Here is a 541,067-nt window from a genome sequence, read left to right as displayed (position 1 = left end):
AATAAAAATAAAAAAAGCTGCAAATATTTTTTTAAAGGATTATTAATGATAAAAGCAACAACAACCACACAAATTATCTGCTGGAATTATTTAGCAGTTACTTTCCACTCGGATGTGTTTTGGTCCCAGGTTCTCGGTAACTGTTACTTGTTCGTCCGGGGTAGACTCTGCTCTGAAGTGATTGTGTGGTGGTACATGGAACTGGGATTTGCAGCATGTTGCAGCAACTGGATTCTCCTTTTGTTAGTGGTTTTTCTGCACACTGGGTTTCTCAGCGTTATCCTCCAGTTTCCCTTCAAACCTATACATGGCCTAAAACCAAATAACACATTAAAAAGTACACATAGTGACAGTGAACACCAGCATCTTCACTCACCTTCTCGTTCCTTTTCCAAGTCGTGCTGCTGTTCTTTTTTCTCCTCCTCCTCACAGCTTTGTGGCTGCTAGAATGAACTTGCTGCTCCAAACGTGTCTCTAATCAGAGCAGCTGGAGTCTCGTAGCTTTGTGTTTGCAGGCATGGAAGGGTGCTTTGTTACGGTCGTCGCTCCGGAGGAGGCTTCGGACTGCAGTCTGTCCGGCTGCTCTGTGTGAGCGAGATGCCGGACTCAGCAGAACCGGGTCTCTCGGGAATTTTGAACCGGCTTTGAGATGGTGTGTGTGCTAGTGGAGGCGGCTTTTGAAAGAACAGTCCTGAGAAAGCGTGTAAACAATCATGTGATTCTGTGTTACACGTCGGGTCCAGACAAAATAAACCCTGATGTTATTCCAGTTAAAGTTCACCCATGGCTAAATGTTGTTAACACGTATTAGCCTAATCCTAACCCTTCTTCCGGCTCCTTTTCCCTAGTAATAAAGCACTGGCCGCACGGATTTTCTAAAAAACTATAAGCGAACAGGCACTTAATAATAATCATAACAATAAAAGCCCATTTAAAAGATAATCTCACTCTATGCTGCAGCTGTGTTTGTTTACAACCAAACTCGCCATTTCTTCTTCTACTGCTGTAACGCAATATATCCAGACCAATCACGATCTTACACGTCATCGGACCAACATACAGCCAATCAAATAGAGCGATGTCATCATTAGTCGCAGACCCCCGAACACTTATTGCAGGCCGAACAGTTTTGTGACCCACACCGTCACATTTTATGTTGCTGCGATTGGCGGCTCTCGGCCACCGTAAACTGCTTTATCAAAACCAAAATATTTTGTGTTGACACAGTGTTCAGCACATACACGAATGAACTCCCCTTTTATTGAAATTATTTCAAGTGGTCTAATCTGATCAAACTCTTTTTAGTTCAAGTCTAACAAAATGAAACGATGGTTTGTGCTAAAGCGTTAAACAACTAACTAATGTAGCATGCTAAAACCTTAGCTTGTGTTTGCAGCTAAATAGCAAGCAATAGCTGACATGTTACACTAAGAAGTCACATTTTTGCATAAAAATTTTTTATGCAGTAAGTATTAAACATTTCTTCCAGTTGAAGCAACATTAAAAAAAGGTTAGCAGTAAAAGTTGTTTACACAGGTTAGCATATGCGTCAACCTTATCGGTTCAAATGTAATTGGCTTTTACTCCCTAAAAATGTTTTTGAAATTACTTCTGCCTGTTAAATTGAGGTAATTCTACTTAGCTGTTATGGTGGTTCTGTCCCACAGATGGAGGCGCAGTCAGCGTGCTAACGCCGCTAGCTAATTTCCATCCCAGAAGCCTTCAGTTTTTGTTGTTGTCATCCGCAAACTTGAACTTTGATGTGGTGTATGTGATAACATTGTTAACCTGACGTTAAAACAAAATGCTCTGACAAAAAGAAAGTGTAACATTTGCCTGTTTTGCTGTCTCTGGTTTTCCGCACAAACGGAGACGTTTCTCTTCTGAGACAGTTGGTGACGAGTCTCCCTGAGGCCCACCCTGAGGCCTGCGGCTGTCATCTCTCCCTCTTTCCTCCCTCGGCTTCACTGTCCCATTTCCGATCCTCCATTTGATAATGAGACATCTTTTAATTCTGGACTAGTTAAAATGGATGAAAAGCAGCGGTTGAGTCTGTCTGTCTGCACACACCAGATACTGAGAGGCTGCATGCAATGTGCTGTAGACGAAAAGCATAACCAGATGAGTTGATGCTGTATGTGTATGTGGCTGTCAAATATAAATGGAATACTACACGTCAATATTTTCTTGTTCCTTCATGATATGTATGGCATATATGACCAAACATTGAAAAATAAACGTCTAAACTTCGTTTGTGAAGCATGAACGCCGACGCTTTCTGGTTTTCTTTAGGAAGCGTGATATTTTGCGATTTATTCTCGTCTCTGAGGGCGCACTTACTTTCCATTTATTTATAATGTAAAGTATTTATTATTCAACACTTTTGCAGAGTTATGTGGGGGGGGGGGGGGTAGAGCTTTGTCTCCATATGCTCTTATTTTCACAGATTTGCGACAAGCAGAGGCTGAACTGTCAAGAGAGGCTGGTTTCAAGCTGCCGTGCGTCCAGCCTTATCAAGGACTGAGCCACTGAGCAGAAATCTGGCGTATAATTTAACGCCGTTACATAAGAGGCCAGTGAGCATTACAGCAGACTAACTGTGAAGCATGCCGAGATGACGACTTGATTCTGTCGGCCACAAACTTCCCCGGTTTTCGTCTTTGCGTGACAAATGCAAATGAGCTGTAGAGGCAGCATGCGGTAATATAAACGTGAAAGAAACAGCAGAGCCACCACAGCTGTACCTCTCAGTGGAGATCATTTGATCAGGAGAGAGGGACAGAGAGAGCAGCAGTCTTCTCCACTAGAGGTGGCCTGTCTTTCAACTGAAGCGTCCAAGTTGTTAAAGTCCTACTCCCATCATCATTTGATCTATCCTAAAACTGTTCCCACTCAGAAATACAATTTTGAGCTTAATTTTCTTAATACTTGTTCTCCATCATGAGAAACATACCACAAGAATATGTTAAAAACATGATTTTCATCCGAGTTGGTCTTTTAACCCTTGTTCTATCTTAGATGACCCCACCCTTACATTGATGTGTTCTCCCTACCATGACAAAGGTGGATAAAGGTGGAAAGATTTTATGTAATCCATGGACACCAGTGAAGATCACAAATCATTGAAGAAAAAAGGTTCAGAGTACTGTCTAGTGGGTCTAGATGACCCAACTCCCAACGTTAAAGTGCCTAGGATAGCACAAGGATTACACCAGTGTTTTTCAAACAGTGTGCGCCGTGGGAGATGGTCAGGTGTGCCATGGGAAATTGCCCTCATTAACTGATCTAAAAACATTTTCCATCTCCAGGATATCAGCTCTGTGTTCATCCAAACAGGCCCTGATAAAACACTGAGAAGTTAGGAATATGAGAGATCATAAAATACTTTTTCATTGTGTTTATTTGATTCTATTAAAGACATTTTGATAAGAATGACAGTAACGCGATTTAGCTGCAGCTATAACTGTGTAAGGAAAAGTCCCGCCCCTTTAACTGTCTCCGCCAATCATTCTTGGAGGCTTAATCACACGTCATCAGTCTGACCAATCAGACGTGGTTAAAGTCTTCACTTCCTTGTTCTGATTCTGCTCATAAAGTCTCTCAGTTCCAACAAAAATACCAGCTAAAGCTCGTCTTTAGCGGGATCAGGTGTCGGACCGTGGAACAAGTGAACAAAACAATGAAGTTCAGAGAAGCAAGTCTGCCTGCGTTTGGTAGCTGTTTGCATTACATCTCCCATGATGCACTGGGTTAAAGTGACAGTATCTCAGCGCACAATGAATCTTCGTTGTTAAACGTCTTGAAACCACAACGAACACACATCAAACAGTTTTTAAATCTTCTAACTTAACTTTTATTACATCTTTTTTAGAAAAAAAACAGCTGCAGCTTCCAGCTTTTTCTGCCACAATTATCACAAAAATGCATGTGAGATTGCAGAGGGGCTGTAGATTCATACAGACTATGAGTTTATCCTTTTTTTTTTTTTTGGATGCTGGTGTGCCGCGGGATTTTTGTCAAGGTTTGTCAAGGTGGCTCAAAAAAGGTTGAAAAACACTGTGGTAGGTTATAAAAGCCAGCACTACTCGTACTAAGTGGTCTGTTTTGTTAGTGTGAAATGTTATTATAAAAGAGCAACCCAGGCACTTTAGTCCCAATGGTGAATCAAATCAAACTAGGTTTACGGAGGATAAGTTCCCAGAACTGCCAGCCTCCAGTGAGCAACCGATGTTCTTGCTAAACTGAAAAAGTCTGTATCCTGATTTATCACGATGTCTTACGCCAAAATCTGTTCACTTTTTTTTTCTTTGTTGTTGGAAAATGAATTCACTATGGCATAGTGGTCAGCACTCTTGCCTCCCAGTGAGAAGGCCTTGGTTCCAATCTCCGCTGGGTTCTTTCTGTGCACAGTTTACACGTTCTCTTTTCACATGTGTTGGTTTTCTCTGGGCACTCCAGCTTCCTCCCACAGTTCAAAAACTTGCTTCATAGGTGAGTTGGTGATTCTAAAATTGTCCCTGAGGTGTGTGTGAGTGGTTGTCTGTTTTAGAAGGGTGTATACTGCCTTCACCCTTTAGTAGCTGGATGGGCTCCAGCTACCCCAATGACCCAAACAGCAATACAGGTTCAAAAAATGGTGGAAGTTGTTAGGAAGGTAAGTGTTCCCCAAGTTTCCTTTAAGAGTCAATGCTGGTCAATGACGTTGTATCCTTGGCAATAGTATTACATTTGATATTCAAAAAGCCGAATTTACACTGTGAAGACTTTGATGCAAGGTCTCTTCTGATTGGATTACAGAACTAATAAAAACCTTAAAACTTATGCTGGTTGTCTTTGAATTGGCATATCGTTAGGATGTGGGAATTTTCATCTCTGGATGCACACAAAAATGAGAAACCGTTGTGACTTTAACCCTTGTGCTATCTTAGATGACCCCACCCTTACATTGACGTGTTCTCCCTACCATGACAAAGGTGGATAAAGGTGGAAAGATTTCATGTAATCCATGGACACCAGTGAAGATCACAAATCATTGAAAAAAAAAGATTCAGAGCACTGTCTAGTGGGTCTAGATGACCCAACTCCCAACGTTAAAGTGCCTAGGATAGCACAAGGGATAATTCATTCTACAGCTTCACATTTTTAGCACAGTTTTTTCTAAGATGTTGTTTGGTTTTATTTAAGGGAAAGGTTTTCAACCAGACTTTCAACCAGTTCAAACAATCTTTGATTTGAGAAGAATGTGAAACATTTCATTAAATTTTAAGAAACTGTTGAAGAAGAACAAACAAGACCTTACATATACGTTTTTTCTCCCCAAAAATAAACTGCATCCACTGCTACTGAGAGAAAAACGACTGTTGATCTTTAGGGATGAAGTTGTGGCTTCACTTTTGAACAGCGCTGAAAAACTTTATCTTGAATGCTAAGACAAGCATTGATGCAGAGTCCTGCTGTACTGCCTTGGTGTCCTTGGATTGTTACAGTCAAAATATGACATCATCGGTTCAGAATGTCCTCCAAAAGAAGAGTCCCCCCCCCTCCCCAAAAGTAACAAAGCAAAACAAAACACAATATAACCCTTGTGCTATCTTAGATGACCCCACCCTTACTTTGACGTGTTCTCCCTACCATGACAAAGGTGGATAAAGGTGGAAAGATTTCATGTAATCCACGGACACCAGTGAAGATCACAAATCATTGAAGAAAAAAGGTTCAGAGCACTGTCTAGTGGGTCTAGATCAGTGTTTTTCAACCATCTCCCACGGCACACTAGTGTGCCGTGGGAAATTGCCCTCATTAATCATTAACTGATCTAAAAACATTTCCCATCTCCAGGAAATCAGCTCTTTGTTCATCCAAACTGGCCCTGATAAAACGCTGAGTAGTGAGGAATATAAAAGATCTTAAAATTACTTTTGCTTTGTGTTTATTTAATTCTATTAAAGACATTTTGATAAGAATGATGTTACCGCGATTTACCTGCAGCTATGACAGTTTGCGGAAAAGTCCCGCCCCTTTAATTGTCTCCACCAATCATTCTTGAAGGCTTAATCACATGTCATCAGTCTGACCAATCAGAAGTGGTTAAAGTCTTCACTTCCTTGTTCTTAATTCTGCTGATAAAGTCGCTCTGTTCTAACAAAAATACCAGCTAAAGCTCTTCTTTAGCGGTGTAGCTTTCCACAGAGTCCGGTGTCAGACCGTAGAACAAGTGGACAATACAATGAAGCTCAGAGACGCGAGTCTTTCTGCAAGTTTTCGGCAGTTTTCACACTACATCTCCCATGATGCATTGGCTTAAAGGGCCAGTGTCCCAGCGCACGATGAGTTGTCCTTGAGAAACGCCTTGAAACCACAACAAACAAACAGTTTCTAAATTTTCTAATTTAACTTTCATATCATCCCTGCTTTTCCGGCCACAATTATCACAAAAATGCACGTGAGATTGCGGGCTGGGGAGGGGGGAGGGGGGGGGGGCTGTCGATCAATACAGACCATGAATTTCTGTTTTTTTTTTTTTTTGGGATGCTGGTGTGCCGCGGGATTTTTGTCAAGGTTAAAGTCTGCCGTGGCTCAAAAAAGGTTGAAAAACACTGGTCTAGATGACCCAACTCCCAATGTTAAAGTGCCTAGGATAGCACAAGGGTTAAGAGCAGTTTATGCTAAATAAACAAAACCCTTCAGCATAATGTTTAACAAACAACCCCAAAATGAAAATCAGTTTAGCTCATTAGAATCAGTAAGTAGAGGTGTGACACCACGAAACGCAGCTTCATCCTCTTTGTTTCCGTTCATCCTTCTATTCTGCTGTTGGACAGGGTCAGAGGGTTTGTTTGGAAATCTAATCCGTTCCTGATTACCTTTGGTAAATCCGCAGTAATCGGCCACACAATGCAACTTCAGGGGAGACAGCCTGCTTTGACAGATTAAGTGTATTGGTTCCCAGAGTCAGATTTCTGAACATCACCTGTCATTTCAAAATGTTCCAGATCTCATAAATCTGGGAAATCCTGTACAACTGTGTCTGACTGCTTTCTACGTCTCTTTAATCACTTTCATCTGTCCGTTTTGTCACACATTTTTTGTTGGTGTTATTTGTCTGTCTTCCCTTTCAAAACAAAAGCTTCCTGTCATTGACTTACCAGTTTCTCTGACACAATTTTGTTCTGCACACTCGTGTCCACCAAGTTGGTTCTGTTCTCTTGATGTCAAACAAAATATGCTTTCTGTAAATCTGTGAGATATTTTATGTTTAGCTTCTTTTTTTATGTTGTCTTAACCCTTGTGCTATCTTAGATGACCCCACCCTTTCATTGACATGTTATTCCTACCATGACAAAGGTGGATAAAGGTGGAAAGATTTTATGTAATCCATGGACACCAGTGAAGATCTGAAATCATTGAAGAAAAAAGGTTCAGAGTACTGTCTAGTGGGTCTAGATGACCCAACTCCCAATGTTAAAGTGCCTAGGATAGCACAAGGGTTACATAAGGATAAAATAGATTTTCCCTCATTTTGTCTTACAAAAATGTTCCTTTTATCCTCACTGGAGCGCTGAAAGCCTATTTTCTTTTCATGTTGGTAAATACCCAACTCCCTTTTTAACCCTTGTGCTATCCTAGGCACTGTACCATTAGGAGTTGGGTCATCTAGACCCACTAGACAGTGCGTTGAACCTTTTTTCTTCAATGATTTGTGATCTTCACTGGTGTCCATGGATTACATGAAATCTTTCCACATTTATCCACCTTTGTCATGGTAGGGAGAACACGTCAATGGAAGGGTGGGGTCATCTAAGATAGCACAAGGGTTAAGGAAAAACAACAACTCCTACTCTAGGTTTTGTTTGTAAAAAGCAAAGTTAATCAGCTGGTTAAGAAGTGTTTAATCATGGAGAACGTCTCCATCCATGAGGAACCAGCCCGCCTCCTCCCACAGGACATATTTGTGTCACAAACTGCTGTTTTTGCTGTCATTTCTCTGCACTTTTCTTTTTCTTTTCTGTCAAATTATTGCTCCACTCTCCTCCGATTGCATTTGTTGTCTCTCCCTCCCTCCTCTTTTCTTTCCTTCATCTCCTTCCCTCTGTTGTTTTCTGGTCTGCTCTCTTCTCTCCCCCTCAGGACTGCTGTGTTTACCATTCATCCCGTTCTCCTCCAGCGAAGGATGGCGCCGCGTCTCGCCGTCGTGGTTACTGCCAGGTCGGTGTGGGAATAACAGCTGCCACTTCGGTGCTGGAAAACCGACAGAGAGGAACTGAAATCCTCACACACTCTCCACGTTCAGAGCTGGGCTCTGGAGTTGGGGTCTTTCTGCCTCCATTAGGTCGACCTCAGAGAGAGGATGAGCAGAGACGCACTTTCATGATGAGATGCTTTCTGCTCAGAGCCTCAGAGGAAATCACGGCGGAGCTGTTTATTGGCCAACAGAGCAATGTGGCTAATGTGCTGGTCAGGGCCCAGGCGTCAGTGTGCATGTCTACATGTGACTCTGTAAACTACCAACCCCCCCCTCCCCGGGTCTTGCTATGAATATGCAGCAGCCTTTCAGGTAGAAGGTGCAAAACACAACGCGAGTTTACAGACACAACTTTGAGTTCACAATGTTCTGAGGCAAAGCGAACACATCCAGCTCAGCTTTTACTACTATTTTTGAATAAGTTTGCAAATATCTGTGAGACTTTATCAACCTTGTAAGCCTTTTTGCGTCTTGAACACTTTGTGGTTAAATATCTAGGCAGTAGCGGGAAGGGTCTAACCCATCGTGCCACCTGGGAATTGAACCCTGATTTCCCATACACTAGTCCACGCAACGAACTGAGCCGTCCAGCCCGGTGTCTGCTTTGTGATCAAGTGGAGTAGTGGTTATCACTCTCACCTCACAGTGAGAAGGTCCTGGTTCAAATCCCAGTTGGGTTCTTTCTGTGTGGAGTTTGCATATTCTCCTCGTGCATGTGTGGGTTTTCTCTCACAGTCCAAAAACATGCTTTATTAAGTTGTCCCTTCATTTGAATGTGTGTGTGCAATTGAGTTGCCCTGGCAACCTTTTCAGGGTGTACCCTGCCTTTGCTCTCCAGTAGCTGGGATAGGCTCCTACAAACCTTTGACTGAATGGGGCAGGTTTAGAGGATGGAAGGATAAAAAAAACTAAATAAAATGTTTGTTTTTGGTGAGTCAGTGCCTTTAACCCTTGTGCTATTCTATGACCCCACCCTTATATTGACATGTTCTCCTTACCATGACAAAGGTGGACAAAGGAGAAGAGGATTTCATGTGATCCATGGACACCAGTGAAGATCACAAATCATTGAAGAAAAAAGGTTCAGAGCACTGTCTAGTGGGTCTAGATGACCCAACTCCCAACAGTAAAGCGCCTAGGATAGCACAAGGGTTAAGGGTCCTTTACCATGCAAAATCAATTTTTTGAACTTTTAGCCCTTGTGCTATCCTAGTCACTTTAATGTGGGAGTTGGGTCATCTAGACCCACTAGACAGTGCTCTGAACCTTTTTTCTTCAATGATTTGTGATCTTCACTGGTGTCCGTGGATTACATGAAATCTTTCCACCTTTATCCACCTTTGTCATGGTAGGGAGAACACGTCAAAGTAAGGGTGGGGGTCATAGGATAGCACAAGGGGTTAAGTTTATTATAATGTTCATTCATCCGTTCACGCATTTTTGAGTATCTGAGTCAAAAAGTGATGTTGAGGGTCCCTGAAAATAGTCCATATATGACGAGTTGGGAGTGAAAATGTATTGCAATGACAACAAGAGCCGCACCATTTACAATAGAGGCGCACATCGTGTTACTTTTGCTTCAGGTTCGCATCCTGGTCTGCATGACCCAGCGTCTGGTTCCGGAGCGCGATCCGCTGGTTAGTGACCCCTGGTATAGGCCCTCTAGGGCAACACAGCTGCCAGCTCAGAAATGGCCAACTTCAATTTCTTTTGTCTGCTTGCAAATTCAAAATCCCTTAAAGTCTCCTGATCAAATATCATCACAGAAAGTGTTGTAAAGGCTGATTTGCACGGATCCGTCTGTCTGTGTTGACAAAAATAGAAAGTTCATTGTAATGTTTACATCAACTCAATCACGTCTGCCCTCTCCAACGCCAGCTTTATACAGGAGTTAGATTTCCGTTCCATCAAAGCTTCAACTTCACAGTGAAAGGCTGGAGAAACAGGAAACAGAGGCGGGTTCCAAAATAAATTCTGTTGTACTATCAAAATAAAACTGTATTTCATATTTACAGTAATGTGCCCACGCGATTACGCATGTTAACACCGCAAATACCCCAGGTCTACGTTCACCACGGACGACAAAGGTTTAACTTAGAAAGAAAAACATCATTTATGACACAGAACATGCATTTTAGAAGGACTCAGCGAGGAAGGAGAGGGCGTGGCGCCTGATTGCCAAAGTTTTGGATGTTGATGACAGGGGGACAGCAGGACAAACCACTCCTCTGGAAGCCAGAGGGGAGGAGGGACGGATAGGAGACGCAGCAGAGACAACGTAAACTAACTGACGGACTCCTCACGCGACGCAACATAGATGCACTGGATAACCAGCGGAAATCTGGGGTAGTAGATCAATAAAAACAAAAAAACAACAACCCAGAAACACATTTTTAATAGATTTTATTTCACTTCTGAGAGAAAAAAAAGTTTGGTCTTTGTAAACATCTATATAAGATTTCATATGATGTTGGGGCATTTTTTCAAATGCTATTCACTTTACTACGACATTTCCAACACCAAGACTGTTTTCAGAATGACTTAGATTCATGCATCGACACACTCATGGACAGACGGACGTGAAGCATCGGCACACACGCCATGAAAAGGAGAGCGGCGCTCCTGCTGTTTGCTCCTTTGCCATGTGTGTTCAACCATCTGAGGGCTTTTGTTTTAACTTCTACAGAAAAACAACAGAAAATAACATGAAAAGACAATGAAATCCTATCAAAAGCACTTTGTGATGTCATATGTAGGTTTGCATGAGCAGGAAGTGAAAATAAAAGAGCTGGAAAATACTAATGCACAGATTCTAGAAGGTCTTTGTGAGTTTGAATCCGATTTCAAACACAAAGATGGACGTGTTTTCTGAGAATGGGAGCAGCTTCCTCGCCACTGCATTTGTGAGTGAAGAGGCTGCTGAATGCGACAACCGGCCCCCACCTGTCCAGCTAGAGAGTCATTTCCCAAAGGAACATAAAAAGTAAGAAAGAAAACACGACATCAGTAAGTTCAAGACAGAAACTTCGGCTATAAAGATAAAAGCTCCTTCATGATAAAATAAATATATGTGTATTAAACTGGTTTATATTTTCTACATAATTAACCCTTGTGCTATCTTAGATATACCCCCCCTTACTTTGACGTGTTCTCCCTACCATGACAAAGGTGGATAAAGGTGGAAAGATTTCATGTAATCCATGGACACCAGTGAAGATCACAAATCATTGAAGAAAAAAGGTTCAGAGCACTGTCTAGTGGGTCTTGATGACCCCACTCCTAATGTTAAAGTGCCTAGGATAGCACAAGGGTTAATGTTGAACAGTGTTCTTCAGAGATAGTTTTAAATGTGTAAAACCTTTGCTTCCAGTAAAAGTTGTTGGATTTGATTGTTTTAGCTCTTTCTCTGCGAGTGCTCCACTCCCTCGTGTTGTGCATGCAGGTGTAGTCCCGCCACATTAGGAGATCAAAACATTTTGTGTGAGAGGAGGTGGCGCTTTCTGCACAGATGACCACTCAAGCCGAGATATGACGTCTACACACCGCTTTGACTGACAGGTTGATCTGTCAAATATCTGACATTATTGGATAGGTAAACACACACACACACGCACACACACAAAGGCACAGAAACATACAGAATGGAAGGACATGCAAGTGAGTGGGATGGAGTTAACAGAAATGCATGGAGGAGATGAAGTCTTTCAAAGCTGAATGAAGAGCTGCTCTGACATGTTAAAAGACGGATGCACAGAGCTGCAGCACACCACGGTCGCCAAGCAACAGTCAAAAATGTGGTTGCATTTCCCTTTGCGATTTCCAGAGCTAGCACCTTCAAAGCCATCCACCTTAAAAGCCTTGGTGTTTCTACACGTGTCCTGGTGATCTTGTTCTCCTGCAGCCACATCTTCCAGCCCACCTCTTCACAAACACACAACTGACGTTCAAACAAAACAAACGAGTTTGGCTGACCGGTTCCTCCCCAGGCATGTTTTGAGTCACACCAACCAGGAAGTCATGTCTGAACCGCCTGGACGCTTCAGACACGGGAGGCTCTTCCGAAGAAACTCGACTGAGCATGCTCTGTTATGTTCTGTAAAACGCGCTCATCGACTTCCACCGGGCAACAGCAGGCCTTCCCAAAAACAGGCAGAGAATAATCCTGACCTTTGACCTTATGCAGTTCTGGCCAGTTGTTAAAATAAGAGTTTCGTTAGCTGGTTGCCTTTTGGTTGGAGCATGAACCGTAAGGTCTTCCTAAAGATAAAAATTGATTTTCATCTGTCAATCATAAGATCCTGAACACATCTGAAAGTCAAACATATTAAGATTTTTCCGCACAAAATAAATGACAAAAATATTAAATATTAACTTATCTCAAATGCAAGAAAATTATTTTTAATTAAATGTTTTATTTCTTGAGTAAAAGTATGACTATTTAAATTTTGAGTAAATGTGGATTTGCTTGTGAAGCAGTGTCTGAAACACTTCCTGTCACTCATCCGGTCAGTCTATGCAAAGTTTGCATTTAGGGACGACAATGGCAGCTAATTTCTCTGAATCTTGAAAAGAACAGGTAAAAAAAGGATGCAATATTTCAGGGTTGAGTTTTTCCCGTCCAGCTGTGAACAGGAGGAGAAGCGTTGAGTAATCATCTGCGCTGACAGGCCGTATGGCGGCCCGTCTGTCCGGCCTCTGGCCTCCGCAGAGGTCCTAACGCAAAGCTGGACCACTCCCAGACATTAAGAACAGCTGACTGGACATAATATAAAAGTGCGGCCTCCTTTTCACATGCTCTCACCACGCCTGGAACAACAGATATTACAGGGAAAAAAAGCACTGATGATATTAGAAATCATTGTTTCAATTAGAAAGGGTTTAGTGTTACTGTAGATCATTAAAACAAGAAACGTCTGGATTCATGTTGACGATTAAAACCGGTCAAATCTCTGAGGAGCAGAACGTTTTGGTCACTTCCAGGACCAAGAGACGAAATGATGCAGAACAGTTCCTTTTTTTTTTTTTTTAGAGGTGCCACTTATTTTCTCCTCAGTTTTTCATTTCTAGAGTTCTTACAAAGACTTCACATGGATGAAACACACACATCAATAAAAGACTCTTAGATGAGTATGTACAGCTGAAAAACACTAAGAATGGTGGTGGTTTTGATCGCATTCACAGTTGTTGCCACGGTCACAGTCGGCTTTGATCCTCCGTTGGTCCTTCATCGTTTTCGGCGGGTGAGTCTGTTGCAGGTTCTACACTGTAAACGGAGACCTCGCGGAAAAAAAAAAAGAAAAAAAAACAAAACGGAGGGGTCGGTGATTTTCCATGTCCCAAAACCAAGTCCTTTTCCGGGCTAGACCTCCCTCCCTGTTTCACCACAGTGACAAACACATCTCTCTGTGTTGCTGCTTCAACATTTGCACTGTAACAACATCAACACGTGACGCCATTGAGAAAAATTAGAAAATAAGTGAATGGGGGGGGGGGCTGGATCGATCCAAAAGAACTCGGCTTCCAACAACGTTCACCAATTACCAAACAATTTTGCACAGACGAGTGAGGCGTTGGGTTCAGATCGAGTTGGGAAGGATTTTCCACAGTGACAGCGGAAGGAAAGGTAGGACGATGGACAGCTGTTATCCGGGTGCAGGACCACCTGAAGCTCCGGCAGAACTAAATCCAGATTAAGACGTTCTGAAAGTCACTGTTGGTTCTGACAGGTGGATCCTCGGTTACTGTGACAACCGTGTTAAGATACGAAGATTTCTCAGCTCCTCTTTCCTCGGGATGATTGGAGTCCCCTTTTCCTCGTCTTTTACATCAACTTCCCTTTATTTTCCTTTTTGTGATTGTTGTCTCAGCAGCTTGTTCGGCAGTAAACTGGAACAAAATCAGCCTGGACGGAAACTGTGTTGAATCAATGAAATCTCAGTTTGGGACTTTTGAGATTTGAACATTTCTGGGAAGTTTGACAGTTTTGTTGGCGTCTTTTGTAGATCAACCAGAAGAGACTCCCCTTGTTGACTTAATAGGTTTAGGACACGAGCTGATAAAAAGGAGAAAGAACGGGTTTCGGACAAAGGTTTAACCCTGAAGAAGGTGTCAGTCCAGCTCAGCTTCCCGTGTGACTCCGCCCCCTCCCTTTTTGTGTGTGTGCGCGTGTTCAGGTTTCTTTGTTTAAAACACTTGTAAATGACAGTAGGCTTCCAGTGAAGCCAGCAGGATGTAAATCAGCCACAGCGAGATGAACAGCAGTGACGTTATCAACTTGCAAGTCCGCGGCCCGCCCAGCTCGCCGCCGGCCACGCTCGCCCGCCTCCGGTACAGCAGCGTGCTGACGCACACCACGGCCAAGATGGTGAAGAGGGTGACGGAGAAGGCCAGGTTTCCCGGGTCCACCATGAACGGCTTCCCCTTGGAGCGCCAGGCGACGGCGGCAATGGTCCACGCCACGCCGATCCCCAGGAAGACGTTGACAGCATTGGAGCCAGTCACGTTGCCGATGGAGGCGTCTGCGTATTGGTCCTGGATGGCGGCAACTTTGCTAGCAAAGGTGTCTGAAGAAAACAGAAAAAGAGTCGATGAGGTCCTTATCTTCTTTGTTTCAAATAAAAAAAATAAGGAAAATAAGAAATGAGCCAGAAACAAGAGACTGAAGAACAAAAAAACTCCAGAAATGCTTTAAAGTCCCACTCTGACCATCTTTTGACCTATTCTAAAAGTGATTTTTTATTTTGATGATGCCGTTTTTAACCAAAATAAAAAAGCCTGTCATTTTCTAGAACCAAGTTTCTGCAGAACGGCAAGAGTTCATTCGAAATTCACCTCTGAGCTGAAGGTGGGATGGTTGGTACGGAGCAACCCCGCCCCTATTCCTCCGCCCGTTGCTAAGAGCTCCCTGTTTAGACGCTCCCCTGCTAGTTTAAAGCCTCAAGCAACATCAGAGCTATCCAGCTGAAATCAGGCGCCAGCTCAGACGACTTGGATCTAGTCGTCTGCAAGTCATCAGAATGGAGCAGAGCGAGGAGCTTGTGGCCCGCCCAGCGTATCAGCTTCGTCACAAATGCAATCTTTTTCTTTTTTTTTCTTTTCTTATTCTAACAAATTCTTTTATTCTATCTGCTAATTTAATAGAGAAACACTCAGAAGGCAATGTTAAGCTTAATATTCTTAATATATGCCCTTCTTCCACAGAAAACACCACAAGAACCTGTCAAAAATGCCATTTTCATCAGCGTGGAACAGTAGAAATAGTTTTTTGTGCTTCTTTTAAGATGTTAGCTCAATCAAAAACACAATTTCGCATGAATTTTCTTCTCTTCTCCCTCATGTCTGATGTAGATTCCTAAAAAAATTCCTCAATATACTGGAGCAGAATCCGTATCAAAGTGTCTTCAAAGCGTCCAGCAGGGAACTCCAACGCAGCCGCTGCAGGTGTACCTTGCTTCATTTCTATTTTTAGCCGGGATGATGGGCCTCTTTTCATTGGTGAGGATTCATATTCCAACACAAAAGGCGATGTTTTAACTATACAAAACAGCAGATAAATGAGGAAGTTTAATCAGCATTTTAGTTCAACTTTACATATAGATATTAACTATATATATATATATATATATATATATATATATATATATATATATATATATATATATATATATATATATATATATATATATATATATATATATATATATCATCTCAAGATTGAGATTGAAGCGATGTTGTAGTGTTGTAGTGGTGGATAAAGAACAGAGGAAAGCCGTTGTGGTGGATGTGGCAGTGCCAAGCGATGGGAACATCAGGAAGAAGGAACATGAGAAACTGGAGAAATACCAGGGACTCAGAGAAGAACTGGAGAAAGCCTGGAAAGTGAAGGTGACAGTGGTGCCTGTGGTAATTGGGGCACTTGGGGCAGTAACCCCCAAGCTGGAGGAGTGGCTACAGCAGATACCTGGAAAGACATCAGACCTCTCAGTTCAGAAAAGCGCAGTGCTAGCAACAGCTAAGATACTGCGCAGGACCCTCAAGCTCCCAGGCCTCTGGTAGAGGACCCGAGCTTGGAGGAGAAACCACCCGCGGAGGGTGAGAGGGGCGTTTTTTTTTTTTTATATATATATAAACATAAATATATATATATCTATATCTATAGATATATACCTATAGATATAAATATATATATCTATAGGTATATACCTATAGATATATATATTTATATCTATAGGTATATATCTATAGATATAGGTATATACCTATAGATATAGATATATATATCCTATAAATATATATATATATCTATATCTATAGATATATACCTATAGATATAGATATATATATATCTATAGGTATATACCTATAGATATAGATATATATATCTATAGGTATATACCTATAGATATAGATATATATATATCTATATCTATAGGTATATATCTATAGATATAGGTATATATATCCTATAGATATATATATCTATATCTATAGGTATATACCTATAGATATAGATATATATATCTATATATCTATATCTATAGATATATACCTATAGATATAGATATATATATCTTTAGGATATATATATCTATAGATATAGATCTATGTCTATATATATATATATATATATATATATATATATATATATATATATATATATAGATATATATAGATATAGATATAGATATAGATATAGAGAGATATATATCTATATATATAGGTATATATACAGTAGATATACATACATACAGTACAGACCAAAGGTTTGGACGCACTTTATCATTAAGAGTTTTTTTTATGAAAATTGGAGATTCACACTGAAGGCATCAAAACTGTGAATTAACACATGTGGAATTATATACATAACAAAAACTGTGAAACAACTGAAAATATGTCATTTAGGTTCTTCATAGTAGCACCTTTTCTAGTATAGTAGCTCAGATCAGCACTGATGTCCTTTAATTCGTACATTTAAATGAACCCTTTAGCTCCACTATTTACATTCTCTTAACACAGATTCTGAAGTGGAGAAAGGCAGCAGTTTTGTAACACTTTGCGTTAGTATTGTGTTTTATTTTAGTGCAAAGATGAAAAGGCTCTTTTCTCTGCGTCAGAATCAACGTTGATCGCGTCAATGGCCGAAGGGTTAAGAGTGTGTGCCTTAAAGCTGTCGCCAGTGGAAATCAACTAAAAGCTTTTCTCATGAGAGCGAAGACTGAGAATAAAAAGAGAGCAGAACATCTTTCCAGTGGAAGGTGGGACTCACATGCAAACACAAACACACACTTTCATTGATAAATGAAGCAACAGCAAAAACACAGCATCCACGGAACAGAAGGAAAGACTGAAACAACTGATGCCAACGAAGCTTCAGTGCAAACAACAGAATTAAGAAAGGCGGAAAAAATAGACCACCAAAACAACAACAAAAGACACATTTACACCAAAACCAGGAGATGTCAACAAATTAGCATCAAGATGGCAGAAGCTCACAGTTCACGTTTGCCGCCTCTGACAAGCAGCCACGTAGCATTACATGGTGGTTTGGGGAATATAAATTCATCATATTGCTTTCAAGAGACCTCACTGCAAGTCATCAGTGTTACCCCCCTGGAAGAGCAACCCTGCAGCCGTTTCAATGAATCACACAGAGGGGCAACAATAAACTCGCTAGCGAGAGGAATGAGGTGGAGAATTGAATTTAAAGCCTGGGGACGACGCGTCCCTCTCCAGGCGGTGGCAGGTTCATTGAAAGATGGGATGGAGGCTGGTTTTTACATCTCAAATTTGATTTCCCTCCGGCGTGCAGGGAAAGGCCTCCGCTGAGCGCGTTCAGGGAGTCGATTTGCCTGTCCATCACACCTTACAAAAAATATGTTGTTCGTCTTTTGTTTGCTTTACAGGAAGTTGAAATGTAACGCAAGACGGGAAGTGAAATCTGTGACAAAGCTTATAAAAGACAAAAAAAGCTTAAACTCTGTGTTCTAGTCTGTACTTTAAGCTCTTGAGACCTGGTGTCCACATAGATTTCACATTTTTGGTTATCTTTCCAGAGTAATACATTTTCCTTTTCAATGGTCCTGTGTTTAGAGGGTTAGCTCAAATATTAGCTTGGGTCTCAAGAGGTTAACTAATGTGCTTAAAGACCAACACAATGCAACCCGTCTCAGGCACAGGAGTCAAACTTCCGGCCTTCAGGATCCAGTGTCCCACATATTTTCCAGCCAACCTGCCTTTGCAGCTTCTAATTGATAATGCATACCTGATCCCGGTGGGGCTTGGTTCCTGAAAAACCATTAGGATGCTGTCCCTCAAGGCCTAGAGTCCGACTCCTTTGTTCTAAGGCTTCAGTCTTTACCCCTTCATCAAGGATTTTCAGGATAAAATGATTCAGCTTTATTTGGTTTAAGACTCTTTGCTGAATCAACAATATTCTATCCTCTCATGATGTAGTTTGCAGAGAAAATATTATGAAAATGATTTATGCCCTCAAACTCCGGCATTTCCAAAGCATAAAAACATCACAGGCCCACCGCAAAAATCTTGACAATTATCTTTAGTCTGTTTTATGACCCCTAGTGGTCAGAACAGTTTCTTGCAGTCTTGCAGTTTCGTATTAACCCTTGTGCTATCTTATGGGGTCCAGATGACCCGATCCTTACATGGACGTATTCTCCCTACCATGACAAAGGTGGATAAAGGTGGAAAGATTTCATGTAATCCATGGACACCAGTGAAGATCACAAATCATTGAAGAAAAAAGGTTTAGTAGGGTCTAGATGACCCCACAAGGGTTAAGAAAGTCATTTCCTTTCCACAGCAAGCCAGTGTATGCTCAGAGTGGCCGACTCAATTGTAAATTTCCAATTTAATTTTTGGTTACTTGAGTGAGATTAACATGCCAATAAAGCTGCTTTCACATCGCTCTCGGCAACGCACGTTCAAGCAACCCATTTCAATAAAAAATGTTTCTGTGAAACGGCGGATATGTGTGTTTCAGGCTTCTTCTTTCAAAACTCTCACATTCGTGCACAGCTTCGCATGTTTTTAAGTCAGTTTTTAGGCTCTACACACAAAACGCACGGCCATTGAATGCGCGTTGAAAGTTAAACCAGTTGAATTTTGACCAATCAGGCACTGAAATTTGGTAGTGACACATGGGTGACGTCTCACCCATGAGTGACATCACTCCATAATTAATCGTGGGGGAGAAATTAATAATTGCTGTTTGTGTCCGGCTGGAGTTATACAAAACCAAGTCTTTCATTTTTTGGAATAAAGATGTGAAGGAAAATATCTAGAGCAAGATTCACAGGACTTGCACCACATCCAACTGTAAGTGGCAGGGATGCACAACTTAAGGTAGTGACCGTCCAGTGTGAGCGCCATATGCTCATATGCCTGGTGTAAACATAGCATTAGAGTAGAACTATTGGAAATAAAATACCAAAATTGAATTCATGTTCCGACAGGTTTGAAAAAAACCAAGAACGCCTTTTATGGCTTTGACACTGGCTGTCTGCGGGTGAAAAATGGGCAAAACAGTACGGGGGACGCAGGTGGCCAGCACAAAATATCAAGATCGTAGAGCGCTCAATGAGCCTGTAGAGCCTGTAGAGTTTACGGGCATGCTCCGAGAAACAGGTTGAAAGCAAACACAACACGCAGGGATAGAGTATCGGTGGACACGGAGGCACATTGAACATTTTTTATATTTTTAAAATCTCCAAATTTCTGCGCAAGGGGCCTGGAAGTTCTGTTCATGTGATAAATTCATACTCCTTGCGTACTGTGCAGGATGTTGTCAAATTTTCGCCTGCAAGTAATTCGGCACAGGGGCAGTTAAAACTAAGGCTTCACTAAGGACTAGAGTGTGGCGTAATGGGACAATGAGACTTTCATTAGCTTATGAATACTTCATGATACACTTTCACACTCAATGTTCCATTTTCATGATGTCCCTTGAGATGGCCGTCGAGCAGCAAGGGAAAAAGATGCTGTTGCTCCTGTCTACGGCCCTCCGCAGTCCCTGCCAACCCCAGAAATCTGCAGCACCCGTAACGGTGGTCCCAACCTTTACAGGTCAACCCAACCCATACGGGTCAACCTGCAGCCCTCATACAGGTCAAACACAACCAGTATGGGTAAACCCACCCTGTATGGGTCAACCCAACCCATACCGTTGAACGCAACCCGTATGGGTCAACCTGCAGCAACAAGTACAGGTCAACCGGACCTTTACGGAGCAACCCGAGCTTTATTGGTTACCCGAACCGTATCGGTGAATCCAACCTTTACAGGTCAACCCAACCCATACGGGTCAACCTGCAGCCTTCATACAGATCAAACACAACCCGTATGGGTCAACCCAACCTGTATGGGTCAACCCAACCCATTACACTCAACCCAACCCGTATGGGTTGAGCGTAATGGGTTGGTTCAACCTTCAGCACTCATAAGGGTCAACCCGACCTATACGGTTCAACCCGACCTGTACGGGTGCATGTGACTATAGCTTAAGATGTTGCACACTGACTTCAATGTTTTCAACTTCTCCTGTGGCTTTATCTCACCTGGCACCGATGTACCCAGCGCCACAAACACCACAGCTGTCACCGAGTCCTTCAGTCCTATCGTGCAGCCAAAGTGCGACGCCAAGTCGCCAGTGACCGCAGTGAGCACGCCAATCAGCGAGATGGAGACGATGAAGCAGGCCCAGCCGTTCCAGTACTCCGTGGGTGGAACGAAGGCGAACAGGACCTTCCAGAAGACGGTGAGGAAGTGCATAATGTAGTCAAAGCAGGAAGGCAGTCGCTCCTCTCCACTCTCCTCCTCATCGTCGTCTCCTGTGTTGGATTATAGAAGTTTGAAAGAGAGTGGGACAGGTGCGCTACCTGCTCATGCATCAGTTGAAGAACAAAAACCACATAGGAATAAACATTTGTGCACATTACCTGCACTAACAGTAACAGCGTTGACAAACTGCTCCCTCCAGCTGCTGCTTCCAACCACCAAAGCCAGGTTCGTCTTTTTGATCAACTTATCCACTGTACTCTAAACCCACACACACACATAAACACACATACAAGAGAAAGCAGGAAAGACAAATCCTCAAGTTGTTGGTAGACCCACAGCCACACCGAAAGAGGGAAAACACGAATTTGAGCTCCTTCAATTAAGACCTCCACTGCAGGGATAAGTTTAACTCCAGGCAGAGGATGAGCTAATTAACACATTGCTCTAAAACTGGCTCAGACACACCACCTTTTTTTTTTTTACAAAGCCATCTAAGAAATCAAGGAGAAATGAGCTTCAGGCACCCAGGTTGAGGTTTATGGTAAAAGCAGTGAGGAAGAGGAATAATAAAATATGCAAATAGCTCCCATCCACCACAGAAGCAGCTCTCATCTTACTCAGCTGATGAGGAAATTTAGAAAAAACCCTGCAAGGTTTACCATCTCCTGCCTTAGAGGCAACACGAGAGAGCAAAACGCGTTTATTTTCCCAATTGGAGACATCATAAATTGATTCTAGGTGTGTTTTTGTGTGAGCCAATGAAGGCGGGAAATGTGACAGAAGGTATGTTAAAGACCCACTCTGAGGAAAATGCTGTTTCTTAACGTGTTCTTGTGGCATTTTTCTGATGATGTAGGACATAAATAAATAAAATTAAACTCAAAATTGCATTTCTGAGTATTTTTTGATTAAAATCCTTGTGAATCAGAAGCAGACAAAAAAAGGCTGTTTGAAAAAGAGCATATTTGTGACGTAGAAAATACGTTGGGAGGCCCACAAGCTCCCTGCACTGCTCCATTCTGATGACTTGTAGACAGATATAGATCCGTGTACGTCTTTGTTTTCCTCGTCTGAGCTGACATCTGGCTCAAAACTGTACGGCTAGATAGCTTCAATGTTGGTCGCCATTCTTTCTGCACCGCTAATGTAAGGTTTGAGGGGCTGTAAGCTAGCGGGAGAGAATGTAAAAAGGGAGCTCTTAGAAAAAAGGAGGAGAAGAAGGCGGGATTCCTTCGTGCCACCAAGAACTCAGAGGTGCATTTCTAATGCTATGATCACAACATCCTCAAGCGACCAGCTCCAATACGGTCTATGTGCATTTCGAGCACACTGTTACACTGTTGCGTACTGTTCAAAACTCTTCACGCTCACTCATTACCACACAAGTTTTTAAGTCTGTTTTTTGAGCTCTACATACAAAACATGCGGCCATTGAACGTACGTTGAAAGTTAATCAGTAGAACTTTGGTTTTGGCAGTGACGTATGGATGGGGATCTTTTTAATTCCTGGAAGTGCAAACCCTTTGAAAATTGATCATGGAGGAAAAACTAATACTTGCGTTTTGTTCCTGGCTGGAATTATAAGACACAATGTATTTCAAATATCAGAATAGAGCTGTGAAAGAAAAAGCCTGGAGCAAGATTCACGAGATTTGCCCCACTTCGACATTTTGCACCTGGCCTCTTCTAACTGTGAGTACATGAGCAAGTATTAGGTAGCAAAGGTCTAGTGCAGCATTCAAGAACCTGCATTTAGCGCCTTCTTGAACGCCCATCACATGCCAGGTGTGTACATAGCATAATTAACTACATGCTGCTGCATGCATGGGTTCTCTCCGGGATCTCCGGCTTCCTCCCACCGTCCAAAAACATGCTTCATAGGTTGATTGGCAACTCTAAATTGACCAAAGGTATGACTGTGAGTGTGAATGGATGTGTGATTGTGGATATTCTACCCTGCGACAGACTGGCAACCTATCCAGGGCATCCCCTGCCTTTGCCCATAAGTGGCCGGGATAGGCTCCGGCAGCCCCGTGACCCCGAAACGGAGAAAAGGTATAGAAGATGAATGAATGAATGAATGAATGAATGAATGAATGAATGAATGAATGAATGCTCTGGAGAAATTCTATTTTAAAAAATGACAGTTTTTTTTTTGGGGTAAAAAATGTCCTAATCATAATTAAAATCCCACTGAGAATGCTTTTATAATAAAACAAAAGATGATCAGAGTGGGTCTTTAAAACAAGAAATTCAGCAGTTATAGGTTGAGGAGTAGCATGCATGAAGAATCACCTGTTTAGTCCGACTTAGAAGCATATTCACAGCTTTCTGCACACACAAACACACACACACACACACACACACAATGCAACAACACAAATGGACAAATGAGCAAATGACATATGCATACAAAGACACATGATTTTGTTTTCATATTTAGATGGAATAAAATAAAGAAGTGATCCACAGTGGTCAATGATTCAACACAGATGACAGAGACAGATGTTTACCCTTCAAGAAAGTTATTGATAATAATCCAAACTGCTAAACTGCTCCGGTCTCACAAAGCACCAACCTCTGTCAAAGTGAAGCAGCCCGCACAAAGGCTTTTGTTATTTCCCGATCAAACAGATAGTTTGATTTTCACACTGTTTGATAATTTTTTTTTTGGAACATCTGATAACAACAACCCCCCAGAGAAAGCATTACTGTGCAGTTTTTGCTGCACACTCATGAAGTCTATTCAATCCTGCAGCATAAAGCTGGAACTCAGATGTTCTCTGCTTTTCAGGGTCACTTTTTTTTCTCTTTTTTAGGTCAACCGTCACACATTCTTAGTTACCTTGAACTCATACGACTCCTCTATGATGACCTCCAGCTGCTTGTGTTCGCCCAGACTGGGACAGCCCATCTTGGCCACCTCCTCCTCTTCTGCTCCGACCAACGGCTTGTTCTCGTTGGAGTCACCTGAGGAATCATGGAGCAAAGGTTCTGGAAAAGTTCCTTCATTTCAGACAAACAAGCAGGACTGTTTTCATAAGGCAAGCGATTGAGTGAGACAACAAATGAAGGTGGCTCGCTTGAATGACACAGTCTGAGGATATGGAACAAAACAATTGTTGCCACGAAATGATTAAAACTTACTAATTAATTATTTAGATGTAGAGTAAATCTACGTGACGGACAGAGGCATTAAGATTGAGTTTTATTTTATTCTGCAAAAGCTCTGCATTGCAAGGGATCGTCATTTCTGAGAAAGATTTAAACAGGTTATAAAGAAAAGGGTTGCTTTACTTGCAAAGTTGTGCTTGATTTATCTACCCAAATGTCAATATTGGTATTGCTGTCCATGTACATCTTTGGGTTGGAATTGCTTTAATTTGATAATGCCAAAAATATTTGCAAAAAAACAATTTGAGATAGTATTAATGCATTTTATTTGTAAAGAACTTTTTAGATACAAAAAGTTACTATACTATGAAAACCTTCTTTTTTTAAAAAAAGAAAGAAAACAAAGGGTAGATCCAATTTAAATAGATTCGAAGAATTGGAGTACTGCATAAATGCTTTGCAAGAGTTACGTGTTAAACATAAGCGCAAAGCTGCTTCTCTCTGCCTCACAATTGCATTAATTGTATAAACGGTTAAAGAGTTATGGTAATCGAAAGAATGTCAACATTGGAGCTTAAGTTCTGGTGTGAAAGGGTTAAAGTCGTGCACAAATACAAAATTCAGTGTAATGTCTCTGAGGGCTGAGAAAGTCGGTTTTCATGGTAACACCACTGATTTCAAGACACTAAATGATTGTGTCACTTTTTTCTTCAGTAATTTTAAAATGGTGTAAACGGCGTTTACTTATATAGCACTTTACTACCCTCAAAGCCCCATTTACACACACATTCACACACTGATGGCGGCGCCGCTGCCCAACACTGGCGCCAAACCACCAGGAGCAACGTGGGGCTCCATGTCTTGCCCAAGGACACTTCGACACACGGGCAGGCAGGTTGGGAACCATATCCGATCAGAGGTCGTCCGCTCTACCTGTGCACCAAAGGTGCGTTTTCAAACGTTTCCGTTACTAGAGAGTTTATCTCTTCAGTTTTTGTTTATCTCTGTGTAATTTAACCAATATGTGAATTCTGCTGTCAAATAAAAAAGTAATTCAACATGGATGACATTTTTATACTGTAGTCCTCTCAGCGAGAACTATTTTGAGCAATCACCCCTGCGTTGTTCTGCTCTCAGTTGTTCTTTCAAGTGTTATCAGTTCAAAGCTGCTCTAATTGAAAAGTGCAGCTTGTGTGTTGCTAAGAGTGTAGAAATGTCAGTCTGCCGGCTCTCTGACATGCTTATAAAACCAATTACAGCTGTCTGTAATAAAAACGCCCCAGGCTGTTGCTTCTTCGTGTCTAACATCCTGACTGCAGACCTGAACCCCACCAGGGGAAAATGTGAGAGAGGGGCTTTAACATTTCTTTTATTCACAATCCCAAAACAGATTAGAGATCGCATCTGAGTTTAGTTAAACCCAGAGGTAGATATGCTTTTTTAGCCAAAGGCAGGATATCTGCCTGAAGCTATAACATTAACTTAATTTTACAAAGACGTCTCTTCAGTTCCGACTCTGCTTCTCCTCATGAGTAACCCTTGTGCTATCCTAGGCACTTTAACATTGGGAGTTGGGTCATCTAGACCCACTAGACCAGGGGTGTCAAACTGATTTTCACCGAGGGCCACATCAGCATAGTGGCTGTCCTCAAAGGGCCGGATATAACTTTTACATGTAACTGAATGTAATGAAAAATAAATGTAACTTCTTTTTCATGTTGAATAACTGATTATTTATTTATTATAACTTTTTAAAGTGACAATTACAGTTGCATAGAAAACAAATGTTTGCTTGTTACTCTAGCATCAATCCTTATAAATTTGATTCTGTCAGGTTTGGTTACATGGACAGTGTTTAAGTCTGAATGTATAGTTGCCCAATCCCATAGTTTAAGTTAAATTCCCCCTAGATATGAATAAATACACACCAATTTTTATTTTTCATTTTAAGAAATTAAAAAATTTTATGCTTTCGCGGGCCACATTAAATGACATGGAGGGCCACATTTGGCCCCCGGGCCTTGAGTTTGACACCTGTGCACTAGACAGTGCGCTGAACCTTTTTTCTTCAATGATTTGTGATCTTCACTGGTATCCATGGATTCCATGAAATCTTTCCACCTTTATCCACCTTTTGTCAAGGTAGGGAGAACACGTTAATGTAAGGGTGGGTTCATCTAAGATAGTACAAGGGTTAAGGTTTACATAAACACGACTAAATAGAAAATGTTTTCTGCAGTGACTTTTTCAACTGCCCAAGAGGTGTCTTCTGTCCAGTTTCTTCAATGTTACCTTAAAGTTTTTCTCTTCCAATAACGTACCTAAGACCCTCCTTTATTTGCTGTTTCTAATTGTGTCACACAAACGATCCTCTTCCTGCTTGTTTTAAGGGGCAACCAAGAGGTTCTTACTCTGTCTGACAGATCTGAGGGGGTCACTGGAACACGGCAAGTCTAGGGGATTACAGGGGTGCTCCTCTTCCTGCCAATTTCAAGGGTGGAACATGGAAGTTCCTATTCCTGTACGACAGGTCTAGGGGGTCACTGGGATGGTCCTATTCTGTTTATTTCAAGGATGGGACCATGAGATTTCTATTCCTGTGTGACAAGTCTAAGGGTATTCCAGGGGGGCTCCTCTTCCTGCCTGTTTTATGGGTGAAACCATTAAGTTTAGGTCTATTTCTACCTAGCACAGGAATATCCTGTTCAATTTCCAAAGTGAGACCAGTAAGCTTCTCATCCTGTCTAACAGGTCTAAGGGTAGCACAGGGGCGCTCCTCTTCTCGCCTATTTCAAGGGTGAGACCTGGAGGATTTCATTCCTGACTGACTGGTCTAAGGGGGTTGCTAGGTTGCATCTCTGCCAGTAAGGTCTTAGTTTTAGCATGTTGGGATTCTTCCTTTTTGTTTTTTGTTTTTTAAGTGTTGTTTATTAAACTATTTAGCTGTTTTGTCTGCCTTTACTTCTCTGCATTTTGGTTCTACATTACTACTTTCCTTTCCCAAACAAATGATTTAGGTTATTTTGGCAGAAAAAAGATTCTCAATCACAGGCTAATAAGATAACAACAGATATTTTGCATGTAAGCATTTAAATTAAAAAGTTGTTGAGTCCAGGTTTTGGATTTATATGCAAGAGATATGTTTTAAAAAATATTGAAAATACCATTTTTTGGGTTAATTTACTAATATAGTCTGTTCTGTTTATGACTCAAATCGGGACTTCTGTGGATAAAACAACAAATGAGACCAAACTATTTATAAAAAAGAACAACACAGATCAGTTGTGCAACACGTGTCTTGAAAATATTTGAGGTAAACGATAAAATTTTTCCCTTAATTCTTAAAAAACAGATTTTTCAGGCCTGAACTTGATTGACCTCCAGAATCAAGTGGGTCATTCCACAGCAGAGTGTTGCAAAGAAGCGGAAGGCCTGACTGAAATATTTGATTATGGCCATACTTTTGTACTGAATCCATTTAGAGAAAGTATTATTAGCTTTTGGGAAATTAAAGGCAAACTTTTAACCTCTGGGAAATTACCAGAAAGTCCTGGGGAAAAAAAGATTAAAGGCATTTAATGTTCTGCATAATCTCAAAATCTCTTTACTTTATATTATAGCTGGAGCTAAAATGTAAGATTTTAAAACAACTTCACAGCTCCACATGTTAAAGCTGAGCTTCAGACACACAAAGGTAAGGCTGACGGACTCACCGTGTTTCTGTCCGATTTCCAGCAGAACGGGCTCCCCCAGCTCAATGGTGAAGGCCTTGTTCTTCTCATACTCTTCGTCATCAATAATCTTCACTTCGATTATTTTCCTGAATAGAGAGAACAACATGAAAGAACCATTTGGTGTTTATTCTGTGATTTATGTCAAGAAGTTTAAAAGGTGACAGGAAAAAGCAGTAACAAAGGTTAAGTTCCAAAAAAATCGCTTCCAACTTTGAACTCTTTTGAACTCATTTGTTTATGAAAAACTAATTTGTGCAGATAGATCTGAATATCTCTTTTTTTCTTGCAACATTTCATCCAATGAACAGCTGCCTATGCGGCTTTTTACAAACAAAGGGGAATTGGGAGAATTTGTGTGCACAAATGTAACTCTATAAACCTCAAAATGAGGCGGCTTTGGGTTATCAAAATCAGTTAGCAGTGGAACAAAATGAATCCAATCTGCTGCAGTCGCAGAAATGCACGCAGAAAACACACACATTCACAAGAGTTTAACTGCTAATTACTGTGATCAGCATGGTTCCATTTATGTTAAACAGAGCTGTATTTAAACTCTCTATGACAACATGATCATTTCTTCTTTTTTCCCACTGTTACCGTGCTTTGATTCTCTTTATTCCAGATGGCCAAAACAACATTTATACCTACAAAGGAAAAACCATTAGACATTCAAACTATTTTTCAAAGGACCTGTGTAGAAATGTTTGTCTTTACAGTTGGACAACAGGTTCAATGTTTTTCTTTGTGTCACATGGACAACAAAACTGTCCCGTCAAGGCCTCTGACTGAATTTGTATCCATCGCTGTTACTCAAGTGGAGAAAGAAGAGATAGAGGAGAATTTCAAAAACTTTGGTTGGGCAAAAATGAAACTATGAAGCTACGTACACAGCGGGCATTCGACGTGCGTCCAAAAACGTGCGTGTAGTCCACGGTGTTCACACTGGACAGACAGGGAGGAGGTTCTTTTTCTTCTTCTACAGTTTACTATCACATGTCCGTGACCTATTGTTGGAGGAGGATTGTATGAAATGTCAAAAGGTGCAAATTTAGAGATTCGGGTATGAAATGGAAATAGTTTGGTTCATTGCTAGCATTCTTGGAATGGCGAATATGGATTTCCATCATGTCAGCGGAGTGGCCTTGGTTTATTTTTATTTGAAAAACAAACTGAGATGTCATCAGACTTTTTGGCATGTCTAAGTTCACCAGATAAACTAAATCATGTCACTGCCAAATTTGAGTCCCCGATCAGCCCAGAAAAACGGTCGTAGAAACTTGCGTAGCTACAGGTGAATGCAAGAGTTTTTAATAAAAACTGTGCATTCAAAATGCACATTGACATAGACCTTTCATTGGAAGCAGCTGCTTGAATGTGTATTGCAGACCACAGTGTGAATGTTGCTTAAAAAGGGAGGAGAAGCGCCTGCAGCTGAGTACAGATGTGAAAATGGGAGGACAGGCGGATGAGAGAACCCTTCAAAGCTTCTCTAACCTCTGATTTTAGTCAGTTCCTCCAGCCACTGGATTTATAAATATACCTGATACCATTCAGCCATCCATCTGTTTTCTTATCCAGTTTCATACCTTATGGGGTCACGGGGCTGCAGGAGCCTCACCCGAACACTGTTGGGTGAAGGCACGGTACACCCTGGACAGGTCGCTGATACCATCAAGAACACACAAAGACACTTTTGTCCTCATGAAAGCAAGAAAAGATCTGATTCCAATAAACGTAAACTCCAAAATAAGCTCAGGCTGGAGCAGCATTCTGGGCTTTTCCTCACAAAAGGTAAAATTTAATCAGAATAAATATGATAACATAATAACCAGAGCAGCAGTTTTTAATATTCTGCCTTCCAGCCTGCTTGGAGGTCACTTTCTGAATGTGTCCTGGTTATCGTATCCACAGGGTTTGCTTTTTATTAAGCTTTTGCTCATTCCAGATGTGCATTTGTTGACCTTGTAAAACATTTCAGCGAGAAAAAACTATCAGAAACAACACGAACAAGCTCCGATTACAGATTAGAATTAAAAGCATTTAAAAAAATCTATTTGCTTTGAAGCAGAGAGAACTTGTGGTTGTTGGTTTGATCCCCATCATATCACTTCCTGCTTCGTACAAAATGATTCAGGATTAAAATAATTCTATATTTGCTTTAGTTTGTGCAGATGTGCAAACAAAAGGAAGTCCACTCCGCTTTTGAACAGTAGCTTCTCTCCTCGTTTGGTCCAGTCTAGAATTTCTTTCTCTTGCTTATTTGGGTCTTTTGAGGTGTGAAAGCTCACCTCCACAGTGGTAGAGATAGAGATAGAGAGATAGATGTTCCTTATTGATCCCACCTTGGGGAAATTCAATTGTTACAGCAGTTGAGTGCAAAATATAGAAACCAGAAGAACAACAGCAATGTGCAAAAAGAATGAAAGGGTGTTTAAAAATGTGGAAAAATGTAAAAGTAATAACATTTAACAACAAGAACACTATTACGGCATAACATATGTTATATGTAATAAAAAATTAAATAAAGTAAAAGACAATATTCGGATGGGCTATGGATGCATGATAACTGGTTTGTACATGCATATTTAAATTGTGGCATTGCACAATCTAACAGCTGTTGGGATAAATGACCTGCGGAATCGTTCCTTCCTACATGGAGGGTGTAACAGTCTGCAACTGAAGGAGCTGCTCAGCGCCTCCACTGTCTGATGTAGTGGGTGAGAGATGTTGACCATAATGGACGTTAGCTTGGCCAACATCCTCCTTTCACCCACGTCCTCCACAAAGTCCAGTGGACCGGCCAGGACAGAACTGGCCGTCCTGACCAGCTTGTTGAGCCTCTTTCTGTCCCGGTCTGTGCTGCCTGCACCCCAACAGGCCACGGCGTAGTGGATAGCAGAGGCTACAACAGAGTCATAAAAAGTCCTTAAGTGAGGCCTGCACACTCCAAAGGACCTCAGTCTCCTCAGAGGGTGGAGGCGACTTTGGCCCTTCTTATACAGGGCATCGGTGTTGTGAGTCCAGTCCAGTTTCTTGTTGAGGTGAACATCCAGGTACTTAAAACTGTCCACTACCTCAATGTCCGAGCCCTGGATGCTCACCGGAAGTCAATCACCATCTCCTTTGTCTTACTGGTGTTCAAGCACAAGTGATCATGCTCACACCAGTCCACAAAGTCCATGATGACTGACCTGTACTCCAGCGCCTTCCCCCCAACACACACCCAACAATGGCCGAGTCGTCAGAGAACTTCTGGAGGTGACGACTGCCGGTATCGTATGTTTGTCCCAAACAAGCTAACTCTGGTAGGCCTTAGGAACAGTGGTAATGGTGTCAAAATAGTTTGGATATTTTTTTTAACTTCTAAAACTAGAAACATACGGTATTTGAAACACCATAACCCTTCGACCATTGAAGTAATCAACACGAATCAGCTGATTCCGATGCGGAGAAAAGCGGCTTTAGCCGAAGCTTTGGAACCTGAGAAGCTATTTATCGAAATCACTGACAAACATCAAAAACATAAAGACGTTTAAATATTTGGTAAGTTAGGAGGAAGAACTTATCTTTAGTACTGTGTTTTGCTGTAAAGTTATCCTGGAAACAAAAAATAATTTCAATTAAAGGATTTTATCAGTAAATTGCCATGGTTTGGGGGAAATACATCCAAAATATTCTATCAGTAACCTCATTTACCACATGCTCTGCAAGGAAACAGACAACAACAAAAGGGGTGTTGCAAATACAGGGAGATAATACCAAAAGAAAAAAAGAAAAAGAACTAAATGATTTGCAGAGAAAGGAAAGAAGGCAGAAGCGAAAGGAGAAGCCCAGAGCATGAGCATTGGCTCATGCCTCTTTGCTTTTGTCTAAGACGTGAGCAGTTAAGACAGAGTCCACACTGAAGTCACTCAGGGGCACAACAACACGCGAGACATAGTGTTTCTGAAATATTCATTCGCATTATTGCTCTAGGCTTTCATAATTCCAACCAAGAACCTGAACCAAGAACTAATCCTTAAAGTCTTTGAAGGCAGCTCAGAAAGTTTAAACAGGCTAAAAATACCCGTTATCACACTTGAATTAAAGTAGTTTGGCCTCATTTGTTTCATTTAACGTTGACTAAAAAGCATTTTGAAAATTCAGAGTTTTTTAAGGCAAAAAAAACAGAAAAAGGGAGCATCAGCTGTTAACAATTACTTATAGAGGAAGTAATTTGATGGTCAAACTCTTGGAGGTTCCGATGAAAGCATTTGAAAGAGGTTTCAATGTGGTCACGAAATAGTTACGTTTTATAAATAAAAATGCTAATTCACGGCTACAATTTAGATCTGTGTCGTTTTTGGTGTTAGTATTATATGGAGGGATGGGCGATGTCTCTTTCAGTATCTGTATCGGCCGATAATTGCATAATTTGAGTTTATCTGTATCGATCCAATAATAAAAATCTACTGAAATTCTTCTGACTGTTTTCAGAAACACTTTATTTTTGAAATGTAAACTTGTTTTCCTAATAGATTGGGAAGCTTATGTTTACAGACATAGTCAGTAGTTGGCTGTTTGCAGGTAAATGTTATTTTTGATAGGGATACAACCTGGCTCATTATTCTTTTTCAATTTTTCTCAAAAAAAAAAAAAAAATGAATCCTTAAAATACCAGGCTTTTCAGAATAAAATAATACACAATCATAATACCTCTGTTAATTACCGGTATGTAGATTTACTCTATATCATTTTTCTTTCTCAACAAAAATGTCAGCATAATTAATTAACTTTAGAGATGTTGAAGATAATCTCAACAGATTTATTACCATTTAAGAGAAAATTTGTTTTGCATCTAGTAGTATTACAGAGTACTGTATACTATAATTCCTTTTTTTCTAAGTAAATGGAAGCAAATTAAAACTGGAAGGAGCTGCGCTTCCAGCAGAAAATGCAGGGTTGAATGCTATATCGCTGAATAAAAATGAAACTTAAAGGGTAACCATAAATTGACCATAAATTGAGTGAAAACAGCACAATAACAAAAAAGATATTTTTGTGAAAAATGCCAGCGCCGGAGCTCGAACCAGCGAGCTTCTGCACCTCAGAAAGAAGCAAAGATTTTCAAGGATTCCCCATGTTTTTCAATGGTGGGGAAAAATCCTGGAAATCCTGGAATATCTCAAAAAGTTCAAGGATTTAATGGACCAAAAGTCATAACTGGAAAAAAGCTTAAAGAGCTGAACATTTTAATAGTTTAATGGTTTAAATAGCTGAGAAATTCTGGAAGGAGTTAAGCGCCAAAAAATTGCGGAAGATACTATACTAATGCTTTAAAGCATTCAACCAATAAAACAGATGGCTCATAATTGCGGCCTGTAGAACCCCAGAAAAGATAGGGAAGTAGAGAAAGGCATAAAATAAAACATTATAGGTGTCAAAAGCAGTAATCAACTTACAAAAAGGCAAAAACCAGAGTCACTAGTTTAACTTGTATCTGATTCTGAAATCTGCAGAACTGTAATTGGAAAATCTCAAAAAATCTAATTAAAAACCACCAATAAATGCAACATTTCAGTTATTGAGATAAACAGGCTTTTCCTTAAAATTATTTATATTTCTTTTTTTGTTCACACAAAGAGAAACTGACCACAAAACCTGACGTCAACTCAAAGTTCATGTTCACAACTTGCACTTGACTTCAGCTGAGATGTCTGCATGATGAGCCAGCGCGTCGTCACGTGCGCTCACACCTGCCTCATGATTCAAAACGAACACATGAAATTGTGGATCAAGACCAACTAGCAGTTCAGCTCAGTGAACACAACCGTGGTGAGCACGAAAACATGCAACACCTGGAGGTTTTCACGATCAACGTATGCATTCACTGAGCATGAAAAACAAACAAATGAGTTCACACACGTTTGACTAAGGCTAAAACACTCACAGCTCTGAATGTTTTCTTCACTTTTGATCCATTTTCTGATGATTCCCCTTCTGTTTAGCCACATAAATTTGATTCATCTAACCTTTCTTTCTTTGTGTTTCAAGCCCTCCCACTTTATTGAAGTTCTTTCTGGACAAATCTGTGCTGAAACAGGGTCCCAGAAAGCTAAGAGTCTACAGCAGTCTCAGACTTCAACAATAAAAGTAGAATGAAGATTGCAAGGTGCAATGTAAACGAAACTTTAAACAAAAAGTTCTCTCTGGAAAAAGCTGAGTCTAAACAGTAAAATAAATAAAAAAACAAGTATACAACGATACTGAAAACCTATGCATGAAGGTTTGTTGGATAAAATCACTAGTTTGCTGGAATCATATCCTGAATTTAAAGTGGAGAACAGAAATAATTATAAATGGAAACTTTAAGGACCAATATTTAAAAAGTGATGGTTCCAACAGAAATCCCAACAAAAACACATTTAATGTTGAATTTGTCATTTTGTTACTTCAACTGAAAAAGGTTGTGTTGATGCTGGCCATAAACGTAGGTTTTGTTTTTATACGTGAGTAGACCTTCATTAAAAAATGCAATTTGAAGAGAGATTTCAATTAAAAGTTGGACACTTTATTTTCAAAGTATTTGATCATTTTCTTTAATGATTTAAATCAGTTGGAGCAGGAAACACTGTGTCCCTATTTCTGTTCATCCATCTGGTCAGTTTTCAAACTAATTTAGATTTGTAAAAACTAAAACCCTGTTTATTATTTATTTTTATTTTTTACAGATAAGCTAGATTTTGGATGCAATCTGAAGGCAAATATCGAGAGGGAAAACAGACAATCCAACTTGCTCTCATTTTATCCCTTGGCAGTTTGTGGGATAACTCTAAGCAGAGCTAAAGCTTTTGGACCTTTGGGGTCGTCTGAGAAACTCACAGCAGAATTTATCATAAAATCTTCCATCAGTCTCTGGTTTAGTTTTACGACATCAGTCTATAAACTGATGTTAAATCAATGCTCCCCTCTGCCCAACTAAGACTCAAAGAAAAATTGAGGAATTACTCGAACATTATTTGTGTTTTTTTCCTAAAAGCAGAACCATTGATGATGTAGTATTAAAATTACTTTATTGGATAGTTTTTCAAAAGCTGTATTGATAAGCCACCTTTGGAATTAACAGCTCAAGACTGACCATTTTCCTCCTGAATCTACAAACATGAAGACCAATCTTCTCCCTGCCTGCTCTTCATCTTCACGCTGTTTTTCTACACTCTTACTTTTTGACACTTCGTTTCTAAAAGGCTTCTCAGTCAGGAGGGAATCTCAACCCCCCAATCTGTCAAAAGACTGACACAAACCCTAACACACACAAATACCCACACACTCGCACAGGGACAAAAAAAAACCAAACACACACACATAAACAGAGACACGCAGACACAAACACACTCATGTATTGCATAAAATGCATTGTTGTGTGTTTGTCTGCATGAGGTTCCTCCACAGGTGATTGACAGAGCCTCCTGTTGATTGGATTACAGGAACCTCAGTGCATTACTTAATGAATCAAAGCTCTCTCTGGATCTCTTTCCATTCTCCTCTGGCTTGATTTATTATTTTGATTTGCAGCTCCTCGACACACTCTTTATATTTCTGTGGTTTTTATGCGATGAAAGACAACACTCCACTTTTTTTTTGGGACAGAGAGCATGAGAGAGAATCACACAGCAGCTAAATGATGTTCTTGAGTTGCGTAGATAGATTTCCTGCCTTCCTTTGTTTCTTTCCTTTTCTAGTAGAGCCTGAAAATTGTCAAAAATAAAAGCCCATTTCACCCTTCAGCACTCAGGGCATTGAAACAAACCCATTTCTAAACAGACTTGAAGGGGATAACAAAATACTGGTGTTGAAAAATCTTATATTAAAATTATTCAATAAGTTATGTTTTTCATTATTTGGTTTATTTACTTTGACAAGCAGGTGGAAAAAAAAGGGCACTCCAGAGGTTTACTTAAATAAACTTCTTTGTTTTTGAAAATCAGCTCACTTTTTTACAGTTAGGCTAAAAAAAGATGGGCTGTTGGTTGGAATGCTTAGATATTGATGGTAATCTGATGGAATTTAGTTTGTTTCATTTGTGAAAAAAACTGAACCAAAACAGAAACACTGAGCTGTTTCAGTGAATATTAGTTAATATTAACAGTAACAAGTAGTTTGATCACAAAAATGATGTGACCGTAACTGTTTGCCATTTGGTTCTTTTATTTCAAATCACAGTCTGGAAATATGTATTCCTCCTCCTGTAATTAAAAAGCTAAAGTTTTAGGACTGTTACATAAATCTGTGCAGGATCATGGAGGGCAGAGTCAGGGTTTAGGATCTGTCCTGTTTGACATTTTACATAAATTTACATAAATAGTCTTCAAATTTAATAACTACTAGTTAATGAGTATAGCTAACCTCAAGGGTAGCTGCTGTAAAAGGGGAGAAGAAACATTGAACAGGTCATAAATATTTATAAGGATTCAGCTGTTATCTAGGATTTCCGTTTAATGAAAGTGGGAAAAAAATAAAAAGTTAATCATAATTTTGAGGGGGCCAATCACTCAGTATCATCCCACCTTTTTTTCTGATTTAAAAATAAATTGTTTGTCTTTTTAGGTGGACGTTCAGGGTGACAGAAAACTTCATAAAAGCCCCCCCAAGGGCCTTTACACTGGCTGAGTTCAAAGGAGCAATCAGCTCCAAAATCACACATCCTGGACTTGATACGGGTCACCTAGAACCAGAACCAACTTGACAGCTCCCTTATCCCCCCAGGGTGTTAAAGTCATCCTTCTCTTTTTAATAAACCCCCCTCAAAAGGCAGACAGAAAGCCCTGCTATGCAACACCGTCAGTGCTTCCACTTCCAGGCTGGATTCCTATGTGACTTAAAAGTACATTTTCCCTCTACTACTGTTTACATGTTATAGAAGTAAAACTGAGGCACTTTCACAAGAAGATAATATCTTTCTGTGTAAAGAAGCTGATACGACTACAATCAACTTATCTTAGCCTTAACCCTTGTAACCCTTGTAACCCTTGTGTTTTCCTAGGCACTTTAACGTTGGGAGTTGGGTCATCTAGACCCACTAGACAGTGCTCTGAACCTTTATTCTTCAATGATTTGTGATCTTCACTGGTGTCCATGGATTACATGAAATCTTTCCACCTTTATCCACCTTTGTCATGGTAGGGAGAACCCGTCAATGTAAGGGTGGGGTCATCTAAGATAGCACAAGGGTTAACACCTGAGCTTTAGCTCTGTAATTCTTTAGCTTTAGCTCTCTAAACTACTGTAATCCTTCAACCATTCACAAAATGTATGTAATTCCAGCGAATTCTGAAGTGGAGAAAAGCAGCTTTGCGCTGATATGCAACACTTTACAGCAGTGAAGAGTTCACGCAATCAACAGTCAACTGATACTGATGCTGGGAAAGCTGGCTTTTACTTCCGTTAAGTTTTGCATATCAGTTTTATAATCTTAGTGCTGCAAATTGTTACACAGTGTTGGACATCGGTTTTACTAGTGTAAAGTGTAGCACATCAGTGCAAAGCCAGTTTTCTCCACGTCAGAATCTGTTGGAATTATATTGTGATTTCATGAAAGGTCAAACAGTTTTGGTATTTCAAAGAGCGTGTGCTACTTTGCTGTTGCCGGCGACATGTCCGGTGTTAAAGAGTTAAAATGCTACAAAAATGTTTACATTTGGAGTTTAAAAAAAACCTCATTAGTAATCATCGCCTCAGATTTTTTACTCCAATCGGCGTTGGTGATCTAAAGCAGAACTTTGCCATACAAATGAGAAGCCACAAGCTTTTAGATAAGTCTAGACTTTGGTCATTATTTCACATTAGATGACCTCATTTACAGCAGGTTAAAGGTCAGATTTTAGTGCCTGTGCACTCTTTCGCTCTCAGGTTCTCCTCACATTAAGGCAGCATGTCATAGAAACCTGTTTGTTGTTTCATCACAACAGAAATGTTCAGGCTTTTCCACTTTTTGGGTATATTTAACAGAACTACATTCTGTTTATTAGATATTTTGTTACATTTATTCCAAATAGTTGCTGTTTAAAAAGAAAAAAAAACAAGTCTGCAGAAGCTTCAAAATAGCAGTTGAGGTGAGGAATCATACAGTATGAGTAAAAATGTCCGTCTCAGAGATCACCAAACTGATTAGTAAACTGTTAAAACTAAAAATATCCGAGACCAGTACATTCTGAAACCATCAGCGAATTTCAGTTAAATAAGTTGACTTTCTTTATGACGCATTTCCACTGCAGCAGTAGGATGGGGGGGTTTCTTCACCCTGGTGTTTTGGTCTGTGCAGCACCAACACAAACAGACGAAAGAGTGAAGCCAGCACAAAAAAGCATCTCCAAAGAGAAGAGATATTAGCTCTCTTAATGACAGCGCACAACACTTAATGAGAAAGTGCACAACACTCGCACTGCGTCACCCACGCACCTGCTAAGTGGTCTCCAGCTGTGCTGAGTAATAAAGATGAACCTCAGACATGCGTGGGCAGACAGAGATGGATCGCTGAAGTAGAGGATTTGAGGATGAAAAATGCAAAACCAAGAGGATGAAGATGAGCAAAAATTAGGAGGAGAAACACTGACAAAGAGTGAGTTTCTATCCCTGAACTTTAATATCGAATTTAAAAACACAAACATATTCATATTAATTGGAGTTTTACAAGAGTCTAGGTAATGCACGCGCAAAATCTTCTTTTTACCCGACAGCTCTGAACACAGCTGCTGTTTGCTGTCGTGTAACATCTGGTGCAGATGCTGCTTTGGGGTAAACACGGTGAGACACCAGCACAACACGAAGGTTAAGAGCAGAAGCAGCTCAAGCCTCCACCACAGAAAGCGGAACCATTATTCATGCTGTTACCAACAGAAAATAACCCCCGCCGAGGTGACGGCGTTTGATAAATACAAATGAAGGGATCTGATGGCGCCTGCTTCCACTTAACTCTATAATCTGAGGGCAGTTTTTACAAGAGCATGATCAGCCTGCTGGCTAATTAGCATGAAAAGAAAAACAGGAGAAGAAAATCTTCTCTTGTTTCGGCAGAATGAGATAGAGATTTAGATCGAGTACAGTCCGAGTAGAGTTTAAAATAAAAAACGAAAATTACAAAGACATTTCAAAAACTAATGTGCACTGATGTTAGCTAGCATAAATGCTACGCGTTGAAATGCAGCGGTGGTCAAACCTTTAATTTCCAAGAAAAATGTTCTGATAAGCTGATGTGCATCAACAGTCAACATTTTGTCACTATTTTCTCCTTTTTAGTATTAGATAGGATCCTTGAGCCCAAATAATGATGCTACTACCATCGTGTCTTTTGCAAGTCTTTTAAAAAACAGAAAAACTTGTTTAAAAACTTTATATATTGGGTTTACGTGCTTTTGCTACAGTATATACAGTACAAATATAAAAAAATGATTTATAATTCAACAAATAAATTATCTGCTAATTTATTGGTATTCAGTTAGACTATCATTATTTTTTCATGGAACTGCAGGTGTTGTTTTTTATGGATATATTCCTTCCTTTTTTTAATTTTTGTAGTATGAGGGGATCTTTGATAATGATGCTACTCCCACCGTGTTTCACATAACTGAGTGCAAAGTAACTAAAACACATGAAAAACATCTAAAAGACTTTATACTGCAGGTTTACATGCTTTTGTTACTTACAAATATCAAAATCTGAGATGCTCTCCAAAAAACTTACTGTCTGCTAATATACAAATACATAAGAATGAAGTTGTAAAATTATGAGAGAAAAAGTCACAATTTTACAAGAATAAAGCACTAAAATTATGAGAAGAAAGGTCACAAATTTACCAAAAAAATGTTATATTCAGCCTTTGAAAGGTTTCAACAAAGATAATGGAACAAACGCGTTTTAATCTGCTTCACTTTTTTTGTAATTCTACAACTTTATTTTACCCGACCCTTTCCTTGTAAAATTTTCAGACATTATTTTCAAAATATTAAAAAACTATTCTCAGAATTTTACAAGTTTATATATATATATATATATATATATATAGTTATATTAATACATCATCTTAAAATTTTGATTAAATCAAATCATATCTTTTAATAAATGTCCGTGTGAAATAATTGAAACTAATAAAAATGTTATTTTAAATAGGGTGTTGCCTTTTGGAGGAAACAAGAAAAATTGCACTTAAACCTATATTCCAGAAATTTGTGAAGTTTTTAATTTTTAAAGAGCAGGACCGATTTGCACTCCACTGTTTTTTCGATTTTTACAGCATGTTCAGTGTTACTGAATTTAAATTTACAAGTGTCTTCAAATCTGCTGTAAAATGTGCAAATAAAAGCAGATTGGGTTCTGTCACCTGCTGGCATTTCCACACTGTAATGCAGAGCAGCTTCACTTCTCTGCTGTGACTCACTGGGAATTCAAGAAAGGCCACAAGGACGAAATGAGTGAGAGAAAATAATAAATGCTGAGTGTTTAAAGCTCAGGCAGAAGCAAGGAAGACAAGGCAGCGCCGTTGATCAAATTATGGAGGGAAAGGGCAGAAAAGAACAGCGGAGAGGGCAGAAAGGGAGGAAACAATGGGAGGGCATGTGCTCTACACGCTAACAAGGCTTTGATTTCAGCCTCACAACTTCTCCCTGACGTCTTCTGCCTCCTGCAGCCACAGCCTCGGTGGCTTTCGTTTGCGTGAATGAGCAGCTGGGATGTTCAGCTTCTGCAGACACGCAACTATCCAGCAGGGCGGCACCGAGGGCAAATGCTGTCACAGTTGTGGAAAACATGTTTCTGCACTGTTTTTACATGTTAAGGAGGCAAAATAAGACAATATTTGTCCATTTTTTTTGGTTCTAAACTGCTTTTTTCTCCCTAAAAATTGACGCTTGCAGAAATATGTGCTTCTGAGATCTGAGGCCATGATTTCAAAAGAACAGAAGATGATGGGAATTAGTGAGAAAACGCCGCTGAGCCTCATGATGTCCGCCATCACAGCCCAGCTTGTCCTGCTCGACAAACACATGTCCAGCCCGGGAAGCGACGATGACAGAACTGCAGCTCGGCAGACGAGGGAATCATAGACTAACATCTAAGAGCTTTTAGATGCAGCTCGTTGGTCCTGGGCCTTCAACCACACTTTATATAAGAGCTTATGTAACAGTGAGAAATCTGCCGAAGAGACTCAAGCAATTCTTCTAAACTATGAATTATTATTTCATAACACCATATGTGAACGGGCTGATATCATTTACTTATCTGGATTGACCTTTACAGAAAAAACAGCACAAAATAATCCAGTTTAAGCACACATTTTTTAAAATGCACTCAGCTAATTTCAAATTAAAAGTATTTTGTAGTTTAAACACGGTTTTGCATCTGTCTATGTGTAATAAAAAATGTACAGCAGTTAAAATGTTTTTTGTTAACGGAATATTTTGAGGTCCAACCACGCAATTGATGCACCAATCAGCACCTTTCTCCTGTCAGCAGCCGCCTCCCACTAACCAGTCTGACTGCAAAATGTTGCACTGATTAATGCAAATGGATCTTTCCTTCTTTCTGTGAGTCAATTCATGTCACAAAAACCAGGGATTTTTTTCTCCTGTCAGTCATCATGACTGCACTGAACTGAACCATGAAAAGGGTCCATCAAGCCCGACAGCTTTCAGAATCCCTCACAGTGGATATTCTGGTGTGTTAATGTCAGACAAAACAACTTCAACAGAAGGTTAGCTGATCTTTTTTTCTACTAAAACGCTTTCATTTGACATCAGTTCTTTGTGCAAAAGGATCAAACCTCCTCATTAAATGACATCTTATTCCTAAAACCATTGTGTGAGTCACAATCAGACGACTGTGACTGAATTTATCATGCGATTACATAAAAAATGACATATTTAGCTTCTTTAGATTCGCTTCAATGAAAAGGTTTTTCTTTTTTGTTTTGTCCTGTCCAGCAGCAGAGCAAATAGATACGATCTGAGGGTCTTTTTTGTTAGACAGATTTTACCGTCACCATGGGGGGGGTTTGTAGCTTCAGACACATGAGGTGTATATTTCTACAAACCCCTTCTGTAGCTAAGGCTAAACTCAATTTTTATTAATATTTGTTTTGACTTATTACTGTCAGAAGTCAGAGCTCTGTCTCCCCCTCTGGTCATTGGCGCACACTTCCTGGATGCCGCACACCTGACTCATTCATTCATCAACCACAGCATACTTAAGCACTGCACTGAGTTAAGCTCAGAGCAAAGTATTGTTTGTGCCACTCTGCCTTCTTTACTTTACTTTATATATGGACCTGATCTTCTGTCTCCTGACCCTGTGTCTGACTCTATTTGCCTGCCCCCTACCTGGGTTTGGACTAACTTGTCTCTCTTCTGATGATGTTATGCCTGATATCGACTCCTGCCTGCTTGACCCTGATTCTGCTTTGTGGACGTTTAGCTGAGCTAATAAACCTGCTGCATTTGGAACCAGCCGTCTGTGACACGCTAAAATAATTTACAGTGTTTATCATGTCTAAAATCAAAACTATCCAACGATTAAACAGTGTGGAAAAACACCTTATTTAGGTGTTGCTGGCGACATTTCTGGCGTTAATGGGTTTGTGTCTGTAAATGTCTTACGAAACGCACCAGTGCATATTTTATTTCAAAGACTTGAGAAATATTTCTGAAGACAGAATTTGCATTTTCTGCAAAAACATTTTTCATGCATCAAATGACATCAGCAAACTACTTTTAAAAGCAGTATAGCTACATAGAAATGCCCCAGAGTCAAGTGTTGTTAGGGGAAAACAACAAAACTGTTCCAAATCTGTGGAGAATAGCTGACTTTAGGATGAACTCTGAGAAAAAATATAACACTTTGTTAATCTATAACTTCCTGCGGCGACAGATAAACATGAAACCCCTATGCAAGAGTACAACAGTCCAGTTTCTTTGGTGTTTAAAGGTTTCATATGTGCACGAAACAGCTTCAAGCTGAAATGGTTCCCATGGACGCAAATAAATGTGCAAAATGACAGACTGGATTTTTGTCATCGTGTTTCTGAAAGAAAAAAAGATGTTGTTGATGTTTTAATGATGTAGCTCCCGTTCCCCGCCACTTATTCCTTCAGTGCGAGTCTTTTCAGCAGATGTGAATTATGTATTTAGAGGGAAGAAATGCGTGCGTGGAAGGACATGAGGAAAAAACTGACAGAGGGAGGAGTAGAAATACAAGTAAAGATGACTGATGGATTTTTCAATTCTGAGCGAAGATGGAGGAAACATTTTTAAAGAAACAACAGCTGAATAAGGTTCAAATAAAAAATATTAGTAGAGATGTTTGTTGGAAAGAAACAGAAAAAACTTGAAGTGACTCAGTCTTCCCGTCTTTTTCCTGTCTGTAGGTTTAACCCTATTACCCTACTATCCTAGGCACTTTAACATTGGGAGTGGGGTCATCTAGACCCACTAGACAGTGCTCTGAACCTTTTTTCTTCAATGATTTGTGATCTTCACTGGTGTCCATGGATTACATGAAATCTTTCCACCTTTATCCACCTTTGTCATGGTAGGGAGAACACGTCAATGTAAGGGTGGGGTCATCTAAGACAGCACAAGGGTTACAGGTTGTCATCTGGACTTAGTTTTTAAAGTTAGAAGAAGTTTCACCTCTTATCCAAGAGGCTTTGTCAATTCAACTATGATGGAATCAACCTGGATGAATGAGAGTCGTCATAGACATTTTTCTCATGTATGTTTTAATGGCGCTCATTGTAAATTCATGGTTTCATCAGCTGGGGCCGATCATACAGAAGTGGGCCATGCGAGAAATGTCACTACACGAACCTCCACTTTTACTGCCGGTGAAGAGTTTTACTCAACTCTGAAGCAGTTTAACCCTTGTGCTATCCTAGGCACTTTAACATTGGGAGTTGGGTCATCTAGACCCACTAGACCGTGCGCTGAACCTTTTTTCTTCAATGATTTGTGATCTTCACTGGTGTCCATGGATTACATGGGGGATTTTAGCTCTGTTTGCACGGGCATTTTAGATGTCATTGCTCCATATAAGGTTAAACGCAGTAAACCGGCCCCGGAGCCTTGGATTAATGACCATACTCGCGCGCTCAGACGCTCATGCCGTCGCGCGGAGCGTAAATGGAAAAAAGACGGGCTTCATGTTTCATTACAGATTTTTAGAAACTCCTTGACTGAGTATCAGGCTGCTGTAAAAAATTCCAAGACCCAGTTTATGTCAAATGTTGTGTCTGAGAACATCAGCAAGCCTAAGGTCCTTTTTAATTCTTTAAAGTCTCTTTTAAGTCCTGGTAATTTATCCTGTCTGACTCCTTCTGTTTTACTTTGTGAACAGTTCTTAACATTTTTTATTGACAAAGTCAGTGCTGTCAGGTTTTTACCCTCTCCTTGTACCCCTGACCCCTCTGTTTTAACGCCCCCACCTGCTATTTTTGACCAGTTTGAGCCTGTCACTGTCTCCCAGATCTCTGAGATAGTTCAACACCTGAGGCCTTCCTCCTGCCCAGGTGACTGCATTCCCCCCAGACTCCTGAAGGAGGTCTTTGATACCATTGGCCCCTGGATAGTTGGTCTCCTTAACTCCTCTCTTGTCTCGGGGTGTGTGCCAGCTGCTTTTAAACATGCTGTTGTGCACCCCCTTTTGAAAAAGCACAACTTGGATCCCAATGTTCTATCAAACTTTAGGCCGATCTCCAAGTTGTCTTTTCTTTCAAATTTTTAGAGAAGGTGGTTTATCTACAACTGCAGGAGCATCTAACAAATTATGATATCTTCGAGAAGTTTCAGTCAGGTTTTAAATCCTGCCACAGCACTGAAACGGCTCTCCTCAGGGTGTGTAACGACCTGCTTCTAGCTGCTGATTCTGGGGCCTCCACTGTTTTAATTCTTTTAGATCTCTCTGCTGCTTTCGACACAGTGGATCACAGTGTTTTATTATCCCGACTGGAGCAGTCTGTCGGTGTGAAGGGCACAGCACTCAGTTGGTTCAGTTCATATTTATGTGGCAGGAGTTTTTCTGTCCAACTAGGACAGTGCTCTTCTTCAGAGGCTCCGCTCAAATATGGTGTACCCCAGGGCTCAGTTTTAGGCCCACTTTTATTCTCACTTTATCTGCTGCCACTGGGGTCCATTTTTAGGAAATATAACGTGTCATTCCACTGCTACGCAGATGACATCCAGATCTATCTTCCCCTAAAATCTGGAGGAGCGGATGTTCTCGACAGATTGCAGAACTGCTTAGCAGACATCAAGTCTTGGATGGAGCTTAACTTCCTCTGTCTAAATGAAAACAAGACAGAGGTGTTTGTCTTTGGAAAGACTGACCTGCTGACAGGCTGCTGTAGTGCTGTTGGCCCCCTGGACCCTTCAGATGCTCCATTCATTAGAGATCTTGGGGTAAACCTTGACAGACATTTTAAATTTGACAGGCAGGTCAGTGTTGTAGTCCAGTCTAGTTTTTATCACTTGAGGCTAATTAGCAAAGTCAAGCCATATCTTCCTCCTCACGCTTTGCAACAAGTGATTCATGCTTTGATCTTTTCCAGACTGGACTACTGTAACTCTCTGTACAGTGGTATAGATCAGTCTCTGCTCCGCCGCCTCCAGCTGGTTCAAAATTCAGCGGCCCGCCTGTTAACGGGGACCAGACGGTGTGAGCATATAACACCGATATTACGCTCACTTCATTGGCTGCCTGTGTCTTTTAGAATTACTTTTAAGATTTTGCTTTTGGTTTTTAAATGTCTGAATGGTCTGGCACCTCAGTATCTTTCTGAGCTTCTGCATGTTTATCGTCCTTGTCGAGTCCTTAGGTCTGAAGATCAAATGCTTTTAGCGGTTCCCAGGACTCGGCTTGTGACTCGGGGAGACAGAGCCTTTTCAGTTGCAGGTCCTAAACTCTGGAATGCTCTCCCTTTTTCTGTGAGGTCTGCCAGAACTGTCAGTAATTTTAAGACTCTTTTAAAAACACATCTTTTTACTCAGGCTTTTAACTCCAGTGAGCATATCTAGTGGGCCAGCTTGTTCATTGTTCATTTTATTAATCTTATTCTTTTATTGTTTTATTGCTTTTATTGTTCAATTGATTTTATTGTTTTATTCCTATTGTTTCTTTATTGCATCGTATTGTTTGTGATTTTAGTTGATTTTATGTTAAGCACTTTGGTTGCCTTGGCTTTTATAAGTGCTATACAAATAATAAATTGATTGATTGATACATGAAATCTTTCCACCTTTATCCACCTTTGTCATGGTGGGGAGAACACGTCAATGTAAGGGTGGGGTCATCTAAGATAGCACAGGGGTTACAGGTTAAAACTCATAGTTGCTTTTGTGATTAATCCTTTAACACCAGAGATGTTACCGCCAAATAACACAATCTTTGACATACTATAAATCTACAACCATTTGTGCGATCAACGTGAATCAGCTAAATCCAACGTGAAGAAAAGCGGCTTTTCACTTCGGTGTAACAAATAATGTGACTTTTTATAACTAGCAAAATTGGCTGATTTACTTTGATTGGATAAGCACTTCACTACTAGCGCAAGGCTGCTTTTCTCTGCTTCAGAATCCGCTGGACTTACAGAACACGACAACGGTTGAAGAGTCACAACAGTTGAAAAAATGTCAACACTGGAGCCAAAGAAAGCTGTGGTGCTAAAAGGGTTAATCAGCACTTTTATTTCAGTGATGGACAATAAGTATCATTTTACAATCACAATCACTCATATAATTTCCTGAGATTAATTGTACAATTTACTGATATTAATCACAATTAACTGCATGAGTTACTAAGATTCATAACAATTGTCTCTTAATTTACTGAAATTAATGAGGATTAATCACGTTTTCTAAGAGGATCACAATTGATCCCATATTTTCTGAGATTAATCACATAATTTATTACGATTAATTACAATGAGCCGTATTACTGAGTGTAAAATTTAATTTGGTAAAAACTTAAACTCACAAAGACTACTTTAAAAAAAAAGTAAAATTAAAATTAACTATAAAGTTACATTTCCTTTCGTTTGTTTTAGTTATAAAACACAGGAACAGTTTCAATAAAAAAAAAACAATTAGCCTTTCTTTTTTTTTAAATAAAAATTTAACTGATTAAAATTATCCCACCACTTAGACTGAAGCTTCAAAGCTTTGAAGGAAAGCAGAGGCCCCTTAAAGCTTTCATGAAGCTTCATCTTTTAATCACTTTCTTAGTTTTTAATCCAACCCCTGTTGTAAAAGTAAAATATGTCCATCACAAAAGGCTTTCAGCTCTTATCTGTTTGCTTTTAGCTGTTAGACAGGACAAATTAAAAAAAACAAAAAAATAGATAAATCCATTGTTGAAATTTAACACGTTTTTATTATATATATATATATATATATATATATATATATATATATATATATATATGTATATGTATATGTATATGTATATATATATATATATATATATATATATATATATATATATATATATATATATATATATATACATATATATATATATATATATATATATGTATATGTATATATGTATATATATATATATATATATATATATATATATATATATATATATCTGCCTTCCTCACACCTGTTTTTTGTTTTGTTTGCCTCATCTTGTTTAGTACACGTTCTGTATTATGTATGCTAGTAGTAGCATGAAATCAATTAAATATCAATTATTTAACACCAGCTTGTGTTGCAGAGTTCGATCATACGATATCCAGATGACACCCTTTAACCCTTGTGCTATCTTAGATGACCCCACCCTTACATTGACGTGTTCTTCCTACCATGACAAAGGTGGATAAAGGTGGAAAGATATCATGTAATCCATGGACACCAGTGAAGATCACAAATCATTGAAGAAAAAAGGTTCAGAGCACTGTCTAGTGGGTCTAGATGACCCAACTGTCAATGTTAAAGTGCCTAGGATAGCACAAGGGTTACTTTGATGAAACTTTATTTTCATGGATGAAGTTAATTATTTGCTGAAGTCTACTTTAAGCTTCTCGGTATTTGTTAGCATGCTAGGCGGTAGGATGATTTAGACGGTACAGGGGAAAGAAATCCATTTACGCTTGTCAAAACTTAAAAAACATATAGCGGTATATCCTAAAATGATATGTTGTTCCTGTTACTTTTGGTAGAAAGTCACTCTGAAAGTCATGAACTCACACAAGCAGCATGGAGCTCTGCATAATGATTCAGAGGCCATGTGGCGACCATCCTTCCTCTAAACCTTGATCTGCTCTCTGGGTTTCACACTGCGTCAGGACGAACAGAGGTTTGATATTCATTCAGAAGCCTAAACAAAGAAGAAACCTTCCTCTGATGATCCACCGTTGGCTGCTAAAGGAACATGAGGTCCTGTGCGACGCCATGCCATCGTCTGCCTGCCAACGGCTCAAGTCTACAGCATCTTTCTCTCGCTGCCTCTGGCAAGACAAAATCTGCCAATTCCCTCACTCTCACCCTCTCTCCCATCCCTCCTTTACCACCCAGGGTGCCAACAGTTGGTCTTCACCAAATGTGCCCCTCATCCTCCTCTTCTCTCCATTCTGTTTACTTTTTCTCCTCTCTCTAGAAGTCATTTGGCCCTATTTTTTTGTGCCACGTCTTCTTCTTCCCTGTTTTCCCAGTGACTAATCAGTTTTCCTCCTCAGCCCTCGCCACCCCTACCTTAAGTCAGCACTGCCCTCCTTCTGGCTCCACTCTGCATCTAGCTCCTAAAACCCATTCATCTCCCTCTGACGCCTCCCTTCTCCCTCCTGCATCCCCTGCGTGCACCGCTTCATCTTTTCTCCATCACTCACGATAGCCGTGCAAGCGTGTTTATAAGCAGGAGGTCATGGGAGGCGTTGATCACGGTTCCCTCAGAGGGAAGGTGAAGGATGATCCGCCGTCCATCCTCTGCTGCTGCAGTTTCGACCCGTTATTGATATAATTGAAAGTTTCTCCGCTGTGTTATTTCATCATTTAAAGCAGTTTAAAACTGCCCCTCAAGCAAAGTGATTTAATAACTTGTAGCTCCATTAGGGAAATGAAATGCTTTAATTTATTTGTATAATAAAGTGAGATTTTATAAGGTCTGAGATCTGAACTTACTGATAGGACGGTTTTCATTCACCCCCCCTGACTCCTTGAACATCACTGACAAACTACTTCATTTTTAATGTATGTCGAGTTTTAACAGCGTTTGTCACGCGAGCTCGCCAAAGTTTCCCTGTAGCTTGCACGTTTTTTACCGGTATATTGGGAGATTTTCATACATGAATCCCTGGCTCAAGCTGAACAAAACGATATAACATGCGATAGGAACACGTTAGACGAGTGAGCGTGGTTAAACTCTGTTGCCAAGGAAATCCAAAATGATGTTTTCTTTTGCCGACTCAGCTTAAAATGACATAGATGTATTTGTCAGCCTGAGGTGACCAACAAATAAAACGGTTGCTACGGAGATAAAACCAAAAGAAAAGCTGGCATTTTGAAAAAGGTTTTACTGAATTTTTCACATGCAGCTCTTTGTCACAGGAAGTTTATTTCTGTTTACATTGAGCCTATGTATTTATAATTTTTTTATATTTACTAATAAAAGCCAAAACTACTGTTGTCATTTTGAATTGGTAAATTTCCCGGCTTATAATTTAAAAACATGGAGCGCAAAACCTGACATTTGTGATTAGAATTGTTTTAACAGACATTTGATTTTAATCAGCTGTAAAGCTACTATAAAAGTGCCGTTTGTTTATGAAAACCTTTAAACTCTCTTTAACGCCGATTGAAAATCTTGAACTTGGGAAATAACTTAAAATTTGCTTATTAAAATTAAACATATTATTTTCGGTAATGTACTGAAATAATATAAATGTTTTTATTGCATTTGTTTGTATAACCAAATATCTAAATAGGAGTTGTGTTGAACTATGCATTGTTGTGTAAGTAAGTGGCCAAGATTTGTCTTTTCTTCTTTTTGTTATAGAAAATCCCCTGAGATTCTACGGAAAAACTTTCAGCTGTATGCATTTTGTATGCATTATTCACTTCTTGTTACTAAGGGAAGAGGCTAAAATTTAGTAAAATAAAGGATCGATCTTTCATCGTACTTACAATGTTTCTTATCCTGGTCGATAGCAAAGTTGAACATTTCTCAAATGTAACATTTCTTTATAAACTTTGCTGCGATTTGATAATATTTTTGCAGGTTTTCCATCCATCCATTACCTTCAGAAGGCACAAATCCATTTCAGGGTCTTGGGGTTGCTGGAGCCAACCCAACTACAGTTGGGTAAAGGCTGGGTTCACCCTGAAGCGGCCGTCAGTCCGTTGCAGGGCCACACATCAAACATGCACACCAGGGCCAACGTAACAACACCAATTAACCTATGAATCACGTTTCTGGACAGTGCGAGGAAACCAGAGTGTCTGGAAAACCCCGGCATGGACAAGGAGAACGTGCAAACTCCACACAGAAAGGACCCAGTTGGGATTTGAACCAGGGCCTTCTCGCTGTGAGCAAGAGTGCCAACCACTGCACTCAGTAGGTTGATGCGTTTGATTTTTGCCCCCTGTTTGACAGCCCTTCAGTCTGCACAAAGCTGCATCAGTTTGCACAGAACATAGAAAACAAACAGCCTGCATGTTGCAAAATGATTACACAGTATGCAGTATGCTGCAGTGTGGCTCTCACCTGCTATTTCTATGCCAACAATACAGGGAATTTCAAAGAAAAAGAAGGTAAAAAGAGGGTGATGCAAATGATGTTTGAGTGTTGAAAAGCGTAAACGAGTGTTAATGAGACATATGGGCGAGTCTTGATGTCTGTGAAGAAATGAGGGAAGAGAGAGAGCACGGGGGGACAGCGGGTGGGCGGTTGGATGAAACTGATAATGAGTTAAATGAAGTCAGATGGAGGAAAGAGGAAGGAGAAGTGTGATGGGAAGGAGGTTGGGACATGTGAGTGGAGATGAAGAGCCCGTGTGAGTCAGATCTTCTCCTCCACAACCTATCAGTGATTGACTCTCCCTGACATCGCTCTGTGTGTGTGTGCGTGTGACTGTGCACGTGTGTGTGTCTGTATCATGCCAGATTACCCCGAGGTGGAACAGTCAGGAAGCGGCTCATCACTTTTCCTCTGCGGCGTTCATTCATCACCCATGAGCATAGTTTTTCATGCAGGGACCAGAACCCAACGCATGTTTGGAGTCATGCACTTCAACAACTGACCATCTACTCCTAGGATGATTTTATAGCGCATGTCAAAGGACTTTTGATGCAAACGTGGGGCAATTCCACTTTACTGCCTCGTTTTCTGCATCAGCTGTAGGTTATCTCCGTCTTTTGTAATTACTCTCCGGTGTAAAGACAGAACGGACTAATTTCAAATAATTGTGTGCCAAAATGTAGTTTAAAACCGACCGCCCCACTCCATCTGCACCTCCAACCTTAGTCATTTGCACCTTTAAGGGGGATTGAGCCATGCGGGTGCTGTGGGTATTTGGGTTGTCCAGGCCTGTGGAGGTTGTAGAGGCATGGACGCGTTTGAAGGGGAGTGCAGGTGTGTCTTGCAGTTCCTTTGAGGCTCGTACTGCCACCTTAAGGGACATCATGAAAATGGAAAGTATGGATGTCGGAAGGGTCCGTAGGACAGCCATAGCATGAACACACAAATTACACTGACTGTCGAGCTGTGTTCAAGGAGCACACACTTATCTGAACAGCACTAACTGGCTCCTTACGTAGTGCTTAGGGGTTCAAAGGGGTTGAAAAAATTTAAAAAAATCATACAACACACCTGCATTTGTGGCCACTACATGAACATTTTCCCTCTACGGGCTTGACGAGCGATCTACGACCGTAACAAGCTCCACTATATCGGTTTTTTTTTAGTAGTTAATAGTTAGGGTTGGGAATTCGGACACATTTTTTCCATAACTCTCCACTTGGAGGACTAAATGTAGGGGTAGGGAAAAGCCGTTGGGGTAGGGGAAGAAGTCGGATTTAGCATTAGTACTTTGTGGCCAAACCCTTATTAGCAGCAGATTTCTGCACCTATCAGGAGGAATTTTGGTTCACTCTTCTTTACAAATGAGGTTTACTTTTCCATTTTAACCCATTTTGTGGTGCATAAACACTCTAAATAAATTTGGCTCAAAAGTGTATTATATTTTAGAGCCAAAATTCATCTTTAGAATGAGGTTTATTGAACAAAAATGTTAAACACTGTTATTATCATCAAAAAAAACCGCACATACATTTCAAAGAACACAATCTCCTATTCAAGCACTTCCCTGATTGCTGCTCAGCTGCACTCAACTTTTTCTGCAATCAAAGTTTTCCTTTTTTTTCGTCTATAAAATCTGTTCATCTAGTTAGGGTTCTGTGGAGCAGCGTGAGGCTGCATTATCATTTCACTTCAGAGCAGCGTTTAGTCACAAAGCAGGAGTCAGAGCTCCAGCTTCTTCCGGCTGCAGTCATGAAGCCCGCCTCGACCATATGAAGGTCAAATGCTGGTCAGGATGAGGCCACAGCTTTATTATAGTAGCAAGACCGAAAGGCAAAATACTAAAGCTGAGGTTGGTTTGAATCCAGAGCGTTGTGTTACATCAATTAAATTAAAGTAAATCAATTTAATTTAATCAGCTACATTACACTTTAGCATTTTCACAATACCTGCAACTCCCAAACTTGAACACTGAAAACTGACTGATACCTCTAAGACAAATGTAAATCGCAAAACTTGTTTGTAACCCATAAAAACACACCCTACACAATAGCTGTGTTAGCATATTCACAATAAAACTCAAACTTTCTGCAACTCGTACAAAATAAATAGTGACATTTTGACATAGTGCCATGCACCTCACAAACTCAATTTGACATCAGTAAACGTAAACAGAATTCCTCCATATAAAAGGCACATTTTTTAATTTCGCCTTATAGTGCAGAAAATACAATATTGAAATATGAATGACCTTCAAAAGAACTTTGAACTGAGCTTCAAAGGATGACTGCACGACTCCGCCTACCTTGAGATAACAGCTGGAATAAGCAGACTCTGAACCCCTACAGTAAACGAATGATCAAAGAAAAATTAACAGAGTTTCAAAGACTAAATGACAGAGACTTTAAGTGAAGGGATGTAAAGAAAGTGTTGCAAAAGCGATTAATGCTACAAGAGTCCTAAAAATGGCTGCAGAAAATGTAAAGTCGGCCTGAATGAATGGGAAAGCCACTCCCTGGCCTACACTCCCAGGAGGTTCGGTGAAGCCTGCACTCAGGACTTTGATGTGGTTTGGTGCTGGCAGGGTGGGGTCTGATGAGCGTGGAACGGGCCACAGCTTCTGGTGGGTCTTAGAGTTGTGATTACAGGGTGAGTGCAGTCTGTGGGAGTTTGATCACAGGGTTTACACACATGTAACCGCACAGCTTCATCCACAGTTCACATGCACAAAAAGGACTAAAGGGAAGAAAACGGACAGGAAATTTACAAACAGGAACCTTTTTGCTGTTGGTTTATTGAGCATGCATCCTTTCTCTGTTCCAGTCCAGAGCAGAACTGTAAAAACCCTCGACAGTAGCTTCAGTTGTGAAGCTTCTGCTTCATCATAAAGCGGTCAATAACTATGCTCTTAACCCTTGTGCTATTTTAGATGACCCCACCCTTACATTAACGTGTTCTCCCTACCATGACAAAGGTGGATAAAGGTGGAAAGATTTCATGTAATCCATGGACACCAGTGAAGATCACAAATCATTGAAGAAAAAAGCTTCAGCGCACTGTCTAGTGGGTCTAGATGACCCAACTCCCAATGTTAAAGTGCCTATGATAGCACAAGGGGAGAGCCACTCCCATCAGCTTTTGATCTGAAAAACATTCCCAGGGGTCGCTTAATTATAGGTATATTCGCCGTCTTCTAGGACATAGTTTCTGCAGGGCAGCAGTAGTTCCTTAAAAATTCACCTCTGAGTTGTGGGTGGGACTTTTGCCGTGGAGCAATGCCTAACCCCTTTTCTGTCACCCATAACTGAAAGCACTCTGTTCACACATTCTCCCGCTAGCTTACGGCATCTCAGACCCCAACCTTAACATTACCGGTGAAACAAAAATGGCGAGGAGTATTGGAGCTGTCCAGCCGCACAGTTTTGATCCAGATTCAAGCTCAGATTAGGAAAACAAAGACGCACATGGATCGATTTGAAGAAGGGAGCTTGTGGCTCGTCCAGTGTATGTCTTACATCACAAACCCTTCACAACACAAGATTTTTTTTTTAATTCACAGACACTGAGAGGAAGAGAAGTGAAACTGTGACGCTGCATGTGTGCGAAGCACCGTGCGTCAGGCGACTGAGGAAGATGTCAAAAGCCAAACAACAGCCGGCAGCTGCCGCATCAGGTCTTATACACATCTGACACAGAATGGAAGTGAAACGTACCCCGAAAGCCTAAAAAGTTGAGACTTAAGCTACTTAACTTTGACTGCTATGACATTAGAGAAGAGAAAATGAAGAAAAAGGCAAGGATAAACGGGGGGGGCAGAAGAACAGAATAGGAGAGGCTTCTTGGAGATGAAGCAGAGACAAAAAAAGAAGTGAAGAGAAGGAGAGAATAGATGTCTGAGGATTTTTTTATCCTTTAGTCTTTAATCTCTGTCATTCAGCTGCCCGTCCTCCATCTTTCTCTCCGTCAGGCGGACCATGACCGTGGCACAATACGATTTGCTCTTAAGTCCTCCTAATCCACTTCGCCAATAACCGTTTTGCTTTATTAATTAAAGATCAAACAATAGAAAAGTGTCTCAAGCACGGAGGCGCACTTGGCGGAGCGATGCCCCAGACAGAAATTAGTCAGAAGAGAGGAGGACAGTAGGAGAGGAGAGGAGGAAGAACGGCAAAACAAATCCAACGAAGAAGAAGGAAAATCTAAAAACAACAACATGTGTCTCCCTTTGTCTTTATCTTAGCCTACATTTTTTTATCTCTCTGTGTTGCTTTCTCTTTGTTCTGCTTGCAAAAGGGAGGGATCAAAAGTTGCTACGGCAACAACCAGGCAAATCGAGGAAAAAAAGACAGAAAAAAAACTGTCATTCTCCAGCAAAGCTAACGTTCCTCAACAGCCAGAGCTACAAGCAAGAGGAGGAATAGCTGGTATTGTCTTTGTCAATCAACAGGTTGTTATCAGAACGTGAGCAGATAATGGGGGGGGGAACAGTAGAAAAGCTGATTTTAGAAAACATCCCTAGTTTATGTCAACGAGAAATTAAGCTATCCAAAAAAATCCAAACACCTCTAACACTCCTGGCACCATTTTAGTGAGCAATAGACTACAATTCAGCACATAACACTATAATTTCCTGCACAATCACCTCTCAGTTAGAGATAAGTTTCAGTTCAAGCCAATGACTGTACACGAGGACCAGACTGAATGACCCCTCCCCTTCACGTTTCAAACAGGAAGTACCTGCTGGTTCCAAGAAGCCAAAATCCCATAGACTTCTATTGAGAAATAAACAGCTATTACTCAGTCATTCCATTTGTTGAAATAATAATTCTTTTTCTGCCATCTTCTTTTGACATGTTCTTTCTAATCCAGATTTTTTTCATATATGTTTTTCTTTAATCCAAATTATTGAAGTTATGAGTTGGCTAATCAAGTGCCTGAGTAAAAAGTGGTTGGCGCCTGCTGGCCCCACATCGACAGTAGAAACGTTTCATTGACAGATTTCGTGTAGTCTGTTTCCAATGGTAGAGTGTGGACATTCAAAAATTCACTCCTGATAGGCGAGATTAGATGCCATAGATACAATGACTCCGATTGACTTGGACAAATCAGCGGTTAATGACGACGCCTGCTGACTGAATTGAATTGATTTTATTGGAGCCGGAAGTAAACCATTTCTACGGGTGATGTCACAGTAACGCTGCCCTATTCTCTTATACAGTCAATGGTTTAAACCACTGACAGTGGATTTCATGCTTCCTGACAGATAGACTACATGCCCTTCATGAAGTCTTTCTCTCAGGAAGCATGAAGTGGTGTTCCTCAAGGTTCTGTTCTGGGCCCCCTGTTATTCCTACAGTACTTTTAATTAATAATTATTACCCACCACCATCATTAACTTTGCTGATGACACGGTTTGATCTCCAATGAGAATTGCTTCCTTTCAGGAGATGGAAAACCTGACAAGTTGGTGCTTAAACCAACCTACACCTGAACATTAACAAAGCCAATGAGGTACTAGTGGACTGTAGGACAAAGCAAGAGTGGTCATAACAACAGACCACAATCAGCAGGACACCAGTGAGAGTGGACGGTTTCTGGTACTAAGGTGTTTAGATCGAGACACCTTAATCCTTGTGCTATCTTAGATGACCCCACCCTTACATTGACGTGTTCTCCCTACCGTGACAAAGGTGGATAAAGGTGGAAAGATTCCATGTAATCCATGGACACCAGTGAAGATCACAAATCATTGAAGAAAAAAGTTTCAGCACACTGTCTAGTGGGTCTAGATCAGTGTTTTTCAACCTTTTTTGAGCCACGGCACACTTTAACCTTGACAAAAATCCCACGGCACACCAGCATCCAAAAAAATAGATAAACAAAAAAAAAGAAAAAGCTCAGTCTGTGTTGATCTACAGCCACTCTGCAATCTCACATGCATTTTTGTGATAATTGTTGCAGAAAACGCTGGAAGCTGCAGCTGTTTTTTCTAAAAGATGTATTAAAAATTCAGTCAAAAGATTCAAAAACTGTTTGATGTGTGTTCGTTGTTTTAAGACGTTAAGAGGAGAGACTCATTGTGCGCTAAGACAGTCACTTTACTGCATCATGGGAGATGTAGTGCCCGTAATCCGCCGACCGCAGAAAGACAAGCGTCTTTGAGCTTCATTGTTTTGTACACTTGTTCCAGTCTGATACCAGATTCTGTGGAAAGCTACACCGCTAAAGACGAGCTTTAGCTGGTATTTTTGTTAGAACAGAGAGACTTTTTTGCGCTAAATCGAAACAAGGAAGTGAATACTTTAACCACTTCTGATTGGTCAGACTGATGACATGTGATTAAGCCTTCAAGAATGATTGGTGGAGACAGTTAAAGGGGCGGGACTTTTCCTTACACAGTTATAGCTGCAGCTAAATCGCGGTATTCCGTTATTCTTATCAAAATGTCTTTAATAGAATCATATAAACACAAAGTAAAAATAATTTTATGATATTTCATATTCTTAACTTCTCAGTGTTTTATCAGGACCTGTTTGGATGAACAAAGAGCTGATTTCCTGGAGATGGTAATTGCTTTTAGATCAGTTAATGAGGGCAATTTCTCACGGCACACTTGACCATCTCCCACGGCACACTAGTGTGCCGCGGCACACTGGTTGAAAAACACTGGTCTAGATGACCCAACTCCCAACGTTAAAGCGCCTAGGATAGCACAAGGGTGAAGGTCTTTAGACGTCCCTCTCTGAGGCTAAAAACCTTGTACACCTGCAGCCTAGAGAGGGCCTTCATGGGTAGCATTACTTGCTGTTACGGGAACAGCCCCATGCAGGACAGATGAGCCCTTAAGATAGTTAGAAGATCAGTTGAACGTGCTGACATGCAGGATATGTACAATAAGCGGTGCTTGACCAGAGCAAGGAAGACCACGAAGGGCCTCAAACATCCCAAAAATTTATTCTTTTCTCTCTTACATTCAGGAAAACGCTTCTGTGCCATGAAGTAAATACGCTAAGAGAATTTGTAATACTATTTGAATGTTATTTATTTAATATTCAATTTTTTTATTATTAGCTTTTTTCATAAAGCTTGTTGGTCATTTTCATATTTTTATTATTCATCCAGTGTTCTTTTCTTCTTCAAATCTATCTAAAAATCCCAACCCCGCAAAATGTACATATTGGACATGGACAATAAAACAAACTAGTTACTGCATATGTCTATGCATGGGACTGATAAAACTGGATTTTTTATTACCAAAACATTTGTTCTTGTTCCAAAACAAAAGATGTGAATGCCAACTTAAAAAATGTGAATATTAAGTATGTGGAAATAAATATTTCTTACTGCAAGAGTTGTCTGACAGAAAGAATTTAAATAGCTTGAAAATGATTCACATCATTCAAGCCCAATTCTAGAACATGCCATTAGAGAACAAACAATGTTGATGGAAAAACCTGCTCTTTCAGCATACTAAAGGCCCGTACACACCGGGACGAATATTCGCCAGGCGTTGTTCGCCAGCGTTTTTCGCCACGTTTTTTGTGTTCACACCCAGGCGATTTTCGCTGACGATGAGCCGAGCGAACATGCAATTTCATTCCCTGACATTAGATGGCGCTTAATGTACAACAGAAATAGTCCTGTACACAAGGTGGCGCTGCGCAACTTTACGCTTCTTAAAGTCGCTTTTCACTCAGAAGAAGAGAGCAAGTATTTACACGCTTGTCAGAATCAAACAAAGAAAACATGAATATTTCAAGCACCAGTAGCTCCAACTGGTGCTTGGTTCGGGGATGTTTTAGAATGTCCGTCATTATTGCTTCGCGGCTGTGTAGACGCTACTTGGCGTCTATCTTCTTCGCTGGTATGTGTGCTCAGCAAGGCAGTTTTGTGTTTGAGCGCCCCCAAGTTGTGTTTTACTGTAACTTCAGAAGCTCCAGACACGTGAGCAAAAGCGCCGTTCTCATTGGTCGAGTAGATTTCGACGCGACGCGTCGAAAAAAAAAAACGAACCCGAGGCGTTTTTTTTTTTGACGCTTTAACGCCTGGCGTTTTTTCGCGTCGGTGTGCACACTCTCATTGGGGCCCTTTGTTTAGTCACGAGGCGTTAAACGTCGGCGAAAATCGCCGGCGAAATTCGTCCCGGTGTGAACAGGCCTTAAGGCTGTTGCCGTTTACCAAGGTAAATCTGGACTAATTTAACCTTTTTCCAACCCTTCAGAGCACAGCCAACCTGCCCTGCTGATTCACCCACAATGAGCCCTGGATTTTGTCCGCTTAAAGCCGTGGAGGCTCCTGTCTCGATGGAGTAGGTATTAAAATGGACTGATGAATACTGTATTCTCCACAGCTGCAATGTCATAATTGTGTAACATTTATGGCTAGCTGTAAATGTGATCAGCTGAGAAGGTGTAGCAGAGCAGCATGTGCATCTTAGTTGTGCTTAGTTAAAAAGTTGATCAGTTTGGTATAATTACAGATAGAACTTTGCTACGGTAACCAAGATCTGCATTTACAGCATCTGATAGAGTATGCTTTAATTTACCGACAAAAAAGAAAAAAGAAAACAAGAAGCGACTATTGCTAGTCAGCACCCATTCAGGTCAATGGGGGTTGACCTGAATAGGTGCTGCAGGGGTTGCCAGGGCCCATGGAAGGTTGTAAAGAGGTTGAGTCGCATCTTAAGGGGAGTGTAGGAACGTCTTGCAGTTCCCTTATGGCTCATGCAGCCACCTTAAGGGACGTGAACGATTGCTGTGCGTGGTAAGTGCATTGTAAAGTATTTGTAAGGAAAATGTAAGTTACACGTTGTTCGTAAGGTGGGTTCAGTGGCTCCCTACTGACTGTACCCAAATGCTGCATGTACGAGGACAGTGAAAAAGAGGACCAGGCTATCGTTGTGTTGTTGTAAGCAACGATGGAAAACTGGGGTGCCCTGGTGTGCCCAGAAAAGGGGACTCCCTCACAGCGTGGAGAGCTGCAAGGTCAGGGGTGCAGGAACTCTCTGGGACGCCACCAACAGCCTTGCAACAGCTGCCGGCCCACCCCAACGGGAACAACGTCACCATGCCCCTCTCACCGTGTGTATGTGTGTACTTAAGTGCAATTAACAATTGGTAAACCGGGCGATACAAATTCCTCCATTTTTCAACGGCGAGGTCAGATCCCCAAACGTGTCCACCACGGGGGGGCTGTCTATTTACCATTAATGTATTTATTTCCTCAATTGATAATCGTGTTGTGACAGTTTGTGGATGACTTTTCTCTGAGGTGCCAGTCAGGTCTCTCTCCTGACATATAAGATGCAAAAAAAATCCACTGTCACAAAGGATGCTATCCACACCCTCTGCCCTTTACACACACAGAAGTCCAAAGTTCGTTTAAATCCTTTTATTGTCTCTGTTACTTTAGGAGGGTATGGCTGAAATGAAAAGAGAAAGCAGGCCACACAGTCTAGGTCTTCTGAGTACCTTTAGTTTTCTGGTTCAGTCCAGTCCTCCTTAGATCTCCGTTCCGGGTTCCTGGGACGTTGTTTCTTGTATCCAGTCCTTTGTGGAGGGGATCCGATCCAGGTTTTCCAACCCTCTTTATTTTACAGGAGCCGTTCCGTGTTTTCTTTGAAGCGTTAGCGCTTCTTGGTACGGTTTGTTGTGTTGCAGCTTTATTCCAGGTTTTACACAGATGTCTTGTGGATAATGGTGCAAGATGAGGCCTTGTGCAGTAAACTGTCGGGAGAAAGTTCTGCTTCATTGGATCAGGGTTCATCTGAGAAAAAGATGTCAGTCTTCCGGTTGTGGAAGCACGCAGGGTTGGCGTTAGAACCTCTTCCAGCTTCCTCCTCTCTCTCTGGCTTCTCCTCCTCACAGATCCTCTGCGTCTGTCTTTTTATGTCCCCTTTTTCCACAGCTGATGGCACTCTGATTAGAGGGCACGCCTCTCCTCTCTGACCTGCACCGGTGATTTTTATCAGGGCGATATGCAAACTGTCAGATCGCCACACCCCCTTCCCCCTGTTTTTTTTTTTTTTTTTTTTTTTTTTTTCTTGCAGTAAATCAATCACACAAAGCCAACAAAGTCCTCGTCATCACTCTCTTCTTGGAAAATTGTGAGTATTCTCTGGTGTTGTTCCCTGTCCAGTTCGGCTGCTGTGGGATAACATGGTTTAATTTGGGCCACATGGACAATGCGCAGGTCCTCACCAGTATCCTCAAGAACCACCTCAAAATTCAGAGGTCCAACTCGTCTTGTTATTCTATACGGTCCCTTCCATCGTGGCGCCAACTTTGCAGAAAAGGACTTATCCAGTCTGCTGTATGGATGTGCACGCAGCCACACTCTGTCTTTTTCCTGGAACTCCCCATCTCTTCGTCCACGGTCATAGTTGCTCTTTTGTTTGAATTTTGCTTTGTGAACATTGGCTTTGACAAACTTTTGCAGTTCAGCAATCTGATTTGCTGTTGTATATGCAGGTATATCTGGTGTACACAGTTGAGGACTAAGTGCAGAATCAAAAGGTCTTTTAAGTGGTCGTTGCAAGTTCAACTCAGCAGGGGTGACACCAGTAGACTCGTGCACTGCTGTGTTTAATGCAAAACGGAATTCGGGCAGATATTTATCCCAGCTTTTGTGGTTGTTGTCCACATAAGAAGCAATCATCGCCTTTAGATTGCGGTTGATTCTTTCCGTTAAGTTGGTTTGGGGATGATATGGGGAAGTTCGTTTTTGTTGGATATTCCATCGTTTGCAGATTCCCTCAAACACAGATGATATAAATTGAGGGCCTTGGTCAGACAAAATGTACGTTGGCACCCCCCAACGAGTCAATATCTCTTTACTTAGGACTTGAGAGATGGTCTCAGCAGTGGCCTGGCGAAGAGGGAAAAACTCTACCCATCTGGTATAATAGTCCACAAAAACCAGAAGATACTGGTTGTTGGTTGAACTGCGGGGTAAAGGACCCATAATGTCAACTCCAAGCATCTCCCAGGGAGCATGTACTGTGACCTGTTGGAGCTTACCCGGGGGTTTCCGGTTTTCAGGTTTGTGGATCTGACAAACATGGCAGCGTTGAACATAAGAGCTTACATCCAAACTCATCTTAGGCCAGTATACCAGTGCTTGCAATCTTTTATATGTTTTGTATCTTCCCAGATGGCCAGATAATGGATTGTCATGATAATGATGAATGACTTGTTGTCGCAGAGAAACAGGTAGGTAAATCTGGTAGAGGGTTTTATGTGGTAGATGAACCACTCGATAAACCTTGTCCTCCAATATTGTGAATTTTACTTTTTCATTCTCAATTATCTCTCCATCATCCATAATTCTTTTGTACAGGTTCTGTATTTCCAAGTCCTCCCGTTGTGCTTTCCAAATGTCTGCATCTGTAATTTGAAAATCTTTGCAGGTGTCCCTTTTTGAACGAAGCACAGCTGCACAAGTGGCGGTTGAGTACAGGAAGTCATCCACTGGAGCTCTTGACAGAGCATCCGGCACAGTGTTATATTTTCCTTTACGGTATTCCACTGTGAATGTGAATTCTTGTAGGCGGAGGGCCCAACGGACAAGTCTGGTGCTGGGTTTTTGTGTTTTGAAAACCCAGATAAGAGATGAGTGATCAGTGATCACTGTAAAAGGCCTTCCTTCAAGGTAGTATCTCCACTTTTCCAGAGCCCAAACTACAGCGAGGCATTCTTGTTCCGTTGTAGAATAGTTTCTTTCAGCCTGGTTCAAAGTGCGGCTAGCAAAGGCAAGGACTCGTTCGGAACCCAGTCCTGTTTGCTGAGTCAAAACAGCACCCAATCCAACATCACTGGCATCAGTGTAGACAAAAAATGGAAGACTGAAGTTTGGATGGCCTAATATAGGAGGAGAAATCAAATGTTTTTTTAGTGTTTGAAAAGCATTGTGGCATGAAGGTGTCCAAACGAATTTGGTTCCTTTACGTTTGAGGGCATTTAGTGGTTCCGTAAGTTCAGAGAAGTGTGGCACGAAGCGATGGTACCATCCAGCCATTCCCAAGAACCTCTGGAGATCCTTTAGGTTTTGAGGAACTGGGAAATCCTGGATCGCTTTGGTCTTTTCTGTGTCCACTTCAACTCCAGCAGCAGTAACAACATGACCTAAAAATCGTAGAGAGGTTCTGAAGAATTGACATTTCTTCATGTTGATGGTTAGATTGGCTTCTTTCAGCTTGTCCAGGACAGCTTGGATGTCGAGGTGATGTTGCTCATATGTGGGTGAGTAAATGATTATGTCATCTAAATATACAAAACAACATCTTCCTCTTACGTCAGCCAGAACCATTTCCATCAGGCGCTGGAAAGTAGCTGGTGCATTTTTCAAACCAAATGGCATGACTGTAAATTGGTAAAGACCCATTGGACAGATGAAAGCTGTCTTTTCCCTGCTGTCTTCATCCATCTTTACCTGCCAGTAACCGCAGTTGAGATCCAAGGTGGTGAAAACTGAAGCTCCTGCCAAAGATTCCAATATCTCCTGGATATTCGGAATGGGATATGCATCAGTATGTGTGATGGCATTCAGTTTTCTATAGTCCACACAGAACCGAGGTTTGGGATTATTTTTCTTGGGCACCAGAACAACAGGAGCAGCATATGCAGACTTCGAAGGTTCAATTATATTTTTCTCTAACATCTCCTCTATATGTTCTTTAATGACTTGTTGCTTAGCAAGGGAAATCCGGTATGGTTTCTGTTTGAGCGGAACATCATCACTTAGCCATATTTTATGGGTGAGTATGTCAGTACGACCCAATTTCTCAGTGCAGACGGTTTCATTTTCCTTAAGCTGGCACAAAAGTTGGTGTTTGCCGAATTCATCCAAATGAGCATCTTTTATTGCCTCCTGGAATGGATTAACCTCAAAATACTCATGAGTTGATGGTCTTGGAGGAAGAGCCGAATACTACGCCAGAGCAGTATTGGTACAAACAGCTGAGGTTTCAGCAGGCTCAGGCAAAAACTGATACTTCTGCTTTTTGTTATGTTTGAACCAGTAGCAGTTCTCTGAAACATCAAACTGTAAACCAGACAACCAGAGGAAATCCAATCCAATGACAGCAGGGAAGGTAAGATGGCTGGCGGGCATGACGACACAAGGCAACACCACACATTGGTTCTGTAAAGTGAGAGTCATCTGACTCCAACCTAATGGCTCTCTGCTTTCTCCATCTGCCAGGAATAAAGGTCCACGAATCCAGGCCTTTAACTGGTCATGTGGCTGCTTAACCTTTGTCCATACATTTTCATTTACTAATGTGTAGGAAGATCCTGTATCTAATATGGCAACCCCTTTCCATGCCCCAGTATGAAGTGGCAGGAATAACTGACTGGGGGATGGATTATTTTCAGTTAGAGAGGGATAGCCACAGGAAAGAGAATTCAGTATAGGAGGCCTACCTTGACCACTGGCAGAAGGCTGAGAGGGTGGAGGGCGTTGTGGAGGAACAGGATTTTTGTTATTCCTGGTAGCATCCATCTGGGGGCAAGAGGATGGAGGATGGTTCCCCTTACAGCGCCAACAAAAAGCTGGAGATTGCCTATAGGTTTGTTGCAATTGGGCTGGAATCTCTCTGTTAGGAGATAATTTTGGAGGTTCAACGGTCATAATTTTGGTTGGTTTCTTTGTTAAGCTTTTTCTTTGCTCATATTGTTGTTGGTTTTCTTTATCTTTCTCTAGTTGCTGTCCAAGCCTAACGAGTGCGTCCACAGATGTTACTTGGCTACTTCTCAGCTGGCTGGCCAGTTGTGGGTTAATGTTCTTCAAAATTAGTTTTATAATTTCCTGTTCCTGAATCGTTGGTTTCCATCGTTTACACAGAGATTGATACATGTAAACAAAATCCCGAATGCTTTCCTCTTCACCCTGTACTCTATTCCTGATCCTTTCTGCTAGTTCATCTTCATAATCTTCCGAGAGGAATGCTGTACGAAACTGATTACTGAAGTCTCTCCATGTATGGACCTTGTGACGAGCCACATCCCACCAGTCTCTGGCTGTCCCATGCAGCACATTCCGAAGGGTAGCAACCAGTTCCTCATCTGATAGTGGGTTTAGAGCCAGAAAATCCTCACATTTTTCCAGATACTGCAGTGGATCTGAAACATCATCAATCTTTCCAAAAGTTGGAAATTGTAATTTAACAGGACTTTTTCCAATGAATCTGGATCTTGTTTCTCCATGGATTAGAGAACCTCCAGGAGTTTCAATATGGTCATCAGGGAATACATGTTGCACAGTAGACTGCAACCTAGGTGCGCGGGCTACACCAACAGGGCTTTGATCCGGCTGTGCTCCCAGGAGAGTTTGAACACCAGCATCACCAAAAGTAATTGTGGCTCTGTTCTGTCTTTCATCCATTAATGTTTGCATTCTGGTTTTGCAGAAATTAATGTCATCTTGTAGGATTGATATTTTTTCAACCACAGGGGTTAGAACAGAGCGAAAGTCTCTTAAAAGATCAGCATGATGACTCTTCAACCTCCAACCCACAGCTGAGTTAACTTGAGTTCGTGTATATTCCAGCTGCGCATTCACATGGTTTCTGAATTGAGCTTGATGATCATGTAGAATGGCAGTTAAATTGGTTTTTATTAGTTCCATCATGACAGTTGTGATTTGATCCATTTGTGCATCCATTGGTGGTGCTTGGGAAGACAAAAAGGCAGATATTTCCTGGTTCTGCAGTATTAATTCAGGGTTATTGTTCTGGGGGTCTCCATTTTTCCCAGACTGTATATTTTGAAGAGTTAATGGATCAAACTCCTCAATTATATCCATATCCAATAATGACAAAGTTGTGGCTGAAGGTTCTGATGACTCCATTTTGCTTGTAAACTAAGGTTCTTTTCTTGTGTGTGTCAGAGCTTTGTGTCGTTCAGGTCCCCTCTGAGGTGCCACTTTTTTATGTGACAGTTTGTGGATGACTTTTCTCTGAGGTGCCAGTCAGGTCTCTCTCCTGACATATAAGATGCAAAAAAAATCCACTGTCACAAAGGATGCTATCCACACCCTCTGCCCTTTACACACACAGAAGTCCAAAGTTCGTTTAAATCCTTTTATTGTCTCTGTTACTTTAGGAGGGTATGGCTGAAATGAAAAGAGAAAGCAGGCCACACAGTCTAGGTCTTCTGAGTACCTTTAGTTTTCTGGTTCAGTCCAGTCCTCCTTAGATCTCCGTTCCGGGTTCCTGGGACGTTGTTTCTTGTATCCAGTCCTTTGTGGAGGGGATCCGATCCAGGTTTTCCAACCCTCTTTATTTTACAGGAGCCGTTCCGTGTTTTCTTTGAAGCGTTAGCGCTTCTTGGTACGGTTTGTTGTGTTGCAGCTTTATTCCAGGTTTTACACAGATGTCTTGTGGATAATGGTGCAAGATGAGGCCTTGTGCAGTAAACTGTCGGGAGAAAGTTCTGCTTCATTGGATCAGGGTTCATCTGAGAAAAAGATGTCAGTCTTCCGGTTGTGGAAGCACGCAGGGTTGGCGTTAGAACCTCTTCCAGCTTCCTCCTCTCTCTCTGGCTTCTCCTCCTCACAGATCCTCTGCGTCTGTCTTTTTATGTCCCCTTTTTCCACAGCTGATGGCACTCTGATTAGAGGGCACGCCTCTCCTCTCTGACCTGCACCGGTGATTTTTATCAGGGCGATATGCAAACTGTCAGATCGCCACACCGTGACTCTTTTCTCTCCGATTGATATGTGTATTGATATATGTAAGATGTGTCTTTACATTGAATTTATTTATTTGTTTATATATACATAATTGTATTTATTCATTTATTTATTTTGGGCCAATTCTCTTAAATCTAACAGTCAGGCCGGGGTGTTCACTAACAAAGTGAACAGCAATAATGGCTTCCTCTCACAGTGAGCAGCTTTCACGAGATGCAGGTGAAAACACCTGCATCTTTCTTATCCTTCCATGTTGTTTGCCCATCCATTAGAGCATTTGTAAGCGAGGCATTATTTAAGCTAAAAAAGAAGCATATTCACAATCAAGATTCCAGATTGTTTCATCTGATGAAGGGTTTTGGGTTACTTGCTTTTGAGGTGGATTTTCCCCTAAAACAACTCCTATATTAAAAAAAAAAAATCGCTCAGCAGGAAGCAGCAGAAATACAAAACAATTGGGCAACAAGCTGGGTTTGAACAGCTTTTTAAGAGGAAAATGGAAATAAAACAACACATTTGACCTTTTTTGTATCTTTACTGTACCCACGGTGCACACTGCTTTCAAGGTTGGTTTAGCTTTTTCTGGAATTTTCTGAGGATTTACGAACATCACATGTTTAAATTGAGGCTCCTGTTTGAAAGAAATGTATTAAGCTGGGTATTGATAAGCAGGCAGGATACAGTATCCACACGCACACATTGATGGGAGAATGCAAATCCTGCTGAACTGTGTGTGTTTGTAAAGCAAAGAGGAAGGAATGACGTAAAACGAGCTAGAAGGGAAAAAGAAAAAAAGAAAAAATTTGACTGTGGAGCTAAAGTGAGTTGCTGACTCACATAGGTGCCAGTGGAGCTGCAGTGCGCACAAAAACACAGCGGCACGTGCACAGGAAGATGCACACACTAGTCTGCACACAGCGCACAGCTCTTTAGGGGATTTGGAGTTCAAAGAACGTTTTATTTTAGCAACAGCTTCGGGTTAGTCACCCAACATTGGTGACAGACGGAGGAACAGGTTGCAAATATCAAACACATTACAAGCAATACAAGACGCACAAACAGCACACGGACAAATACAAACACACTCACAGGCTCACATTTCTACTTTCTTGTTTCCTTGAATCAACACACCACAAGGATTATGTGATTTTTCTTTTTTTCTTTGCATCCTAGCAGAATTCTGCATTAAATTCCAGCAGTAAATGTTTGATCACAGCTCTTCTGGCAGCTGTCAGGAGCACTACTATGTTATTTTTTGTCTTAATTAACATGCAGTGCCACTGCAGCAGATGCTGAGATTGCTGAAGATAAAGCTTGACATTGTGAAGCTGTAATTTGTCCACTGCAAGTCAACAAGTGTTGGTGTGAATCCTTAAACGATAAAAAAAAAAAATAGTTTCCCTGTCCATTATTTTTTTTTCAAGCAACCAATTCTGCAAACCTCAATTTGGGGTCTACACTGTCTGCAGAGCTGGTTTGGAACAAAAGCCTTGAACAAAAAGCTACAAAGATTTTATGTGATTTTCAACAGTGATGCATTTTATTTTATGTGACACTCTTGAAGTCACTGGTGGATGTAGTTGCAGGCAAACAGTGGGGGGAAAAAAGCAAATGGAAAAACAGAGAAAGACACAACCGAGGCAGAAACAGAGATACATCCACACAGATGGGTTTAACAGGGGGAAGCAACCAGGACATCAAAAGGAACAAGAGCTAAAGAGGATCCGGCAGTGTTCGAACAGAACTGCTCACCATTTAAACACCAACATGATTTATAAAAACCATATGAAGAGCAATCAAGCTCATTAGACAGGTGTAAAAAAAAAAAGCTAACAGAAAACAAAGGAGATACATGTAGATGTGTGAAAAAAACTATGGCTTTCTATTTCAATTTTCAATTTTTTTTTATTTCAAACACAAATGATAGAAAACACAAGAGTTTCAAATAGACAAATAAAATAAGACAGTGTGCTTGAAAAGGAGTGGGTTGAAGAGAAATCTAGTATGATCCCACCCCGTTTTACAACACCTAATGATGTGCGTATTTCTATTTACAGTTTTGTTCAAAACATTCACTTTACATTCTGCATAGCACCTATGCAGAAGTGACATTTTTTATTGATCACTTCTTGCCTTGCACAGTTCCATCAGTGACATCTTGTAGTTTTTTTTTGAATAAACATTTGGTTTGTTTTAAACCTTCGTCCAATCCATTCCATAAATCCACATATAAATAAATAAGTAGTATGAATGCACTCTTTTTTTGAAGTTCAGCTAATTTCTTAAATTGTTACTCCCATCTCTGTCATTGAACATTTGCTGTATGTTTATTGGTAGCATGTTATTTCTGGCTTTGTACATGATGAGTGCTGTTTTAAGCTTCACTAGGTTCCCATCGTTTCAATAAACCTGACTTTAACAGTTGTGCGTTTGTAGGAGTTCCATAATCCACACCATGAACGATTCGAATAGCTTTTTTTTTAAAGATATACAAACAGTGTAGATTTGTTTTAAACGTACTTCCCAAAACGTCTACACTGTATTGTAAATGTGGTAGCATTAATCGATATTAGTAGACATACTTTGTGAGTGAGTGTACGATGCAAGTGTATGACGCGGTTATTCATCTAAAACCAAATAATTGCAAAATTCAATTCAATTAAATGGGTATATCTGTCACTTCTTAAAGCTTGTATAAAGCAAGTAATTGATTGATTTCGAGCATCAATTGTAGACAACACAACAAGAAGTCCCACAGATATATCAATCTCATTTCAGAAAGAAAGAATTACAGTGAAGAGTGAGCTGACATGCAAACATTCGTTTTGATGGCGGTGAACGGTGAGGTCTACTCAACGCCACTTGTGGCTTTAATTGGAGTTTTGCTTTTAACACACTCAGCAGTCTAACTACCTAAAATAAATCCCTACTGAACCACTAAACAGAACAGCTATTTGTTGACATTCTTTGAATCCTTTTAACTCCTAAACTCTTTCTTCTGTTTAAGCAATTAATGGGAGCCAACTGACTGTGACATAGAGAAAGGCAACTCTGGAATCCGTTGGATTAACTACAATCGCATGAGCAGTTGAAGAGTTACCGTAGTTCAAAGAGCGCGTGGTGTTTCCTGTATCTCCGGGATTCAAGACTTAAGCAACAAAAACAAAAAGCAACACATCTTATGCTTTGGTGTGTTGTTAGCTAACAATGCTAGAAAGAATAAAATAAGCCTCGTGCTACTGCCCAACTATGTAGCCAGAAGGGGGCCCAAGTCTGGGTCCCCCTGTACCGGTCCCCAGCCTGGATAAAATACAGGGCTGTGTCAGGAAGGGAATCTCTGCCAAACCACCTGTGCAAATCATGGCGGGATATGCCAAAAAGTTGAACAACTATAACTTGTTTTCTACTCACTTCTTGATGGTAAAGTAATTCTTTCTATGCATTAATCTGAACAATATAGCTTCAATGAGAAACCTGAGCTACACCCTTGACTTTTAAATATATTTCTACAAACAATGCTAACAGGTAGCTGTTAAAAAATGAGCCTCATGAACCAAAAAAACACAAACAAAAAAAGTACAAGGAACAAATCAGCACAGTATAGGTTCATTAGGTGCAGATGCAATAGTTATAGCATTAGTGGAATATCTGAATGCACGCGCAGGACTGAGCAGAAATTGAACAGGAGTTGGCACATTTGGCAGGGACACCTGTTTCACATTTATAATAGGCAGCCAAGGGAGCGGACCACACACACACACACACACACACACACACCCACACACACACACACACATGCAGTAACGGCAGACAGTTGCACAGTTGTCTGCTTCTTGGCTGAGATTCTCAGCGGTGTTGCAGGTCAGGGGAAAGCTAAGAATAAACGGAGCGAGAGTATCTGTCTGTCTCGTGCTCATTTTACATCACACACGCCTTCTGATGAGCACACAACAACCAAAACAAGACGGCAGATTTAGAGCTGCTCACAGAGCCGAGACACTTGTTGGCTCCACTGGCCAAGGAGAGAGAGGAAGATAAAAGAAGAGCTAATTAGCTGAACACAGAGAATTAATTAAATTCCTGCTGGATATAATGGGAGCGGATAATGAATGAATGCAGTTACGTGATACTTTATGCGGTTATTGTGTATTTTTTTCTTCCACACAAACTAGTCGGCACAGATGTATATTGGATAGAATATAGATTTCATCGAATTCCTAACATAATTAAAGCTACAATCGTAGGGTTATAGAGGTTAAAAGGTGATTCCATCATGAAAACCAAACAGTGATGACTTTGTTAGCACATCATTTGGCCAATAAAAGCACTGCGAGGTGTTGATGACATCACTTGATCTCTAACCGGTGATGAAAAGAAACAAGAGTTATTCTCTGCAATTAAGTTGGTATGGAGTAAAGGCTGTGAGGCCCCGTCACTTTCCTGCCCATCCTCGCCACTTGTCAGTTCAGCTCCAGCGCCTTTTAGATTTACCTCGAGAATTTTTAGCAGCCGCCGTGTCCCAGCCCCTCCTCTCCTTTCTCACAACCCATCCCCATCCTTTTGCCACCAGGCTTTTGTTTTCCTCTGCTTTTAAGAAAGCTAATTTGCCAGCATTGCCATGAAATGTTGACAGATTAACAACAGGCGGCTGGGGGTGGGAGAAAAAAAAATCATAAACTAGATAAAGAGGGCAAAGAAAGCTCTCTCACAGATTAAATGAAAGCAGACTTTAAAGAGAACAAAGGGAGTGGACCCTGAATAATGCCTGGGTTATGATCCAGTGAAAGCTTTGGAGGCAGGTGCCCTTTCTTTGAATAATGGCATACAGAGGTGGATGGAGAGGGGGAAAAAAATCAGGGTAAAAAGGTGAGACAAGGTGATTAAGTGAGAGTGGAGGCAGAAGAGGATGGGAGGAAACATTTGACAGGGTAAATAAGTAAAGGTAAAAGGTGGAGGGGAGCAATGTGGCGGTAAAGGTGCATGAGGGTGCTGCTTAGTGGGAAGAAGGTGAAATTGGAAAAGACAAAAACAACGTCTAATTTAGGAAGATAGAAAGCTGAAGGTTATTAAAGGACATAAGTGGACAGAGGCGAGGACAAAAAAAGTGTGGATGGCAGCTGAGAGTGCAGCTGATTAAAGCCATTCCAAGTGAATGCAAAAAGGGAAATTCTGACAAGAGGTTCAAATACTTCGTCATGAAACGAGAGGAAGAAACACTCTGAGGGGCGAAAAGAGATAAAAAATCTCAGTTCAGACTAAATAATATGAGTAAAAGATGTGGAGAAGGAGAGTGAGAAATCCAAAGATTAAAAACAAAACAAACGGAGACAGTGCTGGTGGGAAATGCTGATAATGAGGGGGACGCCGCAAACCTGGAAAAACAGATTGGAGCGAAGCGGCAGAGGATGAGCGGGGCGATGAAGAAGCAGCCGGGTAACGAAGGCGTGCAGCAAAAAATGAGTACTTGTGAAGCCGGTGTGAAAGGAGTCAGGAAGGAGTGATCCGCCTGCTGCCGGAGCTTTCACTCCATTTTACGCGGAAACAGCAGATTCTGGACCCCCTCCCTTCCTCCAAAGGACCGCCACTCTGTTCATCCAGCTTTTCCAGAGCCTGAAGGACGTTGTCAGTCTCAGGAAAGCTTTAAGCACAACATGCAGGTCTGACTAAAGTTACAGTAAAACACTTCAATATCAGAAAGGCAGTGGCTAAAATATCATTTATTTATCAAATTTGTACTAAAAAGGAAAATATTTGTTTCCTGAGAAACCCTAGATTCTCTGCCACATCGGTCATAGAAGCAGAATTATTTGTATTTTTGATCGCAATCAATCATATGATTTTCTGGATGAATCGCTTAACTTTCCTTAAATAATCATCTACATTTCTGTGATCAATTGCATGCTATTCTAAGATTGATAGCATGATAATCCTTAATGACGATTTATCGTATTTCGGGCAGATACTCGCTGCAGTGTTTTACAGGTAAATACCCTAGGGCGGTTCAGTCAATTAACTCACCTGCTCAGCGTCCTATTTAAGCCCAGGTGCGCAGTCGTTCATTCTCTTTCTTACCTTCAGCGCTCATTCTTCGCCCCACCCTCCTCCCTGGCTTCCACCTGTGGGCTCCGTAAAGGGGGGTTTTGTTACCCGAAAGTGTTATGGAAATTTCTCATGGAATTGAACGGAGTCTTATGCCAAACGAAAATATGTGAATGCCAACTTAAAGAATGTGGAAAATGTCAAATAAATATTTCTTACTGCAAGAGTTGTCTGACTGAAATTAATTTTATGATGATATTTTTCTTTATTTATTGAAATATTAATGGCTTACTGTAAATATGAGCTTTTAATCTGCTCCTGATCCAACATGATTTGAATAAAAAAAAACACTCTTTTGATCTTAAATTCTTTTAAATGTGTCCTCTAGCATAAGACAAATGCTACAGGAACATGTTAAAAACACCAAAAACACGGTCTTCTTTGGAAAGGGTTTAAATATTTGAAAATCACCTTATGAATATGTAAGTCACATTTCTGCACTGAAAATTGCATTATTGTCACAGATTAATTTCTACATTTGAATTACCCTGTTTTCACATTTATTTTGGACATTTAAACATAACGGTTCAAGTTCTCATTTTGTCCTCAGTTTTCCACAGATTCAGCTTCCCAATGCAGATCATCATCCAGCAGTGAAGGCTGCTAATGCTGTTTTGTTTTTGTTTGCACTTGACCCACATATTTGTTACCTCTTTGGGGACTGAAGATTCTAGGTCTATGCTAGTTTTTTTCATGCTGAAGCAAACGGATGAACTGCGTTTTTAGTCTGGGCTCTTTCATCAGCCATTCTTAGTCATTTCATATGCTAACACATGCATCTGCTCTTTTTAGCCTCTCCTGCCATCCTTGCATGCGGTCCCTGCTGTGTCACCAGCAGCAGGGACCGCATCACGTGACTGTGCTGCACACACACAAGAGTGCACGCACATGCACCGTGTCCTTGCAATGACACTTCAGTCCAAAACTTTTTGGAACACTAACATGAGCCGCCACCAGTGTGCGAATGTGTGTGTGACTGGGTGAATGGGTCTGTGACTGTAAAGCGCTTTGTCCTTGTAGGAGGAAAGGCGCTATATAAGTATACGCCATTTACCAAACATTTAGCAAAGCTCTTTTGAATTTTAAAATTAATCAAGATGCTGCAGAAGTGTTTTCTGCTGGAAAAGACACCAGAGGGGTTTTTAATTTCTAAATGATATTTAAATCAAGCAGAATCTAATGGTAAAATGTTTTAATTCCAAAGTAAAACTATTGTCTATTCTTTTAGGTTTCCTTATTCAAAGGAGCACAAAAACCACCAATGTGCTGCAAAGTTGCTTTTAAAATCAGGGTTTTAATTGTGCCAGGAGTCTGCTCTGCTGAAAAAACAGTAAGTCTGTAAGTGTCAGGTTTGTTAGGAACAAACAGTGTAAACATAGTTCTGTGTCTAATGAAAGTGTGGGAGATGTGTAGTCTTCTACTTTTACTTCAGGTTGAGGATCGATATGATCGTGTGATGGACTGGAGACGTGATCAGAGGGACGCCAACTTTACACTATGGTCCCTTGGATAGGCTTCAACTATCCTTGTAGCGCACAATCAATATGATGCAGATAAAAATGATGAAGGTAGCCCCTTTTGTATCATTAGCCATTGTATGTTACAGTGTTTTTAGCATTTATTTCCTCCTGTCTCATGCTTTTGCCGAGTTCTAACCTTCTCTTCCCACATTTGATGCAAACAAGGAAGCACTAAGGCGAACTCCCAATTCCTCCCCCTACCCCTATGGCTTCTCCCTACCCCTACATTTAGTCCTCCAAGTGGAGAGTTATGGATAAATAGTGTATTCTAATTCGAATGTTACTACCCCCTGATGAAGTCATGCATAGTCGCCGGTCATCTTCGTTAGCGCATAGCTGCCAGCGTTCGGAAAATTCATTACAACATCAATTTTAAAACTTTAAAAAGTCATGCAAAAACAAAAGGTCATTACTTGCATTACGTGCTTCACGTCCCAAGCATGACGCGGAGGGATACCCAGCCCTAAGTTGCTAAGGCTCCCCCTTAAAATTCCATCTAAAATGTTGTATTTCCTCCAAAAACCTCTGGAGGCAGGTTAAAAGAAAAGATTCTCCAAAATATTATGTTAGGAAGACAATCTTAATCCTTAAATGTAAATTCTGTTTTTTTTAAGTTGCTTTTATGCCTATAGCTTTGTAAATTATTCATGGAGGGTTCAGGTACCAGTGGCCAGACCCCAACAGAATTTCAACATTACTTTTTTGCTTTTCCTACATTTTCCATATTTCAGATCGTTGTTGAGTTGGATGGAGCAAACCCAGTTTAACCCAAAAGTAGCGGAAATGTCACTGGTTTCACGAAATAACACATTGTCTGCAAATTACTGTAGCTTTTCAAGCATTTTTGCAATTACCACAAACCAACTAATTCTGACTCAAAGCTGCTTTTCAGAATCAATTGCTTTACGTGAATTGCGCAAAAACGTCACTACGGTAAAGTGTTGCATATCAGCGCAAAGCTGCTTTTCTAGGCTTCAGAATCTGTTGGAATTACAGTAATTGCGTAAATGGTTATAGACTTGCAGTCATTTCAAAGAGCGTCAACTCTGGCGCTAAAGCTTTAAGCTTCATTTTCACTGAGCAGAGTCCAGTGAATAACATCAAGGATTACCTGTCATGTGTATTTATGCGTATGGTTTCTGCTCCCAATGCAACAGCCGCTCACAGCTTCAAATACAAAGCCAATCAAAAGATGAAGCTCTTATGGCGTCTGCAGAGCTTCATCAATCAGGAGTGAGATTTTGTCAACACAGAGAGAAGTGAGGGTCATTTTATACAGAGTAGAAACTAAGACAAAAAATATTTATAGAATAAAGCAATAAAAGAGAAGATGGCTTTAAAAAGGCATGTTCCTTTCAGACAAGTTTAATTTTACGGTTCAATGTCTGGAAAAAGAAAAAACAAAACGAGGAACCATAAAAGAAGAACGCTTCGAATTTCTTTTGTCTTTCTTGATTGGAAGCTTTAGTGTTGATTTGCCAGCAATCCGCTACCACATTGCACACTCATACACACAAGGACACACACACAAATGTATAACCCCCACACACACGCGCACACACAAAATCAGAACCTTTAGGAAGTAATTTTGCTTGCTCCTTCCCTCATGTAAAAGTCGACCTTAAATCTGCCACACACGCACCAACACACACACAATACACCACACCAACAAACACGAGCACAGACACACACACAACACGATGTACAAGCATCGACCCACACACACCGAGCGTTTGTTTTATGAGCCCCATGAGCCGCAGAGGAAACTGCATTCCCAACTGCTTTATATAGTGGTCAATTTAACACTGCTAACATCAGCATATTAAAAATGCATAGACCCAAGGATACTGAAGCGGTTTGCAAACGTGCACATGTGTGCGCATGTGTGCGCTAATGCAGACTAGGCTGCCTGGACACGAACTTTGTAATTTACCTTTTAGTGCAGCTGTACTGATGAACTCAGGATTTGTAAACGAACAGAAGTTGGTCGATTAAAAAAAAGGAAATCTGGAAAAATGTATCTGTCAGAAATGAAGCAGCTTTTAACAGTCATAAATAAGAATACTCACATGGTCTCATCATTTTGAAACTCCAGCTTGCCAGCAGCCAGTTCATAGTCCTCCCCTCCCTTGGCTGTGCCGTCCAGGGTTCGGTAGGGGACAGCTACGAGGCCCCGAGCCCCCGAAGTCCTTAGCACCTTCACCTCCATCACACCAACGCTCTCGCTCACCCTGTGACTCTCGCTCTCGAAGGTAAAGATTCCTGAAAGGAAAAGGAGATGAGAGGAGTTGATGACCACCACTTTGTCACGGGTTCTAGAGTGTAAAGAGAAAATTAATGGCCACCCACTCTCCCCAGACAGAAAACCACTAGCATAGGATGCACACCCCTACTCTGCTCTGCACCCTCCAGTGAGCATACCGTACAACTTTAAGGCAGGAGGTTGCACCAACACGCAATTCACTCCAATCTCAGTTTTAATGTGTTTGTCCATCAGTCAGATAGCTGGATCAGCAAATTTTTATATTATTGCAACTAAAACGGCCTTCTAAACTGTAAAATAATGGCTTTGCTATAGCTAACCAAGACACTGATCATGACAGAAAGACACAAGATCCAATCACCACAGCACAGGAAGACACATATGGTCGTTACCATAATAATTGGCCATTGACCCAATTAATTAAAGTCTTTACACTTTTTTTTTCTTCAGCGTAAAAGCTGATTTACATTAATTCCGTTACTATAAAGTGTTGCATACCAGTGCAGGCCTGCTTTTCTTAGCTTCAGAATTACTTTAATAGCAACAAAGGTTGAAGAGCTACGGTAATTCAAAAAACGTCAACACTGGAGCTAAAGCTAAAGGGGTAAATAAGAGTTAGAGTAAAAATCCTGATTACAAAGAGAATCCATCATGGGATACATTAATCCTTTAATACCACAGCTGTAAGTCCAGTTTTTGGATTCTTTTGACTACATAACTTCTTAACTGTTTTCACAATTAACTTGACTCTGAAGCTGAGAAAAGCGGCTTTGTACTGCTGTCTTACGTTCATCGCATAAAGGATCGAAGTGTTAGAGTAGGTCAAAGAGAGACTGTTATTTAGATGTCATTGCTGACATCCCTAATGTTAAAGGGTTAACTCTGGCAAAAGGACTTTCCAAACCTTTCATTTGGCAGAAAAGCAGTCTTTAAAAGACGTAAACACAGTCCTACAAATGTTCTTGAAAAGAAAAGAAAATCCATCCATCTTCCATCAAGATCCATCCGCTGGGCACCTGCCCATGACTGCTGCTTAAATCACAGGGCCCTCCCCCCCGGGGGTTCATGCTGGGGTTGTGTGGCTTTCGAAAAAAGGAAGAACTAATGTTTGTTCTTACCTGCATGATCGTCGTCATAGATGGTCACAGTGGCGGTGTGGTTGTCTCCCAGCACGGCTTTTGGAGTGGCGCTGGCATCGGTAGGGGCGGCGCCCACCTCAGGATGACCCACTACGCGAGGGTTGCTGAGGTGCACATAGAAGTACTCATCCTCCTCAAAGATGTCATCATCAATCACACCAACTGTGATCTCTGCCAAAGGAACAGTCAGTACTTCAGGATCCTGTGTTTCTCCTTCAGTCACTGAAAGCCTCTTTCGATTTACAGCAAATGCAATAAACTTTAAATGTGCTTTATTTGCGGTGCGGCAGATGCCCTTGCAGTAAAAGCTTTCGTCTTTGTGGCGTACTTTGTAAAAAAACATGTCATACATTTTTCCTGTTGCTGTAGTTTTTTTTAACCTTTTAGGGTCTCTCCTGGCTTGAACAGCAGCGTTCCTTCAGCAAACTCGTAATCGGAGCCTGCGTTAGCGGTACCGTCTTCAGTGCGGTAATCCACCTGAGGGAGATGGAGATGAAGAGTCAGGAGGAAATGAGGGAAAAAAAGCAGAAACAGAGGAAAGAAAAAAAGGAAGGTGGCAAAAACATTTGGGAAAATGGGGATGAAGAATGAGGGGGAACAAGAAGAACAGCTTCATTAAACTCGGCCTTCTGGTCAGACACACTTTGGTAATAAAGGCTTTGCTAGCACAGCGTTCTCTCTGTCCCCATATGAGCCTCTTGATTAAGCCTCTCCTGCTTGTGGAGAAGTAAAAAGAACAAAAAAGGAATTGACACTTTAATAATAAAGGCAACTTAAAATCCTTTGTTTAACTGAATCATAGCGTCTGTGCTAACGTTCCTTTTTGTCTTAGCACCGCATCTATTTTTACCCATTCCTGAAATGTGTTTGGTGCCTAATTTATTTTTGAGTGCATTCATTCATATGGCAGCTATTTCTGAATATGCCCGGAGCTAGATGGTGCCTCATATTCTCTAGAACCGTGAAAGATTGATTTCATACATTTTACATAGAAATGTGAGAAATTATTTGGCTTTAAATAGAAATTTAAAAAAAAACAATACAATAAAACATTTTATCTCCAACTGCAGTAAAAAGAGCCACAAAACAAAGCAAATGTTTCTTTAAGAGGCTTTGTCTGCAAATGTTTTATTATATAAAAATAATGCTATAATGCTAATAAGATCACTTGTCAATTCCGAATTACACCACACTTAAATACATATATCCTTTGAATATTTGCATACTGATATATATTTTTGTTACCCTTTAGAAACAAATTTGAGACATCCTTGAATTTCTTTAGAGACAAGTTTGTGACATCCATGAGACCCTTTATAGACAAGTTTGTGACATCCATGAGACCCTTTAGAAACAAATTTGAGACATCCTTGAGGCCATTTAGAGACTATTTTTAGAGATCCTTAAACCCTTTGAAGACAAGTTTGCGACATCCTTGAGGCTCGTATCCACAAATTTGAGAAAAATTTGAGACATCTTTTTTGATCATTCAAGACAGGACTTTATTGATCCCTGGAGGGAAATTCAGTTGTCACAGCAGCCAAAACAAGAAATATAGCAGTTAGAAAAAACAAAGTAACATTGAGTAAAAACAAAATTGTAATAATAGAAAGAGGAAGTGAAAGTAGATAGCGTTCATAAAAAATAAAAATAAAAGTGAGGTACTTCAGGAAAATGTGTAGACCTGCACTCTGCACGATCAATAAAACACAGATTTATACTATAGGAAATTAGATGTAAATGAAAGAGAGAATGGAAGACTTAAAACCTTTTTTCATTCTGTAATCTGTTGTTTTATTAAAAAATAATACTTTGAGCCATTTAGAGATAAATTTGAGACATCCTTGAGACCACTTAGTAAAAGGTTTAAGACATCCTTGAGGCCTTTTACAGACAGGTTTAAGACATCCTTGAGGCCCTTTAAAGGCAAGTTTCAGACATGCTTGAGACTCTTTAAAGTCTATTTGACCTGAACAACAGAAGACTGAGATGGCCATTGTGTGTGCAATCATTCTGCACAAGAGAAAGATCCTATGACTCAGGCAAAAAACTGACAACCTCACAAAAACCCAAGACTTCCCTTAAAATTACCCGAAGTTTATCAATTTTAGGAATTTTCCATTGGTCAGACATAAAAAAAAAGAGTTTTTATTGCGTTTAAAAAGTTGTAAAACTATCTTTAGCAGCAGCAACAAACTGAATGTGTCCATTTCTCTAAGAGATTATTTATTTTTCATGCCTTTGGCCTAGTCCAAATAGTGATACTTTGGTTTATTTATGCTAGGTTTTCCCCCACCACAGCATTTTTAATAAGACTGGGTTAAGGACTTGGACTGAGCCATCAAAACACTTTGTTAGCCTTTTGGGCCATTCTGCTATAGATCTGTGAGCTGTGTTTTGGGTCATTGTCCTGTTGCATGACCCCAATATAAGCCAGGCTTCAGCCAGCTGACAGATGGCCTCACATTTGACTCTGTTTTGGCACAGAAGAGGTGACAAGGCAGTTTCTAGGTCCAAATCTAAAAAAACAAGCTCCAATCGTGTTTGACAGCCTGTAGAAGCTCTTATTATTAGAAGGTCATACGATTTAAGCAAATGCTACCACTTTGGTTCATCAGTCAAAGCCATCACTGGTCTCAAAATGAAAAGTGTGGGTTGGGTGGGAGAGTTAGAGTGACATACTGATTTAATGCTCTGTCACTCCTACACACCCCAAACAGTGACATTAAAGTCATGAAGAAGGTTCGAGTCCATTCTGTCCTCTTTGGCAGCACTTTGCTGATCTGACAGCTCTGTTCCCCTCATTACCTCTATGTTCCTATGTTGTCAGAACAAGTCCTTTCCCAGTTTCCACGATACTGATCCCCTCATGAATTCCTTTGAGCCAATCAGCCCACAGTCCTCATTATTCAAATGTCACTGTAACCTCGGAATCAAGATGACTGCAGGACGAGAGCAGCCGGTCACAGCAGAAGTGAAGCAGAAGGGTTTCAATGCGACTCCTGTTGTGACATTCATTTTTTGCTAATGTGAAAGCTGTCCTTTCCATTGTCCTGTGTTCATTCATAACGTGGCTGACCATGTACAGACGCTGCTCAAAGGTTTGTACTTATACATTCACGTTTGTTACAGATCTACTCCGATCATCTTCTGATCTGTTGTGACAGTGTTCCCAGTGGTCTTTTAATTATTGATTAAAATAAAAAACCTGTGTCATTTTAAAGGACATAAGTTTCTTCAAAGAGGCACTAGTTCATTAGTAACTTGCCTCAGAGTTGTGGGCAAAACTGCCTGGAGCTACCCCACACCCCCTTCCCCTATTTTGGCTGTTCCTGATTCACAATGATTTGAATAAAGAAATACTTAGAAATGCAATTTTGAGCAACCCCGCTTCCCCTTCTATTGTTGACAGCTCTCTGTTTACACAATCTCCCGCTAGCCCCAACCTAACAATAGCGATGCAACAAAAATGATGAGCAATATTGGAGCTATCCAGCTGGACAGTTTTGAGCCACATTCCAGCTCAGACCAGAAAACAAAGACATCCATGAATCTAGTCATCTACTAGTGGATGCATCAGAATGGAGCAGAGCAGGGAGCTTGTGGTTCGCCTAGCGTATTTTCAACGTCAGAAATAAGATTGTTTTTTTTTATATATGATTTACTATTTAATTTTCTTTTTTGTCTGCTCCCAATTCACGATTTGAATAAAGTAAATACTCAAGAGATGCAATTTTCCGCCTAATTTTCTTTATAAATGTCCTCCATCATGAGAAAAATGCCAAAAGACAATGTTTAAATTGCCAAAAACACCATTTTCATCAGAACGGGTCTTTATTTAAATGTTGCTTTATGCCTCAAACTTTAATGAGCTTAATTAAAGTTCTCTGTTGATTTTCTGAGCAACTAAAACTGTATTATTTATTTTTAAAACTGCAGATTACAGAATGAGAAAAGATTTCAAGTCTTCTCTTCTCTCTTTCTTTTACATCTCATTTCCTATAGTGTTTCATTGATCGTGCAGATTGCAGATCTACACATTTTCCTGAAGTACCTCACTTTTTTTTTTTTATGAACGCTTCCGAGTTTATTTATCATTCTAGAATCTAAAGTGCACAGAAGGGGGCGGGCACAGTTTGACAAATTCTCTCTGAGATAACAGGGATGAGGTCTTAAATCAATGAGTCTTTTTTTCTGTTATGTTGTTTGAGCTGCACGTTGAGGAGAAATCTTATAAACTAGGCGAGGAGGCTCTTCCGGTCTGTCTCCTGGACCACCTCCTCGCTTCCTTCCCAGTTATCTTTTAGCTATGATTATGCCACTTTTAGCCAAAACAGAAAAAAAAGAAAACAACGGGACTGCATGAAGAAACCCCGCCCCCTTCCCTGTTGCCCTGAAGCGGTGAGCTTGTGGCCCGCCTTGTGTATAAAAAACATTCTTTTTTGGTCTGCTCCTGATTCATAAAAGCTTGAATAAAGAAAAACTCAGAAGTGCAATTTTGAGCTTCATTTTCTTTATATATGTCTCCCATCATCAGAAAAAATAACGTAAGAACACCTTAATTTACCATTTTCAGTGGAGTGTGTCTTAAAATCGGAGTTTAGATCAGGAGTCAGGTTTCCTGACCCAAAAGAACTTTCCGCTACACACCTTGACCGTGACTCCAGCGTCTCCTCCACGTCTGGCGACAGTCAGCTTCAAGGAGCCGCAGTTTTCAAAGCACTGGTACAAGGCGGGTTCGAACTCCATCCTGATGGTGTGGGGGTCGTCCTCCTGCGCCTGACCCTCGTTGCTGCTCACCACCTGAAGAGACACACTTCCACAGTCAGGGAGGCCACAGTCTCCCCCGCGGCATGGGGACGGGCTGCGGCAGAAGGACCGCGCTCCTCACTTTGCGAGCCTGGTCAGCGGCGTGCTTCTTCAGGATGTTGCCTGCCCCGATCATCATCCTTGTTGCCTGGATACGGTAGAATGCACGACTCTTCTGCTGCTGCATCAGGACCTAACGAGCAAATACAATCAATTAGATCAGTGGGCAATTGAATTTTCTCTGTGGTGGTATTAGACAGAGATGCATCTGTGAGTGGAATATTGGAGAATATCCCTGCAGAAACTTCATAATCTCTGCAGCTGTTTATCTAAAGGAATCCGTAATTAGATTTTTTTTTTCTTTTTTTGTGTGTGTTTACCCAGTCTGCCTAAAGCCCTTTTCCCATCACACTTTGCAGTTTTTAATTCCAGGATATGTCAGAACACAAGAGGGCAACTTCAAGCAGTTTAGTTTCATCTTTTGGGTTTGTTCTCATTTATTTTCCAGATCAGTAACTAATTTTTTTCTTACAAACTTTGTTCCCCTCCTCTTCCACATCGTTCAAATCTTAAGAAACTGGAAGACAAGGAGGAGGTGGAGGTATATGAAGGGACAGCAGCGAGCAGAGAAGGATCATTATGTCAACTTTTTAAGTTAGTTTTTCCATCTAAACATGCTTTTTAATGGAAAAGTATTCATCATGATGCCATTTAAATATTAAACACCCTCCGTCTATACTAGGACGTAATACATTACATATGTTTAATTAATTTAATGTATAGCTGGGGTTTTAGAATAGTTTTATTCAAAATATTGTTGTGAGACTAGCTTTCATTTCTGCATTTTTGCCTAAATGTGGACAGATATTGTGTTTCTGTCATGTTGTTGCCTTTATGTAGTTGTGACATCAACCCAGGGCTTCCACACTGACTAAAACATGCCGGCTAACGCTGAAAACACCAGTGTGATTCCTGACTGTTCCTCTATGATTAAATGAAGCAGAATATTGGAGATGAAGCAGTTTTCCCACATCCTCCAACTGTCTCCACCTAACCTGATAATTCGCCATCTCAATCAGCTGCTCCATGTCTTTATCCGGGTGCCTCTGCTTGAGCTCCTTCAGCGTCCTGGCCATGTCCCTCCTGGCTTCATCTTCATCATCCTTCGCTCCCCCTTCAACCATCAAGCCTCCATCGATCCCACTGTGGCAGTTCAGCTGCCCGTCCAGCTCCAGCATGTCCATCTTGGTGAAGCCCCCTGGACCCAGCGACCCCCCGCCTCCATCTATGCCCATAATCCCGACGTCGGCGCCGCCTTCCGTCTCTATGATGATGCCCCGGTGCTTGTCAGCACGGTAGCGTTTACGGACGTATTTATAGAAGAGCAGGCGCCTGTCAGCCACCCAGGCCTGGACCACGCAGAGGGGGAAGAAGAAGAAGGTCAGCACCGCCTCCCAAACCTGAGGAAGAGAAGGTGGTTCGAAACGTAAGACGTCTTCTCCAAATGCGTGTATCACTTTCTGTTTCTGAACAAGGGCCATGGTGCAGGTAGAGCGGCCGACCTCTGATCGGAAGATCTAAGGTTCAGTTCCCCATGTGTAAAAGTGTCCTTGGGCAAAACAAAGAAGGTAGCAACAGCCCTATATAAGTGTACGCCATTTACCAAATAGTGTGTCCTCACCTCCACCTCTCCGGGGGAAAAGACGCTCAGAATCAGGTAAAGCCAAATGTAGGCAAAGATGCTCCAAGCTGCCGTGACGAAAAACACACGCAAGTGTTTTATTTTGCGTGTCTCTCCGTCGGGAACCACGTAAACGCACAAGGCAATGATGATAAACATGTTGAAGGCGGCGCTCCCGACGATGGTGCTGGGACCCAGAGAACCGGCCTCGAAACCGTGTCCACAGACCTGCGGATGGAATCCGAACCTGGTCACGGTGCCTCGCTTAACATCTAGGCAGGTACTCTAAACCCTGTGTGGGACGAACCTCAATTACGGACAGCAGTATCTCTGGAGCGCTGGAACCCAAAGCCATCAGAGTGAGATTAGAAACAGTTTCATTCCAGATTCTGACTGTGGCCGTTGTCGTCTCGCCGTTAGACTTCTTGATGGTGATCTCCTTCTCCTGGGATGTTATGACCTGCATAGAGAAGCCACAAAAGCAAACAGTTAACAACTGTAAATCCTAAAGTATTATACAGCAGTATCATCGTAAAGTCTGGAGAAATGTGCTCCTATACCTCAATTGAAGACATGAATCGGTCAGCTATGATGCTCATGCCCAGAAACATGTATATGAGAGCCACAAAGTAAACGATGGCGCGCGCCACTTTGTCGCCCACAGACGGATTCTGAGGATTCCACACAGGCAGGACCACGCCTGAAACGAAGACACACAACGACAAACTCGAGTCACTGAACGCAATCATCAAATATTTACAACAACGGTCTGCACTGAGCTCTTTAATCTCCTCCAGCCTGCCACTGTGGGGTTCTCATAACTGGTTCAGTGGGAGTGTGACCATGTGTGGGGAAAAATGGTAATAATGGCGGACTTGTTCAGAAAATCTTTCTGATTTTAGGGAGATATCTCAGTGAGGCTGTCATAAAGTAGCAGAGCTGGAGGTTGTTACTTGTCAGGCATTTCATCATTGTTTGATGACGGGACGGATCAAACGGTGGCTGAGAATTTCATTCAACACTTAACCCAAAGGAAGTAAGAACAATTTTTCCTTAAAAATAAATGTATCTGGAACCCATTTCTGGGGTATTTCTGTTACACTGATGTCCCCATACAAATACTATTATTTAATAATGCTATTGTTTCTTGCAAGAATGGACAATGCCTTGTAGTTAATCTGTACCTCATGCTTTAAACATTTATCCACTAAATATAACCTCCACCGTTTGTTTTATTTGCTCATGTAAGGGTCAAAAGCCAACATTAGTAATGCAATATAGTTTACACCAACTCTGCTGGCTATGCTAGTAACAAAATATGCTGTTTAATATTGGTTTTGTCAGGAAATGATTGCTACATTTTTGGGGTATGCAGTAGCAGGATTATTCCAAAACAAAAGAAGAAATTCTTTAAACACAGGAATATTCAAGATTATACACACCTAGTACTAACAAGTCAAACCAAAGCTCTCAAAACAATAAAACTCTACTTTTAGAATTTTAAACAGCATCTCTCAATCTATTTATTTTAAAAAAATGTTAGTTAGGAGATGAATTGTATTGTTCAGTTTGTTTTTTATGAATGTTTTTCACCAGGTGGGCTTTCCACTTCGATGAGAGCATTCTTGAAATTCAAATTTGTTTCTGCACGTATTCCTGAACCATTAAGACTATGAAGTGATAAAGTTTAGAAGCAGGAAATTTGGAAACTGAAAGGTACAGTTTGTGTGGCCAAAACGTCACAATACTGCCTCATCCTTAATAAACCTGCAAATTATCCATTGATTCAACTTAATAGTTTAAAAAAGTGCAGTTTCAGGGAATCAATTCAGACTCTATTCAGGTATTGACTGTTTGAATAAATCGGTTATGAGCAGATTCAACTCTAAAGTCATTGGTAACACAAAATATTCTACAAAGTTTAAATGTTATTTTTAATATTAAAAGTCTATGAGTTTTGAAAAAATAATAAAGAAGAATACCAATAATTAATATAAATTGTACGTAATAAAGAGGAGAGCTTTATTAATTGTGTGGGCGGCCGTGGTGCAGCGGTAGGGCGGTCGTCCCATGATCGTAAGGTTGCAGGTTCGATTCCCGCCTTGCACGCCCATGAGTCGAAGTGTCCTTGGGCAAGACACTGAACCCCACCTTGCCTCTGGTGGTAGGCGGGCGCCTGTGTTTGGCAGCGGAGCGACCACCAGTGTGTGACTGTGTGTGTGAATGTGTGTGTGACTGGGTGAATGGGTCTGTGACTGTAAAGCGCTTTGTCCTTGTAGGAAGAAAGGCGCTATATAAGTATACGCCATTTACGCCATTTATTAAGTGATGTTATACCATGGTCCAGGTGAATACTCGATTCTGATTGGCTGCTGGGTGTGCATTAAATAGGGATAGCGCACACCTAAAAAAGTAGTTCCGGTCACATAGCTTAAATTACTGCGCTGGCTTCTCTCTGAACTGATGCTTTATTTAACCCATCCAGACGACCATCATATATATCGCTTTCCTTTTTCCGCTGGATTGGAGGTCCGTGTCCAGCGGTCAGCCGGCTGAGCGGCGCGTTTTTGGATAGTCCAGTCTGCCACTCGTGCGTTGATTTCTGATAATGCACATTTCGTCTGCCATTAATCTTTACTTAAAGCATCCCAACCCATATCATTAGATTGAAGGAGAAAGTTTGCCCATTGAATTAACACTTTTTACACAAATGCAATAATGAAATAACAGTCATCTTGAACTGTTACAGCTTACATGTGTGGTAACAAAAAAATCAAGTTGAGGATTAACACTTTTCCTACTGATCCGTGTCAATAAGATGCCCTGGCGTTTAGACTCCATTCAATCATGCTAATCCCTCCCTGTTCACACTAAACTTTTTGACCAGTTGAACAGCAGCCTACCTTCCTGGCAGGGGTCTCCACTAGCTGAACAGTTTGCATCTGCGGAACCTGCTCCAACTGACTCAGGGCATGACAGCAGCATAAGAAAGGAGAGCATGAGGAGGAGTAGGGAGGAGCAGCAGGATATGCCGAGGTGGGGCTCAGATGCGGTTGCCATTTTCACTGTTGGATCTTGGCTGGATTCTGCTGGGTCAACTCAGTGTCTGGTGGCATCCAAAGCCTGGAAAGAAGCAAAGAAGACCAAGAGATTAGTTATCCTTAAACATTATTTCGTGTCCATTAGCATTAGATCATTTTAAGTAAGAAAAAAGATTCAGCTTTAAGAGATGTCAAGAGGAAAAAATAGGCTATTTGTCGCTTGTATTCAAAGTTTTTAATTTCCTTCCTGTTGGAATCTGGATTAAAAATGAACGTTATTTAAATTGGACTTGAGCAAGTCATTCAGTGTTCACCAAATGATCCAATTTTACCAGAAATAAACAATACAGTCCTGTTTCAAAACATTTGCTTCTATAGTCATGTTTAATGTCTATAACATCTGAACACAGACTGGTTAAGTTCTAACATTGCGCTGCTTGTTTGTCCCGCCATCTTCTACATATTCAGAAACCCTACTGTCATAGTCACATGACCCGTACTGGGGGGTTGACCCGTTCAGGTGCTGCCGGTTTTTTGCTGGACCCATGGAGGGTTTTAGAGAGGGGGATCATATCTTAAGGGGAGCACAGGTTTGTCTTGCAGTTCCTTTGAGGTTCATGCGGGCACCTTAAAGGACGTGATAAAAATGGAATGTGCCATTGCTGTGCATGTGGTAAATGCGTCGTTAAGTATTCCTAAGGTTAATGTAACTTCCAGACATTTATGAGGTACGAGTACTGCTGTGGTACAGTGCCCTTACACCACACTCAAAGTTTGTGAGGTGCGCATACTGGCTCCTTACTGAAAGAGTGCAAAAGCTGCACACACAGGGTGTGCAGACGATTCGTAAGTTCCCAAAGGAAGCCCAAACAAACTACACTCCGATTGTCTAATTTCCTTAATCTAACAGTCAGGTTGTGTGTAAGAGGCACGTAAGGTGCACAGGATTTGGGGGGGGGGGGGGGTGAAAATCTTAAAATGTCCATACAGCATCTTGTTTAAGTGTTTGTCTCCCACAGCATGCCCGCAGTGGAAATGTACATGAACATTTTCACTCTACGGCCTCACCGAGCAGGCCACAACATTGAAATGTTGGAAGGGTCACCTGCATGCCCTGTACAAGTTTTCCCATTTTCTTTTACCCGCAAACAGCTCATATCCACCTGTAAGGGCAATTGTGACCAAGGCTTGAGAGATTTGGTGGCACTAAACTTCTGTCTATTTTAATAAGCCATTACAAAACAATTTGTCACGTGACAACACTGTACATATAGTGACTACTTCCACCGCCACTTTGCTGACGTTCACTTGCAGAGCACAATGCTCGGGGGGTGGGGGTACAGTGTAGGGCTGGTTGAGAGCTTTCAAGTGAGAAATTGCTTTTGAGTCGAGCCGCATGCAGATCTGTTTGTAGAGTGCTGATTCAGGAGTCTGACATTTACAGAACAAATGTGGACGCCTGAAAAGCTAAAAAGGTTTTGTTGAAATGCTTGGTTGTTGACTAAGATAAAACCTAAGTTCTTCATGAAACTTTGGGAGAATGAGTTGAGGGCGTGGGGAAAATTTATCGACAGTATATAAGAACTGGACTGACTGACTCCTCCCCCTCTCACTCCAATTAGGAAGTACAAGTACCGGCTACAAGAAGCAAAAAAATCCCATAGATTTCAATAGAAAAAAAAAAACAGTTATAACGCTCCAAACTGTTTCCACAAGGTTGAGAGCATGGAAAGGTCCAAAATGTTTTGGTATCCTCAAGCATTCAGAGTTCCTTTCACTGGAACTAAGAGGCCAAGCCCAAGTCCTGAAAAACAACCCCACACCATATTCCTCGTCCAAATTTAACACTCGAAAGTCTGAAATGTACCATTCTCCTGGCATCTTCAAACTTCCATTTTGTTATGATAGAGCTGACAGTTGAATGTGGAATAATTAGGAGCAAGAAAATTTCACGTGTGGATTTGTTGCACAGGTGTCATCCTATGACTGTTCCAAGCTGGAATTCACTGAGCTCCTGAGAGCTGTCCATTCTTTTACAAATGGCTATGGATTGCTGGATTTTGTACACCTGTGGCCAGGCCAAATGATTAGGACACCTGATTTTGATCATTTGAATGGTTGAGTGAATACTTTATATGCTGGCCCCCCTACGTCCAATGTTCTAAACGTTTGACAGATTTTGTGTAACCCACATCCAAGTGGTACAGGAGTGTACTTCCAATCTACATCTGTGATTTGTGAATGTCTAATTCCTTTTTCTTGATCTTATTTTTTTGGATTATAAATTGTGTTATTTAAGTGAAACAGATTTTCTTTGAGTTTTGATTGGTGTGTACTCACCAATCTCCTGTTGGTGAGACTGGTTGCCATAGAGATATTGACTAAGACCAACTCACTACTTATGGATGACATCTGGTTCCATCATGGTGATGTCCACATTGGAAAAAAAAGGCAACTAAACTGACTTCATTTGGTTGGAGCTGGAAGTAAACCATTTTCTATGGGTAGACAACATACTGACTTGGTCTAATTCTCATATACAGTCAATGGGAAACTCTATAATAAGTGATGGTATTGTTAACTTATTCTGTTTAAAAAATCAGTGCAAAAGTTGAATTGGCAATAATGACATCATCCTTTCATCGCATAAAAAGATAGTAAGAACTGTTTATTATCACCATAGAAATAACTAATGTTGGTGAATCATGGGGTCATAAAAAATATGGTATATTCCAAAATTAGAAGAGGTGTGAGATTAGTGCCCTAAGGTACACCTGCAAAAACATACCGTGAGATACATAAGTTGCCAAGATACTTACCATAAATTGGATTTGAACCAAAGATTGCCAGTATATTAAGCAAAAAGATAAATGTTTATGTCTGTAAAAGTGAAAAAAAAACATCCACCTATGAGGAAAGCCCTTTTGGTTTTAAATTATTTACTAAAAAGTTACCACTAAAAATCTATTCCTTCCTGCATGTATTGTTCTCCAATGCTCAGATAATAGACGGCTCCACCGGCAAGCCAACAACTGCCCTCCTCAAAAGAAAGTGGTTGAAATCTTATTAAAGTTGAATTTGAGCAAAATGAAATGAAAGTGCAATAACAGCTATAAGAAAAGGCCGTTACATGAAAGCAAATTTCCAAACTGTCTCTGCCATAATGGTGATAAACCTACAAGCACAGGCTGTAATACAGTTAGAACGAACAAAGCTTGAGACTAAAAGAAATTAAAAAAGATCAATCATCGCTACTTTAATTCTGTTTTGTGTAACAGCAAGCAGCTTTGACTGTGAGAATTTACATCACACCTCCAATGCAAGTCAATTGAGGTGATGAACAAACGTACTGTGGGTTAGAGGTAATTCAAAAACCAGAGAAAACTAGATTTTATATGATCAGTTAAACTGGAGTCACTTCTACAAAGTACAAAAACTCCAAATCTCATTGAAAATGTCACTTTTTCTGCACACATAGTCACTGGCTTTGAGGCAGATGTTCTTCTGGACAGCTCAAACTCCCAACTGACTAATTAAATGATTATTTTGCCCAAGCTGCATGACTCTGTGTTCAAACAGATCAAGTGATTATGAGTGGAATTAAAGCGCTCACAATTCTCAACTTTAAGGCTTGTAAAACTGTTTGAGCTTCGCAAATCCCTCAAGCGGTTGAGCTGTGGACCAAATGTTCAGAACACAGATTTATTTTATTAAAACCAGTATGCTGAGAGAAAAAACAATGAATTCTGCCTTAAAGAAATGATGCAAGAAGATGCACAGAGATGCAGGAAAAGTTTATTGCTGGGATCTATATTCATCCAATGTGACAGGATAGGTATTAATGTTTACAAATGAGCATATTTAAGAGCTACAGGTTCCACTACAGAAGAAGTGGTACCTGATAGACTCGTCACCTGATGGCGTTAAGGTGAGAATACTCAGCAATGGAGGCAAAGAAGCTAAACTGTTTTATCTGAGTTCACAACATTTGCTGGTGGACATAACAGTCAGAACCACTTAGGGATCTAAATCAAAAAAGATCAGGACTAATGACAGGAACTTAAAAGTTGGATAAACAAAACATAACAAAACCATAAAATTGGAGAAATAGATTCCTTTTCAGTTCTGTTTTAATGTTTTGTGTCTTCCACCTGTCAGTCCGAACAGGTTCAGGTTAACCTACAGATGTCTTCATCTCAGCGTATTGCCCTCAAAGCATTTAAGTGTCTAGTTTTAAGTTTAAGTCGGGTCATCTGTGTTTTCACTCCTTCATAATGACTCGATCCTAAGGAACAGAACCTAAATCGGAGCCAGCAACACTCTCCAGTGACAGGAAACATGAAAGGGAGTAATGCCAGGAACCTTCCCTCTGGGACTGAGAACCTGAATATAGGGACAAAGCAGTGACCGTCCTCAGGGCCAGGGAACATGAAGTCACTGTAGCTGAGATTGCTTGCCTTCCCGTCTCCTTTCATTGGGGAGGGTTGGTTGTCAGATACTCATACTCGTCTTCATGTTCCCTTGTCCTGGGGATGGTCACTGCTTTGTCCCCATGTTCAGGTTCTCCATCTGTGAGGGCAAGCAATTCCACCAACTCTCCCTCACAGATGGAGAACCTGAATATGGGGACAAAGTAGTGACCAGGGAATATGAAGAGGAGCAAAAGTTTCCTGCTGGGTCAGGTCACTCTGTCAGAAGCCGGTTGTAAAGGTCCTAAAATGCCGGACTTGATGCCAAGAATTAAAACATTTGAAAAATGATTTCAAAGCATAACAAAACCGTTAAACTAGAGAGAGAAAAAAAGTAAAATAACAGATAACCTGACATGGATGAACTGAAATAAGACACTCGAGGACAGCTGTAGAGACAGAACTGTAAAGGAACCAAAGAGTACAATCAACACAGTAAGGGCTTGGGTTTTAGTCTTTTATCGGAGTATTTACACTCAGACTTTGAAAGGGAGCCGGTTTAGCTCGTGCTGGTTTGCGGCGCCTTCTGTCCCTGAAACCAGGGTTCGACTCCGGGCTGCTCCCTGTTCCCTTCTCTACTTCTGTGCCGGTCCCAAGCCCGGTTGCTTTGAGAGGGTTGCGTCAGGAAGGGCATCCGGCGTAAAACATTGCCAAGTTTACCATGCGACTCGTTCGCTGTGGCGACCCCTGATGGGAAAAGCCGAAAGGGAAACTACAACATTTACACTCAGACTTTGTGTTGATGCTTACAATTGTTGCAGAAATAATTGTGCAAAGTGGCAGAAAAGCAGCTGCAGGCAGCCCTTCTGACTTAAAGAGTGAAAACAAGGAAAAGAAGAAGTGGAACTACTTGAACTGCCAACGTAAGGTCAGATTCATGCAAACGCTTATCCAGAAGATAAAAAAACAAACTGAAATCCAGTCAGTCTTTGAGTGCAGAAGTTTCTGAACTTGTCCTGAAACGCCCCTTCACACGCTTGGCGTTAGTCAGTTCCAGAAACTCGTCTGAGGCACGCACAAACATGGTTAGTCATCTGGCGAGTCTCTGAGTCTGTCTTCGAGGGCAGCAACCCGTCACTTCAATGCTCAAGTCTCTGATCTGGCATCTCCACTGCGCCACACTTTTCTGCACAACACTGAACTTTCCGTAAATCAATTTCTAAATGACATAAAACATGAAGAGAATATAGGGGCAAAGCAGCCACCATACTTAAGGACAGGGAACATGTAGAGGAGCAACTCCTGCAACCTAACCCAGTGACAGGAAACATGAAGGCATGGTGACCCTCCTCAGGGGCGGAGAATGTGAATATGGGGGCAAAGCCTTCAAATGTTTTCCCATTTAGGCTGTAACATAATAAAGCATTCCAGGTCATTCATCTTTTTTTTTTCTAAAGGAAATGTTCACACCCTCACTCTTCCTTTATCACTATTCTATCTAATTTTGTCAATTTTTCATCTGGCTACATCACTTTTATCCTGGTATTAGACTGTTATGTTAGCTCCATCTACAACAAGACTTAATGTAATCTTTCAAATTTGGCCATAAATCGATCTAAATGGGTGTGTCCGAGTTTTCGTCTGATGTTAAAACCAGGTGCCTCTGTGACATGCTGTTCATGCAGAAATCTATTTTGAAGGTGTTGTTCCTCTCAATGTTATCTTGAGGAGCCTGAACTCAGCAGCTCCTGGCTTTTTTCCAGCTTTTGAGCGTCTGCCGCAGCTCCAGCTGCACTTCAGCTTTCAGCCTCTCAGACCGATCTCTTCTCCTCAGCCCTGGCAAGATTTCATTTCCCCAACTGTCTCAAGTGAAGCATATGGGTCTCTTCTCACAGAGGAAGATGACATTTTGAGATAAAAACTGAGTAGAGAAGGTTCCATAAACAGACAGAAGATTTAATTTTTTTTTGTCTTGGTTGTTGATCACAGTGAGACACTGTTGATTCTTAAGAATAAATTACTTCTTAGCATCAAGCTGTTTCTGCATGTCTGCTCTGTGTGCAACAAGCCGCATCTTGATGTCACTGGTCTCATTCTCCTGCAGCGCGACGCAATCGTGTGGCTAAAGTGACCTCTTGATTCTTCTGCATTTTGGTGTCCATGGGTTTGTGTTAGCAGCGTCCTTCGGGCTTTTTCCTCACGCGACATGAATCACCCTGACAGATCCCACTTAAAGCACCGGCTCTTTTGACATGCCAGAGATGCTCATACATGTGTTTGTGTGCCTACACGCAAAAATGCAGGGAAAAGGAGTCATATGTTAGAACACAGAAACACGACAACAAAAAGATGATCAAATACTAAGACTGCATACGGACCACTCAGCATGGATGGTTCTAATGAAAACTGTGTCATGTAGCTAATGCCAGAGTTCTCATGGACTCAAACAAATACATGCTTGTGAGGCGTTGCGTATCAATGTAACTAATTCCAGTCTGACCGTTAAGTGCAATAAACCCAGCTGCTGCTTTTCCCCTTAGAAGATCAAAACAGAGAAAGTCTACTGGCTTTTAATTGTGAAAGCATCCCAGGAAATAGAGGATTTGTTCGTATTTTAATAACCTAATTTAATATGTACCAGCGTAAATATGTGACACGGCAAAGAATGTTTTTTTAATAATTATTATTATTTCTATTATTATTGCAACATTTAAACACAACATACTTCAAGCTAAGAAATTCTAACTAAAAGCCTGACAAAGAAAAAATTACAATTAAGCTGTAAAAAACTTAAATGTAATAATGAATAAGTTAAAAATCCAATTAAATTAAGTTGAGATAAAATACCTCATTGGAATAAATATTTTAATTTATCGTTGATTAAAATGAGTTCAAGCATTGTAGAGCCATTTTATTTAATTCAATTTTTTACTGATTTTTTGTCCTTTTATTAAGTGTCTGGTCAATTTTATAAATAAAAACTCCGAATATATAAGCTCCGAAGCTTCCTTCACCACGCGCTTGGCTAAGAGGCCGCTTCCAATGAAAAGTCTATGTAAACACGCGTACAACGGGCATTTTGGGCTTCTGCATTCAAAACTCTCGTGTTCACTCATTGCTACACAAATTCTTCCGACCGTTTTGAGGCTCTACATACAACAAATTGCGTGGCAATTTAGCTCGTGTTGCCAGCTAAACCAGGTCAAATCAAGGGATTCGGATTTGGTAGTGACAAGGCGTCTGTATTTGTTTTTCAAATAAAGAATAACCAAGGCCACTCTCCTGTCATGATGGTAATCCATATCCGCTATCGCGAGGACACTTGTCATTTTCCATTTCATGACCAAATCGCGAAATTTGCACCACTTCGACATTTCGTACCAAACCTCTTCCAACTTTAGATTGCGGACATGCTCTAGTAAACAGTAGAAAAAGAAGTCCTGCCGGAACACTGTGCTAAATGCGCATTCAAGAAAACAACCCAAGTGTACATACATCTACACCTGACAGTAAGGATTATAACACCCCCCCCTCCATTATCACCCCTCCTATCCCCCCTTTTCTAACATCCCTCTCTCTTCTTCCTCCAGTCCAACAAAAAAAACAGTTAAAAATAAAAATTAATATGAATATGAATAAAGTTAAGTCTAAATTACAAAAGGGGTTTATTCAAATATACACCTTGTGTGTCAAAAGATTCATAAACCCCTGTTGTAACAGTAAAATTACCAATACGAAGCCCATTGAGACTACCGTTGTTGTGAATTTGGGCTATACAAATAAATTGAATTGAATTGAAAATTAAAATATGTCCAACACATGAGGCCTTCAGCTCTCATCTGTTTGCTCATCTGCTGGACAGGACAAGTAAAAAAAAAAGAAAAAAAAAGAAAAGAAATCCGGGTTTAGCATGTTCTTGAACACGCGTTCAATATCTGTTATGTATGTAGCTTTATAGGTTAACCTGTCATTGCTTTCTCACAATTAACTCATTTTGTCATGTGAAATTTGGGAAATTAAGTAGTAAAAAACAGAAGAAAATGTCTGTTTTGTTGGAAGAAACTAAGCTATTTTGACATTAACTGGACTTCATTTATGTTGACAGTTTTTAATTTGATAGATTTACTTCTGGATGCTAGTAATTGGGATTCATTAAGCTAAATAGAGAAGTTTAATGTAATAATCCTTTCATTTTTATTCAAGTTGTCTAAAGTTTTGGATCAGTTTCTTGTTTTTCTGTTTTAGCTGGCACTTTGAAAGCAATAATGCTCAATTATATATAAAAAAACAGACAAATATAAATATGCCCCTTTTTAAAGGAAACAAACATCCGGATGCTAAATCCACAGCTGATTCCACCAAGCTCACGGTAAATCTGCAGGGAGTGTGACATTGGATCCGCAGTTCTTTGCACGTTCACACTTACACTCCAAGCACTTGATGCACTCGGAGGCTTGGACCTGTTCATTGAAAGCAGAGAGAGGATCCACCACGGCTGTCGATTCATATCGCTTCAGCCGAGCGCCGCTGCTTTGCTTCATGACCCCCTCGCCGCAGCCTCACACATACACACAATGAGCTGCATTCACTGCTAAAGACTGAAAACGCCTTCAGGGTTGACTGAAATTCGATTCAACACGTATCATCCATCCCTCCATCTCTTCCGCTTCATTGTTTATGTATATGAAACCCCACATCATTGGGGAAAAAAGCTGCTAAGCTCAGATCAAAGCACCTTAAAGACGTCTTATATTTCAGAAGACAATTGCTCATCGATGTTTCTGGATCCGAGTGGTCTCTGAGGGCTGCAGGTATATTGCTTCATCTTTTCTTTTTTTTTTAATAACAGGCCACTAGTGTGCAGTTTGTTGCGTTTTTCCTCTGCGTTTTAGAAGAGTTGAAGAGAAGCTGTCAAGGTTTTATCCATGAAATGTGGCCTCAAAGCTCCCATTCTCTTGGACATACCTGCTATGATGAAGAGTTCCTTTAGGAGTCCATCATTCATACTTTAAGGTAGCTATGTCCGTGGAAGCAGTTTTTTTTCTAAACTTTAGTGCTTCGGTTCCAAGGGATAAACATTAGGCCATCTAAATAATTTTTTATGTAAACTTCGAAGCTACTTCTGGAAGATATGCGATAAATATTGTGCATTAAAAAGAAAAAAATACCTGTAGGATCTAATCAGATACAGTACAAAGCATGAAAAGGGTCGTGTCTGTTAGCCGGTTGCAGTCAGGAGGTGAATATCAGGGTACAAAACGTGAGGACCAGTGAGAGTGTCAAGGTTCCTTTTTTGGTGCTTCTTTTCAGACTGGTAAGGTCCGATCATGGGATCACGTCCCCCAATTATGTAGCTGCTGTAATAACATCAGGTTTTCAGATAATTAAGTACACTGGTAAGTAGGACAACCAAATGATGCTAGCAGAAGCCTGATTGTTAGCACTGTTTTGGTAATAATTTTAAAATCATATACGTATTAAAAAGGTTTAAAATGAGAAATATCACTAGTAAAATCCAGCATCACAATTTTTATTGTACACACAGTAAATAACATAAACGTTGCTCATTTTTACAAACATATTTGTTTTGTTTTATAACAGATGTTGACTATTTGCTTCCTGGTTCCTCCTTTTGCCAGAAAGCAGACGTTCCAGAGACGTTTTCTATTTGCTTCATGTTCCCTTCATATTAGTATGTCTATTTCCTTTCTGACCACATCAGGTCATGGCAGACGGTCGCCCTTACCAAGTCTGGTACTGCTGAACCCATTTTTTTGCTAACTCAGTACAGAGATTACACTCACAACCTAGGGGAAGCCTTGGCACAGAGGTAAGATGGTCAACCTCTGATTGCAAGATTGTTCGGTTCCCTTGTGTCGCAGTGTCTTTAAGCAAGACACTTGAACTCCACATTGCTTCTGGTGGTTATAGGTTGGTGCCAGTGTTAGGCAGCAGAGACACCATCAGCGTCTAAATGACTGTGACTGTAAAGCAGTCCAACCAACTTCCCAAGCTGGGATCAATAAAGTATCTGTATCTTCAAGAAGGGTAGTAAAGCACTAAGTTAGTATACACCATTTACCATTTCATCAGTTGGTCACCTATATAGGCTGTTATCAATAAAGTTGAGAATATTGGAATGAATATTTATAAATAAACTAAGTTTAAATTGTTAAATGTTGCAGCGTGGACATTTTCCATCTCAACATTCACTTCAAGCTTCTATTGTATTTTTAGAAGTTATCTGAATTTTTGTCAAAATGTATCTCCCATCCGTTTATTTCTCGCTGGCGGAGCAGGAATGAGCTTAAGTGATCCAGTCCTTCGTCTTTGGTGTGTCAGTGTGTGAGGGGCTGTTGTGCAATGGTACGTACGAAAGGATGCAGTCTAAAAATGTGTGTATGGCTGACTAGTCAATGGTTGCACCAATGAGAGCTCTGGGCATGGAGTGCAGGACTCTTGAGGGCAGTGTGGGGAGAAGTTAGGGGGTGGGTGGAGAAGCAGTGAGACAGACAGGCAAAGCTAAGGGGCAAACAATGGTTGCTGTGGAAAATTTACATTGGCCTTTGGAGAACTAAGCAAAGATAAGGTTGGTTTCTTGGTTGGGAGAAAGTTAAAGGTGGAAGGATGACTCAGCAAGGAAGGTCAGCCGGGGAGAGTGTGAAAGGACAAGATAAAACCCAGGATGTCCTGTATCCAGATCAAGGGAGCATGCGTGTCTTTGCAGCTATGAGGTTGCAACTATCCAGAGGCTGAGGAGCTGATGAGATGCGTAATTAGGCAGATTTAAGGGCGATGGAGAATGCGCCTCAGTGGGCCGTGGATACAGCTGTCTGAGCGCGTTAGATGGGCCTGCAAAGGGCTGCACACACTCGGAAGCACAGTGCAGATTTAACCCCCACTGGAACACAAACAGAGACATCAGGGATGCAGCTCGCCTGTCGTCGGTGGCATGACAAGTGCAAAATATTGCACAACCACCCCCCCCCCCCCAGCTTTGGCGGGAAGTTTGCGAGTGTGTGCAGCTCTGAAGAGGATGCTGACTGACAGCTGTCCACTGCATCTGCGTTACGAGGCCTTACATCTCAGTCTTATGTGACGCAGTGGCGCCTTCTTTCTCTATTCAGTTATGTTACACATCCCACAATAATGACAACATTAAACTAAGGCTCTAAACTCTATACAAAATCATGTAAATGTAGTCAAAACTAGCAGGTCCCTGTTGGGTCAAAACAACCCAGTGCCGGGTCAGTCCACAAAGAATTAAAGCTCCGTGCTTCTCTTGGCAAAGGAGGTTCGTGTAGGTGAGGACGGTTAACAAAAGGGTTAAAGGGGTTTTAATGGTCTGTGTCACTAACACAAGGTAATAGGGTGCTTCTAAATGTGGCACTGGAGAAATTGCTGGGATGCTGGTGTGCATCTGAATGGTTTACTCAACAAAGAGTTGGGTCAAAACTTGCCAACATTTGTCAAATGAGACCATCATTGATTATCACTGAATAAAAGATTCAAAAATTCTATTTTCTTGCACCCAAGATCATCCTTCTTACATCATCTGTTCTGTCTTTTATTCTGATTACCGTACTTTTTCATTCCCACAGTCTCTGTACTTCCCTCCTTTTCTCTCTTCTTCCCACACTTACAGCCATCGTCATATTAAAAGACCAAAGTGAATCTTTGTGTCACCGAAACTGAAGAAGAGAAGAATCGAACTTATAAGCACTGCGCAGCAGCTCTTTTTAAATCCCCTCCTGATCTTCATTTCCCATCCACTAGAACCACAGCGAGCCCTTGAACATGTGACTTTGTTTGCACGTGCACAGCACCCGCACACACTTTGAACACAAACTCTCCTCTTCAGTGGCGATAGCATCAGCAGCTCCCTTTAAGCCTTTCTTCTGGGGGGAGTTTGGTATCCCATTAGTCACCGTGGCAACAGCATTTGGACAACCGTGTCCGTAAAGCCAGCCATGTTTCCCGCTCCTATAGCCCCCTGCTCTCCACATATAGATCTATCTGTGCGTTTGCCCAGTTTTTCTTTGTCGTTCTCTTTCCGCCTTCAGTTTTTCTTCATTATAAGTCATGAAGAAAGTTCTGAGAGTCAACGAAGTAAAGCTTGACAAAACAGAACACAGCAGTCTATTGTATTTTTTAATACATTGCTTCTTTCAAAGGATTAGCGAAAAAACCTCAAGAAGGTTCTTTAGTGTAGCGTATGTGTAGTGTTGTCCACTGTGGAGCCTCATTCGCAGCACTCGTCTTTGCAAATGCTCTCCAGATGTTCCAGACTCATCTCCAGCAAAGCCTGTGCTGCTCCTTCAGATCTACTTCTGACGCTGCAAATAAAAACCATGGACTTGTAAAACATCTGAGTACAGTAACAGAGCTTCTTCAGAATGTATCATCCACTCCTTCCCTTCTTTATACACAGTCCTTCAGTTTTTTTGTCCAGCTAAATTTCGGCAATATGTACATGTACATTAAAGCTCCACCACACAGTTTACTAGAAAAACTTCCCATCAACTTCTCTGCCCAATCGCTGCCTCTTGGGCCCTCAGGCATTGTGGGTGGTGTACTAATACCACATTGTATAAGTGTTGTATTTTGCTGATTCACTTTGCAATGAGATGCGCCTTTAGGTTTGTACATTCAATATTGGAGGTAAGTAAGTAAAATGAAACAACCAAAAAAAAAAGACAAAAATGTCACATCAAACCGTTTTAAAAACTCTACTCCAACCAATGAGCTGTTCAACAAACACTCTGAAAGCTCAAGAGTTCAACATTATTTTGTCAGACAAACCCCGTCCCCCGGAGCTGCAGAGTAAGAAGCTTAAACATAAAACAAAAACATTCCTGTGATGATCAAACTCCGTCTGAAGCTTTGCTGCTGTCAAAAACCAGAAAACTGCTAATTTCCTCACTGCAAATACTTAGGCACAGATAGCAAAGAAAGAGCAGAGCAGCACTTATCTGCCTTTGTATAATGGAGCAAAACCCGTCGCTGATGATGTAAAAGGAACCATGGGATCATCAGAGAGAGGAAATAAATGCTAGAAGATGAAGATGAGAGCAAAAGCCGAACAGTCCTGTGACTTTACCAACAGAATTAACGGGTTAGAAAAGTTATTATCCTCATAGAAATGAACAGAGTGATGCACTCTGTGTGTTTAGACGTCTGTCAGCCAGATGGGAAAATCAGGAGGATTATTGACATGGACATCATTCACTAAAACAATTAGATAAGGGGGTTTACCCTAATAAATCACACTGATTACAGCGACAGACGGCGGTCATGTACAGAGCCTAAAACAAACAGCATTAGCTCAGATTTGTTGAGCCATGATTTGTGACTTTTGTGGGATTTGGTTGGCAGAAAATAACAACTTTTTTCCTATTACTTTTGATAGTCCACAACAACATTTTCCCAAAACCTATCATCACAGCTATTGGATTTAAAACATTGCAAACAGTTCTGCTTCCATCTTTTTTATCCCTTTAACACCTGAGATGTAACCGGCGACAACTCAATAACAAATGCTTTTATCTTGGACTGTTTAGGTGATCAACGTAACTTTAACAGGTTCTGACGTGGAGAAAAGTCTTAACAAAGTCTTACTACTGTGAAGTGCTGCATATCAGCGCAAAGCTGCTTTTCTCCACTTCATGATGTTGATTGCATAAAACGTTAAGGAGTTATGGCAGTTGAAAGAATGTCAATGCTGTAGGGTCAATGGTTAAAATAGCAAAAAAAAAAAACAATTGCCACAGGTCTTGGACAAAACTTTACGAAATAGAAATAAACAACCAACATAACTAGAGAATCCTCTAAATATTGTTGACAACAGGCTACACATAAACATATTGAGGACCCAGAGACACCTCCTTAAGTCCTTTATCCTCCTTAAATCAATCATCTAGTTCTGGCAGCTGTGACAGCTCACTGGAAAAACATAGGAAAGGGCGGAGCTTCAGCAGTAAATTAGGCAAATTAGCTTAAAACTTTGTTGCTAAGCAGTTTACCAGCACATTACATTTTTATGTTTTTTCTCATATTTTAATTTCATGGCACATTTGTCTTTTCCTGAATATTTGAAAACGCTTTCTTGACAATTTGTATTTTAGCTAACTGAAAGGAATCAGCTTGTGCTTTTAGTCAGACCAGGGTTCACTTTGTTTGAGCTCACATCTCTTAGCTTTCTGAGAGGTTGAGTGTTAGAGTAAATGCAGAAGAATATTTCAACACAGGGGTCCCTTGTTAACAATAGATTAAATCTGCAAAATAGTCATCTGTGCCATTTCTTAAATTACAGATGTTTTCAGGCTGTAAAACACTCACCAAACACTTTATACACTTTTCTCAGGAAGACACGAACAGTTTCCTTTTCTCTCTTGCCCTTAACTCTCAAAGTTCAAACCTACATCAAAAGAAAAATAATCTAGTATTAAAGATAAAAACAAAGATCTCTTAACCATAGAAGATTTATACAAATGCGGCTAACTGAATCTGTATGGCTTTAATCTTCAGGATATGTTATTGGAGTGAACATGTGAAGCTAGTTTTTACTCTTACTGTAAGCCTTGGAATAAACCATAAGTGGGTGACAAAGTCATGACAGTCAAAATTATTTGTAGTTTTCTGCAAGAGCAGCACAAACTGCTTCTATTTTCTTGAACTTTGCAAATATTTGCTGATTCCTTTTCTATACTGGTCTAAAACCAAAAGCAGACATCTGGTTTCTTTGAATCTAAAAGGGGCGTGGCCATGTTTGAGTTACGTGTTGGAGCTTCTATGCTTTTGCCTTGCAGAGACATTTGCTTTTTCCCACCAAAGCACTGAACCTTTCCTGCTGTTGACGAGAAAACAGCTGTCTCTGCGAGGTGTGCAGCCACCCACGCCTGATGTGGAAGATTCTTCACAGTCACAGCCTGGCTGGGAAATGCAAGTCATCGTGGACACGCCTCCACCGCCTTGGCACTAATGAGTGTGACTGGTAATCAACGAGGTTAGCAAAGCCCTTTAACAGGTACAATTAGGTAACAAACAATGAACGGGGGCAAGTCCTGCATAATACCAGAAACCAAAGGAGAGGAAGGAGGTGTGCGAAGGAGGAGATACAAACAAGAGGAGTTAGATCAGCAGATGAAAATTTCCAGGCTTGGCAGCCAATCAATGCATAGCATTGCCAACGGCGTCACTGCGGAGACCCGGTAATGAGGATGTGACGGGACCTCGTTACCGCAAGGTTTCAAAAATTAGTCCAGACGGCGTTAAACATCTGAGGCGCGTGGTGTTTGGCCAACGCCCCCACCTGCTCCCTCCAAAACTCCTCTTAAACCTCAGGTCATCCACTTTCTTTCTCTCTGGACTGTTTCTTCTCTTTACTCTTGTCTGCGTTGACAATTTAAGCAGATTTAGAGAAGGAATTAGCGGGGGATTTCCAAAAGAAAACCTGAGGGCATAAAAAAAAAAAACGGGCCTTCTACATCCACACATACAAAGGATTTCCAAGTATCTCACAAACTTTTTCCTTTTTTAGACTCAGTCCGATTATCTTTTGATCTATTGTAAAAGCGTTCCTAGTGGTCCTTTAACCCTTGTGCTATCTTAGATGACCCCGCCCTTACTTTGAAATGTTCTTCCTACCATGACAAAGGTGGATAAAGGTGGAAAGATTTAATGTAATCCATGGACACCAGTGAAGATCACAAATCATTGAAGAGAAAAGGTTCAGAGCACTGTCTAGTGGGTCTAGATGACCCAACTCCCAATGTTAACGTGCCTAGGATAGCACAAGGGTTAAATATTATTTTGCCGTCTTTAGCCAAAATAATTTTCTACTACATGGTTTCTGCAGAGCGGCAGGAGTTCATTCGAGATTATATATCTGAGTTGTGGGCCGGACTGCTGGCACATATCAACCCCACCGCCCCTTCCCCTCCCCGTTGCTCGGAGCTCACTGTTTACATCCTCTCATGCTAGCTTACAGCCCCTCACAACCCCAACCTAACATTATCAGTACAACAAAAATGGCGGGAAATATCAAACTAATCAGCCGTAGAGTTTTGAGCTAAGGAGAATCTGTCAAATGTTTCAAATGTCTTACGTAAGACTCAGTGACGTGAGGTGAGGTCGATGGCTGGTGAGGCACTGAATCCTCTGGAGTCAGATTTACAATGAAAGAACTAAATATTTCACCATTCATCCAACACTAGCTGACAGCTTATAAAATACACACAAGAAACTATTTGTTTGGATAGAACACTCTTCTTGTGTATAAATTATTGTTAACAAATTAAAGTATACAGATGTGTTCAGCACACATTTGACCCTCAGTAACTATTGCTGGTATTTTTCCAACTCAAATTCTGGTGCTTCAATCAGTTTTATCAAATGTTGTCTGTGAAAATGATAACAATAAAATTATTAAAAATTAAATATTAAAATTAAATTAAATTCATATCAAATTGTAATTTAAAATTAAAATGATTTTACTTTACATTTTTTTCCACTTACTGGTACTCCCATGTTATTTTTAAAAAACAAAAATTGAAAATTATGTTTGGCCTTACTTGTTGAGTCCATGCTCTGATCCTTCTCCACAAAAAGCTCTGATCTGTTGGAAAGTCTTCCTTTATTTTATAGAAGTTTCTAAGACGTCCTTAGTCTTTTTCTATGGTAGCAGTGTAGCTACAAAGCAGCTGTCAGCTCCCGTCTGCCCCCTGCTGGTGAGGCTTGCCTCACCTAACACCTTTTCTGCAGTGTTTTTAGCGCACGTCTCTGTTAACATTGAGCGCTGCCGTCAGACATGAGGCACAGCGCTTCAGAGCCTCACACGGAGTTTCCGCTTCGTCTGTGATCGTGCAACACTCAAATTCAGCGATTTTAACCTCAGAAATTGTGGAAAACACGTTGAGTTGACTGAAAATGTATATTTAACACAGATCAGTGGAAAAGAATATTTACTTAATTTACCTTTTTCTATTTTATCACGATCATGACAGGTGAGGCTGTGCCTCACTCGCCTCACCTGACGGCACGTCACTGGTAAGACTTTTATTGGGGCATCTGATTGGTCAGTTTATAGCTTAAATAACTTGTGTTACAGTACAAAAATGAAAACATTGAGGATTAGCAAGAACATTTTCAAAAAAGGCATTGGAGCAAAAATAGTTATTCTGACAAATATAATAAATGGGTTATACAGTATAAACTGTTTCTGATTAAAGGTCTATGGGATTTTGGTTCTTGGAACCAGCGGGTACTTCCTGTCTAGAACATTGGGGGGGGGGGGGGGGGGGGGAGAGTACTCAGTCCAGTCCCCCCCTTCAGCAACGTGTGTTCAAGCAGCCATTTCAAATCAAACGCTTTGGGTTTCCGTTTTCTAAACTCTCGCCTTCACGCGTTGCTAGGCAAGCTTTTTAAGTCAGTTTTGGGCTTAAACCAGGTCAAACTTTGACGAATCAGGGACTCTGTTTTGGTAATGACGTACGAATAGCGTTCAATACTTCTCACAGAGGAAATGGAAACGGCAGATCTGCTTTATGCTAAGACCATAGTTTCAATTGATAAATCAAAACAAATTGCACTTCTATGATGGGATGTGCGATCTTGTCACCTTCAGTCAAACACTGAGCAATTACTGACATAATATACCAGCCTAATGGCCCCAGGATTTACGACTCTCATCTCCCAGCTGATGAAGCGCTACTTTGTAAGAAAGTAGAGCAGACGTTTCTCCAATCCGAGCCAAGTCCTTTGATGTTAAGGTTTGCAGAATGCCACACAGATCTATGTGTACCCTGCCGCACGCAGAAATTGTAGTATGAGGTTGACAGAAGTTCAAAGAAAGCTTCAACTAGATCAAGAGAAACCTCCTCTATGCCTGAACCCGGTTGACTGTTGCATCACTGGATGAACAGTGAGACACTTCCAGTTCTGACACCACAACACAAACACAAAAATGTGTGTCATCTTTCCTCGGAGAAAAAGCCACTCTTGAGACATTTTAGAAACTCTCTGGAAGCCCTTCGAAAGCCACAGGAGGTCTGTGTGAAACCTCCACAGTTTAAGGTGGAACTTGACTCAAAAGAGATGCAATGAAAGAGCAATATGGTGGGAGAACCAGCTGGTTCCTTAGAACTCTTTCCTCTGAAACTCTCAGAGGCTTTATTTCAACAACTGGAATCTACAGCCAATCATTGTATAACTAATAATATAACTAATGGTGACATTTTTTTTTAAAGTGACAATGCATAAAGGTTGTAGCAAAAAGTGATCAGTTTTTATGTTTATACAGTCAAAGGAGGAGTAAGAATTTGTGAAAAGGAGCCAGAACTGAGTCGCCTTACCGGACCATTAGCCAATCACATGTTTCCAATGACCCAGGAAGGACAGCAACCCCCCATTAGTATAATTTTATTAAAATTTAACGGGAAGGTTTCAGCTTTAAACATTTTTGCTTTAAAAGAAACACAAGAGTTACTATATATTACTATATAAACTATATATAGTTTTTCTGTTGATCTATCTATCAGTGGTCTTTTAATTATGACAATGCAATTTTTTAGCCAAAATCAGAAAAATTGTGTTATTTTCCAGAACATAGTTTCTACAAAATAGCAGTAGTTATTAAGAAATTCACTTCTGAGTTGTGGGCGGGACCGTCGGTGCAGAACAACTCCGCCCCCCCTTCCCTTCCCTAATGCTGAGAGCTTTCTGTTTGAACAGACCAGGGAACTTGTTCCCTGCCCAGAGGATTTTCAGTGTCACAAATAAGCTCTTTTTCAAACAGCAATTGTTCTGTCCTGTTCTAATCACAATGATTCGAATGCTCAGAAATGCTATTTTGAGATTGCCTACCCCCACCCTTGCCTACGCCCAAGTGGCCGGTATAGGCTCCGGCAACCCCGTGACCCCGAAAGGGAATAAACGGTAAAGAAGATGAATTAATATTTTGTCTCTACATGTTTGGTCTTTTCTTATAAAAACAAACTTTCTGATCCTAATTTTTGGGATTTCTGCAATTAAAAATGACTAAATTTACCACTTGGAATTGAATTTTTTGGACAGTTTCAGGTTTATTGTTGAAATATAAAGTATTATAATGTAAAATATTTACAAAAAAGCTGGAGTTGTACTTAAAATAGGGATATCAAGCATTCCTACAGAAACACACAAAACAAAAGATTCAAACTAACAAAATTCACATAAAGAAATTAAAACTGACTTAAAATTGTGTTGCTTGTTCATGTCTAATTCCATCACAGGTGCATTCTGGGTAGTGTAGTCATATTAAATTCCCTGGCTGCATTGCTCGCTTCCCCCTATAATCTGGTGTGCATCATGGTGTGAAACTGTAGTTAAGCCAATAGCAACAGCATAAAAATATAACTTTATTGCTACCGTATACATCGTCATGGAATTTAATTATTATGGCCTTCTTGTTCTTGACACCAATGCTTCTCAGTTTGGTAAGGGTTAAGGATGCAGTTCCACAAAGTTGTGGTAAGCTTCAGAAAAAGTAGTGAGGACCTTAACAAGCTGTGACACCGATTTCAGAGGTCATTTGAACATTTTTCAGACCCATTTTAAAGTTTTCTTCTGTAGAAAAGGGTTTTGGAAGCCATAACACACAGTCAAACCACCTTAAATGTTGGAAAATGTCAAAAGCCTGTTTGTGAAACACAAAATGATTACAATTGCACATCAGAAGTGGCTCCATCAGTGTGCTGAGAGTAAGAGTAATAAGTGTCTTCTGTCAAAATGCAGAAAAAAAACACAAAAAGTGTAGAAGTATTCTATTTTTCTGCCATGCCTTAGAAGGAACAGAGGGTTTACTGCTGGAGGTTTGACAATACAGACGATAATTATCCATTATATGCGCACTAGCGTCCGGTCCCACCTCATTTCTGGAGTGATAATAGCCTCTTTCAGTTGCCTGTTAGTTAACGCTGCACTACGCCTGTGTCCAACTTCATATGTGTTCATTTGTTATGCTGAGCACGCTCAAACGGTGTGTGCAGCCACGAGTGAAACCAAGCTTCTGTTTCAGAGAAACACTGAGGTTCACAAAGAGATAAGAGGATAAGTTGGGGGGGAAAAAAGTGTGAGTAGTTCCTTCTGAGGGATCAGTAAACGCACACCTTCATGAACATCCTCAAACAAACACGCAGAGGAGGTCTGCAGCCGGGAGGTGTGAGGTGATGTCAGGGCAGTTGATTTTTTAGCAGCACTTGACTCTGCCATCTGGCTCATAGCTGCAGGGGAACACATATAAATGCACTCATGGGCCTTTTCTGTTCCTGACCCAAATACACCAAACCTTCCCATAGCAGTAATTCCAGTCCTTCAATTTAAATCTCAACCATTTAACACTATAGATTTGTCACTGGCGACACCTAAATAACACTCGCTCTCTGACGGACCATAATTTTTGACCGCTTAAGTGATGGACGAGAAACAACTGATTCGGACGCAGAGAAGAACGCCTTTTCAAATCGGCTTATGCAATACATATGCAACACAATACTGTATTTATACTAGTATAAATGATTGTTCCCTGCCCAGAGGATTTTCAGTGTCAGTGTTGGAGTCAGACGACGTCAGTATGCAGTGATCGGTCCGCATTGGTCTGAGTCATCGTTTCTATGGCAACCACCCTCTCCATCGAGACGGAGCTTCTTGGAAAGCCACACCCCCCACCAATGAAAGCAAACTCGGGAGAATATAACTGATCTGTATAGTTTTTTTTGGTTTAACTTTCTTCTTCATTGACCTTTCTTGTTTCTCTCGTTTTAATCTTGAATCCAAAACAAACCAATGAACGATAAGAGACTGTCTAACTCATTTGAATGGCTCTGTAGAGGTGCCAACGATGCCATCCTTGCCAACAACGGTAAAACAACCGTATGGGTCTGCTTTCCACTCATTTATTCAAAAATTTACCAGCAGCACATTGCATCTTAAAAAGTAACATTTTCTGTCTTAGAACGGAAGTTAGTGACTTCAAAATAAAAGCATAAATTGTTTTTTAAATTTAAATATCGCTGGCAATAAATTAAAAATGTGTGACATAAATGGTGCTTACACTGTCATTGAAATGTTTTAAACGTTCCATGCGGGGGCCATCGGTCAGTTTATAACTCAAAGCAAAAACATTGTGAAAAAAAAGGATAATCAAAAACATGTTTAAAAAAAGGTAGCAAAGTAATAATGGTTCTTCTGATAAATTGAATGACAAAGTAAAAGAGGTTTATTTTCTCAATAGAAGTCTATGAGATTTTGGCTTCTTGGAGCCAGTGGGTACTTCCTGTTGTGAACGTGAGGAGGGAGGGGTCACTCAGTCCAGCTCTCGTGTACAGTCAATAGCCTGTACCAAGTATGGCGTTCCTAACGCTGTTCACCAGGGGGTGATATTGTTTGGCCAAAATGGAGGGTTTTAAAAAACACAAAAAGAAAAAAAACAGCTAGTCACCCTAATTTGTCTCGCAAATCCTCTGGTTATAACATGTTAATAACTTAAGTGACCTTAATAAAAGACCTTTTGCCTGGCCCTTGTTCACTCTGCTCTACGCTCCCTAACATATGATCTGTTGGGTCTGCCCTAAATCTATAGCAGTGAAATATTAAATTATGACCACCGAACAAGGTGGCTGAAGCTTGTTTTTCTGTCTGCACACTGCATCCTTTAACACCAGAGCTTTAGCTCCAGTGCTCACGATGTTGCGACGTCGCTTTTCTCTGTGTCAGAATCAGCTGATTGTGTCGCATAGTTACGGCATGTCAAAGAAAGTGTGTTATTTGGGTTTTGCCGACATCTCTGGCGTTAAAGGGCTAAACGACCAAACCAAGTGTAATTACTTTCTCTGATGATCTGAAGAGAAACTTGTCAAGTTTTTCTGAACTGACCAGATGAAGGTTCTCTGGTTCTCCTCAGCTCGACCACAATCTCTTCTTTATTTGTAAAGTGCATGTCTTTTGGGGAAAAAATAAACGGGATTGTGAGATTTCTACCCTCTTTCTGTTGCAACTCGAGAGGCCTGGCGCTTGCATTGATAGAAAGACGGGGCGACATCTGCGCCTGTGTGTGTCCATCTGTCCGGCTGTTTCCCCGTCAGGAGGATTCAGCCTTCACCAAGAGCAAAAAAATAACAGTCTTGCAGTTGCTCCTTCACCTTATTAACCACCTGTTCACAGCAGCTTCAGCTGGAGTTTGGTTTATTCCGTCGTATCACTAGCCGGAGAATAACAGCTGCATCAAATATAATACAGATTTTAAACCAGCTTAGCTCCCATTAAGTCTCAATATTCTGGGGGAATATTGAGACTTGGAGTGGGGGAATGGTTAGGTTTCTACACACGACTGCAAAGACAGTAACGCTGATGGTAGAGTTTTACATCAATCGGTTAGTTTGCTGTTGTCAACGGATTCACAATGAATCCTGTTGGGTTCATGTGAGCACGCCATCTTCTTAAAGGTCCTATTCCATACTATTCTTAAGCCGTTTATAGTAAACAGAATCCATGCATGTGATAATATATCACCTTTTGCATACTAAAGAACGATGATTTTTTAAAGTTATTTTCACAGTTCATTAAGGCTACTTGATCTCTGGGGCGCTGACCCTTTCATGACGTCAACCTGGAGCCGGCACCGGCAGTGCGTCTGCGTCTCGCCCAAGAAAACAAAAAACATCTCAGCTTTTGCAAAGATGATATGTGTATATTGTGTATATAAAAGCAAAGCATTTGTGCGAACACCATTAGCTCCATGGAGAAAGTGGGGTGTGCGTGTTAGCCAGGGGGACATAGTTTCTGCAGAGCGGCAGGAGTTCATTAGAAATTTGCCTCTGAGTTGTGGACAGGACAATTGTTGAGGCAGAGCATCCCTGGCCCCTCTTTCCCTCCCCATTACTTAGAGCTATTTGTCTACTAGCTTTTCCCTCTAACTTACAGCCCCTCACACCCCCAACCTTACATTAGCAGTGCAACAAAAATGGTGAGCGATATTGGAGATGTGCAGCTGAAAAGTTTTGATCCAGATTCCAGCTCAGAGGAGGAAAACAAATACGTACGTGGATCTACTACATGTGGATGCATCAGAATGGAGCGGAGCAGGAAGCTTGTGGCCCGCCCAGCGTACTTATACGGCACGAATACGATCTTTTTCTAACGGCATTTTTTCATCTGCTCCTGATTCGCAACAATTTGAATAAACAAGTACTCAGAAATGCAATTTTCAGACTAATTTTCTTTATATATGTCACAAGAACATGTTAAAAAAAACAAATACTGTAACAGATTTAGATTCCACTCTTAATTATGCTTACATGGATCTTTCCTGAGTGTCATATCCAAAAATACTAATTTTTAATGAAATCATATAGCAGGAACTTTTGATTTTTGACTTTTTATTTAGTGAAGTTACCTGGTGGTGGTGTGGTTTACAGGCTCAAACTATGAACATAACAAGAACTATCACAAAGTGAATTCTTGTTTTTAGTTTGTTCCAAAATGTGTGCTTTCTGACAGGGACTTACAATTTATATAAGCCGATATGAAAAGCCACTTGGGCATCTAGTCCAGTTAGCGGAATTAATAACTTAATTCATGCACTGTTTTAGAGAGTGGGAGTGAATATGAAAATGGCACTTTATCTGTTGTTGTCATCAATTTCACCCTTTGCGTTTTTCCCTCATGTATCACGTGTACTTTTTTTCTAGTCTCTCCAAATGTGATTTTTGTAAGTGAAGTCACCAGGGGAAAAAAAATACATTAACATTGATTGTTATGCTAATAATATCTATTTGTATCGATCTGTTGCACATGATTTCACAAAAAAATCTAGCCAAGCTGCAATTCATTTTCTTGATGCACAAAGGCAAAGGAAACAGTGCATTTCTACCCATGGATTTAAGCAAAAATGATTATATTTGTAAGGAAAAAAAAGTAATGAAACAGTAATTCGAACATTTTCAATTTCTTTCAAATACTTTTCTTATATAAATCTAGCATTGTAAAGATTTAAAGCGTAATTTGCAATGAGATTCTAAAATGAGAAAACTTTATGTTCTCCTGTTTTTGTCCTTTCCACACAGGCTGGATGCTTGGTTTAGAATAATATTTACACATTTTCTAACATTCTTTTTATTATTTTCTATTCTGAAAATGATCTGTTACAGCTTCTGTAGTTGGTAATCATAGTTAATTTAAATGATCTATTTAAAATATATTTTATTATTATAATTATAAGATAATTATTATTATTTTGATTATTTTAAGATCAAAGATTTATTTATTCTAAGTAATTACTCTTTAATTGATCACTGAATTAGTGTTTGCAAAAGCATAAACAAGCATCCTTTTTTTATTTGTTTTAAAAATACGCTTGAGTATGAATACTGCAGATTTTATCAATTAAAAAAACGTATTTCAGCAACTGAGAGAAGATTATTTTTGTGTCTGCAGCCAAAGAGTCAGATCAACAGACAGTATGTCTGCAGAGCTTTAGACATATTTTATTAGTGTGACTGAACAAAAAGTTAATGAGGCGTTGCTAATGCTTTGCATTGTAGGAATGTACAGCAGGACAGATAAAACACTGATGCCTGCTCCAAGTTCAGATTTAGATTCCACTCTTAATTATGCTTACATGGATCTTTCCTGAGTGTCATATCCAATCGGACTCAAATTTTACATGGTGCTGATAAACAAACAGAAATCCTCCTAAGGCATTTGACAGTTGTTAACAAGTGAACTGCAGACGTAGCCTTGTGGTGGAATATGAACCTTCATTTTCTGTTACAGTATTAAAATGAGAAAGATACATTTGGCTATGTCTGAATATCCTTCCTACTGCCAAACTACTATAAAACTATATGGTGCCCTGGATTTTAAAAGCTATTCAGACACTATTCTCACTTCTTTTTTGTTTTTGTTTTGACAGCAAATTTGAAATCACAAATTTCACAAAGTAAAAACGCCTAAAATACAAGAATTTCCTGAAGGCTATTTATGAATCTACCGTGTTCTGAAGACGAAAACGTGAATGGTTTATTTATAAAATAAGTTAAAATACTTTTTTTCACAAATATTGTTCAAACACAATGCATTGTGGTCTATATTTAATCTAGTGAGCATCGATGCACACAATTTTGGAATTGGAGAGTCGGACAGCACTCCGAAATAATACATGATGTAGTGCACTATGTAAGGAGTAGGGATGGAATTCAGACACAACCTCTTATTTTCTACTAGAAACTAAACAAGGCTAAATTAGCTTCTTCCTTCCTACAGTTTATCCTGAATAAAACTTTATATCCTTCTCTTTTTATTGAATATTTTGATACTCTTAGCCAGCCGTCTGGCTTCCGACCGATGAAGCACACGGGCCGGCCCGGACCTCAAGAAACGCTCCTGTGTTTATTTCTTCTCCCTTCGGCAGGATATACACTTAGTGTAGTTAACCACAGTGACGAGGATGTTTGATTGGCCAATCTACATGGGAATCAAGTGACCTCAGGATAAGGATTCGCTAACTGATTTAAAAAAAAACAATTTTTTTAACACACACACACGTCGCATTCTTGTCGATCGTGATGAGCACCCCTGGTCTGATGTTTCCAAGCCAACTGTTAGCATCCATTCAGGCTCTTTAATTTATCAGGCTGACATTTCTCTACAGCTGGCAGCCACATAACACAGATTATTTCCTTAATCCTCTTCAAATTTCAATTTATGTTTATTATGTTGTTCATATTTTTTACCCTTTGTTCATCCCCATGTTCATGGTGTTAATCTGTACATAATCTATTGCAACCCAACTACACATATGGGAGGGACAAAAATGAAAGTGGTTGAAATCCCGGTTACTCTTCCTGACAGGTCTGTCTCCATCCTTCATCTTCAGCATAACAGCTTCCATCTCGAAACATTTTGTAATTAGGTTAATCGGGTCCCACTCTTCCATCTTCATAGCAATCATCTTTTTCCTGTTCTACCCCAGGCAGACCGTGTCATTTTGGACCTCTCCTTCCTCTCCTATAACATCTCCATCCACCTCTGCACATCTGTTGTCTGCATTTCCTCATTTCATTTCAGTTTCTTGGACTAGTTTTTCTATTTGGAAGGTCCAAACTCAGTTCCCATCAGCCAGTTGTGGAGTTTTCCATTTTTCTTCTTACATTTTTCATTTACCAACTTCCAACCCACTGATTTGTCCTTTACTTTTTTCTTTACTCCACATACCTATTAATCCCGCTCCTCTCGTCCCGGTGCCATCGATTTCCACACCCAGCAGTGTCATAAACCAGCAGCTTTTGCGAGCATCAGCAACTTTAGAACATATGGCAACAGATTAGACAGTAACTCAGCAAATGCCTCAGTCACAACTGCTTTTATGGGTGGATACAGGCCGTCTGTGGGCAAGAAATGGCTAAACTGAACGAGGCACGCAGGAAATGTCAAAGTCATACATCCCGTAGAGTGAAAATGTTCACGCACATTTTTTTTCTACAGGGGTGCTGCAGGCAACAGATTGTAGCAAACATGTAGAGGGAAGAAGGTGGGATGCACGCGTGTTGTACAGATTCATTATTTTTTATACCCCCCAAATATATATATATACATATATAAAATCATTGCAATATTGCGATGATGATATAACTTATGATACTTGAACAAATAGCAAAACAACTATATACATCATTTACATTTCACAATTTCATTTAAATAAGACTCAACTTAAATTATACTCCAAAGGACCCTCGTCTACATAGGAGGCATGCATCTAATACTAAAGGGTTCCATCCAATTGTTCAATGATATAAAGGGAATTATTTGATTTGTTAAATACTTCAAGCTGCCAAAAGATTGTTTTTAACGATATCCGCTGTTTTTCGCAATATGCATATAATAATGCGTATAGCACAGCTTGATATAATGAAAGCGATAAATTTGCGATTTATTGTGCAGGCCTAATCACATTCCTAATGTCTGCGTCTGACGTCCGTCCCTTTACAGGAGTTCTATTTACAGTCCGTCAACGCATCAGTTTTGTGACAAAAAGCCAGAGAGCTGTGAAACAGGACCAGGTTTCAAAATACAAACTTCCATTGTACTTTCAAAATAAAATATTATATATTTAAGGTGACGTGTCCACACAATAATGCACATTAACGCACACACACTGTGGAGAACACCACCATCCAAGTTTAATTTCAAATTTGCAAAAACCTTTTTGACTCAGAACATGAATTTTACAAAGACTCAGCGAGGAAGGAGAGGGCCGATTGCCTACGTTTGAAATTTTGATGGTAAGAAATAAAATTTTATGTCAATTTCTTCTGTTGGAACAACTGCTCCAGAAGCCAGAGGGAAGTGGGGACAGACTGGAGCCGCAGCAGAAACAATGTAAATTACCTGGAGGAGATGGACTTCCCACGCGATGGACGGGAGACGCAGATGACCTGTGTCAATCAGGCATTAAAAATGAGGACATGAGGTACCAGAGTGTAGTCTGTACGGACATTTAAGTCTTACCTGCAAACCCTGTGCGTGCAGCATTTATGCGCAGTCAGTAAGGAGTTAGTACGTGCACCTTACGAACGACTAGAGTGTGAGGTAATCGTCGACATCGTACGACAGCATCACCTGTACGTCAAAAATGTGTTGAATTTACATTATTCTCACAAATTCTTGACGATACACTTAACGCTACAAATTCAGATCAAAATCTCAAATATTTCTGTAGCTTCCCCTCATTCCTATGTAACCACCTTCCAGTGTGCACACACCACACACACACACAAACAGACACAGGTCCACAGAAAACCAACGGCGTGGAATTAACCGAGGGTTCCTGAAAGGTCAAACAACAAACGAAAAGACATGCACTCTGCTTTCAAATGCATTGCACTGGCTTGCAACACAGAGATGCATAATAATGAAGTGCGAAACACAAACCCACAGTGAAGACAAACATACAGACACAATCCCGCTTGTGAGTGTTGCTACAGTCTGGTCTAAATGGCAGCATATTGAGTCCAAACGGAGTGACTGGTGACTCACTGATGCAGAGGACTGCCTATTTGAGTGTCTGCATCGACAAAAGACTCCGTCAATCGTTAATTTGCTCCCACCAACACCAGACAATAGAAAAGTTAAAGCAAAACTGTTTTTTTGTTGTTTTTTTTTAATCAAAAGGTTGCATGAGTTGGCGGGACAGATGACTTACTGTTGTTCAAACCGTCCTCTCCACTGGGAGTTAGACTTTGCCACCATCTGGATGCCTGACCTGCTCCCTCTGGACAAGGACATCCATTTCACCAGTAGAAATGTGCCAGAAAAAGCTGTTTTTACTATTTTATTCCTACAGATCACCTTGCAGTATTTTGTTCTGCACTAAAAAAGCTGCTTATAATTGTTACACCATCCCTATAAGTTAGTTAGCATAAAGATTGACTTTAGAAAGAATTAGTCATATACAGACAGGAATAGTAAGATAAAGAATGTGAGTTTTTTTCTTCTGGATTCTATTTGTGTCATGGTTTAATATAATGAGAAAATATATTACTTTATATCTTTGGGTCAGAAGTAAAAAATAATAATTCAATTTTTTGAACACAAAGGGGTTTATTTTTACAATCTCTGAACTTTCCTCCAGGGATTATTTCCCAATATCATCATGAAGTAATGATTGCAAACTAGGAAAAATGAAAACCAGAGAAATAAAAGTTTACATCTTTAAAGGGTTCTTAAACTGGCTGCTGCATATCCTGTATCTGTGTGTTGATAACTGTCATTGTGCTGATTAGATATTGTGTCTGCTCATGTTATGCTGATTGGTGGATTTCCTCAGGGACTGCATCGTCACCCGAAACTCAGTTTTGCTGTTCTTACTAGTTTCTCTTTGGACTGCTACCGGCTTCTACTACTGATATACCTGCAAACCACGGACAAGTGTGTCATAAGTTTGAGAAATAATGTTATTTGGGCTTTCACAAAGATTTAGTGACTAAAAATGTCTGATTTGTGTAAAAGTCACAGTTTACTTTAGTATATTCTTGGATCTTTTACATTACATTTCTCCCTTTTTGACAAGAATATTTTGAGACAGGTTTGCGATTTCTGTGATGACAGCATCGACTTTATTGTGGTTTGTTTTGCTTGTTTTATGAGAAGTTTTTTGAAGACTTAAAAAAAAAATTCTTGTTACAACTTGTTTTTACCCTTTAACACCCGAGCTGTCACCTAAATAACATGCTATTTGACACACTGTAACTCGCTCACGCCATCAGTGATTTTGACAGAGAAAGGAGGCTTTTCATATCGGCTGTGCGCCGATATCCAACACATTACTACACATAGTGTAGTAATGCACTACTCGCGTAAACGATTGATAAGTTATGGTAGTTGTAAGAATGTCAATGTTGGAGCTGAAGCTCTGGTGATAAAGGGTTAAACTATTGCAGCCACATGAGCCAGTATGCGAAAGACTTGGTCTCTGTTTTATGTTAATATTAAATCAAAATTACCTCCATTCTTTCTGTTTTTTAAGGTACCGTATCAGTGTGTTGATTTTGAACCTTTTTTTGTTTATTCCTCTTTTATTCTTCTATCCTGAAATTCTTTGTCAAACTCCAGCTAGAAGACAGAGTTTCTGTTAAGTTACTTCCTGTATCTGCGGGTCAACAGGTGACCGATGCTTGCTGAGAGCACAGAACAGCAGGAAGTATCAGAAAGTCTGTCTGCTAACTCTTGTGCCCACAGGAGAAGTCAGTAGCTGGGTCAGCAGATGACAGGTCTGACTGCAAGTCATCTAGAATTAATATGATTGCTTAGACGCGGCCAGGAGCGTCCGATGTCTTACTGCGGACCGCACGGAATCCACCACACACTCTGTTGTGTTTTCCGCTGAGTCACTTGTCTGAACAGAGTCGGTCGATCCCCCGTCAAATGCGCATCCAAGTGTTGCTTCATGTTCTGAGTTTGTTGCTCAGAGGATATTCCTATAAGATGTCTCAGAAGTCGCAGACTTCGCAGATTTTGGTCTGTCAGAGGTCATTTTCAGGAGGCTGATGTCGCTTTGGGCGCCGCGTAGAGGCCGGCCTTGTCACACCGTCAGCCCCGCATGCGAGGTGCCTGCTCATCACAGACTTTGGACACGGCTCATCAGTGTCAGGAGAGGGAAACAAACCAACAGCTCAGGACTTGTGAGGTCAATCACATACTAAAGTGTTATGTGAGCCTCCCCCAGTTCATCATCGACACGTACAAGAAACACACACAGGTTGTGTCCTTCACCACTCACTACTTAGTGCACTACATTTTGTGTTCACAATTTTTTTGGGGGGTGTCAGAATCTACAACCCCAAACTCCAGTACCCAGGAAATTTCCCAGAAGTCTCTATTGGCGAATACAGACCTCAGTTAATTGCGTTTGAGTGATATTTTTATGTGTATTTTCATTTATTTTTGTATAAATCATGCAAACTTTCACCATCAGAGCACAGTGGATTCCTAAAGTCTTTATAAAATATTCATACTAACGACATTTTCCACATGTTAATATCATCCATAAAAGGATATAACTGGTTTATTTTCTGTCAGAACTTCAAGATCGGAATTACCGTATGTTCCATAGTACAGGGGCACACCAGATTATATGGCCTATTTTTTCAAACTTGTCATAAGGCGTACCGAACTATAAGTTACATTAAGCAAGACAAAAGAATCAGAGGTAAGTTCGTACGTCATTCAGATTTGAATAACTCCATTTGCAGTAATTCTAGAACTTGTTTGTAACACGCTACACGTAGCACGCTGGAAGTGTTCGCCACATCAGCATATTCACAGTGGGTGTGTCCAAATCCGAGGGCTGCATCCTTCAGTGGCCGTGGCCGTTCCGTGCAATGTTGGCTGGGTCGAATGGGTGGGCCGGATGTTAACGGCTGTAAATTTGGATGAGTCTGGCCTTTAGATAATTTCATCCACCATCAGCAACAAGCAACCTTGTTTGCAACAAGTAAAAGAAAAACAGACTGATACCTCTAAAACAAACGTTGCTGTGACTATGCTAAATCCCAACCTGATTAATAACACTAAAAAAAACACAGTGTGACACCGCTATACGTTAGCCGCGTTAGCGTATTCAAAACAGTCTGACATTGGTGTAGTCCACCTCTTAAAATCGCTTCAAAATTTAGTGAGCACGACCACAGTTAATGCATTGATAAGGTCTCCCAGGTTATAAGATGCAACGTCATTTATTAAAAAACAATAGTGAGGAAAATACGGTAAACCAGTAAACCCCAACAAATACTGACACTATAATATCAAAACAAACAGGGGCAACACAAACCAAGTATGAATACTGTATATATATTTTTGGTGCAAGTATATGTGAAATAAAGTGATTATGATCCTACATTTCTACAAAAACCACACACTTTTTAATAATCAATTTTTAATCATCTTTGATATACTCTTTAACGTTGTAGTTACATGACCTAATCAATGAAGGAAACTGGGCTAATCAGACCATTTTTAAGCCCTCGTTTCTCCAGGCTTTATTTAGGTCACATAACTGGCAGCAAAAAAAAAAACTAAGAAAGGTTTGTGTTGCCAGATATTGAAGGAAGTGTCAGAGTTTTCCCAGAGCTTGAGTGGCTTTTCTGAAGCAGTTCAAATATTTCTTTTATCAGAATGAATGAAAGATGCAAGAAGTCACATATTAAAGATATACAGATATAAAAGGACGTTTATTTTCTTTTTTTAAGCATTCTGGATCAGAATGCGGACACTGTCTGGATTATTTCTCTATGTGCAAAACTAAACCAAGCTTATAAACTCATTTTTATGCCTCACATCCTGTTGCTTTCTGCTTTGGCTGGTATAAAACTATTCTGTGCATCCCCAACAACTCGCCGGTACAATCATCTGCAGGAATAAACACACACATTATAAGCAAATTATGTAACAAATGCTCGAAAAACATTTACGTGCCCATCTGGTCTCACTGACAATTTGCTTAATGCCTGTTTTTAGCACAGAAATACGAGCAAAAAATAAATATGTTGGCTTCTTTTATGAGGAAATGCAATCTGTGGAACTAAAGTTATTAAACTTAACCTGCTGTGATAACAGCTAGGCTGCACAAACACACACACACTTGTCGCTCTGAATCCTGGATTTTCCTTAGTTTTTTGGGGTTTTTTTTGCACACAACAAATCCAAACCCGGTGGTACCACTCTACAAATCCTTAGAAATGCAACAGCAGCATGTCACAGTCGATATTATCCCATACGGCGCCCAATACAGATGGCGGCGCAAATGTGAGCGTGCAAGAGAAACATTTGACAAAAGGAAGGCAGATTAAGATGTGGGTCCAATACTGTTGCCATGGTGATTAATGACACACAAAAGTCCTCATCGTTATGCGTAGAGGAGCGGTGTGTGATTGTGCGCGTGCGGGACAAGCAGGGAAGAATAAGGGGGGATAAAGAAGGCGGATGGCAAAAAGAAATGAGGAGGGAAATGAGTTCCCTCTAAACTCTGCGGCTGTTTTTCTCGCTCTGGATCGATAAGCGATTTCTCGTGCAAAGTGTGGTGAAGGGGGGGGCTAAAGAGATCAATAAAAGCAAACCTGCTATGTGAGGTTTTTGGGGTAAATCGGAATGCTGACTTCACAACTACCAGCCTGTAGTTTCTCTTTCAAACCAGGAGTCAAACCAAAGAGGCAAGACGAGGGAAATAAAATTGTTTTCCCACTACTTAATGTAGTGCTTTTGAGCAAAGACTGACTCATTTCTATTCCCCGCAGGAGCAGGAGCGTCACTGAGAGAACAGGGGGAGACAGAATGAGTTTCACACATTTCAGGAGAAGTTCAGAATCTAGTGTGATGATGAGATCATTTGATCTAAACAAGAAAAGCCAGATATAACAGTCACATTTCACGACCTGTTTTAACTTGACAGCTTCTCACTTCTTGGTGGGGGTTCAATTCCTGTAAGACAGCTCCTGTTATATTGTGTTTTTTTCCCCCCTTAAAGGCTCACTATGGGGTAAGATAATTGTCAAAAGGTTCTGCACACACAAAAAGAAACGAAAAAAATATGAAAACATTTGGTTTTACATTTGACATGTCTGTTTTTTCTGTTATGAATACAACATGTACAATGTTAAATTACTGTCAAATATATATCTTCACAGTTAAACTGAAAAAAGTATTGAGGAATACCCGGTACGTTCCTTTCACGCCATTTGAATTTGTATCCCTAATCTTGACATAATAAAAGCCTATGTAAGGGAACATCGTAAAAGTTTACAGATTGATTGAATACAGCCACTATGTTGGAGAAAAAACTGTGATTTCTGGCCTTAAGTCCAACATCTCTTTGTTTGAAAACAGCTGTGATGTCAATTAAAGGACATACCTGAGTTCATTATGACCCCCTGGGCAAATAGTTCTCAGTCTATTTTGAGGTAAAACCTGGAGCTTTTTGGTAAGGCACATCAGCTCTATGTTGGTAGACTCAAAAATGAAGCATACAATGAAAAGAACACTGTCTCTACTGTGAAACATGGAGGAGGCTCAGTTCTGTTTTGGGGCTGCTTTGCTGCAGCTGGCAAAGGGAGTCTTGAAGTTGTCCAAGGTAAAAGGAAATCTCAAGATTATAAAGGCATTCTGGATAGAAATGTGCTGCCTAGTGTCAGAAAGCTTGGTCTCAGTCACAGGTCATGGGTCTTCCAACAGGACAATGATCCAAAACACACAGCAGAAAACCCCAAGAATGGCTAAGAGAAAAGCGTTAGACTATTCTGACGTGGCCTTCTATGAGCCCAGATCTGAATCCCATTGAACAGGAGCTGAAACATGCCATTTGGAGAAGACACCCGTCAAACCTGAGACAACTGGAGCAGTTTACTCATGAGGAGGGGGCCAGAATACCTGTGGACAGGTGCAGAAGGCTCATTGACAAATAAAGAAACCGTTTAATTGCAGTGATCACCTCAAAAGGTTGTGCAACAAAATGTTAAGTTATGGGTACCATCATTTTTGTCCAGCCCTATTTGTTTTGTTTGTTTTTTTAAAGAATTCTATTAATCAACAACTCAAAAGTAATGGCTGATTTTGATTATTTAATTTTCAATAAATTTTTATTTAATGCTACTTTTGAACCTTTAAAGTCATTTCAGTAAGCATTGTGGACTTTCTTTCTTTAACTGAGGGGTACCAACAATTTTGTACACCACTGTATTTCCGTTCATCTTAGGCCTGCACAATAAATTTATCGTCATCGCAATATCAAGCTGTACAATATGCATATCGCAAAAGACGGTGAAAATCGCAATAAATGGTTACCTTAAATATGCTGAAACAATCTTATGGCAGCTTGAAGTATTTAATGAAACAAACAAATCCCTTTATGTATTTGACCAATCGAATAGACTCCTTTACATCATAGACCAATCGGATGGAGCCCTTTTATGTTAGATGTCCGTCTCCTATGTAGATGATGGTCATTTGGAGTATAATTTTTAAACTGTTGCAGTGAAATGGAAATGATGTTTTTATATTGTTTTGTTAAATGTTCATATACCGCAAGTTATATCGTCATATTAATCACTAATATCGCATTTCGCAAGTTTTCCTCAGCCTTAGTTCATCCGCTACATTCTTCACACTTTGAGCAGTTTACTTACAGCTGCCTCGGTTACACCCAATGTCACATTTCCCTTGCAGTGACTGACTGGACGTGAATGCCTCCAATCAAGACAAAAACAAAAAAAATGAGACTCGAGTAATGTCCTCAAAAAGAAAAAAAACAATTTGTATTTCTCTCCGCTTGTGCAACCCTTTATAAATGGAGATATTGTGAGCGACACCTAAATAACACACTCTTAGACAAACCAGAACTCTTTGACCGTTTACGCAATCATTCTTACATGGAGAAAAGTGGCTTTTGGTATCTGTTTTACAGATTACTGACCTAAAGTTTTGCATAACAGTGCAAAACTGTTTTTTCCACTTCAGAATCCGCTAGAACTGTGTTAAATGCATAAATGACTGAAGACTCGAAAGAATGTCAACACTTCGCTAAAGCTCTGATGTTAAAAGGTTAAAGAACTACTTCTTGCTCGTTATCGATTTTTAATTTTTTTTACCAAACCATTTTTGCTTTTCTTTGAAAATTTCTGATTTCAATCTGTTCCATGCCAGAAGTAAATGGGTGTGTTAGTAAATTCGTACTTACAAGTAACCGTATGGAGATCTGTGGAGAGTACGGATCTGACGCTTTCTACCCGCCTTTGTATTAGTGCTCAGCGTCAACCCTTCATTCATCCGACAGCCTGTTTGAAGTGGCGACTTAGATACAAGCAGATCGCGCAATGATGATTACCGCAGCGATGAGCAAAGCATCACAGACATAAACTAAAGGGGTTTGCAAAAAGAAAAGAAGGGAAAATTAAGAGAAAAGAGATGATGAGAGGAAAGAATAATGGCAGAACAGGACTGAGGAGGAAATGAAGAAAGCATCAGAGGGCCCTCTAGGCTCTAAAGACCAGAGATGATTCGTTCTGTCAGGAGACAGATAAATGGTGAACAGTATATGAATGTTTTATTGTACGTGGAGATTAGAGCCAAAATAAAAAATGAGACAAGTGAATGGTGCTCCGGGGCTTAAGGTTTATGACTACAACAGTGTGGATCAGGGATCAGAGAGATGGGACTGACGCATTCGTTGACAGCCGTTCATCAACGCAAATCATCTTTTTACGGAAATCAGCGGTTCCCAATCTGTTTTAGAGCACGGACCTGCCTGGACGAGGCTGAGGTTTGCATCCGATTTTTGAGGGAAAAGTGAGTTTTTATTCTATGTAAAATATCTACAGCCGAGTCAAAAGTTCTTTGTCTACTGGATTTTCTGTAAAATGTGACATCGATTTTCCCTTAATGTTACCCTTACTTGTGGACGCCAACTTCCGCCTCATCTAACTTTGAAGGTGTGATTGATAAATACAACAAAATAAAACGATAGTAACTGTAACTAGAACTGCTTTTTTCTGAAAAAAAATATGAATCTGGGCGGGTTCTGCTGCAGCATCAAACACGCATGATTAATGTGTATACTTAATGTGGCGAGGTGTAGATCTCCCAACTCTCTGCAGCAGCTGAGGGTGACGTCACACTGTGTGTGGAGACGGCTTTCAGGGAGGGCGGAGCCTCACAATAGCACCTGTGCCTGCTGGGTAAGAACATCCATGGCAGAACAATACATCCTTTCAAATTTGAGTCTCCAAGCGCCAGAAACGTTTTCAGAGTGAACAGGTGAAGTTGCAAGATTTGTTGCTTGTTGGCACCAAGCTGGCAACACTGGTTTATTTTTATATCGGACGACTGTCAAATATTTAGTTTTTTCTTTATTCAAAGGACCTTATGTTTAGGGAAATGACTTTGATGAAGGATTGTCTTAACCATCGAAATGTACCATAATTGCCAAATTGCACACAAAAATGAAAAATAATGTTGTTGAAGTGGATGAAATGACGACTTTATATAATGAAGCTTTTCTTGAAGCTGTGAGTAAAAAAAAACAGATGAAAACAAATTCAAACTCCAGTTTGAATAAAAACTAAAGATTGAACCTCAGGAACAATGTTTATATGCTTCTTATTCAATTTAGGATGTAGGATCAAGACCCTAATTTTATAAATGGAAATCAATCTATACATCTTCAAAACCCATTTAATCCCTTTTGGGGTTATCAGTTGCTGGAGCCTATCCCAGCCACTGTCAGATAACAGATGATCAGTCCATCGTGCAGCCAACAGAAAACCCCTCAATGACTAAGGCTATAGTCACAAGCACTGATATGAGTACTGGGGATTTTTGGGTTGTAGAGAGGAGTGGCCGATTCGAAGTACACAAACATTTTGGCTCTACAACCTCAATATTTCATGCGGTTCATGTGTGTGCCCCATATAGGCTAGTGTCCAACATATTTTCCAACCAACTGGCCATTGAAGCTCCTTATTGGCTAAACACACCTGATCCAGGTAAACACCAGAAGATCATTCAGGATTTCTGGGAAACCAGCAGGAGTTTGGTACCCCTGGAAAAACCCTTGAGCTATATTGGAAGTTTTTTTTCCTTTCAGTTCAGATTAGGCCTCCACAATAAATTGCAAATTTATCGTTATTGCAATTTCAAGCTGTGCAATATACATATCGCAACAGTCAGTTGCAATAAATGGTTAACCTTAAGAGTGCTAAAACAATCTTATGGCAGCTTTAAGTATTTAACGAATAATCCCTTTATGCATTTGACCAATCAGAAAGAGCTCTTCACGTTGTTGACCAATCGGATGGAGCTTTTATTTTAGATGTGTCCCTCCTAATAAGACGAGGGTCGTTTGGAGAATAATTTAAGGTATTTTGACTCATATTTAAATTCAACTTTTGCAGTGAAATGGAAATGTTTTTGTTTTTTTTGCTATTTGTTTATGTATCGCAAGTTTTATCGTCATCCCACTATTGATCACTGATATTGCGTGTTTTCCTCATATCGTCCAGCCCTAGTTCAGATGGTTTGATTAATTCCTCATTTCCTTAAAGGCCTATACCATGCTAGTCTTAAGCCTTCTATAGTAAACTATATCCATGTGTATGATAATATATTACCATTGGCACACAAAAAGTTGTTTTTGCAGCTCATTTTTCTATCCAGAAGATGACTTGATCTCCGAGGCGCTGTCTTTTGCTCCGTGTGGGTGCCGCCCATTTCATGACGTCAACCTTGAGTCAGCCTCTGCAGCGTGTCTGCGTCTCGCCCACAAAATTAAACAGCATCTGAACTGTTGCAAAGATAGATGTGCATAATGTGGATTTAAAAGGAATGCTTTGAGAAAGTGTGTGTTTGTTAGCCTAGGGGAGGAGCTGACAGCACAGACTCTTCCTGGAAGGGGCGGTTCTCACTTATCTATGTCACAATAAGAGGACCCACTCATTTTTGTGGATCGGGAGGGTCTGGTGCTCAGAGCGCAGGTTTTTTGAGGAATACTCAGAAATACGTGAATGGATGAAAATACCACTTTGGGATTTTCTTTTTGTGATGGATGAACATTATAATACACTTACAAGCTCAAAAAATTGATTTTGCATGGTCTACGCCCTTTAAATACGCCAGAGAGTCTCAGAATGTTGTGACCTCCTCCGAGCTGTAAATCCTGAAGGAACATAGCTTCCACGCAGCCAGGCCACAAGCTGAGTCTGAACTGGCTCTGGCAGTTTGACAGATTCCCAACTGTGGCTTCAGAAAATCCCTATAATGTAATGTATGCAATCACATAATGCACGCGACACATTCAACCTTACATAACCCATCACCATAATCTTCGTCTACCTCCTCTCAATGGGAGGTAATGGATATATTTCAATGCGCACACACACACACACACACATTTTAGGGGCAGTCGTATTGCAGATGTTCATATCCAGGATCTGCCAGCCTGCGTTTGCTCGTTTGTGCAAATGTGTTTGTGCAGCGGCTGAAGCTGAGAGGCTGCGACAGCACGGTGCTGAGATCCCGTCGTACACATGGAGGAAACGAGGCCGCAGCACAACAAAACAAAATTCACACACTCACCGCGCATCAATAAATGAGTGTGAACAAATTAGCATGAGGCAGCACAACAGGAGCAGTGGGCATTAACACAGCTGAAGCCATGGATTCACGAATGGATCCCCGACCACGAAGAGCCTGATGTGGCTCTAGTCTCTGTAAAATGAAATTTGAGTGGACTCCCGTCCCAAATTAACTCCTGCACCTAATGAGGGGTTTGCTTGTTTATTTATCTATTGATTAGTCAAGTGGTTTACCATTATTTGGGTGGCATCTTTATCAGGGTTTTTGTGCCAAACAAGCCAAAAAGCATCAGCTTCAAGTCTATAGAAAAAAGATATCTAATTGTTAATATAAGTTAGTACGAAGCAACTTTTTGTTCTTCCCTATGACCATTTTGATATTATTACATAAGGGTTAAAAGATTTTCTTATGAAATTAATCTTGCCTTGATAATTCCGTCATGTTTAAGTACCTATTTAGCCAAACAGATTTAATGGAAATTTACACAAAAACATTACTTTTCCTAAATATTTAAAGCTTTAATATTGGTAATGTCATGTTTATGTGCCAAATGAGCCACAAAAACATTTCCACCTCAAACTGATCTTTAGTTAAAATACCATTATCAGTACAGTAAATCTATTACTTGATATTTCCTTTGAAGCCATTTTTTTTATTTTTTTAGACAAAAAAACATTATGGTTAATGTTATTGGAAGAATTCCAACAGTTTTAATTTTGTTCAATATATTGCTAGTTTTGTCCAAAGTGTTAATCAATGCTAAATAAAACAAGTTTTGAATGGTAGTTCAAACACTCTGTGAACCCATGGAGTGAAAATGTTTATAGGCTTTTTCTTCTGCAAGCATGCAGGTCAGAGCGAACACTTATGCAGCATGTAAGGGGGAAGTAGGGGAGACCCAGGAATTAACCAACGTATCATTTTCCAACCCCTCAAATCCCGACGGTTGCAAGGATCCCGTTAGTGCGTGATAGGTGTGTGGTCCTTGTGTGTATCTTGCGCGCAGCCTGACTGTTAGAAATGAGGACATTTCAAAGTCAGAGTGTAGGGCATTCTACAGGTGTCCTTCAAGCACTTCTGTATCACCTTCACACCCCGTGGGTGCAGCAATCCAGAACTGTCAGTGGGCGCACCTTACAAATGACTTGGTCACCGTGCGATAGTTTCACCCTTACATCATAGGTGCCTGTGACTTACATTATCCATAGAAATACATTTACCACGTGCACGACAATAGTACATTCCATTTTTATGATGCCCCTTGAGGTGACCACAAACCTGTGCTCTCTTTAAGATGCTGGCACTCCTCTCTACGACCCTTCACGGGCCTAGACCGCCAGAAAAACCTGCAGCGCTCATTCAGGTCAACCCCCTGTACAGCTGCATGTTACTACGGTATTGTGGAACTTGTTTACGGGCATTGTTCTTTATATATAAAAAAAACTGTTGCCACTGTTAACCTACACTTTTTTCCAATTATGTACAAAAATTGTTCTTCAGTGTTATCTTTTTTTGTTCACGGTGTTGCAAATTTATATAGAGTTCTGGATTTATTGGTACAGTACTAATTACTCTGTGTGAAAGGGCTAAAGAAGTTAATAAATCCCGCTTGAAAACTGAAGTGAAACGTGAAAAATATAACTTATTTGAATTGCAATTTATTCCCACCAGATGGCTCCTAAGTTTGGAACATTAAAGAGTAGAGAGAAACATTGTTGGGGCAGCTGATCATTTTTATGCCAAGTTCACGCGCGCATTGTATCGGTCATTTCCAATGAAAAGTCTATGTAAACACACATTTATCTATGTTTCGGGTTTCTTTGTTTAAAACTTTCATGTTCACACAAATTTTTAAGGTCCGTTTTTGGGCGCTAGGTACAAAACACAAACACACGCCAAAGAATGCATGCGGAAAGTTAAACCAGTTGAACTTTGACCAATCAGGGACTCAGCTTTGGTAGCGGTGAATGAGCGGCGTCCTTTTGAAACTGGAGTAATGGCATGATTAAGTTGCGGAATTGCGGTCCAACCAGAACAACACCAACTCTTCTTATATTTCGGAATGGAGCTGCGAAAGGAAAAGCCTGAAGCCAGATTTCAGAGGTTTGCACTGCTTTAACACTCTGGCACCAAGCCTCTTCCAGCTGTAGGTGCACGCACTGGGATCGGGAAGTCAATAACATGAAGACATTTGGAAGAGATTGCCTGTTTTTTCAGAAAAATCTCATGGTGGTACATGAAAGATTGTATATATATATATATATATATATATATATATATATATATACCAGAGCTGCCTGCTTTGTTTTTTGGAGACAATGACATCTTGAGTCCAACACAAAAAGAGTCCTGAAAGCTGCCTTTAGATGAGCCACCAACAGTCTCTTCTTTGACGTATAGGAAAGGGAAAAAAAAAAAAAGAGGAATAAGCTACTTTCTCCTACTTAGGAGGCTCATAAACAGTTAGCTGTTCACTCAATTTTTGCAGAAAATCAGGTGTTTTTATTTTCCTCCTTTCACCAAACACCAGCATCCGTGCAGGGATTTAAATTGACTTCCCCTTTGAATTTGCGCCAACGAGAGGTGCGGCTCGCTGCAAGAGTGTGCGCTCTGCCAAGAAGCTGGACGGTTTGATACCAGAGCAGATGGAGGATACAGCCGTGTTTGATTTGTTTGTGTTCAAAGCAGAGCGATAAAGCTTCAGTCGAACTAATGAAGTTAAGCGCAGCAGTCCTGCAGGCTAAGACGTGCAAAACAGCAAAGTAGTGAAAATCCTTGAATTGTACATTCTCAATGAAAAGACAGACGCTGGCTTTTATTTATTTGCAGGTATTTCTATCCCCTTTGTGGTCATTAAAGCAACCAGGTGTGAAACAACCACAAGTACCCAACAAAAAGAGCGGATGTTCCAGCACTAATCCTCCTTTAACCCACAGTGCATCTTTTTATTTCACCCCTTTTTAATGTTGTCAAATCTCTCTTTGACCTTTCACTCCCGTTCAATTCACTGAGGACGTCAGCTGTCATGACGCGGTGATGCAACCCTCTCAACCCGGAGATGCGAACATGCATGCAGAAATGCAATCAGAAAATCCTCTGGGTACGACAAGCCCGAGGAGTTGCCACGCGTGCGTCAACGCGGTGGCGTGCAATCGCAGGGCGTGCAGCTTGCATCCATGCGTGTAGCATGTTTGTATCAGCTTATGTAAAAACGAGTTTAGTTAAGGCTGCTGTGAAGGATTACACTCAAATGAGGTTGCACAAAAATGACAAATTGGTTTGAGATTACACTTAAAAATGATGGTAGAATAAAGTGTTGCATTGAAGGGCTACAAAGAATCCAGATGCAATGAGGTGTTGGAGCAGGGCTCCAGACCCACATGTGGCTCTTTGACCCCGCTGGTTAAAGAAAAAGAAAAACATTTTTATTGTAAAATATTTTTTTGAACTACAAGACTCATCAAGTGAAACTAAAGTCGGAAAAATGTATTCAACTCATTCAAAACCAGTTAAATCACAGCACCTGTCACTCCACGAAGCTTCTGACTACAGCACCCATAATGCTCCAACATTCCATCGAGCAATCTGGTTTCATAGTTTATCAAAGTCGTACTAAAACATTTTGAAAGATTATGGAGAGCCCTGGCCTGGACCACAGAAAAACAATTTGGAGGTCATTAAGTACAACCAGAATCCACACAGAAGGCACGCTGGTATGAAGTTAGATTTGGTACAAGTCTTGTCCGGAGGGAAAAAAATAACAAATATACAGCGGGGAAAATAAGTATTGAACACGTCAACATTTCTCTCAAAAAACATATTTGTAATCGAGCTATTGACATGAAATTTTCACCAGATGTCGGCATCAACCCAAGTAATGCACACATAGAAAGAAACCCAAACATTTATGTCCATAAATGAAGTTATGTGTAATAAAGTGAAATGGCACAGGGAATAAGTATTGAACACGCTTACTGAAATTTATTTAATACTTAGTGCAAAAACCTTTGTTGGTGATTACAGCCTCAAGACGCCTCCTGTAAGGACAAACCAGTCGAATACATTGCTCAGGTGTGATTTTGGCCCATTCATCCACACAAACTGCCTTCAAATCTTCAAGGTTCCGGGGTTCTCTTCTGTGAACCCGGATCTTCAGTTCTTTCCAAAGATTTTCAATTGGATTTAAGTCTGGTGATTGACTGGGCCATTCTAGCAGCTTTATTGTCTTTTTCTTCAACCAGTTGAGTGTTACCTTGGCTGTGTGCTTGGGATCGTTGTCTTGCTGAAAGATCTACCCTCTTTTCATCTTCAGCAGCCTGGCAGATGACAGCAGATTCTGATCAAGAATGTCTCGATACTTTTCTCCAGTCATTATTCCTTCAATGATATGAAGTCTACCAGTACCACATGCTGAAAAACAGCCCCATGCCATGATGCTCCCCCCTCCAAACTTGACTGTTGTATGGTGTTTTGGGGGTGATGTGCGGTGCCATTTTTCCTCCAAACATGTTGTGTCTTATGACATCTGAAGAGTTCAATTTTGGTCTCATCTGACCAGAGTATCTTCTCCCAGAATGTTATGGGTTTATCCAAATGTTGTGTCGCAAACTCCAAACGAGCTTCAACATGCTTCTTCTTCAAAAATGGAGTCTTGCGTGGTGTGCGTGCATGGAGGCCATGGCGGTTGAGTGCATTACTTATAGTTTTCTTTGAAACAACCTGCTGATTCCAGGTCTTTCTGAAGCTCTCCACGAGTGGTCCTGGGCTATTGGAGAACCCTTCTGATGATTTTTCTGACTCCTCTGTCTGAAATCTTGCGAGGAGATTTTTATGGTAATGCCGTGTTCTTTCCACTTCCGGATGATGGCCCCAATGGTACTCACTGGAACTTTCAGAAGTTTAGAAATGCACCTGTAACCAATGCCTTCAGTGTGTTTCGCAACAATAAGGTTGCGTAGGTCTTTGGACAGCTCTTTGCTTTTACCCATCATGCAATGCTTCTTGTCTAACACCTTGCTGGTGAGAAACCTTTTTAAAAGGCATCAGTCAGGACTATACCAGCTGATATTACTTTGCACTAATAGGGGGCAGGTTAACCTTCTGAATACTGACAAACTCCAGCTGCTTTCTTGGCTTGCCAGACCTTTTTACCCCTCCTTTTCTTCATGTGTTCAATACTTATTCCCTGTGCCATTTCACTTTATTACACATAACTTCATTTATGGACATAAATGTTTGGATTTCTTTCTATGTGTGCATTACTTCTATGTGTGCATTACTTGGGTTGATGCCGACATCTGGTGAAAATTTCGTGTCAATAGCTTGATTAGAAATATGTTTTTTGAGAGAAATATTGACGTGTTCAATACTTACTTTCCCCGCTGTGTGTGTATATATATATATATATATATATATATATATATATATATATATATATATATATTTCTTCATTCTACAAAAAAGAGAGACAATGAAATGGTGGACACAAAGAAAAACCTTGTGCTTGTGGCTTCTACTGGGTTGTAGTCAGAAAGTAATCTACCCGAATGGCTCTTTAAGTGTTGAAGGTTGCAGATCCCTGTGTTACAGGGAAGGAGGAAGTAATTATGACAAATTGGAGTGATAGTGGAAATTTTAAAAATTCCATTTGGCAGAGTATGTAGAAAATAGTGGAAGTCTGGAACCTGAAGCAGATAGACAGAGGGGGAGCAGAGGATAAATAGAAAAGGACAGAGTGCAGCTGGATACCTGAAGGTCCTGTGCAATCCAATGTGATCAGTGGAATGAAGGGGAATCAGCTGTAGATGTGAAAAGACGAAAATTGAAACAAGAATACAAACATAAACAAGAGTAGACGGAGATAGAAGATTCTCATTCCACAGAAATACTCTGTACAGCCTCTTTGAACGCCTCATCATGCCTCTCTATAAGGCTTTAGATCATCATTTTATACTGTTGTTAGACCTGAAGGTCACTCTCACTTTGTAGGGTTATTACTTCTTAGTAATAAATCACTCCTTTTGTGGGAAAGTAAATAATTTCAAAGCTGGTCTAATCAATACTTCAGTGGGTCAGATTACAGTGGATATAAGAAAAGCCCCATGCTTACACTGGAGATAACATTTTCTCATCTTAGTATGACTAAAGCCATAGCAATAACGGTAAAATACTAAATCCAATCTGGCATAGCTCATCAGACATGGGTTATTAACAAAAAAATACGAATTACCGCAAAGTTCAAATAAAAATAAACGACAAAAAACAGCTTTTTTAAAATGGATTATCCCCGAAAATAGAATGTATGAAAATATTTTCAAAGATCTGTTTTCCTTTGGTGGTTGTTGATAATATTCAAAAAAAAACTTCATTCTGGATAACCACAATCAATACTTTACGCTTTTACATTTCTCCTATTATACAATAGGTAAAAGGTTTCACAAAATAATGATGAAAATAAAATTATTGATTCTTGTGTGGATTTTTCTTATTTAAAATGTATGTTCCTTTGTATTAAAAAATACTAAACTACTTAAATGCAGTCGGAAAAAGCTTGCAGCTACTACGGCAAGCCACAAGCTCCCTGATTTTTTTTGCTCTTCTAATGTTTGTTCAGGGATGGATGACGGGAAGGGAGGCAAGCTTACTCCACGCCAAAAGCCCAGCCAACAAGTCAGAGGCAAATTTCTAATGAACTCCTACCGCTCTGCAGAAACTATGTCAACAAAAATAACACAGTTTTTGGATTTTGACTAAGAATGGCAACATTATAATTAAAAGACCACTGGGAATGCTTTGATGATGATTGGAGTGGGTCTTGAAACATTTTGGTGAATTCAAAGGGGGCAATTTTTGGGTGTAATCTTGTTTTGGTTGGATCCACCCCACGTTCAGACACCAGGAATTAAATCTTTTGAGGTTTTACAGGGATGTGTATGTTTATGGAAGTCCATGGCTATAAATTACAACTCCAACACTGAACCTTTTGGTATTTTGAGTAAAAGGGGTTACCTGTACAGCTACAGAACATACATGAACTTCACACACGAAAGACAACAGACAAGTGAAGAAAATGTGGAAACAATTATGAGAGTTTCAAATTAAGTTAGGAGACAAGGGGGAAATTACAGGTTGAAGGCTGTTTAGTCAGGGTGGAGATGGTGAGAAAAAGAAAAATGACAGGGAAGACGTAAGATGGGAGGAAGTAACAGCAGTCAAACCCATAGAGGGCAGAAAACCCTCAGGAAATCTGCTAGAAAAGGAGAAGCATTATCTAATAGCTAACAAAAGCAGTGGGATTTAGTATTTTCTTCCTTTTAAGTATACAACTCTGCTTTCTTTACTTCCAGTTCACTTAATTCTTATTTAACTGAGCCCAATTAGTAGAAATGATACAGTTTTTGCCCTTGATAGCAAGATTTTAATAAAACATGAGCCGTTTTGAGGTTAGCCAAAAGTTAGCTTTTCAAAGACAACATAACAAAAAACTGTGAAAGTAAAAATATAAAAGCAAAACATTCACTGTTTCTCATTTTAACTTCCTTAATCCTGTTTAAATGAAAATTTATCAAACTGTGACAGACTGGTGACCTTTCCGGGGTGCCCCTGCCTTTGCCCACAAGTGGCCGGGATAGAATCCATGACCCAGAAAGGGAATAAACGGAAGAAGATGAATGAATGAATGAATTTATCAAACTAGCTTTAACTGCCAAATCCAGTATGTTACCTCACTAGGTGCGTAGCGATACACTAAAATATCAATTCGGTTCATTTCAGTATTTCATAGGGGTTGGTTTGGTACATTTCGGTTCGGTACTGCTGTTTAACAAATCTGATTGATATGAACTGCTATTTTATGAACTATTATTTTATTGTTATTTATTGTGTGTATTTTGCTGCCGGACATCTGAATTTCTCCCTTGGAACATTAATAAAGTTTTTATCCAACTATGTATCTTTTTTCTGTATTTTTTCGTTACAGAAAACTCAGGCAGAAAAAACTTACTTACAAAATGCATTTATTGGTTTTACATAACAATAAATAAAATTCACCTATGTAGGTGATCTGCTTAATAAAATAAGAAAAACTTTTAGCCGCCAGGAGAACCACAAACTTTGGATACTTAACACTGGCCTGAAAATTTTTTTTTTAACTTGCACATTTTTTTATTTGTAGACCCGATTGTTACAGTCGGGTGATGCCATTTTAAGTTCGTCAATAGGTTAGATGTGTTACTGTGGTATACGCTATCTTTGTGTAACAATGTCAACACACAGCATTCAACTTATCCAATTGTCTTTTCCCTTCATGTATGCTGACAACAAAGCTGAAGTATTCTCACACAGGAGAGCGTAAGGAGATGGGGGGTCCTCATCTCTGGCCTCGAGTCCACATCAGCCATATGTTGACATGCTAACTGTCCGTCACCTAATAGCCTCTCGGAGGAAACTCACGGCTAACATTACTTCCACCTCGGCACAAAGTTAATGCAGTGGCGACCTGGGGGTTAGACCCGCCTATAGCCACTAAGACTCATGGGAAGTGTGAAATCTTGTGTGTTGAATTCTTCACCATCACGAAAAGAGCTATGAAGAGAAGTGACGTTCATGTCGTTACGCTGTTCGTGTGTATTCTTAATAAGTGGGATTTAATGCCGGAAAGGAGATGGACCAATTTATTTCTCTGTCTACTCTCTCTCTGAGACTGTTGGAGGGCGGATGGAGTATGAGGCAAGGACAGTCAACGTAGCTAGTTAATTAGCAGCTCGGCTCTCGTTTCTTCCCTACAAGTGAAAAAGCAGCTGGGTCGTTACAATGCATGTGCAGGAACAAAAAAAAAAAACGTACCGAAGTGGTACAGAGGTGAAGCGAGCCAAAACTGCAGTACCAAAACGGTTCTGTTCAACTACGTGTATCGTTACACCCCTATAGCTCACTAACACAAGCTAAACGTTTTATCAGGGAGAAAAAAAAGAAAAACTACTTAGTGCTTTTAAAACAAATAAGCATTAAAATTTCCTGCTTGACTATTTTGCTTTTGTCAAAATAATACATAAAACTAATTTTTTTTTTTCAATTGTGTTATGTAGCCAAAAAATTTTTTTTCAAGTTTGTTTTAGAAACTTCATATTTTATTGGTCAATAAATTCAAGAAAATATCTGTGTATTTAATTTGTACATTAACCACACTAATAATTTATAGACACTTATAATTGGGTTAAACTCAAAGCAGAGATTGTGGGTTTTATTTGTCTCTTCCTTTTGTAAAACTCATTTATTATGCACTTTCTCTACTAGCACGAGTCATACCTGAAGTGTACAGCAACTGTAAAAAATCCTGCTTTCACACATGTGATCAGAGAAAATGTCCCATGTTGAGATTATTCATCAAGTCAATGGCTTCCATCAGCCTTTGCATATCAATGTCTGCTCATCCTTAAACATCATCAGAATGACAAAAGACACCATCTCACTTCCTCAAGTGAGATGGTGTCTACATGAACATTTATTTTGTCTGTCATTGTGCATGCGCGTGTGTAAGAATGTCCATTTTCTAAAAGTTTTTACTTTATTAGCTGGGATCCTAATTAAAGACCTAATTAAGTCAAGGACAGAGACACACGTCTGAGCAAAGCTGAAGTCACACAATGCTGTAGCTGACCTTTAAAGATCAATAGGACCCTCTGATTCAGAAAACCTGACAATTAACACGACTGATTGTGTCATGACTATTTCTAAGGCGGAATTCTTTTTATTTACTTACCTAACTTTTTCTCCATATTTTTTAATTTTACCAGGATTTTAAAGAAAAAACTGATGCAATCAAAACAGTATTAGCATCTCATTTTCACTTTGAAGATCACTAAAACTGCTTTTTTTTAAATCAGGAACCTGATCCTATTAAACTGATTAATCTGCTGACACATCTTTTTCTTTCTCAAGAAAATTCTTTCTCAAGAAAATCAATTCTTCTTCCCTTTATTATAATATGTGGCCATATTCCCCCTCATCTGTGGGAATGATGGGGCGTCATATTTCATCAACATGTACTGTCTATGTAATACTGATTGTAAAGCTTAGTTAACGCCTTTCTTCACTTGTTCTCAAACCGGAGCTACATGAAGGAGCTAACAGAATTTTTCTGTGTATTTTTTTTAACAAAATTGCCAGATTTTCAACAAATGGAGGTCTTCTCCATGTTTTTTTGCAGTATACGCAGGAGCAAACTGGCTACAAGGAAACACTAAGCTTTTGGTGCATACATAGTAAACAGAAATCTCTTCAACTGGAAATGTTCTCACCAGCTGATAACCTTTGCCGTTTTGCAAGACTTATCAACCCTAATCCACCAGATATATTTGTCAAATAAATCAACTAACATCAACTTCAAAGATAAGCACTGACATGACAACAACCATGGATGTCCTTTAGAGCAATTTAATGTAGTTTACATTAATACCATATTTTTTGGACAATCAGCCAGACCGGATAGTAACGTGCATTAAGCAAAACATGCCAGAAAATGTGATATAACTGCAACAACCAGAATGCCTAGAGGGGCCAAGAGGCAGGCGATTGGTCAGCAGGGTTGATGGGGAGTTTTTTTTTAACAAACTGTGTTGTTAATTATTGTATGCCTCAAGCAACACCACAGATAAGTCAACTTTTTGCCAATAACTCTCAACATTGTTCAGCTGTAACACATATGATACAAAACAATACTATTACTTTTTCAGTTCTCAATGTTGATGCGCAGTACGTATCACTTCGCCAGGCTCCTGGCCCATAATGCACCAACAATCCATCAAGCGATGCGGCTTCGTATCGAAATCGTGCTAAAACATTTGGACAGATTTGTGAGCACCGTGTACCACTGGAAATGTTTTCCAGGTCAGTAAACTCAACCAGAATTCACACGTAAAATGCACTGGATTATAAGGCATACTGTCGTTTTTTGAGAAAATGAAAGGATTGTGTACTTTATGGTCCGTAAACGATGGTTTGTGGGAGTGGCATATTGACAAAGAAAAGATAAATGACCTTAATTCATCATGATACAGTATTTTTGTTTTGACTAATAATTAGTACAGTCAACATACTAAACCTACCGTTCATAAACTTCCCAACTTTTTTAAGACGTGTGGTACACAAGTTTGAGAGCCAATTCTGTCTGAATAAAATCAATGCTAGAGCATCTAAAATTCCCACCCAGTTGGAAAATCACACTCTTTGGCAATAAAAGTGTCAAGTTAATCCATAAAGTAATGCTCAGGGAGCGATTGGAAACTACATGGGATGATAAATGACAAGGACTCAGCCAAACTATCTGGGCCCAATAAGGAATATCAAGGTGAAAGCAGGCTGGCACTGCTACTCTTTGTATGGTTTTTTTGAGCTCAAAAGGAAGTTTCATGGGGTTTTCGTCCAAAGAAAGTAACTCTGGACACCCCCCCCCCCCCCCCCCCCATTTAAGGTTTTCAGCTGTGATTCTTATGAGTGGTGCAATTCTTTCATTTTTTATCTCTTCTATGCTGAACCCCCAACGTGTTGAGCAAATTTATTAATGAATCCATACTATAATTTCAAATTTCACAGCGGGATCAATGAAACATCTTTATTTACTGTAATGTGTCTTTGCCCTTTACTTTCAGGATCCTGCAACAGCTGCTGTTTAACGATGCGGCTTATATGACCAATCAGGGAGAGACCTTTACGAGCCTGTTTTGTCAAATCCTGTGCAAAAAAAGGAAAAAAAAACAAGAAAAGTCAGTGACTCTGTTGGTGAACAGAGAGGATGAAAACCTCCACACATCACTGTCCCCGTGTTTTATTGTTTTTGAGGTTTGATTAATCAACTCAGAGGCAGGAGACCGCGCTTGAAATCTCCTGAGGAAACTCACTGTTACTTTTGGATTGAAACGCCTCCTTAAATCGAGCTCATTCACACAGCACTCTAGTGCTTAGCTTTTTTATTTTATTTTGAACACAGCTGTCTTAAAAGCACATGATAAACTGAATTTAAAGGCTGCAGAGTCAGTGAAATAACTCTAAACGGGAGCTGGAGGTTTAATGATGCCTCTAAGGAAATGTTTGAGAAAAACAGGTGATGTAGGCTTTAAGTACATAACAATAAGTTCCTAATTGGCTCTTAAAACTAAAAGAGTAATTATGATTGAAAAATAAAAAACACTGCTCAAATTGTGTAAATAGAACAAAAAATATTTTTTAAAAATGCTTTTCTATAGAATATCTTTTCAAATAAAAATATGGCGTTCCTACCTATCGAATGTTACAGACCTAATTAAAAACTGAGCTTTAAATGAATTTCCCTAAAATGAATAACTAAAAGTAGTATGTACTCCACCAGAGTCGTTATTGGGTCGCTTTCACGGCTCTGCTTCGGTTGTCAAATGCTGAATAGCATGCTAACTAACACGCCAAGACTTTTGCTAAATAACTACTGTTATTAGTCCCCTGAAAGTGACTGATGAGGTAATTACCAAATCTACAATTTGCACTAAACCTATAGCTGACACAATGTTCGATCAACACACTACAGCTTTAACAGTTAATGGTAGAAAGGAGAAGACAAAAAAAGGACTTTACGTTTAGTTTGTGGCTGCTGTCTGAATCTATACAAAATGATAATTGAGTTGCTTATTAAAGTGAACTAATGCTCAACGTTATATTTGTGAAATGAACAAAAATCAGAGTAAATATGTCCCTAAAGGCATCTCCAATCACTCTATGAAGAAGCAGGGATTCCCACACCAGAAGATTGCTACGAACATTAAAGAAAAAAGGTGTTGAGCTAAGATGTAAAGAAACCACTTTGCATTACATGTGCCTTGCCTATCTCAGCACTAAGTCCTTCACTGTAAAAGCCTATTTTGCTTAGCGTCAACATCTGTCATGCACCAAAAGGCTGCAGTTAAGTGAAGGGTGCTTGAAGTATGGGACGCTTTACTGACATCTAATTTAACGCACGATAAAAAGACCAACCCGGTGCACAAGCCAAACAGTAACGGATGTCAATTCATCAGTGTGAACAGAAAAGAAATTGCAACTGTGAGAGAAAGTGTTTACACTTATGGTGTTGGATACAAAATGTTGTGGTTCTTTTTAGTTCCCTTTGAATAGAAGGGGGTTTGTAACACCAGAACACACAAAGATAGACCCACAGATGTATAATCTCCAGTTAAACCCTAAATTTCAAAGACTGGACTCCTTTTCAGGCTCCTTTTTTGCATCGTTCCTGTACTCTTTTTAATTCCATACATCGTAAGCTCCTGCTGTCGCACAATACAAAACACTGAGCGCCTATCTCAACACTCCAACTACGCATGTGTTTCAGCATTTAAAGACACAGACACACTCACGTTGAGGAGAAAAGAGGATTATGACCACAGGGACTTTCCAGGCACATCCTCTGTAACCAGCGACAACACCAGTTACCAGTGCCTAGTGCCAGAGTTACACATAACCAGATTATCGCGGAAAGAATAGAGGTTAGGAGGAGGGCACCTTCTGCAATACAGAGTAAATGTGTTGTTAAAGTCCGATTTCTGCCGGAAGAAAAATCTCTAATAAAAGAGGTGTGTTGCTGTTGTCTAATCTTTTCAGTATTGATACCTTCAAAAGACACAGCCTCCATAATGACAACATCCGTTGTCCAACAACCCAATTCCACCCGGTGTGCCACAAAAGTCAGTATACAGACCAGAGTTTTGTCTCCTCCTGCAGACGTTTTGCTTAACCCAGCAACCCAGACTGAATCCGCACATGTAGCAGCACTAATTCAACAATAAATAGGATGTAAACATGAAAAGAGTGAAAGCCTTTGCTATTTCTGGCACCGGCGGGAGTAAACACAGGCTTAGCAGGTAAGGACACAGCAACGTGCACACACAACACAACACAACACAACACAACACAACCCCTGAAGAAAGCAGAGCAAACCCGTGTCAGTCTTCACATGTCTAAACTAGGCCTGCTCAATAAATACATTTATCCTCAGCGCAATATCAGTCTGTGCAATACGTGTATCCACAAAGAATTGCGTTAAATTGAAATATTTTACATATTAAATGTAACCCTATGACCAATCAGATGGAGCCCTTTGATTTAGATAAGGTTATTTGGAAAGTAATTTGCATATGTTTACTTTTATAGAAATAAAACTGTTAATAGAAATGATGTGTTAGATGTTCTTTGTTTATCTTTTTGTTCACGTATGGCAACGCATATCATCATCACAATACTGATCACTAATATTCCAATAGCATAATGCACATCACAAGTTTTTCTCATTTTGTGCAGCCTTAGCCTAAACCCATTTAGCTAATATACACATATTTTCATGCTTGAGGTTACTATACCAGAGGTGTTTTTTAAAAAAAACTTATTTTTTTGACAAAAATTCCCAGGTAATAAATCACTAGATGACCTCTTCTTTGTCGCCATGGCAAATCACCAGTTTCAATCTGACCCTATTATCTGTGTCTTCTGCTCTCACGCCCGCTAACTGCGCATCCTCTTTAACCACGGCCATAAATCTCCTCCTTGGTCTTCCCTTTTCCCCAGCCTGCTTATAGCAGCTACTTATCGTCCTGCTTCCACGTTATAGCTCTGCATCCACACCATCAAACCTTTCCAACAACCAAAGAGAAAAATGATGTGCAGATTAATCTGAAGCCCCTGATTTTCTCAGACAGCTTGGGTCCTTGAATAATTGAGAGTGTGACATATCTTTAAGTTAATAATTCATAATAGTTGGAAAAAGTTCCCATCATCATCATGCTGCCACTAGCTTGGTTAGTATCCGGTGAGAAGGAGATAAAAAAAAAAAATAGTACCACATGGTCTTCATCATTGTGGTGATCATCCTCGAAACCCATTTAGGTCCAACATTGACAGTGAGGTCACTCATCCGTCACCCTAACTGAAGGACTGTAACAGAATTTCCATCAAGGCCAGATATAGGCAAAGTGGGGGAGAATGCCCCGCTAAATGCTAAGACTGACCCCAATGTGATGACCTACAAAAATCCACAATTACCTAAAGAATTAAAAAAACAAAAACAAAAAAACAAGGAGAACAAACAATCAAACCCCAAAAATAAAAGACAACAATCCATGTATGTAGGGAGGGAGAGACAGATGGACATGAAAAAGGAAAAAACTACATAAAAGCATCCTCAACAAAGCACAAACGAGTGTCACGTTTGTGGCTGTCCCAAGCCCGGTAAATGCAGAGGGTAGTGTCAGGAAGAGCATTCTACATAAAACGTATAAGACAGAGATGGTTAAGTGCAGGACTTGCAAGCAGAAAACAAGGGTTCGATTCCCAGGCTGCGCAACAATGAGCTCCCTTCATTGTGGATCCTTGCAGGCCAAGACCCTTTACACTAACTATGTAGCCAGAAAGGGGCCCCATGTCTCCCTGTGCTGGTCCCCAGCCTGGATAAAATACAGGCTTGTGTCAGGAAAGATTTCTGGCGTAAAAATCTCTGCCAAACCACCTGTTTGAACGCTGAGGCAATTCCTGACAAGCCAAAAGGTGAATAAGCATATCAAATAGATCAAATACGGATAGATAAACCAATATGGTTTTCACATCATTTAAGGGTTCCAAAGGATCTGACACCACATTCTACCTGCACAGCATAGTGATGCTGGTCAAATCCAGATCTGGTTTCCATCCGTTTTCATAGAAAGTGACAAAGTGACACATATTCACATTTGATCTCTGTTGCTTGTGTTCCTCATTCCTCAGGACACCTAAGACCTAAGTCCCTAATTCCGTCCACCTGGCTCCAGCTGAGCCAGCAGCTCCTTAGCTTTTTGTCCACACTGACATGTTTCCATCAGGGCTCCTATCTGCTGACACACTTTCTTCCACAGCAGAGTGGGGTCAACGCCACGACGCGCGCTGCCCAATCGGAGCGGGCAGACTGGCTGAAGGCGCCTCCAGGACAGAGACGCCTCACACCTGGGGGAGACACGCGTGGCGTGCGCCGCGAGTCAATGCGCGCCCGCGCTGCAGTTTGGTGTTTACGCAGCCGGTTCCTGCTATAGTTTGTGCACGCTCAGATGACATGCCGCGGCAGATTACGCGTGCATACATGCCCGCACACTTTTTTTTTTGTATTTTGTATTTGCTCATCTACACACAGAGTCTCTCCTGAACGGAGCAAACATCCAGGAGGAAATGTTTTTATCCGCGCGTTTGATGGGCTTTCCGGATTCTTACCGTGTCCGTTCCTTCGGGTCAGGTGGGGGGGAAATAAAACCCAATCTCCTTAGGGACCCGTTTTAATAGATTGAAAGGATCCTCCCTCTATCGTTTCATGTTTCCGTCCGCTCTTTCCTTCATTCAGCGACTGAATGAAACCTCTCCGCCCCGTGAAGAGACGGTGGAGCAGGCGCACATCCCTCTCTCCCTCCTTCCCTCCCTCCCTCCGTATCTCTCTTCCCTCCCCTCTTCACTCGTCTCTCTTGTGCAGAACGACAAGGCAAAAAGTAGTAAAAGGGAAGGAACAGGTGATGGAGAAGACCCTGAGAACTGTTTGTTTTTATTTTATTTTATTATTATTTTTTTTAAATTTATGCCTTTAATCGTGTGCGTTAGGGGTGGGGGTATCAACCAAGAGCATCCATGCCTGGCGGCATCTCTTCTACTAAAAGAAAATCTCTACATCCCTGAAGAGAGAACAGGAGATGGGTGATGATCAACATCCATCCATTTTCTGAACCCACTGAATCCCTTTTGAGGTCACGAGGTTGCTGGAGCCTATCTCAGCTACTGCTGGGCACAACCTGAACAGGTCGCCAGTCTGTTGCAGCTCTAAAATACAGAGCTCTGGGGAGTAATGGCTAAATTTAACACATAGACAACTTGTGATTTTTGGTTGAACGGGATTTTCATTTAAAAAAGAAAATAAGCTTCCAAAACCACAAAAACAAGGCGGGTGTGAAGTCAAAAGGCAGATTTCCCAAAGTGGACAGCAGTTTGAGGTACATTTTAATATTTTTTCTCAAACCATTTTAATCACTTCTGCTTTTCTTCTCTAGTTCAAACATTGACCATGATCATTGTATCCTAAATATTGAAAACAAGTGTTCAAAACTGAACACATAAAAGCAGAGCTGAGATGAACAGCTGTGCCACCCCAAAGAAGTAAATGACCAACAGTTGCACATCGCAGATGACCAGAGGAAGCCTTTTTCAAGATTCTTAAAGGTCCAGATTCAAATCTTAAGCCGTATTGCAACCGACTCAAATCCAAAGCAGAAGAAAAGACTTCTATTTATGCTTTAAGGTTGAACTGAACGAACTGGCCATGAATTTCTTAGCTGCTCAGCACAATAGTTTCTCTTGACAGTTTCCTACAAGTGAGATTAAGTTCTGTGTGTTTACAGGTTTGCATGTTTAGGGACTTTGAGCTCACAATGAAAACGATATTTTTTAACAGGTACTTGTGGCATTTTTGTCGACAAATAATTAATGTTAAAATTGCATTTCAGAATATTTCTTTATCCAAATCGTTGTGAATCAGGAGCAAATGAAAAAGAAATGACCTTTTAAAAAGATAGTATTGGTGACAAAAAAATACACTGGGCTCCCTGCTCAGCTCCATTCTGATACATTCACTTGTAGACAAATAGATCCATGAACGTCTGTTTTCCTCATCTGAGCTGACATCTGACTCAAAACTGTACAGCTGGTTCAGTGTAGCTCGCCATTTTTGTTTCACTGCTAATGTTAGGTTAGGGGGGGGTGATAGGACATAAGCCAGCGGGAGAATTAGTAAACAGACAGCTGTCAGCAACAGGGAAGGGGGGCGGGGCAACGGTCACAACTCAAAACGGTAATTTCTAATGAACTCCTGTTGCTCTGCAGAAACTATGTCCTAGAAAACAATAACGCTTTTGAAATAGATCAAAAAAGGTGATCGGAGAGGGTCTTAGCATGTTCAGACAAGGGTGACAGGGATGTTAACATGCTAATGTTTCAGGATGGCTGGAAGCAAATTTTCCTGGAGATCTCTGTTCCATCTATGACCTCCATCTTTGATATGCAACCGAAAGGATTCCAATCCTGTGCAGTGATGTTATTGCGGCTGGGCTCGGTCTCAGGGACAGAGAAGCTTACTGTAGTTTCCCTTTCAGGGTGTCAGTGGAGAGTCACTCCTCATCTGAACTGAAACGTTCTGCAGAGGGGGGATTGAAAATCTGATCGATACATCTCAATTACCCTTGCGGGGGATGTTTTTCATCTGTGAAGCACAGGTAGGAGGTTTTAGGACAGATCTTTGACTTGCTTAAGACTTTCGATTTCCTTTGACCAAACGAAATATGTAGGGTAGAGAATTGTGATCAGTTTAGGGCATGCTAAAAAAAAAACCTCTGTAGTGTCTTCATCTACACTCTGGGTACGTGTCATTAAAGCATGCCAATATGACTACAATTGATTTCTCCAGCCGATAAATGGTGTTTTTCCTTCCTTTACTCCTGCAGGGGAGAGTTTCCATCGACAGGAGATGATGAGCAAATAGGTGAAAGACGGAGCAAGAGGAGTCCTGAGGAGGTGATGGTTAGGAGAGGAACTCCAGAATTATGTCTCAATGGGAAGCCCTGCCGCTAATTTGCACCTCGGGGGAGCGTCACAAATGCTCACAAAACAACACACGGACAGTTTGAACTTAGAGGACACAGCTTGAAACACACCAAAACTATACTACAGCTCATTTCAGCTAAATGGTTGACTGACAGATGTGCACAAAGTGTCAGTAAGTATGCACAAGTCACCAAAATTTACGGAGCCCGGGATCTGACGCGATTTAAAAAAAAAATGTTCCCACGAAATAAGATTTCGTTGCCAATAATTTGTGGGAACGAAATAATAAGTCGTCCATAAATACGATCAAGTACAAAAAGATAACTTATTTTTGTAATTGAAATTTCCTATTTTATATTATCTTTACAAGGCTTTATCTTTATTTGATCTAAGCATTCAATTATTATACATTATCTTAAGTTAATTTATCTAATCAGCGGCTGGACGACTCAGGTGGTCGCGTACAGGACTGGCACATTAGAAACCAGGATTTGATTCCGATGAGCTTCATCCAGTACTCTTTGCGCTGGTGCCTAACCATGTACCCACAAGGGGGCCCAAATCTGGGTGCCCCTGTGCCGGTCCCCAGCCCGGGCACAATACAGGGTTGTGTTGGGAAGGGCATCCGGAGTAAAAATCTCTGCCAAACCAAATGCATGAATCAGTGAAAGCGGATTCATTGTGATAACACCTTAAGGGATACGCCAAAAGGTGAACAATAATCGCATCACAACATTTCTCATCTTAATATAGCATAACTTATCTTTTCCTAACAATATTTAATGTATATTATTTTACTGTAGCCTTTCTTACCCTAAAAAAAACCTTTCAGATCGTTTCCAATGTTAAATTATCATATCTCAATGTATCTTTAAGTTACAGAACATCTTTTTTTTAACTTATTATCTTCTATTGCTGCTATTTTTCTTAACACTAACTCATCCTGTTTTTTCCGTTAACTATTTCTTTCTCTTGGCGTTGTAACCGACTGAGTTATCTAGCCACTTACTCCTTTAAAGAAATAAAAAACTAAAATAAATACACATCTAACCCGTAAATTACCAATAACAATCAAAGATTGTCAGGTGTATAACAGCTGGATGAAAGGTTGTGAGTGTTCTGAAATTGCTTTTGGTAAATAAGGCTAATGGAGGCCGAGTCCCATCCCACAATCCTCTGAAGTACTCACAAAGATGGTGCTCAAATATTGTGCTTGATTTCATTGTGTCCCGCTAATGTAGCCGTTCTATTTCATCTTTAACCGCTCAAAGCTGCTGATTATTCATGAGCTGCCTCCCACTCATTGTGCCGAGCCACTGAAGCAGTTGTAAGTCCTGCTGATTTAGATCCACGGGGGAGCTGTAAAACAAAACCAAATGATGAGGTGCACAGTGAGCAAATGAGCGCTGATCGTTTGAGAGCCTAACCGATGAGCGTCACGGACATGCGAGAGAGAGAAAGAGAGAGTCCTCTACATCTGCTCAGTAAGACGGGATTACACATCATTTCCTGTTTGTGCAAACACGGACAAGCGTGTGGCGACACACACCAGCGCTTGGTTCTCCTCCACTTCAGGCTATTGCTGCACTAACAGACATAATATCTTTGTCCAAGCGTCCGTGGCTGCTGCTTTCTAACCATCATCAATGAGGATAGAAGTCAATTGGCAAATGCCAATGGGGCTACAGGCCTAACTGTTGCATATACAGTCACAGTTGACTGTCTCTGAATGTCCCAACATGGGATATTCTGGTATTGATTGGCATTGAAATTGACCAACAGGGCAGAGGTTCAAACTATTTGGCTCTAGTGCATAAAGATGACACCTTTCACACACCTCTAAAGCTATACAGTCACACCACCCCTGGTCACGCGTGTTCAAACGGCCTCTTCTAATGAAATCTCTAACTAAATGGGAGTATGTGCAGGTTTCGGCCAAAACCCGGATTCACATGTCGCTACATACGTCTTTAAGACCATTTTCAGGCTCTTGGTACAAACGTGTGTCCATTGAACACACATGAAAAGTTAAATCTGGTTAAACTTTGACCATTCAGGGACTCGGATTTGGCAATGACGTGTAGATGGCGTTTCTATTAATTCATGGAAGTACTAACCGTTTTAAAATTGATCATGGAGGAGAATTGAATGGTCTTTAATATATCAGAGCAGAGCTGTGAAAGAAAAAGCCTGGAGAAAGATTTATGATTATTTGCACCTCTTCGACATTTTGCACAAAGCCTCTTCCAACTGTAGATACATTCACTATCGTGTAGCAACAGTCCAGTGTAACCCCATGGACTAAACACCATATGCCCAGTGTGACCACAGCATCAAGAATAAAAACATCCATCCGACAGCAAGTCATTCCAAACACCACCTACAGTTTAAAAGAAGCAATACTGATCATTGCAGCTCTGCAAAAAAAAAAATACAGGTAAAAACACCTATGCATTTATTGCACACACTTGCAAGTCTTGGTTTGCTCTTCAGTCACAAAAATGGATTCACACATGTGACCTAAAGTGTTGCAAGAAAAATAATCCCAGAGTGCAATTTATCTACTCTGTGCCTCTGCACCCTAACCCCCCCCCCCTTATGCTGGCCGTCACACTGCTGTACAAAAGCGTGCAAACACATGTAGGGCATGAAAGACAAGCACAGAGGTCTTGTGTTGCCAGAACACTTTGATTTTTGTCAAGTACTTTTTTTAATAGTATGAAGAAAAAAACTGCTTTTTGTTGATTTTTACTTTTTTTTTCAAGTTATGTCCACAACAGTTATTCCAAATATCTTTTGATGTATATCAATTATGCTCTTTTGAGCCACTTAAAAAAAAACTTGAACAGCAGCAGTAATTCCTAAGAAAACAAAACACCAGGGAGTTTATTTTTGTTAGTTCATGTGAAATTGACCTCTGAGTTGTTGGCGTTAAGTACGTCTGCCATCCCATTATCTGTTTACACGCTGCCTGTAAACTTACAGCTCCAACCTAACATTAGCCGTGCCACAAAATGGGGCCTGCAATATTGGAGCTATCCAGGCGTACAGTATTGATCCAGATGCCAGTTCGGATGAGGAAAACAAAGACGTACATGGATCTATTTATCTGCAAGTGGATGCATCACAGTGGAACAGAGCAGGGACCTTGTGGCCCGCCCAATGTATTTTCGATGTCACAAATACAGTCTTTCTCAAACAGCTTTTTTTGTCTGCTCCTGATGAGCACAATTTGAATACATTATTACTCAGAAATGCAATTTTAAGTTTACTTTTCTTTATATTGTCCTAAGTTATCATAAATAAAAAGTCACAGAACATGCTAAAACCACCCAAAACCTGAAGAAAACAGCTCAAATGTACGTTATTGCACCTATCACATCGTTTGTTTTCATGATTTGACGTAGACTTTTATTGTGTTAAAGTTCCCATTTCTGTTTTGCTGACAGGCACTCGCCAGAGCCAACGAGTCTGCCTTAAGTTCCCATTTGCTCTTAGGAGCCTGGTAATGTAATTGTCCTCCCTGCAGTATTTTACAGCACTTGCTTTCCTTTAAACTTTCAATCAGCGAAAGAGAAAAGTTTTGGCACATTTGCATTGATAGACAAAGAAAGTTCCTTCAAACTTAAAACAGTTCACCTCACCTCTCGATTCTCGTTCTACTTTCGCAGATTTCTTCTTTTTTTTTCAGCTGTTCCACTGAGTTGAGGAAGCAGCTTGTCTCTGTAACACAGCATCAATTAAACAGGAGTAATGATGCCATCAGCCAGAAAGCTTTTGATAAACTAGTTCAATCGGCAACCCAGATACACCAGCAAAAGGGGAAGGTTTGAGAGGCAGGGGGAGATCTCAAGCAGAAATGAAACTGCACATACCGAGGAGAAGAGGAAGAGAAGGAAATGAGTGACATATGTGATGCAAGAGACGGGAAGGAGGGATAGACACAGATGGGCAAGACATGATGGATGTGAAAAGAAGGGATGAAGGGAATATGGGGGGGGGGGGGTGTTGGGTTTGTGAGTGGGTGACGTGACAGCGGGCAGGGTTGGGTAATGATGAAGATGAATCCACTAATGCAAATGCCTTGTATTTGTGCTGAACACGCAGTTCGTTCCTACAATGTTGCACCTCTCCGTCCACTTTCCTGCATCTCATCACTGTCAAAACAAAAAGAATAAAAGCACAGAGGGACATTTTTTCTTCTTCAAATGTCAGCAACAAAAAGGAAACTGAAACAAAGCAAGAGGACTGGCCTACAGTCTAGAACACACGCCAACCTCTTTATTTCACATCCCTTAATGTGTAAAGTTGAATAAAAAGGAAACTTAGATGCAAATGTTTTGGGTTTTTTCTAAGATGTTGAACCCAAAGCTAATAAGTTACAATGTTATCATCCACCTTTACTTCATTGTTAAATTAAAAAATACTGTCATAATAAAGACCATCGAATTAAGTATGATTTATAATGTCCTGTAGGCTATATCGAACGGAGATTTTAACTTTATTTGCAAATGAAGGGTCAGAAAAATGTTTTTGAAGTCCCACTTTGATCATCTTTTGATCTACTTTTGAATCATCCACATTTGTCTTTAAATTCTGATTTTATGCCTTTTTTTAGCCAAAAAACAAAAACCTGTGTCATTTTTTAGGACATAGTTTCTGCAGAGCGGCAGATGTTCATTTGACAATACGCCCTCTCCTCCTAGCTTACAACCCAACATTACATTCAACATACAAAAAAAAAAAAAACAGGGAGCTCAGGGATTCGAGCTCAGACGAGGTAAACAAAGACGTACATGGATGTATTTAAGTGGATGCATCAGAATGGAGCAGAGCAGCGTATTTTCTTCATAACGAATGAGCTCCTTTTCAAACAATATGTTTTAGTCTGCCCCTGATTCACAACGATTTAAATAAAAAATTACTCAGAAATGCAATTTTGTGATTATTTTTCTTTATATGTGTCCAAAACACCAAAAAACACCATTTTCATCGGGTTGGGTCTTTAACACTTAATACAAAACGTCAGACTTTCAATTGAAGCGTGCTTGAAAATGAAAGTACCTGAAGTCACTTCAACCAAGTAACTTTTGAAGGATAATTTGGATAAAAGAAAATTTCGGAGGGTGTGCATTGTTTAGATTCATAATTGATCATTTGGTCCTCGAATCAAGAATAAAATGTTCAATAGTGATCAATAATGACACTAAAGACAGAAAGAATCAGAACGATTTGAAGCCACTTTTTCCCCTTTTGGGATTGTTACCATCTTGGCTAAGTGTGGCATCATCAAAGCTTTTCCTTTTAAAAAAACTGTCAAAAAAGTAAAAATTAAATCCCTGACAGTGTCACGGATTTAGTTTCTTCACTTTTGTGTTCTAGTTGTCTTTTGTTTCTGTCATGTTTTGAGTTCAGTTTCCTGTTTTATTTTGTAGGTTTTCCTGTTGCGTTGTTGTTGTTTTCTAGTTTTACTTTGGTCCCCATCTGCCTTCATTGTTTCCACCTGTGTCTCGTCAGCAGTGACGTGAGGTGAGGTCGATGGCTGGTGAGGCACTGAATCCTCTGGAGTCAGATTTACAATGAAAGAACTAAATATTTCACCATTCATCCAACACTAGCTGACAGCTTATAAAATACACACAAGAAACTATTTGTTTGGATAGAACACTCTTCTTGTGTATAAATTATTGTTAACAAATTAAAGTATACAGATGTGTTCAGCACACATTTGACCCTCAGTAACTATTGCTGGTATTTTTCCAACTCAAATTCTGGTGCTTCAATCAGTTTTATCAAATGTTGTCTGTGAAAATGATAACAATAAAATTATTAAAAATTAAATATTAAAATTAAATTAAATTCATATCAAATTGTAATTTAAAATTAAAATGATTTTACTTTACATTTTTTTCCACTTACTGGTACTCCCATGTTATTTTTAAAAAACAAAAATTGAAAATTATGTTTGGCCTTACTTGTTGAGTCCATGCTCTGATCCTTCTCCACAAAAAGCTCTGATCTGTTGGAAAGTCTTCCTTTATTTTATAGAAGTTTCTAAGACGTCCTTAGTCTTTTTCTATGGTAGCAGTGTAGCTACAAAGCAGCTGTCAGCTCCCGTCTGCCCCCTGCTGGTGAGGCTTGCCTCACCTAACACCTTTTCTGCAGTGTTTTTAGCGCACGTCTCTGTTAACATTGAGCGCTGCCGTCAGACATGAGGCACAGCGCTTCAGAGCCTCACACGGAGTTTCCGCTTCGTCTGTGATCGTGCAACACTCAAATTCAGCGATTTTAACCTCAGAAATTGTGGAAAACACGTTGAGTTGACTGAAAATGTATATTTAACACAGATCAGTGGAAAAGAATATTTACTTAATTTACCTTTTTCTATTTTATCACGATCATGACAGGTGAGGCTGTGCCTCACTCGCCTCACCTGACGGCACGTCACTGCTCGTCAGTCCTGTCTGTATTTGCGTCCTGTCTTTCCTTTCCTCCTGTGCTGACCCATAGTCTAATGTTAGGTTGATGGTTCCAAGTTCCTGTGTGTTAAGTGTTTTTTCGAGTCTGGAATTTGCCTGCATGCTGCAGTGGAGTTTTGTTTGGTTTTGAACTTTTAGGTAAATAAACATTTGTGATCCTGGAACCTCCTGCCTCCTCCTCCTCTCTGTGCCTGGGTGCTCCCCCAACCCCCCGCCGTAACAGACAGCTGTTGTCACCGGCCCAAACTGTGGATTAAACATCAACCAGTCAATCAGTGTCTGTTTGAAACAAAGGAATTACGGGGGAAAATTTAAATTCCACTAAGTGAAACTTTTATAGATATTGTTCATAAAAGAAAACTTAATAAAAAGGTAAAAACTGTTAAAAAATGAATTTGAAGTCTATAACATCATGCGTGAAAAAAGATTTTGGAACCAGACATTTAATCTTTTATAAAGCTGGGCAGTTAGCTTGAATATTGACTGCCTTGTTTGTGCGACAGCCCCCCGGTGGTCACTTCTAGAACAGCAGTTAATTTGATGTTTGATTCAAACGGGAAGTGAAAGGTTTGCATCTCGCATTCCTACATCTGTTGAACTTGTTAGTTTGTTTCGGAAAGGCAGGAATTCTGGGACATAGTAGGAAAAAAAAGAACCTTCCTACAAAAAACCCCCTTTTAAAGCCAAAAAATAAAATTTTAAAAACAGCTAATTTGTTAATTTTCTGCAATATGATCTGTAATCTTGCACAAACAGCACAAAGAATACCTGCATATAAAAGCTCAAAGAAAGGCTTCACACAAGTGTTTTGGTGGCTTTTACTTTGACAAGACTGAGAGCAGGAGTGGGTGGATTAGGCTAAGAGTGTCTTTATGTTCAATAAAGTCCAAGCAGAGGTTAATTACAGTATTTAACCTGTTTTGTTGACCTCCAGCTCAGAGTGAAACCCAAACACGTAAAAAAAACTCAGCCTGGCAGCAGAAAAACCTTTAAATGAATTGCTTGAGCAGCTTTAGATTGTGGCTTATTTGCTTATTTCTTTGGGTGCTGAGAGTTTGATCAATAAACCTCATTGGTGGAGAGCAGCTGTGAAGATAACAGATGCTTTGTTTCCATTAGATAGCTTTTTGTTTAAACCTTAATTTCCTGAAGAAAATAGCTTTTAGGATTGTATTTGTTAAAGTTTAGGCAATTATTGATCCTCCTTTCTCTTGTATTAATTCGATATCATAAACAGTTTAATCATTATAAATAATCAAATACATCAAATTCACTGCTATTTTAATTAGAAAAATGTTTAAAAAGATGGCAAGTTATAATAAGAGAAAAGCAAAGAAAATTTAAATAGAAGTCAACAGACATTTGTAGGAAATAATATTTTGTCTCATTTCTGAAGTAAACTTTATTCTGAAAGAATAAAGAATAAGTAAAACAAGAAAATGTGGCAAACAGGCAGAACAAAGACGATGAAACAATTTAAAGTTAAAATACTGTTGGTTATCATCCTAAAAATAGGAGGGTTGCAGCCACAGCTGCTCAGAGACCATTTGGACGAATCCAACTCCTGACATGTGAAGTAGGGAGGCATTAGGTTTAGGTTTTACATTCTTTGGCATTAAATGAGTGAAGATTTGAACCCATAATCTTAGGGCAGACACTCTACCCTTCAGCTTTCTTGTTTGCAGACTACTAATCACTGAAAAGGCTTTTACTTTGTGGGTTATCTGCTCTTTTTTTAGGGTAAGGTGGTAATTTTGCAAACCAAGTTGTGAAGAACTCCTTATCTTCAGGAAATAAAGTAGATCACCCTAAAAAAACTGATAAGGTTAAGGATGGAATTTTATTTTTGTTACTCTTCAAGAATAAATAACAATTTATCAAATAAGGACATGAAGGGCCCTGTTTAATTGACAAAAAGTCAGAAAACAAATTGTGGCAGTTCCAAAGAAAGTGGGAGCCTAAAGATGAGCCATGTGGAACTCCATGAGGGATAGACATAAAAACATTTACTACAGATTAAACCAAAAAAAAAGGTGAAAAGATTGATCTCAGTGATAGAAAACCAAATTAAAACAATGTATGTATTTAACATCATAAACATTAAATTCTGTTTTTTTTTCCATGCAAAATTGACGATTTCTGTTTTTGGTCCTGGAAACAAAATAAAATATTAAATGAATACATTTTTATAAAAGATGACAGGTAAGAGTAATTTTTTTGTAGAAAAAAACTGTGTATGTGAAACATCATTTATAACGGATTCATACTTTGCTTTGAAAAAGGAATACTTTCAAATTGGGTCTCAGACATCAACGGCATCTGAACAGTAAAGACAGTTGAGATCTTCAAAGAAATTGGGGGCCTAAATGTGGGCCATTGGTAAGGAACTTCACATCCCCCGGAATCAATCAGAAATTTGAACTTGCCTGATTTTCACAGTGAGGAACGATATAAACCTAGCCTAACCAATGGATACTTCACTTCCACACAGGCTGACTGATAACTTTAAGTTAAAAAAAAAGACCAACCACATGCCTATTTAGAGGAGTTATAAGGACAGCTATAAACGAACAAGGGTGGGGTGAAACAAAATTAGAAAGCAGCCTTATGATCAAAGAATGACTATGTTCCACTGTGAGGGAGTGGCCCGTGTATAATGAGCGTTTTCAGGGCTGTGATGAAAGGGTAGGGGCGAGGGACCCACAGGTCACGCCCTCTCCCTACTTTTGCAGACTTTCATTTATTTTTTCATTTCCTTCAGCCTAACATTGCCCCTCATTTTTTCTTTTTTTTTTGTCTTTCATATTTAGAGAACACCATTTTAAAAATCTTTTCCAGAATTGGTCAGTCCAGTTAATCCCTTTTTATAATTTTGCTTTCCACTCCAAGAAAACCAAACCTTATACTTAATCTCCCCTCAGCTCCAAACGGAGTATCCAGAGAAAAATGTTCTACTTGAAAGCACAGCGACTGTGGCAGAGGCAGCGTCAGGCAGTCAGTGTCCCGGCATTAAATTGAAAGGAACATGGGGGGGGGGGGGGGGATCTGAGAAACGCTGCTGCATTTGCTCTCAAACCACTGCGCGCTTGCACAGGCACTCTGACACACACTGAGTGGTGGTTTGGAGACGGCGTGGGAGTGCATACGCCTCCATTTCCCAAAATAACCAACAGATGAGGGGCAGTGAGGCAGGGAGGCAGGACAGGGTTAGTATGGGGAGGGATATAAATGGATGCTAATTGTACGCCTCTCTCAGATAGCACTCAAATCTGGCAGATGTGTACACAAACATGCACACGCTACATCCTCACATGTTTGAAAAGGATCCCTCTCGCACAAGTAAGTTCTCGTTAAACCGCCAATGCACTCGTGGAAGTTTGGAGCCACGCACACACCAGATTAAAATGGATAATAATTCAATGGCTTTCCGGCGCCATCCAAATCCAACCAAAAAAACTTTAATTTGCTTCATCCATAATCTCATCCTTTCCAAGAACAGAGTGCTTCTGCTTTGTAAAGCTGCACCGACTCATGTCTCTACCGCTGACTGTGCAGACTTTGGCTGTCTGAGCTTAAAAACTCCCATCAGTTCCACTCGGATGCACTGAATCAGAGGAAGCTGAATCCCATCACACCGAGTCTCGCCACAGAGATACCCCTGAACTTTGATTGTGACCGCCCAAAACACAAGAGAAAGAATCAAAGTAGCTCTACATCTGAATGTTTCATAATGATGGGGTTGGATTTTTAGCCACAGTGTGAGGATAAAACAGGACAGAGGAAACTGAAAAACAATTAGAAGATTTGTCATTGCAAGACGTTTTCCAGGAAAAAACAAAACAAAGCCAAACCTTGTTTTTCTTTGTACGATTTTGACTTTATTTTCCCTCTTAACACTCAGCTAAAAAAAAACATTGAATTCTCCTATTTCTTAAATCCACATATTGCTTCCCATTGATGGAAGATGAGCTGTGGTAAGGTGCTTTGTCAGTTAGCGGTCCAACATCTCCATCTGCTGCTCACGGAAAGTATAGCAGGTTTATGTTTTCGGAAGCAGGACACAAATTTAAAACAAATTCAAATAACTGATAGAATTTTAAAACTACTATTCAAGCAGCAGGGATTACACAGAAAATGATTCAGCTGGTGCTTCATTTAAACATGTTATGCATTTTGAGTGAGATTTAAAGATCTGAGTCCATCCAGATCTGAAGGAACATGCTAATGCTCGGAGCAAACACCTTACGCTCAGAACCACAGAGGGACCCAAGCCTCAGAACGAGAACCAGCTCAGTGGTCTAACAGTAGAGTGTCTGCCCCACGACTGGAATGTCAAGGGTTCAAATCAACGGTACGGTACACACCAGCAGGAGCCCCTCAGATGAGACCCAATGCCTCACCAGAGGTGGAGCTAAAATATTTTATATGAGGGGGGCAGAAGACTTTGAAAGGGAGCCAAATGAGAACAGCAGAGTAGAAAGCCACTAACACTGAAATACATGTTTCAGATTTTTATTATTGATGAGGTATTATTGATGAGTTTTCCAAAAAATAAGATTTTCCTCTGGATTTTGGCTAAGGCCGGAGCGCTGCCTGCCAAGATGGCCCGGCGTACACAATACAGGGCCGTAGTAAACCATTTGAGGGGTTGAAGATTTTATTTAAAAATATTGCTATGCTAATTTTGCACTATCTAAAGAAGCTTGCATTGATGATTTCTTGATTGTTGTCAATTATATTATTAGTATACTTTTTGAGGCATCTGATTGCTCAGTTTATAACTTTAATAGCTTGCACTACAGAAAACATATCATGAAAACAAATTAGGATTAGAAAGAACATGTTAAAAAAGGTATCAGAGTAAGAATGGTTATTTTTACAAATAGAAAGACTGAGTAATAGCTGTTTATATCTCAATAGAAGTCTATAGGATTCTGGCTTTTTGGGACCAATGGATACTCCCACGCGAGGTGGGAGAAAACACTCTGTCTAGTTCTCATATACAGTCAGTGATTGACACTCAGCATCAAGGGGTTGGATTGGGGGGTTACACTCAAGAATATAGCTTTATCTATTACACAACTAATGGGACTTCACCTTTAACCTAAAAGTATTAACATACTCAGCTTTGCCATCCATATGTAAAATCAGACATTGTAGTGGTGGATAAAGAACAGAGGAAAGCCGTTGTGGTGGATGTTGCAGTACCAAGCAATGGCAGCATCAAGAAGAAGGAACATAAGAAACTGGAGAAATACCAGAGACCCAGAGAAGAACTGGAGAAGCTAGGAAGGTGGAGTGGACAGTGGTGCCCGTGGTCATTGGAGCACTCGGGGCAGTGGTCCAATTACCACACATCTCACACCCAAACTGTAGGGAGATGTCTGGAAAAACCTCAGACATCTGAGTCCAGAAAAGCGCAGTGCTAGGACCAGCTAGGATATTGCGCAGGACCTTCAAGCTCCAAGTTTACTATCAGTATGACCATGTATCATATTTACTGTGCTTGATCCAGGCAGACAGTGTCCAACGGTTCTCCACGCCTCAAACCAAGTTTTAACTATTTGATGGTTTATCTCTAAAATAATTGGAACTGATTCAGATTTATGACTACATACTTTTATTAGGTTTGATATGTTTTTGTGTGAATTTTCAATATTGAAATTATATCAATATTGAAATTTTATCTATTAAGACACATAGGCCCTCTTTCTTTGGCTAACACCCAGTAAAGTAATTCCTTTTAGTTGTTGTGAAAAGCTTTGGCTACTACAAAGTAGATGGAGGCCGAAATATGAGCCATGTGGACCTCTGCAACAGTATATCACTTAAAAATGTAAAACAAAAAAGGTTTAATCGTTGAAATCAATAACAGAAAATACAATTACAGGTAGAGAGGCGGGGGCGGGGCTTAGACTCACCGCTTATGATTCCAGACCCGCAACACTAACAGCTGCTTCCTAATAAAAAATAGTTGTCATCCATAAATTTAATATAGTTTATTGGGTTTACTGGATTTAAAGAAAAAATAATTAGAAATGAGTCTGCACCAAAGTGAGTTTGTTTTGACAGACGGAAAAGTCTATTAAAGGTTGTGTAAAATGGACAAAAGATCAAAGGAAACATCACACTCGTAAAGAATAAAAATAATTAAAATAAATAATTAAATAAATATCCTCACAGAAGTTTGAATTAATACAAGTATTGCCAAATGAACTATTGTGATATATCGGCAAAAACATGTTTTCTAACAAACCACGTAGGAGCTAAATGCATAGAAACTGTTTTGCTAAGTTCTAGCTCCTTCGACACTGAGATGTGCGACGCTAGCCTTGATTGACTCGCCAAGCGGGCGGCCGTTTTCCTGTACAACGAAGAAAATGAGTCTTTCACTCCGATCAACTTTGCGATCAGTTTCTTTTATTATTTACATTACTGAACGGATTTGACTTCCCTTTTGCTTTATTTCCTGCACCATTTGTCCATCTGGCTCATGCACACCTGTCTGAGGTCAGGTACTCAATCAATTTATAATTGACAGCAAAACATGAAAACAGCGACACCCATAGGACATTTTCTCAATAGGGCTCCCACACACCTGCCCCTTAATTGTTATACAATTAAATAACAATTTACAAATACCTCATAAAAAGGAGCCAAACATGGTTTACACTTCTTGTAATAAACAAAGTTTTGATATGGGCCTTTCGATTAAATTAGATTTAGTTTGTAGTTTTACAGATTGTACAAGTCCCTTTTTGTCAGAATAAACTTTTAAGATTTTGCCAAGTAACCAGGAACCACGGGGGGCTGAAGAGTCCATGATTACAACTGTATCCCTGACCGATAAACTCCTCTTCCTTTGATTCCATTTCTGTCTCTCTAGGAGTAAAGGCAAATATTCCCGTATCCACCTTTTCCAGAAAAGATCAGCGAGGTATTGTACTTGCCTCCAGCGTTTTCTGACATACTGGTCCTGCGGATCAAATATTCCAGGGGGTAGAGCAGGTTTCTTCATGAGAAGAAGAAGATGGTTTGGTGTAAGAGGTTCCAAGGCATTTGGATCATCAGACATCTTTGTGAATGGACGATCATTCAGCATTGCCTCTATTTCACAGAGTACTGTGCACAGTCTATCATCATCCAGTTGCTGCTCATGTAAAACTGAACAAAGAACCTTACGAAGAAGCAGATTAAACGCTCCCAAACGCTCTTTTTAGTTCTTTATTGGCACCGATAAAATTTGTGCCATTATCCGATCTTCGGTGCTTCACTTGTCCTCTTCTGCCAATGAAGCAACGTAAAGCATTAATGCATGCATCTGTTTCCAGAGACGTCGCAGCCTTCAAATGCACAGCTCGGCTAGCCATACAAGTGAAGATGACCCCATAGCGTTTACAGGTTCCTCTTCCTCTCTTCACTTCCACTGGACCAAAGTAATCAACACCTTTGTTGGTGAATGGAGGCAAATCGGGAAGGATTCGTTCTTTTGGAAGATCAGCCATTTTTTGTGTTACTGGTCTCCCATGGAACCGTCGACAAAATAAACTGAAATAAAATGAAATTACTCGCCTCACCGCAGAGTTGGCATTTGTTATCCAAAATCTTTGTCTTACTTTGGAGAGTGTATGAGCCCGACCAGCATGACCAAGACGTTGATGTGTGTGTTTCAGAATGAGCAGAGAGATATGCTGGTCCTTAGAAAGCATAAGAGGATGCTTGCTTTCTTCAGGCATTGCTCCTTTGCACAGTCTTCCACTTGTGATGTAGGTTACTGTCCCATATCCACGTTCACTGGCATCTGCAAAATGGTGCAATTGTGCACATTTGATTTTTTCAAATCCCACTGGCTTGATGCACCTTCTCACTTCAAATGTGGACAGTAGAGCTAATTCTTCAAGCCATTTTTTCCACTGGGACCAAAGGTCTTGTGGGAAAGTGTCGGCCCATCCACATTTTTTTCTGCATAACTCCTGTTGAATCATTTTAGCACACAGCTCCCTGTGCTTTCATCTCAGTGGGAAACTGATGCAAATGGCTCTTTGAGATGTACAGGTTACCGACCTCTGGGTTACGGGTTAATATACGCAGCCGCGCGTATCCATAACCTTAACCCTCCTCCGGGTCTGTGCGGCCCAGAAAAAGTTCAGCACTGGCTGCATGTATTTAGAAAATTATGAGCGAAAACACACTTTCTAAAAAGGAAACAAAAGGAACTCCTTAATGCGGTCTGGGGAGGGGGCTGTCAGGTTTCCCGCCTTCCCTGCTTCAAGCCTGTTCAATGTCACGCCCTCAAGAATCATATACCCCACTGTGATTGGTTGGTTCGTCAGCTCCGCGTACAACACTGAAAAAGTGTCATTTATAAAAAAACTGGCGGGACGCACTCACATTAAACTTTCATATTAAGGCGGGGGTCGCAAAATATCATCTTGGAGGCCGCAAATAGCCCGAGGGCAGCGAGTCCCCTGACCCCTGACGTAAACAGAGAGCTCTCAGCAACGGGTTGTGAGAGCTCTCTGGTTGTGGTTGGGAATGTTGGCACAACCACAATCAAAATATACATTTCTAATCAACTACTGCCGCCCTGGATAAACTATGTCCAAGAAAACGACAAAGTATTTTTTGTTTTGGGGTAAAAACAGCATCATCATAATGGGAAATAAAACACTGGAAACGCTTTTACAATAGATCAGAAGAAGACCGGAGTGGGACTTTAAGGTGCTTGGGCTGCAGTAACTTTTTTTAAACACGTCTGTTGTTGCATACGTCTCATTTCATTTTTGAGAAAAGAGTCCAGAGAAGTGTTTTCATTAAAATGTTTTACCATTCAGTCCTTGGGCAAGACCTTTCGCACTACTGTCTATGTAGCAACAAGGGGGCCCAAGTCTGGGTCTCCCTCTGCCGGTCCCCAGCCCGATGAAAATGTAGGGTTGTGTCAGAAAGGTCATCTAGCGAAAAAATCTCTGCCAATGCGAATCATGGAAAGCTGATTCGCTGTGGAAGCCCTGATGGGATATGCCGAAAGGTGGACAACAAGTTTTACTCCCCTTGTTCTGCATGGTCACATGGTCTCATTCAGGTGGTTGGTATCTTGGACTGCACAATACCAGTTTTCATCAAACAATCTTATCGCTGGGAGAAGAAACAGGTCTTACAGGTTTACAAACATCTCAAGAATTTGATAATGGAAAAAACTCTGGTTCATTTGTCTTCAGAGATCTTCTTAAGTTTGTGTGCCGCACAAGTCTTAGTACTAAGAACTTTGTTTGTTTATTGACCTCTAGTTTCAAATTGTTCTAACTTTTGTCCAACCCGTACAAGGGTAATATCCTCTGTAAGAGATTGTTTGTTTCATTGTGTTATAATGTCAATAGAAAAAAATATATTAAATTAAAAAAAACAGTTTACTTGTTTCTGCTAATGTGTCTAAACCAGGCATGTCCAAAGTCTGGCCCATAGGCCAAATGTGGCCTCTGTTAAAATTTCCGCCGCCCACAGGCTCTTGTCAATTATTTGCGTCTTGCAACACTTTCTAAAAACGGTGAGTACGATTTTCTAAATTTTATGGGCTAAATTATGTCAAAAGCAATTAAAAATCTGTGGGACCCTTTTGTGACACTTTCTAGCTCATTTCTAAAATGTCAACTGTAAATTAAATATGTATATTTAATATATATAAATATCCGTGTCTACCTTATATGCCCAGAACTGGTTGTTTTCAAGGAGTTCAATATCTAGATGCACTACAAGATTCATGAGTCATGCTAACTATGTCAAGCTAGCTGGTACAGAATGTTTCATAGTCTTTTAATATGAAATTCGCAGAAAGTTGGGTAAAAATGTATTTAGCTTATTTTCTGTTCTACATGAAGAAATGAAAAGTATGTCGTTGTAATTACGTTTTTATTACATACCGGTAGTTAATTTTAAGTTAATGGTTTTATGAGGGTTCAGTGCTAGCCAAAGTGACGTGAGTTTTAAAAAAAAAAAAAAATTATTAACAAATATTGCACATACAATATACCAAATACAAAACTCCACACTGTGTTCAAAAAACAATTTTCACGTTTGCCAGGAAAATGAACAAAAATTCAAAAAACCATAATAATAACAATGTGAAACAGGTTAAGTAAAAATAAAAAAAAATAATAAAGGCAAAGGAATCTGTTAAAGTTTCAAAGGCACTATGTTTCAACTGTTCTAACAGCTTTTTTGTTAGTGGAGGATTTGATTCTGTTTACATACAGTACCATTTCTTTCTGGAAAACATAAAATACTGGGTTTTGTTAGCATATTTACACATGTGTATAAAATATTTAGTATAAGTAAATTGACTACATATATTTTCTCTGCATTTAATCCCCCTTGTGTAAAATATCCAAAAATAATATGCTCATAGAATAATCTATAATCTTCACATAGATGAGTTCTTATAAAATGTATCAAATCTTTCCAAAATACTTGAGTGAAGGAGCAATACCAAAAAAGATGAGGCACAGTTTCTGGTGAGAAATGACAAAATGAACAGTTTATGTCCCGATCTTTTCTAAATTTAGTAAAGAAATGTTTCACTGGATAAAATTTATGAAGAATTTTAAAAGAAATTTCTTTAATTTCATTGGTGATAACATTTTGGGGCATGGAAAACTTTTCCCACTGCATTCTACAGCCAAACCTATTCCAGTATGAGATAACATGCGGTTTTGTCGCAATCTCATTTTAAAACAGAGAACGGATACTTTGATTATTCCTGCCAGCTGAAAAACACCACAATTCTGTTAATTTGGGAGGAGAAAATGGAGTATTTGAAGGAGAACTGCTACACAGAAGTCTAACACCCCCTGGAATGGCTCCAGTAACCAATGCAAACTCTGCAGGTGAAACATGCAGACTATTGGTGGACAGAAACTCAATGTATGACATCAGGTTACCTTGTGGATTAATCAGCTGTGTCACAAGAGAAATGTTCTTTTCAAACTAATTTTCAAGACAAATACTCTTGTTTTTGTATAGAATATCTGCATTGTTCCAAATATAGTAGCGCTGAGTAGAAAAATTATGTTTGTAGATCAAAGTCTATGCCAATAAAACCTGCTTATGAAAATTAGACAGTTTTAAAGGATTTTTTTCCATTATTAAATTACATAATAAAATAAATGGCAGACCTCCAAGCTTATCAAATATGTATTTTTATATGAAATTCTAAAATGAGGTTTCACTTTTTAAGAAGTTTTTTTAACCATTTCATTTTGATGACATTACTTAGAATGGAAAAGTTAAGAAAGTCAAGTCCTCCGTCTTTTGATGAATTAATTACTACTGATTATCGTACATAGTGGATTCTATTTCTCCAAAGGAAGTTAAAAAGTATCTGATCAATCCTTTTTGCATTTTTACCCTCTTCCCTTCTCTACTTCTGTACCTGTCCCAAGCCCGGTTGCTTTGAGAGGGTTGCGTCAGGAAGGGCATCCGGCGTAAAACATTGCCAAGACTACCATGCGAATCTTCCACTGTGAAGTGGCTGATTCGCTGTGGCGACCCCTGATGGGACAAGCCGAAAGTGAAACAACTGTCCAGAGATAGTGAGGAAACAATGTAGACTAGTCTGGAAATTCCTTCTGCTTTTGCTAAGAGGACGTGACCTTTTTGTAGCCAGCGATTAAACTTATTTTGTGCTTTTGCAATCATAGGATTATAGTTATTCAGTTCTCTTTGTTTTTGTTCTTTAGTTATCTGCAATCCCAAATATGTGACTTTTTCTTTGACTACTATACTATTTATGGATGTTAGAGCACATTGTTTAAGAGGAAATAACTCACATTTCTTTAGGTTTAGATAGGTCCTGATGCTTTTGAAAATGTTTCTATAACTTGAAGAAACCTGTGAGGAGTTTAAGAATAATGATTCATCTGCCAGTTGACTTACAAGAATGTTTTTACCAGCAATAGAAATCCCATCAATATTCTCAATTTTATTTATCTGCAGAAAACGTGTGCAACCAGAAGAAACAGGTATACAGAGACAGTACACCCCTGTTTTATTCCTCTCCGAAGACAGAATCTGCGACTCGAGTAGTGCCAGCACTCAACTTGTGACGTCGTGAGTTTTGGCAGAAAAAAAGGGGGAGGGGTGAAAATGAGGAGCTTTTTGGTTCTGCGCTTCTTCTCTGGTCATTACGGTAACCAGACCAGACAAACAAGTCCTAGCTCGCAACAGTGACGTCAGCGCGCTGCGAAAGTGCAGGGGCGCGCGGCGATTGGGCGAAAGCGGAGCAGGGGTGTAATGTGCCGCGGGCAGAGAACACCAAAACATTAACAACAAGCAGTTTCTGCCGCTCGAAGCTAACTTCGGAGACTCTTTCCCACCTCCGGAGCGGACGCCGCAGAGATTTCGGGTGAGAAAAACTACTTCCAGGAGGTTCTCTTTAGCTGCGCGGAAGGTGGAGGGGACCGCTTCCGCCCTGTATGAAGTTTCTTTTGTCCTCTTGCTCTTCGGTCAACAACAACACAAAACAAACGAGGCAGTGTGTCGACGAAGAGCACAGCTCGCGAGCGCGTTGAACTACGAAAAACAAAGTACGTTATAACATCTTAACGAAGCGCGTGCTGTCAAAGTTGTGTCCTTATCTCGTGGAGTTGTTATTTTTTTAATACCTTTGGACTCAACCACTGATAGGCAGCTGGGTGTGTTACAGGTAGACACATAATTCATTTAGCTAATAGACATTTTATGACTCTAGGAGTGGAAAGTTGGGCCTAGCTCAATTTCTATTTCATTTCGGCTTCAAATGTGAAAGAAAAATAGTATTTGATTTGTGATGGTCTTCGTTTAAAATGATCATCAAGCTTCTCTGGTAGTGAATTATTGGAACAACGTGTCCTCAAAACACCTTTTTTTCTGCAGATGTTACGATGGCAGCAAAGTTCACCATCTCAGACGATTCGGAGTCATCCGAGGAGGTAGAGGGAGGAAAACTTGACCTGGGAGCGGCAGCAGGAGGAGAAGGGGAGCACCTTCATGATCGACATTCCCTCACCCTGCCAGAGCTTCGACTCACAAGTAAGCAGACCAAAAGCATTATGGGAAATGAGAAGCACTTTTAAGAGTTGTTTGAGAAAATTCCAGTCTTAAGGCAGCAGGATTCGGATTTTTTGGGATCCTGAGGTGGAGCGGTTAGCTGTTTTATAGGGTCACTGTATGCAAGAACTGGACTGAGCGACCCCTCCCACCTCACGTTCCAAACAGGAAATCCCTGCTGGCTCCAAGAAGACAAAGTCTTATAGACTTCTATTGCGAAATAATCAACTATTGCTGACTCTATATGATCCTTTTTTTTAATAATTATATTTTTTTCTATAGTGCAAATTATTTCAGTTATAATCTGAGCCTTCAGATGCCTCAATAAAAGCATGTGGTTTCATGTCAAACATTTCACTGACTGATTCTCCCAAATGATAGGGCTGTAGACCTTTAACAAGCTCTCTCCTGATTGGTGAGTGGTTTCCATAGAAACTTTGACTCAGACCAATCAGAGTTTACTAACATTGTCCCACGCATTGCCAACATTTTGGCGACGACATTGACTTTGTTTCATTGGAGCTGGATGGACGGTATTTCCTCACTATACAGTGAATGGCTTGTACTTCAGTTTTTGTTAGGACCCCATATAGAAAAAGCTGTCATTGATAGGGGATGGATAATTTTCTCAAGGATAAACATTGTCTTTAATAAAGCGTTGTTGTTGTTTTTTTTATATTTATGAAATATAAATATGCAGTTTAAATTGTAGTGCCATTTAGATGACACAAAAAGAAATAGACGCTGAAGGAGAAACTAATACCTGCTGGAAGAACAAAAAGGGAACAAAACTTTTCCTAGTGGTAAGGTAATCACTGTCTCACCTAAATGTGAACACAATCAGAGATTGTGTGCAGTCAGTACAGTGTTTTCTTGTTTATCATGGAGTTACATTCTAAATATCGATAAAGTTTGATTCTTTTCATATCCAGACTTTTCTCTCTTTTTTTTAACTCTCAAATCTCAAGCCTTCGTAGAAAATAAGTCCAATATTATAGAATGAAAACAAAGATGTAACTGTGGCACAAATGAGATCCACAAGGTCTACAGCCAATCAGAACGCAGTGTGCTGTATAAAACAATACACATACTGAATTGCACTACAAAGATCCACGAAACAGTGAGACAGCGATAGATGAGCCGCGTAACAGAGTGGGATCACGACCCCAAAAACGTTAAATCTCAAGTTGAGTAGAAAGAGTTTGACTTGTTTTGTTTTGGAAGCTGCTGCTGCATGGAAACTGTCGACAGTGAGACTCTCTGGACTGTCCACACGATTCAGCTCAAACTGCGGATTCTGACGCAGAAAAAGGCAGCTTTGCACCGATCAGCAGCTCACTACTGTAAAGTTTCGCACGGCTGCTTTTCTATGCATCGGAAACAGCTGAAGTGACGTCAATTGTGCGACTGCTTAATGAATTACGGTCGTCGAAAGAGCTAAAGCAGCGGCGTTAAAGGGTTCAACGGCCTCTGGTTGGAGTCTTCTGAGGATGGAGCCGTCAGCATCTGCAGCTGTAGCCTACAATCAACAAAGTGACTAGTAACTGCAGAAAAAGTCACTATTTAACAGTTTTTGAAATGATTTAAAATGGAACAGAACCGGGTTGTCTGTGTTTGCGCACGAATCAGTGGAGCCTCACGGGACGTGGCAAACGTGGCATCAGATACTATTTGTCTGATTGTTATTTTCCTTATGTTTTTAGCTCGTACGTTTCATGGCGCAGCATCATTATATTTGACCAAAACTTTATTTTTTACATTTTTTATAAACTAACAGGCAACATAAAAAGGGGAAAATGAGGCCGAATTCCCTCACTGCTGCCTAACTCCCAATGCATTTTGGGATTGTAGATTCCCCTCATAAGTGGCAATTCAGACACAGCAGAACCCTTGAAGGGGTGTTTCCTCTGTCTTCAGGTCTCCCAGGTTACCCGTACTTTTTCAACGTTCGTTAACATTTTGTCCTTACCTGTCATAAAGGTAACGGGCGTACCAGGCTGAATTCAGAGTCCACCGCTTCCACGTACTCCAGAGATGAGGACCTCGCGCGGGAAGACGAGGCCGGAACCCCCACTGATGGGTTGGCCTTCAGGGGCAGATCCAAGTCGGCCCCTCCGGCTCTGTGGGCCGCCAAAAAGTACGGTCAGCAGCTCCGACGGATGAGCGACGAGTTTGACAGCCTGCTGGATAAAGGGGTAAGAGCGGGTGGCGAGGGGGCGGGGCGGCAGACGAGAGTCGCTTCCCGGATTTGAACGTGACATCTGCCTTGTGCAGGAGATGAGGAAGGTGAGGAGCACTGGGGCGGCCAAACAGATGCTCCACTCCACGAGCTGGTGGAACTACCTCTTCAGCCACCCGGAGGCGGAAGGAGAGTACAGCCACCACGAGAGCCACCGCACTGAGTAAGGATGGAGAGGAAGACTGTTGTGATGAAGGACTCGGAGGAGGACAGAAACCACGGGGGCATCTACACAAGAGGAGGGGTCGACCCACTCAAATACGAGAGGAATGGGAACACTAAGACCGGGCTGAACGGGTCTCCATCTTTGAACTCGCTCATTTCTTTTAAAACATTTTTGTCTTTCTTTGTATTTGACTGTGATGTTTTTTAAAAAAAAAAAAAGCCCACTTGACTGAGAATTTAGACATTTGACACATCAGCGTATACAATGAAATTATCATCAAATATAAGCAATCTACTGCAGGCGGAGAAAAAAAAGGCGCCGACATCCGGCCGTCAGAGGAGATAGAAGTGAAAACTCCTCCTCCTGCGGATGAACGGGGGCGTCTTTTATCTCCGTATGGCGAAGACGGAAAGGGTCAAAGTGCTCGATTTGGGCTCGTCCGAACAATCTCGCAGTGGGACAATCTTCAGCGATGCACAAGTGCTTTCTGGGTAAATCTTCAGGGTTACATCGACGCATCAAACCTGCGATCAAAGGCACAAATCCGAGAACATCGAGTGTAAATACTTTGTGAATATTTTTATGAAAGGACAGGAAGGGCCTGGAGGGGCTTTAAATAGATTATCAGAGGTTCGGTGGGCGTGGCTAACCCTGCAATAGGCTGTGTACAATCCACGGCTGTTGTGATGAGTGAGGAAGGACGACTATACTGCTGTTAACTCTCCGGTCCAGAGGAAGGGCTTATTTAAGAGGAGCAAACTACTTTTGGTCCATAAAGGACAGGGTTTCAATGCCCAGATCTCTGCTTTAGGATGTGAAGGTTATCTTTTAGTCCGTAAACAAACAAAAAGGCTAGTTTTTATCCAATCGCTGCAGCTGGATTTGACGTTTGTGTGTTTTTCTGAGGAAACCGAGATCTTTAAACCTTTTAAAAACGGTTTCTCGTTTATTCTGCTCGCCGTCTTCCTCAAAGTCGGGAAGGTCGCAGACATCTTTGCCAACGTTCCATCACTCGGGTTAGCTCTTTGTAGAGCTTTTTTCTTTTTTCCCCTAAATAAACTCCAGACAATCTAAAACGGTGCTGCATTTTTCTAAAAATGTTCCCAGCTGTTGTGATGTGTTCAATGCCACTACGTTTTTTCTACGTTTATTCTCTGTTTTACGAATATTTCCTAATCACCTCCTTAAAAGGAAAATATTTGTACACATGAGCTGGTAGAGATTATTCGTGGCTCTCGGGTGAAGCGTTTATTCTCGGGAGGTGAAATGTCGCGTCAGATGAAGCGCCTTTTTGAACTTCACAGCCTTAAATCTTTATAGGGACACTGAAGCGGGAAAGCACAAACTCTCAGAGGTGCGTTCACTGCCACAACGGCGAGGGAAACACTTTTGATCGGCTCTCTAGCGGGCGGCGAAGCCCGAACCTGCGCTGGCGGGCGCCTGGAGTTTCCGAAACCATCCTTAGTATTACTTGAATTTTTGAGTGTGTCTAAGAAGGGAAGAAATGCAATTTTAATACATTAAGTGGTTTGTTTTTTGGAATAATTTTTGTTTTTTTTTTATGTATTTTCTCTACAGCTGTCCAGCCTCTGCTGTCTTTAATAAATGATTTTAACAGTGGTTCTTATGAGTTTTTTTTTTTACATTTATTAAAAAATGTTGATGAAAAACAACTTTCCCTTTAAAAGTTTACGGTAACAAAGTCCACAAATAAACGTGTCAGGCCACTTCTGAGGGATCCCAGCAGTACTTGTGTCCACAGTCCAAAGACGACAGCCTCTCCATGTCCGCTTTACTCAACTCAAAGTCAAAAATCCTGCAATTCTCCTCGATTCGTTCAGGATTGGAGGATTTTGGGAGCACCGGGACTCCCTGCTGAACAGCCCAGCGTAGGAGAACCTGCAGGAGAGGCGTACAAACGTTACCGTGCCTGAATAAATGTGCGGTGAATGGGTAGAGACGGGCCATACCTGTGCAGGCGTACGCTTGCAGCTCTCCGCCACTTCGATGACCAGCGGGTCGGCCAGCAGCTCTCCTTTCCCCAGCGAGGAGTACGACTGGAAACACACTCGGGACTCCTCACACACACTCCTCAGCCCGGCCTGGCACAGCCGTGGATGAAACTCCACCTGGAAGGGACAAACAGACGCTTCTCACATCACATGGTCTCCTGTGACTACAGCACCGTTTAGAGTGACTGCAGCATTAGTTACAAACCATGAGAGAATTTTAAATCCATGTGCGTTTTTTTTTGCATCCCAGCTTCTTTATTTGTTCGCACTTTTTTTTTTTTGGGATGGTCAGCACAATGATGTCCTAAAGACTCACTCTGATCATCTTTTGATCTATTCTAAAAGCGTTCCCAGTGGTCTTTCAATTACGATGACAGTTTTTAGTCAAAAACCTGTCGTTTTCTGGGACCTAGTTTCTGCAAAGCAGCAGTCGTTTTTTCAGAAATTCACCTCCACGTTGTGGGCGGGACCGTTGGGGTGGAGCAACCCCACCCCCCATTCCCCTTACCCATCGCTCTGGCCCACTCATCGTATTTTCGATGTGACAAATAGGATCTTTTTCAAACTGGATTTTTTTTTTGAATAAATAAAATGCTCAAAAATGCTAATTTAATCGTAATTTTCTTTACACATATATGTCCTCCATCTTTGGGAAAGTGCCACAAGAAAATGTTAAAAACACTATTTTCATTGGAAGGTCTCTTAAATTGTATTGAGATTCTTCAAACATTGCAAGTTTGAAGAAAAGCTATGATTTTTTGGTTTTGATTGATTGACAAGGTTACTGGTTACTGTTGCTGGTTGAGCCTGAGATGCATCTTACTGTTTAAACTTACCAGGGAAAATTGGGGAACAAATCAAATTTGTTTTAAATCTAGAAAAAAGCTTTTTAGTCCTGTTTATAACCTCAATGGTTTACCAAAATAAGAGCAGCACATTTGACAAATTACTCTCACACTTCTAGTCAGCTTTGTTCAAACATCTATTGGATGTATCTGCTCTTACTTTTTCTTCCTTGTGAAACCGATCATGTGTTGTTGATCACCTGAGGTTTTTATCTCATCTTAAACACCCAAAAAGTTTGGTATGCTTTATGATTTGAACCCTAGTGAGCATCATTAGTGTTTTGTGGTCTGCTGCCCACCTGAAGAACTGCAGGTGGGATCCTGCAGCTGCTCATCAGTTCCCTCATGTGTGCTGGTGTGTAGTTGGACACCCCTATGGCCTTCAGCTTCCCTTGGCCATGCAGCTCCTCCAATGTGGCCCAACTCTGAGCTCGGTTGCCTACCATCAAACATTCATCTCAGTCTTCTTATCTTAAAAGATTGTGTTGATTCTTTAAGGGAGAAGAACTGAAACCTGGATTTCGCTGATCAGACACAGGCAGACCCTGAGTTCCAGGCCAGTGAATCAAGTACAAGTCAATATAATCTAAATCCAGCTGTGACAGACTGTGGAGGGCCCCCTCCATGGCTTTCCCGCCCTGATCCTTAGGGCCCAGCTTACTGTGATGGGATGCATGAAAAAAAAAAACTTAAATATAAGGCACAACAAAGGATCTTCATGACACTAAGTGATTCAAATAGAATACTAACCTGGTTATAAAAACATCCTTCCTGGTTAGACCATATTTGGGCAGCAGCTGCTTCAGAGCTCTGCCTAAATGTGCCTCATTCCGATAAACAGCTGCGCTGTCAAAAGCTCTGTATCCAGCAGCCAGAGCAGCATCCACGGCAGAGTGCACCTCTTCAGGACCACTGAGCTTGTAGGTCCCCAACCCGAGGAGGGGCATCTGAAGCCCGTTGTTCAGGGCAACAGATGGGGGGAGAGAGGCAGACATCTGATCCGAAACTGATGGGATTTTCTTCAATGGAAGTGTCCACTCTAGAGAACTGTCAAAAAAGAAAAAGTGATGTCATCAAATATGTTGTAATTCTAACAATGTTCATTCTATCTTTAAAAATTGTAATTTCTAAGCCAAATGAGGAAGAATAAATAACAGCGCAAAGATGAATAAAACCGTTACAGGTTTGCATAAATATAGTGTTAGCCTAAAACTTTTTTATTAATCTGTAAATAAACCATTGCATATATTCCCACAACCTTCTGCTAAAACTGTATAAAGAAGGACGACCTTCGTGAGTTACAAATGTACAAATATCAGGAGCGGCCAAGAGAAAACCATTTTTTTAAGAAAACCATGTTACCTTCACGTTTAGCCAAATGCTAGCTTGTTTGAACGTGTGTCAGCTGGTGGTCACGTGATACAATTCTTGGGCGTTTTTTCCCCCCGTCACCATAGGGATATCTGCTCCGACGCCGGTGATTGGAAGACGATTCAGCCAATAAAAATAACTTGATAGATGGGTAGGCGGGACTTTAGACACGTCCAATGAATCACAAGCATTGAGGAGTTTGATTGACAGCCGAAAAATTAACCGTTGTCTTGCAGGAACAGAGACCTTCTGGGGTGGTTGCGTTGTTCTTCGGACATTACGGTAAATACAAAACTAGGGAACATTTGTTTAAATGACAGTAAATGCTTAAGTTATAACAGCAATTTCAATGAATGCACATTTTGAGGCGTTTTTGGTCGACGTTTTTATGTCTAAATTAATTTAAGACGGAGCTTTTCGCCCCCTACAGGTCAGCCATGTCACTGCAGGCTTTCAGCTTCCCTTTACCAGAAACTCGTTATTTCAGGGCTGGTGGTTTGATCTACCAGTTCAAGATAAGAGGAGGCAGCAGCTTCAGGCAAGACAGAACTTTCTAGAACCTTCAATTAGAACTTGATCTACTCTATCTTCATGGAGTGGGTCAATTAATAACGAAAATCTCACTTATGGGAGGTTTTTATGGCCACAAAATATCTAATTTAAAATCTATCTATCTATCTATCTATCTATCTATCTATCTATCTATCTATCTATCTATCTATCTATCTATCTATCTATCTATCTATCTATCTATCTATCTATCTATCTATCTATCTATCTATCTATCTATCTATCTATCTATCTATCTATCTATCTATCTCTGCTTTCCTCAGAGATGAGAAATTTACAGGAGAATACTCCAAAAATCAGGAATTGGAGGTAATTTTCTATGTTTTTCCTGCATCTTTATTTAAGGTTAATGTACTTTAAAGCTGTGTTCATTTCTCTCTTCCTTAAGGAAATGATCAGGACCGTTCTTGGGAACCTGGAGCGTCTCCGGCCCTTTTCCTCTGCCCACTACACGGCTTTTCCTTGTATCCTCAAAATCCTCTCCAGTCAGCACATATATGTGCGTCGTTGCATGTTTATAGCGGGCTTCCCGTCACAGTGAGCATGTTGGAGTCATGTTAGGAAGGGCATTCTGTTAACTGTAACCTGCAGACAGGAAGCGGCGGGCGAGAAAGTGCAAACATGCAGGGAAAAGGTTGAGATTCTACCCTTTTACCCTCCTGCTGTACTTGGAGAAAAACCTGCACTGTGGTGAGGATAGACTCAACACCCACTCAAATAAGACCGGCAATAAGACGACTAAACGTCAAATGTTTTTAGTTGTAACTTTAAGTCAAATAAAAGGTTTTTCGCCCATGGTGACAAGTGTGTCAAATTAGGTAAAAGTCTTTTGAAGTTTTTTTGGATGTGATGAAATCTCCCATTTATTTATCTCGTTTCAGGAGAGCCCATAGAACAGGTAAAACAGAGACAATAAATGAATCTCATCTTTTTATTTCAGACTCTTTTAGTCTTTTATGTGATAGAGACAGAGCTAAAGCTGTAGATTTCTGTCCGCTCGTTTTCTCAGTTTGTGTGCAACACAGCACAACAATGAAATCAATGTTTCACGCATAAGCTTGGTAATTGCAGTTTCTTCCCCCTAATTTTAGGACAAAGCTGTGATCAGAGATCCATCAAAGCGCAGGTGGAGAAACTCACCACTAGAGGGCGCCACAGCAAAGGATTTCTTCAAAGACAGGTGAGTTTGGATCAAGGTGCCTCAACCTGAGGCTCTTGTGCCACGTGCGCTTCTCTCATCCCTTCATTCTGGCTCTTTTGCTTCCAACAATTCAACAAAATAATGTTTTTAGTAAATAAAGTATTGTCATTTATGTTTAGATTTTTTAATACATCAGATAACTGAGCAAAACAATGGTGAAAGATTTAATCTACAGTCAGAGGGGTTTATTATTAGAGCAATCTTAAAGCACATATAGATTTTTTCTACACCAATGTTTTCGTGTTTTTTATGTGATAGTAAAATGAGAAAAAGAATGAAGGTGCACCAAAGGCCAACATTCATAGAATTCTATAGTTTTAATTCAAGTAAATTTGCAACGGCAAGAACTTATTTGACACAGGGTGTGTTTTATTTTGAAAGGAACGTGGATGCACTGCTGTCAAAAGTTAAAAAAAGTTTTAAAAAATAGTATCAGTAATATAGTAATATAACACTTTTCAAATTGAAATGTTTGTAATTTCTTAAAGCTATATTTGGCCTTAAAACTTAAATATAATGTATTTTTTTAAGCAGTGGGACCATGTGCCCCCCCCCGGGTTTTTGTCGAATGGCTCTTATAGCATAAAAGTTTTAGAGGTGATCAATGTGTTTGTTTAAAACTTTCTCTAGAAATGAAGCATTTCCATTCGATCCTTTTTAACCCTTGTGCTATATCCTAGGCACTTTACCATTGGGAGTTGGGTCATCTAGACCAGTGTTTTTCAACCTTTTCTGAGCCACGGCACACTTTAACCTTAAAAAAATCCCGCGGCACACCAGCATCCAAAAATTTTAAAAAAAGGAGAAACTTGTAGTCTGTATTGATCTACAGCCCCTCCACAGTCTCACATGCATTTTTGAGATAATTGTTGCAGAAAAAGCTGGAAACTGCAGCTGTTTTTTTCTAAAAGATGCAATAAAAGTTAAGTTAGAAGATTTAAAAACAGTTTGAAGTGTGTTCGTTGGTTTCAAGACGTTTAACAACAGATCCCCTTGTGCGCTATCAATCTCACAACCCAATGCATCATGGGAGATGTAGTGCATAAAACGGCCGGCGGAGATCGCTTGTCGGTGCTTTATTGTTTTGTTCACTTGTTCCACGGTCTGGTACCGGACTCTGTGGAAAGCTACACCGCTAAAGACGAGCTTTAGCTGGTATTTCTGTTAGAACTGAGCGACTTTACGAGCTAAATCGGGACAAGGAAGTGAAGACTTTAACCACTTCTGATTGGTCAGACTGATGACATGTGATTAAGCTCCCCAAGAATGATTGGTGGAGACAGTTAAAGCGACGGGACTTTTCCAAAATACAGCCGGAGCTGCAGCTGAATCGTGGTAACGTCATTCTTATCAAAATGTCTTTAATAAAATAAAATAAATGCAAAGAAAAAGTAATTTACGATCTTTTATATTCCTAACTCCTCAGTGTTTTATCAGGGCCTGTTTGGATGAACAGAGAGCTGAAATCCTGGAGATGGGAAATGTTGTTAAATCAGTTAATGAGGGCAATTTCCCACGGCACACTTGGCCATCTCCCACGGCACACTAGTGTGCCGCGGCACACTGGTTGAAAAACACTGATCTAGACCCACTAGACAGTGCGCTGAACCTTTCTTCTTCAATGATTTGTGATCTTCACTGGTGTCCATGGATTACATGAAATCTTTCCACCTTTATCCACCTTTGTCATGGTAGGGAGAACACGTCAATGTAAGGATCGGGTCATCAGGACCCCATAGGATAGCACAAGGGTTAAATAAAGCAGATTGGAGGTCATCTGAACTTAGTTTAATAACGTTGAAGACGTTTCGTTCCTCTGAGAACACGACCATTTGAAGCAGTTGAAAATGAAGGTCCCTTCAAAGTAAAGCGACAAGATTTACCTATTAAAACAATTGACCTTTTGTTTTCTTCTGCTAAGTCATATTCTATGCATCCTCGTATCTGAGAGCTCAGTCGCTTAGACTTTCTCTGGGACAGTTTTTGTCTTTGTTTTCCTTCACCGAGGCCGATTCACACGCTCTGCTGGCGAGAGGCAAATGGGCGCCGCCTCAATCACCCTGACAGTCAGATCACTGGGGCGAAAATGATGATTTCAAACAGGCTCTCAGTCAGACACAAGTCTTGCACCGTGACTGTTTTTCTTTGAACATGGACAGGATTGTATCCTTTGTGTTTTTTTGTTGTTTTTTTTGATGAGATGCACAAACTGTGTCAACGTCCGAGAACCACAGTCATTGTTTCATCTCGACATGCGCCTTTTGAAGATGGTGCACATGGAAACGCAGTCGTGTAACCCTTGTGCTATCCTGGGCACTTTACCATTGGGAGTGGGGTCATCTAGACCCACTGGACAGTGCGCTGAACCTTTTGTCTTCAATGATTTGTGATCTTCACTGGTGTCCATGGATTACATGAAATCTTTCCACCTTTATCCACCTTTGTCATGGTGGGGAGAACATGTCAATGCAAGGGTGGGGTCATCTAAGATAGCACAAGGGTTACATGAACATTTTGGCTGAATAAGTCCTGACTACATAAACTGTGGGTCTGTGTTCTCTTCACAAAGGCTGCTTCATCCTCTGACATGACGCCCCGCAGCGACACGCCGTTTGTTTTTCTGTTAAACCTGCTGGAATAAATGCAAACTGAAAAGGAAGCTTCACCATTCTCCAAAAAATCTCCAAAAACAATAATAGATTTTTTATTCTGTCAGTCCTATTCCTCATTGAACTAAAGTCTGCTCTTATCTTCTTTATTACAGTGCAGTTTACTGCACTGAACCAGGGGCTTTCAGCTATTAAAGCTATTAAAAGCAATTAAAGATCTAAAAAAATGCCTTTTCTTGTTCTAAATTACTCAGTAATCCATACTTCTGGAATTATAAATACTTTTTTTTAGGATTTCAGGAGAAGTCAACTCTTACGTTTTTAGTTTTCATTTTAAGTCATTCATTCGTTTTTGATTCTGTTTATCCCTTTTGGGGTCACGGGGCTGCTGGAGCCTATCCCTGCCACTTGTGAGTGAAGGCAGGGGACGTCCTGGACAGGTAACCTGTCTGTCACAGGGCTGCAATCACACACCCATGTACACTCACATCCACACCTAGGGACAATTAAGAGAGACCAATTAACCTATGAAGCATGTTTTTGGATGGTGGGGGGAAGCCGGAGTCCCTGGAGAAAACCCACGGATGCACAGGGAGAAAATGCAAACTCCATACAGAAAGGTCCCTCCACTGATGTTCTGGTTCAGGTCCCCCAGCCGGGACTTGAACCAGTGGCCTTCTTGCTGTGACGCAAGAGCGCTAACCACTGTTCCACCGTGCAGCCCTCATTTCATTTTAAGTCAAGGTTCAAATCTTGGTTGACGACTAGAAGTTAAGTTCAAAGTCTTTGTTGACAATTCAATGGTGAGTCCAGTTATTTTTGACGACTAAAAGTCAAATCTTACATTTTTAGCAGTTATTTCAAGTCAAGTCCCAAGTCTTAGCTGACGACTAGAAGTTAAGTCCCAAGTCTTTGTTGACAAATTCAAGTCAAGCCCCAATTCTTTGTTGACGACTAGAAGTTAAGTCTCGAGTCTTTGTTGACGACTAGGAGTTAAGTCCCAAGTCTTTGTTGACAAATCCAAGTCAAGCCCCAAGTGTTTGTTGACGACTAGGAGTTAAGTCCCAAGTCTTTGTTGACAATTCAAAGGTGAGTCCAAAGTTATTTTTGACGACTAAAAGTCAAATCTTACATTTTTAGCAGTTATTTTAAGTCAAGTCCCAAGTCTTAGCTGACGACTAGAAGTTAAGTCCCATGTCTTTGTTGACAAATCCAAGTCAAGCCCCAAGTGTTTGTTGACGACTAGAAGTTAAGTCCCAAGTTTTTTTTGACAAATCCAAGTCAAGCCCCAAGTCTTTGTTGACGAGTAGAAGTTAAGTCCCAAGTCTTTGCTGACAAATCCAAGTCAAGCCCCAAGTCTTTGTTGTCGACTAGAAGTTAAGTCTCAAGTCTTTGTTGACAAATCCAAGTCAAGCCCCAAGTGTTTGTTGACGACTAGAAGTTAAGTTCAAAGTCTTTGTTGACAAATCCAAGTCAAGCCCCAAGTCTTTGTTGTCGACTAGAAGTTAAGTCTCAAGTCTTTGTTGACAAATCCAAGTCAAGCCCCAAGTGTTTGTTGACGACTAGAAGTTAAGTTCAAAGTCTTTCTTGACAATTCAAAGGTGAGTCCAAAGTTATTTTTGACGACTAAAAGTCAAATCTTACATTTTTAGCAGTTATTTCAAGTCAAGTCCCAAGTCTTAGCTGACGACTAGAAGTTAAGTCCCAAGTCTTTGTTGACAAATCCAAGTCAAGCCCCAAGTGTTTGTTGACGACTAGAAGTTAAGTCCCAAGTTTTTGTTGACAAATCCAAGTCAAGCCCCAATTCTTTGTTGACGACTAGAAGTTAAGTCTCAAGTCTTTGTTGACGACTAGGAGTTAAGTCCCAAGTCTTTGTTGACAAATCCAAGTCAAGCCCCAAGTGTTTGTTGACGACTAGGAGTTAAGTCCCAAGTCTTTGTTGACAATTCAAAGGTGAGTCCAAAGTTATTTTTGACGACTAAAAGTCAAATCTTACATTTTTAGCAGTTATTTTAAGTCAAGTCCCAAGTCTTAGCTGACGACTAGAAGTTAAGTCCCATGTCTTTGTTGACAAATCCAAGTCAAGCCCCAAGTGTTTGTTGACGACTAGAAGTTAAGTCCCAAGTCTTTGTTGACAAATCCAAGTCAAGCCCCAAGTCTTTGTTGACGAGTAGAAGTTAAGTCCCAAGTCTTTGCTGACAAATCCAAGTCAAGCCCCAAGTCTTTGTTGTCGACTAGAAGTTAAGTCTCAAGTCTTTGTTGACAAATCCAAGTCAAGCCCCAAGTCTTTGTTGACGAGTAGAAGTTAAGTCCCAAGTTTTTGCTGACAAATCCAAGTCAAGCCCCAAGTCTTTGTTGTCGACTAGAAGTTAAGTCTCAAGTCTTTGTTGACAAATCCAAGTCAAGCCCCAAGTGTTTGTTGACGACTAGAAGTTAAGTTCAAAGTCTTTGTTGACAATTCAAAGGTGAGTCCAAAGTTATTTTTGACGACTAAAAGTGAAATCTTACATTTTTAGCAGTTATTTCAAGTCAAGTCCCAAGTCTTAGCTGACGACTAGAAGTTAAGTCCCAAGTCTTTGTTGACAAATCCAAGTCAAGCCCCAAGTGTTTGTTGACGACTAGAAGTTAAGTCCCAAGTTTTTGTTGACAAATCCAAGTCAAGCCCCAATTCTTTGTTGACGACTAGAAGTTAAGTCTCAAGTCTTTGTTGACGACTAGAAGTTAAGTCCCAAGTCTTTGTTGACAAATCCAAGTCAAGCCCCAAGTGTTTGTTGATGACTAGGAGTTAAGTCCCAAGTCTTTGTTGACAATTCAAAGGTGAGTCCAAAGTTATTTTTGACGACTAAAAGTCAAATCTTACATTTTTAGCAGTTATTTTAAGTCAAGTCCCAAGTCTTAGCTGACGACTAGAAGTTAAGTCCCATGTTTTTGTTGACAAATCCAAGTCAAGCCCCAAGTGTTTGTTGACGACTAGAAGTTAAGTCCCAAGTCTTTGTTGACAAATCCAAGTCAAGCCCCAAGTCTTTGTTGACGAGTAGAAGTTAAGTCCCAAGTCTTTGCTGACAAATCCAAGTCAAGCCCCAAGTCTTTGTTGTCGACTAGAAGTTAAGTCTCAAGTCTTTGTTGACAAATCCAAGTCAAGCCCCAAGTCTTTGTTGACGAGTAGAAGTTAAGTCCCAAGTTTTTGCTGACAAATCCAAGTCAAGCCCCAAGTCTTTGTTGTCGACTAGAAGTTAAGTCTCAAGTCTTTGTTGACAAATCCAAGTCAAGCCCCAAGTCTTTGTTGACAAATCCAAGTCAAGCCCCAAGTCTTTGTTGACGACTAGAAGTTAAGTCCCAAGTCTTTGCTGACAAATCCAAGTCAAGCCCCAAGTCTTTGTTGACGACTAGAAGTTAAGTCCCAAGTCTTTGCTGACAAATCCAAGTCAAGCCCCAAGTGTTTGTTGACGACTAGAAGTTAAGTCCCAAGTCTTAAGTTATTTTTGACGTCTAGAAGTCATATTTACGTTTTTGGCTGTTATTTTAAGTCAAGTCCCAAGTCTTAACTGACGACTTAAAGTCAAGTCTCACGTTTTTAGTTGTCATAAGTCAAGATTCAATTTTTTGCTGACAAATAGAAGTCAAGTCTCAAGTCTTTGTTGACGACTGGAAGTCAAGTTTAGTCTACAAGTCTGTATTTTGGAGTCAAGTCTCCAGTTTTTAGATGTAATATTTAGTCGAGTCTCATGTCTTTGTTGATGTTTCTACATTTCCGATCCCAAAAGATTGTAAAGAGAGCTTTTATTTTTAGACCTGACAGTGATTACCTGGAGCTAAAACTACAAAGAATGAACAAATGAAACATTTTCCCAATTCCCAAACCTCAAGTCCTTGAGTTAAGGTCAGAAGTTTCAAGTCTCAAGTCCAAGTTAATGTTTTGTGTTTTGGGGAAACAGCCCCAAAGGAGCCACAGTTGTAATAATGGGACTTCCAGAGGGTTTGATCTGAAATCTGTGTGACTGCTGGACTACCCTAGTCTGCAAGTCCCTTATGTCTCACCTTTGGACTTCTGTCTAACTTGCTTTTTCCTTTACAGAAGTTGGGAATCAACCCGTCGGGCTTGAATGTACAGTTTTCCAGCTTAAACTGGAGTTTCGCATAAACTGTGTTTCAACTGTTTGATTTGTTTCCAAGGTAAATATTGTTTCTGCGTTTTAGCGAGCTGGACTCCACCAATCAGCACGCAGAGCCAGAGGAAGCACCGCCAGCCTTTGATGAGGTGATGCTTTTAACCTTTTGTCACGTCGCTCAGTCAAAAGTTATTTAAAGTTAACCGATTCCAACAACTCATTTCCCCAATTTCCATCTCAGAGCGGCCTTTTATTTCCTGTGAACGCCGCACAAACAGACTCACTCGCAGCATCGCCGCCATTACTGCAGCCTCAGGCTAACATTAGCGCAGACAGCTAGGATAACAAGGGAGATTACGGTTAATAATAGCATCACGTTAGACATTCTCCAGGAGTTAAGGTGGGATTTTTGTGAGAAAGTGCGTGCCTTCTTTGGGATGCTCTTCACTTTGATTAGCAGCAAAGTCCTAAAATGATCCAGCCTTTCATCTCCTTCTATCCCATGTTCTCTCATTTGTCCACTTTGGCTTTTTTCCACTTGGTTCTGTTCTATTTTTACTCTGCATTTGTTTCAAGTGGAAAAAATGATCTAAACTTGTTATGCTTTCCTGTTTTTACCCAGAAAAAAAAGTTCCAGGGCTTCTTGCTGAAAATACTTACATATAATAATGTGATTTTTTTTTACCATTGATCAACAAAACCCGGGGGGAAAAACTAAACGTACCCAGGATTTTCTCTGAGAGTGGTCTGTTTCAATAACATGTTTGTGTTATTATTTGTGTTATGTCTGTCTCTACTCGCGTGGCAAACCTTTGGTTTCCTGCTCCTCATGAGCGACCTGCTCTAGTTGTCTGAGGTTTGTCTGATTTGCTGGTAAAAAAATCATCAAAATCCTAATTCAGACAGACGTGAACACACAATGTCACTTAACGGACGAGCAGCGTCTCCTGACCACGGCGCCTTCCGGTTGGTCAAAGGCGGTCAGATGTTTCATCAGCAGACTTCCACCTGGACAGAACTACTGGTAGAGTTTGGGACAGACCCAGGAGTGAAGCCCCACCAGTGACCAGAACCTAAGGACCTGATGGTTCTGACAGCTGCAGGCCCGTTGATCAGATGTGAGGGGTTCTAGGGTTTCCAGACAAACTGTTCACCACCGACTCCACTGCTGTGATTTGAATGTCAGACGACTGCAGCAGGTGACTCCACTGAACGTTAGGGGAGGGAACAAGACCATGTGACCATGAGGGCTACCATCGGATCACTGTGTACAGAAACGATGGTCGTCGGCGTTGCTGAGGAAGACGAGCTGAGTGACAGGCAGAGGTCAAGGTCATCCCAAGGTTCACTTTATGGAGGAGGAGCAACAGTCTGGACAGGCATCACCAGTCAACGCCAAACTCATTTGGTTATTGGAGATGAGCCAATCACTGCTGGTTCTGACCTCAGTCATAGAACCCATCGTCACCCCCCAACTCAACCAGAACCCCCCCCCACAGCTTTCTGTTCATGGATGAAAATGCTCCACCACATCAGGCCAGAACTGTTACAGCTCAGATGGTACGGGCAGCCATGACCTCTGACCTGAACCCCATAGAGCACGTCTGGGACCAGCTGAAGCAAAGACTGGATGGTTGTACCCCCACCCCCAAGTGACCTACGTGGCAGCAGTGCCCCAAACATCATTAGTAATGAGGAGCAGGAGACGCCGCCGTCACAGCAGTAAATGGTGGAAATTGACTATTGATATGGTCAATTCTTCATTAGACAAAATATGACTTTAGTTCTAACCTTGTTTTAAAGTCCCTCATCATACTGTGCATGAAACCTGTCGGCTGCAAAAGCTGCACGACTTTCATGCTGGTTTCTTCTGGTTAGTTTCAGCCTGAGAGGACCGAGGACACAGGGGGGGACAGGGAGCCGCCTGGCAGCCCAGGACTCCTCCGAAAACTGCTGAGGTCAGTCGTCGTTTTACCCACCGACCAATTCTAAAACGCAGCTTTAGAAAGGATGAAGCCACTCTCACTCGTAAAAATGATTGACTTCAAGCCCAGAGGAAAAGGCAAATGCTGATGTGTGAGAGAGACAGATTACAGAGTGTCGGGGAAGTCCAGCTTTCATAATCACACACGTTATGACATCCTCAACGAGACATACGCCAGATTTCCTGAAGCATGAATGACGAGAGCGGCGTGAAGCTGCTGTTGGCTCATATAACGACTTCCAGTGAGAGACACTTCTGCAGCAAAGTAACAGCTTTTCTTCTTTTTCTGGCTCTGCAGACGCATTTGTGGGTTCTTCTTCAGAACCGACGGAGGTCAAACGTGCAGCGGAAACCCCTCAATGTAATCTGGGAAAAGAATCCACAAGTGAACGGAGCAAAAACAACCTTTTATTGAAACACAAAAGACACTGTTCTTGTTTGTTTGTTTATTTAAATGGTGTCTCCAACAATCTTTCTGTTTCTTTTATTAACATATTTACATGTGAATTGAAGTTCAAATTCCTAAATATAAATACATCTAGTACATTCTTGGGTCTCCTGCGTGATGATTAATTCGGAAACATTTTGAGTTCTTAAAGTACTTCTACTGAAGTTCTATCTTCTTATCAGAATATAAAAAAAAATTCAAATTAGTGGTTAAAGGAACACCAGTGCTTGAAAAGTAAAAAAAATATGAAAGCTGCGAGCTGCGTCGTTGTTTGAGACCAGTGAGAGTTCAGGACACGACGAAAACAGTCCTGGACTGCTGTGAGCCGTTATAACCCAATCCAGACAAACTAAAGCCTTCCAGCCAGACATGTAAACAACTCATTTTGGGGTTTTCTTGTGTCTTCTTGCGTCTGAGTTTTTGGTTTGTTTCATCGAGTTCAAACCTCCTGAGAAAACGCTGTCAGTAACGGGATTTGCGGCACATGTCGCAGCGGCACGCCTTGGCTGTCAGGATCTCTATCTCATCATGGTGACGGCCTCGGGGACAGTCCAGCCGAACTTTGACCTGAGGAGGTGGAGACGAGCTGTAGAACACGATGTATAGGATTGTCCCCCTTCCCCTCCTGCCCCGTCCCATTCCTCACCTTGGCGTCTTTGCTGATGGTGCAGCATCGGGAAGCTGAGGTGATGTTGTGGGTGAAGTTGGAGGCCACCAGCACGGAGTACCTGGAAGGGAAGGCACTGGACTCGCAGTAACCCACGCAGGCGTGCAGCACATGGGAGCCCTTGCAGGTGCTGCGGCGGTCGCTGCGGATGGTCACGTTGAAGGCTAGAGGCCAGGAGACGTGCTTGTTTTGAATTTTGTGATTTTTTTTTCACGAAAGCTTTCATACGACATCCATAAAAGTATGAAGAACTGCGACTTCATTTGTTTGAAGCTAAAAAACAGATCAAAACATTTAACAAAACTGTTAGAAAGAAAATTTTGTTTTGGAAGCAAGCTTGACTGTAAATGAGAACTGGACTGAGCGAGTGTCACATCATTATCAGAAAATAACTTACTTCTGGGTCCAACCAAATAAGGTCAGGTTAGTCGGACCCCGCTATGTTGGAACCAGAAATCGTCAGTGAACAGTGATTGGTCCGAGTCGCTCTCATTCATCGTTTCTATGGCAACCAGACTCCTTGGAACTCCACACCCCTACCACTTTAGAGTGGGCAACACGAAATCTGTCAATCAATTTCATACGTGAGACCACATGCTTTTATCAAGGCATCTGATTGGTCAGTTTTTAATTTGAATAACTTGAACTACAGAAAACAAAATCTTGAAAAAAATTAGGATTAGCAAGAACTTGTTAAAAAAAAGGAAGCAGAGCAAAAACGGTTATTCTGACAAAAAGAATAACTATGAGTAACAGCTGTTTATTTCTCTATAGACATCTATGGGATTTGGGCTCCTCGGAAGTATTTCCTTTTTGGAACAAGGGGGGAGGGGTCACTCAGTCCAGTTTCCATATATAGTCAGGAGGTGGAGCTGCACATGGACTGTCACAGATTTAAGTCTCACTTCTAAACCCTAACATACACTAGAAAGGAATTACAGATCAGAAACTTCTTACAAACCTTTTATTTTGAAAAATTACATCACACAGAATTCAGTTAAAATAAAGGAGAAGCAGGTTTTTGGATCCCAAACTTTATTTTATATTTTTTTTAAATCTTTGACTAATCAGAAGAATTGTCATTAAATAATCCTAAAAGATTGGAGCGGTCACTTTGATTGGCAGGAAGAAGCACACCCCCGGTGGATGTTTTCATTTTGGACGGGTTTCTTCTGTCAGAGCAGAACGTCTGACAGAGAAGTAATCAAACTCACGGAACAGATGACATCCCGGGGCGAGGCCGTCGTAGCTCCAACCGGTTGGAGAAAAGAGCAGCAGCAGCGATATGAGGGGAAGAGCCAGCAGGCAGATGCTGGAGGACAAACTCTGCGACATCTGGATCAGAGAACAGGAAGTTCATGTTTTAATGGTCTTCCTTACAGTGTTTGAAGCATTTATGTAAAGAGTTATTTATTCAGGACAGTTCCATAGCAGAAAAACATTCAAATTGGTCAATTTTATGTAGTTTTTTTAAAAGAAATAAAAAAAACTACATCCAAATGATTATTTTAAGCAGTTAAAAAGGAAGGCCCTTTCAAAATAAAGCGAGAGAAAAGTTTTAATGAGCAATGTCACCCAAACAAAAGACATTTTGTTAAATTTCGTGAGTTAAAAAAATATTTTCACCTTTTTATTGAAGCCCCCCCATACACATACACATACACACAGTGCTATTCTGCGGTGGTTTCCCCTGCTGCAGGACTTCACCCGCTTGATGTGAATGAAAACAATCCTGTCTGAATCTTTTCCCTCTGCCTCATTTAGCAGCTACCTGCTGATGCACGCACACACACACCATACACCACACACACACACGGTTTTGAATCCACTCTTAATCCAACATGCATCATGTTTTCCTGACCTCTCCAGCGCTGCATCCAGCAGTGCCACAGCAAAAAGGCCCAAAGGGGGGGTTGGTGTCGTTAAGACTTCCACACCTGAACTCTTTAAAGGGAAACGGGTGGGAATAGGAAAGACCTCTCTTCGGGAGGATGTCCAGAGTTATGGAAACAGCGGAGGGGAATGTAGAAATAATGAAAGCTACAACCTTTGGGATTCAATTTTTCTCTGCTGGATGTCGTCAAAAATCATCTTCCTCGCACAACAGCTTCCAGATTAAACGGGATGCAAAAAAACTGGAAAGAATTGAAGTCGCAGCTTGAAAATATTGGCAAATATTCTAAATTTAAAGTCTAGAATCCACCAATATTGATTTTTTTTCTCAGCCTCATGAGCATTTCTCTTTTATTTAATACATTTAAGCTTAAAAAAGTTACGAAAGCTGCACTGTTTGACGACACAGTCTAGTTAGCATTTGATTTCCTTTCATAAAGAGATTATTTTTCCAGAAATATTAGATATAAATTTGTTTTATTCCTATTTCCACTCCAACATTTTAGGGGCATTAGAACACTTTTTAAATGAGACTTTTCTATTTTGATGTTTTCAATGATTTTGTTCCTAATTTTTTCACTAAACAGAAAAAAAAACCTGAAAAACAAAAGTGTAATTTTCATCCCATAAATCAGAAAACAGATCAAAGCTTTTTAAGGCAAAAATCCTTCTAAATAAGCATTTAACGAATCAATCTGTGGCTGATCTGCAGGATTACAATGATGTCAAAATAAAAGCAGCCTCTTACCTGGAGAGAGGAGACTTCAGGTGTGTGGTGGGACAGGTGTGTGTGTGTGTGTGTGCCGTGAGCGTGGTGCAGTGATACCAGACCCTCAGGTAGCGGCATTTATAGCTCCTGACACACCCACTGACTGAAGAGACCAGTGTGGGAATCCTATTCTTTCTGCATGTCCCACCTGTTCTGTGAAGGACACAAAGTTCTCACAAAGCCCCCCCCCCCTCTGTGTTCACACATGCTCCCCGGTTTGAAACCTTCTGGGGGGGGGGCTTCGCCGCTGTGACACACAGGAGGAAAACTTGATCGGTTTTCCACCAAAACAGAGCCCACCCTGCTCAGAGAATCAAGAAAGCTCTCTGACCAGAGATGATTCCAAAATCAGAGAAATGAGGAAAATCTAAGAGAAGAAACCACAAAACTGGAGCTCTCTGTGTTGGTTTGTCTCCACTACAGATGGAAGGAATTCTCTTAAATCCAGATTATGTCAAGGAAGCCAGATTGCCAGAAACTGAATTTACAGAGTTTTCAAAAATGATTTTCCTGTAGTTTTCACTCCCTCTGACAGATTTTGTTCTGTGATTCGCTACGTTCATTCTTTTGCTTCAGTGAAGCTTTTTTACAGCCAAAAACTGCCTTTACCCTGGAATTAGATCTGTGATGATAAAAATAAAAGCTGTCAGTTTTGCTGAAATGGACCAAACAAACCTGAGACTGCCTCCTCATTTCAACCATACGATGCATTAACATCCTGCTTGTGACACCTGTTGTGTCCATTTTTTGAGTCTGTCATGTTTATAGTTTTGGTCAAATCTTGAAAGACGGATAACTAAAGTCTGAGGCTCAAAAGGTTTTTTTTAATGAAACATTTTTTCTGTTGCAAACGTAAAGAATTCTTCCATAATCACTGAATATGCAAATATGATCATGAAAACGTGAAATTTATCAAAACAATTCAAACTTTAAGACTCACAAACTAACCAGTTAAATGTTGTATTTCCAGAATCCTTGAATGTTTTACATCTACATATTATGGGATGATCTTCAACAATGACGTTCTGGAAGAGAACATTTCCCTAAATTCACTTATAGTTTTTCCCCCTTAACAAAAAAGAAAACGCACAAGCAAAACACAATTACAACGATGGATATTCCCGCTCTGCTCATGCTGATGGAAAACCCAGTGAGTGACATCATCTCTCTCAGTGACACACACAGACGCACAACTGCAATTTGTGTTCCTTAGAATCTCAGGAAAGAAGGAGTGAGACAAAGTACGGAAGATGTGAGTCAGTTCAATCACAAAAGCCATCACACACAATGACAGACACACATACACAATCACACTCCATCATACACACAATCAAACTGGTACACATGCAGTTGAAAACAATCACACTCGTACAGATTTAATCACACAGACACTCGTACACATGCAGTCTCACACAATCACACTCGTACACATCCAATTATAAACAATCACACTTGAACGCATGCAACCACACACAAACACACTCAAACTGATTTGATCACACACACACACACACACTCGTACACAAGCAATCTCACAGAATCCTACTTGTACACATCCAATCATACACAATCACACTCGTAAACACACACAATCTCACGGGTACACACATGCAATCACACACCATCATACACAAAATCACACTTATACACTTGCAGTCACACACACAATCACACACATACAAATGCAATCGCACCCCATCATATACACACGCAATAACATATAATGCACACACACAACATCACCCATAATTACACTAAATACCCCATTCACACACACTACCACACAAAGGTGGGTGTGGTGCAGCAGTTCCAGCTCCTCGTCAGGGTTTATGTACATTTTCTGGATTTATTCACAGAACGTTCTTGGCTTTTCTTCCATGTTTCTGTGAGTCCTTCATGTTTTCTGACCGACTGTTCTTACTAAGGACAACTGATGACAGTGGCAAACTGGAGACTTATGCTGACATGTTAATTATTATGGGTGTAACCATTAATCAATGAATCCATTTATCCAACCAGATCGATCAGTCTGAGGCAAGTCATTAATCAAATCAACCTATACAATTAAAAAATCATTTCAAAATCAAATAAATCGATTATATCGATATTGGAAAATACCATATGGATTAAGACCAAGTAGGTTTATTTAACTATAACGTAAAAATGCATCAGAAGAGACACACACATATGTTAAAGCAGCAAAAACGGATCTGTCCATCATTCCAGTCCAATGTTGGGAAACACCTTGAATTTAGCAAAGTCATGTGACCATACAGTGTGGTAGAATATTCTAATACTTTATATTATTTTGATGTGGGAAAACAACAGGGTCCTGAACTCTATGAAGCTAAAATGTGAATGGATGTGCTACTAATTCTTGTTCACTTGTTTGTTTGTACACATACTTAATTTACACTTGTTTATGTTGCAAGAAAAACAAGAAATCTGGAAAACTTCACCTGCACTGTTCAGTACCAAGTATTGATCTGAGCCCCACTGGTTCAAGTTTTGGCTAAAGATGTCCTGGATCGATTTTATGTCAGTGAATCACATCATTCAAATATCAGATGTGAATCAAATAAACAACCACAAATCATGATATGATTGGCATCGTTAGTAAAATGAATGGTTACAATCCTGAAAAAAAAACATTGCACATAACTGGTACATTTTCTGTCCAGTATCTTTCCAATAGGGGCACTGAGCACATCCGTTTTCCTTTCCTCCAAACTCTTCTTTTATAATTGTCTCGGTAAGTTCTTTAAAAAGCCATAACCAATCCAGATTTATTGAATATCAAGGAGACTGTAGCTTGTTGGTGGATTTTGTTGAGTTTGATGAAAATCTGCATACTTTGTGAAACACACACACAAACACACACACACACAGCACTTTCACTAACAGCAGGAATTAAGTGGAGTTTCCACCTGGTGACGCAGCTCAAAGGGAGCATTTGTGAGGACACACACACACACCACACACACACACAGAAGACTGGAAATATGAAAAGGACAATTATCCACATAAAAGCCCGTGGAATGCTCTTTGAGGATGAAGAGCTCTAATTTTAGATGAAACCTGGAGCTTCAGCTTTGCCAGAGCAAATATAGCAGATAGTGATGCACTGAGAGCTGCAAAGGTCAAGATTTAAAGATAAGAAGTGTGAATGAGGACACGAGCAGAAATAAAACACTGTTTTTAAGAACCAAAGTAACCAATAAAAGGACTAAAAATAGAAATATTTGTGAGGCAAAACAAGATGACTGAACTCAAAGATGTATATAATCATGGCAAATGACTGACTGAATGCTTCAAATCCAATCTTTATTGATGACATGCTAGTGTTGTGCAGAAGGGCGGAGCCTTCAGAAGGTCTCGCACTCCGTGTCCAGCGTGGAGCAGCCGGAGCAGTGGCACTGCAGGGCGGCGGGGTAGTGGTACAGGGGGGAGACGTGGGGCAGGCAGCCGGGCAGCCGGGCGCTCAGGAGGCGAATGTGGCTGTAGGTGCACACGCGGTGGTGCCGGTGGATGAACGGGGGCTCCAGGATGGGCCTCTGTGGGCGGAGTTTAAAAAAGAACAACCAGGGCTCAATTATATCACACATAGAGGTTGCAAACACATGAAAGCCTGTCAGAAAAATGATAATTAGTTCACGAATGAAATGTTTTATAGTGGGAATATAACTTAGACAAACAAAAACGATCATGAATTTAAAAAATTTTTCAATTTAAAATAAAAGATTTTTGTTTTCAGATCAAAAGGGAGATTAAAGATTCAGTTTAAAATAAAGAAAACATTAAATATTCAAACAGCATAAAGAGAAATGTTTTAAGATATTAAACTTTTTGCAAAATGTTTACAACCCACATTGTTTATTACTGAGAAAACTGGATTATTTTCTTTATTTGTCAAATATCTTTTTTTTTTTACGTTAAAAAGGTTCTTGTACCTCCCAGGTGTGACAGCGCCCCCAGCAGGCCTCTGTGGTGATGCGCAGCTCCTTGCAGCCTGGTTTCTGAGCCACGAAGGTGAACTCGCGCACTGCGCAGCCTCTGAAAACACGCAGCGGCGCTGTCACGGAGACACACACCGCGGTTCCCGTGGCAACCAGGAGGAGGAGGAGCGTGGGGAGGGACGGAGGACGGAGCAGCATGCTGCTGAAGCCAGATATTTTTAAAGCAAAAATTCAATCTATCCTCAAAGAATAAATAATTGTTCAAATAATTTCTAAACAGTTCTATTCTCCACAGGATATTTCAAGTTAAATAAAAAATGATGGCAATATAGTTTGGGATTTCAAGCAGAAGACGGTCAAACTGCTCCCTCTGGCGTCTAAAACGGTAACTGCAGGCAACTAAACCAAACAGAAAAACAAAACATAAACGGAAATTCTCTAAATAAAAACGTGTTTTCTTTTTTCAGCTTTTTTTTTCTTAGTTTGTCATTTTTATAATTAGCATTAACTTTACTAGAGTAGAAAATGAATGTTTTTTAAATGGTTATTAAGAGCTTTTTTTAAAAATCTATTTTTAATTACAGCTGATAAGAAAGGTGCATATTTGTTCTTTCAAAATTAAAAACTCACCTTTTACAGGGATGAACCATCTTAGACGCTGCTCCCAGATGCTGTGGTTAATGGAACTAACCTGCCCTTGTTGTTGACTCCAGAAGGTTGTTAGAGCTGTAGGACACTCTGACATCATGGTAATTATAATAAAATACCATTGGAGACCCCAAGTCAGAAATAATGGGTAGTTCCTGCTTCTCTGTGTTTTCCTAACCTGATTCTGTGTCTCCCTCTGTGGGTGGGGGGCTGTGCTCGGTTGTTTTGGGATAACTTCAGTTTGCTTTAATGAGATGACCGGCAGCGCAGAGCCTCAGCACAAATAACATCCATGAATCACTTTGTTCAAATGTGAACAGTTACAATATCTGCAGGGTGCATCAGTGGATCCTGCAAGTCATTTTATTTAAGTTTTGACCAATTATTCAGTCATATTTTGAATTCCCGTTGCAGTACTGAATGTTTCCTATTATGTCTCAACTTTTTAGAAAAGAAAAGAAAAAAAGTCATTTTGGTTCCAGCTGGGAAATTGCTTGAGATGAACTTTCCCAAAGCAGAGAACAAGAATCTAAAGATGCAGTCAGACAGTTGTTCCTATTTTGTGCATTATAGATAATCTGATTAGCAATCTCAACCGTAATCCAGTGGAACTGTCTCAACCATTGACTGCATAAGAGAACTGTCGACAGTCTTGACCTAAAAATCAAGATGAGGGGGATTTGGACTCAAATAAAATGAATACAATGCTTCTTCGGACACATGTAAAATGGCAATAAAGTTTGAACCTTCATTTCAATTACTATTTTACTGCTGTTGTTAGGTGGAAACTAAAAATGTAAAGAAGAAAAAAGTTGATAGCAAAAGTTTGGTTGTTAAGTAGTTTGACCAAAATGAAGCTCAGAGCAACCGATGCAATGCAACAACTTCATCATTTTAGGAACATTTTTTATTAATAAATACTTTTTGAAACCCTAATTTTCTCGTTTTGACTAAAAATGACTAAACTATTCTCTCAATACTTTCAAAATGGAAAGTTATAAAGCTACAGAACTCTTCGATTGTATATCTGTTTACTTGAACTACTTTGGTTCTCAATCCCATTTCTTGGATTCTAATGCATTTGGATTGTAATGTCATGTAATTTTGTTCCACTTTGGTATTTTTGGGAGGTTGTAATAAGCATATAGTTAGTGATTTTGGATTTGTCAATAAATGAAAAAAAAACAATGAAAGTTTGCATCATCTCTAACTTTGACATTTTCTAACAGTTTTTTTTAATTTGTGCTTACTCAGATTTACACTTGATGGGAATTTCCTTGCATCACTTCCTATCTTTGCTTTACTTCCTGTGTGGTTCTCTGCAGCCCCACTGTTTACACTTGCAAACACGACATAAAGCTGATGTTCCTCCAGTTTGCTTGTTCGATCGGGTTAAAGTTGCTCGCCTGTGTGAATAAAGCACATCACCTAAAGAGAGATCGTCAGATCCAGACCCAGAAAAAAAGGGGTGGAGCATTTTTGAAGTGATGGAAGAGAAACTCTCTACATTTTTGAAGGTTCCCCACCTAAAGCTAAGACGTTTAAAGAAAAAGCAGGACATAGATGTTTAGAACCCAAACCCATGAACCAGTAAAGCAGCCGACACACAGAAACCAGCACAGACTCTGGAGGTGTTTTTCTCAAAGTGAAGTTTCATTTGAAGTACATATTTTTTTTCTCTGTACTACATCCTTCTGCAATGTTACATACAGTAGTAAGACTCTCTACATTCAGCCCCCCCCCACTGCTTTGTTGGTCCCCAAAATATACATCTTCTTCTGCATCCTGATGATCATCTTCTCTATGGTTTTTATCTTCAACACAACAAACACAGACCATTGGGCAGACAGTGCAAATCTAAAACTTGGGTGAAATAGCTACGTAATGCAGTTGTCGGTTCCGTTCAGTTCTCGTTCTGTTGCTCTGACTTATTGCCGTGCTCTTCCTCTGCCTGGAGTCCTGTAACTTGACCTCTCAGGACTGAAGCGAGTTCAAGTTCGATGGCGTGAATGCGGCCTAAGAGATCACACACGACAGTCAATGAAAGCGGCGTTTCCACGCCTGTAAAAACCACACCCTCTCTACGATGGCGCTCCTCGTTGCAGCTCCAGAACGGTTGGAGGACGACTAGAACTCTGACATGCTAACAGGCTGCACTGAAAACTCGGAAACAGTGGGAGCTGGACTTCTTTTTCGTTCTTTTATCAGCTGATCTGCTGATACCTAAAAAAAAAAAAAAAGATTCGCAAACAAAAAAAAATAAAAATAAAAAATCAAGAAATCTTAACCTAAAGTAAGTTTTGTGGTTTGGGAGGTTTAGCAGTTTGTCTCCTTTTCCATTTAAGTTTGTTGCCTGAATCGAGATTCAATTTCATTTTCATACATATTTTTAAATATGTATAAAGACATATTTAAATATATCATTAGTTGCCAAAGATTTACTTATTTTTTCTCAGTTAAAAAAAGAGGTTGTATGTGAGCAAAAAATTGATTTATTTACGTTTGATTTTTTTTTAAAACCATTTCTCATTAGAAATTCCCTTCTGATTTGTGGGCGGGACGATGTTCGTTGTAATTCCAAACTAGACAAATCTAGCAGAAGCAGCAGCTTTTTGTGGCTTTTTTTTGTGTCTAACAGGTAAACTGCAAAATATTATTCAAATCTTTCTTCTTAAAGCTGGAAATTAAAAGGATTTCAGAAAGTGGTTTGATTCAGGCATGAAGTGAAAGGGTTACACGGTCTAACTGGTTTTGAAGGTTTAGGTTACCAGGCAACCATCAAGTAGTGCCGCACTAAAAAAAAAAGTTATAAAACTCAAACAATCGATTTTTGTTTTAGTATACATTCAGATTCAAACCCTCAGGAAGGAGAGGAAAAAAAATGAGAAAACTCGTCTTTCCTTTTCTGTCTGAACGCATCTCCTGCTTCACACACACACACACACACACACACACACACACACACACACACACACACACACACACACACCCTGACCTTCAGTTTCAAATGAAGTTACATTTCCTGATTAAATAGAAAATAAATAGCATCAACATCAGTCATCCCACGAAACAAAAAACATCGTACAAAAAAAGAACAATAACGTAAACAACTTGACAAAGCAAAATCCTTGTTTTCTTCAAAGAAATGTACACAAAAAGTACCGTTAAGACATTGTGAATATCAAGGACGCAACCGGAGTAAAAACAACAGCGGCGGTGAGCCCGACTGCCTTTTGTCACCCCTCTAAAAAACACAATTATCTTGAAAGAATGGAAATATTGCTAAAATATTTTTTTCCTGCCCCCCGCCCCCCTCCCCCAACTCCTCACCCCATCACTGTCACAATGATCGAGACGAGGAGAGATGGGTTTTTGTTGGTTCACAATGGAAACGGTTGTCATTGCAATGATCACCATCTAGCAGCATCGGTTCTGCCGAACCAGCAGACGCCCCAAAGTCAGAACCCCAACTGGATGACGGTGTTTTTCTTTTCTTTCACACACTTGTGGTGTCCTCCTTTGTTTTTGACGGCATTCCTCTCTATGGTCGTCAACCTTTTTAGACCACAGACCGCTTTGATGTCGGACTAAGTTTTCACGGGCGAGGTTGAAGTTTGGCCTTTAATGTTTTTTTTAAGCTCCAGAAAAATCAACTTTATTTTACAGAACCTTTATTCTCTGTAAAATATTTGCAGCAGGTTGAAACTTTGTACTGTTTTGTGAAGAACCCATTAAAGTGGGATGAAGATTTTCCCCTTAGGTGCTAAATTTAGCCTCGTCCAACTTTTAACCGCCACACCTTTAAAATATTCAAATTAAAATGATAAATATAACAAAATAAAAGGATACCCATTACAAAGCGGATATTTGCTACTTATAATATTAATAAACGTAAATCCACGGTGAGTGCAACTTTATTAGCAGCATCCTTGTAACATTAGAGTCCATCACTGTGCAGAGTTAGGTGTGTAAGAACAACTTAAATCCGGAATTCTTTTACTTTTAAGTTAAACCCTCATCTTCCATTTCCTCACTTACTCTTTTCTGCCCCATTTTCCAAACACGTTTCCTTTTCCAGCTTTGCTAGCTTTGGGCTTTTCATTTAGCGATTGAAGCAGCCGCTTTTCAGAAGGTAAGTAAATGTTTTCAGATCATATGACCAAGGCGGATGCATCAAGAGAAGTCATAGATGGATGTGGTGGATAGAATCCGCCAGTTTTCCAAAATAAAACTTCCTTCAAAATCAAAAAACAAACAAAACAGAAATAATGTCAGTTACTGTGTTTACTGTTTGTCATTTGCGGCCCGGAGGTTGGAGTTTAAAGTTCAAGTTTGTTGGAAAAATTTCAAGTTTGACACGTTTCACGAAATCTAAATTGTTGCCATGGTAAAATAAAAACTATTTCAGATATAAAACAAAAATGAAAAGTGTTATGTAGTTCTACTGATTAACCAGTGGTGGCAGCATCGAGCACGTTTGCAAACAGAGGACTTCTCGCGAAAAGACTAGCCTCAAAAAATGCGAGTTTTTCTCAAGACTGTTAATTTTTTGTAGTATGTGGTAACGTTTAACTTGTTTGCTAAAACAAAAAGAATAATTCAGATCGGAATCGCTCGGGGATTTTGGGGATTTAAATACACACCTGCCGCACCACTCAAGCTTAAAACTTTCAAAATAAAAGAAAAACACCCACGTTCAATCCAGTTCACTCCTCCCCTTTTTAAGATGCGTTAAAGGGGAATTCTGCTGAATTTCAGCATAACTCATGTTATGGCTGTGTTTTTAACATGTGAAACCAGGAATCGAGTCAGCCTTCCCCTTTGTGGTTTTTCTGCTACACTAGTGTTTCTCCCATAATACACTACAGAAATATCCAGAGACATATGTATATATATAAAAACATCATCATCATCAGTAGTACTTAGAGTAGAGTAGTAGTAGTAGAGTAACAAGTAAGAAGAAGGAACATTGTTGTACTTTATATCAGTGTTGTCGCTTTCTTCAGCTGTAGTTTAACCTTGAGGGACTTCAGTCTCGTCCTTTGGTGGAACCCAGCGGTCTGGGAGAGGACTCAAACCTGCCGTGTGTTTGGACACAAATGTGTGTGATAGTTTGGTGCCTTCCATCAGCGTTTGGTGGGATTTTGTCGGTGCAGGGACAGATATTTTGTGGGAGGTTTTTTGTGTGAAATTCCTTGTTTTGTTTGTTATACGTTGTGCTATGCACTCATGGAATAAGCATCTCTGACCAAACTATAAAGGAGGTCACACTACAGACCATGACTTGGCGTTACACACGAGTGTTGCACTTGTTGCACCAGTTTTACAGCTGATTTTGAAGCCAGCGACCCGTTTTTGTTTGTTTTTTTGGTACTGACCTGCAGTTTAACAAACCAGCTGATGTTTGTTTTAATGTGTGTGCAGAAAAGAGTGAACCAGTTTCACACAGCTTTGTCAGAAAGAGGGTGCAGCAGCCTTGCATGGCCGGGGGGCAGCTTTTGGACAAAAAGCTGCCGCCTGGGCGATGCAAGGCTCCTTCTTCCGTCTCCCAGGACTCAAATTCCCCGTCCCCCAACCAAATCTGTGCGGGACGGCACCTAGGTGGCGGTCTCTCCAGAGGTGGCCCCGCTCGGTTTGGGCTCTGGCTGGTCGGAGTGAGCCGTTTGGGGGCACGTGGGGCTCAGGGGGTCCCCTCTCTCGCCTCGCTCCTGAAGATTGCGCTGGTTCCTGGCGGCCTCTGTCAGCATCTGCATCCGCCGCTCCTCGTACTCCTCCAGGCCTCGCCAGAGCTCCGAACGCTCCCGTTCACGTTTCAGCTCTCTGGAAAGGCAAAGGACAGAGAAACCCAAAGAGCAGTGAAGAAACCGCCGTTTTTCTGTAAAGCTGGCTCTGAGTCAGACTGAAAACTAGTGACTGTATATGAGAACTGGACCGAGTGAGTGTGACATCACCCATAGAAAACGGCGTCCATTCAGCTTAAATCACATAAAGTCAATTCAGTCCCCATTTTTCTGCCAAAAAGACAACACCATGTTGAAGGCAACGTTTCCATGGCAATCTGTCTCACCAATCAGGAGTGCGTATCCCTACACAAAATCTCTCAACATTTTGAACGCTGGATGTGAGAGCCAGCAGACACCACGACTTTTATTGAGGCATCTGATTGTTTAGTTTATAACATGAATAACTTGCACTGCAGAAAAAAAATGACAAAATTAGGATCATATTTAATAAAGGGTAGCATGTGGGGTAAGATAACTGTCAGTAAGAAACGTATGCATAAACACAAATTTGTGCACAAAGGTATCCTTCGTGCATAACTTAAATTGAAAAATCTGAATAAAACATTTAGTTTAACGTTTTACGTGTCTGTTGTGAATAAGATTCGTCTTTGTTTTGAATATGACTCTTGCTCGTCTTGAGTACAAAATTTCCTCTGACAAACCCTGTGACGTATTCAAGATTCAACGGAGTGAGCATGCGCTCTGAGCCTACAGCAGAATTAAACTTTTTAGAATGTTATTGATCCCCTGGAAGGGAAATGATCTTGATACCATAGCTCTGTTGAATAAAAAACTGATTAGAACAGCCGCGCCACGTGCCGTGCCGTGCCATGAGGTTTATTTATTTATTTGGATTTTTTTTAAATGCAAGATCGCTGTATTATTATCCATTTTATTCCGTTTTCAACAGAGCCATGCCTATCAAGATAATTTCCCTGTTTTGGGATCAATAACATTATATATCATTTTAGTTTATAACTAAACTTCAATACACATGCGCATATTTGAACAATCTGCTGTTCCTGACTATGTATTTGTGACCCCGTGACATACTTTTGACAGTGATTTAACAGGAGAAATTTCGTATTCAAGACAAAGAAAAGTCGTATTCACAACAGACATTGTAAATGTAAAACTAAATGTTGCATTCAGATTTTTTCTGCACAGTTGGGCACAAAGTATTCATTTATGCCCAACTTTGTCTTTATGAATACGTCTCCTTTTGACAGATTCCTTACCCCATAGCAGACCCAGAATGGTTATTCTGTCTATGGGAGTTTGGCTTCTTGGGACCAGCAGGTACTTCCTATTTGGAACGCCAGGGGGAGGGGCCACTCTATTAGGGTTGTGCCCATGGACGATACCATCGTCCATCGTGATGGGTGACTGACATCACGATGGAGAGACACCATCGTGATGCCACGCCCCCGCCACGCTGCGAGTAGACACCTTAAGCCGCGGTTACATGTGCAAAATATCTTGATGGGATCAATGGTCAGATTAGAATCCAACCGTGTATATGGGCCCAGAAAAATGTTTTCAGAATATAACAAACGTTCAGATGGGTCACACTTTCGGTCGGAATAAATCATTCGCACATGCGTAGTAGGGTTTGAAAAACCAGAAGAGGATATAAGTCAGCTCGGTAATATATACGAGACGATCTTCTAAACGTGCTTTTAATAATGTTACGGTTATTATGAAGCGCCTGTTCGCTCATCATTTTAATTTTAATCCGTGTGGTCAGCGCTTTTTCTGTTGAAGAACGGAGCCGGAAAGAAGCCAGGATTAGCAGTATGCTAACACGGGGTAACAACATTAGCTTTGGGTGGTGCTGCAATCTGCATCCTGGCTGCACGTAAACATGTGGGAATTACATCAGCCTTTATTTAGTCAAACCCCTGTGAGTCTGCTGACGATCCGAGCTGTGCTCAGAGTCAGACACACACTTTTAAGGCCTGTTCACACCGGGACGAATTTCGCCGGCGATTTTCGCCGACGTTTAACGCCTCGTGTCTAAACAAAGGGCACCAATGAGAGTGTGCACACCGACGCGAAAAAACGCCACAGCGTCAAAAAAAAAAAACGCCTCGGGTTCGTTTTTTTTTTTCGACGCGTTGCGTCGAAATCTATTCGACCAATGAGAATGGCGCTTTTGCACACGTGTCTGGAGCTTCTGAAGTTACAGTAAAACACAACTTGGGGGCGCTCAAACACAAAACTGCCTTGCTGAGCACACATACCAGCGAAGAAGATAGACGCCAAGTAGCGTCTACACTGCCGCAAAGAAATAATGACGGACATTCTAAAATATCCCCGAACCAAGTACCAGTTGGAGCTACTGATGCTTGAAATATTCATGTTTTCTTTGTTTGATTCTGACAAGCGCGTAAATACTTGCTCTCTTCTTCTGAGTGAAAAGCGACTTTAAGAATCGTAAAGTTGCGCAGCGCCACCTTGTGTACAGGAGTATTTCTGTTTACATTAAGCGCCATCTAATGTCAGGGAATGAAATTGCATGTTCGCTCGGCTCACCGTCAGCGAAAATCGCCTGGGTGTGAACACAAAAAACGTGGCGAAAAACGCTGGCGAATAACGCCTGGCGAATATTCGTCCCGGTGTGTACGGGCCTTTAGACCCGGTTCTGAGTTGGGTAGCTCGTTCCCCTAGAGCTGCGGGACGGATCGCAGTCCTAAATCTCCCACACATACCGCTCATGTACCCCCCCCTCCTCCCCCCCTTCCCTCAAACACAAAGCTGTAAGTCCGCGCTCCGCCGGTCCACTTGACTATTTAAGTGCGGGAGCGGACTACTTCTTTTCTATTTTGTTTGTTACTTTTTTTGTTAAAGTCACTTCCCTCAGTTTATACTTGATCATCGCGGATGAGTCATTAGTTGGGAAATAAAATAAATAAAGTAATAAAGTAAAACAACGAATAGCAATTATATAAGACCGATAAATTAAAAATAGCGCCCCCCCACGACGATATCATCGTCCATCCCGATGGTTGACAGCAAACATCATCAACTGCCATTTTAAGGGACATCGCCCAACCCTACACTCTATTCTCATATACAATCAATGCTAAAAAAAACACACCATGCTTTTTTTTAAGCAGCTAAAAACCACTTTAAGCAGGATTTTTTTTGCAGCACACAAGCTAAGTCAGCAGGTCACTCACTTCTGTTTCTCCACCTTGTAGGAGGCGGTGAGATCATCAAACAGTTTGCTGTTCATCTCCATGAAGGTCTTCAACACATTGTAGATCAGAGACACAATGGTCCTGCAGAGGAACAGTTCAAATGAGACTCAAGAACTTTGCTTCATCTGCATTTGTACACATTTGTTGAGACTTGGACTACAGCAAAGAGCAGAAAGAGTTTTTATGGGAAAAAACATTATAAGTAAAAAACATTAAAGAGTCTCAGTTGCTAATAGCTTTTAGCATCCAAAAAAGTCAATTTTATAAGTCCATTTTATTATTGTAGAAAAATGACTTCATTTGTTGTCTTTTTTGTCTTTGAAGTATTTAAAAACAACCAAAAATAGATAAAAAGTTATATTTAGGAATTTTCCAGGAGAAAAAGCAAAACAAACGGAATGTGCAACAGAAACTCAGTTGATGTTTTTTTTTGGGGGGGGTTTTGTGGGGAAATTTTTTTTTTCTCTACTTTTATTTTGAAAATTGTTTAGTCCTTCTATTTAATCAGGTCTGAAAAAGTTACACCCCATTTTACAAATTAGTGTGCAAATTAAAGAAAAAACCAGACAATAACATTAATGAAACAGACAATTACATTAATAAGCATAACTGGTGTTACATTTGTCATTGATTACACTGCTATATGCAAACATTCTATAACTCACAGCTTTTCTTACTAGAGCATTTAAAGTTTTGTAAACACAGCTTGAATGAAATGATCTAAGCTTCCTAAAAAGTAGCTGAACTGATCGGCAGGTCAAGAGCAAGTCTTTTAGAACTTGTTGATGCTTTATTTTTTACATTTTAAGGCACTTTGCTGGACCCCTTTGTACTTGGATGATACCATTGTGTGAGCATTGTGGGTCATGCCAACAAACATTCAGCAGAGGGTGAGGGTGTTAAAAAATAATCAACTGACTGGTTCCAGTGCTCCTTGGAGACTCTGTAGAGCGTGGCGAACACCAGAGGCAGGATGACTTGGCAGTTCTCCTCTATCAGGCTAAGGATGTACTCATTGTTCCAGAAGTAAAGAGCTCGCTCCGCTACCTAAAACCCCCACACACAGAAAAAAAAAAAAGAATCATCAGAGCCTCTTTTATCAGACATGGTTTTGTTTCCTTTTGTGCCGATTCATCACCTGGAAGTGGGGGCTGGAAATACAGGCGGCGATCTGTTTGAAGAGGGGCTCCTGAATGCGGATGAACTGAGACGGCTCTATCACGTCCAGAATCTCCTCGATCTCGCCCAGGAACATCACCTGAACACAGCCGGGGGGTAACACAAACAAAGAAGAAAGCGTGTCAAAGCCAAAGAAGGAACGCGGCATCAAGCAGCAGCTGTTTGCAGCCTCACCTCTTTCTGTGTGCAGGTTTTCGGCCAGTACTTGAGCAGCCCTCTGATGATCTGCACACCAGACACGAACACACACCAACGTCAAAACTGTGTCTCACAGACCAACAGCATAGCTTATGTGGTCTATGTTTTCATGAATGAGAGAGAAAACTAGAACGAAAAGACTCAAAAGGGCCTTTATTTGGATGAATAATCAGCAAAAATGGTAGGTACTTGAATAAAAAATACAAACGAAAAAAGTGCAATGAAAAGCTAGAAGTGTGAAGTTCATACAGTTCAATAGTGAGTGGGTCGGCTTACAAATTCAGTGACTGTCGCGTCTTTCTCCATGAACTGCACCACACAGTAGGCCAGCTGCAACAACACAACAAGTCACACACAGACTCAAAGAGCCCAGCGGAATGTGAGCCCTGACTCCCCGCAGCGTTCCACGCCGTTTCGGTTTTCCAATACCAGTGTCTGCACCGCTCCAGTCTGATTTCAAGTAAGAGGTCATCATTTCCTAATTATCTTTGAGGTGCGAGTCGGTGAGAGCGCTTTGTGTTTGTCTTTTCCGCTAAGCCAGGTTGTCCAAGAGTTGTCATGGAGACAGAAACGGTGTGTGTTTACGTCGGAAGGAGTGATGTCGAGTCTCTAAGGGGCGGGAGCGAGGCAGAGTTCACGACGCAACTCCGGGGTTTTCTTGGCTGTTATGGTCCACATGGAAAAAATATGAACTTTTAAAGTCAGAAGAACTGACCTCATACAAAACTTTTTCTGTCTCCTGATTCACAATTTGAATAAAGAAACACTCAGAAATTCAACTTTAAGCTTCATTTTCTTTATATATGTCTTCAATCATGAGGAAAAAGCCACAAGAATGTTTAAAACACTATTATCATCAAAGTGGGTTTTTAAAGGATAATCAGAAATACCGATAAGTTATCAATCAAGAGTTCATCACCATCCAAATTTTGAGCCCATTCTGGATGATATTTTGATCTGAATTATGTGTTAAAATATACATCAACTAGAATATGTTTCAGAACATTTCAACATTCAAGAGTTCTTCCAGGGATTCTAAAAGTGTGTTGTTGTTTCTCAGATGATCCAGGCCTGATATTCTCATGTTTCAGGTTCAAACAGGCCTTTTCTTCTGTGATTTTGGAAACAAACATGAACAACTGACTCAACTCGCATCAGAAGAGTCTGTTCCTTTTTTAACCTACACCCTTCTGTCCTCTAGGTGTCACTGTTGGCATTTTGACTCCTCTATACACACCAGCTAATTTGCTGGTGATGTGAGAAAACTCCAGCAGATCTGTTTTCTCTGCAGTTATGCCTTTTTTTAAATATTTTGAGCTGGAGCCGTATCAGCTGTTATAAATTCATGAATTATTACATGTTAATCATATCTTGACGGTTCGTTATTTGGCAAAAGGCATTGACTTCTAAATTAGGTACTTATGGTTGACTAGCCTCTATATTTTTTTCCTGAAAAAAACATGTTTATGAAAAAATAAATAATATTTTAACTTTTGTATGAGTTTATCAAAAATGGCATTACGACATACAGTGAAAAGTATTATACTTTAATTTTATTTCTCATAATGAAAAATGTATGCACTCATTTTCTCTGGAAGTTTTAGCCGATTCCAGATCTGAAAAAAAATTTCAGCAGTAACTTTATTTTGACATCCCACATCGAAGAGCAGTGAGTTAAAACATCCTGCCTGGATCCGATCTTTGAATATTTACATGCAGAACTGGGTCAGGCCTTCTGCCGTCTCTCCTGTGACCCCTATCCAAGCAAGTCGTGCTTTTGAGTGTGTGAATAATGCATGTGTGTGAAGGTGCAGGGAAATATAGGGCACTCCGTGAGGCTGAGGCTCGTACACCAGCTCATGGGTTTGTGAAGAACAAGCTGTACCATCAGAGGCAAAGAGCGGTTGCAGGAACGCGCACGCCACGCCGCCGCCATCTGTGTCGCCAGACCTCACGGCGATCCAAACACGCGTAAGAGCGCACAGCCGCAAAAGGAAATCAAAGACAAGCGCACTCTTTGTCATTTGAAGGTGAAAGCTTTTCTCTAGGACTCTATATATGACTCAATTCTGCCACCTGATGGTGCGTTGACACATTGCACTCCTCACTTTTCAGCAAAGACAGAAAAACAAAACTTTATTAGAGTAAAAATTGACCTCACGCTTTTGATCATATTTTTGATGCTACTTAAGGCATCAAGTTTTTAAGCCATAAGTTTTTAAAACCTGTATTTCTAATAGATTTTACACAAATCAGGTCCTCAGAGATATTCACTGAGCGTGGATGTGAGGAATGTAAAGCAGTTACACATCTGTCTTTCGGCTGTTAAACTCTGACAGAGTGAATCTGCTGCAGGCTTCTACCAATGACAAACAATAGTTAAAAGGTCCGACAGCTTGAAGCCATCTTCTGATTAGGTTTCTTTTAAGCAGCTCGGTTGTTTTTCCTGTGATTTTCAGTTAATCTGGGAGTTTATTGTTTTAATCTGTTTTGATGGTGATGGTGACAATAGTCAGCTTGGCCGTTTATTTTCTTTCATTTCCAGTTTGACAAGCATAGTGTCATTTGGAAAGTTTTGTCGAGAGCTCTGTATGAAATTTTTTTATGCAGCACAGCCTTTTGAATTGTTAGGATTATTCAAAGCTCTTTTATTGGATGTTAGAATGTTGAAGACTTACTTTGATGAAAATGGTGATTTTGGTGTTTGTAACATGTTTAAACTACCCATGTTAAAATAAAAAAACATAATTTTCATCTGAGTTTATGAAATCACACAAGCTGGAAGTGTCTGGAGTTACTTTCCTAAAGTCTCACTACCACAAAAATCCTGTTTTTGGCATTTTTAACATGTTCTTTAACATGACATTTTTTTATGATGGAGGACATATAGAAAGAAAATCAAGCTTAAAATTGTGTTTCTGAGGATTTCTTTATTTGAATCGTTGTGAAACAGGAGCAGTTAAAAATAAATGTATGAAAAAGCTTATAGCGGCGTGGGAGGACCTACAACGGCAAGCCACAAGCTCCCTGGTTTGCTCCATTCTTATGGATCTGCTTGTAGACGACTGAGACGTCTGAGCTGGCATCTGACTCAAAACCGTACAGCTAGATAGCTCCAACACTGTTCGCCATTTTTGTAGCACAGATAGAGATAGGTTGGGGTTGCGAGGAGCTGTAAGCTAGCAGGAGATAGTGTAAACAAAGGGATGATGGGAGATGGTGGCAGCCTTGCTCCGCACTGACAGTCAACTCAACTCAAAAGGGAATTTCTGATGAACTACTGCCACTCTGCAGAAATTATGTCTTAGAAAACGAAACAGGGTTGTTGATTTTGGCTAAAAATGGCATAATCGTACTAAAACCACTAGGAACACTGGGATCAAAAGAGGATCTGAGTAATTTTTACTCGTTTCTCCCCACCGTAACACGTTCCAAACTGATTCTGTGATAAAGGTTATTTTAGACACGTTTCCACATAAACACTGGTGTGTTTTGTTACTAACCTGTGCGTGGAAAATGGAGAGGGACTTAGCTGTGTGCAGCGGGATCAGGACTCGGACCAGGAACTGCTTGTGTTCGGCTTTTAGAGGCAGAGCGAAGCCGTTGATGATGCTGAAACACAGCAAAGTCAAAACCAAACATGGAGAAGCTGTTTTCAGCTTCTATCCACCACATATGTGGAACAGACTTCCAGAAAACTTTAGATCAGCTGAAACACTCGGTTTATTTAAATCTTAAGACTCACCTATTCTCAGCTGCATTTGATTCATTTTTATTCAAAAGTTTACACCCACAGTATTACTTTAGATGTACTTTAATTTAGTTCTTTGGATTTCATTCAAATTTTTATTTCAATGATCACCCCCTTTAATGTTTCTTTTCAAGTTGTTTTTTTGTATGAATAAAGTTTGATTTTATTTAACTAAAACCCTTGACTGTATTTGGCAACTGGACTGAGTGAGTTTGACGTCCCCCATTGAAAAGTGATAACTTCCAGCTCCAACCAAATAAAATCAACTCAGTTGCTATTTTTTTCACTATACAGACACCAACATGGTGAAGCCAGACGTTGTCAGTGATTGGTCCAAATCGTTTTGAGTCATTGCTTCCATGGTAACCACTTTTGCCCTCAGGAATGATGAGATTCTTGGAAGTCGACACCCCTACTACTTGAAAGTGGGCTTGGGAGAACCTGTCAATCAAACGTTTCAAACGTTTGTCGTGAGACTCCTTGCTTTTATTGAGGCATCTGATTTGTAAGTTTGTGACTTGAATAACTTGGAATAAAAAATATCTTGAAATTAAATTTAAAAAAAAGAAAAAAGAGGACTAACAAGAACATGTTAGAAAAAAAACCAAGAATGTTTATTCTGACAAATAAAATGACTGACTAATAGTGTTTCATTTCTTAATAGAAGTCTATGGGATTTTAGGTTCTTGGAACTTGCAGGTACTTCCTGAGGGGGGAGGAGTCATTCAGTCCAATTCTCATACCGAGTCAATGACTAAAACTGAAAAAATAAAACTGAAAGTGTTCGTAGAAATAAGTAATTACAGTTTGGTCATTTTTTAGGACAAAGTCTACAATTAAAAAATGTTCTTTCTTTTCTTCAATATTGCTTACATTTATGTTTCACTGATAAGCCGATAAATAAAATGATCTTCGTTTGCTAGTATTTTAGTAAGTGTGAAAATAATCCCATTAATGACCCATTAATACACAAAAACATGACATTATTTAACATAAATATGAAAAATCGCTTTTACTTTTCTTGACTTTTTTTAAATTAAAGACTTTCCAAAAATGTAATCATAAACGATGAGACAGAAAAACAGGGAATGTGTGACCGACCGCCCCTGTATGTTTGCATTTATTACCAACCGAGTTTTTTTCACAATAAAATAACATTTCTGCTAATTTTTTGGTTTTTGGCTCATCTCTTCTGACTGTCTGTCTCCTTTCCACCCACTTGTTCTGCCTTCTCTCTCGGCCCGCCATCCCTCATTTCTCTATGTGGGAGGAGCTAAAAATACCTCTGTTACCATCAACATGAATACAAACCTCTCTATCCACAGCTGACTTCTCCACCTCTGACTCACTCGTGCTCCTCTCGATGAATCTCCCCCCTCTATCCCTCTCCTCTCGAGGAGGTCCATCCATCCTCTGCGTTGCCACTTTCTGCATTTCTGAGCTAACTTTTAGATTATCAAAATACTTTGTGTTTACCTCAAATAATTGGAAAGTGTCCTTTTCTAACATTTATCTGTCTTTGGAGATTTGAGTTTGACCAAAAATGAGTTCCATTTGTGGATTGGCCTGCTTTTAACAAGAAGTTGTTAGTCGATGCCTCAAGTCCGAGTGCACTTTGAGGCAATGAAAAAAGGAGGAACCTCTTTATTCATTCAGCAGTGAATAAAATAACCCAGTCTCCCCAAAAACTTGGGTTTTTCTTTCTCCTCCTCTTCCTCATAAGAACTGCCCTCCCACCGTCCTACCTTCAATCGATCTCCTCTCCGTGTGGCAGGAAAGCGTGTTTGTTTATCAATCTGGGTCTCCTCATTTCTATTGCCTCACATCTGTCTTGCTCATATTTTTCCTCTGGGACAAAGTGAGCAATCACACAAACTCATGACTCATATTTGGTTCACATCTCTACCTGCTCCCCTGGTTTCTGCCTGTCCTTCCTGATAACACCCACAGTCCTTTCTCTGCTTTTCTTACTGTCATTTCAAACAAGTGTTTGTGTTAGCTGGACGGGAGCCAGTGTGCACGGGAGCCAACAAACCTGCCAAGGATTTCCAGGAGCTCTGCTACGCCGTTAAAGTGCTCAGTTTCATAAATGAACCTGAAAGTCAGACAGACAAGCAACGATCTGTTGTTAGACAAAGAAAAAGCTCAAATGTTGCCAGAAACTAAAAGCACACCTCTGTTTTCCTGGAAAACTAACCAAACATGAAGGAAATTCCTCATGTTTTTAATTCTCCTACACCAAAAGTCTGCAACCCTCGACAATTAAAGAGCGATTCAGGTCGATTTCTCACTGACAACAACCCAGCAGGAGCCACAAAGCCGTATTTTACCCTTTAGAAAATAAAACACTGTTTTGTATTTATGTTATTGTAATTATTATGATAAATATAAAGGAACAGTTTTTTTTGTCATTAAAAAAATAAAATAACTGTTTTATTTTAAATACATGATATATACGGTAACTTTTGACAGAGGTTCACATCACTTACTTTCAAAATAAAAGACACCCTGTACTGTGTAGGACCTCTCAATGCTGAAAATAGTTGGAAGTGTCATGTCAGCAATGATTTAAAACAAATTATAAATAGTTTATTTTACATTTTGCAGTGCATCTCAGGGAGAAATCCGTATATCTCACAAACTAAAATTAAATCAAAGCTAATTAAATGGCTCTTCACGGATTTTGTGGATCTAATATTGAACTTGAATTTGTTCAAAAATAGAAAATCTGCCTCACAATCCATTGTGCCTTAAGTATGAATTCTCCACTTGATTTTCTGTGATACACGGTGCTCAAAAATCTGTAGAAATGTTTTAGTACAACTCTGGTAAACTACAAAGCTTCACCACTTGATAGATTATTGGAGCATTATGGGTAGTGTAGTCAGGACCCTCGTGGCGTGATCCGTACAGTGCTTAAATTGTTTGTGAATGATTATAAAAAAGTGTGACTTATATGACTGTTTAGTTTCGTTTGGTCAGTCTTGTATGTTTTAAAATGACAAATATTCTGTTTTTCTTCAACCAGAGAACCACAATGGTGGGAAAAAATCCTCACACATGGCTTTGAAGCCTCAGGTTGCAGACTCCTGTGCTAAACTGTCAACAGAAATTCTGAGAATTTCTCAACTCAGAAACACCAAAGATGTTTTCCAGCTGATACAATTAACTTAATATAAATGAATTAAATTATGTTCCAAATATACTAAAATCCATTAACCTTGTTACAGTCTTTTAAAATCCCTTAAATACTCTTTGATTTACAGTTGCTGGGGTAAAAACCATCAGAAGAAGCATAGAACTAAAGCCAGGATCCTTTTTTACATTTTTTTCTAATCTTAAATACTCTTTTTTAGGTTATAAAATTCACCTGACAGCATTAAAAAAGGTGCAAACTAACGCAATCCCCCACAAAGTGAGCAGCTGCTCTTATGAGAGCAAAGTAAAGGAAAACTTTTTAATATTTTTGGTGTAATTGATTATTTGGGCCAATATTTTAGACAATGTATGTTTGGTTTTTGTCAGTGGGATTGCAGGCCGTACATACCTGAGGAAGATGTTGTTGATCTGCTTGCGGATGTAGGCTCGGAGGCCCAGCAGTTTTCCATAGACACGGTGCAGGATGGTCTTCAAGTACTCCCTCTCCCTGGGGTCCTCGCTGTCAAAGAGCTCCAGGAGCTACAAACACAAACACACAGCATCACTAAGCACCTGCAAGCAGCCCTGCAGCTGCAAGCTGGGCCTTCATTCTGCCCTCTTTTTTTTGCCTAAAACCAATTGTTTGCATATTTTATTCATTCATTTTTTTCATCTTTATTTTGAAAGATTCCTTTGACAAGAATCCAAAACAGGTGAAGTTTACCTGAAGGACAAACTTTTGGTCGATGTAGCGCTTGGCCATGGAGGGCTGGAAGTCTGGGCTCTCCAGAAAACGCAGAAAGAACTCGTACACAAGCTGAAGAGCAAACGGCAAACAGCAGTTGACTGACAGATCTGATGACTGCAGGGGCTTGACTAAAACAGAACGCAGCAGGGGAGGTGTTCAAATATTGACCACATGTTCCAAAAACTTCCAAAAAAAAACACTCTCCTATTCATATGTTTCCAGAGAAACTAAATAAATAAAATGCTAGTTGGTTTCCAATCACTTCTGCTGGGTAAATATTAACTAAGGAAAACCTCTGAAAATGTCATCTAAGAGATGATGATCAAACTTCTGGAAATAGAAAAGAGTCTAAAGGAAAGCAGGGAACAGAAGTGAGTAAACTAGAGGACGTTTCAGTTACAACCCGTGTACGTTTATGACTCAATGAATCACTGCAATACGTCAAACACATCTTTCATCCAAACAACACCCGCTGCACCTCAGTGTTTCTGCAAACCAACTACAGCTTGTAGCTTAAAGGCGCTCTAACGAGCAGTGCTAATCATCTCCTGCTGACATGAGTGAGTGTTTTCTGAAAATCTCCAATCACTGTGGGAAGACGGCCCCCTCAAAATAACAGGGGGGGGCTTGATTCATCGCAGCTCCACTGCTCCATGCAGGAATACGTTTAGAAGCTGCATACCTTCATCTGCTTCATGGCGCAGACAAGCCAACAAACCAAAACAAAAAAACATGAATTTCCATGGAGAAAACACAGCGTGCTTTAATTTGGAAAGGTGAGCACAACCCATAAATAAAACAATGTTAGACAGAAGTAACAATAAAATTGGAGTGCCTTATAATTCCAGAAATCTCTGCAGCACCAGTGAGTCAGCTCCATTTCACCCGTTGAAATATTCATTTGTCAGCGGTGCGTTCAGGGGCTTCACTGGAGAGGATGCAGACGAACAACTGTACAAAAACTCTAAAACCAAAACTCCACACTGGCTCCTGAGGCATTTTAGCTTCACGTCGGGACAAGATCACCTCGATGAGGGAGGGACTCAACTGTCGGATGGATATTTTCTCCTTTGACTGACAGAGACGACAGTTTGGGTCTAAATAACTGATGACTCAACAATGGAGGAAAACGGACACGCTTGTGGAAGTCTGGTCTTTCTACATCAAAACTGACTTAAGTTATTTTGAGAAAAACATTTTTCGCTTTTTTCCAAAACGTTTACTCTTTTGAAAAATTGTAAAAGGTTTCAAAAAAGGGCACAATTTGTTTGTCCAGATCTTATTTTTGGAAAGTTATTGTTTAAAAGAGCTAAAGTTAACTTTTAGAAGCATAACTCCAGACACCTTCAGCTTGTGGGATTTCATTCTTTCATTAAACTGCTTTACTGGCCCACTCCAATGAAAGTGGTGGTTTTGGTGTTTTAACATGTCCTTGTGGTGGTTTCCTGTTGATGGAGGACATGCAAAAAGAAAAGTAAGCTTAAAATTGAATTTTTGATTATTTCTTTATTCAAATCATTGTGAATCAGGTGCTGAAGAAAAAATCCTGTTTGAAAAAGATTGCATTTGTGATGTAGAAAATACGCTGAGGCCACAAGCTCCCTGCTCTGCTCCATTCTGATGCATCCACTTTCAGACAAATAGATCCACGTACGTCTTTGTTTTCCTCGTCTGAGCTGGTATTTGGCTCAAAACTGTACGACTGGATAGCTCCAATATTGCTCGCCATTTTTGTTGCACTGGCAATGTAAGCTTGGGAATGTGAGGATTTGTAAACTAGCAGCAGAGAGTGTAAACAGATGAGGGACAGGAAACGGGGACAGGCTAGCTCGAACCAAATTTCTAATGAACTACTGTCGGCCTGCAGAAACTATGTCCTGGAAAAAGGACACCATTCATTATTTTTTTTATTTTGGCTAAAACCTGCATAATCATAATTCAAAGACCAAATTCGACTTATTTAAAATATATCAAAAGATGTTTAGAGAAGGACGTTAAGAACTAACCAAACTTATATGTCAGCTTTAAAATCAATCATTGCAAACATTAATCTTAAAAATTCTAAAATTCCACTTTTGTTGTCATTTCAGAAGTTCCCTCCGTTCAACATTTCCTACTGTGTGAAAACTTGAACAGAAAAATGTGATCCGTCTACAAGAGCGTACCTGCAGATGAGGCCAGGAGGCTTCCAGTGTCGGCTCATCTTCCTCGGGATCAAACTCCGGATTCTCGCTGGGAGGAAGTGTGCGGAAGATATTTACGGAGATCTGAAAAAAACGGTCAGAGATATGGAGAGACAAGAGGGAAGAGGAGGAGTGGACATTGAAGGAGGGGTGCAGAGAGGGAGAGGAAGCGATGAAGAACGATTATGGAATATGGAAAAAAGGAGGTGGACATGTGGGTGGGTGTGCAGAAGAGGAGATTAGTGAGGAATAAATGATCAAATGCATCCTTGCTTTTTTTTTTATATTGGTCTGAATGAAATTTTGTTACAGAAAAAGGAAAAATGAAAAGATTTTTTTAAAGTGGTTTCTGTGAAGCAGAGGTGGGAAGACATGAGAATCTGATTTATCAAAAATCTATGCAAACAGTATTTATCTAAAAAGAATTTGTAAAAATAAAAAAAAGCAACTCATTAATCTAATTAATAGTATAAATAAATGTACCAATTAAAATAATATAAAACATTTGTCTTTTTTTTTATAAAGAACAACAGAAATTAATCTTATCACCTTTCTCTTTTGGCTTTTCCCATCAGGGGTCGCCACAGCGAAACAACCTCTCCTTCGAGGATGAGTCGCATGGTTAACTTGACAATGTTTTACACTGGATGCCCTTCCTGATGCAACCCTCTCAATTTATCCGGGCTTGGGACCGGCACAGAAGCAGAAAAGGGAATAGGGAGCAGCCCGGATTCGAACCCTGGTTTCACGGATAGAAGGCGCCGCAAACCAGCACGAGCTAAACCAGCTCCCTATCATCTTATCTTATAAGATAACAAAATCCTAAAAACACCAAAAGTCTAAAAGTGTAAACAAAAAATTCATTCATTCATCATCATCTTCCGTTCACGGGGCTGCTGGAGCCTATCCCTGCCACTTGTGGGCAAAGGCAGGAGGCACCCTGGACAGGTCGCCAGTCTGTCGCATGGTAGAGTGTCCACAATCACACACCTATTCACTCTCACATTCACACCTAGAGAAAATTAAGAGAGACCAATTAACCAATGAAGCATGTTTTTGGACGGAGTCCCCGGAGAAAACCCACGCATCCATGGGGAGAACATGCAAACTCCATACAGAAAGGCCCCGCATTGATGTTCTGGTTCAGGTCCCCCAGCCAGGACTTGAACCGGGGGCCTTTTTGCTGTGACGCAAGAGCGCTAACCACTGCAACACCGTACAGCCAAAAACTGATTTTGAAAAAAAGAACATAACGTGAATAAATGTTGTTGTTGTTCACCTTTTGGCATATACCTTAAGGGGTCGGCACAATACTTTAGTTAATAATACAGAAATGGATTTATTTATTTTTTGACCAAAGAAAGATTTTGACCAAAAAAAAAAGTTAATTCAAAAGAATCTGACTATTATAATTTTTAGTCTAATAAATATCATTAAGATAAATAAAAATTCCTTCCATAAATGTCCCGCAACCTGCATAAAAGTGTCTACATAAGAAGAGAAATAATAAGTATAAATAATAATAAGAAACATTTTGGGCCTTAGTGTTCAAAACTCACGTGTTCCTGCGATGCTACGCAAGTTTTTACGACTGTACAAAATACGTGTTGAAAGTTAAACTAGGTTGAACGTTGACCAATCAGGGACTTGGATTTTGTAGTGACGTTTGGTTGACGTCCCTTTCAATTCACGCAAGTGCCAAATAAATAATTGCGGTTTGTGCCCGTCTGGAATCATACAACACCAAGTCTTTCATATATTGGAATAGAGATGTGACACAAAAAAAAGCCTGGAGCAAGATTTGCATCGCTTCGACATTTCACACCAAGCCTTTCTCCGACTGTATGTTAATACGCTAGTTTCAGGTAGCGACGGTCTACTGTGAACACTATGTGCTAAACACACATTCAGATATTCGCTTTTAGTTAGCACGTACTTGAACGTGCGTCACATTCCCGTTGTGAACGTAGCAGTTATTACAGCAGCAATCATGACAGTTTTAGAACAAAAAAACTAAAATATTATTATCCACTCTTGTTGTACACAAAGTTTTAATAAAACAGGTGTCAGATTGATGTTTTTCCATAATTATTTATTGAGCCACTTAAGTAAGAAAAAAAGAACTCGTGTGAAGGGGCTGCATTCAAATCAAGCATTAAATAAAATTTAAAAAAAGCTTTAAGTTGGAGCTTTTACTTACAAATCTTTAAAAAGAGGCTGCTGCCTGTAAAAACGGTTCTCTCTTTGGTTTCCGTTTTCCGCACAGACCTTTTCGAGAACAACAGAGCAGAGAGCTATTCCTTCAGTAAATGCAGCAACACTTTAATCGTGCAGCTGATTTAACCTAGATGCTCAAAGGGGTCGAAATTATTTCCAATCATTTTTCTGTGGTGCTTCAAATAATATTTTCTGCTAAACCCCAGGACGCTTAATATAATCTGAATCTTTATGTGGGACTTATTTCAGACTTCGGCACTATTTTAATCGGTTTTATGTTCCACTGGTGCTTCCTTTAGCTTGTGCACATATTACCGATTCATTATAACCACATATTGGTTCAGGTTCCCTCCTTCTTGCTCTGTCATATCAGCATTTTTTATCTCCTCTGGGTACAGTGGCTCTATAGCTATTTATATGGCTTTATTCTGCTGCAGGCATCCCTCTCTTCCCCTAATATTCTTTCCTTCTCTGCTCCTCTATATGCCCTCTGGGATCTCTGCTGTCCATTCTCTGCGCTGCACTCCCCTTTATCTCTCCTTGCCATGCTTCTAGTTATCACAACTTATCTGTGTTACCTGCTCTTCTTTCTCCACTCCCTCCTTTCCTCCACATCTTTGTCTTTTCTTCACCTCGCTTTGTTTACATCTTCAGCTTATCTGCAGCAGATCCTTCTTCACCCAGCCACTCTTGGTCTCATGTCTCTGATGCGGTAGTTCGTCTTTGTCAGAACTCATATTAAACTTTTTTTGTGAAAGATCAGAATTTATAATTAATTTTGCTCTAACGTTTTACATTCAATTTAAAAATGGATCCATAGAACTTCAGGAGTAAGTTTCCAGAAGTTTATTTAACTAAATCTGGAATCTTCCACCCTGCTCTTTAACCTCTAACCTCTAGGTTCCTCCTCCGTTCCTCTTACCATCTTTATAGCCTCTGGGTAGAGAGGCTCTATGAGGACTCCTCTGCTAGTTGCCACGCTCTCCACAAGCTCGTTGAGGGCCGCACGTTTGATCTCTTTCCCTTTCAGGTCGGCCACACAGTCCAGGAAATCAAACAGCACGCAGCACTGCTGCAGCTTCTTACAGAACAGGTCATGTAACTCTGCCACCGGGGCGTCTGCAAGATTGAAGACAGAAAGAGAAAGAGCGATTAGAGGAGAAAAAAAAAAACAGCTTTCTCTCAAAAGTAACTAAAGACTCTGGGAACATCTTTATACGCCGCAACGCAGATGCTCAAACACAGGCTTTCCTCCAGAACACTGTTGCTGTTTGTCATCATGAAAAAGGACCTGCTGCTGGCTGTCAAGTAAAAAAAAATGTTTTTTCACAGACGAGAGGGAGGTAGCTGATGCACAGGGATCACTGAACCGTTTCAAAGAGTGCAGAATTGTTTCCAGAGGCCGGGGGGGCCAGACTTCTACACTCAGTTTCTGGACAGTAAAGCAACATCAAAAACAATGAGAGAATTATGGGATTTGACAGAGATAGTACTTCTAGAAAACAATTATTGTCATGAGTAAACAGCAAAAAAACTGTTAAATCTATAACACAAAAAAATAAATAAATACGACAAAAAAAAAAACCTGTTATTCTTTATATCCGTTATTCCAACAAGCCATTTTTGTGGAGAATGGTAAGGTTTTTAATATTTCTTAACATATTTATCTCCCTAACAGATTACTTGCCTGCTCCAACAAGGCATGAGCCAGTGGAAAAGCTTTAGGGGATAAACAGTACACAGGGAGGACCCTCCAATAAGAAGCAGGCTAGATCAAGGGCTGTCAGAGGGGAATAAAAGGTGCTGTGAGAAACAAGGCCTGAATGGATATGAAGACGATGTCAGAGGCGATAAGAGCTGCCATAACAAGTGGCAGTTCTGGATGTTCAGCTAAAGAGACACACCAGAGACAGAGGCCAGAGAATAAATGGCCTGATCGCTAAAGGCCTGTCCAGTGTGCTCTCCAGCCTGTAACACAACATGCCAAGAACAGACTCAAAGCTGAGACGTACAGGTGCTCTGTGAGGACAGGAGGACCAACGACGAAGAACCAGAGGAAACAAAGAGCGAAAGAAATTATATTGAAAATCCTTTGAATGCAGAGTGTGGTCTAAAACACTTCAACCTATGACTGCAAGGATTATGGTAATAGACTTAAAAAACCTAATAAAATAAATATGAAAATCAAATGTTTAATAAATGAAATTACATGTTTTTTTAATGGAGACAAAGAGTCACACCAACATTTATTCTGCGTTTGCTGTTACATGAGTGACAATCAAACTTATGCTGATTGACAGGAGAGTGTCACTCCCTGCTCAACACTGTGACAAAAATGCTTTCCCTTCATCGTTCATCGATTTAAAACGTCAACCCTTTAACACGGGGCGCTGACATTCTGTGGATTCGGTACCGGTAACTCTTCAGCCGTTTACGCAATTAACGTAATTCCAGTGGATTCTGAAGTGGAGGAAAGAAGTCTTGGACTAATATGTAACACTTCACAGTAGTGAGGTGTTTATGCGAACAACATAAATCTGCTGATTCTGAGGCAGAGAAAAGCGACTTTGTGTCGATATGCACTTTACGTTAGTAATGTGTGGCAAAGCGGATCTGTCATAGTACGTCAAAGACCGTGTGTCGCAACATATTCGGTGTTAAAGGATCAAAATAGGTTCTGGATTGTGGAAGTTGAAATCATTTCCAAGTTGACTTATTTTTCTATGAAGGTTTGAACTTTGAGAGTTTAAACAAGAGAGAAAAATCTGAAAATGTGTAAGGTGTATAAAATGTGTCGTGAGAGGTTTGACAGCCTAAAACATCTGGAATAACAGTAAAAAGTAAAGATGTCTCCTTTGCAGATTTTACTTAGCGTGGGTTATTTTTAGCACATAACCCCTGCGATAAACAACACTAAGAAATCCATCTGCAGTATTTCAGTTTAATATGAAACAGTACAGCTGGATGGACACAGCAAGTTAAACCTCTAATTCATAAATCGACCTGCAGAGGGAAGAATTCACTTCATCAGGGGATGTGCTCATTCATCCCCTATTGCTAGCTATAATTGATTTAGCACATCAAAAACAGCGGTATGAATAATACATTAAATAAAAGGCTATATATTCTCCTTAACTGCTACAAAAACGTCCAGGATGACTAATGATTTGATTTTAATACCTAAGTGTGACTTTTCTAAATTGTGTGTGTGTGTGTACATGTTGGTTAATCGGTGTGTTTTGGACAGATAATCTATGAAAGGGAAGAAAACTGGGAAACAGTTTAGACTACCTGTGTTGCAGGAAAGAGGGTGATCCCAGATTCATATGCACACTCGCACACGTCACCACAGAAACACAGCAGGGGTGGATTAGATTTAACCCTTCTTAACCCTCATGTGTAATGGCGGAAGGGGTGGAGATGGGGGGGGGGGGGTTTGGAGCTCTTCCAGTTCTTGACTATCTCCTGGAGGCACTCGTCCCCCATCTGTTTCTCTTGGCACGGAACAGCACTCGAATAGACCAAAACTGCCCTTTGCTCTTTTACATCGACTTAGGGTGGCGTTGGGATTTATGTCTCGTGCTACCTGACACATTGGGGTTAAAGAGGATTTTATTTTTCCAAGTTTAGAATCTCGTGATGTGTCTTTATACACATGTTTCCCGATGAACTTTTCCTGGCTTCACTTCCTCTCTGGCTTCTCCTGTAAACACAATGCCTGTTGTATGTTGGGTTTAGTGTGGACTCCGAGCATTGAGATGTTCTCAGTGGCCAGTTTGTTCTTGAATTGCAGCCATTGGACAGAAGCGTGACAGCAAAGTTCTCACACTCTCCCTTGTGACAAAACACGAACCGAAAAGTGTGAATTTCACTTACTTTCTTCTCTTCTCTTTGGTATTTGTCTCCTCCTTGAGGTCTTTCCCTCCCTATTTCTTTACAGAGTTGTCAAACCCACTTTTTTATCTCTTCCTCATTTCCCTCGTTTCTGCTCTCCCTCGACAGACACTGTGAAGGTGAAATCTAATCCATTTTTAATGGAGAGTAATTGTGTAAGGATGTGCCCTGCTGGGACAAGAAGAAAAAAAACGCTGAAAAGGTGAAAAGATGGAGGGAACGGAGAATGTGCAGACTGGCAGGGTGAGGAGAGGTGAGAGGAAGAGATGGAAGATGAAGGGGATAAAAGGCTCGTGGGAGATGTGAGAAAAAATGTGGCAGAGTGGAGATGAAGAGAATGAAAGAGGTGGGAAAGTGTTGGAGATGGTGACCAAAGACCCACCAACAATGCTTGACGGTATTTTTTAGCTGTAATCTCCATCCTCTTTATGCTAGTGTACTGCATGTTGCAGCATAAAAAATCTTGGCATGTGGGGAAAACATTAACTAATAGAACATGGAGGACTCAAACTGGTGAGCATCTCGTTGCTACGGGCTCATTGAGTCACAACAGCAGCTTTTAAAACATTACCCACGCAAATGAGTCCAATCCAATTAAACAGTTTCCATGATTTCTGTCAGTTCTGCTTTTTCTGAATCATTGCTAAACTCTGCTATATCTGGGTTTCATAAATACAATTTTAGGGCACACAGTAACATTTTTATCTTCAGTTTCAGTATACGACAAATAAAGGTTGAAGATTAAAACTAGACAGAGTGACCTCTCCCCCTCACGCTCCAAACAGGAAGTACCATCTAGTTCCAAGAAGCCAAAACCCAAAGACGTTGTATTTGTCAAAATAACCATTCTTGCTCTGCTATCTTTTTTTAAGATGTTCTTGCAAACCCTATTTTTTTCATGATGTTAGTCGTTGGTGAGGTGCCCATACTGGCCCCCTTACTGAGCACGTGTACAGTACAGACCAAAGGTTTGGACACAGCTTCTCATTCAAATGAATGGGAAGGTGTGTCCAAACTTTTGGTCTGTACTGTAAATGCTGCATGCATGGGGTGTTCAGGTGATGTGTAAGTGCCAGTGGGACGCCCGTAGGATGCCCACACAAAACTATGAGCCGATGGTCTAAGTTTCTAATTTCCAACAGTCAGGCTGCACACACGGAACGTGCATGGAGTGCGCAATGGGCGCGGACTTATCACTTGAACAGCACATTCCCTTGCGCAGTGTGCAGGATTTGGAGGAGGGGGGGGTGAAAAAAATGAAAAATCCATATGAAACACCTGCTTCTCACCTACTTCACTCTTCCTTGTCCTTGCAAGTGTTCGCTACGACTTGTCGCCCGCGTTATGTCCTTAGAAAAAAACCTTCATGAACATCTTCTCCCTACTGGGTTACTGAGCGGTCTACAATCTTAAAATTTTGTGCAAACCACCCATGTGCCCTGTACAAGTTTGCCCATTTTTCGCCCACATCCAACCCGTATCCACCTGTAAGGGCAGTTGGGACTCCCATAGTTGACCCACACAGAACATCTAAGTACATCTCCTGTTAAAAGACCGAAGAGGAAGGATTAAAAGAAAGGATGCAGGGAGCAAAATAAACAGCATGTGACAACAGGAAAATGGTGAGAAGAGGAGCGCAGGGGGGGGAGAAATTTGGTAAAAGGAGTAGTGACATGTTAGAGTGAGCAACACAGTGCCGCAGCACCAAAACACAAACACTCATTCACAGCTGCACACATCTAAATATAGTTCCGGTGGAGAGACAGAAAAGGAGGAGGGGAGAAAGAGTCTCAGGAGGAAACAGGATGGAGAAGAGGGGAATGGTATAGGGTTAAGAAATGACATCATCCCCTTCCTACTCCTCCTCCTCTCATCTTTCCATCACTAGGTACCTCCTTCACTCCTCTCCTTCTTTCTTCCAATCTCCTTTTGCACCCATCCATCTCTCCGGGGCTTCTTTTTTTTAATAAGCAAGTACAGCTCTGGTCTTTAAATAACAGTTATTCTGTTGGAGGCTGAGTGTTTGACACAGAGAGACAGAAAGAAAGGAGGACAGCTTCTGTTTCAGCGCGCATCTAAACCGCCTCTGCACCTCTGTCACACTCAACGCATAGTGTGACGCAGAGAGAAGAGAAAAGGGGTAAAGAGATAGAAAGAGATGAAGACACGGTTATAAATAGGAGGGAGCTGCAGCGTGTATTAGCGGTGAGACGCCGTGCAGTGTAAAAGTCAGAGCTGTATAAATATCCCTTTAAGGGGTTTATGTGACGCACTTTAAATAGCCTAATCTACCTAATGACCTGATGTAATGTCCACAACGTTACCTTACACACAAACAACAGGATTACAGAGAAAGGAGGCGAGATTAGCATGTGTGATTTCAGAAGTCCTGCTTCAGATGTTCAAGAGGATTTGAAGTAAAAACTGACTTAGGTGTCCTAATTCACGACAAATTATTGTGCTGCTTTAAATCAGAGCAAGAAATGCATAGGAAGCAGTATGAGCCGAGGGTACTGAGAACAGGTGATGAGTCAGGTGGGTATTGACCCAACATCTCAGTGAGACACAGGTAATTAGCTCTGAAGCTGAAAATATGGGAAGAATTCTGGATGCTTTAGTTCCTGCTGCTGTGTTGATTTATACCCAAAAGCTCAACTGAGCTAGAGTTGTAATTAAATTTCAAATCTGTTTTCCTAATAGGCTATTCATAATGCATCAATTCTTATCCAGACCTTTATATCCAGATTATGTTGTAACTCATTCTTCTATAGAGAAAAAGTTATGCCGCAATATATGTAATTATAATTTTATCTCCCAGCCCTATAGTAGGTTACGGTGTTCTTTGGGTGCAATTCAGAATACTTTCTCCTCCAAACACCATGAGTAGAGTTCTTACCAAAAAGTTCTATTTTGGTTTGGTTTGGTTTATTTTGGTTGCACATGTACTGGCTTTAGCAGGGGGACACGTCTGGCACTGCAGGATTTGAGTCCCTGGTGGTGTAGTGTGTTACTGATGGTAGCCTTTGTTACTTTGGTACCAGCTCTCTGCAGGTCATTCACTAGTTCCCCCGTGTGCTTTGGGATTTTTGCTCACCGTTTTTGTGATTATTTTAACTCATTGGGTGAGATCTTGCAGGATTTCCCAGATGGAGGGAGATTGTCAGTGGTCTTGTATGTCTTCCATTTCCTAATAATTACTTCCACAGTTGATTTCTTCACACTAATTTGCTTAAGTATTGCCCATTCAATCTTCCCAGCCTGGTACAGGTCAACAATTTGGTTTCTGGTGTCCTTAGACAGCTCTTTGGTCTTGATCCTAGTGGAGTTTGGAGTGTGAATGTTTGAGGTTGTGGACAGGTGTCTTTAAAATAAATTATGACCTTAATCAGGTGCCATTAATACAGGTAAAGAGGGGAGGACAGAGGATCCTCTTACAGAAGAAGTTACAGGTCTGTGAGAGCCAGAAATCGTGCTTGTTTGTAGGTGACCAAAAACTTTTTACACCATAATTTGCAAATAAATTCTTTTCTGGATTTTCTTAACTCATTTTGTCTCTCATGGTTGAGGTATATACCCATGATGAAAATTACAGGCCTCTCTCATCTTTTGAAGTGGGAGAACTTGCACACTGCGGGCAGACTAAATACTTTTCATACCTTATTGTACATAAAACTCCGACATCGCATCAAGTGGTGGAACTTCATAGTTTACCAAAGTTGTAAGTAAACATTTGGACAGATTTTTGAGAGTTGTGCACCAGTCCAGAAATCAGTTCCAGCAGCAAACAACCAGAAATCACACACAATGCCCACCGAATTATAAGGCACACTGTGGATTTCGAGAAAATGCAAGGATTTTAAGTGCGCTTTATGGTCAGAAAAACATGGTACTTTGCTTAATAATCCCGGTAAAGTGAATTATGCATCATGCACGAGTTGCAAAATGTCTTTATGTGATGCTCCTTTTTCCTTTTCTGTTTAATGTGCTGCAGAAGCAATAGAGGACTGGCTTTTCTGATTCCTTCTCACTTGAGTAGCTTTGGCTTCTTAAACTGAAGTCTCAGGCTGCAAACATCGGAAAGCTTCTGTGTTGTTGGGTGACTTCATCATTCGAGCGTGGATGTCTATGAATCCGTTAAAAAACCTGGGTTTATCCAGATCTGGGAGTGGGCTTGTGTCGCACAGCATGAATGCAAAAACTGCACACACAAATAATGAACCTGCCAATCAGATGATTAGTCAGAGAGATGACCTATGTTTGTCGGTGCCTGTACCTTTAAAGGGAATTCAGACCATCATGAGTAGAGCTAAACTGGTTAGTATGGGCCTAACCACTTCATTTATCACGTTTGCAACCACTTATCGTCGTGAATGAATTAAATATGTCCTGTCTGTTTCTTTTGAGGCTCTGGTGACTTTTGGGAAAGCAGGAGTTGGGGGAAAATAAATCCCTTATGAAAACAATGTTTGCTGTGTGAAATGCAAACACAAACTGCAGGCAGTTCGCAAACAAACATGGAGGAGGACAAGCATTTTCAGCATCCGTTAGTTATTGGAATTTTTGTATTGTGCAAAAAAAACAATACAAAGGAATCAATAAAAAACCTTTATGGCATTGACATTACAATCAAGTACTGTTCTTTGAAGCAATTTCAACTGTAAGTAACTGTTATTTTAATGTCTTGCTTTCAATATCGCATCCCATCTAAAACAATTAACTGAAATGTAATTTAGAGCAAATCCCTTCTGGATGTCCAGAATTTCTTTGATGTCTTAGCTGTGCCTGCTTCGGTATCATGAGGATATATTTGAGAGGGAATGCACACAAAGGGGAGATTTGCTATGATTCAGCGACAGAGCATATTTACCAGTATGTCAATATATTCCTTCAGGAGCCATCTTCTTCCTCAGCGGTGCTGCAGTTATCTCATTGCTGGACCTCTCCCCTGTAATATCCTCCACATTTTTTTTTTACTACCACACTGTCGCACCACCTTCCACTGTTCTGCCTCCACCTGTCAACCTAATGTTCACTCATTTCCACTTTCCTCATCCACTCTGTTTCAATTGCAGCCAAGCCCACCCCACCCATCCACCCACCCCACCACCCCACTTTCTTTCCTATCTTTGCTCTTAATTGATCTGAGACAGTCAGTGAAAGCTACTCCATGCCTTATGTAACCTAATACCAGACACATCCAGCTGGCAGCAACACACACACACACACAAATACACATTGTAATTCAATCCCCTACATCAAATCTGAGTGAGCTGGTTACCGCTTTACACCAAACTGCACATTCAGAACAGTTTTCTGTACATTTCTTATTGCAATGTGGTCAAACAGATGAGCCTCATGACCTAATCCTGTGGGATCATTTTACTTTGTAGAAAGTGACTTAGCATTTAGGACAATATTCCTTGTGATCTTAGTATGTTATAAACATTCACATACGACAGTATAAGGTGAGTACAAAACACAGTCATTAAAAACATGACTCAAAGAAACATAAAGGTAAATAAAGAATAGTGTAGCAAAAAAAGTATGTCAGTCATCAATTCTGCAAGTTCTCCTCTTAAAGAGATTAGAAGAGATCTGTAATGTCCAACATAGATACAATACTGACCAAAAGTTTGGACACACCTTTTCAGTCAAATGAATGGGAAGGTGTGTCCAAACTTTTGGTCTGTACTATATACTTCAACTGTGAGAAACAGACTGGAAATAAAAATCCTGGAAATCACATTGTATTATAGTTTAATAATTTATTTGTATAATAAAGCAGTAAATTAGTATTTTTCACCTAAAAAGACAAGCAAGAATTTTGTCCCTGACAGACTTTTTACTTTTTCTATAAGAAGTTCTTTTATCCTCCAGTGGCCATCTGTATCAGTGTCACCTGTTTGAACTCATTTTTTAGATAAAAGACACCTGTTCGCACCCTTAACAATTAGACTGTAACCCCTCCACCATGACCAAGACCAAAGAGCTATCTAGGGACAAAATTGTTTACCTAAACAACACTGGAATAAACTAATCTCCAATAAGAGAACAACTTGGTGAGAAGAGATCTATAGTTAGAGCAATTATTAGAAATAATCTTGGAAAAATAATCTTGAGAACAGGTAGGAAACATCCCATAACTACCTGGGGAAACAGGTCAATGACTTGAAGGGAACTGAGACTACACAACCATTGACTATATAATATAACTAGACAAATCGCATGTGAAGTCACTCCAAAATGCCTTGCTTCCATTTACAACCAAATTAAGTAAATTCAGTTGCCATTTTTCCACGATACCATGTTGGAACCAAATGTCCTCAGTAAGCCGTGATCGGTCTGTCTACATTTCTATGGCAACTACTTTCTAAAATCAGGATTGAGCATGGTATTTTTTTAAAGTTTTTTAGAAGGCCATGTAAGAAGACCACACCTCTAACACTGAAAGCGGGCCCGAGAGAATCTGTCAATCAAACGCTTCTAATGTTCGACGAGAGGCCACCTACTTTTATTGAGGCATCTGATTCGTCAGTTTACAACTTGAATAATTTGAGCTAGGTTGTGCTGATGGACGATACCATCGTCCATCGTGATGGGTGACTGACATCCCGATGGAGAGACACCATCGTGATGCCACGCCCCCGCCACGCTGCGAGTCGACACCATAAGACGCGGTTACATGTGCAAAATATCTTGATGAGAATTATTGGTCGGATTAGAATCCAACCGTGTAGATGGGCCCAGAAAAGCTTTTTCAGATTATAAAAAAAATTCACATGGGTCACACTTTCGGTCGGAATAAATCATTAACACATGCGCAGTAGTGTTTTTAAAAACCGGAACAAAAACGTAGTTCCGCCAATCGGTTACATACATAGATACGTCAGCTCGGTATTATACAAGATGATCTCCTAAACTTGCCTTTATTAATGTTACGGTTATTATAAAGCGCCTGTTTGCTCATCATTTTAATTTTAATCCGTGTGGTCAGTGCTTTTTCTGTTGAAAAACTGAGCCGGAAGCCAGGATTAGCAGTATGCTAACACGGGCTAACAACATTAGCATAAACATAAAATCCATGCGTGAAACGTTGCAATCTGCATCTTGGCTGCACGTAAATATGTGGGAATAACATCAGCCTTTATTTTGCCAGGACACGACTGGAAACATAAATCCACGTGATTGTTTGAACGGTTTCTAAAGACTGAGCGCCCTTTCTGCTTCGAAGCTTACACACTGCGTGAGCTAGTGCTCCGAGCTCTGCCCCGACACACTTTTACCGGGAGACCCGCTTCTCCTAAATTCCGGTTGCTCGTTCACGTAGAGCTGCGGGACGGATCACAGTCCTTAGTCTCCCACACGTAACAAAGCATCCTTACTTCCCCTAAAAACACAAAACTTTAAGTCCGTCTGCTCTGCTAGAGACACGGTCGCTCGCTTCACCGGTCTAATCAAACGCAGGACCGGACCACTTCTTTTCTATTTTGTTTATTTTATTTTTTTAAATTCACTTCCCTCAGTTTAGACTGGATCATCGCGGATGAGTCATCATTTGGGAAATAAAATAAGTGAAGTAATAAAGTAACATAATGAATAATATTTATATAATAACAAAAAATAACCCCCCCCCCCCCGGACGATATCATCGCCCATCCTGATGGTTGACTGCAAACATCGTCAACTGCCAAATTAGGGGACATCGCCCAACCCTAATTTGAGCTACAACAAAAATATCATAAAAAAATATGATTATAAAGAACATGCTAATAAAAGGTAGTAGACCGAGGATGGTTATTTTGATGAATACAATGAGTAATAGCTGTTTATTTCTCAATAGAAGTATATGGGATTTCTGCTTTTTGGGACCAACTGGAACCTCCTTTTTGGAACCCCAGGGGGAAGGGGTTGTGCAGTCCAGTTCTCATTTACTGTTAATTACAGTAACAAAGGTTACTATAGTAACAAACAACATCGTCATGGATTCAAATCCTGCAGTGCTCCAAAGGTCCTGCTGCGTAAGGCAGTACAAGTCCAAGCCCATCTAAAGTTCTCCAGAGACCATTTGGATAATCCAGAGGAGGATTGGAAGAAGGTCATGTAGTCAGATGAGACCAAAACTGAGTTCTTTGGTACAAACCCCATTAGCCATGTTTGGAGGGGGAAAAATGATGAGTCATATCCCAAGAACACCAAACCCACTGTGATGGATTGCGGCTGCTTTTCTGCAAAGGTGAAAGAACAACTGATCTGTTTTAAGGAAAGTAGGAATAGAGCCATGTATGGTGAGATTTTGTGCAAAACCCTACTTCCAACATAGAGATTTGAGACTGAAACATATCTGGATCTACCTGCTTGACAATCACCACAAACACATTGTCTGGGCAATGAAGGAGTGGCTACGTAAAGAGCATTTCAAGAATCTGAAGTAGGCTTGCCAGCCTCCGGACCTCAATCCAATCGAGAATCTGTGAAAATACTTTAAAGTTGTGTTGTCCTACAACAGCCCCAAAAACATGACAGTTCTTGAGAAGATCTGCATGGAAGAACTGACCAAAAGTGTAGCTACAGTGCACACCTCAAGACCAACAGGAAACCTTTGACCTTCTTTCAAATTATATTCAAGCACTTTTAAAGTCAGTTTGTGGGCTTTTCTTAGAACTTTTCTAAAAGGTGTATGTACTTATGTGAATACATACACCTAATATTGTTTAAAAATATAAAAAACAACAAGGTCCTTAGTTCCACAAGCACAGGCTTTCTAATATATCCTATTTTTCTACCCAATATCTAAAATAAAAACATTTAGGAACTTTTTAAACCCTAAATAACAAAATAATACATCCAATAACTTTCGAGATGTTCAATTTAAAACATATCTGCTTCATTATATAAACTTGTTTTTAAAAAAATGTTTAAAAAATGTTAATAGTTTTAGATTTTTGTCAATATTCATTATGCCAACATTTTTAAACATGTTGGCCAACCCCATTAACTGATACCAGATATATATAAATATTTGTTTTTAAAGATTTCACACCAAGTCAAACAACTCAAAATTCAATTCTAGTTGGATGAAACGGCTGTGCACTCAGCTGTCGGTTGCAGGAGATCTGTCTTTTAAAGCAGTTTCTGTGAGGGAATGTTGGCTTGTCAGGTAAGTTTCAGTGCTGTGAGAAAACTGTGAAAGAGGTGGATAACCTGACAGGCTGTCACAACGCCGCCAACATGCTGGATGTCTGTTGCCGGCGCACTGATGTGCTTCCTATCATCATTGCTGTATAATCAACGCTAAACTATATTGGCAAGACTTGTCTACAGAAATATTCACGTACGACAACGCAATCATTCCTTTTTTAGGTAATTGTTGGCTAATACCAACAACACAAGTCTTAATAAAAACTGCAACTTCATCATTTTGTTATGCAAGACTTTATCAATGCAACAGAACCTTAAATGTTTCTTGTCTCACGTTTTATCAGTTGGAATGCCACATTATTTAAAACAAATGATACACTAGGGACTAAAATGGTTATTGTTTTGATAAAATATCAAAAACAAAACCCTTTCTATTCTAGTGAAGTCATAATTGTGAAAATCACCAAATTGGTGCCACTAATATTAATAATAATGGGTTATAATAAAGGTGAGTGATGTTGAGGACTCGTTTACACCGTTCCTGACTTATGCTAAGTTCACACCAAATGCAATTCATGTTGCAAATTTATGCCCTCCACCTCTGTTTTGATACCAAATTTTGATGTCCAAAAGTGTGTTCATAAACCCAACCCTCCTGAAGCTTTTAGGAGGAGCAACCATCAAAAGGTTTTAGCTTCAATGCTACATTGTAGAAGACACGGATGGTATAACTTGGGTTTATTTATTTTGACCGGCTCTACAAAAGCGTTGAGCTTGGTTCTGGAGATTCAGAGACATTCAGAGACGCTCCCAGTACTGTGGATTTGAATGATGACAGCTTTCAGCTAAACCTCCAGCTCTCTGTGACCCAGTTTGACAACTTTCTGCCCCGGAATAGTTTGAGCAAGGAAAAAATAAAATTAGAGGGGCTTTTCATCTCTATCAATACAAACAAGAAAAACATGTTGATTTTGGACTCCAGGGGCTGTTCACAGCATCAACACGTCACCACCAAAACAAAGCTCCTGACTGGTAGACGTGAGGCGCCGCTTTGCCAAAGTTCCGTACTGCCGTCAATGTGGATAGCGTTGTCGTGCTGCCATAAACACGGTGCTGCAAAATAATTGTGCTGTGCCTGATACTCAAACTGTGCCTGTACATTGACTTAACATTGAAACTAGACGCTCCTGAAACCTTTATTTTTTAAATAAAAGAAAAAATATAAATTATTTTCAGAAATTAGCCAATTTTTTTCCTTAATATTTAATCAAATTGCTGTGGCACTGGCACTCTGTTTAGCAAGACCCTTTTCTCTTAGCTAGCTTTGGTAGCTAAAAATTAGCAGCACAACAAATCAACAAATTATAAAATGGAATTTAATCTAGTGTCATAGAAATACTGTGGCATAGCTGATATACCCTTATATTTGTCTGGGAACATTAAAATTTTCTCTAAAGGGCATGCTTGCAGGACAATTTTTTCGCTTATCTCATAACAAAATAAAATTAGTTAACCAAATTTGAGATTTCTCAAATGATGATTTTGCTTTCATTTCTAAACAAGGCATGTAAAACACGCTAATAAAACCATCAGCAAAAAAAACACTGCAGTAGAAAGGTTTTTTTTATCCTGTTAATTTTTAGAACATCCTCTTTAGGGTTTCAATGCCATGTCTAGCAGCATGTTTTCCTTGTAATCCCTGCATTGTTAGCTATGAAACTGGTCCATTTTTGAGCATATTACGAAACATAAACCGCAGTATATTTTTGTACATCTGCAGACTGCAGTGAGAGCTTTTGAAATCCAATTTCATCAGAAACGGGTTTTTCAAAGTTAAATTTGACCTGCTAAGCAGCGTTCAGTGCTCCAAAGACACAAGCGGGCAAATATTGAAATAAAATAGAGAAGAGTATCTGCAAAAGTACATTTTTATGTTCTGCAATAAAAATGCACACATATTAAAACATGTTGCCACATGTATTCTCCCTCTCACTTTGCGCAGCAGCTTCTTAGCATCTGCAACAATATGCAACAGAGTCTCATTCATGCATCCTCTCCAGCACTCGTCTGATATGTAAAGGCCGTTGGAGGCTTTTAGAGACGTTCAAACACCAACACCAACCACCAACCTTTAGGGCTCGACTGTTATTTGAAGCCACTCAGCAGGCCTTTTAAAAGTCATCGCTGCTGGCAGCGAGAGATGAAAATGTCAAGAGCAGAATAATATGCACAGCTATTTACTCATCTGTACGTTTTTTCTGAATGGCTAAAAAAAAATGTCTTGAGATATTTGTGTGCACTCAATGACGTTTGCATGAAACAAAGTTAGTCATTTCTTCACAGGACTGCTGTCTTGTTTTCGTTTTTTTTTGGCTGTTGGAGAGATTTGGCAGTCCCACAGCAAGGCGTGTCAATTCATTTACAAAACAATAATGCTTACTGGTTTTCTGAAACGTTCCTGCGTTCATATTGGTTTCAAAGATGATAATAATAAACAACTAGGCATACATTTTTGATGAGAAGGAATACAATACGGGGGCTGTAAAAACCAACGCTGAGCTAAAACTGCTCAGTTTTTCAGTAGCCAAGCCCAAATGATTTCCTTTTCTTAAACTGGGACAACAGAACTAAAGCCTAGAGTGACACTTGGTCTACAGAAATAGCTTTCATATGACCATCTTGTGATATCCACATACAGACACGTTTGAAAATGACCTAATTTTAATGAATCATGGAGTGTAGCAGCATGGATTGCTCTTTCCATGTGACCGGCGAGTCATGACCTTCTTTATGTCTTGGGATTTGTTGTGCCATCCTAGATCTTTGTCATTTACTGTAACCAAAGAAAATGCAGCGAAAGCTGCATAATCATTCAGATGTGTTGGCAGAACGTACCGTCGGGTCAGAATGTGTTTTTTTTTTTTTTTTTTGCTGTGTTAGGACGGGATCATAGCTGCTGGCTACAATGCACCTCAAGATAGACTACAAAATATCCCATGATACAACCGCACCGCAAACACTGTATAAACTTTCTTTATGACCAGCACAGGCCACAAATGCTTGTTGCAACTTTATCTGCAAAGTAGATTGAGGGTAAGATTTTTTTGGCCTAAATTTGGTCAGCCTGAGAGCAACAGCACCCCCGTGATCAAGAAGCTGAGCCGGTGACTGTGACCTCCAGGCAGGAATATCACAGCTGGAAAGAGATGCTGAGCTGATACTTAGACAGCTGCAGCGGCGGTAATAACACAAAAAGTAAAAGTTCATTCTGATATAAAAGTAAACTCCAATGGTATTCTGCACATTGTACAAAACATTCTACAGTATATTTCCTTATGATAATTCAATCAAATATAATCCTACCAAATGAAAACTATATTGTTGATGGATAATTTATTTGTTCAATTAACTGAATAGGCCAAACCCCTTAAACACAAAAAAACAAAACAATTGAATTAATTTGAATGTATTTTTTTGTTTTTAATGTCTTTTTAGATTAGGTACTGAAAAAAAAAATCACTGTGTGAATTAAAATTTAACCCCCTCATGAATAACACTTTGCACCTACAACTTAACTTTTTTTAACCCTTTAACTCTGGAGCTTTAGCTCCAGTAATGACCTTCTTTTGACTATCGCAAATCTTCAACCATTTACGCAATGAAAATAATTATAAACAGGTTCTGAAGCGGAGAAAAGTGGCATTGTGCAACCTTTCACAGGAGTGAAGCGATAAGGCAATCAACGTAAGTCAGATGAGTCTGTCACAGAGAAAAGCGGCTGCAAGGCCGGTGAAAAACCAGCTAAAAAACCAGCTGATTCACATTGACTGCGTAAATTATCAAAAAAAATTGGTATGTCAGAGGCTGCGTTATTTAGGTGTCACTGGCAACATATCCAGTTTTAAAGAGTTAAATCCTCATAAATACTCCTGACAACAAAAATGCTGCGTATTGATTTAAAAAAAAAAGGCCAAGCAATATACCTACAAAGTTGTTGGAGTCTTTTTATGGTTATTTGTGTTTGTATTTTCTAGTTAGTATTAAAATTTAAAAAAAAAAAAAAAAAAAAAAGAACAAGAAGATGGGTTGACAATCTTCACATAGTCGCAAACAGAGACCATGTGGGAAATTAAAGATATCTTGGTTTGTGCATTGAAGAAGTGACATGTTGCAGTATATTTTCAGTGAATGCTTTCCTAGAGAGATGTCTATGAAGACTCTCATTCATCCAGGTAGATTCCATCATAGTAGTAGGTTTAAAGGTTGTCATCTGGACTTGGTTTTTAAATTTGAAGACGTTTCACCTGTTATCCAAAAGGCTTTGGATAAGTCATTTCAGAATTGACAACGCCTTTTGGATAAGAGGTGAAACGTCTTCAACTTTAAAAACCAAGTCCAGATGACAACCTTTAAACCTACTACTATGATGGCTTTCCTAGAGAGGTTGATGTGGTGTTGTCCAAAATGTTTTGGTGCATTTAAGGATTAAGCTGGCCTTAACTGGAGTTAAGGCGCCTAACCAAAACTCTGGAAAAAAAAAAAGCCAGACGTCATTATCCCTTATTCACCAAATTTGGCACACTTTGTCCCCCTTCTCTGGGCCCCTTCCAAATTAAAAACCTTCCTGGTCACAGCCAATTGTCAAAGCTACAGCTTGGCTGCACATTTCAGTGAACTACACAGTTCACCCGCTTTTCTAAAATTGGCATTGGTTTCAACAACATGAAGTTTAAAAACTGGTGAGCAGCAGTCCTATTAGACAACTAGACTAATTGCTGTGTTGGCCATTTATCAAAACAAACAAAAAGTTGAAACAAGAAAAAAAGGGTAGGTGCTAACCACGTCTGGCTGATTTTGAAACCATCGGATGGTTATGCAAATGTTCGACAGATGATATCAACCATCTGATTTGAACTAGATTCCAGTGAAACTCCTTCTTGCTCCTTGCTGTGACCTAATCTTTATCTCATTTGAGGCCCTGTCACAGATTTCCAGCTGTACTTACATTGAAGCTTTATTTAACCAGGAGTAAGGAAAAAGTGGTGCTAAAAGAGATTAAAACTATCAACAACATAGGGGTTTGAGTAAAATAAAATAAAAATATATAAGTAGCGTGATTGGAAATAAAAAATACACAGTAGTGTTGCATCTCAAATGTTCCTAGAGTCTGAAGAAGTCACTTTGCCAGTTTCAAGTTATCAATTTCTAGTGGTGTGTGTAACAATAAGGGCCATGCAATACAATGGTAAATGGCGTATACTTATATAGCGCTTTTCTACCTTCTTCAAGGCCCAAAGCGCTTTACAGTCACAGTCCCATTCATCCATGCACACCCACATTCACACACTAGTGGCGGTTCCACTGCCGAACACTGGCGCCAACCTCCCACCAGAGGCAAGGTGGGGTTCAGTGTCTTGCCCAAGGACACTTCGACACATGGACATGCAAGGCGGGAATCGAACCTGCAATATTACAACCATGGAACCTACTGGGACCCTACCGCTGCACCACGGCCGCCCCATACAATATATATCCCGATACGCGTCCCACGATACGATACATATCGTGATATTGTACCAGAACACACAGTATAACTTAGAAAAAAACTCTACCTGAATGTTAATACCCCTTTCATTGTAATAAAATTTACATTATTTAATGATCACAACCTTAGGCACTGCAACTGTATCTCATATACAAGTTGTATTTACCCAAGCTAATTCACAGTGCTTTTATTTTGGCAACTAAAAATATATTTGTTATTTAAGGGAACAGTCAACATTGTCTAATTTTTACAACAAATATTTTTCAGTACACAAAGGTTCCAAAAGTATGATTGAGGAAGTAGAGTTCTGTGTTTTTTCAACATTGCTTTATGTAGCTTCTCCAGTACTTTTAAATGGTTCAGGAGCCTGAATGGTGCTTCAAAAATAAAGAAAAAAAAGATTCACCAATTCTTTCCAGAAACAATAAAGTCTGATGATGAGGCATCATGACAGGGTGAAGGAGTGCTATTTAATGTAGCTAAGAAGATACTTTATTTACATCACAGTCTGCACTGCAGCTCCACTTTTTCACATGTAGTAAATACGTATTTCAAAGCTCATCGCCACGACGTTGGCCTTTTTTCACATCACTCTGATTCATTTAAAAAAAACTAAACTAGAATATATTGCTGTAAGAACTTTGGCCCACTTTGCCGACAGAATTGTAGCTGATGCTGCGTGCATTAGCCGCTGTGCAGCGGCACTGCTTCACTCGATCTTATGTGAGCCTGCTACAGAGCCACGCAATCCGCTTTTTTATATGATACTGGCAGCTAGGGTTGGGCGATGTCCCTTAAATTGGCTGTTGACGATGTTTGCTGTCAACCATCGGGATGGACGATGACATCGTCGGGGGGGGGGGGGGGGGGGGGGTATTTTTTACATTTTTCATTCGTTCATGTTTCGTTCGTTATATAATTGCTATTCGTTATTTTGCTTTTTTCATTTTATTTCCCAACTAATGACTCATCCGCGATGATCCAGTATAAACTGAGGGAAGTGACTTCAACAAAAAAAGTAACAAACAAAATAGAAAAGAAGTAGTCCGCTCCCGCACTTAACTAGCGAAGTGGACCGGCGGAGCGCAGACCTCCAGCTTTGTGTTTAATGGGAATGGGGGGGGGGATGCTTTGTTACATGAGCGGTATGTGTGGGAGATTTAAGACTGCGATCCGTCCCGCAGCTCTAGGGGTACAAGCAACCGAACTCAGAACCGGGTCTAAAAGTGTGTGTCTGAGCACAGCTCGGATCGTCAGCACAAACAGCGGTTTGAGCTTCAAAGCAGAAATGTCGCTCAGTCCTTAGAAAACATTCAAACAATCACGTGGATTTGTGTTTCCAGTCGTGTCCCGACTAAATAAAGGCTGATGTTATTCTTACATGTTTACGTGCAGCCAGCAAGCAGCACCACGCCAAAGCTAATGTTGTTAGCCCGTGTTAGCATACTGCTATCCTGGCTTCGTTCAGAAAAAGCTCTGACCACACGGATTAAAATTCAAATGATGAGCGAACAGGTGCTTCATAATAACCGTAACATTATTAAAAGCACGTTTAGAAGATCGTCTTGTATTTTACCGAGCTGACGTGTCAATGTATGTATTGAATTGTTACATTCAATAAAGTTTGAAAAAAAAAAGCCGCTCGGCGGAAGTTATATCCCCTTCCGGTTTTCAAACCCTACTGCGCATGTGCGAATGATTTATTCCGATGGAAAGTGTGACCTTAGTGAACGTTTTTATATTCTGAAAACATTTTTCTGGGCCCATGAACACGGTTGGATTCTAATCCGACCATTGATCCCATCAAGATATTTTGCACATGTAACCGCGGCTTATGGTGTCGACTCGCAACGTGGCGGGGGCGTGGCATCACGATGGTGGTCTCTCCATCGGGATGTCAGTCACCCATCACGATGGACGATGATATCGTCCATCGGCACAACCCTACTTGCAGCAACATGGCAGAGTTTCGATTCAATACCCATCACAAGTAAAAACTAAGTAGTGAATGTCTCATAACAACAAGATAAGCTGGTTCTCGCTGTGCTGTGCTGCCAACTAGCGGTCAGGGGTTTAAATGGAAAACAAGAGTCAGATGCTGAAGGACGCCCAGCATTTTAAATCGATACAAATATCGCCAAAGAAAATATTGCAATATATTGCCGAATTCATTTTTTAATACACCCCTATCATTTTCCATCGAAGACAACTTTGCCTTCGACTTCTGCATCTTTAATAACTCTACCATCAATCAATGACATTTTTCCAAGTGTCTCATGTTGCTTCTTTATGTTGTTGCTATGACTACAGACTGCAGCATGTGCTGCTACAGCATTCCTCAGCCGTTTTCTGCCATTCCAGTGTCAGGTTGGTTAGCCGTCATTGGTTTGACAGTCCCACAGTTTCTCAGCACAAATATTCTTCACCACCTTTGGAAATGATCCCATTTGACTTCTGAGTCTTTAATCTGCGTCTCCCCCAGCCCTGGTCCTCGAGGTCTACCAGTAATTTTTTGTTCCCAGCTGTTCTACCTGTTATACCTGCATCAGCCATGTTCTGTCTATCAAAATGTCTGACTACTAGATCCAGCTAATCAGTGGCGAGTAGGGGGAAGAGAAAGCTGAAAAGTGGTGCATCTCAGAAGGCTGATCTTGTCCATACTGGCAGAGATTTTTCTGAGTTGCATGGTTTTTGCCATGCCATGGCTACCCTACCAGCTGGTCAACCAGATCATCTCAGGAATATCTCTGCAAAACCTAAGCCTGGTTCAACCGTTTTTCTTCTTCTCTGGATTTTGTCGTCTGTGAAAATCATTGAAAACTCCATCACTGCAAGTGATCTTTCTGACACCAACAGAAATTTGTGGTTTCATCTTGTAGGGTGCCTCTGACATTCATTAGCCCCTGGTCTTCTTTCCACTTGGTTTACAGCTTTAGTTGTTTTAAATTCAATTCTAAACTCCAAAAAATAAAATCGCTAAAGCCAAGTTCACACCACCCCCCGTAACGTGCGTTTAAGCGACCACTATCAATGAAAAGTCAACGAAAACGCGTTTCGGGCTTCCGCAATCTAAACTCTCATGTTCAGAAATCTCACACATCGCTACACAGTGTCTACGACAGTTTTGGACTCCACATTCTTCTTCACAACACCCTGCCATTAAACAAGTGTTAAAAGTTAAACCAGATTGAATTTTGACCAATAAGGGACACGATTTTGGTAGTGATGTATAGATAGTGTCCTTTTTCATTCACGGAAGTGTCAACCATTTGAAAATCGAGCATGGAGGCGAAATTAATAATTGTGGTTTGTGCCCGGCTGGAATTATATGACACTTTCATATATGAGAACAGAACTGTAAAAGAAAAAGACTGACGTTTCAAGATTCGCGAGATTTGTACCGCTTCAAGATTTTGCACCAAGCCTCTTCCAAGTAAAGGTTGGGGAAATGTGCTAGTGAACAACAGAAAAAGAAAAAAAAAGAATGAGCTCTTTCCTGTTTACCCAGTCTGAACACTATGGGCTAAATCCATGTTTAAGATTGCGTGTTTAGCGCATTCTTGAATGTGTGAACATAGCTTAATGGAGTAAAAGTATTTAGGGCTGAAACGATTCCTCGAGTTACTCGATTACAAAAATTCCTCGAGGCAAAAACTCTGCCTTGAAGCCTCGTTAAATTCCTGACGCGCACTATACGCCCAGGGATTTGATTGTGTCACACGGACCGTTTATTCACACGGACCTTTTGAATTTAGTTGGCGCGATGGCGGAGAATAGATCTATAAATAAACGGCAGAAATTGTCTAAAGTGTGGGATCATTACACACTTAATAAAAAAGAGAACAAGGTGCAGTGTCTCTACTGCAAAATAGAGCTGGCATACCGCAACAGCACATCTTCCATGATTCAGCATCTGAACAGACGACATCTGCGCGACCGCTGGAACCCCGACGCGGCGACCAGCGCGGGCTGCCTCGGCGGGCGGCGAGAGCCCGTAGCTGCGGTATTCAGGCGACCGGGCCTGCTTTGAACACTCTAATTTTTTCAAAGTAAACGCTTCGGACCCCGTGGGACACTCAGCTAAGAGCCTCGAGGGGGCGCCGAGAGGCAGGGGCTGGGACAGGCGGTAGCTCGCCTTTCGGCGGACCCCGAGGCTTCTTTAAGCATTGCAAAAATAACAAAAGCATTATTTTTACATGAAATATAAACAATGATAATGATCAAATATGTTTTTCTGATTCTTTTATTTTTAATGGCATTCCATTTTGGTGTTGTGCCACCCTTTCAAAGTCTTCTGTCCCCCCCATACAAAATGTTCTAGCTCCGCCACTTCTCACTCAAGACCAACTTAAAAACACCAAAAGTAACATTTGCATCAGAGCGGATCTTTAAAATCAAATGCTTGTTCATTTTACAACCACATCATTTTTGTTATGCAAGATTTTTTTTGGTTGTTCAAAAACACACACAAATCGTTTTATCCGATTACTTGATTAATCGATCGATTAAGTGCTAGATTAATCGATTACAAAAATAATCGATAGCTGCAGCCCTAAAAGTATTGCTTAGGAACAAAATGTCTCTGAATTGTTATAAAATATATATGAGCTTGTATACCTGCTGCAGAGCAGTGACCAAACAAGAATACAGTGTTAAAGGGATTATTGTGGATCTAGTGTCCATCACCCTTAATCTTTTAGTTAATTTAGCAGCACTGGCATCTCTCTGCTTCTTTTGTCAGCTAGTTCAGCCTTCTTTTTTTTACTTGCATTTACTAGCAAAAGCCAGATAGCATCTCCCCTCAGTATCCAATTTTTTACCCATAATCTATACCTGTTGTTGACTGGAGGCTATTCTTGCAGACGCTGTGGAAGAAGTGACGTAAATCTACCAGGTCAGCAGTCTAACTTGACATTTTTTTTACACTTTCTTAAATAGTATAAATAAAAATAAAGTCTAAATACGCATTTTTAAAACTTTTAATTTCTTGTTTTTAGTAGATATATTCACAATCTAAGTTCAAAGTGGCTGACAAGAAAACTGATGACCCAGCATTCTAGCAGTATTTAAATGCATTATCTATGCACAAATCTGGAGAAGTGAAAATAGTCACAACACCCCTCGTGCACTTGTAACTGATTTGTACGTAAATGAGGATTCTGTCCTTGTGTATCAGGCGATTGGTCTGTACTATTCAAAGATGTGTGTGCATAAGAGCCATTAGTTCCCATTTAGTTTTAGAGTGGTATAATTTCAAGTTGTGCGTAAATTCTATTTCGTATTTGTTTTTGATATTTGAGTACATGTGAATACACAATTGCAAGTACACACAGTTACCATCCAAGTATTACACACACACAAATCCAAAGTTGCACACAAACCGGCAGACACGTTACAAATTAAGTATTTTGCACACACAAATCCACCGAGACTATTTTCTCTCCATAGGTTGGTATCAAATCCAGATCAAAATCCAAATTTCTTTTTAAAGACAGATTTCACATAGATGGTTTAAAATCTTTGCCATGTCTTCTCTTGAATTCTTGTAATTTCAAGAAAAGCCGGGAATCATGGGGATGGTTACAGACAGTAAGGTTCAATTTCAGTTAAAAAGATGAACTTAGGTAAAAAATTAAAAAAATATAAAAAAGAAAAGTCAGAGCAAAATGAAATAAATTCAAACTATTTTACGAGTAATCTGACATGATTGGATGAAGTGACATATCGCTTTCAACTTGGCACACGTCTGGCTGCTGCCGCCTCATTAACAGGCAGCAGCACACAGCTGCAGCTTGTTCATTTGACATATGATCAGCTGTGCAGAGGAACACCAGATTGTGTTGTTTAATAAATAACAGGGCTGCTAAAACTTCATCTCCGCTGCTTTTTTACCCTGAGATGATTTGCACCTAATGAGAGACAGAACCTTTTTGAAGGCATTTCTGTAGTGCTATATTGAAATATTTACAATGGTTTTAGTTTAAATATTTGCTGCGGCGCTGGCAGCTTGACCTGAATTTTTATGACAGACATGAGACACTGGAGTTACAAGGAAGCTGGGACTGCCGGACAACAGACCAACAAACAAGTCATGTGTTATGTTTGAAGACAGACAAAAGACTGTTATGCATCTATTGTGTGCCATCAACCTGCCGACCAAAAAACAACTGAAGGTAGAACTGCAAAACCATCTGAAAACAGAAAATTGCATCAATGAACTGTTGGTTTTGGAGCTCGAATATAAATCTTACAACCTAAAGTTACAGCAGGTTAAAGGTTTGCGTTCATAATGCTTGAACCTAAGGTTTCTTTGTGAAGAATACAGGTCACATTTAATGAAGCTTCTTAATTCAATACAATCTGATCTTATTTATATAGCTCAATATCACAACACATTTGTCTCAACCGGCTTTGCACTGGTAACTATACAAAAACATGAAATCAGCCGTAAAATACAATAGCTGATTGCTAAACTAAATAGACTTAGCTAAACTGGACATCCATGCCCTTAGACTCTCCTTCTCAGTAAGGAAAAACTCCTGAAAAAAAAACTATTCTGGGGGGGAGAAAAGAAGGGATGAGGGATCCTCTCCCCGATGGAAATGCAATGTACCAGGACTGTTTAAGAAAATCAGCTTATCTAACTCTACAACTACATGTTTGAATAGTGAATAGTTTGAATGAGTGAGAAACCACACTCATTTTAAAATGATCATAAACATGCATTTAGAAGTTAGTATAAATCCAGAGACATACAGTCCGTTTTTCATTGGGGCTGAGAATGACTGACAAAATACTGGACTAATACCATTTCTATTGGTTCACAATTCAGCTGAATTAAAGATTCAATGAAATCTAAATATACTTTTTTATTCCTTTAAAAAAGTATTTAGTTTTGGTAAAATAAAGTAGTTATTCTAACTGAACAAAGTTGGAAATTTGTAAAAACTGTAACCTCCTGTTAAAAACTGTAAAGTCAGAATTTATTTTATTTATGACCGTACAAACCCATAATTTAGCATTTACTTGAAACCAAAAACATAGGTGCTCTTTTTTCATTACTGGAAATACTGTCTGGGGTCAAAACTGAAAAAATTCCCGGAAAAGCTGCAATAAATAAGTAAAGCATTGGCCAACAAACTAATTGGATTTTTTTCCTCCAATAGTTTTCTTTTGGCTTAGTCTACTGGTTGAATTGGAGTTGATATGCGGAGTGCTCCACATACGCAGCCTGCAACTTGTTGCCATTTTAGAAAATCAAATTAACATTAATTTAAAAATGAAATTTGTGCTTTTTATGTCACAAAAGAGTGAATTAGATCTCATGATACACAAAAAAAGTCCGTACTTACTATCTTTTTAAAACCTTTTCAAATTATATTGAAATTAAGATTAGAATGTTAATAAAATCAGGTATAAATAATTAAATATAGACATTTTTTCTATGGTGCTGTTCTTTTGCACTTATAAACATCTAGGCCTGTGTGACTCTTTGCCTAGAGCTTTAGTGGAAGTGATGTGCTCCAGTCAACATGTGGATTTGTCCAGGTGAGCTAAAGAAAGATTCCTCCTAAGGGGAAAAAAAAAAGAAACCCACCCTCAAGTCTGTCCACATTTGCCCCAAATACTGCCCGTGAGAGACTTCTGGACCCCAGACGTTTCACTGCTGCACAACCTTACAATGAGTACCTACTGAGGATGCAGAAAGAGTGCCACAGCGCTGCAGCGGCCATGCAATAACTGGGACTTCTGACCGCTGCATGATGGCTGCAGTGCATGCACAAAGTCTGAAGCACAAGTGCCTAAAAGATGCAATAAATACCTTCTGTGTCCAGGATGCACTTACACCCCCCCCCCCCCCCCCCCACACACACACACACACACAACTCCTGAGAGGAAGTTCAAGCTAGAAAATGAGTAAAATCTGTTAATGGAGGACACATATCTCATCCTTGAAGGAGAAAGGTTTCATCTTCATGAACAGTTACCAGGAAGTAATTGCAAGCTACAGAAAAAAAGGGATTACTGATAAATAGAAAAGTCAAAAGCAAACATAAAGATGAACTACTGCCTTTGAACTCCACACCGGTGACAAATGAAGAGAGTCTACACGAGATAACCTGGAAAGAAAAGGTGATGGAGCTTTGTCACTAAGAATGAAACACAAAAATGTTGAATAAATAGATATTTATGACACTGCTCTAAAGCCTCAACCTCTAGTTCTTCTAGCTAATGTATTTTGGGTTAAAACATTAAAGTATTCCTGTAGCGTTGGTTGCCAAACAACTAAAAATGTCAAACCAGAAGACATTTAGATCCTTAAACGGAGAAAGGCAGCGCCTCAAGTCAATCATTAAATCAGATGAGTTTATTTTTCGCTCCATTTTAACTCAAGCAATAATGCTCATTACCCTTTAGTCATTTCTCGCCTTATTTTTTCCATCAAAGGTCCTGCTGTATGCATTGAAAAAAAACTTTTTTTGGCTGTAGTCTGGAACCTTAAACTGGCCGAAGACTGAAGTGACCTCCAGTTTACAGCATATCCAGAAGTCACCTGGTCTGTGGATGGTGTGGTACTGTGTGATGGATGCACCAGCACTAATGTTCAAATGGTCTTTGTTTTTTTCTGTTCAGGTGTTTATTGCCTATGTGTTTGTGCTCTTGACTCTGGAACGTTTAAGAGTTATATTTCATGTGGTATCTCAAATGTTTCATGGTTCTAAACCAGCGTTGCCAATACATCAAAGGAAGCGTTGGTAGATCGCAGGCCATCCAATTAAATAAACCAACAAATAAAGATTTTTTTTAATTGCCGTCAGCCGAACATCATCCTCGCCACGAAGTACATCACTTGATTGACGAGCAGAAAAGCCAATCCAACATCCACTAAACTAATGTCTTTGTCAGAGTATGTCAGGGTTTTTTTCTAAACAAGTGTATGCACCAAGTCTGTGCACCTATATTTGCTAATGACAGCATTGCTGATGAAGAAGTGCCACTCAGCCTTACACTGGTCTTGGAGGAATTGTGATTAAAGCGTGACAGACGGTGAAGAATTTGGCGTTTCCCCAAACTTGTAGCTGTGACAGAGACGCTACAATCTGAGCGCCACAAGCTCCCTGCTCTGCTCCATTCCAATGGGTCCACTTGGAGACAAACAGATCCATGTACGTCAAAACTGTACAGCTGGATAGTTATCATATTGCTCGCTATTTTTGTTGCACTATTAATGTTAGGTTGGGGAGTGGGAGGGGTTGTAAGCCCAAATCTGGAGCAGTAAGTGTAAACAGATGGATGATGGGAAATGGGAGAAGGCTTACTCCACACCAAAACTTCCACCTACAACTCTGAGGCGAATTGTTGATGAACTCCTACAGCTCAGCAGAAACTATGTCTTAGAAAATCAATTTAAAAACCACTGGGAATACTTTTATAATAGATCAAAGAATAATCGGAGTGGGACTTTAATACGATTTGCCTTTCAAAATAAAATATCCATTCTTGTTCCCGTATTTTTTTTTCAAATACATTTTTCCCAAAAGTGCTAGCTATATGAGATTTTTTTTCATCCTTGTTATGCATTATTTGTCCTCTAAGACTTATAGTCCAAAAATACAGTAGGTCCTTTGGAGCTGGTCGTTTCAAAAGTACCTTGCGCTAAAAAAGGTCCAGGCACTCCTGAGGTAAAGTAACATTTACATCATTTGAATATTGTCGTTATGTATGGAGTGGACTAATGTTGGATTAACTGCCTTTAATACTCTGATATTTTAGTGACTCAATCCCTCTGTAATGGTGGAATAATTTGAGAAAACATTTGTTTCCAGAAATCTTTTGGTAAAATAAACCTCAATGGTATGTGTGACTGTTAAGAACTGTGGTGTGAAGGGAACACGCCTCTCACCTTTGAGCAAGGGCAGGGGGGTGAGCTCCACCTGGGAGCTCTGGTAGCGGAACTGGGACGAGCTGTGGGACCTCCTCTGCCGGGCTCTGCGCATGGACCTGCGCGGGAAGCCGTCCACCTTCTCGGCGGAGGGCACCGAGAAGCTGGTGGTCGGTGAGGACGGGCTGGACGGAGGCAGCTTGGTCGTCTCCATGGTGGAGGTGGAGGAAAGGCCTGCTGCGAGGATGCACACGGGTGGATGGACGCTGGGAGGAGTGGGAGGCTCTCTGAAGCGCAGATGGATGATCAATTTGATCACAATGAGCAGACGCTTGATGGGCGGGAGAAGAGGAGGAGGAGGAGGGGGGAGAGGAAGGTGCAGAGGCAGAGGAGCACAAAGATTTTCCGGATGTCCAGTCTATCAGAGCCCGGCTGGAAATGGCAGCAGCAGCAGCATCCCTGAAAGCATCTGTTTTTTTTGTTTTGTTTTTAAGCAAAGGTAGAAAAGTGTCTCATCCGCAAACGCACGCGCAGCATTTGCAGCAGCCAGATGATGCTCTCAGACAGGCGCGCCTCCACAGACACACACCTCCCCTATCTCCTCTGCTGCTGTATTGGCGTCACACAGACTAAGTCATGGGCCTAAATCTGGAACTGTAATCATGCAGCTGAGCTTTCACAATCACACCAATCGATCACCGAAATGTAGTCTATATTATTGGTTTCCTCGTCTGGTTAGAAAACAAAAAAACAAAAAACAAACAAAAAATGCGAATAAACTCCGGGTTGGTGTACAGTTTGTTCTCCTCAGTGGTCGGTCCCGACGGAGGACAACGATATCATAAAATCGTCAATTTTGGCCCACCTCGGCTGCCGCATCACTGGTGTTCTTCTGGATTTCTTTTTTGTTTTTTGAATCCTGTCGACCGTTAGCCCCGCTCCTCCTTGCTTTGCTAGCGGGATGTTTTCTCACACGCCTGTCTCTGCCTCATTCACCTCCTCCTCCTCCTCCTCCTCCTCCTGCGGTTCGCCGGTCTTCTCGGGGCGGGGAAACGAACAGTACATGTGCGGCAGCTGCTCCGAATGTAGCGCCGAGCCCTGCAGCCCTCCTCCTCCTCCTCCTCCTCCCCCCTTTTCTCTCCTCCTCAGCTCCGCCGCGAGAGGATGAGAAAACAGCAGGGGGACAAAAAAATAAAAAGGAGGAACAATGAGTAAAAAGTGGAGGCCTGGGTTATACAACACGACTCCGTTTACGTCTCTCGCTTTGCCCTCGTCCCCCCTTTACGGTTCCCGTTATCCGGTTGTCTTTCTGTGAGCTGCGTCAGCGAGCGCGCGGCTAAACGGTTAGACAGGAAACGAGGCAATTGCACTTTCAAAATAAAATAGACACTAATTAAGGCATTTATGCAATTGATTCTTAAAGAGCAGCTGGGTTGGAAAATAATGTAGCGACCCGGGGGTTAGCGCTGCCTTCAGCCCCAAAGGCTCATGGGAAGTGGGGAGCTTTAGGGTGAAACCTTGAGTCAGAGGGCTGGAAGCTGAAGTGACCATCCATGCTGTTTGGGCTGTATGGTGTGCTGGAATAAACAGGCTTGTTGCTTTAAAGCTAATATTGCCTCTCTCTACGTTTCGTCCAACCTGAGACTGTCCAGGGTCGTGCAGTGTATGGGGCACGGACAGCTCTCCATTAGAACCTTTTTATGAGCAGTTGGCTTTTGCTTCCCCGCTTAAGTGATGGTCCGGCTGGATCGTTACATTGGTGTCAGAAGTGGGATGCTTAGCCGCTGCTACACCATGGAGGGTGAGACGGAGCAGCTGATCCTGGTGGCAGTCTGGAACAAGGGAGGAGTAAGGGCGATGACACCACCCTGAAGGATCGAGCACCCACCGTCATCCGCAGCCTGGCCCTGCCCGGCACCAACGTTAGAACATCCGGACCAGACTGTGATGACGGTGCGCAGCCCAGCTGAACCTTCACAACGCAATGGCTCAACAACACTGGAACCACACCTGGCTCAGGTCAACCTGGCGACCGGCAATGAGGGCTAGACACCGAAGGGGACTTCTCACACACTCAGGCCTGGCGTTAGAGGGTGCTACACTGCTGGACCTCCCACCTGCGGAGCTGCGAGACCTGTCAGCGCGGACAGCAGAGCTTCGCTTTGGGGAGGAGGGTTTGACGAAGCAGACCCTACAGCAGCTGGAGTCTCGCCGCCGTAGAGACGACGACGATCGCCTGGGATGCCTGGGGACCTTCTGCTGCTGGTGTGCAGCTCTTCACTTGGAGAGAGTCTGCTCCCCCATGGTGACGTGCACCCTGATGGCGGTGCTTCCACGGAGGCGGGGACTGGTTCTCCTGGCTGGGCACATACTGGCATGGAACTGTGTCAGTTGCAGATGTGCTAACCCAGCCAGTTAAGAGGAGGACTGTACACGGTGGCGGTTGAAACCCAGGATTGTGCGAAGGAGTCTCCAGCCAGTGTGTTCCTGTGTTTTGCTAATTGTGTTGTGTTATTCAGTTATGCAGTTATGTGAGGGTTGTGGGGACACTAACCCTCTTAGGTGGGGGCAGTGTAGCGACCCGGGGGTTAGCGCTGCCTTCAGCCCCAAAGGCTCATGGGAAGTGGGGAGCTTTAGGGTGAAACCTTGAGTCAGAGGGCTGGAAGCTGAAGTGACCTTCCATGCTGTTTGGGCTGTATGGTGTGCTGGCGTAAACAGGCTTGTTGCTTAAAAGCTAATATTGCCTCTCTCTACGTTTCTTCCAACCTGAGACTGTCCAGGGTCGTGCGGTGTATGGGGCACGGACAGCTCTCCATTAGAACCTCTTCATGAGCAGTTGGCTTTTGCTTCCCCGCTTAAGTGACGGTCCGGCTGGATCATTACAATAACAACACTGTTGCTCGGTCATTAAATTAAGAAATGTAACAGATATTTCAACCTATTTAGAAAAAACTCTAGGGCTCAACTGTTTTTAACCCCAAGCTTTGTGCGTTTTTTGGAGCCCAGTTTGCAGTGGACTAGATATTTAAAGATCCAATTCAATGACTCTTGTGTTTTCTGTGTTTTGAAGATGTTCTTGTTGCATTTTTCAAAGGAGGACAAGGAAATTAAATTGAAAATTGCATTTCTGAGTATTTCCTTATTGAAACCGTGGTAAATCAGGAGCAGACGCAAACATGCCGTTGGATGCTAGAAATGCCATTCTAGCTGTTACATAAAAGTTACTATGGCAAGCCTGAAGCTCACCTCTCCAGTTCATTTTGATTCATCCACTTGCAGACAAATAGATCCACGCACATCTTCAATTATCTCACCTGAGCAGGCCTCATGTTCAAAACTGTCCGGGTGGATAGCTCCATTATTACTCGCCATTTTTGTCTCACCTGTAACATTAGGTTGGGGGTATGAGGGGCTGTGAACTAGCGGGAGAGAGTGTAAACAGATGGACGAGGGGAAATGGGGCATGCTTACTCCACGTCAACAGTCCTGCCCACAACTCAAGGTGTAATTCTCACCTGCCACTTTGCCAAAACTATGTCCTAGAGAAGTACAGAACTATAGACTATATGGGGGGGGGATTTAGCTAGAACACGTTCAGAAAACGGTCAAAATGATTAAAAAGTCATTGAACCGTAATGCAATAGAACCGTAATGCACAATAGCGCACAAGTGTGTCAGTATTGATCCAAGATTAAAAATTACCAAAAGGATTCCAAGACCTATACCATGTAATTTCATACAGATTGAAGCGAATTAACAAACAGGAAACAGCTGTGGTGATTGGTAACCTAAATCTGATGTGACAGTGACTGACAGCATGAAGAGAAGTTTCTCTAAACTCATAAACCTTAGACTTAAAAACAATGTCAATTACTTTATAGAAAAATTTAAAACACAGAAAAAAACAACCATGCAAAGCAAAGTGTCCTCAAAAGAGTTCCTCGAAGTACCTGTGGATCTTTTTCAGCAGGTGGAGCAGGCCAACAACAGCCTGTCCTTTTGACACCATGTAGATTTTATCTTTATAAAGCACACATCTCTAAAGAAAATTAAGATCTTTTTTGATATTAAAAAGAACATTTGCAAGTGTACGTTTAACTTAATCCATCCTCACATTTATGACTTCTTCCAGGTTAATCTATCTCACCGTTAACCTTAGAAAACCCACAGGGTCAAATTTGGCCCTAACGTTTATGTCTTTTAATTTTTAATTTTAAGTTTTAATTTTAAGGCTGCTTATAATTGCTGCTTCTCAAAAGGAACAAACACTGTTTAATTAACCTTAAAAGCCCTGAAGAAAAATGTTGGGTTCTCCAGGGTTAAACAAAAAAATTTCTCTGTAAACTAATCAATTAAACCACCAAAATCACACAAACACCACAGTTCCACCACACAGTTTTTATTATATCTGAATTCTATTTTAATAATTGTTTTAATTGTATTTAATTAATTTAATTTGATTGTGTTCTGTGTTGAAAGATGAATGTAAGTCTATCTATCCATCCATCCATCTTCATGAGTCCTTAAGAGTAGCTAATATTTTAAACACTGAGGAGGGAAAGATTTTGCTGCCATGGCGATGACAGTCCTAGTACAAAAGAACAAATGACCAGAAGAAACTAAGTAGAGTTTTGTTTTTGTTTTGTTTTTTATCTAAAAGGGATTTTAAAAAAGTCAAAAGTCTTCAGTTTCTGTTTTTATTATTATTATTAATTTTTCTTTGCTCTTATTTTAAAAATTCCAAACCGGAAGTGGTTTTCCTGCTTACAGTGTTTTGACAAATGCTCTTCAGTCGAAAGGTGGTGCAAGGAGAGGGAGGACTGAGGCTCCTCACTGCAGATGACGCTAGAGCTTGACATTATTTAATTATATGCTTTTATTTACGTGCCTCTTTCTCTCTTTTTTCAAGCCATCGTTCACGATCCTTGCTGCAGTTCTAACCTCCATTTAGTGGGAGCTACAGAGCACAAAGACTGAACCTCAGCCTGCAGGTTCTTCTAGTCTGAGGATGTATGCTCCTCCTGACCTCCCTCCACCCGTTTGCCCATCTTCATCCATCACACTCATCATAACGGCCTAACAGTGTTTGGCCAGGCAGCCGACCCTTCACAAGCAAATTACAATCACATGCAGCAGCGCAAATGGATGGAGGACCAGCAGGGTTTTTGAAAATAGGAAATAAATAGTAGTATTAATGTAAAAAAAATACAAAACAGGAGGTTACTAACTTTAAATGGGGTAATTTTTCCCTTTGTTTAAGCTCCCAAAGTGTTAAAAAAAAAACTATGAAAATTGGGTTTTTGGTGTTTTTAACATGTTAGAGAGAACATATATAAACAAAATAAAGGTTAAAATTGCATTTCTGAGTATTTCTTTATTCAAATCGTTGTGAATCAGGAGCAGATGAAAAAATGCAGTTTGAAGCAACCTGTAGCGGTATATAGATCCATTTGTTTTTCTCGTCCGAGCTGGCATCTGGCTCAAAACTGTACATGCATGGATAGCTCCTATTTCCTAGCTCCTAATTCCTCGCTATTTTTTGTTGCAAAGGTAATTTTAGGTGGGGGTGTGACGGGCTGTGAGCGGGAAAGAGTGTAAGCAAAGGGATGATGGGAAATGAAGGCAGGTGCACTCCGTGGCAACTGATTAACTCCTGCCGCTCTGCAGAAACTGTGAACGACACAAGTTTCTTGATTTTGGCTGTAAACGGCATAATCATGATGAAAAGACCACTGGGAACGCTTTGAAAATAGATCCAAACTGGGACTTTAATGGAGAAAAAAACCTCACCAAGAAAGTAAATGGATTTAGATTTATCTCTTAATTGGGAGGATGTGTCTGAAACTGCACAGTTTGAGGAGTTCCTTCAAAATAAGACTGCTTTCTGGATTGACAAGCTTCTTTCCCCAGAAAGACTCAACCATGTTCCCAGAGGTGGAAGAAAGTCTACATCCTCGCAATTTTAAACATCCTCCTTGAAATGCAGTTTAAAAGGTGTAATCATCAAGATATCTGCAATAAAATTATTCATTCATTCATTTTCTGTACCGCTTTGTCCCTTTCGGGGTCACGGGGCTGCCGGAGCCTATCCCGGCTACTTGGGCGTAGGCAGGGGATGCCCTGGACAGGTCGCCAGTCTGTCGCAGGGTAGAATATCCACAATCACACAATAAAATTAATTGAATTATAAATGTATTGCTAAATTTTAAAATCCTATTCAATAATATTTTTATTTGTTTAAATATTTATTACTGATCATCCAAAAAGTTATTTCACCAAGTTAAGTCCTTCATTATGGAAGCATATCTCATGTTTCAAAATAAAAGTCAATGTCGGAAAGGCTTTTATTTTGAAATATGAGACAGATGCGCTTCCGTACTTCATAGTAAATTTCAGTAAAGCTCATTGTCAATAAAAATCAATAAAAATGTTTTTACAGTTAGTCTAGCTTTATTCTGACTTTTTAAAACCATATATTTAATTAACCCTTTAATAAACAGATAAAGAAAAAAACAATTGAAAACGTTTTTTTATATTTTCCTTTTGATTAGTAATATGCACAATGTTTTTAAACGTTATGAATTCAAAACGTGCCCTACTTTTGGTTGAGCAGGCAGGTAAAGCGTTAATGTTTACTTATGGAGGAAACATTTCCTCCCTTATGGCATCAATACTTAGACAATGCTTTCAGTAACTATCTCAAAGTGTGTTTTCTTTCCTTTTTTTTTTACAAATAAAAACAGGTCAAATAAACAAACCTAAACTTGCCGACTATTTTGAAAAAAATTCTTTTTTATGATTCGCTTTTCTGTAGTGGAATTCCCTTTGTTTGCACCCACGTCCTGGTCAGTAACTGGATATGACTGACTGACTGCTGTGTAAGTCTCCTCTTTCATGAGCTTTCTGTTTTAGCCTCAAGGTGTTTTCTTGAATCTAACAATAAAGAAAAACTTATGTGTCCTCAAACTTGTGTTACTACGTGATGCTAGAGTTTCCCCAAGTTTTTTAGGGAATTGCTCACTTTTAATATGGTAATCACCCCCAGTAGCATTGTTTCAATCCCATTCAGGAATGGAACCCTGGATTCCTGCGTGGCAGCCCTTCACCGTACCAACCAAGCTAACAGCCACTCAAAGGTGGTCAAAGCCTTTCAGATGTATGATTTTAGGATTAGGATTATGTCAGATTAGGAAAAAAACAAAAGTCTTTGAGGAGGAGAAACAGTTTCATTAAAAAAAACTTTAAAATAAATCTAAAGTTGACCTAAAAACAGACTATAGAAAACTATATCATAACTTCTGGGTAAAAAATAAATGCATATGAAAATAAAATTAATTAATGGATTTCTTTTTATGTTTGTGGGGGTTTTCAGGTTTTCCTTAAGGAAATGTATAACGAAGCACAATTAACTCAAATGCGAAATTCATTACTACAAATCAAAACCTTTATTATTGAGTTTCTCGCCAAATTATATATTTATTCTTATATTTTTTCATTTAGACTTAGTATATATTTATGTCTTAATTTGTATTTTATTTTTTCTAAATTTGCAAGACTTTTGGACCAATTTTGATGCAGGGGTGTTCTGACATTTGTTGAGACAAGTCATAATAAAAGCAAACACGCTTCTTAACCCATCTCTCTACATAACCCAGGTGTCCCTCAATCCCAGCTACCACCTTCTGATTGTTTTTCTGAGGAGCTGTCCAACTACTAAGCACAAACTCTAAAAAGAAACACCACCTTACCAACTTGTGCAATATTTGGGAAAGTGCAATATTCATTTATTCAACTCAATTACACATGTGGATTATCTTTATATGGTTCTAAAAGTGCAATTATGGGTTATGTATTTGTGGGAGGGGGGGTTGGGGGGGTGTATGTTTTGTGTGAATTTTCAATTTCATGTATATTTTTTTTGGCATTCGGAGCAGACAGCAAGGTAAGAATTTCATTGTGCAGAGAAACCCGTTTCTTACTGTGCATATGACAATAAACCCTTTGAATCTTGAATCTATATTATGCTGTAACATATTTTAGACTTAACATTTATGATTTTTTTCATACTTACATTTAAATTTACCTTCATTTCTAATCTTGACTTTTATATATTCATCATCATTTTGTTGTGGATACGATGAAAATAAAGTAAATTCTGGTTCTGATTTACGAAATAAATGTTTGTTTTTGCACACCGAGAATCTCATTGTGGATCTATACAGATTTAGCTTTTCACAGAGAACAGCAGATTTTCATTACAAATGAAAGGATCAAAAATGTTAATTAATAGTAATTAGGTATAAAGATTTAAAACTAAGGTTCGTTTCTTAGGGGGTGTGATGAGCTTCATCCAGTGTGGGTCCTTGGGCTAGGCCCTTCACACCACTGCCGTAGACCTACCGTAGCCACATAAATCTCATAATAAATCTAAAACTACTGCTTTGGTTATTTTAGCAAGGCTTAAAGAAGCTTGGATTGATGATTTCTTAATCTTTATCATTTATTATACTAATATCGACTGAAGAATTTGGGAGGGGGAAACGCTTTTTGCTGGGGAGGGCAGTTGCACCTCCATAGCTCCGCCCCTGGAGCTTTGCATTTGAAATAACCTTTTAACTTTTAAGCTTTCACAAGTTTCAACTGTTTAAATGCATTGTCCAAAAAAACTGCGGTTTGATCCAACATCATTTTTTTTCTTTCTTTTTAAATATAAATTTAGATAACTATAAGTCAACTTTTCATTTGGTAAATGATATATACTTACATATTGAAAACTTAATCTATGATCAAGATTATGTGCTTTACAGTCACACTCTCATTCGCACACCAATAGTGACTCCAATGCGCAAATCTCTAAGTAAAATGGGGTTCAAGGGCACTTTTAGGCGGGCAAGGCAGGAACTGAACCTATGAATCTCCATTCAGAGGGCAGCCACTCCACTCGTGCACCAAACTTCCATATTGGTCCACAAATCTTTATCTCTGCTCACATGTTGCATTTTGAAATAAGCAAAAAAACACACAAAGTTTGGTTACAAAATTTTATTTTTTAGTTTAATTTCAATGTGAAAGTGTGCAAAAAAATGTCCGTACTGAATCGAAATAAACCGTCCAACCCAAGACACACGCGGAATCATACACCACAAGGCCTCATGTGATTGCTGCTTCCACACAGTCAAATAAGACCCAAAATAATTTACATAAAGTCATGATGCACAGTAAAGTTTTTAACATAAAAAATATGATTCCATTCTCATCACCCGGGAGAAGAAATTTAAAAAAAGATTCACCCAAAAAGAGCAAAACAAGAGCTTTACTATTTATGAATAGGGATTTTGGAGGGGATTTGATATATGTAGCTAACACCATCTCAAGCCCTTAAAAGAAAGAATGTTTGTAAAAATGTATTTAATTTGAAACAAAATCAAAGGTGAATCCCTTAAACTATGATCCTTCTTATTTGCCGTCTTGCTGCTTCTCAGGCTAAATGTCTTTTTGCTTTTTACACATTTAATGTTACAGGATTTGCAACATCAGCAATTCAGAAACCAAATGAGTCATGGTGAGATTTGGGCTTGGCACTCAACATGCCATAGGGTCATAACACCCTGAACCAGTTTTACTTCTTTTTTTTAATTTTGTGTATTTATTTATTTATTTATTTTACAAATGGTGCCAAATAAACACCAACTCAACTCACAAGCATATGAGTATTTTACCCTCGTGGCCATTTGCCATCTGAGAATTCATGGTTGTGTTGTGATGCACATGGAAACCGAATCCGAAGTGTCAATATCTGTCGTCTTGGAGAAGGTCAATCATCCAAAGCCGTCGTTTGAGCTAAGAAGCAGCAGAAAGTCTTGGTTTGTGCGGAGAAGGGCTTTGATTGTGCAGTTTGAGAGGAGCCAGCCTTTGTTTGTTTGTTTTTTAAAAAGCACTATTGCTGACTCCTTATTTAAAAAATAGCTACGCTGTGGCGGTGCGTTCAGTTCACAGTTTGTTCAACAGTTTTTGATGCATTCTGACTTGACGTCCTGTCTCTTTTATTTCTCCGCTGGCCCGCTCAGGATCCAGTCGTTAAACTCCAACAACTCAGACAACGACACATCTTGTGACGTATCTGGCACAGTTGCTTGAGTTTGGGAAAAAGATAAATTAGGGATGCTGGAGCAAGCTTGATAGATATCGAGAGGACTGGGCCCAGTGAGCAGAGAGTGCAGCGATTTTGCCCTGAAGGACGCTTGTTGGTTTTGCTTCCACCCAACAGGAGGCAGAGAAGTTTGGAGAGTTTGTCCGGAAGCTGTGAGAGCCGGAGAAGCTTGGTAAGATGCCGGAATAAGTCCATATGGCCAACTCAAGCTGCTCGGGTTTCCACTGAGCGCACGCGGATGGCTCATGGAAAAATCTTGTTTTACAGCTCGCGTGTTCTTGGCCTCCATGCACGCTATGGGGACCTGTGTTTTTGGAGCTGCAGCCAGAGAAGCATCCAGCTTTGCTAAAACGTAGTCTGTGAAACTTTCAATCGGCGAGGACATGTCCGGAGACTGAGCGGCTGTGTGGGGAATCGGGCTTGGGGCGGCAGACACCTTGCTGGATAGATTCAACGGGGCCAGAGGTAGTTTGCTAAAGCCAGACAGAGAAGCTCCCCATGTGGAGACACCAGCCGGGTTACACACCATCACTGGGCTGGGAGAGGAGGGGGAGGGGGAGGAGGTTTTGAGGATGTTAACTGCTGCTGGGGTGGATGAAGGAGCTGGAGGAGAGGGAGTCCTAACAGTGAGGTCAAAGGGAGAAGGAGAGTTGGAGGCCTGCAAAGGGCTGGAGTTGGCTTGATGGTAGTTTGGCGACCTCGAGCAGCAGCTGGAGGGGCTGGACGAGCCGGAGGCTCTGAGGCAGCAGTAAGGCTTGTGGCGCTCCAGGGTCATCTGGTAGAAGAGGAGGTCTTTCTTCAGTTCAGCGATTTCCTTCAGAAATGCAGAGTTTGATTGCTCAAGATCTTGAAGCTCCTGGAGAGATAAAAGCACACAAAAATAAGGGATGAGTAATCTATTAAAGCAGTTAGAGAGGACAGGTAGGTGATTTCCTCAGATTTTGTTTGACATTATTCAAGTTAATTAAGGAAAAAAAGGAGCTGAAGTGAAAGTCACCCTCATCTAAAGGTTAAAAGCAGGAAGCAAATTTTGCGAATATTTGCATTCCTGTTTGCAAAGATATGCCCAGGTGTCACATCTTATTCAAAGTGTTTGTGGCCTGTCCTTCAGGAACTAAATAACCTATGACAAATTCCCTTGATTACACCCACTTTAGTCTGTTGTTTAATCATTCCCTTCTCCGACGTGAAATAGATCCCCTTTCTCTACCGAAGCGTTTCTGAGCAACAACCAGATTAGTTAACATTTTTTTTGGTAGAGCACCCTGCTAACATGCAGATTATTTAGTATTTTTCTGCAGAAGACTCTGCAAACAATCAGATGATTTTTTTTATGTTTGGATGCAGCACTCTGTGAACTAGCAGATTAGTTATCCTTCTTGATTCAGCTGTCTTGTTTTAAATGTTTGAATGCAGCAATATAAACTGTGTGACACGATAAAGACACGAATGACACGACTATTTATTTTATTATAATCCGAGTTCTTAGTAGCTGCTAGTACAAACAAAATGGGCATTAGCCCTTCCAATGTATTGTTTTGGGAGTTTTTGCATAAATTCTGATTTTTTAAATTAAAATGACTAAAATAACTGAACTTTCTCAGATGCACCTGTTCATAGAGTGAAGCTGATTCTTCAACCGAAGAAGCTTTTCTTAAAATGACCCAGAAAAGTGGATATCTAACACGAATGTGAGTAACCAGAGACAAAACCTGCTGGTCAGGATATCTTTACACTTTCTTGTCTTATTATATGTCTTTTTTACAAGCTGCTCAACCACTAGAGCTGGTTTCTGACGGCTAATGATGGATTTGGAGGACATGTCAGTTTTTCTAACCTGCTAATCACATCCGTCAGTCCTGACTGATAAGGCCTCACGCATATTCCTTCTTTTTAAGACCACTTTTCGCCTGCTTCTGAGGAGAGGGGCAGACACGCAAAGCCCTCAGTGTCTTCAGGCCCTTTGCCGATTTGATTTTTAACACACTAAAACGGCAAAATTTAAAGCAGTGAGCAGAATTCCCCCCCCCCCTTCTTGTCACAATAAAGAGTATTTAGAAGGAGGAAAAAAAGTTGCACAGTGAACTGTTTGTGTCTCACTTCAATTTAGTGCCTCTGAGGGTCCAATATATGTGTTCCTGTGGTCCAGTTATGACTCACAAGGTGCAAAAATGAATGTGCTTCCAAGAAACATAGAATATGTTTAATAGAAATGCACTTTTACCTCAATCGTTGATTTTGAAGTGAAGCATTAGTTAAAAAGTTGGAACAAACTTTGGGAAATCTGCTGTTGGAAAGGCTTTCTAGTCATTAGTCAGCACTGATGAGCATTCAGTATCTGCAGTCAGTCTCAGAAAGGGGGGAGGAGACCGCATGGGGGAGGGCCAAACAGCAGAAAGCCCTTCTCTTAAGAGGAGTATTTACAAGAAATGGTTGCGTGCGCGCTGGCGGATTGCACAACGCGCACACGCCTGAGGGTGTGACTGAAACGGTATAGAAAGTGCCCCGACGGTGGACAAATGAAGGAAAACAGGAAGTAAGGGAATCTTGCAGGAATGCTTCAGACCTCGTGAAGCTCGTCGGCTCTTTCAGTTTGTTTCCTGCGGCTCTTCCTCGCTGCATCCCTGTTCTTCTCTCGCCGTTTGGTCACTCTTTGGACAGTCTTTCGGGGTTTGCGGTCCTTCTCCTGCAAAAACATGAATTTAAATTGATTCATGCTTAGAGCAAACACACTTGTTTTTCTAACAGTTCCTGCACTTTTTTTTTTGGTGTCAGATTTTTTTATTGCAATCTGTCTTTATAGATGTTTGGACTTTGAGAAGAAATCTATCACAAGACGACACATGATCTCTTAAAGTAAGATGAACCCTCCCCAAAAAATAAGACAACAACCAATTTGTACTAGGCAGCAAAAATAAATAAATAAGCAAAAATAAATAATATATTTTTATGAGCAAATTGAATGAACTGATGCATCATTTTCTCTTTGCTAAAGGTAAAACATAATGTTCCTGCTGCAGGATTCCCAGAATGAGCAACCTTCATTTGCGCTGAACAAGGACAAGAAACAGAAGGATCAGTTATATTTTGAACAAACCCTGAAAAATATATTTTTCCATTTTTTCTTTTGTAATCCAGCAGTGTGCCTGCAGCCACTTCAAAATAAATTGATTTTTGTTCAATAAAAAAAGACCTTTTTAAGTAACTTCACATTGACAAATCTTTTTCATTGCATTTATATTTTATTATGTAAAATGAACACTATAAGGTAAGTAAATTATAAGTTAAGTTGAAGTCCTTATGTCGACTGTAGGGAGCAACAATCAAATATCAGGTACTTTCGTTCAATTAAATATAAAGACTTTTGTGTAATATTATATTTTTTTAAAAGGCTGCTGTTTGTTCATCAATGTTTATCCGGCTTTGAAGCATTCTAGAGTGAATTTATCAAGAAAAGTTGGATTTTTTATAGAGAAAAGGGGAGATTGTTTGTTCTTTTTGCCCCTGAACTTTTGAATTCACTCCTCTGACATTTGTTAAATCGATTCATTTTGAGTCCTTTTAACAAAACTTTCATGAATCGCACTTTTCTTCATCTGTCTGATTTGACGGGGTGTGCTGTTGTAAATGTGATCTCTGAAAGGAGCCTTACAAAAAAAAATTATAAATATTTGAAATGATAAAAACATATTTTTATATATTTTTCAGTTCAACCCCCAATTAAATTGCAGAATTAATAGAATGAACAGAAATTATCCCGGATTAATGAACGATTAGATCAAATTAAATTAAGAATAATGTGCATTTCTGAGCTACAGCTCACAGACCATATTACCTGCAGATTTTGCAGCATTAGGAAAAAATGTATTTTCTTGAAATGTGGAGGTGCAAATAACTTTTTTTTGTCTTTTTAGCTCATTTTCAAGCAAACCCAGACTGGAACCTTTGGGCGTTCATGTTCACAAATGCAGGGAACATGATATGAATGAAGCATGTTTTTCTAGGTTTGATAGAAAGTTGGGAAATGAAGAAGGTTTACAGCTGCAGGCGACAGATCGATGTCAAGAAAAGCTGAATGCAAGCTAAACTAAAGTGTTTTAAAGTATAAAAAATGTTGATTGTATCAAAGTATTGCAAGGGCATAAACAGACAGAAAAAAACATCCGAATTATGGTTTTAGGAGAAGATAAAATGAGAAAATACTTATTTCATATAAAGAAAATTGTACACATTCACATATGCTTTTTAAATTACACTTCTTTTTATGAACTGAGTTTAAGAAAAAACAAATCCTTACCATCCCAGATGTGCTGCTGAGACTATCTTCAGCTGAGAGAAAGTCAGGGCTGCTGGAGTCCATCATGATCAACGCATGCATATCTGACATCCTGCAGATGTGGATCTTCTCTGGCTACAGAAGGAATCCCTACTCTGATCTAGACTGTGCTAACAGACAGAAGTCAGTGACACACCTGTGGAGCGTGCACCACGTGGGTCTGTGCGTGAAGGCTCTGCAGGTGTCTGCAGCTGCTTGGTGACTCGTGCAGTGAAGCAGCAGCGCAGCTTGACGGTCGGTTTATGAACGGAGCGATGATGTAACGTGATGTCACCCCTCCTTTCAGTTTCGATTTATTTTAAATGGGCTCTTTGCTTTAAACCGTGCTGCCTTCACGTGCAGATTGTTGGTTGAAGTCATCGGGTTGTAGCAAACGCAACGGAGGGAGCAACATTCATTTTTTTCAAAGCAAGCTCCGCAATAAAACAGGACAAACCGCAGGTTTCTGATAATCACGTGTTTGGTAAAGATATACTGGTTTTAAATGTGAACGGACGGAGCGGTGGCGCGTGTGGGGGCTGCGATTGCCGCCAACACTTGAACGCATCACCGTCAATTTAACGGGGTGCCGTGGAGAATATTGCCATATTTGTAGTACAGGTTCCGATTTTCACCGGAAATGAGCTGCCGACCCTCCACACCTGTAACAGAAAGCCTCCCACCTGAGAATAACAACAGTTTGCGGCATTCCATAAATGACGTACCACCTTAAAAAGAAAAAAAAATCCTAAAGGAGATGCTATTTCCGTTGCCTTGTGTGAAAGTTTATTTTTTATCAAGTAAAGCTATTTGGAAATATTTTACATAATTATTCATCAACTACACTTTGCAAAAAGTTACTTTTTAAAGTATGGAATGAGTATACGTATAGCAAATGTACTATGTATGTATGTGTAGTGTTATGACTGAAAAGGTCTTCAGACTAATTTTACAGTATATCAGGGGTGTCAAACTCATTTTCACTGGGGGCCACATCAGCATCGTGGCTGTCCTCAAAGGGCCAGATATAACTTATACATGTGACTAAATGTAATTAAAAATAAACGTACTCCTTAATGTTAAAAAAACTCATTATTTATTGACTATAACTTTTTAAAATGACAATTACAGCATAGAAAACATATATTTGCTTGTTACTCTAGCAAAACTCCTTTTAAATTTGATTCTGTCACGTTAGTTTATATGGACAGTGTTTAAGTCCTAATGTGTAGTTCCCTAATTCCATATTTTACGTCAGATTCCCCCTATATGAATAAATACACACCAGTTTTTATTTTTGTTTTAAGAAATTAAAAACTTTAATGCACTCGGGGGCCACATAAATTGACACGGCGGGCCACATTTGGCCTGTGGGCCTTGAGTTTGACACATGTGCAGTATAGTGTATAAAAAGTAAACTTCAAGTATACTGCCGCCTTTCTAAGTATACTTGTAGTACGCTTAAATATACTACTTTTTGCTGAGGGTGTATTTATTTTATTTAAAAAGAAAAGCAAAAAAACAGTTAATAAAGAGAAATAAAAAAAGCTATTGTGTGTCATTCTGTAAGATGGAACCATTATGTTATTAAAATTTAAAAAGTTGTCTATTTTTTTTACTTGTCCTGTCCAGCAGCTGAGCAAACAGAGAAAAGCTAAATGCCTCTTGTGTTTTACTGTTACATTGATTTTTTTAAACAGATCATTTTCATCTAGCAATAGGGGAATTTATCAAAATTAAAGTCAGAGCAAAGGAAAAATAAAATGTGAGATGTTTTTTTGTTTGTTTGTAATGGTAACAGTTTGTTCAGATTTCTTTTGATAAATGAGAAATATAGTTTTACTTGCTACACGTAATTGTGTGCTTACATTTTAATGAACAAATACATGAAATGTATGTGTTTTTAATTTTCATTTTGCATAATATTGAAGAGGTCATTGGAAGGATTTAGTGAATATTTGGTTTCGAAAAACAAGCAAATCTAAAAAACAAACCACAACTTTCAGCCTTCAGCATTTTACTGCCTTGACTTTCAAATATTTTACTTTTCATTGCTTATTCATATATATATTTTACCTCCCCTTAGCCTACATCATTCAAGTCACAGTAAGTTGACATGACATCCTGCTCTTCCAGTTTGACGAGCTAACCATTCCACTGGCTCATTTAATTTGCATGTAATCATCGCGCATTCCTGGGTCATATCCAGACTCTTCCCACAGTCCAAACTCATGCTTCATAGGTTAATTAAATTTAATTTGTCCCTCAGATGTGCATTTGAGTGCATGTGGTTGTCTGTCTCGCTGTCCTTTGCCCGACAGTAACTGGGCAGGCCACTTCAACCCTGTGACCCTAAAGAGGAATTAGCAAGTTTTTAAAAGAATAGATGGGTTCCTCCTACTTGTAAACTGCCAAAGTAACATCCAACTTCTATTTTTTATACATGAAATTTCTAAAAATGACCGCCTGTATTTATTTAGGGAATTTGTGCGCATAATGCAGGTGTGGGGCGTGCAACAGAGCTAATTTTTTAGGGCTTTATACTTTGAAATGCTCCTGGGTTAAACAGGGTATTGAGGTTCAGGCAATCCCAGGTAGTTCTTAAATTCCACTTGATGTTAAACATTTTGAGTGTGAAATATTGCACATGCAGCTTCAAGGTGTCCTCTTTTCAATATGAGAGAGTTGGTGTTTTTAACCATATATATATATATATCAAAATTAAAGTCAGAGCAAAGGAGAAATAAAATGTGAGATGGTTTTTTGTTTGTTTGTTATGGTAACAGTTTGTTCATATATATATATATATATATATATATATATATATATATATATATATATATATATATATATATATATATATATATATATATATATATAATATATATATATATATATATATATATATATATATATATATATATGTACATATATGGTTGTTTTTCAGCCAACTAGGTGGTGCTGCTGTACAAAAAAGACACTGTAATGAATGTCTATGGTTGTTTGGTCAAAGAAACAACAGTGTTATGTCGAGGTGAGCCCGGCTATTTCAGTTTCTGTGGTAGGGGTTTAACAATTAATCAACTTAATTGATATATCGATTTATATTCCTACAATCCAACCAGATCCATCTGTCTGAGGCAAGTTGTTTTTTAACCCTTGTGCTATCCTATGGGGTCAAGATGACCACTGACGTCTTCTCCGTACCATGATAAAGGTGGATAAAGGTGGAAAGATTTCATGTAATCCATGGACACCAGTGAAGATCACAAATCATTGAAGAAAAAAGGTTCAGAGCACTGTCTAGTGGGTCTAGATGACCCAACTCCCAAAGTGCCTAGGATAGCACAAGGGTTCAATTGACCTATACCATTGTAAACTTGTTTCAAAATGACGTAAATTGATCATATTGATCTTGGAAAATACAATTTGCATTGAGACATGATAGCTTTATTTTACTAGTATGTAAAAACAACACCGTTTTTTATTTTTTCAGAGTTTTTTTTTTTTTTTTGCTAAAAACGGAAAAATCACAATTAAAAAACCACTGGCAGCACTTTTTCAATAGATCAAATAACGTTTGAAATGGGACGAGTCAAAAATGTCTCAACTTTTGAGCCAATTTGATTCATACCCACTACAGCCACTTGGCGGCGCCAAAACCTACCGATCACACAAGAAACGCCTCCAAACATCAACACGCCCACAACTCGCGGTAGACCAATCGTCTTCGTCTCCGGGATTCCACAACAACCAATCAAAGGAATCAACAAATCAAATGCTGTGTTGGGCGGAACTGGGACAGCAAACTCTTCCTGGATTGTGATGCTGCACATGAAAGCTACGCATAACATAATCAAAGCCCCTTTTGTGTACATTTATATTTACATATATTTTATTTTCGGTTAGAAATGGGGTTGATGACGATTTTGAAGAAGATGAAGCAAAAAGAGCGCGAGGTTAGACTCCTGATGCTGTATCCTTCTTGTAACGGTTTAGCTGGGCTACACTACAGTGAGTTAGCCTTTCCTAGCCAAACGGATGTTTTCTGTTTACAAACCACGATACATGTAATGTAATTAAGTTTAAACAAACGCATGACGGGCTAACACATTAAACTAATAATGTTGCATTATCGGAGCTTTGCTGTACTAGTTATTGTCATTAATGGGGGCGTGCAGAGGTCTGGACAACGCTGGAAAAACCACCATTCTGAAGAAATTTAACGGTGAAGACGTCAGCACCATCTCCCCCACCCTGGGCTTTAACATCAAGACTCTGGAGCACAGGGGGTAGGAGACCAAATATATACATTTTAGGCATAGTTTTTATATACAGAGATGTTTTTTTTTTAGATATAATAGTTTATATATTTAGATTTTTTTCTTGTTATAAATTTTTTTATTAGCTTTATACAAAAAATTATTAAGCGTAAACATTGAAATGTTGATTTTAAACACTTTTAACGCTGTTTTCTTGTTAGTCTTGAGCACTTGTGTTGCATCTCAGCCAGAAATTTGTAAATCTAACTAACAAAATCAAATTAGAGCAGATTACGTTACCTTTACCTCCTTAATTTTAACTATAAGGCTCCCTTAAAATCCTTGAATTTGTTCAAAAATTAAAATTAAATCTGTCTAATTTGGTGCACCTTAAATCTGGTTGTGCTAACTGACATCTAATTACTTTACAGCAACCTTTTAAAATGAAAAGCTTTTATTTTTGCTTACCCAATGGAGGGGTGAAAGAGTCACACGTGGCTCTGGAGCTGCGGGTTGCAGCCCCTTGGTATAAACTCTCCTAACAAACAATTTGTGTTTACTTGGGATGTTGTTTTTCTTAAGACTTAAATCTGAATATTTCATAGAGATAAACAAATAAATAAAAATAGGAAGCATTCCTGAAAAAAAAAAACCCCCAATGATTGAAGACTTAGATGTCTGCTTTCAAGGGGGAGGATTGGGCGATTGATCACGTTTTGAGGTCAGATTAATTCATTTGACAGTATTTTGGTTTAAAATGTGTTCTACTGAAAAACTAAAATACCAGCTGCAATTCACCGTAAATGTACAACATGTTCTAAAACAGCCTTTGTGAACCGTAAAACTTAAATTTGAATATTTTAACTTTCTATAACGTTGTCTGTCACTTTCTCCCAGGTTTAAATTGAACATCTGGGATGTGGGCGGTCAGAAGTCACTGCGCTCCTACTGGAGGAACTATTTTGAGAGCACGGATGGGCTGGTGTGGGTGGTGGACAGCGCAGACAGACTCCGACTAGACGATTGCAAGCAGGAGCTGAGAACCCTCCTGCTGGAGGAGGTAAAGACCCACTGCAATGAAACTGGGGTTTTTAACATGTTCTTTTATAGAAACTATGTCCTATGACATCGGTTTTTCAATTTTGGCTAAAAACGGCAAAATAATCACAAAAGGATGTTTGTACAATAGATCAAAAGGTGATGGGAGTGCGTCTCTAATGTAATATTTTTGATTTAACGCCCCTGCAGAGGTTAGCAGGAGCCACGTTGCTGGTGTTTACAAATAAACAAGACTTACCCGGTGCTTTATCTAAAGAAGCGATACGAGAGGTAAGCCTCTAAGGTCTTCATTGAGCGTTAATGTTTTGGATTTGACCACCTGATGTTCTCCTGCAGGCACTGGCCCTGGATGAGATCAAAACCCACCACTGGTGCGTCATTGGCTGCAGTGCAATAACAGGAGAAAACCTTCTGGCTGGGGTGGACTGGCTGGTAGACGACATCGCTGCACGGATCTTCACTAAAGACTGAAACCAGATCAGAGCTGTTTTTAGGAGTTTTTTTGTGCAATTGTTTAAATAAATGTTGCCATTAATACTGCGCTGATTTGGAGTTCTTGCTTTGAGCTGAATGTCTAGTTTGATTTCAAGCATTAAAATGGAATGTGCCTATAAAATGTAACCCATCCAAGATGGCCTAGGAAACCTATTCAGATTGGCATACATCACATTAGGATTAATTTTAATGTTTGCTTGGAATGCATAGATGGTAAAGGTGAAGGAGATCTACCTCATCTGCAGGTACATCATAGCTAACATGCTTTACTTTCAGCCAAATTCCCCCTTTTAAGTTGGTATTTTATCCACATTCCAGACAGAAACTTTAATCTCCCAAAGGAGAAATTCAGGTGTCCAGTAGCAAACCACACACACCAGTAAAAAAGTTCACAGAATCAGTTCATTAAACAGCCTGATAGCTGTAGGGACAAATTAGTTCTTAAAGTACTCCATCATGCAGTGCAGTGAAAGGAGCCCATTACTCTGCGCTCCTCTGACCAGACAGTGTTGTGCAAGGGGTGTCTGGGATTGTCCAGGATGCTCTGAGTCAAGGCCATCATCCTCTTCTGCAGCACAGATCCCAGAGTCCAAGCCCTCCTCCCGATCACAGATGCACCTCTTAATCAGTTTGTCCAACCGAGTGCAATCCTTTGTGGTCATACTGCCACATAGACACTCACCACAACCGACCTTTCGCCAGCCCTCCCAGTTCTGGCTCTGATTCAGTCCAGCCTTGACCGCCAGTGTCGGGGTGAGGGGGGGTCTCTGCTTGCTCTGAGGTCATCCCAAATACTTTCCAGTCATGCTTCACCATTTGAAATTTCTCCTTACTAAAATCCCATTCCAGTTGTGTCATTTGTTTTGTTATATTTAGTTCTTATCAGATTAAGTTGTATGTTTACCAACAGAAAAACCTGGTTAATGTTCACAAATTTTGACAAGTCATGTCAAGTTGCACACATTTTTTTATTAAATGTTCAAAGTTTAAAAAACAAAACTTCATTCTTCAAAAAGGCACCACAGACCATCCAGCCTAAAAAGACAAATAACAAATTCAGCCATTTGTGTTTATCATTCGTTTACATTTTAAACAGTTCATTTCCCTACAAAGATCAGAGGGGTTAACCAATCAGTCATGAATTCTCAGACTGGGGCGGTAATAGGAACTCATCACGTCTGCAAACATCTCCAGAAATCTCTCCAGGGTCAACAGAAACTCACCATCGTGGAGTTGGTTGAACAGAAGCTTCTCCTGTTGAAGACAAAGACCTTTCACTCATTACTGAATTAAAAAACAAAAAACAGAAAAACAATTTGAGCCTTTATAGTTTCTGGGCTGTGATCAGATTTTCATCTTCAGTTATTTCAAGTGTGACCTCCCTCTCCATCAGAGCCCAGCAGACCACCTTACACCTGGGGGGAGGGTTCTCGGTGCCAGACTGGGTCAACAGGAGAGGGACGCTGCCTTGAAGCAAAGGCCTGAACCTTCCAACTGCACACCAGAGCACATCATCTTCACAATCCCAGAAACTTGGCTGGCATTTTATTTACCCGTCAATGCTTCAGGAGTGTGACGTCGCCTTGAACTGTAGTCAGCTGACAGATAAAGATGTCCTGGTGTTATTGACCTGCAGAGTCAACACGACAGCAGCATGAGAAGGCAGCAAGCTTTTTTAGAGGTTCTCTTTAATTAACAATGCAGATCAGAGGGGATACCAATCAGTCATGAACTTTCAGACTGGGGCGGTATAAGTAAACTTCATCCTTTCTGAGAATCAGTGGCCACAAGCTCTCAAAAATAAAACAACCTACCAACCTTGCTCGACAAAGTTGTTCCTCCCTAAAGCAGCTCCATCCCCACATCAGATAAACTCCACCTAAAATACAGGAAATAGTTTAAACATGCGAGATTTAAACTCCAACACCATCTGAAGCTGAACGCAAATGTCCAAGTTTCCATTCAGACTGTTGGTAACCCCAACGAGTCATCCCCTTATTGCCATGGCAACACCAGTGGGTTCACCTTTTCAGGTCTGGCGTCAACACATGGCGTAAGACGCGTGCGAGTGTCATCATAAATAAACTGGACAGAGACAAAAAGGGCACAAACTGATCAGCAGCTCACCTGGATTTGCAGTCCAGCGGGCGATGGAGCGTCAACAGAGAAGGTCCTGAAACCAAACGATGGTTAGCCTCAAGCTCAGCAACACGCGGCATTGTGTCGTATGAAGATAACTTCACGGTATCAGAAATTAAAGTTCTCAACAGCAGTTCAGACGAACGAGATTCCAAATTATCTCATCATTTCCAGAAGGCTGAAAATCAGCAGCAACTGTGTTGGTCTAAATATAAGAAATGTTTGAGAACTTTAACTACAAGAAGCTTTGATGATTTATTTTTTCCACATTTGAAATAGATTCTAGTGTCGAGGGGATAACAAGGTCCTCCAACAAGGACAAGAGCTGAACTCTGCTACCCCAACAGAAGCTTCTCTGCATGTTCGGAGGTGGAAGTCCTATATTTAGACCAACACTAACATTTTAGAGATTGTCAAGTCTAACCTCATCTGCATCGCATCTGTTTGAGCTGGAATCAGCTGAAGCATCTGCAAAGAACAAAAGGAATCAATGAAGCAAAAGGTTTTTTTTCCTGTCATACAATTTGAAGCAGCGAGACGTTCTAGCTGATGCAGTTGCTCAGATGTTTGTGTCGTTTCACATGGGATCAAAGTGAGCTAAGTTTAATCATCACTGAAACTGCTTTAAATGCACACCTGACCCCCTTGTGTTTTAGAAATTAAAGAGAAAAAAAAAATTACCTCAACTTAATACTTCAGACCCAGTCGTCCTGCAAAAGACACACACATTAGATCAAACCAGGCCGTTTCTGCTGCGGTTGAAGGTTTCCCGTTTGATCAGGGCTTTGGTGACAAATTGCCATGGGACACAAAGTCGTCCAAATGTTTGATGGGTTTTACCCATTTCATCCTTTCAAACCTTAAAGACACCTTTAAAAAACTTTTAAATGTCAAATTTAAAATAAACTCACATGATATGTTGCTGGTAGACATGTCAGCTTCATGGAAATCTTCAACCTAAAAGATACAAAGGAAACTTCTAATACAGGGCAACATCTTAAAACACAACTTGAACTAATGTTGAGGTAGTCAGATTTAAGGATGACATCACTATGATCAGGCATATGCTTGTCAAATATTTTAATCATCATATTTGCACAGCAGTTAAAAAGACGTGCCAATTCCTTTTAAAAGACTTACATTTAATGTTCAGGTCCCTTTGAGGAAGAGATGTTGATCTGCTACAACCTGGGGGGGAGACAGTCCAATATTAAAGTCAGTCATGAAATCCTAGTGTCTAAAACCCCATTTATAAAGACTCCCAGAGTAAAAAAGCAACACATTTGAAAAATTTAGTAAAGGTGTAACTATTAATCGAATAGATTTGTTCACATGATCCAACCAGATCGATCTGTCTGAGGGAAATCATTATGACTCAACCGATACCATACAATCGTTTCAAAATTAATGATATTGATATTTGGAGATATTGGAGCGGATGAACAAGATTGCAGCAAAACGACCAGTGTGGTAGAATAGTGTTCGGTTTGTAACATTAATATGTGTGTTTGTGCGTGGGGGGGGGGGACTTTTAAACTACAATGTGAATGGATCCGACAATGATTTTTTACTTCATTTATTTACACTTCATTTCCTGCACGGTTCAGTACCCAGGTATCCGAGTCACGCAGTTTTAATTTTAGGCAAAATGTCCTGACCGATTTAAGGACAATGGTTGTTAAAAATGAACCACTATGATTTGTATTAAACACAAATATGAATCTGTTTTTTTTTTTTAATGAATCATTACACCTTTAATAACTAATTAGCAAGCTGTTAGGCTCAATATGCCACTCAGAATCTGGTAAAGAGACTTTCTTCAAAGCTGATTCAGTAAGAGAGAGTTCAGGAACTCATCACAGCAGCACACTGAGCTCAGGACTCAACAGCAATTACACGTTTAAAAAATAAATAACACTAGCCTTTACCTTGAAAACGGTCCTGCATGATTCTTCTGAGCTGGAAAAAAGTTCACAACTCAAGTCAACTATTGAGAAATTAGAAAAAAGTGATATTTGATAACTTCATGCTACTCAGTGTGTTTGTTATTAAGTGTCTTCAAGGGATTTCAGTGAGAGAGTTCAATGTAACATCACTGTAGCGTGAAGCTACAAGTCAATGTAGGAACTGATATTTATGGTAAATTATAGTACCTTTTTAGCGTTCCTTTTAAGTCTTTCATGTTCTGGAAGAGATCAAAATGACCAAATGTAGCATTAGCATGCTAGCACATCAGTCTCTGCTCAGCTACCACGTGACTGCTCCACGCAGCGTGATCTGAAAGTTGGTAATTTCTTACACATGCCTTTAAAAAAAAAGTTCTTAACATAAAATAATCGTCTCACATCAGAATAATAGAGTGCAATCACAGTCATTCAGTACAGGTCTGTGAAATTATCATCATTGTGAGACGATGTTTGCAGCGGCGCCTGAAAGTTTAAACGTAAATTGTTGATAATTGCACATTAACTCCAATTAAATACTTGGGTTTATTTTTAAGAGACAGCTTACTGTTTGTTACAATAACTTTATTACCAGTGAATAGCAAAAGATTATTGGAAGATGGTTAATGATAGTTTTCCAAATCGGATGGCTGCTAAAAAAAGGAAGCTAGCTTAAAACCTAGTATAGCTAGCACCTAGGCTGCATTTCACTGCGGATTGTTTCAGTGCTGCTTACATACTGTCAAATGTTTTAAACAAACAAAATTACAATAGAATACAACGTCAAGCTGTGATTTAAAAAAAAAAAAAAAAAAAAAAAAAGTCATCAGATTCTTACCTCTGACAGAGCCCAGAAAGAAATGGAAGAACAAGCGTTTGCCTTTGGCTTTTATAGGGCGACGAAAGACTCCTCCCACCGGAAAACATCTAGCAAGAAAACAAAAATAAGAGTTCTATTCACAATTTAAATTTAACTAAATAATAATAAGTTAAAATTCTATGTAAAATGTTATCCATTACATATGATTCAATCAGTGTATTTTCTGTGAAAATATAACTTAAACCATTTTTTCAAATATAAAAACGTCATTTCCGTTTGGCGAGACGAGTCCATTTTCAACCGCAGGCTGGCGACAAAATGTCAAAATAAGCAGACACAAAAATATATTTTTAAAATGAGTAGCTTGCACGCTTTTCGCTTTTTAAGTTCATCAGGGACTTATTGTCGTGTCTTAAAATCAATAGTTCGATTTTCTGAATCCCTATCTTCTGTTCTGTTGGATTTTTTTTTAACTTTTAAACTGACATTTAAAGGTAGAAAATGAGGATTTAGTTGAGTGGGATTAATTGAAATTACTTTATCTCAGAACTCTAAAGAATTTAATCAAAACTGTTGTTCAAAACAAAAAGAAAGCAAAAGTAATTATACAAAAATAAGTCCTTTTTATTTTAAAAAGACATCATACAAAAGTAAGGACAAGGGTTGAAAACAACATAAATATTTTTAGCAGAATATATTTTATGCAGTTCAATAGCTTTATTGTCGTACAAAAACTGCATGATTAATTGAAGAAATGCCTATACAAACAAAAAAAGGTGCAGTTATGACCATAAATGGTGATATGGAAGTAAGAATTCCAGAGTCCAGTACATTTTTTGTTGTCATTGTGGTTTATTAGTTTGAAAGGTGAAAAGGTGCGCATTTAGCAGCTTCACCTCTTTGATAAACAAGCTGTAATTTATTGTATTTTTCTTGGCTTTATTAACCATTCCTCCTGCTGCAGGGAAGCACCTGAACAGAAGTGAAATGTTGACTTTACAAAATGTGGACAGATTGTATATGTTATCCTAAATTGAGGTTCTTTGTGATGTCTGTAAAATGGTTGCTTAATATTAATGAAGAAACTGGCGTTTAGGGCAAACAAAAATCTTTTTTATTAAATCAGTTTGGCAATTTATGGCCTTTTCAGTAACCTGAAGTTAAATTTTTGAACACTCAAACAAAACCAAAAAAAGTACAGTATTTTTCAGATTATAAATTGCATTTTATTTCCATAATTTGGCCAGGTGTGCCAAATAAAGTCATGTGTTGGTTAATTTCTCACTAACAACCAAGAGAGGGCACCGTAGGTGTGTGTGTATCACTATTTCCAACTGAGAAGTGAGGGGAGAGTTGTTTCAAAATCTTATTTTTACTTCTGTGGTTGCTTTATTTGGTTATTATTGAATGCCAGTTTGTTTAAAGAAAAATTTATATCAATTAAAATTTTGTTCTAATAGTTAATATATTCAAAAGCTCAAAACAATGTTGTTTTGTATTAAGAACTATGTTTTATTCTTAAATTGTGTTGTGATAAATGTATTCTAGTATTGCATTCATCAAATGTTCAATAAAAAAAGAGTTGTTTCAAAGCGACACAGATGAGGAAGAAAATTTATTGATTTGAAGTAAAATAAAGAGTTTAGTTGACTTTTTAGAATATTTTTGTGCCATTGTTTTCTGAATATTTGTTCATATGTTGCACTTATTACTAGATTCTTCCTATTCTTTTTAATAAAGCTAAATTATCATGAATGTGTTACGGTAGTGGGCTTACTCCAATAAAGACTGGGCTGGCTGCCAAATATTTGAAATAAACGCTGGGGCTACTATTGGAGGACATATGGGAAGATTACAAACAGTTGGCACTTCCGTTAAATTAAATTAAAAGGTGACACCAACGACACCAATACGTCGCTACAACATCAGTGTCCCTGATTGGTCAAAGTTCGACCTGGTTTGGTATGGAACACATGTTCAATGGCCGTCCATTTTGTATAGAGCCCAGAAATCGGCGTAAAGACTTTTATAGCTATATATGAACATGAGAGTTTTAAACGCGGAAGCCTAAAACGGGAAAACAAGTATTTACCTAGACTTTACGTTGGAAGTGGCTGCTTGAGCATGCAATGCAGAAGGCTGTGTGAATGTAGTTTTACACTCCACACTTACAGTATGAAGAATATAGTACTTGGAAAATAAACATGAAATGATGTTTTCTTTCAACACATACTTTTATTTTATTTAAAGTTAAGATTAAGTAGTTTTAAATACATTCGAACCTTCAGGCAGCAAACAGTGAAACATCCAGCAGTTTAAATCTGTAACCAGAAAATAAATGTATTTTCCATTTGAATCTCTTCAGGACAAACAGGTGAACCGAGCCGGTCAGTAAACCGACATCAGAAGAGTTCACAAAAGTGAAAAATGCGTTTATTTCAGGTTTAAACGAAGATGCATTTGCAGTTTAGCTATAAATACTATAGTGGTGTGTAAAATAAGCGTAGGTCAGAGTTACATTTTTGTACTGACTGCCTGCTGTTCATTCTTCTCAAACAACTGAGAATGGCACCAAAAAACACCAAAAACGTGATCATGTCCAGATCCACCGATCGGTCATTGCCTTCAAAACTCACGCCTCTGCACTCGCACTGTCCTACAACGAAGCAGAGATCCTTTGAAGCAAACGCTCTCGGGAGTGGATCAGACCCTAGAAAATTGGCTTCACAATAAAACCAAAAGCTGCTGAACTCAGACTCAACTTTTTCCATGAGCAAGCCTTGTGTGCTGCTTGCAGAGTAGATACTAAAACCTGAAAAAAGTATCACATCCTTCATTGTTCAGCAAAAAGAGAAAAAAAAAACTCTGGAAAACCCAGGTTTTACAGTGTTTTATGATTAAAAATGTTCACATCTTCACCCAAATCTACTGAAACTCAGCTAACACTGAGCTATCCTGGTTCTTCTTCTTCAGAGAGGGCGAGGAGGATGACGACATAGGTGTGAGCGTGACGCTGTAGAGGTTGGCGACGAAGGTCTCCCAGCCTCGTCGAAGCGCCCGGTCGAAGGCCTGAGGGGAGGACGAGGAAGTGGAGGGTTAGCAAACTGAATCTTAAAAAAATAACAAAGACCCTTGTTTCAAGACAAATTGTCTTTTTCTCTGTTATAGTCAGAAAAATATTGAGAAACGTTTTCCATGGCAAAATAATCTTGGTTTGAGAAAATTTGTTTTTTCCCCTTAAAATGAGAATTCTTGATAAGACCATTTTATTACCCAGTCAGCAGATTTTTCTTTTGCTCATTTGAAGAAAATCAATGGGGTAAGAATTTTTGACTTATTTCTAAGGCGCCTGTCTTTGCAGTGCAGGCTTGTGTTTGCAGAAGAAGAGATGCTTGGTTTAAATTTAAAACACAAGGTGATTCGCTTGTTCCTAATCTATCTGTTGGACAAAACAAACAGGAGAGTCAGACTCAAGCTGGAGTTTACTGGAAATAATTTCCATGCCTGACACAAGCTCACTATTGTCTCTGCAGGAGCACAGATGCAGTGGCAGTTCCGGGGAAATTCCCGGTAATACTAAGCTTCTCTTTTTCCAACCCTCTTTCCTGCCTTATTAGCAGAGAGTAGCGTAGGCTCTTATGCCGGGCACTTGACGCCCGTTCCAGACTACGCTAAATCCGCTGAAGCATCTAGCAAATCTTCCTCTTCTGGTTTTTCGGTTTTCGTGAATCTTCCTCCAGACTTTTTCTTTCACAGTTCTATTCCGATGAAAGACTTGGTGTCATAGAATTCTGGCCGGGCACAACCCGCAATCCTCAATGTCTCCTCCATCATCAATTTTGAAACGGTTGAAATTCCATGAATGAAAAGGGACGGCATCCATACATCCCTACCAAATGCGAGTCCCTGATCAATGACCACGCGTTTTGTACATTGAGCCTGAAAACACCCATAGAAACTTGCAATGTGACGCGTGAATGCAAAAGTTTTGAAGGCGGAAGCCCAAAACTAGCATACATGTAGACGTTTAATTGGAAGCGGTTGCTTGAACGTTTGTTGGCGAGGGCGGTGTGAACGTGGCTTCACACATAACTCCTCAAGCTAACTGGAAGACAGTCCACAAGTCTCTACACTGCAAAAACTGAATCGTTAAGAAAAAAGTTTTCTCATGCTCTGCCTAGCAAGAAAAATAATTGTATTCATTTTGCAATTGTATTCATTTTTTCAAATAAGGATTTTTGGTAAGACCATTTTTTTGTACCCCCCTTGGCAATTTATTTGGTTATTTAAAGAAAATCTGCCAATAAGAATTTTGGACTTATTTCTTAAGGGCCTGTTGTTTTTGCAGTGCAGTGAGGCTGTTTTCTAATCTCTGGGCTCTGAGCTGATTAACCGCGCTGGAATGTTGTGCCGGTGTTGGTTCAGCAGGGAGCTGTTTCACTCCACCGCTCAGAGGATGGGATACAGGAGCCGCAGGTATGCAGGTTTCAGGTGAAGGAGGAGATCTTGGGTGAGGGGTCCTCCTTGAATCTCCTTCCACCTCCTGCTTCTCATTGGGAGGTGACGTAAAGGAAAAGTGCTGACACGGTGGCAGCTGTACTTTGACCCTGTGAAAGCTTGACATTAGTAGGGTGATATGATCCGTTTCTATGGTAACCAACGACCTGAGGTGTAAGAGTTGGAGTGTGATGAAGCAGGACTTTGCCCTGTGTTGAACTAACCGGGTTATATAACCTTCAGGGAGCTGGAAGTTAAGGTGGAGCGAGTGTTTTATGGAAATGTGAGTGACAGCATCTCACCTTGCGATAATTCTTCGCTGTTTTCCTCTTCAGCACCTTCATCCCCTTTTCTTGCTCCCTCTTCATCTTCCTCTCCTCCTCATCTCCCTCCTCATCTTCTCGCACCCTCTTCTTGTCTCTGATCAGAACTTGATCGTCTGCGTCTCCCCGAATCGTGAAGTGAACAAGTGCGGGCCCCTTCCCGAGCCTGTCCTTCTCATTCTCCTCCTCTGTCCTCCTCATTTCCTCAATCTCCGCCTCGATCTTCCCCCTGATGTCCTCCTGGACGGAGGCCTCCGCCGGCTTCTCCGATTGATCCTCCTCCTTCTCCTTCTTTCGGGTGCTCCTTCTCCACCTGCTGCTGAGGCGGCTGGGCTTCCTCCTCAGGAGGGTCTCTTCGTCATCTGAGAAGTCAAACGCCTCCATCTCTTCGTCTGCAGCTGAGACGGTTGGGCTGCTTCTTTTTCCCTCCTCCATGCAGCCGCCGTCTCCCACGCTCTGCTCCTCATTCTCGGGCACCTCCTCTGTGGTGGTCTTAGGCTCATCCAGGCGACCGTAGAAGCCGCTGGACTTGTCTAGGAACTTTGGGGCTCTGATGGAGCTTCGAACCGAGCTCTTCCTGGAGTTTTTTCCAATCGTCATCTCTTTTTTTTTCTTCCTCTGCCGCTCGATTCTCCCACCGATTTTCCTTCTGAGGCAGAAAAGGAGGCAGGAGAGATTAGGGATTAATGCAGTTACATAAACCTCACAGTTTAATCATCTCGCAGCAGGTTTCTAAAGTTTAGAAACGTTAAGAAGTCCGCCACATGTGATCATCATGGGACGAGTCTGGATGTACTCTCCACCACAGCTGAAGCTGGAGGTCAAGGTTGTTACGGCGACTGGATGTCAAACGCAAACATACACTGTCCTGACAGTTAAAGGCAAATACAGATGCGCACACAAAGAGTTGGACTTTAACTCTGCTGCTGGTGGATGGACCACTGCCAATCAATGATCTCACTGATAATCCATTTCTAATGAAGCTAAAGAAACGGAGCTTAAATATGTTTATTTTTTAATAAAATAGAGATGAACATAAACTTAGATGTTGATCTGAAGTGTTACAGCAGCTAAAAAGGATCAAACACCTGCTGCTGATTCTGATTCTTTGACAGAAACCTACATTTACATTAAAAGAAGGTTTTTACTTATGACTAACTTGGACTTTTAGACGTTTTAGCTTTTTTTTAACCCCAAAAAACAGTTTCAAAAGTTGGCGAAATTGTGCAAAGCTAAACATAGAGGTGAGGAAAGAAATGTTTTACGAATTAAAACTCTATTTTTTAATAATCTAACTCCAACTCTTAATATACTTAGTCTCACCTGAAGTGCTGCTGGTGTCTCTGTTAGCTTTAGGTCTGCGTCCTCTTGCTGAGTGCAGGATGAATAAATGACTGAGAGCTGAGCAGCTCTGCCTACTTCCCTAAGCCATGACATCACAGCCCTGCCCAAACCTGCGCTCCTGTCATTAAACACAAACACACACACACACATACACACTCAAAGTTACACACTCACTCACTACAGTCATGGTCACACACAGTCTCATCACATATACACAAAGTCACACACTCACTACAGTCATAGTCACACAGAAACAGTCTCACACACACAAAGTTACACACTCAAAGGTACACACTTTCACTATAGTCACACACAGTTTCACCACACACACACACACACACACACACCCACACACGCACACACACACACACACACACACACACACAGTCTCACACAGTCACACAGAAACAGTCTCACACACACAAAGTTACACACTCACTCACAACAGTCACACACATTCTCACCACACACACACACACACACACAGTCTCACACAGTCACTACAGTCATAGTCACACAGTTACACACACAGTCACATGGTCACACACAGTCGCACAGAAACAGTCTCACACACACAAAGTTACATACACAAAGTTACACACTCACTCACTATACTCACACACAGCCTCACCACACATACACACACAGTCACTGACCGTCTCACACAGTCAGACACACACAGTCTCAACACACAAAGAAAGTCACACACTCACTACAGTCGTAGTCACACATAGTTACACAAACACCAAGTCACACAGTCTCACATAATCCCAAACACATGGTCACACACAGTCACACACCGTCTCACACAGTCATACAGAAACAGTTTCACACCGTCACACACACCCATACACATGAAGACACACCGTCACACACGCTGCTTTGGAGCACAAAACTCACAGAAAAAGTCGTACAACTAAATCTGTGACACAAAACCTCTGTGCTCACACAAAGACGTCCATTCATCAGAGGGTGGAAGCAAAAAAAACTGCCATCAGGTAAACATTTCCACCTGCAGCGCGTGTTTCTGTTATCTGTGACCATTGAGCCTGAACCTGCCGTCAGTAAGAATTCTAGTTCCTCAAATCTGAGCTGTTCAGGAAAACGTGACAGAATCTTTCAGTTTTTAGCCCATTTCTAAAGTTTCCTGTGTGATTTTTCTGCTCACTCCTTTGTTCTGTTTTTTTTAATGTTCTTCCTGCTTTGTGAGTGACTGAAGCTCATAATCCCGAGATAAGTAATTCAGAGATAACTTGAATACGTAAAACACATAAAAATGTATTAGACATAAATATATTTTGGTAAAACGCAACAAGAACTGTTTGGCTTTATCTGATAGTAACAAAACAAGAAAATAATATTTTGTTTTTTCTATTTATTTTTCAAACAAGTTATGAAGATTTAACACTTTTTTTTAAATCTTTTTCTTTTTTTTGCTTTGATTTCTTGAAATAAAGCAAGAAACCAAAGAAAATGAATAAAATTTGTGTGGAAATGTTGATTTTACAGATGGATCTATTTTTGCAAAAACAAAAAAAAGCCAAAGAAAAAAAGGACAGACTTGTTTGTTTCATGCTAAACATTTTGTCATTCTTTTGGTTTTATATTATGAACCTGCAGCTCAGTAATTGTATTTTTGCTAGGGTATTTGTTTAGACTTTTATTTTGTTGATTTAAAAGGAGCATAGATTTCAAACTAAAAGTAAAGTCCTTTTTAAATGATGTAAACTTTACTGGCTTGTTAAAGGTTTCAGAAGTCTACACATTACCTCAACCTCTGGCTGGCTCAGAGCCCTGGGGATGCCAGACATTTGACTTCTGTTGGCTTTCACAGGTAATCAGGTGAAACTGTCTGGAATTGTCACGCAGGACAGCAGCTGTTTGTTTGACGGTTGTACAAACTGAAGTTATTCTGAGAGAGAATATAAAAGAAAGAAAAAAACAAAACAAAAAACAGGACGAAGCAGATTTTGTGACTTACATTTCAGGCAAAGGTCATAGCGCTAACCTCACTGACTTTCTTTGGTTATCTTCAGCTGTTTGGTCAGCTTGGTGGTCCTCCTGCATTCAAACTGTAGTGAAACGCCCTTCAATTCAGTTGAAAATTACTTAATTTCACACCTGCCATGTAAAGTGACATTCAACTCTGGACCAATTCAATTTCAATTCAATTTTATTTATATAGCCCAATATTTACAACAATAGTCATCTCAATGGGCTTCATGCCGGTGAATGTGTAATGATCATGAATCATAAAGAACATAAAGTCATAGAATTCGCTTATTGCTAAACTAAACTAAACAGACTAAACTAAACTGGGCATCCCTGCTGTTGGACACTCCTTCCACAAGCCAGTGTGAAAACATTCTCCTTAATGTCTGGACCAAATCTTTGATGGATCTTGGGAACCTCTGGCTGTAATGCCCCCCCCCATCCCCACACACATAACTCTGCGGTAAATTTCTAATGACCTACAGCCGCTCTGCAGAAACTGTGTCCTAAAAAATGACAGTTTTCTTGATTCTGGTTAAAAACAACATAATTGTAATTTATGCTTTTACAATCGATCAGAAGATGACCGAAGTGGGACTCTGCAAAGATTTGAAAAAAACTAAAATGTGAGATGTTACCTTTGAACCAGAAAAGATAAATGCAACATTACAAGTGCCTTATGACCTTTAATCTGTCTTTTCTACAGTCTCACACAGTGCTCTAAATAAAGACATAATGTTTAATAATAAAGATATAGATAAAAAAAAACAGCTGATTACATCAAAGTGAACTTTGGAAAAAAGCTCCTCCACGTCACAGATCAGAAACTGCAACCACAAGGTTTGGGTGGGACAGCGAACGCCAGGATCTGTGTGTGGAGTAATACTCAAAAGCAGCAGCTTTCCTCAAGTCGGGATGAGCAGCAGCACGCCTCTTCCTGCATGCACGCACACGCAGGGCGTGATGACACACAGAGACCAGAAGCCACAGAAACAAACAGACATCAAACTGAGTGTTGGTGAAGAGTCACAGCTCGTCTGGACGACAGTTGTGTTCAGAATGAGAAGATGGGACACTGTGATACTCGTCTACTGACTTCAGCTCTTCTTACTCACCTCCTTCATTTCCAGCGAGTGTGTAGTTCATCTCCTCTGCTGCCATGTAGGGTCAACAAGCGTAGAGGGCGTAGCAGCTTTAAGTCATACAGGCCTGTAAAACACCTGGAGGTGTTGACGTTGGTGTAGCAGTGAGAAAACCGGATGCTGGATGGGGGTCACCGTGGTTACAGCCCAGCCCAGGCAAGCTGGGGTGAATAATGTATGGAGTCTGCAGAAAATCGAGTCCGTGAAAGTCAGTCGGGGCATGAAAAATCGAAAACAAATGATGAGCTGAAGTCATCGACCTGCTTTAGGCGAACACAGCCTGACACATTTATGTGACGCAGATGTGCTGCTGGTCGGGTTTCAAATTCAGCGACAAACTAAACAAAAACAAGCATCCTATTCTAATGAAGCAAAATCTGACCTTCTTAAAGGGCATAAAGTTGATCATTTTTAATTAGCTTAATTAATTCATGTCATTTTGAAAGAAACATTTTGAAATAGTTTAATTTTGAAAGGAGAAATAAAACCTGAATATGATGTAAATAAACCATAGAAACACATTTTAAAGAGGATTTTAGGGCTTTGATTTGGAAGCTAATGAACACCTTCCTTGGAATACTCTAAATGAGAAAACATGAACACGTGAATACTGACCTACAACTATAAAACACACACCAACAATAACTAAACCTAAACCTTTTCTGGTATGAACGTGGTTGTTGATGCCAGACGGGCATGTCTGACTATTTCAGAAACGAATGATTTACTGAGATTTTTTTTTTTTTACAGAGAATGGTCCGAAAAAGAGAAAATGTCAAGTGAGAGGCAGTTCTGTGGGCTGAAATGCCTTGTTGACGCCAGAGGTCAGAGGAGAACGGCCAGACTGGTTCCAGCTGATAGAAGGATAACAGAAACTCAAATAACCACTGGTTTCAACCGAGCTCTGCAGAAGAGCATCTCTGAACGCACAACACGTCCAACCTTGAGGCAGATGGTCTACAGCAGCAGAAAACCACACAGGGTGTCACTCCTGTCAGTTAAGAACAGGAAACGGAGGCTACAATTCACACAGACTGACCAAAACTGGACAATAGAAGATTGAAAAAATGTTGCCTGGTCTGATGAGTTTCCATTTCTGCTGCAACATTCGGATTTGGCGTCAACAACATGAAAGCATGGATCCCTCCTGCCTTGTATCAATGGTTCAGGCTGGTGGTGGTGTAATGGTGTGGAGGATGTTTTCTTGGCTCACTTTGGACCACTTAGTACCAATTGAGCATGGTTCCATCATCACAGCCTACCTCAGTATTGTTGCTGACCATGTCCATACCTTTATGGCCACGGTGTACCATCTTCTGATGACTACTTGTTGCAGGATAAGGATCCATGTCATAGAGCTGGAATCCTCTCAGGCTGGTTTCTTGAACATGACAATGAGGTCACTGGACTCAAATGGCCTCAACCCAATAGAGCGCCTTTGGGATGTGGTGGGACGGGAGATTGGCATCATGGATGAGCAGCTCTGCGTGATGCTATCATGTCAATATGGACCAAACTCTCAGAAGAATGTTTCCAGTCGCTTGTTGAATCAATACCACAGAGGATTAAGGCAGTTCTGAAGGTAAAAGGGGGTCCAACCCAGTACTAGCATGATGTACCTAACAAAGTGCAGGAGATAATAAAGCTGCTCTGTGCAGCACATTTGAGTTTTGCATGCAAAGTGTTACCAATGTTGTGGCCAAAACTCTGGCTCTGTCTGAATGAGTCCAAATGTGAAGAGCAGTAGACTTTAAACAGATATCCAACAGCAGACACGGAGCATGTCTGATATAGGTTTATTATCACGCTGTACAATGTGCAGAACATAATTACAGCAATAAATACATAACCATAGGAACATGGAGATAATGTCCTCAGAGGCACAGATTACTCTACAGCAGACAAAGCTCCTGCTGTCTGTGTCCTAAACAGCAGCTTGTTCCAGCTACAGCCTCAGCTTGCAAAGAATCTAAAAGTACCAACAGCTTAAGGGAGATTTAAACCAAATTGGGACATTTTGTCAAATATGAATCCAACTTTTTCTTATTCACTCCAATGTAAAAACAGCCCAACTTAGTGAAAAAGAAACACAATCTAGATCCAAAAATAGCTATTTTTGGATTTATCAAATTCAGCATCAAGACAATAAAAAAAAGATTTTTAAAAAATACTTTAAATCTAAACTTTGCTCAAGAGAGAAGACTGCCTATTGATTGACAAGTGCGCTGTAATTACTTATCTCTAGAATGGCCTTATGGGGGGGGCGTGTTCTTTCCAATCTTCCCATTCTAGGAAAAGTCTATGCTTGGCAATGTCCAATCAGGTTGAGATGAACAGAAAGCTTTTTTTAAAAATCAGTCCAAGTCAATCAGTGGCGTCACACATATCGCCTCTTTCAGCCGTTAGTTTTGACGTTCTCCAGTTTTTAACGTTATCCACACTGGAACTATTTGAAATGTAAACAATCTTTTACTGTGTAGCTATAAAATAATCATTCACTATTCAAAAAGGATTTATTTTCCTGAAAAAAACCTAATTAGTGTGAAGTTTTAGCATGAAGTGATGCAGTTCAATACTGCAGAGAAACAAGGCAACAATTTCTGTTGCTGCTGCTGCTGCTTTGACGGCCCAACAATACTGACATGAGAAGGGATTTTTGTGTAAAAAATAAATATTAAGGACTAAAAAACCCTTCAAAATGGCCAGGCATGCATTGTTAATGGTTTTACAAACTCCAAGAACAAGGTGAATTTGAAAGGAACAAGATGACTTCAGATTCTTTAACTGGCGCCCTCTTCAGGTAACTTACAGTACTGCAGCGTTGAGAAGGAAGTAAAGCAAATCCAACAGTACTGACATTTACACAGCCTGTCAACACAGTTATCACACACACATTAACATTTATGACCTGAACCAGAGAGAGAGCTGGCAGACCAGAACACTTTACAATGATGAGTAACAGATTTGAAAACAGAGGATGGGTGTGGGTCTGTCTGGGTGTGTTCTTCAGACCTCCAGAGCCGGGTCTGAACCCAGTCCCTGTGCCTGCAGCGCCTCCTCTCTCTTCATCTTGGGCTTCTCGGTCCGTGTGTGCCACACCAGCACCTACAGAGCACAAACACAACATCAGAAAGAACTTTAAAAGACAAACTTCTCCATCTGTTCTCTGTCATTGTCGTAACACAAAAACAGGGAATACTTTAGTGCAGTTGTCGGCTTTAGGCTCCAGCTCATCTATCGTAACCAGACCCTGAAGGAAGCTGCTTTCCAAGAGTCCCATTGGTGCGTTTCCATCAAAACAAGCCTCTGGGTTGGCCAGAACCAGCTTCAGGGACACAGCAAAGCTGGCCATGTCTATGGGGAAGGGGCGGTTGGGCCGCCAGCCGGTGTGAAAGCGAACCACCTTCAGCAAAAAACAGAAAAAAAGGAATAAAAAATGGTTACACCTGGGCTTTAGCTTTTCTTTCAACCACCGTAACTCTTCAGCAACATTCACACGGCTCTTGGCAACATGTGTTTAAGCAACCACATTCAATGAAAAGTCTATGTAAACTTCCGCGTTGAAATCTCTCACATTCGTGTGTCGCTACGCAAGTTTTTATGTCCGTTTTAAGACTCTGCGTACAAAACGTGTGGCAACTGAACATGTGTCGACAGTTAAACCGGGTGAACTTTGAACAGTCAGAGACTGTGATTTGGTAGTGACGTATGGATGGCGTGCCTTTGAATTCACGGAAGTGCCAACCGTTGAAAATTGATCATGAAGGAGAACGTATTAATTGCCGTTTGTGCCCAGCTGGAATTACATGACGCAAAGCCTTTGATATAGAGCTGTGAAAGGAAAAGCCTGGAGACACGATTTGTGGGATTTGGACATTTCACACCAAGCCTCTTCCAACTGTAGGTGGCGGACATGAGCTGGTGTCGAGTAGGGATACTCCAGTGTGAACAACTATATGCTAAACTAGCATTTAAGAATCTGCTTTTTAGCGCGTCACATGACCGGTGCAAATGTAGCATTCCATAGTTTATGCAATAAATGTAACTCCAGCGGATTTTGAAATGTTGCTAATGTGTTGCATATCGGTGAAAAGCCAATAGGAAGAACAGCTTTACTCTGCGTCAGAATCAGCTGATTCACATTGATCACGTACACCAGCGGGTCTGCAACATGCAAATCTTTGGCTGAAGTAAGATAAAATGAAATAAAAATGATTTAGTTAGCTTAGCATTGATTTAATTTAGACTAGATAGGTTTACATAAACTCAAGAGATCTTGTGTGATCTACCATTTTGCACAGAACTTAAGTAACATAGTTGATCTTGTCCGATTGGTCTTTTTATGTTATGAGTTTAAAGATCACATTTTACGTTGCGCTACAATATTTACTAGCTACACAGAAGGGAGTTAATCTATTATTTTTACACTATTTCTATTGAATCATAAACCAATAAAGTCATGTTCATGTTTAAGTTAACAGCAGTAGATTTAAGAAATAACAAGAAAAAATGCCATGTTTGACTTTAAAACCTTTTCATGGGAGCACGCTAACTTCAATGGGACGATCCTGTGTAGCACAGGATGTCTTTTATTTTGAAAGGAAGTCATACGCGCTTCAACAGTAAAAGCGCAATTTCACATTTAGAGAAAAGGCTTTTTCTTTGTATATATCTGATTTATTTATACCAAAAGAGAAACGTCAAGCAAAGCAGTCTGACATTTTTTAAAAGGGGCGGCTCCTACTAGGTTTTGATCAGTAAGAAACAGACCCAAATGGCTCCTATTATTATTCAAGGTTGCAGAACCCTGATGTAAACAGTCGAAGATTTATGGTATGTCAAAGAGCGTGTGTTATTCAGGTTCTGCCGGCTACATCTCCGGTGTTAAAGGGTTAAGGAATCAGTGAGTAGTTGCAAAAATACAAGAACCTTTAGGCCCAAAATACTGTTTTTGTGAATGTACCTTTCCTCCTTCGACCACGGGCCTCTCGTATTTCATCCCACCAACCAGCCCCACCGGCCAGACTGACACCCGCTGGGTGCTCCTCATCTGAGTCAAAACCAGAAAAATCTCAAACCTTCAAGTTTCTGTTTCTGGAAACAGCTAAACATCTCATTTCTCACCTCTTCAAACACCTGCAGACTGTATGTGTTGTCGTCGTCAGCAAAATACACCACCCCCTGCAGGTTGTCCCCTCCCGCCTCAGCCCGTCTGTCCTCTCGCAGCCACCGCAGCCCCTCATTTCTTTGCTGCACGCCACGGGGCTTCAGCCAGCTGGGGTCTCCCTGTCCGAAAAACAAAAACAAAACAGGAGTAGGACCTGAAACAAACCTGAAGACCTGGAGAAAACAGGATCAGCCCTATACCTCCTGGAGTTTGTGGTCCTTGGCGGTTGGCACGTGCAGGTGGGTGTAGACCAAGCCGCTCTTCTTCAGAAGATCGGTGACCAGAGGAGTCTTCTGGGGCGAGTCCTCCACCACGATCCAGTGGAGCTGAGGGACGTGGAGGAAAGTCTGCGACAGGCGGGTCAGCTCTGCTTTCTGCACCAGCCTACAATAAGATCAGAGGAGCCGCTAGAGCCCAGAGCTAGCTGAAGACACGAAACACCAGGAAAGGCGGGGCTTACCTGGCATATGTGGGAGTGATGACGAAGATGGTGGTGGGCGGGGGGCCTCTGGCTGGCTGCTTCGGGGGTAGTTTGGTCGCCTCCGAATTCTTTATGACATCTTTCAGGTGGTGAAGCTCCTCCTGCAGGCGGGATATGGTGCGATCTTTCACCATGATGTGTTCTGTGCAATCGCAGCGCTGACCTGCTCAACACAGAGGACGAAAGGTTCTGATACATTTTCATACCGTAGCCCAGAGGTCGGCAACCTGGACCTCTCAAAGAGCCATTTGGATCCGCTTCCCACTGAGATGAAAGCACAGGGAGCCGCAACACTAGGTGTGTTAGAAAAAATGCTTTTGCCGACATATCATATCATTTAGTACTTGTATTGATTCAAAATACTGTCAGGATAGTTATTTAATTATTTATTTTAATTATTTTTATTCTTTATGAGCGTGATGTTTCCTTTGATCTTTTGTCCATTTCCCACAACCCTGAATAGACTTTTCCGTCTGTCGTAACAAATTCACTTTGATGCAGACTCGTTTCTATTTTTTCTTTTTCTTTAAATCCAGTAAACCCAATAAACTATAATAATTTTATGGATGACAACTATGTTTTATTAGGAAGCAGCTGTTGGTTTGTTGATGGTCTGGAATCATAAGCGGTGAGTCTAAGGCCCGCCCCCCGCCTCTCTACCTGTTCCTGGGATAAATTTGTAATTTTTATGAGACGTAGATGGAACGTCAATTTTGGAAGAGATTTTCTAAAACTACTGAACCTTTTTACACCGTCTTTTTAATTGGTATTTCAAATTTAAACAGAGGGTACAAGGATTAAGTTTGTATGACATATCCCCACATGCCCTCCCCTTTACTGCACCACTCTTTCATACTACAAATATTTTGTAAAATATACATTTTCAAAAGAAGTAAACCTCTCAATTGCACATTTCCAAAATAAAGTCAATCATTAAGTATTCTAACAGCAGAGACATCTAAGTCCTTTATATAATTTAAGAAGGGATTCCAAGTGGTAAAAAAATCTTGTGTACAACCCCCTAGCAGAGAAGCGAATTTTCTCCAAAACCAAACCATGTAAGAGATCATTTATCCACATCTTTAAAGTTGGAGGAAAATGATCCTTCCAATTGAGAAGAATAGGTTTCCTAGCAATTCAGGTCCCAAAGATAATTATGTTTTGTGCTTTGTGGTTGAGATTAAGATCCTGTGGGATTACGCTAAATATTGCAGAAATTACAGAAGGTTTTATAGGCCTTTGTAAAACATCTTAAAAATACTTTAAATATTGAATGGCAAAAGCAACTTAATTTTACACAGGACCAAAACATATGAGAGTTGGTGGCCGTTGATTGTTTACATCGATCACAAATTGGATAAATATCTGGAATGAATTTTGTAAGTTTTGCTTTAGATCAATGGAGTCTATGTACAATTTTAAATTGAGTAATCCTGTGACGTGAGCAAATTGAGGAAGAGTATATTCTGTCTAGGGCTTTCTCAGTGATATTTAAGCCTAAATCCTCTTCCCATTGGGTTTTTAGCAATATTAGGGGTGTCTTTTGATTTGCCTTGTATGAAAACTAATGAACTTTAACAGAAAGACGGTACAGTCGCAAATTCTAAAACCTATTTATTTAGAACTATCTAGTACTATTTATTTAGTACACATATAAATGTGATTGGTAACGATTATTTTTCTTTCAACAAAAAAAAAACATGTGCGACAGAAGAGTTGCACAACAGAGTTGCCACAGGTTTACAACAGCTTAAAAATCTATCAAGAAATCATGCACAGTTAGTAGAAAAGGCTGGGGGTCACATATTATTGACTTATGAAAGGAGTCTGTGGGTCAGGAGAAATATGAATGCAGATCGCATTTGGCCCACAGGCCGGACTTTGGACATGCCTGGTATATGGGAACTGGTGTCACTATTAGTAGCTGCTTGAATTCTGGTTTTATTTAAAAAATAGTTTTAGAAAGGGAATGTGAAAAAATGAATATTCTATATTCAGTGTTTTGCCAGTACTCTAATTAGTTTTTTATATGTTTAAACCATTCATTTCTCCCGTACAAATACTTTATTATAGGAATGTAACGAGGTGTTGATATTTTTGCTCTAAACGGGACACAGAAAGATGAGAATGCATCACTCACCAAGCTGCATAAGAGCATAGATGAGACCCATCAGGGAGACCATGAAGTACATCACAAACACTGTCTTCAGCTTCAGCTTCATCCTTGTTGCCATGGTTATGGTATCCTGAAATGAGAATGTTTAAAACATACACACGGAACCCATTACAAATATCACTTTGCTTTTAAATGCTCAGTGTAGTAACAATTAAAAATACCAGAGTGTTTTTCTGACTTGTAAAAATCTCAGGGTGACTTTTACGAGCAAAAAGAAAAGGTCGAATGCTAAATAACTGGATGACAAAGCAGGCCAAGTTAACCCGGCGCCTTCCGTCTGATCCTACCAGCAGCGGAAACGGCGGGAGGCGGGACTTAAGGCGACGAGGAGCGACGACCGCGACGTCTCATGTCATCCTGGAGGGACAGAGATGGACCCGTTGGAGCTTCGAGCGCAGCATCCATTCATTTACTGCGCTGTGACATCTCCGCAGCGCCTGCAACAGCTACTTCCGGAATCAGCGCAACACGAAAACGAGTCCCACTTGAAACATTTGCTAATAGTTCCGCGGACCTGGACACATTTTCCAGTTGAATTTAGAACCAAGATTCTACACCAGTCTGACTTTTTGAATCAACAAAGCGTAGTTTGGTCTTTAAAACCACTTTAGACCCAACACTAATCTGAAAATCCCATTTAAATTGGGAAACAATGGTTTCTTTGTTTGAGCTCATCATTCTACATTAACCACATTTTTCACACGTGTTTTAAAAAGAAAATATTAATGTAAATGTAAAAAACCACAAAGAAAATGCAAATTCTATAAAGTCAAAGAAGTTTCCTTTATTTGCAACATACAAATAAAACACTGACAAGGCAGAACGACTTTCCCTTTTATTGTCGCTGACAAGACTGTAACACTCACTCTCAAATATGTAGTTTTCTATGATTCAACACAATCTTCAGAGATCTGAACCTGTAAAAGGCCAAGAAAAAGAGAGGATGGAGCCACAACACTTTATATTTATACATATACATATTTATATACAGAGAAAAAAAAGAAATCTTGAAAGTTGAGAGGATTATCAATGTTTTTTTCTAAAACAAACTTTATTTAAAAAAAATGTAAGCTCACTTTTAACCTATACTTTCACTAAATCCTTTTTAAAGCTTGTGAGCTTTTAGAGGTTAAAAAACAGAAACGGCACACCTGCCTGGATTGACTGCAGCCCTGTGGCTCAGGTTCAAGGGAAATTCATGCAGCGTCACATTTGGAAGGGACTGAATAAGCTACAATTAACAGGTTTTTACTAAAAATGCAAGAATTCCAGGTGGATTTAAGGTTTTTACGTGGGAAAAAAAAAGAACAAAAAAAAGTAACACAGCTAACTATTCCCAGAAAGATGAGGTTTGATCAAATGTCATCAACCTGAGAGAAACAAACGGTTCATTGATGGTCCGAGGTCCCTCCCAATGCAAAATTTCTAGCGAATTATCTCTTTGTGCACTAAAAGGGAAGCATTAATGTTATGAATGGAAGTTAACGGAAAAAATACATATATTTGAAACTAAAATTATCTAAAGGCAAATAAAAAAAGGAATTTGTTTACATGACTTTTCAGTGCCACAAAAAAAAAAACTGTTAATTTGTGGTCCAGAGTCATACTGAAAAACAATTTCATCACTTGTCTGTCATTTTAGCCTTGACGTTGCTGACTGGTTTGAAATAAAAAAAACCAAAAACAAATATCTTTAAAATGCAGGCTGTGTTTCACTTTTGCACGCTGAAGATGCAAGAACAGGGAACGTCTCCCAATCCTCAGAACAAATCTGCGGTAACCGTAAAAAATTTTTCTTTGTATTCTTTTAAGCACTTATGCTTTAAGAAGCTCATGTGGTTCATTTCAGACCAAGGAAAGAGATGGTAGCTGGTAACCACAACTAAAAGTATAATATTTACAGTTCAATGTAACCGTCACTATTAGAGAATATGAAGAAAACGCTATTAGCGGAAGTGAGACATCTGCCTTTCACAATAAAGCAAAAACTCGGCTGCAGACTCGCTTATAACCTCTCAATGCTGAATAGGGTGTGACCTTTCCCACCGTTTCCACTTAAAACCTGCCCAGCAGAGATGCTAAAAGTTGATAAAAGCCAAAAGAGGAGAATTTAAAAAATGATTATTAGAACTCAGTAGGCGATGCTTTATTGTTTCTTTGCCTGGTAGCTAAAATTTAAATGGCTGCAACTTAAGACTTTAGTTTGATCTAAAATTGACTAAGCAAGAGAAATGTGTTTATATTTTTAGTACCATTATTCATTTTATTTGTCTGAAAGGTTTGTTAACCAGCCTGGAACAGGTTAATAAAAACTATAGAAAACATTTTACTTTGAAATTACAGAATTCGTCAACAAAAAAGGCGACTTTCTGAGTCGACATCTCAAAGGTTTTATACAGAAAATTAGAGTGTCTAGAAAAATTACAAACAAAAAAAGGTTTATATGCAGGTTTTATGCTAGTTACTTGATTTTTCTTCAAACTTAAAGATTTTTTTCTTTGATTGGGGGCAAAAACTTACAATTTAGGATTATTTTTTTAAACTCCAGTCTCCAGTTGTGCAGTCCTTAGCCTCTTTTATGCGATATCAAACCTAACTTTTCTCTTGATATACTTCCTGATGAGTAAGTATTACCAAAATTAGGAATAAATCAGGTTATAACCCAGACTGTGATGAACTGAAACCTTGAGAGTCCCAAATCAGGAGTGCATTTTTTGCCGTTTCTTTAAAAAGAGACTACAAAGTTCGCAGTACGTCACTAATACTGCTTTTTTCTCAACTACTGAAATCAGGAAGGACAGAAAAGACAAGAGGAAAACTGAGAAGAACAAAACCCAGTGTGTGGAAAATGTACCCCGCCTTCGTCAAAGAATACACAAACTCTCAGATGCACGAAACGATAAAAAAAAGAACCTTACGGCAGAATGCTGCCCGTGTATCATAGCCGTTCAGACCATCAAGCCTTCACACGCAGCAATGATAGTTGCTGGCTTTTAACCCCATAAAACGTGAGGCTTGGGCCCATCAGTGGCAGCAGCTGCCGCAGTGCACGCCACCGTGGGTGTGTCCTGCCGAGGCTTCGCCGTGTTTGGTCCGCCTGCTGAGGATCTCGTAGGAGCAGTCATCCCCGCAGCAGCCTGACATGCTGGGTGAAGTCTCATCGACCTCGAACCTGGCACAAAAAACATGAAGATTTCAAACGTTTAGAGCCAAAAATCTTCAGACACAACAAGATATTGGTAAAAACTAATAAAACAGACAAAACTACAAACTTTGATGCAGTTGAAAGTCTGTATGTGTCGGTTTTAGGTATTGAATATAGCGGTCCCTCGCTTTATAGCGGTTCACCTTTTGAGGTCTCACTGTTTCTTGTGTGCCATTTTGAATGCCGTTCTGCATCCTTGTTGGCTTTTGACCTTGTAGTAAATCTTCTCCATGCCGTGTCTCCTCTAGAAATGCATTCAGCTCGCCAAAATCTACATAAATCTTCAACTGCAATCAGATCTTGGTTTTCGGACTGGACTTATTTTTCTACAAAAGGTTTGAACTTTGAGAGTTTGAGAAAAAAAAAAGTGCAAGATTTTTTGTCTTTCTGAGAAAAGCATATAAAGTGTGTAGTGAGGGGTTTTACAGCCATAAAACATCTGTAATCCTACTTTGAGAATTTTATCACGGGTTGTTTTTAGAAAGCAACTCCCTCGATAAACAAGAAAACATTGTAACCAAAAATGTCTATTACATTTGAGAAATCTTTGCCTTTGCCTTTAAAATGTAAAAATTGCTAGTGTAAGCTGTTGTATTTCTTCTTTGGTGTAATTGTTTTGTGGGAAATAAATAAATATGCTAAAGAAAGAAAGACAGTCAGAAATGATGGATATGCTTTCATGCGTTTCTGTACTCACTGTAAAGCTTCTCTGAAGAACTGGAAAGCCCCATGGTTGTGTTTAAAGACTGTCAACATCACTTTCTTCATCTGTGTACTAGACCCAAAAATGAAGAAGAGCTCTTTCAAAATTACATCCACAAAAACATACAAACTGTTGTAGTACGATACTGGAGACCTACAAAACAAAAATATAGAATAAAGTCTTCAAAGTTTGTTGGTCCCTGAATGGACTTTCGTTATTTTGATTCATATTTTTAATCATGTTCTAAAACACAAATCCTAATTCCGTGTGTCTGAGTATGACAATGCAACAGTGGATGCAGTTTATTTTTCAACACTGAAACCTTTTTTTGGTGGAGGTTTGTTTGTTGGGATGGGGAGTGGGAGGGGCGAGTTTTAAATTGTTGTGCTTATTTTATGCCATTTATTTTTGGTGTAATAACATTATTTATACAACACTTTTTATACCTAAAGATTGACTTGATCACAAAGACAAAAACTAACGATAAATGTATAGGGAGTCTAAAAAGAAGAAGGTGGTCTGTGACCCTGGGCTCACACTGTCCAGTCCGGCGGCGGCAGATGACTCATTATGGCTACGGATGGCCGCAGTCCTGCTGCAGCCCAGGCTCTGTTCTTTTTGTTGATATTCTTAAAAAAAGCATGTGCGGTATCATAAAGGATGGGAGGGGCGGGTCTCTGTGATCAGCCTCTCGTCATCCATGGTGTTATATGACCGAAATGACGCTCTACCAAACACTTTGTAACCCTGCGTCAGCGGATATGATGTAATATTTACACCATGATGAAAATATAGCAAGTACAGCGGAAAATGGGTTTTATTTTGAAAACTGCACCGGATGCACTTTACACTTGCACGATCTCTGGTTTAGGTCGTTAATTTGCCCCAAAACAAAAAAAGTGCTCCAGCTCGCACCGGCGTACAGCCAAAGTTTGCAGCAAACGAAACGGTTTTGGAGCGCCAGTTGACTGCCTCTTGCACTTTCAAGTTAAGTAAATACGCCGGCGGCCGCACCGCAGCCGGAATGGATGCAGTGTGAGCCCAGGGTCATGTTCTTTACGGGTACAGTTCAATGTGAAGCTCAATCCAAAACCTGTGGAAGGAGTTTAAAGTCATGTCACCCCAAAAACATCCCAGCTCTTGAGAAGATCTCCATGGAAGGATGGACCAAAATAGCTGCTGGACTGTAAACGTGCAGAAGACCTACAGGAAACCTTTGACCTCTGTCACTGACAACCAGGGTTACATTACAAAGTAGTGAGGTGATGTTAACCCGCAAGATATCAGAAATGTGTTTAGTGGTCCACTTGGTTTGTGGCGTTTTCTACATCATTTAATTTTTCAGGAAAATGGCTCTGGATTCTTTTTAAGAAGACGCTACAAATAGTGTTGCAAACACGGTGAATTTACATTTATTATATTTAGGAAATTTCAGTTTTTGTGATAGTTTTGTCATCTCTTTATGTTGCGGTTATCCACAACACCTTAGAAGTCAATCAAGGCTTTTTAGTGGTGTCTGCTTTCTTTTTAGCTTCCACTTTAACAATTAAGGTTTAATCCTACGGGAAAATCTATGCTACATTTTAATAGGTCCTATGTGGGCGGCTGGATGGCTCAGTTGCCTGCGTGACGGCCTGGTGCATGGGAAACCAGAGTTTGTGTACCAAGGACTGCGATGAGCTTCATCCAGTGTGGGGCCTTGGCCAAGACCCGTCACCTTCCTGCCCAACTATGTAGCCACAAGGGGGCCCCAAGACTGGGCTTCCCTGTACCGGTCCCCACAACCCTTTGTGTCAGGGAGGGTGTAAAAAATCTCTGCCTGTGCAAATCAGTGAAAGCTGATTCACTCTGGAAACCCCGGAAGGGATTTGCTGAAAAGTGGACAACATTTTAATGGTGCCTAAACAAAATCTAGTGTAAAACAAAAATAATAAGTTTAAACCAACTGCAGATCCTTTATTGAGAATGAAAATGAACTCTCCTTCAGAGGTTGAGGCTTAATCACTGAGGGAAAAGTTCATTTTTCACTTTACATTGTTTATTTACATACAAAATCTGCGTTGAAAGTGAAACCAGTTGAACTTTGACCAGACAGGTAAATTTATCCCAATTGGATTTGGTAGTGGTGTATGGGTAGTGTCCTTTTCAATTCACGGAAGTGCCAACCGTTTGAAAATTGATCATGGAGGAGAAATTAATAAGTGCAGTTTTTGCCTGGCAGGACCTATGACACCAAGTCTTTTGTGTATCGGAACAGAGCTGTGAAAGCTAAAGTCTGGAGTAAGAGTCCAGAGATTTGACATTTCGCACCAAGCCTCTTCCAACTGTTGGCACATGCGCTAGTATCGGTTAGCAACAGTCTATGCTAAAAGGCCGTTCAAGAGCCTCTGTTTAGCGGGTTTTTGAATCCACTTCAGTCACAAATTCAAATATCTGACTAAGTCAAATAAAATCGTGAAGAATAAGTAACACTTCTTAAAACAACAACCATTTTATTATTGGCAATGAAGCCAAAGCGATGGGGAGAGGGGTGGGGGTGGGGGTGGGGGGTGGGGGGCATATGTGGCTCCAAAGACTGAGGTTGCAGACTCCTGGGTTAAGGGAAAGTGTGCAGTTAAAAAAGAATAAAAAATAATTGACATAAATAAAAAGCTGATTCATGCCTAGTACCAGCGACTGTACGGTAGGAATACTGTCCGGCATCAAACCAATCCGTGCCCTAAAAAAGGTCAGAGATCACTGCTTTAAACTGATTTATGTTGTGAGTGTTTTGCTGGGAGTCACTTTAATAAAAACCAGTGTGACTAAAACAGGGACTGGAGGTTTTACCTGTTAGCGATGAGCTGAAGTATTTGGATAAGGAACTTCCCCAGCCCTTTCCTGCGCACTTTGCTCTCTAGCTGAACCTCGTAGCTGCGGAGTTAGGAAACGTGTTGAAGCTCAAACAAACGAACCCCAAAATCCACAAACACTTTGATGACGGCCTTACCAATACAAAACCTCCTCTCCGCACTCCACATCAAACCGGAAGTGACAGAAAGCCACGGGGGATGAATCGCTGTCACGGGCCAGCAGGTACCACGCCCTTTCATCGTACATCTCATCCCTCTTTTCCCTCTCCTTCCAACCCCATTCACTCTGCTCGTATCTACGGACAGAAAATAAACAGCATGTGTTCCCTCCGCCCTGCTTTTCCACCCTGTTTGACTCACAAACAGTTCATGCTGCGCGGACAAAAATGCGAACAGAAGGAACCTCTTACAGTGCCTGCATGTTGGCCCTGGTGAGTTCAAAGGCCCACTCCACAGACAGCGGGTTGAGAGAGGTCACTCTCCTGCACTCAATCTGCAGATTCAGCCTGAAAAGAGGGACAACTGTGAGCTCAGGCAAGTCAGCACTACAAACAGGGGCATTCCACTGACTGCAGATGAGAACTGATCCGAGTGTCACATCACTAGGGGTGTGACGATAACCACATCACCACGGTGATGAGATGATCATCGCGGTGATGAGTCACAATATAAACAATAAACACATTCATCTTTGCTAATAATTTACTTTTTCCGCGAGTCCTATGTTCAAACTTCAAGGGTTTCTGGGGGACAAAGCCTGCATCCTCCTGCGCAAGGGAGGGACAGTCCATTAAACATTATGGGGGATGTTTTTGTGTGTCTGATTTATAATTAACAGCTTGCCATGTTTCAGTACTTGTCATGTTTACAGATTAAATACACACACAAACACGGGGGGGTTTAACCACGACTCTTGCTGCTTCATCACCGCGGTGATCAAAAATCCCACACCGTCAAAGCTCTAGACATCACCCACAGAAAACGGCTTACTTCCTGCTCCAATCAAATGAAGTCAATTAAGTGGCAATTTTATTGCGATATGGACGTTGCCGTGTTGAAGGCAGATGACGCCAGTAAGAAGTGATTGGTCCGAGTCCCCATTTCTATGGCAAGAGTGGTTGCCAGATTGGTTGCCATACCACTCTTGCCAATCAGGAGTGAGCTTGATGACAGGCCCCACCCCTACAACTTGAATGCAGGCTACACAAAGTCTGTCAATCAAATGTTTCGAACGTTCAACGTGAGATGAGATGCTTTCGTTGAGGCGTAACTTGCATTACAGAAAAAAAATTAGGATTAGCAAGAGCTCGTGAAAGAAAAATTTCAGAGAAAAGAGGATTATTCTGGGAAAATATAATGACTAACAGCTGTTTATTTCTCAACTGAAGTCTATGGGATTCTGGCTTCTTGGAGCTGGCATGTACTTCCTGTTTGGAACGCGAAGAGGAGGGGTCACTCAGTCCAGTTCTCATATACATCCAATAGGGCAGGGGGGGGGGGGGGGGGAAATGTAAAAAACAATATTTACCCATTTCTGTCATATTTCTTGAAGGCTGGGAAAGAAGACAGCGGATCTTCAAGCTACAAAACAAAGAGAAACAAAGTTAAATCTCTAAAAAAACAAAAATAACAAGACTTAGGATTCTGTTTCCATTTTTATATCTAAAACAACTTCAGGTTCATGAGCAGGTCCAAAATGGGCTCTTGACACAAAGACAAAACATAATTTGACAGCGCGGGGAATCTGCTAGCTTTGTAAGTTTTAAAATATCAAATGATATCAATGAGACTGTAAAGTACTGGGAAATAGCCCTCACTGTCATTTATAATTGCAAAGACGTCGGTAAAAATGTTGAATGAGCCATTTGTTTACAGCAAACAATCCTCCGAGTCAAGAAGGCTCTGTTTGATCAGCAGTGAAGAGAAAGCAGGAAGACAACAGCAAGAAACAAAGAGAGCCATTTTGGGATGGAGTAGATGGTAATAAACCCAGAAGAGCGCTGCTAAGAGCTTGTTGAGGGAGAGGATGCAGCGAGTGACCAACAGGTGTGCGGGATTTGATTTCACTTTACTCTGACCTGACCCCAAAGCTGCTGGAACTCTGCATTCTAGTTGGGTAGGATCTGAATATGGGGCTTAATTATGCATAAAGAAACATATGGTCCTGTAGCTGGATCTGTCATGCTTGTTAGTCTGGCCTCCTCGACAGACTAAAACACAATCCAAACAGACAGTTTACTGACAAAACCAATGTTAATAAAAAAAAAAAAATTAAAAAAAATTCCACAAACTGATCTATTATCCATTATTTTGCTACCAAATTACCTTATTAGCAGCATCCACCTTGGCACACACTGCGTCCATAGCTGCCCTTTCCTCCAGACGTCGCGCTTTCTTCTCCTTTGCTCTGTTAGATTTTCTCTGAACACCATTCATAAGAGGAAAATGATCCGTTAGCACATAGAGAGGGAAAGAGTATTAAAAAGGGATAAAAAGATAAGTAACTTGATTTATTTTTAAGAAACAGATTTCACACAAACGTATCATAAAAACTTGACATAACATATTACAGTTGTAAATATTCAAACCTTACAACAAAGAAGACGCTTCAAAGGTGCGCGCTGTTTTTAGTTTTTTTAACATGTTCTTGTGGAATTTTTCGGATGTAAAGAAATAAGCTTAAATTTGCATTTTTTTGGGCATTAGTTTATTCAAATCATTGTGAATCAGGAGTAGATAAAAAAATTGCAATTTGAAAAAGATTGTATCTGTGACGTAAAAAATATACAGAGTGGGCCACAAGCTCCCTGCTCCGCTCCATTCTGATGCATCCACTTGCAGACAAATAGATCCATGAACGTCTTTGTTTTCCTCATCTGAGCTGGAATCTGACTCAGTACTGTTTGCCATTTTTGTTGCACTGGTAATGAATGACTGGGGGTTGTGAGGGGCTGTAAGCTAGCAGGAGAGCATGTAAACAGATGGGTGACGAGAAGTGGGGGCACTGGAAATGCTTTTAAAATAGCTCAAAAGATGATCGGAGTGCGTCTTTAAAGATTATCTATGGTTTTTACTACTCGTTTTTACAAAAATAGACAATAAAATCAGAAATGATTGATTGAATGTAGAATTTTCTGTCATTACCCATTCAAAAAAGGAAGTAAACTAAGTTTATTTGTGCTTTACGTGTTCATCTTTGGCCATTCTCTGATGACTAATATGCTGGAAAAATTTTGGAATTTAGTGGCTGAAATCTGGTATGAAGCATTGTCCCACAACTATTTAACAAAATCTGAAGCCCTACCAATTGGTTTAAAAGAACGATTTACATTTTTGCATCTTAAAAAAGCTTAAAGTCCCACTCCAATCATCTGTTGTAAAGTGTTCCTTGTGGGGTTTTTTTTTAAATCATGATTGTCCTGTTTTCAGCCATATTAAAAAATTATGTGTGGCTTGCTAGAATAGAGTTTCTGCAGAGCAGCAGTACCCCCCCCCCCCGCCCCCACTCATCACTTTTAACTGAGAGGTCTCTTTTTAGACACTTTCCCGCTATCTTACAGCCCGTCACACCCCCAGTCATTCATTACCAGTGCAACAAAAATGGCAGGTATTATTGGAGCTATCCAGCCGTACAATTTTGAGCCAAATGTCAGTTTAGATGAGGAAAACAAAGACGTACAGGATGTACATGTCTTCAAGTGGATGCATCAGAATGGCGTGGAGCAGGAAGCTTGTGGCCCAAGCAGTGTATGTTCTACATCACAAATAGCATTTTTTTCAAACAGCATTTTTCTCATCTGCTCCTGATTCACAACAATTTGAATCAGGGAAAACTAAGAAATGCTCATCTAAGCTAAATTTTCTCTATATCTGTCCTCCATTGTCAAAAAAATGTCCCAAGAATATGTAAAAAAAAAACAAAAAAAAACACTTTTTTCACTAAGCAGGTCTTTAAAACAAATACACAAAACAAAGAAACTGACTTTGATCAAGTAGCCTTGTATTTTTTAAAAAAACTATTTTAGGTATAAGCAGTACTCCTATTATGACTAAAAGTAGTTGTGACACAGTATGCATTCCTTTTTTAACACAAATCAAATGACCAGGGGGGAAAAAGCTGAGTAGAGTCAGGAGGACAAGCAAACATTCAGTCATTGCAAAAATAAATTCCTGACTTTATTTTGTACCTTTAACTGTAAAGAAAAGCTGATTTCTTGTGCTTTGATTGCTCATTTTGAAACAATGCCAAGTGCATATAGTTGATGCTGAAAACAGCTTTTAGTGTGGGCTTACATAATTGGAAATGTTGCTCTAATACCAATGTTCTGGCAGACTTCACTAGCAAAAAAAAAAAAAAATCACTAAGTGGATTACAGTGAAAAAAAGGGGGAAAAAGAAGAAAAAAAGTGTAATTATCTATTTGCTATAAATAAACATGTCTGGCTACACGACAATATAAATTCCTCTGTTTAGTTCACTGCATGCATGGCATGTTGAAATAAACTAAATGAATTGACTGCATGCAGAAACTAATCCATTTACAACACGTGAATCAAGTTTACCATGGTGTGTTCAGGGTCCAGGAGGGGAGCTAAATTCTTTCACTTTCAGCCTGAAATAACGAGGTAACCATTACGAGGAGGAATGCCATAGTGTCCAACTTTAGCCCAAAGCTTTAACTCTGTACCAGGCACACTGAGGCTTCAGTCTGAGCCGACGAAACACGTGGATGGGTTTAAAAAAAATCCTAATAGTGAAAGTGGGAGACAAAGTAAAAGACTAGTACTCAGCAATATAGCCTTATATAGGCCTGGTTATCTGTAAATAAAGAATAACATCCAACAAGTGTCGCTTTTTTACATAATACATCACATTTGGGCCTCGTTAGTAATTATGAATAGGAGCACATTAGTCAGTGATTAGCATAAACAGCTAGCTAGCATCATGAACAAATGATGCCTCTGACGGCGGCTAACGCACTGTTAGCTAACAATGCCGCATAATTACGAGTCGGATATGCAAAAGCATTCCGTAAAGGTTGTTTTAAAATGACTTGTGTTGTGTTTTGTGTTGGTGCTAACGATGCGATGCTAAAGAGCTAAAACGGAAAAGCTTCAAAGACCCTAAACCACATCCATCCACCATCTCCTCATTCCTCTTCCTCCTCGTTTCTTTTCCCCTTTCTCGCCTCTCATCATCGGGGGTGATTACGAACCCCGGAACAACTATGTCACCTCGCACATAAACAACAAAAACACTCGTCACTCACCCCCATTTCCCCCCCGATGTGCCTTGTCAGTCACCAGGAGAAACACACCTCTTTGTCCCGGCGCTTAGCTAAAGAAGAAGAGTAAAAGCAAAGTATCGACAGTAAAAGTGGGCCAATCTCTCTGACAATAGAAGAGAGTGCCAACAAAGCTAACTCGACACAACACCGATCTGTGTTTCGTTTAGAAACAACTTAAATGGTTAAAAATATCCAATCCAAACGCTTTATTTTCTATGTAAATCGGATTGGCGCCAAGACTGCTAGGCTGAATTCAGCAGGGCTCCTTCCTTTCTTGCTTCCTTTCTTTCCTCTTTCCCCCGACGCGTCCAACGGTGCTGCATTCACGTGCTCCTTCTCACCTCGAAGTTTTGACAACCACCGACGCTTTCAGCTGAATGTGCGGAAGCCACTGTTGACTTTATATTTTTATACTTTTTGTAGTATGTAGTAAATGCAAGTAGTCTACTTAAGAATTAGGTTTAAACTTCTTGATTAAATTGTGTTGTGTTTACCTGTAAATAAATTCGAAAATATGCCTTTAATACAATATTTATTGTGGCAATTTAAATGTAATAATTTCATTTGTTCATTTTACTTTCGGAAGTAAACGTTACACATTCTATTGAAACTAGGCATGCGTGTTGTGCTTATAGGAGTTTTTCGTATTTGTGTATTGCTGGTCACCTTATTATCAATTTTAGTTATTATTCAAAAAGCAAAAAAAAATAAGTAATCAAATATATATGACGTGTTTTTGACATTTAAGGGAAAAAAACGAAAAAATCTTGGCAGCGGTGGGATTCGAACCCACGCCCCCGAAGAGACTGGAGCCTTAATCCAGCGCCTTAGACCGCTCGGCCACGCTACCATACCTACACGCGGCGAGACCTTTGTTTAAAAATCTTTATTACAAAATACGTAAGGTTAGAACGTGTATTTTTCAGATGTACTTCTCTTTGTTTAGCTACATTATTATCGAACAATAAATAAACATAAATGGCTGCAATCCCTAAGAGCGCTTTTCTTCCTTTGTTAAAGCTAAAAAGCTTTTTAAAGTCCAATTTACACACGGATAGCAGCAAAGTTGCAATACAGGGCAACCAGGAGCAACGTGGGTTTCACGTCTTACCCAAAACCACTTGGAACCTGCCTTTGATCTTCGGATCCAATGTCGACTGCTCAACACAGCAGCCCCCAACAAAGATCCAGTTGCAGCACTAATCCACCAGATGGCGCCGTTGGCGTGTGAAAACAGCCAAATAAAGCTAATTTTTTTTTTTTTTTTTTTTGGGTTGCAAAATCTTTTTTTTTTTTTTTTTATTGAACAATTGCAACATACAAAACAAGAAAATACAACAATTATGCACATATAATGTACAATAGAATTCTGAATACAGAACAAACGTGTTGCATTCATTAAAAAATACTAATTATTAATAACAAACACAAAAGGGAATAAGAAATAAAAAGAAACAAAAAAATAAAGAGAAAAGAGAAAATGCGAGAGTAAATCTATGTCAGCAGTCCAAAACAATTACAGATGCTAAATGTTTTTTGAGCTTTTGTATTTTTTGAAGCAGAAATTAAGTTTAAATAACGCTGCAGTTCCAGTTTGAACACAAAGAAATCAGGTTTTTTATTGGAAAATTTTTTTTTGTGTATATGAAATTTAGCCATAAATAATACCATGTTTACACAAAAGAAAGCATCACGGTCTTTGACATCAAAGCTATGAAAACCAAAAAGTATGTTTTTATAATAAAGTTGTATGTCAGCAAAAATAGAATCGGTGATAAATTTGTGAATGTTTTTCCAAAATCTGTATGTAAATTCACAAAACCAGAATAAATGAGAGCAGGTTTCAGGTTGTTTCTGGCAGAAAGTACAACTGGTGTTTATGTCAGCCTTAAATTTAGTTAAGTAATGCTTTGCTGGATAAAATCTGTGTAGGAGTTTAAAAGAGATTTCTTTGACTTTATTTGTTAAGAAGTATTTTTGTGGTAAAGACCAGACTTTTTTCCAATCAATGTTAGAAGTGAAATTAGCCCAATAATAGATAGCTGATGGAACAGAAACTAAATTATCTTGAAACAAAGCTTTGATTTTTGAGTTCAACTGTTTAGCGGAAGTGAAGCAGAAATTACCCAGAGGAGATTTGAGCACATCAGGAGGATGAAGAGTCAGAGGAGGAGCGCTGTAGAAACCCCTTAATAACATGCAAAGCCCAGATGGGACGGCATCAAACACTACTGCAAATTCTTTGGGAGTTATTGGTACTTTATACTGCTTTGTGAAATCTGAGTAGTTATATAATAATCCAGGTTCTTTGAATAATTGATTGAGGAAAATTATACCATTATTAAACCAATTATTTAAAAACAGAGTTTTCCTTTTATAGACAATATTACAGTTATTCCAGATAATACATCTCTGTGGAGAAAAGTTGTGTTTGTAGATCAGAGCCCAGGCTAAGAGAACCTGTTGATGAAAATTTGACAGTTTCAAAGGGATTTTTGGAATACTATAGTTACAGCACAGCAGGAAGTTAAGGCCTCCTACCTTTGAAAATACAAAATGTGGAATAAAGTTCCAGATAGATGTGGGGTTATTAAGATATTTCTTAATCCAGATTACCTTGAGTGTATTGTTAAGGGCAGTAAAATCAATACAATTTAAACCGCCTTTATCAGAGGTATTTAAAATAACAGATTTTCTGATATAGTGAGTTTTATTTCTCCATAGAAAGTTATATAATATTCTATTAATTGCATTGCAGACTGTGTTATTAACCTGTAGAGATTGAGCTGCATACGTCAAACGAGAGATTCCTTCTGCTTTTGTAAGCAGAACTCTACCTTTCCAAATAAAGCTAATTCTGACAATATTGTTAATCTTTTTTTTTTCAACAAACTTTATTGTGCTTTTTTCAATTTACAGAAATTCACAGTCACTTGCCCAATAAACAATTGTTAATATCAAACACACATAATACCGAAAAAACAAAAAACAGTAATATTTTTAATAATGTGTGTACCTCTTTGTTGTTGTTTTTTTTCATAAATGCTCATATACAAACCAAGTTAGGGTGAAAAAACGTTATAAATGCACATATAGAAAAAAACGAAATAAAATTAAAATAATAGGCAAAGGAAAGGCAAAAAAAATTCAAAATAACAATACTTTTGATATTTTGATAAATTACTGTAGTTTTCTTGTTTTTGTTGGGAATGGATTTAAGACACTTAAAAACTTAAACAGAAAAATTATTCCAAAAAATAATAGACAAAAGGTATGTATTTTTCCATTTACATAAATGAATGAAATGTTTGCATGAAATAATAAAAACATTAATGACATAAAAAATTCCTGGGTCCAGATTTTCCGTATAGAAAAGAACATCATATAAGGAAAAAAGGGAATATTTAAAACTTTGAGTGACAACCAATTGTGAATATCAGTCCAAAATATTTTAACCTGGTTGCAACTGTAAAAGAGATGTTCTAATGTTTCAGTTTCAGATGAACAGAATATGCATGGTTTCGATTGAAATTTGAATCTTTTATGTAAAAAATCTCCAGCAGGGTAAATTTTAGATATTATTTTAAAATGTGTTTCTTTCATTTTAGGTGGAAGTGGGTACTTTGTGTATAAAGAAAAAGATTTGTTCATTTGGGTGGTTTCTAAGTCGCGTCTGACTTTGTTGATCGCAAAATACCTATAGAGTATAGAGAATCAGAATCTTTTATTGTTATAATGCAGTGCACAATGATTTTTTTTTCCAGCAGCTCTTTTCCAACAATATTAAAAATACTATATAAAAAAATAATACATAAGACTACAGTAGAATGGAATGAATATTGCACATATGAGTGGATATTCAGAGGTAGACGTATTAACAGGAAAACCAGCAATAGGATTTTTATTTTACTGTATTCAATTAATCAATTTATCCTTTTTTTGCCTGATTACTGAATATAGACAAACTCTCATGCATTTTAATGCTTCACATCTAGGATTTACAAAACACAGCCAAGGACCCTTTCTGTTCAAGAAAAACAGGTTGTCCTTTGTTGAGAAAATCTTGAGAACATGAGACTGATACAAATATATATACAAGTCTGAAAAGAAAAAAATCATAAAAGAATTGGGAGATAAAAACTCTTATAAATATCTTAATGCCAACTAAGGTTAAAAAAATGACCCAGCAATATCGGTTAAACTTGTGAAGCCAGTATAATGTGTTCAAATAAAAAGCTAATTCCCACTGCTTTATTCTCCACCATTGAGTAATCATTATTTTAAAACTAACATAAACCTCTTTTTTTGTCTAATTGGAGAGTATAGATATCCCAAAGACCATGCTATATTCTTAGCCTTTGTCCACAGCTTCTTTCATATAATGCAAATAATGGCATTGCAAAGGGGTGGGGGGTTCAAAATCTGTGGACACACACACACATACAAAACAGACACTACACAGCAGTCCCCTACCACAGATGGCCCTGTCTCTAAGCCCCGCCCTCTGCCTTTGTCTTCAGGGAATCCATCTCTCAGCTGTTAGGTGAAAACAATACCTCCATCTGCCAGTAGGGGGCACAATAAACCACCTGGAGACTTCCACAAAACATAAGCAAATACTGATCTTTTCATCCTGATAAGATGAAATTATTTTGTCAGAATTAAAACAAAATTTGTTTATAAGCTCAGAAGTAGGCTAGAAATTGTTGGATGACCCCTTTGGGCACATCATTTTTTTCTGTAAACACACAAAGGGAAAGAAAGATGAAGAAGAAAAGTAATCAGAGATGCAGAGCAAAATGGACAGGAAACTGGTGGATAAAGCTTTGAGAGTCCTGAGGCACAGACCTACAGCACAGACTGCTCCCACTCTACAGCTTTGCTAAGAAACTTCCAGAACTTTCTTTCTGCCAGATAAAATCAAGCGCATCTGTTGCCTTTTGTACATTTTTTGGCCGAAATAAACAAATCTGTCTTCTTTCTCAACCAAACTTTTGCTATTTATTTAATTTCAAATTTCTTGACACAGTGGGGATACTTTCTACCTTTGTTTGAAAAGTTCCAAAATACAAAACAAGTCTGCCATATGTGATTAGAGAAGAATTTAGGTTTTAACCAAATAAATCAAAATGTGACCTCTTAATAACGGTTTTAAAGATGAAAGCAAAAGCATTTAGCCTTCTTTAACATTTTTTGGCTAAAACAACATCAACCACAACTTTTCTTCTTGGCTCTGTATTGGTTTTACGATTTCATTTACAAATCCTTTATCAGATTTTGCTTCAGTCATTTGCAATTATGAGAATAATATGAAATGCTGCCTCTACAGGAAAGCAGCAGTACACTTTTAAAAGACCCACTCTGATAAAAAAAAAATGTGTTTTGGGTGTTTTTGCCATGTTCTTGTTACATTTTACCAATGATGAACAATTTCTGCCTTGGCTTGCTGGCTTGGTCGGTGGTTGTTAGAGTTTAACTTTGCAGCCTCACGGCTATGAAGTGGACCCGTTGCTGTCCAGGTCTGGCTGGGGACTGTGGTGATGATCCGAGCTGGCTCTAAATACTGTTACCTCACAGCAGAGCAAAGCCTTAAGTTTCTTTTAGAAGCTATAAGTATTGATTGTGTCTGTGGTCTTGTGTCGTATGTGCTAACAGAGGGGAGTGGGAGTGGGAATGGAGAAGGGTGAGTTTTTACAAGAATTTGTCTGTTTTTCAATGTAAACCCCTTTGAGTTGTGCAGGGCATGAGAAGCATGTTTTTAAAATATATTTAAAAATTAATAAATAAAGGTTGAGTTGATTTGATTTGATTTGATTTGAATTTGAAAGGATTCACCAAAAGCACAACTAAGTGATGGTTAGTTTTGAGTTGATACCTCCAAGGAATCCCGGATGAGCCCCCAGTTTATCATGCTTCCTGGGCTCATTAGCTACAACATACATGTAAGACTGAATAGACTTGTGGAAAGACAATATTTTACGAAAACCCCAAAATAGAAGGTCAACACTATTTAGCTTTATGCCATAGTCACATGCAAACCTGTGGGAGGTTGACCCATACAGGTCTGACTGTGGAGGGTGTGGAGTGAGGAGCAGCTGCATCTTAAAGGGAGTGCAGGTGTCTCTTGCAGTTTCCTTAAGGCTCATGCGGCTGGCTTAACCAACGTCAAGAAAATGGAAAGTACCATTGTTGTGTAAATGGTTAATGTGTTGAGAGCTTTTCATAAACATGACAATGTAAGTGGCACACACTTATGACCTATGAGTGATGCTATTGTACAGCACACTCACTCCACACTTTAGTTGTTAGTAAGGCGCATCTACTGGCTCCTTACTGATTGTAGGCAAATGTTGGATGCACAGGGTGTGCAGGTGAAGTGCCCGGTGGCCGTTTATAGGACTTCCACACGTACTACAGTGATTGTCTAATTTCTAACAGTGAGGTTGCACACCTATCATGTGAAAAGCACTAGCGGGGATTGAAAAAATTAAACATCTATAAGATGTGCCTGCATCTTACCTACTTTACCCTTTTTACCCTTGCGTCTTGTAAATGTCAGGGCTAGTCAACCCTGGTCCTCAAGGGCCTCAACCCTCCCTGATTTCCAGCTTTCCCTGCACTGCTTGATGCTAACTAACAAAACGAGGTATGTTCAGTCAACCAGGATGTAGAATCACTTGAGTCAGCCAATCAGCAGAAAGATGGTCAAGGAGAGCTGGAAACCAGGCAGGATTGCGGCTCTTGATGACCTTGGTTGGTCAGCCCTGGTACAAGTGTTCGCTGCGACCTGAAGCGTGTTGCATGCCCGTGGAAAAAAAATTGCATGAATATTTTCGCTTTAAGAGGTTCACTGACCGCTCTATGACCTTGATTTTTCCTGCAACCAATCTCCGGGTTTGCCCACATACCGTAGCCACCTATAAGGGCAGTTATGACTAAGGCCTTAATCTGATCTTCACAAAGGTTAGCCAGTTGAACTGATAAACTGATGGACCTGCACCAGCAGAGTAGCCAAGGGGCATGAGAAAGATGAAACCAACAAATATACACAATGTGCACTAGAAGACAAATAAGCAAAACAATTCCAGTGCAACTCCACGTTACTGAAAATTGAAAACCGATGGCTCATACTGTCAGGAGTCGGAGCTCTGTCTACCCCCCTCTGGTCACCGAAAGGAGCCGTCTCCTGAGTTCTAAACGCACTACATCTCCCAGCAACCCCAGCGTGTAGTTTCTGGATGCTGCACATCTGACTCTCATTTGCCAATCAACCACAAGACAGTATTGTTTGTGCCACTCTGCCTGCATTACTGAGCATTACAGCGTACCGGATCTTCTGATTTCCTGACCCTGTTTTGCCTCTGACTCCATCTGCCCCCTGCCCCGAATGTCATCTGGATCCTGACTACTCTTGTTGCTTCTCTGATGCTTCAATAGTCGTTGTTGACCTCTGCCTGCCTGACCCTGAATTAGTTTTGAGGACTTTTAGCATGAGGTGATGTTGTACATCCAACAACATCACCTCATGTTGCAGCATGATAATGCACGGCCCCATGTTGCAAGGATCTGTACACAATTCTTGGAAGCTGAAAACATCCCAGTTCTTGCATGGCCAGCATACTCACCGGACATGTCACCCATTGTGCATGTTTGGGATGCTCTGGATCGGCGTTTACGACGGCGTGTTCCAGTTCCTGCCAATATCCAGCAACTTCGCACAGCCATTGAAGAAGAGTGGACCAACATTCCACAATAGACAACCTGATCAACTCTATGCGAAGGTGATGTGTCGCAAGTCATGAGGCAAATGGTGATCACACCAGATACTGTTTTAATCCTAATTTTCTTTATATATGTCCTCCATCATGAGAAAAATGCCACATGAACATGTCAAAAACACCAAAATGAAAGATTTTTATTGGAGTGGGTGTTTAAAGATAGCCGCGCACCAATCAGGGTTTTTTGTTTTCTGTAAACACAATCCCATAGGGGTGTTGTGGGTTCAGAGACAAGTTATTCAATTATATAAACATTTATTTACCTATTAATATCATCATGCGTACCAATAGGGCTGCAAGATATGAGGAAAAATTCCGATTTGCGATACTATTGATCAATATTGCAATGACAATATAACTTGCAATACATGAACAAATAGCAAAACAACCAAAAGCACAATTTCCATTTCACTTCAACAGTTTAATTCAAATAAGAGTCAACATACCTTAGTGAAACTCCAAATGACCCTCGTCTGGTGAGCATCTAAAATAAAAGGGCTCCATCTGATTGGTCAAATCCAGAAAGAGATTTATTTGATTCGTTAAATACTTCAAGCTGCCATAAGATCGTTTTAGCACATTTAACGTAACCATTCATCGCAACTTTTGCCGTCTTTCACGATATGCATGTTGCACAGCTTGATATAATGATAAATTTGCGATTTATTGTGCCTTTGTACCACCGTCTGTTAAAAAGAGCAGGAAAACTTTATTCTATAAGACCTGATTCTACAGTGTGCATCCACTGAAATGAGAAGGGCTTCTGCATTTCAAAGGAAGTGATGGATGGATGAATAGTCAGAGGGAGAGTTGTGTGAAAAGATGCGCAGAGGCATTTCCTCGATGAACCAGACAGGTGGAGAACCACGGAAGTGGAGAAGGTGGGTGCTAAAACAGAGAGTGGGAGGCTGACTGAGCTCTGGGAGGAAGAGGAACACAGGAAGAAACAAAGGACGAAGACAGAAGAGGTGGTGGAAAAAGGGAGAAAGAAAAGGAAATGAGAGGGGAGGTGCATGCAGCTGTTCAGTTGTGAGGATGTGGCTGCAGGACTGACTGACGGTGGTGAGTTTCATGGCCACTGGTTAACAAGAGGAGACGAGGGAAGGAGGCAAGGGGAGAGGAGATAAAAGGGTGAAAATGAGACTGTGGGGGTGGCTGGGGAGGGCGGGCCGGGGTGCTGGAAGTGAGCGGAGGAAAAAAAAAAATCTGGTGGGGGGAGGGGAAGAATTTGCACGTACGCACACATGCACACTGATGAAACTGCAAACGACACGAGGGTCAGATGAGTAGCCTGAGACTGAAGTGACGATGGAGATGAGGAAGGAGCAGACACTTTGAGGAGTCATCACTGAAGGGAAAAACAGGTTCAGGTGGGTGGGGAGGAGGAGAGTGAAAGAGAGAATGAAGGGAGGTGAGAGCATGGGAAGAAGGAAAGGCAGAAAAGGGAAAAGAGATGCAGAAGTAGGACAGTTGGGAAGAAGAAAAGAAGAAGAAAGGTAAAGTTGAATGGAGGAACGATCTGACGATGGAAAGGAGGATTGGAAGGAAGGAAATTAAGGAGGAACAGAAAGGAGCAGGAAGTGGGGGGTGAAGAAGGGAGGGGTGCCAACAAGAGAGATCATGAAAGAGATGGAGATGAGTGGATGGAGGAAAGAGGAAGTGAGGAAAGGAAGCAGCAGAGAAGAAGCTGGACTTTATACACGTGAAGCACTGTTGAGGGTCACAGCAGGTCCTGATGTTTACAGGTACACCCCAAAATTCAGCTCACTCACATGATCACAATCAAACAAAAAGATTCATTTATTTTAGTGTCTGACATTTAAAAGATAAGCAAACTATTCTGGACTATTTATCTGAGTCGACTACTGGTTCACATACCCACACGAATGATTCAACAGTCTCTAACCCCTTCTTCCAACAAGCACACATCAGTACAAGTCTGGTCTGGACAGCCTGCCTCTGCACAGAGATGCACAGCTGACAAATCCCTCCGCCAACACACTGGAAAGTAGACCCCAGTTCATGGGATTTTGATGGATGGCAGAAAAAGATTCAGTAACAACTATTTATTACATATAAACATAAGTAAACTCACCGCCATTTTTATTTTATTTTATAATAGCTTTGGAATAATTGTGGGATAAATTAATTTTAGAATATATTTTAATACAGTTTCTCCTTAACATTAATGTCTGTTAATTGTAGTTATAAAGTTATAATGACGTCACAGAGGAAGAGATTTGAAACAAAGAGCAGGTAAAGTTGAAAAGTTCGACAGGACTATTTTTTTTGTCAATCCAAACGGTTGGCTGGAAGAGGCGGAGCGGATGTCCACCTCACTCTGGTGCGGGTGTTGTCCGCCCCACGCACACACTGAGCGCGTTGCTTCTTCCATCCCCTCCTCGCGGGCGGCAGTTCACTTCATTGTAGCGACCGAGCTCTCCAATTAGGCGAGAATTGGGCAGTTTTAGATGTGAAATCTGTCCCGCGGCTCTCAGGGGGAGGACTGCGAACCGCCAACGAGAGGCTCAGACAAGTTCTGAGTGCGAGGACGCAGGGCGAAGCGACACGCAGGTACGGTGTGACTGTTACTCGACTTCTAACTAGTAACGTTACAAATGTAACGCGAGGGTACTACTAGCCGCAAGCTAAGTGGCTAACGATAGCATCCCAATGAGCAAGTGGGGTGGACTTCAGTTGCACTTTGACGAGGGAGGGGGCCAGAATTATGCCCCAATTTACCCCTTTAAGCCCCGGTCAATACTTTTAGAGTTCAAAAGGAAGCCATTTGTGTCACATATGATCAAAAAAAGTTAAGTTAAAATGAGCCAAAACGTCAAATTTCTCATAAAAAATTCAAAATGACAACAGTTCTCATACTAGCAGAGAGGGGAAGACAAAAGGGCTCGAACTCCAGGCATTAACTGTCGATTAGAAATGTTTTAATAATATAGCTTTAGCTAAAATGTATGATTTGGGTAAAGTTTAATATGTTGAAAATTACTAAATAATACACAGGGGTGCTTTTTATTAAGTGTCTGGAAAGAACAATTCGAGGAGTTTTTATTGTTTGTGGACTAAAGACAGGATGCTTAGAGAAATTGGGATTTTCAAAATAAAGTTATGTCGGCATTTTAAACATGTTGGCACACAGATAGAGATCGACGTTACTACGACCCTCTCCCGGAAACTCACTGAAAGTGAACAACTAGTTATGCATATAACCACGGCGGGATCGTCTCAAGCTGTAATCTACGGTCGTTTCCTGCTTCCTCAGTGAAGTTGGACGGGGCAGCTGCTGTAATCCCGGGGCCACCTGGAGCAGCCACAGACAAAAGACCCCCAGAGAGCCTCCCCGCACTTGTGCTGTCTGTCTGCTTGTTTGGATTGGCAGATGTGATTTTTAAACTTGTGGATTGGGGACACAGCGACTCCCCCGCCTGTCTTTAGAAACAGCACGTTTTTAGAAGCAGAAGGGAGAAAAAAAGAGGAATAAGTGATGGAAACTGTGCGAATCTGTCGTACAACTTTCAGTCCCTGCTTTGTTCTGGTTCAAGTTAGGGAGACTGGAGATGGCGCTGATGAAGGTCCGGATCCTCTTCTGCATCTCAAATCCTCACCAGGTTTTCACCAGTTTAGCCAAAACATTCATCTTCCTGCTTTTACTTTTGGTTTCACTAATGTGTTTTTTTTAAAATATCCATAAAAAAAAGGAAAATCATTCAAAAAAATATTTTTGATTTATTTTGATATACTTTCATTTACAGCAATAATAATAATAATAATGTAGTAAAATTTTAAACTAATAATAAATAAAATTTACAAAAACATGTAAATAAGTATAAATAATAAACTAATATTAATTTTGTACAAATTTTACCTTTAAAAAAATCTTGCTCCATCAGGTAAATTCCTTTAAATAATCAATTTTATATAAATAAAACAAACTTTTTCCTCCAAATTTCTTCTATATTTTTGCTTATTTAGTAAAAAAAAAAATTAAAATTTCTATTTAGATGTTAGTAGGTTCTATGCATTTGTATTAGTTATTGTTGCAGCTTTTGCATAAATTAGCCTTTGTTTAAAGACAGACTCCAATCATCTTTGATTTATTGATCTATCAACCGTCACCAGTGGTCTTTTAGACAGGATTATGCTGTTTTTAGCCAAAATATGAAAACCTCTTTTGTTTTATAGGAAATAGTTTCTGCAGAACGGCAGGAGTTCATTAGAAATTTACCTCTGTGATTGCACAAACTATTAAAGTAAGCCTGTCCCCACTTCCCGTCATCCATCTGTTTACACTCTCTCCAGCTAGCTTACAGTCCCTCACAACCCCAACGTAACATTTGCAGTGCAACAAATATGGCGAGCAATATTGGAGCTATCCAGCGTACAGATGTCAGCTAAGATGAGGAAAATGAAGACGTACATGGATCTATTTGTCTGCAAGTGGATGCATCAGAATGGAGCGGAGCAGGAAGCTCGTGGCCCCACCCAGTGTATTTTTTACGTAACAAATAAACTCTTTTTCAAACAGAACTTTTTTATCTGCTCTTGATCTGCATCGATTTGAATGCTTTGTTGGTAGTTTTTGACATTTTTAACTTCCAGTAAACAAAGGGCTGCAATAAATGTACATTTTATCTTCATGAAGTAACTGTGCAATGGTAACGTCAGGAGCAGCGATGGGTAAACTCCTCACATTTTGGTGCTCCGATTCTCACTCAAACTCAAAGTCTCCAAGGTTTTCCAAATGCCTGTTGAGCTGGAGGGGCGCAGGCTGCAACCCCACCTGGACAAATATGACCTTCGTGGAAAAAGTCTGCAGAAGAATGTTCTCACCAGAACACTCTAGGTTTGCACTGGGTTATTTAAACAAGCCTTCTCCACATGTGCTGTGGACTGATGAAGCTGAAGAGAGGGAGGATTCAGAGCTCTGCAGGTGTGTCCATGCATACATGCATGCATGCTTACGGACGTGGTAGTAAACCCTACTAATTGAATTTCCAGCCTCTTTTTGTAGTTTTTTAGAAAATATGGAGTGGAATTAATGAATACGTACGTTAAGAAACATCGTTTATTAGATTAGAGGAAAACCTGAAAGGATGTAGAGAGTGGGATCCACCGCCGAGGCAAACGTGTTAACATTTGAAGGTCATCCAGGGCTTCAAGCAGCTGATAACATATAAATGTCTTCAACAGACTAAAATGTACAATTGAATACTTTACTAAATAGCTTATTTTAATTTCTAGAAGAACAAAAAAGGTTTATATAAAAACAAATACAAGTGTTTTCAATGAGAAGACCCTCTAGTCACTTTCTAATGTTTAAGATGCTTAAAGACCCACTTGGATGATTGTATCACTTATACAACGTGTAAAATGAGGAAATCCTTGCAGATGTTCTCACCTGAACAGTCTGTAGAGTGGATGAGTGCTTATTGTTTCCTGAAGAGCTCGTCTTGTTTTTGAGCCATTTGATGAACAGGATGTGAAAATTGAATTTTCATTCCCCTAAAGATTTTTTTCTTTTTTCCTTTTTTGCTGCAGTCATGCCTTCAGTGATGGAGCGCTCAGGCGCAGGGGTCCTGTCCAGGAGCAGAGCCAAAACCGTTACCAACGGAAACAGCCAACCACACTCTGAGGAAGAGAGCAGCGACGAAGAGCACGCTCATGGTAGATGCATACCTTTTAAAGTTTTTTTTTTTACCTCTCTGCCACAGATGTTGTGGTTTGTTAGTATTTTTTTTAAAGGAGATCCAACAGAATTTACAGATACAGAGGCATCATTTCAGCTGCTGCAAAGCTTCAGAGCTCCTCTGTCAGCCCCCTCCTCCAGCATCTTCCCACCCTCTTCCTCCTTCTCATCTCTGCTGCCCACATGTTCCTTCCTTCCACTGTTCCCTCTCTTCATCTGCCAGCAGCATGTTTTCCCTAAACTGTCTTTAATTTGAAAAGTTTCCTTCTTCCTTTCCTCCGTTGTCGTCGCCGTTCTCCTTCAACTGTCTTCACACACCTGCTCACAGTCCTCATTTGCTCCGTGTTTCTCCATCAGCTTCTTCTCACTCCTTCCAACACCCTCCCATCTCCTCTGTCTCCTGCTAGCTTTAGTGCAGCACTTATTACTCAGCGTCTGCCATCAGCTGCCATCTTTGGCTCCATCTGTGCAAATTCCTTTTTCAGGGGGAGGAGGAAATGGAGCAAATGAAACGATTGAAATGTTGTTTCTTACCAATAATTTGATGATAAAAAGTGCATCAAAATCATGTCATGCTGGAATCGGCTCAGCACAAGAATGATTTGATCATGTTTAAAGCCATAAAAATAAGCTTCAAATCAGCAAAGAAGCTGCTGAATACACAGACATCGCTACAAATCTGACTTCATCTAAAAATATTCCAAAGAGTTTCCTTACTAAAACTTGTCAGGTGTTTAGGAATGAAAAGTTGTGTTTAGCTTTGTGACGATTATTAAAACAACTTTTTAACAAATCAGTGTCACTCTTAATCCAGATTACTAATATAAACAAAGCAAGGACAAATCATCTCAAATACAGTTTTTTTCCAACCGCTATAAACATTTTACACATCACTAAATATGTTACATTTCAATTCCAGCTGCTAAAACATTGCAATGTTGGATGTTTAAAAAAAGAACTTACTGCAACGTGGATTTGATTTTTAGTTTAATTTTAATGTATTTATTTTTAAGTATATTATTATTATTATGCTTATTTTTAACAATTTTAACACTCCTTTAATTGTAATTTCTTGATTTTAATGGCTGATGAACATTTTTAGTAGTTCTAGATTGATCGATGGATGGATTGATTAAAGAGGGAGGGTAAGAAAGGCAGCTCCTCCAGTGTTTCCATTAGATTGAAAGCAAATAGTACTAAACCTAATGTTGTGTATGGACAGAATATTAGGTCTATTCTGGAGTGCCTTATCAGATCAGTTTGTTTTTTAGATTCAAAGGCTCACATGTTCAGTTTCTGATTCAAGTTCAGCAGCACAGTTAAAGACATGTCTGGAAGAATTGACCAGAGCTAAAACCCAGAATGCACTTTTAGTGAACTTGATGTTTGAAAAGAAGAAATGTCACAACATACAGTTGTAGAGAAAAGGGTTGTGTATTTCACAGCTTTATTTTGTAGGTTTGATATAAAATGTTTTTCCAACTCTTCTGTAATATTTAAATTAAGTTCTGTTCCAATTCTTTGATCACTTAAACACATTTTTGTTATGATTTCAAAATAAATCTGCTGTACCTGACTTGTTTCTTTTCTCCATTCTGGTTAATCAGTTCTGGAGATTAAAACTCTGCTTCCCTTGTTTCCCACAGACAGCATGATCCGAGTGGGAGGAGACTACCAGGCTCAGATACCAGAGTTTAAACCAGGTAAGATGAGGGGACAGTGATAACTGAAGCTAGATGGGGGTTGGAAGGGCTCAGAAGGAGCAGAGAGTTCAGTGAAAGCACAGCTCATGCAGTAAATATCATCAGAGGTTAAAATTCTCCCTTTTCGGCTCACAAAGAGGGAAAGAACGCTGCAGCAGCACGAGCAACAACCGGGTTGCTGCGAGCTTCCATCCCTGAATGTGAGGGGAGGACCTGTTCAGGTCTTAGACCAGATGCCCAATACGTCGATAGCAGTCAAAGGAAAAAAATCAAATAAAAAAAGGTTTTTGTTTTTTTGAATTGCTGTCAGCCAATCAGCATCCTTGCTGTGATATATCACATGATTGACATGCAGTATGACCACTCCAATATCTTCTAAAACATACGGCACTGCTCATGTGTGTTCCCACTAAACTGAGCGCCTCTCTCCGTTAGCAGATGAGGAGTTTTTCTTCCTCCTAAACTTCAGAAAGGTGTGAGCGTTCGGTGCCTTATTTTCCTGTCTGGCCTCGAGGTCAGTCCCCCAAAATAACCTTGAACGTTGCTGTTGTCGGCACACTGAGTGCTGCGGCTCCTAACTAAAATGACCTGACGACTATGAACAGGCGAGTCCAGTTCCACAAGTTGTTATAGCAAAAATGACAGAAGTTCTTCTACGTTTGAACTCTTGTTGTTCATGGGACGCTGCGCACATTTTTGAAATCGTTTTCAGGCTCTATGTACAAAACAAGTTAAGTTAAACAAGCTCTAACTGGGACTCTGATTTGGTAAGGACATATGGATGGCATCTCCTTCAATTTCTTCATGGAAGAAATTTGAGAAACGAATAGTTGAGGTTTTTGCCCGTTGACATTTCCCACCAAGTATCTTCAAACTGTTGGTGGCAAACATGCGCTAGTATTGAGTAGAGACAGTCCAGTGTGAACACTATGAGCGAAACACGTCCGGTATGCTTTAGACAGTAGAGGAGGGACACGAGGACAGAGGAGATGCATATGTGGTCTTGGATTTGTGTTAGGAGTCAAACGTTTGCCTGTCGTCAGCAGACACTCCATCTGGCTGCAGTGAGAAGGACCAGAGGAGCATGCTGGTCTGGTGTCCCAACAGTCAGCTCTCTGATGCAATGTGTAAGACCCACCCACACCCGGAGCTCTGCACAAACCCAACCACAGCAGCTAAACCTTTTCTTCCTCTGTCCTGTTATTCCAGTGGACGAGTACATCCTCATGGCTAAAGAGAAGCACGGATACAACATGGAGCAGGTACGACCAGCTGCAAAACATTCTGGAACTGTCATCTATGAGGATTGAAGGCATCCTGACTGACCTTTTTATCCTTTCAGGCTCTAGGCATGTTGTTATGGCACAAGCACGACGTGGAGCGCTCGCTGGCTGACCTGGCCAACTTCACGCCCTTCCCAGACGAGTGGACAATCGAGGACAAAGTTCTGTTCGAGCAGGCCTTCAGCTTCCACGGCAAAAGCTTCCACCGCATCCAGCAGATGGTGCGAAACTGAAGGAAAACCCCTCGTTGACTTGCCACTCACAGGGCAAATGTTTAAAGAGATCGTTTGTGTGCAGCTCCCCGACAAGTTGATATCCAGCCTGGTGAAGTACTACTACAGCTGGAAGAAGACCAGGACCAGGACTTCAGTGATGGACCGACAGGCCAGAAGACTGCTCAACAAGAGAGAGAAAGATGACAGGTTTCAAATGTTAAGAAGCGTTCTTATCTTCACTAAAATAAAAAGCATATCTTTCTTATATGTCTTTGCTAAATCATCATGTCCATGTCTTGAGGATTTCCTTTCTGTCACTCTAAGCATTTTGGGTGGAGCTGTAGATTGGATGGAATTCTGTAGTCCTACTTTGTCTTGTCTTTTCAGTAATGATGAGGTGGAGGAAGGAGAGCCAGCCAGTGACAGTGACTTTGAGGTGGATACAAAGAAAGAGGTGAGGCGTTATCCTCTTGAACGTGTTAAAGTCCCACTCCGGTCTCTTAATTATGTTAATGCCGTTTGTTGCTGAAATCAAAAAAAAACTTTTCTAGGACATAGTCTCTATAGAGCGGCAGTAGTTCATTAGAAATTTGCCTCAGAGTTGCTGGCCAGACCAGTGACCTGGAGCAACCCCACCCCCCTTTCCCTTCCCATTGCTGTGAGCTCTCTGTTAACACGCTCCCCTGCTAGCTTACAGCCCCTCATAACCCCGACCTGACGTTACCGTTTCAACAAAAATGGCGAGCAATATTGGAGCTATCCAATAAAAAAAAACAAAAAAACGAAGACGTTCATGGATCTAGTTGCCTAGTATTCATCAGAATGGAGCAGCGTATTTTCTATGTAACAAATAAGCTTTTTTTCAAACCGCATTTTTACTTCCACTCCCGATTTACAGTGATTTGAATTAAGAAATGCCGTATTTTCGGCAGTATAAGGCGCACCATCAATTAATAGTCTATTTCCAAACTTATGTCAAATATAAGGAGCACTGAACTATAAGGCGCATCCAGCGAGACAAAAGTCAGAGATAAGTCCGTCAGTTTATTTTCTCCTTTCGCAGTAATCCTAGAATCTTTTTGTAACACGCTACATGTTGGCCACATTAGAAGTGTTAGGCGTATACACAATACCTGTAACTCCCAACCTTGTTTGTAATATGTAAAAAAACAGACAAGATGCCACTAAAAAAATGTCACTGCGCTGACTTCTAACATTGAAAAAACGCAATCCATCCCTGCTGCACGTTAGCCGTGATAGCGTATTAACAATAACACCCAACCTTGTTAATATCTTGTAAAAAAAATGTGAAAAAACAGACTAATACTTAGCTTCAAAATTATTTCAACATTAAGCACAACCATAAATAATTCTAATATAAGTCACTCTGGATTATAAGGCGGACTGTCACTTTAAAAAAAAAAAAAAGGCTCTCAAATGGCCCTAAAGTGCAGGAAATCCAGTACTCAGGAATACAAATGTAAGCTTAATTTTCTTTCTACATGTCCTCCATCATGAGAAAAATGCTTCAAGAGCATGTTAAAAAAACGCATTTTCATGGGATTGGGTCTTGAAGGAAGCAAGTTCCCTCTAGATTCTTCATGAGATGATCGTGAGGCCTTTTCTCTTGTTGATCCTCACAGGCAGTGAAGCAGAACCCGAGCAGCACCAGCTCAGACAAGCCCACACCCAGCCGCTCTGGACCCGTCAAGAAGGAGAGCGTCGGGGCTCAGTACAGACACCACCCGCTCAGGTCGCGCCGCAGGCCGCCTAAAGGCATGCACCTGGTCCAAGCCGACATCATGGCGCTGTCGGCCTCTCAGGACGCCGGGGCGGTGACTGTCCGGCAGCTGGACACCCACCTGGTTTCTCTTAAGAGACAGGTGCGTCTTTTTTTTTGTTTTTTGCTCCTCCTTTTAGAGGATTGGTGTTCAGTTCAATAGAAAATCTCCCCACTGCTTGATCTGTACTGCCATCTTCTGACCACACATCCAACACCTCCAGGGAGGTTTACGGATCCACGTGGATTTGTCCTGTACTTGGTGATGTGGACAGATGATAAATAGGATGTTCGGTGAAGCACTGAGCAGCTCTTCTCTCACAGGTTCAGTCCATTAAACAGACCAACAGCAGTTTGAAGCAGAGTTTAGCTGAAGGCTTGGACTCCTGCAAACCAGCTGAGGTCAGTTTTTGCGTTGATCCCTCCTCCCTTCCCTTTACCCATCAGTCACGTTCTCTCCATTCGTCTTGTTTTCATTGGCCTCTGACCGCCGCCCCTCTTGTCCCCTTTCAGTCTGTGCCTAAGATGAACTCTCGCTGGACCACAGAGGAGCAGCTGCTGGCGGTTCAAGGTAAGTCTCTCCTCCCACAGTCAGCTGGTGGTCCTGGATTATTGGTTCAAAGGAAGCTGCTGAAAATGTCTGAACATGTTCTAGATTTCAATATTGAGCCTCAGCAGTTCCTTAAAGACCTACTCTGAGCTGAAAATGCTGTTTTTAACACGTTTCTTTGGCCTTTTCTCATGATGGATATATAGAAAGAAAGTTAAGCTTAAAATTGCATTTCTGATAAAACTGGTCTTAAATCTTCTAACCTCAGCTGGCTAATTAGCTCATGCAAGAAAATTGTAAAGTGCAAATACCTGGAGAAATGGTTGAAAATGAGGTTTACTCGTGGTGGTTAAAACTTTGTTTTGTTGCTTAAAAAGCAAACTGCACAGTTTGCCGAAAGATATTTGAACGTGACACAACCGGAATCATGACAATCGGACCGCAAGCGTAGATCAAGAAACGATGAACTCTGGCTGTTTGTTTCATTTTCTTTGCCCATAAAGTGTTAAATTTAATTTTGAGCATTCTTAAAATGGTCATACAAATCCTTAAATTTAACTCCTGTAAATTTGTGTACAGCTTTGTGTAAGGCTGGATCGCTCCAATATTGCTCGCCATTTTTTGTTAGGTTGCTGCTGTGAGGGGCGGTCCTGTCTACAAGTCAGAAAGGAATTTATTATGAGCTGCTGCAGAAGCTGTGTCCTAGAAAACCAAAGTTTTTTTCAAATTTTGGTTAAAAACGGCACAATTGTGATTCAAAGTGCTCTGGGAAAGGTTTGAAAATAGATCCAAAGGTGATTGGCGTTGGACTTTTAAAGCGCTGCGCAGCTCGGCTGCAGCTGCAGACGTGTCAGCGCAGCTCGGCTGTGGAAGTGAAGCAGGTCAGACCTGGTTGAGAGCAGGTGCCCCCAGATGTAGGTCAACTGTAGTGCGAGTGTCTTCTGCCTGTCAGCAAAAGCATCTCATCTTCATCATCATCATTCTTCCCTTCATTCTAGCTATTCGTCGTTACGGGAAAGACTTCACCGCCATCGCTGAAGTGATCGGCACCAAGACAGCAGCTCAGGTGAGACTCCGTTTTTGTGCGTTTGTGTGAGCTCCTTCCTTCTGTCCCTCCGTTTTTCTTCAGACCGCTTCCTCTCTGATTTTCCGCCTCTTCCTCTCTTTTTCAGGTGAGCTCCTTCTTCGTGAGCTATCGGCGCCGTTTCAACCTCGACGAGGTGCTGAGGGAGTGGGCGGCCGAACAGGTGGCCACCAACCGAGACCAGAGAGACCCGAGGAGGAGCACGGAGGAGATGTCATCACCAGAAGGAGCGTCAGAGGAACATGAGGTGAGACCAAACAAAAAGCCCCCCCCCACCTCTAGATATGCTGGTCTCTGATGTGGGTTTTAGGAAACGGCAGGTGTGTGAACGTCTCTGCTTCTGCCCCCTCCAGGTGAAAATGGAGGACTCTCCTCCAGACCCCTCCAGCAGCTCTTCTCCCCCCTCTTCCACTCAGACCACCTCCTCCCTCTCCCAGCCCCCTCCCCTACTGCGCCCAGCTCCTCCAACAGGACCCCCGAGCCTCCTCCGTCAGCCGCCGCCTCTTCAGACCCGCCCCCTCCAGAGCAGAGCGCCGCACAACCACCCTCCTCCTCCGCTCATTCGACCCGCGGTCACCGCCTCTTCCAGCCTCAGGGGTTCCCCTCCCCGCTCCTCGTCTTCCTCCGCCGCCACGCAGATGCCCCCCTCGTTGGTCGGGCTCAAAGTGGAGCAGCCCAGCTCCCACTGACGCGCTCGGAGGAGGACAGCAGGAAAATGGGCTCAAAGATCTCCTAAAACGCCGTCACACACTTGACCTCTGTGTCCCCCTGCTGTCTGCACCAACAGCTACCTCTGGAAAAAACAGGCTCATGCACACACTCCCTCAGAGGAACTCAAATTTACCCCCCTCCCCCTCACATGCACACCTCCATCTTTGTACCAAAAGACATCAGACTGAGGAGTTTCATCTCCATGGAGACAGATGGCAGCTGAGCTGTAGTTTCACTGGTGTGAAGATTCAGGTAAAAGAAACATTTCCATTAAGATCTGCTGTAGAAGGGCGTTCAGCAGGATTTGAGCCTGAGAGGAGTTCATGGTTCCAAAACCGTGGAAGGAGGGCCTGCATTAACATGCGTTAGGTGAAGGGGGGGTCCTAGCTTTCATGTGTGCCAGAACTTTAGCTAGATGGTTAGTGAGTGTAGTTTAGATTCCTAATTATTGACTAAGCACTCTGGAGAAAAGACCCCCCCCCAAAAAAAAAAACAAAAAAACAAAACCCATCTCCAGTTTCCTTTACTTCAATCTGTGGGAAAATCTGACCCTGTGACCTCCCACAACCTAAAATATGAATATATATTTATATTTGACTTTAAAAAGCACAACGTTCAAAAAGTCGTTGGGCTTCAGACAAAAAATGTTTACAATTCAGGTTTACTTCATGGATGTTTAGACACTGGAAAACGGAGGAAATACGTGTTCGATCGGTTCAGATAATGTGTTCATAAAGACAAAGCGTAATCACATCGGATTTTTACAGGTTTTCTCTGAAACTTTTCTGTAAAATATTTTTCTTTTTTTTTAAACTTGACCAAAAACGTCATTTTCATTTCATTTGTGACCGTAGTCCCACACTGAATGGCAGATGTCGCCTTCCTACAGCATTTATTTTTCTCACATTTGTTCATTTTTCTGTGTGCGGTTTGAGAGAACTCTGTGGAAACGGGACGCTTTGTGTTAAGACTTTAAAATAAACACGTGACCAAATAGTTACTCCCGCAAGTTTGTCTGTTACTCTGAGTTTTAGACTTTTTAAACTATCTTAATGAAAAATGTAAAAGTTCCCTTTGATGTCACTTATAACAATTTTTAATGGTTTGGTATTTATTATCATCAAAAACTACACCTACAACTAAAGGACAATGATAAAGATGGTTGTATTTCCACCATTTACTGCTGTGACGGCTTGACGGCGGCGTCTCCTGCTCCTCATTACTAATGATGCTTGGAGCACTGCTTCCACGTAGGTCACTCGGGGGTGGGGGTACAACCATCCAGTCTCCACTTCAGCTGGGCCCAGACGTGCTCTATAGGGTTCAGGTCAGAGGTCATGGCTGCCCGTACCATCTGAGCTGTAACAGTTCTGGCCTGATGTGGTGGAGCATTTTCATCCATGAACAGAAAGCTGTGGGGGGGGGGGGGGGGGGGTTGTGGTTGAGTTGGGGGGTGACGATGGGTTCTATGACAGAGGTCAGAACCAGCAGTGATTGGCTCATCTCCAATAACCAAATGAGTTTGGCATCGACTGGTGATGCCTGTCCAGACTGTTGCTCCTCCTCCATAAAGTGAACCTTGGGATGACCTTGACCTCTGCCTGTCACTCACCTCGTCTTCCTCAGCAACGCTGACGACCATCGTTTCTCTACACAGTGATCCGATGGTAGCCCTCATGGTCTTGTTCCCTCCCCTAACGTTCAGTGGAGTCACCTGCTGCAGTCGTCTGACATTCAAATCACAATCAACAGTTTGTCTGGAAACCCTAGAACCCCTCACATCTGATCAACGGGCCTGCAGCTGTCAGAACCATCAGGTCCTTAGGTTCTGGTCACTGGTGGGGCTTCACTCCTGGGTCTGTCCCAAACTCTACCAGTAGTTCTGTCCAGGTGGAAGTCTGCTGATGAAACATCTGACCGCCTTTGACCAACCGGAAGGCGCCGTGGTCAGGAGACGCTGCTCGTCCGTTAAGTGACATCGTGTGTTCACGTCTGTCTGAATGATGAACTTTGAATGACATGGTGGTAAAATCAGCTTTTTAATACCCACAGAATGTTGAAATTGATGCCACATTGCAAAGAGTTTTTATTTTATTTTGCCCCTAAATAAGACAAAGAAAACACTAAATGAGGTCTGGATCAGCTCAATATAACGGCCTTCATATCCTAAAAATCTGAATGAAAACAGTTTATCCAGAGTTTCTCACGATTTTTCATTTCTTGTAGGTAGAGTTAACCCTTGTTCTATCCTAGGCTCTTTAACGTTGGGAGTTGGGTCATCTAGACCCACTAGACAGTGCTCTGAACCTTTTTTCTTCAATGATTTGTGATCTTCACTGGTGTCCATGGATTACATGAAATCTTTCCACCTTTATCCACCTTTGTCATGGTAGGGAGAACACGTAAATGTAAGGGTGGGGTCATAGGATAGCACAAGGGTTAAAGAGAAATGCTTCTGTTTAGATGATCTTTGTTTTCTAACCCAGTTTAAGGGTATAAAAGCACTCATCATGGAAGCTCTTTACGTTTTAAATCCACGTGATCAGTGAGAAACTGGAACCATCAGGATGCAGTTTTCTCCACCTGTAGACCAGATCACTAAACATAATCGCTTTCAGAGTCTGGGCATCATTATTTATATCATTGTTTTTATTACTATCATTGTAACTTTCCATCGTTTTGTTTTTGCACAAAAAAAAACAAAACAAAAAAAAATACACTTTTCAAAGGAGTTGATCACCCCTCCCAACCCCAAAAACCCACCACTACAGTTACAGTATGCTCAACACATTTAAAATCATTGTAAATTACAGCAATGTAAAACGAAAGAATGTCAAATAAAATCAACCCTGAAAGAGAGAAGAGAACAGCAACAGCCAGAATAATAAATCAAATCCAATACCCAGCACCTTAATACAATGATCCAACTTCTGACAGATTCCAAACTGAAGTACAAAGGAGAAAAGAAAGCGTGACGTCGGCTGACGGGACCTTTCCGAGAAAGGCAGAGAGAAACTTTTCTCCGTAGCATTTGGGGAGCTGTTCTGGACCAAACAAGGCTTTTCCTCCAGGCAAAAAATAAAAAGACGAGTGAGACGGAGGAATCATCACGTCGACCATTCTGCGATCCGGAAGAACGGGGAGGAGGGTTGTGCGTAGAAGTTAAATGCATACACCAAAAAAAATAATAAAGGCAGCAATGAAACCGTCCACTTCCCGTCAGACAATCCGATTCTATACAAACCTCCAGCCGCAAAAAATATATTATCAAATCAAAAGTAGAGATCCTGGTTGTTCATTTCTCCAGTGATCTTACATTATTCACTCACACACACTGTTACAACACCTTTCTCTGTGGTTCCTCTTTGGGAGCGTGTAACAGAGTACAGCGGGGAGGGGAGGGGGTGATATGAAGGCAGGATGCCAAGAAAGAAAACGGTACAAAGAAATCATTTCATGTGCTGACGAGAAAAACACAAACTCCTAATTTTAATTCTTCAAAGAAAGGCAACATTAAATTCTTCAACTATCTGGTCCATGAAGTGTCCTGACCCTCCATGGGTTCAAATTTGCCGCTCTTGTTCCAGTGCACAACTCTTAAAACAAAAAAGAACGTAAAAGTAGTAACCAATAGAGAAAAAAAAACTCTCAGATTGGCAACCATTGAGCCAAGGTAATTAAAAAAAAAAAAAAAAAAGGAGTGAGAAGATTGGGTGAATTTGTGCTGAGAAGGCAGAGGGGAGGATGAGGAGGGAGAGCGGTGGAGGGACGGTCCACAGACGCCGCTTTGTTCGTCCAAAAGTGTCCTGGCTCAGCGGGGGTCCGTTCGGTTTCGCATTGAATCAGAATTCCTTAACAAATACCAGCAAAAATAAGGCTTCAAAGACACACCTTTGTCCCCTCTTCCCAGAGTTCGTCTGCCCACCTCACCCCTTCATCTAACCCCCCATTTTCACCTCCCAGAGACCTGGCAGCAGGACTGTGCAGAGAAACTGAATAAATAGGAGGAAATAAACGACAGGAGTGGTTAGGAGTGGGGCTTGAAAAAGGAGAACGGAAAGGTGGGGCATGCAGCAGAGTGGAACGTCTAAGTAGATAGAAGGTGACAGAAAAAAAAACCCCCAAAGGGAAGAGAGAAGACCTCGGTCTGTACTTCACAATTCAGAAGAGCTCCGAGTGTCAGAGTGCGGGGCAGAAACGCTTCCTCGTCCTCCTTCAAACTCCACTAGATGTCAACAGAGTCATTATTTTTTTTAGCCGACCTCCACCTTTGTTGTTCCCCCGGTCCCACGTCCGGCATCGTTCTCAAAGCCCTCCGCTCTCTGCTGCCGGCCGCACTCACAGTTTGAGCTCGTTGGCGATCTTTGAGGCGATGTTCTTGAAGGCAATCGAGGTGCCCGAGATGCGCTTGAAGCGCACGCCGTTGAGGGAGAGCCGCGGCAGCTTGCACACCTCCATCTCCCACTGCACAAAGTTGTGCGGGTCGCTGGACGTGCACAGCAGCATGTAGCGCTCGCGCTCGTCGTAGTCGCAGTTGTTGGAGTCCAGCACTTTGCGGATCTCGCGCATCATCTCCGCGGGCTCCATGGACGAAGTGGTCTTCATGGACCAGGTGAAGCGCAGCGAGCGCGGCTTCGCCGAGTCCTTCTGGCTGGCGTTGGCAGGAGGGGTGCCTGTGCCACCTGGAGTGGGAATGGCGAGAGGCGGAGTCAAAAAGAATCATCCCTGAACTGTAAATCCATCTGCTTTAAGACTGCAAACGCAGCCCCGCCTCCTCCTGCAGTCCCTTAAAAGCTTAACATGTAAAACAGTTGAGCACAGTAGTGGGACAGTCATGGTTTGGAAGCTTTAAGTTTGAATCAAGTCTTCGGCATCGATGCTGCTGTAGAAAGAATTGAAATCTGTTTAAAGATGGATTTACAAAAAAAACCCTCAATATCCACTTTAGCTGAGCAAAGGAAAACGACGCTGACGTTGGCGTCCTATTCACAGCTTCAGATTTGCGAGGGCACCAAAGGAACTTTAGGAACCAATCCTGCTTGATTCAGACAGTAAAGACCACATTAAACCCAGTTTCCGATTCGTGAAACCTTCATCCGATTTGTCAAAATGGGAAATAGGATCACTGAGTCCACCTCAGACCAGGTCCAGTTTGCAAACCGCTGGACCCGGACTGCTAAAACCAGGATTCAATTAGGAGTTAGATAGAAATCTTCTTCACTATAACAATTGAATCCAGGTCTGAGCAGTCCAGGTCCTGTGGTTTTGGAACAGGACCCGGTCCTAGGTGGACAGTTCCTTTAGTGCCCTCGCAAATCGGAAACCCACTTCAGCGTGACGAGCACCAGATCAGCTCGCTGCAAACACTTCTGGATCTTTGCATCATCTCTAAATATGTGAAGGCGTGTCACATCCGTTTTTTGTAAAGGGACTTTAATGTCGAGTCAAACGCCGGACACACCTGTGTTGCCAGATCCAGGCGAGGAGTTGTTCTCATCGTTGTTGGAAGAGGAGGAGAAGCCGCCGGCGGAGGTCTTCTCCGACTTGTTCACAGTACTGGTCAGCACAGACCTGCACAGATCCACCAAGACGAGGGGGTCAGGAGGGAGGGGGTGAGGAAAGTGTGAGAACCCACCATTAATTCAAGAGAAAGATGAAACCAAAAAATAGAAAGTTAAGGAATGGAGAGGAGGGGGGTTGAGAGTTAGAGCATAAATGGTGAGGTTGTGGAAATGAGGACAAAAACCCCCCCTGTTGGTTTGTGTGCACGTGCTGGGAGGCTCGCCCCCCCCAGAACATGCACACAAACACACATTCAGGTGCTTCGGTTCTGATTTCCCCTCACACGCGTCATGCAGTTCACCCCCATCAATCTCTGCACAGCTAACACCCCTGAATCCCAATTAGTCGAATCATTGTCACCATCACCAACCGAGATCCCCCCCCCCCTCTCCCATCATTCACAGCAAGCTCGGATCATCTACCCGCGTGCCCGGGTCTACTGATTCGGCAGGCAAATCTCTACAGTCTGCGGGGAGACGGAAGAGCCGGTTTGGTGTCTCACCTGCTCCCCTCATCCCGACCCTCTCCCTCATAAGGACTCCTCGGAAAAAATCAACACAAGTTTAGTCTTTTTGTTTTCAGCGCTGGGTTAACATTTGGGCTGACAGTCCGGCTGCTCGCCACGCTCCAGTGTTTCAATCCAACCACAAACCGGGAGGAAACGTATCACAGCAGAACTAACGTTTGGCGTGGGAGAGGAGACAACAACCACTTCTAGACTAACCACTGTGCTCTTAAAGGCTTTGGATTCACCAAACGTTACACGGCTGCTTTTTCTGTATCATCAGCAGATGTCCAGCCGCATATCCATTTCCTTTCATGGATACGTTTGTCCTAAAGGGGAGAATTTGAGGGTCACCATGAAAGTGAGATAAAAATGCTCACAGAGCAGATGAAAGTGTTGCTAAACAGGTTTCTGTATTGAAGTGAATGAGACCTGACTGCTTGTGTAACTGAGCTGGCTCCATTTGGTTTACAAACCGGTTTCAAACAGGAAGTCAAAGTGTTGAGACTTCTCTGTCCTCTCATTGTTGTTCCTTTTACTCCCTTTTTTTAAAAATATATTTATTTTAAATTGTTGTAAGGCGTGTCAAAGACCTAACAGTTTAAGAAAAACAGAATACGTTTTGAGGACATTTAAGCAAAACAAAGGAGTCTGAATAATTTTGTAAACATTTTGTGGATGGACTGAAACAGAACGGAGAGCGTGGAGAGGGCGGGCTCTGTGGCGAAAAAAAAAAAGGTTAAACGATTTGGTGATCCCAGCACTAACCAACCATCATTAGTAACGCTGGACCTACATTAGAGTTAAAGAGAAAAACAAAACAAAACCAAACACACAGACTCCCCCCTGTGGACAAAATGTTAACTGCAGCTCTGATGACAAATGTACAACAGACAAACTCGTTACAGCGACCAAAACACACACAGGAAGGAAGTCAGACAGCAAATGAAGACAAAACATGCGACAGGAGGACAGTGACATGGCAAATGCAACAGTTTGTCGTCTGAAGTTCTTTCAACACTTTCATATGAAGTGAATGTTTGACCAAAACTATCCATATTGCTCCAAAAAATGTAGCAATATGGAAGGAATCCACCTGGTTTTAGTAAAGCTACGGATGTAATATATATTTATATATTATATATATAGTTGCTTTTTTCATTTCTTTAAAGACCCACTCCGATGAAAATGGTGTTTTTAACACGTTCTTATGGTTCTTTATGATGATGGAGGGCATATATTATGAAGATTAAAATTGCATTTCTGAGCATTTGTTTATTCAAATCATTGTGAATCAGAGCAGATGAAGAAATGCCGTTTGAAAAAGATCCTATTTATGATGAAGAAAATATGCTGAGCGGGATGGAACCAGCATCAAAACTGTACAGCAGGATGGTTCCAATATTGCTCGCCGTTTTTGTTGCACCTGTAATGTTAGGTTGGGGGCGTGTCAGAGGAAATGTAGGTTAGCAGTAAACAGAGAGCTCTCAGCAACGAGAAGGGGAAGGGTGGCAGCGTTTCTCTGCACCAACAGTCCCGCCTACAACTCAGAGTCAAATTTTGAATCCATTTTTTGGAAGTAACAGTGTCTTAGAATAACGAGACAGTACTCTGATTTTGGCTAAAAATAGCATAATCATAATTAAGACCACTGGGAACGCTTTTACAATAGATCAAAGGATGATCGGAGTGGGACTTTAATGTATTTTAATAAGCAGCTCAAAATGATCATTCCTTTAGGAGCTGCACTAAAAGGAATTCCAGATTCTGTGAAGCTAGAACCCAAACAGTTGTAATGATATTTTGGTTCTTAGTGCATTACATTTCAACTTCAGAGTAAAAGCCATACAAGCTCAAACCAGCAGGTGGAGCTATGATCCGCAGAAAGAAGGAACATTGTTCAACCTGCTGATCCTTCAGTGTGTGTAAAAAGTCTGTGGGGGGAAAAAACCATGTCTTTGCTGAACCCAATTACTGAAAGGTGCGAGTGTGTGAGCCACATGTTACAGAACATGAGTGACAGTGACCACAGAGACGGGGTATTCCAGCCAGAGGAGCTTAAAAGCCATCCAGGTCTGCTGCTGCTGCTGCTGTTGTTAGAGAGCCAGTGCCAGAGCGAGAACACACAGACGAATGAGGAGAAGAGTGCAGCTTCCAGGAAACAAACAAAAGGTGCAGCCTGAGAAACACTGCAGCCCCGTCCCTTCTGGGTCCTCTCCTCTTCTCTGCCTCTGTCCTGTTATAGCCAACTACAGCGGAGGGAGGGAGGGGGGGGTTCAAGTTGTGCCCCCCCAGAGTGAAATCTATCAACGAAACTTTCGGGCTGTTGCAGCTCCACTGGTGAGGATGAGCCATGGTTTGTAGGTTAGCTCTGTTGAAGGTTAACAGCGCTGGACTAAACTCAGCAGAATTAGGCTACGTTCACACCGGACATGTGACCACTTAACATATGGTGTTCACACCAGATTGTTGCCACTCGACACTAACGCATGTCCGCCTCCTACAGTTGGAAGAGGCTCTGTGCGAAACCTCGTGAATCTCGCTCCAGGCCGTTTCTTCCTCAGCTCCATTTCAATACATCAAAGACTTGGTGTCATGTGGTTCCGGTTGGGCACAAACCCCAATTATTCATTTCTCCTTTACAATCTAGTTTCTAATGGCTTGGCACCGCCGTGGATTAAAAGGGACGCCAGCCACACGTCACTACCAAAACTGAGTATCCGCTTGCTCATCGTTCAACGTTCAATCACCGGGCCCACGTTTTGTATCTAGTAACTGAAAATGCTCATAGAATCTAGCCAGAACGTGCATTTAAGCTCCATTAAATAGCCTTTGAATTGGAGGTGGTCGTTGAACGTAGCTTCACACAGACTCGTCTCATCACTGTGCCGATTTCACTCCGAATCGGGTTTTTCCAAGACCCTGAGAGATTTCGGACGACCCTGACCTACATGTGTGGAGCTGCGGGGAGCAGAGCTTCCTACTACCTGGAACACGGACAACAATGGAGGGGAGAAACTTGTGGGGATGAATGGAAGAGGCACGAAGAGGAGGGGGTGAGGTTGCTTTTTCTGCACGATGATGGAGGGGGGTGAGTTCAGTGATTGGGTGAGAATGAGGTTAGTAGAAATTTGTCTTTTTTTCGTAAAATAAATGACCAAAACACAGCTTAACAAAAAAGGGTTCAAACCACAGAAAAAAGGAGGCTCAAGGCACAAAAGGAAAATGGAAAAAAATAAAATATATATATATATATATGTAGATATATATAAAGAGGAGAATAGACGTGTATATAAATCAAGGGGTTATATTTAACGTCAGGTATGTTGCCTACCTTCTGGGAAACCTGAACGAGAGATTTCTACAAAAACAAAAGAGGGATAAACAAAGAAAGAGAAAAAAAACGTATGCATAAACGTACGTATTGATATTTTCTGTCAAAGACAAGCCGCTTACAGGGCAGCAAACTTAAAAAAAAAGTGTAAAAAAAAAAAAAGTCCTGGCTCACTCTGTAGTGAAGCAGCAAAAGCACAAACAACATTAATGACTAAAACAGACAGACAGGATATCAGTGCGACAGACGTCCACGTTTTGCATGTGGGGGGGGGTTGTTATTGGTAAGGATGCATGAACAAATGCTGTTAAAGAGCAGTTTAGAGGGAATGAACCGGCTCTGAGGGACCCCCTCCCCTCCCCAAATGAAATGAAATCCCGCGCACACAAAAACCTGGCGTGGAGGACAAAAACAACTCCAAAACCGATCGGGACGAAGCATTTCGGCTTTATCCTGAAGGCGCTCACTTTGCTGTCATTCTTGTACAGAATTACGCCTGCATGTGTGTGTGTGTGTGTGCGCGTGTGTGTGTGTGTCCTCACGAGCAGTATTTATAGTTAAGGGGAAAGTGATATCTCCGGTGTAACCATGGATACTGTCGCCACGGAGCTACACTATCTGTGCGTGGGAGGCCGGGGAGAGTGGCTGTTCTTGTTCATACACCTTTCTCACACACAGACACACGCACATAAAACCATTCTATATTCCTAGGAGGGGGTGGAGCTTGATCAAATTACACGAACACCTAAACTCAAACTATTTTGACGCCTCAACTTGAGCCTAAAAGTTCCGGCCTACGAGTCTCCAGCAGTGCGACTCTCCCTTCATTCCTCACAGCAGGAATGACTTCTGATTGCACTTCCTTTATGAAAAAAAAAAGTTAGTTTATTAGCATTTTAAAAGGCAAAAAATGGCTCCTAAACTCTGACTAAATGGAAAAACCCTCAGCGGTCAGCCCGTTTTTAACGTTAGCCTCCAGGTTTGCTAATATGTGGGGAGGGATTTAACCACGGTTCCCAAACACAGCGGGAGGGGATCTAATGTTTAACTATACGCTCTTCACTACTTTCATCCATCATGGCTGCTCTTTTTTTGTTGTGTTTTTTTGTCCCTTTGGAGCTTAGTTTCTGGTTCCTTCTGTGTTCTCTCCATTATCACGACTTCCTGGTTCCACCGCTTCGCTCATTTCCTCTCGTTTTCAATTACCACTTTATGCTAAAACAAACTAATCCACAACATGAAACAAGGACATTAATGACATTTTGTTCATTATTTGTTACCTAAAATCATATAAACCTATTGGCAATACATAAAAAAACATTTCCTGTTTGGTTTTTCAAAAGCATAGCCTTCTTACTGAAGACGTTAAATCAGGGCATCACTTACCTTTTTAACTGTACAAACACTGTATTTTTTATTTTTTTTTAAAGTTCAAAGAAAGCCTTGTAAATCACATTAGGTAATCTAGTCATTATTAAAAACAAAAAAAAGACACCTATTCTTCCTGTGAGGTTGTATTCAATCAATTTAAAAAACCTGGTAAATGCAAAACTTTTATTTTAAAATGTCCTAAAGGGAAAAACTCCTAGCAAAATCTTAACTGGGAAAAATAAAATCAAAAGAATTTGGATTGAAATGTCAAACATTTTGTGTCACCAAGGTCAAAATGAACTTTGATGGATGTCATGTTTGCCAAAAACTGTTTTGTTTACATCTACCCCATTTCAAACTCCACCTAAAGCAGTTCTGCTTTCATTTAGTTCACCATGAGTGAAGTCGTGGTGCTAACCTCAAATCAAAAGTAGGACAGACGTGGAACTACAACCAAAATTACCTCCCTCCCCCTCCCCCCTAGGGCTCCATGCTAAATTACAGGGAAGACTCAGCTGCTCCATCTTTATTGGCTCCTCTTTTAGCAGAGCTGGAGATCAGCTCTGGTTTAGCGATAGAGGTGATCTTCAAAGGAAAGACTGAGGAAACTGGGATTCTGAGGAGCTATTTGACCAAAAATGGCTGCTTTGTACCTGTGCTGAAAATAAACTATGGTTTTTGCTGGACATCCTCTCTACTTCTTCTAAACTCAGACAACGCTAGACAGATGCCCCCTTTTTTTCTCTGGGTTTCCTGCTACTCACTTGCGTACAAACTTGGATGTGAACTTGCTGAAAATCCCGGTCGCCCCGTGCGTCCTGCGGGCCTGGCTGTTGCCGTGTGACAGAGACGGGGAGGCCGGGCCGCCGGTGTAGGTGGAGCCCTGCTGGTCCCGTGCGCCCCGCTGCTGGCCGGCGTGGAACGTGCTGCGGACTCCCCCTCTGGAGAAGTTGGTTCGGTCCGACACAGCCGCGCTGCTGATGTTGTGGGCAGACGGGGAGGCGACGGGCGCCCGCTGCGGCGCCCCACTGTAAAGCAAGCCAAAAAGGAAAGGAAGGATGGTAAAGGAGAAGTGACAGAGGAGGAGGAGGTAGTTGCCAAGATATGGGGTGTGAAAATTTGGGAGGATTTCACAGTGGTGAAGAGGAGGCGCAAATGAAGAGCAGAGCACAGAATAGAGAAAGGGGGGGGGGAAAAGGAGCAAAAAAAAAAAGTTAAGCACTGAAACATCTTTTCTCTTTTCTTCCACATCTGTTCAGCATCTGCTGCTTTCCTCCCTCAAGTAAAATCACAGCCAGCCCGCTGTTCTAACATTACAGACAACAACTAGTTGCTGCTCTAAGACCTTTTTGGACCAAGATGTGAGACAGGTGCAGCAAACGAGATAGCGGGCTAAAACGCAAAAGAAATTCAAAGAAAAAAACATTGAATATAAGTAATTAACATAAAAAACGGAAAACAAAAGATACACGGATGACATACATAATAAAGACTGAACACACAAAATATTTGATGTCATGTTAGCCTGATGATAGCCTAATGGCTAAGAATCATTCCAGTGTTCTCTGGATTATAGTGGGGGTTACTTCATAAAAATAATCCGTGGCGGGGAAACGGCAAAGTAGGATTCTAGATGTTTTAAGGCTGTGAAATTCTTCAATACACACTTTATACACTTTTGTCAGACACACACGAACATTTTCACAGTTTTCTTTCATTTTTAAATCTCTTCTGTTTCTCTGGGAAACAACATGATCCAATTCCTGGCTGCTTTCGTTACAAAAGAGAGAAGAAGAAAAAATCTACTGTGAGGCATCATGCTAAACCCCCTAAAAAAATAGTCCATAACTTAATGCAAAAGCACTCTGTGCACAAAAAGGGGCTTAAGAACCAGATGTAGGACAAAGACGGCCAAATTGGGAATATTAGTGGGGAAAAATGTGAAGGTTGTCAAAGAGCCCTGAAAGGAATGACTGCATGTCTGCATCTATGTGGGAAATTTGTTTCTGCACTTTTAACCAGTTAGTATGGAGAAGGTGAGGTGAATGACTGAGATGTTTATTTACCGTATTTTCCGGACTATAAGTCGCACTTTTTTTCATAGTTTGGCAAGGGGTGCGACTTATACTCCGGAGCGACTTATATTTGAAATAAATTACATTGTTGAATAATTTCACATGTTCGTTATTTTCACTGACAACTGCAAGAGGGCGCTCCAGGCTCGGAGTGGTACTTAGTGGTACTTTCATACTGTCAAGTGTGTTTGTGACCTACATGCTCCCACACTTAAATACAATTTATTTTAATTTAAGTAGTATTTTACTAATAATTATCTTTTTTCAGGTTAACAAATATGTATCATTTTAATACAAACATTTGTATAACATTTTAGAACATTTACCGGTAATTATTTTTTTTTCTTTTAACCCAATACAACAACGTGACATATTAAAAAAAGGAGTCCAGCATTGAGCTTACCAGTAGCCCTTTAAAGTCCAAGTCCCACTCACGCAGTGGTTTTATGTTAATAAAGCAGGCACGTACTCAGTTTGTTGTGCGTCATGTAGCTATTTAGCCTGTTCTCTAACCCCCTGTTATTTTAAGTTGCCTTTCAAGGTTCTTGGTCTCAGATTTTTTAAATAAATTTCCCATCAAAGTGCGACTTATCTGTGTTTTTTTCTACTTTATAATGCATTTTTGGGCTGGTGCGACTTATACTCCGGTGCGACTTATAGTCCGGAAAATACGCTAACACAAAATTCAGAAACTAAAAAAGTGATCACATCTGTAATTCAGGCACGTCATTTTGAGTTTCAATTATTTTTTACTTGATTATTAAATTGAAGTTTGGGGCCTTTGAGCATCCCCCCATTGCTGCACTGATTAATAATACTATTGTCCTGCTTTTGCATAAACTTAAGTTTTATGAAATGGAATTATTAGCTCTTAATTGCAATTTAATTTTGATGTTTTCGTTACCGTTTTGGCTTTTATAATTTTATCATCTTTTCCAGGTTTTTCTTAAATATTTAAACCATTTTGTTAGGTGACATATTTCCTTCTGCATAAATCTTCCAATTTGACTTCTTTTTCATTTCTATTTCTTGTTGGTTTGCATGTTTCTTTTTATTGTGGAGGACTTTTCCAACAGCTTCTTTAACAAGTGATTTAGAAATCATTCATGGTTTCTGACAGGGGCATGGACGGATGGGCGGTAAGGGCAAAGGTCAGGAGCTGAGAAAGCAGTCATCACTCAGGGGAAAGTCCAAGTGTTGTTGAGGCGATACCTTCGCTCCGGAGCTCCCAACCAGGACCTGAACAGCCCAAGATCTCTGCTGAACGACGCATGCAACAGAACGAGACTTGAACATGGAGCAGACAAAAGCACAAAGAGCAGAGGGCCACTTTCAGTCTATCAGAGGAGTCGTCTGGAGATTTGTCCAAGAATGTGTTTTCATCTGTTTTTTAGGTAAAAGAAGTCTGACCTTTGTGTGGACGTTGAGACTAAATTCTGCTTTAGGGTTTAGGACATTCACAATACAAAATTAGAAGCATTATTGATGGAATGAAGTAGGAAATACTAAAAGTAGCCCTTTACAAAAAAATCGCCAAGCATTACAGAAGAGCAAATCAAAACCGTGACAGATTCCAAACACAAACGTCTGACAAAGACAACAGACATGCAGCAGTTAAGTCTCACAAAGGGTTTCCATCGTGACACATTTATAGAGAAGATTTGCTCTTCAAAGGTATTTTCTGGCTATGAACTAGAAATCTTGCTACAGGGAATTTTCTCTTGATGAATTTTGAAATACAATGCTTCCGGACTTCAAAACATGCCAGGAGCAAATATAAAACACAAAGGAAGAACAGATCTTACAATTATATAAAGAAAGGTTGTGTTGTTTTTTCACATTATCTACATTCCTTTCAGCTTCAGATGTCAGGTAAGGGTGGAGAAGTAATCAAACTGTACTTTAAAAAAAAAAAAAAGGAAGAAGCTTTGAATCTTAACACAATTAAATAACGGTTCATCAGAAACTTTGGAACATGAAAAAAAAGTTGTTTTTCTATTAGATGATGAATTTAAAGATGGTTTTGGTAAGAAGTAAGGTCAATATTATAGCTGACATTCTTTACAGCATACTTGCACATCAGATACTCATCTTTTTCCGCTTTCGTTCAACAAAAAATTGGGTTTAGATCTAAGATCAAGGTAGATATATTCTGAAGTTTTTTCAGATTTTTAGAGAAGATACAAACAAAAAATCCAAGCCAGACAATTCAGCCAAAGAGTGGACCACCCACAGTTCAGCAGGGGGTTTCTGAACCTGCTCCGCATGGACATTTTTTCGCTCCTATGGTAAAGGAAACAGCCAACCAGAGATACAGTGAACTGAAAAACTTGCTTATCTTCTTCTGAGCTGCTAGACTACTCAATAATGGTTCAACAAGCAAACATGCATTCAGAATGCGACCGATTGCAGTCCCTCACTTTCTCAACCCTACCATTAAGCCCATAGCTGTTGCTAGGTAACAGGAGGGCTTATGAATGACGTGTAGAAATTTGTAATAAGTTTTAACCCAAAAGTCATACATGTACACAAGATGAAACTTAGCAAAGCAGGTTTTAGCTTCCTGGTTGTGAAATGTAAGGGAGGAGCCGCACTTTAATCCAAGGTTTTCAGGTAGAAAAACTTTTTAAAGAAGACATGTTTTACATTGGAGGTAAACCTTATTTTTATAAGGACACAAACCAGGGTGTGCCATGCAGTCTTAAAATCATAAAAATAAAAAAGGCCACATGTTTAAGTCATTGACTGCATAAAAGAACTGGACGGAGTGAGTGTTATGCCTCCCATAAATAATGGCTTACTCCAACCGAATGAAGTCAATTCAGTCGCCGTTTTTTTGCAATACGGACGTCATCACATTGGGGCCAGACGTCACTGAGCAATGATTGGTCCGGGTTAGTCTGGGTCAATGTTTCTATGGCAACCGATCAGGAGTGAGCTTGTTGGAAGTCCACAACTCTACCACTTGAAAGCGGGCACCGTAGAATCTGGTCGACCCATGATCGTAAGGTTGCAGGTTCGATTCCCGCCTTGCACGCCCATGAGTCGAACTGTCCTTGGGCAAGACACTGAACCCCACCTTGCCTCTGGTGGTAGGCGGCGGAGCGGCCACCAGTGTGTGAATGTGTGTGTGACTGGGTGAATGGGTCGGTGACTGTAAAAGCGCGTTGTCCTTGTAGGTAGAAAAGCGCTATATAAGTATACGCCATTTACCATTTACGCCATTTATATGAGACCACATACTTTTGAGGCCTCTGATTGCTCAGTTTGTAACTTGAATAACTTAAAAAAAAAAAGGTAGCAGAGCAAGAATGGTTATTCTGTCCATGGGATTTGGGATTCTTGGAGCCAGCAGGTACTTCCTGTTTTGAACGCGAGGGGGGAGGAGTCAGTTCATTTATTTACAGTCAACAGTACAAGTTCATACAAAAGGACAACCAACAAGGAAAAACCTGGAAACCCTGACAACTGTGTAAAGGCCTGAGTGAAGGTTTGTTGTAGTAAAACCACATGCCAATAAACTGAACTGCATCCCTTTAGGTTGAAAAGGGCTAATTTAATAATTATTGGTATTTGATGAAAACAATGACAAATATCAATGATTAAGCAGGTGCTACAATCCAGCAGTTGATTGTTTACATCGTTCTATCTTCATCTCTCTGTTTGTGTGTCTTGGAGTAGCACAGAGTGAGACTTGCCTGGGCCGTGGTGCGTGCAGGTCAGATTGGCATGGATGGTTGGAGGAGGACAAGGACTTGTAGTGGCGGGGACGCGAAGAGGAGGAGGAGGAGGAGAGGACGGCAGCAGCTGAGGCAGTGGAGGCTCGGGAGCCCGGAGTGTTTAGGCTGGGTAGGGGAGGGAATGGAGGAGGAGGAGGAGGAGCGCCCCCCGCCCGACACCATTCAGACCAAACACGCCGACACGTTCGTACACAGACACAGAGTGGGCGGGGTTTGTGTGAGGGTGGGCAGGGAGGTGAGGTGGAGTATGGTTAGAAGCAGCACTTTACAAACACAGTCCATGATAAGGAAGAGAGGAGGAGCAGGAGAACAGGAAAAAACACGTGCTGTCACTGAACAAAGAGAAGGAAGGTCTTTGTCGTCTTTGTAACTTCAACAACAAACTTATCCTTACATTTTTCTGGATCGACAAGGAAATACAAAGGTTAGACAAAGACCAACTATCACACTTTTCTACTAACATGAGACAAATTTCACGCACAAACAAAACCTTTTTTTGGACAAAATCATTCAGGAATGTGAAAAGCAACAATTTGTGTTTCGGGCAAACAACTGCTCCGACTTCAGCAAAGAATGTGACTTTAAGGATCCACTCTGATGAAAATGGTAATAAAAGTGGAATTTCTCTGTTGATGGATAAACTGAGAAAGAAAATTGAGCTTAAAATTGTATTTCAGAGTATTTCTTTATTCAAATTGTTGTGAATCGGGAGCAGACAAAAAAAAAAATGCAGTTTAAAAAATTGGGGGGGGGGGGTTGCTTTGGTCCCCGATTCAGAGATGAAATTCCTGCCGCTCTGCAGAAACCATGTCCTAGAAAGTGACATCGGTTTTTTGGCTAAAGATTGACAAAACCATAACTAAAAGACGACTGGGAACGCTTTTAAAATAGATCAACAGATGATCAGAGTGGGTCTTTTTCTACTAGTTTGTAATCATACATCAATCTTCATGATTCTTTAAATCCTAAAAAACAACAAAAAAACTAACAGATTGCAGCAAGTAAATGTCATTTTTCTTTATTATCAAGGAATACTTCCCGTTTCCTCTCCTCTAACTATTTAACCCCATCCATAAAGTCTAAACTTCAAACTACTTCCTGGAAACCCTGCAAGTCAGCAAGGTTTCCATGGTTACAAGGCTGTGCACATTACTGACTTGACTTTGTCCACACAGTAAAAAACAAAAACAAAGGAGCAACAGTGGCAGCACAGAGAAGGGACAGCGGAGGGTGGTACCAGAGGGAGACGGAGAGAGGAAGAGATATCTCAGGAGAAAAAGGAGGACATTTAGCAAAGCCAGCCAACAAGCCCTCGTTCAAAAGTAAACAAATGCTCCGGCTTTAGCTGGAATTAGCATGGCTGCTGACGGAAAACGACTCAAGTGGCCGGCCGTGTGGCAGCACGTATGCTGAAACCTTTGCATGGCCATACGAGTGTTGATATTTGGAATAAGCCTATTAACAGGCAAACATACAGAGGCAGTGAAAGTCAACTTTCCATCACAAGTCATTCTAATCTCCTTAGAGGGAGAGTGAATTAATAGAGAATTTAAAGAAAGATTAGTAAAAGGACACTGAGAGAAATGAAGAGCTGAGGAAAAAGTGAATGATTTAGACTCTAGAAAGATAAAAGGAGGCCAAAGGAAGAGAATTAGAGAAGAGCAGACAGTTTAAAAAAGAAAAAAAAGAAAGGATGGCTGAGAAGAACACGTAAAACAGCCCAAACTTCAAAGCATTAATGATGATCAGTCAATGTACTTGAAAATCAAAGTTAATGATGACCACTACATCAACAGATAGCTCACAGACCCACAGTCCTCAAAAACAAAAGCAGCGTCTCAAATGACCGCCTTCATCAGCTGATTCGGTTTTTTTTCTTTTAAGAACCAGAATCATTTATTGGTGATTTCTAGTGCTGTGGACAAAGAGGGGCATTTGAGACGCATCCATGAACAGGCAACATAGCCAAATGAACCATGAAACCTGGAGAGTAGGGTTATGGATTGGCTTAACGTTTAATGCTTATGAAAGAGCACATAAAGCGTATGACTGGTTAAGCATGAGTGAGAATGTGTGTTTGTGTCGGGAAAAGTGTGGGTTTGTGGGGCGGGGCTTCACTGCATAACTGTTGAATCACTTTGATTTCAGATCAATGGAATTTGATTTGTCTGGTTACAAAAATATGTTTTCCCATGAATTTTAATGCAAAGTATTCTAACATTAAAATGTTGGTTTTTAAAGTGGCAAATTCTCACATGAAAAGCTTTGTTTTGTTTTTTTAGAGAAAAACAAGATTTTTTTCATAAAATTTTGTTTCATAAATTACATACAAAAGGACGGATTTAATGAATCGATTTTGTTCAAATCCAAATTTTGGGTTATGCAAGTACAGACGTTATCTGCAGAAATGAATATCTAGGTCACGGGAGAGTCAAAATAGTCTAAGGCCTATTTTAAAATGAGGGAAAACGTTTTGTTTTGACTTCAGTTCATATTAACCCTTTAATCCTGTGATGTCGCCTGCGACATCTAAATAACACACATTCTTTGACACATCGTAACTCCGACCGTTTAAACAATCGATGTGAATCAGCTGATTCTGACGCGGAGAAAAGTGGCAAGATCCAACACGTTACTAACGTAAACTGTTGCATAAATGCCGCAAAGCCGCTTTTCGCCACACCAGACTCAGCTGATTTATGTTAAGTAGAGTTGGACATCAGTACAGGACTGCTGTTCTCCGCTTCAGGATTCGCTGGAACTACGTAAACGTTTGTCGGTTACGGTTGGCGAAAGATCGTCAACACTGGAGCTGAAGCTTCGGCACTGAAAGGTAAATGAGCTGCAACGGGAATTAACAGATTTTGGAAGAATTATCGATTATAAATTTTGTACCAGGAAGGGTAAAATAGGAGCAAATCCAGGGAACCAAAGAACGGTCACTGCATGAGATGTCACAAGGAAAAACCAAATATCTTGGTCTAAGGGTACTTTTTTAATGCATCTTTTTAAAGAATGCTGTTGTGTTCATTTTGTTGTTTATGACAATATTTCATGAAAAATGTGTATTTTTCTCCTATAACGGATGTAACTGAAAAAGAAAATGTTGGTGTATGTTCCCTTCTCTTCATCTGGAGACTGGAGGGCCTCCGTGTAACCATCAAGGCTAATCTGTAATCTACTAGAGGTTTGACCTAAATTCCCCAGAGAGCCTGAATTTTATGTTCAGGAGGGATCTCCTCTCCAAAGAGGGCTGTGGGCCTCCATTAGCCAGCTGGCAGAGCTCTGGAGAATACCAGCCAAGGTCTGGGATTCGATCAGTGAGACAGCTGTGGGACGGCTCCATTCACAAACCACAGTGAGTGTGTTCCTGGTTTTATGTGCACGTCAGCAAGGAAGCACAGCCTCGCTTTCAGAAACAACCTAGCATTTGTACCAATGACTGGATGTGGGTGGAGCTGTCCTCGTATTTAGAAACCTTTTTTTGTTGTTTTTTTTTAAACTGGGGGTAAATTTCTCGTACCTGTCCTTGCCGTTCTGGATACCCTGGCCGAGCGTGGCTCTGTCAGTCAGCGGAGAGTTCCGACTGCGACTGGTACCAGTGGAAAGGATGCTATTCTGTAGTGACCCAAAACAAACAACAAGTTAGCAATGGCAAAAATACAGCGTTCCCTTGTTTATTGCAGAGGTGTTAAGTAGAATTACAGACGTTTTAACGCTGTAAAAAATCCTCACTACATACTCTATAGAGTTTTTCTCAGACATCGACATTTTCCTACTTTTCTCTCTTAGTTAAACTTTTAGAGTTCAAACATTTGTAGAAAAACACGTCCAGTAAAGATTCATGTAGATTTGGCAAACTGAATGCATTCTGCGAGCCACTTCATGGATTTCACCTATCACAGGTTAGTTTTAGAGCATAACCCCCACGATATACACACTAAAACACGTGAAGGTTAAATGCTTAAAAGAAAAAAGAAAAAGACTTAGAACTATGTGCCAAACTTGAAATAGTTTAAAGTTTTTATCATCTATGCATGTTTGCTTCCTTTTTCTCCCTCTCGGTGTTGCAATGAGGTTACGGGTTATTCTAACATGCGTCACAACTATTAAATTAATGATTCTTCTGTTCTTTACACCACTTCCATGTCAGGGGTTTGTAACTTATTACTCTTGATCATTTACACAGTTCCTGACAAAAAACAGTAATTACCTTCTTAGAAAAAGATGTTGAACTCAAGTTTAATAAATCACAGTGACTTTTTAAAATCACTTCTTTCCTTTTTTTTTAATCTCTTAGTTGGCAGGAGCCTCTACTGCTATTTTTTGCCATCTTGCCCCCAACTGCTTCAGTTTTAATCGACTTTTTGAGATTTAACTCTTCTATGTTTCTTTGGTTCTGTTTTTGATGTTTTTGTTTTACAAGATGGTGAGTTAAGGTGTTTTGAAGAAATGTTAAGGATATTTGATTCCCCAAAATTAACAGTCAATGTGACATTAACGAAATCTGTCTACAGTGGAGATTTTAATATCATCAGACAGCAAACAGCTAAGTTCACTGCAAAGACTGAAGATAGAAAAACATATATTATTTTCTGACTTGCAAGAAAAATAATCTTCTCAAGAAAGGTTTTTAAAAAAAAAAAAAAAAAAAAGCAAAATATTTTTTTGTTTAAGAAAAGTGACTAGAATTTTTTTCTTAAAATAAAAAGTCTTGGCAAGACCTTTTTTCTTACCCCGTTTTTGCTTATTTAAAAAAAAAAATCCCTCATTTGTAAGGGGGATGGTTGTTTGCAGTGTTATTATACAATGATTGATGTGCACACAATAATATAGTAAATGGCAAAGCTTACAGTGGAAGGCGTGGCGCTCTTCTTGCGGTCTGAAGACACCAGAGGGCTGGCTGGCACCTTGGTCGTGGAGCTGCCTGATACACTTTTCTTCCCAGAATCCTCCGCTGCAGACCGACTATCCCCGGGACCTCCTCTCTTGGAATAGGAGGACACTTAAAACAGAAGGAAAGAGTGTACTTTAGAGAACAAAACCTCCATCTCCTTCCTGCAATTTTGTTACATTTACCAAAAAAAAACGACAAAAAGAATCTCATCAACTCCTCATTTTTTTCTTCACGTCTTTTGGTAAAATGTTTCTTTTGTGTTACAAATCTCTGTTTATTTTTCCGTCATCCTCTTTTCCTTTTCACAGCCCACTGCAGCTTTACTCTTTCCAATCCAAAACATCAATCTCACCCTGATCGGTGGGTCTGCGGCTCTGAGCCTTCTGGTTGGAAGATACGCTGCGTTGTACCTTGGAGAAAAGTAGGGCAAAATTTAGTCTGATTTGACATTGTAGTGACTTTATGACAGCAGGATAAAGAATTTGTTTGAAAAAAAATAAAGCTGTGCAGCTCTAAAGAACCATGTGTGAAAAGTGTCAGAGGTTATCCACAGAACCCTTGGGAATGTTTTATGTTGCAGACATGTATGAGAACTGCACTGTGACCCCTCCCCCTCGCGTTCCAAACAGGAAGTATCCGCTGGCTCAAAGAAGTCAAACTCCCATAGACTTCTATAGAGAAATAACTATTATTCAGTCATTATAAGTGTCGCAATGACCATTCTTGCTCTGATACCATTTCTAACGTGTTTCTGCTCCTTTTTCATGATGTTTTTCTTTATTACAAGTTATTCAAGTTATAAACTGGCCAATCAAATGTCTCCATAAAAGTTTCATTGACAGAGGTTATGGCTGAATTCCCACCCTAACCCCTAACTACTAAAAAACTATATAGTGCGGCACTTTGTAGTGCCGTGAATTTCAAAAGCAATTTGGACACTGTGCTTACTACTTTTTTTTTTTTTTTAAACGGTGGATCATCAATTTCACGAAGTTAAAATCTAATTAATATGAGCGTTTTGCAAAGATTGAATCCACTGTCTTCTTAAGATAAAAACGTTGATTTCTTAAAACAACAACATTTAAATACATTTTTTTTGGCAAAAATTGTTCAGACGCAATTCATGAATTGTAGATTCGGACAGCACTACAAAATGGCAAACGCCCTATATAGTGCACTATATAGGGGTTAGGGTGGAAATTCGGACATACCCAGATTTTCCCAAAGTGATAGGAGTGTGGCCTTCCAACAAGCTCACTCCTGGTTGGCAAGCGTGGTTTTCATAGAAACGCCAACTCAGATTGACCCAGAACAATCTCTGACGACATCTGACTCCAACAACTGAATTGTCTCCATTAGTTTGGAGCTGGAAGTGAACAACTTTCAATAGCGTCACCCTCACGCACTCTGGTTCTCATGAACAGTCAGTGGTTGCAGAAGAACGCTTGGGGCTATGGCTATGGCATTCAGATTGGACGTCATTCGTGCCGACTATACCTTGTGAGATGGAGAGGAGGCGTTGATGGTGCTTGCATCACTTCCTGGCCGTGGTTTGATACAACCTTCTTCAAGCTGGAGGGGGCGGGACAAAAAGACCAGACATTTTAAATGTCAATAAATGGGCCAGAAAGAAAGAGAGACTGTGCTGTGGGCATAATAAACAGACAAGTCTAAAATAAATATTGTGGGAAAATGAAAGTGTTTCCAGCAAAAACATGGATGTTCTGTGATGCTAGTATTAAAGACAAAAGACTTTGCTAAACAGACAATTGAGCTTTCTTTACATCCGTCTTCAGCAGAAAGGAAAGCAGCTGTGTGTGAGGGACAGCCTGTACCTCAGAGTTCTTGTAGTCCAGAAGCAGGTACGTGGCCATCACCTCGTTGTACTTCTGGTTCACAAGCGAATCTTTGATCTCCTCTTGAGAATATCCCATTTGAAGCATAACGTCTGCACAAAAAGAGTTTAGAATTAGAAATGTAAACATCGGAGTCCCATGAAAAGTCACAGAAGCGTGGCAAGAGTCCAACTGGACTATAAAAAGTAAATCAAGACGTTTTTGGATATTTAGCTGCATACCTGTCCTTCTGGGGTCTTTATAATCTGGCTGAGGTTCAATGTAGGGCTTGAGTTCCTCTTCCTCATAGCCCACATTCATCCATCGGTCCCTCATAATCTGCTGCTGGGGGGGTAACCAAAAACAGACATACAGGACGATACAAGTGGTCAGAGAAGAAAAAACAACAACAACAAAAAAAAACATTGGAGCAGTTGTTGATGTACTTTTTATACACAACATAAGAAGTGGGTTCAATCCACAACCAGGTCATACCAAAGACTGTAAAAATGAGACCTAATGACTCCTTGCTCGACAGCCAGCACTGAGGATTTGGATTGGGGGGGTTAAACTAAGCTCGGCTGCGTCTGCAACTCACTGCTCCTCCAGGAAATGGGTCAAATGTGAACAAATTTCACACTTTTAGCTGTGCGGTGACTAATGAGAACGGCTTACCTATGGGAGAGACTTGGAAAAAACTCCATACAAAAGTCATTATTGGTGAAAAAACCAATGAAGCAACAGTAAGAATGTATGAAAACCGGAATATTCCTTTAGGCAGCTCTTTGGGCTGCTTCAAAACCCTCTAGCAACACACAATGCACCTAGACACACAATTTAAAGTGAATGAAGAGTCAAACTTTCATGAACGCTTAAAGACCCACTCCATTGAAAATTGTGCTTTTCAAATGTTCTTGTGATGTTTTTCTCAGGATGGAGAACATGTATTAAAATTAAACTACAAATTGCCTGGGTTTTTTTAACTAAACCGTAGTAAAACAGGAGCAGATAAAAAAATGGCAATTAGAAAAGCTTGTAGCTATGATGTAAAAGCTACAACAGCAAACCACGAGGTCCCTGCACTGCTCCAATCCCATACATCCACTGCCGGACAAACAGATCCATGTACATCTTCATTTTCCTCATCAGTGTTGGCATCTGGCTCAGAACTGTACGGCTGGATAGCTCCAATACCGCTCGCCATTTTTGTCATGCTGTTAATGTTAGGTTGGGGTTTTGAGGCGCTGTAAGCTAGTAGGAGAGAGTGTAAACAGGCAGCTCTCAGCAGTGGGGAGGAGAAGAGGAGGCTGGATTGCTCAGCATCAGCAGTCCCTTCCACAACTCAGAGGGGAATTTCTCAAGAGCTACTGCCGCTCTGCAGAAACTACGTCCTACAAAAACGACAGCTTTTCTAAATTTATTCAAATTTTGGCTCAAAACGGCATATTCACTATTAAAAGACCACTGGGAACGCTTTTACAATAGATCAAAGATGATCGGACTGGAACTTTAAGCGGCGTTATCTCATAGATGAATTCAGCATTAATAACCAAAGATCAAGAAAATGATTTATTCTAAATAGACAATTTTGAGATCTTGAGCTGCAAAGTCATCCACCCGTTTGGATTTACTGGGAACCGATTTAGCCACTAATAAAATCCAAGCTAGCATGCATTTACCAACTCTTCAAAAAAGCACTTAGCACTTCAGCAACAAAGTCACATGCAGCTGGGGAAACACGCAGCACATATTTACTGAAAGGCTAGATATACGGTGAACTGGGAGTTAATGCCAGCCATTTAGAATGAATCTACTTGAGGGCAAAGTTGTAATGATTATTTGATTTCCTATTACTTTTTGTGACATTTTTTAAACCTATTGAATAGTACTCTATATGTATGCATACATTTTAATTTAATTTTATTGATTTCTTTGCTTAAGTACTATAATTACCAGAACTATTACTACGTTTACTGGACTCAAGTTACTCACTTGCAGGATGCCTAAAAAAACATTTTAAAAATGTTCTGTGGTTGGAACCATGGACAAAGTGAGCAACTAAAACAGCTGGGGGTCAGCTACTCTTGTTACATGTTTTCTAGGATGTGTGTGTGCGGGATGTACGACAACTCATTGTGTGACATACCTCCAGGCTGCCTCTTTTGGAAGGGTTCAGGATCAGAAATTTTTTAAGCAGGTTCTCGCAGTCGGTGGACATGTAGAAAGGAATCCTGTATTTACCGCGCAGCACTCGCTCCCTCAGCTCCTGCAGACGGAGAAGCACATCGAGATCCAGGAGTTCAGGAATGACTGAACTGAAGGCAATTCTTACTAATAATGAGTCATTTGATAAAAACCTGATTTGGATTAAAGCTAACGGTATGCCAAAAAGGGTTTTACTCTTCAGCAAAATAAACAGTTTAACTCTTTAAGACCAAATTTTTTCTCCGCATAAGAATCCGAATTATGTTAAATTGCATAAAGAGTTGAAAAGTTATGATAGTCCAAAGAATGTCATGCTGGAGCTGAAGCTGTGGTGTTAAAAGGTTAAACAAAGGCAGACGTAAAAATCTGAAAGGTAAACGTTGTGGGAGACTTTGTGGTGATTTAATTTCTGATTCTTTTACCTGATGTGGTTATGACAGCATTCAATGTGCCCATTTTCAATCTGCTTTAAGTTTTATTCCAATCTTGTTTTTCTTTTTTCTTTTAGAGGTATCAGTTTATATTTTTGATACAATCTGCCAAAACCAGAGCGAAATGAAAAAGCAAAGCTTTTAACTGAAACAAACCACAAAATATCTGATCTAAAACAAAACGTGTTTTGGTAACATTTACACATAAACATATTTAATGTTCTAATGTCTGTGAAAATGACTGTATTTACAGAATGAGTCATTGCTGAGAATGGTTGTAGTTAAATAAAAGCACAACATTTTGTATTTGTAAAAGAAAAAAAAGCAGCAGGTAACATTTTCAGTTTAAAATGATCAGACGACCAAATTTCTGTCTGAATAAAATGAAAAAAGTGCCAAAAACGGGCTCATTCCCTCAATCTGGAGCTAAATTTCTACAGGGTTAGAAACCAGAATGACAAAATCCAACCCAAACCCTCTTACCCCAAACCCCAGCCTGTCCTCCACAGATGAATCAAAAGAAATCTCCTCCTCCTCACCTTAAGGTTTTGTCCATCAAAGGGCAGCGAGCCACTGACCAGCGTGTAGAGGATCACTCCCAGACTCCAGACATCCACCTCAGGCCCGTCGTACTTCTTGCCCTGGAAGAGTTCTGGGGCTGCATAGGGTGGAGATCCACAGAATGTGTCCAGCTTGTTCCCCAGAGTAAACTCATTACTGAAACCAAAGTCCGCTATCTTGATGTTCATCTCCGCGTCTAGCAGCAGGTTCTCTGCCTGAAGACGCACAGTGATGAGACAAAAATGGAGAGCGAAAAAAAAGAAAAATGAAGCCAGGAAATCAAGAGAGTTTCAGTTTGGACAAGACAAAAAAGCTTCTTTTGGTGCTAAACACCAACAACCACGTATTTCTCTGATAGAATAATGATTATCTGGTCTGATTTATCCTTTTACTTAGACCAGAAGTTGAAAATTGGCAGCATCTTATCAAAGACAAAAACATATTAATTTATTTGGACAAAATTAATTTAAAAAAAGAGCCATTTTATTGAAATGATCCGACCCAACAAAGCTCGCGCATCATTAGCCAAGGGAGCTTTCACAACTTGCACCCATGTCTGCGTCTTTAAGCCTAAAGTGAGCAGGGAGGCTTGAGTTGCCTAGCAACAGGTGTACTCTCCTTTTTACTTCTCTGAATGCTTGGTGGCATCTGTGTTTGAGTCAGCTAGCACATTGCATACAAGACTTGCATCATCTCTGACCTCTAGTCCAACTAGTAAATGAGGACCTGTTTTTCTTTAAAACCCACTCTGAAGAAAATGGTTTTGTAGGTTATTTTTAATGTTCTATCGATGGAGGACATATATTAAGGAAATGAAGCTTAATTTCTGAGAATTTTTATTCAATCTGTGGTGATTCAGGAGCAGGGGGGGGGAAAAAAGCTGTTTGAAAAAGACTATGTGTGACGTAAAAACATTACTGGACGGGTCACAAGCTCCCCGCCTGTCCTAGAAAACCACAGCTATTTTGATAATCGTCGTTTAAAGACCACTGGGAACATTTTTTGAATAATAATCGGAGTGGGACTTTAACAATACTTTTACATTTTAATATCAGATACACAATATATAATTCGACTCTTCGCATGAGACATTAGGAAAAACAGAAACTGGGCAGTAGTCTCTTAAACACTCATCACCATGATTTAGCAGACAACAGGGGTTCAAGCTTGTGCTGGATTTAACAATAAACCCCACAGATCAGGAGTAATTAGGATAATGTGAGGCGTCGTGCGCATTACAACGAGACATGCTTTTTCTTTTTTCTTTAAAGCAAATAATACATTTTTTTAAACGCAGGAAAGCTGTAAATTCTTTCAAAAGGAGCAGAAACACAATTGACAGTAAAGCTCCGTTTAAATAAGTGCTTTAAGAGGGAAACAAAAACCTAATAGTTGATGAGGATAAAGCTCAGTGCTGGCAGGTTCCTGTGAGGTTCCTGTAAACACTAATCATGATAACGTCCACAGGTCTGCCTTCTGCCAAGATAAGAGGATTTACAACCCTGCATAATATAATGAACCAAAATGACCTGAAAGCTTGAATCTGTGTGTGTTTGCTGTGAGTTTTAAAAGCGTACAAATGTCTTCAATTCCCAAAAATATCCATTTAAAGCCCAAATCGAGGAAACCGATGGATAAAAAAGGGAGGAGTATAGTAATGTATGCGTTTTAAACAGAATTTAGGAAAAGCCATTATACCACTGTCCTTGTTTAACTTGTGTGTGGGAGCGGGACATAATCTTAAAAGACTCCAATCATATACAGATTAATGTGAAGGGAAGGGCAGCTTGGACACCGAATATGCTTTATGTGTCTGATCTTACCTTAAGGTCCCTGTGCACTATACACTTCTGGTGGCAATACTGCACGGCCGACACGATCTGAGGAGTGACAGAGCGAGGGAGAAGAAAACGGAGGTGATGAACAGGCTATGTTAGCGTGTTGTCATAAAAATTCATCTGGGAGCATTAAGATGGAACTAAAATTAATTGAACTGTTCCTATTTGCAAACAGTTTAATGAAGAGACGTCCCGATTCCATCACGTAACCACAGATTGGGCCCGATCACGTAGTTTCAGGCTTGATCGGAAGTGGATGTTGCCTCCCGATCAGGGATCGGCTATTTATTTTATTCTCATTATTCTGATCGGCCCCACATATTATTAGAGATGCATACACTACTAATACACTACCAGATGTGTAGAAATCATTTTATGGCTATAAAACCAAGCAGCAGAATACAACAGGAAGTGCACAAAGTCAGTTCAGTAAGTTAGCAGGACATTCACAGATTTGAACTTTAGGGATTTAATAAGTCTTTTAAACATTCAAAATGACATGTGTCACTTTTGCTTTGTCTAAACACAAACAAAGAAATATTTAGGCATTTGTTTTTAAAAAGTTTTTTTTTTTTACTTTTTAATAAGAATTAAACGTAGAGACAGCTGTGGGACAATTGCCAAGGGACAGTCTACAAAATGGAAGCTATTTAAGCTAATTAAAATAAAACAATGTCTCATAAACAACCAAAATGTATAGAAATGATTCCATTGATATAAGCTGGTCATGAACACTCACCATCATATATTTATGCAGCAACAACAACGATTTACAATAGAAACTCATCCTTAATTCTTACACATTTTACTGGAGATTTGAATTACATCTAACCATAAATGTTCAATAATTCTGATAAGAACACTAGACTCACAAAAACAAAAACAATTATCACCCATTTTACTTGTCAATAATGAAGCAGTTGTACTATTACTTGATTGTTCAAGCTACTTCACAGAAGTGCTCTGTTTGTGTTAAATAGTAGGTTAATAAAGGAAAACAGGGGGACAATCTTGATCGTTTTCTCACATTTTTTCCTTTTTTTAATTTGTTACAAAAGTATCAAATCAGGAAGATTATGAAAATCTAATGACTCTGAGAAGCAGATCAGGGCCAAAAAAAACCCTTTATCCGGACATTCCTAGTTTAATGATCTAGCGTGAACTATTGTAACACAGGCTATACAGTGTACAGCTTACATACAGTAAATGAACATACCATTTCCATTACCATACCCATTTCCCTGAAACATACCTGTCTGAATTTGGCACGGGCTTCTTTTTCCTTCATTCTTCCGTGGGCCACCAGGTAATCAAAGACCTCTCCTGAGAGCGCAGAGAAAAAAAAGGGGGAGAGTTACCATCAAGAGCTGATAATTATTTTTCCCAAAGATAGAATCAGGTCAAAAGGACATTCAACTGTCTTTAAAACAACTAGCTGACTTGACATAATGTACCTTAAGGCTGCACAATATGAGGAAAACTCCCGATTTGTGATATTGGTGATCAGTATTGCGATGACGATGTAAACTTGCAATAGATGAAAAAATAGCAAAACAACTCAACATAAATTACAGACCAAATGACCCTCATCTACATAGGAGGCGAGCGTCTAACATAAAAGGGCTCCATCTGATTGGTCAAATGCATAAAGGGATTCGTTAAATACTTCAAGCTGCCATAAGATCGTTTTAGCACAATTAAGGTTACCATTTATCACAATTTGACGAATTTTGCAATATGCGTATTGCGCAGCCTGATATCGTAATAATGATAAATTTGCTATTTATGGTGCAGGCCTAATGAGCCCATTTGTCTGTTTTTCATCCTGGTTGTTATGTTGAGGGGTAAAGCAATAGGTCACCACATCAAACTAACGACTGGAAGAAAACCACATGTCTCTTTTGTTTTCTTTTTTGGGCTGGTTGGAGGGAAATCACATTTTGATGTAGTAACAGGACAATGATTTCACAGGGACACTCGCACTTACCTCCACTAGCATACTCCATTACCAGGTACAGAGTCTTGTCCGTCTCTATCACCTCAAAAAGCTTGACTGCAGGCAGAAAGAAAGGAAAAATGCATTACAGAGAGGAGTGAAACTCAAAGTAGAAATATATGACAGGGGGTGAAGACAGGGAAACGTGGGGGAAAATGGCAAAAGGAAAGCAAAACTCAGAGAGATCTTTATGATGCCATTTGTGTTATAAAAAAAAATTTAGACTATGCAGTTTGCAAGAAGTGTTTCCACAGCTAATTATTTTGCTGTTACTTACCTATGTTGGGATGATTCAACAATTTCATGATTCTCACCTCCCGAAAGAGCTGCAGTAAAAACAGAAAAATGCATTTTTTCCCCTTATTATAAAAACAGAAGTGCAGACAACATAAAGCTGTGATTAAAGTTTTCTACTTTGCAGATCTATTTAGTTTGCATTTTTACCAAACAGGAATGAATACTCATGTTAGAATAAACAGTACAAACCTTCAGTCTATGCTATTGACCGTAGCATAAAAACCACAAGCGTAAAATAAATTCTCGTGTGGATTTTGTTTCAGCGGATGGATGTACGTTCAGTGTGTGTGTTCAGTGAGCAGCCGCTCATGGATAGATGGTTTGCGTGTAAGTGGACAGACCCCACCCTGCCACGATCAAAGGAAGTAATTGCAGCTTGTTTCCTGTAATTAAAACTCTCTCCGAAAACTGGACCACTTCAGAGAGGAATAGAGACGAAGACACAGGGTAGGAAGAGTGGCTTGAAAATGACTTCTGAGAAAAAGGAAGATGGACTAAATGATGTGCCAAACCTTTTTATTTCTTTTTTTAATAGACCCACCTTTTGCAAACTGGATGAGTTGAGCTGCGTCTTATCTATGATCTTTACGGCCACCTAAAAAGCAAAAGAAGAGGTTTTGTGGTTGTTGAAACGTGTTTATTATTTGCTTACACATATGATCAAACCTACACATCTATACAGGTAGCCATCTTTTTAGCCACATCAGGAATAGCCTCGCAGCAGCAAGTCATAAAGACACAATCGCAGCTGCGACAGTCCCATAACAATGAGAAATGCTGCAAACCGAAAGCTTAATGAGGTCTAAAGTTCAGAAATCAGTGAAATATTTAATACAAATGATGAAACAAAGCAGGAACTAGGGAGAAAAAAATGGAGGATGTGGGGGGAGGAGTTTGAAAAAAGGAGCCTGAAGATAAAAAAGAAACAGAGGAGGAAAAGAAGCATGGCAACCGAAGAATCCTCTTATCGCAAGAACACAAAACAGGGAGGTTTACTTCTTTCTGATTTGTGCCATCTAACTTCTTTCACTCCTCTTTCTGGTCACGCTTCCCTGACTCTTCCTGCCCTCTGACTCTCTCTTGTTTTCTTTGTGTGTGCAAACTGGTCAAATGGAGTGTTATCGGGGTGTCAGGCACAGAGTTGTCACACATTTACAGAGCCCGCCCACAGTACACTGTCACATGTAAAATCAACACTTGACTTGGCATACGACGTAGCCTAGCACAGCCTCACGAGAGCCCTGTTCCTTTTTAGGGCCAGACAGATCCACGTGTTACATCACTGAAATTCACAGTAAGCTGGAAACATTAACGCGTCTCTTTTCAGGCTGACAATGGAGGTCTAATCTCCTGCATTAGACACACAATCTCCAAAACCACACAAGAACAGAAAAATCACAACAAATCCTCAGCAACCTTGAAACCAGATTAACAAGTTATAACTACCAATACTTTTATATTTATTTTAAACAAATTAAGGACAATCTCTGCGATTCCACAGCAGCAGCAGGGAGACTGGTGCTGCTCATTGAAGTCTCACTCCAGCTACATTTGTATCTATTGCAGAATTGCTCCCAGCTGTCTTTTAATTTTGAAGTTGCAAGTTTTAGCCAAAATCAAAAAGGCTGTGTTGTTTTTTTATGACATTTCCTTCAGAGCAGCAGAAGTTCATCACAAATTCAACTTGGAGTTGTGGGAGGCACTGTTGGCCCAGAAGTAACTCCCGCTACCTTACAGCCCCTCACAACCTCAAGCTAACATTAGCGTGGCAAAAAACCCCAAAGAAAACTGCAAGCACCATTGGAGCTATGCAGCTGTGCATTTTTGAGCCAGATGCCAGCCCAGATGGGGACAATGAAGACGTTAATGGATCTATTTGACTGCAAGTGGATGCATCAGAATTGGAGCAGGGAAGGGATACTTTGGCCTGCCCATCTCGGTTCATGTGTCACAAACCGGAGCTTTTGTTTAGTCCTGATCCATCACAATTTAAATAATGAAATATGCAGAAATGCTTTTTTCTGGTTTTGTGTAGCCCGCTTTTAAGTGGTAGGGGTGTGGCCATCCAACAACCTTACTCCTGATTGGCGAGAGTAGTTGCCATAGAAATGTTGACTCAGACCGACTCGGGGCAATCACTGCTTACGCGGGATTTCTATTTCAAACACAACAACGTTAATGTCACGAAAAACCGGCAACTAAATTGACTATTTCTTTGGAGCCAGCGGTAAACCATTTTCTATGGGTTACGTCATACTCACCTGCTCCGGTTTTTAACTACAGTCAATGGCTGCTCCCCATCTGTACTTTCTAACTGATGAAACCAACCCCCGTATGTCCAAAAACAGAAAAAAAACACATCGTCCCACAAAGCTTCAATAATATCTAGCTGGTTTCCTGGAGACTATTGAGGCTTCGTGTAATGGCCAGGACAGTGACCACATCCTAAAAAAATATGTAGAGAATCAAAAAACCTATTTGATAGATTTAAGGATAATAAAATGTTTTGCTCTTTTTTTTTTTAAACATCCATACAGAATTTGTAATCTTTGGAAGGTAAAATGGATCAAACCAAAGTGAAGCAGGCAGGTGCGTAAAATAAAACAGCAGTTTTAAATAAAAAGAATAAAAAGCTTAGCTCACACCCCATTCATGCAGTGATACAATGTCAAATACAAGTATTAGTCAGTAATCGATTCCCAAGCCTACCTGCTTCAAAAGATCTGAGAAGTCTGTAATGTTCATCATAGGTGTTCCACTTCAGTTCTTTAAAAATCATTTCATGTGAATTCCTAGATTCTTGGTTTACATTCTGTCCATCATAGTTTAAGTATGCCTATGGTGATCATTGCAGACCGTACTCATCTTTAAGCAGGACAGCTTGTGGAAACGATGACAAATACTTTGTGTCAAAGGGCTGTTTGTTCTTTTTACAAAAAAGAAAAAAACAACTTCTTCATTCTGTGGATTTTTTCCCTCGATTGAAAAGGGTTTCAATGCACTTCCCATTTTAAACCAACTAAAGCGACCAAATACAGCTTTAGCTGTAAAGATAGAGTTGAAAACAACTACTTCGATAAACAGTCTGATGAAACAGGCTCTAAAACACATTACAAATTCTACAAGAATCTTCTAAACTAACTGTGGACTGAAAACGACTTCTGAACAAACATGAAATCTTTCCATGGAGTTAAAAAATCTAAAAGTCAGAAGTTTACAAAATATGAAAACCCCCCCTTTTTTTAAACCTTCACATTGGTGCACACCCACCTCTTTTCCAGTGAGAACATGTCGAGCCAGTTTGACTTTAGCAAAGTTGCCCTTGCCGATGGTTTTCAGCAACCGGTATTGGCCGATATGTGGCTGCTCATCTGATGTGGTCGTGGCCACGGAGTTTCGGCATCGTGACATGCTGTGTCGGCCGGACGAGGATTTTTGCTCCTGCACAGAAAAAACACATACAATTGCATGTGTAAGGAGTCATGTGGATCAAGCGACATACAATCAGACACAGAAACATTTATTCCAAAACAACCACTAGGTTAAGCAGGTCTTGTTCTCTCAAAGTTGAGCATATTTTTGTTTGGAGTTATCACAGAGGTTGGGCTCTTTTGCTTCAAAAACTAAATAGAGAAGATGTTGCCCAAGTGCTTCCACATGGATTCCGACAATAGAGCTACGACATGACGACTGTGGCATAACCCCACCATGAAAGCTATCCAGGGCTCCAGACTGCGAGCAATTGGTCGCATTTTGCGACCAAAATTTGAGAGTGTGCGACTGAATTTTACATCCATTCGCACATGTGCGACCAGTAAATTTGCCTCCCCCACCCTTCATATTTTTTTATACATTAAACGTAGAAGGGGCACGTCAATGATCAATGAAATAATCAATGAGACGCGAGCGCACACGCACGCAGGCAGACACACACACTCGCGCACATACTCATGAAACGCGAGCACACACTCGCGTGATGCCTGTGTTTGAGGCGGCCACTGCGTGTGAGAAGAATAGGGAAAGCCACTGTGAGTGGCTAAAATGCGTGTAGGGGGAGGGGCCTAGAGCTGACCAACCAATCACAGTGGGGTATATGACTCTTGGGGGCGTGACAATGACAGGGTTTGAAAGCAGGACACCTGACAGCGCCCTCCCCGGACCACATGAAGGAGTTCCTTACTTTCCTTTCTAGAACGTATCTTTTCGCTCGTAATTTTCTAAATACATGCAGTCCGTGCTGAACTTTTCTCTGGGCCGCACAGACCCGGAGGAAGGTTTAGTGTTTTGGTTACGGTTACGGCGGCGCATCAAACGGGTTACGGCAGCACACCGCTCCCGCGGGAGTCGGGTCAGCTGTGGAGAATAAATGTCCCACACCTACATGCGTGACAGCTAACGGGGCTTGAACTTTAAACACGCTCGAGCAAAAACAACATTAGTTTTAGACACACTGAAAATACGTGTGGATCGTTTGGGGGGGGGGGGGGGGGGGGGGGGCTGTGAGATGAAGGCGAATCTGCAGCAAGACTGAAGGAGAACAGCAGGAAATCGGAATTGTCCTTAACATTCAGTTTAGTTTTAATATTCTTCTCCCCCTTAGTATGATCTGTGTTATTATATATTTTATGATTATTTAAGGTTTTGTAATGTATGTAGCCTTTTTTAATGAATTGGTATTTTAAATTATTTTGATTAATCCCTCCACTACAAAAACCATCAGGACACATGTCCCATAATGCATTGTTTTGTAGCCTGTAGGGCAGCTTTCAGTCAGTTCAGTTTCCAGCTGTGTCCGGGTAGGTTTGCCCCTTGCTCCCACCCCTTTCTCCTGAAATTTTTGTGATGATTGACAGTTAATGTTGGAGCAAAAACAAAAATATATGTCACACACCATGTGATCTGCGCAGCGTTGAGTTCACCTGGGTGATCTCAAACACGGTTATTGTGCATCTTGGCTGCACCTATTTGGTGTCACCAAGATAAATTTCCATCAGTTTTCTTAACTATTTGTACTGTCATGACAGCGATGCTTTTGTCAGTTTACCTTCTTGGTGCATCTTCAAAAGTGCAGATTAAAATGTGACACTGAATTTGAAACAGCACATTGTAATTTCTGCATCTATTATTAAAGTATTTATTAGTAATACAGTGGAAATTAGTAGATTTGGTTAGAATTTTGATTTACGGTATGCGCCCCTAAATTTTCTAGTTGTGCCCCTAAAATTTTCAGTTAGGGGCCACTGTGCTCCTAGTGAAAAAAGTTAGTCTGGAGCCCTGCTATCCCTTTCTTCCAGCCAGGTCTTGATTTGGCTGATTACCACATCTACAGCTGCTTCAAGATGCAACATTCACACTCCACGCTGGGCCTCAATGCCTTCCACCAACAATGTGGGGAGATATAAACTGATAGGCAAATCTTTTCCAGAACATTCCTCTGTCATGAAAAACCAAAGCCCGACAAAGTACAAATATCCTTTACTTAGACAGAAAAGACACATGAACAACTTCCAAATTCAACCATTTGCTAAAAATGTGTTTTCTTCTGTTTGATCAAATTTTCTTGATAAAGCTCCGTCTAAGCCTGACGAGGGTAAACAGAACAACATCGGAAAATAAATGTTATCCCAGCTAAAATGTCTAAAAATAAACATGCAGCAGTTTGATGAAACACTACAAAAAAGGAAGTTACTTGTATCAAGAAAAACAAAAGTTCAAGAACCACTACTTACAAGAGTATCTGAGTTTATTTGTGTTCAGGACATGGAGGATTTTGGGTTTGTTTCAGCTATATAATTACTACACTTTATATCACAAATTAACATCCTAAACTGGTCTGTTTTTTCCAGAATTTTGTGCATGATGTTCATAACACACTATTGCAAAATAAGGAATATATGAATAATAAAATTAGCTTCCGTCGCTGTACCATCAATTATGAGTCCTTTTGTTTCCAAACTAGAAAAAACAGCAAAACTGCATTTGCAAGTTTTGAACAGTTGGCATCCACTATTAGATATCAGCTCCAAGAAAGGGTCGCTCTTATTGTATGTGTCTATGTACATGTCAGCGTGTGTGCATGTGATCCGAGCGGACAGGTGACAGGGATCAGAGTTATAGGAGCGGGCGACTGGCTCCAGGGTGACCAGACAAACACACACACAGGCTACATGACACTCGGAGCGAGTGGAGCCCTGATACTAGAATACACTGTTGTCACCGCATGTACCATGCTGGTGTGTAGAAAGACAAATTATACAAACACAGCTCTTAGAGTTTTGATAGAAATGGAGATGTAAAACACAACCGGATACAAAAAGATCTATGGTAATAGTTCCCATCAGTTGGCAGTTAATTCAAATGTTCCCTAGAATAAAACTTATTTTGGGGGCCAATATGAAGATCTTGTGCCAGATACATTTCTAGCTGCTTACATTTTTTTCTATTTTTATAATTTGAGCCACCTGCATTGGTCGACATTGTAAATATTTAGAATAATCAAAAAAAAGCAAATGGCTTTTAAATTAAATCTAGAGAACGATTGATACGCTCCTGTTCTTTAACTAACAAAGCAGCATATTGTTCAACATGTGAGAAACTAAGACAATCCGCATTTCCTTCACATTTGAGACAATTAGTGTTTTTGACAGTTCAAAACACAATTTCAGATCAGCAGGGAATTCCTTCCTGATCTTTTCAAGACCAAACTTTATCTTAATTTGATTTGTATTGATTGCGGTACATCATCAGTGAATTATCTTTAGCATTTACAAGGTTATTCACATTATAATAGAACCACCACAAATGTCGGGCTCTACAGTGATGTGGCAGTTAGCACTTTTGCCTCACAACAAGAAGGTCCAAGTTCAAATTCAGACTGGGATTTTTTGGTGTGGAGTTTGCATGTTCTCCCTGAGCATCCATGGGTTTTCCACAGGCACTCTGGATTCCTCCCGCAGTCCAAAATCATGATTCTTGGGTTGACTGGTGTCTCTAGATAGGAATGTGAGTGCTGTGGCCTTCCAACAGACTGGCAACATGTTCAGGGTGTACCCTTGCTTTGCCAAACAGTAGCTAGGTAGGTTCCAGCAACCTTGTGACCACGAAAGGGATTCAGCAGGTTTTGAAAATGGATGGATGAATGTCAAGTTTCTTCATTTGTTGCCATAACCTTGACTAAAGGGAAAAAGAAGAGTAATCAATGTGCTAATGGACTTGGATACAGTTTCATCTTAACTTTAATAGTCACTGTAAAGGATGGCCATATTTTTCTAAAAATTACTCTTAAAAACAACAAAGCATCAGGCTGACTGAAAACTTGACGTATTTCTGACACTGACCCAAGGGAGAACAACACAGATAGGTGAGTGTAGAGGAACAAAGTGAAAATAATAAACAGCCTGTGCATGCACACACCAAACCATCTGAGGCCATGGATGTTATACAAGACAACAATGATGGGGAATAAGCATACTTAGAAATGTAAATTAGCTCTATTGTCTAACAGTTCCAGGACTAGCACAGGACCACTGTTTTTAGGAAATCAGTTTCAATAACTTTACAGCCCAAGGGGTTCCACGATCTGACATTCACTTCCATTTCAAACTGCGGCTGGCAAGTTGCTGTGACGTAAGACACAGAGTGGACACTGTACTGCTTTCCCCGGTTATTACATAACTCTGGCTCATAATGGGGGCGACTAACTGTAAAAGTTTGAATATGCAACATAATCTCCCCTGTTGCCAGAACTGTTCAATTTTAACGCTGCATTCTCATGTAGTTGCTGTCGGACATCTCTCCACTAAAGCTTCTGTCATGCTTAATGCAAAGGAAAAGTTGCAAACTGCTTCTAAAGGCTCAAATCAAAATTGCAGCTTCCAATGCATCCCTTATCTGTAGTTTGAAACTCCAACATCTTGTCTAAATCCCATCTGCTTTCATGTGCAACTAATTATTGTTTTTGATTCTTCCTTGGTTTTAGGGCAGCTCAGGCTGAGAACAGATGCCCCCTAAAATGCAAACATACAAATTGTTATGAAAACCAAAAATGTTTTGACACGCTAATGCAGCAATCCATCTTGTAAAATAAACAGCAGAAAGCATAAACTTATGAAATGTATGTAAACACTAAACATTCATTAAAGATATTATACAGAATTCATAAATTATTATATTTTCCTTGGTTATGTACACTATTTTTAGCCACTGATTTGACTTTTTTTCTGTATCAACTGCCGCTAAAAAAAAAAAAAGCCTAATATTTAGCTTTTAAACCGTTTTAGCTACTTGAGTCAAACAAGTTGCAGAGGGAGACGTTTTTTTGTCTCGGGCCCATCATGTGAACAGACCGTTGGTCTACAGATTGCATCCTGCCAACAATTGAGATAAAGAACATGCACTTAATCTGCACGACCAAATGTTTGCAGCTGAAAACCATTTAATGCCAAGCTGCACATAAAAGCATTTCCAAATGATCCCAACAAGAGACACACCCCAATCCAACAAAAGACACTTCAGTTGATAGTTATATTTTGATGGTCTACGTTATAATAATCTTCTGGGAGAAAGCCCTGTACTTGTAAATATCCATCCATCCATCCGTTTTCCTCCGCTTATCCAGAACCGGGTCGCGGAGGCAGCAGTCTAAGCAGAGATGCCCAGACTTCCTTCACCCCAGCCACTTCCTCCAGCTCCTCTGGGGGGACCCCGATGTGTTCCCAGGCCAGCCGAGAGATGTAGTCTCTCCAGCTTGTCCTGGGTCTTCCCCGGGGCCTCCGCCCAGTGGGACATGCCCGAAACAGCTCTCCAGGGAGGCGTCCAGGAGGCATCCGGAATAGATGCCAACTAAAAGCCTCAACTGGCTCCTTTCGATGTGGAGGAGAAGCGGTTCTACTCCGAGCCCTCCGCGGGTGACCAAGCTTCTCACCCGATCTCTAAGGGAGCGCCCAGCCACACTCCAAAGGAAGCTCATTTCAGCTGCTTGTATTCAGGACCTCGTTCTTTTGGTCATGACCCAGGGCTCATGACCATAGGTGAGTATTGGAACGAAGATCGACCGGTAAATTGAGAGCTTTGCTTTTCGGCTCTGCTCTCTCTTCACCAAAACGGACCGATACAGCGACTGCATAACTACGGACGCCGCTCCGATCCGCCTGTTGATCTCACGCTCCGGTCTTCTCTCACTCGTGAACAAGACTCCAAGGTATTTAAACTCCTCCACCTGGGGCAGGGAGACTCCACCCACCAAGAGATGGCAGACTACCTTTCTCCGGTCCCTTTCTACTTGTAAATATATTTTCCTTTATGTTAAAGAATTACAAATTTATTACAATCTGTAGAAAAGAAAAAGCTGACTACTAATAAAAGATACAAACAAATGCATCAAGAAGCTGGGAAGTAATCTGGTAAAGACAAATGAAAACAAAAAAACCTCAGGTGAAATTTGGGTGCTTTCAGAAAACCTTGCAATTGATTTTCCACCCCACAGGTCAGGGTCAATTGAATAGGAATCAAAACTATGTTGCAATTTTTTTTGGCTGCAACAACTTTTTGCTCTGCATTTGTTTTGACCTTAAGCATTTGAGTGCTCCCCGTTTGTCTTTGTGAAATTAAAAAGCAACAAGATTATCCAAGGATTTAAATGTTTCAAAAAAGGAACTAACAAAATCTCTAAAATTCTCTAACTGATTTACCTGTGGCTGTCCTCTAGCTTTCATCTATGAAAATGAAGGCATTTGTGGTCAAATATGAATTTGCACGCGGTCTTATTTTGTTGACCAGGATTCTCTATCAGGCTTGTGTCCTGTTTCCAACCAGTTCAATATCCTCTGTGCAGGTGGACACAAATGAACCACAGCTGAACCCAAAAATAGATTTTGAGTGAATCCGTAGTGCTGCGTAGCACAGTCGCCTCTGGGATACACTGATCTGCTTCCGGTGATACAAGTTAGACTGGCTAGAACAGACAAAGGTAACAGCAGCTGGACAGCAGCATAACTGTACCTCTAGGATCTGTGAGTAACGCTACAGAAAAGGCTAGTCCCTAGTGCAGCTACCTGAACAGCACTGTTGTAGATTTTTATTCCTACTACAACGCATCTGAGGTGACGTCTTGTCAAATGTCTCCTCACCGCATTCAATTACTGCATGCCTCCTCCCACACAGTCAGTTGTGGTGGGTAACAGATGGGATAACAGCAGGAAGCCTGCAAATATTCCAGCAAAATCCAAAACTCAATTTGATGACCTCCTCCATATTCATACACATCTGGATAACCCCTGAACATTAAGTATAATACTTTAGATAGTGATCATCAGCTCTTAGATAAAAGTAAGTAGAGACAGCATATATGTTGTAAAGATTAGATTTAATACACTCTTCATAGATTGAGCTTTTACATCTAATAATTTGAAATAAATAGCTCTTCAATGATTGTGTACACTTACGGCAAAAAGCAAAACAAAAACCATGTTTGAAAGTTGTGTTTTTCATTTTACACTGCACAATCTAAAATGTAAATATATATATATATATATATATATATATATATATATATATATATATATATATATATATATATATATATATATATATATATATATATATATATATATATATATATATATATATATATATTTGTAACTGTATTTTAATTTATTTAAGCATATGCTTGCATTCACATCAGACCAAAGATTTACACGAATAAAAATAAAACAGGTCTTTGATTAGGGACAATTTTTCTGTTGTAGCTTTTCAGAAACCAAAAACACTGCAAGTATTAAATTCATAAGAGGAAAAACTAGCTTGAACTCAATACTTCAAGAAATGTCTCAATCATAATCTACTTTTTAACAAAATCGTACCATCTGCTGAATGAATTTAATCTAACTTCATTTTGGAACTGCAAACTAATAGTTTGGATGTATCCTTTCCATGGCACCACAGTGACATGTTTCTTCTCTCTTCCAGCTACAAACAGTCTTTCAAAAAAAGGATAATGCCAACAGGAAAGGTTCTCTCGACATTGAGAGACATTAAGAGAGAAGTAAAAAAAACAAAAAAGGAAAGAAAAGAAACCGTACTCCTTTCCTCTTCCTGTCTGCATCTGTCAGTTTACAAAGATGTCTGTGGACATACAGTGGTGGACAAAATGTTTGGTACCCTTCAGTTAAAGAAAGACAGTCCACAACTGAAATGACTAGAAACGTTCAAAAGTAACAATAAAATTAAATAATTAGCCATTACGTTGGAGTTGTTGATTAACAGAATTATTTAAAAAAAACAAAACAAATAGGGCTGGACAAAAATGATGGTAACCATAACTTCATATTTTGTTGCACAACCTTTTGGGGCAATCACTGCAATTAAACGGTTTCTGTATTTGTCAATGAGCCTTCTGTCCACAGGTATTTTGACCCACTCCTCATGAGTAAACTGCTCCAGTTGTCTCAGGTTTGACGGGTGTCTTCTCCAAATGGCATTTTTCAGCTCCTGTTCAATGGGATTCAGATCTGGGCTCATAGAAGGCCACTTCAGAATAGTCCAACGCTTTTCTCTCAGCCATTCTTGGGGTTTTCTGCTGTGTGTTTTGGATCATTGTCCTGTTGGAAGACCCATGACCTGTGACTGAGACCAAGCTTTCTGACACTAGGCAGCACATTTCTATCCAGAATGCCTTGATAATCTGGAGATTTCATTTGACCTTGCACAACTTCAAGACACCCTGTGCAGATCCAGCAAAGCAGCCCCGAAACAGAACTGAGCCTCCTCCATGTTTCACAGTAGAGACAGTGTTCTTTTCGTTGTATGCTTCATTTTTGAGTCTACCAACATAGAGCTGATGTGCCTTACCAAAAAGCTCCAGTTTGGTCTCATTTGTCCAAAGAACGTTTTCCCAGAAGCCTTGTGGCTTGTCAACATGCATTTTTGCAAATTCCAGTCTGGCTTTTTTATGATTTCCTTTCAACAGTGGTGCCCTCCTTGGTCGTCTCCCATAAAGAGATACCTGAGTTCATCATGACCAGGGCTCGACATAGCCATTTGTCCGCTGGCCCGGTCCTGTTTTTCGAGCAGTGCGGACCACAAGACTTTACTTTTCACTTGTCCGCTCGGGCCACTAAAATATCTAACGGTTTATATATTCTTCACCTTTTTCAATAAAGTACATTTTGCGAAAACGTGTAGATTTACCTCGTCTTCATAATTTAGTTTTTCTGCTAGTCCTGTGTTCAGACTTCAAGGGTTTCTATGGGAAACCTTTGATCACTTCTCCTTCTCTCCCGCCTGCGCGCGCGGCTTTCACTGCCGAGCACCATGCGGCACGCGCTCACTACTTTTTTTTTTCAAACTTTATTGAATGTAACAATTCAATATAAAACAATGTTAAACAGCAACAACGAAGGCACAAGCCAGTGGGTTATTATTACATTTGATTATAAATCCGACACCGTCACTGAAGAGAGACTGAAGCATGTCAGAGATGTGGAAGACATGGCAGGAATAGATAGGAATATGTTGGATGGAGTAGTGGGTATAATTAGTATGGACAGCAAGATATTTAATGAATGCATTGAAGATGAAACTGTATGCACTAAGCTTTAAGCTGAATGTCAAAGAATCAAAGGCAACTCCAAATACCTGAATCTCAGACTCAAATGCAGTAGAATGTTAAACTACTTAATTTTGTTTTTCTTTACAACACTGTAAGCAGTAAGTATTTCTAGTTAGCTGAATGATCTCAGTTAGACCTGCACAATATGAGGAAAACTCGCGATATGCGATATCAGAGATTAAAATTGCGATAACGATATAATTTGCGGTATATAAACAAACAGCAAAATAACCAAATAACCATTCCCAGTTTAAAAATTATACTCCAAATGACCCACGTTGACATAGGTTACAAACATCTAACATAACAGGGCTCCATCAACAACATCAACATCAACAATGTGAAGGCGTCCATCCGATTGGTCAAATGCATTAAGGGATTTATTGGATTCGTTAAATGGTTCAAGCTGCCATTAGATTGTTTTAACACATTTAAGGTTTATGATTTATTGCGATATTTGCCGTTAGAAGCACCATGAAAACTTCTGAACTAGTGTTACCTACTACACTGCAGTGCTCTCTTCAAAACATCTGAAACAGACTAGAGCAGATTTAAGTTTGATATGGTCTATTTTCAGTCATTGAAAAGTGTAGAAATAAGTGATGTCACCAGAATGCACCAAATTGTACCATATTAAAAGTTTCCGGGGGGGCATGCCCCCGCACCCCCCTAAAGTTGCAAGCACCTGCGGAGCGGCGGGTCCCGCTATGCGCGGTGTCGGGCCAGTAACTTTCAAAAACTACTGGCCCTGTGGGCCAGTGCAAATTTCTGGGCTATGTCAACCCCTGATGACCCCCTGGGCAATTAGTTCTCAGTCTTTTTTGGAGGTACAATCATTTTTGTCCAGCCCTATTTTATTAGTTTGTTTTTTTTAAATAATTCTGTTGATCAACAACTCAAAAGTAATGGCTGATTTTGATTATTTAATTTTCAATCTATTTTTATTTATTGTTATTTTTTAACTTTTCAAGTCATTTCAGTGAGCATTGTGGACTTTCTTTAACTGCGGGGTACCAACAATTTTGTCCACCACTATATGTATTGTCAAAAACTTGATTGAAGTGCAGCATCTTATGATAAAATTTTGTAATCAGTTATCAGTTAAGTTTTACAACCACAAATGGCTATTAGAATAAACAAATAAAAAACAAAGGTCAGTCAGGCTACAATAAACCAAATTTAAGTTGTGTAAAAAAATAAGTAAATAAATTGGTGAAGCTAAAAAGCTTGAAATAACAGCTTCATTTTCTAAGTAAAGCATGTGTCTCTGTTGCGTTTTGATTAATGTTTTTATTTAAAATGAAATTCTGTAGTATGATTAAAATCTGGAACACTTTCTGTGTGATGGTTTTCTCATATACTTTTAAGGGAAACCATTTCTCTTAGTCTTGACAGTGTAAAAAAGCAGTCAGTTAAAAATATTAAACTTAGAGTCCTTTTAAATAGCATATTTGGAAATGCAAATTTTGGATTTCATTTTTGTAAAATGGTAATACTTTTTTCTTAATGGCACAGAAAAAAAAACTAATGTCATCCATTCCTAGTGAATATTATCCTTTTTGTATTTTAATAAGGCCTGTGCACCCAGTGGCTGCACTGTAGCAACACCAAAACACACAGGTTTGTGTTTGTTTTTTACACAAGACGAGAAGTACCAGTTCACCATGGAAAAGCCACTCTGGCGATGTAAAAATCGCCTAAGCCACGATTAATAGCTCGTCTCCTCGCAACTTAATCATCTTCAGTGTACAAACAGGGAAACATCAATGAGGACGTTTTTTCTTTATTTTCACTATATTTTAGACCATGATCAAAACACTGGCTGATCAATTTTGTCTCTCTCTCTCTCTATATATATATATAACAGAATGCCTGAAAAGATTTTTCATATATGCTCAAGAAAACAAAAACTTGAAAGTGATCTTAAACTCCAAGTATAAGCCTTTGAAACTGAAATACATTTTAGTTAGAAGGATAATATTTTATTGGAGTTTTTAAACGGAGCAATCTACGCTGAAGAGACAAGAAAAACAAACACCCTTTCACCTGGATGACGTCATGCCGCTTAAATCACAGGTCTACAGTTTGCAGCCGCACCTACATTTTGGCTCAACTGGAATTGCCTGCTCTACGTAGCTTTTTCAGGAACTCCAACCCATACATGCACACAACTGAATCTCACTGCTTTGCTTAAGGGCTGCAACCATGGAGACTCTAGCTCCATGTGACTACCAAGATGCAATTCTTTTGAGGTTAATGATTAAACGCACATATCAGCGTTCTAGGTAAATGTGCGAGAGTAAATGTGATCAGAGTGAATGACCTTCTGTATGTTTGATCCAGGATGACAGTAAGACCCTCGTTGTCCTGTTGTTCATCAGCTTGGTGAGCAATCTTGTAATGTGAGAAGCATAATTTATGGCTTCCTGGGTGTAAAACCTCGGCACAAATGTGGTTGTACAAAAGTCATGGGACTGTTTTGATGATTTATTCATCTTATAACTCAATGAAGACAAGTAGATAGAAGGTGAGGCTAACATTTTTTTAAAATCTTGAGCAGAATGCCAGAGTCAATTTAAGCTCACTCAGTGATTCTTTCTCAGGTGTATAGAATTTCAAACTCAGATGTTTAACAGCAGCTGCCTGCTTTTCACAGTCTTTAGGTGTCAGGTGAAACAAATCTCTGCACAGCTATTACCATGACAGTGTTGGTTTGCCTGTGTTGCTATGAGGCTCGACTGTTTTGAATCTGCCATCTTGCAAATCCCACAAATGTTTTTCCTACAATTTTTCAACCAATGTCAATCCAAAATTAATTGGGATTGACATTATTTGGAGCCCATTTTTTATTTTTTGCGCACTTTAAGACTTTATGATCTACAGGCAAACATTTGAACAGCTTCAAGTGAAATAATGAGGTGGATTCCAGATTAGGACTGTAACGAGTCTTCTAATACTCAGATATTCGCGATCTCTACCCAGAAATTGTGACGTTCAAGATCTTTGAATTGCTAGCTTTCTAAATGTTGTTTGTAGTAAAAATGCACTTCAAACTATGGATTTGGCTCTCTAAAATTCCAAAATAATATCGAATTAAGTTTATAAACTAGTCAAACATAATGCACTATTGTCACCAAGTGAAGTGTTGGCGAAGGTTCTAATTTTCTTAAACATTTCAAACTATTAAGTGTTTTTGATAAATGGAAAAAAAGACAGTTCTGAAAAAATGATATATATATATATATATATATATATATATATATATATATATATATATATATATATATATATATATATATATATATATATATATATATGATTGACAATTTAAATGAAAAGATATAATGAAAATGAAATTAAGAATATTACAAAAAATCTCCTGATCAATTATGTGTTGTAATATGGGGGAGAAGCCGTGACGGAATGCATCTGTAAAATGCTCATCTAACGTGAGGGACTTTTTTGGCATATCCACTAAAGATGTCTGTTGGAAACAGCTGTCAGTTTATATTAAAGGGCTGAGAGGGTTTTCCGTCACTTTTTTTTTCCAGGTGTTGTGTCTTTACGTACTATCATCCTTCTACTGGAACTGTAGTCAGCTAAACTGAGGATGGAAAATGTGTGGGGAACGTTTTCAGGATTTGTCATAAAATGATACATAGCAGCGGTGACGTTTGTTTGTTTACTGCTAAAGTTAGCCAGAAAGTAGACAGAAAAACTTTCAAATGTGACATTGTTTTTAAGAGATGATTATTATTTATTTATTTCTTAATCTTTATGTTTTTAGATCTCATGTTTTTTTGATTCTGATCTCCTGTTCTTAATAAAAAAAGGTATAAATGGTGCTGCTTAAATACATATAAATTCAATTTCAATACAACAACCATTTAAACATAATATATATGATAGTAAGAGTCACGGTTTGCTCTGAATCGATGATCTAGATTTGTGAATTGAAACAGATAGCCACTTAATCACTGAGTGTTACATTGTAATGTGCAATAATGATTACTGAAATGTTTAAATTACAATCAATAAGCCATTGATTTTGTTTACTTGATCTGCAATGTGTAGCAATAATTACTGGTTTAATGTGATCATGTGTTCTAATGATAATCAATGATTATTACATATCGGTACCGTTACTGTTTACTGAAATCATGAATGAATGTTTTCTGAAAATCATCAATCATTTCTAGGCACTGGATTTTGTTACTTAAAGAGAATCTCTCTGATCAGAACCGCATTTAAAAACACTGTTAAACTATCAAATGAATGAACTCAGTAGGGGTGGGATTATACAAGCTTGCTTCTTCCCACTCCTTTTTAAGCAATAAATCAAACTCTACTTATACTTTAGTTAATGATCACTGTATTTAATTAAGCATATTTGATTTAAGTGACATTTTTGTTTTGTTTTTCTGTCTTTTTAATCTATGCATTTCATCATTTATGTAATGAGTTTGATAAATATGTGTATATTCTTTATTGCTTTGACTACAATGCTTGAAATAAATCAATCAAAAAAATCAAAAAAAATCAAAACTTGAGCAACGATCCACAGCTCTATCATCTATACATCCGTTAAATTGGCCACATTTTTCTCTTATTTTTAAATAAAATCTATGAGTCGAGATTCAAGAAAACAAAACTGCGTTGAAGAGCAACGGTAGTTGAAAGAATGTAAAAACTGAAACTAAAGCTTTGGTGTTAAAGGGTTAAACAATCTGAAAATGCTTATTCGTGTAGGCTCTGGAAGCATATTGTTTAATTTTAAAATTTACTCAGACTTCTAAAGAAGAGAAAGAAAAGATTAGAAATAGTAGCTGCTGTGTTTTCTCAGGATCTGGATACAGAGTACAGATGTGCAAGAAAAATGTATTGGAAGAGGCAACTGCCTCAATTATGCATGCATTTACGTTATACTTGTTGCTCCAAATGGTTTTGTCATTTTATGACTTAAAGCGCCATCATCTTTTCTCAGTGTTTCACTTAAACATAAGACCAGGGTGAACAAAAGAAACCTAGAAAACCATATGGTGCGGTTTGCTTTGCATTTTCTCAACATGGTTACTATGATGAATTGGTGTTTCACTCAACTTCTTTTCAGAAACACTTAACTATTCAGTGGAAGGAAGCAGGATTCAGTACAGCTGGCTAATGCGCAACTTCATAAAAAAATAATAATAACTGAAAGGCCAGACCAGTATTTATAGCTGCCTTTGTGTCAGACGAAGAGCAAGTATAGTTTTAGAGGGAAACTTGTAAAACAGGAAATCAGACAACCTTCTCTGGGGAAGTTGACAAACATGTCAACACAGGAGATGAACAATGGTTAAGCATTGTTTTTGGAATATTTAAATATAAACTAAGCATTTTCAATAAATAAAAAATAATGTTTAAGAACTATATATGATCTGTGAGTACACGAATTACCCAACGGGATTTTGAAAATATAGTCATAAGTCCAATGTTTTGTGTTTTTCAACAATATAAATACAAGTTTTCTGGCGCAATAATGCTGTAATTGAACACCCCAAGCTGGTGTTACACCAGTGACAGAAAACATCTTTAAAGAAGTTCCTCATGTGCTGCAGCTGATGCAAATGTAATAAACTCCTCCTACTCTCAGTTAACTTTACATGCTGAAAACAGAGGAACGCTGGACTTTTAACCCATAAGTTTGTAGGCAAAATGTTCTAAGTCTTTGAACGAAAATCACAATCTTTGTGCTAAAGATTTTTTGTGTTTATGTCAAGAAAGCTAAACTACCAAAGCTATAGCAACACGTATTCTTTTTTTATTATATCACTCATAATTTGGGAGGAAATGCCTCATTGGTCACTTTTCTGCCACTGATTCTATATCAACCAAATGACAATACAGTTTTTTCTCTGTGTGTCTGTAGCTTACAGAACAACCGCAGTCCAATAAACATTAACAGATAAGCTGGCGATCATTTGCAAAACAGCCTTGCAAAAGTTAACCCAACTACAAAACTCAAATTCTGTTCAGTGTAAAAAAACAAAAAAAAAAGGATTTAAAAAAAACACATTCACTCAATTTAGCCTTTTAACAGATGCAAGATAAACAGCACAGAAGATCTATTTCACCCATCAACACATCAGTAGAGCAGCTCAGAATATACTGTACACTCAACTCTTCAGCAGGAGCACAGAGTTACGTCAACACTGGCACTGCCCTCATGTCCGGTGCCATTTCGTCTTGTATCCTAAGACCTGACACCAAAAGTCTATATGCATCCTCTGAAAGAGAATGTTTATGTAGGAGGATCTATCTGTGAACTTCTGCCAAGAAACCCAGCTAAGAATTTGCAATGACCCCAAACTTTCTAGTCACTCCCATGTTTCAACTGTGGTGTGCTGGAGAAAGGAAATGGGCCGTATTGAGCCGACAAACACAAGCAGGGTATAGGAATCTCTCTCCATAGAGAGAATGATCAACACAAATGTGAAATAAGGGTATGACGATCTGCAGATGCATCTATATTTTTAAATATGGACTATACCATGATACACAAGTATTTTTTTTATCTGCTTCTGATGGATAATGCGTCATTTTAGCACCTTTTTCTTTCATTTTTTCCGACAAGAACAGTGAAGTCGATTTTTAAGCGATAAATTGTTTAGACGTATCAACGATTCAGCTTATCTTTTTTATCAGCTGCCATTATCAGGACTACATTGTCAGAGTTCTTGCACTCCACTTATATCTGCAAGACAAAATGCAAACATGTCGCCCATAACTTTGTTTGTTGTACATTTCCTCTTACAAACATTTTTTTTTAGTAAACCTCTTAAGACCTCGGGTCTACATGTGTGGACATCACATAATGGGTCATATTACTACAGTAGTTGATTCTGCTTAACTGGTACCCTGTCAAAGAGAAATAAAAATGGCTTATCAGAAAAGAGCACAGGACTTTGTGCAATTATGTTTTATGACAAAAAGCAATTAAAACAAAAAGTAAACTTCTGAGATGAATTTAATCAGTAAAACCATTTTTATCAGAGTTTAGAAAATTAACCACTTGAATGCCAAATCATTAAAAAAAAACATATATTGCAGTAAATCATTGTTTGGTTACAAAAAATTATCTAGATCCTGCAATCTGTATAAATAAATAAAATTGTATAGTTAAAGTTATATAATTCTGCTATTCAAACATCCGTTTTTGTTGTTTTTAAAATGATTTTCCTGTATACATCTTACTAGTTTTAGCTTTGTTTACGTCTTAGTTTAACATTTTTTCTTGTTTTTAACTCAACTACTTTATTTTTCAAATAAAAACTTAGAAACTGGCATCAGCTATCTGCAGACTCCTGAACTGATGCACTGCTGATCTGTTAGGTTACTAAAGGGATAATTAATTTGTACTCCTTACATTAGCATCCCACTCAACTCTGCACCAGTCAGCCAAGGTATTTTGCACAAACAGGTCATTTAAAATATGGATCTAAAACCTCCAAATAACCTCTGGACAGAGAGGTGAACATATTGTGCTCTGCAGCAGGGAAGCTCTTCTATTGACAAAACTCAAACTTTATGGTCACAACTGTGAAGTAGTTGGTGACAAAGACATGTCTGCAGTCGCTGTTTAGCTGTGGAGTCTGAAAAGCTGCTAAATAAAAGCCAAACACTGAGTTTTAGTTCAACAAAATATCAAAATAATATGAACTGATGGACATGAGAAGAAAAAGAGGTTTTAAATCAGAAATATTTAGGGCGCTGTTCAGCCAATCACTGCTGATCAGAGTTCAGCATGTGGGGAAATTAGGTGATTTCAAACCTTGACTAATTGATGAGAGCATCCCTATAATTTAGACAGAAGAAGATGAGACTACAATTAAAGTATTATCTTAATAATAATTTAAAAAAAAAAAAAACTTCTACCCTGACTTTTCTTTTTCAGAGATTCTTCTTAATGACTTTCTGCCTTGAAACTTGATTTTAATCAAAGCAGTTTTTAATAATACGACTCTTAAAAAGAACAGTTGTGATGAAAAGATAGTATTTTTAGTGGTGAAACTTAGTAATGGGAGGCAGCTCGTCAAAACATCAACAAAAGCCTTTTTATTGTAGGAACTTTAGTATGAACTTGTGCATGTGCTATTTTTGTGGGCTTGTAGGGAGGTGTGACCCTGTCCTACATGTCACTGTATGGAGCACGGGGGTGTTAAATTGGACTGGTAGCCAATCCTTCACATGAGCAAATGAGATAAGCAAACGCTCAAGCTCACATTTACTCCTACAAACAATTTAAAAATCATTACGTAACGGGCATCTGCTCTCAAACTTAAAATAGAATTTTCCAGTTTGCCAAAGATGACTTGCTGTGTGTTCACTCGGCTTTCTGTTCAGATCACATTTCACTTTTGTCGATGAAACATTATGCTGATCATGTATAAAAGGTCTTTCAATAGTTGGATTTATTTTTGTCTTGAGGAAAGAACTTTAGCAGGAGACCGCTAGTAAAGACAAGTTTGGATGGTGCTGTGTTTTGAGGAAAAGATGCACGATGGGAACTAATTTAACTTCAAATAAAAAAAGATAATTAAAAAAAGAAGGCTTTATTCCCCCTACGTAACTTATTTAGCTTCAATTTAATGCATGAGGTGTGTGGAAAACAGCTTGTAGAACTGGTTCCTTTATGAGAGTCACGTCATCAGCATGAGTTCTGAATCTGCTCCTTTAGCTTATTGTTTCAGTTCAATACTTGACAACAGACATTTGTTAATGAACAGATGTTATAAGACACTGATTTCCATCAGGGTGAGGTCTGGACTTTGAGCCCTTTTTCCCCTCATTCGGTTGTATATTTGATAGTGTTCTCATGATTGTCCTGTTGGAGGATTCTATTTCACTTAAACTTTACAGTTGACTGGTAAAAAAAAGTTTAAAAAAAACAACCAAAATCACCCCCTCCTCATCACTTCTGTACTTCAGAATTGTTAGGAGGTGTTTGTACCGACACGGTTTAGGTTTAAATTTGGCACTGTGAAAGCCCACATGGCTCTACTTCAGTGCCACAGGTTTAGAGGACTGTTAACTTGTTAACTGAGGAAACAACATCAACACAACTCTTTTTTATATGTTATCTTAAAGGGATTTTAATCTAATACAATAAAAAAAATTTGGCATATCAAAGCACCTTATCTGTTAATATATTACCAATCACTTTGGTTGTTGCTTCAGAAAAGAAGTAAAAGAGGGGATTCAGTTTTTAACTTAAATATGGAAGAGTTACACCAAGCTAAAAAGAAAAAAAAAGATTTGGACTTTTTCCAGCTGAGGTCTAACTTTAAGTCAAGACAAAAACTCAATTTAGTCCCAGTCAAGCCAGTAGTCTGTCAAGAAAAAGTTTCATATAGTTCATATAATATGTACGCTTTCCTGCTTTATGATTGTCCTAAAATGAAACGACCTGGTGTTTATTGCATATGTCCACTTGCTGTCACTTCTCAGTCAAATATCAGTCTTTAAACTATAAAGAAGAACTAAAAGGTGTGATTTATTCTCAATGTGACACTTGGAATAATAAATCTGTACGTTATAACTATTTGCAGTGAGTTTTGATCCAAATGTTTTGTGAACATACTCTGAGTGTACAATAAATCTTTAAACCAACAATTGCATCGTTAAAAGTTTCATTCCTACCTTTTATTTTCCCATAAGGGTGCAGCTATGCGCCAACAAGCATCTGTCCCTCCCTGTATGTTCAGAGTTATGACTACGCCCTCATATCAGCTGAGCGTCAACCTGCTTTCTTTTTCTACACTGTCAATTGTGAAATGTGGCAGTTTTGCCCTCACACTGACTCCTGACATCCATTTATCTGCAGATAATCCACCTGTGGTTTCACAAAAAAAAAAGGTTAATAAAGATCCCCTCCTTTTAGTCATCTAGAAGTTTTATTTGGTTTAAATCTATTTTTATACACTTTATAAACGTTCCAATATCATTTTAAGCTACAAGCTAAAAAAAAAAAATAGTTAAAATCCTCACCAGAAGAGAGCAAAAAGAAATCCAAGCATGGGAAGTGTAATGTTCTGCTTTAGGAACATATTAGACTTATTTACTTGCTAAACTGTTGCATGAGGGACATGCATTTAAAAAGAAAAAACTCATATGGGGATTAAACCTAAGCTTTTTTTTTTAGAAAATAGTGCAGATCCGACACAGATTGCAAATTACAGCTCTAAAGGAAAATGGTTGTGAATACTGAAAATACCCATTTTCAAGTAGCTTTTTTTGATAAATTTGGGGGGGAAACAAAAACCTAGTGTTTAACTTAGAATGTAGTACTGCACAAGGATCTGTACTAATGGGAGAGTCTTAGCTGAAATCATGAACTTTTTCAAAATGCCAACCTTTCAAAGACCGATCATTTTTAAAACTATTTTAAAAGCGCTCCTAGTGTTGAATATGATTACCGTATGTCATTTAAGCCTAATTGTTTTTTAAACTGTTTTTTTCTAGGTAAGTTTCTGCAGAACAGCAGTAATCCATTAGAAATTTGCCAAAGAATTGTGAGTAAGACCATTGTCACAGAGCAACCCCGCCCCCTTTAACATCACCCATAACTGAGAGCTCTCCGTTTTCCTGCTCTCCTGCTAGTTTACAGCCCAACACACTCCCGACCTAACATTACCAGTAAAACAAAGATGGCAAGCAATATTTGAGCTATACACTTTTAAGCCAGATGCCACCGCGGATGAGGAAAACAAAGACATATTTGGATCTCTCCAAGTGGATTCATCAAAAATGGAGCAAAGGAGGGAGCTTGTGGCCCACCCAACATGTGTCTACATCTCAAATACGCTCATTTTTAAACTGTGTTTTGTCACCTGCTTGTGATTCACAACAATTTGAATTAATAAATACTCAGAAATGCAACTTTAAGCTCTATTTTCTACTATATCATGTGAAAAATGCCACAAGAACACCAAAAACACATTTTCCATCTTGGGTCTTTAAGCTAAAAGAAGTCCAATTTGATATTTCTCTCTCTCTTTTTTTTAATCCAGCACAAATTATGTGCACCACTACTCTATATGATCTAAAATTCCACTATCAAAGTTTAGAAGAAGCATACATTTTCAAATTCATGTTGTTCAGACACTTCAATTAAAAAAATAAATGCTGCAGATTCGGAGAGAGAGCTTCAAGCTATGTAAATTGGAATATTAAATATTAAGCAATGTCAGAAGATCAGTTTAAAGTGAAAAAAAAGGCTAGCAGCAAGACGTCCAAGAATCAGACTTAGACTAAACAGCTTCCCAAATCTGCCCTGAAGGGCTAAAAGGCAGTGGGAAATCCAGTGTAATTGCGTAGGCAAACTGGTGAATCACTGCTGTGGCGAAGGAAAGACCGACCGAGAAAAACCAAACACCGATGAAGGCCAAGTCGGGCCTCTACCCACATATACAGCATAATGTTTATAACATAAATGTTGCTTCGTATAATATGACAATCTTACCTGCCCCGTCGAGTTTTCAATGACTTGCAACAGCGGGACCCTTGACATGTTTTAAAGACTTTGGGGGCTCTAAAAAGATGGAAGAAAAAAATAGCGAGGCAATATAAAGATCTGTCAGTGTCTCTTGTTCATCTAACACCCGTGGAGTTGATGATAGAGGGAAACGTCCGACAGATGTGCAGTGTTATCCAGCCAGAAGAATGACAGATATCCCCGAGAATCAACAAGTCCAGTCCTCATCCGAGGCTAGGAGTTAGCCGGCTAGCTAGAAGAAACTAGCTAGTACTAGCGACTGATAGTCCCATGTTTCTTAACGAACAAAAACAAGATAATCAAAAGGTTTCCAGTTTAGCGGGTATCTAAAACCATTCAAACTGTGTTCAGAATTGAACAGACAGTGCTATAGGGTTTAATATCTTTTTCTTTTGATGGTCGAACCAGCTAGCCACCTATGCTATCTTGAAAAGGAAAGAAAAAAAGTTGGGCAACGGTTGAGTTGAAGGTACAATTAGGTGGCTAACACGCTAACCTAAAGGTAGCCAACTGTCCGATTAAGGCCCCAATTATCATAAAGCATGTATATACATATATATGTTTGTAATTATGTATATATTTTATGTTTCAAAAACAAAACTACGTCGTCCGTCTGTCTGACTTATTTGTGGCTCAGACGTTTCCTTAGGTTCGAAGCCAGGTTCGGTGTCTACAAACTTTCAGGCCAAAGTTATTCCCGGTCACGTCTCGACCTTCCCAAGTCTGGAAAACAATTGAAATATTCCAAGTTAAATTCCCGAAGCAATGGCTTTGAAAAATAAAGATAGAAATTTGGAAAGTGGCAGCATAGTAGGTTTAGAGCCCCAAATTAATTTGTTGCGCTGGCTAACTGGTTTGACGGTTTTAGCCCATGTAGCTAGCCAATTTAGCGGTCCTTTTACAAGGCAAGGCTAACTGGTTAGCTGATCCCCGGCGACCGCAGCGGCGGCGACTGCCACACAGCGACCCGCAAAAACTCCAAATCCACGGAAACCGCAGAAATCCTTCTTATGTTGCGTGATCGGAATAAGGTCGTCCACCAGTGCTGCACTGCAGTGTAGCTATATACCAGCTCGTCCAGTCGGTACGCCGACTATTATCCCAGCCACCCGAAGACGGAATCATCAGGTTGTACAATCCATTATTGGAGAAGTTGGATTTTCTTGTTCGGAGATGCGTGTCAGGGGCGGGAGAGGCAGAAGGCGATGAGCTGTGCCCGAATGCCGTCTGTGCGCACGATCCTGCCCTGATACCGGAACAAGCTCACGGCAACATGGCTGCTTGCACCACGACTGAGTGGAGAGAGGAAGGGAATTCTGCGTTCGGCTTTTCTCGGTATTTTCCGGCTCTGCCGTTGACTGACTGACTGCCCTTCCCTCCGTTTTAGGATCGGCAGGTGCAGACGTGGATGTAGGCTGAAGGCCCCGTGGAATCATATTTTTGTTATTTATTCAATTTATTGCTGTTTGACTCTATATGCTAATTATTATAGTCTAGTTTTTCGGCCATTTACGTCACAGTTACTGGGGTAGAAAATATGTAGGGTTAAATCAAATTTTTAATCATTTTTCAAAATAAAAGCGAAATATATAAATATTTAAAATATATCATATATTAAACATATTATTATTATGTAGAAGAAATAAACAAAAGCAATCTGTTATATTAAAAATTAAATAAACCATCAAGTAAATATTCAAATAGTAACTAAAGTAAAAGTAAACAGTACCATAAATCTAAATTAATTATCTTAACTCGTGAAATCAGCTGAAACGTTTTTTTTTATTTAGCTGTAGATAAAAGAATATTCTCTTCGTTACACAATCCCCTGTTTGGATTACATTAAAACTGTGTGATTTGTTTTTATAAAAAGGTGATTGGCAAATTGTTAATAAATTATTTTTCGTATTTCTTACTCTAACAATATATAACATCATACTTTTTATTTTTAAATTTGTAGTGAATTTTTTTGGTTAAATATATTGTGCCATTGTTTTTGTGCACACCAAGAATAAACTGGATAAATATTAAAAACAAAAAAGTGACTAAATAAATACAACCTACTGTAGCTGAGTAGTTTTATTAGGACTTTACTTTATTAGATATTTATTGTTTTAAAGGCTCTATTAAAAGTACATTTTTTACTAAATGTGAATGAGGTATATTTAACTTCTTAGTTCCCATTTCTGCATGGTAAAATGTGAACCCCGTAAAGATGCAGTGTTTCCTCTTCAGACCTACAATTATTTAAATGCCAGATGCATTGCATAGCAAAGTCACTTCCTCGTTCCCTTTTTATTGTCACTCTTTGAGTTTCTTCTTTTTTCACAAAGCCTGTTTAGTTTCAAGGCAAAACAAAAAGGGGGGAGGGATTTTACAAAATGTCCTATTTATTAAGTTAAAGTGTTAAGGGGCCATGTTTAGTTTAAAGTAGTTATAACTAAAGGTACTCCACCAGGAATGGAAGTGACACAGAAAAACATTTGACGAAAGTGTGGCCTATTTTTAAGATCCACCATTCACAGGCGGGGCTGAAAGGTAGTTGAATCATGGAACTCCTACTATCTCGCTGCAGTCTAGTCAAATTATGGGCCTTCTTTGCTACCACAGCACTAAAAATAAAATGTAAATATACCCCCATGTTATCCGCTAGTGTGAGATGCAGCAGCCATGGACATGTTCAAGTTACTTAGCAACAGCCTAAGATGATTTGGGTGTCAATGTATAAAACACTGGTAATGTCAGATGATGTGCTGTCATAATCCTAAATGCTCACACAGTGACAGAAGATACCAGCAAAAAACAAAAAACAAAAAAAAACAATCAGGAAGCAAAGAGGAAGTCAGAGAGACTAGAATCCAGGATTTCCAGATGAATCAAGGGGAAAATCAGCTTCCATCATGATAAAAGGAGAGTCCTCAAGGGCAGGTATTCCACTGCAGGGAACAACAAACCCTTTTTTGAACTTAAAGACAATTTTTTTAATGATCAAAAGCATGCAAATTCAGTAACATCACAATTCTATGGTGTAACCCCCCCCCTTTTTTTTAAAGCAAAAAATAGTTTAGTTGCTACGGAAATTTTGTGAAAGTGTCGCCATCTGCAGGATGAATGAAGATATTACACATCTATCTCTATAACTAGTTGAACAGACTTTTAATTAGAGCCAATTTCAGAGGATTTCAAGTCCTGTGGGATGAACATTAAAGAAAAACGACAGGCTTTAAAGCTCTGTATTTCCCCTTCACGGTGCCAAATGAATTTGGCAGTGTAGCCAGTTATTATTGACATGCAGTCAATGTTTCCCCCTGCTGATCCGGGCCAACTGTACACACCATCGGGTGTTTGATATCCGTCTTTTAAACATTTATAGCATTTCTATCATTTGTGTCAAAAATCATTCTGTTTGTGTTTGAGGGGATCATGGACCCATGAAGCATTTGACTACAATGTCCTGATTTCACCGTCTCATTCCGAGGCATGTGACTAAAAGGCAGAGCTCAAGAATGAGGAAATTGAATAGAATTATAAAAATATACACATCGTGCCGTTTTTAGACAAAATCCAAAAACATGTGTCATTTTTTGGGACATCTATTCTGCAGAGCGGCAGTAGTTCATTAGAAATTCACTTCCGTGTTTGGTCATTTAAATTTCCTGTTAGTTAATTTGAATTTTACTTCTTGTATTTTTTTAAATTAAATAAGTGGAAGGTTTTTTTTAATCCCTTTTCTGACTTTCTTGACATTTTACTTATTTTTTTTATTGGGTCTAGCTTTATTTTTTAAAGATGAGTTTGACTTGGAATTACAAACATGTAAGTATAGTGTAATTCAAGCAAAATACAAATAACAATTTTAAAGTAAAGAGAAAACTATTATTTAATAATCTTTAAAAAAAACGATCACAATGTACTGTGCTTCAAAGAATACTTTACATAAAACCCTATTTTTAAGAAAAATCCAACAGTTTCTTCTCCATAGAACTCATTCATTACCCTCCACTACCCTCTATTCTACTCTCTTCTCTTCTCTTCTCTTCTCTTCTCTTCTCTTCTCTTCTCTTCTCTTCTCTTCTCTTCTCTTCTCTTCTCTTCTCTTCTCTTCTCTTCTCTTCTCTTCTCTTCTCTTCTCTTCTCTTCTCTTCTCTTCTCTTCTCTTCTATTCTATTCTATTCTATTCTATCTGTGTAGGTATATAGTTAAACTTGGTTTGGTTCTGTTTTACTGAAACAACAACAAACTGGGACAAAAGCAAAACAACAAACTGAACATAATGAACTCCATGCTTTATTAATGGGGAGTAGGAGTGGTAATGTATATGCATGAGCTGTAGTCAGGTTGTTTTGTAGACAAATAAGACGCTGCTGGTTTTCTGCCTAAACTATGTGGGTCATGAAAATGGAGCACCACTGTAATAAGGGAAAGAGACAAATACATGGCCGCCTAAAACAAGTCATCTCCCTTCAGCAGCGCAAAGACCACAAACAAAGTCTTAACCCTGCAAATGCTCATTCACGATGGAGGCAAAGGAAACGACTCAAGAGGAAAGCTTTTGTGTGTTACGCTGGCGGACAGATTCAATGACTTACTTTAGGAGACAGAATATCAAATCCTCTTTTGATCCGACATTTTTTTTTTAAATCAGGATGTACCCAAAGGAATGAAATCCTCTCTTTACAGATCCCAGAATGAGGGGGAAAAAATTAGTTGATGCCGACTGACACAATAAATGTTAATATCCTTTCAGGTTTTCATATACTTGTGCACAGTTTCCTCTAAATTACAGCCACAGCATTCAACCAATGACTACAGGTTGAACATTACAACCCTTTGTCTGCCTTTATAGTGTGCTTGCTGCTGTTTGTCCATGACTGATTTATTTGGGATTTGACATCAGTGTAACAGAAAATAACCCATCCGGCTGTGTTCTGTGGTCCACTTGCTCGGTGGTACATCCACACAATTCTATTTCAAGGAAAACTAGGTTTGAATTCTGATGGTCCAGAGGGATTCATTCGTCACACCGACTACAAGGTTCTTAACATGCAAAACAAGCTTGAATCATCACACTTCCACTACCGTGTTTCAAAGTTGTATCACTGAAGGGTTCTCTTTTCAACATTGACTGTACATGAGAACTGGACCGAGTGAGTGTAGGGGTCACCCATAGATGATGACTTGTTTCCAGCTCCAAGCAAAAGGACGTCACTATAGTGGCCTTTGTTTTTGTGATGTAGACACCACCAGACATTGACCACTGAGCGGGGATCGGTCCGATTTGTCAATCAAACGTTTTAAATGATCAATGTGAGACCACATACTGTTATTAAGGCATCTGACTTGCCAGTTAATAACTTGAAAAGCTTGCACTTGAGATGAAATATCATGAAACAAAAATTAGGATTATCAAGAAGATGTCAAAAAAGGATCAGAGCAAGAATGGTTCTTCTGACAATGACAGTCATAGCTGTTTATTTCTCAGTATAAGTCTATTGTATTTTGGCTTCATGTTGAAACCAGCAGTACGTCCTGTTTTGAATCCAAGGGGGGGGGGGAGTGGTCACTCAGTCCAGTTCTCATATACAGTCAACGGTTTTCACTCAGTTGTCGCTTTTTATTCAAACTTGCAAACTGAACTTTTATTTTGCTGTTTTTGTCATTATGTAACCACAGCAACCAGCATAGCAACAGTTTGCAAACTTCACACGTCGATGGGTTTGAATGAGTTTCTCATTCTGTGCCATTTAACACTACTAAGCACAAGTAAGCTATGAATAGAACAAGGACACTCATGGCATCTTTATCAGTGCTTCAGTGTCAACGGACATAACTCCTGTTGAGCTGTTTAGCTCCGCCTCTTTAGTGATAACTGATATTGAAGCTCCGTTTCCTTCTCCTGGGGTCATTTACCTCCATCGGTAACCTCTCCGTTTGTTTTCAAACGCCAACAGAAAAGATTCAACAAAAGGTATGAACTCTGTAATTGATCTATTATAAAAGAGGATTTTATTCATTATAAACAAAGAATGAATGTGCTGCAACATGTTTTTGTAGTAAAAAACTGAAGGCGTCTATCATCACAGTGGTTCCTGTTTACCACGCCAACCACAGGATACATTTACTTGAGAAAGCAAAACAAACCTTTATATACATGTTTAAAAATAAATGTCTCTTTTGAAAGCTACATTAAATGTGTGTAAACGAACAGATTTCTCACACTGAATAAACCTTACATTTGGATAAAATAAAAAGCTGTAAAATCTCAAAATACTTGAAAAAAAAAACACTCTGCACACAGAAGAACCAATAAGAACAAGTCCCAGCTACATAGCCCAAATAAAAGGCACGGGTGCCAAATGTTGGGAAATGGTTTGGCACTGGAACGCCACTCCTCAGAGGGCGTCCAGCAGCTCCTTTACGGCGACGGTCGTCAGGTCGGAGTAAAAGTTTCCCTCGTTGTCTCCGCCCCCAAACACCAGCAGAGTTTTCCTGCAGCCTTTCCCCTCCTCTTGGAAACCATGGAGACTGCCCGTTTCCATGGCGATGATGGAGTGTCCCGCTCTGGGAACAGACAGCTGAGGGAGCGCCGCTTCCGTCCAGCTGTTGGTCTCTGAAACACAGATGTGGACATGCCTGCTGGTCACTTTTGCTGTTGTGCATTTTGATTACTTTAGGTATTTTAGTTACTTGACAAACATTAGAGTTTAGTTTAGTGTATTCAGTTGAATAAACTATGAATCACATAACTCCTTAGCATCTATTGACTCAAAAATGTATCTATTAAACCACGTCAGCTCCAAAATTTTGCATCTACTTGAAATCAGCTGTAAATAAATCCAGGCATCAATAGGTTCAAAATAAAAGTTAGATATTGAGGTTTGATTTTGCATAAATGTATTTTTTAAAGGCACACTCCAATGAAAAGTGTGCTTTTGGTGTTTTAACATTTTTTTCACGATGGAGGACAAATTAAGCTCAAAATTGCATTTATGGGAATTTCTTCATTCACATTGTTAATTTTAAGCAGACAAAAATGCTATTTAAAAATGTTTGTAGTGGTGATGTAGGACCTACAACAGCAAACCACAAGCCCCCCTGCTCCCCTCCGTCCTGATGCATCCTCTTGTAGACAAATGGATCCATGTACGTGTGAACAGATGGATGATGGGAAGTAGGGGTGGGCTTACTCCGCACCAACAGTCCCGCCCACAACTCGGAGGTGAATTTCTAATGAAACTTCTGTCGCTCTGCAGAAACTATGTCCTAGAAAAAGACGCAGGTTTTTGATTTCGCCTAAAAACGGCATTATCAAAATGAAAAGAACTCTGGGAACGCTTTGAAAATAGATCAAAAGAGTGGGACTTTAGCCCTTCAGCACCAGAGTTTTAGCTCCAGTGTTTACATTCTTTCCACTTATTTCCACTACAATGAACATAATTCCGATCTTAATAGATTCTGAAGCGGAGAAAAGGAGTTTTGCACCGATGTGCAACACTTTACGGTCACACAATCAACGTAAATCAGCTGATCTTGAGTCAATATTGAAAAGCTGCTTTTTTCCGTGTCAGAATCAGCTGCTTCACATCGATGGAGTAAACGGTCGGTATGGCAAAGCGGCGTGTTATTTAGCTGTTGCTGGCGACATCTCTGGTGTTAAAGGGTTTGGAACTGGTAACGTGTGTTTCTGCTGTTTCTTCTTGAAACGAGCTGTTTGAAGCGCACAGCCTCACAAGGGGAGAGAAGGAAAAGTTGCCTCACCAATGTCAAAGATAAAGGCGTCACCGAGGGCGTTGTTTCCGTTGTAGCCGCCGTGGATGAGGAACTTGGTGTCCGAGAGCACGGCGCTGCCGTGCCAGCTGCAGAACAAAAGCTCTTATTGTGAAGAAAAAAAAAGCAAAACAAACCCTGGCGTTGTACATGTTTGTAGACTAATCTAAGGCAAAGTGGAGGTGATGTTTAACCCTTGTGCTATCTTAGATGACCCCAAGGTGGAAAGATTTCATGTAATCCATGGACACCAGTGAAGATCACAAATCATTGAAGAAAAAAGGTTCAGAGCACTGTCTAGTGCAGAGGTGGGCACTGAGGGCCGCATTCCTGCATGTTTTCCAGCATACCCTGCTCTGGCATGTTCTAATTGCCTGGACACACCTGAACCAGGTAATCAGTCATGAGTAGGGCAAGATTATTGGCTGGACACACCTGAACCAGGTAATCAGCCATGAGTAGGGAAAGGCTATCTTGAAATCATGCAGACACACCGGCCCTCGAGGCCTGGAATTGCCCACCCCTGGTCTAGTGGGTCTAGATGACCCAACTCCCAATGGTAAAGTGCCTAGGATAGCACAAGGGTTACAAGTTGAAATTTGATGTTGTCGTTTGTGGAATTTCTGGGGTACCTTCGAGGAGAAGGGGCTTTCCCGGTCGTTTTTACAGCAGAAAATTCCATCAGACCTAAGAAATGCAGATTTAAAAAAATAAATAAAACCATTTAATGAACTTCTTCAAATGTGAGTTTATGAGTTAAGCAGCCGAGTGCGCCGCTCACCGAGGTCCAACATGTACATGTCGTTGTAGCAGACGGGAGTGTCCCACCCACCGAACACGTAGATGTACCTCTGCTGGATCACACAGGCAGAGTGACTGCAGACAGACCGGAAAGGGTTAACACCGGTTTCACACATTCTGCCCAATATGGATGAATCCATCTCACCCTGAGCGGGGGGAGGGCTTGTCCCCGGTGACGATTGGCTGGTACCAGATGGAAAGCTGTGGATCAAAGATGTACAGGGAGTCGCTGCAGCCGTCGGGCTCCGGGTTGGGGCGGGGAAACACGCCCCCCAGCACGAACAGCTCCCCCCGGAACATGCTGCAGCTGTGGTAGGCCAGTGGGGGAACCTTCCCCTGAGCCTGGACGAGAGGAGGGGGGGGGGGGGGGGGGGGGGGGGGGGGATGGCGTGAGAGAAGAAGCAGGGTTTCTTCCTGTGGGGAACCTGGACGTACCTCCACCATGCTCCACCTCCAGGTCTGGGTGTCCAGGATGTGGACGTCATTGAACCACTTCCTGTTCTTGGAGCCTCCGAACACAAAGATCCGCTTTGAGTCCGGGTCGAAGGTGGCGGTGTGGCCGATCCGGGTCTCTGGGGTTGGACCCTCCGCCAGGGTCTCTGCAGCCATCCAGGACATGTCTTCTGAAGGACAGAAGGAACAAACACACAGCATGAATTTCCTCCTCCGATCATTTTGATGAGCCTGACTCGCCGGTCTGGTTCAGCGCCGACCTGTGCAGAGTTTCCACATTGGGTCTTTGCAGAACTGCATCCTGGCTCCCTGCCCTCCAATCAGAATCGCTGTCTGAGCGTCGATGGGACATAAAGTTTGACCCCAACGTGCCGACGGGCTGATCAGCAGAGCTACAGAAGAGAAAACATAGTGAATAGTTTCTTCTTTATAAGACCCACTCGGATGAAAACTGTCTTTTTAACAGGTTCTTGAAGCATTTTTTGATGATTGACATTTATAAAGATAATTAAGCTCAAAACTGTATTTACGAGTATTTCTTTATTCAAATTGTTGCAAATGAGGAGCAGACGAAAAGATGCCATTTGAAAAAAAATTGTAGTGGTGACATAGAAAATACGCAAGCTCATCAAAATAATATTAAAAATGTCCTTTCAGAGTAAGAGTCGGCATAATGGGGCCTGTTTGGATTATTTTCTGTAGGTAAAAAACTTTCAGCAGAAGGTAGAAAGTGTGTAAACGAACTCTACGGTGGCCCTGAAGTCCAAATCACTCAACATAAAAACACATTAAAGCTCACAACAACCGTGAATAAAAACATCACATATTTTAGAAATCAAAACAAAATTCTAGAAACCAAAACGTCAAAAAATAGAAACATTTTGATTTCCAGAAATAAAAACCTAAATAAAATCTTTTCACAGGAAGTTACTGCTTTCCCTCTTCTTCAAAACTCCTCATCCAATCAGTGATGTCCCATAGCACCTACCTTTACTGATTTTTATTTTATTTTAACATTTTATTTTGCTTTATGAAAATTGCTTTTGTTTTTTACGCTTTGATTTCTGGAACTTTGTTGAAATTTCTAAAAATTAGGGGTTTTGGTTAATCGTTTACCTGTTTTTATTGTTGTTGTGATCTTTCATATGTTTTTATGATGAGTGATTTTTTTGTAGTGATTTGGACTTCAGGGCCACCGTAGATAGAACTCAGGCCTGAAAATCCAAATACAGGATATAAAGCTATGTGTAAGCATACCAGTCTGCGTGGGAGTCTTGGCCTGCCTGCTCTTGGTCCTGGCTGTGCCCTGTGGGGGCGTTCTTCCCACACCCCCACCCGCCTCATCTGCTCCATTATCTGTGGAACCAGACGTAAAGAAGAATGACTTCAAGCTGCTTCAGCCTCTGAGTAGCACTGCTTGTTAAAAAAAAAATGGAATGGCTTGGTTCAAGCACACTTTTGTCCTCAAACAACTGGTTGCCGTTAACGCCACCCTCTGTCAAATTAAAGACCCACTCTGAGGAAAATTGGGGTTTTGGGAATTTCTTGTGGCTTTTTTCTGATGATGAGGGACATTTAAAGAGAAAATGAAGATTAAAATTGCATTTCTGAGTATTTCTTTATTCAAATAGTTGTGAATTAGGAACAGAGGAAAAAAATAGTTTAATAAAGAGTACATTTGTGTAAGTTTGGCGAAAAAATGTCAATCATAATCAAAAGACCATTGAGAACGCTTTTAAAATAGATCCAAAAATAATCGGAATGGGACTTAAAAACTTGCTCACCTGCTCCATTCACGTTTGAGGCCCCTGCTCTGCTGCCAAACAGCCTCTTGCTGCTTTTGCCTTGACCTTTGACCTTCGCCACAGGTGTGGTCTTCTCCCGAGCCCCATTCGGACACGTATTCTCCTCCTCCTCCTCCTCCCCCGTCTTTGCCACCTTGCTGTCACCGTCGGCGTCCTCCGACGTTCGCTCCCTCTTCCTCTTGTTGAGCTCTCGGGGTGCGAGGGGAGCCGCCATGTCCTGGTGTGAGAGAAATGCATTATTTCTCCCTAAAACACACACAGTAACTTTTTTGAAACGGTAAATATTTAGGAGGACGTCGTGGGTTACCTTTGGGGTGTATTCCTTCACAGCCAGGATACGTTCTGGTTCTGCTTTTGACTGGGTGGAGTATATGGATTAAACTTGTCAGATGTTGCACAACAAATGTGAACTTCTTTCTATTAAGCTTCTGCATTTACCAGATCGCCTCCTTCTAAAGTAATAGTCAGAGTGACGCCGTTTGTCCATGTCTCTTCTTCCCACTGCTCCCATGACAAACATCTGCAGCAAATGTGTTTAGAGTGGCTTTAAAATACACTGCAGTCATTAATGATTTAAGAAATATATATATATTTTTAAAGTGTTACTTGTTATAAGGAGTGAGTTTTCCAATAGTGATGGGGAACCTGTCAGCATCATTGAGCTCTGCGTTGACGCAGATCCTCTCCCCCCACGGCCCGCTGCTGAACAGCACCACCTGGTGGACAGAGGCAGGAATAGCAACCGAAGCCCTGCAAGATCCATCGGCACTAAACAGAAAAAGAGGAGGAAAATAGGGAAAAAACGCGAATAAAGGTGAAGTGTTGTCCTAAGGTACATTTAATCACAAAATATCACACAATTTACAAGATATTAGACACGTATATTCCGTATTTCACTTTGAAGTGAGGGTATATATACATATATATATTTTTTTAACATTAACTTTATACTGAACATAGTTAAAGTGATGTCATTGTCGTAACACTAGTTTTTTTAGCGCCTTTCTCGTACCTTAGCAGCTTCTGAGGCGGACCATTAATTCCGAAAACACCAAAGACTCCGAACTCTTCCATCTGGTCGATCTTTTTCGAATTCAAAAACTGCTGCCAGTAAGCCCTCTTGCTGTTTCACACCAAATTCTTCGTCAAATAAAATGAAGGACGCTTCAACATTTGCCTGTATTTCTCCGTTTGCAATCTCTCCCGCCACCGCTCTGTGTAGAATTTCTGAACTCCGCGCGAGTTCTGGGTACGTTATTGCAAAGTGCTTGTTTTGTAACTTAGGGTGTTTTTGAAGGGGCGCAAATGATGTCCGATTGTGAAAACAAATAACTCCGCCCGTGTCTGACAAAGTAACGCAAATAACCAAACGCATCCTAGACGGTTGTGCTCAGGCTGAACGACCAATCAGAGGCCTTTGACATTTTCACGGAAGCTAAACAAAAAAAGTTGCGTTCAAAGCAACTTAACAGCGCGCGCTTTGAGAGACAAATTTAAAAAGTAAAGTTAGAACAACCAAATATTACGATTTTTATAAAATAAAGTATTCTAATAGAGATAAAACTCTGAAGTTTAAATTCATAGAGTTGAATTGGATGTTTAAAAACATTGAGATTTTTTGGGATACCACATTTTATGAACATTGATATTTATTCACATTTTCTTTTCGTTTAGTTATTATATTAATTTGTCACACATGTGTAACGAACACTAATATAGTAGAACGTTTTAAATAACCGTAAACAAAATATTTGTATTCTTGAATGCAGACCCAGCAGCATCAGCTCTCGAAAAGCATTGTGGGATTGGTTGCCGGTGAAAAGCTTCTCGAAAGAACCGCAAAGATGATGGTGAGTTTGTTAGCATCCATCTATTAATCATCATCCATCCTGGCTTGCATCCGTTACCATCGATGTTAGACATTTTCGGGACGTATCCGGCAGGTTGTCAGCTACGTTTTAACGCAGTTATTTTGTGGATATCGATTGTAAAAAAGATTTTATTTGTTGCTACACACTGTTAGCATCCGACAATCAATGGGCGTATGTTAGGCTAGGGAAGATGTCATCCAGCATGCTTCGTGTTCACTATTTACTAGATTAAAGTCACTTTCAGGGACTACAAAGAAACAAACGAGCAAATACTGTTAGTCTTGTTAAATCGCATTATTTAACAATATATTGTTATTGTTTTTGACATAATGATATGCTAGCTATCATATTAGCTTTTTGTAATACTGTCTCTTTGCCGCAGTGGTTGTAGTTCATGTCTGTTTGTATTGCCATCTGACGAGACTGATAATGCATTAAAATATATTTTATGACACTTAAATACCTGTTGCAGCATTACCAATGATATTCAATTTTGTCATCCGTTTTTTAATTATCACACTATATAGCTTAAAACTCAAACTGCAGCCTTAAGGATTTATCTTAAGTCACTTTTACTTGAAGAAAAATGTTTTAGGAACAGAAGAACCTCTTGTGAGAATTTGGTGGCTTTGTAATAAAATAAAGCGTAAATGGCTGTTAGTATTTTGTTTGATTACCCACGTGCCTCTGGGGTGTTTGGTTTTAAAGACTCACTCCGTTGAAAAGTGTTTTTGGTGTTTGTAACATGTTCTCATGGATTTTTTTCTGACTAGGAAAGAGATATGTTAAGGAAATTTAGCTTAAAATCACATTTATTTCTTTATTTTTTATTCAAATCATTGTGAATCAGGAGTAGACGAAAATAGTTAGTGGGCGGGGCACAAGCTCGCTGCTCCGCTACATTCTGATGCATCCGCTTGTAGACAAATAATGGATCCATGAACGTCTTTGTTTTCCTCGTCTGAGCTGACATTTGGCTCAAATCCGTACGACTGGATAGCTCCAATATTGGTCGCCATTTTTATGTTGGACTGGTAATGTTAGGTTGGGGTGTAAGATGGAAGGAGAGCATGTAAACAGAGAGCTGTCAGTAACAGGGAGGGCTTGCTCTGCGTCAACAGTCCTGCCCAAAACCTTTAGGTGAATTTATTAAAGAAAAAGAAAAAAGCAGGAAAACTAATGCAGCTCTGCAAAAACGATGTCCTGGAAAACAACCCTGGTTTTTTACATTTTGGCTTCATTAAAAGACCCCTGAGATTGCTTGTAGAATAGATCAAAAGATAATGGGGCTTTAAATATTTGCCATTTTAACATTGGTGTTGTGGTTATCCCGTGTCCTGCAGCCCACACCGGTTATCCTGCTGAAGGAGGGGACAGATTCGTCTCAGGGCATTCCCCAGCTCGTCAGTAACATCAATGCCTGCCAGGTAAGGGGGAACATCTACTAGCGAATTTACTACATAGACTGTGGAGCCTTTCAGACCTGCTGATTGCTGTTTCCTGCCCAGGTTATTGCTGAGGCTGTCAGAACCACTCTGGGGCCCAGGGGGATGGACAAACTGATGGTGGATGCCAGAGGTAAGGAGGGATGGGATTTGGAGAAGTTTAAACATGACAGAAAATGTTGTTTTGTTTGTTTTTTTGTTAACATGTTTGCATTCTCCAGGAAAGGCCACGATTTCCAACGATGGCGCTACCATCCTGAAGCTGCTGGATGTGGTTCACCCTGCTGCTAAAACCCTGGTGGACATCGCTCGTTCGCAGGATGCTGAGGTGAGTAGAAGTGGTATTCTGAAGCAGCTTTAAAATTGAAATTGACTTTTAAATGAAGGCGCCTCTCTACATATACAGGTTGGAGACGGCACCACGTCCGTCACCCTCCTGGCCGCCGAGTTCCTGAGGCAGCTGAAGCCGTTCGTGGAGGAGAGTCTCCACCCTCAGACCATCATCCGCGCTTTCCGCACTGCCACCAACCTCGCTGTCAGCAAGATCAAAGAGATCGCCGTCTCTGTGAAGAAAGACGACAAACAGTGAGCTGCCGATGGTTTTTGCGCAGCTGAGACTCAGTCCATCGTGTTTGCTGATGTTTACCTCCATCCTGTCAGAGAGCAGAGGCAGCTGTTGGAGAAATGTGCAGCGACCGCCCTGAACTCCAAACTGATCGCTGGGCAGAAGGAGTTCTTCTCTAAGATGGTGGTGGATGCGGTCATGTCTCTGGACGAGCTTCTGTCTCTGAAAATGATTGGCATCAAGAAGGTCCAGGGAGGAGCGCTGGAGGTGGGTGTTCTTTCTCGTCTCTGAGCGTTTGGTTTCTAGCTGGCTGCTTTTTTGACTCCCTTGTGATCATTTGTTTGCCCGCAGGATTCCCAGTTGGTCTCTGGCGTTGCTTTCAAGAAGACGTTCTCCTACGCTGGCTTTGAGATGCAGCCCAAACGCTACGATAACCCGAAGATCGCTTTGCTCAACGTGGAGCTGGAGCTGAAAGCAGAGAAGGACAACGCTGAAGTTCGTGTCAAGTCTGTGGAGGTATGAGGCTGCTACAGCAAATCCTCTTTAAGCTGTGTTCATACATGTGACATGTGTTCAAGAACTCGCTCAATTTAGCTCATGATGTTCACACTGGACAACCAGGAAGGGGCTTTTTTCTTCTTTTACTGTTTACTCGCGCATCTCCACCACCTACAGTTGGGAGAGGCTCTGTGTGAAATGTTGAAGTGGTGCAAATCTCATGAATCTTCTTCCAGGCTTTTTATTTCTCAGCTCTATTGCAATATATGAAAGACTTGGTGTCACATAATTTGGACCAGGCACAAATCACAATTATCGATTTTCTCGGCACTTCCTTAAATTAAAAGGGATGCCGTCCATACGTCTCTACCAAATCCTGATCGGTTGAAGTTTGATGGGGTTTATCTTTCAACATGCCCATAAAAAGTTTTAAAAACTTGTGTAGCAACGTTTGAACGTGAGTTTTAAATGAAAGCCTGAAATGTGCGTTTACGTTGATCTCTATTTGGAAGTGGTGGCTTGAACGCCCATTGCTGAGAGCAATTTCCTTTCCTGCTTGGTGAAGAAACATTTCGTCCACTTCTTCTGCAGGAATATCAAGCCATCGTGGATGCAGAGTGGAACATTCTGTACGACAAACTAGAGAAGATCTATCAGTCTGGAGCCAAGGTTGTTCTGTCAAAGTTGCCCATCGGCGACGTGGCCACCCAGTACTTTGCAGACAGAGACCTGTTCTGTGCTGGCAGGGTGCAGGAGGAGGACCTGAAGAGGACGATGATGGTGAGACAAAAACAATGTTTTCTGAGGTGTTTTGACGGCAAGACTCTGCTTTATTGAATCAAAAAAGAACCTGAAATCTCGTTTTAGGTTTTTTTGCTATAATGTTCTTTTGCCCTCCCAGGTTTTTGATGTGGAATACTGTTGGGATTATTTGAAGGCCCACTCCGATGAAAACTGTGTTTTTAAAATGTTCTTGAGGCATTTTTCTCATGATAGAGGACATGTAGAAAGAAAATTAAGCTTAAAACTGCATTACTGAGTATTTCTTTCTTCAAACAAATCGGGAGCAGACGAGACAAGTGCAGTTTGATAAAGGTGACGTAGAAAATACGCTGAGCGGGCCACTTCCTGCTCTGCTCCATTCAGATGCATCCACTTGTAGATAGATCCATGTACATCTTCATTTTCCTTGTCTGAGCTGGCATCTGGATCAAAACTATATGGCTGGATAGCTCCAATACTGGTCGCCCTTTTTTTGCAACAGTAATGTGAGGTTGGGGTTATGAGGGGCTGTAAGCTACCGGGAAAGCACGTAAACAGGGAGCTCTCAGTTATGGGTGACGGGAAAGGAGGCGGGTTACTCTGCACCAACAGTCCTGCTCACACCTCAGAGGTGAATTTCTTGTGAACTACTGCCTGCCGCTCTGCAGAAACTGTTTTAGAAACCACACAGGTTTTTGTCTTTTGGGCTAAAAACGGCATAATCTTAACTGAAAGACCATTAAGAACAATCTTACAATAGATCAAAAGATGCTAAATGGTAAATGGCGTATACTAATATAGCGCTTTTCTTCCTACAAGCACATAGCGCTTTACAGTCACAGACCCATTCACCCAGTCACACACACATTCACACACTGGTGGCGGCTCCGCTGCCAAACATAGGCGCCTGCCTACCACCAGTGGCAAGGTGGGGTTCAGTGTCTTGCCCAAGGACACTTTGACTCATGGGCATGCAAGGCGGGAATCGAACCTGCAGTCTTACGATCATGGGTCGACCGCCCTACCGCTGCACCACGGCCGCCCCAAAAGATGATCTGAGTGGGTTTTTAAAGACGGTCAGACAGCAAACACGCTTTGATCTGTGTTGTCATGTGATGTTAGGCTTGTGGCGGCTCCATCCAGACGTCTGTGGGAGCGCTAACAGAGGATGTGCTGGGACTTTGTGAAGTATTTGAAGAGGTTCAGGTGGGAGGAGAAAGGTGAGAAAAATGAGTTGACTTCAGATCCATCTGTGCATTTTGTTCTTCAAATACCTTTTTTAAAAAAATTCTATATGCAAATGGGTAGATTTTGTGAACTGCAAATGACTGCATTTTTATGCTTTCAAAGTAGATTTGGCAGATGTTGCATTTAAGGTTGGGCGATGTCCCTTAAATTGGCAGTTGACGATGTTTGCAGTAAACCATTGGGATGGACGATGATATCATCGGGGGGGATTTTAAACTTTTCGTTATTATATAATTATTATCTGTTATTTAACTTTATTGCTTTATTTATTTTATTTCCCCAACTACTGACTCATCCACGATGATCCAGTATAAACTGAGGGAAGTGACTAACAACAACAACAAAAAACAAAATAGAAAAGAAGTAGTCCGCTCCTGCACTTGATTAGTCAAGTGGACCGAGCGACCGTGTCTCTGGGCAGAGCAGACGGACTTTGTGTTTGAGGTGAAGGGAGGATGCTTTGTTACGTGTGCGCTATGATTGGGAGACTTCGGACTGCCATCCGTCCCGCAGCTCTAGGTGAACGAGCTACTGAGCTCAGGAGAACCGGGTGTCCCGGTAAAAGTGTGTGTCCGGGCAGAGCTCGGACCGCCAGCTCACACAGCGGCTTTGGGGCGGTGTGTGAGCTTTTCAAAGCAGAAATGCCGCTCAGTCCTTAAAAACCGTTCAATCACGTGGATTTGTGTTTCCAGTCGTGTCCCGAAAAAACAAAGGCTGATGTTATTCCCACATATTTACGTTCAGCCAAGCTGGAGATTGCAGCATTTCCCGCATGGATTTTATGTTCATCAAAGGTTAAATGTTGTTGTTAACCCGTGTTAGCCTCTCCTAGCCCTGGCTTCTTCCGGCTCTGTTCTTCTACAGAAAAAGCACTGACCACATGGATTAAAATTAAAATGATGACCAAACAAGTGCTTCATAATAACCGTCACATTAATAAAAGCACGTTTAGTAGATCGTTTTGTATATCACAGAGCTGCCAGATATCTATGTATGTAGCCTCTCATTGGGACTCATTCCCTCTTCCGGTATTTCAAACACTACTGCGCATATATGAATGATTTATTCTGACCGAAAGTGTGACCATGTGAACATTTGTTATAATCGGAAAAAGTTTTTCTGGGCCCATGTACACGATTGAATTCTAATCCGACCATTTAGCTGATCGAGATATTTTGTACATGTAATCACGGCTTATGGTGTCGACTCGCAGCGTGGCGGCGGCGTGGCATCACGATGGTGTCTCTCCATCGTGATGTCAGTCAGCCGTCATGATGGATGATGGTATTGTCGGTCGGCACAACCCTTGTTGCATCCACGATTTGCTGCTTTTGATGAAAAAAAAACAGTTTTAGTTTGACGTTTTGGTTTCTGTGGCATAATATAAATGTATTTTTCTTGTAAAACTCTTGTCAGTTTTTTAAATGAAATAATTGAGAATGAACATGCAATATGACAGGTTTACTTCCTGTTTTACTTTGAAGGTACAACTTCTTTAAGGGGTGCCCGAAAGCGAAGACCTGCACCATCATCCTCAGAGGCGGAGCTGAGCAGTTCACAGAAGAGACGGAGCGATCGCTGCACGACGCCATCATGATTGTGCGCAGAGCCATCAAGGTGAGTTGGAGCAGAAGAGACATCAGCTTTGGTCATCAATATCCTCGGTTGTCAGTTTCTTTTTTTTCTTATTTTGTGCAAAATGCAGTTTTTATTTTTTTAATCATTTTTTCCTCCAGTTTGATTTTAGAGTAAAATACATCGTTGTTTTGGTCTTGACTTCCTGTTGGTCCTGCTTTCTTAATTCTTGGCATGTTTGTCAAATTTAAATGTTTCAAATCCTGAAATTCAGTGTTGGACAAACATACTGCGAGATTTTGCCGAGCTTTTGTCTGCACTTGAATTATTTTATTTTTATCCTGTAGTGTCTTTAGAGATTTTGAATTGTGGCTTCAACCTTTCTCTGGGTGTTTTATGCTGATGACACTGCTGTTTTCTAACAAAGAAATTATCCTGGAATTCCTTTCATTTCAACTAGAAATCATGCATATAAATGATTTTAAAATTTATTTGTATAATAGTGCAAAAGATAAGTATTTGTTCAATTATAAACGTTCCCTTCAATATACGTAGTAATGCAATGCTGGTTGTCAGTGAGGTCAAAGGTTTCCTGTAGGTTATCAGGTTTGCACTGTCGCTGTTATTCTGGTCCATTCTTCCATACAGATCTTCTCAACAGCTGGGCTGTTGCTTGGCAACACAGACTTTCAACTCACTCCTAGATTCTCTAGACCACTGTAGAACCTTTAAATGCTCTTCATGCTGGAAGATCCTCAGCTCTCACTGCTGGAAGGATGTTTTTGTCAAAAATCTCACCATATATGGTGATCTTGTGTGAAGCCCCAGGTGAAGGGAGTTTGTCAGTGATCTTCTGCTTCTTCCATTTTCTTATAATTGCTCCAACAGCTAGATCTCTTCTCACCATGCGGCTTTATTGCTGTTCATCCCAGTCTTGTAAAAAAAGAACCTTTTCATTGAAATCTGACAGCTTTGTTTGGCGAGATGACTCCCATCACTTTGAGCTTTGTTGGACCTCCATGTTGAGGGAGCACAACCGTTTTCTTCCTTTAATCTTTGAATTTTTTGAATTTTTTAATTAATCTCTGAATTTGCTACTTCGAATATGAAAAATAAATAAATTTCAAGGGCAAAAATTATTTTTTTAATTTTGTAAGGTTCTGTTTTCTCTTTGTAGCATTTCTTATGTTTGCCTTGATTTTAAATTATTCGGATTTCCTGTAGCACCACAGAACAGGAGTTACACGAATTACTTGGATTGTTCCTGTTAATCTCTAGAATGTTGGTTTTGTTCGGAAAAAGCCCAAACACTCATGTTTCCTCTGCACCTTTTGACTGACCAGCATCTTTCTCATGTCTGACGTGCTTTTGTGTGCAGAACGACTCCATCGTGGCGGGTGGAGGGGCCATAGAAATGGAGCTGTCAAAGTACCTGCGGGATTACTCCAGGACCATTCCCGGGAAGCAGCAGCTGCTCATCGGAGCGTACGCCAAAGCCCTGGAGATCATTCCCCGGCAGCTGTGCGACAACGCCGGCTTCGACGCCACCAACATCCTCAACAAGCTGCGCGCGAAACACGCCCAGGTAGGAAGCCGAAACCTCGCCTGGACGGGTTTTTTCTTCCGAGCTGGAGCTGATGGCGTTCTCCTCACAGGGGGGCATGTGGTACGGCGTGGACATCAACAACGAGGACATCGCTGACAACTTCGCCGCCTTCGTGTGGGAGCCGTCCATCGTACGCATCAACGCCCTGACGGCGGCGTCCGAGGCCGCCTGTCTCATCCTGTCCGTCGACGAGACCATCAAGAACCCCCGCAGCGGCGCGGACGCACCCCCCGGGAGGGGGAGGGGCCGCGGGAGACCCCATGCTCACTAAGGGTCAAAACAAACCCGGTTTAACGGTGGAATTTCAAGTCTGATTGAAATTCCCACTTTGGTTGTGCAGACATTTGCTTTCTTAAATTCTCTTCACTGTAGCTTCAGTCTGTCAACATTTCAGTGTCTGCATCACCTGCCGAGGAGCTGCTGCTCCATCCTTATTTAAAAAACAAACAACAGGAGTTCAGCTCCGCCCGTGGAGCCGCTCAGTCCCCAAATCTGTTTTTGTATCCGGAGACAAGCTGTTAACTATTAAATAAAGCACTGATGAAGCATCCGACTGCCTGAAGATATTTATTTAACATTAAACTCACAAATCACATTTTATTCCTGATGTTTCAGTACTTTAAGCTACGAGACCATTAAAGAAATCTCTACAGCTTTGATCTTAAAATGAAAATAATACACAGGGAAACAAAGACGCTAACATCTGTGTGGAAGAACGAGGCACGAAATGTAACCAGTACTGATGTTCAAGTTTCAACTGGGTCAGTTTGAACAGAAACTCAAATTGATGCTCTGAGCAACTTGGCAGCTTGTTATAGTAAAACCTACCAAAAAAACTAGAAAACGCCTCTTCTTAGTAATGATTTAGTTTTTATACTTTTTAATCCTTGTAGTGATGCAATGATCCCATGTAAAATGTTTTTTCTACTTTTTTAGTAATGATCACATGGCTTAAATCCAACAGCACATCATTTGTTCGAAAAACTCCCTTTTAAAAACTCCACCAATCAGCAAATGTAACTTGAATCTTTTGGTCTTTTCCAGCTCTTTTAACCAGTCAGAGAACACTAAGATATGACACTTTATACAACTCACAGTTAAAAGTACAACTTTATTTCTATGTAATAAGGGAATAATATAAATGTTAGGTTTATTAAATAAAATGTTTCTGTATTTAGATCTTATCTTTGGGTATATTGTTTTGACTTTTTAAAAAAAAATCATTTATTTGATTTTTTTTTTTTTTTATCATTTAGGATACCGGTAATTTAAAACCAATTAGCACAAAAAAAAATGGATACAAACTGTAGTTGGGTATTCTCACCACCACGATGGAAACCCTACTGATAAATGGGTTAAAGTCTCACTCTCATTATTTGATCCATTTTCAAAGTAATCCCAGTTGTCTTATAATTATGTCGGTTTTAGCCAAAACGTAAAAAAAAACAGTCGTTTTCTAGGACATCGTTTCTGCAGAGTGGTAGTCGTTCATTAGATATTCACCTCTGAGTAGTGGATGCCCCCCTTTACCCTGCCCATTGCTGAGAGCTCTCTGTTTACACACGGTCCTCCTCGCTTACAGTCCCTCAAGCTCCACCCACCCTGGGTGACACGCCCTCAAGCGACCTTTGTCAATGTAAACAGGCGTTTCGGGCTTACTTGTTCAAAACTCTAGCGTTTGTTTTTCACTACACAAGCTTCTACGGCCGTTTTCGAGCTCTACGTACAAAACATGCCTGGTCTGAAGGGAGCATGACACCTCCAACCTAACATTAGCGGTGCAACAAAAATGGCGAGTAATAGTGGAGCTACAGTTTTGATCCAGAGATGTCAGTTCAGACGAGGAAAACAAAGACGTACATGGATCTATTTGTCTTTCAAGTGGATCAATCGGATGCATATTTTTCCTGATTCACAACAATTCGAATAAAGAAACACTCAGTTTGACCTTAATTTTCTTTATATATGTCCATCATTAAAAAAAAAACAACACAATTTTTATTGGAGTGGGTCTTTAACCCTTGTGCTATCTTAGATGACCCCACCCTTACATTGACGTGTTCTCCTTCCCGTGACAAAGGTGGATAAAGGTGGAAAGATTTCATGTAATCCATGGACACCAGTGAAGATCACAAATCATTGAAAAAAAAAGGTTCAGAGCACTGTCTAGTGGGTCTAGATGACCCAACTCCCAATGGTAAAGTGCCTAGGATGGCACAAGGGTTAAAATGATAACCTGTAGTTAGGTTTTCTCACCACTAGATGGTGCACCACCAAGATGAAAAACCCTGTTTATGCAGACGGGTGGTTTAAACGAGGGATTGGTGGCCATCCTCTGTAGTTACACTGGCCGGGATGGTCTAGAACAGGGGTCGGGAACCTATGGCTCGCGAGCCATATATGGCTCTTTTGATGGTCACATGTGGCTCGCAGACAAATCTTTAATTATACTTTTTTTATCATTAGTCCAGTCCTTCTCGGGCGCGAAAAAAAAAAAAAAAAAAAAAGAGGCGCGCAATAGTAGCGGTGCTTGGAGAGAAAAATCTGCGCCAGCGCTATCAGTTTACTATTATCTATAATTTCACAGAGTTTGTACCAACTGGAAACCTGTGAATTGCCGTGCCTAAAAGTGCGCGCTCCCGTCTCTGAGAAAGAGCGCGCAGTTGCGGGGACGGGATGTGTGAGGGAGAAAGCAGGGGGGTGGGGCTGAGGTGTTGTGGGGACAGGCAGCAGGTGAATCACGCAGGGATTGTAAAAACGTAAAACCCGCTGCCCGTCAGTCACTGCGGCGTGTGAGTGTGTGTTTGGCTCCCCGTCTGCATGTGAGCAGTCTTTGTCACATCTACAGAACATTCAGACCTAAGATCACGTTTAAAGTCTCAACGCCTGCGTGAAGCAGAAACTCACCACGTATCAACCAGACTAGACCATCAGCAAAACTACCACGAGAAATACTCATCATTTATCAGCAACAGCATAACCATGTTATTAAAAAGAATCCACAGACTTATTGTACTTTAAAAATGTTGAAATTACATCAAATGCACACATTCATTTGTATATTTAGTTTTAAACATATTGTCGCGGACTGAGTTGGGTGGCTGTTGGGCCGCGTTATAAGTTCTGGAGTTCATTGACCGCATCAAGCAGAGATCTGATTGGCTCTCAGTTCTGTCGCTCAGCCTGTTGTTAGGTAGTTTGGACCAATGGGGTTCAGCTATGGGCCGAATAAGGGAAATGGGAGGGCTGCAGCGGGAGCAGGGGAATATAAAGTTGGTAGAAGCGCTCTCTCTCGTCTCGTGTCGACAGGAGAGATTAAGGAGTTGCTGAATTAATTTTACGGCGTTTGTTGTGGTCTACAGTAACCAGAATAAAGAACCTTAAAAGAGGTTAAGTCTCCGTGCCTCAGTGTGGGAAACTCTACATTATTGTATGGCTCTTTCGAAATTACATTTAAAAATATGTGGCGTTTATGGCTCTCTTGGCCAAAAAGGTTCCCGACCCCTGGTCTAGAAGGAGAAGATGAACTAAAGCGCATTAGTCGCAGCCCTCCCTCCGGGCCTCTGCATCTGTTTCTCTGGAGAGTTTCACTGCAGGACCGGTTGGCAAAGCTTCACAAAATTGTGACAAAAGTAATTCCTCGCTGAGGGCTTGCGATCCGTTCCACTTTTTTCTGGGTCCTGACAGGGGAGTCTACCTTTCATCTGAGGAGGAAAAGCTCAAACTTCTTGCTTAAAGAGTTTCTTTGATGCATTCAAAGTCCAACCTCTTTTTTCCCCCTTTCTTTTTCTTGGACTTATCACCCCTGAAATCTGTTTTGTGTGTTTGAAGTCTGCTTCCATTTCCTGCTCCTTCTCAGTTGGACAGGAAGTCTATGGAGGCTTTGACAGACCTGTTGGAGATGACGTCAACGGCTGTGACTTTGATCTCGGTGTCTCCAAACTGCATGGTTGCTCTGATCTCCCTCCTCTCCGAGGCGGCGGCTCCCGCTCCTCCCACCGCTCCCGTCGGCGGTAACGGTTCCGGTAGGTCCAAGGTTATCGCCCCGCACTTCCTGACTCCAGGGTCCGAGATGTACGTGACGTCATCGGTGGCGCTGCAGTAGATGTTGATGATGATCTTGCGCTGGCCCACCCGAGCTGGGGTGTAGCTCCGCCGCACCACCTCCCCCAGAGCAACAGACTGGTCAACGGAGACGAAGCGATCCAGGATGTCCGTGCACCACTCGCGGCCGTCCTTGATGAGAAGTTTATCCCGGGGGTGGCGTCCCTCCACGAAGCGGTTCAGGACGCCCACGCCGTATGTCAAAGGGCTTCGGCGCACTCTGACCTGCGGCGGAGAGACGTGGGTGAATGCTCATGCATTACAAGACACTCACAAACAAGCATTTAAAAATAAAAATGAGAAAATATATATATATATACATTGTAAAAGGCGAGATGCAGCCTACAGTTCAGCTCAGGCTGAAGTTTCCAACATCATCACTGTCAGACAGATCCATGCCTTCAACAAATGCTATAAATGGTCTCCAAACAGCTTCAAACAAGTTCTTTTTTTCCTTTTAGCAAAAATGTTCTACGTTCCATCGGCGGTACAGTTAACATCAGTTTAGTCCATTGTTTCAGTGTTGGCCCTTTGCAGTTTTCCTGCTGTTGACCTTTTAGCCTTCAACAAACATGTCTACAAGAGATTTTTCTGATCTAGAATATCTATTATTTTTGGGATAGATTCCCAAAATAAAAAAGACTGGTTCCAGTGTTCTTTCTTTTGATGTAATTTTTTTGATAGTTTCTCTGATTACAGACCAGAACTGTTTTATTATTCTACAGTTCCGTATACCATGAAAAAGTCTTCCTTTTTTCCTCATGGCTCATGCCCACTTTTAACATGACCCCAAACGTCCCGACCCCTCACCACCGTGGGATCCAGCCCGAAGAGGACGGCGCCCTTCAGGATGGTCAGGCCGACGTCGTGGGGGATGATGATGCGGCACGACCTCCCCAGGGCCCTCTGGACCGCCCTCTGCAGCATGGGGGACTCTGCAAAGCCCCCAACCAGGAAGAGGAAGCGCACACCGCTCACCTCAGGCTTCGCCATGAGGAGCTCTGTTGAAGAAAACAAAGATCTTTGCAGTTTTTGATCTTCACTGAGGGATGATTCTGCATCCATTCCCTCATCTTTACACCCCCCCCCCATTAAAGCCACTGGCTGGCTCATGGGCAGTGCAGCGGTTGGGCCGTCGACCCTTGATCGTAAGATTGCAGGTTCAATTCCCGCCGTGCACACCCATGTGTCGAATTGGGCAAGATAGTCTTGGGCAAGACGCTGAACCCCACCTTGTCTCTGGTGGTAGGTTGGTGCCAGTGTTCGGCAGTGGAGCCACCACCAGTGTGTGTGACTGGGTGAATGGGTCTGTGACTGTAAAGTGCTTTTGGCCTTGTAGGTAGAAAAGCGTTGCACTGTAAGTATATACCATTTACCACTTGTTTGGCCTCTCAGGCCAGCCGAGCTTCAAATGTTCTGTTACTGGATTATGGCAGACAACAATGGTTTAAAACCATAATCCAGATTAAGATATTTTGCAAAACAATAACAACATAGATTAAACCCATGTACGTCTTTCGACATTTTCTCTAAATAAACAGGAGAGAAGATGATTTCACATGAACATTAATTCAAACTAATCACAGAATAAGACTTAAATGAGAAAAAACACAACTGATAAATGTTTTAGCGTCTTCAAATGCTTGTCACAGATTCAAGTTTTCAATAATTTGGGAGAAAATACTTTTCTGTCTTTTCTTCTTCCAAAACAGGAGTAAAATCATCTATAATTAAAACAGAATTAAGATTTAAGGCTGACAACACAACTGACGATGAGAAGTCAGAGTTTTTATTTTCAAGTTTGGATTCCACAACTCTGTACCCCTTTCCTGTTAATCTAAGATTAGGGTGAAAATTTCTACTGTTTTGTCCCTTTCAGGGTCACAGGGCTGCTGGAGCCTATCCCAGTCACTTGTGGGCAAAGGCAGGGGACACCCTGGACTGTTCACCAGTCTGTCACAGGGCCACAATCACACACACATTCACTCTCACACCTAGGGACAATTTAGAGTTGCCAATTGACTTATGAAGCATGTTTTTGGAAAGTGGGAGGAACCCGGAGACCCCGTAGAAAACCCACACATGCACAGGGAGAACATGCAAACTCCACACAGAAAGGTCCCCCACTGATGTTCTGTTGCAGGGACTTGAACCAGGGGCCTTTTTGCTGTGAGGCAAGAGCGCTAACCACTGCCCCACCGTGCAGTCCAGGGCAAAAATTTAACCTAAAAAATCAAACATTCTGATTGAATCCTGGAAATTTTAGAGATTAAAGTGAGAACTCAGAGATGAAAGTAAAAATGGAAAAAGCTATGAGTTTAATATTTTTTTAATGGAAAAATGGTATCTTAATTTTGGCAAATTAGAAAAAAATCTAAATTCTAACATTTAAGTCAGAATTCTTGGATCAAAATTTAAACTATTTCGACCAAATGTCTGAGATATAACTCAAAATGTTAAACCAAAGTAGTAAATTGTGGGATTAATTTCGCTCTAAGATAAAAAAAAAACTCTTTAAATCAAATGTGGAAAAAAGGCAAAATTAGTAGTTTAGCTTCAAAAACCATAGAAAAAGTACAATTACGAATAAAGAGTAGAAAAGAAAAGAAAATGAAAATTTGTAAGATTGAAGTCGAACATCTTGGAATTTTAATCATAGCTTTAAGATCAATGTGATAATTCTTGGATTTAGGTTAGACATTCTTTTTAAAAATGTCCCAGTTAAAGATCACAAATACATGAGATAAACCACATTCTAAAATTCAATGTAGATTTTCAAGATCAAAGTCAGAAATCTAAAAGAAAAAAGGAAAAATTCTGAGATGTATCTCTAAAATTTAGGATCTGATGGCTAAATTGTGGGATTAAAGTTGTTGTTTTTTTAATAAGAAAAAGTCACAATGTCAGAAACCCAAGATTAAAGTAATAAATCTTAGGGAAAAAAAGGTAAAATTGTCAGAAATTATACCTTTCCTTTAAATTTAAAGACAGAGGAAAATTGTGTTTTAGGTGTCTAATATGTTCTTCTGGTATTTTTCTGATGACGGAGGACAATTATAAAGATAAAATAAATTAAAAATTCAACTTCTGAGTGTTTCTGTGTTGCAATTCTTGAGAATCAGGAGCAGATTGAAAAATAGCTTTTTTTTTCATCTGGGTGGGCCACAAGTTCCCAGCAACAGAGAGGGGAAAAGGGGTGGGGGTTGCCCTGTGTCACTGGTCTCGCCCACAACTCAGAGATGGAATTCTAATAAACGTTTGTTGCTCTGCAGAAACAATGTCCAAAATGACAGGTTTAAAAAATGTGTTGTTTAAAAATGGCAAAATCATATTCAAAGACCACTGAGAACACTTTTAGTATAGTTAAAAGAACGATCAAAGGGGGTCTTTAAAACGAAGCTGAGCAGGGTAAATGAAGAACACTTCCCCTAAAGGTAAACACCTGTGTCTTGTGTGTGCATGTGTTGCGTCTGTTTCTCACCTATGTGTTTGACTATGTTGTTGATGGTCGGCTGGAAAAGTTCGTTCATGGCTTCCTGAGTGAGCCGCAGCATCCCCTGGGACGACCACTTCACAATGTTCATACTAACACACAAACACAGTGAGCAGGGGTGGGGTCACTGTCACACCCAGATGATGCTCCTCCCACTCACTTGCTCCTCCTCAGCGCTGCCTCCACGCTCTGGCCCCTTTGCCTCTTGTAGAAGTCGATGAAGGAGAAAGGCAGGGAGATGTTGAGGGCGTTGGCTCGGCCGGGCGACGCCGTCCGTTTTCTCGCCTCAAAAGCGATGGTGAGGTCCACCCAGGCCGCCGGCCGCTTCGCCTTGAAGCTCTGGATGAAGTCCTCCCCAAAGATCTGGCACAGCATGTTTTCAAAGGCCAGATCCACGCCAACAGCTCCATACGGGCCGCCTGGAGGTCAAACAAACCCAGCATTGGAAGCTGAAGGAGATCTAAGAAATCTAAGAAACCTAAGAAAACAACTGAATTTCAAAAAGCAGAGCATTCGCACTACAGAAAAGAAAATGTGTTTATCAAATTGTGGTGTGGATTTATGGAACGAATTGGATGAAGGTTTACAAATATTCAAAATAACCTACAAAAGATCACCAATATAAGGCCAGAAACGATTAAAAAACAAAAACTGTACAAAAAATGTAACTTTGCACAATTGCCATGCAAAAATTGTACCATGAACGTTTTGTACATATCTGTAAATTGAATTATGCACATCATCGGGTGTTGTGAAAAGGGGTGCGATCATCCAAGATTCCTTTTCAACCCACTTCTTTCCAAACACACTGTATGGTCTTATGTCTCTAAAACCACCATGTTGATTTTTTCATTTGTGTTTGAAAAAATAAAGAAACAAAATAAAGATCCTTTCTTAGAAAAGGCGTCGCACCCGAAGCCTTGTATAGTTCTTTGAGCGTCCCCTGCGGCTGCTCGATCTGATGGACTGTCAGGTCCACGGTTCCTCCTCCACAGTCGGCAACGACATACTTGTCACCTGCACAAGAAAAGAAGCAAAAACAAGCTTGTTAAACTTGTGCTTAAATGAAGGGATTTCTGCTGAAATGTGTTGAATCGCATGAAAACGGCAAACATTAAAGTCGGAGCAACATGTGTTCCTCAGGGGCCACCGGTCCTTACCCCCGCTGCCTCTTTCACCCTAAATCAGAGCTGCACGTGACAAATGCATGAAAAAAAACATTTTGGCTGCTTTTCTATTCTGTCTCCAAGCAACCATTTCATTTTTGGACAAGTCTATGTCATTTTTAAAAGAACTTACAAAAGTTAATTTTTTGGTTTCCTTGGCAACTGAGGTGTTTTGTTAACCACACCCACAGTTCATATCCTATGTCATATCCTATGTTTTGCACTTTCACAATATTCTGGTAAAAAATGTACGAGCAACAGGGAAACGCCAACCTTTGCAAGCGTGCCGTTCAAAATCTACAAACTTTATTATCAACGTTTTTTTTCTTCTTCCATGTAGCTTCCCAATGATGGATCAGTAGTGATGAGGTGATAGAACAAAACTCCTAGGAGGATTTTCATTTGTAGAAGGTGCTAAAGGTACATTTTTTTGGGGGATCCATCTTCCTAAGGTCAAAGGTCAACAAAACTTCAGCCATAGTTGTAGACTTAAGCCAGCAGGATTTGTATGAAATTTCATGAAGATCACTCAAACAAAAGATTTTTTTCCCCATATTGTGAAAAAAAGTGAAAATTAAAAATCATCAAAAAAAAGTGACTTGCACTTGCATGGCTTTTAAAAAAATTAATCCAAATTGGTCCAATGAATATTCAGTGGAGGGAGATGCTAAAAGGTGAACAACAACAACAATGGTCCACGAATCAAAACGTGAATCATCCAACTAACTTTGTGGTCCAAAGTACCATAGTCTGATTCTTTTTTACCAATATTTTTATTTTTCATTTGACATTTAAGATTATAAATGAAAATGCTGTTTAACAGAGAAAGTCTTTTTTCGCTGTGGATCACCTTTAGCCAATTGTAATTAACCTGATGTGGTGGAAGCTGGTTTGTGACGTCTGTTTGTTTGCAGCAGATGTACTGGTATATAAAAAGGCAAAGGCGAGCACAACAGGAAGAAAGCTTTGACTACGTCTCGATCAATTTGGACCTTTTTTACCAACGTGATCTCATTGGTATCTTTGCTTTTCTACCTATACTGCTGTTACTCCCCTCCCAGAACTAGATCGATTTTTTAATATGTACCTTTGACATCCTAAATATTCAGATTGAACTTTTATTTTAATACTTGATACTTATCAATAGTTTTTTTTTTTTTCCTGCGTTAGTTTGTTTAAATTAAACTTAATAATAACTATTTCTTTTAAAAGGCTGCTAGAAGTTGAAGCTGGGGTAACTATGGTGCACTGGGGTTCTGTCCTCTTTCCTTTTTTACTTCTACCCTTCCTCTCCTCTATTCTTGATCATAATTTATCATTTAGTTCTCCATGCCTCTGTTTGGTGCAGTGCGATTCATGTATTGTCCCTCTTTTCCTCTCCCCTCCTGGGGAGTGGGAGTGCTTCCAGACTCCAGTTGGCTCATCCGTGCTCCAGTTCCTGACCGTTTACCTCGCCTTTGCTCCTGCTCCTACACCTGGCTGTGGATCCTGCCTCTGGCTCATCTCTGGCTCGTCTCTGCTCTGTACCTGACCGAGTACCTCGTCTCTGCTCCTGCTCCTACACCTGGCTGTGGTTCCTGTCTCCGGCTCGACTCGCGCCTTTGACTGTCCCGATAACCACGGCTGGATGAAGCTCGTCTGCTGGACTTTTATATATGTAGTTGTAGATTTAGATAAGTTAATTCTTCTCTAAGATTTCTGGTAAATCGCCTGTCCGTCCTGGGGGAGGATCCCTCCTTCATGTGGGCACCCCTGAGGTTTCTTCGTTTTTTCCGGAATCCGGTTTTTTTGGGAGTTTTTCCTTACCGCGAAGGGGGGTCTAAGGGCAGGGATGTCAGTATAGCTTAGTCAGTTTGTTAGTTCATTTTAGTATTTTTCTATTGAACTCTTTGTATTCGTGATCCTTTTGATTTCATGTTTTACTTCGAAGCCCATCGAGACGACTGTTGTTGTGATTTTGGGCTATACAAATAAAATTGAATTGAATTGAATTGAATTTTACACTAGGTGGAGGCCTTTTGGTATTTTTTGCCTCTCCCATCACTTTATTGCCTTTCAATCATTGTCTTGCTTGTGTTTTAAATGTGCAAAAACAATAAATTAAACTAGACTTTCGTTTAATCCATCAGTTGTATAGGTATAGAGTCCAGAGGTGGGGGCTCCTTTCACCTTTTTACCTTTGTACCAGGGTTTTTCACATAATTCACTGCTGTCATTTCACAGGAAATTGAAAGATTTTATGTCTGCATTTTTGTATGTAGTTAGAATAATGTTGTGGTGGTGCAACATATTCTGCAAGTACGCAACATTTTTCAATATTATATTCTAAAAGATCTTCCAAACCAACAGCAGATCTTTCAGGAATGTCAACGGTGACTGAATCTGGATGAAATGCGGCGGCAGTCTTTTGTAGTTGCCCCCTTTTTCACCCTAGGCAGACGTGTGTGGCCCAAACAGTCAACAGGTCAAATTCATCTCCATCTGAAGCTTGAAAGATCCGTTGGAACTCTCTGAACTCACCGGTCTGCAGCTCGGACCACAGCTCTCCAGTGCCGCTTTCCACCAGGAAGGTCCTGCTGTGTCTGGATCGTCTCAGCTGCTCCCTCGCTGCACATACAAAACAAAACACCAAAAATAAAGCATCTTTGGTGTTTTTAACATGTTCTTGTTGTATTTTTTCCAATGATGGTGGACATGGATAAAGAAAATCAAGCTTAAAATTGCATTTCTGATTATGCCTTTATTCAAAATGTTATGAATCAGGAGCAGAGGAAAAAAGTGAGCTGTTAGAAAAAGCTTTTAGGTGTGAAGCAGAAGCAACTACGGTAAACCACAAGCTCCCTGCTTGAATACATTTCTAATAAACTACTGCTGCTCTGCAGAAACTAAGTCCTAGAAAACAACACAAGGTTTTTTGATTTTGGATTAATAATAATTAAAAGACCACTGGGAACTCTTTAATAACAGATCAAAAGATCTGTTATTATCTGAGGTAATAACTGTTACCTCCGATATTACCTCAGTAATAACTGAGGGAATAACTGTTAGGTATCTGAGCTAACAAAACAGTTATAGCTTGATGTCCTGTGCTCTAGCTTTTGGAAGGCAAACTTTGTTTTTTTTATGTCATCATGTAAATACTCAACAAACAAACATAGAATGCAAAAAAAACAAACAAAAAAACAACAACAACAACAAATGAAAATCAATACACTGTCTTGCTCTCTGTTTTAGGAAAACCGACCTACGGGGTTGGCTGCGAGTGGTAAGTAACCCAGCAGTCTTAATTTTTTCTGGTAGGACATCACACAGTTCACGCGCCGGATAGTTCATTTGGTTAAATATTTGATTGACAGATTTACTCGCTGTCAAGTGGTAGGGGTGCGGCTTTCCAACAAGCTCACTCCTGATTGGTGAGAGTTGTTGCCATGGAATCAATGGCTGAGACAGACATCTTACTAACGATGTCTGGCTCCAACATGGCAAAAAAAAGCAACTGTAATTCGATAGACTTCACTACTTTGGAGCAGGAGATAAGCTGTTTTCTATGGGTGATGTCACACTCACTTGGTCCATTTCTCATGTTAAGTCAATACACAAGCCTGTGTAAAATGCCTTGTTCTTGTGGTTTTTGGAACCAGTTTAGTGTCTGACCACATTTTGGTTTACCCCATCTGTACCTCTGCATCAGCTGTGAGCTGTTCTGGATTGAGGCCTTGGACCAGCCTATGGATTCCCCCTGTCTCCCCTCTCCTGAACTAGATCTTCACATTGGACTCTATCCTTTCACTCGCTTCAAGCCCCGTGCCAGATCTCCCCTCTGTCTTCTCCAACCTCTCATTTTCCTCCTTCCTACCACCTTAGTATAGTTTCTCAAGTTGGTGTTCATTAGATAATCTGAGAAATCCCAGACATAGATGGCTGTCTCTCTGGCCTCAAGTTCCTGCACGGCTCCAGAGCAGTCCACAACTAAACATCTGAAAATAAACTCGTTCTTTCCTTTTAATCTTTGCTCCTTGGGGTTCAGTTGTGTTGCACCTTAAATCCTGACAACATAGCTCGGATTGTGGTAGCTACGGTACTTGAGACTAAATATAAACACATATCTGTAAGAGCCTATTTTAAAGCCAAAAGAAAACATTTCTCTGTTTTGAAAGAACACATTTGTCAAGTTATTCTTGTTGTTGGCTTCTGAACAAAGAAACCCTGGTGGCCTCAGCATTTGTTGCAAAAGTTGTGCACGGTAGCAACTATGGCTTCTGTTGAAAGTGTGCTTGCATGGTTTAAGCTGCAGAGCAATTCACAGCTCTGTCAGGATCCTCTTCACCTCCCACACCTACAGGTTGACGATCTGCTCACGTGCTCCCTATCAGCTCATCAGTTCCACACAAGGAGCACTGGTCCACGCACCGTGTGCAGGGTTGGGGGGATTGAAAAAAATGAGAAATCCACATGACATGTCTGCGTCTCACCCACATCACCCTTACATGTTGCGTAAGTGTTTTCTACGACCTTTCGCCCGCAGCATGCTCGCAGAAAGAAATGTCCATGAACATTTTTGCTCTACAGGCTCATAAGCGCTTTACAACCTTAATATTTCCTGGAGGCCACCTGCATGGACCGTACAGGTTTGCCAATTTTCCACCTGCAGACAGCCCCTCTCCACACGTAAAGGCAGTTGTGACAAAGGAACAAAAATCAGAGGACTAATAAGAACTTCAGCTTTTCTAGCTGTTGATTCAAATTTGAATATCCACAACAATAAGATTACATATACAAAATATTGCCTCAACAAATAATTTCCTCCTGCTTTGCAAAGAAGTTGGCGTTTACAGTGGATGTAAGCGTTTAAAAACAATCAAAATGGACAAAATGCACATGTTTTTGACCCTTTTGGTTATATTTTTTTTAACCATTTTTCTTCATTAATGATACATTTTTACAGAAATTTGTGAGTGCTCTGCCATTCTGCAAGCACTCCAAGTCATCACCATCTTTCAGCATCCCACAATACTTTGCTGGTTTCCAAACATTTCGTGTAAAAACTCTAAATGTACCGGCCAGGCTCCACTGTTTGTTTGACTAAAATCTCCATTCAAAGCAGCTCAATCTGGAACATAAACAGCATCACTTTCAGCCTAATGAGGCCTTTCTAATCTTAACTTTTTTTTTTTTTTTTGAGGCACAGCACTTCCCTACACTTCTGCTTGGAGTCACATAAATCTTTGGATCTGAGTCAAACAAAAGCAAGGAATGTGCTTTTGCATGACAAGAGCGTTTCGCTGGCGATGGAGACCACCTTAGGCTTTGGTTTGCTTTATACAGACACCCAAGCCCTTTGATTGACAGCTGAGAGTGTGGACCAAGCTCCAACAAAAACACATCACCATGACAGTCCGTTTAACAGAGCCAATGCATGAAATGTGACATGATGACTTCCAAAAATGAACACAATAGTTTATTGTGAGGCTGAAAGAAAGCTTTTTGAAAAAGTGGGCAGAAGGTGTTTTGTGATTCACGACCACATACCAAGTGTTTCTAATTTGTTTCTATAAACCACACCAGAACTACAGCCTGTAAAAAAGTTGAACGAGAGTCAAAGGTAACATGAGATGGGTGGCCAAACGAAAACAAAGAAAAAGAACGTGTGTTTACGGTGAAGAAAGCCAAGCGCTTCGGGTTGTTTCAGGGTCCTGGATGACGCAGGAGGTAATGCATGCCTGTGTAAATGAAGCTGAGAAAAGACCACTGCAATTTCTTGTTTGCCGGTGTTTTTGTTGGGGCTGATGAGCTGGAGTCTGGAAACTATTTGAAACAGCAGAGAAGAAAGTGCACAAGTGTGTTTCTGTGTTAAGGATTCCTGGGGCGCTGTCTTCAGTGTCAAACAAAGGTGGAGGAATATCTAAAGATAGTTGACCCTGCATCAAGTTTGGAAAAGAAAGTGGGATATGGGGGAGAAAATGCAAAAGAAAGGGGGAGTCAAAAGCGTGGAAGGGGTGAGATCATGGTCTTACTGCACCTTGTTCCAATTACAATATCCTGTGTTTAGAGTGTGTGACTGTTCTTTGTGTGCGCCTCACTGCCTGCACATGCATAAGTGGGCCTTTGAAGGGAATTTTAGACGCTGTTCACTCATTGAATCATGCATTTTTCTTCTTGTTTTCTTCTGCAATGCATGTTTGTGTTCCGTTGTAGACAATGGTATAACATTTGCATCCAATTTTAACTTTGCAATAAAGATATTGCGAATGCTTCATCACTGTAAAGTCAAAAATTGAACAAAGGAAAATTAATTTTGAAAAACTCTAAGTCGTAAACACCAACTCTGATGAAATAGCATTTTTGATGTTTTTAACATGTTTTTGTGGTATTTTTCTCGTGATGGAGAAATATATAAAGAGACTTGGGCTTAAAATGGCTTTCATGAGTATTTCTTTATTCAAACCATTGTGAATTAGGAGCAGATGAAAAAATGATGCTGAAAAAAGATTGTATTTTCTACATACACCTGTGTGTATATGTGGAAAATACATGGGCGGGCAACTAGCTCCCTGCTCTGCTCCATTCTGATGCATCTACGTCTTCGTATTCCTCGTCTCAGCCGGCATCTGGCTCAAACTGTACAGCTGGATAGCTCCAATCTTGCTCGCCACTTTTGTTGCACCGGTAATGTTAGGTTTGGGAGTTTGAGGGGCTGTAAGTAAGCAGGAGAGTGTCTAAACAAACAGCTCTCCGTTATGGTGATGAGGAGAGGAGGTGGGGTTGCTCTGCACCAACAGCCCCGTCCACAACTCAGAGGCAGATTTCGGATAAACTCCTGGCGCTCTGCTGAAACTATGTCCTTAAAAACAACAGTTTTTTTGTTTTTTGGCTAAAAACAGCATAATCATTATTAAAAAGACCATTGGGAACGCTTCAGATCAAAAGATGATTGAAGTGGGTCTTTAAGGGTTTGGCACAAATATTGGCCTGGAAACCAATAGTGCCAAAACTTCTTAAATTCCACATTCACAGGTTAGATAGGCAAGTCAAAATTAAACTGTTTTCTCCAAGAAAAAACATTTTACATTGATTTTTTGCAAACTATGACGATTTTTGAAAAAATTGAAACTTGGGAGATGAAGCACGCCAAAGCGTCATGGGCCAAACAGCAGGGCTGTTTCTGGACTCTCAAACATATTTATGACAGGCAGCAGTGGATGCAGTTTCTTGCTCCCCAGAGAGAAACACAGCTGGGAAAGTTTGTTTGGGCTCAATAATAGGCCCAAATGTGTTTTTGGTGAAAATAAATTTATGCTTGTATGTTATATTTGTCACGTTAGAAGTTTAAAACCCAATCTAAAGATTTCATTCCAGTAAAAATATGACCATACTGCTACTCTGTCCGAAAAAAAAGTTGCTTAGGGGAATACAGTGACGGAAATAAGTATTTGATCCTTTGCTTACAAGGGATCAAATACTTATTTCTATATTTTTCTCATCATGCAATTGCTATGATAAGTTAAAAAAACCTTCCTTTTTTCTTTCCTGCCTTATGTTTTCTGCTCTGTATGTACTTGCTCCCCATAAACCATATGGTCTGCTTAAAGATGTGTGTCCATACACAACCCTGACACACACAAAACTGCAAAGTAACTTGGGCCAAACATTTGGGCAACAATTTTACCCTCGGCACCAGCTTTTTTCTCCCCTCTGAATACACACAAATGTGTCTTTTACACAAACCACAATCCCTGAAGGAATCCAAACATTTCCAGGAACAAATTGTGGTTTCATGCTTGTGCTAAGGAGCTACTCCACAGAACCAAAACAAATGCAGAAGAAGCGCTTGCTGACCTTGTCTGAAGCTGGAATCGAAGGGCCTGGAGCCATCAGCATCCAGGCCGTTTGTGATTGGCTGCAGGCTCAGGTCAATCACCTGGTGGAGGCGGAGCTTCCGGCAGTAAATGGAGGCAGCTTCAGGTTCCAGGGCAATGAGAAGCTGTTCAGGACATTCAGGGGAAATAAGACCAGCCTGATGAACACAAAGAGAGGACATAAGTGACTTGAAACAGCAAAAAGTTCATATTTTTAATTTAATTTTGTGGTGATGACAATACAACAAAAAATAAAGGACACTTTGTTTGTCCAAGAATCTTTGGTTGAAACATTATATTTCAGAAGAGGGCAGGAGAACTTGTGGGGACCAGATCCTTAAGAAAAGGACAAACACATGGAGGTAAAGACATTTGACAGCTGTGAGGTATAAACATGTACAAAAGATATAAACATGAAAGATGGGAGCATATGTGACAAATCAAATAACTTTAAGTTTGGATTATAAAAAGGAGGCGATTTACATCAGGATTGGTCCTGAAGATGGGAGTAGAGTGGAATTGCTCTAACAATATGCGTGTGTGTGCAGGGCGGGGGTCTGCACTCCACTTCCTGTATTTGTATGCCGGTCTCCCTTATTGTTCAGTCCTAATGACATCACCACCAGGAAGAACACACGCCCGACAGCCTCAAGCCAGGAGTGTGTGTGCATGTTATCGATGTGCGTGTGAAGGTGCATTTTGGTTTTCTGCACTCTGAAGGGAGCACCTGTTTGATAGTTAACTGTTTAACCTGCATGTGAACTGAAGAAAAAGTGTGACCTGGTTGACCTGACCATGGTTGCGTGTCGCAGTTGCGAGTACAAGTTCTCGTAGAAACGCTTCGCACAAGTTGTTATAACATATGTGGCTGAAGGAGGATGGGCGTGTGTTGATAGGGAAGCATGTATGCAGACGACAGGCTGATTTACGTGTACAGTGTAGATCTTTCATGGGAAATTTCTGTCACTCCTTGTCCCATGCTTCTTATGCTGTATTTCTTTTCACCTTCACATCATTCCTTTGTAGATTTCATCTATCAAAACTCCATTAAGCTAAAAAACCCAAACACCAGAATCCAGGTAGGGTTGCCTCACACCAAGGAATTGGTGCTGAACCTTGCTGGAGCACATTTGGCTATTTTGTCCATCTCCTTCCTTGCCAGCCGTCTTAGGAGAAGATGCTGGTGTTTTATATACCTCCATACAGCAGGTGGCAGTATGGACACTTTCATCAGTTTACTATTTGCCCTGTAAATGCAATGAAGAAGGGATTGCAGGGGGCAAAGAAAAACAAAAGTAATCTTAGGTTGCATTTGCACAAGGAAAGTCTTTTGTGTTGTTTTGAATGGGCACAATTGCTCATGAGTTACACGTTTATCCGTTTTGAACACTTCTACACCTGCATATTTTGGAGCAAAATGGATTAAACTAACTAAGATATCCCAAAGCTTCTCACTTGAGGGTAGTTACCGAGCTCTGACCAAAATAAAAAAATAAAAAATATTAGAAAGATAACTAGCTCATCTCGGGGGCCTTTGCGCTTCTTTCTTATTTGTCTTTTGACTGCTTCTCTTGGGGATCTTCAACAGCTACCATCTAAAACTACTTGGAGTATGCACCTTCAATCACAACAACCATCCTTTTATCGTCCTTCACTACATCCAGGAACCCCCTTTTGGGTCTTCCTCTAGGCTTCTTTCCTGGAAGTTCCAACCTCAGCATCCTTCTATCGGCACAATCACTGTTCCTCCTTTCAATCTGCTTCCCTGTATTTATCTTCAAAACATCCAACATGAGCTGTTCCTCTAATGATCTGGTGATCCTATCCATCCTCTTCACTCCGATAGGGAATCTCAACATCTTCATCTCTGCTACTTCCAGCTCTGCCTCCTGTCTCTTTCTCAGAGTGTCTGGAGCAAAAATATGGCTGCTCTAATCCCAGAAGCCCCCAGACAACTGTGTGTTAATAAACACCTGCACATCTTCACTACACAATGCTGACCCACCAAATTATTTCCAGCTTTTCCGTAATCCATGGTTTTCTTTTTCTTTGTAATTCACATTTCTATTTTTCTCTCTTTGGTGTGCTTCCAATTCTTGGTCTATGGAAAGTCCAGTTGCATCAATACTCATGTGAATAACTTCTGTTTACAAGTGACTTGAGGGCTTCGCTTCCAAGCTACCATGTTAGGGATAACATGTTTGATTTTCTACAGAGTTTGGGTGAGTTTTCCCATTTTCCAAAACAAACCAAACTGTCCATGGAAATGAAACCCAATGCAAATCACCCTCTATGGAGATAGACATGCTGTTTTCCCCTCAACATGTCTTGTAGAGCACAAAATCATGTTCCGTTTAATGCAAAACAACTTTAAAAAAGTGACATCAGCTACAGGGCAATTGGCGTCATGGCTTTGAAGAATTGGGCTAATCCATTCTGTGCTGAATCTACTAAATTGTCACTCCAAGCCAACCATTGGACAGTTCAGTTTTTCACGTCTGAGCAGGAAACAGAGCGATTGCTTTCACCAAAGAACCACACTGTTCTACCTGGTGTGATTGCGCCCTAAATGAACGAAACTCCCCAAGAACAAGACAGTCTAGTTAAATCATGTCTTAAATCTGAAAAGGCAGTTCATTTCAGAGGAATGTTTGGTAATGGTTGGTTTCAGGGACGAGGTGACCCTCCCACACTAAATCAACATTGTCTTTTAATTGCAAAAGTATTTTGGGGCTGTGTTCAGAGCTCTGAGCTCTGAGCTCTGAAGGTCAATGGCTGCTTTACTGTAGATATTTCAGTGTGTTTCCTACCAAGTATGCAGCCTCTCTCATGAACTGTTTGGCAGGTTGTCTCCATACTGCAGGAACAGTGATCACCCATCGGATCTCCTCACCCTCCAATACAGAAGACGACTGGTCTTTCACTTCCTGAAAAGTCCGACCAGAGAGATTTCGTTTAGTTCAACTTGACAAAACACCAGCAACTCGTTATTTGGTGGAGTGCGGCATATTTCCCATTTTTATGATGGAAGCTGTACCTTTAAAGCGTGTTGTCTGAAGAAGCGAAGAGCATGGGCAAACACCTCAATGGCCCTGACCCTGCGGCCATTTACCGCCTCCAGCTCCGTCTCCATGCTGAGGTCCTGCAAAGGAAGCAACAGAAAACTTTTAAAGCTAACTTTTAAGGACCCTCTCTAATTGTTTGTAAAGTGTTCCCAGTGGTGTTTGAATTATGATTTGATAAAAAAAAAAATAACCTGACATTTTGTAGGACATAGTTTCTGCAGAGCGGCAGACGTTCATTAGAAATTTGCCTCTGAGTCGCGGGCAGGACTGTTGGTGCAGAGCAACCCCGCCCCCAATCCCCTGGTCTTACCAAAAACTCAGACCAGGGAGCTTTTGGTCAGACCATTGTTTTTTTTACATTACAGATAACGCCTTCTCGAACGGCATCTTTTCATCTACTCCTGATTTACAACAATTTTAATACAGAAATACAAAAATATATCCAATTTTAAGCTTTATATTCTTCACACATGCCCTCCATGATCAGAAAAATGCCACAAGAGCACGTTAAAAACAAAGTGGTTCTTTAATAATGTTAGAAAAACCATCTTTTTTTCAATAATGCTGAAACATTTAACCCTGAGACAGACTGGCGACCTGTCCAGGATGTCCTCTGCTTTTGCCCACGTGTGGCCGGGATAGGCTCCAGCAGCCTCGTGACCCCGAAAGGGACAAAACGGGTTTAGAAGATGAATGAATCAATGAATTAATGAATGAATGAAACAAACAACGGCTTAAAATTTTTCAGTTTCCATCACATTTAAAACACTGTTAAAACCTTAAATTTTCCGTCAGCCAAAACAGTTAATGTTCCTTACACTGGTGCTATGGATCTTCATTTTGAATTTGTCAAAGTACAGCCAGTGCCGGGCCTCTTCAGGATCCAAGTCATGGTAGAAATCTCGTGCAGCGAATCCAAAGCTGTGGAACCTCAAATCCGGGGTCAGCAGGAGACATGTGGGGCTCTTCTGGTTGGCCACTCCAGGATCCCCACCTTCCCAGCGTCTGCACGCACCACAGTCAGAAAAGATGGACAGCTTAAAAACGAAACGGAGGAGCGGAGCCTTACTTCATCATGTGTATAGCCTCTGAGTCTTGAGTGAAGCTGAAAGCATAGCCGCTGGAGGTTGTCCCAAAGTCTATCGCCACAACAACGGAGAACGGACAGCTCATCCTGGGCCTGATCTCCACCCTCTGTAGAAAAAAAAAGGCAAAACATAAGTGTTCATATATACAAATTATTTTTTGGTTTAACGACTATAAAGACCCACTCCAGTCATCTTTTGATCTGTTGAAAAAGTGTTTACAGTGATCTTTTATTTATGATTATTCCTTTTTTGGCCAAAATCAAAAATCCTGTGTCATTTTCTAAGTAGTTAATTGAATCGGTTAGTTCAAAAGGGGCCCAAGTCCACAATTTTTCCAAATAGAGATATTATATGTTCTATGGTCTTCAAGGGAAAAGCTGTCTGATTATGTGCAAAAAAGTCCCAAGTCTGTTGTGATGTATTGACTATGCTTGACAATTAAAATGCATCAAGTGCAAAATTCCTACCAATGCACGGGTTTAGCTTTATCCCATAGATGGCAGCACCAGTTATCCAATATGGGAGCACCCCTGTTTAATTCAAGAAGGGCCCAAGTCCAGGGACTTCAGTTTGCTAGTCCTCTGAAATTATAAAAGTGAGGTGCTTCATATTATAGCATTTGTAAGCTATAAACTGGTGCTTAATCTGGGTAAAGTATTAATCATTTGGTGTAGCCTCCCTTTCAGCTATACAGTTCAAATCATTTCCTGGAAAAACAAACCTCTTGGACTTTTGAACTAACCGATTCAATTAGAAATTCACCTCTGAGTTGTGGGTTGTAGCCTGCCTTTATTTACATCAGCCCTTTGTTTGCAAAAATGGCGAGCAATATTGGAGCTATCCAGCTGTACAGTTTGAGCCCAGATGCCATCTCGGACGAGGACAGCTAAGAAGTGGGTGGATCTATTTATCTGCAAGTGGATGCATCAGAATAGGGCGGAGCAGAGAGCTTCTGATTGCAGCTTTTACCCAACAACTATAACCTTCTAAAAACAACAGTTTTTTCCTCTGCTCCTGATTCATCGCCCATCTCTGAACACCTCATGGTGAAATACCACGTTAAAGGTGGTCATTTTTGTAATTGTAGACTTCCCTGTGTCCATTCCCTCCCTTCTCACTGAAGTTAGAGCTAGCTTGACGGTTTCTCATTTCTTTGCCACAGATTCTTGTTTTTGGAATTTAAACTCTGTGTTTAAGTCTTGATATAACCCACTAATGACACGTAGACCATGTGGGTCTCTGGGACTCTTCTTATAGAGCTCTATATAAAGGCAAGAATGTAAGAAATAACAATGGGTGTGTCACCGGTGATGGTGAGGGTGTGAGGGGGGTGATGCTGCAGTCATTTCTGGCGATGGCAGGTGAGCCTGGGATGGAGGTCCTTTCACCTACAAAATGAATAAAAAGTGATATAACACACTTGATCTGGATTGTTCCATAGACTAAGATAAATGTAATTAACAGGAATGACTGGAATGTAGCTGGAATCTGGCGTGAGCCTTATTGCTAGGTGGGAGAGGGACACAAAAGGTCAGGAACATGTCAACACTTTTAGAGAGTTTCAAATGTGTGGGTGTGTGTGTGTGTGTGTGTGTGTGTGTGTGTGTGTGTGTGTGTGTGTGTGTGTGTGTCTCACCTAGTATCTGCAGGCTGCTGGAATCTGGCTGCACCTCATCAGCCATCTTCACAGGAGCCAGGGTCTGCAGAAGAACACAAACCCCAACTTTGTACTCAGACTTAAATGGGTCTGTTTGAGTCTTGGAGTGACATGTATTCACTGCATAAATGAAATACAAAAAGAGAAAATTCCACAAACGTACATTTCCAATGGGCGTATGCTTTTTCATTAAACACAACAACATACTAGGTTTGTCCTCTGACAGCTTTCAGGAAGGGATGTCTTAATCACATTTAACTCATATGTTGTTCATGTGGCACTCTCCAGCTACAAGTGTTGAAACTAATTGTGACACATGGTTTGCTTTTGGTGCCTTTTGTCAGAAACAAGCAAGATATCAGCACTTAGCCAGGATAACAAAGAACCAACTCAAGCCAAACCTGTAAATTCTTTTTTTTTAACATCTAGATTTGAGGTTTCGTGGCTCAAGCATTTCTTCAGTTTTCATTACTCCTCTATTTTGGACCTAAAAATAACTAAACTGTCACATTTTTTCTCTTTTTTTTAAACATTTGTCTTAGATTTTGTACCCAAAGGATCATTGTTATGCAGTTAAAAAAGGACAAGCACATTAAAAAATGATTATTTCATTGAGGTCATATATTTATTCAACCCACTCTGAATGAAAATATGTTTTCATCTGCGTTTTTACCATGTTCTTGTGTCATATTTCTGATGATTGAGGACACATGTAAATAAAATGAAAATTAAAATGTCTTTATTTGAATTGCTGTGAATCAGACGAAAAACTGCTGTTTTAAAAAAAGAGCTTATCTGAGATGTAGAAAACATCCGCACCCGCTCCATTCTGATGCATCCACTTGGAGACTAGATCCATGTACATCTTTGTTTTCCTGGTCTGAGCTGGCATCTGACTCAAAACTATACGTCTGGATAGCCCAGATATTGCTTACCATTTTTGTTGCACTACTAATATTGAGTTGGGAGTGTGAGGGGCTTTAAGTTAGAAAGAAGGCATGTAGATAGAGAGCTCTCAGCAATGGGGAAATAAGGGAGGGGGGTTCCTGCCCACAACTCAGAGTTGCTCCGCAGAAGCTGTGTCCTAGAAAACAACACTGATTTTTTCATTTTGGCCAAAAATGCCCTACCGTTGATTATAATTAAGTGACCACTGGGAATGCTTTTAAAATAGATCAAAAGATTATCTGGTCTTTAATCTGATCTTTGGACATTTGCATATTGACATAAGTGCAAGGTACAGTACAGGAATATGAAGATAATCAACTTTGAGAAACAAAAAAACTTGATCCCCTTTTTATGGTTTTAATCAAGCAAGAATCTTTTTGGTGAATCGGTTGGTGAATGTTTTACCACCTTTATTTAAGCATCTTGTTTGCGCCTTTTTCTAATTTCAAAAAAGCATTTCCAGTTTGGTACAAAGGAGGATTTAAATCTAAACAGGAAACAGGTTAAAAATCACTTTTGTTTTTCTGCAGGAAGTTTATAAATGATAAATGCTCTCAATGTTTTTTTTTTGAGAAACTTTACTTTTAATAGAGAAAAAAAACTTTGAAAGTGTACAAGGCAAGCTTTCATTAGCTTTTGTCTTTATTGTGCCTTTCAAATCACTTTGATTTCAAATTTGTGTTGCATAATCTGCATCAGATGTCTGCATCAGATGGAACATGCTGCTTTTTCTGGTGCACTTTTATCTTTCAAGAGTCTCATGAAACAGATGTCTGTGCTTCGTGAATGCATGCATGTGTGTGGGCTACACACAAGTCAGTAAATAAAAATAAAAATCCTGTTTATGCACACAGACCTCTACATACAATGATTCATTCGTCTGTCACATACATTTCTTTCTGCGACCTCAGCTTCCTTTCCCAGCATTCCACTGTGTGATGACAAATCCAGAGAGGATGAAATGCCACGCGCTTAAACCATCTTTTATCTGTCTCTGATCATCTCTTCAAGCTCAGTTTTTTTGTGGCTTTTTTACTGGACCAGCAGAACAAGTGAGACCTTACATCAGGGACAAAAAAGCTGTGTAAAATCAACAATAATAGTTCTTCTGGTTCCAAAATTTTAGAAAAACATGGAAAACATGTTGGAATCGTTTACAAAAAAAAGAATTTTCGGGAACTAATTATGCAATTATGTTGGATTAAGTCAAATTAAATCATGTCAAAGGCAGTTTACTGAAGAAAAAAAAGGTTCAACTTTGAGGACCCATACCTTTGTTAGTTGGACTCAACACTTAGATGCTGCCTTCTCCTACTAAAGAAGAAATGTTTTCCCAAAAACTGGAATTCTGCAAATGAGGAATCAAACTCCAAGGAGAGAGATGGATCAAAGAATGATAGGAAGAAATAGCTGCAGGATAAATCCTTGAAAACTCCTTGTTCAAAATGCAAAACGTCCCAGCTGTCAAGCAAGTAAACTTTCCAAAACTTGGAATTCCCAAATTGGACCAAAGCTTTGAGAGCGGAGTTCTGACTGGGGTTTGTGGGACTTAAGTTTCTGCAGCCGAGTGCTCCTTCTTTCTGCTCTGCTCTGACTGTCAGACAAAAGTGGTCTTACACGCACACACACACACACACAGCAACACACACAACTTTCAGTAGTGGGAGGGATGTGACAGCACATAAGGGGGGGAATGCTGGGGGATTTACCTCACCAGGAAAAAGTCAAAATGTGAGTCGGAGGCTGAGGGTGGATCCTGATTAAGTCATCTTTCACTCTCACTCATCTCCAACTCCTCCTCATCCTCTATTTAATTAGCTCTTCCTGTCTTCTCCTTCCCCCCCCACCCCTTCCATTCTATTTTTCCTCATTCCGTCCATGTTTTGAGGCACCCAGGTGGCAGATTTTAGCCTCAAATCATGAGTTTCAGACGCTTTTTCTGAAGGAAACTAAACCTCTGCTCCACTCTCAACATCTTACTCTAGTTAGTAGCAGCAAGAACTAGCGGGAGCCGTTTTCCTCTCATCCTTTTCCAAGAAATGTGACTGTCAGACTCATATCTGTTCTCTCCGGATGCAGCAACAGCAGGACACTGATTAGCATGAACAGCAGGGAGATAACTGCAAAACAGATATCTGGAATCTCTTTGTTTCCTTGGTTTTTGCTTCCTATAGGATCGGGAATTGATTTTTCCTCCTTCAGTTTTTGGTTTCCTGATGTCTGTTCGAATCCTGAGGTCCACTTTTAAACTACAGGGATCTGATTTCTCCACTCTGGAGCAGATGATTGAAAGCATACATTAACCCCCGGTGCTTTTGCGTGCACGTACACATGCACACATTGGGACTAACCTTCCTGACTCCCAATGGGCAAAAAAAGGCAGAGCTCTTGAGTATGTGGAGGGAAAATGCCCAAGGTACACACACACATACGTCCACTCCTTCTCCAGTTAGATTTAGCAATTGAATTACTGGTAGTGTGTCTGGAAGACATTACCTGGCAGTCCCCCCTTTGCTGTACAAAAACCAAGGGGCCCCATTACACATCCAACCATCCCTTCTTTCTCTTTGCCACTTGTGCTGTATTATTCTTGCTCTCATTGTTCTTAATTCATTTTTGCGGATCGAGATTTCTTAGTTTGATCTCTCTTCCTTATTTTTTCTACCCCCATTCTATTTATTGGCGTCCAACTTTACCCCCTTGACTCTTACTGTTGCAAATATGCATCAACTTACCTTAACCCTGTGAAGCCCACTACATCAAAGAATTTACAAAAAATTCGATTTTTTTGGGTGAAAATGTGGATGAGGCCCACAAAAAAAAATCAATCTTTTCTTCTTTTTTGAGATATAGATAGTATATATCTGGAAATGTTGCGTGATTTAGTTAACTTTTTCCTCAAAACACTCTTAGTTTAAGATGCACAAATCTTGACATGTGCTCAGGAAAAAAGCACCACTGTTTCCACACATCCACACATTTTAACATTGTGTAACTGTATTATAAAGAATTAATTATCAAGAAATGTTGCATTGTTTTAATACAGCAAGTAGTCATTAACAAAAGAAATGGGTGAGTTATTCTCACCATGTTTTAAAAATTAGCTAAACTTTTTCCCACCAAAAGTTTTTTTTTAAGATTTCATGAGCAGGAAAAGCCCTTCTACTCCCCCTAGTGGAATGATAATGAATTACAGGGAAGAAACCACAGACCAAGTTTTATACAATGGGTTTTTAAGGAAAGCTTGGATCATGCAAATGAGGAAAGGGTCTCAAAGATGTCTGTATCAAACATGATATGAATAATTATAGGGTTACTTTAGCATCTGTGTGAAAGCAAAAACATAAAACACTTTTTTATCACAGCTGGAAATAAGTTCAGGCGTCAAGGGATAAATATCTGACAAGTTTGGCACTTTCTTTGTGTGCGTTTGGCCCTCAGTTGGCCCTCCATCCCTTTCGTCAACTTCACCCTTCACTTCAGACGTCAGGAAACTCGGCACAGGAAGTGATGAAGTCAGGTGACAGGGCGGAGACCCTCCGTGACATTCCTTGCATGAATTCGACATTATCTCTGGGACCACGGAAGTCCTCAAGAAACGGAAACACACCCATAACATGCAACACACATGTGCGAGGGCGAGCACACCGCTCTCCCTGCAGCTGCTTTAAATAGCCCAGAATGTCAACATCAGCCTCAATGAGGACTTCCCAAGATAGCACCACAGTATAGATGCAACAAAGAGCCAAGATTTTGAGGATTCTCTTTTCAAACTAAGAGTGGAAAAAACGAAAGTGACCATGATTTAGATGTTTTTACTTAACACCAAAACTTAGTTTAGTTTGGGATTTAGATAATTAGAACTTCCATTGTTCATTTATGCCTTTGCTTTGAATCATATCTAAACTTAAATGTAATTAAATACATTTTAGTTAAATTGTCTTCATTTTGGCTAAAGACTGCAGAAACTATAGACAATGGGCATTAAACTAAATGTTTTTGCATAAAAATAAAAAACACACAGACATTGGGTACATTAAGGAACTGTGTGACTTGAAACACTTGTGGTTTTCAAGTGTGAAAAAGTAAATAAAGTCTTACAAATTAAATGCAATGGTAATCCTGGTGTTTCCAGCATCCATTTTCTGAGACAGCCTTGGACTGAAACTCAATCATTGTTTTCTAAGAAGGCGAGCAGTATAGCAGAGAGGTGGGAGTGTGAGAATATGGGGCTTGACGTTGAGTGGGCCTCTAGCACCCCTGCTATTCTCACACTGTGCTATACTGTTATACTTTTTGTTTTCTTAGGAAATACAACAAATACATGACATATTTTCTCAAAAACAGAAAAACTATTGAACAGTTTGTTAAAAAAAAACCTGACAGCTAACATGAAATAAATGGGATTGATTCTGTGATGAGATTTACTTTCTGATTTCCACAAACGGAATATTTTTTGTGGCTAAATACGGGTAAAAGTACACAGCACTCACTGTGATTTTAAATTCAGATAATGGTTAGTGAGGATTAAGCTTCCTTTTGAGCTGCTGAAGCTGGGTTTACACTGGTTTTCCAGTGGGTTAAAAGGCTTTTTATTTGATCTTTGTTAAAATTCAGATGTTTTTATTTTATTTTTTAAACTTATATCTTTGCAAATCTATCCTTAGACAGAGACAGGGCTAAATCTCTGTTTTGTACAATAACTACTAATAATAAAGAATGAGTTAATTTCTGTTTTACTATGATTTTTTTTCATTGTTGTAGATTAAATCTCAAATACTGATAAACACATTTGCTTTTTTCATAGATTTGTATAAGAGTTATTCTATAGACCGACACATACTTATGTATATATGCGTGTATGCACATAGATATGTAAATTTGTTTATACATGTATTATTTTCTTTCCATGTGGACTCTGGGTTTTTTGGGTGTTTTATGTTATTTTCTGTTTTCCTTGTCAGTCTTTCTCTCAATCTCTTTATCGAAAAAATGGCTTTTATCTATTTTTCTTTATCAGCAAAACACAATTTTCAGTCAAATACCGTAAGCACATAACAACCCACATGTTTATCTAATGATATATATTGTTTTTTGCATTGATATGGTAATAGTTTTTAAACTCATTGTACATGTCCTATTCTTCTAATTACACTTTTCAGGTAAAATATAAGAAATTATGATTTAGGCTATAAAATCTGGCAAAAAAGTCTTAGAATAGCCACACTGGCCTATACGGAATGAAATCCTCAGATATATATTTCATACATGGGCTTCAGGCCCTTTCCCCCCCAAAAAAAACGAGAGGAAGTAAGCAATAAAAACTGAGATTTAGAGGTTTAAATGTCTGGCTGCTTAACTGAAACAAACCCATGACATTCTGCAGACGCAGCGCCAACTGCTCCTCTGTGGTGAGTCAGAACAGACGCTCTGACAGTGAGCACCTGTACTCTCAGGAATAGCGACTCTCTGTCCACACACGTGTGCGTGCCAGCTCTTCCTCACCAGCACGTGAGGTTGTGTCGCCTGCGTTGGTGTGAATGAATGTGTGTGGACTACAGTGCTGTGAGAGGTGGGGGTCCCGGGCCAGAGGAAAGCCTTTTGACGTGGCTAAACCGTGACATAAAGTCTGGACTATTGTGTAATGAAAACCAGAGTTAGTGAGAAAGAGGGACTTACAGGAAGAGAACTTTTGATTTATGATTCAGAGATGGAAATTTATAGCAGGGGGGGACCAAGGGAAATGGAGGATAAGGGGAAAGAAGTAAAATACTTTTTTTTTTCAGAAAATCAAGACTGGAAGTGGGAATAAAAACAAACCTAGCACGATTTACTTTTTCATTTCTAATAAGGGACAGTGCTCCTTATTAGTATTTGGAACTGTATTCCAAATTTCACAATTAACTTTAAACGGTTACAGTTACAGCCTTTAAAGACCCACTCCAATTAAAGTCCTTTTTTCTGGTGTTTTTAACATGTAATTGTAGCATTTTTCTCATGATGGAGGAAATATAAAAAGACAATAGGATTAAATAGCATTTCTTATTATGTATTTGTTGAAATTGTGGTGAATCAGGAACAGACAAAAAAATGCTTTTTTGCAAAAGCTTGTAGTTGTTACGTACAAACTACAATCGACAAGCCACAAGCTCCCTGCTCCGCTCCATGCTGATGCATCCTTGTAGACAAACAGATCCGTGAACGTCTTTGTTTTCCTCATCTGAGCTGACATCTGGCTCAAAACTGTACGGCTGGATAGCTACAATACTGCTCACCATTTTTGTTGCACTGGTAAAGTTATGTTGGGGGGTTTGAGGGGCTGTAAGCTAGCGGGAGAGAGTGTTAAGAAAGGGATGATAGGAAATCAAAGTACTGTGTGCCACAACTCAAAGGTGAATTTTTGATGCCCTGCAGAAACTATGTCCTAGAAAACAATAGTTTTTTCTCGATTCTGACCAATTAAACGTCATAATGATAATTAAAAGACCACTGGGAACACTTTACAATAGATCAAAAGATAACTGGAGTGGGACTATAAAGTCATGGAGGGTAATTTGGATGAAAATCAGCTGCAGAAACAAAAATAAAAAACTGACAAAGAATGTCAAGAGATCCCCTGATCCGGAACATTTAGTCCAAGAAAAACTTTAAAGTTCTTACACAACCCAATCCATATTGAATCTGTTAACTCCCTTAAGTGCACATTAACGAGAAATGTGATGCTATAACAGATTTATGAAAAATCCCAGGCACAAAAAAAAACATCTTCAGATAGAAGCAATCAAGACAAGCCCCCCAAAACATGTGGTTTTAATCACAAAGAAATGTAAGCCTTCTATAGGACTTTGGTTCCTTCCAAGAACACACACAGCAGATACACACACACACTCACATGCTCAAACTTAAGCTGACATTTAAAGGAACATCTGGCGTACTCAAATTGAACGTCCCTGCTTCCTCTTCTGCACAGATCTGTGCATCACAAAGAAACAATGCAGTAGGCTGGAACAGTTACGCCAAGATTTATGAAGTGGTGCGGGATTGCTGTGACTCGGATGGACCAAGCAGCCCAAATAATATCCAACCAGTGTTTGAAATTAGAGATTTGTTCTGCAGAACAAGAGTAGAAAAGTACAGATCAACGTCTATCTAGTTTATTCTTTTTGTCTAATCAGAGCACTCTTAAGCAGACAAGCAAAAAAAAGGCAAATCATGGAAAAGGTTGTAGTTTGTTAGTTTTAGCAACAGAGGCACAGTGAACCACATTCGCCCTCCTCTGGTAGTTTCAGGAAATGCAACCAGGCATGTCCACTTTACTTCTCTCTGTGTCCTTTTAATTTTTCTAAAATCTGCATATTTTAAAGAGAAATTGTGAGTAAAATGAGATAATTTTAGAGAAATTTGGAGTGCATCTTCATGTTGACTGTAACAGGTTTCACCAGCCTCAAAGGTGGCAGGGCTGCCCCACCCTGGTCATTATGATCAACCGGTCTGCTTGTTTTCCAACTTTTTCTGCTCAACTTGTTGCTGATTTGCTGAATCCAGTAATCCCTGGTTCTGAATGACTAAACACAACTGATTAAGCTAATCTGCAACGAGTGAAAGAAGGGATTGATGGAAGGAAATCAACAGGAGATCTTGAGGACCAGGCTCAGCCAGTGCTACAGAAAGAGTTTTAAACATGACTGTTTTGGGACGATGGTCACAGAGAAGAGCACTAAATCAAAGTGGAGGACATGCAAACATCACTGCAGATATGAAGGAGAGAAAGATGCCAGATCTAGTCTAAATGGAATGGAAGAAGTAAAAAATAAATAAAAGAAACACTCCAAACACTGACAGCAAAACAGAAATTAAATGGTTCATTTAAATACTTTGGAAAAACACCGACACAATTCTTCTATTCGTATACAGAGATGTTTTAGAGCGGTTTTATGGTTAGCGCCTTGCCTACCAATGAGAAGGTTCTGTTTTTAATCCCAGCTGGGCCCTTTCTGTGTGCCGTTTGCATGTGTGGGTTTTCTCTGGGCCCTCCGGCTCAATCTGAAAACATGCTTCATAAGGTACTTGATGTCTCAAAATTGTCCCTTAGATGTGAATGTTGGACCTACATTGGACTGGCAACCTGTCCAACATTAGCTGAGATAGGCTCCAGCAACCCCGTGACCCTGAAAGGGTTTAAGCTGGAAAATGGGTGGATGATGGAGGGATGCTTTAGAGGTGAGATCCTGAAGAGGTAGGAGAGTAAGAACAACAGAAAAACAATTATTTCCATGAACGAGACGTGCATGAATGAAATTTTACGGAAACTGGAGTCCATCATGGACAATCTTCTTCACCATCATCCTCTGCATGAGACTGTGGGTGCCATGAGGAGCTCCTTCAGTCAGAAACTTTAACTGTGTGCTGCAGAAAGGAGGGATTAGCCCAGATATTTTTTCCTGTCACATATTTGGCTACGTACCAACAAGGGATTCAAGGCGCATTTAGCCCATGGTGTTCACACTGGACAAGGAGGGAAGGACTTCTTCTTCTTCTTCTTCGTTTTCTTTCTGTGCTTTTTAGTAGTGCATGTCCTCCACCTACAGTTGGAAGAGGCTCGACGTGAAGTGTCAAGAATCTTGCTTTAGGCTTTTTCCTTCACAGCTGATTTATGAAAGACTTGATCCCCGCTCCCCCCCAACCAATCGTTGCTGTATCCTCGGCACAACAACGATTGGGCAACAAGTGGGCAGGACACTTCACCCTCCCTGCCTCCAGTGTTGCTCCACTAGTGTGTGAATGTGTATGAATGTCTCTGTGATGGTCAGAGGGGCTGTAGGCGCGTCGTGCTCTGTCAGTCTGCCCCGGGCATCTGTGGCTACATCAGTAGTTACCATCACTAAGTATGAATAAGAAGGGAATGAATAATGGAGACATATTGTAAACACTTTGAGCGTCTGGAAAAGCCCAGATAAATCCAATCCATTATTATTATTAAACAAGTACAACTGGACAATTTCAAGCCTGGTGTCTCTGATGTGTTTGGATTGACTGATGATAAAAGCAACTAACAGTTACCAAACATATTTAGCTCAACCTTGACTAATCTTCTAACACTCATGATTATCTGAACTGAGGAGGACTTTAAAAATGTCACTTCAGCAGATCTTCTCATTGTGACGCCAACAGTGCAATACAGCGAGATCAGGAACCAAAACATCCCGTCCTTTATTCCAGTGCAGACGTCTTCCTGCTTCAGAATGGCCTGATCTGTTGTCCTAAGAAAAACAACACAGTCCACACTTTAACACGCCAGTCAGCTGTGTGGAAGATTACACTTCACTGGGCTGGAAGTACTGCCCTGGTTAGTTTGTGGGGATGCTTTCTGATACTCCACAAATGTCCTCTTACAATATACACAAAATGTTCTCTACCACAAAAAGCTATTATGTATGCAATTTTCATTTGGACAAAGAAATTACATATTATATAGTATCATTTATAGTACTTTTTAATTTAGATTTTTTAAAGCAGAGCATACTGCTTTTGCTTTCACTGTTGCTTGTCATGTACATTTCAAAAACAGGCTAGAAAGTAGTAAAAAAGTCTCAAATTTAAATTAAAATGTCCTTAAAAAAGCAAAAATTTGTCAATGGGATGAAAAATGGTTTTAGCATAAATTCTTATTTTTAAGAAAAAAGTCTATTCAAGAAGATATGCTTCCTTGAACAAAGATTATTTTTCCTACTGACATTTTTTCTTAAACAGATTTTCTTTCCTGCAAGACAAAAAAAAACCATTTTATTATCTTTATTTTATTTTGCTTTCTTAAAATCTGTTTTTGCAGTGTATGGGCATTTTTGGTCCAAAATTTGCCTCTTTTAAAATGTTTTGACACTTAAGTAACCTTCTTGATTCGTCGACCTCTCACATGCCTTCAATTTAATGGTTAAAAAATAAAAGTTATTTCTTTATTAATACATAAGTTTTCATACATTTTTACTCATCACAAAAATGGCAGAGGTTTCAAACTTTTTGTGAAAAACAATTACAGAAAATAAAAACAATTACAGACAATAGAAAGACTATGTGCATCATGGTATTATAATAATAGCATTTGGATTTAACAGAAAAGTGTTCCAATTATTAATTGATGTGGTATATAGACACATCTGGACCTGATTCTTATTTTTTTATTTTCCTTAATTGCTTGAGATTGAAAAAATAGACCTGTCAGGATGAAAAAAACTTCACTTCTTTTTTATTGTATTTTGATCTTTTTCTGCGCCACAATGTCATGAAAAAGCAAAAGCTCAAACTGAGGCTTTTGACAGCAATATTATGTTAGATTTAAAAACATTAATTTGCTTAATTAATTACAGGTCATTGATAATTAATTAATCACTCAAAAAAATTGCATGACAGCATTAATTATTGCATAAAGCCTTTATTTCGAAAATACTTTCTAACAATGCTTTTATGAATGTGAAATTTGTCGTAAATTCATACCATTTTTTTAAATTACAGTTGTTATTTTTAAAATGGGAAATAACTTGTTGGAATTCAATTTAAAAATCTGTGTTTAATTTGCTCTGGGAGGAAAAATAGGAAGAAAATAATCATAAACTGGCTTTATTTTGTTTACTTACGTGAATGGAGCAGAGAGGCGGGGCGTGTTCACTCTTTGACCAATAGTATAGCCATTGCGCCTTGATTGACGTATGCGTCCACCAATAAGTGATCGGTACAGCTGGACAAGCGCGACTGAGACACGTTTTTTTCCTCTCAACGTTTTGGACGAAAAAACGGTGAATTTATTCACTTTTTCTTTAGTGCCACGAAAATAACGGACTGACGGAACACATTCCTGTTCTCCTAAACACAAAAACTCATTGATAGAGCGGCTTTCCGGTGACATTGGGACCGGGGAACAGCCGTTTGCCCACCGACAGCCAGCTGGTTTTCGGAGCCCTCCCTCCTCCTTTGGACTTGAAGTTCAGCGGTGAGTGTTTTATTTACTGGTTTTATTGGTTCTTAAAAAGAGGAAACTGACCTGGAGGGAATACAAATAAGTTAAAAAAAATGATACATGTACAGAAATGTTAAGCTTTCCTGCACAGGCGCCCATTTCCCCCAAAATAATTCACTGAATCTAAAGCAAAAAAGCTGAAATATCAGCTTAGAAAGAATGAATTAATAATATAAAAACAAAGAGTCAAACCATTTTAACAGGTATGAGATTTATCAAGCTTTTTGTTATATTATGACTTATTTTGAGTACAACCAGTTGCTTAAAATGTACAAAACTATATTAATTGGTGAGTCTTTAATTTTTTAACTTCCAAAACATTTGTGAGCCTATATGTTTTTATATATGTAAACTTGTGTTTTTGTTGGAGAGCTGTGCTTTGCATCATTATGTGTTTGTGTCTGCAAGAGTTTGTAATAAAAAAAAATAAAATCAAAATAAACATTTATGAGCCTGGCATATGGTGCATTTAGGGACCCTTTCTCAGCCTCAATTTTTTTTAAGTCAGTTAAATAAGGTCTTGTAAAAAATAGGTTTGTTAATTTGAATCACAAATTGTTTTTCATCTTTTCATTTTTCTGTTTAGATGTTTATATCAAAATGGAAACATACTTAGAATAATCACTATTCTTTAAATGCATCACCCTAACAGTCCACTGTGTAATTCACCCCCCCCCCCTCCTATATGATGGTAAAAGTATCAAAATAACTACGTTCTCTTTAATAAAATCTTTGTTTTCTATGAAAGACCCATTCAGATCTTTGTTTATAAAATCGTTCCCAGTGGTGTTTTTTAATTATGATGATGCCGTTTTTAGCTAAAATGAAAGAATAATAAAAAACCAGTGTCATTTTCTAGAACATAGTTTCTGTAGAGTGGCAGGAGTTCATTTAAAATCTACCTTAAAATTGAACTGGTTTTCATTCGCCATCATACCTTTCTTTAGACAATCTCCTACTGGCTAACAGCCCCTCACACCCCCAGCCTAACAAAACCGGTGCAACAAAAATTGCTACCAATATTGGAGCTATTCACCTGTACAGTTTAGAGCCAGATGTCAGCTCAGACGAGGAAACATACGTGGATCTATTTGTCTGCAAGTGCGTGCATCAGAATGGAGCGGAGCAGGGAGCTTGCAGCCTGCCGATTGTAGATTTTTCCTCAATAACCACAAGCTTTTCCAAAGTTTTTTGTCCGGTTCTGATTCACAACAATTAAATCTAAAGAAACACTGAGAAGTGTTAATGTTGAATTGGGCAAAATGAATTCAATCTTTCATTCTGGCCGTTTCTTTCCTGCACTAAACAGTCACGGTGCATGAAAATCTTTTAGGCTTTAGTTAGTAAAATCTGCCTTTCCATTTTTTTTTCAATTTGGTTACATCAGTCCAACTTAAATGAAAGATCACCACCTTTTAAAGGATTACAGAATCCTTGTTCAGATGGACCAAAATTCAGTCCTGCATCTTTGTGGAGTTAAACTCAGCATGTTGTGGAATTAGCTGAATGGCTGAAACTTTGCTAAAAAATAAGGCAGCAGGTGTGCACCGTCATTTACTTGTTTTCACTAAACTGATTTGAAGCCGATTTAAAAAAAAAATAAAAAATAATAATAATCTCTGCGGTTGTCCCCATCTGAATAAGATGTTATCAAACCCTAATATTTCCAAAATTTCCAAAGATGCAAGTATATGTTTACCTGTTATGATGATGTGATTTATTTATTTTTTGTATTGACGTTAATGTGGATTGATTTGTTCGTGTAACAACCACCACAAATGGTTATCTGACCTGGTTCCAGTTATGTTTCATTTTTGGAAGAGCTTCAAACAGGAAGTCAAAGTAGCTGGATTTCCATTGACTATGAAATGCGCAAATTTTCCTTTTGGAAACACGACAAAAAAAGTTTTTGTCCTTGGAGGAGCTGGTTTTTGAGGCATATCGAAATTGCCATATTTCACAAAAAGGCAATGGAAACACCCCCCCCCCCCCCCAAATTAAATCAGTCATGTGACCAACAATGGATGTCAATGCGCTTCTTGGTAGGAACTGGTTGCCTTGAGCACTGCACAGCGGGCACCACAAGAGGTCCTACAGCGTCACATAGCTCATCAAAAGTTGAGTGTGGTGTGTGGAATTGTTGGATCCACAGCTCTTCTGTAAAATTACCAACCACAATTTCCCCAAATCGCTTGATCCGTACCTGCTCCCACGTGTAAGGAGTTTGCCGCTCCATGGCCTGAATAGGACGCCAACATCTCCTTTAAAACATGACGCTAGTGCTGTGGCCGAAATTTGAATGCATCTGCTGTAAATCAAAATAAAATTCACATCTGTGTTTCTTGATTAATAATGATTTGAGCTGAATCATCATTCATTTGTAGCTAAGATATTAAACTTATTAGTTTGTAACGTTAATATCAAGGATTTTAGCTAAAAAACAAACAAACAAACAGTTATTTTACACCGGTAGTAGTCTTTGGAATAAATACTGTTTAAAAAAACACGATGTATGGACTATCATCTAAAAATTCAGATCTCATCGCAACTTGAAACTTTAAATCTTAGGTTTTAGAATGGACATAATGAGATGAGTGTCTATGATTTAGTGAGTTTCTGCTCTGAGTGCTTCTGAACAAACTCTTTCAGTGTGGAAATCATTACTAGATGTGAAAAACTAACCTCAGGGGAGGAGGAAAAACAGAAAATATTGTTCATTCTGAATGAGCTTCACAGTTGTTTCCATCTGTAATTCCGTAAAATTGGATGTTCAATCTTAAAATTAGCTTAGTTCGTAAATTAGCATTTAAACAACGTTTCCTGGAAATTAAACAATTTATTCTAACATTAAAAATTGCACGATTGTTTTTTTATATATATCAAAATAATTTGTTTTAGCTTCTATGACCCTAATGTTTTTGTACACGTCGCCACACCGCTATATATTTCGTGAACGCCCCCCAGACCACGTGACTGGCCCAGCTCCGTAAGGGTAGCACGTAAGCTAACGGGACTTAGCCAACCCGAGCTCCGCTGACTCTCGCAGCACAGGAGAAAAAAAACAACAACCCTCCACTGGAGAAACGACGATAACGCACTCTCCGTTGTGCACTTACACTTATAAAACACTTTTGAAGTAAATAGCACCAGCACCATGCCAGGTAAATGGACCCAGTTTGGGGCATGTCGCGTTTTGCTTCGGCGGCGGTTTTAATCCGCGAGCTTGTTTTGTTGACCTGCTTCACGGATGCTGCCACGCTTCTTTAGCTGCTAGCTAACTGAATTAGCACAGCCCACTTTGTTTGGCCTCGGAACACTTCAACCGCGACCAAATTTGAACTCGAATTGTGTTGACATGTAGTTACTGTTGACTGCAGCGTATTTATTGTCCAAAAAAGTAGCGGTTATTGTGGTTTTTGCGTGGAGAAAACGTCATTTTGTTCCCTCCCGAGTGTTACCCTTTGTTGTTGCGGTGAATGCTAACACCTTAGGCCCCTTTCATTGACAGCGCAGTATCGTGTGTCTGCTGCGGCCGTTCTTTAGCCACTTAGCTTCAGCTAAGGCTATCCAGGTGGGCCTGCACACCTGACTTTAGCTCGTTAGCACACTAAGCCACGATGACGAGAGGCTTCGAAGCTTTACGGTTGCGTCGCATAATCTTTAGGGAGTCTTTTTGTGGTAGTTTAAGAGTTTCCGTCATTTTATTAACATTCTGCTTTTACTAGCTTTGTGTTGTTGGATTTAGATATGTGATTACCTTTTTTCCTCTTCTTTCTAGAAAAAAAATCTTTCTCACGTGCTGATATGTGTACATAATTTTAGTTTTTATTTGAATAAATTCATTGGCTAATCAATTTCAGCAGCAAAACAAACCACGTCGTGAGTTTAGTGGCGTGGATCTTGACTTGGCTGGTATTTTGTTCTGGTCTTCAGTTCAGGTTTGACAATGTTCTCTGACAAATTTACTTAAAGATTCAAAGATAGCAATTGTAACTTTTAAGTTTTTAAGGACCCACTCTAATGAAAATTGTGTTTTTTATAACATGTTCTTGTTGATGGACATTGGGTTTCTGAATTTCTTTATTCACATTGTAGCAAATCAGAGGCAGAAAAGAAATGCTATTTGAAACTGATTGTAGGTGTGATGAAGAAGCTACTACGGCAAGCCGCGAGCTCCCTGCTCCTCTCTATTCTGATGCATCCACTTGTAGATGCTTACATTCATGTACGTCTTTGTTTTCCTCGTCCGAGGGTTCATCTGGCTAAAAACTGTACAGCTCTGATATTGCATATCATTATTTGATTCTATTTTTTCTTTAGTTATTTTTGCACCGCTAATGTTATTTTGGGATTGTGAGGGTCTGTAAGCGAGCAGGAACGATGGTAAACAAAGAAATTATGGGGCCACAACTTGGTGGTTAAAGGTTTTTGTCTGTCTTACTTTGGCTAAAAATGGCATGACTATAATTATAAGACCTTTGAGAACGCTTTAAACAGATTTAAGCTGCTTTGAATCCACTCGAGTCCCTATTTCCTCTGCATAAACTGTTGCTCCGGATCATTTACAGACTATTGGAGCCTGCAGACGTAAACAGACACACCTCTTCTTGGTTTACAAACCTAGTTGGATTACTTATGTGAATTCAGTCTTTACTGAAGTGCAAGTGGTGCAACGGCCTAATGAGCTCTTTTTTTTCCCCTCCCCTCCACTGCGTTACTTAACTTTTTTTTTTCTCTGAGGTTGGAAATGCAAGTCAGTGCCTGAAAGTCTAATATTGCATACGTGTTGTATGCTGTTGCATCAGGCTGACCATGAATCTTTGCCCCCCCCCCCCCTGTTTTCTTTGTCAAACTCTCCATTCTGAAGTTAGATTTGAGTCATGGTGGATTTAAGAGGTTAACTTATGAAATAAGGTCACAACTGAGTGTTTCTGTCCCGGTAGCCGCAGATGTGTTTTCATTCATGTCGTGTGTATATTTAATATTTTTAACTCCTAGAATTTTTCCAGTTTAATCTTGAGAAGGACGACCTGAACATTTTATGCATTGAAGCTGAAAAATCTGAGACAACAGTGAGTACAGAACGGCTTCAGACTGATTTTTCTAGGATGTGATGTGATTACATATATACCCTGAATATTTTCTGCAGTATTTAAATGCTTCTAGATGCAGATATTTGGATTTGTAATTGATTTATTTCAAGCAATCAATACAAAAGTTGATCAAAGAAATATGTACATAGATTTATCAAACTTTGGATGATCAATCACAATTTGAATGAACCATAAATAGACATAGTTGCATACAAACAATACAAGATGCGCTAAATCCATTATTTGAGAAGTCTGTCAAAGAGTTTTATTTGCTTTAAATGGAGTGGAAGGAATCAAATTTATGGTATCCCATCCTTATTTTGGTTTATTGTTTTTTTAAACTTATTTTTATTTACATAGTTAACATAATCAGGTTTGTTTCTTCTATTAGCTATTTATACCTCACCAGTCCAAGTTCAGATTGGTCATTTAATCCACAAGTAGAATTAAAATCAACTAAAGAACAAATGGGACTTGGAAAAACCTTGTTAATGTTGAGTTTATACCACTTTTTTTAAGAGATAAGATCAGACTTTATTTATCCCACGATGGGGAAGTTCTTTAATAAAATGCTGGTTGTCGAGTTTTTAAGTGGGTTCAAATGTAATGCAAACACCCTGAAGGATTTACGTATTTTTAGGAATTAAACACTCTTCTACTAAAGAAAGATAAAAGCAACTATTTGGGAAAAGAGGAACCAAAAGTTTGTAGTTGTTGAATTTCATTTCCTTAAAATTTCACACATTGAATAGTGTTTACTTTCTTCTTTGTTTATTGCGGCAAAAACATTGTAGCCTGAAAATATTCTGCTTTTGGTTGTTTTGGGGCTTGTATTCAATCAGAAGATTCATAAATCAGAACATCCTTGCATATACCTGAAGGTGGAATGAAGAATTATACCAGGGCAGTCATGTATTTGACAAGAACTTGGGGAGAGGCTACCACATCTGTACTAGTTTGAAGTCCCTTTAGCTAAAAGTTTCTCCTGATTATTATTTCCCCTTTAACACTGGAGAATTCACCGCTCGCCCTTAGATAACACGCGCTCTTTAACGTGCAGTAACTCGCTGACCGTTTATGCGATCAACGTGACTCAGTTGATTTCTGACAGGGAGAAAACTAAAGTGTAGCATAATAGTGTAAGACTGCGTTTCTCCGCTTCAGAATTAATTGGAATTGCGTTATTTGCGTAAACATCGAAAAAGCTACTGGAGTCGAAAAGATGTCAACATTGGGTTAAAGGAAGGAAGTCATTTATTGTTTGCATTGACTTGATAGTCCTGGATTTGCCTGTCGGTGCTGCTTTGTGTGCCGCGTTTTTCCCGTGAACCTCTGGTTAGTGATGTTCTGCTAAGTGGTGGCGCTAGTGTCAGGTCAAAATAGGCTAGTTTGACTGTTCATTGACATCAAATACTTGTTTGCAGGATAGTTTAAGGGAAACGCTGGGAGACTATATGATGCGCCTGCAGGTATTCGAATGTTTCATGCATTTAACCTGCATTGTTCTGGACCTTCATGTGAGACATGTTTACTTTCTCGTCACTTGTTTTTTGTCCGTTTCTGAGAATTTTCCGCACCAGTTTACTTGGAGTATAAAAGTGGTCAGACCAGTCCAAAACCCAGTGACTAAAGAACCAAAAATTCAGTGGAAAACTTTGAGAACATCCACTCCACCTTAAAACATTTCAAAACAGCTCAATGGAAACCGTTTAGAGAAGAGGCGGCAGACTTTTGGCACATGTTTTTGTAACTTAAACCATCATTTTGTGCATTGTTGTATCAGCTAAACCCCATCTTTTCTTTTTTTGGTGTACCTGCTTTGTCTTTCAGAACCAGCTGAGATGAGTGGTCCTGAGTTGGCCAAAACACCAGGAGGCGGCGCACCGGGGAAGGAAGGAAAGGAGCCGGTGGCCAATGGGCACCCAGGGGAGGGCACCGACGTCAACCCCTTTGCCGAGTACATGTGGATGGAGAACGAGGAGGAGTATAACAGACAGGTGGGCTCTCATGCTGACTGTGTTTACAGTGCTGCCACCATTTTTTCCTCTGCTTCTGTTGACAGATTATCATCATTTGGTCTCCTTACGTCATTTCTACGGTGGCCCTGAAGTTCCAATCACTCAACAGAAAAGCGTACTAAAGATCCCAACGACTATTGAAAAAAGCAAAAACATTTAAACATTTCTTTAAATCAAAACAACATTTTAGGAACCAGAACACAATTCCAAAAAATGAAACGGGTTTTGGAAAACAAAAGTAATTTCCAGAAATCAAAATGGAAAAACATCGCTGATTGGATGAGGGCATTTATTCATCATTTCGACTGAAAGTTATTTGTCACAAAGCGATACTGGATGTGCTCCCTAATAATCATAAAACTTGTATTGGTATGCAAACATTTAAGACCCACTCCATTAAAAATCATCTTCCAACCAGCGATGTCCCATTCCTGCCTCCTTCAGGTTCTTATTGTTTCATTTGTGAACATTTCGTTGTGATTTTGTTTTCCAAAATGTTTCTTTTTTATGTTTTTTAATTATGTTTTGGTTTCTGGAATTCTGTTGTGATTTCTCAATTAAAAAAAATAGTGTTGCTTTTATAACTGTTGTGATTAACATGTTTTTGTGTTGAGTGATTTGTTAGTTTGATTTGGACTTCAGGACAGCCCTAAAGGATGATTCAATGAAGTTCATTGTGTCTATAAGTTCTATTAAGCACTTAAATTATTATTATTATTTTATTTTTTTTCCCTGTGTCTGATAAAAAATAATTTAAGTGCTTAAGCCGTAAAGGATGATTTTATCTTATCCATCTTATCTATTCTCTTAATCTATTTTCTCATCTATCCTATCTATTGTCTTACACTCATCTATTTTTTTTTTTCATACATTTCTGCTTTTAGGACGTTATAGTTATTTCCTGGTTTCCTGTAAAAATCCATTCTGACGCCAGAACTTTGTGTACCAAATGTAGGAGATGTTGAAACGTCTGCATTGAACTTTAGCTACCGTATGTAAATGAAGAAGTCATTTGCTGTGCCTTCTCCTTCCTGCATCAGGTGGAGGAGGAGCTGCTGGAGCAGGAGTTCTTGGAGCGCTGCTTCCAGGAAATGCTGGAAGAGGAGGACCAGGACTGGTTCATTCCTTCACGCGACCTCAACAACCAGGGGGTGGGCCAGCTGCAGCAGCAGCTCAACGGTCTGTCGGTCAGCGACCACCACAGCAACCTAGAGGAGGTGGCGGTGAGTTGAACGCACCCGACACGCCTCCGATGCATCCATCTTTGTCCTCCTCGTCAAAACCAACTGAAGATTTTTTTTTTTCTGTCTTTACAGAGGAAGAGCATCTTGAATCCCGAGGCAAAGGAGTTTGTTCCGGGGAAGAAATACTAGGAGTCGCCCTCACCCCCATGGAGCTTCCACACGCGCACCAGTCCTCACACGTTATCAGAGACTCCTGTGGCCACGGCTGCACACACACACTGATTCCAACGCACACACATCCACTCTTGAAATCAGTGGCGTGTTGGCAGGCCCAGTTGGGGGGTGGGGGGGATTTTTTTCTTTTTTTTTTTTTCCCTTTGATTTTTTTTATTTGCTGTTTCTTGTAAAAGGAGGGACGTTGTGAACAGGGGTCGGGGGGGGGGGGGGTCATACCAGCGCTGCCCCATCACAGGCGCTAGCTTAGCTCATCATCGCATTTCCCGTTGTATTTCCGCTAACGGAGCACGCAGATCTCAAGCAAGTTTCTTTGGAACTGTGGCAGCTACCCAGGAGTGAGGACAGTAATAAACTTCAAAAGTTCAGATCACAAAAACTTTATTTTTTAAAGGAGAGAAATAAAAAAAGAAAAGAAACCGCATTATTTTCTAGGCTTTCTACTTTTGGGAACACGAACATCAGCAATAGGTCGAAGGCTTCTGTGTCGCAGAGGTTGGAGAAGTACTTGCATTCCAGGAGACTTGACTGAGTTTCTGCCGCGGCTCTGCGGCGCCATCTGCCCCCCTCCCCCAACCGCGAGCGCCCAGGTCCTCCGTGTCCTCGGCTCCCTCGCACGTCACAGCTTTTCTGCATCTAAACATGGCGGGGTCCCGTATGTCCACACGCCCCCTGACACCTTTTCAGTCCAGCAGACAGGCATTTTGTGGCTTAAAATGATTCCAGTTTAAGTGGAAACCCAAGTCTATCTTTGCTTACAGTGTTTAAGAGCAGAGCTTCTAAGTGTTTGAAATCATGCTTTGAGTTTGTACATAACCGAGGTCAGGAGGTTTGGATCCGTTGGTTTTTCGGACACTTTGGTTCAGATCCTGCAGCTTTGTTACAGGGTGAAGGAACGCGGCCGCTGCCTCCCTCCGCCTCCAGCACATCAAATGTCCGTGTCCAAGTCGACTTTTCGGCCCAATTTACTCCCATTGGGCATCCGGGTGTCCATCCAGGAGAAACTTCTCACGATAACAGTATTTGCTCCTGCAACTCTTTAATCCTCTTTGAGGATTTTTCTTTTGTGATCTGAGTTTTCTGAGGCATCCGTCTGTTTTTGGTTCATGTATCATTAAATTGAGAGCAAATGAGAAGTCAGAAAATTGTTTTTTTTTTTTTTAATTTCAAATTCCCCGATCAGCAACGATGAGCCTTTTTTTTGTTTTTGTAGGTCATTCATGTTGGCAACAGCTGTGGTATTAACTGGTTTTTCACTTCCTGGTATCCTGTTCACAAACACTGGACAGTTTGTAACCTGACGTGGAGCGCCATTTCCCACCTGTGCTGCTCGTCTGGCGCTCAGTGCTCCAAACGTCTTTGGTTTAAGGTGGAATTCCCTCGCGGTGTTGGACCACAGCCGTCAAATGACACCCCAAGGAGGCCGATCGGAATGCCCGGCAGGTGGATCGTACCACAGAAAATGTCGTTTTGTTTTGGGTTTCTTTCCCTCCCCGACTTAGATGACAGAAGCTGTTTTAAAAAGAAGCAAAGGTTCAGAGTATCGATTTCAGTACAAATAAAAACAATGAAAAAAGAGGAATAAAGATGCTAAAGACAAACACGCTCTGTGTTTTCTTTCTGAAGCTCTGGACACGCTGAGCATGTGATGCGCGTTCAAGAACAGGCCAGTTTAGCTCATGGTATTCACACTGGACAAGCATGGAGGGGCTTCTTCATGTCACAAATGCATTCTTTTTCATCTGCTCCTAAATTAAAACGATTGGGAAAAAAGACTTTCAGAAATACAATATTAAGCTTCCTCATCAGAAAAATGGATGGGTGGGTGGATGTCAAGTCAATCACGGTAAAGATGCTACACGTGAGATGGTCGAACCTTTCTGCCCTGAAGAGATCTCCATGATTTAGTCAGTGAAGCTCTGCTGCCCCCTTGTGGCAAAGGGAAGAGCGGACTTTCAGCAGGCGTCACCCTCAATACATCAACCACATAATCTAAGACACTTAAATTTATGTCAAATTACTTTTAGAGTAATCTTGTGATGATTGTGAACTAGTTTGACGATCAATTGTATTTAAAAAAAGAAAAGAACGACTTTTTAAACTCCAATCACAATCAGGAATCAATAGATAATTTATCCATAATCCCACATATTTGGGTTGTTTTGCTGCTTACTAAAAGTGCTAAAGCCATTCAAATACTTAACAGTAAACGACGAGAGCATTGAGTGCTGATGGACAGGACTTTTTGTTATCAGCTCTGCTTTGACAAACAGAAATGACCGTTCTGAAGGAGCTGACTTGGCAGAATAACAGGCCTGACTCCTGCTTTAGTGGGTCTGTGTGTGACGCTGCAGGCAGATGAAGGCTGGGATTGTCACTTTGTTCCAGAAAGTTTTGGTTCAAACTCCCAAGTGTGACCAGTATCTGATCAGGGCGAGGACGTTCCAAGGGTCGCTTAGAAAAATGCTATACTGGCTGCAGAATAAAATTGACAAATACATTGAATTTTACTGCAAAAACAGCCCCATAGAAATGAATTAAACGTTCTTAACTTTTGAAGAATTTTCTTTAAAAAAGAAAAAAATAAATAATAATCTGCCATTGAAGTAAGAAAAACAGACTTACTAAAGATTGTTTTTAGTCCCCTGGTTGTGGCTCCAGCGTACCACACGGTGATGGAGGAGGTGATGATGGATTCAATGATGGTCGTGTAGAACTGCACCATAACTGTTTCCAATCAACGGGTGAATAAGTTACTCTGTAGGCTTTTTCTTTTTTTTTTTGGCACAGAAAAAGGTTCTCTATGAACTGAACTCAGACGGGTGACTTTTGATCTGAAAATACTACAGTCACAGCAGACATCGCACAGCTGCCCTCATCTAAGGAGCTTTGGCAACTTCATTAGTAAAAGATCAATAAACTGTAAAAGTCCCAACTAATGAGAAGCAGTCAGTAGTCCTGTGTTAGTGCCGGTAAATTAGAAAGGCCTCTTAAACCAGATCAAAACAGTGAAAGTTGCATCAATTGAAACCCTGTTTCTGTCTTCTCCTGGTTACTGACATTCCCTCTCCTTCACACAAACAATGAGCCTCTTTATTTTAGTTTTTTAAAACCATGGAAGTCATTCTGCTCTTAAGTGTTCATCATCTAAGCCCTGTGAGACATCTTGGGGATGTAAAGATAATGCTCCATGTCGCCAGAAAGGTCCTCTATTGTGATGTCATCAACGTAGGCCCGTGCTTGTTCTGAGCCCGATCGAGGTGATCCTGCCGGCAGCGCAGACAAAGATGACAAAGTTGAGCTGCTCAGAGTTCTGCATCTGTCCTCCTGGCCTGGCAGACCCTGTTCACACTCGGAGATGACATGAAGGAAAAGTCCTCCACAGCAGCCCATCCCTGTCGAGAGGCCCTGCAGCTGCATGGGAGTCCACCGTCCTGCCCGCTCTCGTCCTGGACATCTGAGCACGCGCCGTGAGAGCAGGAGCATGGGACATGTGGGCTCTCTGCACAGCTGCGACTGTGGAGCTCAGGTAAAGTATCTGGAGCCCTGGACCTCCACTGTGCTGCAGCTCCACAGTCCACTCCATCACCAGCACTTTTTTCATGACCGCTCTCCTTGCACAGCCAGACAGGTAAAGAACTGGGAGCCTCCCACCTGGGGCCAGCTGCAGCAGAACTCCCACTTCCATGCTGCGTGTCATAACCAGAACCAGCCTCAAACCCCAGAGGGGCGGAATGGGCGGTCAAGGGAGCAGGGGGAACCACAGGAGCAGTCTTCTCATCGACTGATGGATGCAGATCTCCAGGCTCTGGCACAACCAAGAGCTGGTGTTTCGGACACCCACCAGATGGTTGCAGTACTGAGGCCGTGCTGGTGGTGCAGTAGGTGAACTTTGACAGCTGAATCGGGCCTTTGCTGGTACCGCCTCTGTAACACTGACAGGCCCGTGACTCTGGAGGCGTCATGTGTTTGGGAATCGGACTGATGACGTCAGTGCCTCACCGCACGTCACTGACTTAAACAATAACAGCAACAGATGTGCCGCAGCATTTTATTTGGACTTCTGAGAGTAATTTACTACATTAGAATAACAATAGAGTGATCTGAAAAAGATCTGAAAAATACCAAACTTCAAATAAAGAGAACATTTGAAGGATCTTTGGTGAATTTGTCATATAAACAATCTATTAAAATTATTTTTAAAAATTGACCTAAATAATATTTTTATTTGATTTGTATTCTTGAACTTTTGGACTGTAGAGAAAACAGTTTTGACTTTGCCTAGCAGGTTTTTTTTTCTTTGCCCCAGATAACCCAGAATTTGTTTGGTTTTGTACAATTCCTTTTAAGGAATGTGATATGAATCAGCCTCTCATTGTGTTTTTGTTGCGTCTTTTTGTTAGTTCCCTGGAGTCTCAGGAATGAGTCAGACTGAAGAAGAACGAGGAGAGAATCTCTGACAGTTCGTAAAAAGAAAATCCGAAAAACCGATTTGTGCTGCAGATTAAGGCTCTCAGGTAGATCCAGCCTGAAGTCTTAAAAAAGTTGTAAATCAAAGGTTGTTGGTTTCAGAGACTGGAATGTCTTTTTTTATCTTTATAGTAGTAAAACATCCACCTGACCTTCCCTGTGGTGAACATCCCACTCATTTGTTGACTCCCTTCAGGTGGACATCTTGTGAAATATAGATGATCTCTGGATGATATCTCACTCATCAGCTGAGATTGAATGAAACAAAGAAAGAAACTTTGCAAATTTGTATTTTTGTTTTGTTTAAATTATATTTTGCAAAATATGGATTTAAAAATCACGTTCTATACCTTTATTTCAAAATTGGATTTGAAAATTCATTAGTAAATGTTAATAACCATATTTCTCTTTAAAAAAAGCAGCACCACAATTAATCTATTATCAGAGCAGAGTCCAGTTATTTCTGTCTTTGAGAAATAAGCTTCATTTGATCTCTGTTTCTTCAAGGTTGCCATAGAAACGCCGACTCAGACAGACTCGGACATCACACTCGGTCCAGTTCTCATATAGTCAATGAAATGTACATTTTCTTTTCAAAGATTTCTGACGTCAGCGATAGAATTCGGAAGCCTGAAGATTTCATTTGTATGCATACATTTGGACTTTTTAAAACTTCGTGTTCTGTCACCACCCCCTAGTGGTCTTTTGAGGAATTGCCACAAGGACAAACAAGCCTGACAGGAGTTAGAAACTAAAACATGATGTAAGGACACACCCCGTGGAGCCATTGTCAGCCCATCTGTCAATCAAGAGGCCACACACACCTGTCAGCAAAATTTTACTCAAATATGGTAGTTAGCTCATAATTTATATAATTGACAATTGTATCTGTGTGGAGCCCCACGAAAATGCTGGATTGAGTCACTTTGTGCAAGCCATCTTGTGGTTAATTGGTGAACTGATCCGGCTCCAATTACTTTGGATTTTAAAGGGGTCTCAAACAGGAAGTCGTGGCATTGGTCCATGGATGCTCTCTTCCACGACCCTACAGCCCCGGAACTATGAACTTATCCATCCATGAACATCAAACAGAGCTGCACACCATCTGCTCTTGTTGAGCTGTTTTTATCATTTTTATTCTTGAGAAAGCAGAGACCAAACAATGAGGTTTGCCATTCATTTACAGATAAAAATCCACATTTTTATTATAAATCAGGAATGTTTAAAATGATAGCATCTGGTTGGGAGTATAAAAACATCAAAAAGATGTCAAACAGAGGATAAAAAAAAATCACTGAATCACAGAGCGTTTCGGAGCAATCTAGTCGTGTTAAAGAACTTTATTACAGACCAGAATGGTTGGAAATGCCTCTATTGGTTTTGGCTGCTGCTGAAGGTGTGCTGGTAGAAGACTTTTGCGTTGGCGGCGTATTCCAAATCGATCCTGGCACCTAAACTCTGGGCCCCGAGACTGGCCCCTCCAAGGGCTGAGGAATGCTGCAAACTCAGGAGGCTGTATCCATGGAAACGGGCCTTCAGCTGTCCAGAGGAAGCAGCCTTATCCAGGACATCTGTGAACCCTGGAGACAGCCACAAATTGCAGGAAAAAAAAAAAATCACATTTTGCAATAAATTTGTCCACACAGCTCCTATTTTTTTCTTCTATGTTTTAATAAAAGTTGCACTTTCTGATTTGCAGCTATAACTGACCCGGCTGCAGGAGAGCCCAACTCTTCCACACAGAGCCCACGCAAAGGATTGGCACGCCGAGTCTGCCGCTTACTAATTTCTATAGAGGAATAGATAGAAATATTTGCATCTGGTGTGGGAAATAGATTTCCCAAATCTTGCACTTTCATGCGTCACCTCCTGGGCTGCAGGCAGAACGGCTTCCACGTGCCGAGCGAGGACCCTTCCAGCCTGAGCGAACACGTACCGGCACAGAGCATCCCCGGCCTCCGCGCCTTTAGAACCAAACGATCCGGGGTTTACAACTGATTTTTAAACAAAAATAAATCAAAACAAACCAGAAGGCAATACAAGTTGTCTACCTTCAGCCAACTTCTTGCAGAAACCTGCAAAGTAGGACTTTTTAAAATCTCTGTAAAGGTGTGGCAGCATCCCCATCAGATCCGACACCTGACATGGAAACAGGTTTATACAACCACTTGACTGTATATGAGAACTGGACTGAGTGAGCCCGCCCCCTTGGATCCAAACAGGAAGTACCCGCTGGTCCCGTAAAGTCAAAATCCCATAGACTTCTATTGAGAAATAAACTGCTATTACTCAGCCTATATATTTGTCAGAATAATCATTCTTGTTCTGCTACCTTTTTAACATTGTTCTTGATTTTTTTCTTTATTGCAAGTTATTCAATGAATAAACTTGACCAATTAGATATCTCACTAAAAGTGTGTGGTCTCATGTTGAACGTTTGATTAATAGATTTCGTGTAGCACACGAGTTGGACCAATCACTGCTCACTGACTTTTGCTGGTTCCAACATGGCGGCGTCCGTATTGCAAAAAAAACAAACAAAAAAGGCAACTGAATCGACGTAATATTGTTGAAGCCAGAAGTTAGCCCTTCTCTATGGGTGAAATCAGACTCACTATCTCTAGTTCTCATATGCAGTCAGTGGTTCTGACCTGAAAGTACTCCTCCATGGCCTTTTGGACACGTGTGATGTCATGGGGAGGCGGGGCTAGGTTGTCTCTGGCATCAAACACCGTCTTAACAGCCAAATGAGCGATCCAGAAAGCTGCGGGACAGAAAGAAATCATTGCCATCCGCAAAACCGACCACATCTTGGGCTTCACCAGAGCGGTTACCTGAGCCTTCATCGCCCATCATGTGACCCCAGCCTCCACACCCTTTCTGAGAGCCGTCGGGATTGACCAACTTGCAGTTAGAGCCAGTTCCAGATATCAGAACAATGCCTCCTGAGAGGGAGGCGTAAAGATAAAACCGACTCAGATAACCTCATAAAGCAATCAAGTTGGAAGGAATTCATGTAAAACATAAACTTGTCATATTCTCATAACCTGTTTGTCATGAACAGATGCTAAACGACAGCTAACCGTGATCGCTGGCTGTCGCCATGGCGCCGACAGCATCTGTGGTGATGAAGTAATGCTCGCTGAGGTTGGGGAAGCGCTCCTTCATGTCGGCGATCAGTTTTTCGATGGCGTCTTTCTGCTCACCCCCACTCAAAGACATTCCCTGTCACACAAACGCGCAAAAGTTTTCTAACAGGTTGCAGAGTCAGAACCTCAGAGGCCCACTTCCACTAACCAGACACCGTAGCGGTGCGTTTGGGTCCAGTCCGGCACTCGTTTTGGCTTTCTCGACCATTTCGTTAATCGTTTCAATACATTTGTCCTTTCCGATCAGCTGTGCAGCACAAATGTGAGAATCATTCATTCAAAAAGAGGTACTTTTTGGGGGGAAAAAAGGCAATTCCTGATGCTCACCCAGTGGTTGGTGCAGGGCCCCACCGCCTCACCCAGAATCCTTCCATCTCCTGTCAGCAGCACCGCTTTGGAGTGGGTCCCTCCCCTCCATCAAAACACAACACAAACTTACTTTTTTTTTCTTTTTAGCAAAAATGGATGCAAAAAAATCCCAATAATGCAAAAAGATATATTTTGCTGAGAGGAGTTTTATGTTTTATGATAACTCATGTATGTTTGTGGATAGTGCTGAACTAGCACTGACACTGCCTTAGTTAGTTAAGGAGCGTAGACTAATGATCACGAGATGCATAAACTTCTCTTAACACCGACAAACCCTCACGTTTTTCACGGCTTTCTAAATGACAACTTGGCGCCACGACACATATTTATAGATAAATCAACGCATGACTTCAAAAAACAAAGCGCAAACATTTTATTTATTATTTTAAAGTCATTCTTACCCCTCAACTCCGCCGAACACCGATGCCATGTCTCAGTTCCTGTTTTGGTCCGGTGAAAACTGCAAGTCTCGCGAGAATTAACGCCGCCAATACCAAGTCATGACCAGTAGGTGGCAGCTATGAGCCACTCTACAATTTTCAGTGGGAAAATGCATCATTGCTGCCACTAAATCACGAACAACCAACAAAACACCTGATAAAACTAGAGTTGTTTATACAGGAATGAGTTATACACATAGACGAGCGACCACGTGATCAAATTAAAGACGCTTCTAACTTTAGAAAATAAAGTTAAAAAAATGACAGATTATTAGAAATTAAAAAACAATAATGTAATATTTACTGTGATAAAGAAGGCTCTTCTGGAAGAACGTTTGCATAAATCTGCGTTTTTACCTTGAGTTTATTAAGATCTACAGTAATGTCTTATTTGACAAGATCATCATGTCTACAAAAATAACTTAATTTGAATTAAAAAGTACATTCCTCTTCAATAATGGATGGAAGCGAGCAGGTCAGAGCTGAAATCAGAAAAGTTACACAAGAACTGCAGACAGAGCTGCATCAATACTACTGTAACAAACGCACCACCGGATGTCTACTTGCATGTCAAAATAAGAGCACGTTCACTTTCCCCATATCATCTTAGTTACCTAAATTGTTAATTTTGTAAATCTGAGAAAATATCATATCCCTTTAAGAGCCTCTGGCTCTTAAAGTAAAAAACAAACAAACAAACAATTAAAACTGGAAATGGGTCTTTTTAAGGATAAACAGTTGTGGATATTAATACAGTTTGGTAGAAATTTGTCTTTTTGTTTCATTTGTTTTTTAATCGAAACAGGACAAGATATGTTTGACTGCTTATGCTTCCTTGGAGTCTTTTTCAACCTATATATATTTACAAATAGAATAATACTATTTAGTAGAGTAGTTTAGTAGAGTAGATTTCTTTAAAGCTGTCACCTTTCCCCTGCATATTTAAGCTAGCATTTTAGTTATAACAACTCAATTATGTCCGCCTAATATATATATATATATATATATATATATATATCAACTTTTGTGATTATCCTTTAGACAATACAGATTGTGAAGTATTGCTGTATGGAAAGACTAATCCGTGATTTAATTTGGGGTGTAACGTTTCATTTTAACAGCTATCCGATTCAAAGTCCATTTTGAATAATTTTGAACGATGTGATTCACTGACATAAAATCGATCCAGGACATCTCTAGCCAAAACTTGAACCTGTGTGACTCAGATAAATACCTGGTACTGGAACAGTTCAGGTGAAGTTTTTCTAGATTTTTGGGATTTCTTTCAAGATGATCAATTGAAAATAAAATGTGTGTACAAACAAGTCAACAAGAATTAATGGAAAATCCATTCACATTTTAGTTTCCTAAAGTTTAGTCCACTGTTGTTTTTCCACATCCAAATAATCCAAAGGGAACATGATTAGCCCTTGTGCTGTCCTATGGGGTCAAGATGGCCATTGACATGTTATCTCTACCATGACAAAAGGTGAAAAAAGGTGGAGGAGATTTCATGTAATCAATGGACACCAGTGAAGATCACAAATCATTGAAGAAAAAAGTTCAGAGCACTGCTAGTGGGGTCCAGATGACCTCACTCCCAATGTCAAAGTGCCTAGGATAGCACAAGGGTTACAACATTCTACCACACTGTATGGTCATGTCTTTGCTATATAAAAGTGTTTCCACACATTGGCCTGTAATGATGGACTGATCAGTTTTTGCTGCTTTAATAAATGTGTTGTCTCTTCAGATGCACTTGGTCATTTTTACGTTAAATCCAACCCCCCCCCCCCCCCCCCCCCCCCAAATATTGATATAATTGACTTAATTCATTTTGAAAAGATTTTATAATGGTATAGGTTGATTTGATTAACCATTGCCTCAGACAGATTTATCTGCTTGGATTTTTAGAGCATAAATCGATTCATCAATTAATTGTTGCAACCCTAGATTAAATTGAATTATTTTGGCATATTTGAGTAAATTTTGAGCATTGGTAGTAATAAAAGGAAACAAAATCCTTTTAATGCTCATTTATTACAAGTATATAGGTACTTTCCATTCCATCCAGTGTAGTGGTACAAAGGAAAAACAAACAAACAAGACAGTATTTACAGGTTACCGCAGCCTAACAGGAAAATAGGCTTTTAATATGAAGGTGCAAACCGGATGTGTCTTGTGTATCATTTCCGCCTTTGCCGCTGGTCCATCCTCACAGGAGGAGTGAGGTTACAGACAGTCAAGAGGACCAGCCGACATCACTCGAACAGCGTAAAGTTCCTTCGGGACCGCCTCGCTGTCTGTTTGGACCGTCCACGGCCCAACATGACGATTCCGAACCCGCATTTGAACAACGACGCTTCAACGGCTGCTGGGCGAATGTAAAAAAAAAAAAAAGCGGGGAAGTTACTTTTGGGGAGGGGGGTCAAAGGACAAAGTTACCCATAAAAAATAAATATAAAATAAAAGGTGAATTTTCGTCGAAGAAGGTCGCTTTTCTTCTGTGGAGGGGAGTGGGCTTCATCGTTTTTTTGGGGGGCATGGACACCCACGTGAAGGAGGGACAACTTTATGTGCAACACCAAAAGTTTGGAAAGGTGAGTCCAGAGTTTTTTGCCCCCCTAAAGAACATAACAGAACTATCTATCAGGAACGGTTTTAATACTTCCGCAAACAAAATTCTCTGGGTAACGAAAGGCGCATTACCCATCCATGTCAATGTGTACTTTAGGAAAGATATGACACAAGCTGTGGTGAAAGTTGGATAAAGTCCTGCAGGCTGAGTGACAGCTCCATGTTCGATCAGTGAAGATGGAAACAAAGACATTCAACATATTATTTCCAAATAACAGTGACAAAAAAGAAGACGTTTGATTCATCATGTGGGTCAAAGTCCTGTGTTTGTGCAGATGGAGGAAGTTGTTTTGACTTTGCTCTGGTTTTGATGTTTATCTGATGGCTCAAGGACAAAACCATCACTAGAATATAAATACACTTCAATGTTTGTGGTTTGGAGAAAGTTGCCACTTTTCTTTAAGCATGACTTTGCACAAAAAAAAAAAAGAAATGGCAACAAATGAGTCACAATCAGTTAGAGCAATGTTAGTGCTGCAGCCAGCATGTTGTGTGCTTTGACACAGACGCGTTCCTGTCATAACGTGATGGTATCTTTGTGTGATTCTGTGTTTGCCCCAGCTGTGGGCATTCTCTGGTCTCGCTGCACAACTGGATCAGGCCTCAGTGACACTACGAGAAGCTGTGAGAGGGTCTTTGTTTGGACGTCTCTCGCTGGTCATATGACATGAGCCGACAAAACGCTTGTTTCCTGCTCTGAAACCAGCTCCTCGATGCACGCATCCGTGCCTCCAAATGCATCCTTCGAGGCCTTTCCATGCAGAGGGGAGTCGACACATTTATCTCTTGAAATAAAGTCGGAGGAGCCCTGAAGGCAGAAAATCTAAAAAAAAAAGCTTTTTAAAGTAGCTAAACAGGAAGCTTAAGAGCAACATGTGTTTGATGCACAAATTCTGCGGTCTTTAGATCTGTCAGTAAACACATGCTTATATATTTATATGTCTGGTTACCACATGCTCGGTTGGAAAAATGTGATTTAAAAAAAAAAGCTTCTTCTGCACGACCTGCAGCCTGTTGGATGACGTGTTACGGTTAGACAGTTTACTACAATTGGTTAGCAGGTTAGCAGTTTTTGTTGTACAAGAAGCAACTGCAAAAATAAACAACAAAATTACAGGAAATACAAACAGATTTTTTTTTATTTTGGAAGTGACTATTTGCACGTATTTAAGGGGAGGTTAGATTCAGGGTTTACGGTAAGGATTAGGGTTAAAATACTCCGATCATCTTCTGATCTATTGCAAAAGCGTCCCCCATGGGTCATGTAGTTATGATTGTGATGTTTTTAGCCAAAAAAATAAATAAAAACATGTCGTTTTCCAGGACATAGTTTCTGCAGAGCGGCAGGAGTTCGTTAGAAATTCACCTCTGAGTTGTGGACCGGACTGTTGGTGTGGAGTAACCCTTCCACCCCATCCCTATTGTTGAGAGTTTTCTATTTACACCGTCTCCCACAAGTTTACAGCCCCTCGCATCCCCTCAAAAAAAGGCGAGCAATTTTGGAGTTTATCCAGCCGTACAGTTTGGAGCCAGATGTCAGTTCAGATGAGGAAAACAAAGACGTAGATCTATTTGTCTACAAGTGGATGCATCAGAATGGAGCGGAGCAGGGAGCTTGTGTCCCAACTAGAATATTTTTTTTCGTAACAAATACACTTTTTTGTTTTCATCTGCTCTTGATCTGCAACGATTTTCTTTATAAATGTCCTCCATTATCAGTAAAATGCCAAAAGAACACGTTCAAAACACACTAGTCATTTAGTGCAATCGATGTTGTACAAACAGGAGCTGAAAATAGACAAAGAAAAAGCAAAAAAAGACTTTCTAATGGAATATTTTCTGATTATAAGAAAACCCCTGGTTTATTGTTGACTGGGTTTGGACAAAAATCTTATCTAAAGACAAAGGAGAATGGTTTCACATTGAGTCCCTCTCATCTTTTCAGTGCCTCAAGAGCTTTAGGGGCTTTAGAGACACACTTCTAGTTTCACTAAGGATGTTTTTTATCACACCTGATCAAATTGAGGTTTAAGAGAAAACGTCAAACTGATGTCATGTAAAAATACTCTCCATATGCCCCACAGATGACCTCCGTCATCTTAACGGTACCAGCCCCATCTCTGGTTGACAGGACTAAGGCTGTGTCCAAATTCCTTCCCTACTCTCTATAACCTCTTATATATAAATATAGTGAAGAACCTGGCTTCAGTGCAGAGACAGGGACAGCAAGTGCAAAGAGTTCAGTGACCACAAAGTTCATCTTATGAAGCAAATGTTTGAAACGGTGGACTAAACACATCCGCAGGCTGGATGTAGGTATGAGAATGAGCTGAAAGAGAAGCTATGTAGACTTAAGAAGGACTATCTAGAGCCCTGGATTTGAACGGACACCGTGCTCACTAGTTAGTAGTTATTTATGCCAAATAAATGATGAAACCTTGCATGATTAAATCATTTATACAAAATGTTTTTCAAATGGCAAATCGTTCAAATGCAATGCATTGTGGTCTATATCCGTCAATTTAGTGAGCATCGATGCTCACTGTTTTTTTTCCCAAGTCCTGGATTTTGGGATAGTGGATTAGGACACCCCCACAAAATGCCCTTAACAGTGCAATAAGTAGTGATGGAATTCAGCCAAAGACGAAATGGAGATGAATGGATTATTGGTTTTGCGCAAAGTCTGGATTATTGTAGCAAACAAATGACAGTAAACATACCCCATTTTTAAGTTTTAAAGAGTCCTTTTTTCTTTCTTTTGGCGAAATAGTTTTGAAATAAAGTGAACCCAAAGCGGAACATTGCGGTAGAAAAAAAACCCCATTTAACATAAAAATAATTCCATGACTTCAGTTTGTTAATGTTTGAATTCTTTTTTTTTTTTTTTTTTGGATCACATACTTTTCAGTTTGGGCTCTAAACTTGATCAGGTTTAGCAGAATTCATGAGATTATTAATTCATCCAAAGAATTTGTATTAATCCAGCAAACTAGAGTTTTGGTATTTGTAAATCCATAGAATGAATCTGCGACTGTATTTGAGCCCAAACTGCTTACTGAACTGTCAGTCAGAGTTGATCGTGTGATCAGCAGCTGATTGACCTTTGCAGCAGTTTTTTGCGACCGCGCATAAAAAAATACTTTGATCTAGTTTTTCTTACATTAAAGCTTAAACTTTTGACAAAAAATGAAGAAATATATTGTTGTATTTTATTTAGTCATAAAAGATGATTATATTTGAAGTGTTTAAGCACTTCTAAAAGGCCTCTTTGGTCTTATAAAGTTATTAGAGTGAAAACAAAAGTGAAATGCTGGAGCAGGCTGGTTGTTTTGCTTCTCCAGATGACATTTCCTCTCTCTATGAACTCTCATCTGATTCAGATGTGAAAGCTTGCACAGCATTGCATGATGGCGTGAAGGATTCAGTGAGACGTCGTGTCTGGGATTTGCAGCAGCCTGTGTCCGTCCCACATCTTATCACAGCGGAAGCTGCTGGGACTTGTAGGAGCTGCAGCAGCCTGCAGCTCCTTCAGGTCATGGTTGGCAGCTGTTTGCTGGGTAACAGTGGAGCTCCTGGATGTGCTGATGGGCTCTAATTGGCTTTTAAAAACCTCCCGTGTGGCGCGAGCTGGCACTCGAACAGCAGGGGTGTGTGGTACTTAAGTGGAATTACATCAACCCTGCGGCTGCCGCATTTGAATGTAATGATGCGTGTTTGAATGTCTGCCTACTGGATTAATGTCTTCTCGCGTCGGATCTGGAATTCTTCTGTTCTTTCATGATCTCCCCAGGTTATTTTTAATACCGTCAATGAGACAAGTGTGTAATCTTTAAAGAACTACACTGATGACAGTGGTTTTTGGTTTTTATAACATGTAATTGTGGCATTTTGCTGAAGATTGAGAACACATGTTATGTTATGGTAGAAAATGAAGATTAAAATCACATTTTTTCTGTTATCAAACCATTGTGAATCAGAAGGAGACCAAAACATACATGGGCAAAAGACTGTGACGTAGAAAATACGCCGGGCGAGTCACAAGCTCCATTCCCTTCTGACACACCCACTTGTAGACGACTAGATCCACGGAGTCTTTGTTTTCCTCATCTGAGCTGGCTTCTGGCGCAAAATTGAACGGCTGGATAGCTCCAATATTGCTTGCCATTTTTGTTGCACCAGTAATGTTAAGGTGGAAGTGTGAGGGGCTGTACACTAACAGAAGGGTGTGTAAACAGAGATCTCTCAGCAACGGTAAGGAGAGCAAGGTCCCGCCCACAACTCAGAGGGGAATTTCTAATGAACTCCTGCTGCTCTGCAGAAACTACGTTCTAGAAAACGACGATGCTTTTTAATTTGATCTAATTACAGCATAGTCGTAACTAAAAGACCACTGGAAACACTTTTAGAATATATCAAAAGATAATCAAAGTGGGACTTTAGGTCTTTGTTTTTGTGATACTGACATCAGCATCTTCCTTACCAAGTCAACCAAAATGTAGCATTCTTCAGTATCAAAGGGCCTATACAATTCTGTGCTTGAGCCTTTTATACCAAACAATATCCATGTATTTAATAATATATTACCTTTGACACACTTTAAATGAAAAATAAGTTATTTTCACAGTTCATTTTGCTACCCAGAAGTGGCTCTCGTGGGTGCCGCCCATTTCATGACATCATGACGGCGTTTCACTCACGAAACCAAACAACATCCAAACTTTTGCAAAGATGGAGGTGTATATTGTGGATATAAAAGGACAGCATTTTTGCCGATTACCACTAGCTCCACGGAAAAAGTGGGTGTGTCTGTTGGCCTGGGGGGCGGAGTTAGCAGTGCAGACTCTTTCTGGAAGGGGCTGTTCTCACTTATCTATGTCACGATGCCCACTCGTTTTTGTGGATTGGGAGGTGCTGGTGCTCAGAAAAGGCTTCTAGAGGAATATCCAGAAATGTGTGTACAGATCAAAATACCACTTTGGGGTTTCTTTTTGTGAGGAATGAACATTGTAATACACTTCAGAGCTAAAAAAAAAAAAAAAAAGATTTTGCATGGTACAGGCCCTTTATACTCTGTACCTTAGTCCACAAGTTAACATGATCAAAACTGTCCCTTTGGCTAAAAATTCTCATGTTTATGATCATGTTTATGGTCGTTCAATAGAAGGCTGACTGTAGAGTGTTCAGAAAAGGGTTTAAAAATACAGTGTCAGAAATAAGTATAAATGGACATTTCCTTGGTTTGCCTTTTATCTTCACACATCTACTCACACCTGTTATTTACAAGAAGATTTTTCATTCTTGAATAAAAATAGAGTTTCATATTAAATACCTGTTGACCATACTCATTGACTCTTTTACTAGTTTCCACTCAGACTTTGTGGGGGCTCTTTACCGTTTTTATAATTAGAGTAGAAGTTTTTGGTGTCCCTGCTTTAGTGGACGGCAGCTTTTCTGTTTTTCTTTTATTTAAGTTTTGCTGTTTAGCTAGCTGTTATTATCGATAGTACTTTATTATTATCTTGTTTTTGGAGCATGGGAACACAGTAATTTCACCATCGTGAGATCAAATAAAGTTCTATCCATCTAGTGGACTCCAGACAGTTTTCAAGAAGATTTACTTTACATCTAACCCCTTTTCACAGATCGGCTTCAGTCAAGTTGTAGATGTGAAATTTTGGACTTATGTGACCTTTTCACTGTTAGTTTGAATGTTTTACAAAGGGCAGCTCTCAGCGGCTCTGCAGGCAACACAAAGTCCCCATAACTCTGCCAGAAACTTGATGATGGTACATAAACCGAACAATCAGGTTCGCAGCAGATAAAGCCATTATTGGAAACTGGTCGGATCTTCAGCTATGGTCTGTGGTTTAGACATTGATCCCCATACCGGTCCATAGGACAGTTGGTACCAGAGGAAAGAAAAACCGTGACCTACATATTTTATGTTTTATTTATAATCAGATTCTGAAGGACGTTTTATTTTGAAAACTACTAGATTCTCCCCACCATATCTGACTTGTGTCAAGTCGCTCGTTCACATGTCAAAAATCCATCCGCTACTTTCTTAAAGCAGCTGTGCAGATCGCTAGAGGCCAAGCTAGCAAAGTTAACAAAAAAACGTATTTGGAAAGTTTGTTTTCACAGTAAAGAGTCAGTGTAGAAACAGAAGAACCTTCCAGTTAAAAAAAAAGAAATCTGCATTTAAACCAGGACTCTTTACTCCAAGTTTGTATTTATTGTGACAGTTGTTCACACAGACCATAATAATAATAATGCAAAATATTCAGCAACCGGCTGTCTAATGTTACAAGGATGATGCTAATAAAGTAGCTTAAACAGTGGATTCATGTTTATGATTATATTTACAAAATAACAGTTTTAGTGACCATTTCTGTTTCTGTATTGATCCGTCGCACCCTAAAAGTCGGACGTGGCTGAAGTTGGCGTCTGTTTTTTTTTCTTTTTCTTTTACTTCCACTTTAACATTTATGTGTTAAGGGAAAATAAGATAAATAAAAGGAAAATAAATAAAGTTTAAAGCAGCTGCAGATATTTTACAGAGGATGAAGATAAACGTTACTCTCACAAGTTAAGGAAAATGGAAAAATAAAAAATCAGACACCCACTTCAGCCTCGTACAGGCTGGTTCTTGAAAAGGTTATCGTACATTAAATCTGTGGTTGGGGACCACATGTTTCCCTCCTTTGGGCGGCTAGCATAAGCCATCTGAAGCAACCGTCCATAGAATCTTCTCTTGTGTTACGATTGTTACCGTCCTTGTAAAACTTGTGCTTCAACAGTCTATTAGGGTTGTATAAGAAGGGTGAAGCCAAAAAAAGCCATCAGAATGTACGAAACTTGGCTCCTCTGACCTTGTTTTTGCTGAACAGCCGCAGGGAAGGAAGCCCAGACTCCAAAGATGGCTTCCTCGCCTGTCCCTTAAAATGCTACATCCACTGTTTCCTACAGAGGATTGAGAATCTACACAACCACAACATCTGCTCCAGTGTCAAAACTGATCTGAATCCACACAAACATGTCTCACAATCAAGTAATTCCTATAAATTGGAGTCGCGATTTAGCACAGATTGAGTTTTTCTATAAGGAGCAGATGTACCAAAGGCAAACTTTATATCTGTTTTCTGTTGACGATATTTCCCTCACATAGTTTAGCAGAGTTGCAGTTGGTTGTAAAATTGTTGATGTACGCATTTTTTGTTTTTACATTAATCTCTTCACGCTCAATCATTCTAAAACTATATATCTGAAAGCCAAGAACGGTGCACTTTCTGTTAAAGACCAGCTAAAAGTTGACAAGAGGAACCAGTGACGGTTGAACACTTTAGGTAGACGTTTAGCTAAATCACAAATTTGAGCTAGGTCGAACACAAATCTTAAAATAACAGTCAATCAAACAGTAAAAGTTGCGAGCATCGGCGCTGTCTGCAGCTCTGGTTAACCTATTTGCCCGTTCAGTATCGGATCTATATTCAGATGTGTTTATTGAAGCTGCATCTTTGGTTAGTTGACCCGATTGAGGAAATAAGTCTCTCGGTTTAGACATCTTTCCACTACACATGTAGCAACTCCGCTTTTCTATTTGCCCCAACAGCTTTTTCTCAGTTTCTCTCTGCAGCGGCGACTCTCGCATTGGTGAACGGCTGCAGTTGCGCTCCAACTGCTGCGGCGGCAGACGGAATACAGTCGCAGCCGTTTACTTTCGTAATACCATGAAAATCAAGCCAATAGAAACCTGTGGAGCAGAAACGGGCTGGGCATGCAAATCCGGAGGTGTAATACCTCACTAATAACCAACGTAAAAGCTGCTGGAACTGTAACATCATTGTGTTTCTGTTGTACCATTGATAAGGCAGTGCAAACAGGTGTGGAGAAAAAAAAAAATCAACAAGCGTCCTTCACTTAGTAAATTGTAATGTTAGCAGAGCATTGAGGAAGTTACTGGCTACGTCTCAGTCATCGTCTCTTTTGCATAATTTCCACTGGCTGTATTGGCTGCGAGTGCTTTGTTCCCTTATATGGACCAGCTGTTTGACATGGGCAAACACACGGCACGACCAAACTGCAGCAAGCGTTTTGTCACACCTCCTTTTAGGTGCACAATGCAACTGGTTACTCAACAGACGTGGCTGAGAAGTTTGCACGAGTGCAGGAGACCAGAAACATGTGTGTGTGTGAGTGTGTATGTGTGTGTGCTTGAGAGTGAGTGCGCAGAAGAAGGAAGCAAAAAGAATCCTGGGTAATGACAATGCCACACGTTTCCTGTCCTCTTTGGCAGTTAGTCGAGGCCTTTGAGTGTGTTCACGGATCTGCTGACTTACGGTCCCTGAAATGACGAAGCTCTGCTACAAAGACACACGTTGTGTGTTTTTTTTTTTTTTGGTGAAGAGTTTGGGACCAGTCCTCCAAAGAGGGCAGACAATACTGAATCTACCTCCAGGCTGCAGCTGTTTCAGCCCCATAATGCAAATGGTATAACTGTTCTATGTGACTAATCTCTTTGTTTTCATCCTGTGACCCATAACTATGAAGTCAAACAACACCAGAACCTGACGCCGAACATTTCCGCTTTACAGTTCAAAAGCAGTCCCTAAATAAACTATCACGAGTTTGCTAAATATGCTTCAAATGCGCAGCAAGAATATCTTTAAGCCCTCTTTGAACCGGGGACACACAGCTACACAAAGATGTTTGTCACATCCACAGGATGGGGTTTAGGGTCTCCAAATAAAGGAAAGTGAAGCTGCCAGAGGCCACATAGGCTCTTTTGTCTGCTTATTTTTAGCCGTGAACATCTGGGATACTGCACACCTGCGATACTTCCCGTTGTTCAGTGTTGCTCGTCGTGGTTTTTCTTCTCCTAATTTAGGAGAAGAATATCATCAAGTCGGCGGTCACTTCCTCAAGCACTCATGGAACTTCTCATCTCACTCTGACTGGATCTGAAACCGGTTTAAGCTGTCGGTCACACGCCTGTTTTAGACCACAAAAACATCTCAACGTTTTATTTTAAAACATGCAGGTTTTAATTTGAATAACTAAAAATAAATGAATTGCTCATCTTGAGTTTTATTTCCATCGACTAAAAACCAAGACGTAAAGTTTGAATTGTTTTTCCAACATGCTTATCTCTAATTTAAAGTTCTCAATCTTAGAAACTATGACAAACTCTTTGCCCTATTTGTGATTTTGCATTAAATTCTGCTTTGATGCTTTTTTATCTGGTGCTTCATAAAAAACATGAGCCAAAATATAGTGATCGGTCCTCTCATCTGTGAAACTGAGAAAAAGACATCCAAGTAAAGCAGCTGCTCCAAAAATGACAACGTCACTGTTTGCACACTGGCCCACGTTTGATACTGAAACAGCGATGAAAAAAACAAGAAATAAAACATCTTAGATAAAATCGGTAGAGCTACTATACATTTGCTAACCTCTGCTTCCAGATGAACTCATTTTCCAAACTTGATTTACTTCTATCTGTTGATTTTATCTGTTTTAAAGATCAAATCACATCTAGCTTCTCCTAAAAACTACAAATGCATTCATCTATTCCCAAAATCTAAAATTTCCAATGCAGTTTTTTTCCGGCTAAAAGCTTTTTTTTGTTATATTTTAGTGGAAAAATTCATCATTTTATAAAAAAAAGTCAAACTTTTTGTTTAGTTTTAAATCACTATGTAAAAAATCGGAACAAACAAATCTGGTAAATGAATGAAAGTTTGACCAAAAAATCAAATTTGAAATCAAATTTGGGTGTTTTGAAAAATCTAATGGATTCAGCGTTTAATGATGTGATTTACAGGACAGACTATAGACTGACCACCGAATTATCCCAGGAACCACCAATAATATATTTACAATAAAATAAAAATCCCTGTTGATCATTTATATGTTTGTACTACAACTAAAAACGGCCATCAGTTTTCTTCACTCCTTTATCCGAGCATTCATTTTTAAAATAATTTACTATGAACATAAGAGAATGGTTAAAGACCCTCTCCAATGAAAATTGTGTAGTTGACGTGTTCTGGTGGCATTTTTCTAATGATTGGAAAGAAAATTAAGCTCAAAAATAGCATTTCTGAGCATTATATATTCAAATGGTTGCAGACAAAAAAGCAGTTGGAGGAAGTAACGTAACCAGTGTAAACAATGGGATGATGGGAAATGATGGCTTACTCCACGTCAACAGTCCCGCCCACAATTATTAAAGAACTCCTGCTGCTCTTCTAGATAGACACGGGTTATTTTAGATTTTGACTAAAAACGGCGTAATATAATAAAAAAGACCCGCTGGGAACACTTTGAAAATAGACCAAAAGATCATCAAAGTAGGACTTTAACAATGGCTTATGTTATTATTTATTCTAATGTCCTTGTTAATTTATTTAGGTCTCTAATTGCATGAGACAATATCTGTTTTCTGAATTTTCCTTTTAACTTGTTTTAATAACGAGCATCATGCAAACAGTCTTTTTGTTACTAAAAACATAAAAGCTCAATGTTCTAAAACACAAAGGGCCACTTTCTCTGTCCGTGTACAGGCCTCTTTCATTTACATCCTGCTATATATATCTATATCTATAGCTATATATCTGTATATAAATATCTACAGTGTATATAGATATCCATATATAACTGTATATAATGTATATATATCTCTTTCTGTCTGAAGTGCTTTTACTTCTAGATGGGCTTCAATCTGGAAGTCACATGTTTCCTTCTTAAGGGTGGATAGGCATGATGGACTAAAGGTTTGCGTATGCAAACATCTGTGTGAATTACCCATTTTTCCTTTAGCCTGCGACTAATGCAGAACTTGATGAACTGGATGCACAAAGGCACACGTGTGTTTAACATGGCCAAAGACTATGCAGAGTCTAGTTTTCACATTTGCTTTTTGGTTATGCAGCGTGAGAATTTTGAAAGAAACAGAAGAAGGAGTTTATGGAAATGGATCACTGCAGCAATGTGGTTTTATCAAAAACAGGAAGGTGTTTTTTTGTGTGTTTATAATTCTCACAAGGTTAATGTTAACTGACAGCTGATAAGGCGTTAACAGCTGTCACTTATTGATGTGAAGAGGAGGAGGAGCCATAATGAAAGGCAGTGAAAGGTGTGAACATCTTTAGTTTTGCAGTACTAGACTAATGTTACTGTAAGTGTGTGTGAGTGTGTTTCCCTTCAACTGTCAACTTATTCGGGGCGTACCCCACCTTCGTCCAACAGTAGCTGGGATAGGCTCCAGCAACCCATAAAGGGATTGAGCACGTTCAGAGGATGAATAGATAAATGGATGAATGCATAGATAAATTTGACTTACTACCTGTCCAGTTAGCATGGGCTGCCCCTGGTCATCCCCTGCAAATCCTAAAGTAACACAATCAGTTTGTGTGCACACGCAATATGGGAGATATTTTGTATTTTGTACAAAGTTTCTTTACGTTTTGCTGACGATTTAGCTTCCGGCTCCAACCTAACGAAGCCAGTTCAGTCGCCATTTTTTTCTTAAAACGGATGTCGCCTTGTTGGAACAAGTCGGTCTGAGTCATCGTTTCTATGGCAACCACTCTAGCAAATCCGGATTCTTTTTGGAGGGCCAACCACTGAAAAGTAGGCTGGGAGAATCTGTCAATCATATAGTTGGCACAAGACCACCTACTTTTGTTGAGGCATCTGATTGGTCAGTTAACAACTTAAATCATTTGCTCTCCAGAAATGAAAAAAGGAGGATTAACAAGAACACCTAAAAAAAAGTAGCAGAGCAAGAATGACTATTCTGACAAATGTTTGAGCTTGGAACGCCATGGGGAAGGGGTCACTCAGTCCAGTTCTCACATACAGTCGATGGTTAGAACATATAGTATGTTTCCTGTCAGGAACTTATCTGTGCCTTTTTTTTTTTTACTTTACCCAACAGAAATGGAAGAAAAACTGGTTTGTGCTCTACCCGGCTAGCCAAAACGGCATCGCCCGCCTGGAGTTCTACGACTCGCACGGGAGCGGATCCGGCTCCAGCGGAGGCTCGATGAGCGCCTCCAACGAGAAGACCAGGAAGCTGGACAAGAAGATCATCCGCCTGTCGGAGTGCATTTCCATTCTTCCCGCCCTGACGGAGAGCTGCCCCAAGGAAAACATGGCGGCGATTTGCGTGGAGACAATCGACAAGACTCACGTGTTCGCGGCAGAAAAGAACACTATCACGGAGTGGATGGACACCATGTGTGACATTGCGTTTCAGGTACTTCGCCACTTTTCTCTCCTGTGTGTCACAAACAGGATGATCGGCTCAATCTTAGGAAACCAGCGTGTGACTCATGAGTAAGACGTGGATGGAAGGGGCTTTCAGACTTCCTTTATGTGCGTTTCTTTCTGTCTCAGTGTTTCAGGGATCCAAACTATTCTTAGGAAGTGTCTCTGCTGTCTTTGTGTCCCATAGGGGGGATGTGGCAGCAGCAGCAGCAATGCCGCAGACTCGAACGCAGGACCCAAGGACCTGCAGATGGCGGACAACCTCATCTACTACTCCAGAGAGGAGGGTGAGGGCTCGGTGTGGTCTTAAACAGCCGCGCATTGCAGGACAGTCCACAGAGATTCAAGCCAGCGCTCATGTGTTTGACAGTGAACGAGTTCTGGGTGACGGTTCAGCGCAGCGAGGCGTCGGAACGCTGCGGACTCTCCGGAAACTACTGGCTGAAAGCAGAGAGTGACGTTTTGATCTTGAAGGAGCCGAAGACCAAAAGGAGGGTTCTGGTGTGGCCCTACAAGCTGCTGAGACGCTACGGGAGAGACCGGGTGAGCAACGCGGAACCAACTAAAGAGGAAATTGGCATTTATGGACACAATGCAGCTCAAGAGGCACATCTGCTCACACACAGGAAGTGTAAAGTCCACCAATGTCTGATTGATTCATGTTTTGAGTCAGATGTTCAAAGACCATCAAATATTATAATTTGGTTTTACTTTGGACACGCTTTATTTGCCAAAAAGTCTGAGCTGACGTGAACCAGAAGAATAAGGCGGCCGTGGTGCAGCGGTAGGGCGGTTGACCCATGATCATAAGATTGCAGGTTCGATTCCCGCCTTGCACACCCATGAGTCGAAGTGTCCTTGGGCAAGACACTGAACCCCACCTTGCCTCTGGTGGTAGGCAGGCGCCTGTGTTTGGCAGCGGAGCCGCCATCAGTGTGTGAATGTGTGTGTGACTGGGTGAATGGGTCTGTGACTGTAAAGCGCTTTGTCCTTGTAGGAAGAAAGGCGCTATACAAGTATACGCCATTTACCATTTACCAATAGAAGTTTGAGAGCAGAAGGCCGTTTCATTTCTGTGATAAGAAATCTGGAAAGTGAAGTTGAGTAAAAAAAGGAAGTGTGGATTGTTTTAGTGGCCGGATTCTGTGAAAACTTGATAAACGCTCAACGCTTTTCTTTTTTCCAATTACTGTCAAGTCCCTTTTTAGGATTTTTTGCACGTGAACATAGCTTGTCTTTTTTTCCCCCTGCAGGTGATGTTTTCGTTCGAGGCTGGCCGCCGGTGCGAATCGGGCCCCGGCAACTTCACCTTCGACACAAAGCAGGGCAACGACATCTTCACCGTGGTGGACCAGGCCATCCAGTCTCAAAAGGCCCTGGCTGAGGAGCATCACCTCAGCGGGCCGTTCAACTCTGACCCCGACTGCCCCTCGTTGCTGCCGCCGCGCGGCTCTATTCCCGGCAGCGGCGACAGCAGCGGCAGCTGCAGCAGCCGGGAGGCGGACGGCGACTCAGGGGGCAGCAAACCGGGTTCTGCCGACGGCGTGCTCGGTAAAAGAGAGGGAGGAGACGGGGGGAGGGGACAAGCAAGCGGCGCGGTGCACAAAGGGAGGAGTTTACCTGAACTTCCCGCGATGCTGGGCGTTTTGGGGGGAGGAACGACACCTCCCCGTTCTCCCAGAGGCCAGAAGAGTGCGTCAATGGAAGAACAAATGGGTCTTTATTCGGAGCCTGCAGATTCGGTCCGCCTGCATCTGCAGGGCGCCGATGGCCTCTACTCTGACCCGGTGGACAGCCTCAAGGGTCAGAAGAAGACCAACGTCCCATGCAGCCCCCCTTTGCCCACCCCACGCCTTCGACCGGTCGGAGACGACGCCTCTGGAAGCGGTGGGGGCAATCACCACCACGGAGGCAACAGCCAAAGGAAGACATCTGACCCGTACTGTAACGTCTACAACCAAATTAGTGCTCTGAATCTGAACGGGGCAGCAGAAGGAGGAAGAGGAGGAGGAGGAAGAGGGAAGAACACGAGACCCGCAGGAGGCAAAGCGGAAGGGTCCTCGTTTCCTCCCGTCATTTCCCTGGAGCACATATATGATGAACCAGAGGGATGCGCCAAGGGAGGCGGCGGTGCACCGAGCAGCTTAAGCCCGTGCCCGTACGAGGAGGCCCGGCTGGAGCTCCGCCTCCTGAAGAAACAGGAGGCGCTTCCTAACGCGTCTGAAGCAGAGGAGAACTTCAGCTCCGTCTGTCAGGGGAGGCCTTTAGATCCGCAGAGACACTGCGCTCCTCAGGCAGCCCCGGGTCGCAGCACAGCCAAGGGGCCCAAGCCGGTCACCGCCCCAAAGCCGAGCAGGAGCGTTTTTGCACGCAAGGAGGCCTTCCCCCCGCCCCCTGGGAAACACGCCCCCAATAGTAGTAATTTCAACAACAACAACAACAACACGTGGGCGTCGGCAGGAGCAGGAAAGGAGATCTACAGCCAGGTATCCAAACAGAAACCTCCTCATTTGTGGTACAACCAGAACCAGCTGAGATCTCCTGATATAATTTATGACAACTTGGGGGACATTTAACCGTCTTCAGGACAGATCGTTCTTGTAGAAAGAGCCAAGCTCACTTCTATGGACCGCGTCATGTGACACACTTGTATTGTTCTGAGTGGATTGTTGGATGGAGGAGCCTCTGTTAGGACCCGAGCTGCACTGTGCTGGATGGAGCCTGTTCACTCCAACGCCTTTGAAATTGAAGCCTTTGGAATTTACTTTAACAAGCTCCAACATCAGACTGGAAACCATGTTTTTTTTCGTGTGGAACTGCAGCTTTTTACTGCTTCTCTCAAATGTGACGCAGCGCCAAAGCCAGAAGTTACAGAAAGAAAGCTTCCCGCAGATTTCATTTGGCTCTCTTTGTGCCTGTTTGGACTGACCTTGTACCTAAAAGTGAAACAGTAACATTTATCAGGCCGGGGCGCCAACAAAAGGACTTTGGTTTCATTAGCGGAGCCACTAAATAATTACATTTACAAATATATCTGTTGGTGTAAAGGTAGCATTTTTCCAGTGGATGCATAAAAACCTTTATCCCTTGTGCTATCCTATGGGGGTCAAGATGACTATTGACGTGTTCTCCCTACCATGACAAAGGTGGATAAAGGTGGAAAGATTTCATGTAATCCATGGACACCAGTGAAGATCACAAATCATTGAAGAAAAAAGGTTCAGAGTACTGTCTAGTGGGTCTAGATGACCCCACTCCCAATGTTAAAGGGCCTAGGATAGCACAAGGGTTAAGAAACATTTGAGTCTATCAAATCAACGTTAATATTTTTAAATATTGAATGTTTTTGTATCGATAAACTAATTATGGAACTAATCAATCCCAACAATGTGTTTATGGGACCGAAACAGCTGTGCTGTTTTGTAAAAAAATAACGTACAATAAAAAGCTCTCTGACCAGAATCCAAAAATCCTTTTCTCAACGCATTTACTCCTGTTTTTGGTGTTGAGAGATTCTCTCAGAAGAAAATAGCGTTTATGTTCACTTTTCTGATGATAGAGGACATATTCAAAGAAAACTCCGATTAAAATCGTTTTTCTGAGTATTCGCAGACGAATGGAGCAGACGAAAAAAATTCTGTTTGAAAAAGAGCGAATTTTTGACGTAGAAAATCTGATGGGCGGGGCCACGAGCTCCCTGCTCCATTCTGATGCATCCCCTTGTAGACGGCCATGCACGTCTTTGTTTTTGTTGTACCGGTTATGAGGGGCTGTAAGCCAGCAGGAGAGAGAGTAAACAGTGGGGGTGGATTTCTAATGAACTCTTGCTGCTCTGCAGAAACTATGTCCTAGAAAACAACGTCATTATAATTAAAAGGAACAATATTAAAATAGATCCAAGGATGATGGGAGTGGGACTTTAACAGAAGACTTATAAAGATGCATTCTGACCTCACCTCCACCCTTCCTCCACGCTCTGTTTTTGTTGTTTTAGCTACTTTCCAATGACTAAAACAGACCTCCTTTCGTACTTTCCGTTCCTCCTCTCTCCATCCCTTCATTAATTGTGTCGTTTTGGTCACCTTGGCGACTGATAATTGCGGCTGGTTCGTGTCAGACGCGCCGCGCATTTCAACTGCGTGGAGATAGCACAGACGACTTGAGGTGCAAGAGAGGGAACGGCGGGAACAAAAGGGGGTTTTATCCTGAGCTGGGGATGACGAAAGAGCGAGAAAAGCGGCGCTCAAAGGCCGAGAAAAGCGGCGGAAAAAAGATGCTGACATGATGAATGCTGGCTGGATGAACCTGCCTGCGTCTGCTTGGCTGGCAGACAGGTACAGACTGTTTCCTTAGCTGCTGCTTTTCATCCCTGTTTTCTTTTTCCATCTGCTGCTGGAAGAGAAGTGAATACATCGCTTCATTCAGACTGAAAGAGGGAAGAAAAACAGAAAGAGAAGCGGCAAACTTCTGTTTTTCTCGTTAACCTTTGGTTAAACTTGACTTTTTTTTTTAAAGGGTGTAGCACACATTTGTGGAATATCTCAGACTTCAACCTGGCTTCCTGTTGCTGAAACTTTTCAGCTCCAGTTGTTTCTCCAACGTGAAACATTTGATTTCTTTTTATTTATTTAATTTGAAAGCTACTGCATTTTTTTTTCCAATCAATTTTCCTTTTTACTTTCATCCTAAATGACCAGAGAAGCTAAACTGTGGACTTGTTTCAGAACCATCATGACTCAGCATCCCCCCCCCCCCTTATTGCAAAGTTAAAACTAAAAGGTTTCAAGCACTTTGGTCTGAAAATAACTGGACCGGTTTGACAGAGTGAACCAACAGGAGCTCTCGGTTGCACATGGCAGCGTGACGGCATGGCGAAATAAAAAAAAAGGAAGGTAGTCAAAGTCAACTTTAAAAAAACAAAAAACAAAAGTTCACATCATGCTGATGTCAAAGATTTCGTTTTTGCAAAACAGGACGTTTTACCATCGAATTTTAAATGAGCCTTAACATGGGTCTGGTAGTGTGTTACCATGGTAACTGGGATGTTTACTGACTCGGCTCAAGTTCGAAAGCAAATTGAACCAAAATGTTCATTTCATTTTTCCATTAAAGTGCTCTAAGTGAATCTTTTCTTCATGTTGTGACTGTTTTTTGTTAGATGTTGCCTGTTTCCTCATGATTTCATTCTCGTAAAGACAATGATTTAGGATTGCTTTGTTCTTATAGTAGTGTGAACTTTTAAAAATACTTTTGCAACTTTTTTTCCCCCATTTATTATTTATTTTATGGTGGCCCTAGTACTCTGTCATAGTTCATCCTGACTCTAAAACCTTTTTTTTCTAAACACAGAAGAGAGTTTTTGGAAACTTTTGCAATTTAAAAATCCACAAGTGAGTTAATTACATATTTTTTCAGCGATTGTTCCGTCTTTTGTGTCCATCACATTTTTCTGCTGCGTGCCTTTGCCTTTTCACACATCTGCAGAGCTGATCGACTGACTGCCTTCAACCTACATATGAAAATGCTCATGCAGACCTCTGCAGAGGCGGATCAATACGGCTGTATCCAGGACACGCTAAACAGAAACATCAGCCACCAGCAGGGAATTCTGGGAAACTCTGACTTTTTCTTTTTGCCTGATTAGACTCTGTAGTTTTGTGATGTTTATGCAAATATCAAGGCCCCTGCCTTTTTATTTTATGTACCTTTGAATCATTAATCAGGTCCAGTTTAGTCTCACCTCCTCATCTAAACGTTAAGTTGCATTTCCACTCAGAACTAGAAGAGGCACTGAAACTGTCTTTCTATCAACGCTTCTCTACATGATGGGGGGGAAAAGTAGTCCCTCTAGTATTTGGCCTTGTATGGTGATAGTTACGGATAGTCACAGCTTAAAGTTTTGATCTGAACTCTCTTATACAACTTCATTCTTTGTTTCTTTTTTTTAAGATGCCAATTTTCGGACTCATTTTCAGCACCTGTCACAGACTAACTGAGGATCATTCTGTCTGCGCCGCATGGTCTTCCTGTGGAGTCAAAGCCTTTGACTGTAGATGAGAACTGGACTGAGTGAGTGGGACATCACCCATAGAAAGCGACTCACTTCTGACGTCGCCGTGTTGGAGCCAGATGCCGTCGGTAAGCGGTGATTGATGCGAGTTGGTCTGAGTCCAGGTTTTTATGGTTACACTCCAGGCAGTCAGTAGTGAGCTCGTTGGAAGGCCACACCCCCAGTACTTGACTCAGGAGAATCAATCAGATGTTTGACGGGAGACCCAACGCTTTTATTGAGGCATCTGATTGTTTAGTTTATTGAAGTATAAAAAAAGATTATGAGGATTAGCAAGAACATGTCAAAAATGTATCCGATTCTCTAAAGAAGTCTCTGGGATTCTGGCTTCTTGGAGCCAGCGCTGACTCCCTGGTCACTCAGTCCAGCTCTCATGTACAGTCCAATGCTGGAGCCCCTCCCACCTGTGATCTGGGCATGTATCCCAGCAGCCATCTGGGTTGTCCAATGTGAGGAAACCGTGGGCTGCAGTTACTACAGCAAACAGAAACAACTTTTTTCTTCAAACAGGTGTGATTTGGAAGTGTGTGTTCAAAACCAGAACTGTTCTGGTTTCCTCTTTTTGACTCTGCAGACCACCAAAACCTATTTTTAGCTCTGTGTGAGTAAGAAGAAAGTGTCATTGACTTTGTGCAGCTGAAATCCAGATGATTCCTTCACTCTGTGATGCAAAGATTGCATCACATTTAGAATAAAACCTGTGTGTATCACATCTTTTTTGTCAGCATTTGGTTTTAAAAAACACATTTGCAGACTTCAAGAGACCATTGTGACCCAGAGATTTCCTTTTCAGGACCTCACCTCCCACTCACTAAGGTGAACTTCCTCTTTCAGTTCTCTCTGATCTGCTCTCTGCTCTTGTCTCTCGGGTGCATCTCTGCACAGCCTTTTCACCCTGAACTCTCCCAGTCCTGAAGCCAGCAAGGACAATTCCAGGAAAGACACAAAGGATTACAGTTTGTGTGACACACACACACACACACACACACACACAAAGCCTGGAAAAAAGACTTTTCTGCAAAAAGAGAAACGGAAATGGAACGTTGAGAATGAAGCAGGAAGTCGCAACGCTAAAAGTTATCATGATAACTGCGTCAGTGCCATGTAGATCACACTGAAATGAACTTTTTTTTCATAGGTTACAGTGGGAAAAAAAGGTCAGAAAAGGATGTAACCCCTCATGCCGTATGTTGCTGACTCACAACTTACCATTAAACCGGGATTCTGCTTAATTTAGCATCTCCTTTAATGGAAAATATTGTTTTTATATTTTCTTATATTCAGTGATTGGAAAAAGAAAGTCAGACATGAAGGGGTTAATGTAGCGTTAAGATATAAGTATGGCTACGAAGGACTCAAATCTGCCTACATTTGAGGTCATTCTAGTAGAACACAAAACGTAAAGCTTATTAGTAGTCATGCTGTATAAAGTCCTACAGGATTACCTGAGTTTATGTTCAACTTTGCCTCAGTTTAAACAAAATCCCTCAAAACTACGGTAGTTGTGTTTGTGTGAAAGTTGCGCATAAATATGCCGGAAACAAAACATGATGTTCCATTTTGAAGCTCTAGTTAGGTTTAAACATGTGTGTTGCAGAAAAATCTCTCTTTTTGATAGCTTTGCAAATGTCAGGTTGGAGCGGGTTTTGTGTTTTCTTTGAGGCCGTGAGACGTTTTTCTAACTCGAGTAGGTTCTGCTTCACGTCCCAAACTAGAAATAATTTGGAGCGATCAGCTCTGCGAGTTAAAAAACGACTGCTCACCCGCAGCGGTCTTTGGTGTTTCTAACATGTTCTTACAGCATTTTTGTGATGATGGAGGGCAATTATGAAGACTATTAAGTCTAAAATAGCGTTTCTGAGTATTTTAATTTAGGAGCAGATAATATTGTTAGGTTGGGGTGTGAGAGGCTGTGAGCACTTAAGCAGATGGATGACGGGAAGTGGGGGCGGGCTTACTCTGTGGCAAGAGTCAGATGTCCTAGGAAACGACACAGGTTTTTAGATTCAGGCCAAAAATGGCATAATTATGATTAAAAGACCACTGGAACCACTTTCACAAAGATAATCGGAGTGAGACTTAAAAAGAATGAGAAAAGAAAAGCTCTGTGTCGTGATGAGGTCGATTAAAGGCCTGATTCAATCCATCAAAAATCGCTAAAATATGATGACATCCATCAAAAGTCAAGACATTGGTATTTCTGCTTTATGTATCCACTTTATTCTACTTGATAATTTCGACAATTAGTAGTTATTGTATCCAGAAAGAAGAGAACTATCGTGCAGCGCATGTCATCCTCTATTGGGACTCGGAGCAAGATGTCCAGTAATACCAAGTTAGCTGCTGAAATTGCAGAAATGAAGGAATCTCTGAACTTCTTGTCAAGGGACATCAGTGAAGTGGTAAAAAATCAGAAAACACTGACAGGTCTCATGGAAAAACAGATCCAGGAGTTAAAGGCTGTCATCAAACAAAAGGATCTAAGGATTGAAATCCTGGAGCAAAAGGTGGATGACTTGGAGCAGAATTCCAGAGCAGATGACCTTCTGCTCACAGGGCTAGAGACCAGACATCAAAGTTATGCCCGGGCTGCTGACCCAAAAAGTGATCAAGAAGGTGAAGATGCACCATCTGTGGAGCAGCACACCCTGGAGCAACAAGTGATCCACTATATGAGAAGTAAAGACATTCATCTGGATAGTCGACACATCTCAGCATGCCACACTCTGCCAAGTAAGGATAAAAAAAAGAAGCCTATGATCATTATAAGATTTGTAAGCAGAAAGCACAAAGTGGAAATCCTAAAGGAGGCAAAGAAACTGAAGGGCACTGGAGTTTATTTAAATGAGCACCTGACCAAGAAAAACTCAGAAATTGCTTGGACATGTCGTATCCTGAAAAAGCAACATAAAATACAAGCCACCTGGACCAGGAATGGAAAAGTGTTCATAAAACTGAATGGATCACCAGAGCAAGCTAAAGTGGTAGCAGTGAGACAACTGAAAGACCTGGATCAGTACAAATGAAAAACTCTAAAGTTCTATTTTGTTTAGACTCTACTGACAGAATCAGACTGTGGACTATTCTGTAGAGAGAAGGACTTTATTTTCAGCACAAATGACTGACTCAGTGGTGAGTGAAAACACTTCTAAGTTTGATTATACAGAGCATGGACTTTATGATTTTGATAATGATGTGGATCCAGACACTCATGTGTTTAATAAGTTCAAGGATACCTGCAGATATTACTGCGAGGAACAACTCAGTGAAGTTAAAACTGAGGGAAAATTTTCTGTTATTCATTTTAATTGTAGAAGTCTACCAAGAAATTTTGATAAAATTAAATCTTTTTTGGACACATTTAAAGGAAAATTTAAAGTAATTGCTCTGTCAGAGACATGGATAATTAAAGGGAAGGAAAATAATTTGAAAGTTGAAGGTTATGATTTGTATTACAATAGCAGAACAAATAGGATTGGAGGGGGAGTTGCCCTTTATATTGACAACGGTTTAAAATGGAAACCGGTAAAATGCATGACATCTACTATTGATGATTTAATGGAAAGTGTTGCTGTGGAAATAGAGTTACAAAAAAACAAAAATATGACTGTTGGATGTGTATATAGGAAACCAGGATCAAAAATTGAAACTTTTAAGGAAAATTTAGAAGATATGTTAAGTAATCTAAATCACCATAAACAATTAATAATTTGTGGAGACTTCAATATAGATCTCATAAAGCTAGATTCACATTTACAAACATCTGATTTTTTCGATTCATTATATAGTAAAGGATTGTATCCTTTGATTACAAAGCCTAGCAGAATAACAACAAGTAGTGCAACTTTAATAGACAACATTTTTACCAATATTTTGGAAACTCAAAGAAATTGTGGGTTATTAATTAATGACATAAGCGATCACTTGCCTGTATTTGCTATATTTGACTTCAGGTTGCAAAAAAAGTCAGCAGAAATCCACCAAATATACAAAAGAATAAGGAATGATGAAACTCTGAACGCTTTCAGAAGTGATCTCATAAATCAAGACTGGAATGAAATTTATACAAATGATGTAAACGGTGCATATGAGGCTTTTCTGAAATGTTATTTAGATCTTTACAATAGACACTGTCCAGAAGTTCTAAGTAGACCTAAATCTAAAAATAACAGAAAACCCTGGATAACAAAGGGCCTACAGAATGCTTGTAAAAAGAAAAACAAACTCTATAAGGACTTTTTAAACTTAAGAACAGCAGCAGCTGAAAAACGTTATAAGGTTTACAAAAACAAGTTAACAAATGTATTGAGACAAGCTGAAAAGAAATATTATCATAGGATTCTGTATGAAAATAAACATAACTTAAAGGCTACGTGGAATATTCTGAATAAGGTCATAGGAAATAAGTCAGGATCAATAGAACTACCTCACTTCTTCCTTAAAGACAATGTGGTCATCAAAAAGCAAGAGGACATGGCAAATGAATTCAATTCATTTTTTGTAAATATAGGACCCAATTTAGCAGAAAATATTACATGCAATTTACAATCAAAAGATATTATTGAAAATAAAAATTGGATTTCCCATTCTATGTATTTATCTGATGTGACTGAAAATGACATTTTGACTACAGTATACAAACTAAAAAACAAGACCTCAAAGGACAGGGACGGGATTGACATGAAATTAATAAAAATGACCATAGATTGTGTTGTAAAACCACTACATCATATCTTTAATCTTTCACTTAAATTAGGAATTTTTCCTGAGAAGATGAAAATAGCTAAAGTTATTCCTTTTTTTAAAAATGGAGACAGACATACTTTTAATAATTACAGACCAGTATCATTACTTTCTCAATTTTCTAAAGTTTTAGAAAAGTTGTTTGTTAACAAACTAGACAGCTTTATTGAAAAAAATAAATTGTTAAGTGAGAATCAGTTTGGGTTTCGTTCTAAAAGGTCCACGGGTTTGGCTATAATGAAAACAGTTGAAGAAATTTCAACAGCAATTGACAAAAAGAAATACACAATAGGAGTTTTCATGGATTTAAAGAAGGCTTTTGACACCATAGATCATTCTATCTTGATTTCTAAATTATATGCATATGGGGTTAGAGGAATCGCCCTGAACTGGATCACCAGTTATTTAAAAAACAGACAACAATATGTACAGTTTGGAGGTAAGAAGTCTGATCTTATGAATATTATTTGTGGACTCCCACAAGGCTCAATTGTAGGACCTAAACTTTTTATTTTATATATAAATGATATCTGTGATATTTCTAAGTTGTTACAGTTTGTTTTATTTGCTGATGATACTAATTTTTTCTGTTCTGGGGATAATCTGAAAACCTTAGCTAAAAGTATTGAAATGGAAATGATAAAACTCAAAATGTGGTTTGACTACAATAAACTATCTTTGAATCTAACAAAAACAAAGTTTATGGTGTTTGGTAATAAAAACAGAACAGAAGTGACTTTGTCCATTGACAATATAAAAATAGAACTTGTTTCTCTTTCGGCTCCTCCCATCAGGGGTCGCCACAGCGAACAAGTCGCATGGTAAATTTGGCAATGTTTTACGCCGGATGCCCTTCCTGACGCAACCTTCTCAAAGCAACCGGGCTTGGGACTGGCACAGAAGTAGAGAAGGGAACAGGGAGCAGCCCGGATTCGAACCTGGGTTTCACGGACGGAAGGCGCCGCAAACCAGCACGAGCTAAACCGGCTCCCACAATATAAAAATAGAACAGGTGTCTGAATTTAAATTTTTAGGGGTTATGTTGGACGACAAATTAACATGGAAATCTCATATATTTTATGTAAAAAATAAAGTAGCCAAGAGCCTTTTTGTTCTGAACAAATCTAAATATATTTTACCATGTCATATTATGCACATGTTATATTGCTCTTTGGTTTTACCTTATTTCACATATTGTATTGAAGTGTGGGGAAATACATATGAAACTAATATAATGCCCTTAATTCTACTACAGAAGAGAGCTATTCGAATTATTCACAAAGCTAATTTTAGAGATCACACAAATGAACTTTTTATTAAGTCAGGCTTATTAAAACTTAAAAATTTAATTGAATTGCAGACCTTATTAGTTATGTTTAAAGCCAGAAACAGAGATTTACCAGAAGACCTACAAAAGTTTTTTATTTTTACCACAGGAGATGAAAATCATAGGAGAAAATTTGATTTCAAACAACAGATTGCTCGAACAACATTAAAGCAAAAGTGTTTGTCTATAGCAGGGGTAAAAATGTGGAATTCCCAGGAGAATTAGTTAAAAAGTTGTCAAAATATTATTAAATTTAAACGCATGTATAAAGCTAAACAAATTAGTTTGTACAAACTTGACTGTTGAATGCAATTTTTGGAATATATGTATTAAATGAATGGAATGTATTTACTGTGTAGTGGAACTGTACATTGTGCAATCTGAGCACAGGTGATGGTGTGAGAAATGTAAATGTAATGTTTAAAAGGGAGCAGATAATTATAAGAATTGTGTTCTTCAATTCTGCTCCCTTCCAATCATGAAAATGTTCAATATGTAAGACAAACATGTAAACATTTGAACATCAATTTTCATGAAAGGAACAAAAAAAAAAACAAAAAAAAAAAAAAAAATAATGTCCAATTTAACTTTACTAGAATGGAACAAAAGGATTTGACAGTTTTTACTGCTTCCTCATTTAAAAAGTCATAAAAAACACACAGGCAGGTCCCTGACAGCCTCAGTTTCAGAGAGAGAAGACACAACTTCCTGCTACCGAACAAACGATCAGGGCTTGATTCTACAACCGAGTTTTAGGGCCAATTTACAAATGAAAATATTTTTTTAAATTACGACTATAAATTCATAAATTTACGAGAGATAAAAATCACGACTGTTAAATTACGAGAAGAAAGTTGTCTGTTTATAACTTTAGAAGTCATAGGCTACATTTAATACTTTTTTTCTCGTAAAATAAGGTGTTTTAAAGTCATACGTTTATGACTTTAAAACATTCATTTACGAGAAAAAAGACAAATTTAAAATGTGATAAATTAACGAGAAAAAAACAACAAAGTTGTCTGTTTATTGGAGCCTTGCTTAAAGATGAAATATGTGGAGCCTCTTCAGAAGTTTTACTTCAAAAACAAAGAAATTCTGAACCTTTTGGTCACTCAAAATCCGATTATTGTCAGTGTAGCCGGCTTTCCGGGGTTCGGTGTCGGTAAAGCTGAGTTTCATCAGTAAAATCAGGAGCTCAGAGACACATTTGGATGTAGAGGACCGCTACTTTATTCTGCCATCATTATTCACATACCCAGAAGTCCATTTGTCTCATTACGTCATGAACCTGTCATGCACAGAACACCAATGTGCAAACAGTTACAATTTATCCTGCAGATAAATGATCTTTTTTCAACATAAAACAACAAAGATAAATAAAAATAGTCTGTTATATTAGCAGAAGAACCTTGCAAATGCCTAAAAGTGCTCCTCCTCCTCAGACGGAAGCATTACACAGACTTAGATCTTGCATCTGCAGGGAGACCGATATCTTCATCAACGGGCTGCAGAGATCCTGTAAACCACCATCAATAATTAAAACATTCATAAACCTTAAACTCAAACACATGAGCTTCCAAACATTTGGAACGTTATCATTAAACGTTCAGCTCACCTGGTTCACTAAGTTTAGTGGGTCTGCTCTGCTGCTGCGCGGCGTTCAGCTGCTGCTGCTCTGCATGCTCACCTCCACTTTAATCTCATAAATTTACGACAAGCTTAAAATTTGTAATATTACTTTATTTTGTTGGTGGCCATAAAACTACGTTGTAGAAAATAAACTTAGCATAAAGATATAAAAAAAAAAACCTAGTCACTGTTGTTTTCATATTTTTAGGCAGAAGTCCTAAGAAGTAAAGACAGATAAAATCTATTTACTGAGTGTTTAGGCACCACTGTAAACCAACATCACTGTGTTTGTTATGTCTTGTACTCTCAGATTCACTCCTGATGCAACGATCATTCGGTTCCAACCTCGATTTTTGGGTCACTTTGTGTTTTACAAAACTACAACAACAAAAACAAATCATTCAGAAATATCCTTTGTTTAAGTTTGTTTACAAGCAAAAAACAATATTAAAAAACCTTTCCGTTGGTCTCTAAATAGCCCGGTGTAATGTAACAAAAAAAAGAATGATATATCCTTCTTAAATTAGGCTCAACACGCATGTTTGACACTTTCAATGTAAATGGTAGCGATTCAACGATTCACTTTCCCCAAAATTCGGTTGAATTGTGCAACATAGGGTTCGGTTTAAACCGAGAATTGTGACACTCTTAATATGCGTACACAAAATAAAAAAAAGACTCATTTGAACCTTTCCAGAAACTATATGAACCAGAAAGAAATACTCTTTCAGAATCAAATCTGTCACTGTGTGTTTGTGTGTGTCCTGTTTAAGTTTGGAGCTTGTCGTTTCTAATCAGACTAAAAAGTGAGTCTTTCAGATTCCATCCATGAAGCCCAAAAAATGCAACAAGAACGTGTTAAAAACGCCATTTTCACTGGAGTGGGTCTTTAACGATTAGTGATTTATTTAAACACTTTATTTTTAATATGAAAACTCAAATTTAATTAAAGGTAATGCCTTGATATTCTTTTTTTTTTTTTTTTACTGCAGACACTTTTCTGTTGAATTTTCTTGTATTTTTGCTTAAAAAACATAAAATCTAGTCAATATTGTGATGACATAATTATCTTTAATTCAGATTTTGATCAGCAATAGCCAAAAGTAATTTAAAAACGTTTAAAAAATAGTTTTTTAGGTGTTTAGACATGATTTAAATCAAAGCGCACAGGCTATCAGCAGCTAGGATCCCCTCATTGTTCATTTTCACGTCATGTTTTATTTTTTTAATCCTCCGCTGGAAAATCTGTGGGCGTTCAAAAGGTTAAAAGTTTTTGTGGTTGTAGCTTGTAGAAGTAATGTAAAACGGTTAATAAATGATGCTTTTATTTTGGTCACAGCTCATAAAATAAACAACATGAGTTTAGAACACAGGAAGGTTGTGTCACCTGAAGGGTGGAACAGAAACAGAACAGAGACTCCAGACACTCAGTCAGAGTTAGAATGCAGCAGAGAAGTCCAAACCAAAGTCAGACAGGAAGTGTTTGGCTTGCAGCTCTGAAAATGAACATGGCGTGTTTCTGACGGCGTCACGGTCAGGATTCGACGCCCTTTGACCTTTCCTTTTTGTTGTTGCTTACAGACACCAGTGTTGTTCTGCCTGAACTATTGGATGAAGGTGGCGCGCGTTTGCTCTGCCTTTGGCGGCTCACGAGGATGAAGGAGAGCCAAAGGGTGGAGGGTGGCAGAGCTGAAGGTTCAAGTGAATTCTCCCTGCAGACAAAAGCGCCGTTGTGGCTTTCACTGGTGAATGCGGAACTCCTGTGACATCACGGCGTTGTGCCGGCGGGTCGTTGGTGGCATGGGGGCGGAATGGCGGGATGCTGATTAGGTGTGTGTGTGGCTCTGGAAACATAGACCTGCATCAATGCTGTCATTGTTGGGGTTTGCTGTCAGAACAGCGTCAAAGTCCTTTCTTATGACATTTTCCGTTTTTGCAGACGGGACCAGTTTTTGTTGGGTGCTCTGTCTGGAGGGGGGGGCGCAGAGGGGCCCCTCTGTCCGCCGCTTCATTCCCATTAAAACACTAAAGCTGTGCTCACACTGGGGTTTAAGGGCAGAATGGAGAGGAATGTGCACGCCGGCTTTTGTGGACGTTCACCGAGCAACTGTGAGACGTTCCACACAAACTCTTTAAAAACAACATGAACGAGAACTTGGAGACGGTTTGGGTGACTGTGTGGGTGACTGTGTGTGGGAATCGGGCTCTGCTCTCTCTGAGCTCTTACTGCATCCTCGCCGCGCTGTTGTCGTCACCGTCCTCGTCGTCTGGCTGAGTCGGGCGGCGGCGGCGGCTGCAGATGAAGCTCAGAGCGGGACGCTTCGATGGAGGAGGTCCCAGGAAGGAGGAAAAGGAAGAGGTGGAGGGGGGCAGCGGGGCCACCGTGGCCTTGACCTTGCTGTGCGATCCGTGTTGGCGCCCTAGATTTTGCAGCTGAATGGAGACAGTTTGTGTATTGTTAATTAAAAAAAAACACAACTGAAAAACAATCGTCAGTGCGGCGTGTTTTTGTAAACTTGATTCAAAAATGAGAAAAACTACAAGAAGGAAAAGAACAGGAGAGAGAGGCAGTGGATAGGTTTGCGTTTTGCATTGAAGTGAAGTATTTGCATGTTTGCAGTCTTATCACAGATGAGTCACAGCCAGCATCTGCATGGGAGCTGATAACTGGGACAGGAAACACGAATTCTGAATAATCCCATCTGCTTTATGACATTCTCTCTGGATCTAAAGCAGCTGTTTCATAGATTTACACTTACGTACAAAACTTAAGGGAGTTTCCACCTGTCGCCATGACAACAAAGCTAAGATTAAATTTTAAACGATTATTTTTGTTTTGCTTTTTTTTTTTTTTATATAAATCCACTTCACCTTGTCAGCTGGTTCTGGCGCAGAGAGAAGCGGACAGAATCAGCTGATTTTTGTTGTGTAAGCAATTCATTGCTGTAAAGTGTTGCATCTAAAAAAAGGCTGCTTTTCTCCGCCTCTGAATCAGCTCCAATGACATCAGTGGTGTAAACGGTGGAAGAGTTCCTGCAGTCGAACAGACGGGAGCTAAAGCTCCGCTGTTACAGGGTTAAAAAGATTCACATGGAAACTAGAATCTGAGGAAAACAAGAACAACAATCCTCCTGAAACAAGGTTAGTGGTACGTCAATATGACGTTAATGTTGACTCGGTTGGAGTTTGATTCCCAGCATATCTACATCCAATTCACCCACAGAAACACAAGAAATGGCCTCCAAGTGACCAAATGAACTTTAGCTACACTCTCAAAATAAAAGATTTCTAAAGTGACATAAAGATGTAGAGTCATGATAACTCACATGAATGCGTTACCATAGGCCAAGGTAGAGAAATATAATATACGTTTTGACACAACAACCCACCTTTAACCCTTGTGCTATCTTAGATGACCCCACCCTTACATTGACGTGTTCTCCCTACCATGACAAAGGTGGATAAAGGTGGAAAGATTTCATGTAATCCATGGACACCAGTGAAGATCACAAATCATTGAAGAGAAAAGGTTCAGAACACTGTCTAGTGGGTCTAGATGACCCAACTCCCAACGTTAAAGTGCCTAGGATAGCACAAGGGTTACAAGAATGAATATGAATGTATTTGACAGAGTTAGACGACGTCCTCAGTGATGTTTGCTGCATCAAAAATGTTTTCTGCTTCCAAAGTTGTTTTTTTTGAGAGCTAAACCTGATATCACAATTATCACCATCTATTTATCAACCACTTTCTTAAATGTTTGAGACTGAAACCTAACATGGGTGACCATCCAATTATGAGTGAACAACAGTTTGATTTGGGTTTCATTCCTAATTCTACCCTTCTGGAAAACAGCTCGGTGACGGCTCACAGCAGGATGGCGACAACCACAAACCCAAAAGCTGGCTGTCTACTTAGTTGAATAAAAACCAAACATTTGTATATTCTTGTAGAAGCCTAACACAAAAACCCCTAACAGCAGTCACATCATAGTAAAGAATGATTAAATAGTATGGAAGTTCTGTGAAGTCCTCCTGTGTTTGTGTATACATCTGCATTTTGTGTTGTGGTTTTTTGGAAGGCTGCAGAGAAAACATTTTTCACCTTGTGACCTTTAGTGTAAAGTTATAGCTCAGTTCCTTGAAGGAACTTGTGACCAGCAGATTTATGATCCGTCTGTATCCTGTTGCTAAATGAGCTTCTGTCGGTTTCATTTCAAGATCCGGAGGATTCAAAAACACAGCAACAATTTATCCAAAGAATCCCTCACAGCCACTGTTGACACTGATGACATGGACACACAGAAACACTGATGTTTTTTTTTTCTTGAGAGCTGGGTGACTGACTATCATGGAGAAGCAGTCAGGAAGTCATTTCCTGTATCTGTTTTGCTTGTTCCACATCAGGGAAAACATGAAATTTGATTTGAAAAACCTAAAAAAAACGGAACTAAAAAGGATTTGTAATAGATTACTCTGAATATCAAAAGCAGACTCTTTCTAAATGAATGCGCTGCACATCAAAATTAGAAAAGGTTCCAGAACTGACCACAAAAAAAAGGATGCTATTTTTGCAACCAGTGTTAAAAAAGGTTGAACTGTCAGTAGTCGCTGCATGCTGACACCTAATGGTCAAAAGATGCAGTGGATGGCAAGAAGGAAGTTGATTGCCGCTGTCTTGATGTGACTGATAGGAAGGATGACCTGTTTTCTGTGGAACCCTGCCAGGGGCGTCACTCGTTTTATGGCGTGCGGTGGTGGGGCAGAAAGAGGCGACCTTTGCCCCGCCATGCTCACCTGCCGCGCCGCTCGGTTCTTTGGTCCCTCAGGTGTGTGAAGCTGCTCTCTGTGCGGAGCCGCTGACTGGACTCTGGAACCACAAACACACTTCTTTGTTCTCATGGAATCAGACTTTCTCATTGAGAAACGCAGCAGCTCTCACGATGACCTCAGTCTCCGTTTGTTTGTTGTGTTTGCAACAAAGTGAGTCAGGTGAAACTTCACACAGATGCCAACGTGATGGATGAGAATGCAAAAGTTTTCCTCCCGCTTCATGCTGACCTGTACGGGTATCGCGGCTGTGACAGCAGACCTCTGCTCCTCAGGTGCTGGTACAGGTTACTGCAGAGCGCCAGCGGGTTTAACACCAACTCCTCATCCAGCTGAGACAGGCAGCCCTGAAACAATCATGACCTGGTATGAATACCAGCTTCATGGCATTTGATATCAACCTAAAACCCATGTGGATTAGAGCTAGTGTTTAGTTAGTGAACATTTTTAGTTTTACTATTTTGAGCCCAATGTTACCAGATTTTAAAGACCCACGTCGATTGAAATTGTCTTAACATGTTCTTGTGACATATTTTTAATAATGGAGCACATGTATATAAAGAAAATGAATAAAGAAAGTTGCATTTCGGAATATTTCTTTATTCTAATCGCAGTAAATCAGGAGGCGAAATACTGCAGTTAGAAAAAGGATGTATTTATTAAGATGTAGAAAATACAGGTGGGTAAAAGGAAGTGGGGGTGGGATTGCTCTGTGGCAACAGCCCCACCCACAACTCAGAGATTAGCTAAAAAAAACATATATTCCATAAAATTAAGACTTTTTTAAAAAAAAATTAAATATTAATTTTTAGACATGTCTATTCTACGAATAGTTTTTTTCTGTGTGGATTTTTTACCAAAGCTTCTTTGGTAAAAAAAAAAAAAAAAGTAATGAATTCACAAATTTCCTGTTAAAGAACACGAGAAAGCGGCAGGGGAGGCACCAGCAGCTCCTGCCTTCCCTGCGCTTTACTGTTTCGGTCTTTCTATTGTCATAAAAGATGCTTTATTTTTAATCACTTGATTTGCTTATATTTCACTAACTGTCTGGTGATGTTGGTGCCAGTTTGTGACTCATTTACTGCAAAAAATGTACATTAGATTAACACTGGATGAGACATGCAGTACTCGTGCCTCAATACCAGAGAATGTGACACTGCAGCTAAAGAACAATAGAATTAGTGGTAACAAGTCAAGTGCAGCTGTCTGCTTATTCTTTAATATTGTTTAGCATTATTTTCTAAATGGAGGATTTCCTGTCTAAACTCAGGAATTTGTGGAAACATGTCACTGACAATGATCTCCATTGAGACAGAAAGACTTTAAAAACTGGAAGAAAAAGAAACAATTTCCACAAACACCCATTTGTTTCTTCAGGAGTGGCCCAGGGACTTCATTTATAAGTCAAAGTAAGTCAATAATAACAATACTGGTGATTTGTATTCCTATGCTACAGTTTGTGAATGGAAGAAAAATGTTGAAATGAAATTTATAACAACACACTTTAACTGTTGCCAATCAACTGGTGAATAAGTTAATGTGTAGGGTTCACGTGTTTGTAAATTGGACTGATGACGTCAGTGCCTCACCGTACGTCACTGCAAATGAGTATTTTAGTACCTTCAATTCCTACTAGTAATTTATTTACAAAATACCAATTTAAGCGCACAAATTGGAACTTAATTGTGTGGAAGACGAGGCTGAAACTTGATTCAAGTTTCCAAGGAAAGCTTAGAAGGAGTCACTGTGACCTGCACAGTCTGCATGGCATCAGGGGAAGGGTCCTGAGCAGAAACAGGCATTGAGGAGGGCAGCATCAGTTCTCTGGAGGCGACAGGCTTCAAGAGGAAGGACAGAGACATGGACGGCTGGAGCAGATAGTGAGAGTTCACACCTGTTTGAACAGAAATGCAGACTTTTAAAGTTTGCCTTTGGCTAATATTAAAGTCCCACTCCGATCATCTTTTGTTCTATTTTAAAAACATCCCCAGTGGTCATGTAATTATGGTTATTTATTATTCAAATGATCTTTTATTTAATTCTAATTTATTTTACCCAAATCCAAAAACTCGTGTTGTTTCTTGGACAAATACAAATGGAGCAGAGCAGGCAGCTTGTAGCCCACCCAGTGTGTTTTCTATGTCACAAAAAAACGATTTTTTTTCTTCTGCTCCAAATTCACAAAGATTTGAAGAAAGAAAAACTCAGAAATGCTATTTTAATCTGACTAAATGTCTTCCATCATCAGAAAAGACACCAAAAACAAATGTCGCCAGAGTGGGTATTTAATATATTTCAGTTTCTGTAATCCTTACTCTTACAGACCTGAGGCTCCAGCTGCAGAACTTGGATCAGCCTGCAGCAACAGGAACAGGTCCCGAGTCTGGAAAGAGCAAAGAAACTCATGAAATAGCGGCTTTAATGTTCAGAAAAACACAGAAAGGTATTGAGAAGGGTAACAAACAAAACTGGGTGCTATTAAGAAAGCAGGACAAAAATCAAAAAGTTGTTTTTTTGTGTTCATGTCTAAACGTAGTGTCTGTTTAAAGGAGATTTGATATTGGGTAGAGGTGAAAGGTCATCTAAATCTGGTTTGGACAAAACAAGTGACCCCTAGCAAAAAGTTGACTATTTAAGTGTATAAGTACACTTAGTCTATACTAAAATGAAGGTGGGATACTTGAAGCTTACTTTTTATATACTATTGTAAACCTAAATGTTCCAGTGTAGTCTGAATAAGTATTTAGTTACTTCCTACACTACACATACAAGGTCTATAGTAGACCTGCTATACTTATAGTTGAGTACACTTAATAAAAAGAAAAAAAACTTCAAGTATTCTACTTTTTTTGCTAAGGGGTTCATTGAAAGTGATCATTTAAAAACCCAAAAAAGTGCTTTCAGTCTTGATTTCCTCCTACCAGAAGAAACTCATTAATGAGGATATATTATCCGATTTTATTTAATTTTTTTTAAATAAATGCTCCATGCTTGCTTGGGAGAAGAAAGCACTTATCAACATATATATATATGTCACCTGAGGCCTTATTTCTGGCTGATCAGAGCTTGTTTCAGACAACAGCGCCCCCAAGTGCACAGCTTTTGTAACTACATTAGGTTTCCAGTCAATTTGACTAATTTAGAGAAAAAACCAGAACAAAAGGGGAAGGTTTTTTTTAAGAGGTTACATGTGAAACATGACTTCACTCTGTCACGGTCAGTGCTCACTGATGGAACAAAAAAAAAAAAAGCCAAACCCACTCTGAGTGTGTGGCACAGAGCGAGGAACAAGTGGTGGTTGGCCTCCATCTCGTCCCAGTCCAGCTGCCAGCAGGTGGTGGGGCGGATGACCAGCGGCAGGCCGTACAGCACACTCTCACACACGCCGTCCGCACGCAGCGTCCTGCATCAGAATCATATCAGCATCACTGAAAGTAGACGCTAAAGTAAACAATCACCAAACGGTCAAAATGCAAACCCATGACATGAGGGCGGAGGCAGTCACTCACATGTTTGCATAGAAGCTCTGACAGGATTTCAGACCGAAGCAGGACAGAATGGAGGGTAAACAGAAACGTGACTTTCTCATGACGACGGAGAGAATGCAAACCAGTGGAAACTTTGCATCGAAGTGCTTTGTTTGCTGGGCAAACATGTTTATACATGCAGTGTGTGCTCGCGTGTGAGCATCATTGACTATATGAGAACTGGAGCGAGTCAGCATGATGTCTTCCATAGAAAAACGGTTTACTTCTGGCCACAACCAAATGAAGTCAAAGTCAGTTGCCTTTTTTGTGCAATATGGACATTGCCATGTTTGAACCAGAAGTCATCAGCGAGCAGTTGTTGTCCGGGTTTGTCTGAGTCGTTGTTTCTATGGCAACCACTCTCGCCAATCAGGAGTGAGCTTGTTGGAAGTCCACATCCCTGCTACTGCAAAGTGGGCTACATGAAACCTGTCAAACAATCCGAACGGTCGAAGAGAGACCACATGGTTTTATTGAGACGTCTGATTGGTCAGTTTATAACTTCAACAATTTGTCCTGCAGAAAATTTTTTTTACCATGAAAACAAATTAGTATGATCAAAAAACGTGTTAAAAAAAGGTAGCAGAGCAAGGATGATTATTCTGACCAATAGAATGACTGACAGCCGTTTATTTCTCTGTAGAGGTTTTTTGGAGCCAGTGGGTACTTCCTGTTTGGAACGCAAGGGGAGGAGTCACTCAGTCTAGTTCTAGCATACAGTCAATGGTATCTGCATGTATGTGCCCGTGTATGTGTGTGTGTATATATATATTTATATATATATATATATTTATATATATATATATATATATATATATATATATATATATATATATATATATATATATATATATATATATATATATATATATATATATATATATACACAACTATATATAAAAAATGATATGAGCACTTTATTCTTTGGAAAGTGTTTCCCTTTTCCGCTGTCTGTATTTATATTTAACCCCTTCATTTCTGAATTCATTTATTCAGTTATCTAAAAAATATTCTTCAGTCGCTTTTCCATTTGAGGTGATGCTAGATGAAGTGAATTTTTGTGTATTAGCAACATACAGCGTGAAAGCTTAAGATGCTGTAAATTCGAATTCCCTTAAGAAGTCATTTTAAGGGATTAATAAAGAGCAGTTTAGGTCTGACACTGATGACATTTCCAAATGCTTTTCGACAGACTAAAATGTGAGAAACCATTCTCTTGAAACAAAGAATCAATAATAGAAAAATAGTTAAAAATGCAGGAATATGTAACTTAAATGGCCTGAAATGTAAAAATGAAACAGTTTTACAAAAATATTCTTCTGTTATACTTTTTGGCAAAAGAAAAGAGCTTTTATTTTGAAAATCAAAAATGTTTAAAAAAGATTTATGCTTAATCTACAAATTTATAGGGAAAGACAAAAGCTTGATTATAAAATAAAATGTTTTTAAATCATTTTAAATGCAAACAGATCAATAATTTGTGTTTCCTCCAAACTCTTACTATAAAAATCTGCCTCTTGTTTTTCCTTTTTCTTCTTTTTTGTGAAATATTTCAAAGAAAATGTGCTTCTCCAACCTTTCCAACACACTTCGACCATGCAGCTGTTTTGTTTTTTTCTGCAGCTGGTTGTTTGAGATGTTTCTAAGCATCAGAGCAGAACAAAGGGGGCTTTGATGTGATGGACGGATGTAGACTTTCTTTATTAGAAAATGCTCCAAAACAGATATTTTCCAGAAAGGAGCCATTCATAGAGGGCAGGGCTTTTACTGGAAATGGGGGCTGGCCGCAGTCATCGCCTCCACATAATAGAAAGAATATTTTACATATTCAAATGATTACAAAGCAGAAAAATATACGCATTTGGATTTCATTTGTCAGCGAAGAGCAGGTGTGCATCACACTTACTTGATTGCTTTTAGCTTTTGTGGTGCTGAGCTCTGATTGGTCGAGCCTTTAGCTACTGGCAAGAAGTCTCGAATACTCTCCGTCTTCACTCCAAGGTTGGGGGTTAGGGGGATTAGGGCGGGGCTTATAAGACGCTCCTGCATGTCACATTTGACACACACTGCACAAAACAGGCGATCATTTAATGCCCCAAACGTAATTTATTTTTAGTCCAGAGTTTCTAACCTGGATTGGGATTATCAGAAGGCAACAGGAGGTGGAGATGCTCCCGGTCTCCTCCTTGCTCCTGAAGCCACACTTTTAATACAGTCTCTATGGCCAGAACGCTGTTCTCCACCCGTTGCAGCTCCACCTCTGTCCCCAGCATCAGAGAGTCTGCAAAAGAGAACAAAACCAGTTTTTTTTTCTTTGTTTTTCACCTTTCTGTACCCGCTGTAACCCTTTTTTGGGTCCCGGATAGGCAGGTTACACTCTGAACACGTCGCCAGACTGTTGCAGGGCCACTCATGTGCACCCTAACCCTAACCCTAACCCTTAACCCTAACCCAAACTATTTTATACCTGCAAAGATTTAAAACCTTCATATTTTACCAGGTTTGAAGTTGTTTGAATGTATTTGTGCTCTAAACCTTTCCAAACTTTTCTTTAAATCACCACAGTTGACAATTTGTTGTCTAGAAATAAGCAAATTGTTATTAAAATGAGTCCAAATCCTTTTGAAAAACTTTATTTACATCTAAAAAAATCTGACTACTTTTTGGCTTATTTATAAATTTGTTAATTTGAGGTTCATTAGAGAGGCTTTCATGGTCATCATTTTGGAAACAAAAGAAGTGGATTTATGCTTTAAGACTAAGTGCTCTAGTTTTAGATTTCATAAGGATCCTTAAAGATGGGCCTATTTGAAATAAGATCGTATTCTGATTTTGTTCTAAAATGAGTCATTTCCACTCATTACACAGGTTTGTCACGGTAATCGATATGAACTACAATTAGGAACCTGAAAACCTTAAAAAACACAAACCTGCTTAGAAATAGCATGAAAATGCTGTTTTGGGCTGTATAGCATTCAGTTTAAAGTAATTCTAGTTTGTTTTGATGATTAGTGTTCCTTTGACTCTTAGGCTACCTCTTTTTGCAGTGCACTACCAATTAACCAATAAAGCATATAACTGGACTGTGGGGGTGAACCAGAGAAAACCCACACCTGCTCTGGAAGAACATACAAACTCCAAAAAGACAGAACCCAGCTGGGATTTGAACCAGGACCTTTCTGCTGCGAGGCAGGAGTGCTAACCACTACACCAACATGCAGCCCTGGAACACATCAAATACTTTTTTTCTGGATTTCAACATGCTGACATGTTCCGACACTAGGTGGCAGAACATTCAAAGAAATTTAGTTCTATGGTTTGAACTCGTCATCTGAAGATTTCTGGCTCTTTGCTTCCTTTTAACATCTTTAGTAAGCTAGGTAGAGATCAAACTTTAATTAGGAAAAGCATGAAAATTCTTTGGATTTAGACCATTTTTTTAACTTTCCGCCAATCATGAAAAATGATCCTTGGAGCACCTTTTCTCACATCCTCCCTTTGCTCTTATTCTTCGCTGTAGGAACATTACCGCAGACTCAAACCTTCTAAAAAACAAAACTACATCTTCTGTCTTCCTTGTTGGCTGATCCTTTATCTCTAACACCCCATCAGGAGGAAACTAATGGGAGCAGAGGGAGGACAGAAGATCAGGAGGTTGACCTAAGGGAGGAAAAGTTGGAGACAGCGGAGAAGACGAATGAAAAACAGTTTTTACTTCTATTGTCTGGGAGGAATCGAAGGACTTAAAATTCCAGCAGCAAAGTCAAATCGTATATCGCTTCTACTTTAACAGCAGACAGAACGGAAACCGACTCTGATTTGGTGACAGAAAAAAACTTTTAATCTGAAAGGGTGAGAGTTCTGCTGATGGAGACGTGTTCTCTGATCCAGTGTTTTTCAACCAGTGGGCCGTGGGAGATGGACAGGTGTGCCGTGGGAAATTGCCCTCATTAACTGATCTAAAAACATTTCCCATCTCCAGGACATCAGCTCTGTGTTCATCCAAACAGGCCCTGATAAAACACTGAGTAGTTAGGAATATGAAAGATCATAAAATACTTTTTTCTTTGTGTTTATTTGATTCTGTTAAAGACATTTTGAGAATTTTTTAAGAATGACGGTACGGCGATTTAGACGTTTCAGACGTTTTCGAAAAAGTCCCGCCCCTTTAACTGTCTCCGCCAATCATTCTTAGAGGCTTAATCACACGTCATCAGTCTGACCAATCAGAAGTGGTTAAAGTCTTCACTTCCTTGTTCTGAGTCTGCTCATAAAGTCGCTCAGTTCTAACAAAAATACCAGCTAAAGCTCGTCTTTAGCGGTCTTGAAACCACAACGAACACACATCTAACAGTTTTTCAATCTTTTAACTAAACTTTTATTACATCTTTTAGAAAAGACAGCTGCAGCTTCCAGCTTTTTCTGCCACAATTATCACAAAAATGTATTTGAGATTGTGTAGGAGCTGTAGATCAATGAGTTTATCCTTTATTTATCAATTTTTTTGGATGCTGGTGAGCCGCAGGATTTTTGTCAAGGTTAAAGTGTGCCGTGGCTAAAAAAGTTGAAAAGCACTGCTCTGATCCCCGCCAGAGAGGAAAATGACAAAATTCTGTGAATCACAATGTGAAGATTAAAAAAGGAAAACTTTGGTAATTAAAAAAAAATATGAGTTAGTATTAAAATTACACTGAAATATCAATGCAAAGTGACTTTAGAGGAAAAGTATAAGAGAACAAAATGGAACCAATTCAGATTTAATATCAAAAAGTGTGACGTGGATATAAAACAGGGCTTGGGGTCTTTTGGAATGATGGAAATTTTGAAGAAAAAAAAGGGCTCTATAGATGAGAATAAAAAGGAAAAATCGATTTCTATTTCTTCGGATAATGTCAACCTGAGTAGAAGCAAAGGAGACACGAGGAGAGTCAGATATAGAAAGAAAGAGAGAAGTGATCGGTAAAAAAGCCAACACTCCGAGTGAGACCAAGAGCGGATGAGATAAAGAAGAGATAGAAGGGAATGTTGGATGATGGATGACGGATTGCAATAATGACACCACTGTGATTAAAAAGTGTGGGGGTAAAACTCTTCTCAGTGGTGTTAAAAAAAACTTCTTTTGAGAACAGAGAGAAAAGGTGAAAGTAGTTAACCTAGATGGGAGTTATGAGGGGGGGGTGCAGGAAGGGGGCCGTCAATGTCTCCCCTCCGGGTTTATGGAGAAGAAACGCTTCCTCTGTGTCAGTCTCTGCTGACTTCATTTAATGCTATTCTACAGCTGATGTGCAAGATAAAAAAAATCTATTATGCATTATCTTTATGCGTCCCAGCATTCTCATTTACTCTTTTAGTCCATTCTCCTCTGGTCAGGGACTAAAACTGCTGAATTACATGCTAGGACAAGGAGCCCCCCCCCAATCTGCTAGACTGATTGTGTCTCATTCTGAATTCATATGTGAGGGTTTCATTCTGAAGTACGAATCATTTGATGTCAAAGCACCTTTATGCATTTAGAAAATTTGTTTTGGAAGTGAAGCTAAGTGGTCAGCTAAGTGCTGGCCCTGGCCTGGGTGGCGGATGTTGCAACGGCGGGGGTCTTGGTGTGGGGATGACTGGGTACTCTCCCTCCTTCTTTTCACATTCCACCATCTATTTTAGAAGAACATAAACACTCACCTGAGCACAGGTGTTAGCTCACCTTTGCACTAATAGTTTGCATGATTGAATGAATGAAATATTTCACACTAGTTGGTTTAAAGGCATAAGTATGCATGTGAACACTATCTGTTTTGTGTACATGTTGACATGTGGACATTTTTGCAGCTAACAGGTGTGTTGATAACATTTGTGTGTGGACAGGCCCCGCCCTTTTGTACTACATTTGAACCTAACCGTAATAATAAACATCCAGTAAACTTGCTGCTCTATGCTGCTTCATGGTCTTATCACCCCCCCTCCTATTATCACCCTCCTACCCCCCCCCCTCTCTAACATCCCTCTCTCTTCTTCCCTTCTTTCCTTTTCCGTCCTGTCCAACACCAAAGATTTTCAAACATGGTTGAAATTAATAAAGTTTGGCCTCAATTACAAAAGGGGTTTATTCAGTCAGACCTTTGGTTTATCTGAAGACTAATAACCCCTCTTGTTAAAGCAAAATATGTCCAACACAAGAGGCCCTCAGCTCTCATCTGCCTGCCCAGCTGTTGGACAGGACAAGTTAAAAAATAAATAAAGTGGTCAACATGTGATGTTGTGCTACGTTCCCAATGAGCTCAGAAGCGACCACTTTCAACGTAAAGTATGTAAACGCACGTGTATGCACGTTTCAGGCTTCTGCATTCCAAACTCTCACTCAAGAATCTGCAGCCGTTTTCGGGCTCTACATACAAAATGTGCGGCCAATGAACGCATGTTGAAAGTCAAAGCATGTGGAACTTGGAGCCAATCGGTGACACGGATTTATTAGTGACGTAAGGACGGCGTCCCTCTCAATTCACAGAAGTGCCAACCATTTAAAAAGTGATCATTGAGGGTAGAGAGGAGTGAACGTATCTCAAAATCCCCCTCCGGTGAAAATGATGCTTTTTAAGTTTTGAGGAATGTGTGGAACTATGCCAAGTACTGAGCACATCTGATGCAGTCATGTCAGTTCCGCCTGTATATGACGTCATCAAACTCCTACAGTGTACTTCTCGGAAGCACTTAAGTTCATTAGTGCATTAGGACGAGACACATGACTACTGAAGAACAACACATTAGCTTATGTGTTTTCAGTTATGGCAGTAATGTTCTACATTAGAGGCAGCGTATCGAATCTGTCCAACCCCTCTTATACTCCCTGATAATGGACAGTGGACTGTAATGGTGGGAATCCTCCCAAACATCTCCTTTCAAAAAGACGGCAGTGTTTGATCCTTGAAATAGTTGCAGCATCGAGTGTTGGAAAATGGTTTTGTCTTTTAAGTTGAAATGATGAACTTAGGTTATTCGTTCTTTGGTAGAAACATTTTTCTGTACGTGAATAATGGTTTTGAACCACAAAGTTCATGTTTTTCCTCCAAAGAGGTCAGCAGTCAGGCCAGATTCGTTCTATGTTGTTTTAAACTTGGGTCTAGTTTCTATTTGTCTGGTTATAACAGATTTATCTAGATGAATTATAGATTTTAGCTGCATTTTTATTACTAAAAGAAAAATGTAAACATGTGGATAAAGCATCTCTCTTCAGAAGATGCTCCTAAACTCAAAGGAAGCTGATAAATGTCCGTCTGTGGAAATTCCCTCGGATATCAGCACATCCACTCATCCCACTCTGTCCTTGCCTGTCTGCGTGAAGCCTGATGATGAATGGCTCATTGATGGAGCTTGAGACTGTAACAAACAAGACATTGATTACTTGGTCTAAAATGTGGGCAGTCGTCATCAAACCATAGGCTGGGTGACCTAATTGCCTCGTGTCACTTCACTTAAAGCCATGCGGTCATGGAGACAATTAAAACAGGCAGACAGTGGAAAAACACAACGGGAAAAGAGCCGCTCTCTTCTATGGCTGATGAAGAGACGAGACAACAGGAGGTCTTTCAGATGGTTTTGAATTTAATGCTGAGTTTCTTTAAAAATGCATTTTTTAAGGATATCTGGGCAAGCATTTCTTATTAGCCACAGCATTTTTCCCTTTTGATCGATTTAAAATAAATCTAAATCTGCCGTTCTTGCCCAATTTAAAAAAAATCAATTGTTTTTTAGAACATAGTTGTTACAGAGTGGCAGGACCATTGGCGTGGAGCAACCCCGCCCCCTCTTCCCCTCCTCTTTACAGACCAGTGAGCTTGTGGCTCGCCCAGGGTATTTTTTTTTACATCTCTAATAAGCTCCTTTTCAAATTGCATTTTGTTGTCTGCTTCTGATTCACAACAATTGTAAAGTAATACTAAGAAAAGCAATTTTGAGCTTAATTTTTTACTAGGTTTTTAGTCCAAAAGATCAATGCAAGATCTTGTTTAACAGCAGGTCCTCTTTAAGAAAACAATTATTTTACAACTAACTCAGATTAAAAATTATGTTTTTTGCTTCTTCATATTTTCAGATGATAGAAGACATGGTAAAGAAACTTAAACTTAAAAATGGCATTTCTAAGTATTTCTTTATTTAAAGTGTCGTGAAACAGGAGCAGACGAAAAAATGCAGTTTGAATAAGATCGTATTTGTTAGGTAGAAAATATCCGGGGCTCCCTGCTTCAAACTCTCAGTAACGTAGAGGGAAAAAGGGGTGGGGTTGTTTCACAGTTTGTCCCGCCCACAAGGCAGAGGCGAATTTCTAATGAACTCCTGCTGCTCTGCAGAAACTATGTCCTAGAAAACAACAGATTTTGGGATTTTGGCTAAAATCATAGTTAAAAGACCCCCTTTAATAGTTCTGATTAATAAAGACAAAGGTGGAGTTGTTAATGACGAATCAGTCAATATGTTATCCAGTAAAGGAGGGATTCTGTATGAATAAAAAGTTGCATGTGGGTTCAATTATGAAAAGAGAAAGGGAAAAAAAGAGACTTTAATAGATATAAATATCTCACAAGATTATACATTGTGGTTCTTCTGTTGTGTCTTAATGTTTCCTATTTTCTCTTTGTTCATCTGTTTTTCTTTGTTTTGTTTTTTACCTGGAAGGAAGCAGAAACGGTTTCCTTTGGCAGCCAAAGCAAATCAGCAAACTTGTAACTGAAGCAAAAGCATCTGAAACTCCACCTTTCTGTAAAATCAATGGTATTCTTTGATCAATAACAGAAATATCCCATCATGTCGGATATCCTGCAGTGGGTTGATGCAGAGGTGTGAACAGTGTGACCCTGCAAGCATGTGCACTTAACAAACCATTCAAATAATGCCACTGAAAAGCTGAGTATCCCCACAATTTTTCCACCCAGAATGCCCTCAAACGAGGCTTTGCTGGAGCTCCAAATGTCTGTCTGTGCATATTTAAACAGGCTTTGGGTGGGATTTCCTCCTGAGCACCTGTGTGCAACCACACAATAAGGCAAACTAGCTGACTCTGGTGGAAAATTAACCAAATGAGAGATGGAAGAGGAGGAGGGCAAATGAATGTAAGCGTGTGGTTGTAACAGCAGCTGGGAGGGAAAACGTCTGCAGAGAACTGGAGCGTTGTTTTTACACGGAACCCATTACAGAAATATGCAGGAATGGCGTTTATTAACATCCCACAGGAGTAGACTTCACACTGGAAAGATGAGCCTTGAAGAGAGGAACTTCAATGTGTAAAAATCAGAGGTTATTGCCTCATTGTTTAATCTGGTCAAAATTAGAAAGTGTTTATTTGTAAAATCTCACATGCCGGCTATTTTAAAAGCAAAAATTAGTAAGTTAAATCACATTTATTGAGCTCCCACTTGTTTCTTGGAACAGCAAAGTAGAAAAATCTTGTAAAAGTCATAAATTACATTTCCTACAAAAAAGAAGAAATTTGATATGTAGAGAGTGGCAATAATTGTCACATAATCTGAATGAATTTTGCATCAGAATGGAAATCAGAAGTTTTGATGATTACATGTCAATCAAAAGAATACATCTTTGGGAAAAAATATTTGTAATCTTGCTTGTAAACATTATATAAATAGATATACTGTGTGTGTATATATATATATATATATATATATATATATATATATATATATATATATATATATATATATATATATATATATATCCTTTACGCCCCTCTCACCCTCCGCGGGTGGTTTCTCCTCCAAGCTCGGGTCCTCTACCAGAGGCCTGGGAGCTTGAGGGTCCTGCACAGTATCTTAGCTGTTCCCAGCACTGCGCTTTTCTGGACTGAGAGGTCTGAGGTCTTTCCAAGGAGCTGTTGTAGCCACTCCTCCAGCTTGGGGGTTTCTGCCCCGAGTGCTCCAATTACCACAGGCACCACTGTCACCTTCACTTTCCATGCATTCTCCAGTTCTTCTCTGAGTCCCTGGTTTTTCTCCAGTTTCTCATGTTCCTTCTTCCTGATGTTCCCAACGCTTGGCACTGCCACATCCACCAAAACAGCTTCCCTCTGTTCTTTATCCACCACTACAATGTCTGGTTGGTTCGCCATTACCATCCTATCAGTCTGTATCTGGAAGTCCCACAGGATCTTTGCTCTCTCATTCTCTACCACCTTCAGAGGTGTTTCCCATTTTGACCTTTGGGTTTTCCAGTTCATATTCTGCACACATGTTCCTGTATATTATTCCAGCCACTTGATTGTGGCACTCCATGTATGCTTTACCTGCCAGCATCTTACACCCTGCATTTATGTGCTGGATTGTTTCAGGCGCCTCTTTGCACAGCCTACACCTTGGGTCTTGTCTGGTGTGGTAGATCTGAGCCTCTATTGCTCTGGTGCTCAGGGCTTGTTCCTGAGGTGCCAGGATGAGCGCTTCAGTGCTGTCCTGTAGGCCAGCCCTTTCTAGCCATTGGTAGGACTTCTTGATATCAGCCACTTCAGTTATGGTCCGGTGGTACATCCCATGCAGGGGTTTGTCCTCCCATGAGGATCTGTTCTCCAGCACTGTATCCTCTGTTCTCCATTGCCTGAGACATTCACTGAGCACACTGTCAGTTGGGGCCTTGAGCTTGATGTACTCATGCATCTTGGATGTTTCATCCTTGATAGTGGCTTCTACGCTCACTAGTCCTCGGCCTCCTTCCTTGTGGCTAGCATACAGCCTCAGGGGGCTAGATTTGGGATGGAACCCTCCATGCATGGTGAGATGCTTTTGTGTTTTAACATCCATGGTCTGTATCTCTTCCTTTGGCCATCTTATTATTCCGGCAGGGTATCTGATCTTATTGCCCGGGTCTTATTTTTGCCATTGAGCTGGCTTCTCAGGACTTGCCTTACTCGTTGGAGGTATTAAGCTGTTGCAGCTTTCCTTGTTGTCCAGTTTGCCATTTGCCTGCAAAATTCCAAGTTACTAGTAACTGTCCTCAATGTCTGCTATTGTTCCTTCTGGGAGTGAGACCCCTCCTGTGTGGACTACCTTGCCTCTCTTTGTCACCATCCGGCTGCATTTCTCGAGCCGGAATGACATCCCAATTAGGGATACCATCGTCCATCGTGATGGGTGAGTGACATCCCGATGGAGAGGCACGATCGTGATGCCACGCCCCCGCCACGTTGCGAGTCGACACCATAAGCCGCGGTTACATGTGAAAAATATCTTAAAGGGATCAATGGTCGGATTAGAATCCAACCGTGTACATGGGCCCAGAAAAATGTTTTCAGAATATAAAAAACGTTCAGATGGGTCACACTTTCGGTCGGAATAAATCATTCGCACATGCGCAGTAGGGTTTGACAAACCGGAAGAGGATATAAGTTCTGCCGAGCGGCTATTTTTTTCCCAAACTTTATTGAATGTAACAATTCAATACAAAACAATGTTAAACAGCGCCGAGCGGCTATGTACATTGACATGTCAGCTCGTTAATGTACGAGACGATCTTTTAAACGTGCTTTTAATAATGTTACGGTTATTATGAAACACAAATTTTAATCCGTGTGGTCAGTGCTTTTTCTGAACGGAGCCGGAAAGAAGCCAGGATTAGCAGTATGCTAACACGGGCTAACAGCATTAGCTTTGGGTGGTGCTGCAATCTGCTTCCTGACTGCACGTAAACATCTGGGCATAACATCAGCCTTTATTTTGTCGGGACTAGTCCACTTGACTAGTTAAGTGTGGGAGCGGACCACTTCTTTTTAATTTGTTTGTTACTTTTTTTTGTTAAAGTCACTTCCCTCAGTTTATACTGGATCATCGCGGATGAGTCATTAGTTGGGAAATAAAATAAATAAAGTAATAACGTAAAAAAACGAATAGCAATTATATAAGAACGAAAAATTTAAAAATAGCCCCCCCACGACGATATCATCGTCCATCCTGATGGTTGACAGCAAACATTGTCAACGGCCAATTTAGGGGACATCGCCCAACACTAATCCCAATGTCAATACTGTAGATCCTGGTGGTGTGGATCAGGGAGTCAATATCACGCTCGCTCTTAGCTTGTAGTTTGATGTCATACATGTAAAGGAGGTGACTTATGTTGGCCCCATTTCTGAGTCTGTATCCATAGCCAGTCTTGTTGATTATTTGGCTAAGGGGGTTCAGACCTATGCAGACCAGCAGTGGGGACAGAGCATCACCTTAGTATGGACAGTTGTGGACTTCAAAATTTGAAGCAAACCTTGGAGAACTGTTGCAGTTCCTCAAATGACCACTGGGGGCTGGCAACAAAGAAAAGCACCGTGGGGGGGGGGCTTTAAATAATTGATTACTTCCTCTTTCGGCTTCTCCCATCAGGGGTCGCCACAGCGAACAAGTCGCATGGTAAACTTGGCAATGTTTTTACGCCGGATGCCCTTCCTGACGCAACCTTCTCATGCCGGGCTTGGAACTGGCACAGGGGTTGAGAAGGGAACAGGGAGCAGCCCGGAGTCGAACCCTGGTTTCACGGACGGAAGGCGCCGCGAACCAGCACGAGCTAAACCGGCTCCCCGGCTTTAAATAATTGATTACAATTTCCTTTATATTCCTTTGAGTCCCACGTGGGTGGACTTATTCTCGCTTAATAAAAGTCTCCCTTCCCTTTGTGCCGCCCAATCATTAGTTTTTGTTTTTGAGCTGGGCGGAATTAACTGCAGTCAACATGGCCCCTTTTCTTCATGTTTGATTTTGTCGTATAAAGTTGTACAAGAAGTGATAAGGATTGTTAATACATATTTATGTGGCTAACTTGCTTGTATAACAAGCCCTCAAATGAATAGTTGGTGAATTTGGCCTTTGTAACCCTTTAACACAAGAGATGTCACCAAATAACATGTTTTTAGGCGTTCCGTAACTCTTCAATTGTTTATGTGATCTGCATGAATCAGCAGATTCTGATGCGGAGAAAAGTGGCTTTACTAATGTAAAGTGCACCACTTTACATTAGTAATGTGTTGCATATCAGTGCAAAGCTGCTTTTCTCTGCTGGAATTATGTAAATGGCACAAACAGCTAAAGAGGAACACTGGAACTATAGCTCAAGAGTTGAGGGGTTAATGCTTCAATTTGTTTTTCAATGAAATTCAACATTGAGGTTGAGGTTTTTTTTAGAGTTTTGTAGGGTCATGGATTTTGTAGTTTTGATCTAAAGGTGAAATGTGGGCTACAAAAGTGCAACAGCTTGTTTCTAATGAATACACTGTTTCACATTTACCAACATTGGCACTTTCAAAGGGCTGAGTGATTGCTCCTTTTAAGCCCAAAGCAAATGTAGACTTCAGCCGAAATGAGCTGTAGCCTCAGGGGATCGATAAAGTTTCACATTATTATTGTATAGAACCTGACGTATGACTCAGCGTTAGCTTTCAGGACGACAGCTTGGGTGTAGACCAGTGGATTAAAATCCACTTCTCAAGGGAAGGAAATGTTCACAGTCATTCTTTGAAGTCAGTGTGGATTTGTGAGCTAATCTAAGTGTAAGTGTGTGGGCAGTGGAATCGTCCTGAATCTTCTGAAGGAGTGAAAGAAAAAGGGAAACAAAAAGAGCATTACTCATTTAAGGTAGCAGCTTTAAAGATAAAAAAAAACACATTCATTACTCTGTTTGACACGATTGCGAACAGAACACCCAAATTTTTAGGGAATTGTATATGTTAAGTGAAATGGGACACACGGGAAACAGAAGCGGGGGAGGACAGGAACGGTAGCTCCTAGTGGGGGAGGGAAGAATTCCTGCCACCCTTCTGATATGCTTTGATGGAACATGACAGACTCTGTGAAGTGTGGTATCAAGTGAAAAATAGAAAAGAACAAGAAAAGATGTCATTCGATGAGACCACACAGACATGCAGTGCCTCAACATTAACACCATCCACCCACATGGAAAGGTGCAAGAAAAGATTTTAGCTATATGGTTTTAGCTATTTTAAGCTGCATCTTAAGGAACTATGGTATATGCATATTGAAAACATCTCTGTAACCTTTTAAAACCACTTTATACTGCGGTTTCCTCCAAAACAGATAAAAAAAGACAAAAAAATGAAGTAAAGTGACTAAAGGTGTACTAGCTACGGGTGCTTCTGGTTTTTTGGTTGTTTGGGCCTGTGGGCAGGTGTCTCTTGCAGTTCCCTTAAAGAGGGTTCCCACCCCCAATGAAAATTATACTTTTAACATGTTCTTGTGGTATTTTTTTGATGATGGAGGACATATATAAAGACAATTAAGCTTAAAATTGCATTTCTGAGTATTTCTTCGTTCAAATCGTGGTGAATCGGGAGCAGACGAAAAAAAATGACGTTGGAAAAACCTTGTAGTGGTAGTTGACAAGCAATAGCTTTTTTTCCTTTCTGGAGAAACAAACCAATGACAGCTGGACTTTCAAAGGTTTGCTAAAAAGGACCCAGCTGGGTTGAATATAACGGGCTTGTCAAATAAGGGACGCTCATTGAAATTTTATTTAGTATATTTGAGATTTTGGATTCAAACCTCAGCATTTAACCAAATAATCCAAAAGCATTCATCTTGTCAGGGTCAAATCTCTATCATCTTCTGCAAGGACCAAAAATCTGGATGATCCTGCACACAGCATGTTTTCTTTTGTAACTCTACCTCCTTTAAATGTGTTACCAATCATATGACTGTTTTTCTACAGAAGAGAAAACTTAAGCCATACCTGAGTTCATCATGACCCCCTGGAAAATTAGTTCTTAGTCTTTATTGAGGTACCATCATTTTTGTTCAGCCCTATTTCATTGTTTTTTTTGTTTTTTTAAATAATTCTGTTGATCAACAACTCAAAAGTAATGGCTGATTTTGATTTTTTTTTTCCAATAAATTTTAATTTATTGTTACTTTTGAACGTTTCAAGTCTTTTCAGTGAGCATTGTGGACTTTCTTTCTTTAACTGAGGGGTACCAACAATTTTGTCCACCATTGTATAAATATATTCATATATAGATTTATTCATCTGTCAGAAGTCTGAGATCTGCAAGTTACATTTGATTCAGCAGCCTTGTCAGTCTGAAAAGAACAACTCAAAGAAACTCAGAAAAAACAAAAAGACTTAATAAAATAAAACAATCACACAACTACACAGAGATTCATAGGTTTCAAAGCGTTGATATAAGTCAGAGAGCATTTATTTATTAGAAGCCCATCGAGACGACTGTTGCTGTGAATTTGGGCTATTCAAATAAAATTGAATTGAATTGAATTTATTTGACAAAAACAGAAGTGTTTGGCAGTACTGAGCTTGAAGGAATACCACATTGTTCTCATCAAGTTAATTAACATTTCTTTGTGTGCGTGTGGTTACCAAAGCATGAGGTGTGCAGAGAAGATGCAGTCTTATGAAGGACAGGTTGATCTTAATGTCATGCTGATATCTTTAAGAAAACATGTAGATTTAAAGACCCACTCCAAAATGGTGTTTTTAACATGCTCTTGTTGAATTTTTCTGATGATAGAGGACATATGTAAAATAATTTAAGATCATTTTTGTTCCACTGGTAATTTTAGGTTGGGGTTGTGAGGGGCTAGTAAACAAAGGGAACATGGGATATGAGCTGAGGGTTACTTTCGCACCACAACTCACAGGCAAACTTCTGATGAACTACTGCTGCGCTGCAGAAACTATGTCTTAGAAAACAACAGTTCTATTAAAATTTTGGCTAAAAACGGCATCATTATAACTAACACCATTGGAAACGCTTTGAAAATTGATAAAAAATATAGTTAGAATGGGACTTTAAGCCTGACTAAGCCCCTAGTCACAACTGCTCTTACGAGTGGATACGGGCTGTCTGCTGGTGAAAAATAGGTAAACCTGTACGGGGCACACAGGTGCTCGCACAAAACATTAAGGTCATAGACTGCTTGGTGAGCCCCTGTTGTAAAAATTTTCATGCATATGTCTTTTTTAACGGGCATGCTGTAAGCTACAGGTTATAGCGAACACATAGTTTGTGAGGGTATGCCAGTGTCACTTGAGTATGACATGGACACCCAGTGCGTGTGGCATTTGTGCGCATTGTAGGGGCCAGTATGCGCACCTTACTAATGACTCGAGTGTGGGGTAAGAACACCCTATGATAGCATCACCTGCACGGCATAAGTACTTACATTAGCCTCAAGAATACTTCATGATACACTTACCATACGGACGACAATTCCACGTTCCATTATCAGCGATGTCCGCTGAAGTGGCCACACGAGCCTAAATAGAACTGCGAGACACACCCACACTCCCCTTAAGATGCTGCTAGTCCTCTGTACAACCCCATGTGTTCCCAGATAATCCAAAAACCCATAGTACCCCTATGGTTTATCCCACCATTCAGGTGCATATGACTAAGGCTTTAAGTACAGCTAAACACAAATATAGTTGACCTAAAACTCTGAAATGAACTTTTTTCTTGCATTAACTCTGTTTCATTCAAAGACATTAGAACCATTTTAATAAAAAGTAATCTGCTTCTCCATCTGCATTAGGCGGGGCTTTGCTGCCGTCCAAAAGCACAATCAATGATAGACCTTCAAGACTCAAGGAAACGTTGGAGGTTCAACAAAAACAGGATGCTCAGAGGCGTTGGTCTCCAGACACACACAAATGCAGCATTTCCTGCTCCCATGATCTTCCTTCCGACCTTTGCTCTACTGTAAATCCTCAAGCTTGTTTTAACAGTCGGTAGTTGCCAGTGTATTTTTTCATACTGTAGTTTTTTTCGGGAGGCAGTACATCCAAGAAGGTCACATCCTGGCTGGGCAAGCTAATCAGGTTGGCTGACATTCTGGTGACAATAGCAGAGGAGGTAATTGGGGAAACTGCTGGACTTCACTGATGATAACAGCCACCTCCTGCACACCAGAGGAGCATGTTTAGTGCATGGCTCCTCCCTAGGTATGGGACAAACAGACTCAAGAACTCCTTTGAACTTTACTTAACTCACCTAGAGAGAAGAATGAGTAGAGAACAGGGTACTTTTTAAATCATATTTTATTATTCAATTTCCTAAAGGAGTCTTTCCAAAAAGATCAATAAAGTCCAGTCTAATGTCTCAGTCACAAAGCCATTATGACTACATATGGGCGATCTGCAGGCAAACAATGGGCAAACCTGTAAGGAGGCAACGCAGGTAGACTGCACAAAATAGCAAGGTTGTCAGTTGCCAGTTGGGTAAACACTATAGAGTGAAAATGTTCATCCACAGTCTGTAGCAAACACTTTTACAACATGAAAGGGTAAGTCAGATGAAGGAGGTGGGAAGCAAGCATGTTATACAGATTTTTCCTCATTCTAATTCCAAAGAGGCCTGTAATGCTACTCTTACACCAGGCTTGGAAGCGAGTATTCGGGTGACAGCTTCCAATGAAAATTCTCTGGATACGTGCATTTGACGCACATAGACTTTTTCCGTCCATTTGCAGGCTCTATGTACAAAAAGTAAGGCAATTGAACGTGTGCTAAAAGTTAAACCAGTTAAACTTTGACAAAAATGGCATTCTGTTTGGGTAGTGACATAATGTATAGTGTTCTTTTCAATACCAACCATTCAAAAAATGATAATGTGAAAGAAAAAGGCTGGAGCAAGAGTTGCCAGATCTGCACTGGTTTGACATTTCGTACCAAGACTCTTCCAACTGTGAGTACATGTGGTATCAGGTAGTGACCCTTGACCTTTGTGAACACCACATGCTAAAAGTGCGTACAAAAACCAGTGTTTAGCCCTTTCTTGAACGCCCCACACATGCCCGGCGTGTACGTAGCATTAGTGGTATTCAAAGGATAATTTCGTCTTCCTTGTGTGCCCTGTATAGGTTTGTCCATTTTTGGCACACAGAAAGCTTGTATCTAGTCATAAGGGCAGTTGTGACTAATACTTCACTACCAAGAGTTTGGTGTAAGAGCACTGTACGACAGCATTACTTGTACGTTCTAAGTCCTTGCAACTTACATAAGTGAATACTTCATGATACACTTATAACAAGCACGACAATGGAATGTTCCATTTTCAATGAGCCTTAAAGAAACTGCAAGACACACCTGCACTCACATTAAGATGCAGCTTTAACTAACTGATTGTCTCTACGACCCTTCACGGGCCTTGACAACCCGAAAACTTGACCCTGTCATGTTGCCTTTAACCCCGTTAGGTAGTTCGAGCAGGCAGGAGGGGGGCGTGTCTGCAGCTGTGAACGCCGACAAGAGTCTGTTATGGGATGGAATATTTTCTAGAAAGACAGTCAGTGGCGATCTCGTAGGGGGCACATGAACGCCCCCCAAAAAGCCTTTTTTTCTCCCCTAAACTAAAACCACCCATTTACACATAAAATGAATTAAATTTGCGTTAGGGCGCCCATACTATACTGTCACCTTGTTGCTATGATGACCGTATGTTGCGCTGTCTGTGTAGAACACACTGGAGGGGGGGTTGCACGCAGGGGAAAACAACGAACAGGTTGATGGGAGGGGCGGGGCGGGGCTTAAACTCACCGTTTATGATTCCAGACACGCAACAAACTAACAGCTGCTTCCATAAAATTAATATAATGTACTGGGTTTACTGGATTTATAGAAGAAAAAAAAAGAAACAAGTCTGCATCAAAGTGAGTTTGTTTTCATTATCTCACTTATCTTAACTCTGGGTGTTTGACAGACGGAAAAGTCTATTTAAGGTTGTGTAAAATGGACAAAAAAACAAAGGAAACATAACGCTCATAAATAATAAAAATGAATTAAAACAAATAATTACATAAATATCCTGACAGCATTTTGAATCAATACAAGTATTGCCAAATGAACTATCGCGATATGTCGGCAAAAACATTTTTTCTAACACGCCTAGTGTTGCGGCTCCCTGTGCTTTCATCTCAGTGGGAAACTGATTTGAGAGGTACAGGTTGCCGACCCCAGCCTTAAGTCAAAGACTTAGAAAACTACAGAGCAAAGTCTTTATCATCTTTGAATGACTTGCTGCAGTCCAAAACATGGTGAACCACACCTGCATGCTGTGATTGTATTTAACTTGATTAAATAACTCTAAAACCGATGAACACAAAGCTTGTATGGAAATTAGAAATGTCAAATGATCCACTAAACTACATCCAACCATGTTTAAAAGTAAAATTTGGGAAAATGAAGGCGTTTGGTTTGGGAGGGCTTGGCTTTATATTGGCCAAAGAAGACTTGGATTGAATAACGCATACACAAAGCCTTTCTTTAATTATAGACAATACCTTATTAAATTGACCAAAAAATAGGCTGTTTTGACGCAAATTTAATGTTTGTATATGTCATCCCTAAAAGTATTCTTTTTATTGCTGACAATAACCACAGTAATTAAACTCTAAGGGGAGACAGTAGACATAAACACACCCTGCATTTCTGTAAAACTAACAGATGGCACACACATTAGGTCGCCCAGCACTCAGCTGTGAAGAGAAAACACCACGAAGGCTTAAATCCTATTTTCATCTCCGATCCAACAAAACAATTCCAGTAAAACAACTGCATACACAGCATTAGCGTTCTGCAGCAGATCTGTTATCAACAGGGTTATGAAAGGACATGCATCAACAATCTGGAGTGACTATCATGTTTTAATCACTTCTGAGAAAACTGCAATGGCAGCACTCCAGCTCAAAGGGCGTTGGCCCCATTCAAGTCTATCAGCAGCAGCGGGTCCCCACAGTCCCATTCCAATCATGTCTTTGTTGAATAATAGTTCTTCTTTATGGGCTCCTGTGGAGAAAACAGCCATAAACAGCTATCGTGGGGATCAACACCCCGAAGACTAATGTGCTCCTGAGTTGTGGCTGCTGCTGTTCACTCTTCACAGTTTCCTAAGATCTTTCCAAGAACGTTTTTGGAATGGTGCAACTTTATCCAGATATTTATACCTCCCTTTGTCCTTCTTAAATTGATTTACTGTATTTTCTGGAGTATAAGTTGCACTGGATTATAAGGCTCAGGAGCCAAAAAATGCATAATAAAGAAGAAAAAAACATATCCGAGTCGCCTCTGAATTTAAGTCGCACTTTTGGGAGAAAATTGCAATGTTCTCAATAAATCTTCCAAGCCTGGCTTAATCCTGGTTAATTATCTCATTTACAATGCACAGAAGGCACGGCTGATGCTGAGAGATCTGGTTTATTTATTTTAAAGAGCTCTACAAAATCATCGATAAGAACGTCTCCATGTCTGGGTTCATTAGATCATTCAGTCTTTCTTTTTTCTCTCTCACAGAGATCGTTAATTTCTATACTGCTGGAGCTGCGTCTTAATGACGGCGCTTTTAGCTGTAACCCAGTTTGATGACTTGCTGTCCCGCATTAGTCCACGGAAGGAAAAAAATAAATACCAGAATAATGTTGTCTCGATGCAAATAAGAAAAAAAAACCTCATAGCGTTAAGGAGAAAAATGATCAGATTCCATGTTTGTTTTGGCCAGCGCTGCTTCTTCTGTGTTGGTGTCAGCAGCAGATACTGATACAAACACATACAGTGCCCCCTAGCGAATTTTGGGAAAATAATAAATATACAAGCCTATTTATGTTTAAAAAAATCAAAAAGAATTCCCTCCTGAGTAAAAGTTGCACCTCTGGCCAAACAACGAAAAGAAAACGTGACTAATACTCCAGAAAATACAGTACTAGTTTTACATAATTTCTTCTGGTGTGCAGCCTTTTGGTGTTACCGGGTATGAAAAATGCTATGTAACCAATGAATATTTTGATTTGATTCTGTACTCAAAGAAGAGCAAGAGCAAAGTTTGGCCAGAATCTGCAATTAGAAAAAAAAAATTACTTTGGACATAGTAAATGATAAAGGGATGGATGGTGTGACAAAAGGGCTTAGATGTCTCTGTGCCTCTTTTACCTTCTTTTTAAAAATGACACATGTTCTTGGCTGGAAGTACCATAAGTTGCAGTTCCTCAAAAGACCGCTGGAGTCTGGTTAAAAAGGGATCACTTTTCCAATCAGTCTGGAGTTAAAAAGCTAAATTTCACATCAAAATAAGCATATTTAGGGCATCGTTTTGAAATAATATTCACCCGCCCCCCCTATTTTTTAAATGTTTTGGTGTAGTAATCTTTGAATCATTGATTTTGATTTGAATAAAGCTCAGATGTGTGCATTACTACACGCAGATTTTTGATTTGAAAGAATTGTCATTGATGATGTGGACAGAGCTATTCAATTAGATAGTGGTTTGGAAAACATCAATTCAACTCCATTCCATCCCATAGTATTGCACCAGCTCTCTTTCAGTCCTCCTGCAGTATGCATGCATAAGGCTACAATGGAAATCTCTCTGGTATAAAAGGTTCTGTAGACCTCAAAAGTCAAAGGAAAATGCCCCGACTTCTTCAAAAAACATACCACAAAATTAAAATTACTTGTTTTTATCAAAACCTAAAGACCATTTTAGGAGGAATACCTTAGAGGAATTTAATACTTGATTCTATGAACACGTGTTCTATGTCTGTTGTACCTTCAGATTGTGCAACTTCAGGTGAAGGAATCTCTTGGGCCCAGTCCCACGCACCATCTATCTGAAGGACCAACAGGCGTCTCAGAGACACAAGGTCAGTGTCTTTGAGCCCTGTTTCCAGTTGACGGACAATGGCTCGGCCAAACTGGCTGGTCACCACGGTGACCTGGGAAGGAGGGGACAAACGAGGGGAACAATTAAAAACAGTTGCATTAATACAGGCTTAAACCTGTAAGAGAAACAGTAAAACTTGTAAAAGGCTCCAGACTGGTGGAAGGAGATCAAACTACAGTAAAAACTCTTTCCTGATATTTTAAGATTCCATGTTAACCATTACTGTTTGTTGTGCCAATCGAGGGGCTCAATACGGATAGGAAAAGTGCTAAAATACTAGTCCTGTAAAGGTTTTTGTAGATTATCATAAAACTATCTGACCATCTAACAAGTTTTTGTTCAAAACTCTCCTGTTCAGGGGTGGCTTTGCAAGTTTCTACGACTTTTTTTTTGGCTCTACATTCAAAACGCGTGGCCTTTTAGCTCATTTAGGTAGGGACTCGGATTTGGTAGTGATGAATGAATGGCATCTTTTTTCCTTCATGGAAATGCCAACCACTGAAAAAATTGATCATGGAGAAGAAATGAATAATTGCAGTTTTACATGTCACCAAGGCTAAATTCAAATTCAATCTCTACTCCTCTGGCTCCTCCCGATTGTTCCAAGTGTAGGGGCATTTTTTAACAGTTTCCAAAAGTGATTTTGTAACCCTTGTGCTATCCTAGGCACGTTAACATTGGGAGTTGGGTCATCTAGACCAGTGTTTTTCAACCTTTTTTGAGCCACGGCACACTTTAACATTGGGAGTCGGGTCAACTAGACCCCACTAGACAGTGCGCTGAACCTTTTTTTCTTCAATGATTTGTGATCTTCACTGGTGTGCATGGATTACATGAAATCTTTCCACCTTTATCCACCTTTGTCATGGTAGGGAGAACACGTCAATGTAAGGATTGGGTCATCTGGACCCCATAGGACAGCACAAGGGTTAAGGGGGTGCTGTAGTACCTTAGGGCTGGGTATTGCCCCGTGTCGCCCTTGTGACTTAGAGGAGTAACCTGGCTGTGCTCTGAAGCACAAAAACTTACATTTAGATGGAATTGTTTTTTTTTGCATAACTTTTTTTAAGGTCTAAAACAGATGTTATGTAATTTGCGAGCCCTGGCAGCCATGCTCTAACTTAGACGACCAACGACTATTCATGAAGTCATCGAGCAGTAGTAACGTCCCGATTTGAAGGCACATTTTTTTCATAACTATCCCCTTGGAGGGCTAAATGTAGGGGTAGGGAATGAATTTGGATTTGGCCAAAGGCTGTGTCCGAAATCCCATCCCAATCCCTAACTATTGAAAAACTATCTAGTGCCCTGGGTTTTAAAAGCTATACACCATGCTAACTACTTTTTTTTTTTCTTTTTAAACGGGAAATATGATGTCATCAATTTCACGAAACGAAAATCTAATTCATATGAGGATTTTACAACGACTGTTGTAAAATGTGCTCTGCAGATAAAATTGATTGTTTCTTTTAAAAAATACATTACAACACTTTTTTTCGCAAAATCTTTTCAAAAGCAATGAATAAAATGCAATAAAAATTATGACGACTACGATGATAACTATAATGTTGAATACACAAGCAAACAACGTCATCATGGGGAGTTAATTGTATTGACATAATATGATTAATACTGTGTTCTGGCAGGAGCTGAAGCTCATCAGCAGGAAGCACACAGACACAGACAGACGTGTGTTTGTGGATGAGTTGCCCTTCCTCAGACGCACATGTGCAACACGACTCTGCCTCTTAGTGTCAACCTCCAAATAGAGCTGTTCACATCTGTGGGGGAACAGCGGCTCTCAGCGTGATAAGCTGTCCGGGGGCTGCAGTAACAGGAAGAACTTATCTGCAGCTCATCTTGTTCAAACCGAGCCAGAAGGAAAACGATAATCAGGAATCAAAAGCAAATGATTCTAATTTTTCACATAGAAAAGAAGGTGGGCGGGGCCAAAGCTCCCTTCTCTGCTCCATCCTGATGCATCCACTCGCAGACAAATGGATGAATCTTTGTTTTATTCAAAAGACCACTGGGAAAGCTTTTGCAATAGAAAAAAAGACGATGGGATCGGAGTGTGTGTTTCATATGTCCCATCTCATCATCAATGGAGTAAAGATTTTATTTCAAATTCTCAGTTTCATTCATTCATTTTCCAAACCAGTTTTGGTCCCTTTTGGTGTCATGAGGCTACTGGAGCCTATCCCCGTCACTTGTGGGCAAAAGCAGGGTACAAAAATGTCTTCTTTTATACTTTTTATGATGATTTTAAATGGTTAAGATGCTGCAAGGAGGCCTTCGACAGGAACAAACAAAAAGACTCACATTATCTTAGTTTTATGTATCATTTTTCAAAGAGGTGTGTTGGTTTTAGTATTGACTTTGAGGGTTCTACATGGTCCCAGCCTCACAGTACATCACAACTAATTGCCAGCACCAAAAAAACCCAAACCTTGAGGTGACATTCCAGTCCAGTCCACCCCATCTCACCTCCACAGACAGGTTGCTCCAGGCTTGGCTGCCCGCACCAGTGTGCCTAATGTACTGCTTGAACTGCTGCAGACTGTCCAGCACGGCCTGTTGTAGCAGCTCCCCTGCTCTGGATACTCCTCTGATGCAGCCTTCACCTGGAATAGACCTCAGCTCGTCCACACAGGAGAGCAGCCGGGCCAAGTTACCTCGAACTTTCTGTAAACAAAACCAAAAAAGTTACGCACTTTGACATTTGAAAGACCCAAATTAATTGGCCGAATTTGAGGATGAGATGAGTGAGGCGGATGAGAAGCTTTTTTTTGTTTGTTTTCTTCTTTTTTTGATCTTACCACGAACGGCAGAAGGCACTCCTGCTGGCGGCTGATGGCGTACAGGCTGAGCAGCGGTATCCTACAGGGTCCTTCCACATTACAAGCCAGGGACAGGAAGTTGTCCATAGCGTCACAGATTACAGCACAGGTGTCTGCCCATGCCGGTGGCAGGGCCTCCACCACGAGGACTCTGGCCGGTTGCCGTGGAAACGAAGATGCCCAGTAAACCAGGTTACTGGAAGAACCTGCTTGTCTGCTCCTGTTGTCCATGAGCACCTGATGACCTGAAAGCCGGTGTAGATATGAAATATCAGATAAAAAAAAAATTAACAAAAGAAAAACTTTGTTACATAAAATACAAATTCTGATAATAATAATTAAAGGTAAATAATGAATTAAGCATCTAAATAAAAAATGAAAAAAACACAAGTAAATTATTATTTCTTAAATCTGCTGGAAATAAATGAAAACAATATTTTTTTGAAAATATTAATAAATTAAAATTATAGGATTGAAAAAGTTTCATTCTAATCCTGGTGAAGCTAATTTATTAAATAAATCTTAGACACCGAAAGCAGAAAGGTAAAATAATGAAATCAAAATTTAAAAATATATAATAAAAAATTCAAAACAAAGAAATAAGAGCAACAGTGGAGAAAAAGCCTAGGAATATAACCATAATTTGGATTCAAGGCAAGCTCAGCTGTGCTTAAAAGCAGCACCCTTGGGTGCAGATGCTGTCAGCCCTGGATTTGTGGGATGAATCACAAAGATTTGAGGTTTATTGAGGGAAATTCCCGCAAATAAGCCACTTTAAACGTGTTATTATAGTATATAAAGAGCATCCGCACTAAGCCATCTCTTTGTTTATTTAATTACTGTATTATTAGTGGAAAAAATGTAGCCATTAGACACTCACTTATCAGTTTTATAATGAGGAAAAACTCAAATCTTGCACTGCTGAGGTTTAAAAAACATTTTTTAAGATCTAGCTACTCTGGAAATTTTACATACGCAACACAATTTTGATATGAGTCAAAATATTCAAAAATCAATTATTGTCTATTTAAAAAATTAATGTTTTAAGGATCTGTTTTGCGCCTAAACACTCATAAAAGGCCAGTTTTCAAAAAATGTATGATGGTAAATGGAAAAAAACATATAGTTTCAAATAAATACAGACTTGTGGGAATCTTTCTGCATGATTCAGATCCTCAGAGTGAAATTATCTCCATCTTTAAACAACTTTTGTCTCTACCCTGTTATTTTTCTTGAATCATTTCTCTGGCATCTCTCTGAATTTAGATCAGTAAAGTCCACACTAAATAAACTATGACTTCTTGCTGGTTCATTTTCACTAGTTTGGCGTTTTTCAAGTAAATTTGTTTAAAGGCATCCGCCAATCTCAGTTTACGCTGAGTGCAATCACTGTTGAAAGCACAAATAATCACTATTTTGCAAAAATAAAAATTGTTTATACAAATGTATGAAATAAACATAGTTCAGTAAATCAAACTAAAGAACATGGGTACTTTAAAAAATAATAATTTTAGCTGAGATTGACCTTTCATTTACTGCATGTCCAAGCTAGCTTTCGCTCAGTTTTCTTTCTCTCTTTTTGTTTATTTTTTAGTAGAGGGTTTTTTTCCTGCTTATTTCTAAATAAATTAATAAAAATATGTAATCTGTACAAAATAAACCATTTGGGATCTGGGAAAAAAAAAAGATTAAAATAAAGCAGCGTATTACAGTAAACTCTACTTGTCCTAGCCTGAATGTTAACATTTTCCAAAGCATCTTTTATTAGATACTCATAAGTTTTCTTTCTCAGAGCAAAAGAATATGAAAACATTTTGAGCACAGTACTTACAGTAACTGCTATGAATAATTACAAAAGACAAACACATACCTTAAACTTGCCAAGTTCAGTAAAAGAAAGAGGACTGTAATATGTGGCTGTTAGCCCAGGAAAATGTAAGCTAGCTAAAGCTAAAAACAAAAACCAGGAAAGGTTTTGACAGTTTCTCTCACTTTGCCAAACTATAAATTAGTGTAGACAACACTCAATATTTAATTTATTCCCCCAGAAATGATATAACCTAATTTAGCAATAATTTAGAATTATAAAGGTAATAATACTGAGCAAAATGAAAAAATATTTATATATATTACAGGACTACTGCTAAATTCCTTATGCTAATGATGCTATAAAAGACTGATTCTGAAGACAACAATAACATAATAACAATAGTAAGAAGATGAATGAACAATAGTAACAGTTATAGCTAGTATTTTATTTATATATTACATTTTGCAATATTTATAACAGAAAAAAGGTAATATTTTGAAAACAATTACCTTTTATCTGTTGGTTACCTAATTTTCTATATGGATTTTGATGTTGTTGTTTTTTATTTATTTATTAATTGTGGGGTTTTTTTTGTACAGGTTTATGAAGTGAACAACTGTATAAAATTGTTGTTTAAAAACCAAACCAGTGTTTAGACAATTATCCTTCATTAATTATCAATAATACCCACAATTGACACACAAAAACACAAATTGCTATGAGAATTGTATACATTATCTTCCTGATTCTTTGCTGCTGAAGAAACTTTGGTCAGTAACTTGTAATCTGAGGATTTGCAAATACTTCTAAATCTGATCAAATAATCAGATTTTTGATTTATAATTCCCTGACATGGTTTCATGTTTAAGTCAGTCTAAGTCTATAATATGTATTCCTAAGTTTCTGTTTTCCTCTGTAGGAATCTGTCTTTTTTTTCTTGAAGGTCACATTTTGCTTTAAGTTGCACATTCAGCATGATTTTGCTATATTATTTTTACACTATTCCAATTAGGCAACAACTCAAAAAAATACACATAAACATATTTTTTGTTGTTACAAACTCATATGCTTCTAGGTCAACAGGAGCTTTACAAGAAGGCATCAATCTCCTGTGCCTTTTTGATTGACTGCTGTGGATTAGTGGAACCTATGCCCTGACAGTTATAAATACCACAAAGTGATTCATGGATTATTTAAAAGTGAACTTCTGGTTGAACTTTCTTCTGTGGCTTTTGGGTAAAACATTTCAGTAAACTGAGTTGCCACAAGAGAACAGTCACAAAAAACATGAGGGTAGGCTGTTTTCGGCTTTTGTTGATTTAGGCCAACTGTCTGATTAAATAGTTCATTTTTACTATAACGCAGGTTTTGATTAGCTGTTTTTTGTAACATTTCTAGCTCGTTTTAACCTTTTTTAGCCTGACTGCATTTTTTACATCATGTTGTCTTAAATGTCTTAATAACAATGTTAGTCAAGTTGTGGTTGTGGGATTTAAGTGTGTGTGTGCAAACAAGCTTTTTCAAAAATGTCAACCTTGTCTTACAAAAATGATCTCTGTGTAAACATAAATTAATGACGGGTTGTTAACATAATAGTATGTTTCTCGTCCCCATGTCACGTCAACAAAGATGTCCTTTAAACTATCTATTATCTCATATGTTTATTGTAGACTTATTAGTTTAGGTTCAGAGTCTTCTAAGAAAAATTTTAGCTTTGTGTGTTTGAGTTGAGTGACAACAGTTTTACATTAGTACAATAATAACAGATACACTGAAGTTTTGTCCATGTGAGAACATTGTTACTTGTTACTTTGGTACCAGCTCTCTGCAGGTCATTCACTAGTTCTCTCGTGTGCTTTGGGATTTTTGCTCACCGTTCTTGTGATCATTTTGACTCATTGGGTGAGATCTTGCAGGATGCCCCAGATGGAGGGAGATTATCAATGGTTTTGGATGTCTTATAATTACTTCCACAGTTGATTTCTTCACACTAATCTGCTTAAGTATTGCAGATTCAGTCTTCCCAGCCTGGTGTAGGTCAACAATTTTGTTTCTAGTGTCCTTAGACAGCTCTTTGGTCTTGATCCTATGAATGTTTGAAGTTGTGGACAGGTGTCTGTTAACCCTTATGCTATCCTAGGCACTTTAACATTGGGAGTTGGGTCATCTAGACCAGTGTTTTTCAACCTTTTTTGAGCCACGGCACACTTTAACCTTGACAAAAATCCCGCGGCACACCAGCATCCAAAAAATAGATAAATTAAAAAAAAGAAAAAGCTCAGTCTGTATTGATCTACAGCCGCTCTGCAATCTCACATGCATTTTTGTGATAATTGTTGCAGAAAACGCTGGAAGCTGCAGCTGTTTTTTCTAAAAGATGTATTAAAAATTAAGTCAAAAGATTCAAAAACTGTTTGATGTGTGTTCGTTGTTTTAAGACGTTAAGAGAAGAGACTCATTGTGCGCTAAGACAGTCACTTTACTGCATCATGGGAGATGTAGTGCCCGTAATCCGCCAACCGCAGAAAGACCAGCGTCTTTGAGCTTCATGGTTTTGTTCACTTGTTCCAGTCTGATACTAGATTCTGTGGAAAGCTACACCGCTAAAGACGAGCTTTAGCTGGTATTTTTGTTAGAACAGAGAGACTTTTTTGCGCTAAATCGAAACAAGGAAGTGAATACTTTAACCACTTCTGATTGGTCAGACTGATGACATGTGATTAAGCCTTCAAGAATGATTGGTGGAGACAGTTAAAGGGGCGGGACTTTTCCTTGCACAGTTATAGCTGCAGCTAAATCGCGGTATCCCGTTATTCTTATCAAAATGTCTTTAATAGAATCATATAAACACAAAGAAAAAATAATTTTATGATATTTCATATTCTTAACTTCTCAGTGTTTTATCAGGGCCTGTTTGGATGAACAAAGAGCTGATTTCCTGGAGATGGTAATTGCTTTTAGATCAGTTAATGAGGGCAATTTCTCACGGCACACTTGACCATCTCCCACGGCACACTAGTGTGCCGCGGCACACTGGTTGAAAAACACTGATCTAGACCCACTAGACAGTGCTCTGGACCTTTTTTCTTCAATGATTTGTGATCTTCACTGGTGTCCATGGATTACATGAAATCTTTCCACCTTTATCCACCTTTGTCATGGTAGGAAGAACACGTCAATGTAAGGGTGGGATCATCTAAGATAGCACAAGGGATAAATAGATAACAACTTCAAACAGGTGCCATTAATACAGATACTGAGTGGAGGACAGAGGATCCCCTTAGAAAAGAAGTTACAGGTCTGTGAGAGCCAGAAATCTTGCAAATAAATTCTTTACAAATCAGACAATGTGATTTTCTTTATTTTTTTTCTCCTTTTGTCTCTCATAGCTGAGGTACTGTATATGCCTATGATGAAAATTACAGGCCTCATCTTTTTAAGTGGAAAAACTTGTACTTGTTTCACTGAATGCTAAGTGAATGTTGTATTGTCAAACTTATGTCATATAGACCATTAAACAAGACAAAGGGGTCTGAGATAGGGTCATCATTCGTTCAAACTTTATTAACTGTGATCACAGTAACTCTAGAACTCGTTTGAATCACGCTACATGTTTTGAAGTGTTAGCCACGTTAGAGGATTCACAATACCTGTAACTCCCAACCTTGTTTGCAACACGCAAAAAGACAAACTGATACCTCTGAGACAAGCGTCACTGTGACCATGCTAACTCCCAACCTTGCGAAAAAAATACTCAGTCCAACCCTGCAACGCGTTAGTTGTGGTAATATTCCTAATAACACCTAAAGTTAAAAAACCAGACATTTTCACCTCTTTAAGTTGTTTTGACATATGCAAACACAACCAGAATTAATCCATACATAAAATGCTATATAAAATGGATTATGAGGCACGCTGTTGTTTAAAAAAGAATTAAGACTTTTAAGTGTCCCTCACAATGGATACAAATCTCAGAAACTATACAGTACCCCAATGGAGAAGGACCAATGCTTCACCTTTCTGTTTTTGCGTGTAAAAGGCATCTATATGTTTGTGTGGCCATTGTATTTTGGCAACCTTCCTTTCTCCATAAGGTTAATTAAATTGATCAACTGTGATTAACCGAAGATGGAGGAGCCTTTCATCTGCTCAGTCAGGAAGCAACTAGGACCATTCCTGGCTACAAAATGTCATTATCTTTTCCTGGTCATTAAGAAATCAAATTTGGTCCTGAAAGACATGGGGCTCTAGGAGTCATCATTTGATGATGCATATAGTCTGCAGTCTTTCAACCAGAAAACATTTATCCTTTATTTTCTAAGTGTACAAGTAACTCGGGGGGGTGGAAACCAATTATCATAACAATACGGATCCTTCTCAGCCTTTGACATATCATACACAGTCAACTAAAGACCTTTTAGTTGAAAACTAGGCCCTTTGGGTGACTTTTTGTGTACATTTGAAGTCTGCATCACACAGGAGAGGCTGAATTTTGCTCTGTAATGTGTCAGTGATGATGCCTCCATCAGGTCATAGAGATGCCAAAAAGGTTTTTGTGTGGCAGTGGCAGAACTAGGAATTTTTATATGGGGGGGCGAGAGGGGGGTTGAAAACTTTAGAAGGATGACAAGTGAGATTGGCAGAGTGGAAGGCCATTACAAATGGAAGGATCAAAATAGGTGTTTTATTATTGTTAATAATGTTAAAACAACAGTTCTTTTGGCTTAGAGGCTATTTCTAATGCTTCAAGAATCTCGAATTGATGATTCCTTAATGTTTATCGATAATTATACTTATATTGACTCAAAAATGTCTTTATTCAATTTACGTGAATACGGTGCAGACAAAAAAAATCCCATTTAAAAATGATCTTATTTGTGATGTACAAAACACACTTGCCGGGTTCCACCCACAAATTTCTAATGAACTACTGCTGCTCTGGAGAAACTATGTCCTAGAACACAAGTTTTTATTTGTATTTTTCCTAAAAACAGCATATTTGTAATGAAAAGACCACTGGGAACACTTTTACAAAGGCTCAAGAGATGATTGGAGTGCCTCCAAATGGATGTTTGAGCCATCAGGTGCCATTTGCGTGCTTATCAGGTCCACCAGGAGTCATTTCTATTTTTGATATGAAAGGCAAAGTTTATTCAATTAATTTATCTTTCTGAGTATACTTCCCTTTTTATGCACTCTTAATGTAGTGCAACCTCAGTTTTTTTTTTCATCCTGTGTTTGATGTAATTATAAATCCGTTTTTTACTGGGTCACAAATAGGGTCACTAGTGTCAGAAATAGAAAGAGACGGCATTGGAAGTGAGGACAGGGCCTTTAAAAGTGTGAACACGAGGAGGGACGTGCCGGAAAGCCTTTGGAGAAGTGAGGAAACAGCTTCAGCAGCAAAGAGAGCCATCCCTTCATTACTGAAATAACCCAACTAAACACAAGACAAGATCAGTGCTGATACTGGACTATGACTGTTTGCTGTTTAGGTGAGAGACATCTGGACGTTAAACATTGAGGAGAACCAGGATCTGTTGAGTGTGGCACAACGGCAGTCATAAACTCATAAAATTGAAGGTACGACCAGGTGATGGCAACTCTTGCAAATATGGTTAATGGTGTACAATTGTATGGCGCTTTGCTACCTTCTTGGAAGGCCCGAAGAGCTTTACAGTCATGGTCCCATTCACACATTAATAAACACGTTCACACACCGTGGGTGGCTCCACTGCCAAACACTGGTACCAACCTATAACCACCAAGAGCAATGTGGGGTTCAGTGTCTTGCCCAAGGACACTTCAACACATTGGCGGGCAGGGTGGGAACTGAACCTGTTATCATCCAATCAGAGGTCGACCGCTCTACCTCTGCACCACGTTCCCCCCAACATACGATTCATAGATAATATGAGTGGAACATTGACCACCGGGTGGAGTTCATACTGAGTAAAACCTCAGCTATTACATGCTTTCATCCATCAGTCTCCTGGTGCTGTACCTCATCCTTTTAGTCATTTTAAGAGATGCAAATAATGATGGAATGGTCTTTTTTGAGTGTTTTTGTCTCTCTGATTTAGAATCATTTATTCGTTGATTTCTCTGTTTGTGAGACTATTTAAGATCTTTTTAAGATCTGACCCTCACGTCGCCTGGCTCAGTATCTGGGCCTCTTTGCAGTGCACCTCACCCCGGCTGTGTGAGGAAATAAGCGATTGCAGACCAAGTAAAGCTCCTGACGGCCTTGTAACTGCAGCCTTGTCTGTAAGTCAGGGTTTACTCCTAATGCACAGGAACCAACGTCTTCACAGGCCAAACTCCTGAGAGACACTCCTGCGTACACGTATGACTCACATTTGACTGAACAGAAATATCTCTTTGGTGTTGAAATGTGCTCAGGTCATCCTCTGTCCTAACTGACTTCCTGTGTTTCTACCTGTTACTAACAAGGTTGCGAGTCACAGGTAATGTGAACATGCTAACGTGGTTAACCCTTCTAGCATGGCTAATGTGTAGCGTGTCACAAACAAGTCTTGCTCTGATGTCAGAATGCAGCCTTTGGTTGGATTTGCAGAGAGAAATTAGGTTTCTTTGGTACAGCAGTGCGTTGTGTCACCTGATCTGCTGTTGTTACCCAACAATCCACTCTGTTGTTGCTATTCCGTTCGATACCAGAAATGCAAAAAGCTGCTGCAGATTGGAGTGGCGAAGCTGAGCCGGCCCGACACGGAGGTTTGTTTTCTTTATGTCCTTTTAAACGCTCAAAGGCTTTGCTTTGCTGCCGTCTTAGTTTGACAAAATCAAAACCACAATGAAAGCAGAGGAGTACACCATGTTTGGTCATCCCCAGCACTATCTTCTCTCTTGGTTCACACTTGTCTTTAATAGCTGGAGTGTTGACACAGATGCGTGCAGCGTGGCGGGGGTGTCTCTGCTCCCGCCGTGTGTGTCTGACAGCATCCTTTCCCCACAGGCTGCTTGTTGATCAAGGATCTGACAAACACTTCTATGAGGACCTGGATCCCTTTGAGGAAGGTGAGGAGGTCCAGGACAACAACAGTGTCACTGCGACTTACAAAATCAAAAAGTTAAAAAAAATAAAAATTATTATCCGTTTTAAGTTCTTGAAGGAAATGAACAAGGAATTGATCAAAACTAGTTAATTATTAAGAGGAAACAGATGTTTTGTAGGCACTATTTTATGATCTGGGTGCATTGTACAGGTAGTGATGAATCTGTTTAGACTAATCTGCGTTAAAAATGGTTATGGTGATGGTACCCGCCCCTCTCCTCGCGGCCCCTTTTGACCCATCTTCACTTGCTGAGCAGCTGCCACCCCCCCCCCCCCCCCTCACTCTCCACCCCAGCTCCTCCAGTCAGAGCTGCCTGTGACAAAATCATGAAAATCACAAAAATAGTGGCTTTTCTATTGGTTTTATTTCAATAGCAACTTTTTTTGGCTGCCTAAGGGTGATGAAAACACATCTATATAATTTTTAGAAGAATCAACAAAAGTAAACTTTTGTATTTCCTTGCCAACTGAGGCTTACGTTAACCACGCCCACATTCCTAATATTTTCATATCGTATGTTATATTGTTTCGTTCAGCCTGACCCAATGTTTAATGTGATAAAAGTTCACAATATTCTGATAATAGATTTGCAAGCAACAGGGAAATTCCACTTTTGCAAGCTTACCAAGCTAATGGCATTCTAAATCTACAAATTATTTTTCCAACATTTTTTCTCAAGCAGCTTCCCAATGATGCTTGAGGAGTTAAGAGGCGACAGATCCAAATCCCTAGGAGGAGTTTAAATGTGTAGTAGAAGGTACTTAAATGTGTTTTTTGTTTGTTTGTGTGAAATTCACGATGGCAGCCTACTCCTAAATTCAAAGGCCAACAAAAAATTTGTGAAGATCACTCAAACAAAAGTTTCATTTTCCATGTTGTGCAAAAATGCGGAAATCCCCAAATTTCACACTTTGCCAAACTGCCAAGCCGTGGGTCCCTTTTGCCGTCCCATAATAATTTCAAAACAGCAATCTCATCATCATCATCAGCTCTCATCTGTCTGCCTAGCTGTTGGACAGGACAAGTTAAAAAAAAAAAAAAATATAGCAATCTGGTCCTTTGCACACACTTTGACTGCTGCAGGACATATACAAGTTATAGTTATAACTACCCATTAGATTAAGTAACTCAAATACCTCACTAATTCTCATGTGTGAAGCTGTGGTGCAGTTTTAATAAGGAGGATCTACTTTATTTCCTGGTACGCTGGAACGTGGATTACTTCCTTCTACACATGACCTATCAATTGTCTTCATTTTGAACCAATGCCTAAAGGAGCTGATCTCTTAACAGCCAATCACAGTCAAGTTCCCGCCTTAAAATTCATGGATCCCCCCCGCCCTGATCTCGTTCTCGGGGCCCATCTGACCTAAACAACCATCAGTGTCTAGGCGAATTCATGTATGGTTCTAGGTCATCCCATGCATACAATAGAGTGTAAACAGAGAGCTCTCAGCAACAAGGAGAGGAAGGGGGTCAGAGCAACAGTCAAGCCCACAACCCCGGTGTGTATTTCTAAAACAACTCCTGCCACTCTGCAGAAAGTATGTCCTAGAAAACGACACCGTTTTTTAAATTTTAGCCAAAAGACCTCTCGGAACAATTTTACAATAGATCCAAATATGATCGTAGTAGGACTCTTAGTGTTACAGAACACTTGCAGGAGCAGCACCTACTTTATAAAATTATCTTTTCCATATCAGAGCTTTTACAACTCTTTCAAATTTGAAATCATCTCTTAAAAGACAATGAATCTTGACTTGCTATCTTACTATTCTATGTTTGTTTAGATTTCTAGTATTGTATTCAGTTTTATATTTCCTCATTTTTGTTTCAGTGGTTCTATTTTGTTTGCATAATTAAAATCTAAATCTATTTCTTTGAGGAAAAGAAAAGTTCTTTTCCTTGCCATTTTTCTCTGCTCCTTTGTTTGGGGATCCCTGCTTTGTGTTAAAGTTATAAAATCACAGCTTTGCTGCAGAATCCAGTTGTGTCCTAATTAGATCTTTTCAGAAACAGCAGATGGACACAAACAGAATGACAAGCTCCCCATCTTCTGATCACGAAAGCAGGTCCGGTTAGAAACAGCAGTGTAACACTAGGAAGACCTGTCAAGTTTGATGAATCTCAACAAAAAATATGATCATAAATGCATGTGAATAGAAAAACACGAGGAGCAGCAGGAGAAAAAATCCTCTTCCACAGGTTTTTAAAAAAATGAATTTTTAAGGAGTCGCTCCTTTCATCTTTAATGAAGAAGAAGAAAGGAGTCTGCCAGTCTCCTCCAAAATTACCATCTGTTCCTGAAATAGTTCATCCAATGATTCTTCACGGCTATGTTAGGTTTTGGAAACAGAGTTCCTTTTTTCCATCCGCGTCCCACATACCTGGGTGATGTTCTGTCTTGACTCATCTGTCGGCTTATCTGCAGGGAAAATGTTTTTACATTCGTAGGCTAGTAACAAAAGCAAGATGTGGGGGAAAAAATGTGCACACGAAAAATGGTATTCATCTTAAACCTGTTGACAAAGGTGTGCTCAGATTTTTTCTACTAGAAACTGGATTTTTTACGGAATCTGGGCTCATTTGTATGGAGCCCGTGACCTGACATGGCTGAAAAAAAAAAAAAATTCTTTCCCACAAAATAATAATTGGTTCCCACGTCTCCATGTATGCGTTCATTCACATCCCGGTACGCACTACGTCCTGCCGCTAAAGCTGCTTTCCGCTGCTACACTTGTGTGCTGCTACATCTTTGTCACTTTACATCCGAAGGCTACATGCTACGTATCCCATCATGCATTACACATATCCCATAATGCAACTCGACCAAGCAACTTGTCACCGTAACTGAGGTGCATTCAAATACAACAGGATAAATGTATATCAGAATATTTCATGGGGAAGCAGCAAGCTCGGGCATCCTAAATCTTATGATACTTTTCTTATTCTCATCGAGACAATGATAAATAGTTCCCCAAGTTTAATTCTTGTTTTCATTTTTCCCCTCTTGAGTGAATGTGGGTCACAGAAGCACAGAAGTAGCGGCGGGAAGCGGCTTTTGCAGCAGGACAGAGAGAGTACCGGGATGTGAATGAATCCAGACATGGAAACGTGATTACCCATGCTTTTGTAGAGCTTTTTAAAATAAATAAATTCGATCTCTAAACATCCTCCTTGTCCTCCAGGCATTGTAATGAGATATACAGATGTGATCTGCTGTAAATCCAGGTATTGTTCACATCCATGTTTATGAATGACTAATCACGTGAATTATTATTTTGTGGTAACGAATTAAGTATTTCGTAGTCATAAAATATGATTTCATGGGAACAAATTGTAATTATTTTTTACCTATGTCTTACGTATCACCTGCACGCTCCGTACGTTCAGCATTTTTCGTAAAGTTATTACGGAGCCAGTACGTGCACCTTACTAATGACGAGAATGTGGTGTAAGGGTATGACAATATTAACCCTTATCCTTACAAATACTTCACGATACACCTACCACAGTCAGACAAACGAGCATCAAGGCCACCGCAAGATGCACCTGCGCTCCCGTTAAGATGCTGCACCACTCTATGAACCCTGTATTATGAGTAAACCCCCATCTGGGTGCAGAAGAGAAGAATAGTTAGAATAGCTAGAATAGTTCAAATGTTTACATCTTTGTGTTGTTGTGTAAACTTTGTTGTGTCATTTTCCATTCTAGCTTTTCAGTTATGTCTAAAGGCCCGTACACACCGGGACGAATATTCGCCAGCGTTTTTCGCCACATTTTTTGTGTTCACACCCAGGCGATTTTCGCTGACGATGAGCCGAGCGAACATGCAATTTCATTCCCTGACATTATATGGCGCTTAATGTAAAACAGAAATATCCCCTGTACACAAGGTGGCGCTGCGCAACTTTACGCTTCTTAAAGTCGCTTTTCACTCAGAAGAAGAGAGCAAGTATTTACGTGCTTGTCAGAATCAAACAAAGAAAACATGAATATTTCCAGCACCAGTAGCTCCAGTTCCAGCGATGAAGAAATCATTGTTCTGTTGAATGATGAAAGACGCCGGAAAAGACGCCGATTTTGGGTACATCCCATAGTTACGAGAAGAGAAGAACATGGGGAGTTTTATCGACTGGTACAAGAGCTGAAAATGTATCATGGGCGTTTTCTGGGATATTTTAGAGTGTCCGTCAGTGAGTGCATCTTCTTCGTCTTATTTCTTCGCGGCAGTGTAGATGCTACTTCTTCGCTGTGACGTATGTGTGCTCAGCAAGACAGTTTTGTGTTTGAGCTCCCCCAAGTTGTGTTTTACTGTAACTTCAGAAGCTCCAGACACGTGTGCAAAAGCGCCATTCTCATTTTTCGTATAGCTTTTGACGCGGCGCGTCAAACCATAAAAACGAACCCGAAGCGTTTTTTATAAAATGACGCTTTGACGCGTGGCGTTTTTCGCATCAGTGTGCACACTCACATTGGTGCCCTTTGTTTAGTCATGAGGCGTTAAACGTCGGCGAATATCGCGCGCGAAATTCGTCCCGGTCTATTAGTCATATTTGAGCTTTTCAAAAAATTAACCTTATTCTTAAGGATATCCAAGTGTCCTTAATGTATGTAACGATTTTTTAGAAGTTAGATTTTAACACCTTAGATGTCGCCGGTGACAACTAAATAACAGACGCTCTTCAATATACCTCAACTCTTCGAGTGTTTACGCGACCAATGTGAATCAGTCGCGACATAATCCGCCGATTGATGTTGAGCCCTTCACAACTGTAAAGTGTTGCTCATCAGTGCAAAGCTGCTTTTTCCCTCCTTTCCCTCTTTTTCTTCAATTTTGTTTGAATGTGTCTATAGCTACAGTTGAGATGCACCTCACTGTCGAGGTTTACAGTCAACAACAAAGATGTGGGTGAATAATCATAAGTGGAATCATACTTAAGCTATGTCCAAATTTTTTTACTACTCACTACATAGTGCACTATATCTTCCTGCCCCTCGATGCTCACTAGATTGGCAAATATAGACCATAATGCATTGCGTTTTAACAATTTTTGCAAAGAAAAGGTCTTTAAATTTATTTTTTTATTAAAAATCATGTTTTCATCTTCAGAACTCAGTGGATTCATAAATGGTCATCACAAAACGCTCATATCAATGAGATTTTCACTTCGTAAAATCAATGACATTCATGTTGCCAATTAAAAAAACAACAACTAGTGAGCATGGTGTCTGAATTGGTTTTAAAATTCAGGGCACTAGTTAGTCACACATTATATCACTTTTAAGTAGTTAGGGATAAGGATGGTACTAGGACATAGATTTAGTCCCCTTTTCTTCCAGCCAACTCAAAACGTTTCCCCCTGAAGCACCAACTATTTCCCATCATGCCCCAAAGTGCTCCACCTGTAAGGTTCTCCTGCAATCTCTGTGGCAAGAAGGTTTTAATAATCCTCAAACCTGTTGTCATGGAAATTGGACTCTCCACATGGCAGGCCTCATATACCCCCTCCTCCACACACGCACGCACGCACGCATGTACGCAGGCACCCCCCCCCCCCCCCCCCACACACACACACCAACACACACACACACACACACACCCACACACAAAACTCAAACAATGCATCGGGATTGTGTGTGTGAGACTGCATATGTGCGAAGGAAGCCAGCGAGAGGATTTCCTCACTTAATCACACCTTTAGTCATTTCTTCACAGGAGGAGAACATTTGTGGTCTAAAAAGAATCTGAAGGATGGATGGAGTGGAGAGTGAAAAGGAAAGAAAATTAAAAAAAGAGTCCAGTCCTTGAGTTGTAAATGTGAATGAAATGTTTTGGCTGAAAAGGCTGGTGAGTCTTTCTAATTGCTTTTAGGGGTTTACAAAATTACTCCATTCACAGATGAGTGGAAAGTGTGAAAGACGGAAAAGCGGACAGCTCTGGTTTTGCTGGATCTAAGACCATTCAGTCATCATAATGACTTACTGAAACACATAAGACAGACACAATGTTTCTGTTGATTCGACTAGATGAACATCAGCAGCCTGAGCCTGTCAGAAATGTTGCTGCTGCAGAGAAAATTCTACATGAAAAATATTCATTCAAAACAATGATTTGAATAAATTCTGGTGAGAAAATAGCCAAAGAAATGTGGATGCTAGCGGAAAATTCTGTTATCCTTGCCTAGTTTTTACTAAAACTGGAAAGAAATAATAATTTATAGCATCATTTGTGTTGCTGAAGCACATTCAATTTAACAACATATCTATGTGGAGAGTCCATAATAATTATAATTTTCAGAGTACAACAGAAAACAGTCTTTGATGTCAATAACAGAACACACTGATCAGTGTGACAATTCCAGGATGTAGCTATTGCTCCACCTGGCCAACGTGAGGCGCTGATTCATCAAATATTTTTGAGCTCAGAAGAAGGTCCAGAAATGGATGTGAAGTGGCAAAAGGTACACAGTATCCTTTTGTGAACGGGGAAATCCAACACACTAGTCATTGTGGGGAACTCTTGGTCGTGGTGGGCGTTGGGCGCTGATTGGACGAGACAAAGCGCCAATCAAAAATAGGCGAAGGTCATAACTTGGATATAGATTGGAAGACAAGCGATGATCCATGACTCAACGTGAACTGTGATGCTGGAACGAACAAAAATTACTGCGATCTGGCAGCGGACTAGCAATGGGAGTAGGTGCGTGAGTTCAGTGATGGCGCGTTTTCTATGTAGAAACAGAAAATGAGCTTCAAAAATTGCGTAGTGACTCGTAAACCGGAGCGTTTTGAACGCAGAAGCCCATAACGCGCACTTACACAATTTTCATTGCAAGTGGCAGCTTGAAAGCGTGAGGCTGGTGTGAACGTAGCATTACAGGTTGTCAGAAGTCAGAGCTCTGTCTCCCCCTCTGGTCACTGGTGGGGGCAGTCTCCAGAGTCCTGAATGCACATCATCTCCCAGCAACCCCAGCGTGCACTGGAGGCCACACAACTGACTCCAATTCGCTCACTCAATCACAGTCTATTTGAGCACTGCACAGAGCCACAGTCAGTGCAAAGTATTGTTTGTGCCACTCTGCCTTCAGTAACAAGCGTTGTATTTGGACCTGATCTTCTGTTTACCTGCCGCCTGCCCCGACTCTCGCCTGGATCCTAACTCCTCTGTCTCTCCTCTGATGCTCTCATGCCTGTTATTGCCCCTGATTTAGCTTTGTGGACTTTGAGCTGAGGTAATAAACCTGCTGCATTTGGATCCAACCGTCTACCTTTCTGTGACACAGGTGTTGTACAACCCGTGTAGCGTGTCGCAAGTTCTAGAGTAACTAGAACTTGTGACTCTAGTCACTACAGACTGATAAGTCAGTCAAAATCTAATTGACTGACTTATCTCTGACTCTTCTGTCTCGCTTAAAGTGCTTTATAGTTCAGTGCATCCTGTACATGACACAAGTCTGAAAATAGACCATTTATTGACAGTGCGTCCGATAGTGCGGAAAATACCATGAAAGTTTTTTGAAAACACAAATCATCAGCACTGTCTCAAAAACTTTATTCCTTATTTAACAAACGTAATGGAAGTCCATGAGGGAAATATGTTTTGGACCACATATTTATTGTTTCTGCCAAACAGTCTGGTTTGCAACGGATATAATTACATCTCACTCTAGAGAGGCATTTCACCAATGCCCACTTAAAGGCATAAATTATGAGTCCTTCAGACTGCCACTCTTCTTTAATGATACTGTTTATCATCACACTGCCTGTTTTCTCTCACCAACCTTTGGTTTCTGAAAGTAAAGCTTCACTTTTTTGTGATTATTTTCCTTTTATTAGCTGTGAATGAGGTGCATCTGAATGGAATACATTAGGTCGCACTGTCTTTCAACCAATTATGTGAGTAGCCATGAAAACTAGAAATTAATACACAAGAAAATATGGTTCCATTCAGTAGTAGAAAACCAATTTGGCTCTGTTCAAACATTACTAAAAAAATGTAGGAAAGGCTTATCCAAACTGTCTTCAATATTTTTTTTTACAAAGCCTGTGAACCTGTGTTTTGATTCCCAAAAGAAGGCTTAGATATGAATTATTAACGCTTTAAAGGAATAATATATTTTACTGGGTTTAATAAATAAAAGTGGAACGTGGTGCCCAAACAAAACACACATTTTTTGTGATAAATTAAGCTAAACAGAGTGGGATCCAGACTGTTTTGAAAAACTCAATTAGAGTTGTTTGGATGGAGAGACGAGGGCATCCTAGCAGATGACAATGCTTTGACTTCCAGGTTGAATCTCATGTGATAAAAATACAAAGCAAGGCTAGTTCACCAAACAACCACTAGAGGGCTTAGTAGCACCAAGGTCAATTAAAAATGACCGAATTTTAAAATAAGAATCAGATAAAAGGGATTTACAGTCTGATGTAAAAAATGTTCCTAAATTTCTGGTATGTATTAAATTTTGATTTTCTTGATCTTAAAACTGCTTACAAATGAAAATGTGGTGTTTTGACTCAGAGGTTACCATCAAACTTTACTTTAAATGATGTAACAACAAGCCTTGTTTGTCCAAGCAGCGCACTTCTTTCAAATAACAATATCATCTGTTCCTTCCACAGCCTTTAAAAAAAACGCAGATAAAGTGAGAGAAAGAAACAAAACAAAAAAAGAAAAGGTGAGGTAAACAAAACACGTGTCAGTCTTTGACAGAGTAATCATACTTGTGATGGGTAACATCTGTGATGCTCATGATTCAGTCAAAACAGACATCAGGAGCTGAAGGCGCTGTTTAATGGCTTGTTTAAACCACAATGAACTTCAGCTGTTTTTGCACTAGAGGCTATAAAAACTAAAGAAAAATTGCAGAGATTTTTAGACTTCATGCTATATATACATTGCATCGCTCAATTGAAACAAACCTTTTACAAATTAGGTGTAACTTTTAACCCATAGCATTTATTTTTTATCCTTCTCCATTGACTTATCTCTATTAAAACACAAACAAATCATCTTTTCCTGCGGCTGCAACACATGCATCAAGTGGAAATAAAGTTCATATCACTCATTAAAGAGCCTTGTGTTCCTGCTGACCTCGTGTAAAATCATCTGTTCTGCCGGAGGCTTTCCGTGAGACACACATGTGAGGACTTTTATGATATGTTTCCGGTGCTGTGGAACTGTCCTTTTCTGTGCCATGTTATTGGTTAAGTGAAGCCTTTTATGTGTTATAAGTGAGTTTGGAAAACGGAAGTTAGGATCAGAGACATGGAAGCTACTTTGCTTTCTCCCCCCTGATATTTTAGTTTTGAAAGTCGACATTACTTTTGTAGGCGAATCAGTGATCAGATTTGTACAATTGAAGCCAAACACAAACAAATGTTCTGGGTAATTTCTTCGTCTGTTTGTTTCCTTGATTCAATGCAACAAAGTCTAAAGGTAAATAGTACAGTAGAGTTTTTCATTAGCTGCTATAGTTTCTGGGGCCAGAGATACAATACTAGGGGAACTCTAACAACATCACGATCCAAACATTTTTGTGTTTTGCAACATTACATATAGAAATGATGGCATTCAGATGTCTGTTTGTCAAGCTACATTCACACTGCCAAAGGAAACATTTTAGTTATTCCAACCCCCTCTTGTTACTATTTTTATGCAGACATTTTACACATTAATCCTTGTGCTATTCTAGGCACTTTAACGTTGGGAGTTGGGTCATCTACACCCACTAGACAGTGCACTGAACCTTTTTTCTTCAATGATTTGTGATCTTCACTGGTGTCCATGGATTACATGAAATCTTTCCACCTTTATCCACCTTTGTCATGGTAGGGAGAACACGTCCATGTAAGGGTGGGGTCATCTAAGATAGCACAAGAGTTAAACATACACTCATTGATCTTTTCTTGAACATGACAATGAGTTCACTGGACTCAAACCTCATTTGAAACCAATAGAGCACCTTTAGGATGTGGTGGAACAGGAGATTGGAATCATGGATGTTTAGCCGACAAATCTGCAGCAACTGTGTGATGCTGTCATGTCAATATGGACCAATTTCTCTGAGGAATGTTTCCAGTACCTTGTTGAATCTCTGCCACCAAGGATTAAGGCAGTTCTGAAGGAAAAAGGGGGTCCAACCTGGTACTAGCATGATGTACCTAATAAAGTGGCATCTTTTAAGCAGGGTTAGACGATTAGCTGAGGTAAAAACCTAGTAACCTACCCAACATTACCGATGCAACGCAAGTGGCAAGCAGTATTAAAGCAATCCAGCCATATGAACCAGATGCTGATTCTGCCCCACTCGGTGAGTTTTCTTCCTCACAAATCTTTTTTAAACAACGTAATTTCATCCTAATTCAAAACAATTTGAAAAAAGTATTACTCAGAAATTTAATTTTGAGCTTAAGCTTCTCTATATGTGTCCTCCACCAACAGGAAAATGCTACAAGAATATGTTTAAAAGACCATTTTCATCTGAGCGGGTCTTTAAAAGTTGGCTAAATATGTCCTGCAGCAACAGCAGGCCTCATTCAAAAGCACAACTCATTTAGCTCAATGAAAGTGTCCCAATTTACAAGTCAAAAGGACCTAAGTTGTCCAGGTGTTCCGGATGTGTTTGGTGGATTCTGCCTGCTAGCTCATCTTTTCTTCACAACCAGCCAACATCCAGTGCAATAATTAGCAATCAGTCTCGCCTCGGTGGCTCCATTCACTGACCTGGTACAGGCACAATGTCCCACACGCAGACACGACTAACTGACTAACGGACAGTCGTCCTGAAAGGACAGCTTCATACTTCTCATGTCTGCATGGCTCTGCAGAATTTTCTTTATCAGGCTGCAGCTTTGGGACGAGACAACAGACAATACAGGAAAAAAAAAAAAAACGACAGCAGAGACTCAAGATAGAGTCTCGGAGGAGACGCTCCTTTAAGCAAAATGAGATTACATTGAGCGGGAACGCATAGAATGACGGTCAAAACAAGGTTAAACAGAATGATGGAGAAGAAGCAGCCTGTGAGATTGGAGGCAAAAATTCTAAAGTATACAGGCTCCTAAAATAATCAAGCTTTCACGTAGATGCACCTCCATTACTATAATGTTCTTTGTGTTCGAGGGAGTCAAACAAACGAAGTCCTTTTGCGTGAAGATGCTATCAACAACAATTTTAATTTCTTTTAAGTGCAGTAAATAAAGCAGAAAGGATTATTTTGGTCTTTTAGCAATGTGCTCTTTGGAAATGACTCCTGACAGGTGAGTTTCTCGGGTTTTGACAGAAGAGCTGAAGAGTAGCTGAGCCGTCTTGAATACATTTAGGAAAAAGGCAGCCATCCCTGCAGAGCTGCAATGACAGAGAAACCACAGAGTGGTCAGTATGAAAGGAACAGCAGCTGTGGGCACGTCTAGATACAGAGAAAGTCACTTTTCTTTACAATAAAAGGGATTTTTTTCTTGTTATTTTCTTTTCTTTGAGTGTCATGCATCATTTGCATGAAACTGTTTTTTTATGATTGAAACAACAACGAATAAACCACACGATGGAAACAAACAAACTCATTATTATATTATTAATAATTATTATTATCATTAGTTATTGTTGATTAAATGAGGAAAAAGAATATAACCTAGAAATCTACTGGATCTTTCTTTTTCTCAGTTCATGCGTTAGTCACAACAGCCCTTATGGGCAAATATGGGTCTGAAAAACGGGCGAATCTGTGTGGAGAATGCAAGCAGCCTGAAGGACATAGCAATGCTGTAAACCAACCAGTGAATTGGTTGATGAGTGTTACTTGTGTGGGCGTCCTATGGGCACTTGCGTATTATGAGCAAACCCATACAGAACCCACTAGAGCACCACAGAGTATTTTGTATTTGCGTAGTCAGTAAGGAGCCAGTACGCCTACTTGTCAATGTCTGGCCCCTCCCACCTGCAGATTATGTCATCATCTCGTTCACCTGTTGCTTTGACTGTTTAAGGACTGCTCCTCTACCTTCTCACTGCGTGTGAGTAACCAACTTCAGTTACAATCTAGCTCTGTTCTTTGTTCACGGTGTGTCATGGTGTGTTTTCGACCCTATGTCCTCAGTTCCACGCCTCTCGTCTCGTCCCTGTCTGGCTCCTAGTGGACTTTTAGCTGTGCTACTAAAACCTCCTGCAACTGGAACCAGCTGTTTTCCTGTTCTGTGACAGTTCTAGAGCGGAACATCACAAGTTAAATAAATGACGATAACCCCATTTATTTATTTCTAATATTTCTACATACTACACCCATCCATCTGTCTTCTAAACTCATTGTGAGTCCTGTGAATGGTCAGGAAACTTCCTGGAGGCTAGGTGGGGTTAACCCTTGACAGTCCAAATAACAATAAAGAAACCTGACCTCTGTGACCTTTACTTCCTGCAGACTTGGTTACTGTTCTTTTTGCTTCTTGGCGATCTTGCCTTTTTTCAAGCGTTTGCAGTATTCCTCTGCGTATTCACGTTTCACTATTTGCGGTTTCAGACACAAAAACTCAGCTCAAGGCGTACAAGACTTTAGCGTCAGCTTCCTTGCCGGCTGGTGAGGAATATTTCACAGCTATTTTGACCGGTTCCTGAATTGCTATAACCGAATTTGTGCCCCTGCACAGAGAAATGGCATCAGAAACTGCCGGGAAAACGAGGAAGATAATCGCGGAGCATAAATATCATCCGGACCGTAGCAGTTGTTAAATAAGGATGAAGCCGGCCTATTCTGGAATGAAGATGCCCTCTCGCACTTAACTGATGAAGCATGAAGCACGGGCTCTTGGTTTTAAGGCATTGAATACTGTACAGACTATACAGTCTATTGCCCTGTACATAAAAAAAACAAAAAACTCTTTATGTTGAGCAATATTCCAATGCTCTTTGATAATGAGTAAGGGTCTGTGATGGACATTTTTTGTCCGCGGGCGTATTCGGCGTGGGCATCTCTGCTCCCTAACCCCCACGGCTCTGAATTAGATTTTGGGTACGGCCAAATCCCTGTTGAGTCAGGATGTAGCATTTCAGAATAGTTTAAAAGCTTATTAAAGGTTATCAAGAGTTATATCCCTCAACATACCTTTGAACTTGAAGTGTTTGAAGAAATAAGGTGGTTGAATTCCTCTGAGAAAAGAAAGATTGGTCATAGAGAGTAAACCAGAGTATTAAAAAACCAACAGGCAAGGACAGCCTCTTCAGTTTCTTTGTCCTGTTGGGTAAAGGCCAACTTGGCGCCAGCAGCCACCACTGAGATCACCTTGTGAAACACGACGGGAGCAGAGGTTTGCTATTGTCTCTTGTCACCCTAGCAACAGGTTGTTCTCTCGGTAGTTGTACTGTAGCTTTTCCTTCTATTCCATAATTCAATTCTTTGTCCCATCCGGCTGCATTGTCACCTTAAAGCCTCCACAAATGTAAAAGCGAACAAGTTCAGCCACGGGTGAAATATGAGATTCTTCCCCCTCCTTCATCTTTTTTTTTTTTTTGGCCTAGCGCTTTTTATCTGGTGTCCATACCTTTCTACTCTTCTTCCACTTTCTTTAAACTCTTCCTCTCCTCGTCGGTCCTTTCAGCACAGAGCAGAGTCTACCGTATGTGGATTGGTGGTGCGCCCACTTAAAAGAAGTGGCAGAATCACCGTTAATCCCATTGTGTCAGAACAAGAGCTGAGGCAGGTCCATATGTGTCTGTGTGCGTTCGAAAAGTGTCATCATTTTCAGTGCGGAGGGGGAAAAAAGTGTTTAAAAAAACGGAAGAGAGAAGGGTATCCTATGGATGGGAAAGACGAGAAGATAGAGGGCTCTTTGTGTGCGTTGTTAAATCAGGCGTATAACGTCAGCTTTTAAAGGAGAGCCGCTCTAGACCCCTGCGATAAGTGGCAGCCTTCTCTGATCTGCACATGAAAGGCCCAGCACGAAGGTGAGGGGAGGAGAGAAAAGGTAGAGGAGAGGGGAAAGGGAAGAAAGAACATTAAAGAACAAAGCAAAGAATGGGAGATCACCGTGGTCTGTAAAAAAAAAAAAGTTTTTTTTTTTTTCCTGGAGAAGCTCATGTGTGGCTTTCCAAATAAGAGAGTTTAAAAAAAGAGGATAGAGGATTTTTACAAACACACATTTCTTTTTCTCTGGATTGTCCCTGAACACCACCATCTACTGGTTCAGTTCTCACGCTATCAGCATGTTTGGTCCACACCAAGGTTCAGATTACACTTCTACACGTACCAAACAAGGCAGATTGTCTACAGTTACAAATCAAATCCTGGTGTTTACTTACTTTACCTTCTTCTGCTCTTTTTGGCTCAGTTCTACAAAACAACATTAGACCAAAGGTCTGGGGCGCTTGGTCTATTCAAGAGTTGGTTTTCTTGTATCATCTGAAATGTTTACTGCAAAAATAGACAACTCAGAAATAAGTCAAGAATTTCAACCCTGTTGGCAGATTTTCTCCAAAAAGGAAAACAAATCTGAAAAAAAGGGTGTTACCAAGAATTCCTACTTTAAGTTAAAATTCTAGTAACTAAAACAATGTTTTCTTAAACTATGGTTGTACTCAGACTGGACCCACCTGGTTCACTTAAATTAATCCGGAAGAAATGTTCATTCTGAATACACGTTCTCAGACCCATCTTTGGAGGTGGTCTCGGTTCGTTCCAATCGGACTGGGCTTTGGGTTGCTCTGAGAGTTTTCAGTTCTCTGAGCGGAACAACTGCACCAAAACAGTCATCGTAGCCGGGCATTGTGGGATGTAAACAGAGTAGAAAAGAAGCAACCATGATGATAGGACACAGCAACTCATTGAAATTTGGTCATATGAATGCGGGCTCCCTGAAACTACCATGATGTGATACACGTTCCCTCTCACACTGTTTGTCCAACAATATACTTATCATAAACACTAATTAGTGTATCTTCATAGTTGGTTTCCTTGGATAGTCTGCAAAGGTTGTTGAGGGTCTTTCACTCTCAGATAGTCATAGAGGACTCAGTCTGAATAGGCCAACCACTAAAAATGTCATACCATCATCTAGTTTGGTTTTCTTTCAGACTCTCAGAAGCAAACTATTGAACTATTTGACTACATACACTTCACTGCACCACGTGTACTCTGTCAGACCTTCTGCTAGACACTTGACATCTTTGTCTTGCTTTCTTTAGTTTTGTGCAGTATTTCTTCATTTTTTTCACCCTTCATAAAACGCAGGACATGCAAATACAACTGTTGACGGGGCTTTGTGGAAATAAATCTTGGAATTATTGCACGGGTGGGGCCAGGCGTTGGGCCCTCCTGGCGCTGCGGGGGGGGCTGCTCTCCTGGTTGGGCTGGGGCAGCGCTCTCTTTCCCCCCATGCCTCCCTGCTCTCTGGCTCTGGGGGCCTCGTGGCGGCCCTGCTGGCCCTGTCCTGGGTGGCGGGCGTGGGCGCCCGGGGGGCGGTTGTTCTCTGCGTTGGGGGCTTCTGGCTGCCGCGGCTGCTGCGGTGGGGGTCTGGGTGTGGGGGTGGCTGGTTGCCCCCCCTCCTTCTTCCCACATTCCATCATCCATTTTAGAAGAACATAAACACTCAATTGAGCACAGGTGTTAGCTCACCTTTGCACTAACAAATTGCATGAATGAATGAAATATCTCGCACTAGTTGGCTAGTAGGCATAAGTTTGCGTATGTGAACACTATCTGTATTGTGTACATGTTGACATGTGGTCATTTTTTGCAGCTAACAGGTGTGTTTATAACATTTGAGAGTGTGTGGACAGGCCCCGCCCCTTTGAGATTTGTATTCTATCTGTACCTTACCGTAATGATAAACATCCAGTAGTTTGTTGCTTTATGCTGCTTCATGGTTTTACCCCCCTCCCCTCTCCTATCATCAATCTCCTATCCCCCTCTTTCTAACATCCCTCTCTCTTCTTCCCTTCTTTCCTTTTTTGTCCGGTCCAACACAAAAGAAGTTCAAAAATAATTAAAATGAATAAAGTCTGGCCTCGATTACAAAAGGGGTTTATTCAGACATACCTCTGGTTTGTCAGAAGATTCATAACCCCTGTTGTAAAAGTAAAATATGTCCAACACAAGAGGCCTTCAGCTCTCATCTGTCTGCCCAGCTGTTGGACAGGACAAGTAAAAAAAACAAAAAAAAAAAATAAATAAATTGAGTGTCTCCGCACAACAAAATGAAAAAATAAGTCGCGCATACTCAGTGTGTTTGTTTGGGAGAAGTGAGAGAATTAGCAGATAACGTGAGAGGAGAGAGAGATGCGGAAGGCTGTAGTTTTTAGCCCTCAGCTGCTTTTGTATGTATGTTAAAGCAGCAAAGAGTGGCCACACAACTGTAGCTGTGGCTGCATCAGTAGCCCATTGTCACCAAATGTGAATGAGGAGTGAATGAATAATGGACCTTGAGCATCTGGAAAAGCGCATAAAAATCCGACCCATCATAATGAGATTTATTAGTATTCTTCAACAAGAAGGCGTGGTCAAAGATTTCTTCTACTGACTCTTTACAACTTTGGGATATAATTACATCCTGCAGCAGTCCTGGACAGAAAGAACCACATTGTTTTTGCAATTCCTCTTACTTACCTGGCCTTTGAGCAAAAATTTCCCCCTCGCCTCATACTCAAAAGTTTGCATCTAGTCCCCAATGAAACGACATTTTCAAAATCATTTTCCCAATTTCCCACAATAAGGTAAAAATAGCTTGAGGGATCTCCATGAAATTTTACACATGTTTAATTGACCCCAAGAAAGGCCGCGATCTTGAATAAAAAAAAAAAATGCCTTTAGTGACAGCAATAAATAAAACTCCTCCTTGGGATTTCAATCTAGCACCTCCTAACACATTGGACATCACTGAAGCTTTTGGGAAATTAAGGTTCAAATTAGAAGTTGTTCATTTTGAACGACGTTAGTGGGGCGAGGAGCTAATAGTGCCGTTCCCCTGCTGCTCGCAGATTTCTAACCAGATTGTTGTGAAAATTTTACTCGAGAATCCTTGGCTGAAACTTACCAAAATAATATGACATACGATATGAACATATTAGGAATGTGGGTGTGGATAACAAAAAAAACCCTGCGTTGCCAAGGTAATACAAAAATGCTTCGGCTTTGGCCGATTTTTCTAAAAATTACATCGATGTGTTCGTCACCTCCAGGTGGCCAAGAAATAAAATGGTTGCTATGGAGATAAAAAACATCAGAAAAGCTGCCATTTCTTTTTTGTTATTTTTTGATTGAATTTGTCATAAGCGGTTCTGCTGGACGAGGCAGAGGAGGAGAGTGAAAGGGCCTGAAACTGACGGGTAAAAAGGGTGTTGTGGAGGGGCAACAGGGGTGAGGACGGGTCGCGTCTGCGGGCCATAAACGCCGCTAGCAGTTTTATTCCAAATTTCTTTCCTACTTCGATGTTTCCGTCATGAGGGTGTAAAGGTTCCTGATGCTTTACTTTCAAAGAGAGTTGCTTCATAATAACCAGGATTATTCAGCGAACTAAAACAGCGAAACACCAACAGGATTACGACCCCGCGTTCCTTATCTGCAGGTGTTTGTAGGTAAACTCCGAATAATAGCAACCGTGTTGCAAAAACACACAAAGACCGCTACTCTGATTATAGATCAGAGGACAGATTTCAGGTTAAGTCTTTTCTAAACTGTTTCCTTTAGCCTCGGTTTACATGCTCACATCCCGCCAGCTGCCCCTCTACCCCCCCTTCTCTTCTCCGTCCCCATCCTTTTTCTCCTTCACACACTCATCACCCACCAGGTGCAGGCACACATCTTCATTCCTGACGCTCCTGTTTCTCCTCCCTGGGCTCCCACAACTCCTCACCCTGTGGGAGGTAGACAGAGATTTGCAGAGCCTGGAGTGATATCTTTGTCCGCACTTGTCTCGGAGACACAAACGGATGCAGAGGAGCAGAAATAATGACAACAGGTGACCGGAGCGACGAGGAGAGTCGGATGTTCGCACACAATCCCACCGACGAACGCATCCAAGAATGAATACATGCACTTGACAGAACGTCCTGCTTTGGTTTGTTTCCCACGCTGTGGGTAGAGCGTCTCAGACGTGTTTGCATAGGTGCTGTGTGAAGATTCCCCCCCCTCAGTGCATTGAGGTTACAGACCTGAAACACAGCAGCCTTCGATTCTCACACAAACACACAATCTGTGACCTCCAGACATCATTAGCTATTAGTGTTCCCTTCCAAAAAACAAACAAACATATTAGCAGATTCTTGCCGCAATATGGTTTGTGTCAAATATTTCCCTGAGGCCTAATCCATTACAGAGGCCCAGAAAGCGTCCCAGAAAGCCTCAGCTTTTGTTGCGTTGTGGAGGCTGTTGTGACAATGAGTCATTGAAATCACTTTGTGGCAAAATACTTGGATCCCAGAGGGGAAAATGAGAGTATAATTTTTATTCAAGAACAATTTGCTTCTAAACAGGAAAAAAAAGGAAATGTAAACAAATGGTTTTGAGTTTTTATGTTGGTTAAAACCGCAGTGCAGCGCAGTGCAAATTAACCAATTTATTAGAAAAACAAAGAAAAAGGAAGCATGAACCAAAACTTCAGCACGACTCGTGAGATTACAAACTATCCTTTAAGAGGGTGACTTGACATTTTATTTGGAAAATCCAACAGATTTACCAAATTTACCAAGATTTTCTCTGTGTCTCACACAAAAATGTCCTGTTTGGTAGATCCTATCAGAATTGACAAAGCCTCTTGGATAAGAAGTGAAACGTCTTCTAACTTTAAAACGAAGTCCAGATGACAATCCCTAAACCTACTACAATGGAACCAACCTGGATGAATGAGAGTCTTCATAGACATAGATCCTATTAGATTAAATTCACACAAGTTAGCCATAGCAGCACAACAAAACAGACTTCATCCATATGGATGGGGAACCCTGTACAGAATACGCAAGTGGCTCACACAAAATGTTAGGCACAACCACTCAATGAGTCCGTTAGTGGCTGCCAAACCACATGGCTGTGTGTATTTCTTTCTACAGGTATGCTGCGGGCGACGGTTCATAGCAAACAGTAAGTAAGGCTTAGGTAAGGTTAGGTAAGTTGGGTAAGAAGGAGACACATGGCACAGATTTTTCATTTTTTCAACCGCCCCTGAACCTTGCGCACTATTCAAACAATGTGCGCGCTCTGTGCTTGCAGAGCGACTGTTAGAATTAGGAAATTATACAACCAAAAAGTCTCTAGCAGCTGGATGACTCGGTTGGCTGCGTGTAGGACTGGTGCATGGGAGACCAGAGTTTGTTTCCCAGGGGGTGTGATGTGCTTCATCCAGTGTGGGTCCTCAGGCAAGACCCTTCACGCTACTTCCTAACTATTTAGCCACCCAAGTCTGGGTCTCCCTTTGCTGGTCCCCAGCCCGGATAAAATACAAGGTCGTGTCAGGAAGGGCATCCAGCGTAAAACTTTGTTTTTTTAGCCAGGCCAACAGCTGAGCAAACAGATAATAGCCGATGGCCTCTTGTGTTGGACATATTTTACTGTTACAATAGGGGTTTATGAATCTTATGACACACAAGGTGTATATATGTATGTATTCACTTATGTACTGCTCTATATTGCTCAAGTTGCCAGTGTGTAGTCGATCTTCTGCACTGTCCAGCCTAAGAATCAAGTCTATGCCTTTGTTCTCTAAACTGCATTATGATCCCAAATTGGGATTACCTTTTGGATTACACTCTTGGATCTCCCTGTTTGATACGGATCTCTCTGTTTCAAGAAACCCGTCCTCCCCACTTTTTGGCTTAACATACACATGACACCTTTTCGGTCACTCCTCTTCACTTCTCCTTCTCAAGGCAGTCAGACATTATCAAGCCACTTCACAATTTACTCTGACATTAATAAACTGTTTGCCTTCCTCTGCCGCCTTCTGTCAGCCACATTTGTCCGTCCAAGATCTTAATTAGATCGATTTCTCTCCAGTTAGCTCTTCGTGTGCTCACCGGCATTACTTACCATTCTCCTTTGGTTGTGTTCGCTGTGGTTGTGTTGACGTGTCTTTGCTTACTCCAACCCAGCTTTTTATTAACTTTGAACCTAACACTCCTGAGTCACACTCTCACTGGGTTTTCTAGCTTTTGGACCCCCATGCTTTCTGCTTGTTTTGAGGCCATTTCTGGATTTTTCCAGTGGCATCTTTAAGGAAATCAGCAGAAGCAGTTGGACAATTTCTGCTTAACCCTTGTGCTCTGAACCTTTTTTCTTCAATGATTTGTGATCTTCACTGGTGTGCATGGATTACATGAAATCTTTCCACCTTTATCCACCTTTGTCATGATAGGGAGAACACGTCAATGCAATGGTGGGGTCATGTAAGATAGCACAAGGGTAAATCAAACATCATTATGACACTTGACATCAGTTCTGCTTCAGTGCTCCATACTAAAACTGAAAAACTCATGTAATCTTATGTCCATGTATTGGTCTTAACATGACTTTATAATTTGCAGATTCTAAATTCAGTTCCCTCTTCACTGATGCTTGTGTTTTGATTATGAAGCTTAACCTCCCCCCATGTGATCTAAGATGATTGAAAATTGTCATTAGGTGGAATCGAGAAAGAGGATTAAGGATGGAGACATAGTAAGGCTGTTTTTACATGTGGATATTCTGCTTTAATGGGATTATTGTTTGACCTCACAGTTCTGAGACTATTGTGTGTTACTCTGACTGGTTTGAGGGTGGGGGTTGGGGCAGGCATAGGCAGTGTTTTGGTGCAATCCATTGACTGTATAAGAGAACTGAACTGAGTGAGTGTGATATCACCAATAGAAAATCTCCTCCTGCTCCAAAGTCAATTCAGTCACCATTTTTCCATGATATAGACGCCTCCATGTGGGAGCCAGGCGGCGTCAGTAAGCAGTGATTGGTCTCAATTGGTCTTAGTCGTTGTTTCTATGGTAACCACTCTTGACAATCAGTAGTGAGCTTGTTGGACGTCCACAGCCCTACCGTTTGAAATTGGGCTCTGGAGAATCTGTCAATCAAATGTTTTGACAGAGGTTTGACATGTTCTAAACATTTGAGACCACCTAGTTTTATTAAGGTGTATATCTTGAATAACTTGCAATAGAGAAAAAAAATGCCATTAAAAATTTGGATTAGCAAGAACCTTTTTTTAAAAACAAGGTAACAGAGCAATAAGGCTTTTAAAAATATGATAACTGAGTAATAGCTGTTTATTTCTCAATAGAAGTTTATGGGATTTTGGCTTGTTGGAACCAACAGGCACATCACGTAAGGGGGGAGGGTTCACTCAGTCCAGTTTCTATAAATAATCAACGATACAATCATTATGTAGTCTAGATTTTTGTTTACGTCTAAATAAATGTATACGAATTAATAAATTGACGCAAAAGTTGGCTCGATATCATACAAAAGTAGAAAATGTGATCTGAATTCTGGACCAATGGGGTTTAATCCCACCCCCACCTAATTTTTATTGAAATGTGGTTTTAGGTTTTGTTATTTCATTCACTCCAAAGTACATTCTGGTTGCAGGCAACCATCTTTGTCAGCTTCTGTCTGATAATTCTCCCTGCTCAGGCCTCTGTCTTTGTGTCGGCCGTTGGCCTATTTTTGGAATCAACCAGAGATACCATATCTGTGAACCTGTGACACACTGGTTGTCTTTTATGTAGGAAATCTTAGAGTGAAGCTGTCTGCTGATAAAAAAGAAAAAAGACCAACCAAAAGTCAGCGAGAAAAGCCGAGATAGGGAGGGGGATGTGTACCCAGAGTGTGCACACATGCAGGAGTTTTGTACTGTATAACTCCTGTTTCCTTTCCTTTGAGTAGAATTAGTTGTCAGTACAGTTACCCTCCCATCTTTATTATCCCTTAATTAAGTCTCCTGAACTCTAGACGGTCTGTATTTCCCATTAAATGTCTAACATGTACTCTGACCTGGGAGTTTCTGGATCTGACATTATATTAACGAGAAAAAATTTCAAAGATTCCAAGTGTGGGATCGGGGTGGAGTTATAATTTCACTTCTCACCACTCCCTTTCAAACAATTAACATTGCTGAAAATTGCTTGAACTAAACCAATCAACCAATCAGAATCGACTCCCTTAGAAGCAAAAGATGGATCTTTAGGATTAGATTCATCTTTAAACAGAACAGTGGGTTCAGTCTTCCTCTGTCGATGAGCTTCTCCATCAGTCTGACCTTCTGACAAGCAGATCCAGAACATTAAAGCTTTAATGTGAAATCAAGATAAAGACTTTTAAATTCTCAGATATGATCAAAACATATCAGTTTGACTTTTTGCCCGACTTGTACCTGATAATAACTGAGCAGGATCAGCTCACTATGGTAGGTAGCCATTGAAATCCTTACATCAGGAAGCCTGTCTCCATGAACTGCAATGCAAAAGCAGACACTCTACAATATAAAAGAATACATTTATGACATCTTTCTAAAAGATTTCATTTAATCTGACATTTTTGTGTACACCACAAGTTTTTAAATTTAATTTGATGTTATAATCGTTTTAAAATATCTCAATGGCAAACCGTCAAACCTACAGGCTCAAAACATTGTTGTTTTCATTAAATTGGTATTATTTCCATGCTGCTTAGTTGCTTATTTTTAAGAATACCACCTAGCCTGGTCTCTGGCATTTTGGGTCCTACACCACCACGTCCTGGCACAAAAACCTGCTAAGTAACCTAATAATTGTCAGAACCTATTAAACAACTTTTTTTCTTCAGTTCTGAGTTTAATTCAAAATACTGTCCTCAGTGAATCAGTCATTAGCAAAGTGAATTTGGTTGTGTCTTGATCTACACTGATGGTTCGATTTTCCATTTATATTTTGGGTACAATAAATGATTTCTGGGAGACATAAAACATAATGTAAGATGAATCCAGATACCCGCCTCGCAGCTGAGAGTAACCCCAGAGCAAATCCTAACCTTTACACACAGCCAAGTTTCTCAAAGTCCAAGCACAGCCTGCAGCCATTTAAGGGCCAATAATTCTAGTAGATCTAAGATTCCTAAAATAATATTTACCTTCTGTACTGCAGCATGTGTTCTATCTGTTAAAACAGTTGCCTCTATTTTTGTTTCATGTTTACAGCCATGTCTTTTTGTCACGCAGGAAGCGTCCCCAGATAGCAACAGAGCAGAAGTGAAGTATGTGCAATCACGGCAGAGTCAGCAAGACTGATTCCTTTGGTTTTCCTGCCACAGACCACACAGGACATTTCTGCTGACCCTCCACAACAGCAATTGATTCACGAGGCATCGAAAGACTCACATCCATTGATGGAAGATGTGCTCGAAGACACTGACCAACATGCAGGTTATGTTTCACAATGGAAATGAGGTGAAGCATTATGAGTGTGTCCTCAAGAAAGAGAGAAAAGGTTCACAACTGGAGTGCAGATCTATTTACTTTTTAGAATCACATTTTTGGTGTTTGAAACATGTTCTTGTAGCATTTTTCCCATGATGGACGACATGTAGAGAGAAAACTAGCCCCAACACTGCATTTCTCAATATTCAAATCATTGTGAATCAGTAGAAGATGAAGAAAAGCCATCTGAAAAAAAGATTGTATTTGGTACGTATAAATACACTGGGTAGGCCACAAGCTCCCTGTTCTGATGCATCCACTTGAACTCAAAACTGTACGGCTGGATAACTCCATAGTTGCTCCCCATTTTTGTTACACCAATAATGTTAGGTTGGGGTAGTGAGGAGCTGTAAGCTAGGACATGAGTATGTAAACAGAGAGCTCTCAGCAATGGGAAAGGCAATAGAGTTGATCCGCAGACAGTGGTCTCGCCCACAACTTGGAAGTAAATTTTAATGAACTCCTGCCGCTCTGCAGAAACTATGTCCTGAAAAACAACACATAGATTTTGGAGAAAAAAACGACTTAATCATAATTCAAAGACCATTGGGAAGGATTTGAAAATAGATCAAAAGATGATCAGAGTGACTTTAAAGCCTCCTTTCCACTGAGCGGTCTGGTCCGGTCCATTCTGTTATAAAATTGACCCATTAAACTGGACAAGCGGTACCAGTTACTGGCCCCCATTGATTGTAGGTCCATAGAGAAATGGAACAGTCCAGTTAGGGTGGAGCTCCTGTTGAAACCCGTTGATTGACTATATTCCTCTTCACCTCTTTAATCTTCTCTCAAACAACATTAAATGCTTTGTTTATACGAAGAACCAATAGCCAAGTGGAAAGAAATTAGTTGCCGGATGACCTCCACTGTTGTTGTTGCCCACATGTGCAGTGACCTGAATTGCTCGGACATTTTCTAAACCGGACTGGACCGTTCAGTGGAAACAGGCTTAAGTGTTTAAACCGTCAGAGTGGCCTTTACAACGCTATTGAGACTGTGAAGAAAGAGTGGGTCAATAACGGCAAAACATCTCAGACCCAAAAACACTGAGAACACCTTTTTTCTGTTTTTGCATCACATCAGTTTGCAAACCTTGTTGTTTTTTCCACCCTTAATCATTATTTTGAACTGTATCTATGGCCTTAGAAATTTGCATTGATTCATTAGTACAGAGTGTGCAACCTCAGTACTTTCCTTTGATTTGACCTCCATTAATTGCAATCAATAATTCAAAGTGTATAGATTTGAGCTTTAGAAAGACACATTGCTGCTTTTGCTGAACACCAGAAATGTTTCAATATGCTATTCTTCAAGTAAAAAACATTTTTTTGCAAAAACAAATTATTTTAAAACACATCTTTATTGTATTTTTTTTTTTTTTAATGGGGAACCAATTTAAAGGCTTGGTAAAGAGCTTGGCTGTTTGTGGTATGGCATCACAATGCTTGCAGATTTTTAAAAATGCATGGTGGAAACCACAGGCAAGTGTAATTTACTCGAGGTGTGCGCTGAATCTACTGGTGGTGTTCTTACAATGAGATGCCGGCACATTGACTTGTGCACTCACGTGCACGCGCCCCTCCCCCCTCTAGTAAATGTCAGAAAAATTGGATTGGGAGAGTCTGAACGGAGCCTGCAGGCGATTTCAGATTTGGTTAGTGTCTCAACAAAGACACACAGAAAGACGGGCTTTGTATTTAAAGGTCAAAACTACAAAATGAAGGAAGTCTGGATGTGTTTGTGAAACCGAGTGTGTGAGGAAAAGCAGGATGGAGATGGTACCCGCTTAATGTACAAATAAATCAGTTCTCTTCTAAATGCAAGAGAAACAGTACAGAATAAAATCATGTTTTTATTTTCTAAAAGACAGATGTGATTTTTTTAATATATTATTTTTATTAGACACACATTTAGCAGTTTTTTTTAACAAAAAAAATTCCACTTAAGGACTTGTTTAAAATCATTTAATGTTCACATAGATCAACACCTTATATTTCAGTGTGGCTTGGTGTGAAGTCTGATTGTGTTTGCTGACCGGGAACTGGTTTTCTGCTGTACACGGCGCTCAAAAATCTGTCCGATGGATTGTTGGAGCATTATGGGTACTGTAGTCTGGAGCCTGGTGGAGTGATAGGAGCTGTGCTTCAACATAATCAACAGGAAAAAGTGAGAGTATTGTTTTATAGTTTATGTGTTACAACGAAAAAATGTTGAGCGTTATTGTCAATAAAGTTGGATTTATCTCTCATGTTAAACTCTCTGCAAAGGTTTATTATTGTGGATTACACAGACAAAGATGAAGAACTTCCTATCAACCTGTCTGACCAATCGCCTGCTACTTGGCCACTCTGGGCAGTGGTAATGGATAATGTAGTTGTGTAACATTATATTACTTAATGTGCCCTATAATCTGGTACGCCTCATAGTTGAAAAAATGAGGTAAATATGTTCATTTGGAATCTCCTACAGCTTTGTTGCGTTAACGTATGGGACATTTTCAAGAGAAGACGACAAAATATTAATGTTTTGCTTTGCTTCAGGGTTTGTACCAAATAGAAAAAAAGACAGTTAAAGATGTCACACCAGAACCCAATGTTGACGCTACCTCAGTCTTAAAAAAAAAGAAACCAAGTCCAGAATCCTGACAGTACCCCCTCCTGACAGGGCAGCTCCCACATGTCCTTTTTAGATAAACTGGACAGGGTAAGAGATGAGTGTGGGTTGGTCCAGGTAGATGCCATATAGAGTTGAATATATTAAGGGCATGCCTGATTTCTATTTTTTCACATTGTTTATCTCCTTTAAATGTGTCACCACACAGACACAAACATTAATCTGTCTGTTCAGAGCAAGGACACAGTTTGGCAATTTTAATCTCAAACTCAATCCGGGGGCTCTAATCCTGAAGATGACGGAATACTTACTGTACATCCACACAAACATAGACAGACATAGACACACACACCACATCTTTATTGAATGTGACAATCCTCTCAAAGGGATAAGATCCCTAGAGCATTTCCTGCTCAACAGCTGAGACCACAAATGTACACATGCACCCTTTATACAACTGGTTAAATGCTATGGGTGAGTATCACGTTTGACCCCAAGAAACCCACCCCACACATATCCTTTACTAGAACATCCAGCTTTAAAAGTGATTAAACATTACTAAACATGTTATTAATCTTCCTTAATGTCAGTCATAAGAAAGATGCGTTGACCTTAAACTGCATGGGAATAGAGTGATGTTTCAATAGATTACATTGATGCTCATGTCTGTATGAAGCTGTGTAATCACATGTAATTAAATAGACCCTGTGCAGGAATGAGAGACAGATAATGTATAATCCATGCAAAAGGATGTCGAAATGCACACTTATGTTAGACTGAGACACTCTGAAACCTTTAGTGAACCCAGCTGGATCTTCTTTGAGGAAGTCTTTTTAACAAGAGAACTTGCATGTTTACAATGTTTAGGTCTGGTTTGTACAACAGAGTTGCTTCATTTATTAAAAAAAAAAAAAAAAAAAACTATGCATCACTTCAAGTGACTTTGCTTGTGCAAAATGATAAGAAAAGCCAAGACAACAGCTATCATTTTTCAAATTTTTGTTGTTTTAGTGTAGATCCTAGAAAGTATGTTGGCTTGTTTCTGACTGTCTGAATCAGAAGAGTTATGAATAGTTTGAATTGGATTATTTATATCTCTAAAAACAACGCACAAAAAAACCCATCTGGCATGTCCAAAGTCCGGCCCGCGGGCTCCTTTTATTACATCAATAACTTGTAACCTCCAGCATTTTCTAAAAACCAGGCGCACAATTTCTTGGTTGTGGTTGGCTAAATAACATTTCTGAGGCAACACTGGAACCCATCTGTAACACTTTCTAGCTCATTTCTAAAATGTCAACTGTACATAATATAATAAAGTTGACAATGAGAGCCACCGCTTCCAGGATATTTTTGCAGTTTGTGTATTTTTGGTAAAAACATGTTTGGATGTATTTGTTTTCTGTGTGAAGAAATGAAAAGTATGCCTTTTAAATAAAAAGTTCGTCAATAAGTTTATTCGCATTTAATGTTATTAAAATGGGTCTAAGAATGCAGGCCAAATGGTTGACCCCTTAAACATTTTCATCTCACCAAAACTTGTCCAGTTGATTTTTTTGTCCTGGAGCCAAGAGTGAAGCAATGGGATAAAAAATGAACGCTTTAATCTCAGGTCTTGGATTCTCATTTGGATACAATTGGTTGGTCAGGACAAGGAATCGGTTAATAACACTTAGAGATAAATTAAAGTTGAGTTTTTTTCTGGTAAGTCTAGTCTTGAATCATAACCTTGAATTGCATTTGGGCTGTTGGGTTTGTATCAGAGTTTGTTTGTTTGGATGGTCTAATTGGTCAGATTTAAAGGGGCCTTTAAAGGGGCCTATTTCATGCTTTTCTTAAACCTTTCAGAGTAAACTATATTCTTATTTATGATAATTCATTACCTTTGGCAGACTAAATAACAAATGCTTCATGAAACATGAATTGTTTTCGCTGCTCATTTTCCTACCCCGAAGTAAGGGAACTCAATCTTTCGCTCCTTGTGGGTGCCTCCCATTTAATGACGTCAGCACCGACGAGAACAAATAACACCCAACTTTTGCAAAGATGGATGTGTATATTGTGGATATAAAAGGAAAGCGATTTTGACGATCACTGCTAGCTCTGCAGAGAAAGTAGGTGTGTGTGTAAGCCTGGGGCTGGTGCTGGCAGCGCAGATTCTTCCTGAAGAGGGCTGTTCCCACTTATCTACGTCACAATGTGAGAACGTTTTTGTGGATTGTGAGGGGCTGGTGCTCAGAGAGCAGTTTTGGTGGAATGCGTGATTGGATCAAAATACCACTTTGGGCTTGCTGTTTTTTGTGAGGAATTAAAATTATAATACACTTAAAAGCTCAAAAAGTTGATTTTGCATGATATAGGTCCTTTTATACATGTCCTTCTTTATAAAAAAAATGTCACAAGAACATGTTAAACACACCAAATACATGATTTTCATTAGAGTGGCTCATTAAAGTGTATAATTCAGATTGGATTTC

The 541,067-nt window shown here is 40.2% G+C and overlaps 21 protein-coding genes, 2 long non-coding RNA genes and 6 other non-coding genes across 74 annotated transcripts; 7 read left to right on the top strand and 22 right to left on the bottom strand.

Annotated features, from left to right (window-relative positions):
* Nucleotides 1–13,085: 13,085 nt before the first annotated feature.
* On the bottom strand, nt 13,086–150,666 carry slc8a4b (solute carrier family 8 member 4b). 5 transcript variants are annotated; one of them, XM_078936060.1, is made up of 19 exons: nt 150,535–150,666; nt 148,643–148,716; nt 148,204–148,282; nt 86,748–86,967; nt 84,405–84,544; nt 84,152–84,304; nt 83,845–84,072; nt 83,219–83,623; nt 82,246–82,356; nt 82,005–82,157; nt 77,735–77,831; nt 77,334–77,525; nt 76,022–76,214; nt 27,865–27,971; nt 23,883–24,007; nt 23,333–23,368; nt 21,196–21,295; nt 20,815–21,087; nt 14,079–14,805 (listed from the first exon to the last, which is right to left on the bottom strand). In XM_078936060.1, exons 4-19 carry the CDS (start codon nt 86,902–86,904, stop codon nt 14,426–14,428), a joined length of 2,850 nt encoding a protein of 949 aa, XP_078792186.1. In that variant the 5' UTR covers nt 86,905–86,967; nt 148,204–148,282; nt 148,643–148,716; nt 150,535–150,666; the 3' UTR covers nt 14,079–14,425. The 5 variants fall into 5 exon arrangements, with proteins under 5 accessions (XP_023821609.1, XP_078792186.1, XP_078792187.1 ...); XM_078936061.1 differs by lacking the exons at nt 148,204–148,282; nt 148,643–148,716; nt 150,535–150,666 and adding exons at nt 113,543–113,629; nt 142,193–142,329; XM_023965840.2 differs by lacking the exons at nt 148,643–148,716; nt 150,535–150,666 and having other exon boundaries at nt 148,204–148,404.
* A 12,537-nt stretch (nt 150,667–163,203) lies between these two features.
* On the top strand, nt 163,204–168,143 carry badb (BCL2 associated agonist of cell death b). 2 transcript variants are annotated; one of them, XM_078936065.1, is made up of 4 exons: nt 163,204–163,435; nt 163,945–164,100; nt 166,099–166,313; nt 166,393–168,143. In XM_078936065.1, the coding sequence occupies exons 2-4, from the start codon at nt 163,953–163,955 to the stop codon at nt 166,522–166,524; spliced, it is 495 nt and encodes a 164-aa protein (XP_078792191.1). In that variant the 5' UTR covers nt 163,204–163,435; nt 163,945–163,952; the 3' UTR covers nt 166,525–168,143. The 2 variants fall into 2 exon arrangements, with proteins under 2 accessions (XP_078792191.1, XP_011485704.1); XM_011487402.4 differs by having other exon boundaries at nt 163,278–163,616.
* A 1-nt stretch (nt 168,144) lies between these two features.
* Nucleotides 168,145–170,878, bottom strand: zgc:101765 (glyoxal reductase). Of its 2 annotated transcripts, none has more exons than XM_004079690.5 (6): nt 170,743–170,878; nt 170,131–170,427; nt 169,895–170,040; nt 169,680–169,819; nt 168,494–168,652; nt 168,145–168,422 (listed from the first exon to the last, which is right to left on the bottom strand). In XM_004079690.5, exons 2-6 carry the CDS (start codon nt 170,373–170,375, stop codon nt 168,243–168,245), a joined length of 870 nt encoding a protein of 289 aa, XP_004079738.1. In that variant the 5' UTR covers nt 170,376–170,427; nt 170,743–170,878; the 3' UTR covers nt 168,145–168,242. The 2 variants fall into 2 exon arrangements, with proteins under 2 accessions (XP_004079738.1, XP_020567286.1); XM_020711627.3 differs by lacking the exon at nt 170,743–170,878 and adding an exon at nt 170,639–170,715.
* majin (membrane anchored junction protein) lies at nt 170,806–181,770 on the top strand. 3 transcript variants are annotated; one of them, XM_020711628.3, is made up of 11 exons: nt 170,808–170,902; nt 170,988–171,033; nt 171,182–171,289; nt 171,585–171,630; nt 171,710–171,785; nt 171,913–172,011; nt 172,203–172,219; nt 172,413–172,501; nt 179,329–179,389; nt 181,125–181,198; nt 181,523–181,770. In XM_020711628.3, the coding sequence occupies exons 1-11, from the start codon at nt 170,899–170,901 to the stop codon at nt 181,587–181,589; spliced, it is 687 nt and encodes a 228-aa protein (XP_020567287.1). In that variant the 5' UTR covers nt 170,808–170,898; the 3' UTR covers nt 181,590–181,770. The 3 variants fall into 3 exon arrangements, with proteins under 3 accessions (XP_020567288.1, XP_020567287.1, XP_011485706.2); XM_011487404.4 differs by having other exon boundaries at nt 170,809–170,902; nt 181,119–181,198; XM_020711629.3 differs by lacking the exon at nt 181,125–181,198 and having other exon boundaries at nt 170,806–170,902.
* A 226-nt stretch (nt 181,771–181,996) lies between these two features.
* gpha2 (glycoprotein hormone subunit alpha 2) lies at nt 181,997–185,145 on the bottom strand. The gene is made up of 4 exons (XM_023948935.2): nt 184,981–185,145; nt 183,554–183,674; nt 182,319–182,503; nt 181,997–182,239 (listed from the first exon to the last, which is right to left on the bottom strand). The coding sequence occupies exons 1-4, from the start codon at nt 185,077–185,079 to the stop codon at nt 182,135–182,137; spliced, it is 510 nt and encodes a 169-aa protein (XP_023804703.2). The 5' UTR covers nt 185,080–185,145; the 3' UTR covers nt 181,997–182,134.
* Nucleotides 185,146–188,308: 3,163 nt separating this feature from the next.
* Nucleotides 188,309–189,871, bottom strand: LOC101171780 (glycoprotein hormone beta-5-like). Of its 3 annotated transcripts, XM_078936067.1 has the most exons (4): nt 189,784–189,871; nt 189,588–189,695; nt 188,952–189,159; nt 188,309–188,555 (listed from the first exon to the last, which is right to left on the bottom strand). In XM_078936067.1, exons 2-4 carry the CDS (start codon nt 189,605–189,607, stop codon nt 188,367–188,369), a joined length of 417 nt encoding a protein of 138 aa, XP_078792193.1. In that variant the 5' UTR covers nt 189,608–189,695; nt 189,784–189,871; the 3' UTR covers nt 188,309–188,366. The 3 variants fall into 3 exon arrangements, with proteins under 3 accessions (XP_078792193.1, XP_078792192.1, XP_078792194.1); XM_078936066.1 differs by lacking the exon at nt 189,784–189,871 and having other exon boundaries at nt 189,588–189,745; XM_078936068.1 differs by lacking the exon at nt 189,784–189,871 and having other exon boundaries at nt 188,952–189,156; nt 189,588–189,745.
* Nucleotides 189,872–191,237: 1,366 nt separating this feature from the next.
* Nucleotides 191,238–241,821, bottom strand: ppp2r5b (protein phosphatase 2, regulatory subunit B', beta). The gene is made up of 14 exons (XM_020711626.3): nt 240,487–241,821; nt 212,928–213,124; nt 209,771–209,872; nt 207,582–207,674; nt 207,267–207,397; nt 205,755–205,814; nt 203,472–203,580; nt 200,245–200,298; nt 199,945–199,995; nt 199,730–199,849; nt 199,511–199,638; nt 198,571–198,672; nt 195,203–195,425; nt 191,238–191,621 (listed from the first exon to the last, which is right to left on the bottom strand). The coding sequence occupies exons 1-13, from the start codon at nt 240,677–240,679 to the stop codon at nt 195,203–195,205; spliced, it is 1,563 nt and encodes a 520-aa protein (XP_020567285.1). The 5' UTR covers nt 240,680–241,821; the 3' UTR covers nt 191,238–191,621.
* Nucleotides 241,822–249,492: 7,671 nt separating this feature from the next.
* Nucleotides 249,493–255,246, bottom strand: batf2 (basic leucine zipper ATF-like transcription factor 2). Its single transcript, XM_004079770.5, has 3 exons — nt 254,913–255,246; nt 253,182–253,301; nt 249,493–251,471 (listed from the first exon to the last, which is right to left on the bottom strand). The coding sequence occupies exons 1-3, from the start codon at nt 255,000–255,002 to the stop codon at nt 250,509–250,511; spliced, it is 1,173 nt and encodes a 390-aa protein (XP_004079818.1). The 5' UTR covers nt 255,003–255,246; the 3' UTR covers nt 249,493–250,508.
* Nucleotides 255,247–258,710: 3,464 nt separating this feature from the next.
* arl2 (ADP-ribosylation factor-like 2) lies at nt 258,711–260,791 on the top strand. The gene is made up of 5 exons (XM_004079693.5): nt 258,711–258,906; nt 259,112–259,222; nt 260,090–260,252; nt 260,441–260,521; nt 260,588–260,791. Exons 1-5 carry the CDS (start codon nt 258,842–258,844, stop codon nt 260,720–260,722), a joined length of 555 nt encoding a protein of 184 aa, XP_004079741.1. The 5' UTR covers nt 258,711–258,841; the 3' UTR covers nt 260,723–260,791.
* A 904-nt stretch (nt 260,792–261,695) lies between these two features.
* Nucleotides 261,696–265,756, bottom strand: LOC105356393 (uncharacterized). Of its 2 annotated transcripts, none has more exons than XR_910564.3 (12): nt 265,667–265,756; nt 265,039–265,070; nt 264,814–264,844; nt 264,026–264,073; nt 263,797–263,842; nt 263,567–263,595; nt 263,310–263,353; nt 262,874–262,919; nt 262,565–262,625; nt 262,300–262,376; nt 261,970–262,000; nt 261,696–261,781 (listed from the first exon to the last, which is right to left on the bottom strand). It is a non-coding gene; the product is annotated as an uncharacterized LOC105356393 (long non-coding RNA). The 2 variants fall into 2 exon arrangements; XR_013650978.1 differs by having other exon boundaries at nt 264,814–264,872; nt 265,667–265,687.
* Nucleotides 261,855–261,927, bottom strand: LOC111946359 (small nucleolar RNA SNORD31). Its single transcript, XR_002872039.1, has one exon. It is a non-coding gene; the product is annotated as a small nucleolar RNA SNORD31 (small nucleolar RNA).
* On the bottom strand, nt 262,446–262,521 carry LOC111946358 (small nucleolar RNA SNORD31). The gene has a single exon (XR_002872038.1). It is a non-coding gene; the product is annotated as a small nucleolar RNA SNORD31 (small nucleolar RNA).
* On the bottom strand, nt 262,704–262,829 carry LOC111946360 (small nucleolar RNA SNORD22). The gene has a single exon (XR_002872040.1). It is a non-coding gene; the product is annotated as a small nucleolar RNA SNORD22 (small nucleolar RNA).
* LOC111946357 (small nucleolar RNA SNORD30) lies at nt 262,989–263,057 on the bottom strand. The gene has a single exon (XR_002872037.1). It is a non-coding gene; the product is annotated as a small nucleolar RNA SNORD30 (small nucleolar RNA).
* On the bottom strand, nt 263,440–263,504 carry LOC111946356 (small nucleolar RNA SNORD29). The gene has a single exon (XR_002872036.1). It is a non-coding gene; the product is annotated as a small nucleolar RNA SNORD29 (small nucleolar RNA).
* A 2,107-nt stretch (nt 265,757–267,863) lies between the features above and the next one.
* sb:cb1058 (uncharacterized) lies at nt 267,864–271,926 on the bottom strand. The gene is made up of 3 exons (XM_004079694.4): nt 271,792–271,926; nt 270,448–271,117; nt 267,864–268,717 (listed from the first exon to the last, which is right to left on the bottom strand). Exons 2-3 carry the CDS (start codon nt 271,066–271,068, stop codon nt 268,574–268,576), a joined length of 765 nt encoding a protein of 254 aa, XP_004079742.1. The 5' UTR covers nt 271,069–271,117; nt 271,792–271,926; the 3' UTR covers nt 267,864–268,573.
* Nucleotides 271,927–276,726: 4,800 nt separating this feature from the next.
* On the bottom strand, nt 276,727–283,282 carry b3gat3 (beta-1,3-glucuronyltransferase 3 (glucuronosyltransferase I)). Of its 3 annotated transcripts, none has more exons than XM_011487285.4 (8): nt 283,058–283,282; nt 282,735–282,840; nt 280,574–280,757; nt 280,314–280,497; nt 280,071–280,232; nt 279,910–279,996; nt 278,146–278,349; nt 276,727–278,051 (listed from the first exon to the last, which is right to left on the bottom strand). In XM_011487285.4, the coding sequence occupies exons 2-8, from the start codon at nt 282,826–282,828 to the stop codon at nt 277,953–277,955; spliced, it is 1,014 nt and encodes a 337-aa protein (XP_011485587.1). In that variant the 5' UTR covers nt 282,829–282,840; nt 283,058–283,282; the 3' UTR covers nt 276,727–277,952. The 3 variants fall into 3 exon arrangements, with proteins under 3 accessions (XP_011485587.1, XP_011485588.1, NP_001098297.1); XM_011487286.4 differs by having other exon boundaries at nt 282,932–283,230; NM_001104827.1 differs by lacking the exon at nt 283,058–283,282 and having other exon boundaries at nt 277,953–278,051; nt 278,146–278,352; nt 282,735–282,816.
* Nucleotides 283,283–283,529: 247 nt separating this feature from the next.
* On the bottom strand, nt 283,530–296,018 carry naa40 (N-alpha-acetyltransferase 40, NatD catalytic subunit). 3 transcript variants are annotated; one of them, XM_023966202.2, is made up of 9 exons: nt 295,929–296,018; nt 294,800–294,867; nt 291,856–291,951; nt 291,059–291,111; nt 289,941–290,036; nt 289,668–289,826; nt 289,508–289,591; nt 286,673–286,750; nt 283,530–285,942 (listed from the first exon to the last, which is right to left on the bottom strand). In XM_023966202.2, the coding sequence occupies exons 2-9, from the start codon at nt 294,803–294,805 to the stop codon at nt 285,795–285,797; spliced, it is 720 nt and encodes a 239-aa protein (XP_023821970.1). In that variant the 5' UTR covers nt 294,806–294,867; nt 295,929–296,018; the 3' UTR covers nt 283,530–285,794. The 3 variants fall into 3 exon arrangements, with proteins under 3 accessions (XP_023821970.1, XP_078792190.1, XP_023821971.1); XM_078936064.1 differs by lacking the exon at nt 295,929–296,018 and adding an exon at nt 295,159–295,195; XM_023966203.2 differs by lacking the exons at nt 294,800–294,867; nt 295,929–296,018 and adding an exon at nt 294,093–294,273.
* Nucleotides 295,586–295,667, bottom strand: trnal-aag (transfer RNA leucine (anticodon AAG)). The gene has a single exon. It is a non-coding gene; the product is annotated as a tRNA-Leu (tRNA).
* Nucleotides 296,019–304,830: 8,812 nt separating the features above from the next.
* rcor2 (REST corepressor 2) lies at nt 304,831–316,618 on the top strand. Of its 4 annotated transcripts, none has more exons than XM_011487409.4 (14): nt 304,831–305,169; nt 308,149–308,274; nt 309,943–309,999; nt 311,046–311,126; nt 311,209–311,261; nt 311,342–311,503; nt 311,580–311,704; nt 311,885–311,951; nt 313,141–313,380; nt 313,602–313,679; nt 313,791–313,848; nt 314,826–314,893; nt 315,000–315,158; nt 315,265–316,618. In XM_011487409.4, the coding sequence occupies exons 2-14, from the start codon at nt 308,151–308,153 to the stop codon at nt 315,598–315,600; spliced, it is 1,608 nt and encodes a 535-aa protein (XP_011485711.1). In that variant the 5' UTR covers nt 304,831–305,169; nt 308,149–308,150; the 3' UTR covers nt 315,601–316,618. The 4 variants fall into 4 exon arrangements, with proteins under 4 accessions (XP_011485711.1, XP_011485709.1, XP_011485710.1 ...); XM_011487407.4 differs by having other exon boundaries at nt 311,580–311,713; XM_011487408.4 differs by having other exon boundaries at nt 304,869–305,169; nt 311,043–311,126.
* Nucleotides 316,619–318,253: 1,635 nt separating this feature from the next.
* Nucleotides 318,254–371,791, bottom strand: mark2b (MAP/microtubule affinity-regulating kinase 2b). Of its 25 annotated transcripts, none has more exons than XM_078936041.1 (22): nt 371,479–371,791; nt 370,377–370,445; nt 349,540–349,710; nt 346,811–346,864; nt 346,250–346,298; nt 345,964–346,029; nt 345,229–345,299; nt 343,962–344,018; nt 342,117–342,353; nt 341,088–341,207; nt 339,184–339,283; nt 338,942–339,054; nt 338,604–338,678; nt 337,459–337,516; nt 337,063–337,214; nt 335,733–335,827; nt 332,168–332,314; nt 327,159–327,422; nt 325,024–325,050; nt 321,687–321,725; nt 321,084–321,193; nt 318,254–320,304 (listed from the first exon to the last, which is right to left on the bottom strand). In XM_078936041.1, exons 2-22 carry the CDS (start codon nt 370,422–370,424, stop codon nt 319,961–319,963), a joined length of 2,397 nt encoding a protein of 798 aa, XP_078792167.1. In that variant the 5' UTR covers nt 370,425–370,445; nt 371,479–371,791; the 3' UTR covers nt 318,254–319,960. The 25 variants fall into 25 exon arrangements, with proteins under 25 accessions (XP_078792167.1, XP_011485713.1, XP_078792171.1 ...); XM_011487411.4 differs by having other exon boundaries at nt 339,184–339,286; nt 371,479–371,783; XM_078936045.1 differs by lacking the exon at nt 321,687–321,725.
* Nucleotides 371,792–376,392: 4,601 nt separating this feature from the next.
* krcp (kelch repeat-containing protein) lies at nt 376,393–382,562 on the bottom strand. Of its 2 annotated transcripts, XR_013650968.1 has the most exons (14): nt 382,248–382,562; nt 381,842–382,003; nt 381,674–381,755; nt 381,543–381,593; nt 381,215–381,452; nt 380,688–380,786; nt 379,691–379,822; nt 379,413–379,600; nt 379,123–379,319; nt 378,958–379,052; nt 378,809–378,863; nt 378,168–378,265; nt 377,484–377,672; nt 376,880–377,019 (listed from the first exon to the last, which is right to left on the bottom strand). XR_013650968.1 is itself a non-coding variant. In XM_023965936.2 (13 exons), exons 1-13 carry the CDS (start codon nt 382,307–382,309, stop codon nt 376,802–376,804), a joined length of 1,677 nt encoding a protein of 558 aa, XP_023821704.1. In that variant the 5' UTR covers nt 382,310–382,562; the 3' UTR covers nt 376,393–376,801. The 2 variants fall into 2 exon arrangements, 1 of the variants encoding a protein (XP_023821704.1); XM_023965936.2 differs by lacking the exon at nt 377,484–377,672 and having other exon boundaries at nt 376,393–377,019.
* Nucleotides 382,563–382,663: 101 nt separating this feature from the next.
* On the top strand, nt 382,664–391,355 carry cct7 (chaperonin containing TCP1, subunit 7 (eta)). Of its 2 annotated transcripts, XM_004079696.4 has the most exons (13): nt 382,664–382,735; nt 383,005–383,085; nt 384,450–384,533; nt 384,615–384,684; nt 384,773–384,879; nt 384,958–385,136; nt 385,212–385,383; nt 385,468–385,632; nt 386,206–386,394; nt 387,499–387,596; nt 389,109–389,241; nt 390,578–390,784; nt 390,855–391,355. In XM_004079696.4, exons 2-13 carry the CDS (start codon nt 383,080–383,082, stop codon nt 391,074–391,076), a joined length of 1,632 nt encoding a protein of 543 aa, XP_004079744.2. In that variant the 5' UTR covers nt 382,664–382,735; nt 383,005–383,079; the 3' UTR covers nt 391,077–391,355. The 2 variants fall into 2 exon arrangements, with proteins under 2 accessions (XP_004079744.2, XP_011485724.1); XM_011487422.3 differs by lacking the exon at nt 382,664–382,735 and having other exon boundaries at nt 383,063–383,178.
* hspa12b (heat shock protein 12B) lies at nt 391,224–415,980 on the bottom strand. The gene is made up of 14 exons (XM_004079774.5): nt 415,455–415,980; nt 413,214–413,277; nt 412,883–412,965; nt 411,559–411,683; nt 411,308–411,494; nt 410,462–410,566; nt 410,235–410,351; nt 407,405–407,582; nt 402,089–402,175; nt 399,315–399,419; nt 398,563–398,821; nt 398,391–398,494; nt 395,720–395,910; nt 391,224–395,134 (listed from the first exon to the last, which is right to left on the bottom strand). Exons 2-14 carry the CDS (start codon nt 413,257–413,259, stop codon nt 394,661–394,663), a joined length of 2,061 nt encoding a protein of 686 aa, XP_004079822.1. The 5' UTR covers nt 413,260–413,277; nt 415,455–415,980; the 3' UTR covers nt 391,224–394,660.
* Nucleotides 415,981–424,870: 8,890 nt separating this feature from the next.
* On the top strand, nt 424,871–435,323 carry paip2b (poly(A) binding protein interacting protein 2B). Of its 2 annotated transcripts, XM_011487423.4 has the most exons (5): nt 424,871–424,972; nt 425,064–425,166; nt 432,117–432,283; nt 433,345–433,527; nt 433,621–435,323. In XM_011487423.4, the coding sequence occupies exons 1-5, from the start codon at nt 424,886–424,888 to the stop codon at nt 433,675–433,677; spliced, it is 597 nt and encodes a 198-aa protein (XP_011485725.2). In that variant the 5' UTR covers nt 424,871–424,885; the 3' UTR covers nt 433,678–435,323. The 2 variants fall into 2 exon arrangements, with proteins under 2 accessions (XP_011485725.2, XP_004079745.1); XM_004079697.5 differs by lacking the exons at nt 424,871–424,972; nt 425,064–425,166 and adding an exon at nt 428,171–428,354.
* A 3,978-nt stretch (nt 435,324–439,301) lies between these two features.
* nagk (N-acetylglucosamine kinase) lies at nt 439,302–442,660 on the bottom strand. The gene is made up of 10 exons (XM_004079699.5): nt 442,112–442,660; nt 441,669–441,753; nt 441,490–441,588; nt 441,276–441,417; nt 441,027–441,137; nt 440,844–440,956; nt 440,244–440,331; nt 440,059–440,156; nt 439,903–439,981; nt 439,302–439,772 (listed from the first exon to the last, which is right to left on the bottom strand). The coding sequence occupies exons 1-10, from the start codon at nt 442,138–442,140 to the stop codon at nt 439,564–439,566; spliced, it is 1,053 nt and encodes a 350-aa protein (XP_004079747.1). The 5' UTR covers nt 442,141–442,660; the 3' UTR covers nt 439,302–439,563.
* A 1,696-nt stretch (nt 442,661–444,356) lies between these two features.
* Nucleotides 444,357–460,530, top strand: dok1b (docking protein 1b). Its single transcript, XM_004079775.5, has 5 exons — nt 444,357–444,750; nt 456,729–457,049; nt 457,248–457,347; nt 457,431–457,603; nt 458,314–460,530. Exons 1-5 carry the CDS (start codon nt 444,694–444,696, stop codon nt 459,634–459,636), a joined length of 1,974 nt encoding a protein of 657 aa, XP_004079823.1. The 5' UTR covers nt 444,357–444,693; the 3' UTR covers nt 459,637–460,530.
* An 11,607-nt stretch (nt 460,531–472,137) lies between these two features.
* On the bottom strand, nt 472,138–505,858 carry m1ap (meiosis 1 associated protein). Its single transcript, XM_020711635.3, has 12 exons — nt 505,545–505,858; nt 503,654–503,919; nt 503,322–503,519; nt 500,721–500,886; nt 481,317–481,466; nt 481,092–481,251; nt 478,920–479,061; nt 477,984–478,041; nt 477,410–477,552; nt 475,890–476,005; nt 475,626–475,698; nt 472,138–473,262 (listed from the first exon to the last, which is right to left on the bottom strand). The coding sequence occupies exons 2-12, from the start codon at nt 503,903–503,905 to the stop codon at nt 473,053–473,055; spliced, it is 1,668 nt and encodes a 555-aa protein (XP_020567294.1). The 5' UTR covers nt 503,906–503,919; nt 505,545–505,858; the 3' UTR covers nt 472,138–473,052.
* A 17,863-nt stretch (nt 505,859–523,721) lies between these two features.
* Nucleotides 523,722–526,933, bottom strand: LOC144987112 (uncharacterized). The gene is made up of 2 exons (XR_013650971.1): nt 525,660–526,933; nt 523,722–523,912 (listed from the first exon to the last, which is right to left on the bottom strand). It is a non-coding gene; the product is annotated as an uncharacterized LOC144987112 (long non-coding RNA).
* Nucleotides 526,934–541,067: the final 14,134 nt, after the last annotated feature.

Source organism: Oryzias latipes, chromosome 18 (assembly GCF_053564925.1).
Source record: "Oryzias latipes strain Hd-rR chromosome 18, Olatipes_Hd-rR_3.1".
NCBI lineage: Eukaryota > Metazoa > Chordata > Actinopteri > Beloniformes > Adrianichthyidae > Oryzias > Oryzias latipes.
Note: the sequence above shows the minus strand (reverse complement) of the source record. Positions and strands in the feature narration are given on the sequence as shown.

What these genes read in the sequence shown, in the direction of transcription:
- slc8a4b (XM_078936060.1), bottom strand. Translation starts at nt 86,904, where the DNA reads ATGGCAACCGCATCTGAGCCCCACCTCGGCATATCCTGCTGCTCCTCC. An exon ending in GATTCATGTCTTCAATTGAG is followed by an intron (nt 84,305 to 84,404) that starts GTATAGGAGCAC and finishes TTCTCTATGCAG; the next exon opens with GTCATAACATCCCAGGAGAA. An exon ending in TTTCAAAATGATGAGACCAT is followed by an intron (nt 27,972 to 76,021) that starts GTGAGTATTCTT and finishes CTCTCTATTCAG; the next exon opens with GAAAATAATCGAAGTGAAGA.
- badb (XM_078936065.1), top strand. Translation starts at nt 163,953, where the DNA reads ATGGCAGCAAAGTTCACCATCTCAGACGATTCGGAGTCATCCGAGGAG. An exon ending in GCCAGAGCTTCGACTCACAA is followed by an intron (nt 164,101 to 166,098) that starts GTAAGCAGACCA and finishes CCTGTCATAAAG; the next exon opens with GTAACGGGCGTACCAGGCTG. An exon ending in ACAGCCTGCTGGATAAAGGG is followed by an intron (nt 166,314 to 166,392) that starts GTAAGAGCGGGT and finishes TGCCTTGTGCAG; the next exon opens with GAGATGAGGAAGGTGAGGAG.
- zgc:101765 (XM_004079690.5), bottom strand. Translation starts at nt 170,375, where the DNA reads ATGTCTGCCTCTCTCCCCCCATCTGTTGCCCTGAACAACGGGCTTCAG. An exon ending in GTCTGATCAGCGAAATCCAG is followed by an intron (nt 169,820 to 169,894) that starts GTTTCAGTTCTT and finishes GTTTGATGGTAG; the next exon opens with GCAACCGAGCTCAGAGTTGG. An exon ending in TCCCACCTGCAGTTCTTCAG is followed by an intron (nt 168,653 to 169,679) that starts GTGGGCAGCAGA and finishes TGTCCCTTCCAG; the next exon opens with GTGGAGTTTCATCCACGGCT.
- majin (XM_011487404.4), top strand. An exon ending in CCAAAAATCAGGAATTGGAG is followed by an intron (nt 171,631 to 171,709) that starts GTAATTTTCTAT and finishes CTCTTCCTTAAG; the next exon opens with GAAATGATCAGGACCGTTCT. An exon ending in AAGGATTTCTTCAAAGACAG is followed by an intron (nt 172,502 to 179,328) that starts GTGAGTTTGGAT and finishes TCTGCGTTTTAG; the next exon opens with CGAGCTGGACTCCACCAATC.
- gpha2 (XM_023948935.2), bottom strand. Translation starts at nt 185,079, where the DNA reads ATGCCGCTACCTGAGGGTCTGGTATCACTGCACCACGCTCACGGCACA. An exon ending in CTGAAGTCTCCTCTCTCCAG is followed by an intron (nt 183,675 to 184,980) that starts GTAAGAGGCTGC and finishes TCTCTGATCCAG; the next exon opens with ATGTCGCAGAGTTTGTCCTC. An exon ending in CCATCAGCAAAGACGCCAAG is followed by an intron (nt 182,240 to 182,318) that starts GTGAGGAATGGG and finishes CCACCTCCTCAG; the next exon opens with GTCAAAGTTCGGCTGGACTG.
- LOC101171780 (XM_078936067.1), bottom strand. Translation starts at nt 189,607, where the DNA reads ATGGTTCATCCCTGTAAAAG. An exon ending in ATGGTTCATCCCTGTAAAAG is followed by an intron (nt 189,160 to 189,587) that starts GTGAGTTTTTAA and finishes ATCTGGCTTCAG; the next exon opens with CAGCATGCTGCTCCGTCCTC. An exon ending in GGCGCTGTCACACCTGGGAG is followed by an intron (nt 188,556 to 188,951) that starts GTACAAGAACCT and finishes CTCCGCCCACAG; the next exon opens with AGGCCCATCCTGGAGCCCCC.
- ppp2r5b (XM_020711626.3), bottom strand. Translation starts at nt 240,679, where the DNA reads ATGGAGACGACCAAGCTGCCTCCGTCCAGCCCGTCCTCACCGACCACC. An exon ending in CCTCCTGGCCTCATCTGCAG is followed by an intron (nt 207,675 to 209,770) that starts GTACGCTCTTGT and finishes TTTGCTCTTCAG; the next exon opens with CTTGTGTACGAGTTCTTTCT. An exon ending in TCTCCATTTTCCACGCACAG is followed by an intron (nt 200,299 to 203,471) that starts GTTAGTAACAAA and finishes GTGTTGTTGCAG; the next exon opens with CTGGCCTACTGTGTGGTGCA.
- batf2 (XM_004079770.5), bottom strand. Translation starts at nt 255,002, where the DNA reads ATGTCAGATATGCATGCGTTGATCATGATGGACTCCAGCAGCCCTGAC. An exon ending in TCAGCAGCACATCTGGGATG is followed by an intron (nt 253,302 to 254,912) that starts GTAAGGATTTGT and finishes ATGTTTTTGCAG; the next exon opens with GAGAAGGACCGCAAACCCCG. An exon ending in GAGCCGACGAGCTTCACGAG is followed by an intron (nt 251,472 to 253,181) that starts GTCTGAAGCATT and finishes TTATCTCTCCAG; the next exon opens with GAGCTTCAAGATCTTGAGCA.
- arl2 (XM_004079693.5), top strand. Translation starts at nt 258,842, where the DNA reads ATGGGGTTGATGACGATTTTGAAGAAGATGAAGCAAAAAGAGCGCGAG. An exon ending in GAGGTTAGACTCCTGATGCT is followed by an intron (nt 258,907 to 259,111) that starts GTATCCTTCTTG and finishes GGGGGCGTGCAG; the next exon opens with AGGTCTGGACAACGCTGGAA. An exon ending in GAACCCTCCTGCTGGAGGAG is followed by an intron (nt 260,253 to 260,440) that starts GTAAAGACCCAC and finishes ACGCCCCTGCAG; the next exon opens with AGGTTAGCAGGAGCCACGTT.
- sb:cb1058 (XM_004079694.4), bottom strand. Translation starts at nt 271,068, where the DNA reads ATGACGATTGGAAAAAACTCCAGGAAGAGCTCGGTTCGAAGCTCCATC. An exon ending in CAGCGAAGAATTATCGCAAG is followed by an intron (nt 268,718 to 270,447) that starts GTGAGATGCTGT and finishes TCCTCCCCTCAG; the next exon opens with GCCTTCGACCGGGCGCTTCG.
- b3gat3 (XM_011487285.4), bottom strand. Translation starts at nt 282,828, where the DNA reads ATGGCAACAAGGATGAAGCTGAAGCTGAAGACAGTGTTTGTGATGTAC. An exon ending in CTATGCTCTTATGCAGCTTG is followed by an intron (nt 280,758 to 282,734) that starts GTGAGTGATGCA and finishes TGTGTTGAGCAG; the next exon opens with GTCAGCGCTGCGATTGCACA. An exon ending in GTCTGCAGGTGTTTGAAGAG is followed by an intron (nt 279,997 to 280,070) that starts GTGAGAAATGAG and finishes GTTTTGACTCAG; the next exon opens with ATGAGGAGCACCCAGCGGGT.
- naa40 (XM_023966202.2), bottom strand. An exon ending in AGGGCCAACATGCAGGCACT is followed by an intron (nt 289,827 to 289,940) that starts GTAAGAGGTTCC and finishes TTCTGTCCGTAG; the next exon opens with ATACGAGCAGAGTGAATGGG. An exon ending in GGAGAGGAGGTTTTGTATTG is followed by an intron (nt 289,592 to 289,667) that starts GTAAGGCCGTCA and finishes CTAACTCCGCAG; the next exon opens with CTACGAGGTTCAGCTAGAGA.
- rcor2 (XM_011487406.4), top strand. Translation starts at nt 308,151, where the DNA reads ATGCCTTCAGTGATGGAGCGCTCAGGCGCAGGGGTCCTGTCCAGGAGC. An exon ending in ACGGATACAACATGGAGCAG is followed by an intron (nt 311,262 to 311,341) that starts GTACGACCAGCT and finishes TTATCCTTTCAG; the next exon opens with GCTCTAGGCATGTTGTTATG. An exon ending in GCAGCTGCTGGCGGTTCAAG is followed by an intron (nt 313,849 to 314,825) that starts GTAAGTCTCTCC and finishes CCTTCATTCTAG; the next exon opens with CTATTCGTCGTTACGGGAAA.
- mark2b (XM_011487411.4), bottom strand. Translation starts at nt 370,424, where the DNA reads ATGTCAAGGGTCCCGCTGTTGCAAGTCATTGAAAACTCGACGGGGCAG. An exon ending in TTGATGGACAAAACCTTAAG is followed by an intron (nt 341,208 to 342,116) that starts GTGAGGAGGAGG and finishes CTCCGTCTGCAG; the next exon opens with GAGCTGAGGGAGCGAGTGCT. An exon ending in GGTCGGGATGAGGGGAGCAG is followed by an intron (nt 321,194 to 321,686) that starts GTGAGACACCAA and finishes GGATCTGTGCAG; the next exon opens with GTCTGTGCTGACCAGTACTG.
- krcp (XM_023965936.2), bottom strand. Translation starts at nt 382,309, where the DNA reads ATGGAAGAGTTCGGAGTCTTTGGTGTTTTCGGAATTAATGGTCCGCCT. An exon ending in CCGCCTCAGAAGCTGCTAAG is followed by an intron (nt 382,004 to 382,247) that starts GTACGAGAAAGG and finishes TTTTCTGTTTAG; the next exon opens with TGCCGATGGATCTTGCAGGG. An exon ending in AATGTGGAAACTCTGCACAG is followed by an intron (nt 379,601 to 379,690) that starts GTCGGCGCTGAA and finishes TCTGTCCTTCAG; the next exon opens with AAGACATGTCCTGGATGGCT.
- cct7 (XM_004079696.4), top strand. An exon ending in ACTGATGGTGGATGCCAGAG is followed by an intron (nt 384,685 to 384,772) that starts GTAAGGAGGGAT and finishes TGCATTCTCCAG; the next exon opens with GAAAGGCCACGATTTCCAAC. An exon ending in TGCGCGCGAAACACGCCCAG is followed by an intron (nt 390,785 to 390,854) that starts GTAGGAAGCCGA and finishes TTCTCCTCACAG; the next exon opens with GGGGGCATGTGGTACGGCGT.
- hspa12b (XM_004079774.5), bottom strand. Translation starts at nt 413,259, where the DNA reads ATGGCTGATGAGGTGCAGCCAGATTCCAGCAGCCTGCAGATACTAG. An exon ending in TCACACCCTCACCATCACCG is followed by an intron (nt 411,684 to 412,882) that starts GTGACACACCCA and finishes TTTTTTCTACAG; the next exon opens with AGGGTGGAGATCAGGCCCAG. An exon ending in CGATTCCAGCTTCAGACAAG is followed by an intron (nt 402,176 to 407,404) that starts GTCAGCAAGCGC and finishes TTGTATGTGCAG; the next exon opens with CGAGGGAGCAGCTGAGACGA.
- paip2b (XM_011487423.4), top strand. Translation starts at nt 424,886, where the DNA reads ATGCGTCCACCAATAAGTGATCGGTACAGCTGGACAAGCGCGACTGAG. An exon ending in AGGAGGAGTATAACAGACAG is followed by an intron (nt 432,284 to 433,344) that starts GTGGGCTCTCAT and finishes TTCCTGCATCAG; the next exon opens with GTGGAGGAGGAGCTGCTGGA. An exon ending in GCAACCTAGAGGAGGTGGCG is followed by an intron (nt 433,528 to 433,620) that starts GTGAGTTGAACG and finishes CTGTCTTTACAG; the next exon opens with AGGAAGAGCATCTTGAATCC.
- nagk (XM_004079699.5), bottom strand. Translation starts at nt 442,140, where the DNA reads ATGGCATCGGTGTTCGGCGGAGTTGAGGG. An exon ending in TTCTGCCTGCAGCCCAGGAG is followed by an intron (nt 439,982 to 440,058) that starts GTGACGCATGAA and finishes ATTCCTCTATAG; the next exon opens with AAATTAGTAAGCGGCAGACT. An exon ending in TTGGGCTCTCCTGCAGCCGG is followed by an intron (nt 439,773 to 439,902) that starts GTCAGTTATAGC and finishes GGCTGTCTCCAG; the next exon opens with GGTTCACAGATGTCCTGGAT.
- dok1b (XM_004079775.5), top strand. Translation starts at nt 444,694, where the DNA reads ATGGACACCCACGTGAAGGAGGGACAACTTTATGTGCAACACCAAAAG. An exon ending in AACACCAAAAGTTTGGAAAG is followed by an intron (nt 444,751 to 456,728) that starts GTGAGTCCAGAG and finishes TTTACCCAACAG; the next exon opens with AAATGGAAGAAAAACTGGTT. An exon ending in GACGCTACGGGAGAGACCGG is followed by an intron (nt 457,604 to 458,313) that starts GTGAGCAACGCG and finishes TTCCCCCTGCAG; the next exon opens with GTGATGTTTTCGTTCGAGGC.
- m1ap (XM_020711635.3), bottom strand. Translation starts at nt 503,905, where the DNA reads ATGGACAACAGGAGCAGACAAGCAGGTTCTTCCAGTAACCTGGTTTAC. An exon ending in CAAAAGCTAAAAGCAATCAA is followed by an intron (nt 479,062 to 481,091) that starts GTAAGTGTGATG and finishes ATTCTGATGCAG; the next exon opens with GACGCTGCGTGCGGACGGCG. An exon ending in ATGCCATGCAGACTGTGCAG is followed by an intron (nt 476,006 to 477,409) that starts GTCACAGTGACT and finishes TGATTGTTTCAG; the next exon opens with GGCTGCCTGTCTCAGCTGGA.